This window comes from Sphaerodactylus townsendi, linkage group LG07, assembly GCF_021028975.2.
Source record: "Sphaerodactylus townsendi isolate TG3544 linkage group LG07, MPM_Stown_v2.3, whole genome shotgun sequence".
NCBI classification, from domain to species: domain Eukaryota; kingdom Metazoa; phylum Chordata; class Lepidosauria; order Squamata; family Sphaerodactylidae; genus Sphaerodactylus; species Sphaerodactylus townsendi.
The window spans coordinates 84,782,679-85,211,119 of record NC_059431.1 but is presented as its reverse complement, the minus strand read 5'-3'; the positions used below and the strand labels follow the sequence as shown (position 1 = coordinate 85,211,119).

The 428,441-nt window shown below is 42.6% G+C and overlaps 1 protein-coding gene and 2 non-coding genes across 16 annotated transcripts; 2 read left to right on the top strand and 1 right to left on the bottom strand.

Moving 5' to 3' along the window:
- The first annotated feature begins 7,001 nt into the window (after positions 1 to 7,001).
- Positions 7,002 to 368,341, top strand: NFIB (nuclear factor I B). 14 transcript variants are annotated; one of them, XM_048503645.1, is made up of 13 exons: positions 122,127 to 122,837; positions 128,556 to 129,087; positions 262,458 to 262,511; positions 286,729 to 286,797; positions 289,270 to 289,390; positions 290,943 to 291,061; positions 298,013 to 298,255; positions 310,069 to 310,197; positions 313,159 to 313,337; positions 329,467 to 329,632; positions 332,222 to 332,304; positions 342,659 to 342,747; positions 360,545 to 368,341. In XM_048503645.1, the coding sequence occupies exons 1-13, from the start codon at positions 122,808 to 122,810 to the stop codon at positions 360,672 to 360,674; spliced, it is 1,944 nt and encodes a 647-aa protein (XP_048359602.1). In that variant the 5' UTR covers positions 122,127 to 122,807; the 3' UTR covers positions 360,675 to 368,341. The 14 variants fall into 14 exon arrangements, with proteins under 14 accessions (XP_048359589.1, XP_048359588.1, XP_048359595.1 ...); XM_048503632.1 differs by lacking the exons at positions 122,127 to 122,837; positions 298,013 to 298,255 and adding an exon at positions 7,002 to 7,116 and having other exon boundaries at positions 329,467 to 329,605; XM_048503631.1 differs by lacking the exons at positions 122,127 to 122,837; positions 298,013 to 298,255 and adding an exon at positions 7,002 to 7,116.
- On the top strand, positions 67,779 to 67,850 carry TRNAH-GUG. The gene has a single exon. It is a non-coding gene; the product is annotated as a tRNA-His (tRNA).
- TRNAH-GUG lies at positions 68,629 to 68,700 on the bottom strand. Its single transcript has one exon. It is a non-coding gene; the product is annotated as a tRNA-His (tRNA).
- Positions 368,342 to 428,441: the final 60,100 nt, after the last annotated feature.

Genomic DNA, 428,441 nt, shown 5'->3' with positions numbered 1-428,441 from the left:
CAAACAGCATCATTTTCAATGGTGTTTAAACTAGGGAGCCCAGATTCTCCTTTTAAATCCACCTTAGGGATAATCTGGGGTACCCAGTTTAAACAACATTGAAAGTGATGCTATTTTGGGGAGGATTGTCCCCCACCCTGAAACGGCATCCCTTTCAATGTTTAAACTGTGGACCTCAGATTCTCCCTTTAAATCCATGCTGAAGGGGTGGATTTAATAACAACAACAACCTTTATTAAGCATTGAGAGAGTAAAAGAAAGAAAGAAAACAAGCATTGGCAGGAAGGGAGTGGATTTAAAAAGAGAATCTGGGGAAATTTAGGGGGTGCCTGTTGTCAGGGGTGCAATTATTAAGATAGCAGCACCAAGATTTCAGAGTATCTTCATGAGACTGTACTGATGATACCACCCAGGTTTGGTGAAGTTTGGTTCAGCGGGTCCAAAGTTATGGACCCTCAAAAGTGTAGCCCCCATCTCCTATTAGCTCCCATTGGAAACAATGGGGGATGGGGGCAGTCCTTTTGGGAGTCCATAACTTTGGACTCCCTAAACCAAACCTCACCAAACCTAGGACATATCATCAGGAGAGTCTTCCAAAAACTCCCTGAAATTTTGGTGCTGCTAGCCTAAAATCTGCGCCCTCTGCAGGCCAAAAACAGAAAAAAACACTGAAAATACAAAATCCCCCACAAACCTGCAGTTTTGTCGCCCACCACAAGCCGCCCACTTTGCCCAATGGGAGGAATGCCTTTGATTGCAGGTAAAATACAGTGACACAAAATGCATTTTTCACACCCAGATAAAGCCCTGAAACTCTTTTTTGTTCCTGTGTATATTAAAAAACAGGAGAGCAAGGACATGGGTAAGAGGGGGTTTCCCGGGTTCAACCCCTCCATTACATGTCTGAAGCTCCACCCCCACCCCCCGTTTGTGGGTTTTTTGTATTTTTTTAGTGTTTTTCCAGTTTTTTGCCTGCAGGGAGGCAGTTTTTAGGCTAGCAGCACCACAATTTCAGGGATCTTTCAGAAGACTCTCCTGATGATACCACCCAGGTTTGGTGAGGTTTGGTTCAGGGGGTCCAAAGTTATGGACTCCCAAAGGAAGTGATCCCATCCCCCATTATTTCAAATGGGAGCTAATAGAAGATTGGGGCCACACTTTGAGGGTCCATAACTGTGGACCCCCCCAACCAAAATTCACCAAACCTGGGTGGTATCATCAGGAGAGTCTCCTAAATATACCCTAAAAGTTTGGTGCTGCTAGCTTAACAATTGCACCCATGACAGCAGGCACCCTCCCAAATTTCCCCAGATTCTCCTTTTAAATCCACCCCCTTCGGCATGGATTTAAAGGGAGAATCTGAGGTCCCCAGTTTAAACATTGAAAGTGATGCTGTTTCAAGGTGGGGGATAATCCACCTCCAAACAGCATCACTTTCAATGTTGTTTAAACTGGGTACCCAGATTATCCCTTTCAGGTGGATTTAAAAGAAGAATCTGGGCTCCTTAGTTTAAACACCATTTAAAGTGACATTGTTTGGGGGTAAATTCCAGCATCACAGCAGCCGCCCATGGGGGCCCCCTGCAAAACTCAGATTTTGCATCGGGCTCCATTTCCCCTAGCTACGCCTCTGCCTGGAGGGGTGGGCAGAAGGGACTGCCGGCTGCTGGATGGGAGCCCAGCCGGTGGGGAAGCAAGGTGGATGGGGCAGGGAAGACTGCCATTCCTGGCCTCAGAGATCTGCTTTTATAAGCACTGAGGCTTGGGGCGGGACTTGGGAAGGTGTGGCCATGCCTGTAGGGACGGGTGGGGGCATGGGCCCACCCTCCAATCCCACCCCATAAAAAATCTATACCCACGTCACTGCAGGAGAGTTTTGCTCGTGATTACCCCTTGATGGTGGTTGTTTTTTCCCCTCTGAGACTTGCAGTTGTTACTTTCTTGTGGCTAATTTCATGACTGGTTTGCCATTACTCAACCCTCCCCATAAGGCAGCGGTGGTAATGTCTACCACAAGCAGGCAGTAACATGGTTTTATCATTTAAAATCAGTATTTCTGAATTTACATTGATTTGATTTCTGACCAAGCCTCAAGCTTGTGCACTCCCCTCCCTCCCTCCCTCCTCCATTTCACACAATAGTTTTCAGTTACATTTCACAGACAAACTATGGTTTGCACAAATCATAGTTTGGATATAATTATTAACATACAGAACATGTTCCATATTCTGATTTTTTAAAAATAGATGCCTTTTCCCAATTAATGCCTGTGTCACATCTCATATAATCCAACAGGAGTCCAGTGACACTTTAGAGACGCTTTAGAGAATTCATTTTAGCACAAACTGTTGTGAATCAAAGCTCACTTCATCAGATGCATCAGATAAACATGGTTACTCCTCTAAAATCAGCTGTATAACTCCCTGTGTATGCCCTCACCATGGATGCTTAAATTATTTCAGATGCTTCTTGATGCTTCAAAGGCCTCCAACGAGACAAATATCCATTTCCACAAATGTCTTAGATTATTATCACATAGGGACAGACTATTACAAGCAGACTGACTTCCAAAAGAATCATTCTCTAAGGAATCTGTGACCTCCCCTCTAGTTCCGTCTAGACCAGCTAAATTGTAGTGTAAAAGTTCTCAGATGCCTTGTCTGATGCCTAACTTCAAACAGAAAAAAACTAGCCCCAACTTTTCTCAGTCCCTCCCATAGCAGGAGAGTATCATCTTCCAAGGCATAGAGTTAGATTGCAGGCCAAAAGGAAAACATCCCCAGTAACTGAAGAAAATGCTTAAACATGTTTTGTTTAAAACCTGTTATTGGAAATCAAAATGACTCAATTCACAATAATCAGTGTTAAAACACTGGTGATTGTCTTCAGAGTGGTACTGTTGGTCAATAACAAGTCATAAAGAATCTTATAATTTTAATTACAATATATATATTACTTAAAGGATGGCAAATGACTGGAAAGGAATGTTTCTGTCTTATATTGACTTCTTTGAGAAATTTTATTGTGATTCTTTGAGATTCTGTTATGATAAAACAAAATTCCTGTTAAAATTTTATATCACTGTATTTGAATTTTCAAACACAGTAGGCATAAACATAGGGACAAAATACTCCTAAATAAATAATTATGAATTTGGGCTTTATGAAGATTTGTGGTTTATTATGGAGATGGAGAATAGAGAATGTGTAGTTCATTTTTATGGTTTTGTTTACCCTTCAGATGAAGCCAAAAGACAATTTAAGTATTAGTTTTATTGTATAGAGTGTACTTGCTTTTATAAGTATTTTAAATGGCATCCCAGTCCAGCTTGGGGAGGGCGGGGGTGGGGTGGTTGAATGGGCTGTGAGAAAGGTGCGTTTTCCTCCTCTGCCAGCACACCTCCACTGGTGTGGAGGGTAAAGGTGCTGGAGGCCCCAGAACTCGGCAGCAGCAAAACTTAGAAGTGGGCTCTACTGCGGATAAGTTGTTACGCCAGCTTCAACTGTTTCTCAAAAAAGCATTATCCAGCCACAGTGATCCATGCACTGATTACATCCAGGTTAGATTATCGTAATGCACTTTAAATGGGGCTGCCCTTGAAAATGGTTTGAAAACTTCAGCTTGTCCAAAATGCAGCAGCCTGGTAGTTGGCAGGTGTAAAGGCATCATATTACCTTAATGCTGAAAGATCTGCACTGGCTGCCCATTTCCCAGGCATAATTCACATATCTAGTCCTGACTTTTAAAGCCCTGAATGGCTTCGAGCCATGGTGCCTGAAGGACCATCTCCTCCCATGTTGCTCAGCATGCAAGTTAAGATCAGGGCCCTCACAAGCCCTGCCCTCTGTGCCCTGCCTGCAGAGGTAAAGCAGATGGCAAACAGAGACAGGGGCTTTTCAGAAGTGGCACCTCACTTGTGGAATGTCCATCCTTTTGAGGATCAGCAGACATCTACATTTTGGGCACCAGACCAAAACGTTTCTGTTCATCCTGACTTCTAATTTAAATGTTGATCGTTTAATACTACTGGAGTACTTTAAGCTGTTAGTAGTCTGTTTTTATGGTCTGTGTTTTATGCTGGGCTGGATTCTGATTCTGGATTTTAATATCTTTATTTTAAAAAAGTAAGCTGCCTCAGGCAGGTTCTTAGAAAGGTGGCATAAAAATGTTCTGAACAAATAAATAGATTTTATGTAATTCTTATAAGAGAGGATTTAAAGGGACTGTACCTGTAGGAGAGTTTATATGTTTGTTTTATATCAAACGGATGTTTACTCGAAACTGCTTGAATTTTTGCTCAGCTGTTTTATTGTACCTACAGTTTTATTGCGCACTTTTTTGCTTGCTTGCTGTGTTTATTCTTGTTATTTTGTCTCCATTTTATTGCACTCTTTGTAAGTGACATTTTGTTTGTGTTTGTAAAAAGATGGAATATAAGGATTTTATTACCAAGCAGTAAAATACCAATTAATTGTGGTTTTCAATGTTACTGCATGTGGTTGTTATAAAATACAATATGTACGACCTTTTCACCTAGGATAGAATTTTGCATTTAATATTCCCTGTCCTGAGACAAAAATAATCTGCAGAGTAAAATTTTTTTGAGAGTCCAGCAAATTTAAAACATAACAAAAATACTAATTCAACTATTTATTTCTCCCGCTAAACAGTCTTATTTGCTGATTCAGGGATTCAGGACAGACAAAGAAAAGTTCTTCACTCAAAGTATTATGTCAGTGGACGTGGTGATGGTCATGAGCAAAGATGGCTTTAAACACAGCTTAGACATTCATGGAAGATACGTCCACCAATGGGTACTAGCTAGGATTGCTTAAATGAACCTCCACATTCAGAGGTGGTAAACCTGTGAATACAGCATTAGGCAGCAATATCATGGAAGGCCCTTGGCCTCTGTGCCTTCTTGGCTGGCTGCTGTGCAAAACAGGATGCCGGACTAGCTGGCTATTTGGTCTGATCATTCAATCATTTTTTCAGTTTGTTGTATCTTTTTTCCTGAACATTTCCTGTATAGTATAATTTATACTGTAGTGTAGGGTCCCCGCCCCCTCTTTTTTGTAGCTGTCATGTCACATCTGGCTTAGGCCTCTGTTACAAACCTAGCCTCCCTTGGTGGTCTTCTTTCCAAATACTGACCAGGCAGGACCAACCCTGCTTAACTTGCAAGATCTGGTGAGATTGGGCTAGCCTGAGGTAATGAGGTCAGGGTTTATAGTGTAGGTTACAAATACAAAAAATAGTACACCTCAGTACTATATATGCTCTGCAATGAAAATTAAACCACTAGAATCAATTTGTATATATTTACATGTGTTGCTGATTTTATCCTGCATTGTACAGTTATGGGTAGGGGCAAGGCCCTGAGGCCCTGCTTCCTTTCTGGTAAGCTGCATTGAAAAGGGACACATCATCTTTTTTTTTTTTTTTATGAAGGCTGGGTTACGAGAAATTAATAGTGATGAAGTAAGAGTTAAAATTCAGGCTTTGTCTTGGAACCACATTCTGTGCCTCCAAGGACAATCCTGCCTTCTAATCCCATGGGAGGGGGGAAGGGGAGGCTGCTATTTTATCAAACAGTAATCTGCACATGTTCAGAAATACTCTGTTTTGATTCCAAATCTAATCCTGCAGATTGCTAGGAAGGGACATGAAAATGAAAAAACACACACCCTTTCCCAGTATATTTTTCAAATGCTGCTGGTTTAGCATTTAGGGCACTTGAAAGGACGATGCGCATGTTCCTTGCAGGCTGCATAGGATTGCCAACCTTCAGGTGGCACCTGGAGATGTTCCGCTATTCCAATTCATTTCCAGACAACCAAGATCAGTTCCTCTGCAGAAAATTGCTGTTTTAGGAATGATTCTATGGTATTATACCCTGCTGAGGTCCCTCCCCTCCCCAAATCTTGCCCTCTCCAGACTCCACCCTCAAAATCTCCAGGTATTTCCTAACCCACAGCTGGTCCAGCATCTGCACTGTCCCACCTTAATGTACTGGCATCACGTGCAGCCTTTATGCAGGTTGACAGGGCTGCACAATGCTCCTAGCTACACTTACTGCCTAGTGCCACTGGGGAAAGGATAGGTAGTCAGCTGGGGGTTGTGAAATATCTGTAGGTTTTGGGGGCAGAGCCTGTGGAGGACAGGGCGTCCATTTTCTCCAGGTGAACTTAACTTTGTTGCCTAGAAATCAGATGTAATAGCAGGAGAACTCCAGCCACCACCTGGAGGTTGCCAACCCTAGAAAAGGGCAGTGGGCAGTGATGAGCATGAGCAATGGGAGAGATCACAAATTAGCAGGATAAGGACACACAGGGTGTCTCTGGGAACTCTCTGCCTGGGGCCCTTAAAAACCTGGAGCTAGCATTGCAGGTTGATATCATTCCTATCTGCTGGTTTCTTGCTAAGCTTTGTGTGTAAAGAGTTAAACTGTTTCCATATGTGTGACATGTTAATAGGGTTTGTAGCCTTTGGCAACTTCATCTGTAGCTGCTACCTGTGTGTTCCATTCCTCTGTGTGTGTGTATGCATGCGCATCTGCAGTGACATTTGAACTGAGTTTCAATTGTGTCAGTGAAACTGTTATGTCTTTGTTGGGGGAGATATTTATTCTGAGCAGTTACAATCCCCCTCCCCATTTCATCTGCTCTCAAAGCTAACTGTGGAATATGTTGAACAATATACAACAGAAGAGAATGCAAATAAACTTTAGCCTGCATAGCCCAGAAAAGCATTTAGCCGCCCACTTGCAAAATACTTAACTCTTGTACACATGATACACAAAGAATGCTAGCCAGTTTCCTGCAGTTCGGACACACATGCATCCTAACACACAAACACCAAACCTGATCCTTGTCTTTATATCTGTGATGTTGGAGTTCTTGCTAATAAAGGAGCTTTTCCCATGATGCAGCGTGATAAGGATTGGCCTACATGTAGCCCAGCAAGCCACTGCTGATGTTTTCTTGATTAGGTGTCTTATCTTCCATTGAGCTGCATCAGATGAAGGTTGCTGACAGCGTAATGGCAGGGAAAGCGTCGGACAGCTCCATAAAATGGCAGCTATGTTATGACATGTCAGCCAGGACTTGGTGGATGGTAAGTTGGTGTGATAACACTTTTTTTCTCCTTCCTGAAACTTTTTTCCCCCTTTTTGAACTCCTCCTTCATTGTTAAAATGCACGTGTTGTAAAGTTCACGTCGGCGCAAAAACTTTCAAGCACAAGTTCAGTAGCTCGCTGGACCCCCCTAAGCATCCTAGTATGTTAGATAAGGTTTCTCATGTGTTGTGGCAACATTTTGTAGAACTAAGCAAGGACACTGGGAGGGATTTAGCTCCCTTTTTTCTTTGCTTGAAGCAACCAAACAAACAAAACTCTTCATAAAATGTCAATTTTACTTTGTGCCCAGGCTGGCTGGATGTGAGAATGTGCACGGGTGAAAAAAAGAAAGCAGTAATGTCTTCACGTTCTTCGCTAATTGTTCTTGAGTTAGTCCTAAAACAAGCAATCTGTCTATTTATTCTGTTTCTGTGGAATAATTATTTAGAAAGTGCATTGTATCACGTTGCGAGCGGCTTCCTAATCAGTAGGCAATTGTCCCCGTGCTTCCCTTAATTTGGAATCCTCCTCCCTTTCAATGAATACAGTAACTAGAGCAACTACTGATTAATATGCTGCTTGGCATAATTAAATTTAGTTAATGAAGCTATGCATATTAAGTCCAATTCTTCTTTGTTTGGGTGAGCATGGCTTGCTTTTGGGGTGTGTGTGTGTTCATATTTATACAGCTGCAATCGAAGGAAGAAAACAAAACAAAACAAAAAATACAAGGATGAACCTAGGGAGAAATACAACTTCTGTAATGTTTGTGAGAGAAGGAGTTGGAAAGTGTCTTTGGACAAAATCGTGGGACCAAGAACAAGCGCTTTGGGAAAGAGAAGCTTGTCTCTTCACCAGTGTTTCATGAAATTTTATTCATATGCTCATTTTGTTGACTAGACAATAGCCCCTTGTATGAAATAGCCATGCCATGAATGAGGACATTCTGCTGGCAAACCTTCCATTATGAATATTAATTTCATTCCTGGGTTGCTTTGTCTGTCCGTGTATTTTTGCTCCATTCATTCCTTCCTTGATTGCCTTTGCTTGTTTGTCTGGATAATTGTTATGCTTACTGCATGGGCTGTTTTTTCACCATTGCTACAGTGCAGAGACAATGGGCACTTTATTCAGGGCCGGTGGGTATGAGGAGCACCAGTGGACAGCCCGTCCCAGCGCCTGGACAGAAGGCAGCTCTCTGATTCTAAGTGTCTTCGTATGCTACTCCACTTTGCAAGGACTTTATTCTGCTTCTATTATTTTTCCCCCCTCAAAAGGTGGATGTTGCTATGTGCCTTCTGAGGAGATCACATACTAAGGGAGTATTTTAATGTAAAGGACATTTTTCATGGGTTTTTTTAAAAGTAGGTGTTTTTGTTGTGCATTTTTAAGAGAGGGAGGAAACAATTTCAACTTGTTGAGCACTTGTATGCTGAGTGAACACATTAACTTAGATACACAAAGAAAGGGAGTGAGTGATTCAAAATCATTTTGCAAGTGACCGTTTTTAATTTGGCATTAGTACTTGTGATAACAGATTGCTGTTTAGCGCTTTAATCAGAATTTTCTGCTTAGTGTGTGCGTGTATGTGCTTGTTATTTAAATGAGCTATTAAAGTAGTTCAGTGATGTGCAGAAGAAGGTATTGTAAAACGTATGTTGTGACAGATTTAATTAAATTTACTGAATGCTCCCAGATTTTTTTTTAAAAGTAATGTGCCTGTGTTTTAAGCAAGGTTTCTTTAAGGACAGCTTTCCAGTAAGCTGGCATTGCTAAAAGAAAATCAATACTTTCACTCACAAGTATTTTATTAGGAAGCATAATCTGTAAAATATAGGTAATTGTATTATCATTGGTTGTTATGCAAGGATATTGTATAAAAGCGTTACTGATAGATAAGATGTATCTTTTCTCAGTTATTAATTATATTAAAGTGATAATTCAGAGGTAATGTTCATTTCAGTTTATGTTTTAGTCACATACTGTGTTAGCTGCAGAATGAGAGGAAATTCAAGTTGAAGTCTGTCTTGTTGGATAGCAATTATTAATGTTAAACATGTGGTTATATAATATTTTCACAAAGATTTTCAGAAATAGATGAAATATTTTGTATGAACAATATAGTGCTTTTGTCTGTATGGTTTAGAATATACTTTTGTTTGCTACTATATACTGTTATATGTTAGCTTCAGTGCTTACATTGCTTGAAGCACTGTTGAAATAGTGAGAACCTATCACTGATTGATTAGGTCAGGTCAGTAAGGCTGTGATCTTAAACATATTTATTTGTGAATACATTTCATTTGATTCTGTGGGATTTCTTTCAAACAAACTAATAGATAGATAAACAAACAAACAAATGGAGAGAGATTTGCCAGTCACTTACACTGGTGTAATCTCACTAAATGTAATGAGAGTTAAGTTGAATTGTCCTTTTGAGAAAGATTACTGAAATCTGGGGTATCTGTAGATATTTTATTCGAAAGACAAAGGTCATTATCACCATTATTCTGCTTGCATGTTACCTGAGCATTTAATTTCAAGAAGTTTAAGGATAATGTTCTCAAGACCATGGGCTATTTCAAAAATATAACCGGTCATTAATTAGCTTTTTATATTCTTCTGCCTGAAACCATAGTGTTGCCAGTTAATATTTCCTTCTTATTTCCATTTGTTCAAATAGTTTGATTAGTACCACTATTCCCAAATATCATTTTGTAAGGAAAAACAAAGGAAGGAACCCACAAAATATATTTCTTTCCCTTTAACTCAACATTGCCAGTATTAACAATACATGCATTGAGATTTTTGAGACAGCATTAAGGAAGTAAATAGGAAGAACTGTAAACTTTGAATACACACAAAATAGTTCTTTCTTTAACTATTTTAGAAAATAATCTGTTAAAATCACATTACTATTTGGTTGCCAGATAGAGCTGCATAATGCTGTTGCATATACCTTTGGGGTATGATTTATATCCATGAATTTTGCATTCTGATATTGATATTCAATTTGGTCATCAACTAGAGAAATGTCATTTCATGATTCTTATCATATACAGGTTATGTATTTGTGAATTATCTGGTTCATATTAATAGTGAAGGGTTTTATGTTCAAAGTTTGTAACTTGGAATATCATCATATTTTCTAACAGTGAAGTTGGCTAAATCTGAGAATACTTAAATATGGAGACTGGGCTTGTGAACAGACAAGGCAGATTTTTACGCAAACCTGAAAAACACTCCAGGTTTGTTGAAAAATCTGAAATCTAAAAAAATTACATTGGGTGTTAAAAAGATGCTAAAATGATAAAGGGGATGTTTGTGACTGTAACAGATTTCCTCAGTGACTGTTGCTAGGCAACCATAACAGTCTGGGGTTTTTTTCGTCACAAGGCAAGGGGAGGCCCTTTTAAGCAATATTTTGGCCTTTGAGGGACTTCATTCGGGCCAGACTCAAAAGCAACCACTGGGCAACTTTCTACCACACAACTTGCATGACTCACCCAGACCTGGCTGTATGCAGTTGTTCAATGGCAACCCCCACATGAATGTCAATGTGGTGTATTGGTTAGAATTTCAGACTAGCACCTTGAATTCCCATTCTTCTGTAGAAATGCACTGGGCTGCCTTGGCTCACTTCCACATTTTTAGCCTAATTTACCTCACAGGTGGGGAAAATGGCCATTGAGAACACCTGCATGCCCTTTCTCTACCTGGGCTAGTCAACCATCTGACTGAAGGACTAAGCCCAGTGCAAGATGGGAAAAGTAGTGCCCAGCTAGCCTGAGGCAAGGCACAGACCACGAAGCTCCACACAAGATTGGAGATATGCAAGGTGGCGATGGCTGGTCTAGCCTGCTTAAGGCAAGGCAGATGGGAACACCTGGTCAACTCCTTGAGGCATGCCAGACACTGGCAGGCCAAGCTCTGCTGCACAAAGCCAGGTAAAGCAAGTGGTGCCTGGGCCAGCTGAGCCATGTGTGAGAGCCCTAGTTTTCTTGGGTAGAGATTGTGAGGGGTTGGGAAGAGCGGAAAACTGAAGATGGATAAAGGCAGTTCAGTTGGCAGATGGGAAGGAGAGAAGGATGCAGGAAAGGGGGAGTGGCTGTGGGGGACTTTCAAAGAGGGGAAAGAGGAAATAGTGGAGGAGAGGAAAATAAAATTTATCCTCAGATCCTTGTGAATGCCTGCTTGTGTTAACTGTGTGTCACAATAACCTAGAAATTTAATGATGGAAAAGTTCTGAAGCTTTAGAGCTTTAATAATAGCACAAAATGTTGTAGTAAGTTTTGTTTGATATTTGTTGTATCATTCTTCATTTTATATTTTTCGCTTCGTAGGAACCTATATTTGAGAAACATCACTCCAATGTTATTCTTTCAAGCTACATTAATAATATAGCAATGTTTAGTGTGGGGTAGGTGGTTTTTGTGTCTGTGTTGTTGAATACTTGTTGAATGTTAGAATATTGGTTTCTGATATGATTTGTGGTCCAGACCGTAAATTTTGATTTACCCTTTTAGACCCTGTGATTTTCACAAATGTTCATGTCATGAACATGGAACTTCAATTTTGCTACCTCTTATAGAGTGGACAGTCAGTTTACACTCTTCTGCAAACCAACAAAGAAGTAAGAACTTTGAATTCACTGGAACATACTTCCCAGTAAACAAGTAAAGCATTTTGCAGCATTTTACATTAAACAAGTTGATCAGATTTGCTGCTTTATGATTATGAAGTAAGCCTAAAGATAAACATTGGACCAAGATTGTTTAAGTTTAATGTCATTTTCATTTGAAGAGAGGTGAACATGGTATTTATTTGTTTTATTTATGCTCTTTATATGTTGCTTTTCTCCATGAAGATGCTCAAAATGACTTTACGTCATATTGAAATACAATAAAACCACTAAAGGCAACCAGGGTCAGAGCTGTTCTGATTGGAGACGCTGCCCACACAGGCCGCAAGCTCAGGGCCAGGAGGCTTTTGGCTTGCATGCCATTACAGTAGGCAAACCTTCAAAGAGTTTTTGATCAGTGGCATCTTGTCATTATCTTCAGCAGAATAACATACTTGGGTTCCATTCCAACACACAGCCCTACCAACCCGTTATTTTCAAAAGCCTTAAATGTATGCAACAGTGCAAAGGAATTGTAGCCTTTTCTTTTTTACTTTCAGAACTTTCCAAAGCACTTGACTGAATTCCTCTTAAAAGGTCTGGTTTTCCCATCTCCACAAATAGCATGGTAGCATTCAAACATCCTTGTATGGTGTTTCACACATGCACTGGCTCTTTATTTCTGCTGCAGTTCTCAGCAGCTCCTTGAAAGCCATTACTTAGAGTCACCTGTGATACAGCATGGATGGATGCAGCAAAGCGGGGAGGGGAAGGATATGTCTTTTCTCTTGCATGGAGCTCCTAATTAATTGCTATTTTAACTTCTGATTTTATTGTACTTATTATATGTTGGAAACCACCCTGAGCCCGCCAGGAAAAGGGCAGCATACAAATGAAATGAAATAAATACATTCATGGTAGGATCATCAGCAAATATGGTAATCTACACTGTTAGTGAATATGTGCCTATGGACAGATTTTAAATGACAAGTTTCGCAGAGCTTTAAGAAATGTTTTATCAAAATGCATCAATTGGATGTAATGTGGATTTTTCATATTCATTTTGGAAGTCCATTACTAAGAAACTAACTAAATGTTTTCCTTTGACTGTATCTAGTACATTTTGATTCTGATGGCCTTAGAAAAATAAGCATGGCACTGTATACCTAATTTTTCTGATTCTCTGAACAATAGTGTCTGTTGTATTGCTGTCTTACTTACGTTGACACCTAATTGTATTGTGCTGCTGACAGTCCTGCTCAGCTTCCTTCACTAGTCAGTTTCTTGTCTCATGAGATCTGAGATGAGAGCTTTTATTGTATTGTAACCAACTTCTGCTGGTGAACATACACAAAATCTGCTTGAGCCTGTCCATAACTAGAAGATGGAAACTCCAGTTAATACAGAATGTCACTGCTCAGCTACTATTGGGTGCTAAGTGGAATCTTCATATTGCTGCATGGGAACCTTCATATAATTATCATTATGCCCATGCTCTATTGATTACCAGTCAGTTACTGGGTTTAGTTTAAGGTTCTAGCTATCACCTGCAAAACCCCTAATAGCATTAGATCCCCATACTTACATGACTGCCTTTGCTGCTATGTTCCAAAGGGCATCCAAACAAAGACAGGTAAAATCAGCAACTACTTGTTCCTGGACATTTTCTCCCCACATCATGTAGCAGCCTGCTTGAGGTGATGAAGAAGGCTCACTTATATCTGCCATTTCATAGAATGTGGAATTCAGGATTTTTCAGGACGGTATTCCTATAGAAGCTACAGAATTATAGTCTAATGGCTCAGCTCAGAAGGTGACTTTTATAAGGGACAAACTTTTCTGGCATTGATTGTTTTGTTGCCGTAGATTGCAGTTCTACAATCGTAGTCCCATTGGGTTATTTTGTTTTATTAAGAATCTTTGCTGTGAGACATAATAATTTTATCATATTTTGTATTCCATTCACTGATTGATTGAAAAGTCTTTCTCATACCCGTAATCCGCCTATCCCTGCTTGGTTATTCTGTTTTACCGGGAACCTTTGCTGTTAGATTAAAATGTTTTTATCGTACTTCATAATTCACTAGTTGATTGGCTGAATAGTTCTTATTATATTTGTAATCTCCTTGAGCCCCAGTTAGAAAGGCAGTGTAAAATGAAGCATCAGCATCATTCAAGGTATTCATGAGATGCCTCTGCTTGGAAGATGGCACAAACTCTGCATACAATCTTGTTTCATTGTCAAGTTTGAAGGTGGTTCCTTCTCTCTTTGCAATCACTTTAGCACTCAAGCAAGTATATTTTGCAAACAAGGATTTATATCTGAAGCACTTTATAACAAGTTTTAAGGGTTCAAACAATGTTTAAACTTATGTTTCTTAAAACACGTTTTCACCGTGCATGGTGAAATCTGGCGGAAGTTTCAAAATCAGTTTTCATTATTGAACTGGAACCAGTTGGTTAAAAAGAAATGGTTTAAAGTCACACTGGTGCAAACTCTTGAGAAATTTGGGTTCTGGTTACAAATTTCCTGTGACCTAGAGCCTGACATTAATTTAGTTATTGACTTTCCCTTTCAACTGTACATTACATCTTATGGTTTATTCATACTGTCATATTCTTTCATCCAGTCTTATATGTGAACTAACTATGGGGTGGGAAAGACTGATTTGAACAGGACAGTACAAGTAGGAATCTGGCATCAATTTCTGTGAAGGTGACTGCACTTTCCATTGTATGTATCCAGCCAACTTCTTGTTTGAACAACTGCATTCACACTACCCTTTCCCCACATCATCATGTTCATCATACATGATAGTGTGAAGACAATTCCACTGTGTGTACAAGCCCTTTGTGCCATGGACTCAAGTGCAAGTGTTGAACAGTATTACAGTACTCCTCCATTAAAACTAAGATCCACTTCTTTTTCTCTACCTTGATGCTCTATAGATCCACTCTTTTTCTCTACCTTGATGCTCTATAGTCACTAAAGGCTCTGGAGTGATTCTTCTAGTTGCTCCACCTATTTTACTTCCCTTCTCAGCAAGCATTAATTTCCAAAAGAAGAAATGAAAGTGTACACAGCTTGCATTGTCCTTGATTCCTCTCCAGTCTGTCCTCCTGAATTCGTCAGGGACATGGTATAGGCAACACTTCACTCCACTCTGACTAAGCAACAATGTCCTTTCAGGTGTGACCAGGGCAAGTATTTGCCTTCCTTGTAGTTTACTTGTAACAATTTGAGGCAGCCCACCACAAAAGATGGGAGAAGTTCACATTTTGAAGTTCTTATAATTATACAATGGCAGAAGAACCTTTTAATTCAGGACACTATTTCCTACCTTGCTTGGATTGTGATTCTATGCACACTTACATGGAGGTAAGTCGCACTGAACACGGAGTAAACATGCACTGGATGGGGCTGTTGGAATAGGAGAAATTAACTACTGGAAAATTGACATATAGAAAGTTGTGCTTGCATTGCTACCACCAGTGCTGGAACATTATTTTAGTTGAGATCAAGTATGTTTATATTCTTCTGTGAACCATTTTTTTAAAAAGCTACAGGATTACATATTAACTTTATTCCATCAATTAAATTACACATGTAAAAGAGTGTAGCTGTAAATGTTGATGGCATGTGTTAGTTTTTAGTGCCTAGAAGCCATCTTGAAGTTCAGTGAATCCATTGATCTTTAGACTTCAGGATACAAATGTGAGACGTAAACCTTCTGTTGGGTAGTTTATGAAGAAAATTGAGCTTTAATATGTTTTAGAATTTGTCTCAGCATATTACTTAGCAAATCTTTTAGGCTGCTACATGCAATACTATGAGAGTATCTTCTAGATGTTTTGATATGCCTACCTCAAAACTATAGCCTATTTTCATTTTTCTTTCATCAGTATTATGCTTTATAGTTATAATCAGACTAAATTTAGGCATTTTAGTTAAATCTAGTGAAAACTATTCTATGCCATACTTTTTTGATGAACACCACCAAAGGAGTATACTAAATATATCTGGCTAAATTCAGTAGGACCACTCTGTCTTTCTCTCCCCCCCATCCCCAAACATGCAGTTTATTGCAATTTACTTCTGTAAAGCTATCTGTTAAATTAAGTTTTCATTTACCTTAAGGTATGATTCTGATTTGGTGCTTCTGTGAAAACGAAGTAGTGGCTCATAAACTAGGGCAGGATGTGAAAGCACCTGATATTCTTGTAAATGAAATGCAAGAAGGGAAAACTGTAGCCATATTAATACCTGAAAGAATATTGATTGCCTAGTCAGAGAGAAGCAAAGACCTGCTTTGTGTCATTTTGGAAAAAAATCACTGTAAAAATTAATATGCCCCTGAAAAGCAACTTGGAATTTAGCTTGAATGTAACTACCTGTCGTCAAATTCAGATACTGTCTTTCTTTAACTCAAATGAATCCAAATTCCTAGGGAATCTAGTACTATGCAATGTATTCACCCTCAAGCATGTTTATCTTTTTTATAGTATCAGGGTCCATTGGAGCATCTCTGAACTTGTAATTTAAAAGGTCCTGAACTATTTAGTGTGATCTATTTCCGGGGAGGGAGTGGGGGGGCAGGGATTATTACATTCCTCAACAGGTGGGACTACATTATTTTCAACACTTGTGACAATTCTATTAAGGAAAACATGTGAAACACATGTCAGAGTTGACACACAAATGGTCTAAAATTTCCTTTTTCACCTTGTCGCTCTCATTCAACATACAGTTTGTGATTTATCCATTTTTTTCTGCATTCAACTGCATTGATTTGCAGTTAACTTTTTATTTGTATGTTATGTTCAGAGAGCCTAGATGTACCCTCATAAATGTAATGGGGGAGGAGAGGGCTTTCTTTTCCTGTCAGCGTCCTACATTTTTACCAGCAATAATGAGCTCTCACAGTGTGAGTTCTGCAGATGAGATTAGCGCATGGAAGAATTAGTAAATGTATACAGATACATGAAGAATAATTAAATCAAGCAGAAAATAACAAGTGTTTTATGGTGTTCCTCGTGAAACTAGACTGGGATAGAATCAGGCTGCAAAAGCCAACTATACTAACATGAAATTATAAAATTGTACTGTTGTAAAAGTGGTATTTATGATGATCGCCTTTCAGCATACTCAAGCAGCACGTAATCTAGGTAGTGTGGAAGAAGAGTTTAGCATGCAGTATAGTACTAGTTTCTGCAAGCTTCTAAAAGCTTTCAGGTGTAATTCAAGTGTACCATGTATAATATTTATTGATGACATTCCATCTCTGTCAAATGGAAGGGATTTGCAAGTGCACAGGTGTAACGACGGCCGCAGGTATGGGTTTAAAGTACGTAGTCTGTCATGTGTAATAGGAGGAGAGGCTGAGCAACTGGTTCTTTTCCTAAAATATTCACTACAATATCCTTCACATTCCACAGAGTAGTTGAAGAAAGAAATTCAAGATTTAGCAGTGGGCCTCAGAGTGATGATTGCTTTGTAATGGAACAAATTCAATTACATGAAATATTAGACTCTACTCTCCCTGCCTCTTCAATCTATTTAGGGAAGTCAAGGGAGGAAAAAAGAAGCCTCTTAACAGATGCCTGGCTGCCTCAGTACAGAGAGGAAAACCATAATTTGTCTGTAATCCCTAATGCAAACAGTTGTTCATTAAGAAACAAAACTAATGTAATCTTGATTATTTGCTCGGATTTTTACTCTATCATGTTGTTTTGTACAGCTGGCAGGCTAATGTAATTTTACTAAGAAACCCAAAGCAATCTGGTACTCAGACAACACCATGCAGATTTAGGTAAATTCGGAATGCAGATTAGCATAATACTAACTAATCAAGAATATCATTTGCATTAATTAGAGTATTGGGACAAGATTGCTTTTTTAAATGGAAGAAAATTGAAAGAAAGATTAAGGGCAAGGGCTTATGAACCTAGTTTTGTTGGATACAAGTATGTAACAGATGATTTCTACAATAATACTTAATATTTTAATGTTTAAGTATTAATTAAAGTATTGGGGAAAGATTGTTTTTAATTGGAAGGAAACTGAAAGAGAGATTAAGGGCAGAGATTATGAACTGCTTTTGCTTAAGGCAAGTATGTAGCAGATGATTTCTCCTCTAATGCCAAAGAGCTTAAAATGTGTAAAGGATAGGGTGAATAATACATTAAGGAGTTTAGAAAATGTAAAGGTTCTTTTTAGTGTAGGTTTTTCTCAATATAAAATTGTCTGTACTTAAATTGACTGCAAATTTAACTTTGATCGGTATTTTAAAGGATTTAACCCGAAATCTATGTATCCTAATATATCGTCAGAACCATGCAAAGCCAATAAAACAGGTTAACTCTGAAAAACAGCTAGATAAAACAAATGACACAAAAGCCAGAATTTTACTGCATATTCATCATCACAAACTTGTAGACTTATCTTCTTAGTTTTTTTATGCCAACACAGCAAACTGTCAATGGCATGGTTCAGCTGTAATACCAAATCATTATTTGGCACTACCCATGTCCCCCAGGCAGTTGGAGTCAATTATTTATTTCCGCTTTATTGCATACCACAGTTTGACATTACATCTGCATATCCAAAATAGGGGTGCCAATGGCTAGCCTTTGTGGTCTTAACAAGACATCCAGTTAAAGGGAGGCATTCATTAAGAAGGGGGCTAAGCTTCCCTTGGCAACCTGTTTACCTTTCCTAGGGAGCCAGTGACATATACCATCTGCAGCAGAATATCTAATTGTTTTTGGTGAGAAGTGTTTTCTGGAATATGATGGCAGTACTGAGCTCCAGAGCAAAGCTCAAAGCAAATAATAGATACTGACTTGCAGAATGATATCTCAGAAACTCCCCATAAAAGGAAGCCAAGACTGGAGTTCCAGGCAACTGGTGGAACAGTTCTCCTGGAACGATGGAGAGGAAAACCAGACAGGTTTCCAATCTTGGCTAAATAAATAGCCCAATGAAAGAGACATGGGCTACTATTGCAAAGTCTCTCTGGGGATGGGGATGGGGCGGTTTATAAATCGAAACAATAAATAAATAAATAAATAAATAAATAAATACCTCAGAATTCTTGTTAAAGCATTCAAGCAGCCATTTTCTGTGCAACTTGTCAATAAGAAACAGATTGGCACTAGGAACATGATCCTGACAATCTCATTTAGATGCTACAAGTATTTCCTGCAATACCAAATACATGGAACTCAAAGTGGAGTTTGATGCATCCTGACTCCATTTCTAAAATGACTTTTTGATACCTTCATGGTAAAGGTTTTGTAACAATTGGTTTGATGTGCAATAAACATTTTACAAATACAGTGTGTGTGTATAATTATGTACTGGAAATCACTCTAAGGTGATTTACAGTCCAATCCTAAGCAGGTCTACTCAGAATCCTACTGATGTCTACTGAATGGAACTTACTCCTAGGAAAGTGTTCTTTGGATTGTACTGTTAATAAGCATTCGGAGCAGGCCATTACTTACCCTGACTGCACCCATCCCAGCAATCAATCAGTATTAAAAAAAAATAGTCCAAGTATTTTCTTGGGAGCCTCTAATACATTATTGTTGGAACCCCAGAAAAGCAATAAATTCTTTGTCTTTAGTTTGGTTGTGGTGGGTTTTCCGGGCTGTGTGGCTGTGGTCTGGTGGATCTTGTTCCTAATGTTTCACCTGCATCTGTGGCTGGCATCTTCAGATGGAACAAGATCCCCCAGACCTCAACCACACAGCCCAGAAAACCCACCACAACCAGTTGAATCCGGCCATGAAAGCCTTCGACAATACTTTGTCTTTAGCTTTCTTGCCAGCCTCGTACTGCCTCTGAACTTGTTTTGTGGTACACATATTGGTTCTTTGATCATTTATAATGTGTGTGTTCTGGACCCATCTGCACACACCTACTTGTGTGTGGGCTCTTTCCTTTGCTCCTGGAAGCACTGGTTGTTTTCCTTTTCAGCACTGCTTTCCCTGGACACCCTTTCAAGATAGATAACTATTGCCCATTACTGAAATCCTATCCAACCTCTTCCCTTTTCTCTTACTCAGCTCTTGTATTTTTTTGCATATGTGTTCATTGCTTAAAATATACTTCTTGTTTTACTATTTTTATTCTTTAGTAAAACCAATTTTAATTGAACAGCCCTCTGCTGATTTGAGGCTTTTCACCAAACACTATCTTGGTATACATAGGTTGTTAATCCCAGTTTCCCCCTCCCACTATCTGAGTTTTTCCCCCAGCTAGAGTGGAGACTGCCTACTTAAAATAACACATAGCCCTTGTTAAAATTCTTTGTTCACTAAGAGGTTTTTAAAAATATTTAATTTAAAAGTCAGGAGCCTATCAAACTGCTGAATGTACAGATTGGGCTAATAGCATTATATGTTTTTGGAGTTTGTTAGAAATGTTATAGTCATAGACACTTCTGTGGTTTTAAAAAAGTTGAATGATCAGTCAACAAAAAGCAGGCTGAGAATGAATGTAAGTGGATTTTGGGGAAGGTCTACAGCTGGGCATATTTCTTCTCTCCTTAACTGCTCCCAGGGTTACAACCTCCAGGCTGAGAAATTCTTGAAGATTTAGGGGGGTCCCTGTGTGGAGTAGAATTTGGGAAGGGGAGATTGCTCAATGTGATGGAATAGAGTCCATCCTGGGAGCTGTGTGGGAAAAAAAATCTTTCCTCATTTTTCATTTATGTTATAGTAAAAGTCTGCACAGAAACATGTACTGTGAACACCATCAAGGAATATGAGCAAGCATACTGCCATGAATACTTTCCTAAATAAATGTGTCTGGCACACAAGAGCCTAGTATATGCAGATGTGGGACCAGTAATAGAATTTGATGTTGTAAAGTTTAAAACACAACCTTGTTTCATGATAGTAGGTACAGAAAAGAGAAAAACCACTGACATTTTCCTCAAGAACTGTCAGTTGGGTTCCTCGTAGGTGTTCATGAAGGCCCCCCCCCCCAAAAAAAATCTGTAGATCTTGACAGACTCACAGTTGGCAAGCTTTTCTAGCACAAAGATTAATCCCTTAATATTGACCAATAGTAGCCATTAAAACTATAAGAAAACGCTTAAAATATTTGTCTACTGAATTTTAGAAATTCACAGCTGCCAGTAATTTGAAACCCCAAAATGGCATGTTACATTATGCTGCCGAGAAACTGTCTTACTCCTCCACCGACACTGAATGTAGCTTCTTCCCATGTAGAGAGCACTTTTTGGAGCATAAGCCCAGAGAAGTAACTTCTCTAATTAATATGAAACATGAACTAGCATCAGGTGAGCGTCTTGATAACCTGCAGAGACAATGCTACTTCCTCTCCAATTCCAACTCATGCACAGGTCAGTAGTATTAATGAAATATAAGAGGATGTTTTACTCTGGAAAGTTTACTCAATGCTCTAAAAACACCTATCATACAATTAAAATTTTGTACAAATTAACTGCATTTTCAAAATGTTTCTGATATTTTTCTTTGGATACTTCTGAAAGTAGTTTGATCACTACAGATGTATCAAATGAAATTTTGCTGATACATGAAGCCTTGTAAAAACATTCAGTGGGGCTGGCATTTGATAGCGATCTCCCTGGCATAGCTGAGAAAGATAAGATACTCAAGTTAAAAATGGAATTGAGTAGAGATATTCAATAATGAACCTCAATATGAGGGTGTGACTTCCTGTCATTTTCTTTTCCTGTCTCTGATGACACTTGAGATAATTTGTTTTTTTTCAATTGCTTCACTTCATATGGATTCCTTCTTGGTTTTTTTTGGGGGGGGGGGGTTAGCTGAGACTGGAGTATGTATGGCCCTCTTTGGACCATTTCTAGATTCTTTATTTACAGGCTTCTGTCAGTTTCTTCCTTAACAGCCATCTAAATATGTGTTCTAAAGAGAAGTGGGGGAAGTAATTAAAGTGGTTTAACCTGCAGTCAAGGCCTAAAATGGAACCCCAGGAACCTGTGGGACATCTGCAAATCGATGTCATGGACAGCTGTTCATGTTGTCCAGTCTTCCTTCCTTTATTCTCCACCCCCCTTGTTTCAGCAATATTTCCCAACCAAGCTTCTTTGATTTGTGCCACGAGGAGTGATATTATTTTCCTCATCAGTGGATGGTTCTTGCAGTGGCTACTCCACTGAAAATTAGCTGATGACTTTTGTTTTTAACTTTTACTACAATCTGGGGAATGTCATATGATACCACCTTGATATTAAAGATATTATCTGGTATTAAAGATATTAAAGATATTATGCTGTTTCCATAAAGACAGTAACAGTCATTACAGAATTAAGATTTCCACTGCAGTTTTCAATTGTTTCCAACTGAAGATGGGGCACCCCATTTGGGGACCCTTAAAATTAGATCCCCAACTCAAACTTCACCAACTTTGGGGGTTCTTCTAAGGAGAGTGACCTGCAAATTTGGTGACTCTACCTTGAAAAACAGTCCTCCCAGAGTATCCCCCCTCCCAAATTCCCCATAGATTTTAATGGGTCAATGTCACACTCAAGCATCTGTGGGAAAAAGTTCCCACCATTGACTTTAAGGAGAGGAATGGGTAAGTGTTTTGCGCCAGTTGTATTCAATAAGAGATCTTTGTGGGACTTGGGGGGTGGAGTTTCAAGGTAAGGACCCCAAATTTGCATCACAAGCTCAACAGAACTGTACCAGAACCCAATCTAGTGGTACCACAAGCTAATGCATCCTGAACAGAACCAATGTAAAAACAACACAGAAGCAACACAAGAAAAATCAAAGACAGGAGATACTTTTGACAGGCCAGACAAAGCAAGCCAATCCAATGTGTAGGTGCCCAGCAAAGCCCAGCCATGCTTTGGCAGCACAAGCCCAGCAGAGTCCATGTTCAGGTTCCAGCAAGTTGATATTGCCAGAGGCTGTGTTCTGGCACATCTGTTAGTGCCAGTATCTCACGAAACAATTGGCTGTCGTTCACACTGCATGAAAAGTGACCCATGAGATGCCAGCATTTCTGGAGAAGATGCTGGAAGGCATAAATTGCAGCATCCAGCCTGGGATTCTCTACAGAACCCAAGGCTAAGGCATCCTTAAAGATGAGATGGAGAAGTTGGGCCACACAGTAAATATGCTTTAGGCTGGTGCCATTGCTTTTGCCATAATATTTACACTGCCATCATTCACCCGGAAGCCCACAGTGATGTCACTGCCTACCCAGTCTGCTGTCTGTTGATGGTGGTAGAGGTGTTGTCCAATATGTGTGCCCTGTTGAGAATATCAGAGTGCAGAGCCTTCTGATAGCAGACCCATTGGCCCATATCCTGCTTAGCACTGATCTCCTCACCCCCATATGTGCGCTTTCAGCAAGAAGTATGCATGATGTGTCCGAGGGCCTGTCCAGATATTGGACATGAAGTGCAAGATCTTCTGTGAGCGTGGGACAACTGGTGTTCACATGATCCAGGGCAGTTCTGTACAAGGAAGGCATCATGCTCCAGCTCAACATGGTGCGAGAAGGAGGCATGTACCAGGGATAGACATCTTTGAGCATCTTTGAGCAGTATGCGGAACCCAACTTCTACTGTTCTGAAGAACTTCTCATCAGTTGTGATATGGCCAATGAGATCGGTGACCCTTCTCTCTGCTTCCCACCTCTTAGCATCCTAGTACTGCCCTCGCCAAGCATCTCTGATGCTTGCATTCCCTTGCTTACAAGAGACCATGCACTGCGTGAAAATGTGACGTGGGGTTACTGGTCAGCTTACCATTTGGGAGGCTATTGGCCACTTGGTCACTTCACCACCCTTTCTCTTCCCTTGAAAAGTACTTCCTGGTGGTGCTTCATCAGGTGGTTCCAGGGTCTGGAAGTCAAGAAATTATGAATGTCTTTCTCTCAACTGATCTGGGCACTGAAAAAACTGGTTCCTCCATCACCTAGAAATGCTTCCAAACCAAGAATATGAGGGATATCCGCTAACCAACAGTTGCAGGTATCCCCAGTGCAATGTCCACTGAGGAACTTGGGCAAACTTAGTGTATCTCAAGCGTGCAGAAAGAGATGGCCAAAGAGAAGGAGATTAAGATGGCAGCACTTCAAGTGGCCCTTCATTTTTTCCTCCTGTGCGACCTGTAGCCTCCCCTCCTGCCTCCCCTCAGAGCCTGCTGTGCTCTGGAGGAAGCAAGGAGGGAGATAATGGACCTGCCCCCTCACCTGGCCTCTCTAGCATTCTTTTGATCCCTGGGGTGTGTTCCAGAGATGGCTCACTCTTGTCCCCAATGTTCCGCACAAAGGACAGCTCAGGCAGCTTTTGTTCCTGCTGTCAGAAAGGCTTGATAATAGCCAGAGGAGGGGCAACCTGTACAGCAGGCTCTTATCCTTGCAGGGCTTCTTCATTGCATCACTCCGGTTGGAGTGGTGGAAGGTGGGAGGAAAGCCACAACCATCCCCATCCCCTTTACCCCTGAAGACTTCTCTTTCATGTTTCCCCACTGTGATCCATTCCTGTTTCTCATTGTTTCCCCAGGCCACCCTCTATTGAATACAGGAAAGTTAAGTGCCTAGTGACCTGTCCTGCACAGCAATCTTACAGACTCTGAAAGTTTGTAAAGAAACCTTCCTCAATAAAACTAAAGTTTTGTTTTGCAAAATGTCACCTAGCCTGACCTTGTTTCATACTGTGGTTTTCCTTTTGTGGGGGTTGGTTTAAAGAACAATAACCATGAAAGAACCTGTCTAGGGTTAACCTCCAACTATCCTGGAAATGGATTGTCAAAACTTTTTAAGTAGGGAAAAGTAACTGTACTAAAATTTGTCCTGGCTCCTCTACTGCAAGCTCCCCAATTCCAAGTGAAGGAATTGAGAAGAGCTGTTCTACAAAGTTTCTGCCTGAACTTAGGAACTACTTTTATTTTTTAATTAATTACATTTATAGGCTGCCCTTTCCCTTATGGGTTCAGGGTGGCTCCCAATAATGTGTAAATACAGTATCAATATAAATACAATTAAACAAAAGTTAAAACCATATCATTATTAATACATTAATTAAAAACTCAATAGTGACTAGCACTGTGGCTAAGTCAGGTTGGGACAGACAAGGTACAAATAGGTAGGGAGGCATCAAGAATCACACCTAGACTCTAGCATAGGTGTTAGCTTCATGCAGTCAAGGGTCGGCAGTTGGCAGCTCTTATCCGCACCCGTCCCAGCCACAGGACCGCCATCTTTGATGGATTTAACTTCAGCTGACTCTTTTTCAGCCTGGTTGTCCATTAGCAGATATAATTGAGTGTCATTAGCATACTGGTGACTGGTTTGCTAAGGCCACCCAGCTTCAATTCTAAGGAAACCCAAAGCTGACACAGAAAAGGTTTAGTGAATACTCAATAATTAATTGGCAAACATAAGAACATAAGAACTAGCCTGCTGGATCAGACCAGAGTCCATCTAGTCCAGCATTCTGCTACTCGCAGTGGTCCACCAGGTGCCTTTGGGAGCTCACATGCAGGATGTGAAAGCAATGGCCGCCTGCTGCTGCTGCTCCTGAGCACCTGGTCTGCTAAGGCATTTGCAATCTGAGATCAAGGAGGATCAAGATTGGTAGCCATAGATTGACTTCTCCTCCATAAATCTATCCAAGACTTTTTAAAAGCTATCCAGGTTAGTGGCCATCACCACCTCCTGTGGCAGCATATTCCAAACACCAATCACACGTTCCAAACACCAATCAAACAAGATCCTTGACTGTATTGTTGAAGACTTACATGGCTGGAATCAACTGGCTGTTGTGGGATTTCTGAGCTGTGTGGTCGTGGTCTGGTATTTTTTACTTCTAATGTTTCATGCTTAACTATGAGTGACATGCTCATAGGCATGTTGTGGCGTGATGTGTTTCTCCTGTGGCACAATGTGAAGTGATTGTGTGGTGGGGTATATGTTTTGTCACCTCACAGGTAAGCAAGGAGTCTGGGTGGAGTTCATTTGTAGTTGCCATTGAATTTCTCTGATTTTTAGTTTTGATGTTTTTTAGTATCTGACATAGTAGCTAACAGAGTTATCGAGAATTTCTGTGTCTTCAAGTAAGATCCTATGCCTGACTAAGTTCAGAGCTTGTTCAGCTGCTGATTTCTAAGGTTAGATTAGTTGGCAGTGCCTTTCATGTGCTTTAATTCTTGTCAGAATGCTGCATTTTGTCATTCCTGTGTATACTTGTCCATGTATATGTGTATACATGATATGCAATAGATTCCTGTGGAAGTAAGGGGGCATCTCTTGCCCTTTGCTTACTGTAACATTTGTTGCATTTTTCTGGTGGGTCTGAAGACTGTTTGAAGATTATGTTTTTCCATCAGTTTTCTCACTTGATCGTTGATCTCCTTGACGTACGGTAGAAGTACCTTTCCTGTGGGAGGCTGTTTTTCCTCATGTGTTTTTCTCTCAGTTTTATAGCTCTTCTGGTAGATGTTAGAAAGATTCTTGACACTTCTTAACACCTACCACAAGCCTAAGGAAGAAACGATAGCCCTACACCTAAGCTAAAATGTGAGGTTTTAAAAACTAATTTTTAACACACCCTTATTAAAGTTGCCTCTATCTCAACTACTATATCAGAATGGCTCAAATGAAACCTGCAAGGAGGAGCACAACAATCTATCTCCACTAACTCAACACTGCTAGAACGAATGGAATCCCCCCAAACCATTTAAACGAATGATGGAAAACCAGGGAACAAACCAGTTCACCACCATCATAACTTGCCTCTATTTTGACTAATAGCTATAGATAGCCCTGTCCTCCATGAACCTCTGAAAGCCTTCCAAGTTGGCAGCCATTACCACATCCTGAGGCAGTTCCACAATTTAACTATGTATTGCAAGAAGAAATAATTCCTTTTGTCTGTTCTGAATCTTTCACCCTTCAGTTGCAGCAGATGACCCTGCCCTTTAGTATAATGAGGGGAGAAGAAGAGTGTTATGAGAGAGTGCTTGTGTAAGGGATGATGCTGGTAAACACAAAAGGCCCCTTCCGCACATGTGCTTTCAATCCACTTTCACAATTGTTTGCAAGTAAAATTCAGCTGCAAAGTGCACTGAATGTGGATTGAAAGTGCATTATTCTGCATGTGCGGAAGGGGCCTAGGACCAATCTGGGCAAGATCTTTTCAGGACAAGAAAATGTATGTTGTTCTTCCAGATAACATACCAACACACTTGGACTGCATTCTATTTAAAAATACTGGAGCTAATCTAGTTTTGAGATGTCATTGGTAAGTTCCAATCCTCCCCCACCCAATTCCAGTTTAGAAGAAAAAGCTCTGTATCTAAGCAGACTTATATACTTCAAAAAAAAGTTTGTCAACTAGCCAAAACAAAGACTCTCCACCCCTGGCTCGTTTTAAATCCTGGAATAGTTACCTATAATCTGGAATGTCAGTGTTTTATGATACTTCCCCCATCCCACCCCCAGTTTGGCACACTGTATCAATGTGTAGAAATTGTTATAGATGCATGGTGATAATTATGCATTTTTAACATTTTTAGAAATGCATGTATGTACAGGACAACCACAAGCATTAATTCTAGGGCAACGGGAACAATTCATAATTAAATGTGGCAAACTTATTGGTCTGGGCAATTGGTTTGTGCTTCTGATGAGATAATGTTTAACATGCTGGATTTTTGTAGTATCACAATTATCTTTTATAATGAATAGGCCTACTCTTTTGATATTTGAAGCAATGGACTGTAAATGTCTAGTTCTGTGTCAGGGGTTGATCTCATAAGCTTCAAATATCAGTTACTGTCTCACATTCCACATTCATAATAATCATGGAACATTTAAATGATACTCTGGGGATCCTGGAGAGAAGATGGGGATCCCTTGCCTATTTTAAAAAAGAAATAACTTGGTGAACATCTTAGGATGAAATGAGGGTCACTTCTGAGTAAGGGAAGAGTTTGTATGCATGTAAGCACAGGGGCAGGGAGGAAAGTTGCATAGAATTTTCACTCAAGAAATAAAATTATTTTTTAGTAGTAAGGTGAAAGATATTTTCATTTATGTTTAGTTGCTTTTTAAAATACCCTGCTTTTCTCCTCACAGACTCTTACAACATCCACCATTTTATTTTCACAACAGCAGCCCTGCAAGGTAGGTTAGGATGCAAGTGTCACTTAGGAATCTTTGGTGGCAGTACAGGGATTTAAACTTGAGTGTCCCCAGGGAGGTAGGTATAGATTTTTTATGGGGTGGGTTTGGGGGCAGGGGCCATGCCCCCACCCACCCCTGGGGCACGGCCATGCTCTCCAAGCCCCGCCCCCAAAAGCATAAGAACATAAGAACAAGCCAGCTGGATCAGACCAAAGTCAATCTAGTCCAGCTCTCTGCTACTTGCAGTGGCCCACCAGGTGCCTTTGGGAGCTCACATGTAGGATGTGAACGCAATGGCCTTCTGCGGCTGTTGCTCCCGATCACCTGGTCTCTTAAGGCATTTGCAATCTCAGATCAAAGAGGATCAAGATTGGTAGCCATAAATCGACTTCTCCTCCATAAATCTGTCCAAGCCCCTTTTAAAGCTATCCAGGTTAGTGGCCATCACCACCTCCTGTGGCAGCATATTCCAAACACCAATCACACGTTGCGTGAAGAAGTGTTTCCTTTTATTAGTCCTAATTCTTCCCCCCAGCATTTTCAATGGATGCCCCCTGGTTCTAGTATTGTGAGAAAGAGAGAAAAATTTCTCTCTGTCAACATTTTCTACCCCATGCATAATTTTGTAGACTTCAATCATATCCCCCCTCAGCCGCCTCCTCTCCAAATTAAAGAGTCCCAAACGCTGCAGCCTCTCCTCATAGGGAAGGTGCTCCAGTCCCTCAATCATCAGCTCCCCAAGGCCAGGGATGGCAGACTCCCCTGCCCTGCCCGCCCTGCCCCCCTCACTGGCTGGGCTCCCAGCCAGCAGCCGGCGTCCCTTCTGACCTCCCTCCGGGCAGAGGCGTAGCAAGGGAAAATGGAGCCCGGGGCAAAATCTGAGTATTGCCCCCCCATGGGTGACTGCTGTGATGCTGGAATTCACCCCCAAACAGCATCATTTTCAATGGTGTTTAAACTAGGGACCCCAGATTCTTTTAAATCCACCTTAAAGGGAGAATCTGGGCCCCCCATTTAAACAGGGTTCCCAGATTATCCCCCACCCTGAAACAGCATCACTTTCAATGTTTAAACTGGGGACCTCAGATTCTCCCTTTAAATCCATGCCGAAGGGAGTAGATTTAAAAGGAGAATCTGGGGAAATTTTGGGGGTGCCTGCTGTCAGGGGTGCAATTGTTAAGCTAGCAGCACCAAACTTTCAGGGTATCTTTAGGAGTTAAGCTAGTAGCACCAAACTTTCAGGGTATCTTTAGCTCAACCAGCAACCAAGCTAAAATCCTTCCAAACTGAATTTTTGGTTAGGGGAGGAATGTTTATGTTAGCAGTACCAACATTCTTCTCTCTGTATGATAGAGGCAAACTTTCTCCTGGAAATTACTAAATGCCAGTAGATTTCCTTTGTCCTAACATGTATATCCTGTATTGTATATGCTTTTTAATCTGTTTTTATTATTGTTGTACTGCTGTCTATGCCAGTAAAGGCTTGCTTCAGTACCAACATTTCAGAGTATCTTTAGAAGACCCTCCTGATGATACCACCCAGGTTTGGTGAAGTTCGGTTCAGGGGGTTCAAAGTTATGGACCCTCAAAATGTAGCTCCATCTCCTATTACCTCCCATTGGAAACAATGAAGGATGGGGCATCCCCTTTGGGAGTCCATAACCTTGGACCCTCTGAACCAAACCTTACAAAACCTGGGTGGTATCATCAGGAGAGTCTCTCAAAAAATCCTGAAAAGTTTGGTGCTGCTAGCCTAAAAACTGTGCCCCCTGCAGGCCACAAACTGAAAAAACACTTTAAAATACAAAAAAACACAAACAGGGCGGAGCTTCAGACATGTAATGGGGGGTTAAACCCAGGTTAAAATCTTACCTATGTCCTTGGGTGTCCCAGATCCTGTTCTAACACTAACCACTACATATACCATGCTGGTTATCCTGCCTTTATGTTCAGAAAGAATGAGCAAGGCAGCTAACAAATAAACCCTAAAAACAGCAAACAGCAATTAATGAAAAAGCACCAGGTTGTGCTTCCTTTTGAGGATTGGGGGGAGGGGCCAAGGAGGTTGGCTGAGCATGTGGAAAAACTAACCTTTGGCTGAAAGTTTTTCCCTGACAAAAGGCGACACAGATGAAGAAGTTGCTATTTTACCTGCAGAATAAATGGCCCAACTATGGTGCCCCAGAATTTATTCATCTGTAGTAGCAAATATATTTTGAATTAACACTTCAGACAATCCCAATATACCTTCAGACCCAAGCAGAAATCACAGGAAATAATATGGGATTATATCCTTCTGCTCATATGTCAGGTGAGCATAAAAATGTTGTACTTTGGTAGACAACAAATACCCAAGAGCCAGGCCAGAAAAAAGAAAAAACCTGCGAAAGACACTCTTGAATAATTTCTGCCTTTCCAGAAGCTTTACTGTTACAGTGTCTCAAGACTGAAGATATTAACATCTATGGGGTATCTCAGCAACATTTCTGTAACCACCATGAGTATACAATGCATAGGTACCACCATGTATAGGTACCATGAGTACCACCATGCACAGGTAAGAAAAAAGAGAGAGAGACTGCCTTGAGCAATCTTCTACATTCCCTCCCCAAGGACCTGTGTAGCAGAATGTACTCCAGAGCTGGGCCCACAGTGCATCTTTGACTCCTTCCCCTGTCCAGCAGTATGGAGGGACTATTATATTGGCCTAACAATTTTCTTTTAACTCAGCAAGTGTTAGCAGTAGGTGACACACGATATGTATTCAGCTTGCAAGAAGTGTATCCCAATGACCACAGTCTCCCAACAGGTAAGTCCTTGCCATTATTGGTTAGGTCAAGTTGGCACTTTAGTTGGAATACACCAGACCTTATGCTATTGCCACTGCTGTTCAAACGTTCATGACCTGTTTTCCTTGCAGGAGTAGAGCCAGAACACATGAGCTGAAGGCAGAGTACCTACAGATAGCATTCCAATGCAATTTCCTACTTGGGAAGGGTCACTATTGTCTTGGTCATACATTATAACCCTGGACAGAACACCTAGGTGATAAACCTCACTCAGCAGCCCCAGTAAGCATCCCAGCATAGCTGTTGTTAATTACGGGTCGATTTCAGTTGTAGTCGTTATAAAGAAACCCGTTTTCCTTTTCCCCGTTCACATGTATGCTGTACAGGCAGTGATTGGAGCCCTTGGAAACAATCCGGTTTGCTTTCCTGTGATGTACCATTTGAAAACCATCACGGATCCACTGTTGGACCCCTTGCAATTTGCATACCGAGCAAATAGATCGACAGATGATGCTGTTAATATGGCTTTGCACTATATCCTACAGCATCTTGAATCGCCAAAGACCTATGCAAGGGTCCTCTTTGTTGACTTTAGTTCAGCATTCAATACTATCAGACCGGACATTCTTCTAACCAAACTAAATCAGCTAGCAGTACCTGAGCATATTTGTAAGTGGATCACAAGCTTCCTAACAGATAGGAAACAGCAGGTGAAGCTAGGAAAAATTACATCAGACACCTGTAAAATGAGCACAGGGGCCCCCCAAGGCTGTGTACTTTCACCACTTCTCTTCTCTCTGTATACCAATGACTGCATCTCAAATGATCCATCTGTTAAAATACTGAAATTTGCAGATGATACAACAGTAATTGGTCTCATTCGAGACAACGATGAAACCGCATACAGACGGGAGGTTGAACAACTAGCCTCGTGGTGCCACTGGAACAATCTAGAACTGAACACACTTAAAACCGTAGAAATGGTGGTAGATTTCAGGAGAAACCCTCCCATCCTACCTCCTCTCACAATACTAGACAACACAGTATCAACAGTAGAGACCTTTAAATTTCTAGGCTCCATCATATCTCATGACCTAAAATGGACACCTAATATCAAAAATGTCATCAAAAAAAGCACAACAAAGAATGTTCTTTCTGCGCCAACTCAGGAAGCTCAAACTGCCCAAGGAGCTGCTGATACAGTTCTACAGAGGAATCATTGAGTCTGTTATCTGCACCTCTATAACTGTGTGGTTTGGTTCTGCAACCCAACAAGATCGACACAGACTTCAGAGAATAATCAGAACTGCAGAAAAAACAATTGCTGCTAACCTGCCTTCCATTGAGGACCTGTATACTGCACGGGTCAAAAAAAGGGCTGTGAAAATATTTACTGACCCCTCGCATCCTGGACATAAACTGTTTCAACTCTTACCCTCTAAACGTCGCTACAGAGCACTGCACACCAAGACAACTAGACATAAGAACAGTTTTTTCCCAAATGCCATCACTCTGTTAAACAAATAATTCCCTCGATAATGTCAAACTATTTATTATATATTTATTATATAATTACTGCACTACTTTTTTCATCATTCCTATTACCCATCTCCTCCCAATTATGACTGTATGACTATAGCCTGTGCTGACATTTCATTTTATTTTATTATTTTACATTTTATGTTTTTATTACTATTGATTGTTTCCTGATTGCTTACTAGACCTATATGACAATCATTAAGTGCTGTACCTTATGATTCTTGACAAATGTATTTTCTTTTATGTACACTGAGAGCATCTGCACCGGAGACAAATTCCTTGTGTGTCCAATCACACTTGGCCAATAAAGATTCTATTCTTCTCTTATTCTTCTTTCGCACCTTCACAGTTTCTCTTTAAAAAAAAATTCTTTCAACACGTTTAGGAAGTGAGCAGGTCCAGGTAGTCCTTTTGCCCAGTGATGCTTTTGATTGAATATTGGAGATGTAATTGGCTGTGCATGTTTTTTAAAATGTTGCTTTGGCAGCAGCTTCCATTTTGTGGCAGCCATTTTGTTGCTGCTCTCTTCATGCCATGTTAGAATTCCAGATGTACCTGTGGGCTCAAAAAGGTTGGCGATCCCTGTCATAGATTTTGATAACCTTGTTCTCTTGTGATCCAGCTATTCAGTACAAGGTGCTGATCTGCTTCAATTTCATAGGCATCTCTGGTTATCGCTAGTGTTTTCATACTGCTGTTTAAAAATTTAAAATAAAGATTTTTTTTAAAAAAACATGTTGCTGTCAGGATTCCTCAAAGGCCTTTCAGGGGCTTTGTCTGAGGCTGATCCAACCCTTTACCTTCTGTTTCCAGTGCATTGCTCCTTCTCACTAAGCAGCTCCCAAGTGTTGTTCTTTGTTCATGTGGACTCCCTTCCATACTATAGAATGATTCATGTCATAGTGCAGGAATTAAAAAGTGCTATCAGCAACTTAACGGAAATTCTCCGTTAAGATGTCAGTGTGAGAAGCCTCAAATTCTATTGGGAAAACCTCTGATCCTGTTCTTGTAGGCCTTCTTCCCAGAGTGCTATAATATTTGAGTAGGAGGGGTTGCTGTGATTTCTGGTGTATGGAAGGATAATGTATATTGGGTGATGTGATGGGTTCTTCAGCTGCTTCTGAGTGTTGATTGGTGCCTTCCATGCTGGAGATACTCAGTGCACAATACTAGTTGGTGGGTGGCAGTAGAATTGCTGAGCCACTTTGGGAATTTGTTACTATTGCAGTGTTTGCTTTTGATTCTCCAACTGTTAGGCTGTTGAGTCTTCTTCTGGTTTTGCATAGGGTTGTACCTATTTTATAGCAATTTTAGCCCTGGCTAGTCACCGTAGTGCAGTGGTGGCGAACCTATGGCACGCATGCCAGAGGTGGCACTCAGAGCCCTCTCTGTCGGCATGCACGCACAGAGGTCATCATGTGGGGGGGGGCAGAAAATCCCACACACACACGCATCAAGGCTTGTCTGGGCCACTGGGCACAATGTGCGCGCACCACGGCGAGCAGGGAGGACTCGTCTGGTGGGCCTGGTGCCTGTGCTCTGGGTGGCTGCTGCCCAAAGTGGGGGCAGAGGCAGAGGAGGCGGAGATGCTAGAGAGATGCAGAGCAGAGCCAACCGTTTTTCTAAACTGAAACCTCAGTATTCAAGTTAAATTGCTGTGTTGGGACTTTGCGATAAGTAAGTGGGTTTTGGGTTGCAGTATAGGCACTCAGTCTCAAAAAGGTTCGCTATCACTGCCGTAGTGGGATCATAAGGCTGATCTGCCTGGAAAAGACATTGTTATTTGTAGTATCATTATGATCTGTGCTGCAGGATCTCTTCTGCAGTTCCATATCATGTTTTGGGTGGTGCAGTTGGAGAAATACGTTGAGGAGGGCTGAATGGAAAGCTACGAAAATGTCTTAAGTAAGACAGATTGCATGTGCTAAGGCTGAGAGAGCTGTATGTGCTTCATCAAGAAAAAACATGACTTATATGAAGGGAAGCCATACTGAGGATGTTTCTGCATGGCCTCATGAGTGGAGGTGCACTGGTATAGTTGACACTGGTTCACCCCCCCAGGGCCATTTGCATGGTTCCGTGCGAATGACCCTGCTGCCCCAGTGGCCCATGGGGCCGTGTTTGCATGGACACACCAGCACAGTTCCCTCTTACCTTGTCTCCCGGCCGACGTCGCACTGAAGAGGCCAGAGGACACGCCCCCGGGGCCATGGCAACGCCTCCAGGGTCAGAAGCCAGGAGGCGTGTCCCCTGGTCTCTCCAAAGCAACAGTGGCTGTGGGACAAGGTAAGAGGGATCTGCACCAGCACAGGTAAAACACTGGCTTCCACCCGGTGCCAATCCTTGGCACTGAACTGAAGCCGGCATTTTCCAAAAGACTCGCTGGCCATTTCTGCATGGGCCATTTAGACTGGCAAGGGACTGGTAAAAACACCATTGTGGGGGAAAAGATCGCACAGTTATTGCTGCTGCAGTGCAGCGGCAGAGGCATTTCCCCCCCACAACAGTGTTTTTCGAACTTGCTCAGTAAGTGAGTATTTTGGAAAGCACCGGCTTCCATTTAGTGCCGAGCAAACGGCACCAGGTGGAAGCCAGTGTTTTCCCCGCACTAGTGCAGATCCGTCTTACCTTGTCCCCCAGCCGCCATCGCTCTGGAGGGGCCATGGGACATGCCTCCTAGCCTCCGGCCCTGCAGGCATTGCCATGGCCACAGGGGCATGTCCCCTGGCCTCTCCAGTGTGATGATGGCTGGGAGAAAAGGTAAGAGGGATCTGTGCTGGCATGCCTGTGCAAACGTGGCTCCATGGGCCGCTGGGGCATGGGGGCCATTCGCAGGGCAATGTGTGAATGGCCCTGGGGGGGGCACACCGGCATCAACTATGCCGGTGCACCTCCGTTCGTGAGGCCATGCAGAAACGGCCGCTTATTGAGCAAGTCTGAAAAATGTGAGTCCATTGTGGGGGGGAAACACGAGTCCAAAAACCGCGGGCGAATTCATTGTGGTGGGGAAACGCCATCACAGCTGCAGTGATCCCTCCATAATAGTGTTTTTAACAGCCCCACACCAGTCTAAATAGTCTGTGCAGAAACAGTCCATGATGGACTTCAGAAAAAAAACTGTGAAAGAAAAGAATTAGCAGTGTTATTTTGCTGAGGATTTTTTTTTTGCTAACTTGTGGAATATCTGATCTGAGGATGAAAAGAACTAGCAATGTAGGAAAACTGCTTTAAGTTAAATAGTGAATTTCCCAATTGTAAAACCAGTTCAGCCATTGAATAAGTTGTCTACAACAGGGATCCCCAGTGTGGTCCCTTTGGCACCTGCCAACACCTTTCCAGGTGTCTGACAAATATTTCTAGAAAGCGTTAGTGGATTGGTAACACTTTTGCCCAACAGGACTTCTGACTGGCCATTGGAAATCTGATGGGCTGTACAGATTTTTTAAAAAATTGTTTTGGCAGCAACTCTAATACAGCACAAGGATCGTCATTGTGTGACTGAAGGTAAGCAGCGTGTCAGCAAGAAAATATTTTTTGACAATATGTTCATTTTAAAAGGCCTCCTGTTAAGCAGAGCTTCTGCGTGTAATGTTGAAGGGTTACATTATAGGTTATGCATGACCTTTTTCCTGTGGCAGCCATTTTGTGATTGTGCCCACCACCCCTTATCAGAATTCCAATGGTGCCCATGGGCTTCAGAAAGTTGGAGACCCTGGTTTGGAGTATTGCCTTTTGAAACTACCGTAGCAAGATGTTATGATATTGTTGAAGGCTTTCATGGCTGGAATCACTGGGGTGCTGTGTGAATGCTGCTAGAACACGGCCATACAGCCCGGAAACCACACAGCACCCCTATTATGACATATGTTATTATGACAAGATTGCTTTTGATACCAGCTTAAGACAGGGAGTTCAGCTTGATATCTTCTGATGTCTCTTTCAACCAATGTTCTCAAGGAAAGTTAGTAAGAAATATTAAACTTCTTTATATTTTACAATAAAAATGTGAGGAATAACAGTTCATACAACCTTTTCACAAGGATTATTTAACTGTGAAATGAGTCTGTAATTATGACCTAGAGAGTTGTCATCTTGTTTCTCTAATAAGCACTTAGCCTTATCCCTTATTTAAGAACCTAGTAATGTAGTCTATACCTTTGAAAAGGATTAGTAGCCCTCATTCCTTTGCTTACTTCTAAGGGATTAAGGTGAGGACTAAATAGGTATAATTTCCTAGAGATTGTGGTTTTATGACAGAACTTCAATACGTATAATTTTCTTATCTTTTTTACCCTATTTCAAGTGAAATTCTCTGCTGGCATTTCTTGCTGGGTATACTTAGTACTGGTTACTTCTACACAGAGATTTTTGATTGGCATCAAACTTGGTGCATTTTGGAGCACCCATACAACCTTATCCCATAATCCATTTCCAGGTTTTTCCATTTTGATATGATCTTTCCTACACTCAGTTTGATATAATGTGTTTGGAAAGATTTCAGTCAAAGCACCTTTGCACACCACTTGGATTGTTTGCATTGTTCAGGCTTCCACTTCCACCCACACAGATGCCATTTTTCTTGTCTCACCCCTGCGTCCTCCAATTCCCCTGCAGCCAGAAGGCTTTTTGAAGGCTTTTATAAAACCAGAAATTGCTAGATTGATGCAGTGCAATAATATTAACCATCTATTGCCACAATGTACTATCTTTTATTAATGCCCCCCTTTTTTGAATTTTCATTAAAAAAACGCAAAGTCTCTAGCCCTTTTCATTTGCAGAAAAAAGGGGAAAGGGAGTTGAGGGAAGGAATGTTGGGGGAAACTGCTGTGTGAGTACTCCATTGCTGCTGCAAATATATCCTCAGCATAGATACAGCTATTCAGAGAATTGTCACAATGTGGAAGCCACCATTATTTTTAATTATTAACAAACAATGGCCACTACTGCATGTGATAATCTCACAATCATGATGTGAGATGTCTCATCATGTGTCATAATTTTGAACATGAACTTTTGAATTTGCGTACTGAGAATCCACAGGCAATCACTGCAGCTATCCACTGAGCAAAAAGCTCATCCATAAAATCATCACATGTTAAGATATACAGTTGTACATAATTCCAACATGAAAGGGATGTTCTTGCACAAATCAATTGAGGAACATAATAATATTATGGTCAATTTAGCATGGTCAATTCATCGCATGATACTCACATGAAATAACTACATTTTAGCAAGAAATCCCCCCTGCCTGATCGCCGAACACGGATTCATCCCAGTTCTGGCACCCCCTGTCCCCGCTATTGCATGTTTTTTCAGAACCTGCTTGAAAATGCACCTTTAAAAAAAAAACGTGCGCCAAATCCAGATCGGTGGGGAGGATCGGGGTTTGAATCTAGATTTGTTTTGCCCACCATCGGGAGTGACATGGAGCCTTCCAGCCAATCAGAGTGCGGCAGGCTGTGCGCGAAGTGTGCGCAGCCCTTTTTTTGTTTTGTGCCAGTGGAAGCTATGTTGAAATGTAGCATGGAACGTGATTTCTGTGCCAACTGTAAACTGAAATTATACTTTTGTGCCAGCATAGCAGGTGGGTAAAGAGTACCGAAGCCGTTCACAAACCTAGCTTAATGCGAAAAACAGTTACCGTCCTATCTATGCATGCGTGTGGTGATGTAGCTGTGCAAAAAAAGTTTTTAAAAAATTCCCGCCCCAACACAGCACAACAGCTAATCAGGACGAGGAAGAAAGAACCGCTGAGCAGATTGCGTTTTCGATTGTGCGATTGTGGGGATTGCTGTTCTGTTTGAAAGTGTGATAGACATGGATGTCCTCATCACACACATGCTGCATTGGGAGGGTGAAACTGCGATGAAAAGATGCCATTTCTTTTGAAACCTGGTTGTATTTGGATTTAATTTCTCAATGGGGAAATGGCCTATTAAGCAGGGTGTAAGAATTTCCCAAAGTTTTACAGTTTTAAATCTCATTGATTTTATATGCTTTGAAGTCAGAAGTTGAAATCATGAGGACATAAAAGGACTAAAGTTTGGATAAATTGTCTTAAGCATGAGTTTTTGCTTTGGTTTAAAAGAACTAGAGCAGTACCCAAAGATAGGCTTTTTGAAACTGCAAAAACAACCATCCTTCAGTTTCAGGAATCACTTGCCCTTGGTATAATGATGTACAACGATAGCATTGGAATAATGCCTGTGAAACACTGTTAAGTGCTAGAGACAGGATAATGTTCTGGCCATTGGTCTGATCTGCTATGGCAATTCTAATATTTTCTGTTTAACCTGCAGTATTTGATGCATTGTTTCATTTTTCTTAGCATCAAGATGACCTTTTTTACTCCAGTTGGTCCTGGGTTTCATAAGATTAAAATTATTCTTAAAAACAATTGCTTTTTTCCTTGTCTCTCTTTTCTTGTTTATATCACTGAAGCCAAATAACTCTATGTCAAATGCATAGATTTGTGAAATGTGATTTTTTTTTTTGCCATTCGGAGTTACTCATATTTGTTTTGTGTGTGTGTGTGTGTGTATTTAACAGTGAACGCAAATTCACTCTACCTATTAGGTTCAGGTTGACCGAAGTCTGATGTCTGAGTGTTTGTAAAGCTTATTTTTTCTGTGACTGCACAGTTTGTATCTTGAAATCACCGTAATTAAAAGAGCTGCAAAAAGCTGCAAAAATCAGGCTTTTGTAGCTATTTAATTTTAAAAATAACTTGAGGTGTTTTTATCTGTGTGTTCTGCAAAAAGTAGCTTCCAATGTTGTTTATAAATTTAATGTGAAGGAATAATTAGCTTTTGATGCAGTTTATAAGTTTAATGTGAAGAATAAAATAATAGTTCATCATAGCATAATGTGTAACCTCTGATTGTAAGAACTCCTAGAACAAAGACAAGCAAGCAAGTACGTTCTTTAGATCAGGATGGGTCAAATCGATTTGAATCCAAATCGATTTAAATTACTATGTAAATCACTAGTCAATAAGAATAGATTTAAATTGTGGTTTTCTACATAAGCAGCTTCATGTGACCTGTAAATGTCAGGAAGTCACAGAATTATCTTTTTTTCTGGAGAAATGGAAATGGGGTGGGGGAATGAACTATATACAATACCTTTCTATCAAACCTAAACTACTACTGCTGGTTTAACAACATAAACACTACCATTATAACTTAGCTGACATATAAAATTGTACTGTTTGGCATACTTGTAGAATTTTGAAGTGTAAGGTCTTTTCTCCATCACAGCTTACCCAGGTTTTCCCAGTAGATCACCTTGTATTTTAGAAACACCTCTATCCCCTCCCCTCCCCATTCTTTTCAGTTGCATTTATTCCACATGCTACTGCTGAAAATATTTTATTCCTAATGATGGTAAGATGTCATTCGTGAAGCAGAAGAACAAACTTTCCCTTCAGCCATTTTCTCCCACTTGCCCTCTGTTATCGAAAGGAATTTTTTAAAATTCTCTATTGCATTAGCAATGTATCGTAAGGGCACAGACACAAGTCAGGTCAATTGTTTCATCTTTCTCAATTTCTTCCTGAATGAGCACATCATGTTAAAGAGATGATACACTGTATCCACAGTTAGGAGCGAGTGAAATTGACAAGGAAAATTGATTTTGCAGGAGGAAATTGACATGGAATTGCTGCCGTAAAACACCATTCTTACTGCATCCTACTGCAAAAGCAACTTCCTGTGTCATTTGGCAACCCTACTTCAAACCCTGATTCAACTATTCTGAATTCCCTTTGAGAGTTCTGGTGCATGCTGATATTTCTCTCAAATAGCAGTTGTAGTAGAAGCTTGGAAAATCTTGTCCTTGAGCTTTCATTTCAGAGTTTACTGGATTACGTTCATTATTGCTCAGAGCAACTTCTCTTATTTTTGTGAGACCAACATGCATCAACAATTCCCTAATCAATAAAACAATTCCCTAAACAAGAGAGAATGTCTCCCTGCTACATACTTATACTAATTGGCCTTACTGCTGAAGATTATGCACAGGTTGCTCACGTAAATCTAATGTTGAGTTATGGATGGCACAACTCTTTGCAATGATTGTGGAGAGAAAATATGTTGTGAGGATATAGCCCTGGTTACTGTTAGAAGCTTCTGGAGGTATGACTCTTTGCATAGTCCTCTCTGCTCTGACGTTTATGAAAATTTTACTGTTTAAGAAGTCTGCATCTCCATTAAAATGTTTGATTCATCCTCATCAAGAATGTTAAACGGAGAAATATTATCTCAGTTTTGCAAAACTGAAAAACCAGAAGAGTTCTAGCTTACAATTCTTTACCTAGTAAAGAATCAAGAAAACCTTTCATTGTTAGGGAAAAGAAAGCAATTTCAGAGCCTTCCACCACACCACCTCCCCAGAGAAAAAAGCTATTCATGCATATAGGCACAAAGGAAGCTGCAGGAAACAAAGGTATTATTCACTCTTGCAACCGTATCGTATGCCTTTAGTTCAGGTATCAGTTGATTTTGTGAAGAAGCTATTCTGTGATAAAATCAGAAGGGTTTTTCATTATTATTATTTGGACTAATGCTTCCTTATCAACATGCTAGACAGGATGTAATTATCTTGTCCTTTGTTAATAGTACAACAGCACAAGTGTATGGTCATTGTGTGAATGCCTGTACATGAACTACATTCCTCCCCCATAAAAACATTGGTGTGAACTAGTCTTGTGACCTTTTCTTTTAAAATAAAAATAGATAATCCTAATGTTTATGTATTAATAGCATTGACTAACTGGACTTGCAGAGGTACAGGTGGTTCTTGTAGGAGAAAAAATCATCTTTTCTGCCCCAGAATATTCAGTTAACTTCTTTTTAGCCCTTACAATAGGAGAAGCTACCTAACAGCAATAGATACTAGTTTCTGTGTTTAAAAAACTATATCCCACCTCTGTGTACATTTGAAGCGACTAACAGGATTTCTTAAATATACCTTAAAACAATCAATTTAAACATGTATCAAGACTACAAAAATATAGCTCCTTGGTGAGCACTCTCATGTTCCTCCAAAAACTCTCTGAAAGGGCAACTTTCCTTGTTTCCAGAAGCAAACAAGGAAAGAGACCTACAGACAGAACCTACTCCAATGTTGCTGTTGTCTAATGGTTACAGTGCCATACTAGGATCTGAGAGAACTAGTTTGAATCCCTGTTCTTCTGTGGAAACCTGCCAGAGGACTTTGGGCTTGTCATATTCTTTCAGCTTTATCTGCCTCTTAGGTTTATTGTGAATATAAAACAGAGGGAGGAAAGGACAGTGTGATAAGTCAGAAGAAAAGTTGGATGTAAATAAAAACAAAACAACAAAATAAACAAGGAAAAATCATAGCCACAGCAGATAAATAAACTTTATTGGTTGAATAGACAGTCCTGCCTGGAGAAGGTGGTCTGAGAACTTGGTTTGTTTAGGGAGAGACAGTCTTTTTTTATCAATATGGTAAAAAATAGCAACCATAGTATATATGTAGAAGTAGCATGGCCTCCCCCACCCCGCTATTGGTTTGTTTATGAAACTTACATGCATAGCTGTATAAATAATATGATTTTTAGAATGGAGCCAATATCAGATCCATGGAGGAGTTTAAGGATGTGAAAATGAGGTGTAAAATAGGGTTTATAGTTGCTTCTTCCTGTGTGTTGTGGCCACAAACAGAAAACAGCGATTGTACAGTTGGAAGGCTCGAAATAAGAACATAAGCAGAACCCTGCTGGATTAGGCTAGTGGTTCCTCTAGTCTAGCATCCTGTCTCACACACTGGCCAACCAGTTCCTTTGGAGGTTCAACAACAAGAGCGTAAAGGCTGAGACTGCCTCCTGGTACTAGAATTCAGAGGTTGACTGCCTCTGAATATGGAGGTTCCCTTTAATCACCATGGCTAGTAGTCACTGATAGATGTCTTCTCCATGAATATGTCCAGTCCCCTTTTAAAGCTGCTTGTCACCACCACTATGTCCTCTGGGAGTGAATTCCACATTTTAATCACTCATTGAGTGAAGAAGAATTTACTTTGTCCTGAATCTGCTGCCCTTCAACTTCATTGGATTCCTCTGAACTATATTTTGGGAGAGGGAGAAAAAATTCTCTATGTGCCATTATGCATGGAACACTTACCTTGGGGCCCTTCTCTGTGCAATGGGCTTATAGTGGGGTCTCCTTGCATTTCTCTGTTTACTCACGAGGAGGCACTCACTATTTGCCACAGAGCTTTTCTGTGGAGAACTCTTGGGGTTCTGGGTCCCTTCTCTACTCATCAACTAATTTTTAAAGGCACAGATCTCATTACACCCAGTAGTCAAGACTTCTGGCTTAGCCCTTTAAGCTCCACTTATTTGATTGGATTGGAATTTTAATTTGTATACCACCCTCCCCAGAAGCACTCAGGGCAGTGAACAATATCAAACAATAACACGTAACAATAATACATAGCAATTACAATGCATCAAAAAAGTATACACAGCAATAAACTCGTTGTATCAACAACAATAATATACAATCTCAGTAACTCTTAACAGTATCCATTATCAGGTTATCAATTACACATCAGTTTAACAACCATCATTACATAATATCAATTATATCGATATTACTGTTCCAAAAATACCACCACCACCACCACCTTTCAGTGAAAGAGGCAAAACAGTTCCCTGGACCACATGCTGATAAAGAAGGTGGTCATGTGCTAGAGCTGATATTCTTTTCACCTCCACTCTCCTCGTCTTGACACTTGTGTACCCACACACATATTTTCAGCTGCTGCTACTGTTGCTGCTGCTGCTGCCACCGCGACTGGAGGACAGAGAGGCTTGTTATTTCCAAGCCCTCTCTGTTATTATTATATTGATAAATTGATATATCAATGTGAGAATGTAAAGGAGCCAGCAACATAGAAGGGGGCAGGGTGAAGGTATTAATAGCAGTGCAAAGGAGTGGGAAGGTGGTCATGAGGGCAGAGGGAAGATGTCTGGAACAAAACTTGCTCCCCCTTGTGAGCTTGAATTTGGGCACTTCATTTAAAACTTTGATGGGAAGCAGTTTCTTGTTTTTACATGTGGATTGATCACAGACTAATCTTTTTTGGTGGTGAATGTGCAGAATGTGCCCCAGTCCTAAGCATCGGGAGACTATTTTGCTACACAAAATACCACAGCATTTACAATTCCCAATTTCCACTTCAATGGCAGATGTTGCCATTGCACTGGAGGCGAATGAGGGGGTTTAGATAACGTGTGGCAAGAGGATGATAGCAGTGTGGACAATGAAAAAGCTGTGAGAAGGTTCTCTGTGTTGACAGTTCAAACAGTGGAACTAATTTTTGATTCTTTGAAGCAGACTAGAAATCAACTTGAACAACTTACTCAAACAGTCTCAAGACTAGTCGGGACAGATCAGACCAAACTAACTTTGGGCAGCTTTTCCTCCCATCGCCAGCTTCCCTATTCCTGTTCTGTCTTTACTGCAGGGAAAAATGTGCATCTCAATGGAAAGAAGACAAAGGATCAAAGGAACTTTTAACATCTGGTTTTACAACTGCATAAGGTCTGCCTGATCATAAGAGATATAAAGAGCAACAACCTCGCTGGAATACCAGGCGTGGAGAATTGCTTTTCTATAGATCTTATTTTGACAGAGCCACTTAACAACTTGAATCAAGCACAGAAAAATCTGCTTACTTTTAAAAGCTCCAGAATACCTTTATTAATATTACAACACAAATCCAGACTGGAATTTAAGGGTTTTTTCCCCAGTTCAAGTATTTGACAATACTGTAATAACCTTTCTGTTCCTAAAACACCAACACCTCAACCCTGTGAGGTATGTTAGTCAAAGGGTGTGTAACTGACCCAACACCATCCAACAAACTTCCATGGCAGAGTGTGGATTAAAACCTGGATCTCCTACATCCTAGTCCAACACTTTAGCCACTACCCCACACTGGCTCTCCAGCTTGGTGTAGTTAGCAAGCTTAGTGGGCTTGCATTTAGTGGGCCTCATTTGGTAGCCTGGGGGTGAAAGGTATGTTCCAGTTCTGAAAATGTTGAACAGTGTTCAACAATGTTCAACAAATGTTGAAAATGTTAAACAAACCCACAGCCACTGGTTTACTTAATTTTCTCTTCAACATTTTAAAAGGAATTTAAGCCCCCCGCCCAGTTTGAGTATTTGACAATACTGTAAATAACCTCTCTGTTCCCAAAACACCAACACCTCAATATCTCCAGACCTGCAGACTGCCCTTCTGAGAAAACATCATCTGAGATATTACATGATTTAATCAGCTCTGACCCAGTAGACTGTCTCCCTGCTAATTCTGAGTGTGTCCATCTTAAGAACTCTGTTGAAGAGGATGTAATTCCTTTTCAACCCTTCCATCTACTGATCAACTAGCCATTAAGAAGAAGAAGAGTTTGGATTTATATCCCCCCTTTCTCTCCTGTAGGAGACTCAAAGGGGCTTACAATCTCCTTGCCCTTCCCCCCTCACAACAAACACCCTGTGAGGTGGGTGGGGCTGAGAGAGCTCTGAAAAGCTGTGACTAGCCCAAGGTCACCCAGCTGGTATGTGTGGGAGTGTACAGGCTAATCTGAATTCCCCAGATAAGCCTCCACAACTCAAGCGGCAGAGCTGGGAATCAAAGCCGGTTCCTCCAGATCAGAGCGCACCTGCTCTTAGTCACTGCTCTTAGCCACTACGCCACTGTTGCTCCTACACACAGACTAGAATATCTAAGACCCAAACTTCTGCAAACTAAAGAGATTGCTCCAGCCCAGGTTTCACTTCCGTCTTTAAAACATGGCCAAAGAAACACCCCTCCAACAATCACAAAAGCTTGTTCACATTTAATTACAAACCTTGACAGAATTAAGAGCTACCGGTATTTAGAAGAATCACCTACTGGTTCAAGAATCGGAAATTGATTGTGGGCCCTTTCAAGAACCAAACAAACTGGTTTGTGAGATCTTGCCCAGAAATGGTTACATCTATTTGGATTCAAGAGGAGAATGGGACCAAATTATCAACTTCTGACTAACAACTAAGACCATTATTGTGGAATCTGGGGGGGATGACAAAATAAATTTTATGATCAGAAATTTTTAAAATTCTTATGCAGCTTTGAGATTTTATTTTTATAGGAAACTTAAGGAAACCTGTCTCCTTAAATATACAGGGTTACTGGGCCTTTGATGTACTGACAGTTCAGATACACTCTAAGGGCTGGGGTAGTGGTGGTCTAGCTGTGCTTATTATAGTTTCATATCTATCTTGTTCCCTCACTCCCACCCCGGCTGGTTAGTTGTTTCTTTCTAAATTGAAAAGTCCCAGACTCTTCAGCCTTTCCTTGTAGGAAATATGCTCCATCCCTTTAATCATTTTTACTGCCTTTTCCTGTACTTTTTCAGACTCTGTGATGTTTTTTTTTTGTGATATAATGTCCTGGACTGCACACAGTATTCCAAATGAGGCTTCACTAAGCACTATTGATTTTTTTAAAAGTGCATAATAATATCAGCCATTTTGTTTTCAGTCACTTTCCTAATAATCCGCAACACAGAGTTTTCATTTTTCACCCGTGCAGCACACTGGGTAGATACTTTCATTGTCAGTCAGTCAAGTATTTATTGTTTGAGCCATTGGCTATAACAATACAAAAATACATGCAGTTAAAACAGTAACTTAGTTAAAACAATAATTTAAAATTGAGCTATCTACTGTGACCCCCAAGATCTTTTCCCCTCTCAATCTTACCAGGTTCAGACTCCATTAGCCTATGCTTGAAATAGGGATTTTCTGTCCCTATGTCCATCAGCTTAGGGGAACATTTCCAACAGAGACAGAAATGTGGTCAGGCTCCTGCTCCCCATAGGTAAATAGGCTGCATGACCACAGGTCTCAGAATGTAATTTTTGTGACTGGTGGTCACTACTGTATGACTGTTGGTCATAAAGTTTGGTTACCAGTTATGCTTTAAATCTGCTTTTCTCCATGTCCCTCCAAGTGTTTTTCAACACTGCTAGCAGCTGAGATTTTCATGCTGCTGCCAAAGGGTGTCATCAGTCAACAGACAACCTTTTTCTGAAAAGGGGTTTTTGGAACCTTTATGCACTCAAGATTTAATTGCCCTTTTTCAATGGTTTTGCTTGGTTGTCTGCTAAGGATCCCCTTTTCAGGCTATGTCCCTGTTCCCTTCAGTCAGTTGACTTGGTGTATATCCTTTTGCAATGCCCTTATGTATTCCAACTGTGGTTAAAATGGATTGTACCGTGTTTTAATAAATGGTCCATGTGTTCTCAAGCAACTGGAGAGCAAAATGTTCAGTTCTTAAAAACTCGGATGCCGCCAGGGCCCGCTGGCTAGATACCAGATTATTTGAAGAGGTCAAGCTCCAGACCAGGGAAGAGGCTCCCCTTGGGAGGCTGACTTCAAGTTTACCCCAGAGAGCAAGAGGTTCCCTGTCTGGAACCTGAAAAGGATGCAGGCTGTGAAGGGAGCTGAATGGAGAGCCGACCAGATGCCGTCTTTTTTTCTGTTAAGTACTTTTTTCCCATTTGAAGCTGCAGCAAAGAATTTTGTAACAGTTCTCTTGTACATTATTTTTATGCACCTACGTATATTCATTTTAAGACCTTCTGTCTAAATCTTCACAATTAAAACCCTTTGAGTAAATAAATGATATAAACTGTAGCAGTAAATAAAAGAGCACTGGGGAGAAAAGCAGAATAAAAATAAAGTAAATAAAAATAGTGTGACAGCCAGGTGATAGGAAGAGGGAACAGTCAGACAGGAAGAGGAGAGGGCAGAGTCAAGGCAAGGAGTTTGAGTGACAAACCAAAAGAGCCAGAAACCCAAGCAAAGCATCAAGAGCAGTGACAAAAGGAGGGGGAACTGCGCCCGGGGTATGAGCTGTCCACACGTGCCCTCCCGCTCCCACCACACCATGCCCCCGAAAAACATTGCCATCCCCTCACGTGACTGCCATGGCGGCGCCTGGGGCAAACTACCCCAGACATCCCCATTGCAGCTACACCTATGATCGAGGCACATGGTACTGAGGGAAAAGTCAAGAGTCAGAGCCTTGGAAAAGTTCCCTCCATTGCTGAGTAACCTCACCTTACTAGTCTGCTGCTTCTCTCACCACATGTGAAAGAAAAGCTGGCCTTCTTTTCTCTACCTAAGTGCAGTAGCCACAGGTCATTCGTTTTTTGGGAAAGTAGGACGGATGTGACCTTGAGCCCAAAGAAAGAAACTGCTTGGCCATTTCCCTGCAGAAAGCTTTTCCTTCTCTGAGGAATCTTTTCTAGCTGCCTTTGTCTATTACATTGTTCCAGATGCTTGTTTACCCTTGAAAACGTGCATCTGAAACCCTGCAATGCAAAGGAAGGAGAGCTGCTACTTTTAACGGTAAGATTGGTTTTCAATGTTTGTGCAAGAACTGAAAAAGAAGCTTAGGCGCCCTCCTGTGGTGGTTTATCATCCCTGCAAAGAAGTCTCTACCCCCCTCCCCAATGGTATTTCTGATTTGTCTGAAGATGCAAGCCTTTTAATGTATAATCCTTACTACAGCAATCCTGGAAACAACTCTCAGAATGAACTGGCATGACTGTTTTATGTACAGGAAACTAGTACGAAGCATTTTTGAGACCCATCAAATACAATGGGACATTTCCTAATGTGCTTAAGATAGCAGCTTTTATGGCTGAGCCTGGCAAGGGTTGCCACTATTTTACTGGTCCTTTTTGTATTCTGTTAAAAAGACTTACATGAAAATGCAACTGTCAGAACTTTTCCTAGCATCTATTTCGGTATTGACTTAACTAGAGCTAAGGGGGCAGTCCGAGAATTGTGTTCTGAGTAGGGCCTGATAACTGTCTGTCGGTAGAGATGACATTTCCAAATCCCCATGCAGACTGCAGATGCCCTTGAGGCTTTGCTGACCGAGCTTCTATGCATGTCTGATCCAGACAGACTTGGAAGGCAAATCTGTGCTCTTCGCTGCAGCTGCCTATTAGGGAAAGTTTCATCAGCCGAATTCATGATCATCATACAGCACAAGTGTCTGGGAAAAAATTGATATTTCACATATGCCATTAAACTACCTTTCCTGAGTCTAAAATGCAAGTGTGAAATCTCAGTCATTTGAATGTACATTTAGTTTTTTTCAATGGCAGTCTTGGGCTTTCTATCCGTAGGTATCGATATTCGTACGCGCACGCAATTTACATGAGAAAGTCTCAAAGATATTTTCAGGATTGTTGGGTCTGTGAAAAACAAGCTAGACTTTGCATTGTTGCCATTTGAGCCCCAATGTGAGCAGTGCAAGAACCTGAAGCTCTGAAATGGGTCTGTATCAACCCTGACCAACAGCCAGATATGGCCCCTTTTTGGGTTATAGCTATGATATCTGCATTTCTGTACACAATACTAGCCGTCTATTTAAAACATCTCTGTACTGCTGTGACTTTCTAAGCATTTACAATGACTCACAGATCAAACAATAAAATAGTATTTTCATGTTATCCTACAGAGATACCAGAAATACATAGCTATCAGTAAGAATACAGCCTTAATTTGCCTTGTTGGATCAGCTCATGGCAAGTCAAAAAAATTTATTAATAAAAGGTTTTTGTGACTTTTATGAAAAGCACAAGGGTGTGTGATCCATCACTTTGAAGGCTTTACTGCTAGCTGTTGCCAGCCTTATAATGGAGCAGACCTCAGCTGAACCCTGGATCCCTTTCCAGAGAATACTGTCTCCTTCCCCCACTGCAGAACCAGGACGTCCGTAATCCATGCCATCATTGCGTGTGCCAGGATAGTTAATTAGAGATGATTTTATGGATGGATAATAATTTCTGATAAAATAGAATGCCCGATTTTCAATTACGTTGTTAATTTATCTTTCTTCAACTCTTAAAAGTAGAATAACTTTTTGTTTAATTGCACATTATATATAAACATGGGCTCAGTGTACATTAGAATACATTAGAATACATTAGAAGCCCTGTCATTCTTAGGACTCAACTGGAAATAGTTTAGTAGGACCTACTTAATAACCTTAAGTGGTAAGAGCCTGTATAGGGGTGGCGATATATAACCCTAATAAAATAAAAGAGTATATATATTGTTTTCATGAACCAGTCTAGTCCAGGGAAGGATGAAATTAATAGGACTATGCTCTGAACTAGTTTAGGATTCTTCAGATACCAAACCCTCAAGATTAATTTCAGTTAAGCCCATTGCGTTCCTGATCTTGTTCTGAACTAGCAAAGCATTGTTAAATGCTCACTGGCTGTCTTTCTAACATTAACATCTTGATTCTAAACACATTATATATAATTAATTAATTTAGGACTTGGGTGCTGGTTTTCTGACTATGGTGAATTCAAAAAGGAATTAGAGAGGTGTCCATTAACTCTAGATTATAACTGCTGTCAGCTGCTTTCGAAGGTAGATGATAAATAATAATAAAAGCATTTATTTAGTTGAAAGAAGAGTTTTTAATGCATCCTTAATTATCTGAAATGTACTAGACATTTCTGCATCATTGAGGGAATGTTCAAAGCCATCATCAAGAGTTAAAAGACATTACCTGGTTTCTGTGACAGTATGCTTGGGTAATTCAGTCTGAAATATACTTATTCGGTATTTCAACTGCATTTTCAGTGGCATTTGCTTATGAATATGAAGCATCAATGGTGGGGGGGGGGTTGAAATTAACTTATTGAATAGAGGAATACATTAGTTTTCCAGCGTGCAATTATTAGACTATTTCCACTTTCTTAAGAGGGTCTTACTCTCAATTATTTGCTTGCAAATAAATGAGTAAACTAATAATAATGCTGGGGTCTTAGTCCTGCTTCCCTAATAGGTGGCTCAAAAGAGATCCTTTGTAATTCAGTCTCCATACCATATGTCTCTGTTGACATTAAAGTGCTTAGTTCCAAATGAGTTGGCTCCATTCAAGCATCTTAATTCAAGAGTGGATGATTAGATCTTAAGCTAAAAACCTATTAGGAGGTAAGCGCTTATGTTGCTGAAAGATATTAAAGGAACATCATAGTGCAGTCGCAAATAAATCCTTTGTATCTCTAGTACCGGTAGGTTAAGTGCTATTTGATCTTCATGCAATATTAACAATTGCTATAAATGTTCATAGCCGTGCACATTAGAAGAAACTCTTTTGAATGTAGGCAGTGAAAATATTCTTTAAGAATTCAGGTCCAAACTATGCAGTGCAATGAGATTTCTGGATGCTGCAAACATGTGTTCCCTGGTAATTTGTAAATAGTCCTGTGATGTGATCTTAGCATCACCCCACTCCCACCCCCACCTTCAATACACACATGCATATCCCAGTTAAAACCAATGAAGGAGAGCAGGGCTCAGGGATAGGCTAGCATAATGTTATCATAAAATACTTTTCTTTCCAGTCACATATTCGAAGATAAAAAGTGAAGAGGAAGATCTGAGTTGATGATGCTCACAGATCTCTCTCTTGGACATATAATCTGAAATGGAAAAAAATCTGAAAAATTCTCAGTGGGGGTTTGTGTACAGACCCCACCCCTCTTGGGGAGGGAGACCAGTATTAAGCAATCCTAAGAAGGACTCTTAGACGGCTTAGAAGAGTGTAGTTCTGCTTAGGATGGCACTGCTAATACCTTAAAATCAATAGTCAATGACCAGCATCACATAATACAAGCCACCCATTTAGACAAATAACCGTGGGAAATAGTATCTGACTACTATTTATTTTATAGATTCAGCATGTTGCCAAACCAGATATTTTCCATCCTCTGTATTTGTACCACTTGCTATTAAAAAAGAAATAAAATAAAGGATTCTTTACTATTTTATTGCATATTTGGTACATACTTCCTTGTTTTATTATGTACTGTTAGATCAGCAGGTCTTTTTGGCCAGCTGTATATGAGATTGATTAGCGAGTGGGCATTTGCTCTCAGTGCCTGAACGGCTGGGGGTACTATTAGAACCTGCGCACTGTTGCTTTTTTAGTGGAGTCTATTATACTATTTTAATTCAGTTTAATCCATATATTTATTTAGGGTATTTTAAATTGTTGTTACTGCCCTGATACCTGTCATGCAAGGGGAGAACAGGCTATAGATATAAATACAAATAAAGCAATATAAATAAATTTAAATATGTAAGTAAATAACATTTTAAAAGATTATGGTAACATGGCATTGTAACTACATAAATTAACAAGATTTTACTTTTTACTGAAATGAAGCAGATGCATTTTTGGAGAATGTTTCTCCACAGATAATAATTTTGCCGATTTTTTGCAAATGAGTAAATCTTGTAGCCCTCATCACCCATGCTCGATGGTAGGGAGGGGGGCAGGGGAGCCCTTTCAGAAATTCAGAAGTACCAATCCCTTTGGTCCCCATGTCATCTCTCCAGTTATATTCCTTAGGAGTACTATAGAAATTAGTAATATAGACAGCGCAGTCTGGGAAAAACAATAAACATGTTCCCCTGTGTTTATACTCTGCTTGTGAGAAGTGCGGTTACAGAAATGCACAGAAATGCAACCCTCCCCACCATGCACACCAAGCTAGGCTTACCCAACAACACTTCCCCAGAGCTATCAACTGAGATACAGGGCAGATGGCATAAAATAGTAGGAATGCATAGTGGATTTTTTTTTACCAATTAAACTTCTCTGCACTAGACTGTCCCCTCTCCACACAAAGACCAAACACCCACAGGGTTCTTCTCTTATGCCAGTATGAAAGGCAGAGTGGTTTAGCTATTGGATTGCCAGAATAGCATCTGAGAAAGCCAGCTTCTTTTGGGCCATGACATTTGCTTGGCATGTTCCCTCAATATACATAGTAGACTGCCGATTTGGGGATTTGGGGATGTGGAAGATACTATAACAGGAAGAAGGGAGTGACTGACCCCACTAAATTCACATGGGTGGGGAAAGGGGCAGCCAGCCAGCCAGACAAAAACATTGAAGAGCCATAATGTAGATGGATCTGAATCAGCAAAGCAGTGCAGAGCTGGAGGCACACAGTGCCAGAGATACAAGGGGAATATATCGACGGGATTGTGGAGGCAGGGGCATACCGCCCTAAGGACATGGGGACACCCGGGCCCTTCAGTTACGGGGGAGGCTCAGGTGACCACACGGTGTGTGCCCCAGCCGCACACCACAAAGTCCCGCCCCCAGTAGCTGGCCTGCATGGAGGCCAGGCGGCTTGGGGGCATGGCCCAATCACCCCCCGGCCACCGTGCAGGCTAGCTTTTGAAGGGGGGGAGCAGGGCTCAGGGGCAGGGGCATGTCCCCGAGCATGGGGACGGCGTGGTGGTGTTGGTGGGGCACCCAGAGAAAGACCCCTTGCCACGCCTCTGTGTGTAGGGAGTCTGCAACCCATGGCTCCAGAGCCGCATGCAGCTCTTTCATCCTTGGACTGCGGCTCTGCGTGGCTTGGGTCCTCTCAGCCTCCTTTGGAGAGTCACCCTAAGGGTTAATGGGAAAGAGTCCCTATTCCTAGAGAGGCACAGCCCGAGACAGCTATCCCAAGCCTCTTCCGGCTTCCGTGTCCCAGCTGCCTGGTTGGCTGATGCCGGTGATGATGGCGTGGGGCAAGGGTGGAGCACCGCTGGTGGATACTCTTGAACAGGTGTGCGGTGAAGCGCGGGAAACAGGAGGGGGTTGCAGGAGCGCAGATTTTCAGCACAATCCTAACCTCAGTCCACCCCCCTTAAATGGAGGGTCAGGGATCAACCCTGCTTTGAGTGGCCTCATTTCCCCCTCCCGTGGGTCCTTCTTGGGGGGGTGGGACCACATGGGGGACCCCCGCAGCGCCACCTTGGGTTGCAGACCCCCCAGCAGCTCCACTGAGCTCCTGGTTGCTTTCGTTGGGCCTGTTTGATGAGGAGGCAGGGGTGGGTGGGAATTGTGGGAATTGTTTGCTTCTGTGACCTTGGACTAGTCACAGCTTTTCGGAGCTCTCTCAGCCCCACCCACCCCACAGGGTGTTTGTTGTGAAGAGGGAAGGGAAAGGAGTTTGTAAGCCCCTTTGAGTCTCCTATAGGAGAGAAAGGGGGGGATATAAATCCAAACTCTTCTTCTTCTTCTGCATTGCCAAGGAGGGCAGGAGTACATGGGGAAAGCCTTGCACGTGGATCTTGGAAGGTTTACTTCAGAGTAAGCCAGTGGAGGGTAAGCTTGTAGATCGTGGACGGGAGGACGGCTGGGATCATCCTCAGTCATGGTTGTCGTGGGTTGCCAACTCCTGGCGGGCAAATTCCAGTACATTTGGGGGTAGATTCTCAGAAGCTGTGGCTTTTGGGACCAGGGCGGGGGCTATGCTCAGTGAGGAATATGGTTGTTGAGTTCACCCTCCATGTCAGACATTTTCTCAGGGGGAAAGAGAAGTTCAGCCCCCCCCCCCCGAAGTTGACAACCCCATTCAAGGCACCAATTTTGATCCACCATCCTAGTGGAATTGGAGGGAGTTCTTTTTGGAGGGCATAATCAGTGTCTTTCAACACAAGAAAAGAGAAATGTGTGAAACGGGGGTTCTATTGCTGTTCATTTGAATCATGTACAAAACAACGGGCTTTTTACCCCCCCCCTTTTTTTTTTTTTTGCTTTGATGGGTAAAAATGGGCCCCAAAGAAGGGAACTTCTCCCTGCATGAGAATATATACAGTATTATTTTAGATGTCAAAAAGTATTTGCGGCTCCAAGTGTTTTCTTTTCCATGGCTCTTTGGGTGTTAAAGGTTGCCAACCCCTGGACTAGGTAGTGTTTGCAGTCTGCTAATAGGTTGGAGAGTTCCCCTATCACCACTTATGATCAGGTGTCAGAGATCAGTTTACCTTGAGAAAATGGTCTCTTTGGAAGGTGGATTATATGGCATTATATCCCATTAATGTTCCTTCCCTCTACAAACTCAACACTCTTCAGACTTTGCCCAATCTTGAAGCCATCATACTGGGTATGATGAGATATGTGCCTTTAAGGCTGAGTTGATGGGCAGAGTAGGAAGCAGGAAGCAGAAGTAGGAAGCAGATGAGAACCTAGAAAAGCAGAGGCCCAGGAAAGATTTCAGGAGACAAGCTGCGCAGCAAGGAGTGAGTGACTCCTCATGTGTAAACAGAAAAATGTGGAGAGACCCCACTGCAAGCCTTCTGCACTGTGAAAGGCCCCAAGGTAAGAATTCCATGCATAATGAGCCTCTGTTTGCTTTGCTGTGCTCTGCCTTGCATTCTCCCTCAGTGGCTGCAGAACTGCACTAAAAGATAAAACAGAAACCCTGAAAATGATGATTGTGAATTCACTGAATCCTCATGCTGACTTGGACCTCAGGAATTTGTATCCCAGGTTCCCCCTGTTGGTGGTCTTTGTTGCTCATATGACAAAGGAGGGCATGCTAGTGTTTGTCAGTATATGTGTAATTTTTTCCTACTGTATTTAATGACTTGGTTATCAAAAGAGAACGCACTCTGTGCAGAGAAAGCAGAACTCCCATGGTCCCGTGCTTTTTGAACACAGCTGCTGTGGCTGTCATGAACTTTGAAAATGTGTCTGTCCTATTCCAGTAAGAGTGAAGCAAGGCCAATACTTTTATCACTTAAACACTGAACAAGGTATCAAATGTGCCTCAGAGACACTCTCCTTAAGTGCAACTTGATGTATCTTTTACATTATTAATAACTATTCTACTCAAAAAGTGCTGCCAAGGCATATCAGGTCTGATAGCACAGAGAAAGTGTTGAAAACCTATGGCTGTCTGGTATTGCCCTGCTTAGAAATAGACACCCAGTGCTGGTTTACACTTGGGGCTTACGGCTGTGCCATACATTCCCTGGTCAGTCATGTAGCAAAATCTCAATGTACTTGCTTGGAATAAGATCCTTGGGGTTTATAGAGTGTTGCTCCCAGGTAGCTAGCAATTGTCAGCCTTTGTGTAGGATCCCCAATCATGTTCTAGTGAGAATTTTAAGGTGAAGGCAGGCAAAATATTCATAGAGCTGTAGGGTTAGTTTGAAAATGGTTTTGCTAAGTTCATTACCTGCTACCTTTCCCCATCCAGGGTCAGCTTTTAAAAGCAAAAACAAAACAACAATAAAAAAGCAATTCTGCAGGTTTGCAATAAAACCAGGCTGTGGATTGTGCTAATTGGCTGTTGCTTGTGACATCACTAACTCATGTCCTTGGAATTCCTGGAGCAGTTCTGTAGCTTTTTAAAAGTTTCTAATACCAATGACATGAATGATACACATATGAATAGATAAATATTCATGTGACGTTGGAGAAGACTAGCAGCCAGTCCTCCTTAAGCAAGTGGCAGGGCTGGAGCGGGGTGGGGGGGGGAGTCTTCCCAGAAAGGTGATTGTATCCAGACAGGTTGACAAAAAGGGCTGGTAGGATGGATGTGTCACTCATGCCTGTGTCAGGTTGGGGGGAGATATTCAGGCAAGATCAGTAAAAAATTAATCAAGCCTATCTGTCTGCTTGATAGTAATTAAATCAGGAAGACTTGCCTCTACTGATGGGTCAAGATGGATCACTAGCTTTGCAAGCCCTAATAGCCATGTGATAACAGGTGATAACAGATAACAGATAACCTTTAATGGCATAGTACAAAGACCCATGGACGTAGGTAAGGGGGGGTTCTCGGGTTTGAACCCCCCCCCCATTCATGTCCGAAGCTGCGCCCCTCCGTTTGTGGGTTTTTAAAACATTTTAGTGCTTTTTTGGTTTTTGGCCTGCAGGGGGCGCATTGTTTGGGCTAGCACAGGGGTAGGGAACCTGCGGCTCTCCAGATGTTCAGGAACTACAATTCCCATCAGCCCCTACCAGCAGCATGTGGTGGCCATGCTGACGACTTTGATAAGGGTGGATTCCTGAGCTCAGCTGGGCTGCTGGCACCAAACTTTCCAGGAAGGGAATTTCCCTCATCAGTTTTTTACCATGGCCACTGGCCACATGCTGACAGAGGCTGATGGGAATTGTAGTTCCTGGAACATCTGGAGTCCGCAGGTTCTCTACTTGTTATGTTAACCAAACTGTTTGGGGGACTCTCCTGATGATACTACCAGGGTTTGGTGAGGTTTGGTTCAGGGGGTCCAAAGCTATGGACTCCCAAAGGGAGTGCCACCATCCTCCATTGTTTCCAATGGGAGCTAATAGAAGATGAAGGCTACATCTTTGAGGGTCCATAACTTTGGACACCCTGAACCAAACTTCACCAAACCTGGATATATTATCAGGAGAGTCTCTTATCAATACCACCCAGGTTTTGTGAAGTTTGGTCCAGGGGGTCAAAAGCTATGGACTCCCAAAGGGGGTGCCCCCATCCTCCATTTTTTCCAATGGGAGCTAATAGGAGATCGGGCTACACCTTTGAGGGTCCATAACTTAGGACTCTCTGAACCAAACTTCACCAAACCTGGGTGGTATCATTAAAAGAGACTCCTAAATATACCCTGAAAGTTTGGTGCTTCTAGCTTAACAATTGCACCCCTGACAGCAGGCACCCCCCAAATTTCCCCAGATTCTCATTTTAAATCCACCTCCTTCGGCATGGACTTAAAGGGAGAATCTGAGGTCCTCAGTTTAGAAGAAGATGATAATTTTGGATTTATATCCCCCCTTTCTCTCCTGTAGGAGACTCAAAGGGGCTTACAATCTCCTTGCCCTTGCTCCCTCACAACAAACACCCTGTGAGGTGGGTGGGGCTGAGAGACCTCCGAAAAGCTGTGACTATCCCAAGGTCACCCAGCTGGCGTGTGTGGGAGTGCACAGGCTAATCTGAATTCCCCAGATAAGCCTCCACAGCTCAAGTGGCAGAGCAGGGAATCAAACCCAGTTCCTCCAGATTAGAATGCACCTGCTCTTAACCACTACGCCACATTGAAAGTGATGCTGTTTCAGGGTGGGGGATAATCCACCCCAAAACAGCATCACTTTCAATGTTGTTTAACTAGGGACCCCAGAGTCTCCCTTTAAGGTGGATTTAAAAGGAGAATTTGGGCTCTCTAGTTTAAACATCATTGAAAGTGATGCTGTTTGGGGGTGGATTCTAGCATCAGCGCTAGGCCAGGGGTGGGGCTTGGGGAGGCGTGGCCATGCCCTAGGGGCGGACGGGGGGTGGCCCCACCCCGAACCCCCCCATAAAAATCTATACCTACGTCCCTGCAAAGACCCAAAACAAGATTAAAAAAAATTAAGAGACAACATACAAAGCAAAATTAAGATCGTTTGTTTATGGCCGTGCATACAAACCTGGCCATTTGCTCTAGAGCACAGGTGTCAAACTCGCAGCCCTCCAGATGTTATGGACTACAGTTCCCATCACCCCCTGCCAGCATCATGCTGGCAGGGGATGATGGGAGCTGTAGTCCATAACATCTGGAAGACCACAAGTTTGACACCTATGCTCTAGAGCAGGGGTAGGGAACCTGCGGCTCTCCAGATGTTCAGGAACTACAATTCCCATCAGCCCCTACCAGCATGTCTAATTGGCCATGCTGACAGAGGCTGATGGGAATTGTAGTTCCTGAACATCTGGAGAGCCGCAGGTTCCCTACCCCTGCTCTAGAGCATAGCTGGATTTATTGTTTAATAGATAAACTGTCTTCTGCTGGTCTGTCCAGCACTCTAAGCCCATCAGTAAGGTTGAGAGGAACTTTGCTCTAGACCAGTTATGAAGGGGGCAATAATACAGACATGGTGTACAGTTTCTGCAGTTTTCAACGTGCAGATGCAAAATGGGGTGTTTTGGAGCCACTTCCATCTCTCAAAGCGGAAGGAAGCACATGCATCTGGCCAAAGTAATGGCATGTTGGTGCTCTGGTCCAGAAAGAGCAAACAAATATCTGGCCTAGGAGGCCATATGGGATGCCAAGGGAGAGGGGAGATCAGAACTTTTTTGCAGCAGTCATCAATTCCTGATGTTGTAATTCAAAAAGTCTAGATTATATAGTGGAGAACATCTCATTGGGAGGTGCATGACTATAACATTGGGAGGCAGGCCCAAGGCATGGAGCTTCATTTCTATGTGGGCCCACCATTCCGTGGCATGCAGAAAAGTTAAGGCCTGGGCAGTGAGGCTCATCATGTCCTCATGCCTGAAGCAAAGCTCGATCCAGTGCTTGAACGTTATACACCAAGCCCTGGTCTCCAGTAGATGTTGTCCAGCTTTTAGGTACAAGGTAGCATAGGGCACAGAGTGAGTCACTCCAAATATTTGATACGAAAAGGTGGACTGGATTCGCTCAATATTTCTATTCCAGGATTGGATCCATAAAGAAACACCATATAAAAGCTGCGAGCAGACTTTTGCATTAAATGCTTTAAGGGCCGCAGAGAGAAATTGGTGACCCTTTCTGTAAAAGAAACGCAAGATAGCGCTGGCTGTATTTTTACTGGTGGCAACTATTCTGTTCCTGTGTGAGGACCATCCTGCTCTATATGGGAAATTTAAGCCCAGGTATTTAAAGATCTTAACCTGCTCAAGTGCTTCGCTATTCAGCATCCAGTTAGAAGGGCACCATGACCTTGCAAAAACCATGATTTTTGATTTGGAATAATTAATTTCAAGGTTGTTGTCATTACAGTATTCAGTATACCTGGCTAATAGATGCTTTAACCCCACTTTGGTATGTGATAACAAAATGGCATCATATGCACAAAGCAGCAGAGATATCCTTGATTTTCCAAGATAAGAGCCGTGCATATCATAACCTCTCAAAGAGGGTGCTAAATCATTTAAAAAGAGGTTGAACAGAGTTGGTGTGAGAACACAGCCCTGCTTGACCCCCTTGTTAGATGTGATTGTAGGGGTCAGAATGCCTTACGGGTTGCACTTTATTTGGCACATTGTATTAGAGTGAAGTGCAATGATTATAGAGAGAAGTCTCTTTTCTGCATCTAGGCATTCAAGCTTCCTCCACAAAAGGTTTCTTGGCACAGAGTCAAAAGCAGCTCTGAGATGGAGAAAAGCTGCATATAGGTTGGACTTATTTACCCTGGTATACTTGGAAATCAGAGTGCTCAGGACCAAACAATAGTCAAGGGTGAATGTACCCCTCTGAAAACCTACTTGCTCTGGTCCAAGTATTTTATTCTTGGCTACCCAGCAGGACAGTTTATCTAATAAATACTTGGCATTATCTCCTCAGTGAATCAATCACTTGTCCAGATTTTTGGCCACACATTAGCACAACTTCAGGAGAGCCTTAACCTCACCTTCTTCCAAAGTACAATTTTGCTTGCTCCTAAAATGACTGCCAAAGCAAATTTAGCCAAGATAGAGTTAGCGCACATCTAGGAAGAGGGTACATGATCTTAGTGGTCATATCAGAAGAATAAAATCTTTGGGAATAGCCAATAAAAAGCTGTGTGATTAAACTGTTAGGTTAGAAGAGTCTTTGCTGTGTAGTGGTCACAAGTTTGCTTTCCTTGACTGATTGCTAATTAGTACTGGCAGGTAGCTAAATTTTGTATGCTGGCACATAATAAGCGAAGAATCATGTTAGGACCAAGAGCCAGACCACATGAAGGTGACCGTAATAATGCTACAAGCTGATGATATTTTTTGTGTATAGACTTATACCATGGATTTCTGTACAAATTCGATTTTTCTTTTGTTTATTGTTCTTCCTTTTTCTTGTTCTTCTCTACTCTTTTTTGCTGGCCTAATGGCTGTAATAAAACTGACTGACTGGCTAATTAGTACTGTATATTTTGTCACTGGTATACTACGTTTGGAACATTCCTGAGCAGGTCTGTTCAGAAATAAGTCCCTTATAAGTCCCATATTATTTGGTGCAGCTTACCTCACAGGAAAATGTTTTCAGGATTGGAAGAAATTTTTCCTTGACTGTGTCATGGGGTCAACAATAACAATCAATCTGAAATCTGCCTGTGGAAGTTTAAAGTATCAATTATTATTATCGTGATGATTATAAAGAATTCATTAGAATTCAGCACTTGGAAAAATGTCCTCAGGCAGAGAACTCCCACTTACCAAGATCCTGACTAAGTTAAAAAGGGAAAGAAAAATCTCGTTTCAGGCGCTTGGCTATGAGTAAACACTTAACAGTACAGTCCTGTGTAGTTAATCCACTCTATGCCTGTGGGCATAAGATCACAGAAATTCTGCATAGGCGTGCATTGAGAATATTTCTAAATAAATTATGAAATTCCAGTCACCTTAAAAAAATCTACTCAGGGTAACTTGAAAATCTTCAAGAAACATTCTACCAAAAAGTAGCCATTCCAGCTTGTTGCCTTGTTCTGTGTTCTTTATTTCCCTTCTGAATTATTAGAAAATGTATCAAAATAATATGGACTGCAAAACCAACTCCTAGGGGTTCACCGGAAACGTTCTGCATGTGTTTTTTTTTAACCTGTCTCCAGAGGGCTGAAAAAGTTTAGACACATGTTTAACCAATCTGGACCCTATATTAACAAACAGTGTACTTACACCTACTCCATATAGTTTGTTGAACTGAAAGTGGTCTCCCCATCTTCTCATACATGTAATAGTGACACCATTTGTATATACTTTCAGGTAGCTGTTGGATCTTGAAGCAGAGGTCTTCCCTTTTTTGTACGCCTTCCTCTGTTACATGTAACAGTGGGACATATGAGTTGATTTTTGGAACAACTTGGGGAATTATTCCAGTCTAGCACTTAAAAACAGGAAAACATTTGTACTGATAAAGCACAGAACACAAATAATTGCAAAATAAATTTAGCCTGCATGTAGAGGTTTGAATGTGGGCCGACCCTCCAGCCAACTAGTTAATAAGTAGTTGTGCATGTCTTCAAGTGGACAGATGGGTGGAAAGTTTCAAAGGTTGAACAGATCTGCCACTGGCACAAACCTCCTTATTTCAAATAGCTCCTAAGGAATATATGGTTTAGCTTCTGGGGTCTGCTTCTTTAAACTTGTAGAGGACAGGTCAACTTAAAGTGCCACTGTAAGCCAAACTCTTAAGGACAGGTTGAGTATTGACACTGTGTCCTTTGAAGCTTGGCTTCACTTAATACACTAAAGAGTTTCTCAAGTTGTAAAGTTAAAGAGTCTAACCTTGCCGAGTTACTGGTTCAGACATAGGGATTGGCTATAAATAGCAGGATGAAGGTTTAGATGGGGATGGTCATCTGCATTTGACAAGTCTCTTAAACAAGTGATTCACAGATCCATGGAAAAGGTGAAAATGTATTTTGTGATCTTCTTTTACCAAAATTAACTCGTTAACAGGCACATTTACAAAAGTAAGGATTGTACATAGTTTTCATAGCTGTTCCTTGTGGAGACATTTTTATAGTGGCCGTATTGTACCAAAAATGGACCAAAAAGGCCTTTCCACCACAGTCACATCAAGTCTTGGAGAAATGTTCCATTCATTTCATAGATGAGGTGTTCTTGAATAGATGCTGATCTAAATGGATCAGTGGTCTTGACCTAGTAAAGGTCTTTCTTCTGAACTTATCTCTTTAATCTCTTGTATCTTACTAATAGGTACACCTGAGTAATGCAATTGCTTTAATTCTTTTGTTTAGTTTAAATTAGGTTTAAGCCTAAATCTTAAAAACTGGTTGATAGCTCGTCAGGGCATGGACAATTTGTAGGGGGCCCCACATGGTTCCTGCTGTATGGTAATGCCAAATTTTGTTTCTGTGATACGTTATGACTGACAGCCATGCTAGTACAACCTATTTAACTGCGGGCTGTAATTGGCTTGAGTGAAACATGTCTGAGTGCATTACAAGGTCCAGCTGTGAAATTTGAACATTCAGCTGTGCTTTCAAGGTATAGCAGTTATCAAAACAACCTTAATTGCGGCAGTATTGTTTGATATTGTCACATGATTGATGCTACACTAAAGAAAATTGAAGGGTATCATTTATTTTAATAAAATGGTATTGTTTCACTTCATTACAGTTGTCTAATTAGTGGAAATCTGTTTTTTTCCCATGAAGAGACCTCTCTTAGAATCTTTGAGTGATATTTAGCCTATTTCCTGGTGCCGTGTGACATCTATTTTGCATAATTCTTTATTTTAAAATCTACATTTTCTCTTTTGAAACATATATAAACTGACACATTACTATCAGAACTTTTAAAACTGGGAAATGGTATTTGCCCATCATTGTGAAATTTTGGATTGCCATGAGAGATAGAAACTGAAAGAAAAGAACTTAGTTGAAGTGCAAATGGACTTAGAGATACAGAAGGGGGAAGTCTGACTTCTGGATGCTGCTCTGATCTTTTTCATTGAGCAGAGGTGGACCCTTCCATTCTGGAAAGCTTCTGTGCTTGTCCAGCAGTTATTATCCAGTTATTTAATTAGAGGAGGGGCTGTCATAATCAGTGTTTGTCATGAAAACTCTGTTATTTAATCTTCCTATTTTCCCCAAAAGAGCCTTCTTAATTGACTAACTTAATTCTTTCCTTACCAGACAAAGGTGAACAAGGCCATTGGGTTTGTTATGAAACAACCTTTTCCATTTTGCACTGTTCTTCAACCTTATTGTACTTATGCTATTAGTTAAACAGCACACATGACCCACCTCTTTCTTCTCATTAGTTGACCTTTACTTCATCTCTGAACTCTTAACAACAACAAAATGATTAGGCTGCTTTCATTTAAGCAAGATTATTCTTATCTAGCCTGAGGGATGCAGCTATGAAGCAGACTTACCTCTAAATTCTTCAGGATAACCAGAGAGGACTTCTTCAGGATCCAAGATACTGGTTGGAGACTGAATTAACTCATGACAGCACTCAGAATCTCCAAATGATGCCTTCCAGTAATTTCATGTAGATGTTGAAAAGTATCAGGACAAAATCATTCCCTGTAGAACTCCCATTACATCAATGTCCTGGACTTGAATAGTAGTCCCTCAGCACTGTCATCTGGAACCAATTGGCCAGATAGTTGTATTTTGTTGACCTTTGGAATACAGTGTCTCTGATCATCAGCTACTTTATACTAAAAGGGAAAGTTCATTTTTGAGCAACAATTCATTTCTTTTGTTTCCAGGGATGACTTTTAAAGGTAGGATTTCACAATTGCTTCTTTCTGGGTGATGTACACCACCCCTCCTTAAAAGCACATTTATTGATTGATTGGTTGGTTGGTTGGTTGATTGATTGATTGATTGCTTTTATTGCTTTCTGGGCTGGACAAATAAGGACTGAGGTGGTGGGGATGGTGCCACTTGCTGCACTTCCTCCAGAGGACTTCTAGGTGGTGCAGGGAGGTAGCTAAAAAGGGAAAAATGGTCACCTGGAAGTCCTCCACAGGGCTTAACAGAGTTACGCCACCCAAAAGACTGAAGACTGGAAGATGGCCAATGTCACACCAATCTTTAAGAAAGGATCTAGGGGGGACCCGGGAAATTACAGGCCAGTCAGTTTGATATCTGTTCCTGGTAAATTAGTAGAATCTGTCATTAAAGATAAAATTATAAAACATGTAGAAAAGCAAGACCTGATGAGAAAGAGTCAGCATGGCTTTTGCAGAGGCAAATCCTGTCTTACAAACTTACTAGAGTTCTTTGAGTTCTTTGATTTCCAAAAGGCTTTTGACAAAGTTCCTCACCAGAGACTGTTGAGAAAACTCAGCAATGAAGGAATAAGAGGGGAAGTCCTCCTATGGATTAAAAACTGGTTGAGAAACAGGAAACAAAGAGTGGGTGTAAATGGGAAGTTCTCACAATGGAGAGATGTCGGGAGTGGTGTCCCACAAGGATCCGTTTTGGGACCAGTGCTCTTTAACCTATTCATAAATGACCTGGAAGTAGGGGTGGGTAGCGTGGTGGCCAAGTTTGCAGATGAGACCAAATTATGTAGGGTGGTGAGAACCACAAAGGATTGCGAAGAGCTCCAAGCGGACCTTGATAAATTCAGGTGAGTGGGCTCAGAAATGGCAAAATGCAGTTCAATGTAGCAAAATGTAAAGTGATGCACATAGGGGCAAAATCCAAACTTCACATACACGCTACAGGGGTCAGTGCTATCAGTCACAGACCAGGAAAGGGATTTAGGCGCCTTAGTTGATAGTTCCATGGGAATGTCAACTCAATGCATGGCAGCTGTGAAAAAGGCAAACTCTATGCTGGGGATCATTAGAAAAGGAATTGATAATAAAACTGCAAAGATTGTCATGCCCTTATATAAAGCAGTGGTGCGACCGCACTTGGAGTACTGTGTCCAGTTCTGGTCGCCGTGATCTCAAAAAGGATATTGAGGAGATAGAAAAAAGTGCAGAGAAGGGCAACAAGGATGATTGAGGGACTGGAGCACCTTCCCTATGAGGAGAGGCTGCAGCGTTTGGGACTCTTTAGTTTGGAGAGGAGACGGCTGAGGGGGGATATGATTGAAGTCTACAAAATTAGGCATGGGGTAGAAAATGGTGACAGAGAGAAATTTTTCTCTCTTTCTCACAATACTAGAACCAGGGGGCATTCATTGAAAATGCTGGGGGGAAGAATTAGAACTAATAAAAGGAAACACTTCTTCACGCAACGTGTGATTGGTGTTTGGAATATGCTGCCACAGGAGGTGGTGATGGCCACTAACCTGGATAGCTTTAAAAGGGGCTTGGACAGATTTATGGAGGAGAAGTCGATTTATGGCTACCAATCTTGATCCTCTTTGATCTGAGATTGCAAATGCCTTAACAGACCAGGTGATCGGGAGCAACAGCCGCAGAAGGCCATTGCGTTCACATCCTACATGTGAGCTCCCAAAGGCACCTGGTGGGCCACTGCGAGTAGCAGAGAGCTGGACTAGATGGACTTTGGTCTGATCCAGCTGGCTTGTTCTTATGTTCTTATGTTGTTAAAAGCCTCAGCCCTAAAGGGTGGTTGGAAGCCAACTAAAGTAAGCTCCACCTCTGGGAACATCTAGTCAGCATTCCCCTTTTTCTGGCATCCAATCAGATGCCAGCATTCCTCCGCAGTGGCACCAGTTTCTGGGTTTTGCCGCTACAGCACTGAGGGGTGCCTGTCCTCCAGCACCTTTGCCCTTTACCTGCACTGTCTCCATTGCCCTGTTTGCCTCCCTATAGGATTGGGCCATAAGTCTCCTCCAACTGAGACTTATGAGTGTGTAGGCAGGCTGCACATTTTTGAAGACAGAGGCACCAGACTTTCAAGGTGGCTCAGGAGGCCCTCCTGGTAATAGCATCCAGGCATAGAGACCTTTGCTTCTGGAGCCACCTTGAAAGTCTGGTGCCTCTATCTTCAGAAATGTGCAGCCAGCCTCAGAAATTCCCCATTGGCTACAATGGAGCAAAGTCACTGCAAAACAAAGAATCTTGGGCAACTTTCTTGGGGTACCTGTAAGGGGTGTATTTTTAAAGCTAGTGACACCAAAATTTCAGGGTATCATCTGGTAACTATTCTTATGATGCCACCCAAGTTTGGTGAAGTTAGGTTCAGGGGGAGCAAAGTTATGGTCCCTCAAATGGGTAGTCCCAATCTCCTGTTAGCTCCCATTGAAAACAATGGGGATGGGGGCATTCTATTTGGGGGTCTATAACTTTGCTTCCTCTGAACCAAACATCACCAAACTTGGCTGATATCATCAGGGCAGTCTCTGGATGATGCCCTGAAATCATGGTGCCGCTAGCTTTAAAAATGCCCTCCCTGCAGGCCGAAACACACCAAAAATACCCCCCCCCCAAAGCCCAAATACCTTGCATTCACATTTGTTCATATTTGGGCAGGACATAATTGGACACTTTTTGTCCAAATGTGCCCAAATTTGCCCAGATTCTGGCTGAGTCTGGTATTTGTTTCATCTAAATCTCCAACCCTCAAAAGTGATGTTGTTTCAGGGTGGGGGAGAATCCACCCCCAAACAGCATCACTTTCAATTTTGTTTTAATTGGAGACCCCAGATTCTCCCTTTAAGGTGGATTTAAAAGAAGAATCTGAGCTCCCTAGTTTAAGCACCATTGAAAGTAATGCTGTTTGGGGGTGGATTCCACTGGAGGTGTTTTGTGAGAGATGATGCTGACATTTGTTTGGTAAATGTTTTGCTGGGGGTGGTTTGTGAGAGGTTTACATGCTTAATACCCACTTGCACTGGCTTGGAGTTGTTTCTCAGGCTAACAACCTACCTCATAGGGTTATTGTGATTAGAAAATTAGGAAAAGAGTTGGTGGGGAGAGAGCCATGTATGTTTTGCTGGGAGTGGGAGGTGTTTTGTGAGCTGGTGCAAAAAATAATTGTTTGTTCATGGTGGGGGAGGGTGGCTGCCCATTCGCCGGGGGAGGGGGGCCAAACTCAGGTTTTGTCCCCGGGCTCCAGTTTGCCTAGGTTTGCCCCTGGGTGCCGCAATAGTATTGCAAGATGGAATGTAGTTTCATTGACATTAAGAGTGTCTTTTTGAATATTTTTTACTTTCTGGGGTAATAATTCAGCATTCAATGTCATATTAGTGTTTAAGCTATTATAAACAATTAAAGTCAAAGGGTCAGGGCAGCAATGGGAACTCAGGCTCATCGGGAATCTTAAAAGGCCCATTCCTCAGTTGAAATAAAAAAACAAAGTCTTGAAAGTTTTTCCTTTGTAAGATACAAAGAAATATATGCAGGGAGGATTCTGCCCATTAGAAATATTAACCCTGTTGCCAAAAGGCATTTGGTAACCAACAGGCATGAAGTATTGTATAAAATTAAACATTTTATTAATATTTAATACATCAAATGTCTTTAAATATGTTACTCTCTCAGTATTTAGATTCTCACTGTTTGTCATTAATTCCTCTTCTGCCATCTAACTTGTAAAGAAACTAGCCTGTTACTGATTCTTTGTGTTTCTTGGGCAACAATGCAAGGAATTTGAATCAGACATTCAGTTGCAGCTTCACGTTTCCAAGACGGAGAGTCTATCTACACCAAGGCTGAGAGTCTGTCTACACATTACAAAGCCTTTCCATTTGCTGGGGGAAAGCACACAGACTTTGTATCACATCTGTGATAGGAGTCAGCTCTTTAAAATGCCCCATAGAGTTTCTGTTGGCTATAGTGTGCAGAGACAGCTGGAATGTTTGACTGCAGGCCTAAAATTTATTAGTTTGGGAAGAAAAACTTGGTTTCATAATTCATTTTATGCCAAACTGCTGTGATGGTATGTATGGACAACTCTTGTACGAGCATCAACAATCCTATTTTCTCACAGAAGAATATTTCCTCTGGCTCTTCATTTACAGAACCATGAACATTTTACTTTTGCTGTTGGAAGTTATTTGTTTTGGTACAAAAGGGTTAACTGTTGGTCAGTTACCAGTTAATATATTGAAGTTGAAACTGGGAAACTGCCTGATATAAGTTTGAATAGGTTTCAGTTCCCTGCTAATGGAACAAAAATGTTTCAAGTTGTGACAAAGCAGATTATGTATATTTTTGTATGCTGGCCAGTAGGTGGCAGTAATTGTATAAGTTTTGTCATCTAGTCTAGAGGGGGAAAAAGCTAATTTTATTTCAGTTCCTGGATAGCTCGCCGTGATCGTATAGTGGTTAGTACTCTGCGTTGTGGCCGCAGCAACCTCGGTTCGAATCCGAGTCACGGCAAGAAGGTGATTCTTTTGCTTTTCCTTAAGTTTAGACTAGCTATAGCAGTGAAACAATTGTTTAAAAGCTTGCAATATTTAAAAAGCTGATGCAAAAAGAGACAAATAGCAGAGAAATATTACTTAGGTAATGCTGAATATTCCTATTGCATTTGTTTGTTCATTTAATTGTTAATTGTAGATTTTCACTACATGACTACTTTAGTAATCAAATCATACAGTTTTATTAAGATATTCATTTCTGAATTAATCATTAAAGTCAGCAGAATGTGGGAATAAAACATTTTAATGCAGTTGAATGTGCCTAAATTATGAATGGTGAGATGTGATATGAGCATTTGTTGTCATGTTCTTTTGAAATTTTGGAGGAAGAAAAAGCATTTTCATGTGTGTATCCCTTGTTTGTCCAGTATATATCTGGTGTTTTTGTGTGTAGATAGTTCTTAGTTACAAGGCTGGCTACATGTACTGTCTGTGCAAAAATCTGTGGGTTTTTCTTTAAGGATAATGCACCACATACAGCCTCAGCCTATGTGCAAAAGGGTAAGCTTGTGTCATTTATGGTACACCATGCCAATCCCAAATCATCGCTGAGCCTGCTTTTTGATGCTGCATCAGAGATATGTGTCTTACTATAAATGCCCACTTGGTAATACCAAAAAAAGTGGACTTCATGTGCTGGACAGATTTTGGAAGAAGTTCTGGCAAAGCTATTCAGTGACTTCAATGAATGAAGTAACTTTATTTTTTTTAAAGGGTAGCTAAAAGTGCTCCTCTTCTGCCATGACTCGGATTCGAACCGAGGTTGCTGCGGCCACAACGCAGAGTACTAACCACTATACGATCACGGCAAGCTACTGAAGAAGTTGTTGAATGCAGCTTGCTCAGTCATCTGCTCAACCAGAGCTGCGGGACGATTGCCACCTAGTGTCAGTTATTGGTTGTGATAGTTTATAAGACTAATTGCATTTCTGTGAAACAACCTTTTGCTAGTATTTAAGAGCCCCTGCCCTTCTCTTTATTTCTGCTGCTCTTCAGGAATTATTTTATTTTGCATGTTACCATGTAAGGAAAAAACCCAAAGTCTGATCATCAATTTATCATAACCTTCATAATGATAAGAGAGAAATCTTGGCTCCTAACATGGAATATACTATATGAAATAAAAGCATAGTAGCTGTATTTAAAAACAAACAAACCTTGGTCTGGTTTTTCTCTCATTCTCAGTTTTTTTAAAGGGGTGTGTGTGTGTGTGTGTGTGTGTGTGTGTGTGTGTGTGTGTGTGTGTGTGTGTGTGTGTGTGTGTGAAAATATTTAAATAATTTACTCCATATATTTTTCATTTCTAAAAGTACTAATCATGAACCGTTCCATGGATCTGTCTGTGTTGTCATCATTGCCCAATAGTTAGGTGAGAATAGATGACGTTTTGAGGGGGCGTGCTAATGGAGGGACTTTTCTGAAGTTAATCACTGTTTTAGCTCAGTTCTAGAAAAGTTTGCTCAGAAAAGTGGCAACAAATAAGAATAGAGAAGAAAAGGAGGGTTTATATTGAAGCAGGCTGTGTAAGAAGAAAGCAGTCAAAACAAAACACCCAAGTGCATAAACAATTGTCAACCAGAGAAGGAGAGCATGACATGGGAAGAGAATTCTGTGTGGAAAGATTTCCAGAATTAGAAAGAGTCATGTGGGAGATCTGCAAGGCCTTTGGTGGGCATCTAATTTTTCTCTGAATCACATATCACACTATTTCTTCCTCCCCTGGCAGCCCACACATTCCCTTTCCTTGCTTCTTGTCCACCTCATAACCAACCTTTTATCTGCCCACACATTTTCAATTACAATTATTTATTTCATTTATAAGCCACCTTTGACTGCAATGGGGCCCCAAAGTATCTTGCACTTATCCTCACAGCAGCCTTGTAAGGTATGTTAGGCTGAGAGTATGTGACTGAATCAAGGTCATACAGTTAGCTTTTCCAGCAGAGAGGGAATTTGAACCTTGGTCTTCCATATACAAGTGTGAAATTCTAACTACTACAACACTGGCTTTTGTTCTGTGGCTGTTAGTGACTGCTGTCAGGCTTGGCCCTCATAGGCCAAAACAGGCCTGGAAAGGGCCATCCTCCTGCCCCTTAGTGAAAGAAACCAAGGCCTTAAGGCTGTCAGTATTGTTGTGGTTGTCTAGCAGCCACCACAGTGGCCACGGCGATTTCAGAGGTCATCCAGTTCTTTGAGGTACAAGTGTCATTCTCTTATTTTGGAATTTTAACTCTCCTCCCCACATTTGCTTGTCTGTTAGATTTTAGTGGCAGGTTTGTCTTGTTTATAGTTCCCATTTCCAGGTAAAAGTAGAGAGGTATGGGGCCATGTTGAGAATTAGATATAGGGATGGAAATATAATAAACTAGAAAATAAAGGAGGCATGAAAAAATGTGAAGGATGGAAGAACCAGAGAGGTGAAGGATGGAAGAACCAGAGAGGAGTAGGCCAGGCCCCAACTTAAGCCTATCTTATACATTTCCATCTCAACTGGAGAGTGCCCTAATCCAGTCTATATTATTTAAATAATTAACATAAATCTTGCTTTTCACATGACCAGCGGAACTAATAGCAAACGGCATGGAGTAAGGAATATTACTGAGAGAATTGTAGGAATTAAAGAAGGATGTAGCCAGGCGCCACAAATGGCAGAATGCATGGGAAAAGGAGAAACTCGCTTCCTTCCAAGCAAACTACATATGAAGTATAGAGATAGTGCAGTACAGTGGAACCTCGGTTTTCATTGGTAATCCGTTCAGCAGGAGCCGACGAAAACCGAGACACCCTAGGGCCACCTACCTTGCAGTCCTTGGGTCTTCCTCTATTGATGCGGCTTTGAATGACAGCAGGTGATGGAAATCGACGAAAACCGAGGCGATCGACAAAAACCGAGTCAACTTTTTCGCCCACGTAATCAATGAAAACCAAAGCGAATGAAAACTGAGGGCGACAAAAACCAAGGTAGCACTGTATAGTGATTAGACTAGATCTTGGGAACCCAGGTTAAAATCCTCACTTAGGTCACAGTCCTGAGGATATTCTTAGTAGTAAGACTGACTGAATAAAATGGGACTTCTGAATCAATTTGTTCAGGATTGCTCCCTTAGCCATTAGGTCTCCTGGGTGATCTTCTACCAGTGAATTTTCTCTCTGCCTAATCTACTTCAAAAAGCCCCAGAGGAGGGAACTCTAAACTCCTTGTGAAGAAAAAATATTGTGATAGAGAGATGCCAGTCACCAGATGCAGTTTTTACATACTGTCAGGTGCCTGGATTTTGTAGGCACATCTGTTAATATATATCATTGTTGTAGTTAAAACTCTATCATTGAACTGATGGCTCAGAACATTCATTTTCCTGAGCTTATCCACTTGCTTGTGAGGAATGGACAAGTTGTTGATTGGTCTGAAATGAAAAGAAGGCAGAGGAGGGAATTAAGGGGATGTAAGATTGCTGCTAGGTTCAGAGATGAAATCGTCACAGAGGAATTCTGCCAGTTTCAGCTTTCTGCTATCATGTGTTAAATCAATGAGACATAATTAAGTATCTCTTTCTTATAACATGGCATCCTCCATTTAGCAATGTGCTTAGGAATGTGATTTTTAAATGGTTAATCTTGTCATAAGAACTTAAGAAAAACCATGTTGGATCATATCAAAGGCCATCAAGTCCAGCAGTCTGCTCACATAGTAGCTCACCGGTGTCTCTAGGAAGCCCACAAACAAGACATCTACAACAGCATTATCCTGCCTATGTTTCACAGTACCTACTATAATACTAACACCTAATAATAATTGTCCTTCGTTTCATTCTTTCAACCACATCTTCACTTCAGTGCAGAATCTTAATTAAAGAAGGAGAAACATCCCTTTCGTTTCCCCTTACTATTTCCTACTTTTCTTCAGAGTCACCTGCATTGAGTTATGGAACGATTTCTTTGCCAGTATGCCCCTTTTGTCTGTTGGTTGTTCTTATACAGCAACATGAACAATGCTACCGGTATTAGTGGAATGAATTTATGTATCAACCTCCCCCCACCCGTTGCCTAGAAAATGTAACTTTTCCCTATAGCTGGTGGGAACCAAATTACCCCAACCTGATGCAATTTGAGCCTAGATTTTCTTTTGCAGGGGGTGGGTGGGGCTGCTGAAGGTACAGAACAAGTCGCTATCTGGAGTTGGGTTGTTAATATTGTTAAGCTGTTATTGTTTTACTCTATTTATTGTGTTTTAAATGGAATTGTTTTATTGTTGTTGTAGCTGCCTTATGCCCTTTTGGGAATGGGCAGGGTATAAGTTTAATTTGAATGAATGAATGAATGAATGAATGAATGAATGAATGAATGAATGAATGAATGAATGAATGAATGAATGAATGAATGGGTGGAAGGATCAGATGAAAATGTTTTAAATAAAGAAACAGCACCATCTATTAGACAGTGGAGGAAGCAGCAAGTAAACACATCGGATTAGGCCAAAAGCCAATAAGCTACAGGAAAGGAAGGCAAACCCTTTCCCCAGCCTTGAAGAAAGGATAAAAAGGCTACTGCCAGATTGCCAGTGAAGAGCACTTCACCTAGTTCTACCAAGGTGGCAACCTACCAGAAAACTTTATTCACTTTGGAGTTCTGTCACTAAGGATAACTTGGTACCACCAAGTCAGATGACAAAAGCAAATTCAGCTAATGACTTTGCCTTTTCTAGGGTCACAGGAATAGGATGGTAACTGGGTTCTCTCAGAAATATACTATTTTCTTCTCTTAATTCTACAGTGCAAGGATCCCTTTTAAGATTTACAACTTTGATATAGGCAAAGGGACATGGGGTTTTGATTTCCTGAATGTTCTCTACATTTCTTTTGCAAGTGGGCCTATGAGGTTTTTAAAATTTTTACTTGCAAGCCACCTTTCTTTAGGAGAAAGGCAAAATATAAATCCTCTTAATAAATTTGTTGCCAACATTTGTAAGCCTCTGGAAATCCACCAAACCTGATTTTACTTCCTTGTCTGAAATTCATTTCTGTTATTATTCATCCAAGATGCAAAAGCTCTCTTTTCTATTATTTTATGGAGAATGCAACTGGGAATAGAGATTCTCTTTGAATGCCAATTCTCTCTAACTCGCTTTTTGAGTCTGCTAGGTATAAAAATGCCAAAAAATAAATAGCATGATTCGTTCATGACCTGGAAACTGTATTTTTTATTTTTTGAAAATTAATCCAGCTCAAAGCTGGATTAGAGATGGCACATCTCTCAGCGACAGGCATGTAGGATCAAAGCAAGCAGTCGTTCCACCCTGGCTGGAAATCCTGTTTTTTATACATAGATCTGATTCATACCCATGGATGGCTGCAATCACAGCCATCTGTTTTAAATTAATAACACTAAATCATCTTGCATGTAAATCAATCATACCTTGAATCACCAGAGGATAAGTGAATCATGCTAACCAAGACTTTGTTGGGCAGTTCACATAATAAAGCATCCTCCATTTTTCTCTGTATTGAAATCACATTTGAGCAGCACAGGAGCTTTTTCATATCCATGTTGTTCTAATAATACAGCCACAATTAGACTAAATGAACAGTGGCTGGTAAAGGAAATACAACATTTTTAGATAGTTCCTACTTTCAAAAAGAGGTGTGGGTGGCTCTCCATCTATCTAACCAGAAGTTTTGTACAGTCCAGGAGGGAATACAAGGGATACTCATTATTCCTTGAGGTAAAGCAGCTAGCCCAACCTTGAAGCTCTTTCTGACCCATCCACACTGAGGAGGTTCTTGGAATCCTGGCTAGTTATCTTGGAATTCTCTCCCCCATATTTCATGTGATGGTGCTTGCTGAGTGGACAATTTCCAGGTGAGGCCTGGAGATCCCCTGAAGTCCCAACTGATCTGCAAATGACAGAGACGCGTTCCCCTGGAAAAAATGGCTGCTTGGAAGAAGAATTCTATGATATAATACTCTGCCTTGCCCTGCCCAGCCCAGCCCCCCCCCCCCCCGCCCACCACCAAGGAATTAGGAAATTCCAAAGCCAAATTAAGAAGCTGCTCAAAGTTGTAGCCCTGAATAGTAGATTGCTAGGATGCCATACACCCTGCTTCAAAGATTATCCTGTCCCAGATATATGGTGGGAATGATTATAGCAACTACATGATTAGAGGCTTATGTTTTTAATTACTTCACAGGTTCTAGATCCAGCACTGCTGAGCTCTGGTGAAAGCTGAAGCAAGGCGCATGCACTTTCATGGTAAAAAAAAAAGTTAGTACATGGATTTAAGAATCCTGCTGGATCAGATTACGCCCATCGATTGTATCTATGAAATAGTGCAAATGTGTAATATGTAACTGGATACAGAATGTTAAGAAATTCCTTGCCTTTGTTATGCCTTTTTTCCTTTCAAATACAAAAGCAGGGCATACTGGAAGGAAGCAGAATCTTAAAGAAGGAAGCAAACGTTACAGTTTGGTACCAGATTCTAACAGCAGTTGCCTTTTGAAGGCAGCCTCCCATCTTTAGCTAATTCTGGTTAAGTGTCTATTTTTCTCTCTCTTTTTCTCTCCAGCCAGTTTAAACTGTCCTTTTCCACCAACCTGGTGGGACGTGCATCTAAAAGCCTGGAAAGACGTTTCTGGCCTTTAAGAACTTTTCAGCTCCTCTTGTTCACAGTCAGCAGCCAATTGTGCAGAATGAAATGACAGGGTGATTCCAGGCGAGATGAGTAGTTGTATTCTGCAGCAACAAAACAAAACAGGAATCCAGTAACACCTTAGATTGCTCACCATATTTATTCCAACAGTAGCTCACTTTATCAGATACCAAGATCAGTTGGCACATACACCCCTTTATGTGTCTGATGGAGAGAGCTCTGACTCATGAGTGCTTATGCTGGAATAAATTCTGCAAGTCCTTAAGATGCCACTGGACTCTTGTTTTATTTTGATAGTAATCAAGAGTATGTTCTTTAATACCAAGCTGCTGGATTTTGTAGCATTTTATCCTATTTTTGTTTTTATCTATAGATGATGCATCTATTATTCAAACCTTTCTGTCAGACTCTCTAGAATGTAAAAGATACTTAGGTAAGGAGGCTTTTTTTTAAGTGCTCAAAATGTTAAATATAAGATGCCTTTTTAAAAAAAGTCTTATCAAATTTGACAATTAAATTCTTCTTTACATCAGGCAACAATCTCTGTTGGGCAGCTGTTGCCACAAGATAAGCTATTCCATTTTAGTCATTCACTGTGTTGACTGGGCCATGACTGGCTTGGAGCCCAACTAGATTTCAGTGGGTGCAAGGAGGGAAGCAGTTTCCTCTGTTTCCTGGCAACCCAAAACACACTCTGAAATGCTGATCTTGGGGTCACTTCAGCTTTGAGAGGGGAAAAGAAGAATTAGAGGTCTCCTGTGGGAGAAGGATCAGCATGGAAATATAAGCAGGATCCAAGCCTTTATTTTACAATTGTAAGTGTCCCAAAATTAAGATTGCAGGCATGTGGGGATATCCTACATTTGTTGGTGACAACAAATCTACACTGCATGAAGCTAGCAGGTAAAATTATTTAAAATGCATATACTATGTGGTATGGCTGTTCCGTGTGGGCACCATAAAGTGTACGCTGGTCTTAAGAACAGAGATAGTAATGATCTTGTCTTTGTAGGTAAGCTCACCTCAGTCTGCAGTCATACCAATTTTAAACTGATATGTGAATCACACAAAACGTTAAAACTCAATCTTACTTAGGTTTTCTCAATATAAAATTAATGTAACGTACACAACAATATTACACACCTCTCTTTTGTGGCCTAGCTTCTTATTATCATCGTCTCTCTAATTTCCAGGATCTGTCATAAGGTGTTATGGGATGAGGCACGTTCATGGCTTTTCTTCTTGCTTTCAAAACCTCCAGGATGTGAAAATCATCTTCTTTGCTGCCTTCTCAGAATGACCCCCCCCCCCAAATCTTCTGTCTTTGTGCTATCAACAGCAACATGCTGCATGCCAGCTGTAGCACATTATTACTCATATACAGTACAACAAAATCCTGCCTATAAAAACTTGACTCTGCGCCAGCTATGCAGTGGTGCTTCCATTCCATGATTAGACACATAAGAAGCGTGAGGGTCACAGAGAGAAAAGACTGGCCTACAACTGATTCTTTGTTTTTCTCCCATGAATGTTTATAGTAAAGCCGCATGGCCACCATGCTTACCTGTGGTTATATGCTCCTAGCAACTTTAATGAAAGAACGTTTAGCTGTTACTGCTGTGCACAGTCCATGTTTACCCACATTATGCTGTATTGTTGCAGGGGGAAAATACCATCAATTCCATAAACATCTGGAGATGGAAGAGATAGCAAACAGTGAAGCAAGCTTACTTGTAAGAGGCCTAATCTAAAGCCCAATCAAATTGATTAAAAACCTGTCATTGAATTTAATTATTTTTTCTACAAGGCAGGTAAAGTTGTGTGTAACCCACTGAGTTCCCAAGAGGCATGCCTGAAGGGTATTAGTTCATGCTATAGAATGGTCAGCAGAAGAGGGGGAATAGAAGTTCAGTGGTTCTCAGACATGCTGATCTGAATGCTTTGGAAGATAATCACATGCTTCTTGAGGGGCCAGAACAGCAGCTGTGCTGGATCAGACCAGTTGTCCATTAACACCAGCATCCTGCTGTACCCGTTGCCATTCAGATGCACAGAGGCCCAAACCTTTGTTGTGTCCCCCGTCTCCAGAGACTTACTGATAGTTGTCCTTTCAGTGCCCAGTTCCTATTTCATAGTATTATGAAGCTGGCTTTCACTCCCTAATTTGACATATGATAGATTTAAAGCTCTCTGTTCCCTGTTGATAGCTTCTCTTTCTTCTTGTTTGAACTGTTGTGATTATCACAGGATGTTCACAAATAGTTTTATTCCTGAAGAAGGATGCTCTATTGTGGAATGCTGCAAACCAGCAAGAAACTTCTGCTGTTAAAAACTGAAAAACATGACATTGGACTTCATTGAGTTGGGGAAGCTGGTGAGCAAAAGAGTGAAGAAGACAGCTTCACAGAAGGTCTAGGGACGGGTTGAGCTGTGTGCAGCAGGGAATGTTGGGAGACATGGTTTAAGTACCAGGACTTAGGGAGGAGATAACTGGAGAGGGGGAGAGACCTTATCGTTTGTAGAAAACAAGGGCCATGTGCTGTTAATGGGGGGCAATGAATTTCACACATTGGTTCCAAACCATCAGCAAAATCTTAGACTGCAGGAATCCTATCCTATGCATCGACTTAAGCAGTGTGATATACTTAAGAAACCAAAATGAAAAGATGATTTAGGTCCCCGCTACCTGAAAGAAAAATTCTATATCCAACATGTGCTAAAACTCATTCCTGATACAGTCCAAGATGAAAAGAATTGCACAGCTGTAAGTCAGAAATCAAGATTTCTTCTGTAGATCTTGGCCACTTGAGCGATAAAACGATGATGAAGTCACGAGGATGCTTTGTCAGTCTTAATAACCACAATGGAATATATAGAGGAGGAAAAATAAAACACAAGTCCAGTAGCATCCTAAAGATTAGAAACATTGTCTAGAAGAGTCCTGTGAATCAGATCTCACCTCACTGTATACATGAAACGTACAGCTAAGAGGCTTAGGAAGTGATGTTGAAGGCTGCAGACAACAGAAAGGCTTAAGAAAGTGGCAGATGTTACAGTTACCAAAAAGGGCCAGTTTAAAACAATATTCAATCAAGAGAATCAACAATTCACTCAAGGTAATATCAGTCTCAACTATTGATAGATGGGTGAAGTAGGGTTAACATAAATTCAAATCTAATCCTTTGGGTTCATCCTACCTAGGTAGTAGTGATGGTGGTACAAGAATAATGATTTTAGACCTGCAATATAATGCTATGGATGATTAAAACGTTCATCCACTGGTTTTGAAATATTGTGATTTTTAACATCAGATTTGTATCGTAACATCTAAAACTGGATTATTTTAATATAGACAGCACAGTTTTGGTTTTATGAATGGGTTCTGATATTCTCCACTTGAAAGATGCTGATAATATTACAGTTTTACTTTCCTTACTTTGTGCTTCCACTCCCTCCAGTAAAGTATAAAATGGCAATACTGTCATATAGAAGTTGTGATGCCACCAATAGCATTGCAAAAGTAATGTTGATGCTTCAATCAGAATTCTTTTTGCATGTTCTGAGTTGGGATGTCAGTGACTTGGATTCCATTGTTGTCCCTTGCACTTTCATTAGCAGATAAAAACCTATTTGACAATCAAAAAAGGCAAAGGCTGGTAGATATACTCTCTCTTTAAATTAGGAGCTCAGATTTATGTAGCGCAAATCCATTTTCAAGACATGGGTTAGTGGGCGCTTAGGTTTTCTTATACATTTATTGAAAACTTTTGTGCCGAAGTGTTTGGTTAGGGAAACTACCAGCCTGTGCATCTAAACATTTTCTTGCTCACATTTTGACAATAAGAAATGTTTTAAACAGCCTAGACTTCAAGTGACTGCTTTTAATAAGAAGAATGTCAGATTTTTGGAGATATATTCAACTTCCACCTCCCATTTTAAGGATCTGTTCTACATGAAAGGTTCCTCCCCTTTACTTTTATTGGAAAAATATTTGTAGGGAATTCTTTACTTCACAAAGCTCCTATCACTACTTGGCAGTGAGCTACAGGTTAATGAATGGCTGTGAGGTTGCCACATTATAAATCAATCAAGGAGTTCATGTGAAATCACACAGGAAACCACCAGAGTGAAGCACAAGCACTTATTACTAACATCTGATTCCCGAGATTAATATGTAGGATAGGGTTGGAAAGAGACCCAAAAGAACCTCAAGTAAATTATGCAGTTCCTACCTGATGATGCTGAACACAGAGAATTATTGTTTTAATCACGATCTTCAGGGGGATAAAGCAATAATCAATTATTTTTCATTTTAGCATGGTTTGGACAAGTTCTCAGCCAGAGTAATTTGGAATCAAGAAATTGTTTGCCTTAGTTGAATGGGTAAAGAAAATGTAGAACAGAACTGTTGCTGAAATCCCAGTGTCAGCTTTATTTCTTATTAAGAGGAGTAAACTGCCTGATTCAGTTTCTGGACTGACACCAACAGTGCATTTCCTGTCAATTTCCAATCAACTTCCATGGATTTAAAAGGGTGCAGTAGTGCTCAGGATGGCTTTGCAAATCAGTCTGTTTCCTACCGTGTTTCTCCGAAAATAAGACAATGTCTTATATTAATTTTTGCTTCCAAAGATGCGCTATGTCTTATTTTCAGGAGATGTCTTATTTTTCTGCTCCACAGCTGCATGCTCTGGTGTTCAGTTCGACGGGCATGCTTCCAAACAGAAACTTTGTTACGTCTTACTTTCGGGGGATGCTTTATATTTAGCACTTCAGCAAAACCTCTGCTACGTCTTATTCTTAGGGGATGTTTTATTTTTGGGGAAACAGGGTATCTGCTTGGGTTTCCTATCGTTCCACAACAGGGTGCTATGGGAAAAACAACAGATTTGGTAAGTAGGATCTATGTGTATTATGAACAAGCCATATGAGCTATTCTAAGTCAGGTAATTCAACTTACCAGTTGTTTGATAAGATCCATTTCCTTGGAACTACCAAAACCAGAGGTTCATCAAATATCTGGCAGACTGTAATATATGCCCTTAGCGCCAATATCTGTGCTTAGCGCCAAAGTGCACTCCAAACTTTGCCTGCTGTCCTCCTTTCTGGGATTAATTTTTATTTTGTTTCCAAGTACAAAGCAGGAAATTCTACATCTGTGAAGCTTAACTCTCATCAACCCATGGGCTTTAAAAGAACTACTCTTACTAAATAGTCTAAGAATTGCAGCAGGATGCCTCTAGATGGCATTATTAATTAGCTCCTAATAATAATAATAATAAGCAGCAGCAGCAGCTGGGATGGGGGACTGCATCCATGGGCTGCCTACTGAAGTTTGTCACATTACTATATCAGTTTTGCACATGCCCATCCTAGGTTCATGCATGATTCTGCAGTAGCAAAGTCTTTATTCTCCTTGGGAAGGGCTGATACAGAAACCAGCCTCTCCCATCACTGGTGATCAGTCCTTTGGATCTCCTGAGGTTAAAGGGTGTATACCTCAAACATGAAAAGTGATTTTGCAAGGGTCAAATAGCAGATGACAGTAGAATATAAGCACTTGGGGTGATAAGAGAAACATAAACTGGCTAAAGGCTATACCAGTTGCCTTCAGGAGTCAAAAGAGTGGAGTTGAGCTTGGGTCTGGCTGATTGCTGACATGCTGTTCAAAACATGGGTGGCAGCAGTAGGCAGTTCGTATTTTTATGTTTTTTTAATGTGCAGCATTTCCTGTTTTTGTACCTGCATACAGCACTCAGCCTAAAGAGACTGAGTGGTTTAGTTTGAAGATCCCTGTGAGGGTGCTGTGGACCGAGTAATGATCCCAAGCCACTTCTGAGTGTTGTGTCTTTCATTCACCTGTAATTTCAGGCCAAAGAAATTCCTTTTCATTGCACACTACCCTATTCAAGGCAGGCAGGCTAATATCAGCAGAGGCATGATGTGTCTCCCTTCCTACCAGTCTTTCTGCAAGAACAGCTTGAATTCTGAATGGTGACCTTCCTGTGACACAGCTGCATGTCAGTTTGGCTGTACACTTCCTGGTTGGAATTCTAAAGACGTGGATCTGGCAGGAACTTTCCATCCTTCCATACTTTTAAATTAAAAACAAATAAAGTCTTCTCCCTAATGGCCTTTTAGGCACAGCAACTGTGGAGCAATTCACTTCTCTGCTGCTGCTTCTGAACCACAAAGTTTCATAGTGAGCCATAATTTTGTATTTACAAATATCCCGATTGAGGCAGATGACCTAGTATCTGTGTTACACCTCTTGTTTATTTGGGCTCTGTCACACATTGTAATAGAATACTTTTTACAATATTTTTAATTGCATTTGCAGTTTCTACACTCCATTCTTTATCAAACAGAGCATTTTTATCACAGTTTTCTCACCAATAAGAACCCAGTGTGGCTTGCAACATTGTTTTCGCATCTTCCAATCTGGTTTCAGAGCAACAACCCTGTGAGGTAGGTTAGGCTGAGGGAATCCATGGTGCTTCCATGGTGAATGAGCTTCCATGGTGGAATGGGTGTTCCAGATCATAGTCCATCACAATAATTAAAGCGATAGCAACAATAAAGAAACTCTAAAAGGGCTGTTGTCCAGTTGCCATTTTTGAATCGGCCTGTCTCTTCCCCAGACTCTGCCCTCTTCAGACTCTACCTAGAGGCACAGCTACAGTAAACTACACCCAGAGCAAGCAGTGAAACTGTCCCCACATGGTGTGGCTGCTGGCAACCTGGTGCTCCCCATGGCAAGGCTACTGGTGGCCTGGTGCCCCCCAACTCTTCTTCCCCATCTTGCGAGTGGTGTTAGACAGCCACTGTGCCTGCTGCAGCCTCTCTGAGCACCAGGAGGGGGAAAAGCCAACCTAGGGTATGGAAAGGAATGCTACCCAGTGGTGTTCTCAGGCTTTCCTGCAACAGTTCTGGGGTGGCACCACAGGTCAGATGGGCATCAGAGGGACGTACATGGTGCTCTAGCTTCTCCTCTCCAGCAGGCAGGTTGGATGCTACTGGGGGGGGGGAGCGAGGGAGGGAGGGGGGAAGGCTGAAGGCTGAGATTGGCTTGTGGAGCAGAGAGTTCCAGCTGGCACTGGGATGTGTACCAAAACAGACTTGTGCCAGGTGCCTCGAAGGAAGGAGGGGCCAGGGTACGGTTTGGTGGGTTTGTGGGAAGAAGACTGCCAGAGAGGCGAGAAGAGGGTGGGTAAGAAGAAGAAGAAGAAGAGTTTGGATTTATATCCCCCCTTTCTCTCCTGTAGGAGACTCAAAGGGGCTTAAAATCTCCTTGCCCTTCCCCCCTCACAACAAACACCCTGTGAGGTAGGTGGGGCTGAGAGAGCTCCGAGAAACTGTGACTAGCCCAAGGTCACCTAGCTGGCGTGTGTGGGAGTGTACAGGCTAATCCGAATTCTCCAGATAAGCCTCCACAGCTCAGGCGGCCGAGCTGGGAATCAAACCCAGTTCCTCCAGATTAGGTACACGAGCTCTTAACCTCCTATGCCACTGCTGCTCCTTTCTTTAAAAAGGTAAGTTTTGATGCACAGCTGCAGAAGTGGCAACCACAGGTGTTGCTGTGGCAAAGTTTTCCAAAATTCCACCACAGAAAAAGTATAGACCTTTACAGCCTTACTGAGAGATTCCACACAGCATATTTATAACGAGTTGCAATTGTTATAAATGAACCTGTTTTCCCTTTTAATGTTCACATGTGTGCCTTTTACCCATTCAAGAAGTGATGTGAGCTCATAAAAACAAGTTGTTTTGGCCTCCTCGCACGAAAACACAGTTTTAAATTTTTTTCTACAACGCATGTGTAGATTCAAAGAAATGAATCTTTGCAGCCATGCCGATTTTCCCTTGTTCTGATTGGCTGCTCCTTTTCACCTGTACTCTGATAGGATGTATCCTATCTCTTGTCTCTTTTGCTTTCATTGGTTGTCATAGTGGGGTTGAGTCATACGTTTCAAAGTCCTCCCCCTCCTATTTCTCCAGTATTGGATATCACTATTACAAAATGGAAACAATTCCCTACTGCCTGGCCTTCTCCAATATAGTCATTAATAAAATATGATGATTATGTCCCCGAGAATCTACCTAACAAATTGGTCTGGCTACAATCAAGTGCATCTGCAAAACTTTTCTTTTTCAACACACACATTTTTTTAATAGAGAAAAAGGAACTTTCATGCAAAGACCAGGCAATAATGAATGTGTTACTGTAGATCTATGAGTGAAATGGTGGACATAATTGCTGCCACAGGGAGAAAACATGCTTGGGTAACTTGGTCAGAGAATCAGCCTACAACTTGCTAGGCGAATTACACAAAATGGCAGGTGGGCAGAATCATCCTGAAATGGTGGATGACAACAGAAACAAAAATAAAAGGGTGAAAGGGAGGGTGGAAATTAGCGGGTGGATGTTCTGCCTGTTGTGTTCACATGGAAGTATCTTCCAACCAGGTTTTTATCTTTTGATAAAAGATTGCTAGTTTAGCGATTTTTGCAAAATGAAACAGGCTGAAGTCGTTTGGGGGAAGAGAGCTGTGTGAAGTTCTTCCCCCAAATGCTTTTTATAACACGTTCAGCCCATTATATTTATGCTGTGCAGAATCTACCGCTGTTTTGTAATCAGGGGGACAGCAAATAGCACCTCCCCTGAGTTGCTTGGGCCTGTGAATGTTGGCAAGAGATGGAATGCAGGAGATAACCAAACTGAACTGGCAAACCAGTGAAAGTCTCAAATTGAAATGACTTGAAATAGGAAATGTGCAAACCGGCTTCAATGTCATTAGAAGGAAAAGGCCTTTGTGAGTGTTGTCTGAGCAGCAGAGAAATAATTTTGGTTGCCTATTCACCACCAGGTGTCTCTAGCACCTCCCTGTTTGCTTTTAGTGAGGCTTATTGGGGATTCTACTCTCAAAAGACCAAGTGAACTCCCCCCTCCCCCTGACATGTAGGGAATGTATTTTAATTTAGAAAGTAACCAAAGTTTTGTTTGGAAGGAATTCTCAGCCTTCTAGTTGGGTCCCAAATTGTTTTACTTTCAAGTTGCCATCAGAACTAGACACAATCAATGAAATTGGGAGCTTTTTTAAAGGCTAATTGTGTGCTTAATTTGTACACAGCAGGAATCCAAATAAATAGCTGGAATCCATTACCTCAACTGGTGTAATTTTCAAAAACACTCGGATTGGCTTTCTTAAGTGTTCAAGATAATCTCTAGTTTGAGGGATTGCACCAACCCTTTCTTGCCCTCACTCAGCATCCTATCGGCAAGCAGAAAGCAGATGTAAAGAGCTGCATTTTATCAGCTCTTTTGGAACAAATGTCTCACCATGTCTTTCACCTTGTTGTAAACATCTGGGCATAGATTTATGGATCTCTCGTGAATTTGTCAGCAAATGGGAGCTTTGTGGAGCACGTTTACGTGTGTGCCTTTGCTTATTGAACAAATTTAGCATTTAAAAACATCAAACACATTTTAGCTCTCCTCTCTCCCGCTCCCCACCCCAGTCAAAAAAGATTGTCCCATTTCCTCAAATTTGGTGAGCATCATAAAGGAAGGGAATCTGGAAGTTATTACAACATATTTAGAACTTAAAACGTAATCATAATGAAATCTTGTGGCCAAGAGGCTCCATTCTCCTGCTAAGGTATGGAGAATGTTGTGCAGGGCTATTGTAGATGATTACTGAAAAGGAAATCCCCATGTGCAATGATACAATAGAAATGCAAAGAGGCAGGATGCCTGATTCACTTAGAATCATTGGGTAATAAGCAAGTAACACACACACAAAAAGTGTGGAGCAGTCAGAAGAGAGCTCCTCTTTACTCCATTCTCTCTCTCCTCCCCCACACAAGCTTCTTAGCTTCAAACAGCCGGTTCTTGGGGCAGCCCATGCAGTGCCTCTGTTCATGCAGGTGCCCTCCCCAACAACTGCCAATACTTAGGAAACAGGAGGGTCCACTTGGCAGCTGCATTCCAGAAAAGATATCGTAGTCATATGTCCATACTTTTAAAGCCTTTGGACTAGTAAATAAAAATATACCTTTGACACCTAAATAACTACGCTGATTCTAGAGTAAACTCTGAATCTAGAAATCACACTGAAATCCAGGTTAACAGAGATTATGAATCATTCATCTTAAATGTGCTGCCCAAGAATTCAAAGAATCTTCACACAGGTTGTGGTGGGTTATCTGGTCTGTGTGGCCATGGTCTGGTGGATTTTGTTCTTAACGTTTCCCCTGTGTCTGTGGCTGGCATCTTCAGAGGTGTATCACAGAGAAACGTCTGTTTCACACTGTGTCTAGCGAGAAGGGAAAGTTTAGTGGGGTATATTGTCCATTTCCCAGGGTGGGGAACCAATCAGTAAGTGTTTGGGTGGATTGGTTCTGGTGGGTTTTCCGTGCTGTGTGGCCGTGGTCTGGTGGAACTTGCTATGTTTGGGTGGAACTTGCTATGCAAAGGTGTGGTTGAGTGCATTGTATTGCGGGTGGGGTTATCAGTCCATTTTTAAAGTACTGGTAGCCAAGATTTGCTAACTTTCAGAGTCACTTTCTTGTTGAAGTTGTCTTGATGTTTGTGAATTTCAATGGCCTCCCTGTGCAGTCTGACATAGTAACCTTCTGAATTGTCCAGAATGGCACAAAATAAGAGAACTTTTTGGATTTACATTCTACATATAAATGAGCATTCATGTTTTGAGTTACTATTATTGTCAAGAGTTATATTGTAATAATGATATGTATGTGTTAAGATTATATACAGAGGTTGATGAAATATCTCATATTATAACGAGTGTTATTGATTAAATACTAATACCATAGCATACAGCTCAGCCAGAGTGTGACGATTTCTTGGTATTGACTCTCATGGTAAAGCACATGTATGACCCCAGATTCAGTTCTTGGCATTTCTTGTTAAAGAATCACATTCAGCAAAGGTTGGGAAAGTCCTTTCTCTCCCTGATGTCCCACAGAGCCATTGCCCATCAGAATCAATAGTGCTGACATTATAAGGCAGTTTCACATGGAACCCTGACCTGGATGACCCAGGCTAGCTGATCCCATTAGATCTCAGAAGCTAAACAGAGCTGACGTTGGTTAGTACTTGGATGGGAGAACACCAAGAAATTCCAGGGTCTCTATGCAGATGGGAATGATAAACCACCACTGTTAGTCTCTAGCCTTGAAAACCATGCTGGGTTGCCATAAGTCAGCTAGAGCTTCATGGCACCTCACACAAGCCCTGTTTCATACGGAGGACTGCTGGGTGCAGGATTGTAGCAAAAGGTAAAAGTAGCACACACAGCATCATCTGATGAATTCTTTTTAAACAAATGTTTTAGAGGCTGCTTTTCTTTGTACTTGGCCGTTATGTGTATTTATTTATTTGGAATATTTTGGGCCCATGGTCTACAAATTCAAGGTCATCTCTTAGAACAGGGGTAGGGAACCTGCGGCTCTCCAGATGTTCAGGAACTACAATTCCCATCAGCCCCCTACCAGCATGGCCAATTGACCATGCTGACAGAGGCTGATGGGAATTGTAGTTCCTGAACATCTGGAGAGCCGCAGGTTCCCTACCCCTGTCTTAGAATAATAAAACTACAATAATAAATAATTTAAATTAACTGGCACACCAAAAATACATAGAAAATATATCTTTGCTGCAATAAAACTTCAAAGCGATTTCAGAGTTCCAGAAAGACTTGCCAAAATAGTAATAAAAAGTGTATCTAAAGTTGAGTAAATATGTACACATGCCAGAAAGTGTTTTTGGAGTCTCTTGTCACTTGTCCGAGGGGAACCTACTGGAAATCCCCAGCCTGAATGATGTCTGGCTGGCTTCTACGAGGGCCAGGGCCTTTTCTGTCTTGGCCCCTACCTGATACAATTAGCTCTCTACTGAGATCAGGGCCATGCAGGACCTGAATGAGTTTTGCAGGGCCTGTAAGATGGAGCTGGTCCGCAAGGCTTTTCCATCGAGCCAGCTGGGCTGAGTACCACTCCCATGGGATAAGAGGGAAGTCACCATCTTTGATGTTGTTATATTGGTGTTTTACTGTTACATATTGTTGTATGCTAGCCTTTATAGTTTTATGGTGTTTTAGTTGATTTTAATGGTGTTTTAGTTGTGTTTATATTGATTTTATGGATCATTATGCACCCCCCGAGCCCTTTTTGGGATGGATGGCATAGAAATCCAAAGATAAATAAATAAATACCATAGGGAAAGACTTGGTCTACCCCTTAACCAGAGGTGTACAGGATCCAATCAGCGCCTGGAGACAAAGCCTCCTCTGGGTGCTCCCCAGGTGCCCCACGCATCCCTGCTGCAGGTGGCCCATGAAGCCATGCCCACCTGCAGAGCATGCAAAGTTGGGCATCCCTCAGCCATACTCCCTGGCCTCCCTGAAGATCAGGGAAATGGCCCCCTCTGGCTACTTTTAACAGGCCTAGTCCTGCCTTGAACTATGTTTTCAAGTTATGGTGAGCATTCCAACAAGGCACAACTAGGTCCGTTAAATGCAAGAGGATGGGGCCACGTTCCTGATCTCCAAGGTCAGTGCCTTGGACTATGTTTTCAAGTTATGGTGAGCATTTTAACAACATACCCATGAGACTTTGCTAAATATGCAAATTACTAGGCCTGTTAAAAGCAGCCAGAGGGGGCCATGTCTCTGATACCCAGGGAGGCCAAACTCTGCACATGGGTGGGGCAGGACTGGGGCATTCCACCCTCCCTCCCAGGCTCCCTGCAGTGGGGAGGGACGCACCCGGAGAAGGCTTGATTGCCGGCTGAAATAGCTTGTGCCAGCTGAAAAAGTTTAATTGCCGGCTGTGTGCTATCCAGAGGGAGGCTGACTCTCTGGTCACGTGGGGGGCTGATTTTGCATCCCCCATGTGACCAGATGGTGTGCGCCCAGAGGCACGGGTTACCCCATGTCCTCGGGCCACTGCCCTTAACTCTTGTGTCTTGTTACAGGCCCTGAGCAGTCTCTCTCCCGCCCCCGCCCACAAATCTCATCAAGTAGATGGAGGGAGTTAGTGACCTGCTTAAACCATGAGGATTGGGAAAGAGCCTACAATGATAATGTGTAGATGCATTTTTAAAAAATTAATTGGCTGATACGGTAAAGTCTTGTTGGGTTGCAACAGATGCTCATATTCTTCAGGTACATGCCAAACATAAGGTAAAACAGTGTGTCTCCACTCACACTGTTTGGGCAAGTATCCACAGCCTGGGAATGCTCTTATTTGTGAGCTGAGCTTGCTAAAAAGGAAAGAGGCTCAGGAAAATTCAATGTGTTATATGGATTCTGCATAAGTCTAATATTAGAGATGAAGGCCCTTCCTTCTTCATTACCCTTTAAGATGGGACCCAGCTGTAGACAGAACATGTGTAAACGATTGTAACATACTTCAGCAAATACAGTGGACAAAAGAAGTAAAAGTCTAGATACACAGCCAGGCTGAATCCACCATGCGCTGAATCCTGCAAACTGTTTCCAGTGCAGTGTTACCATCTGCTGTTACAGATCTGATTTTTAGATTTGAATTTCCACCCAGGCGATCCATGCATGTAGCACCTGTGACAAATCAGCATCTTGTAGGTTCTAATTTGGTGCTTGCTTTATCACTGCCAACAATCACACTTCTTGATGATAAAGATCCTTTTCTTTGACTATTTTTATCATGTCCAATGATAAAGCTCCCCTGGCTTACCATCATCAATTGTAATTTCTCACTCCAGAGCTATCTTTCCCCCGAGGCTTATAAAAAGGACAGAGGACTTTCTAAGACTTATATGCAAGCTTTTGAAGATTTTTTCTGCATGTTACATTACTGACTGTTCTCTCAGATTTATTTATGGTAAAGTGTATATGGACCTGACACATAGAAATTTATAAGGTCATTTGTATAAGGCATAATGCTAAGTTGCATCACCAGTGAGGTTTGGTATTCATAAAATTGAGTTTATTTAGTGCATTATTTGGTTGGTATTATTAGCCACTCAGTTAGCCACTAACTGCCACTCAGTTCATAAGAGTGTGAATACTTTTTTGTTACCCATGATTTAATTTACACTCTTGCTTGTTACTAGTATTGTGATACTTGATGCCTCCTTAACTATGGATGCTCAAGTCACCCATGTGGCTTAACAGGTTTTTTGTCATCTCTGCCAGATGAGACTGTTGGCACCCTACTTGTTCCAAACTAACCTAGCCATAGTGATCCATGCTACAGTCATCTCTAGATTGAGTTTTCTCTTCAGAGGGCTGCCCTTGGGCTCTAGAAACTCCAAAGGTACAAGATGCGGCAGCACAGGTTCTAACTGGGACCCTGTGGCGGCCGTGCATGTAGCCTGTGTTCTACCACCTGCATTGGCTCTGGTTAGAAAACCAAATCAGGTTTAAGGTTCTGGTGGTTACCTTTAAAACAGTAGACAGTCTGGGGCCATCATATTTGCAGGGCCACTTCTCCCAGTATGCCCCCTAGGGACTCTCCGCTCAGCCACTTACAATCTACTGGTGGTTCCTACAGGGACGGAGTGAGGGGGAAAAGTGCCCGGTGCACTGGTGCGTCCTCTGCCTCTGCCATGCCCCCGTCTGCCCCAGAACCCCTTGGAATGCCCCCGCCATGCCCCTGCAGGGGCGCGTTCTCAGTGCATTGCACACTCCCCCCCTGTCCCCGTGGAGCTACGCCTCTGGGTCCCTAGTTGAAAGGTAACTGTCTGACCTCAACCAGGGCCAGGGTGCCTGAACCCTGGTGTGGAAATGTCTCTGTCTTGGGGAGACCACCTGTGAATTACTAATGTGGGATCTGATGCTAATTCTGCAGGTAGCGCTGTAAAGGGGAGCCAAAATTGTTCCACCAGGCTTATAGTTGAAGCAGCTATGGTTGAAACATCTAATGGCCTCCCTCTTCTCTTCCCTCTGCTGTATATTGTTGGGGTTGTTTATGTGTTGTTTTAATGTAAATCTGTTTTATTCACCATCCAGTGTTTTTAATTGATTGTATATTTATAATTTTATGTTCTAGAATTGCATCCTTAATATGGTGGAATCCGCCCTGAGCCCACAAGGGGAAGGGCGGCATACAAATCCAATAAAATACATTAAATCAAGAACAAAATCAGTCAACAACTTAAGCAGCCATAGAAAAAGTAGTGTTCGTCAGACCTAATCAGTTAGGAGGAATTGCCAAAACATCACAGCTCAGCAGCCTAAAATGTGAACAAGCTAAACAACAGTGAAGATTCCTTATGGAAGATTTGCAAAAAACAAACAAACAAAAAAATGTGGGTCAGAAATGACAGAGATGGAAAACTATGGAAAAGCCTTATGGAGTAGGTAGGTTCATTATTTAGCTTAGTCTACACCAATATGACATTATGGAACTTCTAGAAAACATGTCGTCCCATTTCCTCCTAGGAAGGAAAGCACATGGCCATTGTATAGCAGCAACTGGGCTTGCTTCCAGGCTATCCATATGGAGCTGCCAAGGGAGGCAAGGCCAGATGGATTATTATTCGGTCCAGCTCCTCAGTATTGACCTGGGCAGCTTCCTTTCCCCACCCTTTTTTCCTATCTAAAAAATTAAAAAAAAGTGGGGAGAGAAGAGGAAGGTGAGAACTGCCTAAGAAAAAGGTTTAAGTGGAATAATTCATGCATTCAGTGGAGCACATGATTCGTACATGCCCAACCATCTTGGCACTCCTTTTCCTCTGCTGGAAGTGATAAGAATAGAGACCAAGCTAGATTCAGGAGGGAGACATTTGTCATGGCCTGTTGGATGTGGGCCAAAAAATGCCATGTGCTAGGAGAACCAATCAGATTTCAGAAGCAGAATTATTGTACACATTGGTCCTCTGTCCCCAGGCTTTGAGAATCTCTTGGCTGCCTTTCCTACATGCCTGCATTTCAGGCCACCCTTTCTTTGTCTTTTAGAAGGCCCTTCTCACTGCTTTTTAGCCCGTATAATTGTTCCATATACCCAAAGTTCTCTCAGTCACCGAGTGTCTTCCATCACTGCTGCCTGTGATACAGGTTCACATAGGGCTCAACTGCATATGATGCTGGGATTCCAGGATTAGAATTTGCAACAACTCATGTCATCTTTAAAAAACGTAGGACAGTGGTACTAGGGAAGGGATTTGTTAATCCTGCTGCCCTCTACAGTTTATTTGATTGAAATATTTTGTAAACACTATCTGTCGCCTGGGGATCACCTTCCATCATCTACCTTGGGGATGCTGGGTAGGGGAACGGGACAAGTGCCCATATTGTGCTTATCCCGCCCCGCCCTTTCCGGACACTCTTGCTGTTCTTATAGCTGCCCAGGAGATCCATTTTTTATCTGGGATATTATATAGGGGGGTGAGTTAACCCCCTTTCCCCAGAACAGTGGCCAAAATTCAAATGGAAGGTCTGTGCTTTTTATGTGCCCAAACAAGCACTTGGCAATTTTTCGGCATTTTCATCTAAAAATGTTGTGGAGGGAAATTGTAGTAGGGAGAAAGTGTAATGGAGAGCTACAGTAAGAGTGACATCCTAAACAGAAGTACACTTTTCTAAAGTACACTCTTCTATTTATATACCGCCCTGAGCCTTCGGGGAGGGCGGTATATAAATATAATAATAAATAAATAAATCCATTGACTAGTTCCTGTTCAGACTTTCCCCTACCATTTGGTCACACATGACATTGTTGAATTCAAAGCAGTAGTATATAGTTCACAAAGGGCATTTTCATAAAATTTGGTAAAACATGATGCCACCTTTTTATGGCTAAAATGAGATCAGAGACAAAATGTGTAGGTCATACAGCTCACGGGACACATGCCTTCTCTATTCATATTGGGGAGAATATACTTGTAGTTAAGAACCATGTTAGAAATACAGATGTATTTTCATTTTACTTGCTTATTTTCAAAATTAGCATATCATTTGCAAAAACATGGTGCATATACTCATTTATTTTTGAAGTTTTACGCCCCTCCCAAGCATGAGAAAAGTAAGTCTTTCAGACATATATACATTAGACTCAATATACTAACAACATAATGTATTTTTAAATGATTTTAATCGTCTCTAATTTCTAAGACAGGAATGTTTCCATTTTATCAAGAGACCAGAAAAATTGTATTTTAAGCAGGAAACTTAAACTGTTGGGATTCTAATGTTATGTCCTGGGGCAGAATGTAACTACCTTGGATTCATGTAGCCTTTATTCAGCTCCAGATGCACTCAAGACAGCTCATGAGGGTTTTGTGCTAGCCAGAACTGGAATGAGGCTTTGCGTCTCTGCTAAAACTGAAGAATTGTTTACAAGCCATTCTGCAAATTAAATATTATAAAAGAAATACTAAAGATAAATACGAAATCAAAATATTAGAAATTAATACTCTTCATTCTCATTTCCAGTCAGATTTATGCTTACTGTTCCAAATAGCACATATAATACCTATTCATGTGCACAGGTAGGTTAGTTATGTTAAGGCCATATTCTTCCATATTAGTAAAAGAGATTGTGATGGTTGCTGAAACTTTTTTTTTTCAACTGAGAAAAGCCACATCACTTCCTTAGAAGGAAAGAAAAAGCATCTCTTTTTAATGAAAGAGAATATTTTGATGCAAAAATGTAAAGGCTCCGGGCTGCTTTTTTAGAATACAGTCTTTTACTTTTTCTTCCTTCAAAATCAAACTAAATAGCTGAGCGAGGGCCTCAGAGTTTGTACTGTCTTTTGTGGTATGTAATATGCAACTAGATCTAAATTTTGGGTGACTGCCCAGTTTCAGATATCTAAAGCCTCTGTTGAAAGCAGTGGAGACTGCATGCTGACCAGGTTTTTATGTATGCAACTGCAGATTGATTATCTAATGGCAGGACCAGACGTTGATCATCAGTATCTGAGAGGAGATAGTTTGGTATAGCCTCCCCCTTTCCAACCCTAGTTCCAATATGTTTATATCTAACTTTCTCTGGGCTTGTTATAGGCCTTTCATTACAAAAGGCAGTGAGATATGCCCCCTCCCCCACTCGTGCTTTATTTCTTTTATGCATTGAAAGGGAGAGTTATTGGTAGAGGAACTGGCGGGTGTAGAAACCCTTTAACTGTTTAATGCACAGACTATTTTTGTTGCTGTGGGTGGGAGGAACAGATGAAGAGGATGATTTTCTTGCTTGATCTCTGTTTCTGATTAGCAGCTTGGAAAGCCTTTCCGAGATTCAGAATGAGACTTCAGCATTTGTGCAGGCATAAATGGTGTGTGTGTGTGTGTGGAGGGGTTGTGGTGGTTATGGGCATCAGATTACTATGGGAGACCCAGTATATTGCTTCTGCTCCCTGAGTTGTTTGACAAATTAAGATATCTCCTGAGAGTGAGATGTTTGGCTTCCCGGAAGAAATCTGTATGAATTGAAAAGAAAGCTGGTGTTTCTCACCCTCTCATAGATGCATGTTGATTGGTCAGGGCAGAGGCATATCTAGGCAAACTGGAGCCCATGGACAAAACCTGAGTTTGGCGCCCCTCCGGTATGGGTGGCCACTCTCCCCTTCCATGACCAAACAATGATTTTTTGCACCCGCTCACAAAACACCTCCCACCCCCTGCAAAACATACATGGTTCTCTCCCCACCAACTCTCTTTCCTAATTTTGTCCTCACACCAACCCTATGAGGTAGGTTGTTAGCCTGAGAAACAGCTCCAAACCAACACAAGTGGGTATTAAGCATGTAAATCTCTCACAAATCACCCCCAACAAAACATTTACCAAACAAATGTCAGCATCACCTCTCACAAAACACCTCCAGTGGAATCCACGCCCAAACAGCATCACTTTCAATGGTGTTTAAACTAGGGAGCACAGATTCTTCTTTTAAATCCACCTCAAAGAGAGAATCCTGTGTCCCCAGTTAAAAACATTGAAAGTGATGCTGTTTTGGGGTGGATTCTCCCCCACCCTGAAACAGTATCACTTTCAATGTTTAAACTGGGGACCTCACATTCTCCCTTTAAGTCCATGCCGAAGGGGGTGGATTTAAAAGGAGAATCTGGGGAAATTTGGAAGTTGCCTGCTGGAAGTTGCCTGCAATTGTTAAGCTAGCAGGACCAAAATTTCAGGGTATCTTTAGGAGACTCTCCTGACAATACCACCAAGGTTTGGTGAAGTTTGGTTCAGGGGGTCCAAAGTTATGGACCCTCAAAGGTGTAGCCCCATCTCCTATTAGTTCCCATTGGAAACAATGGGGGATGGGGCACCCCTTTGGGAGTTCCATAACGTTGGACCCCCTGAACCAAACCTCACCAAGCCTGGGTGGTATAATCAGGAGAGTCTCCTGAAAAAAATCACTGAAATGTTGGTGCTGCTAGCATAAAATCTGCGCCCCCTTCAGGCCACAAACTGGAAAAACACTAAAAATACAAAAACCACACAAACCTGAATTTTTGCACCCCCCATGTGACCAAATGGGGGCACCTGGGGACATTTGTCTCTCCATGTCCCCATTGCAGATATGCCCCTGGGTCAGGGAACATCTACATTACCTTCACCTAGCAGGAATGTTTATGATTTATCTCCCTATTATTATTTCTGCACAACTTGGATCGTTCTTTGTAAAGGACCGTCAAGTACCTGCATAAAAACCTGCCATGTAATTGGAAGGATCCATATGACAAGCTAAGCCAGATATTAGGGTCAGCCTTCGAAGATCGGCATCAGAAGCAGTCTCCAACAACATGCTAAAATGGAGGCTCACCCTCTGTTATTAGCTTGTTGTAAGCCTGTGACAGACCTTTTTCAAGAGTTATCTTTCTACAGTGCACAGTAGTTTGAGGATCTTTACCAGTAATAAGTACCCATATGATAGGTGTGTTAACTATTTAAAACTTTTGACATGTTTGTTGACTTAGATGAAAACTATACATAGGCTATATCAAGAGCTATCATAATCATAACAACAGCTTGAGGCTTTTATGCCAAATGTTAGAGAATGAGAAATATGTCCATACTAGAAGAAAGGTCAAACAAGGTGAGTGAGTATGCCACTGGGACCAAACTAACACTTTTAAAGAAGAAATGCAGACAAAAGTGTCATATGTGGAATTAAAACCATTTGTTCTTTATTATCAAATGAAACAATAAAACACACTCTTCTACTAACATTAATTCAGTATTCAGCATTGTCAATGAATGGTGAACATATTTTTAATTTCATTTCTATAAAATATTATTTCATGATTATACCCAGTTCTCCAGATCAGTGGATCAATCATTTGTTTTAACTAGAGTTTTGATTTACAATGTTTTTGCTTTCTAGTACTGATATTAGTGAGCCTATAGGCTTTAGGGCAGCGGTTCTCAACCTGTGGGTCGCGACCCCTTTGGGAGTCGAACAACCCTTTCACAGGGCTCGCCTAAGACTCTCTGCATCAGTGTTCCCCATCTGTAAAATGGATAAATGTTAGAGTTGGGGGTCACCACAACATGAGGAACTGTATTAAAGGGTCGCGGCATTAAGAAGATTGAGAACCACTGCTTTTAGGGTTTCCTTCCCTTTACGTTCAACATTCTTTTTCTTAATTTAAAAAAATTACAAATTTAATCCACAGTCCATTTACCAGGTGGACTGAGAGACTTCCAAGTAATTTTCTTGGTTCTGGGAGGCTCCATGTGGCACACTGTGAAAATCCAGAAGTCATATACTACATAGAAACTTATAGATGCCTAAGATTTTGATTACTGCTCTGAGGAATCCAATGTGTACTTATAAAGGCTGCACTCATGTTTTATTGCCACCTGGTTTAGCATTTCAAACAAAACATCTTTTGGAAGCATATGTACAATCAATACTTTATCAAGAGTACTCTGATATAGCCTCTTGATCTATTCTTAGCCATCAACTTCTGTCTTTACTGAAAAGGATAGAACCCAGTTCTGGTTATTTTTTTAAAAAAAACTTTTTAATATGAATGTATTTTTTGGTAGCCGCTTTATGCTGTGAAGTAGTGAAGTAGTAAAAAAATACCAACACAGTAAAATAAAATTGATATGCTAATATTTTGCTCATTAAATTCATTATTTACTTCATTTATACCTTGCCTTTCTTCTCAGTAGGGATCCAATGCAGCTTACATTGTTCTCACCTCCATTTGATTCTTACGACAACCCTGTGACGTAGGTTAGGTTGAGAATGTGTGATTACTCAACGGTTCCCCAGCGAGCTTCCATAGCTGAATGGGGATTCAAACCTGAATCTCCCAAATCTTAGGCTGGTACTCTCCTCATCATACCACACTGACTAAATGGTGCTGTGAGTGTTGGATGCTCCCTGTTCTGACTGGAGCTTTTTAATAAAGTAACTAGTATGAGAAAAGTTGTGATAATCTAAAAAAGCGCCCCAAGATGTCCAGTTTAACCTATTCTATTTTAAAGGCAAAGGTAAGAACAACTCCTGAGTGATTGTAATGGTATTAAATAATGGCCTACGGAACACAAATTTCTGAAGTTCTTTGCTCCATGAAATAACAGTGTTTCAAAGGTGTTTGCATCATCTCATTTCTTTCTTAGGCTGAAAGCTAGGGATGAAAAAGGTGGAGCAACCCAGTTCATAACACAGCAACACACTTGTGGACACAGTAGCTATACATACCCCTAGTTCTTCTGCATCTTGACCTCTACTCCTGTAATCGTTCCTCATGTCCCATTTCTCTTCACCTCCATCAGAGCTCGGGTAGGATTTCGCTTGAAACATTTGGCACTGCATGCATTACTGAGGACCCCTCTCTGAAGTATTAAGAGATTGGGGCAGAGATCCCCATGTATGTCGCATTTCACTGTACATGCGCATATAAAGGTGAGACACAGGAGGAAATGGGAGGTCTGGTGTTCTTTGTGAGTACTGCATCAGAGGGAAAATAAATGGGGTCTGGAGTGTATCAAGAGAGGATACGCCGCCTGTTCTGGCACCCAAGGATCATCTAAAGTCACATCATGTAGATGTACTAAAATCTGGTGATATAACTTGAGTTGCTTTGACCCTTGAGATGTTATGCTGTCTTTTACTAATGAGTAAGTCAGAGTGGCAGAGAATAGATGGATCTTTGCAAAGCTCTAAAGAACCTCAGATCAAAAGGGGATAAAACCACAATCTGACATTAACTGTTTTGATGCCTGTTTTTGAAAACCAAGGAAAGAATGTGACCTAATAAGGTGATGTGAAATAAAGTAGTGCCTTAATGTGATGCGCTTCCTGCATGATTATATGCACAAAAGTTTTCAGAAAATTGCCATGTATATTGTGTGAAAATGTGGTATGACAAATATAAAGGCTTTGGCTAAAATTGTTGTTTTCAACCAGAATTTGGCATCTTAAGCATCTTAATGAATCTTTCATTAAACCTTAATGAATCTTTCTGGATTATATATTTTTTAAAAATCTATTGCAATACTAACCCTTTGTTTACTATTTTCATGGGAGAATTTATAGTGGCATTAGGGCACAAATGACACTCGTGTCTCAGAGAACAGTGGATTTCAAGTTCATGTCATAGCTTGTACAGCCTTCCCAACTGTAGATGTGCCTGGGTTGTTAGAAACAGCAAGAGCCCAACAGAGTCCACGGTAGAAAACATTTGGAAATTCAGAGTAACCTTTACAGTGACATCTAGACTCTTCTTGGCACCTTATGGGGCTGTCTTTTTAAAATTCCATTTATACCCTGCTTTCCCCCAGCAAAAACCAGACTAACCTAAGCAGAAGACTTGTTTTCCTTTTGCCATCAAGTTACAGCCAATCCCAGATATCTTGAGCGGTTTCCCATCCAAGTACTAGCCAGGGCTCACCCAACCTTGCATCTGAGATCTGGCAGGATCTGGTTAGCCTGGCCTATTCAGATCAGGGTAAAGAAGCATTATTTTTTTCAATATCCATTTGAAAGTCAGTAGGCTCAGAAGGCTGTAACTCTTCCTCAGATGGCATTGTTCACCATAAACCTGGCTGAGCATGAGAAGGTACTTTGTGTGTGAAAGAGCAAGCAGAGGTGCTTGCCCCAGTGTCACGTTCCTCAAGATCAAATGTGTTTCCAGCCAGCCAATCCAAGTTGCTCATGTTTCACCCTCTTCTTGCCTGTCCAGATGCAAAGGCCAACTTGAACCTCCTTCCAGATGGCTGTGACTTGAATTAAAAGGAACAGCCTGTGGCCTCAAATGCTCATGTCAGGAAGCAGAGCCATATTTGCTAAGCTCTAGCGAGTGAATTTAAGAACATATATCCTGTGGTGGCTGTGAATGGCATGAAGGGGATCGCAGTTGGAATAGTAACTCTAGTAACACCTAAGGCAGCAAGCCAAAGCACACAGATGCGGAGATAGGTGTCACTGAAGTCGACAAAGTGCCTTTCTAAATGAATGCTTCAGGAGTAGGATGGCAAATATTTTCTTGATCAACAGAGGGCGGCAGGAAGGAGGACATCTCAGAATCCGGCTCGTGGGTCACGGCCATATCTCCAAGACATGCTGATAGCTGAGTAAGGCCGGCGTTTGTGGAATTTTGGCACCCTGGGCAGCCACTTGCTCTGCCTTGAGTTCTGTTTACTCCCCTGTATTCCACATGCCCTCCAGATTCCCACTGAGCACCCTGTCGCTTGGCACCCTCTTTGTAGCCCATTTCAGTCAAAGCAAAACCTGCTGGTTTCAGTTGAACTTCCTTCCAGACAAGGATTCTGCATTCTGTAGAAGCTGAACATTCGCTTGAAACAAGCGGACCTTGATAAATTAGGTGAGTGGGCTAAGAAATGGCAAATGCAGTTCAATGTAGCAAAATGCAAAGTGATGCACATAGGGGCAAAAAATCCAAACTTCACATACACGCTACAAGGATCAGTGCTTACTGGGGCCGCTGGCATCAGGGAAGGGATTTGGGTGTCTTAGTTGATAGTTCCATGGGAATGTCAACTCAATGCATGGCAGCTGTGAAAAAGGCAAACTCTATGCTGGGGATACTTAGGAAAGGAGTTGATAATAAAACGGTGATTGTCATGCCCTTATGTTAAAGCACAGGTACGACTGCACTTGGAGTACTGTGTCTAGTTCTTGCTCACTACATCTCAAAAAGGATACTAAAGTGATAGAAAAAGTGCAGAGAAGGGTAACGAAAGATGATTGAAGGATAGACTAGCACCTTCCTTATGAGGAGAGGCTGCAGCTGCTTTGGTTGGGACTCCTTAGCTTGGAGAGGAGACGCCTGAGGGGAGCATGACTGAGGTTCTGCAACATTATGCAAGGGGTAGAAAAATGGACAGAGAAATTTTTCTCTCACACAATACTGAAACCAGGGGTTATCCATTGAACATGCTGGGGGGGAAGAACTAGGACCAATAAAAGCAGCCACTTCCTTTTGGCTTGGAATATGCGGCCACAGGTGGAGGTGATGGCCACTAGGCTGGATTGTTTTGGAAAAGGGCTTGGACAGATTTTATGGAGGAGAAGCCTATTCATGGCTACCAATCTTGGATCCTCCCGATTCGAGATTGTAAATGTTTGAAGAGACCAGGGTGGCCAGGAACAGCAAAGGTGGAAGGCCATTTCTTTCACATCCCCAAAACGAGCTCCCAAAGGCACCTGGTGGGCCACTGCGAGTAGCAGAGTGCTGGACTAGATGGACTCTGGTCTGATCCAGCAGGCTAGTTCTTATGTTCTTAATCCCTTGCCTGTCTACTTTTCTATCGTTTAATGTCTCTGAAAGTAAAGGAGATTAAAAAAACAAGGTCAAGCTTTATAAATTCACTGAAGGTACAGTATATCTTTTGTTGAAACACCACTGAAAGGCTGACAGATTCCCCCTCTTGGGCGAAACACCTGGGGATTTTTTATCTGTATAATAAATAAGTTATTTTTAGGTATTAACTTTGGCCTTGTTTTTTAATCTCCCTGTAACTGGCCCTTGTATTTCTCCTCTGAAAGCATAGGGCCCGCACACCATAGCTCCCTTGCCTTCGTGATAGGCGGGGGCTGCTCGCACTTGCGTCTCTCTGGCACCAGGGGGCGCAGGCTTCCTTATCCTGGACTCGAGATGCAAACTTGGTGGCTACGTCGTGCCACGACCCCCTTTCCTCCCCAAAAGGCTCCCCCGCGCGCGCCCCCGCCCCCGCCTGCTCTTTGCCTCTGCGGAGCTGATCGCTGTCGGCCTTTGGCCCCCGCCGGCGTTGGACCGGTGAGCAAGCGCTGGCCCAAAGCGACACGGACGCTGGCTCTTTTTTAGATTGTTGGAGGGGTGGAGTGGGGGTGGCGGGACTGGCATCGGAGGCGAAGCGGGGAAAGAAGAATGTGCTTCTAATGATGGCCTTCCCGGGCTAGTTACCAAAGTCAACACGATGTGGGAGCAAAAGGGAGAAGAAGGCGCGTTCGCGGCTGCTTTGCCAGGGGTCTTGCGGGAAGAGGATGCACGCTGTTTAACAACTGTGCTGCATGCATCTTTCCAAGAGGATCGCGTCAAAGGAAACTCATTAGCTGGGGATCCCTGTTTGCAGCCTTTTTCATGGGCATGCTTGGGTCGTCCTATTTTGCTGGAGCCCAAACCCGTTGGTGACAAGTTTCCCGCAAGTTTGCACCTCCACCCCCCTTTCCCTCGTCAGCGCACAAGCACACGTCCATTTGCAGTCCCCAATGGCATAGGTGCCTGGACTCCTCGGAGCCGTTGTGGCTCGCTGTATAGGTGAGAGCCCGAACAGCAGCTTTGACCCACGGGGGTCCAAGTGGGTTTCTGTCTTGGGAAGCGAAGGTCGGCCAAGCTGGGTGCCTCCTGTCCCCAAAGATGGTTGCTTGGCAGGGGCGGGGGTGGTCAGGTCAGCTGGGCAAGTTTGGCAGGGGGCACAGCAGGAGCCGCTTTTTCAGAGCAGCCGTCGGAAAGTCTGGCGGAAACTGTCGTTGGGCACCTGGACAAAGGTTGGGGTCACAGCAAAGGGACGGGGGAGGGAGCATTGCCCGCACGCGATCCTATGCTTGCGTCCTGGGACTGGGTTCTTCCCCAAGGAACTGGCCCAGGTGTGTCCCACTCGGAGTCACCATGCTGGCGCAAAAACCTGCTTGAAAAATAGGGATCCTCCTGGATCGTTATGATTCTTCCAAGAGGTCAACCTCCCCCCCAATCACCATCACATTACTGCTTGTAACCCTAGACACATGTCTGAACACAATAATCATGCATCCCTTGCTCCATGGCACCACAATGGCACAAAAAGATGGTTAAAACGCACGCACGGAGCCTCATGATTTTTCCACTTGGTCACCCCCAAATCACCATCCCAGCCCAGGTTCTTAGCCACATGTCTGAACACAACAGTCAGGCATTCCATGGCACTACAGTGGCACAAAAACGTGGTTAAAATGTACGGATCCTCCGTGGATCCTCATGATTTTTCCATTGGCGTTTCCGTTTGGGCCCGCTTCCCTGGTAGGCAAACGGGGTACTAGTTCCTCTCTCCCTCCCCCCCCCCCAGTATTCCCTACATTAAGTGCCCTTCTCTGCCCCAAGGGCGCGGGGGAGTCTGCGGCTGTCCCCGGCTGTCCTACGGGCTGGCCCGGGGCCCACCAGACCGTCGGCGGGAGGCGTCGGGGCTGCCTAACGTGGCGAGGTGGGAATCCGGCGGCGTCTCCCGGTGCGGGGCGTCCCAGGCCATCCGGACAGGGCTGGGAGTGGGGCCGCTCGCCTCTGCGCTTTCGGGAGGAGGGCTCCGCGGAAAGGCCCTTCTCGGGACCGGAAAGTTGAACTCCGGCAGCGGCTCCGGTTCACTTCCAAATCAGAGGATCATCAGGCTGAAACGAAGTGAATGCAGTTCGAGCCCCCAAGGCCCTTTCAGGCACATAATCGCCGAGGAGAGGAAGGGACTACTTGGAGGAAGGCTCCGCACTTGTCACCCGCCAGGGGCAGAGAAGTGCTGCTCACGCACCTGCACGCGCCTCGGCAAGCGAAGCAGTTCCTCTCAAGCGACTCACTGCCGCTTTACTTCTGAGTAAACGCTAGTCAGGCTGATATTAAGGAGCTGCAGCGCGGAATCATAGCACTGATACGCTGCTACTCCCTTCGCAGTGGGGACCTAAGAAGCGGTTTGCAACATGGTTCTCCCGCCTCCATTCAAACGGAGGCTTAAATCAGAATCAGGCGGCTTGGCTTCTGCTCTTTAGGATCACAACCAAGGAGGTACACAGACATTCCCCTGGCGACAACGAAGCTACTGCCACAGAATGTAGTTTGCAAAAGATTTATATACACACATACATGTTTACACACACACACACACACACACGACTGAAATATATGACTGAAGTTTCCAGTCAACGGCGAGAGCGCAGGATCGCCCGTGTTGGAGCACCAAAGCGTTGTCTAAACGTGGTACCGTGCGCGCCGTCTCAGGAGGAGAAAGCGGACAGGCTTCTTTCAGCAGCCCCGCAAAGGAAAACGCTGGGGAGCCCAGATCATGACCCGGCCGGGCGTGGGGCAGATCAATTTATGGCCGGATTCTGGGGATGAGAGGGGTCCGACTGAAACCCAAACTGCAGGCCGGGTCTCCCCCACACAGGCCAGAGCCACCGTCCTGCAAGCGGCAGGAAAGAACAGCCTGTCCCAGCTATAAATAGCCGCCCGCCTGGCCCGGGCGAGCTGGGAAGGGCCGGCCGGCGTGGCAGGGCTATTCCTGGCCGCTGCTGCTCACGTGTGGAGGCCGGTTCAGGCGGGGCAGCCGGAGCCTCTCCTCGGCGGGGCGTCCCGGACCTGGTTTCCCGGGCCCCGGCTGTCCGGGACCGCTAAGACGCGGCGGAGACCTTCGCTGGGGAAGGCCAGGCGCGGCGCTCCCGCCAAGCCCACCGCCGGTCGCCTTTCCGTGAAGGGGAAATGCGGTTAGGAACGGCGGAGCGCCAACGAAATCCGAGGGGGAGGCTCTTTCCTGCGGCTCGGGTTGCAAAGGAGCCGGCGCGCTGCTTTGCCCGCAATCCTAAACTTGCTGGTGTTGACCTGCCCAGTGAAATCCAAGTGAAGTTGCGGGGAATTTCTCCTAAGTAAATACGACCCTTTGTGACCGCCTGACGCAAACTCTCTCTGTCTCCCTGCCTAGAAAGAAAACCGATTGTGTTTAGCGGTGCTTACTTGCGAGGAGACACATTTGGGATGGGGGCTGTTCGCTGACAACCCGCGTGGATTTCTCACCATTTCCTGTTGGGACCGCAGAAAGCGCCGCTGAAACCAAGAGGCTAAATCACTTTCCCATAACTTTGGAGTTTTCAAAGATTCGGGGGAAGGGTGTTCCCAGAATTTGTTCTCACTCCCTCCAGTAAAGCCCTTTGGGGCACAGACTGTCCTGGCCCTGCCGGGGAGGGGGGGGAGATATGGGCACAGCCCCACGTGCGCTCTCCCCGTCGACCCTGTATCTCAGTGGCAGGAGAAAAACCCCAATCGACCCCTCTCACTTTTGCACACGAAGAGAGCGATTCTCGAAAGGCCTGTTTGGGACCAGCCTCTCCCCCCCCCCCCTTTGCATTCACACTGGGAGCAACAAAGAATCACCAGCGATTAAGGGCTAAACCGGACCCAGCTGCGAGTTCGGCGATGGCGGCGGACCCCCCTCCCCCCCCCTTCCGAGAATAAATTTTTCCGAGTGGGAAGAAACCCGTGCCGGGCGCTCCCCGCGCCGTCCTGCCTCTGCGGCCCACGAGAGCCACCTGCTCGGGAAGCCAGTCCAGTACCTTGACAGCCAGACGGCGACTGCGCTGGGGAAGGAGAGGGCGGAAGCCCGGGAGCCCCTTCGCAGAGCACGGGCCCTTACGGAGGCCGCCCGGGAGAGAACCCGCAGCCTCTCTGCCCCGGCCCGAACTTCTGAAGAAACTTTTTGGGGAGGTGGGGAGTAGTTTTGCCCTCCCTTCCCCAGTAGCAGCACCTTTGGATTTCAGCCCTGTTGGCATCAGTAGCACGCCTCCCGGTGGGTGGGTGCATGGGTGGAGGAGCTTGTGAAATCGATGGGATTCCCCCCCCCCCCCGTCTCTTAGCAAAAGCGGCCCGCCGTTGCTTTGACAGCCCCTCCCCCCTCCCCGCGTCTGGCCGGGGAACGTGCCTGTCTCCATCGGTGTCTCGCCCCGCACCCAAGCCCAAGGCAGCCCCCTGGCTCAGCTATCTGGAAGGCTGCAGACCGACCGCCCTGGAGCGGGATCCCTGCTCGCCGTCGCAGCTATCGGGGCCTAACTTGCAGGGGGAAAGCAGGACCCGCCGGTCTTGGGCCGAGGAAGAGACGCTGCTCGGGAAGCCGGCGCAGCTACTCGTTTGCTTAGCAGCTTACTTTTTCGTGTTGTAAAAGGAGCACCGACATCCTGTCCTCGGCTCCGAAGAGGCCGCACAAAAACAGCGCTTTACAGCCTTGCAAAGGCGAGGCGCGCAGGACAGACGGCGACCGGGAGGTCTCCCGCTCCGAGCGGGAGACCTCCCGGTCGCCGTCTGTCCTGCGCGCCTCGCCTTTGCAAGGCTGCAAAGCGCCATCAGAAGTCAACCCCCAGTATCCCATCAGGCCCGCCCGGAGAGGTTGGACGCTTGGCAGAGGCCCTGATAATCTTCCCTGCTGGGTCCCTGGACCCTCCACGGGGACCGACGAGAGCCACTGACCCCAGCGGGGCTCCCTCTCTCGTGGGGCTGGACGGACCGCCATGTTGCCAAGGCAGCAGGCCTTGGAGAGGCGGGTGATCCTGGCCCCAGGCCTGGGGAGGGGGGCATCAAAGCGTGGCGACACAGCGAGGGCAGAGGGACGGGGCGGGCAGGGAAGCCCCCCAAAGAGGTGCCCACGCTGCACGGGAAAAGGAAGGGAGGAGTTTCACCGCTGTGATCTCCGCCGGGCTTCACTTTAAAGCCAGCCTCGCCGAATCCTAGAATCAGGCGGCTGGCCTCGCCGGTGTCCGACGGCCGGGCAGAGCCATGCCGCCGCCGAGCCAGGGAGAAGGGAGAAGAGGATGAGGCACCGAGGGCGCCCAGACGCCGAGGAGGAGGAGGAGGAGGGAAGATAGACGTCGCCAGTGCTATGACTTAGTTCTCACCGCTCTTAAGTAGCCTCCTGGGGCCTGCCTATGGGGAGAGAGCCCGGCCTTGTCCCAGATTGGGCCTGGAGACCCTCTCTGCTCCTGAGCACGTGGCGGGCTTTGCAGGGCGCCTGCTGAGTTCTGACTCCACACAGACGGGGAGGGGGCCCCCTCGCGCCAGCTGCCCCATGGATCCTGCGCCCTACAGGGCCCAGCAGGCCTATCCGCAGGCAGGCGCGTCGCCCGGGCCCAGCCTCGTGACTTTGGGGGCTGTTCCCCTCTTCCTGGGGGCACAGGTGAGTCCTGCCTCCTTTTGCGGTGTGTTGTTTTTATGTATCCTCGGACAACGCCTGATCTTGCTTAGGCGGGAAGCCTTGAGGGGTTGCTCGACGTGGAAAGACTGCATCGCATCACAGTCGAGGCCAAGTAGGTACTTCCCCCGCCTCCCCTTATAGGATCATGCCGCTTTCACCTTCTTCTCCCAGCCCATGCCGGATGGCCTCACCCTTGCTGCATTCCCTTCCCCCCCAATACACGCCTATCCCCTGTTACAGTTTATTGATGACAGGTTTCTGGCAACTGAAATACGAGTTCCCGGAGGTTGATCCAATAACAAAGGGCTGGCAATCTGAGCTCTTGCCTGTATTTTGTTAATATGTGATTGCTATGAGGGGCTGGGGAGGGAGGGGGGGGGCGTGCATTGCATACACTCCCAATAAGCAAAAGATTTCAGGAACTATTGGGCTGCTCTTTTCCAGTTGCGTAAGGCCAGGTAGGTACCTGGAGGATTTGCCTGTTGTAGGAGACTGTACTTTTCCCTCCTTGTCTCCTAAGGAAGGATCAAAAACGAATTGTATGGAGTCAGGGAATCCTGACTCCCAAAAGTAACCCTCTCTGCCCTGAAGTAACCTTTCGCCTGTTCTGCCCAAGGGAGTTGGTTATGAGTGTGATTTTGTTTTCATTTTTTAATTTTGTGGGGCCCCTGTACTAGCTGTCTGCAACTGGTGTGGTGTTTATTTTGAAGCACTGTAGCCTTGCCAGTGACTTGCAATGCTGTGTTTGGATGCAGCGCCTAATCATATACAGTGCAGGGAGTGAGCTCATCTACTACTGTGTCTGTGGCCTGGCGGGATGAGGGGGCCAAACAAACAGCAAAACACAAACAGCTGAGGCGTGTGCATGGAAACAGAGCCCTGGGTGCCAGCAGCCCCATTCCTTTCACAGTCTGTGGGAACAAACCCTTTTGTGATAACATCTTCTGTCACATCTGCATCTGCTCCTGAAACCCTGGCATGCTTGGCAGCTTTTGGGCAGCAGGTGTCAGGCAGGAAGAGGGAGAAACTCCCGGGGACCAATAAAACTAGCCTCAAACAATTCCCAGCCCTAGCAAGGCCGGCAGGCTGGTCTTCCTCTGAGAGCCCAGCAAGTGCCTCCCTTTGGAGCAGAGGGGAGAGTGGCTCCATCCAACGGCTGGCTTTTGAAGAACTAAAACAGAGGGAGAGGGCTGTCACTCGCAGGGCTTGCAGAGCGGCCTGGTGCAGAGGCCAAGTCCAGAGTGAATGGAGGCCTCTGGCCACAGGCCTAGGGTGTTGCTGTGGTCTGGCTCGAGAGATTGACTCCTGTCCCCTCGCCACTGCATCTGTCTGTCTGGCAAGTTATTCTTTCCTTTGTGATCTTTGGCATTAACTTTTTCCTGGATGGGTGGCCTGCTTGGAGCACCAGTCAATGAGAATTTTGTTGCAGGAAGCAATGCGACCATTAGGCCTAGCGCCATCACTTTGATAACCTGGCGGATGGTGGATCTATTATTTTGGATTTTTAAAAAATGGAAATAAACATGTCTTATACAGTTCTCATGATAGAAACCAGTGCCCATTTCCTCTTTTCAATTCAGTGGTACTTTTTACATGTTACTGAATATTTTTGATTATTTACCTGTATCAAAAATGCATCATCTGTTCAATGTAGTGTCGAACAAAGTGGGTTTATGACCCTTTTCTCTTCAAAAGCACTACTGGTTAACCATGGATTTCGATGATGTGTTAAAAGGGCGCCTGGCGAAGGGCTTTTCTTACTGTTGGGACAAGGTTTTAGGTCATAAATACAAAGTTGGTAACATTCACTCATTTTTCTTTTCCAAGAGACATCACTATCTAGTCTAATTTGTTTTTGTACAATTAAGCTTTCTAGTTAAGGGGGAAAATATTTTTATAAAGCTTTCTATTTTAAGTTCATCTTGATCAAAATGTAAGCTACAATCATGCCCAATGAAGAAATGGATGAAAACAGGGCTTAATTCAGAATATGGTAATAAGTTCTAACCTGAATCCTTAGTGATTCCTGAACATTGTAGTGGGATTTGAGGTGTTTTTTTTTAAAACCAAAATGGAAAGAATCCCATTTAGTTTATTATGAGAAAAAAGCATATTTGTTTAAAAAATCATCCTTTCACATTAAAAATCTTGAAAAAGGATTTAGCAATATGAAAAATAGCAAAGGTATTTATGTTAGTTTTTTTGGGGGAAAATCAGCTCATTTCTCTTGCATTTGCTTTTCTTATGACATTTTGGGACAGCTCTCTTTAATCTTGCCTGGCATTCTTATTCCTGATTTGGTAACTTTTTTTCCCTCCTGTGTCAGTATCCCTTTCTAAAAGCTGAAGCCTTGAGAATGGCTAATTTCTTCCTTCACATTCACAACTGGGGTCACGGAAGGTGATTTTTTGGCAGCCTGGGCTTGGTCTGACCTTTGGAACAGAACTGACCTCTTCTTCAGGCTGACTTTCAGTGTGCAGACTACTTAGTGATAATAGGATGCAATACAACTACTTGTTACAATTTGTCGTGACAGCTTAACAACAAATTAAGATGGTTAACATATTATCTGGTCTGTGATAGTAAATGCTGTCATTAAGATTGCATCACTTCCATTTAACTCGCTCAGTTCTTGCTGGAAACATAGCCTCCGAAGGCTGACATGTTGTCAGATGAACGTTTTCATTCTAGCCAAAGCGTGCAAGTTGCGAAGGAGGCCATTTAGAAGATGTAGCTCTTGCAACGGAAGAACAGGCAGGAGGAACCTGATAAGAGTGCTTCAGGGCACATTGTTTTAGAAACTTCCAAACACATTCCTGCCTTTTATCCATAATAGAAGATACACAGTACCTATCTCTGATTCAATGGGGAGAAGACCCACTTTGAGGTTTTAAACTGTATTTATTATCCCAAGGCAATTTAACCATAACACTGAATTACTCAAATGATTCTTCCCCCAAAATAAGTGTTTTCTGTGACAAAAAGCGAAGATTGAGGCCCATGTGTCACAGGCAGGGTGGATATGGACAAGTGTGAAATATTAGAATGTATAGTTTTACAAGCAACAAAGGCAGGAAAACCAACATTGTTTTCAGTTGTTTCGTTTGCTTGTGCCATTCCTAGTTTTACGTGGTGAGATGTCACTTCCTTACTTTCTTACTCTCTCTCATTTCTTTCCTTCTGATCATGGCTTCTCAGTGAACATTGTACTAAATGATATATTTGTTACTGGAGGGGGGATTACACTGCATTACTTAGTAGAGACTTATTGTGCTAAAATCTGCACAGTAAAAAAAAATCCTACCTGGTTTATTATAAACAATTTTATTAAACATTTCCTCCCTCCCCCATCCCCCAAAGGTGCCCACTGGCCCCACAACCCCATATTCCAGATGGGATCTTGATATTGTTAGCAAGATAATATATTTTTATATCATTCCTGTGAAATTCAGCGCAGTATACTGGGATTCAACTACTTTGATTTTCATGTGCGTTTTTGAAACTTGTCTTTTATTATTAATTATATTTGTTGTTTCCTAAATGGGTTTTAATGTAATGCTTTCAAAGGAAGTTCTAGAGACTCTTGGAGGCTATGGAAATAGCTGATCATAGTTCTAAAGAAGACATGTGGGAGAGGGCTAAGCCAACCTGATATAATTAGTGGTCTTTGTTAGCTCTATTGTATGCAAACCACAAAGCAGCCATAGAGTGCAACTATGTGTCTTGTAGAATTACTTTTTTAAAAAGAGGTAGGTAGAACCATGTTGCACTACCATGTTTTAGGGAATTTCTACTGAAAAACCCTTCCAGTAACATGATATCTTTCCCAGTGAAAATTTTACTGCTGAATATTTTAACTCAGTTCCTGAAAATAATGAGAATTTGTTTTTTATTAAAAAGTTATAGAAACCAAATAGATTTCAACTTTGTCAAGTGAAATAACTGATATGAGTGGATGTTAAAGTTTGGGGTGATCCTTCTTAACAATAGAGGTGCTTGTTTTTTGCCAACCCCAGGGATAATATTTTGTTTGATTTTCATATATTACATAGGTATTGATCCCTACCCAAAGCCATAGTTTATTTGTAGCCTATTTGATAGAATGATTTGTACAGGAAATACTTTCCTCACTTAATAAGGGAGGGAGATTAACCATGTATTAATGTGATCAGTGGTTGTGTGGGACATGGTTTAATGGATTTTAATATGTAAAGATTACAAATGAGGACTTCAGCTCATTTACTATGAACATGCTCCAGTAAATGGTCTGACATGTTAACATTGTTAACATTCATGTCACCGGTATAGAATTACATTTGTTTAAAACAAGTCCTTAGTATAGTGGTATTTAGGATATTTAAATCCAGGTTTATCATCCTATGGTCTTCCAGTAGAAACATCTCTCTCTTTAGATGGACTGTTTACTGAAGTGCTGTCGCCTTTCAGTTTAAGCGAGCGAGTGCCTTGCTGAGCCTATCATATCAGTGCCGATTCACTGCATGTTATGGCTCTTGTATTTTCACTACTGACCTAAAGGGTCATTGATGAGGTCTGCCTTTAAAAAATTCTAAAATTATATTCTAAGAATATGTTTGCAGTAACTGTAATAAAAACATAATATGTAATGTGCAGAATTATTCATTTGTGATGTCCATAATCCAGAAACAACTATAGGTCCCACTTGGCATGGGAAAAGGCATGCTAACCAGATAATTGACTGAATCTTATGTAGTTTGCAAAGTCCAGGGCCTCAGCAGTCACTTTCGCTAAACAAAGGGTAAGTGAACATTGTGAACCTCCAATTGTTTTTCCCCTATTGCATGTATTCTTGATGTATCCAACGGAAATTCAAGCAGCGTTCTCAGAATTTCAATCTGCTGTTCCACCTAGGTTATGCCAGGATTTTTCGCTGCTGTTGTTCATTTCAACAGTAAGCCATTTTTAGAACTTCAGTATAAATTACTAACAAAATATACTAAAATTCTCAGCTCTCATGCTGCTAATGGAGCCTTTGCATTGCAAAAATAATGTTCATCAATGATAAAATGTAAACTTCTATCCATGGAATTCAGCCAGCCTAACTATGAAGTCTGATACATCTCAAGTCAATCATATCATGCTAACTGGGCCCAAGTAATTAGATACGTTGTATTCTTGCTCACCGTTTAATTTGGCAGTTTTAAATGAGAATTTGAAAGCAACCTCTAGCCTTTATTATGGAATTGAATAGTCAGAATTTTCTTGGCTAACAAGTCTTTACAATGTATTATCTATGTATTAAAATCACACTTTAATGTTTCTCACATAAACTACTTGCAATATGAAATGTATGTAATATATTTTCTATCATTATAATTGTATTCCCTTTTAAAGTATTACAGTGAACACCTAACTCATGATCAAATTAGTTCTTTCTTCCCCAGCCCCCATGACCAACTTTGCATGTTTTGCTTTTTTCTGAAAGATATTTCTACTATTCCACAAAAGTAAAAAATGTTGCGCACCAAGGTCAGTTAATAAAGCCATTGAACTATATGTAACTGTCAGAAGAGATGAAATGTAAAATACAATGCTTCATTCTCTTTCTAGCACTGGAAGCTTTTAGAGGGTTTCCTCTGTCTCTAGATTTATCTACACAAATTGTGGTGGCTCAGGAGGGCTTATATTTCCACAAGGAGCCTAATTCTGTATTCCCTGCACATCTACCTTTTGATTAACTTCCCTGGAAGAATGAGCGGCTCAGAATCAGAAGGGCAGGTACTAGTTTAATAACTGCAAATGTGAAGAGGAATGCTGGTTTATTTAATTTAAAAACATTTTATGTTATACAATTGCCACCATCTTTGTCCAAAATACAGAGTTTCTGAACACCTTCAGCAAAGATTTCTGTAGGTTTGATTTCCCTTTCATCAAATCGAGTTGGGCCCTTTTTGTCTTCAAATAAAAACATCCAGTTTTTCTTCCTCCAAAACTTAATCTTGGGATCTTGCTTTATTATTTAGCAGTGAACCCTTTCCCTCTCTCCCCGCAGTGGAAACAGCGCACAGTTTCACATACACACACTTTTGTCTAAGAAACTGCACAGACTACTTTGACATGCGCCGATTTCAGGGTCTGTGACCTGTCTGGAACGGCATACTTTATTGCGGCGCCCCCTCCGGCTCCTCCCCGGCTGATTGGCTGCTCGAAAATGAATGTGCAAATAGCCGCCCCCCTCCCGCCCGCCTTTTCTTCTCTCTTGATGTTTCATGCAGCCGCCAGGCGGAAGCGAAGAGCCGCGCTTCCCACGGCTGCCGACAGAGCAGAGGGGCGCGGAGGTGGGGAATGCGAAGGCAGCTGGAGTGGGTGGTGGTTAAGGGAAGCCGCTGCCGCCGCGGGCCTGGCCAATCGGCGTGCGGTGGAAAGGGGCCAAGTCCGCCGCTCAGCGCTCGCCTCGCCAGCTCATTCTGCAGCGCTGGACTCGCGAGGGGGGGAAAGGGAAGGGAGAAGCAGGCAGCAGCCGCACCAGCAGCCCCAGCAGCAGCAGCAGCAACACACTCACACGCGGAGAGCCCGGCCCCGCTCGAAAAAAAGGGCTCAGCCTCTCCTGGACCGCGTTCAAGTCAGCAACCACAGCCTACTCTGCAGCCTCGCAACTCTAAGAGGAAGGAAGATTGGAAAAAGAGGAGGAGGAGGAGGAGGGGGCGTCTCGCTGCCTGCCTGTAGACTTTTTTTTGTCTTCGCTGCTTCCCCCCCCCCCCCAGCCTCTCCTCCAGCCAAGATTTTTTTCTTTGCCTTAAAAAAAGCCTGAGCAAAAAAACAAAACTAAAACCCTCTCGCTCTTCGTTTTTATATATACATATACTATATGTAGATCTATACATAAAAAAAGACAGAAGGGTCCCTCTTGGAAATCCAAACAAAACCAAAAGGAGTCCTTGAGAGAGGCATTAAATTTGTTAACTGAGAAATGTGAAGCCAACGGTCCCGGGTTGTGTTACAGAATTCAGGATCCCATAGGTTTTAATGCAATACAGTACAATGGTATGTGGCACTGAAAACGATCCTTTTTTTTTTCTTTTTCCCCTTTTTAAATTTGTGTAAACTTGCTTGTTGGCTGTTTCCTCTACCCCCTGCCCTCTCACGTTTACCGCATATGCCCCCCTCCCTGTCATTGCTATAATTTCTTATGTTACAGGATGAGGTATAAGCGGTGGATTGTTTATATTGTGCTTTTCTGTCCTCTTCTTTTGGCAGCTTTGGTATGTGGGTCGCATTTTTATGCCAGGAAACAGTTGATGGAGTTTGCGTCCAAAAGTGCTGAACTTGGTACATTTCCTGCTTCAATCTTTCTCCCCTCCCCCTTTCTCTCTGTCTGGCAGCGATCAGTTAAACCCTGGGAAAGGTTCATATGAAATGCTGGTTGATTCGTTTGCACCTCTGGCTTTGTTTTTCCCTGCTTGCGGCCGCTTTCCATGTGTCTTTCTGCTAATCTGTTTTTGGCGGTTGTTCTGATAACTTGGTGTGTTTTCCTAATTCCGTGAAAACTTGAATGGTTTCTTGCAGTTTCGAGGAAATGTTTTTGTGCTATTGTTCGCTACGCCTAACTAATCTCTGTCTTACAATGTTTGCCATGCTATGCTGAAGTATGGAGTGTTTATTTTGCATCATTCTCTCTCTCTTTCTCAGAGCTGCTTACGCATTTTGTGGCTGGCTTATTGTTTCTACTTCCCTTCTTCCCAATCTTTACTATTTGCTGGGAGATGATACCATTTGTTTCTTGCTTTGCTTTCATTCCCGTTCCCCGGGTATGCGTCTCCTCTCCCCGCTTGTCCTCTCTTCGCCTGTGTGTCTGGGCCACATTTTAATGCACAATATCCCATCCATTAAGTTGTGGTTGAATGCGGAGTGTGCGAGGACTTGGCAGCTCTCGGGCTGAAGGGGGCGGGGAAGGCACTTCGACTTTGACACAAGATGCCGATGTGGCGTGATCTGAATTATTATTAGGGCTGCAAACATGGCTATCCTCCTGCTGCTGAGGCGGTAAAGGGTTGCCATTGAACTTGAGACGGGACAGACAAGATCTCTAAGCCTCCCCCTCCCCAGTAGAGTAGTCTGCAGAGAAAAGGCGCCAAAACGCAGACCATTAACTCTTTCTTTGAAATGATCCTAAACCCATGAAACTTTTAATCACAGGGATAAAAGTGAACTTTTGAACTACAATTTGAAACGATCTTTATTTTTGTAAACCCTGCAATTTTAAAAAATGCTATCAACTGTCAGCAACTGGGATTGATTCTTTAAGCAGTTTTGGATTAATACCTTTGTGTTTTTTGTGGAGCCTTTACTGCATTTGGTGAGAGTGAAGACTGAATGAAAATGAACTTTATGCAGTCAGGGTAAAAACTTCAACGTTGTGTAATATAAAACGATGTGGTTTACAGTTTTACATTTGAGGTCTGATGTTTGCATTTTCTGGTCTGCGAAATGGAGAAAGCTTGGTTATTAGAGACACCATCAAACCATATGTGGACAGAGGTCAAGCACACACACACACACACTGTAAGAAAGACATGTGTGCACACCACAGACATTTATAGAGCACTGAGCAGTATGCTTTCATTGTAGGTACATTTCTTCACTGCCTAACGTTTAAAAGTAATTTAGAGGAGAAACAACAATTATTAATTACTGGAATTGTAAGTAGGAATACAGATTTGCTCAGTTTTTTAAACATAGAAATATTTACATTAATTATTTTAGAAAAAAGACTGACTGAATTTTCTGCATTACAGTCTGATGTACATGTAGAAAACTTGACAATTCCATTTAGTTTTTGAGTTCAACTTAAGAAAAGTTTCTCAAGTCCTTGTTGAACAGGTGAGCATGTCTGGAGTACCACATACAAAAGCATAAAGGATAATTTTCAAAAGGATCAGTGTTACAATATACAGCTCCACTCTTATTTTACAGTTGAACAGGATTGCCAAAGGAATGTTTCCTATATTTGCACTTTAGCTTTATGATTGTCTTTTTACTGAAATGTACGAAAGTAAAACTCAAACATTTCTAAATGTACTTAAGCACACTTTACTTCGTGAATATGTTTATATTTAGACATACAAAAATAGGCTGACCGATATGATTTGCATATTAAATAGTTGAAGTCAGAAAGGTGATTCTTTAACAGAGGAAGATTTTAGAACAGAGGAAGATTTTCGAACAGAAATAAAAGTTGTGAAGGGATATACCAAGATTTTTTTAAAAGGTATCATACATGTGAATGGCACAGTGTGGAAGAAAATCCTCTCAACTTAATGCAATAGAACATGGTATGATTAGACATATCCTTTTGACTTTAGAGGCATAAAACTGTTTTTTTAACTGAACTAGAGCTGTCTCTCACAATAGACATTACTTAAACTTCCATATCATCAGACCTCTAGATGCAGGCCTTTCCCTTTAAGTTGTCACTGTCCTCTTGGAAATATAATTGCCCAAGTACTTTGGAATGTGTATGCAAAGTTTTTCAGTATCATACGTTAAGGCAGAAAGAAAGAGAGCATTTGTTTCTGAGTTCTACAGAAAGAAACACTGAATCGTCATCTATGGAGAATTGCTGGAGGGGGGGGGGATGTCAGGCCTTTCAGGGTTTCTAGTTTTCCATTAATCATACAGTTGAGCTGCCTAACCTCCTGTGTTGCACTGAAATCAGTGCTGCTTGCTTGGTGAGTTTCAGACTGTACAAGTGCATGAAATCTAGACAGACAAATTTGCATGCTGTTCTTTTAAAAACTGTGCATGTCAGCAGTGATAATATTAATGTATTTTCTTAACTTAATCTTATCCCCACAAAATAATGCAAAATATATTAGGATATGGGGAATCTGAATGAATAGCAAGTAAACACGTACTTTTTTGATATTTAGATGAATAGTGAGATACAAAAGGGACACATGTGTTACACACAATGGGTGACCTTTGTTGTTGTAGGAGTGTAGCTGCATAGTTGTCTTTGGATGAGACCTGTTCAAATGCAAAAATTTTTGGGGGGATGGGTCATCAATGTCTAATCCATGGAAAGACTCTGGAAGTGTGGAAGAGTCCCATAACGATCCTGACACGGCTATTTTTTTTGTTGGATTCTTTCGATTAGGTATTCTATGTCATCTGATGGTTGGGATGAGAGGGCATCTTTTGAAAATATTATTTATATTAAAAAAGCTATAGCAATCTCTATCTAACACTGAGCACTAGTTTCCAATACACATCAACCACAATTAAAGATTACCCCAGATTTGAAGTACAAGTTTTTAAATTAAGTCACTCTGAATCAAACATTTATTGCAGGCATAAGTGCCGTTGGTATAAAATGAAATCATGCCTGGAGACCAGCAACTTTTACATATTCTCAAACAGGAATGTGTATAAAGAAATTAAATCAATTGACTGTTGAATTAGTTTCAGTATAGATGTTACAATTGTCTATGAGGGCTTGTTTTCCTTAAGTTTCTTTTTCACGTTTCTGTTGAAGCATTATTTCTCACACAAAATCTACCAAGGGTAAATTCTGCCAGAGGCAGTTTATAGTAAAATATCTTCCAAGTGGACATTTGGATTTGGCTTGTGTGCATTATTATCTGTTTATATTTCTGTATATTCTTAAAGTAATTAGAGTACTCTATGTCCTCAGGAGAAACTTCCTAGAGTTGGTAGATGTTGTTAGCAAGCAGTTATTATGCTTGGATTATTAAAGATGGGCATTTATTTAGATGAATCACAAAACAATTTCCACTCCCTTTCAAAGGATGTCTTTATGGAATGGGCTTGGTTACTCTTGGCTTTGAATCTTGTTCCTGGAAATGCTTGCAGTTACTGTGGTATTTATTAAGCTAGTAGTGCTAGTTTGTTGGTGTGTCAATGAGTGAAAGGCCAGGCCAAGCTGGGTCTTTCTTGCGTCTGTGGGGCACTTAAGGACAGAGAGCCATCACATGCTTTTCATCCCCTCCCCCAGCAACTATGACCTCTATCTCCTTCTTTATTTTCTATTATAGGAAATGAATGAATATTTTTGAGTGTGTGTATGTGTACGTGCAAGACAATATACTTCTCTAAATGACTCAGGACCTTATTTTATTGTTATTAAAACCAGCATCATACTGTCAGGATTAATTCCTAGGAGCTGTGTACCGGAATAGTTGTTAAAAGTAACCTGAACTCACGTTGCTGAACTAACTGTAGTTGGGCAGGGGACCACATTATTCTTGTTTTTCCATTATGAATGTATAAAGGAGGAGGTTGGGATGTCATTTTTAGAGAAGCAAGAAATTGTACAGGCCTTCTCCCTTCTTATAGGACTTGAAGCATTTTCCCCAAGCCCAACTCCAATACCAGAAGTGAGCCAGTTCTTTTTATGTAGTCATTAAAACAAAGACATTTTGTAATTCCCTGTGTTGATCAAGATGGCTTACAGTTTGTTCCATTAGAGCCATAAGCATAAAATAAACCATTCATAAAACACTATAGAAGAACTCATGCCTGTAGCTCAAGTTCCACTAAATGTCCTTCCAGATCTTTCTGTATAAATATCCAAGAGGGCTTATGATTGAAAAACAGAAACATTAAAAATTCCCTGCTGCCCTTTTCTAAAGACATCTAAAGAGTATTCCTGCCTCTTATTTTATTATCCATACAGTATGGGACACTACTGAAAAGAAATGGGTCTCAATAGATGTCAGGTGAGCAACCTTTGATGGAGACACACACAGAAGATGACCAGTAACAGAATTTATGGTGCGCATGAACACGTAGAGAGAAAATGATCTTTAGATATGTGGGTCCCAGACCATATACGTCTTTAGAGGTTCTAGCCAGTACTTTAAGTTGAACCCAGGAATAAAATGGACACCAATGTAATTGTTTAAATTGGCAAGATATGTTTCTGTTGACTGACAGTAACTAAAGCTGTCACATTTTGAAGCAGGTTGGAAGTTTCCAGATTGTCTTCAAGGGCAATCCCATATAGAACATTTTACAGCAGTCCAACCATGAGGTTACAGCACATAGATCAATATGGTTCGATTGGCTGAATCTAAGAAGGAAAGCTAAATACAGCTGATAGAAGGCACTTTTGACTACTATAACAACATACTTTTCAAACACCAAAGCTGGCTCCATAAACACCTTTAAGCTTTTCACCTGCTCTGTAACCTACCATTCAGCTGAAAGAGGTGGGTCTATCTGCGCCATCCTTTCTGAACCCTATCACCACTATCTTGTTTGGATTCAGTTTAAGCTTGCCTTGCCTTATGATTCCAACTACTTTGTGTCATCAAGTCGCAATCAACTTATGGTGTAAGGTTTTCAAGCCCACAGATGTTCAGAGGTGGTTTGCCATTGTCTTCCTCTGCTTTCTGACTCTGGACTTCTTTAGTGGTTTCCCATCTAAATGTTAACCAGGGTTATCTTCTGAGATTTGACGAGATCAGGCTAGCCTGAGCTACCCAGGAGAGGGCTGCATTGCATCTACATTATTATAAAATACTGCATTGGATGAACAGCTCTATTGATCCTTTCTTAGGGATGGGGCACATGCTATAGCTGTCCCAGAAATGCCACTGAAAATGGTTAGCTCTTGGCAACTGAGATAATCTGCCTTGCTTATAAAAGTACTCACAGTATGAAGTCTGAATATGAAACAGTAAGTATCCAAGTCCCACATTCCTGGTGACCATTACGTATGTGTGTGAAGACTTACAACATGGAAACTCCATGTAGTAAGTTAGGGAATCCGTCAACATAAAAGGCCATCTTCAAAATCACCATAGTGGTGACTGTGTGCTCTAGTTCAGACTTTGGCACTAAAAAGATATCAGAACCAAATACCACTAGTGAAAGAAGAATAGCATTTCACAGTATTCTGTTCTTTTAAAAGACTGTGCATAAACTGTGAACTTTCCTCTGGATGCCCCAGGCTGGGCTGATTTTATGAGATTTCAGAAGCAGGGACAGCCCTGGTAAGTGCTTGGATGGGAGACCACTAAGGTATTCCAGGGTTGCTACTGTGTTTCCCCGAAAATAAGACCTATCATGATTTTTCAGGATTTTTGGAGGAGTCTTAAAATATAAGCCCTACTCCAAAAATAAGCCCTACCGGTAGTTACAGATCAGGATGATGTGATCCAGCAGGGTGCTCCCTGCCAATGAGGATGCAGCTTGCATCACAGGTGAGGAGGAAGCAATGGGGCTGCCGAGAGCCCGCCTTAATGAATTGTGAAGGTACCGTATTTCCCCTACCCCCTAAAATAAGTCCTAATGCATCTTTTGGTGCAAAAATTAATATGACCCTGTCTTATTTTTGGGGAAACACAATAGCCGTGATGTAGGTATAGATTTTTTTATGGGGTGGGTTTGGTGACTGAGGACTTTCTGGCTGTTCCATTCCATGCATTGTTTCAAGCAAGCCGGACACGTAATGGGAGGGGTTTGAACCCGAGAACCCTCCCCTTTCCTACGTCCCTGGCTGCTATACAGAAGAAGGCAAGGGCACACCACCTTTGTTAGTTTCCTGCTGTGAAAACTGTGATGGGCTGCTATGAATCAGCTGTGATCTGATGTGATTTTGCACACATAAACTTTGAGGGGATTATATAAAAGGAATTATAGGTCCATGTGACATAAAGCATCTATGCTGATAAATGCACTGAGATTCATGTCAGAGAAAGCTGATTGTACATAATGTAGATTATATTTATCACAAGGGGTGAGAGCCAGTGTGGTGTAGTGGTTAAAGCAGTGTACTCTAATCTGAAGAACTGGATTTGATTCCCCACTATTCCACATGAGTGGTAGACTCTTACCTGGTGAACTGGGTTTGTTTCCCTGCTCCTACACATAAAGCCTGCTGGATATGATCTGTCATCCCCCAATATGCCCAAAGAAATGGTTTAAGAATAAACAGTATTTAGCTCCTTACATCTGGGCCTGTCATCCTGGGACTCGTCCTCCTCCCCCGGGGAAAATTTTTAAAATGGGGTTGGCCGGATGCCTCTATTATTGTTATTACTATTGTTATCGCTGTTTTAAAGGTTTTAGCCATTTATTTATATTGATATTTTATACTGTACACTGCCCAGAGCCCTTTGGGGATGGGGCGGTATAAAAGTCCAAACAATAAATAAACAAACAAACAAACATTTATAGTACATAGACATTCTCAACCATTCTTAACACTAACATGGGTTCAATAGTGCTGTCCTATTCAGAGATGGAAAGCTGACAGTAATTTTTCTAGAATTCATGGACAAGGAAAAACAGCCCTCTGTGAGCTTGTGCAGCGGCATTCTGAGCATTTCCTTGTGATTCAGAAGTGTATACCAGATTGCTGCTTAGCCACTACACCAGCCCTCATTTATTTTATTCTTCCTGCAGGCATGAATTTATCATACATTAGATTAAATGCAGATGTGTGGAGGTTTTGATCACCCTGGCAGTTTTTAAAAAAACTGCCTTTGTAGGCATGTGCCTTTTTTAGTGACCCAAGGTAACACTGACGTTAGCCCTGAACTTGTTCTTCTTGCTTCCTCTCCCTTTGGCTTTAGAACTGATAAGCATGACATACTTGATTGCTCTTAGTGTAAATGGTGAAAAAGGCATCTTTCCAGCAGTAATAGGGATTCTGATAATTATGCCAAGAGGAGGAGCCAATTTTAAAATATAGGCAACTCCCAGAAGCAACATTTCTATAGTTAATGGCTGGACGGATTTTTTTAACCAGTGTGGAAGGGACAGTTTTAGTCTTACACAGAGACTTTTAATAATGTCTTGTGCAAGAGTCCCAGTGCTGAAAGAGGTGCGTTCAAGGATATTAGTAAACTTGCATTGAGAAGACTCTAAGAATTCATAGAATATTTATTTACAAGAAAAGTCCAGTCTTTAGAACTAGAATTATCTGTTTTTACAGTTAACCTAGAAAAAGATAATTGTGAGGCATTTTCTGGCAGTGGCTCAAAAAGAGCACGGTTGATCCTAAAATATAACCTCACAGACTTATGTTGATATGTTTTTAAATTGTCACTTTTAAAATGCTTCTTAATGTGCTATTTAAACCGTGGTTATACAAAATTGGAAATTTACCCACCTTGAAGCAGGTTCCACCTGTGCTATTTAAACCGTGGTTATACAAAGCTTGGAAATTTACCCACCTTGAAGCAACCTCTGAAGGGTTAATGTGTTGAACCTAGCCATTTGCTTTGACATTACCTGCTTTGTGTAAGTCCCCCCCCCCCCTCGCTTCCTCCCCTTCCTCCGGCTTGTAAATGTATGGGAATTGCAGCTGGTCGACTTGGCAAGCTCCCCTCATTAAGAGCCCCCTTTGAGATCGGGCTGTGTTTGAGTAGTTCCCTAATGAGGACAGGACGGGGTTAAAAAGTGACCATTTCATGGTTGACTTGAATCTGCCTGCTTCTCTTGATGTGTCGTTGTGAAATGTCTGACGTGAATAAATCCCACTTTGCAAAAGGAAAAGTCACCGGGCCCTTCAGGACAGCTTGCGCGGAAGGGGGACTTAAGGAGGCGTCCGAAAGTTTACCTGAGGCAAGCAACCCGCAGCAAAGCTCGTCACTGACCCCGCGAGCTCCCTCCGAGGGCCTCTGTATCGCAGCACGTGGGTCCCTCCGGTCAAAGTTTGGAGAATGAGGAGGGGTGTCAAAAAGCAAGTCCTCCCCCCCCCCGCTCGTGACCCACCGTGCTGCAATGTCCTGATGCAACGAGAAAAGAGAGGCCACTTGGCACCCTTCTAAGACTTGTGCACATGGCTTTGCCCCCCTCCCCTGTTGCCTTTTTGCAACTTCTTTTTAAGGCTTTTAGTACTGCGTGCGAATGGAGTTGCATATAAAAAATAGTTTTCCTGCGCGCTGTGAGAACCAGCGTTGTAGGTGGTGATGGGTGTGGGTGTGGAGGGGGGGGGCTGCGTGCGTTTTTAATTCGCCGCATTCCTGAAGTATTAAAAAAAATCGAGCGCGCGAACTCCCTCCTGGCACGAGCTGGTTGGCGAGATTGAAAGCAGACGAGTGTATTGCTACTGCGGGTTTTTTCTCCCCCTTTTCATTTTTTTTTCACCGCTTCCCTCAGGAGGGAACCGCCACCCATTGCCTCCCTGAGTTTTCTCCTTCAGGAGAAAAGGAAAAGCCCGCCTGGGAGGGACAGAGAGCCTCACAGGGAATGCTACACGCGTTTGAGAGAGCCCTCTGCTGCCAGGCGAGGGATGGGGGCCACGTGCAAGGGGGTCCCTGCGAGGGAAGCAGAAATAGTCTTGTAGGAAGAGGCCGCCTTTGCAACTTGAGGGGGAGGGGGGGAGACAAGCAAGGGTCTGGTCCCGTCTCTTCCTCCGCGGTCAGGCGTTAAGTGTACAATGCAGTAACCTTGCTCCGTATGTAGGCGACAGAAGAGCTGGGTTAGCAGACATTGCAAAGCATCCCCCCCCCCAATTGTTAGTTGGCTAATTAGTAGCGAACTGGCAAAGTTTCCCGCTTTGCATAGTTTGCCAGATCCGGGGTCTATAAAGCGAAAGATTTCTGGGTCTTTCTTCTCTCTCCAGTTCCTCCGGGGCCACCTCCCCCCACCTCTGTTTCGCGAGGGGATTTTACACTGTACTTTTTAAAGGAGGAACGGAGCATCGCGCCCTTTCCCCGCTCTTAAAGAATTTGTGCCACAACAGTCGTGACCTAATGCTGAACAGGATCCGCGCATTTCTATATATCCAGTTCAGTCCCCGGACGGTTAACTGTTGGAGAAGCGGTGTGTGTGTGCACATTTGCAAAATGTACACTCGGGCTCTCGTACTATATGAGATGATGATTAATAAAGAGGGAAGACGTGGAGCGGAGGGAGGGGGGGGAGAGAAGGAATGTGTTTGCAGCAGAGGGTGGAGGAGGAGTGTAATAAGCGATGATTGTGTAATTAAATAATAAACCCAAATCCCGAAGCCTGATTTGGGGACGAGAGCTTTAAGGGGGGAGGGGGTCAGAAAAGTGTGGTCGGTACACAAATGCCCCACCCGCTTGTTCCCCCCTTGAACTTCCAGGTTTTGCAGAAGGGAGTGCATAAAGGGTGGGGGAAGGGAATCAGGGAGGAGAAAGGGAGGGAAAGGGATTGATCGTTTTGAATTTTCAAGAGATCATTTTTATTACAGTGGGCGTTTGGGAAGCAGGCTCTGAACATTACCCACAGAGAAAGGGGGTGGAGGGGAGGGAGTGGAGAGACGGAGAGAGGCGCGAGCTGCTGCTGCGAGAGGAGCCCGGCGATTGCGCGCTGCTGCTGCTGCTGCTGCTGCGAAGTGTTTTGCAGCCTTGGGGGACGCGCGCGCACACGGGGCTCTTCCTTGCAAAGTTTCGCACGCCGGGATTTTCCTGCTTCGCTCCGCTGCTGCAACCTTGAACTTTGGCAACGCGGTTGACAGTACCGTGGCGTATCATCCCGCTCGCGGCTTTCTCCAAAAGCACTTTGCAAATCGAGGGGTGAAAAAAAAGAGGCATCGCGAGGGAGAAAAAAAGTCCTGTTTTTCTTCTTCTTCTCCCCCTTAACTCCCTGCATTCCATTCAGCGCCCCCCCCCCCCTTCCCAATCCACCAGCCAGCAACTGCAGCAACAGCGACGGAGCCGCCGAGAACAAGAGGGTTAAAAGTGTAGATTGGATTTCACCCCGGGAAATCCAGCGCTTGGAGTGAACTTGAATCTTTGCCTATTTAAGGAGGACTGGGGGGTTTGCGGCGAAGTTGCGGCGGTCCGGAGCGGAGCTCGCTCCTGACTCACTTCATCTTTTCACCGGCCTCCGACGACTGTAAGATGAACAGATGAAACCGCTGCCCTTTTGATCCTTTTCTCTCCGCAGAAGTGCGTGTTCAGAGCGAAGTCATGATGTATTCCCCCATCTGTCTCACTCAGGTACAGCCGCCTTTTTCTTTTGGACTTGAGGTCGGGCTACCGAATTGTTGGGGCTGCTCGGACAGGGCGTGCGATCCTTGTGCGTGATTTGCACAAATCTGCTCCCTGGTCACAGGTTGCGGGGCGGGAGGAAATAGTCTTTTAAAATGCCGCCGATGTATGCACAGTTCCGACGGGACGGGGGTGGGGGAATAACGGGGATTAAACCTTAGAAACAGCTATCCTTAAAAAGCAGGTTGAAAGCACATTGATGAGCTGGTTCTTGCCGTCTTTTCAGTTCTTATATTTAAGGGGCTCAGTGTCTACTTAGAAGGACTTGAAAGGGAAAGTGTTCCTTTCTTTTTAATTAAGCAACGACTGCCGTAATATAATACCACCCCATGCTGAATTAATCATATATTGCCTTTCAGATAATGTGAGATTGGTTTGAGGAAAGGTGACTGAACAATAGGGTATTTCTTGTTTGGATAGTCCAAAACACTGTTCCTGCTTAAGTATGGTGTGCCTAACTTTCTAAAGGCAGCATCCAAGGTCAAAAGCAAACTTGCCTGCAGACATTGGGCCTGCAGACATTTGTATTTACTTTGGGCATAAAAAGGAATACTTTTGTACATGGAATGTGAATTGATTAATGAACACCCAGACAGTGTAAAAATTGCTTAATAGAAGATGGTTCTCATGCAGATGAGATATTTACAGTTTTACCATATGGTGAGCCCTTTGGAATGATTGGTGGGACAAAATGTTTAGAATAAATAAAGGAACTGGAATACAGATTGAGATCCAGTGTAAATTGTAGCCTAGGAAGTGCTGTATGGGATGTGCAAGTATGTGCAGCATTTAACATTAGTATAGTTGACAGAATATATTCCTGGCAGTGAGTTACAAATGTGAATCTCTAAGGCAGTTCTGATGCTTAGGAGGATGCAATTTGAAGCATTTTCTTCAGGTTTTGTATTTATGATAGGTGTGGAATGAAGTATACTGCTTGCAGTGCATTTGTGATACAGTAAGAATAATTAAGATTTCATTTGACAGTCTTAGAAACATTTGTGGTTTTGAAGGACTGAAGTGTTCTCAGAATTATGAATGAAGATTAAAACAATGATAAGGCTTATTCACTGATTGGATACAGTCCTGTAGCTTTTTTGGCTCCCACGTTTTTATTGTTTATATTTTGCTTGGCATTAACAGGGATATTTTCATCAAGTTAACGTGAACTTAACTGGTGCAAAACAGGTGGAAATAGGTGGCATAAGATATCTGAGACATTTTACAAGTCAGCACCTTTGCCTGGAAGATATGTATTTGGGCTTATTGGTTTAGATACAGACACTATAATGTATTGTTAAAATTTTTCATTGGGTGCTCAGCTCTGAACAAAATTTGATAGTTCAGGAAATCTGCACTGAGTTCTGAAAATGTTTGCTTACTGGTTTCACCGCAACTTACTTGCAAATTTAGAATTGCTGTCTTTACCACATTATTTGGTATTTTGTGTTGATACTAGATATATTAGAGTTTGCATTGAATATTAAAAATAAGGGGATTTTATAAGGTGTAGGCTGGTGCTATTTCCTGGCTTTCCCCCCTGTTTTTTGCTATTTCCTGGCTTTTATACATGATTTTCAGAATCTTTTCACAGATGCCATAGAATAGTCTTATCAGTTACGTACTTGTGATATGCATATTTTAAAATTCCACTGTCGTATACAGGTAGTTGGTGTACAGTAATTTCAAAAGCACCCTTGGTAGAAGTGTATTTGCACAGTGCAGCTTTAATAGGTCAAGTAGTGTCTTCTGACTCTTTGAATTGAAATTTTTGTGCACAGTTGGCCCAAGAGTTTTGTATTTGCAAGTTATTTTATTTTGAAGACAGAGTGGCATATCACTGTATAATATACAGTTATTATATCTGATCAAAAATTATGTTGAAAATGTTCCCTAATTTTCTTGCTTGCACAGTGTTTGAGGTTAGTTGTGAAGGCCGATTATGCTGATATATTTGTGCTCAAAAATCCTAGAAAATACTGGAATAGAAAGAATTGTTGACGGACCAAAATCAGCTGCTGAAACATGCATAATATTTTTCTGCTTTAAAGAACCATATGAAAACTGTAGCTGGAAGTTGCAGTTGTTACTGTAGATATAAGGTCGCGATCTCAAGCATACTCCCTTGAAAGTAAACCACATTGAAATCAGTGAGGCAGAGAGTGATCTGTTCAAGTTGCCAAGAGGAATTCTGTACCTATGAAATTTATACCTGTTAAGGCAGATTACAGGACTAGCATTTTAATGCCTCCCTCTTCTATTTCGTACAACTAGGGTGTATTATGTAGTTGCTATCCTTTTTCTGCTCTCAGATTCTTGCAGGTTTTGTATTAGTACTAGCACAGGAACCCTTAAAGTTTCACAGTATTTTTCCCTGTTTAGTTCTGAGTAAAATAGAAGTAGCTGGTGTGAAATAGTACTACTTTTGGGGCAAGGAGGAGGACAGTCTCCCAAATTTACTAGAAAATAGATTATAGGAAAGGTCAGAAGATAGTAAAATGTGGGGAGGTGAAAATACTTTTTAATGTGATTATGAAGAGAGAACATGGCCTGCCTATCAAAACTATACTGTAGTTACAGCAGAATTATTTTTATTTTCACATTTGAAGATACACATTATACAAATTATCAGTGCATATGGAATAAACGTAGCCATTTGTTACAACATTTGAAAATCTTTATCTCCAGAAATCTTTGTTGCAAAATGCAGTTATGATTCTCCTGGGTAAGCGCTACATGCAACTTATTTTCCTGTATTGCATCTACCAGTATTAGGTACAACAGATCAGATTTCATATATGGCCATTCAGCCTGTTTTGAAGCGAATGTATGTGTTTGATCTCTGTTTAGAATACAGTTTGAGGTGTTATATTTAAAATAAAAACTCAAGATACAATTTGAAGATTTCCAAGTTATCCTATAATACCACTTAACATTGGAATTTTCAATTCTGCTTAAATGCATTATAGTTTTCCTCAAAGCATATACATTTGCTACTGCTGTGGTAACAAAACCTCTGAAGCTGTTCATGTACCCCTGACTTTAGCAATCCATTTAACATAGTTTAAAGATACAACATAATTTTCATTTCAGTACTAACCATTCTTCTAGGGAGCAAGTCCCATCGATTGCAGCAGGGCTTACTTCTGTGTAAGTGTATTTAGTTTATACTTTAATGCACTATAAGGTGTGCTGCCTAAAAGTAACATTAAAAATCTGAAACATCATAATTTCCTTGTTAAAATCCAAAATATCTTATAGATACAGTAGTGCATTCTGTTGTTACAGTATTTAGAATTATATTTAGAGCAATAATTTTAAGTTGTATAGTTGTATGTTTCTCCCTCACACTGCCTTCAATTATATACTTTTGCGGAATTCCATGCAATTCTGCCTGCTTTCTCAGTGTATTATTAAAATCCATATTTCTTTAATGGGGGTTCTATGCAGGTCAATTTCTGAAATGGGAAAATAAACTGTAGTAGTTAAGAAAAAATGGCACCAGAGTGTGTTGTGATAGGAAAGTCTTATCGTGGGCTGTGGTTGCTCTGAACGGTGCAGCCTTCCCACACAAAGAGTAGATTGTGGTTTAACTCTTTCCAGGATTTCGTTTATGAGCCCTCAGAGTGGCAGAAATGTACAAAGCTGTGCTGGAAACCACTGACTGCTTTAATTAATACTTCTTTGCCATTTTGCTGCTCTTTGTATTATAATCATTTAGTGCCCTGTTCAGTCTGGGTTTATGTTCTTTCCTCCTTATGGAACAGAAGTAATTCAGTAACTGAACTGCAATAGTTTTGCAGAATAAACTCTGAAAACTTATGCTTTCCTTTAATGTAAAGGTGGCAGAAGTTAGCATACACAGTAACACTCTGCACTAGCCAGGTTCATTTATTTAAAACTGTCTTCTTGGCTTAAAAATTAGTTTCGCTCAAGCCGTTTAAATAATGATGAACCTAGATATTTAATCACATTCTCTGCTTTTATTACTATTGCAAAGTTTATTTGGAATCAGTGAAATTTCAGTTGTATCTGTTTTTGCCTATTTTATTCTCTCGGAAAAAATACAATCAATTGATACAATTATAGTGTAATTAGTATACACTTTTTATAAGGAGTTCAAGTTGTTTGAGTGAGCTCAATAACGGGCTGATTCCGCATGGGCCCAAAACAGCAGTGTGAAAACGGTGTGAAAATGGTGTAAAAGGGTTTAAAACGGTGTAAAAGGGTCTATACTGTTTTCACACCATTTTCACACCGCTGTTTTTGGCCCATGCGGAATCAGCCTCAGAGAAATAAATAGCTACTTAATATAGTTAAAGAACAGAAATTGAATTCTGTTGGAGGACACACACATGTGGGGGGAGGGGAGGAACAACCTTCTCTCTTCCCCTCCCTCCCAGTTTTCTCTCCCAATTTAACTATGGAAGCGATTACTGTTCAGGCTGTTACAGTATGGAGAATTATTACATATGTGACAGAAGTTACTCAAAAATGTGAACATGTCTATAGGATACAGCTTAAAGTGGGAACATCCTGTTCTCCAAATAAATATAATTGTTAATATACTGACAACATTTAGGCTGAATCTCATCATTACAGTAAAGGCTAAAATTTAATAAATCTATATATCGCTTTGGAAAGCCATATGATAGGCAGTGCTCTTTGAAACTGTAAATACATTGCATGTATTTCAGAAAAGCAGTGGTGCAGTATTAATGTCACCCTGCCACAGGGTGCTGAAGCACAAAGAATGTGAAGTTTGTGCCAAGTCGTCCTTTTTCATTGTGTGCTTCAGATAGATTTTTAGGGGAGTTCAAATAATTGCCGCGTACTCGTGATCTGTTAACAAATTAACCAACTCTGTGGGGCTTTGAACCCCATAGTGGAGTATAGAAGAGTTGCTGAAGGAACTTTTGTACAATTTTTTTTGAGTTTATCAAATTTTATTTCACGAAGAAAAAGAGGGGTGACCAAGGACAATCAAAGTACAAAACTTTGTGGAGATCTTGTGCTGTGTCTTCTACTTCACTTCCTTTACTGTACCCTGATTTCTGTACTTATGACAGTGGGAATGATACTGTTTCAGTACTGGAATGTTGGGCAATTTATAAGAGGATGTGGATCATGTTGAGTAGCGCATGCTCTTTGTACCACCACCAGTTTTTTGCTGGATGCATGCTCCAAAAGCGGGAACTTAGCATATATTTGCTTTGTGCAGAGAAGAGATTTAAGCTGCACAATCTGATTCTGCTTTTTCATTGTTTCTGATCAGATGTTTTTAAAATTCTACCAGCATCCTTTCTAAACATGGTACTACTTGATGTGCTAGTGTGGGATAGTAAATGTTAGAAACTATGTATGTCTTTACTTTAAACCAGTGTACTCGTAACTCAGTGGAGGGCCAAAAGAAGGTGAGGTGGGAAAAGGTGTAGTTTTAATTTGCACAGCTGTATCTGTTATACAGAACTGGAGATGTTTTTACAGCTCTCCTGGCCATTTATGTAAGAATAAAAGCTGCTTAGATATGTCCACGGTGGTTACTTCACCTTAATTTTTACTTCAGATACTACATGTTTTCAAAGAGAAGTGCTGCTGTTGTCCTGATTGTGCAATTGGAACAGCTTTTTCACTTCATGCTTTCTTTGTTTCTGCTTTTTTCAACAGGATGAATTTCACCCATTCATTGAGGCTCTTCTTCCACACGTCCGTGCAATTGCCTACACTTGGTTCAACCTTCAGGCTCGAAAACGCAAATACTTTAAAAAACATGAAAAGCGAATGTCAAAGGATGAGGAAAGAGCAGTCAAAGATGAGCTACTTAGTGAAAAGCCTGAAATTAAACAGAAGTGGGCATCCAGGCTTCTCGCCAAGCTGCGCAAAGATATCCGCCAAGAGTATCGGGAGGATTTTGTGCTTACTGTTACTGGAAAGAAGCACCCATGCTGTGTATTGTCCAATCCTGACCAGAAGGGTAAGATTAGGAGGATCGACTGCCTGCGACAGGCAGACAAAGTCTGGCGTCTGGATCTAGTCATGGTGATCCTTTTCAAAGGTATCCCCTTGGAAAGTACAGATGGAGAACGGCTCATGAAATCCCCCCATTGCACAAATCCAGCACTTTGCGTCCAGCCCCACCACATAACAGTATCAGTCAAGGAGCTTGATTTGTTTCTGGCATACTATGTGCAGGATCAAGGTAGGTTGTTTTAATCTGTTTAACATTGTTTCTAAGGGCCTTGTTTTTTTAAGGAGAGTCTTTTAAACATTTGATTAATGATGTGTGTGTATATATATGTGTGTGTGTGTGTATGTGTGTATATATATATATATATGCATATGTATATATGTATGTGTGCATGTTTTAAATTAGTCTGCATACATGTACACCATTGCATGCTCATTTTTTTATTTGTAGGATTGTCATGTACCTCTGAGAGGCTATCTTCTGCTTTAAAGGCATTCCAAAATATGAAGGAAGTTACTGGTGTGTATTGCAAAACAACACTTTAATATTGAAACACTGGCACTCTGGTATTATTAATATAAGCAAATGCACACTTTCAGAATACCTTTTACACATCTACTTCTTTATTCACAAAGATTGCCACATGTGCCTACCACTTAATAGCATTAATAATAAAAAATTATACTGTAAATAACAGGACTAGGGAGGGAATGATCTTATAAAATATCTGGATATTATGGATCACTTGTGCAAATACCTAATATGTAATGGCTTTACTGATGTTTTCCGGTGTGGTCAATCTCCTCATATTTTCATCAAGGACGTTCTTTCTCTTCAGCGAAGATAAGCCTTTAAAATTTGTTTAAATGTGAAAACTCTCAAATTATATTTAAAATTCAGCAAACCACCCATGGAGCTATTATCAATTGCACAATTACTTCAATAATAATTCAGTCCAGCCATTTTTGAAACAAAGCAGACACTTTTGCTTTTTTTTTTACGCTTAAGTCTGTTGCATTAAGGATCTATCAAATCAGACTGTAGAAGCAGTCAACAATGGACATGTATGTTTTGGAGGTAACTTTCAATCTGGTCATGTTGGACTGTTTGCATATGGCGGATAATTGCATAAATTGGCTTGGTGTCCTAAAGGAAGTCACTTCTAGCTATTATTTCTTATTCCAGATTAAAATAAGGATGTGTTATATGAAAATAAATTGTATAGTATGTGAAATGAGAACTAAATGCTTTGGTTTGATTTTTATATCTAACCTATACTTTGTGTTAGTTCACATGACTCAATCATCTTTTGTCATGACAAAACTATAGTTGTCATGAATGTGTCATGCTTTCACAGCCTTAATTGCAGTGATCATATGACAAAAATACTATATACCACAGCTTTTGTGATCTAGGTTTAATAATGAAAGTATCTCCTTGTTCTTGTTTCCAGAACTGGGAGAATGTATACAAAATGTAGGGCCCCAAATCAGAGTAAATTGTCCCTTGATTCTCATAGAATCTAAGTGTCACTAACTTTCTCTTTATTTCATCTTAGTTATTTTGATCTGATTTCTCATTTGCATATTCTGCTAAAGGTAATTTGAATTAATGTCAGAATTAAAACCATTTTTTAAATGGAGCTTTCAAACATTTTCTTGGATATATATTGTTTCACCTCAGATTTTATTTAAAAAGGTTTGGCATGTGGTTTTCTAAAAATATCATACTTCAAAGATAGCTAGTAGATTGTGGTAAACTTCACTTGTCGTTGAAGTATGCCCATCAGAAAGTTAGCTACAGATGGAAACAGCATCATTGAAACATCTCTGCAGCCTGTTTGTGTGTATGTTTCGTCACATGCTATCCTTTGAAGTTGACAGATACACAACTTGAATTGAGGGGTGAGTTAAGGTAGAGGTGAACATTGACAGTCTTTCAGATACAAGCAGAGGCCATGGATTGTGTAAGAATTGTCAAAATAACCCTGGATCATGTAAACACTTTCCTAATGTCCTGACTTTTTCAGTATTTCTGCAGTTACTGACAAAATAACACTGGATGAAATGTTGGTACATCTCTTTACATCAAGTCACTTGTGGTGAGAATCTCACGTTTATTGCAGGCTCCTTCATACTGCTTTTTGAGAAATATGCTAACAACTTTAAAAATATTTCAGTTTTTAAAATTATTCTCTGTGTAATCTTCTCCAATCTGATTTTTGCATTTTGGCAGGCAGGATGGCAGTGATTTCCGGGCTTGCAAAATATAAGCACAATGTCAATCAAAGTAATTGTCTTTCATATAGGGTTGATTTTCTATTTTGATATATGAAAACTTACTTATTTGGTAATGGTTCATCAATAAGACATAGTAATTAAGGCCATTCTGAAAATAAAAAATAAAGAAAAAAGTTCTTAAATGAATATAAGGGTAAAATAGGCAGTCTTAAAAATCTTGGCTATATGCGTGAGGAAGAATAGTTTGAGTGCCAGTAATGGTTGCCAGTGGCACCAGGATTGGCATCGGACCTTCTTTGTTTAGCCTAGGATGCTTGTGATTTGTTGGTTGGCATCCGCATTGCAGAGCAGTGCAATGTTACAATATATTGGGATTTTCCTGATCTAGAAATGTCATTCCTTTTTGTACTTTGACAAGAGATTCTTCTGTTTGTACCTACATCTGTACTGAAGGAGGAAATGTAGACAAGTCTGTCAAGTTTGTCATTGACACTGCATATCTGTCTATCCTCCTTCCACATTTTTTCTAAAACCTGCTTCTCTCCCTTTCCCCAGTTTATTGCCAAATTATTAGTTACGTCTTAGATTTTTCAGCCACAAATACATTAAATGTTATCTGATTTGTTGTTCCTACCAATTGTCTGGGGCAGGAAATTATGCTTAAATATGGGTGTCTACAGGTGTTTAAAACAAGAAGCACTAAATAAATAATTTAAAAAATGGGTTTAGTGTCTGTTGAATTTATCTTTAAATGCCCTGATCACTGTATCTTGCTTGGCAGAAATTGAGTGGGATTCTTCTGTGTGTGCTGTTTCTTGTTGTCTAATAGAGGCTGCATTTGAGTCACTAAAATCATTTGGTGATTTTTGCTTTAATCACTGCAGCTCTTGTGCTGTGTTCCGTTTCTACAAGAACCGCCATTTTGTTTGTCAAGTGCCAGCAGAGTGGGGGAGGAAAAGCAGACAATGTGCTTGATGCCAATAATGGTTGCCAGTGGCACCGAGGTTGGCATCAAACCCTCTTTGTCTAGTTGCTGAATGCCTTTGATTCGTTGGTTGGCATCTGCATTGCAGTGGGCACATTGGAAAGTTTTTTGACAGTCGCTGAATGAAAGCTGTTGTATTTGTTTGCTGCAGTAGAACTTCATATAATAGAAATCTTTCCTCTAATAGATAACTTTTTAAAGTTCTACTGCAGCAGATTTTTAAAGTTCAAGTTTTTACTGAAATGCATTATGTGTGTTTTTCTTTTGTACAGAATTTAATCCTTATGTTGTCTGATTATTTTTGAAGATTTTCATATGGCTTCTGTGTAGCATAGCACCATGATAAATATTAAGAAAAGCTAAGAATGCCATCATATTAATAGATGAGCATCTATATGTCTTGATTTAAATTGCATAACTTCCCCATGTTTCTCATTCTGGTTATTTTGCATACTGTTTCAGTATTAGTATGTTGTGGTATCGCTTCTATTTACAAACAAAGAGTTCACTGAAAGTACTCTTTCAGCAGATAAGTACGCATCTGCCAAGTTTGGTGTAGTTCTGACACTCCTGAATTTCAGATGTACAGACTTAAACTCAATATTTTTAACTGCATACATTGTCTATCAGGGACTGATGAAAAGGTGAAGTCATTTCTGTTGATGTTTCCTAAACAGCTAGCATTAATATTGCTTTCCGGCTACCCACCATTATCTTGTTAATTACTAAGATGGATTAGCAGTTCTACCCAACGGGCTGAACTGAAGGAAGTCTGGCCTGTATGAGCCTCTGAATCGCCAGACTGTGTCCTGTCTGGAAGAAAGGAAAAAAGAGGGAGGGGGAGATTGCCCGGGTGTGTTGTGGAGGGGAAGCCGGTCTTTTACTGGAATGGACGAGAGAATTCTATGTGTGAAATTTGTTACCAAAACATTCTAGGAAGTTTGCATATGTTAAGAGATGACAACTCTTGTGTGCTGACATTATACACAAGCCACATGACTTCAGTATTCTTGGTTTTGAACCTGCTGATAATTACCAGGATGTGTGTTCACCGAGGGGCAAGGCAATACATTGCATTTTGAAAGCTATTTTCTGAGAATCTTACACCCAAGTCTGATCTGTACTGAACTTTGCTTTAACTTTCTCTTGAAACTCATGTTAGTTAACTTTCACTTTGGTGGCAGTTTTTCTAGTATTTCACAAGATTCCTGGAACTTAGTTTTCAAAAGAGTTTTGAAAACATTGTAGTTCACAGTTCAGTTCACCATTGCTTGTTTGTTTTCTTAGGATCCATCACATTTCTTAAAGATTAAATCTGTTTGGTTATTTTTAATAACCATAACATTGTCTAATTATTATGAATGCCCTTTCAAAGGACTTTGTCAGTATAGTATGCCTAAAAAAGTTATGGGACTTATGGTTGCAATGCATTTTTAAAACCTATTTATTTTGCAAACGTGGAAGCAGTTAAAACATATGCTGGAACTTCCTTGCTTTGGAGTTCTATTGCCATTATTAGAAAGGGATAGCATTACTCAAGTTCAGTGATACTTATCACACAGTCCATCGCATAGCACACTCTGTGTGAGTGTGAAGTACTGTCAAATCACAGCTGACATAGTGACCTTGTAGAGTTTTTAAGGCAAAAGATATAACAGAGGTGGTTTACCATTGCCTTTTTCCATAGCATTCATTTGGTACAGCTTTCATAAGATGTGTTATGTGATGCATACGAGTAGAGAGACTGGAAGCACATTTAATGGGTTAAAAACATGATTTGTAATATCACATTTATTAACTTAATAAACAGCTAAAGAAAATATTTTAAAGCTGAATATACATGTACTGCAAAGTTATTTTAATATTTCTATGAGGAGATATTCAGAACCCCATATGTGACCACATGAACATAGGTTTCATCAGTTCATTTTTAAGCAATTGTAATAAATTTGACTTGTACTCTTTTCAATAATTTTACAGACAATGCAGACATTTTTTGCAAAAACTGGTAAGCAGAATTGGTATTAGCAGAAGCAGTTGCTGTTACCACGTATTCTGGATTGTGTATGACAGGAAGTATGTGTGTTAAAGCACATAATCTAATATCGCTTTAAAGAGAAATATTGATATTCCTAAGGTGGAACAGAAAGGGAAGAAGTAATTTTAAATATTAAAATAGACATCTTTTGAATAGACATGATCTGTGTTTAAAGAAATATTTTGGATGGGTGTTTAGCCTTACTAGTGAATGCTAGTCCACAGAAATAACACTTCACATGTAATTTTGATTAAAATTAACAGGAATTTTGTATTTAAGCCTTACAAATTTAGGATGTAACTCTAATGTTTTATTTTTGATATTAATATCATGTCTGTGGCAACATTTTGTATTATCATACAATCCAGTCTAATTATGAAGAGGAAAGCATTCCTTGAGACACACCCAGTGTCATTCTAGGCTCTCTTCTAAGTCCATTGAGATCCGGGATGTAGAGGGTGCAACTCTTGGGCTGATTATACACTGGTGGTCTGCCCTGCGCTGAAGGGAGATTCTCTTTGCGCTGAGGAGAGATTCTGAGCTTCAGTTACGCCTTTGTCCCCCTCTCGCACGCACTACGTGGCAGACCCTATTGTCTCCGCTGTTTGTGAGAGTGGGCAAAGCGACCTTTTCCCTTGCTTGCAGGGAAGTTGGAACAAATGGCCGCTTAGGATGGGACCGATAGTGCCAGTTGCATGCAAAACACACCTAGTAAACGATACAGTGTATTCTTGAAACTGTCTCATTATCGAAAGTGTAAAAGTCTTTTAACTGTTGAGAAGTTTTAATTTGAGATAATTAGTTCATGAAATATAACCTTTTGGTATGCTTTACAAATATTATAAAATGGGTGTTCCAGAAGACAATAACTTGAACATTTTCATGTGTCTTCAAAGCATATGTCTTCTTTGCCTCCTGCCAAGGAAGACCAACACTTCGCTTTTGAGATTTCTGATCGTTAGGCTACAGTGCCAAGCATAACAACGGGGGAGACAGTAGGAATCTTTTCATTAAAAAGATAGTGTGCTCTTGTTATGTGTTGGAAATGTATTTGTGCTGTCAAAAATATGCTCCTAATACTTTAAAATTATTTAAAATATCAGTTGTCCTTTTCAAAATTAAGAAAGACCTTTGCAACTCATATGGTAGAAAAGTATTTCCCTTTGTATGATAGAGTTATTACCGAACCTCTTTCTTTAATATGTATATCTACAATATATAGTACATGTATGCCATCATATCCTTTTATTTTGTGTGCTTTATATTTCCACATCAACATTTTTTGTTTTTTTGTTTATCCAGATACCATAATGTCAAAGAAATCCCAAACAAATCTGAAATGAACAAGAATGTTTGAGAGATGATATTAAGCCGTTGCCAGTCTTTTCTTGAGCATATAATTATTTTGAATTATTTTGAGATTTCTAAATATTAGTAGCTAAAAGTAGCAACTACTTTTTTTCTGGGTACAATTCTCAACACTCCAAACTCATTGGGGTTAAAGAGGCTCTGGTAGATGTAGGATTTAAGTATCATTAGAACAGGTAAGTCAGTCATCTTGAAGGGCTTTGAAATTACATAATACAGAATTGACGTAACTGTGTTTGAAAAGGAAAAGATGCATTTTTTGTGCAGATGCAAAGAGAAAATAGTTCCTTCTAGCATTTTTCTAGTCTCTTTTGCAAATATTTTTTTATGACAGGTTTATGGATTAATCTTAAATATACTCAGAAGAAAATCTCATATTCAGTGGGGTTTATTCTCAGGAAAGTATCTGTAGGATCGCAGTCTTGCTTTTATTTATTAACTTCATTTGGACCTTTCGTTCCTCCCCAATGGGATGCATGGCAGCTTATATCATGCTTTTCTCCTCTATTTTATCCTCAGGGCAAACCCGTGAGGTAGATTAGGCTAAGAAAGGATAATTTCCCAATGTCAACCAATAGGCTTCTATGGCAGAGTTAGATTTTGAACCTGTCTCCCAGATCCTACTCCAGATTCTGCTCCAGGACTCCCAGATCCTACTCCAGGACTTTGACCACTACGCTTTCATGTTAAGCTGCAATCCTTCATATAATTATGCAGAATTTGGCTACAGTTCCGTAAGATAGCTGTATCTACAGAATTTTGTGTACAGTTTTGTACAGTGTACAGTTGTTCTGTCATTTCAACAATGAAGAGGAAAGCATGACAGGACTCTTTACCATTTGTGTAATTGTAGTCCTATATTATATTAAAATAATGGATGCGGCTGATTTCTTTGAACTAGAAATATGAAACATTCCATCTGAGGGATTCATTAACTGAAGAACTAAATATATATTTTAGCTAGCTTTTGTTGTGCAACATTTCAATATTTGAACATCTTTTGTGCTACAAAATATTTTTGCTCCATATCTGTGGAACGGAATATCAAGATATCCATTGACTCAAGTTCCTGCTTGAATATGACTGTGCAGAAAGTGGTATACGGAAGTTCTGGTGTGTAGGAGAGGGAAGCATCTACCCTGCTTTGTGTATGTGTATAACTTCAATTAATTGAATTGAGAATTAGGAGGGATGACCATCTCAGTTCCAAGATTTAAGAGTGTGAAAACTATTCTTAGCCAGGGCAACTTGTATTTTATCATGCTGACATCTGCAGTTTCTGGATGGATTACCTTAAATTTGTTATGCCATGTTAAAAGCCTTGTTTTACGAGGCTGGCCTCAGCTTCTGGCCTCAGTGTCAGGAACCCTGCTATGTGATGCAGAATGTCTTGTTAGGTTTAATTGACCAAAGCTGATTTGTTAAAACAATTCATTTGCGCAAGTAACTTAGGCTCAGGCCAAGCTGCTACCTGAATCTTTTGACCTTGACTTGTCTGGGTCATGAAATGGCTACGAACTCCTTGACCTTTCTGTTGTATGGAAGTGTCACTATTTCTTCTGGTTCTTTTATGGTAACAGCTGACAAGAAGGATTCAGCCCTTCTTTACACCCCAGTGGGCTTCAAGTCAGCTTCTGGAATTGCTGTGTCTTCTCTTTGAGGGGTCTGGCTGCACTCTTAGTTTTCTTTTGTTTTCTGACAATGATGGGGACAAATTGGCAGTCCCTGTTTGTGCAGAAGGGATAGCAAAAGGGATTTGTGCTCCTACAGGAATGTGGTTTTAACTCTGTTTCTTTCTGCTCAAGCATAGCTTTCAAATTAACCTTTTTCGGAGGGGAGTGAGCAAATGGTTATTCTGATGATGACCATGTTGTGAATAATGCCTGCGTAGATGCACATGGTGAGAAAAAGTTCAAAAAGGTTATCATTTCTAGAAGTGTTGACTTCCCTGGTATGCAAGAGTAGACATGGCTTGAATTTTAGTAGATAGGTGAATTTGGAAGTATGGTTTAAATCATTGTGAACTTTGCAATTTTTAGGAATCATATAATACTTAACAAAAGTTATGCGTGAAACTGTGTATTTTGAGTTTTTAAAGTGCTAACTAAATTTGGACCTTGACAGTGTTTTGCTCCCTGTTATTAAACATAAAGTGGCATACGCAAGAATGTTAGGAACATATTGACTTCTCAGTCAATTGATTATTGAAGTTAGAAAAGAGGGTGAGATATGTAGCTAGATGTGCAGGGGGATGAGTTTGTGTTTAATGCTGTTGGTGCTGAGCTTGCTGTATTCATGGCTCTTAATCTTCCTGTTTCACATTAGTAAGTCTTTAAGGCTGGAAGAGTGCGAGGACTATATGTGGAAATTCACTCTCTTCCAGGGTTCATATGGTTTGTCACGTAAATAAAACAAATGAAACTGCTTTATACTGAGTCAGACTGTATGTTAGGGTCAAGCTAGTCACGCCAGGAGTCAAGTTGGATCAGGACTATACCCCTCCTTCCTGCGCTGTATTTTGAGACAAATAGCGCACCATATCACTTGAAAATTCTAGTTCCCTAGTATAACCTCTGTTAACCCTACTTGGGACTGGCATTACATCTTGTTTGTCCCTTAGTATTATATACTTTGACTGGCAGCAACTCTCAAGTAGAGCTGCTACTAAAGAAAAAAATCAGATCCCTTTCACAAAGGTAAAAGTAGTCCCCTGTGTAAACATCAGATTATTACTGACCATGAGGTGACATCACATCACAACCTTTACTAGGCAGACTTTGTTTACAGAGTGGTTTGCCATTGTCTTCCCCAGTTGCTTATACTTTGCCCCCAGTAAGTTGGTTACTTATTTTACCAGCCCTGGAGGAATGGAAGGCTGAGTCAACCTTGAGCTGGCTACCTGAAATTGACTTCCATCAGGATTGAACTAAGGTCAAGAGCAGAGCTTTTGACTGTAATACTACAGCTTACCACTCTGCACCACATATAATTTCTTCCATGCCACTGCTGCCGCCACCACCACCACCACCACCACCATCATCATGGTAGATTTATTGTTGTTGTTGTTGTTGTTGCTGCTGCTGCTGCTGTTGTTGTTGTTGTTATTATTATTATTATTATTGTAGATTTCACAGGTGCCATATCTTTAGCTGGTTGTTGGCCTTTGTTACAATTTGAGCCTCACCCAGAGGTCTAGGAAGTCGTAATGTATCGGCGTAGTATTTGTGCGGATCCCAGCAGGGCTGCCTTCTGAATTTGACAGATGTCAATTCGAAGATGTTTCAAGTGCTGCCCTAGTGTTTTTGGGATGGCGCCCAGCATGCCGATCACCACTGGGACGACCTCAGCTGGTTTGTGCCTTTTTCTTATTGGTAGTAATTTGATTTCTATCTTGTCCTGGATCTTAAGAACCTGCAAAAACAAATTCCACCTGCATGAAAGAACTTTGACCTGGTAATCAAACAGTCCCTGATGTCACATAACACTCCTTTTTTTTTTTTAAGAGAAGGGCATTTCAAAAGTATGGAGTGGTGTTCTATGCTTCAATTTTAAAAAAGTGAAAAATTCTGTTTGCTCTGCCAAAGACCTTTGGAAGCTCCTGGATGGTGGCCTGTTGCTAGAATTTCCAGTTAAGAGACATTAATATTGGCTATTTGCAAGTTGGGTAGACATTGTGATCAGCCATGCAATATATTATGAACTAGTGGGCCCAGACACACTTTGCTGTGGCAATTGTCCTTCCCATCGTAGTCCGCAACCCACACGGATGTCCATGCAGGTCCAATGATCCCCAACGTAGCCTTTTGGGGTGGTCAAATGGAATCCCTCTTTCCCCTTTCAATTCACATCGTTATATGGTGCTGTCTTGTTTTTTTAGTATAAGGTAACCCTTTCCATTCCACAGCGGAACTGTCCAGAGTGCGAATCCCGCTGTCCATGAGGCTGGTTGCCACGCTCAGTCCTGGCTTGGGGAAGGCAGAACTGGGGCAAGGAGGCTATCCCAGTCAGGCAGCAGAGGCAGGGTGGTGAGGCGCTCAGATCGAGGCCAGCTCCCTGGGTTCTTCAAGGGCCATGTGCAAAAGAAGCGGAGCCAGTAGTGTTGGTTCGCCTCCACCCCGCGGATTTTCTTAGAAGAAAAAGGCAAACTCCAGCTCCCTTTTAGTAAAAGAGAGCTGTGGCGAATATGGGTGAGGAAGTGGGTAAGTGGTGGTTGGATGTGAGGGAGGGCAGAGTGAGGTGTGTGAGAATGAGCTGGATGTGTATTGTGTGGTAGAGTGGGTGAGGCACAGAGAGTGAAAGTTATCTGTGTGTGGGGGGGGAACCCCACCTGACGTCTCACATGGCAAAGTATATATGTGTTTCACTTCCAGTCGTATTACCTAACAGTATTGCCTATTTACTGTTTTCACTGCTCATCTCTGCTCATCTGCGCGAACATTCTAAGCCCTCATACCAAGCCCTCAAGCCACAGACAGGCTGCATGAACATTCTGACAGTTGAACACAAACAGCTTTATGGCCTGGTGCGCCAGGAAAAAGACGTTTTACCCGGCTCAGGTATGGACTTTCGGTGATTTGAAGGTCCGATTACCTGCCCGCAACAGGGAGGGACGTCCTGTGAAAATTTGGGGGCGATCCGTCCGGCATCTTTTGAGGGAGACCATCAGGGACAAACACACTGTTAGATTTTTATATATTAGAGACCTTGTACTGCTTGTACTTTCTTGTTTTGGATGTATCTACTACACTAATGCTTAAATTGGTTGAAACTGAAACAAAAACATCTAATTAGTAATTCTAACTGCATGGATCTATTGTGCATTAACCTTCCCTTCCCATTCTCGTCCTCTCTCGCGTCTGTTAGCTCTCACCTGGCACAATTGTTTCGATTGTTCATTCGGTCACCTCCTTGTCGGAGGGGGCTGCAAATTCCCAACTGGATATTGTCAGTGAGGCATTTATGAGCTTTTTTTGCGGATAAAGTCGCGTCGCTCCGCCAGGACCTTCCGACCACGATTGAGACAGTTAGTGAACTGGAGGCTCCGTGGCCATCTTCCGATCCTTGCCTGGATCAGTTTTCCCTGCTCTCAGAGTCTGATGTCGACAGAGTCCTGGCTGCTGTTAGACCTACAACTTTCCTCTGGACCTGTGCCCCTCCTGGCTAGTTAAGGCCTGCTGGGGGGAGCTGCGACCCCACCTGTTGAGCATTATTAACAACTCCCTTGAGCAAGGAGATTTCCCGGGTGGGTTGAAGGAGGTGGTGGTCCGCCCATTCTTGAAAAGATCATCCTTAGATCCTAGTGATCTGGCCAATTACTGCCCAGCCTCGAATCTTTCGTTTCTGGGTAAGGTAATTGAGAGAGTGGTGTTGGAGCAACTTCAGGCCTTTCTGGAGGACACATCAGCGCTCGATTTCTTCCAGTCTTACTTCTGTGCTGGGCATGGGATGGAGACTGTCCTTGTCACTGTCACAGATACGCTCTGCATGCATTTTGACCGAGGCGGATCAGCTCTGCTTGTGTTGCTTGATCTTACCGCAGCGTTTGATGAGGTCGATCATGACCTTTTGCCCCACTGCTGGCTGCGTCTGGGGTGCAGGGCACTGTCCTTCAGTGGATTGCCTCGTTTCTCCATGATAGGGGCCAGCAGGTATGGTGCGGGGACCAAGTCTCCCAGTGGTGCCCACTTTATTGTGGTGTGCCCCAGGGGGCCTTATTATCCCCGCTCTTATTTAATATCTACATGCGACCCCTTGCTCAACTGGTGCGGAGCTTTGGGCTGGTTTGTCACCAATATGCTGATGACACCCAGCTCATTCTGTTAACAGAGGGGGGGACGGCCTCCGCCCCTGCGGCTCTACAGCATTGTTTGAAGGTGGTCGCTGGTTGGCTGAAGCAGAGCAGGTTAAAACTTAATCCATCGAAGACGGAGGTCCTCTGGCTGGGCCGCGGGGGGGGGGGGTGGAGATTGGGGATTTCCACCCGCCAGTGTTGGAAGGGGTCTCATTGGGCCCAACCTCGCTGGCTTGTAGCCTCGGGGTCCACCTAGATTCTTCATTATCTGTGGAGAGACAGGTGGCTTGTGTTACCTGAACGGCTTTTTTCCATCTTCACCAAGCGCGGCGGCTGGTCCCCTATTTCTCCCTGGTAGACCTGGCCACAGTGATCCATGCCATTGTCACCTTCAGGCTAGACTACTGTAACTCGCTCTATGCGGGCCTTCCCTTGCAACTGATCTGGAAATTGAAGCTGGTCCAGAATGGAGCGGCTCGGCTCTTGACAGGTGGTTCCTTTAGAGATCATATTACCCCTGTGCTGTGCCGTCTGAACTGACTCCCAGTGGAATTCCGGATCATCTTCAAGGTGTTGGAGTTGACCTTTAAGGCCCGTAGTGGCTTGGGGCCTTCTATACTCATGGTAGAACTGCGCTCTTACCCCTTATAGTCCCTAATAGGCCTCTCTGTGGCTTGGTAGAGGCTAATTCTTCTGGTAGTCGCCGCCCCTCGTCAAGGCAAGCCTGGCTTTCTACTCCAGGCTAGGGCCTTTACAGCTCCTCCTGGGTCTCTGTCCTGGTGGAATGCTCTCACCATTCTGCTGTCCTGGCACCTATGGACCTTTGGTGAGTTCCGCAGGGCCTGTAAGACCGAGTTATTCCACCGGGCCTTTGGGGATGCCAGCCGCAGACTGCCTGCCCCCCTCTGAAGCCCCCACAACAGTTTTGCCATCTCCGGCATTGCCTGATTGCTGACCCCATCTATCTTTGGGCAATGCTGGCCCTCCTGGCCTTTGGTTTGGGCGCCATCTGTGCCTGTATTTGTATCTGTAATTTTATATGAATTCGCTGCTAAAATGTATTTTAATGTTTTATTGGTATATTGTATTTATGATATTTGTATTGTATCTGTTTTATGTTTCATTGTACACTGCCCAGAGCCCTTCGGGGGTTGGGCGGTTTATCAATAATAATAATAATAATAATAATAATAATAATAATAATAATAATAATAATAATAATAATAATAATAATAAATACCACCTGTCCCCACCCTCATCCAATTTTCTGCCTTTATTATTTGGTCCAGAGCACTATTTTGGGGTGTGTGTGAAGGTTCAAAGGCTAACTTTTAAAACTTAAAATGGTAACATTTTATTTTACTACAGTGCTCCACTGGCTTGGTTGCAATCAGAGAGTTACTTTTAGTTATTATGCAATTGTTTATTTGCTCTTTAAAAAGTATGGTAACTGCGTTGACCAGATCTGGCTTTCTAGATGCAGGCTGCAGTATAGTGATTTTATGTGTATGTAATTAAAGTCTGCATTCTAGACCTTGTAAATGTAGAACATAGAATACTTGTGAAAAAAATATAGTTTCTGAAATTGATATAATTATTGAAAGGTGGTCGTGCTCTCTTTGGCTAAGTACTGTTTGTTGGTGTAATTTAATTGTGTTCAGGATTATAGTTGTAAAGTCTTACACGGCTGTGTTTGGTTGGATCCAGGGCTTCTGTGAAGTTGAGTAAGAGCAGGTTGAGTTCACCTGTTTTTATCTGCTTACTGCAGTCTGCTGTGACACATGGACATGCTCTTTACCTTCAGCAGCTGCTTTCTGGACTGTGAGAGTAGGTGAAAAAGTAGAACCTATGAAGTTGCTTTGTTTGCAGAGGTCTTGGAGCCAACCCATCATTTTTACAGATTTAAGCTTCTTGGCTTAAAGTTCATTTGTATGTTCCGGTAAGAATTCCATACGTTAATCTCTTTTATATTGTATAATTATTTTAAGTATGTAATAACCTGAATATTTTGACATGATTTTTGTAGTTATCCGGCAACAATTTCTATTCTATTTTACAGGCTTCATATAAAGGGGAAAGCTGCTTATAGTAATATGAGGATCACTGGTTTTTCAGTAATTAAATAGACTTGTTATACTGCATTAATCCTTTTTGGAACATTTGGAATGACTTCTTAGCACTAACAGACATCATTAGGACCCTCAATTAATCTGCTTTTCCCCCTTCTACATCTGTCTAATATAAAGTGGGCATACATGAAACTGTATTTATTGATAAGATGAAAACCTCCAGAGGCAAAAATTAAAGGGTTTTTTTTGGCTGTCAAGTCACAGCGAACCTATGGCAACCATGTAAGATTTTCAAGACAAGATTGACAGAGCTGGTTTGCCATTGCCTGCCTCTGCAGACCAACCCTGGTATTTCTTTTGGTCTCCCATTCAAATGCTGACCAGGGCCAACCCAGCTTGATTTCTGGGATGTGATGAGATCAGACTAGTCTGGGATATCCAGGTTAGGGCTAAATAGCCATGGAGAACTTTAAATGATATGATGAAAGATGTAAATTGAGAGAAGCGGAATCGATATTCAGGTGATAGTGAATTACAAATTGCTTTATGTTGTAAAGAGTCTAGAAATCTCTAGCCATTATTTTCAAGTGGGCAAGGTCTCAGGTTGTATTCTCAAACTCTTTGGAATGTGGGAATTATGAAATCAGAAAAAAAAGGATAACTGCAGAGCTTTAAAAACATTGTGTTTAAAATATTTATATTTTACTTTTCAACTCAGAGAAATTTCATGCTAGTTTCCCCTTCTTCAGTTAATAAGAAATATGTTATGAATATTAAGAGGATAGTTTTAGTTCATTTTCTCTAATAGTGGATACCCATGCTGAGTGAGATAGGGAATGGGAGTGTGATGCTTTCTGTGGTTGCCATCCTGGCCACAGTCATTTGAGAGGAAGCTCAATTTGGATCTTTGAGGCACATTTCCAAGTCAGTACACTTAGAATTTGGGCACTGATGGACAGACTGCAGGCATGTATTTTTGCAGCAGGGTCGATCCTATTGGTTTACTCTGGATACATATTCCTGAGCGGATGAGTTGGGTGGAGAGCATTCTCCAGTCAGTAGATAATATGTTCATATCTGTGAAAGTGAGTTATTTAATGGGAATGGTTTCAGATGGATTGGCTGTGTTGGTTTGCAGTAGAAGAGTAAGATTCAAGTCCAGTAGCACCTTAAAGACCAACACATTTCCATGGTATAAGCTTTTGAGAGTCAAAACTCTTGTAGTTGACAAAGGGAGTTTTGACTCTAGAAAGTTTATACCTTGGAAATCTTGCTTGTCTTTATGGTGCTACTGGACTGAAACCTTGCTCTTTAATGGAGAGCTTACAGATAAATATGAAGGTAAAGTGTTAGCTATACCTAGGTACATCCACTTCTCATCACTTTGGGTAGCTTAGGGCCAAAGTATATGAGATCGTGTTGGTTTTCTGTGAGTTGGACTCTCATATCTTTATGATTCTTTAAATCGATACAACTCATACTGATTGTGCTTTCCTGTTTGTGTGTAGGGGGGATATATGCACTGGGAAAACACCGTGAAGTCCTTGTTCCTCAGGATCACAATCAGAATTCAGTTCTCTGCCCTACGCCCCACACAGGTTTCTATAAGGGTTTTCTAACATCTCACCTAGTTTAGTGTTCTCTATGTTTTATGTATGGAAGGGGAAAGAAAATGCTGTATGACATAGTTCATCTTGAAAAAGAGTTTATGCATTTCTTTTTCTCTGTATGGGCTCCCCGTTATATTGATAGAGATCCTTAAACAAAATGAAGCTGTGATCTCCTAATTCTTTTGAGTCCTGTTACAAGCAATAACAGTATGTGTTTCTTTTCCCTAATCTGTTGTAATGCTGTCCTGTTTTGAATAGTTCAATACTATTTCAAACCATGTGCCTGGGACCAACCAACACAGCCAGGAGGAATGGCTATGAGGCACTTGTGCTGGATCATTCAAATGAGACTATTGAGTAGTAATAGTTATGGGCAATATTTTGGAAAACAACAATTTAGTGACAGTTTTATTACTGTGCAAATGTATGTATGAAGTCCCTTGATTTCATTGTGCTGCACTGAAAACACATGTCAAAGTGTCCCAAACTGAATTTAATAGCTAATCTACATACTGCATGAAGATACAAATGAACCATTTAAAATTTTGTTGTTTAATTCTGTTAGAGGATCTGAAAAAGCACCCTGTAGAATAAAGCCATTTTATACTCCTCTTAGCTTTTTATGAGTGTAGGACAAGATGCTCATGATAGATTGCAATTTAATTTCCAAGTGTTTTGAATTCAGACAGGGCAAGCTGTTATATCACCAGCTATTCATTGTTTCACTGAAGTCAAACCTTAAGACTGATATTCTCTGTGGTAGGTTAGACTGAGAGACTGTGTGATCTTGTGACACAAATTGAACTTGGTCATTCATTGGATCTCTTCTCTCCATAGGAAGTAATTCTTGAGGTGAAAAAACAATGATTGAGTTGTTTTTACTTCTAATTTATTTTAACAATAATTTTACTTTTTAAAAATTGCCTTTGCAGTTATGAAGACTAATAATATATATATAATATTTATTTATTTATATTTATACTTTGGGCTTTTATACCGCCCTATCCCCGAAGGGCTCCGGGTGGTTTTACACCACCCAGAAGGGGATATAGAAATTCTTACCGTTCATTGTGGTATCAGAGAGTAACATGCCTCTTCAATATGCAAGAGGTAAGCGGAACTTTCAAAACAAGCTGACTACCTGGATCCCCCTATTGGGGGACGTCTATCCAGGTTCCAGGCAGCCTGGCAGGGCCCACATATAGACAGGTGGGCCAGGGAGGTAGTTCAAGAAGGCTATGTGATAGAGTTCGCAAAGTTTCCAAAACCACAGTTTATACCATCTCCGTTGGCGACACGGCCGGCCAAGGCCCTCTTAACCCTCCAGGCAGTGGATCACCTTTTAAACATTCAGGCAATAGAGCCAGTGCCACTGCAGGAGAGATTCTTAGGAACATATTCACACTTTTTTACAGTCCCCAAACGAAATGGGGATTGCAGAGCAGTGCTGAATCTAAGGACAGTCAACAAGTCAATTCGATTGCCGAGGTTCCGTATGGAAACTCTCCGAACTATATCTGCAGCCCTGCAGCACAACGAATTCTTGACCTCCCTAGACCTACTGGAAGCGTGCTTTGCACATCCCGATCCACCAGGCCCATCGCAAGTTCCTGAGATTTGCGGTGGGCCTGCAACACTTCCAATACAAAGCGCTCCCATTTGGACTGGCCACGGCCCCCAGAACGTTCTCAAAGATACTTCTAGGTCCGATAATTCGTCTGAGAGAGGAGGGAATCCACATCCATCCCTACTTAGACGACCTGTTAATCAGGTCCAGCTCCAGACAACAAGGCGTAATCGATGTCACCAGAGTGCAGAACACGCTGCAAGCGCACGGGTTCATGGTCAACCTCGAAAAGAGCTCAATCGAACCAAAAAGAAGGATCGAGCACCTGGGAGCCATCCTGGACACGGAAAAGGACTCACTGTTCATCCCCGAAGAAAAGATCCAGAGAATCCAGCAAGCAACCTCAGCTTTGCTAACCGCCAGGCATCCGGCGCTGCTCAAGGCAGCCAGCCTCCTGGGTCTCTTCATTTCTGTGATGGACCTGAACCAGTGGGCCCGATTCCACGCCAGGCCACTGCAACACCTCCTGCGCAGATTTCAAGGGGACATAATCCAAAAGCGGGACAAAAATATCGTCATCCCGTACTCAGTCCGCTACAGTCTCCGATGGTGGCTAATCAAGAGGAACCTACAGAAGGGCAAGCGCTACCTGCACGGGGAGCGTCCACAGGTCTTCACAGATGCCAGCCTGCAGGGATGGGGAGCCACCCTCGACCAAAAATATGTACAGGGAAGATGGGAAAGAATCAAAACCGCCATCAACACATTGGAAACCAGAGCCATAGCGCTCTATCCTTAAGACACTTCCAAAAGGATCTACAACAACAACATCGCCATTATCAGGACCGACAACGTGGCGGCCAAAATGTATGTCAACAACCAGTCCCCGAGGTTGCATCAAGAAGCAGAAAAGATCTTGTCTTGGGCAGAGGGACAACCTGCTGTCGCTGGAAGCGCAACACATCAAGGGAAAGCTAAACAACCAAGCAGACTGGTTGAGCAGACAGCAGATAAAAGAAGAATGGCAGCTGAACCCACGATTTATATTCCGCCTGATCTGCAAAACCTTCGGAACTCCAGAGGTGGACCTCCTAGCTCCTCGTACCGGAGAATGCCCAGACAGCTGGGGTTCTTTTCCAGGTTCTTCCAGCCAACTGCTATGGAGGAAACAGATCGCGATAATGACGGTGAAGCTGGCCTGCTATACGCATTCCCACCATTCCCATTAATCCCACGCCTCCTGAGGAAAATCATCTTGGAGCAGGCAACAGTCATCCTGGTGGCACCAAGATGGCCACGGAGGCCATGGTTTTCCACCATCCAGGAGCTAGCCAGCGGACAGCCTCTGACACTACCAAATACATTCTGAGACCTGCTAATACAAGGTCCGCTATTTCACCCCGATCCAACGTGGCTTTGCTTGACCGCGTGGCGTGTGAAAGGAAAAGACTAGTGCAAAAAGGCTACTCCGAAAGGGTCACCAACACCATCATGGGTGCACGGAAGAAATCCACTATTAACATTTACAATGCCTCGTGGAGAACCTTCGCCCGCTGGGCCGAAATCAGAGACATAGACCCGGAGAAACCGGCAATCAAAGACATCCTAGAGTTCCTACAGAAAGGATTTGATCTGGGCCTGCGAAGCGCTACGTTGAGACGGCAACTGGCAGCAATCTCCACGGTGTGCGCGCCTATCAAGGGCAACACCATCGCCAAACACCCTGACGTGAGGCGGTTCCTTAGAGGAGTGACTCTCAAGCAACCTCCGGTAATTCACAGGTTCCCTACCTGGAGATTGCATGCAGTCTTGGTCGCACTAACGAAGCCACCTTTCGAACCCATTCAATCGATACCGCTGCGCTGGGTGAGAATGAAAACTCTGTTCCTACTGGCCATCACATCAGCCAGACGCGTTTCGGAACTGCAAGCTCTGTCTTCCAATAGAAAATTCTGCATTTTCCACTCAGACAGGGTGACCCTTAGACTGGACCCGACGTTCAGCCCAAAAATTCATTCGACATTTCATTTAAAACAGGAAATATCAGTCCCGTCATTTCTGCCTAACCCAAACCATCCCAAGGAGAAGCTCTGGCACACCCTGGATGTGCGGCGGGCACTCAAAGCCTTTCTGATCAGATCAGAGCCCCTTAGGAAAACGGAAGCGCTGTTCATCAATGTAAGCTCCTCCCAACGTGGGTTTACCTATGTCGTAAAGCAGCCATCAGCACCACGCTCAAGTGGGCTAAATACGATTTATTGAGGTATATAAAGCACAAGCGCCACCCATTCCGTCAGGGGTGACAGCCGATTCCATTACCAACGCCTCCGGAATTACGCTACAGTGGAGATCTGCAAAGCCGCCACCTGGTCGTTAATCTCATCGTTTGTAAGACATTACAAACTGAACTCCTTGGTCAGCTTCCTCGGGCGAAGGAAGAAGGGTGATGGAAGAATATCATGGGGACTGATGCTTACCCTAGTTTTGGGGACACTGCTCGGGGAGGTCCCTATCAAGATATCGCCGCCAGTAGAAGGGTCCATTGAATACTTACTGTGAAGGGCCTTTCTACTGGACTGGCAAGGGGATATCTTGGCCCTCCCTTAGCTAATAGTAATGTTAATGCTCTAGTTTAGGTCAGGTTACCTGGGAGCAACTGTTAGTTTATTGTTGATCTGTTCGATGTTCTTGTTTGTCTTCCTGTGGTCCCTGTTATGTGACTGCTTGGCCAAAAATGGATACTGAGGCTAGAAGGAGTCGTGACCTCACAGGAAGAAGGCGTTACTTCGTTAATTAGTTCCTGCCTCCTTGCAGTTGGTGAAGAAGACACCCTATCAAGATATCCCCCTGCCGTCCAGTAGAAAGGCCCTTCACAGTAAGTATTCAATGGACCCTTCATGGTAGCTGTGTCTAAATAAAAATGTTAATGTTAAGGCCCACAATTGTTGGCTTGGCTTACTAGCCAGCTCTTATTAGGCTACTATTTCTGGCCGTCACTGACCTCCTTTCCTCTAATATTTGTCAGAGGGGGGAGGGTCCTGCCCCCATATGTCCCAGGTTTATAGAACATAGAAGCACACTCATTCTTCCTTCTGCAAATGTCCTAAATTCAGATTTTATGTGGAGAACTTGTGGAAGGGATAGGTTATTACTTTATGTCATGATAGGTTTCAGAGTTGGGCCAATCATTCTGTTTCATCCTAACCTACCACACATGTGTTAGAATATGGTGTATTGGGGAACCATATTCTAGAAAACAGTATGTTTCTTCAATTAAATGTTCTTAAGGTTCCCTTTAACAACACTCACATAATACAACCTTTGACTTAACATTACCTTCAAGAATTGGTAGACACTTAATAACCATGTACAGTTCAGTTGTGATTTTGTATGAGAACATTAAAGTTGTCTGGCTGCTTGTCTTTGTAAACAATGGTTTTTCTTTTGCATTCCTGCATATATTATCTTATATGTCATCCAGAACCGGTTGAAGTAAAGAGCGAATCTGGGATCTAGTGCATGCAACTTACGTTCCTAATTCTTAGGCCAGTGGGTTTTAGACTGAATCACAGGGAATCTTGGAGTTCCTTGGAAGCTGTCAGCAGTTCTGTCATGTCATAATAAGTAGAAACAAATAAGTTTCACTGGAAAACAACTCGTACACCACTGCCAAACTGAACCGCTTCCATTTGGTGTGTTTTAGGTCATAGTCTGAGTACGCATGGGATAAGTGTTAGGTCCATCAGGCCAAGCCAGTAACTGAAGCACTGAAAGCAGTTTGAAAGTGCATTATTCTGCATGTGCGAAATGAGCCCTGGACTATGTCCCAGAATCCTTTGCAGAACATAGGAATTTCATAGCAGATACTCACCAGTTCTTTGGCTCGTAATTTGATGTGTAATGTCAGGACTGAAAACCATTGCCCTAATCGTAGTCTCTTCTTATGTCATGAAGAACGGATAGATTGCTACAAGAGTGAAATAACATTCCATACACAATGCCCATTTTTATTATAAGAAATTTGGCCTGAAATAACTTAATATTTAAAAGTTATTGTGAAACATCATTTGCAATATTTGGTCTTTTCCAGAATCACACATAATAATTGCTTTAAAAATTGCATTTTTGGACTTTATAAATCAACACAAGTCTTTTGTTCAACTTTCTATCTGTGCTATTCAAGCTTTTTAATTCCATGTTCATAAATAGCTTTTCTATGGCAGGGCCCAGTAACACCACTATAATCAGAAGTATATTATGAAAGTTACTTTATATTCTGGAAGATGCTTTCAGTGATAATTTCATAAATCAGTATTTGTGTTTTCTACTTTATTAATATCTAGCTTGTGTTCTGCACTTATAACCAAATATAACAGCTGCTTAAAAATACCTTTAATCAGTGAATGTATGTAATGTTACATAAAATAAATATTCCTTTAAATCTCATGCCTAATAGTATAAGTTTTAAAATAATAAAACTTTAAAAGGTGATCTGATCTATTTTTGGGGCTATCATGTTCAAGATGGATCTTACTGTGCAGGGACCATGTCAGTTTTGCTTGTGCCACTACAGCTGGCAGGTTGGGCAAACGTTCCAGCACGACCCTGTGCCGGTTCCAACAGGTGATTTGCCCCACCCCCACCCCCTATTTGGACTATCTAACACCTATTTTTAGGTTATACTTATCACACCCATCCTCTGTATTACCTGCTGGAGAACTTTTGGATGATGCCTGGTTTTGCAAACTTTCCAGAAGAGGTTATGGATGGCTTATGCTCTTTTTACAGTATTGATAAAAATATATTAAGACATCTGTTTTAACATGTATATTTCTAGCAATGCTTTGACCCCTGGATTTATTTGATTTGCAATGAAGCTTGTTGGATACTGCTGTGAATGTTTTTGCAGAATAAAGGTTTCTTGACAGTCATGACACAAATACAGAAATGGAAAATTCTGCATACATTTTTCTCCATACATTTTTAAACGCAAGCACTAACAGTGCCATCCTATATAGAGCTACTACTGTCTAATCCTGTTAAAATCTGTGATCTGATAGGAGAAATTCTGCAAAGGATTGCATTGAAAAAAACTGGTGGAAACCAGTGTTGTTTAATCACAATGTGGATGTGTTTGTGGATGTTGGTAAGAGTAAATTTTGATCATCTGTACTTTGGTCAAACCATAATTGACCTAGTAGTCCTTTATAATGTTCCTTATAATTGCTGTAGTTAGTTTTCCCTTCTCATTATGTTTGTTGTATCTTTTACCTTTAATGTCAAAACATAATTATTGAAAGTGGGTATGCTTACTAATAGCAGTTTATCCTCGCCTGATTTGCAGTCAGTTAAAAGCCAACAACTATAATTATATCCATGTTTTTAACGTAGTAACAAGCTAAGAAAGAAAAGATGTCATAAGCATTGGATGTAAAGTATTCAGTGTGAATTACAGGGCAAAACTGTTCAAACTCATTCTTTTGGTTTTGCTATAATTGTAACCTAAAGTTGGTTTTGCGGATTTTACTACTGACTGTAGTGTTTATGTAACCACATAAAGAGCAGTTAAATCCTGTCATTCTCGACTTCATCTCCTTTCTTTCTTTCCTTTTTTTTTGAGGAGGTGGTCATATTCAGCTGTACGACTACACTGTGATATTTGATTTCCTGTGAGTCAGCAGAAGATATGAAATTCAAATAATCACTTGGGTTGACATTTGTCATATGGTATGTTGAACCCCTAAAATTCCAGGCATTTATGGTCTGTCTACATATTTAGATTTTTAAGGGAGCTGTGTTATTAAATGTCATAGATTCTATTTTATTTACTAGTTTTAGTAGCAGCATTTGTTTTGGCAAAGCACAAGTTTATAAACAAATACAGTGGGATAAGCCTCTTATATTTTTCCATCCACATGTTCCATCCACTCTGATTAAACTTATTTTGTGAGGCAGGGATGCAGTTCAGAGCATAATGCAAGTTATTGTTCTGGAGCTCTGCTTAAACTTTCATTGTGAACAGTGAAAGGTGAACTTTAAATATTTTGGGAGTTCTGCCAGTGACGTAGGTATAGATTTTTATGGGGTGGGTTTGGAGGGTGGGACCATGCCCAGACTTGCCCCTGGGGCGTGGCCACGCTTCCCCAAGCCCCACCCCCGGCCTCAGTGCTTATAAAAGAAGCTCTTCGAGGTTGGGGATGGCAGACTCCCCTGCCCTGCCTGCCCCCCCACCAGCTGGGCTCCCAGTGGCAGCTGGCAGTCCCTTCTGCCCTCCCCTCCGGGCAGAGGCATAGCTAGGAAAAATGGAGCCTGGTGCAAAATCTGAGTTTTAAGAAAATACACTTCAATGAATTGTAAGTTCATACTACTAGATAGTTTATTTACAAGCCAGTTACACTGATACATTGGAATTACATAAACTACAGAAACTGGAGAAATGTTCTGGGAATGGTTTAGACCAGTTCTCTACCTACAAATCAGATGCAAGATTGAACAAACATCTTCTAGGCACTTTCCACATGGGCCATTTAATCGGGATCAGGGCTGGGATTAAAACTGTTTGGGGCGGGAATTTAGCATGGCTCCTGCCCTTAAATCAGCCCTGTCGATGTTTGAGAATTGCACTATGTGCTTGAAAACCAGTAAGTGGAGGGGAGGGGTCAAAGATATCAGTTCTAGGACATGATACCCTTCTTCAGTATAGTGTGGTTCAGGGAACTGCTTTGCCTCTTTTTTTTTATGGAGGGGGCTTATTTTTGGAAAGGAGCTACAATATCGATATAACTGCAATCAAGCTATATCGATGTAAGAGTAATGTAACGGGCTTTAACAAAGTCCTTTATCTTGCAACTACCAGGTGTTATATTGATAAATCAGTAATATAGATAACAAAAATTAATGTAATAACAAATCTGAAAAGGGTTAATAGGAGAGGCGTGCACAGGAGTGAGAGGGGATGGTGGTAGCCAGAGGGAAGATGTCCTGGGCAAAGTTGTGCTCCCTGGCAAATCTCTCCCATTCTGGCAGCAATAAAAAAATTAAAATTGTGCTCAGAGTGATGTTGCTTGGTATGGGGAAATTGGAAATTGAAAGTGGGGCTTGGGGAAATACATCCAAACAAGAAATCTTGCCGTGATGGACATTTTCCCCTGCTGTGCAGCAGACACCTGGTGCATAATGGGGCTCTGGTTGTTCACCAGCCGTTTTCTTTCCGTTGCCAATTGAATACATGCTTGAACACATCACCCGTCGTATCATGAGGCTGATTTGTTTCAACATATATAAAATGTTTTAGGCAGTTAATATAAGTGCACAGATTATTACAGGCTGTTTCTTTATGGATCAGTAGGGCTGCCTTACTAATGGGCTCTTTGTGTTATATCATCTCTAAATTGAAATTTCCAAGAGTGAATGTATCTTTTGTTGTTGTTGTCATTATTTTCCAGCATTTGATACTGAATAGTTTTTCCTCCTCAGTGGATACTTATTAACTTGTTCAGTAAAATGTGGGTTTTGTTTTGCTTTGCTTTGCTGGATTTCTATACTGTGCATTTCTAAACTTTTAAGGATAAAATAGAACCCTAGGTATATTGGTAGGTTGAGAGCAAAACTTAAACTGTGTACAGTGAACAACAATTTGAAGGCACTTCTAGATGCTCTTTTCTAGTGCTGGGTCAGATGAAGGCTGCTCCACTTGCTGATTGTTCTGGTATTCAAAACATTATATTAATAGGAGCAGCATGGCAGGAATGGCAACTATAATCTTTTGATTTCATCTCCAACATCCCCATCAAAGGTTTGCAGCTCTCACCACTAGGAAGAAATTGAAACTTAGAAGTGCTTGTGGTAGTTAAGTGTTGGGCCACAAAACCTTCCTTGTAGTTATCTTAGAACCACAAATGATAGGCCCTTTTTGCCAGAGATCTTCTTATAAGGAAACTGTAATTGTTTCCCATTTTATGATCTTTTTATAATCTTCTCAATTTCATTTTCTTATTTTATAAAGTACTATTTTTAAAACTTGTGACGTATTGAAATAAACTCTTCAAGCCTTTTTAGATAGCCATTGGTGTCTTTATTAGTCTTGTTTGCACTAACCAAACTAATGAAGGATAGCAGAAAAAAAAGACTTCCCAAAAGATTGCTTTTTTTAGAATTCTAAAATGGAAGGTCTTGGGTAGAGAGGCGTGGGTTAGAAAGAAATGATGGCATGCTGTCGTTCTTATTGCATATGAACTGGTGGTGGTGGAACTGGCATGGTGATGGACACATGCATCTTACTATTAAAAGAAAGGAAGTAGTTGTGATTTTTTTGATCCACAGATAAAGGTTAACTGATTGAGGAATGGCTGTAATGTAAGCCTCAACTAAAACGTCTTGAACAGACGTTCGAAGTCCTTCTCTAAAATAAGATCATGTGATTTTAGGGCAGCTCCGTAATTTAATAGTTCCCTAAAGTTGTAAAATATAAAGGAATGTCTCAAAATTGTAAATTCTGTCACTGTAGTAGAAAACATGTTAGGCAGCCCACTCCCTAAAGCAGAACCCTTCTGTTTGAAGAACATTCTTTTCTTCCCTTTGAAAGATACACACTCCTACTTTGCAGCACTAGAATGTACATGTACTGTTTATGATGTGTGAGTGTATTTTAAAATCCACCAGCTAACAGTAGATCTCTTGTACATTCTCCATCCCAGGAAATAAAGAGCCTTTTCAGTTCATATTTTTTTCTTAAATTCAGGGAAAGCTCAATAATTATGAAATTATTGCACAGGAACCAGATAACAAAACACTTACATTTTGGGAGAATCCAATGGTTTCAGCTAAGCTAGTTTTTCTTTTGTCAGAAAACTGTGTTTTCTCCAGCCATAAGCTGCTCCTTTCAGTAGTTGAAAGAGGACACTGGTTGTCCGATTTTGGCAAACCAATCATCCCTGTTTTGATTTAAACATTTTTGCAGACCTTTAAAACTTTTCCTTTCTCATCAGTACCTGCTATCTGCTATCTCATCAGAACCGTTGCTTCAAAGCTTCAGGATAAGGGGGTTAAATGCTGCCCATTTCTTCTTCTTCCTCTTTACCTCTACCGTATATACCGGCGTATAAGACGACTGGGCGTATAAGACGACCCCCCCCCCCCACTTTTCCAGTTAAAATATAGAGTTTGGGATATACTCGCCATATAAGAGTACCCGGCATATAAGACGACCCCATACTTTACAGATGATTTCCCAGGGTTCAAAAGTAGTCTTATACGCCAGTATATACAGTACCAGCCTCTTGTATTGAGTGTGGTTTCCTCAACCATTGCCCAGCCCCAAAGTACATTTGCTAGAACTGCATTCTCAAACTGGGATCTGTAGACCTTTGTGGGTATTTACTAGGGCACTACCCTGGAGACTCTGCAAGTCATGTCTGACTATCTTGCTTGAATAAGTGGGAAGGGGTAACCAACCAGAGTAGACAGCAGCAAAGGTCAGATAAAAATCCACAGAATGGAGGCTATCAAAATGGCATCCAAATTCTCATAGGAGCTCTCAACCAAGCAAAGGGATAGAAGTTCTGTGGGTAAATGCCATCTAGGGATATTGCATGGAATAGGTTATGTAACTGGTTATTTTGGGAAATCAATTTTAGTCTTGTTGAATATACTTTGTTGTGGAGGCAACCTGGGGAACCTAGTAAGGCCCAGAAGCATTCCTTGCCTTTTCAATGAACTTGGGAACTGCTGCATGGTAGTGCAGCAAGAAAGGAGAATTTACAAGATATACCCCTCCCATCTTTTGTGTAAGCAAGAGGTTTTTCAAGAGAGGGGATTTCTGCCATTGCCCTTATCATTGCAGTCTTGTATTCAGTGTTCCATGTCATTCTTGCAGGTCCCTGAACTTTTGAAGAGTTAGTCGGGAACGACAGTGGGAAGTAGCAAAATTTTGGGTGGTTAGAACCATCTTAAGATGAACGTAGGTTTTCACACTAAGGAAGCCAATTTTGCAGATGTACTCATTATAATACTAATAATTGTAAATAAATTGGGTATAACTGAGTTGTCAGGCTAGCAGCTAGCACAGTTGTTTTCCATTGATATGTGTTGAATACTGGTCATTCTGTTTTGGAACCTAAAATAAAAGTCCTGACTTGCACTGTGTACCTTATTAGCAGTGTCGTGACAAATAGTAACAGCTGTATACACTATTTTTTCTTCATCTTTAACACATGGGGTAAGTTAACAATGGATCACTACTGGTGTTCACTTCTTCCAACTTTTTTTTTTGATGTGCTGGTTATCTGATATATAATTTTTACTAAAACTTTTTTAAAAGACAAACAAAAATGACTCAGTAACAAAGGGAAAGAAGGGACTTCTGATATCTTCTTCAACAGATAAAAACACAATAAAAATTTACTACTTGCTCCCTAGTTACAGTTATGAAAATATAGTACAGGTGGTTCAAGTAGCTTCTATACCAGTGATGGGGACACTTGGGCTGGACAGCTGTGCAGCTACGCTTTGCCCACCAGCGCTTCTCTGGTACAGGAGCTGGCATCGATGGACCATTTACCTTGATGGTTGGTCACGGTGTCGTTGTACGGCAGTCAGTCCCAGAAGCTGGCCCCTGTGGTGGTAGGCCTCCACAGCAAATTCTCACACCGTCATTGTACGAGTGTTCCTGGAGTTCTCGTTGTACTTTCAGACTGGGAACACTCCCCACCCAGCAGCACAGACTTTCCCAGGGGAGTAATGGTTTTCACCTTCTTCCCTGGTGCCTGTGACGCCAATTGCCTTTTTGGGTTGGACTTTCAATAACTCAAATTCTCCCCAGCAATGACAGCTGAAGTTTATTCCATCTTGACAAATCTTTTAAAACTTCATTTCATGTTTCAATATAATTATTTTGAAATAACGTACAGTTCATATTTGTTAAAGTAATACCCAGCTACTTCACCTTTTTTCAGCCTTCAATCCATTTTTGCTGATTGGTCTATTTGATATTTTTGTTAAAACTTTAGTTTTTTGTTTATGAATTTTAATTCACCAGACTCTTCAAGTTGTGACATTAAGATTTTCACTGCCCTCAGGGGATGTTCCTTGTTTTCTTGCTTGTTGCGGTGCCTCAGACTTTTTTGGAGGTGACGGGACTGCTCCATGCCTGGCCACTGCTCATCTTCCCCTCCCACTAAGATTGGGCTGTTATAATACCGTCCTGGGAAACCATCTGGATCAGGAAGGTTTAACCTTTTTTTTTAGTCATCACTACATCTCTTGTTGTTATAGTGCCATTCATGATAAGTTTTTGTTCTTCTGTAATCTTAGGCTGATTCCCCATCGGCCAAAAACAGCGGTGTGAAAACGGTGTGAAAATGGTGTAAAAAGGTTTAAAACAGTGTAAAAGGGTTTATACTGTTTTCACACTGTTTTCACACTGCTGTTTTTGGTCCATGCAGAATCAGCCTTAGATAAGTTTTGCTTTCTAAGCTATTCATCTATTTTTATCAGCTCTTGGCTTTTATATCAATTTGTGTAATAGTTATAAAATATTTTTGGATCATTACATTATCTGTTAAAACATTTCAATATCATTTTCTTTCTCTTTTAGCGGTTTATATGCTAATCGTTTTCCTGGTTCATTTGCAAATTCAAAATTTATTTGCTCTGCATATTTCAGGTTTATTTCCATTTTTCTTATTGAACATATAGCTGTTGCTAGAAAATTCCTATTTGCTGTGAGATATTCTTTCTACTTGGGTATTCCAAAAAACTTATCCTCTTTTATTCTCTTCTGAAATACTTTTTATGTTCTCTTATCTTTTTTTTCTTAAGTTCAAAGTTATATTGTATCAAATGATCTTTGACTTTATCCAATGCACTTTTCCATGTGTTTATTATTTATTATTTATGTGTTTATTAATTGTACTTCATTATACTTTATTATTATTATTCCTTTCTATAAAGGGGGAAATTTTAGACTGTTTCTGACTTAAGGTTCCATGGCATATTATAAAAGATGTATTTGAAAATGTGTTGTGTAGTGTTGTATTTTTATATTGCCAGATTAAAGACAGAAGCATGATTTGCTAGATAGTATAGAGCCAAAGTGCTATTTAAGAACTTATTTACAATCAGATCTTCAAAAAGATGTACTGAAAGAATCAAGGTACGAGGTAAGAATGGGTGCAATTTTTTGAATAGCAGCCCAAATAAGCACTTACAGTCCATTACATATATACAATTTTAGCATCTCTTATTTTCCAAGAATAAGAATTTTCCACAGAAGAACCCTTGAAGGATGTTGTCCTTCAGTTCTTTGAAGGATCTTAAAATAGCAATAAGGATTGGATATGTTTTCAGTTTAAGTGTACTTTAAATTTGACCTTTCATTACTAGATTCCCAGTACCTGTGAAAGACATCTGAAAATTAAGCAGCTTCTAGGCTTTGGCAAATGATAAAGTATGGATAACAAGTTAGTATAAGGATCGTCTCAAACAAGTTGCGCTTAATTCTTTCAGTTAGTGAGTCTCATGAAAAGCTTAAATTACAAAATTCAGACTAGACCATTGTCGCTACTTGCCAAATTCTACATGCTTGTGCATCTGTCTGATCCGTATATGAAAGCCAAAAACAGAAGCACATAGTTTGGCACAGCACCAAAAACATGCCTCAGCACACTTCTGGAGATTCTTCCAAATGATTCTGTGTATCTGTGTAGATATGTATTCACAAACAAAACTAGAGAAATTTGCACAGTACTGAAAATTGGATACACTTTATATACATTTGGCCTTTTTTGCTAATTTTCTATTAAGGTGAGTGATAGTTTGATTTCTCTGGGTACCTTCCTCTCTTGCCTTCATAGGGGAATATAAATCCTTTTATTGTAAAGTGTCTGAAAAATATGCTCAAAAGATTAATTTTTAATTGGTAAATGTATACTGTAAGCCTGCTTTATTTTTCAACAAATACATAGTGCGTATATTCCAAAACGTTTCTCATGGACAGAGCTCTAGTTTTTCTTCTTAATTACAGCCATTAGTTAAATGATTCTGTAGACATACTACACTCATGGATAAATTATTCCACATTTCACTGAATTACTTCTTTGTATTTTAGCTCTCTTCCTTAAAGATACACAGAACTCATGGAAGTGCTTAATGTGGAATAAAGACTTGTAAGGACAAAGAATCCCCAACAAGATTGAAAATACTCATTTCTAGTACTTGCTATTTACTCTTGCAATTTACCCATTGACCATTTTTTCTGTATTACTTGAAGGTCTGTATTTAGTATCAATTGACATTGTAGTTATGATAAAGTATCTGCAGTGTTTCAGGAAGTTAAACTTGCTTGTTCATAAAGACATACAATAGGAAGAATGTAGGGTTGTATTTCAAATAAATTTTAAGTGTGGCCTGTGATATGGCAAGTGTAGTTGTCTTCATTCTGCCTTCTACCCTTCACCAGAAAACGCCTCGTCCAATGCCTCCTCTTGGCAAAATGCCTCTCCAGAGGAACTGGTTAACCTTTTCAGGAACACTGTGCAGGAGGAGATAAGGAAACATAAGGGATCATGGACCCCAAGTCCTTCCCTCTGAATCCTCTACCAGAGCCACCCATGACCCCCAAAGGTGGCAACACAATGTCAATCAATATCACCTACATCAGTCACGTGACCCCTTCAATTCGCAGGGGAGGAGGAGGAGGGGGCAGTTTAATGGAGGAAAGGGAGGAAGGTGACCGATTCTCAGAGTCTGAGGACCAACACACGGATGAGAACTATCTCTGTGATTCTTCAAGCAGGAGGACTTATAGCTACTTATAAACAAGACAGTCTTAGCCCTACACCTCCAAGGCTCTGCAGATGCAGAAGAACCCCCATCCTGTGCATCCACCTCACATTCTAAAACCTTCAAAGGCTGCCCCAGAGGACTCGCTGATTACTTACCCCAGGAAACGGCAGAGCAAAGCTTTTTTCCCATACCACAATTCTTTGAGAAGCGCATCCTAAGAGAATGTCTGAACCCAGCCAACACCAAGTGATTACTTCCCGCAGTCAAAAAGCTGTACATGGTTCCTGCTTTCATCCAGGGACTACTACAAGTTCCTCCAGTGGACACACCTGTTCTTGCGCTCCACTCCGGGGGTCTAGTTACCGAAGAGGGCAACGGAAATTTTAAAGATCAACTAGACAAAATGTCTGATGCTACACTGCGTAAACAGCATGACTGGCTTGCAGCGGCCATTAAGGCTCTCGTACCATCCTCAACAGTGGCCAGAGCTACTATGTTTTCATTATGGAGATAGTTGAGAGTTTCCAGTAGCATGTATCTGTTATGGTCCTTTTGGGGCCTTTTCTTTTATTACCTATCTGTATCTGCTTCTGATTATGCCAATAAAGGTGTATGTATGTACGTATGTACGTACTATGATCGGACTAAAAAGAATTCTTGATTTCCTTTCCCCTGAGCAACAGGCAGCCAGGGAGGGAATATAACGAGCCCTCCTAGCTAATGCCTTTTTGGCAGACGCCACCTTTGACACCATGGCCCTAGTTGCACAATCTATGGCAGCTGGAGTGGTAGTCTTTCGCAATACATGGCTTAGGCCCTGACAAGCGGACGCGCACTCCAAGGCAGCAGTCTCAGGCCACACCTATCATGGTGGCGCCCTTTTTGGAAAAGACCTGGAGCAGGTCCTCATAGAAACCAAAGACAAAAAGAAGGCTATGCCTAAATTTGTCAGGCCAGAAAGGTCACTAGGTCTTCCCAGGACCTCCTTTCATACAAACAGGATGCTCCCTAGATTCCAATCAGACAGAGGATGTCCCACATGGCAGCCCCAGGGCTCCTTCAAAGGACGAGGTTCCTTTCATCAGCACATCAAGCCAGGGAAGCCATTTAGACCTGATCGCCAAACCAAACAATGATACCCAACACATGCTGGTTGGTGGTCATCTCCTACACTTTTCAGCCTCCTGGCAGGGCGATCATGTCGATCGTTGGGTGAAAGAAGTAACCTCAACAGGTTATGTTATAGAATTTCTCAAAATTCCTCACCCACATTTCATGCAATCTCATCTCTCCAAGAGACCGGACAAAGCCTCCAGAATCCTGGCAGACGTCCAACACCTTCTGCTGTTCCAGTCAATACCACGTGCAGAAAAATTCCAAGGACTGTACTCACATTTTTTACAGTACCAAAACGGTCAGGCGGCTGGAGAGCCATACTCAACCTGCGCACACTGAACAAGTATGTAAAGCTATCAAATTTCTGGATGGAGACTCTATGATCCATCACAGCATCGCTAAGTCAGGGTAATCTTCCAACATCACTGGACCTGACCGAGGCATACCTCCATATAGCCATAAACTAGGCCAGTGATGGTGAACCTTTTTGAGACTGAGTGCCCAAACTGCAACCCAAAACCCACTTATTTATTGCAAAGTGCCAACACGGCAATTTAACCTGAATACTGAGGTTTTAGTGTAGAAAAAATGGTTGGCTCCAAGGCACATGTTACTTGGGAGTAAGCTTGGTGGTAGTCGGTGGCTTTGCTTTGAAGCAACTGTGCAACGCTTCGAATGGGTGAATCACGACCCTAGGAGGGTTTACTCAGAAGCAAATCCCATTGCCAGCAACCGAGCTTACTCCCAGGTAAAGGATCACGCTTTCGTTCTTCCCATGAAAATCAGTGGGGTTTAACAGCGCTTAACAGGGCTACCTACACTGCTTCCACAAAACTAGGTCTTAGGTTTAATGCTAATAATCTCCCTGACATAATTACACTATTATCACATGACGAACTCTGTGCATGCGTGCCCACGGAGAGGTCTCTGAGTGCCACCTCTGGCACCCGTGCCATAGGTTCGCCATCACTGAACTAGGCTCATCGAAAATTCCTCAGATTCGCAATAGACAACCAACATTACCAATTCAGATCGCTCCCCTTTGGGCTAGCCACAGCTCCCAGAACCTTCTCAAAAGTGCTTCTCGCACCTGCGATCCTGCTGAGGGAACAAGGGATTCACATACATCCCTACTTGGACCACCTGCTGATCAGGTCAAAATCCTATGCCCAAGCTCTTCAAGACACACCAACTGTTTAAAGGGTCTTGAGTCAATACGGCTTCCTAGCCAACATCAAATTAACTCCGTCTCAAGCAGTCGAACATCTGGAACAGCGATAGACACAAGGAAGAACTCCCTCTTCATTCCAAGGGAAAAGATACTGAAAATCCAGAGATTGGTTTCCGCAGTCATCTCTGCTTGGAAAATGCCACTGATTCAACTAGGCACCCTGGTGAGATTACTGATCTTGGTCATTTACCACAAATAGTTGGGAGAATTCCCCGCTCAACCACTGCAGAAATTCCTCAGGCCCTACCAATCACATATCATGAGAAAACAACACAAGATCCTTCTGATTCCTCAATCCCTCTGAGACAGTTTTCATTGGTAGACAGTGAGGTCCAATCTGGAAAAAGGGAAACCGTATCTACTCCAAAACTGGCCCCAACTTTTCACAGCTTTTCACTGCTGGGGTGGGGAGCATCATTACACAGCCAATTTGCACAAGGCAAATGGTTGGTGGACGAAGCCAAGCGGTCCATCAATATCCTGGAAACCAGGGCCATCCTTCCATCCCTACAGCATTTCCATCCTCAGATCCAATACTGTCCTGATACCATACTGATCAGGACAGATAATACAACATCCAAGATGTATGTCAACAACCAGGGGGACTCCAGATCACTGAGACGACACTGAGAAGCCTCCAAGATCCTGACCTGGGTGTAACAGCACCTGCTGTCCATTGAGGCGGAGCACATACAGAGTTTGCTGAACACAGCAGTGGATTGGCTCAGCCGACAACGTCAGAGAAGGGGAGTGGAAGGTCAATCCCTGGACCTTTCAGATGATATGCCAAGAGTTGGGCAACCCTCTACTCGACCTCCTCGGACAACTTCCAACTGCCTCGCTATATGACAAGTGTGACAGATTAGGCCCGTGGTGGCAAACCTATGGCACTCCAGATGTTCATGGACTACAATTCCCATCAGCCCCTGCCAGCATGGCCATAGGTTCACCACCACTGGATTAGTCCCAGGTAAAAGGGTTAATTTTTAGAAGGTGCAGAAAAGCTGGCCTTAGCAACACTTAATGTCAACGTAGACACCTCCTGATTGGCTGGCGGAATTGCAGTTAGCCTAGAGCCACAGGTAGGGGGAGCTAAGTGCTATAAAAGCAGGAAGAAGCCTGTCTGAAAGGAGTTGGGGAATTGAGACTGTGTGGAGACAGGCACATATTGAGAGTCTGGAAAGCAGACTGAGTGTGACTCAAAGAGAACCCTGTGATTTCCTCAGTCAACGGAGATAGTGTCTAAGAATTTAAGTCAGGATGTCTGAACTATATTTCCCATCAGTTTCACCAAAGCACACACAATTGGCCATGCTGACAGAGGCTGATGGGAATTGTAGTTCCTGAACATCTGGAGAGTCGCAGGTTCCCTACCCCTGGTCTAAAGGCTAAGAGAGCCAGAGACAAAGGGGGATAAGGCAAAGGAGGCCTGTATTCTCAAATATCTCAGATGGAGGGGAGACAGCCTTGTTTTCACAAGAGGCTAGAGGTTTGGTTGGTGGGAAACAAGAGGGCTTGTAACTGAAACAGCCAAACAAACTTGCTCTGTAACCATTAAGACGTACCTGCCTGAAGTAATGTTTATGTGCCTCTCTGAACCATCTTGAGAAGAGAATTCTTAAATAAAAATCCAGTTTTGTTTTTTTAAACTTTCAAGAGCCTCTCTATATGTTTCATTTGGTTCAGTTTATGGTGGCAGCATTTAGAAACTATAGAGTAGTTTGCCCTGACAGGATTTTCTGTTTAAAGGCCAGTGTGTGCGTGAGTTGAGGGGAGTGCCATAGGCCAACAAAGTCCTCTACCCAAGTATCCATCTTCAGTAACAGACTTCCCTCCCTTCTCCTGGAGGTGTAGACCATCTTGGATGGGTTCTTTCTTGCCCTTTAACCGGGAGGCAGGAAATGACTTTTTAAAACTTCCTGTCTGGTCTTCGTCCTCCATTTTGGCAGTATCTTTTTTCCCTGTTTAATCCGGGAGTGCAAGGGATCTCTCTGAGGTGGCTCCTTGGAATTTATTGATTCCTTCACCTCAGTCCTCAGGCAGTTCTTGTCTGTATATGTTGTATGTGAGTTGTTAATTGTCTACCCTTACCCCTATCCCTCCTTGTCTGTGTGTTAATAGATAAGGACCTTAAAAGATAGGGCTAGTTTCACTTTAGGCTTAGCACACTTGGCACCCTTTCCCCCCCTTCAAGATGGCGAACAGGGCTTTCTCCCCTGAATGGGAGACATTTACTAAAACGACTGCAGAGGGCACCCGGAGGCCCTCAGTGAAGCTCCCACAGTTCTTTCTTCCCTCCAGCAGCAGCCTTGGGGTTAGCTTTGGAGGGAGGGCAACGGCCAGTTCTGCCTTCAGGCGGCACGCTAGATTCGAGCCGTGAGAATGGGACGAAGAGCCACACACCCCTCCTCAGAAAAAAGCGTGGGGGAAGAAGAAGCAGCGGGAGAGCTCAGACTCCACTGAGCGCCATCCCACGGATCGCTGCAACGATCGCTGGAGCGGAACGCAAGCAGCGTCGCTCCAAAACGTCCCCTCCTCAGAGCCAGCTCTGCCTGGCAGTTCTCAACGCCCTAACTACGATCGGTTTTCACTACCTCCCCCTGACATGGAGACAGCTACTGAAACCCACAGACAAGAACTCTCGGAGTCCCCAGGGAGCATTCATTCATCCAATGCAGGGCAAACACAGCCTGGAGAACTGGGAGCAGAGGGACCCTTGCCAGGCTGGCAGGGATTTACCCCCCAGGATTTTGTTCAACTACTCTCAAAAACAGTTTCTGCAGCATTTGAAAAATCCTCTGCCAGGGCTAGGCAATCAGAAACTACTGTGAGAAACACAGATAGATCCAGATCCCCTCATCAGCCCTCTTACAGGCACCACCATTCAGAGTCTAGAAATCCTCTCACCTTCCCCAGGAGAGGAGGGACAGTGCCAGTGAGGGGTAGGAAGAGGAGACCCAAAACAGATTCTCAGATTCAGAGGAGATTAATATTGAAACCCCAGAACAATCACCTAGATTTTTCAAAGTGGATGACCTGGCCCCCCTACTTTCAAAAGCCATTGCTGCTTTGGAACGGCAAGATTCAGAAAATGCCTTAGATCCTCCAGGCACCAATACCTCTGCAAAACAAAATATAAAAGGCAGACCCAAAGGTAGCCAAACATATTTTCCATCTGATAACGATGGTCCAGTTTGTTTTCCAGTCCCTGAACTGTTTGAAAATCACATCAGAAAAGAATGGGAAAATCCATCCTCCAGCAAGGGCTTACCAGCAATTGCTAAAAAATTATATGTCATGCCTGAATTCTTTTAATAGAATGCTGCGAATCCCTCTGGTAGATTCACCCATGGTGGGTCTTACAAACAGCAGGATTAGTGATAAAGAAGGAGATGGTTCCCCTCGAGATCCCATAGACAAGAGATCCCGGACGCCAGCTCTGTAGGCATGATCCTGCCAGGTGGATTACTCCAAGCCATCACATCAGAGCACCTAGTGGCCTTTCTATGGCCTTGCTTCTATCTTGGCAAGAGCCTCACTGCTTGTGGCTAAAAAAAGACTCATGGACATGATCCCATTCCTGAACAAGCAGGGCAATCCAGGGAGAGGGTACCTGATAAGCGAGATCAACTTCTGACAAATTCCCTTGGCATCGGATGCCACCCTAGATGCCATGTCCTATGCAGCAAGAGCAATCGCAACATCAACTGTTGCCAGAAGAAATTCATGGCTTCGTGCCTGGCAAGTAGACCAACATTCTAAAATAGTGGCATCAGGCTACACCTTTCAGGGAGAAAGTCTTTTTGGTCCAGAACTCAACCAAATTCTAGTTGAAGGGAAAGACAAAAAGAAAGACTCTGCCAAAATTTGTTAGAGCCACTTCTCCGGCACGTTCGTCCAGATCATTCTTCCTTACTCAGAGGACTCTACCTAGATTCAACAAGGACAGTAAATAATCAAGCTGGGATAGCAGGAAGACCAATTGACAAAACCAGTCCTTTCGCGGCAGATCTTCCTTTCAACCCACAGGTAGAGGAGGAAAGTTTGCAAATTCCGAAAAAACGAAGAGAGCGTGACTATCACACCATTCCGATAGGGGGACGCCTTCAACCATTTCAGACAGCCTGGCAGCAGGAAGTCATGTGGATCGTTGGACTCAAGGCACGTGATATCTCTCAAGGCTAAGCATAATAGAATTCAACTGAATCCCAAAACCCAGGTTTATTCCATCATGCCTCAAACCAGAATAGGTCAAAGCACGTCGCACAAAGATGGCCATTCAACATCTATTGGACATCCAAGCCATACAGGAAGTTCCAATCCACGACAGAAAGACGGGTGTTTACTCACACTTTTTTGTCGTCCCCAAAAAGAATGGCGATTGGTGTGCCATACTGAACCTGAGATATCTCAACAAACATACAAAACTTCAACGGTTCCGAATGGAAACCATCAGAACAATAGCCGAGGCATTGAGACATAGAGACCTATTGACCAGCTTCCCTTGGACCCTCACAGGCTTAAGCGTGCACTCTAAGCACATATCCCTATCCACCTTATCAGCACTCACAAGTTCCCACTGAGATCTACACTTTCCAGCACCAGCACTTCCAGTTCAGAGAGTTATCTTTTGGGCTAGCCACAGCCCTGAGAGTTTTCTCCAAAGTGTTACTTGCTCCAATTGTGTTCCTTCGTCTGAGAGGCATACACCTACACTCCTACCTCGGTCGACATTACATCCTTATTTGATCCCGAAGGCTCCCAAGAGGGAAGCCACCAAGGACCTTGCTCTGAGTGATGGAGGTGTTGGAACAGCTTGCGGGTTCAATGATCCAACAAGGAAGCAAAGAGCTCCTTGATCTCTAAGATGGAAATGGAACACTTAGGAGTTAACTGTGATTTCAACAAATTCAAGAACTCCTTCATTCCCAACAAAAAGATCATGCAAGATACAACGAACAGTGGCATCAGTGATTCGCAGCTCCAAGTACTCCCTTTCTCCAACTCGACCAGTAGCCTTCGGGCCCTTCAATGATTCTGCACCATCGCATCTTCTACACAATGGGCCTAGACGTGCACGCTAAGACTCCCTACAAGTTTTTTTCTCCGACCTTATCAGAACGACATCATAGAAAAACGTGACAAAACCTTAATTATACCAGAAACACTGAAGACGGAACTCAGTTGGTGGATGGTCAGAGAACATCTGAACCGGGGAAAAGTATATCTTTTCCCAGAAAGCCCACAACTGTACTCAGACGCGAGTCTACTGGAGTGGGGAGCCACCCTCGACGGCAAAATCATCCAAGGCAGATGGACTCACAAAGAACCATCCTACCAATCAACATATTGGAGGATGCATCAATAAGAAGCCATCTGTCCATGGCGTTACTGGAGCTTCAAGAGTGTGTACTGAAACAACGCCATCGGTCGTGTCTTTCCTTGGACAGACATCTCAGCAAAGACCTACCTCAATCACCAGGGAGGATCGAGATCTCCTCAGCTACATCGGGAAGTCACCAAAATCCTCAACTGGGCGGAAACCAACATCCTTTCAATTCAGGTGGTATACGTGCAAGGCAAGCTGAACTTTCAAGCAGACTGGCTCAGTTGCACAGCGGTTCAAGATGCAGAGTGGAAACTGGATCCCAGGATTTTCCAACAGGTCTGTCAGAAATTCGGGACTCCGTCCATAGATCTCTTTGCCAACAAAGACAACCATCAGATACCTAAATATGTCCCGAGGTTCTTCGACCTGAAAGCCTTCGCGACTGATGCGCCATCTACCTACTTGGCCCAACACATTGATGTACAAGGCTCTTCCAGCTTCCCTGGTGATCCCAAAACTATTACGCAGGATCATGGCATCTCAAGCATCGATCATCCTGGTAGCTCCAGCGTGGCCAAGAAGACCGTGGTTTTCTGTCATTCAACAATTAGCCGTAAGACCAGCCTTCCATCTACCAAACATTCCACACTTACTCACTCAAGGACCCATAAGACATCCGGACCCAGAATGGTTTCGATTGACCGCATGGTTGTTGAGCGGGAAAAACTAAGAAACAGGGGGTACTCAGACAAAGTGACTGAGACCTTGATAGCCTCTCGTCGACCAGCGACTGGCAATCGCGGATATACAATGCATCCTGGAAGGTTTTTGTTCAGTGGGTGTCAAAACATCATGTTGACCCAACTTCACCCAAAATAACTTCGATTCTCGAGTTTCTACAAGAAGGATTTGACTTAGGTCTGAGAAGCGCTACCCCAAGACGCCAAATAGCGGCCCTATCCACGGTTTGGTCCAAGGTTCAAGGTGTTCCAGCTTCACGTCACCCAGATGTAGTAAGATTCCTGAAAGGCATATCCCCAAACAACCACCGGTGATTCATAGATTCCTCTCCTGGAAATTGCATACCATGCTATTGGCTCTTACCAAACCTCCTTTCGAACCGATACAAACCATTCACCTTAAGTGGTTGAGAATGACAATGCTTCCTTCCTTGTAGCCATCACATCGGCCAGAAGGGTCTCGGAATTGAGAGCTCTATCAGTGAATCCCAACTTCTGTGTGTTCCATCCAGATAGGGTAGTACGCGACAATGGTTCATTGCAGACCTCGACCTTCAAAACCAAAGAGCTGGGCTCCAGTTTCTCCACAGCTTAAACAGAAAATTATCATCCCTACACTTTGGCGTTATGCATATACCTCATCCCCATGCGAGAGATTATGGCACAACCTTGGACGTCATTAGAAGCGTGTAAAGGCTCTTTCATTAAGTTCGCGACCGAAAACGCCAGCCAATCAAGCACTCCAAGGCATGTATATTAGAGCGCTAATAAGGCATCCGACAATTCCCACTGCACCAGACATCGGGCATCACAGCACATTCCGTTAGATGTTCATCTGCCAATGCAGCCTTTCGAAATCGAGCTTCAGTAGAAGACATATGTAAAGCAGCAATATGGTCTTCTCCCTCCACCTTCATAAAACATTACAAACTTCTATTTCCTGGACCATTGTTACAAGGAATCCTACTGAAGGAGGGTTCTGGAGCACCTCCTGGATGGTCATATCTAACCCTCCCATTTTGGAGGACACTGCTATAGGAGGGTCCCTGATTCAAGCATGGTTCTATTAATTCCAGGAGAACGGGACCATTGGATACTTACTGGGAAGGGTCCTTCTCCTGGGGGTTGTAGACCATCTTGGCCCTCCCTTAGACATATCATCCAGTGGTGCTTACCTCCTCTTAACGTGGAACAGATCAGGTTAGAGGTATAACTGTAGATAGTTAAGAGTAACAATTTACATTTATTTCCACTCGTTTGGTGGTATTGTTATGTGTTGTTTATGTTTTGTTATCATGTTCTAAGATTAGCTATGTCAAATGGATACTGCCAAAATGGAGGACGAAGACCAGACAGGAAGTTTTTAAAAGTCATTTCCTGCCTCCTAGATAAAGGGCAAGAAAGCACCCATCTAAGATGGTCTACAACCCCCAGGAGAAGGACCCTTCCCAGTAAGTATCCAATGGTCCGTTTTGGGGCCGCTGTCTTCCCTCAGGGAGTGGGTGATGTTACAACCAGGTACCACAACCAGTTGGCCTGGGCAATGGATGCCCTCACATCTTCTGATTTACTGTCTGTAGATGCTTGGCGCTGTCAAGATCACCCTGAATAGGCAGGCAGACTTAGCTGTCAAAAAAGCCCATGAAACTTCAGCCCTAGTCATTAGAGCCTCAGCTGTGGCAACTCTAATAGCATGAGTCTCTGTTGTCTGGTCTTGCAAATTCCCTCAGCTCACTCCACCAGACAGTCACAGAATTCTAGAGGGCATGAGCATGCCTCTGTAGACATGCCTCTGTAGACATTATGACCAATGCAGCTCATGCCATGGCAGTCACCGCAGCATCCAGAAGGGCAGCATGACTCAGAATCTGGCCAGCAGACTGCCACTCCAAAGCTATCTTCATCACTTATCTCTTTGAAGGAGGAAAACTATTTGGAGAATACCTAGACTATATCCTAATTGAAACAAGGGATAAAAAGGTGATTCCCCAAACCCTTAGAAGGGAAGACAGAAGAGTCCCTTTCCAGCCCCACTTCATACTTTTAGATTCGCAGAATTTCTAGAGGTTAGGGGTAGGGAACCTGCAGGGTTTTCCTTCAGATAGCTCATTAGGAACTACAATTCCCATCAGTTTCTACCAGCATGGCCAACTGGCCATGCTGACAGAAGGCCGATGGGAATTGTAGTTCCTGAACATCTGGAGAGAGCCGAGGACTCCCGTACACCTGCTCTAGGAGGAGCCTCCCCGATGGAGGTCGCCCAGATTCCCTAGGACCAGTAGTGGCGAACCTTTGGCACTCCAGATGTTATGGACTACATATTCCCATCCCTTCTGCCAGCATGGTCCAATTACTCTAACACGAGCTGGCGTCCAGGTTTATTACGCCATGGTCACAGGGAATTGTAGTCCATGAACATCTGGAAGGCTCAAGAAGCAGTTCACTACCACTGTCATTTAGACCTCTTCTCATTACCAGTCCTCTCGGGATACAGGCAAACCAGTACAGACCATGAGAATAATTGTCACATAATAGAGAGACATATGCAGCTTCTTCCAAATTCCCCTTGTCCTGTTTTTTTTCCCTTGTGTTGTCATCAATCTTGGTTAACTGCCCTGGCTGTTTTGGTAAAGAGGGAGGTCCTGAATTGTCTATCTTTTTGCACTCAGTGCAGTCAAATTCATATACTCTTAACGAGTAGCAAATTACAATGGGATTATTAGGAACTGTGGGGCAGGGAAATACCACTAAGTGTGAAGGGATCAACACATTGTATTTACTCACAAGGAAGATGGTCAGTGAATGTAAGACAACCCCTCCTTAAAAACCTTATATTACTACACAAAAAATAATATTGGAATTAAATGTAACTTGTATGTGAAGGTAGATGACCCCTTGTTAGTTTATTATGACATACCTGTAAAAAACCCTTAATTATTTGAGACTGCTTTGTTCTTTGCCTCTTATTGTAATAAATTTTGAGTGACATGTATCTGAAGACATGAAATGGGATTCACTCTTGTAGAGTCTCTTTCTTGTCTTTATGTATAGAAGATGCAGTTGAAAGCTGGATGGATAGTTGTACAAGGGTTTCCCTAATCCTGTTACCCGTGTCACGTTCCCTGCTCTTTTTTTTGTTTCCATAATTTCTCTCTTCCATTTTAGCCCTTCTTTTATTGTCACACAGTGTGCTCTATTTATTTCTGTGCATTTTAGCCTGTTTTTTCTTCCCCTCAGTGTGGACTTCTGAAGGAAGCTTTTAGTGTCAAACAACACCAACCATGAGAAACAGTCAGTATCACTGAAATATTTAAAACCCAGGTTATTAATATCCAGGAACCCACCTGCTGTCATATCATGATAATGCCACAGGGTTATTAGGAGGTGTTCTGTTTCTTCTGCTTCTGTATATGTGGGATTGTGATGTGATTTGTAATTGAGACACTGGCTTTTATGTGCTTTAATGCCCGATTCTTGTGGTTTAGTTTTCATATGTATTGTTGCACCATATTGTTTGCAACTAGTTCACCGTGTGGAGTAATTCTTGATAACTGTATTTGTGAAGAGGAGTACAGTTAACCAGTGTAACTTTCCCAAACAGGTCTCTTACTTTTACAATGTATTGACTTCTTATTTCAGTAGAATATTTCCTCTCCAGAAGAAGCAGTTTGATGTGAAGAATCTTGTACATAGCTATATGTGTACAATAGGCCAGTTGCCTCCTTTTATGAGGTGTTTATTGTAAAGGAACTCTGCAGGGAGAGAGAAAGTGTGTAAGTGGGGAGATAATTACATGAATTTTTTTTTGTTGCCATCTACTTTTTTGTCCTGTGGCTTAGTTTTTTATGTTGTCCTGTCAGCCCAGGGGTTGTAGTTTGCAGTGTAGAATAAAAAGGGTAAAGGTAGTCCCCTGTGTCAATTCAGGAGACATCACATGATAACATTACTAGGGAAGCACTTTCAAGTTTCTGGGGTGGTTTGTCATTGCCTTCCCCAGTTTTTTATGTTGGTTACTCCCAGCAAAGCTGGAGTACTCATTTTACTGGACCTTGGAAGGGATGTATATGGAGTCAACCTTGAGCTGCTACCTGAAACCCTTGACTCGTCTGAAGTCAGGATCCCGAACCCAGGTTGTGAGCAGACCTTTGACTGCAGTAATTGCAGCTTATCACTCTGCCATGAGAGCTAATTGTAACGGTAAAAACAGCAAACAATAAAATAGCTAGTTGTGGGGAAATAACATAACAAATTTTGAAAAAAAAATGCCCAGTCTAGCTCAACATTTGCATACTGCTTCATTTTTTTTTTCAAATGCTTACTTTTGGTGCTCCTTTGCATTAAAATATTTGACATTTTGCATGGTCCTCACAAACATGTATCCTAAATGATGTCTCTGTTACACACCCTCCTTTCCGCCATACATTTTAATTATTAGCTTTAGGAGCAGGAATTTATTCTAAAAGTTCAAAACATAGCTTCCTGTTTTTGTTGGTTCATTACTCTGGCTACCAATTGGTCCCATGACTGTTTGTGTCTGAAATTGTTTGTTAATGAGCTGAATGTTGTTTTAAGATTGTTTGTTTTGGGTACACAATATAATTCCCTTTCCATAGAAAAAAAACATGTAACACACACATTTGGTCTGGTGCTCAGAGCCTTTTGTTTTGTAGATAAGCATCTTTGAACCTCGTAGTGTTATCTGTTAAATGTCATCAAAGGTGAAAAAAAAAGGCTGTTTCCCTATGTGGTTAATTGTGGTGAAATACTCATGTTATATTTTACTATAGTTAACAGCTCTAGGCGCTACTAATAGCATGTAAACTGTCTCCCCTTGGGAAATGGGACTTTTTCCTCTTTAGCTTAGCGAATCCAAGGAAATCCTTGAACATTTGTGTTTTTCAAGACTGCATACCCATTGGGAGAGGAAGTAGGGGTGGGAGATGTGTATTGGAGATTAAAGTGGATGTAAGAATAGAAGTTTGCTGTGTATGATCTAGAATCTGCCAAATTTTTTATGAAGTCCCTTTCTCTAGCATATCACTTGTTTCTGTAAGAAATAAGTAGACTATATAGCACTCATTCATCTTTAAAAAAAAGAGGGAAAAAAACTATAATCAGAGACTATACATATCCGCCCATACACACATCTGCTTTTGCTAACAACGGAGGCAAAATAGGCAGTAAGAAACATACTGAAGAAGCTGTTGCATTTATTGGACCAACTAAATGCTGAAAAGCTTTTAATTCTTTAAGTGGGCCTTTCATTTAGGTATAGCTTTCCCAAAGTCGGTGAACACTTGCAGGAAAAGACATCATCTGCTGTGGATCCCACATCTACTCCCAATGCAATTTTATGCCTATTAAAAGGTTAATAAAGATAAAGATACCTCAATGCAATATATGGAACTATTAAGAATGAGAGATTTTGGGAGAAGTAGAAAAAATATCATTCTCTCATGCGATAATGCAACGCTATTGGCAACTAAAAAAGGGACAGTGCATGCCTATGTTTTTCTAGCTAACAGATCTGCTGTCCAACAGAAGCTAGAGTGGTAATGGTATGTTTGGTGGGTGAATTTTAGAGGAGAAGCAGCAGAGAGGGAAGTAGGTGTTCAACCCTTATCTATATCTTTATGGTTTTCCCCATCTGCTCTCCCTCATAAAAGTGCTTTTCCATTCTTTGGAGAGAATATAAAGTTGCTGTCTTTATTAGAGAAGTTCTTTTTTTTCAAACTGTCTGTGTTATCTGCTTGTCCCAGGACTCCAAAAGCATATATGCGTACAGGGGCACAAGCTGTGCAATAATGCACTCTACATTTGATGAGCTTCTGTATACAACATTAGCTGTCATAAACCATGGCAAAAGACTCATAATTGTGGGAACTAGTCATTAAAAAAATAGCCCAACAAAATATTTTGGTCAGTGTAGCTGTTAATTTTCTTTGTATACCCCTACTGGGCTTTACAAGCTTAGAAGGCCTATTTAATAGTTAAGACACATGGATTCTGGTGCATTTAGTTACTTTAATGAACAATGCAAAAAATTTTAAGAAATTTATTAATATGTTTGCAGGACTTATTGTTACTACTATAAACATCATGGGGAACAAGGGGAAATTGTGCATTCAAAATGGATTCCAAGATTTATCATGCAGGTTGAAGCATGACCAATCCCGATTTCCTCATCGCTTAAACATATTCAGGGTTGTTTCTGGAGACAATCTCAGGCAATTGTGCTACAGATAAATCACTCAAACTTGTTTATTCAAGCTTTGGCCATTGCAGGATGCGATTTAGGTGTTCTTTGCTTGTGCACTGGCTTAGGTTACTGAGGTCTGCTGGAACACCACATGGTTCCCAGTTTTTGAGACTGCAGGGTCATCCTCTTTTCGGCCTCTGAAGTTTTAGTTTGTATTCTGCTGTTCAGCTTCCTGGAAGTGGCTCTTTTCTGGAGGAAGCTCCATGGGTTAGGAGAAGGCTCTACACCTAGTGGACTACAGGAGAGTACCTATGATATAACCTATAATCTCCCTGTGTCCGCGATTAGGAAACCTACAACTTGTAAATCTCTCTGCATCTAACTCTTGCTACTACCTTCAAATGTTTAACACTAATTTGATCATTTTATCTCTGTTTCCTTCCAGAGATGTTTGAGGTTCTGTGCCAGAGGTTACATACATTGTCACCTTCCATGGTCAGTTCTGGTATTACATTGATAATGGTCTGTATCTCCTGCCATGGTGTTCAGGAAGTGTGGAGTGAGCAGGAGTGGTTGCCAATACCTCCTTCGATATATTGATAACCCCTTGTGATGTAGATAGCTTGGGTCAAGTGAAGGTACTCACCACACCCAAGCATGGCTCCTTCAAGGTGGATTTGGTGGTGGTGGTGGCAAAGTAGAAGGCCTGTGAGATAAAAGCTTAACATATAATCTCAGTACCAAATTTTTCTTTTTTGAAAGTATCTCAGTGTATAATTGGGATCCTCCATTAACTTGATCTTGTAATTACTCAAGTAGATCAAAAATAATTATAAGTTGCAATATAATTGCCTCATATGCCTCTCTTCCCTCTGATAATTATCTCATACCCATTTCAATCCTCTGTTTATTTTGCATCATAGAATTGTTAGGGAGTAGGGATGTAAAGTTACTTTAGAGCAGGATTTGTTGACTAACTACTGAAGGACTTCCATATATTTGTGGGTGACATTTCTATTGTCCCTGCCTCGCATACCTCAATGTAATGTGAACAGAAGCAACAGGAGATTTTGATTCTCTAGAGGAACATTTTTTAAGAGCCAAACCAGTGTCTTTCAGGCATTTCAAAGTTAGACAAAGCTACATCCGTTTGTCTGGTCTTTGATATAATGTTAGCTTCCTGTCCATGGTCAAGTTCTGCCTTCCCACGCTGACACATCCCTGATCACACTCAGGTTTATAGGCTTGTTCTCACTCTGTGATTTGGCAGAGCTATATTTTTATGTTTAGTGAAAATTTCATTAATCAATTATGGAAAATTACAGATCAGGCAAAAGGCTCAAATATGTAGGTATATAATAATGATCCCCAAATTAAATTATTATATAGATTATTAAAATGAGGAACAGCATGTTAGCATTGTAATAGTAACTGTGCAACTTTTTTAATGAGCAAGTGCTGTGAAGTTTTATTTGCAAAAGGTGGTGGTTGTAGCTCACCTAAATTTAAAATATGTTTTAAAGCAGAGAAGTATGTGTGAGTCAGTTCCACTGTTCTTAAAGTTGTGCTAACAGCTGCAGCATTTCAAACAGTGATATGTACTCTAATAATACAAGGAATCTTTTGCTACTGTTACCTAAATACGAGTAGAATTAAAAGCAAGTTTTAAAACAAAAAATAATATAAAAGAAGCTTGGCTTTCAACTGAAGTAAAATACATTGAGGCTCCCTTTAAAGTGTCAATACTTTATATTTAGCAGTGCTCTAAAATTATATAAAGAATTTTATTGTATTTTACTACATTTCAGTTTTAAAGTATTCTGTTTTAAAGTGTCAGCATGGCGGTGTTTGTAGAATATACCATTAAGAAGACTCAGTTGCCCATTTTAAGACTACATGCATAAAATGGAAATACATAGATTCCCTTATGGGTGAAACTGGATTTTCGTAGTATTTTACCTTAATTCTGCAAATTCACATTTGCGGGGCTACATACACAGCTTTGTCATTCACAGTGGAAAATCTTAATCATTTCCAGAAAACTGCTGTATTAAAAAGTACATGAATATGTAAATATAGATATCAGCAATGCATACGTGTACATTTAACAATGCAGTCCAACTTGAAATGCAACATTTTGGGTAGCTCTGAGATTGAAATAATTTCTTGTGTTCTAGAATTGTGGAGTGAAGTATGATTGAGAAGTTGCACACTGTATCTGACTCATTAGTATAACATTTTTTTCTTTAGTGAATGAATGAGCAACTCACTGGATTCTTTTCCATTAAATGTCGGCTTTATGATGATCGTTTTTAATCCCTGTATTATTTTGCAGACATCTCAGTAAAAACATATAGTTTCAATTTTTGTTTACATTAAGGACTATTCTTTTGACATACTACTTAGATCAGATGTCCCAAACTCATATTTATATGCACTTACCATGATAAAATCAATATGCAGCCACCCCACCCCAGTTCTGAGTATTATAGGGTTTTGTTCAGTTGACAATTCAATTCCCGCTTTTTAACAGAGTAGTTTAATTAGAAAATAAGTAAATGATTAGATTAAAAAAATAGAAAGACATTGTCCCTACTGGCATGATAGTCTGGCTTTCACCATCATCATCATCTTTTTTATTATTATTTTATATTGTACAGTAGGTTTATTTCTGCATGTGACAAGTCTGTAGTCGTGTGTTCTTTCTGAGTTATAATGATTCAGATGTCATAATTAATTTGATGAGCAGGTGGGGGTTATTAGCATTGTGCTTCACTTGCTAATAGCTGCACAGCTTTTCTAAAGTACTCTTTCAACTAAAGAGGCATTTCTTCACACAGAATAAACAGTGCAGCACAAAAGCCTCAGTTAGATAACTATCCTTGGGTTTGAAAAGCTGCCAAGCAGATGTTGTTATTGGAGCCAGCCCAGACGAGATTGGGCAAGGCAGATGCTAGGTGGGGGAAGAGGTTACATACAACTGAAATTCTTTCTGCGCACTGGTTGGAGAATTTTGTGAAAGTGGGAAGTGCCTTCCCACAAACCAAATCCATAGTTAGCTGGCCTCATGTTCACTCTGGAAGACCCACCCCTCAACTGTAAATAAATGAGGAGGGAAAAAACCCCCTCCTCTCAGTATCCATATGGGAATGAATCCGAATGTTCATCCAGCAGCTAGAGTCTTCTGGTTTGCATTAAACCGGCTGTGTGCAATTTTTGAAAGGCCTACAGAGACTTTTCTTCATACCTATCAACATATGTAATGAGTGCTGTGGCACTGACATTATCCAGAACTCGTAGGTTCTGTTGTATTACTATAAATTAGGTTGCGCAGATTCAAGACAAAATGGTGTTTTGTTTCCTGTCACCTTCTGATTTAATTTTTTTTCTGTTAAGGCTTTTCTTCCTTATTAAGACATGACAAATATCAAGTGTTAGGCTAATTTGTTATGATTGGGGGTGGGTGGGGTGGAAACAGTAGAATTATGTGCAGGAGACAAATAGACTGGACTGAAAACTCAGCTGTTCTGTGTTCTGCCCTCTGTATAATTTTGCCTCTGCTGCTAAGAAAAAAAAGTTCTCTCTTGGTTTGCTAAGAAAAAAAATATTCTCTCTCCCTCTAGTTTTATACTCTCATTTCTCTTTGCACGGATTCAGAAGCCAACGGTCTAGGAATTTTAAATTTGGGAATAGTTTTTGTTAATGCGTTATCTGTTTTTCAAACCTGTGTGTGCAGATTGTCTTTCTTGGGGGGAATATAAAATAAGAGGATTGTGCGTCACAGATGGCATGGAAATATTATATGCTGCTTATACCGATTATTGGAAAAAAAATCCTAACATATGGCAAGTGGAAAGATAGCTTTAGAAATGTGGCCCTGATATTGATCAGCTTACCAAACATCTAGCTATTTATTTAGATTGTTCCTGTATTCATTCCAGAACCAAGATGGGTGACAACAGTATAAAAGTAATTTGATAAAATAATAAGAACTAAAACAACAAATATAAACTAATCTTAAAATACTCACTGCCCCATCCTACAATATCTCCCCAGGCCCAAGTTTAGGCTGCTATCTAAATGCTTTCTGAAATGGCTCTGTTTTTCAGTCTTGCCAGAAAGCCTGGAATCTGTTCCAGAGCATAGGTAAAGCTACAATTGAAAAAATAGGGAAGTGCCCAAACTAGACAGTATCTTGTAAACTATACCTTGCATTGGAACCTAGGAATCCCATTAAACACTAATTCCATTAATTGCACTTGTTATTTTTGTTCTTATTTAATTTGAATCCTAAATAGGATTTAATTCTTTATGGTAGTGCCAAAAATGGTCGCTATATGACCTGCCAGCAGTGCACATCTCTTGGGGTGCTCCTGGGCAGAATGATTTCTTCATTTGGCCTCTTAAGAATATGACAAAGACTTTATAGTGTATCAAGTGACATATGTTACTATAAACCCAGTAAAAGGGTTTCAGATAATTTCTGTGAATGTCACCAACGCAGCAAGTGGGTAACTAAGAAAAAATGCTCTGTTCAAACTGAGGGAGACCCTTACTGCAATTTTAGCTTTCATTCTTGGATTCGTTTAAGCATTATCCCAACAGGATGGCAGCCACTCCAAAATTCTTTTAAGTGGTTTGGATTTCATGTAGGTTCCATAATGTATTTGCACCTGACATGCTTCTTGGAAAGACTGGGTTGCATATTTTATGTCAAAAAATTCTAGAAGAAATGGTTGTTACATTTTATGACAGGAAATTTTAGAAATCCTACACCTACTCTGACTGATTAATTAGCATTCATTTTAGACATCTGATAAAGGTGGTGAGTTTATCACCCTGACCTGTGTGTGTCTTTCTGCAAACTGTTTTGAAGGGTATTAACATTCCCTCTCTGACTCCTCGTTTTCAATTTTTTTCCTCTGTTCCATGTTATGATATTAATGGAAAACATGTCCTTAAAAGCAAAATGTTTTTTAGGAAGCACCCAGGTGATGCTTATTGAGCAGTGCTTTCAAAAGCTTATTTTGTGCAGCAAGGTTGTAATTGCCAGGAATGGTAGCCTGTGGGTGGAATCTTTGTTCGTCATCCTATGCTCAGGCTTGCAAAGTTTGCAAAACCTTGTTAATGGGAATTCAAGGAACATGTGTGTATGTATGTGTCTGTGTGCTGGCAGCTTTTTAGGCATGGAAAAATACAATTTAAGTCTTGTTTTAAAAAGTATGCGAAGTATAGATTTTTCAGTGTGGACTAAAAGAAATCTCTTACTTTAAGACTGATTCCCAGATGCTTAAGGAATATGGGAATATTCAGGTTTGCACTGTCCTGAAGAACCTTGAGAAAAAAGTTGTGGTTGGATCCCCAGTGGTTAACAGTTTGAAACCCTTGACCTAGAAACAGTTTTAACAGATGTCTAGTTGAAGAGATGTGTGTTGACACTATAATTCTTTTTCCTCTTGGAAATTCAGTTCTTGAATATCACGAGAACTCACTTAAAATACGACTCCTCTTTAACTAGCAGCCATTCATAAGGGTTATGCCTATGCCAGAAATATACTGACGGTGGTATTAAACAGGCAGTGCACAGAACTTTAAATTCCTACACCCCACTTTTTTGAGACGATAGTATGGCATGAAATGAGCCCCCAAGATATACTTTAATATCATAGTTGCTAAGACAAAATGAACCTCTTGTTTTGAACAAGATTGGCTGTGTAGATTGACCAACAAGATGCAGAGGAGAATGTGTATTTTTCATTTAATTTGCTCTGACTTGTAGAGATTTCAAACTTACCTAACTGTTGTACTATTCTGAGCTCCAGTCCCTCCAAAAACTCCCCCTCCCTCTTCACCAACAGCTTTGATCCTGGCAACTGAAGTTCATTCCATAACTCAGGTCAGACAGAAATGATGCATTGCATCACAGCTGCTTTTATGAAAGTGTTTATTTCATATCTGAAATGTTTTTAATATATATTTGCTTTGCTATGACTTGCAGGAGGAGAAAGAAATCAGTTTTACTGGAGGCAAAACAGCCACCTGTGAAAACTAATTGCATAGGTTGCATTGTGCTGGTATCTGTGGGAACAATCCAGCAGGAAGAATGTAAATGTTCTTAATCTGGAAGCAGATTACCTGCATGACAAAATGTCCTCCTTTATCAAGACAGTGATTTGAAATGGTCCCTCGTAGGAGCCTGCAGAAGCAGGTTTCTTGTTCCACAAAACTGTATAAATAAATAAAAATGGTATTAAATTGTCTAATTAAAGATTGAAATTCAATACATTCCCAATAGTTACTTTAAAGTATGTTGTATTGCCATCATTTAGTTTTTTTCCCTCCATCATCGCCTGCCAATTGTAATATTAATTTAGAACATGTATTTTCGAAGTTTATTATAGCAAGAAATGAGCAGTTTGTGCTTCCTCTCATTTAGTGAAAGCGAATAAAAGGAATTCATCAGGTAGCTGTCACCCTAAGGATTGGAAAAGACATACTGGAAAGAGAAGGGGCCAGTAGTATATTTTAAGGATCCCAAGATAATGGCAGGTATGACAAGTAACTATATATAATTAAGTATAATATAGGAAAGCAAAAGCCACTTGTATTACAAAATTGGGTTTGGGTATGTGTGCTGGGATGGAGGTGGAAATCTAACAGCTGGTTCCAAAAAAGTTGCTTGCAACATGCATGTCCACTGTTGTCCCCTATTAAATTCAAGCAACTATTCAGCTTAGAAAGGGGCTATTTCCCCTGGCAAATCGTCATTAGAATATAGTGAATCTTACCATATACCCTGAGAAAGCTGTCTTTCCACAATCTTTTTTATCAGTTCCACTATAGGAAAAAGAACAATACTTTCCTTCATCCTTCTTTCTTTTTTCAAGACAAGGATAGGGCAACCTGGACAACATTAATTAGGCTATGTTAAAATAATATTTTGTATTTGCTGTTGGTAGTTTGGTGCTCTCTGTGACTTGGATGGCACAGGCTGTCTCAGTCTTGTCAGATTTTGAAAGCTAAGCAAAATTGGTCCTGTTTAGTACTTGGATGAGACACCATCAAAGACGTAAAGCCAGGGTTGTTATTCAGAGGCAAGAAATGACAAATCACTTCTGAACATCAATTCTCTTGAAAACTGTTAATATTTCATAAGGCAGGGGATGAAGGCCATGGTAACAACTCCGTGAGGTTACCATCAATTGGATGTGACTTGACGAAACTTTCCATCACCAGTTTGGTTCCCAAATATACATGGAACAGAAACCCTCTAACTGCTAATCCCTAAAGGATTGAGAAGCAATAAATAGAACAAATAAATAACATTGCAACTACGATTACTTCAGTGATGTGGGAGGAGCATCAACATCACTCCTTTCCATGTTGTGGGATAATGTGAAAAGTCCTGGACCACATTGTAGCTTCTTTGCATCATAACCCTCTGAAAATTGGATTAACATGTGGAGAGCAGCCTCGGCCTTTTTTTGAAATGACCTGGTTAAATGAGAAGGTATGGTGGTGCTGTGCCTTCCCAGATAAGAACATAACCTAGCCTACAGTTTAAGTCCAGTGTGAGGTTATTTTAATGCATTCCTTATTAGGATTGCAAGTCCACGCAGAGGGTCAGATTTGAAGCACGGATATCATTGATCTTGTGTTGTATTGTTCCATAAGGTTGTTTACACAGAAAGCAATCAAGAAGAAATAATCAGGATTGCTAAGAGGAAATAGTGACCAGCTTGTGTAGACCAGCCCTTGACTAGTTTGGATGTAGACATTTCTGCTAACACAGCTCAAAATGGAGTGGTCCTCTTAATGCCCATACAAGTTCTGCTTCCATCACATTGTTACAGCTCTCAGATTTTTAAATTAGTGATTTAGTTGCCAAGCAGGTTATCTTCAGTTCTGCGTGTCTGCATTTCATTTGCCATTATGCTGAACATTTTAGACATATCTTCCAATTTATCATTTCATCCTTTGTTGATGGGACAGTTTGCACAGATTTTAGTAACATAACTTTTTTTGCTTCAATACTCTTTCTTGATAGTTGCGACCAGTCACAATTTCATTTGCTCTTTTCCATGACTATGTTTCAGGATGTAAGTTCTTTGAGGCACTTCCTGTGCTCTCTTATGGATTTGTACATTTCCTGGGACAATATTGTGCTGATCTTTGATGGCGTGTGTGGGTGGTATTGTTACGCACTCACTTAAATAGTCAAAGGCCTTGTGCTATGTTATAATAGGCTGCCATGCAACAGAACAAAAGTGTCCCTTTATTCAACCCTTTCATTATTTCAAGGTTACTTGAGTTTTCCTTTCTCTGATTTGCTGTTCCTGAGGGAGTGACCAGTCTGAGATGCCATTCCATTGTCTGTGTCAAACTGAAAACGTGTAGCTCTGTGATTCATGTACGGTCTTGGGAGATTCTTTCACAACATGCATACTGGCTTTTTACCTATGTCTTTTTATATGTTGGAAAGGATTGAAGGGACTCCTATTATGGAAAAAAATTACTGCATTTGTTATGTGATCCACCAGAAATATGAGACATCTGAATTATTTTCCCCTTCTAGAGCCATCTAGTCTTAGCTGGCTGTTTAAAAATCTGTTTTATGTTCTTGAATAGCAAATGCAAACCATAATTGTTCAGTAGAAAGCATAGTTATCTCTCTTCAGTGGATAATATATCTTTGTGTCATAAACACAAATGATGTTTGGTAACTAGGAATTAATTATACCAGGGTTGTCACACGGAGGCATGCAATGGCAAATCACCTCTGAACATCTTTTGCCTTGAAAACACCACTAGGGGTCACTATAAGTCAGCTGTGACTTCACACGCGCGCGCACACACACACTCTCTCTCTCTCTCTCTCTCTCTCTCTCTCTCTCTCTCTCTCTCTCTCTCTCTCATAGAAACATAGAGTGGAAGGGGCCTCCAAGGTCATCTAGTCCAATCCCATGAACAATGCAGGAAATTCATATCTATGCTGCCGTCACTCCCCCCACCCCCTGCAACTCCTGTTCCATACTGAGAAGATGGCAACCCCCTTCCAGGATCCCTGGCCAATCTGGCCTGGAGGAAAATTGCTTCCTGACCCCAAAGTGGCAATTGGCATTGGCTTGGGCATGTAAAAAAGGGCCATGAGAGCTAAGCATTGATGCAGCCCCGCCTGTCCTCCCTTTCATGATATGCCCAAGTTCATAGAATCAGCCTTGCTGTCCAGTGGCCATCTAGCCTCAGCTGTAACTGTCAGAAAGTTCTTCCTAATGTTTAGCTAAAAATTCTTTTGATTTAATTCCAACCTGTTGGTTGTGGTCTGACCTTCTAGGGCAGGGGCCTCAAACTTTTTAGACCATTGTCCAAAGGGTTGCTTTATGAAGTATGTGGTGGCAGACCTGAGCTTGTCCGTGGGTTTACACTCAGCAGGGCACCACAGTCTGTCCTGACTCTCTCATGAATGAACCCACAGGATACACATGTTTCCCATGTTGTTTTTTAGTTCTTGTAAATCATCATATTCATATGTAAAAACCACATGGTATAATGAAGTCTTTAATGAATTATACAGTGGTAGCTGGTTATATCAGTTAACTAATTCATTATCAATGTGATTCTAAGATACATCTTTGGAGAAACTGTCACAGGTTCATTGTGCTAGTTGGTTTGTTACAAAACCATGAGCTGTATAAGTTGAATATCCTGATATTTCCAGACTGGTTCATACAGCCTAGTCATATTTGCATTTGTGTTCAATCTAGACAATTTCTTGTATTGTTCTAAGCTAAACTGTGGGATATAAAATTCATAGTTTAAAATTCAAAAAATTGCACAGTTCTTCCACTACTACACCACTAAGAGCCCAATCCAAAGGAGGGTGGAAATGGCTCTTTGAAGCCAGCATGAGCTTGCACCAGCGCATATGCCAACCCTGCTGGCACATCTGGAAAATGCGCTGGCAGAGAGGGCAACCTGGGAAGCGGGTGGCTGAAGTCTCACCCTGTGTTGGCATCCAGTTGGACACCAGTGCGTGGGAAGGGGTTGTACGCAGATTGGTGCATTCCTGGAAGAGAAACCGACAATAGTCGACTCCTGGGGTTTCAGGCCATGGCTAGCAACCAGAACTTATGACACCTAAAATGGTAGCATAAATCCATTTAGCCTTGGAGAGGTTTTGGCCAGCTGAGGAGGTTTGTTGTTTTTCTCATCTCTTCGTGTCAGCCGGAAGCCCTCTGGAGGCAGTGGGGCAGGGCAGTAGAGGCTTCGTATCCTGCTGTCTCGGGCTGTGAGTGGGGCTGTAAATTGTAAGTTTCAGATTTCGTTTTTGGCACATGCAGAATTGCATGCTTTGATGTTATTCTCTGTAAAATACTTCCTATATGTAAAAGTGGGCCATTAGGGCAAAGGATGTACAAGCATCATTGTTCACAGGTAAAGCATCTACTTTGCATGCGAAACGTCTCAGATGCAATGTCTGGCATTTCCTCTTTGAAAGATCAGGTAGAAGGTAACACAAAAGGCCTCTACCTGGGAAAGTCATTGCCAGTATAAATAGGTAATGATAGACCAATTGTCTGATTCTGTATAAGGCAACTTCATGTGTTCAAATGAGATTGACATATTTAGTTTCTCCCGGACAAGCCAGTTTTTACAGGCAGGAGTTTCAGATCAAATGGGAACGGAGCATTTTGAAGCCTTTGAGGGACCCCTGTGACCTATGGCTACTGATACATCTAATTATTAGTCCTGAACACCAAAATATTCCCTTTTCTCCTTCTCCATAGACTTACTTGTAAGGTATACCTTAGAATTATCTATGCCACTTAATTTTACTGCAGTCTTTCTTGACTTCCTTCCTTTAATAGTGGGGTTGGAGCCAACTGTAGTAGCTCTATGCCAAAACTGGGGATTCCCCTACATAACATGATTATTTGTCTCAATTTCATAGGACAACGACAAGTAGTGCGTGTGATTCTCCATTATGTTGTCTTGATAGTAGTATCTACAAGGATGTCGTCTTGGTTAAAATGTTGTTCTTTTCATTAAGAAATTCTTTCATCTGTTTATATTTTAGGATATAAGATAAGTGTTTTCAAATTGTGTAATGCAAGATTTCTCCAGAGAGAAAAATTGCATAGTACCAAGCAGAAAAATCCTGGGCCAGATAAGATTACTGATTTGTTTATCAGTTCTGTCACTCACTTGAAGCAAGATCTTTTCATTTGTACTGAGTCCGGTTATGTCTTAGCACTGAGTTATAACCTCTTTGTTTTACCAGGCATTTTAAATTGGTAATTTTTACACGCTTTTTGCTGTTGATAATTTGGTACTTCTAATTACTATTTTTATGCTGTTAACAAGACTTGGTTGGGTTTTAATTAGTTCTTCATCTGCCTAGTGATTTCACTGTATGCTTAAATTTTACTTTTTTCATTTTCATAATTTTATATTTAGAAAGTGATATTAATTCAACAGCATGGTGTATTACTATTTTAAATAAATTATCTGAATATATGATTTTTGATGACTGCTCATAGTTTAGCAGTTGAGGAGAATGGATGGTCAAACTTCCCTGTTATCTGACCAAGGGGTCTCCAAACTTTTTGACCCTGCAGGCACCTTTAGAATTCTGACACAGTGTGGTGAGCACACCCACAGGATGCTAAGCCAACCAGAAAATATCAGAGATCAAAATTATAGCTCACTTTAATAGTAACTCTTCAGCATTTCAGGCGGAATCACTATTAACAGAAGGCCTTTTAATCTGCACAGCCAATCATAAGCCTTGCTGGGAAAAAGCCCCACTTAGCTTCACCCATTTTCTAAAAGTTCTTGGTGGGTGCCAAGAAGGTTTTGAGAGGCACCATGATCCCCATGGGACCCCCAATCTAATCATTCATACTTATGACTTGGGGTGAAGAGCAAGAGATGACACAGGGTAAACCAAGTGTTCTGAAGTTGCTTGTCATGTTGTAAACAAAAAAACCATATTCAGAATTTGGTGAGCTCTGTTGCAATTGAGACACAGATTTTATGGGAATTTTGGAATTTAACATTTTATAGGCACTTTGGCCCCTGGCAGTTTATAAAATCTCTTTGAAGATACCTAGAAATATGTTTTGTTTCTGTCTGTAAGCATTTGACACACAGCTGTTGCTGTTTGTAAGCATTTGACACACAGTGCTTATCTGTGCATATTTGCTGCAAAATAACAGTGCAATCCTAAACAGAGTTACGCCTTTCTATGTCCATTGAAGTCAATGGGCTTGTAAGGGTGTAACACTACTTAAAACTGGGCTTTTAAGTCTCACTGACTCCAGTGGGACTTGCTGTTAAATATTTTGCTTGTATTTTAGTTTTCTCAGATGAAATGATCATTTTATAAAGTGTGCCTTAAAAGAATTCTGGAGTAATTTCCTTTCCACAACAGAATATTGTCACAATTTTTACCATATTAATATAAATCCAGATTGTACTGAATAGATTTTAAGAGCTTTTCTCTCCCTTTCTCCCAAACAGGACAAAAAAAGTATACAGAACCTTTTGGGTGTGTAACCTCTTGACGTTAAGAGCAAGCCTTGTTGAACTGAGAGTTTGTTTGTATATCATTTGCTGTAACCTGAATGACTGGTTATTCTGGTCAGGAGAAAATAGCACTGACATCATGTGATTCTGGCAGAAGTAAAACCACATTGGAACTTGGCCTTTGAATACCCAAGGGGCTGGCAGCAGTCTCAGGGGTTGGCTGGGAGCCCCATTGAGCTTTGCTAGTATAATCAGTTGACTGCTGAGCTGGACAAGCTGCCCTGTTTTTTTGACAAGCTCTGTCTGAAAGAATGATGGGCCGTGTGCCACTAGTGTTCTTCCTGGAGCCGTTGCTTGGATTAACTATTTAGCAGCTCCTCTCTTAACTATGACACTTCTGCAGTGGAGGAGATATTGTGAAATTGAAATTCCCCTTCCTTTCTCCATTCTCCTGAAACTTAAATCTTTAATAAAAAGTAAACCTGAATCATATTCTTGCTGATACTTTTTTCTTTCCCCAATGATCCAGTAAAGCTTGTTCCATTTTCATTTCATTGTATTTTAAGTAATATGTTAATTGCTTAAACCACCCATGCCTTTCAGTTTAACAACAGTTTTCAGACCTGTGTATGAGAAGAAAAAGTAAGAGATGTGCATTTCTGGTTGACAGGATTTACAACCACCATGGTTGTTCTGATGTATCTTCTGTACAAATTAAGCATTTGCCATTCTCCTGAACGTTAAGGAAACTGGTGAAGTCTAATATACACCAGCTCGTGTGAAAAAATATAACAGGCTCTAGAAAACTAATCCTGCCAGGGCAAGAAATGCTGACGGGGCATATCTACAGGAAATGGTGCCTTGTGCAAACACTGAAATTGCGCCCTCCACAAACATCCCAGCATCGCCAAGGAGGGACAGCAAGGTGCCTGTGATTTATACTAGCCCTCTCTTTTTTCCTATCCCCAGCACTTATTGTCTTTCTGCCCCTACTTCAGCTCTCTGTCTTTCCCACAACCTGGAGTGCTCTGGGTGGGTGTGAGGCCTCTCCCCCCACAACCCCATTCTCACTGGCTCAGCCGGAGCTGTTCCAATTGCGGCGAGGCCTTCCCCTTCCCCCTCAAATAACCTGGGACAGGGTGGCCTGTTCAGTCCTGGCTGCTGGCACTAGGCTCACTGGTCCCTTAGTCTAGAATTGGCTGTGGCAAGGAAAAGGACAGCTGTGTGAGGACCCCTACTGGAGAGTTGGTTTAGGTAAGGAATAGGGCAGTCCTGTGAGGACCCCAGAGCTTTAAGAAATGTTACCGGCTGAGTGAGAAGGAGTCTGGGAATTGTAGTCCTGTCAACTCCACTATACATGAGAAGTTGCACTCTCTGGACTACAACACCCAGAGCCGTCAGCTTTTTCTGCTTTGTCTTCGGGAGCACGCTGCTCAATTCTGTAGTAAGATATATCAATCTCTGCTAACGCTACTCCTTTTGTGTCTTGAACTTCAGTCCTACCCTTTCTCAGTGGCATTGATTAAATATCATTTTGGATATACCAATGCCGGGTAATTATTAATGGAAAGTGGATTGTAGTTTATTTCTACAGTAGATGCCAAATGCCCTTTAAGATTTTTATCTTAAGTCATGGGCCCACAAGTGCTGTATTAGATAGATCAGTAATATTCACCCAAACTGAGGCTAATTTGAAGTAAAACCAAATTGATGAAGTCAACTGAACCCCCCCTTCGTTGCAGCAAATATTTGAATTCCTGTTGACTACCAATGTTTTTAGGTAATTTTCTCTGTTCTCACATGCATGTGGGAAGAGCTGCTGTCTAATTTCTGTTGGTCCCTGAGTTTAAAAATGGCACGTCAATTTTACTCGGACCTTGTACGACCATGCGATGGATATTATTTTTTACAGCATATAGTTTTTCATATTTTAGTTACCAATTTGTGTCCCCCATTGTTTTTTTCCTGCCTTGTGGGGCATTGGAGCATTTGGCAGTTGCAACATTAATTAGCAGTAAATGACATGCATTTGTGTGGGGTTTTTTTAAAACATATTTGTGTTAAAACCAACAAAATAAAGCTGACAGAATTATTTGTTTGCTTTGTATTTTACAAGTTATAAAATTAGTGAATCAAGAGTATACATCATAGTGAGAGAGCGAATCATCAATGTAGAATTGGTGGCAATGTTTTAAGTCAACACAGTATCCCACATCAGTCTTCTAGACCTGCTGCAGAAACGTGTCAGTTATTTCTTAATCCTTCTCATATGCACACTTCCGTGTAAACATGTGTGCAGTTCAGGAGCAGAAAAAAGTTATGCTATTTGCATGCAGATTATTTTTGAAGATTGCTTAGGGATGAAAGCAACGGAAATACTTGGATAACTTGGACCATATCCTGCTGGCTGGCTCTAGATTTTCTGCACCTGCAGAAATCTAATAAGCCGTTTGCCCCCTGGTGTGTTGAAACTCTCTTGCTTGGCCACCTGTTAGCAGCTCCTAGGGAAAATATGCCTACTTACCTGGCTCTTCTTTGATGCTTTGTTCCCTTACCATGGATGCCATCAGCACACTGGTGGAATGCAAGATGAATGGATAAGGAGAACAGCTGGGAAATTGTGTGGCTATGGAGTAAAAAAGTTTCAGATTAAGTCAATTTAAAGGGGAATGGTAATATTATCTGAAACTTTTTTATTCCATTACCATACAACTTACGTTGATTGTGGACATTAGATTGTACATGTATACTGCACACACTTAGTGGATCTGTGTAAGAAATGTAATCTAAAAAATTCCTTAAATCTGGAACGTTTGTATTAGTAGAACCTGTGCGCTGGGTACTATAGAGTGTAAACATTTTGGGAAATCTTGTTTTGTCCAACATTTTCTCAGTGACCCCTCTCCTTCTTGCCTTGTATTTGAATTTGCTGTCTTCTGTTTTATATATGTATTTTAACTTTGTTTTTAAAGTTGTCACACTCCTTTAAGTGTATCTTCATTTATGATAAAGTAAAAAAATCCCATGTGTTGGACTTAAGTTGTAGTTTAAGAGCTGATCTATTTACTCTGTTTAGTACATTTCTAATTCTTGAGAGAGTACTCTAAGATAGAATTGCGTTTGACACAAGCTTTATAGAGTGCTTCTTCTAGCCTTTTAAAGGACTATTTGCAAAAAAGGTACAGATCTTTGTTAATTCTAAAAAAATTGCAGAAAACATGAATTACATGGTACTCATGAATAACTAGAAATCTGTTACAAAAATATAAACAATACTTATCTTCAGCAGACAGCATTGCTTTCATTCCTGCTAGAGAGAGCTGAAAGGTATATTGGTATTTGTGAAAGGTATTTGTTTGTGCTTTGTGATGCTTAATTAGATTTTTATTACATTTTAAATTCAGATTAGGCTTTCATAGACTCTGCCCCCTTCCCCAACTTGATCACTGAAATATGCAACAGGAACAAAAGTCCCAAGTTGAATCCATCCAGCTTTTTCATCCAGTCTCATCTAACCCCTTGAGTTCCAGTCAGTGTTCCTCAGGCCTTATGTCCATGCAGCTTCCATAGCTCTCCTTATAGCCTTTATCATAGTCAGTGGGGACCCCTCCTTGCTTTCTTCCTCCAGCTGAAAAGCTGCTTGGACCTGACCGTATAACTGTTTTCAAAGTGTATGCACAGGTACAAGGTTCTATTCATCTTTAGAATGACAACTTCTGAGTTATTTTCCATCAGTGGCTTTGCTGTACACTGTGTTAGACACAAAAAATGGGCAAAACATTGTTAGTAAATAATTATCTCTGAAAAGTCATACTTTAATTATTAATTTTTTTAAAAAATCCTAAAGGCGTGTTGCTTTTTATGGAAATGCATAACTGTGCCATACTAATTAGAGATTCTTTTTAGCTTTAAGCATTGGAATTGTGAGGACTGTCTTATCTGCAAGCCAGGAGCGTTGTGTAATTTACTGAATACTACACAGCCAGCAGGTAGTAAACATGTAGTAATAATTTGCCAAATTGTGTTAAGATCTTGGATTAGATTATGTTGTTATGTACACTGCTGTTCTAAGAATGGAGCCTTCCAGTAGAAGCTGCTTGCACTGAAGGAAGGCTTGACTCAGCAGAGTACCAGGTTCCAACCTCCTGTCCAGTTCCCAAGGATTTACTAAGACTTAACATTTTCATCTTTTGTATATATAAGAAACCATCTGTTAGAAATACATATTTAGTTATTTATCAGAACGTTTATATCCCACTATTCCTCATGGTTCAAGACATCTTACAATAATAGTTAAAAACATTTTCAGTTTAAAAGCAAAAATAAAATAACCAACTCTTGATTCTCTCTGCCCCTTTAAACGATGCTTGCCAATTCAGGCTAACTCTAAAGCCCTGGCAAGCATGCAAACTTTGTAGTTGCTCTTGAAGCTGTCCAAGGAGGGGGTGCCCTCAGCTTTCAGGGAGCCCATTCCACAGAGCTAGGACCATGATGGAAAAGGCCCAGACTCTGATCTATGCCAGACAGGCCACCCTAAGTGGTGGGATAGCCAACAGATGGCTGCCTGATGGCCATAGTTGGCACATAAGCAGCATATGGAACATTCAGATACTAGTATCATCTGGCATGATAGTTTTGCTAAGGAGATTTTTTAAAAAAGTCAAATTCAGTTCTGGTATTAATTCAAATAATACACTTGCACATATCGTTAAACTTGGTAGTGAGTTATAGTAGTTACATTATCTCATAAAATGCATTTTAAGAACTAAACTTCAGAAACGCTGTTCTTTTTTTATAGTTTTATAGCTTTTATATATCTCTGTGTGAAAATGTTTTTATGTTCTCTTTGGTGTGATTACAGTTTCCATAGTTTTGTAAGATTTTTATTCTGTGTGTGTTTTTAAAAAGTATTTCCCAGTTCAGAACCATTCATTCTAAAATGGAGGAAGGAGCAAATGATTGTACCAGCTGTCCTACCATATACACTGAAAATCTCTTGGTCCGCTGGAATCTTGTAATGCATGTAATGAATGAAGTCCCTCTCCCCTTGTGCAAGAGATCACTAGATTGGAGTTTGAGGTAGTTTCCACACATGAAAAGGCTTGTGTGATTTCTGCGTTGCTTCTGTGGCAGCAGGTAGTGCAGCTTCCACATGTCAGAGGTGTATCACAGAGGGAAGTCTGTTACACACTGTGTCCTGTGTGTTCTGTGATACACCTCTGAAGATGCCAGCCACAGATGCAGGCGAAACATTAGGAACAAGATCCACCAGACCATGGCCATACAGCCCGGAAAACCCATCACAACCAGTTGAATCCTGCCGTGAAAGCCCTCGACAATACATATTTCCTTTTTCCTTCCACTGGGCGACTGCTATATTGTTACCTTTCCCTTCTTTCTTTTCTTCTCACCTCCAAACCAACCTACATTTTAGCTGTTCCCCCTATGGGTGCAAATACTGGTATTTATTTGCTTCAGTTGCACCAAAACGAAGAACCAAAGCAGCTTTCACCATTCTCCTCTCCCATATTTCACCTTCACAGCAACCATGTGAGGTAGGCTAAGCTGATAATATATGACTGCAATCACCAGTGAACTTCCAAAGCAGAATATGGATTTTAACTTGTGTCTCCCCAATCCTGTTCTGAAACTGTAACCACTATACTATGGGGTGGCTACTATGGGACAGTAGAAGGCATTCAGGCCTGGGTGTGTCCTGGCGGAACGGGGAACCAAAGCAACTTTCATCATTCTCCTCTCCCACATTTTACCTTTACAACAACCATGTGAAGTAGGCTAGGCTGATAATGTAGTCTTTTCATTTCACCTCCAAACCAACCTACATTTTAGCTGTATGGGTGCAAATACTGGGACAGTAGAAGGCTTTCAGACCTGGGTGTGTCACACTGAGAGTGTTCTCCAAGGTCCTCCTGGCCCCTGTCCTCTCCCTCTGTCAACCGGATTCACATCTATCCTTATCTGGACAACACTTTGATCAGGTCCAAATCCAGAGAACAGAGAACATCAGGGAGTCCTAGTAGACTCCATCAAGAACACCCTATTTCTGCCTATGGAGAAGGTCCTGAGGATTCAGAGGACAGTTTCAGTTGTCCTTGTAGACAAACATGCCTTGTTTGTACAACTGACCAGCCTTCTTGGGCTATTCATTTCGGCCATAGATATGATACAATGGAGCCGACTTCATGCCAGACCCCTTCAAAATTTAAGAACATAAGAACATAAGAACAAGCCAGCTGGATCAGACCAGAGTCCATCTAGTCCAGCACTCTGCTACTCGCAGTGGCCCACCAGGTGCCATTGGGAGCTCACATGCAGGATGTGAAACCAATAGCCTTCTGCGGCTGTTGCTCCCGAGCACCTGGACTGTTAAGGCATTTGCAATCTCAGATCAAAGAGGAACAAGATTGGTAGCCATAAATCGACTTCTCCATAAATCTGCCCAAGCCCCTTTTAAAGCTATCCAGGTTAGTGGCCATCACCACCTCCTGTGGCAGCATATTCCAAACACCAATCACAAGTGTTTTCTTTTATTAGTCCTAATTCTTCCCCCCAGCATTTTCAAAGAATGCCCCCTGGTTCTAGTATTGTGAGAAAGAGAGAAAAATTTCTCTCTGTCAACATTTTCTACCCCATGCATAATTTTATAGACCTCAATCATATCCCCCCTCAGACGTCTCCTCTCCAAACTAAAGAGTCCCAAACGCTGCAGCCTCTCCTCATAAGGAAGGTGCTCCAGTCCCTCTATCATCCTTGTTGCCCTTCTCTGCACTTTTTCTATCTCTTCAATATCCTTTTTGAGATGTGGCGACCAGAACTGAACACAGTACTCCAAGTGCGGTCGCACCATTTCCTAAGACCATGTCAACAAGACATCATTACAAAGACAGATCGGGAATTACGACTACCCAGAAACGTTACGTTCCAGTCTTTGATGGTGGATGTTCTGACAGAACCTGATTTGGGAGGGTATATCTCCACCAAGAACGGACTCATATCTTAACAGACACCAGCCTATAAGGCTGGGGAGCCACACTGCAGAACAAATTCATCCCGGGCAAATGGTCTGGTCGTCAACCTCTTCATTAGTTAAGCATTATAAGCTTCAGTTTTTGGCCTCTGCCAAAGTTGTATTTGGCAGAAGGGTTTTAGATCACATTAATGAGGATTAGCGATGACCCCCCTCCCCCCGGTTTTTGGGGACACTACTCTGGGAAGCCTCAGCAAGATTTCCTCGGCCACCAGGAGGACGGTCCATTGGATACTCACCATGAAGAGTCCTTCTCCTAGGAGGCTAGGAGGACATCTTGGCCGTCCAATTTGTTTCTTGATCATGTATAGTTCAGTGTTTATGGTTTTGTTGAGTTCTGTGTTATTTCCTGTTTTACTGTTTGGGGGAAGTTATTGAGTACTGCTTTGCCAGTCGGATACTGAAGAAAGATGACCACTTAACCTCAAAACAGAAAGTGACAGAAAACTAGTTCCTGCCTCCTTGACAATGGGGTGAGGAATCACCCAGCAAGATGTCCTCCTAGCTTACCAGAAGGACCCTTCATGGTGAGTATCCAATGGACCTCTGAAGGAAGGAGGTAGCTAACTTGATTGTAGTTGAAGAGAGCCATAGGATCAAACTTAACAAAAGTAATGGAATCCAGTGCATTCTTTTAAAAAACTGTGGCTGTAGCCACTGTCACTGCAGCTTTTCAAAGTTGAGGGTAAAATGAGAAATATTGCTGTTGATTACAAAACAGTATTATTATTATATCAAATGTATAAACTGCCCTCCCCTGGAGTAGTACAAAGGACATCCATAAGCTTTCTTATTCTACACAAAAATCACAAATAAATCATCCCTAGGAAAAAATGGGAAGGAAATGAGGAATACTGGGTTGTTACCCATGTCATGTGGAACAACTGTTGAACTGCCCCAGTCTTCTGTTCCTCTATCAGCTTGTCCTTTGTCAAAATATATATTACAAAATCTACATTACAAGTATATATTAGGAGGGAACCTTTTGGGGCATTCTATTGCTCTCTGAAATGAGCCCGGTGTTTCAGGGTTATTGCATTTTCTAAGCAATTATATTTTTGCTTGGAAAAGGCAATACTTTCTAGAGGACCCATTTTTTTGTGTGCTGTGTGGAATGTTGCTTCCCAAGTATCTTAAGCAGTACTCTTCTTCCCATTTTCCTCTTTACAAAATCTTCAGTATTTGTGTTGTAGTTTCTGATGAAATGGCTACTGAGGTGAAAGTTATGTTTTTCATCCAGTCTCTGCCTTGGGACAAATCAGTTCCAGTTTCCATTCGTTTCTTCCATTTGTATTGGGGTCTCTTCTTATCTCAAGGACATCATTTAGTTTTTCATGAGAAGGGGATAAGTGACAACTGAACAGTTTTGTTACAAAACTTCTGCCCCATTTTCATTTCATGTGGACTGGATATCATACTTTGGACAGAGACTTAACAGTACTATTTCCAAAGGCTGTATTGCAATAGTTTAATTGATCTTTTAGTTAACTCTCCTTCTTAAGGGAAGTCGTCTGAATTCTGTTATGAATCTGGGATTAGTATTTTTCCAGTGTTCCTCTGAGATCACATAACTGTTCTAGTTGTGTCTGACTATTGGGAATTATTGCCAAATGAGGTGATGATGGATAAAGAGGCTTGAAGTTTGGAGGCTGTGTATGTTTCTAGCTGACAGACGGTACATGCTGTATCCACAGTTGACAATGATGCTTTAAACATACTGCCAAGTGTATGTAACAAGATAGTGCTTTCACTGTATTTGGTTTTCAACTTTCCTTTCATATACATTTCTTTTTTATTCTGTAAGCCATGCATTACATACTATTTGTACTTCTGTAAACAATTAATGTTATTATCTAAAGATAGTTTTGTAATCCTCTATGGGTCGCTTCTGAATTCTGGTATCAGTTCAAGGACATAGTCCATGGAGTGCTCCTAAGCATCAGGTGTGCGCCATTCTCGACCTGGCAGTTCGCACGTCTGCATCAAGGCCACAGCTGCCCAGCCATTATCATCACCTGAGGCGAAGGAGGCCTCCCCCCACTCGCATGTAACTAATCAATAGAGCTTAACCTTCCACTCTTATCTGCCTTCCTCCAAAGGAGTGAACCACCTGTCCTTAAACAATGCTTCTGTTCCCACCATCCTTTATAATGCTGATATTATGGAAATACGAGGGTGGGGAGATTATGAGTTGAACCAAACTGTAACTTACAGGTATAAACCAGAGGTCAGAGAGCCAAACTTCAGTTTCAGCTATCTGAGCCTTGGGCTGACATGGTTCCAAAAAAGCTCTTGAAGTCTTCATGAGTCTCGTTTGTTGGCCAGAGTACCAGACCCTTACACTAAGGATAACACTGAATAATGGACAGAAATATGCACATACCATTAAAAAAAACACACAACCATGACAAATATTTATACAAAGCATCCCTAACTTTTTAAAGCCTACACAAACCTTTGGAATTCTGACACAGAGTGAACAGTAACATAAAGGAATCTTTGACTCTTGAAAGGTTATACTCCAAAAATCTTGTTGGTCTCTCTGGTGCTACTAAACTTGATTATTGGTTTTGTTGCAAACCAACATGGCTGCTCTCTGAAGCTGACACATGGTACAGCCATCCATGAAATATCAGAAAGTGAAGTTATGCATAACTGTAATAATATTTCTTAAACATTTTAGGCAAAGCACCCCATCAAGATGCCTTTTAAAATGAAAATATTGTTTTAAAGTATTTTTTGCATACTCACAACTTACCTTCAGTCATAAAGAAAAGATCCTTGTGCTGTGTTGAGAGCTGCTGCTGAAGCAGTTTTTTTAAATCTGCACCCAGTCAGAAACCCTACTCAGCAAAAGCCCCACTCACTTTTTAAAAATGCTTGGTGGGCACCAGGAAAGTTGTTGGAGGGTTCAGTGGCACTAATAGGCACCAAATTGACAATATAAAACAACTCCGTCTCTCCGCCCCTTCCCCCCAATTTTATGGAAGGCTAATATGATTGTCAAGATAGTTATTTAAGCAGTGGTGATACAAATAGAGGGGAAGAGGAGAAATGAAAATGAAATTATCGAATGAAAAAAACAACTGCTGTCTCTCCCCCCTCCCCCCTTCACACTCTTTTCCATAAGAATTCCCGGTCTGATTTACGCTTTACATATCTGAAGAAGTGAACTGTGAATCACAAAAGCTGATACTGAAATAAATGCTGTTCATTCTTAAAGTGTCACCGGACTTCAGTTTTATTTCCTATGACAAACACAGCTACCCTTTTCAAAGTTACTTCAGTGTCAGAATGCTACTACCTTTCAATAGTCTCATGGAAAAGCTGGAGAAGTATTTAGAGCTTTACAGATGCAATATTTACCATCAGCCAGGGACACAGGTAAGGGGGGGTGTTTCTCAGGTTCAAACTCCCCCATTGCATGTCCGGTGGGGGCGGGCACTCCTGTGCACCCACACAGACACAGCCTGCATCGCATGCTTGCAAGCTGCAAGTCAGCCGGAGCCTGGAAAAGAAAGTCTTTCCTCTTGTGAAGCAGTCTCGTGAGAGGCGAGACTTTCTTTCCTGGGCTCCTGCTGGCTTGCAGGCTGGAAGTAGGGCTTGTGGAGGCGGGCCATGCTCCCAGGGGTGGGTGGGGCAGGGCCCCGCCCCCAAACCTACCCCATAAAAATTCTATACCTACGTCCCTGCCATCAGCTGCCATATGCACTATTTCCTAATTCGATATTTTGTTGGGTGTATCTGCAGCTCATATTGTGACCTTTTTCAAAGATGTTTTTCATTGGTTCATTTGAATTGTGAAAGCAATCTCAATTTCTGGGGTTTCTTTCTGATTAGAGATTTTTCTAAATAACTTCTCTGTGCTTTGTATATAATTACCGCCTTGCTGCTTTCTTTAGTGGTAGAATGTAAGGCAAAGTGTCTGGAAGAGTAGATGTTTCACATACCAGATGTAGAAAGTTAATTGTTCGGGATGTAACCATATCTGCATATATTGCCATTGATTTTTTAGACGAAGTTTATATTTCTGAGCCATTTGTGAATAAGATGGGGAAGATTTTTCTCTTGTAATCAGAAAGGATTCCATTCTGTCTACGTTAGCTCTAAATGCCTGATAGATTGTCCCAAAGAAGAGGGAACTCTTAAGTACAGGGGTCATGCTTTTAACCCTTGTGCAAGTACTAATTTAGCAGTGTTTGTAGCTGGAGACATATTCCCATCCAATATTGACATATTTGAAGAATCACCTCTCTTTTTAAATGTATGTACCGCTTGTGGTTCTCTCAACAAGACATGCCTCACCTTGGCCTGAGCTCAGACTTTTTCAGGTGCAGACACAACCATGTTGAATCGATGAGGTAGTCAAGAATGGTGCTGTCTCCTCCACTGCAAGTCAGCCATTGTTGATATCTATCTGTTGCTATTATTATCTATATTCTTCTTTTCTCACTTGAGAATCCAGGTGGATTATATAATGTCAGTACAATCAACAGGATTAGTCAACACCTAATAAGAGGACTAGGAGTGCAGAAATCTGAAGCAAGGCATAAACTATAACCATATGTTAAACAATGCAATAAATGATATGAAGTAATGCAGTGAGAGCAAGACAAAAACATACTGCAACAGTCCCATTGTCTCTATTGAAATGTCTTCCTGAATCGCTCTGTTATAATGCAGCTCTATTCCTTTATAAAAGACTCTCCTGAAAAGTTCTGTTGTCTCCTGAACGGTTCTATTTTTCATAGTGTTGCAGTCATCTTTATTTCTTTAGGTTATTCCTAGTGGTGGGAATTTCTACAGTGAATGCATATTTGTATGGATTTGTTGATCTTGCCCATTTGCAGGGTGTCACCTGTAAGAGGCCCTGTTCATATCAGTGCCATTGTTAGGACATGGTGTAGGAGGAGACCATGTTCCGAATTAGATATATGATATTTTGTTTAATTCTGAATGCCATATATTTACACAGCAGCACTTGAAGTATGTCACAGGATGATCTGTGCTATAGAGCAGGCTTAATGAATACTAAGGTTGTATTAGAGTGTACTGTGATCTAATAGTTATAGTCTTTTATCGCCAGTTTAATTGTTCCCTTATGCCTTGTTTCTTTTTGATATTTAAACTCTTATCCCATCTCCCTTATGTTCCCATATTTTTTTGTGTTCCCAGTTTTCTTTTGCCAGTAGCTTCTTTTAACTATATATATTTTAACTTTTTAATTGTGAATATTCATCTTATGCTGATCTATGACTGTCATAAAGATTGATTGGTATAGGAGAAGCAGCCGTACAAATATGAGAGTCCCAAGACCATGGAGGTCTTTATATATGATGGTCAGCATCTTGAATTGAAGCCAGCAACAAGTGGGAAACCAGTGGAGGGACTGCAAAATTGGTGTACTATGCATGTATATTCCTGATAATTTCCTGATAATAGTCAAACAGGCACATTGAATTGGCTATCACATGCCAGTTCTGGTGGTGGTAGCACTTTTGACTAGAGCAAGGAGTTTTCTCCTGATACAAGAAGCTTGCTAGTATAATATATATGTGTGATCTAATCCATTATATTTATTGGATTTTTAATTTACTTTGTGAGTAATCATTGTACCTGACAATAACTTAAATTGTTAAAGAGTTCACGATACCTTTCACAAGGTGAAATTGCTTTAATTAAAAAGTTTCTTAACTAGCTTATTTTGGCTAAATGTCAACTTGATAATTATGTTCTGTCAGCATTACTTATTCTGCTTTTTTAGTTAAAATGTGATATTCTTAACTTCCTGCCAAATGGCCTTGTGAAGCTAAACACCTGTTGTATTAAATTTCAGCAGAACTTCATTTTGTTGTGGGTGGAGATTTTTCATGATGTTATAGGAAATTGTGTGTGTTTGTAAAGAAGAAAAAGAAGAGTTTGGATTTTTACCCCCACCTTTTTCTCCTATAAGGAGCCTCAAAGCCACTTACAAACTCCTTCCCTTCCTCTACCCACAACAGATGCCTTGAGGTGGGTGGGACTGAGAGTCTTCTGTGAGAACTTTGACTAGCCCAAGGTCACATAGGTACAGGGAAACAAATCCAGTTCACCAGATAAGAGTCTGCTGCTCATGTGCAGGAGTGGAGAATCAAACACAGTTTTCTAGACTAGAGGCCATCACTATTAAACACTTTACCACGCTGGCACCATGACAGCGAATCCATTTTTGATACTTAGAAATATTTAAGTCCAAGAGCAAAAGAAGAGATGTAGGATGTTCCATTTTTCTGAAGCCAGAGCTCATTTGAGGTTCCAACACTCACACCAGTTTCCACTTTCCCCAAATTTACTGGGTGTAGCAGCAGTAAATCTTGTGATTAGACAATAATATGGATGCAATATGTTGAGCATCACTCATGGGTGCAATACATTATGCATCCACCACCAGAAAAAAACAGCTACTGGTACTACTAAGGAACAGATTTGTAGCAGAGGTTGTGGGGTAAGGAAAGAGGTAATACATATGGAACAAAAGGTGACAAAGATTGGAACAACAGTAAGTGAAGGAAGCTTTGGCTGAACTACAACCTCCCCGCCCCAGCCAGCCTGTGATATTTTTGAGCAGAATGAATAAAAATAATTTTTTTAAAAAAAAATAAAGATCAAATTTTAAAATTTTAAATAGGATTTTAAAAAAATTAAGCCTCCTCACTTGTAAACAGAGAAATGCAAGGAGATCTTTAGCCCCACCACACAGCTAAAAGGCATGAGGTAAGTGTTCCATGTGTAGTGGGCCACGGAGTTGAGAAAAAGACCTTCATCCCATTGTTTTGTTTTGTTTTGCAAATCTACTCAGAATCAACCTCTTACTTCTGGAGTGCTAAGCTTCAAGAAGTTCAGTGAATAGATTTTTTTTGGACTGGAATAGATCTGCATAAGGAGCTCAGTGTGAGAAGGGAGGGGCAAGCAGTAAAAATAAAAGGCCGTTTCCGCACGGCCTCCAGTCGCCCCCACGCCGCCAAGAGTTCTGGCGGCGTGGGGGCGCAAGCCTGTTTGCACGCAAGCGTGCGAGCAGGCGAAGCGGAGGCCGGCAGGCGGCAGGCGGCTCCGCACGGAGCCACCTCTTCCCCCGCCCCCGCCCCACTCACGGTGTCCTCGTCGTCGCCTGCTGGGTGTCGCAGCCCCGCCCACGCTGCCCTCCGACCCCTGGAGGTCGGAGGACAGTGTGAGCGGGGCTGCGACGCCCAGCAGGCGACGACGAGGACACCGTGAGTGGGGCGGAGACGGGAGACAGTGTCTTCCCGGCGGCGCGGTTCGCACCGCGCCGCCGGGAAGACGCTTCCTCCCCAACAACAATCCTTTAAGGGAGGGAAGCGGAGTCAGGTCGCTGCTGCTGCGTTGCAGCAGCGGCGCCTGTGCAAACGGCGGCCTGGGGGCGGCGTTTTTAACGCCCCCAGGCCGTCGTTAATGGGCCGTGCGGAAACGGCCAAAGTGAAACCTTTCGAGCAGAATACTCCACAAGTCTTGGAATCTTTGTGTGTATAGTCTGAGGTTTATCGTATTATTCTCTTCCTGGAGCAGAAAATCTATAATGGCAGCAAGCCATAAAACAGACCCAGTTTGGGAATATTTTAATGAAATTTCTCTGCCTATGGATAAGGCTGGCATGCATGCAAAATGCAAACACTGCAACAAAGAAATTCAAGGCCTAGTAGCCCAAATGAAATTGAGGATAATTTACCTAGCAATAATTTTATAATTATCTATATATTTCTAATAGCATAATCAATTCATTAATTTTAATATAACTACAACTAATACAAAAAGTTATTATTCTAAAAATGAAACCTTCATTTAGGCCTTTTCCACACAAGTCACTTACAACATTTCCAGGAAAATAATAAAACATTTTCTCCGTAGATGTCGGCATGCTGCCCCCCCCCCCCCGCCGGTTCTGGAAATGTTCTAAGCAACTTTTTCTCCGTTGTTTCTGAAAACACTTTTTACAATGATGTTTCTGCCGGATTGCTTCTGAGACGGATTTCCTCACATTGCAATCAAACTCAAACTTTCTTTCCTGCTAAAATGATGAGCTGTTTTCCTCCTCCTCCTCCTCCTCCTCCTCCTCCTCCTCCTCCTCCTCCACCACCACCACCACCACCACCACCACCCCCCCCGGTGTGGTCACCAAACCTCCTCTTCAGTGCTTGTGCCATCATTTTTTTGTCCCTCACCTCATTGCTTCACACCTCCCCTCTTAATTTCTAGTTTCTTTCCTTTCTCTCTCCTCCTGCCCCAATTTCTTCAAACTATGGAATCAGCAATGCTATGAATAATTTCTTCTGCACATATATGGGAAAAAAAATGACTGCTAAGAAACAACATTTGAAGAAGTCGAGTATGGATGTACTTCATTGTAAACAATGGAATTGAAAACACTTCGGAAATGGGGTAAGTGCTGTGTGTGGAAAAGGCCAAAGTTGTAAAAATTATGTTTATACCAGCAAGAATGAGTTTTTATGTACAAAACCATGATTTAAATCAAGTCTTGCTGACTAGTATTTAAATCACTATTTCAGTCATGATTTTCAGTCTTTTTAATTTAAATCAAATCTACCCTCAGGAGAAAATGCTACCAGAACACGGCCATACAGCCCGAAAACCCCACAACACCCAAATCTACCATGCTTGGGGGGCTTTTTAAAAAGGTTGGAATAAAATAACATCCAAACAGTTGCAGGATATCTGTGTAGCAAATATATATTTATTTAGATTACATCCTGTCCTGTTTTAAAGATGTGGAATTTGTTATGATGTTTTCAAATCTCTAGGTGTCCTCCTAGCAACCCTATAAATGGAGGCGTGCCATCACTTCAACTCAGTGACTGAATGTAGATTTGAATTTGAGGCTGTGTCTGCTTCTGTCCATGAAGAAAGATGTGGCACTCCTAATACCGCACTATGTATTCATGACTGATAAACTGTTTGAACTAGGAACCTTTGCCTTCAAGCTTTTAATGGTACAAAACAGACTCCTTTCACTGTACCGGTAAGAAATTGGGGCTGTTGAAGCTTAGCCTTTATGTCAACAATTGGTAGTGTTTATCTGCACATTTTTCTGGTCTGAGTGGAGAATAAAAATGAAGTTCCAAAGTACTGACTCATGTAGTCGCAGTGAAGTGCTAGGATACAGCCATTTCCTACTTTTGTTTGAAAGTGAGCTAGCTGGGCATGGCGGATGCATGTCCTCAGCTGCAGGGCTTTGTGGAAGGAAACACTTTTGGTCTTTATTGATTACCAAATGCTATTTACTGTTTGTTTTGTACTTGTAAGTGGTAAATACAGCACCACATTACAGCAGCCTGAAGTGACTAAATTGCAGCGTATGTTAAAAGTTGAGTGGAAAAGAGAAGCACAGGTTGGTAATAGCAGCAGATCTATGAACACATTATTCCAACAATTTAAAAATGAAAATAATAGTGATACAACACCATAATTTTTTTCATGTCCATGGGACATGAACAAAAAAGATTTAACCCTTTCTCTCATTCAAAACAGACTCATTCCCACTAGACGGAAAAATACAGATATAGAGAGATGGTCTCCTCCCCACCCCCATGCCAGGTTATTGAGGAAGGGAGTCGGAGCACTAAAACTGTGCAACTGAGAAAGTTTGCCTGCCATACTAGCACTGATTTTACTTTCCTTTTCAGTAGGAAGGCATGATCCAAACATGGATTGCCCAATCTTAAATCTTGTTTCATCCACAGTGTCATTCTGTTCTGCAGTGTTGACTTGCGCAGAGAAGACCACTTATACATTTTTTTTATTAACTCAAAAAGACTTTATTTCAGTTTTAATTGCAGGAAACCATTTTTGCTTTAATTCTTATTCATTGTTTTCTTTTTAACCCATTATTCGTTTTGACAGGCCAGCATTCCCACCATCCCCCCTTTTCTCCCACCTATTGGTATCTGTGCAGTTGCTCCTCTGTTTTCACACTTGTTTTTCACACACACACACACCCCATTCTGGGATTTCTTCAGGGAACCACAAGAATTAGGGAGCTGGATCATAATGTTTTCTGTTCCTGCCCTGGCCTAGGTTTCACAAAAACATCTAACAAGAGAACTGATTATCTGGAATAAAAAAATGTGAAGCATTATACAGTGAGTGCTAATTCATCAGGATGTTTTCAGACTGGCTCTCGTTACCAATGGACAATTAGTTAATAAACAGCAATGCTTAAAACCAAGCAAGCACCACAGGACCTGAGTGAATTGACAACAGGAAGAGCTAGGCTGGACAATTTGTCTTCCTCTACTATCATTCAAGCTGTTGCTAGGGTTAGAAGTCAGATGGAGTCAGAAGGGAAGGGTTTGAGGAGGGGAGAAAACTTAGTGGGATATATTGCCATAGAGTCCACCCTCCAAAGCAGCCCACTCTCCATTTCTCCAAACTGATCTCTGTAGTCTGGAGTTCATTTGAGATGTCCAACCCTCACCTGGAGGTTGGCAGCCTTAGAGCCATCTCTGGCTCATTCCGCACATGCAGAATAATGCACTTTCAAACTGCTTTCAGTGCTCTTTGAAGCTGTGCGGAATGGCAAAATCCACTTGGAAACAGTTGTGAAAGTGGTTTGAAAACGCATTATTTTGTGTGTGCGGAAGGGGCCTCTGTTTTTTTTTAATATAGCCAACAGTCTCTCACTAAACCAGCAATGCAGTGCTAAAGGGGAAATGAGGGGGGATGCCTTTTTTTGTATGATTGAACTTTCAAATTAGTTTTAGCCAAGTTTAGGGTTCCTAGGTCCCTACCCCAGGCTATTCTGGGGTAAGGGTAGGAGATGGGCTGTAATTCCAGGGTCCTGGTCCCACTTAAAGATTGACATCAGTAGCTATACATAGATCTGCATTAAAGGTCAAACGTAAACAATTCTTCTAGATTTTATTTGTGCGTAGCAGAACATTTTGTTTTGGTTGGCTGTATTGCATAAGTTAAAATAAGTCACCAGAAACACTTATTTTTAAAGAATTCTGTAGTATATGAGACTAAGTGAAGAAAAAAACAAAAAAAATAGATCTGGAATCTCTCCAGCAAAAAGGGTGAGGAAGCTACTGAAGGGCAAAAAAATCTTGCTTTGAATGCATAGTACCAAATTGTCTTTCTCCACCCTCTTCTTTTGCTTTTTGTCTGCCTTTTCCTTTCTAAGCCAAAATTAAACACAGTTTACTGTTTGCTAATCGCCATGTGTTTACTTTCTCTTCCAAAACTGAAGTTGCCAACCAATACATTTCCTACCCAGTGCTATGAATCTGTCCAAATAAACATGGGAAGTAGTAAAACAATGACACCAAGAGAAAATACATCCTCATTCATGAAACAGTTTCCAAAGATTTCCATGGAAGATTGTGAAAGGAACAAGTTGTGTGGGCCAGGAGGATTGTAAAAAATTATGCATGTTGTGATCTAGATTACTTAAAGCTGCAGAAATGAACACATTGTTTTCTATCCTTTTACTTCTTTTATTCTAACAAATAAATAGAGATCAGGTAGGGAACAGGAGTGTGTGTGTGCATGTGTGCATGCACATACTTGTGCTTCCTGAGGCTATTGCAGAGGAAGGGCATTGTATCTTTTGGTTGCTATCTCAATTACACTGGCTTAATATTCTTTAAATTTGTCCAAATAGTAAATTACACGAAAGTTGCAGAGCCTGCCTTGAAAATGTCCAACCTTTCAGTGCATAAGCCTGGATGACATAGATATGTGGAAAGAGTTATGCGTTATTTCCAAAATTAGTATCCTGCATTATCCTGCATAAGTAGCGTAATGTAAAATAAACATATTTATTCAACTATTGTTTACCTTGCATTCAAGTGCACGGCAAATCCTGAACCATTAGAAACATGCATGATGTACCCCCATTTTCATGCAGTAACATGCATGACTTCAGATCGGTATTAAAGAGTTCACTGCAACACAAAAATGTCTGTTCAGAAGCAAAACAAAGAATTGACAGCTTGTATATATTATTAGTAAAGTTGTCGCCCTAAAGAAATATTAGTCAGTCTTAGAAGTTAAAATTAAAATTATTAAATCTTAATATATTTGTGAATGAATAAGGTAATGAAGGTAAGAAGTATAATTTTGTCCTTAGTGGGTGCCATATTGGAAAGGACTTCCCTTCTGTGTTTGAATGACAGAGGAAAGTCTCTGTTAAAATGAAGAAGAAGAAGAAGAGTTTGGATTTATATCCCCCCTTTCTCTCTTGCAGGAGACTCAAAGGGGCTTACAATCTCCTTGCCCTTCCCCCCTCACAACAAACACCCTGTGAGGTAGGTGGGGCTGAGAGAGCTCCCGTAGAGCTGTAACTAGCCCAAGGTCACCCAGCTGGCGTGTGTGGGAGTGTACAGGCTAATCTGAATTTTCCAGATAAGCCTCCACAGCTCAGGCGGCAGAGCGGAGAATCAAACCCGGTTCCTCCAGATTATATACACGAGCTCTTAACGTCCTACACCACTGCCTTTCCATACTCAAGCCATTAAACTACCTAGTAGTGCCAAACTGAGGAGGGGATATTTGTGCCACAGCCATGAATGGTGCAGCCACATCGCCTTCAAAGAGGCTTGCTGCTCTGTGGCCAGCAAGCCAACAGGGATGCTCCCACAACCCCTGTGGAACTGCTGTATGCTGCTCTGGGCTGCGCCTACCTTTTTGCTGGCACCTGAATGTCATGCTGCTGCACAGCTCCCTAACACCATCATAAGTGCCTCTGCACCATCATAAATGCCCCTTATGCCTGCACAAGTGGCATTTACACTGGTGTTGGGGTTATGCCACCTCTTGAGAGGTTTCAAATCCCCCTCCCCCGAGCAATCACTGTAAGGGATCTTAGACTAGCTGCATTCTGTCAACTCAACTTACCGTCAGAGTAATTGTGAAGAACAATGTATGCCACTTTCAATTTGTTGGGGAAAAGGTGGTATATAAATATGAGAAATAAATAAATGGAATTATACTAAAATAATTTAGAACATATTGGACTGCTGGCTGTTGTGAGGTTTCTGGCCTTGTGTGGCTGTGGTCTGGTAGTTTTTGCTGCTAGTGTTTGACTGGCATCTTCAAAGGCATGTCATGGTAAGATGTGTTTCCCTCTGTGAAAAATTAGGAGTAAAAACTATCAGACCCTGGCCACACAGCCCAGAAAACCAGTGGCGTAACTAGGCAAACTGGAGCCCTGGGCAAAACCTGAGTGATGCCCCCCAGGTGCGTGCCCGGTGCAACGTGCACCCCCCCGTCCCCTTGTAGCTACGCCCAGTGGCGTATCTAGGCAAACTGGAGTTTGGCGCACCCCCCCATGGGCTGCCGCCCTCCCCCACTGTGACCAAGCAATGATTTTTTACACCAGGTCGTTTCAAAGTCATTATCACATTATAGAAAATGCCCCAACTCACGAACACAGCAATAGGCCATGCCACATAGCAGAAATAATTTTTTTAAAAAACATTTTCAAAATGATTTCAAAATGTTTTATTACTACTATGAAAACATTTTATGGTGTCGTATCCAGTTCCCCCAATTGGGGAAAACAGCATCACTTTCAATGTTATTTAAACTGGGAACCCAAGATTCTCCCTTTAAAGTCGATTTAAAAGGAGGCTATGGGCTCCCTAGTTTAAACAAGTGATGCTGAAATCCACCCCCAAACAGCATCATTTTCAATGGTGTTTAAACTAGGGAGCCCAGATTCTCCTTTTAAATCCACCTTAAAGGGAGAATCTGGGGTTCCCAGTTTAAACAACAAGGAAAGTGATGCTATTTTGGGGTAGATTCTCCCCCACCCTGAAACAGCATCACTCTCAATGTTTAAACTGGGGACCTCAGATTCTCCCTTTCAATTCATGCCAAAGCGGGGAGGGGATTTAAAAGGAAAATTTGGGGGATAAACTGTCAGGGTTGCAATTGTTAAGCTAGCAGCACCAAACTTTCAGGGTATTTTTAGGAGACTCTCCTAATGATACCACCCAGGTTTGGTGAAGTTTGGTTGAGGGAGTCCAAGGTTATGAACCCTCAAAGGTGTAGCCCCCATCTTCTGTTAGTTCCCATTGGAAACAATGGGTTATGGGGCACCCCCTTTGGGAGTCCATAGCTTTTGACCCCCTGGACCAAACTTCACAAAACCTGGGTGGTATCAGTAAGAGACTCTCCTGATGATACCTCCCATGTTTGGTGAAGTTTGGTTTAGGGGTCCAACGTTATCAACCCTCAAAGGTGTAGCCCCATCTCCTATTAGCTCCCATTGGAAACAGTGGGGGATGGGGCACCCCCTTTGGGAGTCCATAACTTTGGACTCCTTGAACCAAACTTCACCAAACCTGGGTGATAGCATCAGGAGAGTCTCCCGAAACATCTCTGAAATTTTGGTGTTGCTAGCCTAAAAACTGCACCCTCTGCAGGCCAAAAACAGAAAAACACTGAAAATACAAAAAATCCCACAAACGTGCAGTTTTTGTGCCCCTCACAAGGGGGTGCTCTGGGCAACTGCCCACTTTGCCCAATGGGAGGAACGCCTCTGAAGAAAATGCACAACAGCCAGTGATTCTGTCCAGGAAACATGAACGTCTTTTGACAGTATATTCGAGTACATTTAATCAATTAATCATACTTATGAATTAATTGAATTAAAAATATTTTATGGTGTTTCTGGAAATAATAATTTGTTATGTCTTGTATTCCAGATATTCCAGAAAATATATCTTGTAATCTGTCCCATTTAAACCTTGCAGTCCCATTTATTTAGATACTCCATTTGCGTGTATCTGTATATTTGTGTGATTGCAGGGAGGTATATGTGCATGTGTGCAGCTGATTAAAATTATATGTAAAATACACTTGATCAAAGATGAAAGACATTAAAATGGACTAATATTTAAAATTTTTGTCTAATTTATTAAGTTCACTACACAGATATAAGTAGTGTCTACTGATTTAGTGCTGGTTGCTTTCTTTTTCTCAGTGCCTTCGGTAATTTATAAGCATGTTTTAAGGAGCACAGGATGTTTCTGAATCTCCACTGCTATAGTATTTAAACAACAGGCCTGGCATTGATGTGTGAGCTGTCTGGTGAGCAATATGCAAACAGAGCATTAAACAGAAAATTGGTTTATGTTGTACTGGCCATTCAAAGTTGCAGGATCTTTAATCCCTAAGCAGATGCTTTACCACAGTCTCATTATAGTTCAGAAGTGGCCCTTGTATGAGAGAATTCATCCAAGCAGAAGCAGCCCAAACACTACTGACTTGCTTACAACTGGTTGCAAAGGAGATCCATTGTTAATTTAACTTCAAAGGCATACGTGAGTTTGTCTTGCTACACTGGGCTATTAAAAATATTTTTCATGCTCAGATAAATAGTGCTTCCTTGGAATATTTTTTTAATCAATTTTCTTTTAGAATTAACTGCCTGTTTGTGTCGTGGCAAACCTTTTAAAGAAAAGCTCAACACAGTTTTTCAACCATGTTATGAAGTTTTAAAAAACTCACTGAATTCCTGTAATACTATATTTAAGAGAAAGAAAAGGGGAAAGATTTTAGTTTCTTGCTTTTGTTCACTTGCTTTTTTGTTCTAAATGGGAATAGAATAGGGTGTTGTTAACAAGAACTGAAGATCTGCCACCTTCCAAAGTATGGCTTCTTAATGTTTAAGAGATTAAGTTGTCAGTTTATATACCCTGCTTTTATGCATATAGCTCTCTTGTATGTCATATCATAAAGCATATAATTAGCTGCATTTCACTATCAACAATCATTCTTAAGTTAAAACCTGTTGTAAACCTCTAATTAATTTTTTAAACAATATACAAGGAAGACAGAAAACAAACCTTGGAGGTTAAAAAATTTGCTGAGTTACTTTGCATTGAACAGTAGAACAAATAATATTTGTTAGATTTAAAAAAGCACATACAACCATATAGTTTTAGTTTTCACATTTAGTGTGAAGGCTTGCATAACCTCAGCCTATCCAGCTAACGTTAGTAATACAGCGTTAGCTGTAGCCAGCTTAAGTCCCTCTTAAAGGATTTAGATTGGGGCCAAATTTTATTTGTTGAATGTTGTGATTACAAACAATGATATTTTTAAAATAAAATTGCGTAAAACAATGGCTGTGGTATCCACTTCATCATATTTTTATTACATTAGTGTTGTGTGAGAGTGAGAGTTGCTTTTATTGTGCAAGGAATAGTCACAGTTGTCCTAATAGTATCCCGCTGTGTGTGGGGGGAAAGGCAGTTCTCCCCTGAACAGAAGGACATCTCCTGAGAATGGATGTTTCCCGCCAGCGTGCTGGAAAGGCAGGAAATTGAAATTCAGCTTCCTGCTTTGCTTGGGAGACTCCTCCTCCTTCTTAGTTTCTTTCGTGCCTCTGTTAGGAGAAGCAGTACTTTAGAGTCTGTCCTGGCTTCCTATTTTTCCTTTCTCTTCTCCCTACTCCACTATTTAGCCTACTAGTTGACCAGCACCTCCCCCCCCCCTCCCTATGCGTTTCTCACCTGCTGCCTGAGGCTTGTGCCTGCCGGGAAAGCAACAGAGCTCAATCTTTTCTGCTAGCCGAGGAGCACGGCTGGTAGGCTTTCTCCAGGATCGGGTAGGGGGGGAGTGAAAGCATGTCGAGTGGCTCCAAGGAGAATTTCCTCTCTGAAGAGGGGCCGGGTAGAGCTGGAGAAGAGCGCATCACTGTGCAAACGACTGGTTCCCCCAAGCAGGCTGGTCTACTGCGGACAGCTCTCACAATGGCGTCCATTTCCAGGATGCTTAAAAGGATGTGAAACAGCCTCCTCAGGGTGGAAAGAACCCCAATATGGTGGCGACGGCACAGGCAGTCCCAGTTAACTCTGAGCCGCTTCAATCCAGCTCCCAACAGGGTCCCTTGATGCTGATTAACCATGGGGGGGGGGAGGACAGGCCACCTGGGCAGAGACTCGGTTCCAGGGCAAATACAACTGCCTTGCAGCTGTTTGAAGCACTTAGGGCCACAATGAGGAAGGATATGGTTGCCTTAATGGAGGCAAGGGGATTTGGAGACCCCTCCTCACAGGCTCAACCCACGGATGACGGAAGCGGGAGGCAAAAGGAGAAGACTCCCTGGACTACTAAGGCAACCAAGAAAAGGTCCAGGGTTAACCCCTTGTGGTACTTATAGCATTGACCAAACCCCATTCAAACCCATTAGGGACTGTTCTCTGAAATACCTCAGACTCAAAATGATTTTTTGGTGGCAGTCACCTCAGCTTGGCACATCTCTGAGTTGGGGGCCCTGTCTGTAGATGACTCCCTTTGTATTTTTCATAAGGACAAAATGGTCCTATATCCCAGCCCACTGTTTAGACCAAAAATAGACTCTAGATTTCATAGACAAGAGGAAATATACCTTTCCACTCTTTTCCTCAATCCCCGACACCCTAAGGAAATGGTAAGGCATACACTGGATGTTAGAAGTTCCCTTAAAACTTATATCATGCACATGGACCCTATCCGACACACTGATACTATTGTTTATTTCCATAACTCCTCCGAACAAGGGGAAAAGATTGTCAGCCGGGTCATTTGGAGGTGTATCAGGGAATGCATAGTGGAGGCTAACCCTGCCTGAAGGGATTATGGCCCACTCGGTGCGGGCCATGGCGACAAGCACTGCATTCATGGGGGAGGCCTCGGTGGCAGAGATATGCAGGGCAGCCACTTGGTCCTCTGCCTCCACATTCATCAGACACTACAGGGTAGATAGATATAGTGCGGCCGACGCAGCGTTCAACCATGCAGTCCTGGAACATGTTCTGGTTCAAACATCTAACCCACCTGTATAGGACGCTTCTTTAGAAGGTTCCATACTCAGGAGATGTCCTCCTGTTCAGGGGAGAATGACCATTGGTCACTTACCATGAAGAGTAATTCTCCTCTGAGCCAAGGAGGACATCTCGTCCACCCTGATTATTAAGGGCAGTAAAGTCTATTTACACTAAGGAGAAGTTTGGAGTTCAGGACAGCTGCTGTTTTTTTCCTTATTGTTGTTGTTAGTTTCCTGTCTGTTACTTGGTTCAGTTGGCCCGTTGGCCGATGAGGGAATCCTTCCCTTTTTCTTTAATCTCACCTTTCTACCTCTTTGTGGGGTAACTGATGGAGGATAATACTTTTGCTACGTTGCTCTTCGGAGGATCCAAAACTGAGAAGGGGGAGGAGTCTCCCAAGCAAAGCAGGAAGCTGAATTTCAATTTCCTGCCTCTTCAGCAAGCTGGTGGGAAACACCCATATTCAGGAGATGTCCTCCTTGGTTCAGAGGAGAATGACCCTTCACAGTAAGTGACCAATGGTCATTTTGGTTCTCTTTTGTCGTTGATCCCACTCCACCTAAGGAACATGATCCAGATGTCAGGAACAAGCATACTTGCTAGCCTCTGCTAGTTAACATTGTGATGACTCAGTTAAATTAGAAATAGTGTTGTGTTCAAATGGCCCAAATTGTGTATGGGCCTAGATATTCAGCTAAGTACTTAGTTCCCAGGTCACCACCAGTGCTCTGAATTTTTGTTTTTGTACACCCTGGATCTCTACATCAAAATCCAGAAATCACTTTTTATTCCATTTTGTACTCTGAAGATCGCTGGAGCAGTCTTTGATATCACTGAGGAGCAACCAGGCAGTCTCCCCTGTCAACTTTGTGAAATCTTTCCTCAATCAGCTTTTCCAAAAGCATTCAGCCTGTAAATTCCTCCTCAGTCTTATGCCAGTCACAACTTGGTCATCACTAATATTTCCTTCCAGAAACTGTCACTGTTTCACATACAGACCCTATGTTTGCTACAAGTTGCTATGGCATTACACAAGGTAACGATTTCTTACTCTGCCATTGTTCTATCTAATGCAGGTTTTGCTGTTGGTGAGATAGAAACAAATAGGTTCAGCTTTTTCAGAATTAAAAAAAACTTTATAATGTCTGGGAGCATTTTAAAATCTATTAAAGGCTTACTTAGATGAGTGATATTATGGAGCATTGATTTAACTAAACTAAGGTTTTCTAAAGTTTTAAAAAGTTTGTGACAGTTTGTTTTTTCCTGTTAAATTAATATAAACTCCTACTATTTCTTACTAGAAACTCTTTTTTACTTTCCATAGTTCTTTAATTCTGTATTGTCTACCAACCAGCTGTTCATACCATAGAAGAGATACAAAGCAGCCTGTATTAAAATGGGAGGAACAGAATCATTTGAGTAGTATGTGGTCTTTTTAAGTGGTGGAGCCTGATGAGAAGGGTTTCTCATAACTCTCCTTTTTTCAATTTATAGGAAACACTGCTTCATAATCTACGTTTTGATCTGTAGCAATATTCCTATACCACTGAAGCACAGCTTTGTTTTCAAAAGCAAACCTGAGAATATTGAGTAGACATCCATCACATTGTGTCCATATTTCTTAACCCTTGGTTCAGCTGCCTTGTGTGAGCATGATGGAGCTAAACTGGCATTAAGTGGTTTGAGTGTTATGCTTCTGCTATCACTGAACATACAGAAAGCTCTGGTCAGCAGACAAAAATTGGATCTGATTAGTATTGAGTGTCTCTAGGGATTATAATGAAGCGGTAAATGCTTTGTCTCCAGACTTGATTCTCCTGGTTTCATTTTTCTTTTCCGTTTTAAATTCATTGAATAAAACTTTGCCCAGATGCTAGAATATCTGTTAGCTTGAGTAGTGGATAAACCTATTTTATTTTGAGCTTTACTGTATGCTCATGTTGAAAGAGTCAAAATAAATTAGTGCTTGCAGAAGTCATGCTCTCAAACACAAAATGAGCCAAACCACAAGCCTTTATAACATCTGTATCTTAAAATGTAAGCTTCAGCTGGAATGTTGCCCAAAACAAGAATGCTTTTAAAACAATGCTCACATGCATATACACCCACACTGTGTAATGTTATCTAACTGGGCTGATAACTTAGGTGCAGTTCAAAGTTATGTTTGGAATATCTACTTAATATGCATTTCTGCGCCAAATTTTAGATCTGGGTCCCTTAAAATAAAGAATATCCTTACAGATTATAGGATTAAACCTTGCCAATCAATGTATTGTCGAAGCCTTTCACGACCGATTCAGCTAGTTGTTGTGGGTTTTCCGGGTTGTGTGACCGTGGTCTGGTAGATCTTTTCCTAATGTTTCATTTGCATCTGTGGCATCTGTGGCTGGCATCTTCAGAGGTGTATCAAAGAGAGAAGTCTGTGATACACCTCTGAAGATGCCAGCCACAGATGCAGGTGAAACATTAGGAACAAGATCTACCAGACCACGGCCACACAACCCGGAAAACCCACAACAACCACTTGCCAATCAAGCTTGATAACCTCCCCCTCCTCGCTTTTTAATGTCACCAGTAAGACATGACATATGGTGTTTCTTTCCAGGGAACAGATCTGATTAATGCCAATTATAGCACTATCCATGTTTAGGTATGGAAGTGGTACTGATATTGTAGAATGTGCATTCCATATACACTGGCTCTTTCTTTGAATGTGGCAACAAACTTGGCAGCTGTTACAGAGAGTTGCATGCTCCTGTGTAAATAGGAAGAGTGAAGATTAGCAGGTTGTCTTTGAAGCAGCACAGGTTAAGTGCATTGTGGCGACTTGAGTGCATGTTGTGTATGCATCGGATGTTTATGCACACCTGTGGAACATCTGTTTTCAAATTTATCACAGTAAATTCAGATGCTTGTTATTTGTCATAAATGGTAAAACTTGGTCAGAAAAAAATCATTGTATGCTTACTTACACAAGTGGTTTCCCAATTTGCTAGTACCTCCTAGGTTTAAACTGACCTCTTTTGCAAACTATACAAACCAATAAAATCAGCGTGGCATACAGGTGTGTGGAATATTATTATCTTCAGTCCAATCATTCAAATATTAGATGTAAAACAAAGTCATTTCATTGGATTGCCACCTTTTATAGCAATTCCACACACTGTTTTATGTATCTGGTTTGTGATGTCTGAAGTAGAATGTTTGCTGGATTTAATATAAACATTATTTTGGTCAGGAATCTTATGTATTTTCTGCCATAAAGAGCCTCTTTGTAACAATGGGATATAATTCTGAAAAATTGGCAAAATCATAAAATTTGATGTTTGTTTGATTTTTAAGCCACCCTTCCCCAATGGTTCAAATTAATTTTACATTATGCATTGTCAAGGGGATTACCAGGTTTTGAGAAGGCAGACCATATGATAGTAACCTTATGAGTTCTCCATCTACCCATAAGCAACTGTGGAAATGTTCTGGAACTTTAACCACATGTTCAAATGCCTTTGAAAGCATTTATTTGGCCTGAGTTATTTGACAGGAGAAGGCATGCAGTTGCAGTAACTTTATATTAAATAATCTCTTATTTGGGATCTGCATTTAGGATCTCTTATTTGGGACCTGTTTGGGATCTGCGTTGAGGAAGAATATCACTAGATATATCACCTTTTGCTTCTCCAGTGAAAGATTTATGCCCATTGTCCATAGAGCACATTCTTTGGACCTTTTTGCTGCACAGTGAGGTCATAGTGGGGTCTCCTTGTGTTTTCTCTGTTTACATGCAATTGCCCCGCATCTTGCCTGCTCCCACGTCCAGGTTGCTCCTGGTAATTGCAAGATTGCTCTTAACATTGCTACTGATATTACTACCTGTGAAGATGTTGGGGTACCCGTAAACAAATTGAGGGTGGGAGAGTGACATGGACGATACTCAGACATATACTCTTGGACCAAGCCAAGTTCCAGTGGTGTTGCTGGCATTTCAGATATTTGCCTAAAACTTGGCTAGCGGCTGTGCAGATCTGAGAGGTGTTAGAAGACAGGCATAATCCATTTTTGTTTTCTTCTACACTGTGGGCTCCTACAGTGTCACCAGTACCTTGGTTGCTTGGATTAAGATCTGGATATGGGAGCTAAATAAAATTGTCTAGTGTAGTGATGGCGAACCTTTTTGAGACCAAGTGCCCAAACTGCAACCCAAAACTCACTTATTTATTGCAAAGTGCCAACATGGCAATTTAACCTGAATTCTGAGGTTTTAGTTTAGAAAAATGGTTGGCTCCAAGGTGCGTGTTACTCAGGAGTAACCTTAGTGGTAGTCGGTGGCTTTGCTTTGAAGCTGCCGTGCAATGCTTTGAATAGGTGAATCACGACCCTAGGAGGGTTTACTCAGAAGCAAGCCCCGTTGCCAGCAACCAAGCTTACTCCCAGGTAAAGAATCATGCTTTAGTTCTTCCCATGAAAATCAGTGGGGTTTAACAGCGCTTAACAGGGTTACCTACGCTGCTTCCTCAAAACTAGGTCTTAGGTTTAATGCTAATAATCTCCCTGAAATAATTACATTATTATCACATTGGGAGCCTGGCGGGGGAAGGGGGAGGGGTGTGGGAGGAGAGGGAAGTAAAACTTTCACTTTCCGGAACCCAATAATGTCCCCACCACAAAATAGAAGTAAAAAGGTAGTCAGGGAAGGCAATCCTAAGCAAGAATGCTGTGCAAGGGGTGGGATAACTTCAGGAAAGCTAAATTTGTGGAGCAGCCATCTGATCTGCGGTTTTTCCTTCACATGTCATCACAGCACTTCCCACAAAAATGCAACAGGAACAGAAAAATAAAAGCGTGGAGAATATTTTGAAACGGACCTCTCTGTCCCACATTTGCCTCTGTCAGAATGGCCCTAATTCTGACAAGGGGGGTGGGGAAGGGATGCTCCTCTCCCTTTCCTGCCAGTTGGTCAGGGCCTGGTTTAGCTCAATGCTTTATCAGTGTGAAATGCCTTTTGTCTTTTGAACTTTTGCTTTGATCCTGTGGGAATGGGATTGGCATCGCGAGCCTAGGGACCTTGCAAGATCTCACCTCTCCGCCCTGGGCTCCCAAGCACTAAAAGCCCCATCACTCTCTCTCCCAGGGGAGGGGGGCCCTTAACAAAAAGTTCCCTCCAGTCGGGGCGTGTGCCCGAATCCCACCACTGTGCCTCCCTGCTCTTGGCAGATGCACTCCTCCCAATGGAAGCCCCTCACCCAGACTGCTGGTTTTTAATCCTACCCCCAAAGTTTTAGTTTGGTCCCCAAAGTTACATGCTAAGAAAAGCATGCCAGTCTCCAGTCTCCCAAGCTTTGTGGGGGAGGGGGTATTTGTGGGATGGTAGATGGTACTTACAGCAAATCAGGTTGACTCAGGAGGACCTCCCTGAAGCTCAGCCCCAGCTGGGAATGTAGTAAATAAAGATGGATATTAATTTTATAGCAGATGAAACAATTTGGTTAGTCGAGAACAGTTAATTCAAAAACAGTGATCAGCTCACATTCCTTCTCCCCCGTCATCCCCCCACCCCCAATTGGTACCTAGAGTCTAAAATGAACAGAGAAGAAGACAGCAGTTATAACGGCTGGAAGTGAATTCTAGAGCAGTTCTCACGTGAACATACTCAACCGCTATGGTTATCTTTAGTGGCCCTGCTTTGGGTGTCACTGCTGTCTGAGATGATATGGCAGTTTGAGAAAAGGCCTTCTTGGTTGTGGGGCCAGAACTTTGGAATTTCCTCAACGTCTTATGCCAGAGGGTGAAACTTTTTTGTTTCAATTGGTATTCCCTCAATAGCTCTTGTTTCTCTTGTTGGATCTTGGTAAACCTCTCAACATGTGCAGTTCCATTCAAGTTTTTCTTTTCATTAAAAGATGCAAAATACTAAGTCCCTTTTCCAAAGAGAAATATTTCTGTTGTCATGAGAAAACGAGCAGATGGTTATTATATTCTAAATCTTAAGGGGAAAGTATAGCACTTTTATTCAGATTGTAAAGCAAATGTAAAGACAGCTGCTTAGTTACCATTTGTTGAAATTATTTATATCTTCATATAATACAACGATTATAGAAAGGTTCAGTTTACTTCATTAAAATATTGTTTTGCATTTAAAATAGACTTACAGTGCAATCTGGGGTGTGGGGGGGGGTGAACTGCTTAGGAGGTGGTATGACCCTGGCACAGGCATAATTGCCTCTTGTGCTGGCATAAGGGGCATTTACACCAGCATGGAGGCAGTTATGCCTGTGTTGGGGAACTAAGCAGCAGCGTGACACCTGGTGTCAGTGCAGCTGTTGAAACATCTGAAGCCCATGCTGACACTGAAGGGCATTCCCAGGGACAGGGCTGGCTTTAGCTGTCCTGGGAACACCCCCATTTGTCAGCACTGGCAAAATTGGTGGTGTAGACCGTGGAGCTGCAAATGCCACTTTCACAGGGGAAGGTGTAGTGCCACTGTTGGCTTCCTGATTGTGGCATAGCAAGCCTCTGGAGATGGCACAGCGGTGCTGTGGCTGTTCCATCCCCAGTTCAACACCCACCCACCCACCCTAGATTGCACTGTTAATGTTGCTTAAGCAGTTGTAGCATGACATTTTATAATCACCGAAAATGTATTGTGTAATTTCTGGTTTTCTCAGTGGGCAAGTTAACCCAGATGCAATGAGACGACCTATAAGCAAAATAAACAGGTCTTCATTACTTGGAACCTTTTGCCATTTTCCTTCCTCTTTTAACTAAATTAGTTTTGCAGTGTGTCAAGGTTTAGATTGTGATTCAGTGCATTAACTTTTCCCCATCCTGCTTTGATTGAGCAGCAAAGCATCCATTACCAGTGCCCTATCTAAAGTGACGTTTCCATACAGGCTGCCTGCTGTTTCATTCATAACCACAAAGCAGTTTGAAATGACTTTACTTCTTTTTACAACTTGCAAGGAGTTAATGGACTGTGCTGGCCCCCTGCCAATGCTTTTAAGAAACTTTATTAATGTATTATGAGGCTGGGACACCATAGTGTGGGATTTAAATTGATTATTCATCTTAATGAATAAAAATATGTGTGTACAATTAAAGTCATATTCTCAAGCAGTTGCCTTCTAGAAAGAATTGGGTCTTTCTTGGTCAACAATGTTTTTCTTTTTCAAGTCAGCAATTTTCTTTGCATTGTTTTTTTAAAAAAACTTTAACCCATCACTTTCATACTTATAACTGTAGAAAAGGCTTCAGATTTCTTTTAAAAGTATCCTTTGAGTACTTCTAGTGGAAGATACCTATTAACATCTTAAAATTTATCAGGGTATCCCAGTTTGACATGTATTTTTGGCATTGCATCTTCTTTAACCCCGAAAGACAATGGTGTGATAATTACCATCATCTTACCTTCCTTTTTGTGTGCAACCATGAAGGAATATTTTCCTCCTTTGGTACCTATTTGGTACATATAAAAATGTTCTATCATAGTATTAGGTTAATAAACTGGAAGTACATCACAGAACAACCTTTGCATTATACATTTCTTCTTCTATAGAAAAACTAACCAAATGAAGTACTCACTTTTTCACATACGGCAGTTTTACTTTATTTAGTGTTTATCAAATTTTCCTTGATATTACTTTTGAAAGCCTTAAAATATCTAGGTTTTCCTACATGAAGCATTATATAGGTGAGTGTTCCCATCTGGTGTTGAGAAGCTAATGAAAAACATGTTTTGAAAAGTAAGATGGTATTTAATGCCAAAAAAATGGACAAAGATGTAAAGAGGTATGTAAAATAGATGTGCAAGTATCAATAGCAAGAGAAGTCTTTTTTCATATGTGGTGGACATTTAAAGAGGCTGTGATTTTTTGAGATATGATACTCAAGGAACTATTTGAAAATAACAGTTGTGAAAAAGACTGAGGCCCTTCTGTTGGGAATAAGTTGTGAAGACTTTCCTAAGCTGTGTAGAACTCTGTTTATGTATATGACAACTGCAGCAAGGCCTTGTGCACAAAAATGGAGAGATACCAACAAAAGAAGACAGGATTCTGGAAGTTATAGAATATGTAGAAATGGCAAAACTGACAGCATTATTAAGAGATAACAGGGTAGAAATTGTTTCACAAAACTGGAAACCTTTTACAGAATACTTTTTGAAAAACTATTCAAATAGGGAAGTAGTGTCAGGGTTTGAAATTTAAGGAAAACAGTAGATTGTAATTATCAGAAGACATTTAAGAAAGAATCACTCAAACAACATGTTCATTGTGTTCATTGATGTTATAGTTAACCTTCAGTCAAAGATGAGATATCTGGAAGTCATCTTATGATGTATAATGGGTTGTGTTTAGCTTTTTCTTTTTGTATGTTTTTGTGTTTTTTGTTGTCTTATTATGTAAGACAATTAAAATATGCTTATTAGAAAAGTAATGTGAAAAATTATTTGTCGTTCGGACAGTGTTTGTGGCAGCTTTTAATCATAAGGATATACAGAGGCAGGGAATTTTGACAACAAATATCCTGTGAAGTAGGTGGGGCTGAGAGAGCACCAAAGAACTGTGACTCACTCAAGGTCATCCAGCTGTGTTGGAGCGCACAAACTAATCCAGTTCACCAGTTATGCCTCCACAGCTCAAGTGGCAGCAGGAAATCAAACCCGGTTCCCCACATTAGAGTGCACCTGCTCTTAACCACTACTCCAGAATTCCAGACCTATTTAGATAATCCCTGGCTGCTAGTACGAAGTAATTTAGTGTCCAGAATGGTCAGAAGAGTGGTGCTTCACTGATTATTTCATTACATAAAGGTGAACATATAGGACCAGGAGCATACAGTCCATTCTTTGTAGATCCAAAGCATCACCTTAAAAAAGACATGTGGGGTGGACTGGGAAGCTGTGCAGATGTCTTAACATTGATGCAATATGATGACAGTGACTAATACCTGTCGTAAGAACAGAAGAAGAGTCTTGCTAGGTCAGATCACAACAGTTTTCCAACTAGTTAGCATCCTGTATCACAAGGGCCAGCAAAGGGGGCATAGAAGCCAATATTTCCACTACTGTTGTAGGCTTCTGAATATACAAGTTCCCCATAATCATCGTGGCTAGTAGCCTATTGTGTATGAATCTGTTTAATTCTCATCCACTTTTTAAAGGAAGAATTTGGACAGTGCCATTTGTACCTGCTGAAGGTCTCAAATCAGCTTTCAAGCTTTATGTAGATCGGCCCATATTATAGCAATCTAGTCTGGACTTCACTAAAGCATATGTGGGAGCAATCAACTCTCCATATTTCAGCAGTGGCTGCAACTGGTGAATTTACCAATGAAGACACTCTAAGACATATCGTCCACCTGGGCATCTATGGCTCTTTATGTATATTACACTTACCACGCAGCTAAGAAGCAGTCGGTTTGCTATCTGTGCTTTAAACTGGTGTTTTGTGTGTGCAGAATCCTTTTCCCCCCATGTCTTTACCTCTCCTAAAGTGCCTCTACAATGGCCGATCCACCATTTTACCCACCTTTTTTGTCACCTTGCATTTTTGGAGGTTGCCTGCCTTCGGGGAGGGGGGAGTTGTCTGATTTATTGAAAGTTCAGTTTATAGGAGATCTTCCCACTTTCAGATTCCCCTGCAGGCACTCTCCAAAATCTTCTGATCAAGGGGTGGTGGTGGCTAGTGTAGGTGTGGGGGTGGCTGGCAGTGATCTTCCTTGTGTTCTGTATAAAGAGTTTCCCCCTTTCCATCTCTTCCTCTCCTTCCACCCCCTGAGCCTTGCCAATTTCACTAGGTTTACCACTCTAGCAAAAGCACCAATAAAATAATTTAAAAAAGAATACCTTCTGATCTTCCTGAAACGGTGGAGATTGGGAGGAACTACTGTGGTCCGGGGAGGGAAAAGCAGGGAGGTGCAAGAAAACCCAGGGAAAACTAAATGCATGGTGATTTCCGCTGTCCCTGTCAAGTGGGAGGAAAAAAAATCCCACTAAGAGCTTTCAAAAACCGTAGGGATTTGCTGATCTGACAGCGATGTGAGTGCCGAAGAGGGGAAAACCTGTGCATAACTGAGAATCAAACGTGAAGGGAATGTACGCTCAAGTGTGTTTGTAAATGGCCTATGAAAGAAGCCATATTCTGAACTATACCCAGGCTGGGAACATGTTTATTCAGTGAGAATACAACGTTAACTAGAACAGAAAATGTCCACTAAATCGTCCACCATAATCAACTGTGACTTCTCTGGATTATGCTTGAGTTTATTCACTGTCATTAAGTCAGCCAGTGATCAGATACGTGTTCTTGAAAGTTAATTCTCCACCTGGATTAGATAATAGAATTGGTCATCATCAATGTATGAGGCATACCACACCTTTAAATACCCAATGTTTTCCATGTAAGATGTAAATATCATGGAATACAAATTTGAATCTCTTTGTTTCCCATGCTCTTCAACATATACATGAAATTATATTTCACATGTACAATTAGATATAAATGAAGACATTACAAATTTGTAAACAGTTTTTCCAGATGACAGTGATAAAGCAAAAGTTACTCAGAATAGTTAACCAATGTAGTCCCTATGAAGATAAAAACATGTGATTGGTTATATTTTGGGGTGGGGAGGAGGAGGAGAGTTCTAATTAAAGATTAATGACAGACCACTAGAAGGAATTTAGAAACAACCGCCCTTGTGCTATGGAACTTTAACTCTAGTTTGCCTGTCATTTGACTTGCAAGGACACTGAAGCTGAATAGCTGTGCAACTTTGGACCTGATTGCTAACTGAACAGAAGGTTAAAGTCCTTTGTATACAGAATAACCTTAAATGTACCAGTACTTTGCAATGAAATGCTTTAAAGGAACAGTGACCCATTCTGCTGTATTCTGTGAAAAACACAGACACAGAAATGAACAGTTTTGTTTCTTCAAAACAACGTAAGATTCTTTATGAAACTAGGTTTTATGAGCACCATTGGTCCATCTAGCACATTATGGCATACTTTGACTAACAGTGGATTTCCAGAACCTCAGGTCAGATGTTTTGCAGCCCCTATAGGATTCTTTTTCTGGAACTTTCATGTAGTTACCACAGATATGGCCTTGGGGGGTGGGGGAGGAGCTAAAACTGAAATAATTAGGTGTTTGTTTTCTAAAATAGTTTCCTATAGATGAGTAGCTATCATAAGGAAGTATTTCAGGTTTTTCCCCGAGTCATATTCTTGGTTGGACCAGAAATCAGTGCAGTTGTTTTAGAGATCAATAGGTCTCCTACAGAAGCTTTTCTGTGTAAACAATTTATAATAATTCAAATTCTTTTCTTGATCACTACTTTGCTTTGTTCCTAAACACTGTGAGTAAATGCTGTAGATTTACTGTTATAGGTGTTACAGAGAGTAATTTATATTGACCTGGACATAACTTTTTAGAGGAATAGTTAAGTATCCTGAGGTAATTCATGTTCAGAAATGCTGCATCATGTTTGCTTGTTTAGAATAAAGAGAAGCTTTATTAGGGCAACCCAAAAGAAGAATGGCACCCTTCTAAGTTGATTAATTGCAATTTATTTAGGAAGGTTTGACTTTTGCTTAGGATTACATGTTAAGAATCCTTGTTTTGAAATTCTTCCTATTTGGATTTTATAGTTGCTATGGGATAGTTTCATTTGAATTATATGAAAGCTTTTATCTAATTCAAAGAATGAATGCAGAAGTTTCACACTGAAAAATATCAAACCAAAATATTATATGGTTCCTGTTTATGTGGTTTAATTTCTGTGATGTGACTTTGAAATGTTATGTGTGTTGCATTTAAAAGTAAGAGTGTTTGGGTCAGAAATGTTTTTCTGCAGACTAGAAAGTGTGTTTTGTTTCAAGAAATGTTTTGCAACACTATCATGGTAATCAATATTCCAGAAGAAAAGGGGATATTACTAAGACCTTAATGCAATTTATTTGTCTGCTGAATGTTGTGAATTTGAAAACCTCCATCATATGCTGACAGTTTTCAGTATATTTTAGTAATTTGATACAATAAAATTGAGATAACTCATTTTTTTGTTTGTAAAAACAGTTCTGTAATTCAACTCAAAACAATCACACAGCTTTGAAAATTAGCACTGGCTTTTGCCCTTCACCCAGGACAACACATCAGGTCGACGACATTTCAGAATAACTGTTTGGCAGCCATTTTAGATACTGCCTGCACTGAGAGCACGCTGGCTGCCAAAAATTGCAGACACTCTGTGCCAAAATACTCTTGGCAGTAGAGATAAACTTCGTAGAGATACACAGTCCAGAAATATCTTATAATTACAAAGCGCAGGGGGCAGAATGTTTTTACAATACAGCTGTGCTAATGTAAACATTTAATTTGGCAGCCTTCTCCACCCACTTTTCAATTAACCGGGTTTATGCAGATACTTTAGATCTGTAATAAACTTTATTGCTACTTCTCCTGGAGTACAGTTTATGAAACACAGATTTGAGGGAATTGGGAAGGGGCTTTCTATCCCTTTAGTGGAAAGGAGGTTGAAAGTGTTATGCAGCTATATAGGGGAAGCATATATTCCTGTATGAAAATCCCATAAGGTTTGGCATTACTAAAAGGTATTGCTTTTAAAAAGTTTCTGATGATTGTCACCATTTGGGTTTATCCAAGAAAATAAGAGGACATTATTAAAAGAGGTGAAATCACTAACAAAGCTTCAAAAAGTATTTGTATCGAGACTAATGATATTGGTGTGTAAAGTTCTTTCTAATAGTTATTTCCAAGTTATAATTAAGTAATTCTGTGGGAACTGTGATAATTTGTATTACAAAGCAGAAGAAAAATAATTTAAATCCCTTTCTAAAATAGGGTTAACAGAGTATTCAGTAGATTTTAAAATTATTTATTAATTAAAATAGTAATATCCTGCTTTTCAAAATGGTGTTTATCCTCAAAGCAGCTTATAGGAAATAAAAATTACAATAAAATGTATAATATTTTTAAAATAAAAATCAGTAAAACAAAAGCCAGCAAGGCAAAGCATTAGACTTTAAGAAACCAAAGGGCCAGCATTAGCCCAAGGAGAAGGATCGGCAAACAAAAGCATTTTTGCTGCCTTCTTAAGAGCTGCCTTGGAAGGTTCCTTTCGAGGAACAGCTTTCTATTGTTTTGGTGCTGGTATCAAAAAGACTGTATTGCACTTTGCCTCCATGTCTCAAACACCTAGAGACCAACAAGGTTTTTGGGGTATAAGCTTCTTAGAGTCAAAGCTCCCTTCGTCAGATACAAATACAAAGATACAAAGATACAAGTGGAATCTTTGCCTCTCAAAAACTTATTAACCCCCCCCCCCAAATCTTGTTAGTTTTAATGTGCAACTGGATTTAAATCTCAATGTTCTACTGTAGACCAATACAGCTGTGTTGATTCAGAATAATAGCTGTGTTCCATAGGGGTATTACACTTTACAAATGAAGCAGAAATGAAGAAAACCGTATGCAGCTACTTGTGCCATTACTGGGTTTGTGGACACTTTCAGTTTCTTAGGAGCAGAGTTAACATTTGAGTAAACGTTTTATGGTTATTAATGAATAAGAAAAAAGTCTGTGGGCAAATTTTCACTTTTTCAAACAACCACACAAAAAAAGGAAAATGTTGTTTTCTAAATATTTTGTTCCATTTTGAGAATGCTTGTCTACAACAGTGTGTGAAACTTGAACTGTTTTTTTTTTCTGAAAGTGTTTGGGTATATTGGTAGATTTTAATTTTTTAAAAAATTATTCAGGAGACAGTGTATTATAAATCAAATATTAGGTATTTGTCTTGAGATGGTGGCCATGCCTAGTTCAGAGATTGGACCTGTGGCCTGAGACTTGCCCGGCCTCTGCATGGGGAGTTTGAACTCCCAGGGGACCGCAGGTTCCACCCCTGCCACTACCTCTCACACAAGGGAAGGATCGCCGGCTGCTCCAGGAGTCTTCCCTGTTCTGTAGCACTGCACGTTGGTGGCACGGTACGTTACCCATCCATCCAGTTCCATCAACAGCAACTGGGTGGAGTGCAGAGTTGCAGTGTGGAGCTGCCCCCTCTCAAGTGGTGGGTTCCACAGCAGCAGGCTGCGCCAGTATACTCAGGCCCCAGGAGCAGACAAGGGCTCTGATGGATGGCAACGGAGGCAGGGAAAGGCCGACCAGGTCTTGGTGTTGAGTGGGGAAAGGGAAGTGAAGTCAGGTGGAGGTCTAGGAGTGGGGTGAAAATAGAGTGGCAGGGAAGCCACACAGTGAGGCCAAGTACAGACAGGCTCATTCCCAGACCAGAGACCCTGGTTGGAGGGGCTGGGGGAAGGGGCGAGGCTAGCCCTATTATTGAGGAGCAAAGAGAATGGTCAAAGAGGAGGCTGCTTCTAGGAAGGAGGCTTCCTGGAACCTAGGATCTTGGCATGCCAGGAGGTAGAGGCAGCAAGTAAGACTTCCTCCATTCTGGGGCCTGGGCAGACTCTAGGGAGCTGGAGAGAGTGACCCAGGGAAAGCCAGGAAGAGCAACCCCCCCACTAGAATTCAATATACATAGTTTATTCTAGATTATTATGAAGTTAGCACAAATCATCAAATTTAAGGACAAATTACATGGAGCAGAGTTGCTGAGTCTTAAGATAATGCTGTTCACTTCACGATCTGATAGCATATTATAAGTATCACTGATGGGTGGACTGCAGTCCCAAAGGAATTCTTAACAACTTCTCTTCTATACATAACATTCTAAGAATCTTGATTAATGAAGTGATAATTACCTTGCTAGTGTAATTCTTAGACATGCCAGTGGTAACTTTAATAGTACAATTCCAAGGAAGCAAGTTTCCTTGAGTAGATTTTTCAGTAGACCATTTTAGGATTGCACTGTCATTGACCTAGTGTGTTGCCTTTTCTTTTTTTGACCCACATAACTACTGTTAGTCAAACTTGATAGCAAAATGTAAATACAATTTTTACGTCTGAAGAGACCTAATTTTATACGTATGTGCAGGCATTTAATTGATGCAAATGCAAGATCTTGCTTATTTCATAATGCAACTTGATATGTGCTTTAGTTCCATGTGTTTCTATTTGTTGTGTTTCATGACACATTCAAAATGATAGTTTAATGCCACATGGTAATTAAACTTCAGAAATGAACAAGATGAGAAACTTGTATGTAACTATTATAGGTCTGAACTAAGCAAAAACTGGATGTTATTAAAAGTAAATCATCTACTTTGTGCTAAGAGATTAATATGTGTGTGAAATGTAAAAGTTGTAGTCCAGTACCATACATTTTGCAAAAATGTGCTGTGGTTTACAGTGGTGAATAGGAAATATACTCTTTACTTGTGTCAAGTTTCTTTTACTCTTTATGTACATTAACCTCATATGTGTACCAGAAAAGAAAGGTTTATGGACTACAAAATTTGGAATTTTAACTGAGTAGAAGTAAAAAAGATCTGGGATCCTGAAAGTTTAGTTGTCTGACTTTAGCATTGTTTGCTGAACTGTACAGTAAAAATATCCTAAACAAGATAAGGCAGGTCTTCAAAATGATCCTTAAATAAATAAGAATGTTTTACTACTTTGCTATGTGTTCACGGCCCTTTCCCCACTTAACCTTTTCTGAGGGTTGCTGTGCGCAATCCCCAGTGCGCGGCATCCCTGGTGCGCGCCCGGGCGTCCCCACGACCCCGCGCTCTGCACGGGGTCATCAAAAGGCGCCCTTTGAAAGAGCGCCAGGAATGCCTCGCGCTGAGGGGCGCGACAGCAGCAGCGTCGGGCGGCTGCGCTGTCGCCGCCCCTCTCAGTGGGGAGTGCCGAGGGACCCCGCGCTACTCTCCTCGAGTAGCGCGGGGCTTAAGGTAAGTGGGGAAAGGGCCCATAATTACTATTAACAAAATATACGCTCAACATCCTGAATTTTGACAAAAGATGCTACCAGTGGACATAGTGTCAAAACACAAATGTCTGAATCTTTTGAGAAACCATGAGAGCGAGCACACGAAACTAATATTTTCTGCTGCATCCTACTCTCTTGCTTCCAGAATTCTGACTGTTGCAAATGGTGGAAGAATAGGATCCATGTACTATAAAAAATTAAAGTTAGAATTGTGTAAGTTAAATAAGTAGTGCAGAACTTAAGCTTGAAATACCTGGATGTGGGAGACAGGCTTGCATAATATGATTGTGTTTACCTTGTGCTTCTCCCTGGCTGCTACAAGGACTGTCCTTGACTGTCAAGCTCATTTCTGTTCCACCTAGCACTTTCATTTGCTGTTTGGAAAACAGGTCTTTCAGAAGAGCTAACTACATGAGGAAGCAAACACTGCAGTGGAGGATAGTTTCCAAAGATGGAAAGAGGTGGGAGTGCTCCTGGCTCTCCTCTCCCACCTGAAGGCTTCTCCCAGGACTGCTGTGCCCCCCCCCCCCCCCAAGATTAGTAAATCTGGGATTCTTAAAGCACTGGGAAGAGGCAGGTGTCTGGCTGGCAGCAGGAGACAGAGGCTGGTGGGTCCAGGACGCAGAAAGGAGATGTGGCTAGTGTTGGCAGTGAGGCCAGGCGAGATCTCAGCTTGCTGCTGCACCCATTGCCCTGTGCGCCCAGCCCTTGCTGGTATGCCTCTGAGTCTGGGGGAGAAGCAGATGGGGGGCCAGTGACAGGAGGCAGAGGCTGGCGAATTGCACTGGAAGAAGATGCTCAGTGGCTGGTTTTAGTGTCCCAGGTTCCCAGCTCTTGCCGCTTCCCACCTTCACCTCAGCTGACCATCCTCTGGGTGCCCCACTCTCACCCGCATGCCTGCCTACCTTTACAGTGGGCTGGGCAGGCAGTTTGGGGAATGGCGCTGGGCATCCTGGACAAAAAGCCTCCTTCTTCACAATCCTGCCATCAAGCACCTGGGAGAACTCCCCCAGCAGGAGGCCTCTTTCATTCAATCAAGATCAGCTGCCCAATGAGCGGTAAACATTTGCAACTGCACAGTTCTAGCCGTTACAGGGAACATTGGTTCTATGTTTTTGTCATAATGTTTACAGTAAGGTTAAGTGACTAATTGCATGAAATTAATGTGAGAGTGATGGTGTTTTCAATAAAGGGTTTCATTTTCTTGTTTGTGAATTTGAGCAATAAAAAATTGTGGTCCATGTTATCTTAATGAAATGGAATCCTCTGAAAATTGGTTTTATTTCTAGTACTGAAGATGCTGACTTGTGAAAGCACATCTGTATGAAAGGATGAATTAAATTCTCTGTGGTACGGTAGTATATGTTTTTAACAGATTAGGGTTTGGCATAGCATTCAGGTTTATCAGGCATTTTGAATTTAGGATGTACAATTCATCAGTCTGTTTCTTGCCAATTATATGGGCTTCCCTTGCTGTTTCTGGTTTGGCAGTAAGATAGCTGGTTCACCCTGTTGCAGAGTTGCTTGCCAAGGAGACGTGGCCAGCTCTCTGCTTCCTGTCTTCTTCTTTGTCCTGGCCTTGCCTTTGCTAAAACTGCCAAGTCATAAATGCCAAAAGCTTCTTGCAGAAAGGTCAAGCTATTAAAGTTTGGAATTACCTGTGCCAATATTTGTAATTCTTTTTATCTTTTGCTGTTTAGTGTAACAAAAAAAAAAAGTAGAAAACATCTGCTGGAAGACTATCTGGGACTTTTTGGCTAGCATTCATATGCTGTTCCATTGCCAACTATTTAGGGTTAGTCACCATAAGGTGTTTGAAGTACAGTTCTATTTAAAACTGTGCTACACTCAGAAGAATTAAAATATCTCTAGTTTGCCCTTTGTGTGTTCTGGATTCCACAGTCATGCACATGCTAAGTTGGCTTTTATTCTGCAGGATATGCAGGAAGATTGCTCAAATGGGAAAGTGATGTCAGTAGTCCTTTTTTGAAGACAGTGTGAACCTGTACAATGGAAATTCTGGTGTGTTTTGTGTGTGAGTAGATATTTTAGTAGTCACCATTATAGAAATTATGTTGAAAATGTGTGTGGCTGTCACATGCTTGAGAAAGACTTCAATTTTTGCAAGTGTAGGACTCCTAAGGGGGTCTCCAAAAGTAACTGTGATTTGATGGTGCATTCACACAAACACATAAATAAGGGATATAGTTGGACCAACTGTATTCTTTTTGAACTGACCAAGGCATACTGTCCCTCGTTTAAAATGCATGTGAGCTCAAAACAGTTGCCTCACTATCATCGTGGGCAGACAGTTGAGCAGTCTTGAGTAGCCTCCATCCTCTGTCTTTTAAGTAGTATCCAAACACACATACTATAATGCAGTCATGAATCTCCTTGTCTCAGAATCTCCTTGTCAGCAAAGCTTCCTGTGTCAACTGATCACAAAAGGAAATTGAAATTATTATCTGTCACCTCTCTAACCTCTAATATTGAAGCAGGAGCAAATTAAGGTTGTTTTGGACTCCCAGGAAGAATAACTTAGGGAAAATGGATTTTAAGCAAGTTGTGCTTCAGTAATTAATAACCTTTTATCTGGCCATTGCTTTTCCTTCCATTTTGTTAAGACAGAAGCTGGAATCTTCCTGGGGCTGAATTGTAAGTGCATTATATTTAAATTAATGGCATTTTTGAAGTGTACTGTGTGATTATTTCTTGCACTGGCAGCCACTGAATGTGTGACTGCATGTTTGTTTAACTGTTAGCAGTAGAATCTGTTGCTTTACTTCACTCTAAGGAGCAATCTGATTAAAGTACTAGTGTCTCTAAAATGGGAGAAGAGTTGAGTTGGGCTTTGCTCAGGTGTTTCTTGTGATTATTAACTCTTCTGGATGCAAAATGGTATCCTTGTAGATACCTGCTTGGACATTCACAATTACTGTGGTTCATTCGCAACTAGTGTTAATGAGAAATGGTTGTAAAATTGCTTTGCTTTGTTTGAGGAATTATCAGTTACAAAGCAGAGTAGTGCTTTTAGTTCACTGAACAGCAGTAATGAAAACTTGCCATTGGGTGCAGTGTTGCAAATCACTCCTTTTATGATAACGCAACCTTGCTTTTTTAACAGGCCTTATTTCAGCACTTTATTTCTTCCTGTTGCCTCACAAATTCTACTTTTATGTGACCTTTTAGGTAGATTTTCATGTAGCTATTCAAGACTCACTGAAAAGCCTAATGATGTTTTCAAATATTGTGATATAACAGAAAAGTACGGATTTGTGAGGATGTGAGCCGGAGCAGGTGGTTGCTAGCAGAAAGACCATGTTCATGTGTTTTACAGGGCAGCTCAAAGTCAAAAGTGCACTTTAGAGATGAACTAGCTATTGTAGCATGATTCATTTATTAATCTACTCCTATGAATTTGATATATGTGGAGAATAAACGGTTGGAAAATTAAGGTTTAGGGATAACAGAAAAATTTAACCTTACTGGTGAAGCAGTACATGGTTTTATGAATGTTGTGCATACTTCTAAACAGAAGATAAGCTGTTAGAATCACACTAGTTTATTTACTCATTTTATTTTTTTTACTTCATTTATAGCCTGTGTTTCTCTCCAGAGGGACCCAAAGTGGTTTTCACAGGTTAAGCTATGGGTGTGTGACTTCTCCAAGATCAAGCAGCAGGCTTCCATGGCCCACGGAGATTTGAACCTGGATCTTCAAAGACTGATACTCTAATCACTAAGCTAACTGTCATTCACTCTGTTTAAGACCACCTTTTGTAGCCTTAGTGAAAAAGCCAGGCTATAAATAAAGTGCATAAATAATTGGCAGTTGTCTTTGGAGAGATTGAATTGCTTACTAGCAAGTCCAGTGTTTAATGTCTGACTAGAATGCTGTCTCTGTTTCATGAAGAAACAATTCCAACTTAATGAAATAAATCTCTGGAGGGTGTTTCCACAATCCAGAGTTTGTTTGTTTTTTTGTTTTAAAGATTACCAGTAGTTACAACTTAACATCAGGAATCCCCAACATTTTTGAGCCTGAGAGCACTTTTGGAATTGTGATATAGGCTGGTGGGTATAAGCACAAAATGGCTGCCAAAAGAGGTGGGACCAACCACAAAATGGCTATTGGGAGAGGCAGAGCCAAATATAAAACCACACACTTGTTTTTATTTAATGTTTAATTTCATATATTTGCATCCTGACTTCTTTCTGTGAGCAAAGCAAACCACAAGTATGGAATAATTTGAATATAACCAATATAGGCAATTAAACAGACATTTCTGCAAGTCATTTAGCAACTCATATCCCATGGCTTCAGTTCTTCTGGTTACTGTTCTCTCAGAAAGCTGCAACTTCTGGATGCACACATGATTTCACTTTTATTCTGAAAACCTTCAAAATGCCATACACTTACAGCTGAAAATACCTCTTTGAAGAGGTGTCCAACCTCAAACGGCTTCTTCCTTTTCATAAGCAGGTTTGCAGTTATAAAAGAGGCAGTGGTGGTGTTTTTGAAGAACAGACTTGAAGAACAGTGTCTGGTGCATGTTCCGTTTTGATTTCAGTTCAGAGATCTTTTTATGAATATCAGGTGAATAGTTCTTTGAAAGGGTGCTATGTTGTGTCTCAAACTATCTTTCAACACTATGCTTTTTGGGGATTGCAACAGCTGAAGAGTTAAATACACAGATACAAACAGTGGCTTTCTTACTAATCAGAATTGAAAAAGGTCCTGGACTTTTTGCTAGGTCCCCACTCATTTTGACAACTGTGGAAAACAGGAAAAAAATATATTAAATGTGCAGTTTTATGCCCCTTCCCAAAACAGGAGTCTTCACGTTCCTCCTGGGTGCTGCTGCTGGGGAGGGAAAGAAGGCTTGTGGTGAGGGCTTTTCTACCTGTTTCTGTCAAGTTAGTTAACTTGAGAGGAAAAGAAGCTGCCTCCCTCCTTTTAAAAACCTGAAGATGAACCAAATCTGGCTATGGGTACTAAACACAAACACAAACCAAGGGACTTTTCAAACACAATTCAGCAATCCTTCAGACACTACAAATTCCTTCCTTCATCTCTCCTTCCTCCACCACCTCACTCTGATTTATGAGATGAGTCACACATTCAGAACACCAGGACAGGACACATGCATACAAATGCAACTGCAAATGGACACCACCTAGACACATGAAAATGCCCCTCATCTCCCTCCCACCTCAGGGGTGGACAGAACAAATACCCAGCTACATACTCCACCTTGTGCCAAGGAAAAAAAACACACATCTTACATGCCTCTGAAGAAGCCAGCCATGCATGCATGCATGAGGCACTAAAAGTACCAGTCCACAATCACACTGGCCGGAAAATCCACAACAGCCAGTTGGCTCATTTCTTCAGCAAGAAAAGAAGGTTAGCTAACTTCAAGCTAGTTAGCATGGGAAAGCTTTTCAACAGAAAGATTTTGCAAATCCAACAGAAAGGGAGCCATAAAGGCCATAGGAGATCAAAGGAGTTACTGTCCAAGTCAGCTGGACAGAGGGAAGCTGTCTTCCACATTCTAAAACAAACACCATCATACTTGACATATTCCCAAGAAGTAAAGGAGAGTGCAAGAAAAGATTTCTGTGGGTGTCCTTGTGCGTGCAGGCTACATGTTGGCAATCCCTGCCTTACATACACTATCTGTAATTAAACCACTGCTATGTAAGTCAGTGCAGTTCCCTTGTGCTTAAGGGGGGGGTCTCTATCTTGGCATAAGACTTAATTTAGCATTACCAGTGTTAAATGTTACATTACCTGACCTGGATAGTCCAGGCTAGCCATCTTGGAAACTAAGTATGGTTGACCCTGGTTACTATTTGAATGGGAGACCACCAAGGACTACCAGGTTCGTTACACAGTAGCAGACCACCTCTTACCTTGAAAATCCTGTGGGGTTGCCATTTCAGCTATGACTTCATGGCAAAAAAAGTTTTTAAACAACCATGGATTGTATTTCAATTTAATGTAAAAAATGAAATTGTTTTTACGAATTATTATTTATAGTAAAAGGATAAATTGTACACTGAGATAGTACATGATTTTGTGATAACTCCCATTTGGTCTTCCTGCTTACTGTGTCTTATTCTTTGCTTAAACAGTGTTATCACTGTTTAAGTGATAACGTCAGGAGAGAATGCTGCTAGAACACGGCCACACAGCCCGGAAACCACACAGCACCAAAGTGATTCCGGCCGTGAAAGCCTTCGACAATACAGTGTTATCACTGTACATGGTGTCTTTATTTACTTGCTTAATTTATAGCCTGGGTTTGGTACTCAGGGTGGATTACAAACTATAAAAATCATTCAATCAGGCAGAAAATACTTCTGAGTAGAACTAAGATTCAGAATTGGTGAACAGTACAACGGAAAGCTGTCTAAGGCATGACATACCATAATGTGGAAAGTGGGTTGCAAAAGTAGAAAGCAATGCAGCGAGTGCACACATGATACAGTACAATATACTACCATTCCATTCCCTCCTGAGAGTGACCTACAAACTCCTTTCCCTTCCTCTCCCCACAACAGACACCTTGTTCAGTAGGGGAGGCTAAAAGAGTTCCAAAGAACTATGACTAAACTCTCCCAGCAGGAATGTAGGAATGGGGAAACAAATCTGGTTCACCAGATAAGTCATTTTCCTGAAAGACCTCTGCAACCTTGTTTCCCAAGTTAAACAGCCAGTGCTCCAATAGAGTTTATCTCTGTTTCTCTCTTGGCTCATGAGTAACCCTTTTGAGCTGATGGGTATATCTTATTTGGCTCTCCCTTCCTATAAGGTAGCGTTTTTAGCAACCATAACCTCCAGAAGGAGGGTGACCTTAGAGCCTTGATTGCTAAGCCCCCTGTCCTAAAATTTCACCCAAATAAAGTGGTGTTGCATTCTAGTCTATAATATCTCCCCTTTGTCACCTTTCTCAGGACATCCTCCTCCCTGTGTTTTTTCAAAACCTCTCTAATGACATATGGAGGGTGCTTCTTTTCTATAAAGAAAGCATTAGTTCATTCAGAGAGGATAACTCCTTGTTTATTGCCTTTTCTGGGTCCGATAAGGGTAAACGGGTCTCTACCCAGACAGTGGCACATTGGATCCCCCAGGCCATCTTGAAAGCTTATGATGTGGCAGGAGTAGACTGCCTCATTGGGGTCAAAGCTCACTCTACCAGGTCTCAAGCCCCTTTGGCTGCCTTTGTGGCAAGAATCAGCATTGAGGACATCTGCAAGGCGGCTACCTGGTCTTCATCCTCAACATTTGCCCCTCATTACGCTATTGATCTGGAATCTGCAGTAGGGAAAGCAGTGTTTCAATCTCTTTTTAAGTGAATGGTAATAAAGTGTTCCACTTACCTGTCCTTTGTTTGCATAACATTTGCACCCCATCTCCTCCTGCCTTAGCTTGCTGCTTTCCCATGTGGGTCTGCACTGAAGGCCACAAATAGGAAGAATAATGTTGCACTTATTTGTAACTGTTGTTCATAGAGTGGTCTTCTGTGCAGGCACACACACCCTCCTGTCAGCCCCGCTGTGTGCAGTTTCGCCTATCTTTATGGGCTTCATTTGTTGCGGGAACTGGCAGAGAACTGAGGAGAGTACTCCCTCCTCCCTCCTGTCCTGGTTGGGTGGGAGATTTTCCTTCTGGAGTGGGGAGGGGAAGGAGGTACACAGAGAGTTCCAGAGGGATCTTTACTAAAGCTAGCAAGTCTTCTACTCAAGGCTGACTCTGCACATGCGCAGACCCACGTGTGCCTGCACAGAAGACCATTCTATGAACAACAGTTACAGATAAGTGCAATGCTGTTCTTTTCAGTGATTACTACTTCAAGAGATGTTCATAGGGCAGCAGATAACAAAATGCCTGCTTTCGTTTTACATAAGAAAAAAGTGGGGGAAATTCTAAGCCTTGCTGTTCTCATGGTAATTCTACAAGGAATAGGAATAGCAGAGCGAGAGAGCATAGCCATCTCCTGGACTAAATGTCACTAGTATTGATTACTGCGTTTTCTCCTAACAGTGGGATGAAACTTCTGCCCAGATTCATCTCCTTCCTCAGGAAATTTTTCCTAAGATGCTTCCAGGGGTTCTCAGAGTCTCTTTGTATGCATTTTTTTAAAATATCAGGCCAGTTACCTTATTTAAATTAGAGATGTGAAGATCTTCTGCATGGAAATGATGTCAGTTCATATACCAGGCAAGTTTTACATATCCCCATTTTTCACCCATCACACACAGGGTTGGGAGGTACTAGAGGCTTCTGCAGCATGCAAAGACAAACCTGGCACACATGAATGAGAGCTTGTGCGGCTTGATGGATCCTCTCTGCAAATCATTGTGGAGAAGCTGGACAAAGCCTCCAAATAGTTGAGTGAAATTACACATTTTCAATAGTTAAGGAAGACAAGTTCTGTGCTCTGTTCTTAATCTTGTTTGCATTGCACCATTCCCCTGGGATAGAACGACCTGCAGAATTTTCTTCATAACTGTACCTCTTTTCAGGTCCCATAATTGCCAGCTTTGGCTGTGTCTCCCTCTGTAATGAATGCCATGAGTTCTGTTGTGACTGTTCAGCATACTATTTTACATTAAATGCTATATATGTACATAGCTAACTGTTGCCATCCTTTTTCTCTTGACACAGATGTTCTTTGTAAATAGTTTAGCAAAGACTAATTGATATCCTCTTATGAGTTCTTAAGCAGGATAGTGAAATATTTAGGATGGGCACCTGGTGTGATGACCCATGAACTTCATAGTTCTCCATATCCACAAAACATAAGTAGAGGATTAAGGCGGACAAAGTGCAGGTTCCTATAATCACTTGTTTCAACTTATTGTCTCGTTCACATGGGTTAAATGTGTACACAATAAATCAGCTGTGTGAATTGGCTGCTGAGAGGTGTTGGCTTGTTTATGTCCTGTTTGAGAGAATCCATGCAGTTCAAGATGTTGATTGTTTTTTCTCATAGCAGTTGATTCAGACCTGGTTCACACCACTGGTGCTGATATAACATCAGTTATTAACTTGCACTTAACTTGTAGCAAGCCATTACAGACAAATATTCCTATCACATGATGTTAATGAGGAAAATGTGTTCACATATTCTGATGACTGATCAATTAGCAAGTACAGAGAAATTTAATGAAGCAACATACGCATAGAACAGTTTTACTGTAGTGCGCAACAGATCCTAGGAACCAGGTTGCTGTGGTGCCTAGAAATTTAATTGTGGCTACTAATATTTTAAGTGATGATTTTATTGTAGCATTTCTCAGCAATTCTTGATAGAAACTCATTTATCGTTACGTTCCAGAAAGTTTTGCTATATGATATAAAAACAAACACAAAGTTCATGCCATTTCTTGTTTAATTTCTTAGCCAGTTTCTGTCACCAATGGGTGAAATATTCAATTAAATGGAACTTTTTAAAGCAATAAAGGAGTTTTAAGAAATTGCAAAGAAGATAGGATAGGGTGAGAGGTTACCTTTTGTTGTGGTGATGATGACAGCCAGAATTACTCTTATGTTTATTTATATATTGTAGTACAACATTTTTATCATAGCTTTAATAAAATTATGACATACTATATAAAGATGATTAGATTTTGTGGTAGTAATAAAACCTACATGGATCAGAAAGGCCTGCAGAGGGTTTTTTTTAAATGACGTAATGTTCTTATTTAGGCTTTGTTGCTGTATAGCTTGTTTAGGCCGTAACTGGATGACTCAACCTAGCCTGATTTCATGAGATTTCATAAGCTAAGCAGCTGTCAGTCCAGGTTAGTACTTGGATGGGAGACCATCAAGGAAGTCCATGGTTGCCACACAGTGGCAATCAACTTCTTTTTGTCTTGAAAACCCTACAGGGTCACAATAAGTTGGTTGAAGTTTGATGGCACTTTCCACGACTATTGGTTTGCTCAGAGCAGTGGATTTTATACAATTTAAAAAAAATCTCCCTCCCTCTCTTGGAGCCTGACATGTTTATAATTATGATTGCATATGGAAGTTAATAGGGCATGAAGCAGGTAGACCAATCCAGGACAAACAGTTTCAAAAGTCCTGACATAACAAAACACCCTTGTGGCAGAGGCCAGTAGCCTCTGTTTTAGCATTTTATTCCCAGAAACATTGTATTTTATCCAAGCACATGGTAACTTACCTGTAAACTAGTGCTAGTGCTTTAGAAAAACATTTCATATGTTGAAATGTGATGAATAAGATAGTAAATCTCTTATTTCTCTGAATGATTCCAGCAGCTGACTTAACTGGACTAGGAATCAGGCATAACCAGTAAATAATGTTTGATTGATTGTATTTGAAGACTTTGATCCAGAGAACAGTTGGTTTGCTACTGAAGTTCACTGCATCCTTTTAGGGTTTCTTTTGCATAAATAATTGCTATACTATACTTACTATAATTACTATAATACCTTCTTGAAGATCATGGCATGACCTGTGAAAACAGTTGTGAAAAAGCACTTTTAAACCTTTAAGTCAAGTTGTTGAGAAATATCTTGAAATGTGACTTAGGTGATATAGAAGCCTCAGTGCCAGCATATGAAGTGAATTCACACAGTTATTAGTTAAAGGGAAGGATTTTTGAGCATCAGGAGTTTGAAGTCATGCAAACTGCTGCAGAAAGGATAATGAAATAATTGGAAAATCTTACTGTATATAGTTCTCTAAGCGGCCACCAATCACCTCCTTCCAACAACAACCCCTCCACAAATCGGTATGCAGAACTCAGTCCTGCATGCCCATTGGTGGGAAGGCCTTCCCTTGCATTCGAGCCACAACCCTCGCATTCCCCCAACATAGCAGCATGCCCAGCCCGATGGCCAGGATGTCAGAAAGACACCCTTCTGACTCCCTGCCACTCTCTCCACTTGTGACCACCCTACTGCTTCTGCCTGCCTGCCTGCCTGCCTGCCTGCCTGCCTGCCTGCCTGCCTGCCTGCCTGCCTGCCTGTCCACCACCCAGCCCCAGCTGAGCAGTGATGCCATGCTGCCCACTGCTCCACCAGACCCAAGACCACCCTCCCTGTTTCTCCCACAACCAACCCAAAACCAACACCACCTGATGGAGCAGCAACACCTCCCCACCCACTGCTCCACTGGCCCCAGTACCATCCCCCTGAGTCCCCCAGGCACCCAAAATCAACCTGGGTCTGGCAGAGAAGCAATACCAAGCTACTATTCCACTAGGCCTCCCCTTCCCCACCTCCACGTTCCCTTAGCCACCCTCCCCCTGCCCTCCCAAGCAACCTGCCCTCCTGCCCACGACCCTGGCCTCCTGGTTTCCATCATAACCTGTAAGACCTGATGCAGCAGCACAGAGGGGTGGCAGCACCAGAGCCACCCCAGAGGAGTGGGGGGGATGCAGGAGAAACACTGAGAGAAGAGCTGGGATGGGGTGGGGGTGGGGTGGGCAGAGAGGGCTGGCAGCCAGCAAAACCTGCCCCAGCTGCCCAGCCCCTCTCCTGCACTCTCCCACCCCCATGTTTAGAGAGACCAATTCATTTCAGTTTGAAATGGGCTTTACTGCTTGTAAGTTTATAAAAAGCACATGAGAAAAAAAATAGGCAGTGTAGCTTAAGGCAGTGTTTCTCAATCCAATGGGTGTGAAACACAGTTAATACCTTCTTGAAGACCATGAAAATATCTATACATTGAGGTGAATAGAAAATTGACTTTTCCAACAACATGTTATCAAATATATACATTTAAACATGCTTGAAGGGGTCACTGGTCAGGACCACTTACAGCAACCTTTTAACACTTAGTTGTAAGTAATAAAATGTTTGTGTTCGTGACTGTATATTCTCATAGCACTTCTTGTGTTGAAACAGCTGCATGGAGTTCCCTCTGTGTGATGGGAAGGTTCCACAGAAGAACTGGGTGTTTTTCCTTCCTCCCCTCTAGTAATTTTATTTTAGGGGTATGTGGGCATGGAATTAGTCTGTTTGTAGAATCTTGAATATGTTAAAAGAACCAAAGTTGTTATTTCTGGTACACTGCTGATTTTACAGTGTTCCAACAAAAGCAATTAAGTGAATTCTCTGGAACTTGTGGGAATCAAGTTACATCACAATGCAAATTTGCTGTTGGGGGGAGGAAAGAAAGTGCACAAATGAAGCTGTATACATGTGCTTTGTGGCTGTTGAAGTTGTTAACTTGTGACCATAAAGTTAGGGCTGCTGCTTATATTATAACTGCTTTGACATGTTAGCATTCCTCCAGACCACTCCTGCGTCTGAAAAACATGAAGTGGGAAGGCAAAATAAACGTCTCTTGCTCAGAGGGAGGCTCCTATACTGCTAATTTCTCAGAAAAAAGATAGGGTAAAATTTTGGCTTTCTATTTTATCCTTTGACCTTAGAATTGTTAACATTGTGTATTTCTTTGCAGTTTGTATGACTACTGATAAATAAGGGGATTGTGCTGCATGCAAGAATAAATGATACACTTCTGGAATGGAGCAGAAGCCTCTGGAAAGTTGCAACGCTTTAGTTCTTCTTATACACAAGCTGAGCTTTACCCCATATTTCTTTGCTGCTCAGCAGTGGCAGCCTGGAAGTGCTCATGCATCCCCACAAGAGTAAAAATGGGAGAATGGTGGGTTGCTGAGCTTCCCCCCCCCCCCCCAACCAAATCAAAGCAAGCATATGGCTGATAAGCATGTGGCAATTGGATTGTTGCAACTAGAGGCAGGGAGTTGTGAAGAGGGAAGCTTTCTCTTCCTCGAGGGTTCTGAAGTCTGGAATATTTTGCTTCTTCCACCTGTGAGGTGTGTCTACAAAGAACTTTACTGTGCGTCACACCCACTGGATTGAGAAACATTGCCTTAAGCGACATTGCCTGTTTTTTTCTCATGTTCTTTTTATAAACTTATTTTCCAATTATTTCCTTATTTCATCCTTCCTGTAGCAGTTTGCATGATTTCATACTCCTGACGCTCGAATATCCTTCCCTTTAGCTAATGACTGCGTGGATTTTATTTGTATGATGGCACTGAAGCTTCTGTATCACATCAATCACATTTTCAAATATTTCTCATAATCTTGGATAAAAGGTTTAAAAGTGCTTTTCCGCAACCGTTTTCTCAGGTCATGCCACTTTTTTTTCATATGGAGAACTTGTTAAAGTTAGATTTGGGAGGCAGAGTCAAGTAAGATTCAGGTATATTTTAGTATATTACAATCCAGTCCTATACAGTGGGGACCTTCGATTTGGAAGTAGGTAACTTTGTTTTTGGTTTGAACTATTAGTGTACTTATCCTACAAATATACATTGTTGATCATGTATAAACATGAGAAGTTATTGTTTCAGTGATGGATTTCACTGTTCTGTCATTTAGTTTGTTCCGGTCAATACACTTGGATATTAAAAGTTTCAGTAAGGGATTGTGTTAGGGTTGCCAACTTCCAGTTATGACCTGCCGTTCTCCTGGAATTACAGCTGATCTCCTGACTGCAGACAACAATTCTCCTGAAGGAAATGTCACTTTTGTACTGTAGATTCTATGGTATACCACTGAGGTCTTTCTCCTTCCCACATTCTACCTTCCGAACCCCAAATATTCAAGAATTTCTGAAGCCAACATCAGCAAGCCTACATTTTGCTTGCATCAAAGTGTGAACTGTTCAAAGTAATGTCCTTTTCGCACTGCAATTTTTGTGAGATCCACTGCTCTTCCTTTATGAATGGGACAGTGTCGATTTGATTAACTCATCTTATTCATATATTAATACAGATAAAATATGTTTCTTTGTTGTAAAAGTAGTTTTTAGCATTCAGCTATCTCTGGATCATGCCTCTGGTTGCTAAAAAAGCTGAGGAAAGCAGATTCTAACTTTGCCTCAGGGCTACAACTATGCAATAACAGCAGCCACTGTCAAAGGAGGCAAAAGTCTGAAATCTGTGAGAATCAGAGTGCTTATAAACAGTGTGTGTCATAAAGGAGGGGATGTAAAGACTTGCAGCTGAAGCTGTATCATCAGGTTTGAGTTCTGTCATTAAAAGGGTTTGGCATAATTACAATATATAAGCCCAGCTCTTTTTAGACGCTCTTCATCTTGTCTGATTTTCTTTGGGGCACTTTATTTTAATGTCTTTGAAAAATAATACATAAGGTTGCTTGCTGCATTCATGGAATATTATCTGACTGTGTATGTGGATATGGCGTGCTGAAGCATGATTCTGAAAACAAAAAGTGTGCCAGTTGAATGTTTGAATGTAGGAAGTCTTGTGGCTTGCTGATAGGGGATCACTGAACTAGAGTGCTGATAGGCAATCACTGGCTAGGATCTTGGCTTCCACCACCTCCCCCAGTAAACCAAAGTAAACCCTCACCGTAGGTGGCCAGCCAGTTGACTATTTTGTAATTCCAGAGTAGTAGTCATGTTAGTCTGGAGCAAAAATAAACAGGAGTCTTGTGACCTCTTTCTTTGTGTTGCTTTAGTTCAGTGGGAGATAGCGGGTGGGGAAAGAAAAAACTAATGAACACAAATCACTTAAACATTCATTGGTGTCTGGATTCAGTGATAAAATGAATTGATGTTGCTTAAAATACAGCCATAACTATTTTATTTGTTAATAGACATAATTAGAGCTCTTATAGAGGGATGCTCTGACATAAATACCTGTTGGGTACCAAAATGTACATTGAAAAAATTCACTGTCACATATTGAGATTAATCTCTGCAACCCATAGAGAGCAAAGCATTTAAAAAAAAAAACTGGTGGTAATCTTACAGCTCAGGCATAGCATGTTTCTTCTGAAGAAAGCATAATCAACCAAAGAATTTACAAATACAAGCTGTGGTTTTGACCACTGTTCTAAATTGCATTTTAAAATTATTATACAAATTCATGGAAGATACATCTGTCAGTGACTTTCAACTATGATAATTAAACGGATTTTTCAAGTTCAAGGGATCTTATCTATTATTGTTGAATAATAGATAAATTGACCAATAACAAGGGAGAATGTGATCTTCCTAGAGGCCATCACTGAACACAAACTTTTGGGAACTTGTAGGGATCTTCTTACACTCCTGCATTAATAAATCTCAAGTTTGAATGTATAATGTCTAATACAGAAATCAGAAGGGCTGCAAGACCATGAACAAGCCACATGAACAAAGATAAAGAGCCATCTAGAGGGAAAATGTTCTTACCATACATCAAGGGAACCACTGATCGCATAGGAAAACTGATGAAGAAGCACAACCTACAAACAATCTTCAGACCCACTAAGAAAATTCAACAGATGCTACGTTCAGCAAAGGATAAGAGGGATCCTTTAGCTACTGCAGGAGTCTATCGCATACCATGCAGCTGTGGACAAGTCTACATAGGAACCACCAAACGCAGCGCCCAGACACGTATCAAAGAACACGAAAGGCACTGCAGACTATTTCAGCCAGAAAAATCAGCAATAGCAGAACACATGATAAACCGACCTGGACATAGAATATTATTTGAAAAAACAGAAATTCTGGACCACTCTGAAAGCCACTACGTCAGACTACACAGAGAAGCAATTGAAATCCATAAGCACATGGACAATTTTAACAGGAAGGAAGAAACTATGAAAATGAACAGAACTTGGCTGCCAGTGTTGAAAAATACTAGAGTCAAGACAGTGTCTAACCAGCTCCACACAAACACAGGATAACCATAGACAAAAGAAACAAAGGCCAGGATACTTCTATTCAGATGCTCCCACCAGTGACCTTGCTATCTCCATTGACACTCCCATGCTATAGTCTTCATTGTTACTCATACTTCTATTCAGATGCCCTCAACTATTGACCTGGTTGCCTTCTTTGTGACTCACAGACAATGTTTCTCCACCCACCCTGGACACTCCAACAGATATATATACTCCACTTGCTTTCCCAACATCAGATCCTCTGAAGATGCCAGCCACAGATGCAGGCGAAACGTCAGGAGAGAATGCTGCTAGAACTCGGCCATACAGCCCGGAAACCACACAGCACCCATTTGAATGTATTGTTCCAAATGCCAATTTGTGGGTTATTTTTGGTATCTAAGAAGCTGCAATAAAATGCTTGGTATTAAAATCTGTTGGGAGGTTTGGTCTTAACAGAACTTATAATACTAGAATTTGGAAAAAACTAAACAAACAAAAAACCAGGTTAAAGTCTTTGTAATATACTGGAGAATAAAGACAACAATCCTGGCTGGCATGGAATTAGCTGTGTATTATTCAGTTGGTTCTTGCCTACAAGTTTTATTGGTGGTAAACACTGATAAATTCAAGAGTAAACAACTTGACGGTCATTCATAGCATGTGGGCAGAAAAAGTGTGAAAATTATTTGTTTCATCTGCGTCTATGTATGCTTCTATTTGCTTCTATGTATAGATTTAGCAAATAGTTGCCTACATATGTGTAGTCTCTTTTTCTTCACACTATAATAAAAGTTACCAAATAATCTGGCATGGAACAGAACTTATTAAAAATAACTGTTTTTGTTTTTAGGATAAAGCTGCTGTATCTGAAGAATATGAAACTGTTGATTGATTGCCTGGTACTTTTGTTCTTCACAATTTTGTAGAGTAGGGTTCTCTCATGCCACATTGGTTGCTTTGTAGGTGGCTAACAACATTTGTAGGTGGCTACAGGTAGAGCATGGGTCAGATGAAGGAGTGTGAGGTGCCTGGGCTCAGAATAAAGTGCAGGGATTTGCTTTCAAGGAAAGAAGGAAGTGGGTTCTGAAAATCAGTGATGCCATACCTTCATGCACCAGGAAGAAGACAACAATAAATCACAAAAGGGCTTGTGGCCTTATAAACACCTCAGATTAAAAATAGGCCTCTAGAGAGCAATCTGAGTTTTTCAGAATTTATGAATGAACTTGGGAGACCTAGAATTTCAAACAGAATGTAAAATGTAACCAAGGATAATAAATTCAAGTCATATGATACGTGTTAAAAATACACAACTCTTGCAGGAAATCCAGCAGTTGCAAAAAAAATGTACTAGGAAAAAAATCAGTTTCTTCATACACTACATAGACAGGTTGAGTTTTATATTATGTGCTGTATTGTGCAGTAACTTTCGTATCTGTGTAATTGGTGCACAGAGCCTTCTTGATTTGGGAAGGTGTGCATCCTTCCAGTGGAAGAGCCATTTAAAAGTTGAAGGAAAACTCCTTAGGTTGGGGAAAGGCTTCACACTTGAGACATTAGTAAAATTGAGAGATAAGTATGTTAATAACATTAATAAACTTGGCACAGTTGAGTAGTAAGATGGGTAAGGATTCCCCCATTACTTGCAATTTTTACCTTTTTTGCCTCATCTTTTGCATTTTTGTTTACTTAAAGAAAGTGGGAGGTGCAGAGAAAAATCTGAATGAGATGGTATACATGCTGTTGACTTTTTAGTTCAGTCACATGTGGCCAAACTGTTCAAGCCCCATCAGTTTGTTGAAATTCACCTTAATCGATTAGAGCTGTGAATGCATCATGAGCTGGCCCAATGGGTCTGAGCATCTCTGGAAAAGTATTAGAAGAGGAAATTTTCTAGCTATTAGTACAGAGGGGTATTTGTGACTCTTATTTGTAGTTGAATGTGTGATTGGTTTAAGAAGATTTGCTTGTGCTGGAATCCTTAGAGACTGTGCACATCAAAGCTATAGTATACAAGTAATGAACCTGCAAGTGTGAACCAACCCTTAATAAAATAATATTTTTCATTTCCCTGTCAGTTCAAGTAGGTAGCTGCCAGTGTCCTTTGTGAACTTTGCAACATGTTTGAAGGGACAAGATCTTATTGCTGGGAATATTTATCTTGATTACATTTTAAAGTTAATATGAGTAATCATCAATAAAATTTAAACATCGCAACTGAAATGTACAACCACTTCAGCTTTTTGTTGCCCATCTGTGACTCATTGCAAAGCAGCTTCTTGGTAAATATGTCGCTTGTTTCTGTTGACTGGTTCTCCTGCTGTTTTGTTAGCAGACGCAAATTCCTTAATGACTCCCGGACTAACCACTCAGCATTTTTAAGAAGCATCTGTCTAGGGTCTAGTAAGCAATTAAGATTCAATTCTTAAGTATCTTCTCTGGTTCACTATGAAGTATCCAGAACAGGATGATCTTAGACTTTCTTGTAGCCTAGATGTGCTATTAAAATGGCATTCACACAGTGACTTTAGATCCTGATGTGTGATTGGCCAACCGATCAACTGGCAACAATGTTGACATGGTGACGAGCCACAGCTTTTAAAACAGTGTATTTTAACAGGGGTTATCTCTTTTTCTCCATGTAAGGCTCCTGTGAGCTAAGGCTGCTGAATCTGGAAGGTGGGGCTTAACAGGAGTTAACAGAGTTCATCTCTTGTTCCTCTTTGTCCTGAGAGGTGGGGTTGTCCTGAGAGGTGGGGCTTTAGTTCAGTCTCTGGAACCAGCAGAGAGGAGTAGCAGCAGAAGAAGACTTGGCCAGGAAGAGCAGAGTGACCTGCTGGTGTTCATTTTGGAGGGCTTTTCTCAAAGCCACAGCTTTTAAAACAGTGTATTTTAACAGGGGTTATCTCTTTTTCTCCTTGTAAGGCTCCTGTGAGCTAAGGCTGCTGAATCTGGGAGGTGGGGCTTAACAGGGGTTAACAGAGTTCATCTCTTGTTCCTCTTTGTCCTGAGAGGTGGGGCTTTAGTTCAGTCTCTGGAACCAGCGACAATTTTAATTTAATTTTTTTGTTTGTTAAATTAATAAGGACATATTTGACAGATAGCTCCAGGGGGGCAGTGACTAAAAGCTTAATATTTAAATATCTAAACAAATCAGATATGAAAACAGAAAGCCAGCAGGGGGATGGGGGCTTTCCAGTGTTTTGCACTGAGTGTCACATGTATGACTATCTGCCACTAGGACAGAAGTCGTGGGTGTGCCCTCGCTGCAATGAGCTCCTGGCACTCAAGGAACGTGTGCGTTCTCTTGAAGCCAAGGTGGCAGACCTGGAGAAGCCGAAAGAGGCAGAGAGGGTGACAGACGAGGCTTTCAGGGACCTAACAGCCGGGTCCCACTCCCAAGGTGACATCTCTTTGGATGTCATGGAGAATGAAGGTCTTGGGGACGGAGGGTGCCAGTCTGAGGTGGGGGAAGATGCTCCCTTAGATGGGATCCCTTCCTTAACTGGTGATCAGCTATCCTCTCGCACTGAGGATACCCCTCGGGGAGGTGGGGGGCTCCTCGTAGTGGGTGATTCGATCATTAGAAATGTAGAGAGTTGGGTTTGTGAGAGGCGTGATGACCGCATGGTGATTTGCCTGCCTGGTGCGAAGGTTGCGGATGTCACGCTTCGTCTAGATAGGCTTTTAGACAGTGCTGGGGTGGAGTCAGCAGTTGTGGTCCACATTGGCACCAACGACATTGGGAAACGTAGCCGGGAGGTTCTGGAAGCTAAATTTAGGCTGCTAGGAAACAGGTTGAAGTCCAGGACCTCCAAGGTGGCATTCTCCGAAATGCTACCCGTTCCACACGCAGGGCGAGCTAGGCAAGCGGAGATACAGGGTCTCAATGCGTGGATGAGAAGGTGGTGTAAGGCAGAGGGTTTCAGATTTGTCAGGAACTGGGGAACCTTTTGGGACAAGGCAGGCCTGTACAAACGGGACGGGCTTCATCTTAACCAAAGAGGAACCAGGCTGCTGGCTCTCAACATTAAAAAGGTGGCAGAACAGCTTTTAAACTGATCACTGGGGGAAAGCCGACAGGAGCAGAGGTGACTTCGGTTCGGAATACAGTATCTATGGGGATGCAGACAGAGAGGGAGGTTTTTCTAAATCAACCACATACAAGCGAGGAACATAGCAATGTGCATGTGACAAGGGATAGTGTCTGCAAAAGACTTGAGGGTAAAGCACATAAATCCCAGGTTAAGGACAGAGACAGGGTATACAGGTGTCTTTATGCTAATAGTAGAAGCCTTCGACCTAAAATGGGAGAGCTAGAGTACAGAGTTTTGAAGGAGGACTTTGATATAGTGAGCATTACAGAGACATGGTGGAATGAGGAGAACCAGTGGGATGCTGTTATACCAGGCTACAGGCTCTATAGGAAGGATAGGACAGGGCGCATTGGGGGTGGAGTTGCCCTTTACATCAAAGAGAGCATAGTATCACATAAAATAGACAATGCAAGGGGAGCTGGTTCCCCTACAGAATCACTGTGGATATCAATACCAGGGGTGAAGGACAGTTTAATATTAGGAATATATTATCGTCCCCCTGACCAAAGTGCACAAGAAGATTCTGAGATGGAAAAAGAAATTAGAGAGGCCAACAAAAACAAAAATGTAGTGGTAATGGGTGATTTTAACTATCCCCATATAAACTGGAAAAATGCATGTTCAGGTCATAGTAAGGAGAGAGCATTCCTGGATATGCTAAATGACTGTGGCTTAGAGCAGATGGTTGTGGAATCAACCAGGGGAGAGGTGATCCTAGATCTAATTCTATGTGGGACCCAGGACCTGGTGCAGGAAGTCAGTGTTGTTGAGCCGATAGGGAACAGCGACCACAATTCTGTCAGATTCAGTATCTCAGCATGCGAACAAGTGACAACTATTAATGTAGTTACATTTGCCTTCAGAAAAGGAAATTTCTCAAAGATGAGGGGGATAGTGCGCAGGAAGCTGAAAGGGAAAATCAAGAGAGTCAAAACTGTCCAGGATGCTTGGAGGTTATTTAAAAACACAGTAATAAAAGCTCAGCTGGAATGTGTTCCACAGGTTAGAAAAGGCAGCACCCAGTCCAAAAGAAAGCCACCATGGTTAACAAGAGAGGTTGAGGAAATTATCAGAAAAAAGAAAATGTCTTTTAGAAAATGGAAGTCCAGTTTGACTGATGAAGAATATGAGAGGGAACACAAATGGTGGCAAAAGAGAAGCAAGTTAGCTGTAAGGGAGGCAAAAAAGGATTATGAGGAACGCATGGCTGCGAACATCAAGACCAGCAACAAACAGTTCTTCAAGTACATCAAAAGCAGGAAGCCAGCAAGGGAAGCGGTAGGCCCGTTAGATGACAAAGGAACAAAGGGTGTGCTAAAAGATGGCAGGGAGATTGCAGAGAAGCTGAATGAATTCTTTGCATCTGTCTTCACCCAAGAGGAGGTGAGGAACATTCCTGCACCTGAACCAAGCTTCTTAGGAGGCGAATCCGAGGAACTAGCGAAGATAGTGGTAGACAAGGAAGAAGTTCTGGCAGCCATTGATAAACTAAATGTTACCAAATCCCCTGGCCCAGATTGCATCCCCTCCCCACCCCCCCCCCCCTTCCCACCCCCCCCCACCCCCTCCCCCCCCCCCCCCCCCCCCCCCCCCCCCCCACCCCCCCCCCCCCCCTCCCCCCCCCCCCCCCACCCCCCCCCCCCCCCACCCCCCCCCCCCCCCACCCCCCCCCCCCCCCACCCCCCCCCCCCCCCACCCCCCCCCCCCCCCACCCCCCCCCCCCCCCACCCCCCCCCCCCCCCACCCCCCCCCCCCCCCACCCCCCCCCCCCCCCACCCCCCCCCCCCCCCACCCCCCCCCCCCCCCACCCCCCCCCCCCCCCACCCCCCCCCCCCCCCACCCCCCCCCCCCCCCACCCCCCCCCCCCCCCACCCCCCCCCCCCCCCACCCCCCCCCCCCCCCACCCCCCCCCCCCCCCACCCCCCCCCCCCCCCACCCCCCCCCCCCCCCACCCCCCCCCCCCCCCACCCCCCCCCCCCCCCACCCCCCCCCCCCCCCACCCCCCCCCCCCCCCACCCCCCCCCCCCCCCACCCCCCCCCCCCCCCACCCCCCCCCCCCCCCACCCCCCCCCCCCCCCACCCCCCCCCCCCCCCACCCCCCCCCCCCCCCACCCCCCCCCCCCCCCACCCCCCCCCCCCCCCACCCCCCCCCCCCCCCACCCCCCCCCCCCCCCACCCCCCCCCCCCCCCACCCCCCCCCCCCCCCACCCCCCCCCCCCCCCACCCCCCCCCCCCCCCACCCCCCCCCCCCCCCACCCCCCCCCCCCCCCACCCCCCCCCCCCCCCACCCCCCCCCCCCCCCACCCCCCCCCCCCCCCACCCCCCCCCCCCCCCACCCCCCCCCCCCCCCACCCCCCCCCCCCCCCACCCCCCCCCCCCCCCACCCCCCCCCCCCCCCACCCCCCCCCCCCCCCACCCCCCCCCCCCCCCACCCCCCCCCCCCCCCACCCCCCCCCCCCCCCACCCCCCCCCCCCCCCACCCCCCCCCCCCCCCACCCCCCCCCCCCCCCACCCCCCCCCCCCCCCACCCCCCCCCCCCCCCACCCCCCCCCCCCCCCACCCCCCCCCCCCCCCACCCCCCCCCCCCCCCACCCCCCCCCCCCCCCACCCCCCCCCCCCCCCACCCCCCCCCCCCCCCACCCCCCCCCCCCCCCACCCCCCCCCCCCCCCACCCCCCCCCCCCCCCACCCCCCCCCCCCCCCACCCCCCCCCCCCCCCACCCCCCCCCCCCCCCACCCCCCCCCCCCCCCACCCCCCCCCCCCCCCACCCCCCCCCCCCCCCACCCCCCCCCCCCCCCACCCCCCCCCCCCCCCACCCCCCCCCCCCCCCACCCCCCCCCCCCCCCACCCCCCCCCCCCCCCACCCCCCCCCCCCCCCACCCCCCCCCCCCCCCACCCCCCCCCCCCCCCACCCCCCCCCCCCCCCACCCCCCCCCCCCCCCACCCCCCCCCCCCCCCACCCCCCCCCCCCCCCACCCCCCCCCCCCCCCACCCCCCCCCCCCCCCACCCCCCCCCCCCCCCACCCCCCCCCCCCCCCACCCCCCCCCCCCCCCACCCCCCCCCCCCCCCACCCCCCCCCCCCCCCACCCCCCCCCCCCCCCACCCCCCCCCCCCCCCACCCCCCCCCCCCCCCACCCCCCCCCCCCCCCACCCCCCCCCCCCCCCACCCCCCCCCCCCCCCACCCCCCCCCCCCCCCACCCCCCCCCCCCCCCACCCCCCCCCCCCCCCACCCCCCCCCCCCCCCACCCCCCCCCCCCCCCACCCCCCCCCCCCCCCACCCCCCCCCCCCCCCACCCCCCCCCCCCCCCACCCCCCCCCCCCCCCACCCCCCCCCCCCCCCACCCCCCCCCCCCCCCACCCCCCCCCCCCCCCACCCCCCCCCCCCCCCACCCCCCCCCCCCCCCACCCCCCCCCCCCCCCACCCCCCCCCCCCCCCACCCCCCCCCCCCCCCACCCCCCCCCCCCCCCACCCCCCCCCCCCCCCACCCCCCCCCCCCCCCACCCCCCCCCCCCCCCACCCCCCCCCCCCCCCACCCCCCCCCCCCCCCACCCCCCCCCCCCCCCACCCCCCCCCCCCCCCACCCCCCCCCCCCCCCACCCCCCCCCCCCCCCACCCCCCCCCCCCCCCACCCCCCCCCCCCCCCACCCCCCCCCCCCCCCACCCCCCCCCCCCCCCACCCCCCCCCCCCCCCACCCCCCCCCCCCCCCACCCCCCCCCCCCCCCACCCCCCCCCCCCCCCACCCCCCCCCCCCCCCACCCCCCCCCCCCCCCACCCCCCCCCCCCCCCACCCCCCCCCCCCCCCACCCCCCCCCCCCCCCACCCCCCCCCCCCCCCACCCCCCCCCCCCCCCACCCCCCCCCCCCCCCACCCCCCCCCCCCCCCACCCCCCCCCCCCCCCACCCCCCCCCCCCCCCACCCCCCCCCCCCCCCACCCCCCCCCCCCCCCACCCCCCCCCCCCCCCACCCCCCCCCCCCCCCACCCCCCCCCCCCCCCACCCCCCCCCCCCCCCACCCCCCCCCCCCCCCACCCCCCCCCCCCCCCACCCCCCCCCCCCCCCACCCCCCCCCCCCCCCACCCCCCCCCCCCCCCACCCCCCCCCCCCCCCACCCCCCCCCCCCCCCACCCCCCCCCCCCCCCACCCCCCCCCCCCCCCACCCCCCCCCCCCCCCACCCCCCCCCCCCCCCACCCCCCCCCCCCCCCACCCCCCCCCCCCCCCACCCCCCCCCCCCCCCACCCCCCCCCCCCCCCACCCCCCCCCCCCCCCACCCCCCCCCCCCCCCACCCCCCCCCCCCCCCACCCCCCCCCCCCCCCACCCCCCCCCCCCCCCACCCCCCCCCCCCCCCACCCCCCCCCCCCCCCACCCCCCCCCCCCCCCACCCCCCCCCCCCCCCACCCCCCCCCCCCCCCACCCCCCCCCCCCCCCACCCCCCCCCCCCCCCACCCCCCCCCCCCCCCACCCCCCCCCCCCCCCACCCCCCCCCCCCCCCACCCCCCCCCCCCCCCACCCCCCCCCCCCCCCACCCCCCCCCCCCCCCACCCCCCCCCCCCCCCACCCCCCCCCCCCCCCACCCCCCCCCCCCCCCACCCCCCCCCCCCCCCACCCCCCCCCCCCCCCACCCCCCCCCCCCCCCACCCCCCCCCCCCCCCACCCCCCCCCCCCCCCACCCCCCCCCCCCCCCACCCCCCCCCCCCCCCACCCCCCCCCCCCCCCACCCCCCCCCCCCCCCACCCCCCCCCCCCCCCACCCCCCCCCCCCCCCACCCCCCCCCCCCCCCACCCCCCCCCCCCCCCACCCCCCCCCCCCCCCACCCCCCCCCCCCCCCACCCCCCCCCCCCCCCACCCCCCCCCCCCCCCACCCCCCCCCCCCCCCACCCCCCCCCCCCCCCACCCCCCCCCCCCCCCACCCCCCCCCCCCCCCACCCCCCCCCCCCCCCACCCCCCCCCCCCCCCACCCCCCCCCCCCCCCACCCCCCCCCCCCCCCACCCCCCCCCCCCCCCACCCCCCCCCCCCCCCACCCCCCCCCCCCCCCACCCCCCCCCCCCCCCACCCCCCCCCCCCCCCACCCCCCCCCCCCCCCACCCCCCCCCCCCCCCACCCCCCCCCCCCCCCACCCCCCCCCCCCCCCACCCCCCCCCCCCCCCACCCCCCCCCCCCCCCACCCCCCCCCCCCCCCACCCCCCCCCCCCCCCACCCCCCCCCCCCCCCACCCCCCCCCCCCCCCACCCCCCCCCCCCCCCACCCCCCCCCCCCCCCACCCCCCCCCCCCCCCACCCCCCCCCCCCCCCACCCCCCCCCCCCCCCACCCCCCCCCCCCCCCACCCCCCCCCCCCCCCACCCCCCCCCCCCCCCACCCCCCCCCCCCCCCACCCCCCCCCCCCCCCACCCCCCCCCCCCCCCACCCCCCCCCCCCCCCACCCCCCCCCCCCCCCACCCCCCCCCCCCCCCACCCCCCCCCCCCCCCACCCCCCCCCCCCCCCACCCCCCCCCCCCCCCACCCCCCCCCCCCCCCACCCCCCCCCCCCCCCACCCCCCCCCCCCCCCACCCCCCCCCCCCCCCACCCCCCCCCCCCCCCACCCCCCCCCCCCCCCACCCCCCCCCCCCCCCACCCCCCCCCCCCCCCACCCCCCCCCCCCCCCACCCCCCCCCCCCCCCACCCCCCCCCCCCCCCACCCCCCCCCCCCCCCACCCCCCCCCCCCCCCACCCCCCCCCCCCCCCACCCCCCCCCCCCCCCACCCCCCCCCCCCCCCACCCCCCCCCCCCCCCACCCCCCCCCCCCCCCACCCCCCCCCCCCCCCACCCCCCCCCCCCCCCACCCCCCCCCCCCCCCACCCCCCCCCCCCCCCACCCCCCCCCCCCCCCACCCCCCCCCCCCCCCACCCCCCCCCCCCCCCACCCCCCCCCCCCCCCACCCCCCCCCCCCCCCACCCCCCCCCCCCCCCACCCCCCCCCCCCCCCACCCCCCCCCCCCCCCACCCCCCCCCCCCCCCACCCCCCCCCCCCCCCACCCCCCCCCCCCCCCACCCCCCCCCCCCCCCACCCCCCCCCCCCCCCACCCCCCCCCCCCCCCACCCCCCCCCCCCCCCACCCCCCCCCCCCCCCACCCCCCCCCCCCCCCACCCCCCCCCCCCCCCACCCCCCCCCCCCCCCACCCCCCCCCCCCCCCACCCCCCCCCCCCCCCACCCCCCCCCCCCCCCACCCCCCCCCCCCCCCACCCCCCCCCCCCCCCACCCCCCCCCCCCCCCACCCCCCCCCCCCCCCACCCCCCCCCCCCCCCACCCCCCCCCCCCCCCACCCCCCCCCCCCCCCACCCCCCCCCCCCCCCACCCCCCCCCCCCCCCACCCCCCCCCCCCCCCACCCCCCCCCCCCCCCACCCCCCCCCCCCCCCACCCCCCCCCCCCCCCACCCCCCCCCCCCCCCACCCCCCCCCCCCCCCACCCCCCCCCCCCCCCACCCCCCCCCCCCCCCACCCCCCCCCCCCCCCACCCCCCCCCCCCCCCACCCCCCCCCCCCCCCACCCCCCCCCCCCCCCACCCCCCCCCCCCCCCACCCCCCCCCCCCCCCACCCCCCCCCCCCCCCACCCCCCCCCCCCCCCACCCCCCCCCCCCCCCACCCCCCCCCCCCCCCACCCCCCCCCCCCCCCACCCCCCCCCCCCCCCACCCCCCCCCCCCCCCACCCCCCCCCCCCCCCACCCCCCCCCCCCCCCACCCCCCCCCCCCCCCACCCCCCCCCCCCCCCACCCCCCCCCCCCCCCACCCCCCCCCCCCCCCACCCCCCCCCCCCCCCACCCCCCCCCCCCCCCACCCCCCCCCCCCCCCACCCCCCCCCCCCCCCACCCCCCCCCCCCCCCACCCCCCCCCCCCCCCACCCCCCCCCCCCCCCACCCCCCCCCCCCCCCACCCCCCCCCCCCCCCACCCCCCCCCCCCCCCACCCCCCCCCCCCCCCACCCCCCCCCCCCCCCACCCCCCCCCCCCCCCACCCCCCCCCCCCCCCACCCCCCCCCCCCCCCACCCCCCCCCCCCCCCACCCCCCCCCCCCCCCACCCCCCCCCCCCCCCACCCCCCCCCCCCCCCACCCCCCCCCCCCCCCACCCCCCCCCCCCCCCACCCCCCCCCCCCCCCACCCCCCCCCCCCCCCACCCCCCCCCCCCCCCACCCCCCCCCCCCCCCACCCCCCCCCCCCCCCACCCCCCCCCCCCCCCACCCCCCCCCCCCCCCACCCCCCCCCCCCCCCACCCCCCCCCCCCCCCACCCCCCCCCCCCCCCACCCCCCCCCCCCCCCACCCCCCCCCCCCCCCACCCCCCCCCCCCCCCACCCCCCCCCCCCCCCACCCCCCCCCCCCCCCACCCCCCCCCCCCCCCACCCCCCCCCCCCCCCACCCCCCCCCCCCCCCACCCCCCCCCCCCCCCACCCCCCCCCCCCCCCACCCCCCCCCCCCCCCACCCCCCCCCCCCCCCACCCCCCCCCCCCCCCACCCCCCCCCCCCCCCACCCCCCCCCCCCCCCACCCCCCCCCCCCCCCACCCCCCCCCCCCCCCACCCCCCCCCCCCCCCACCCCCCCCCCCCCCCACCCCCCCCCCCCCCCACCCCCCCCCCCCCCCACCCCCCCCCCCCCCCACCCCCCCCCCCCCCCACCCCCCCCCCCCCCCACCCCCCCCCCCCCCCACCCCCCCCCCCCCCCACCCCCCCCCCCCCCCACCCCCCCCCCCCCCCACCCCCCCCCCCCCCCACCCCCCCCCCCCCCCACCCCCCCCCCCCCCCACCCCCCCCCCCCCCCACCCCCCCCCCCCCCCACCCCCCCCCCCCCCCACCCCCCCCCCCCCCCACCCCCCCCCCCCCCCACCCCCCCCCCCCCCCACCCCCCCCCCCCCCCACCCCCCCCCCCCCCCACCCCCCCCCCCCCCCACCCCCCCCCCCCCCCACCCCCCCCCCCCCCCACCCCCCCCCCCCCCCACCCCCCCCCCCCCCCACCCCCCCCCCCCCCCACCCCCCCCCCCCCCCACCCCCCCCCCCCCCCACCCCCCCCCCCCCCCACCCCCCCCCCCCCCCACCCCCCCCCCCCCCCACCCCCCCCCCCCCCCACCCCCCCCCCCCCCCACCCCCCCCCCCCCCCACCCCCCCCCCCCCCCACCCCCCCCCCCCCCCACCCCCCCCCCCCCCCACCCCCCCCCCCCCCCACCCCCCCCCCCCCCCACCCCCCCCCCCCCCCACCCCCCCCCCCCCCCACCCCCCCCCCCCCCCACCCCCCCCCCCCCCCACCCCCCCCCCCCCCCACCCCCCCCCCCCCCCACCCCCCCCCCCCCCCACCCCCCCCCCCCCCCACCCCCCCCCCCCCCCACCCCCCCCCCCCCCCACCCCCCCCCCCCCCCACCCCCCCCCCCCCCCACCCCCCCCCCCCCCCACCCCCCCCCCCCCCCACCCCCCCCCCCCCCCACCCCCCCCCCCCCCCACCCCCCCCCCCCCCCACCCCCCCCCCCCCCCACCCCCCCCCCCCCCCACCCCCCCCCCCCCCCACCCCCCCCCCCCCCCACCCCCCCCCCCCCCCACCCCCCCCCCCCCCCACCCCCCCCCCCCCCCACCCCCCCCCCCCCCCACCCCCCCCCCCCCCCACCCCCCCCCCCCCCCACCCCCCCCCCCCCCCACCCCCCCCCCCCCCCACCCCCCCCCCCCCCCACCCCCCCCCCCCCCCACCCCCCCCCCCCCCCACCCCCCCCCCCCCCCACCCCCCCCCCCCCCCACCCCCCCCCCCCCCCACCCCCCCCCCCCCCCACCCCCCCCCCCCCCCACCCCCCCCCCCCCCCACCCCCCCCCCCCCCCACCCCCCCCCCCCCCCACCCCCCCCCCCCCCCACCCCCCCCCCCCCCCACCCCCCCCCCCCCCCACCCCCCCCCCCCCCCACCCCCCCCCCCCCCCACCCCCCCCCCCCCCCACCCCCCCCCCCCCCCACCCCCCCCCCCCCCCACCCCCCCCCCCCCCCACCCCCCCCCCCCCCCACCCCCCCCCCCCCCCACCCCCCCCCCCCCCCACCCCCCCCCCCCCCCACCCCCCCCCCCCCCCACCCCCCCCCCCCCCCACCCCCCCCCCCCCCCACCCCCCCCCCCCCCCACCCCCCCCCCCCCCCACCCCCCCCCCCCCCCACCCCCCCCCCCCCCCACCCCCCCCCCCCCCCACCCCCCCCCCCCCCCACCCCCCCCCCCCCCCACCCCCCCCCCCCCCCACCCCCCCCCCCCCCCACCCCCCCCCCCCCCCACCCCCCCCCCCCCCCACCCCCCCCCCCCCCCACCCCCCCCCCCCCCCACCCCCCCCCCCCCCCACCCCCCCCCCCCCCCACCCCCCCCCCCCCCCACCCCCCCCCCCCCCCACCCCCCCCCCCCCCCACCCCCCCCCCCCCCCACCCCCCCCCCCCCCCACCCCCCCCCCCCCCCACCCCCCCCCCCCCCCACCCCCCCCCCCCCCCACCCCCCCCCCCCCCCACCCCCCCCCCCCCCCACCCCCCCCCCCCCCCACCCCCCCCCCCCCCCACCCCCCCCCCCCCCCACCCCCCCCCCCCCCCACCCCCCCCCCCCCCCACCCCCCCCCCCCCCCACCCCCCCCCCCCCCCACCCCCCCCCCCCCCCACCCCCCCCCCCCCCCACCCCCCCCCCCCCCCACCCCCCCCCCCCCCCACCCCCCCCCCCCCCCACCCCCCCCCCCCCCCACCCCCCCCCCCCCCCACCCCCCCCCCCCCCCACCCCCCCCCCCCCCCACCCCCCCCCCCCCCCACCCCCCCCCCCCCCCACCCCCCCCCCCCCCCACCCCCCCCCCCCCCCACCCCCCCCCCCCCCCACCCCCCCCCCCCCCCACCCCCCCCCCCCCCCACCCCCCCCCCCCCCCACCCCCCCCCCCCCCCACCCCCCCCCCCCCCCACCCCCCCCCCCCCCCACCCCCCCCCCCCCCCACCCCCCCCCCCCCCCACCCCCCCCCCCCCCCACCCCCCCCCCCCCCCACCCCCCCCCCCCCCCACCCCCCCCCCCCCCCACCCCCCCCCCCCCCCACCCCCCCCCCCCCCCACCCCCCCCCCCCCCCACCCCCCCCCCCCCCCACCCCCCCCCCCCCCCACCCCCCCCCCCCCCCACCCCCCCCCCCCCCCACCCCCCCCCCCCCCCACCCCCCCCCCCCCCCACCCCCCCCCCCCCCCACCCCCCCCCCCCCCCACCCCCCCCCCCCCCCACCCCCCCCCCCCCCCACCCCCCCCCCCCCCCACCCCCCCCCCCCCCCACCCCCCCCCCCCCCCACCCCCCCCCCCCCCCACCCCCCCCCCCCCCCACCCCCCCCCCCCCCCACCCCCCCCCCCCCCCACCCCCCCCCCCCCCCACCCCCCCCCCCCCCCACCCCCCCCCCCCCCCACCCCCCCCCCCCCCCACCCCCCCCCCCCCCCACCCCCCCCCCCCCCCACCCCCCCCCCCCCCCACCCCCCCCCCCCCCCACCCCCCCCCCCCCCCACCCCCCCCCCCCCCCACCCCCCCCCCCCCCCACCCCCCCCCCCCCCCACCCCCCCCCCCCCCCACCCCCCCCCCCCCCCACCCCCCCCCCCCCCCACCCCCCCCCCCCCCCACCCCCCCCCCCCCCCACCCCCCCCCCCCCCCACCCCCCCCCCCCCCCACCCCCCCCCCCCCCCACCCCCCCCCCCCCCCACCCCCCCCCCCCCCCACCCCCCCCCCCCCCCACCCCCCCCCCCCCCCACCCCCCCCCCCCCCCACCCCCCCCCCCCCCCACCCCCCCCCCCCCCCACCCCCCCCCCCCCCCACCCCCCCCCCCCCCCACCCCCCCCCCCCCCCACCCCCCCCCCCCCCCACCCCCCCCCCCCCCCACCCCCCCCCCCCCCCACCCCCCCCCCCCCCCACCCCCCCCCCCCCCCACCCCCCCCCCCCCCCACCCCCCCCCCCCCCCACCCCCCCCCCCCCCCACCCCCCCCCCCCCCCACCCCCCCCCCCCCCCACCCCCCCCCCCCCCCACCCCCCCCCCCCCCCACCCCCCCCCCCCCCCACCCCCCCCCCCCCCCACCCCCCCCCCCCCCCACCCCCCCCCCCCCCCACCCCCCCCCCCCCCCACCCCCCCCCCCCCCCACCCCCCCCCCCCCCCACCCCCCCCCCCCCCCACCCCCCCCCCCCCCCACCCCCCCCCCCCCCCACCCCCCCCCCCCCCCACCCCCCCCCCCCCCCACCCCCCCCCCCCCCCACCCCCCCCCCCCCCCACCCCCCCCCCCCCCCACCCCCCCCCCCCCCCACCCCCCCCCCCCCCCACCCCCCCCCCCCCCCACCCCCCCCCCCCCCCCCCCCCCCCCCCCCCCCCCCCCCCCCCCCCCCCCCCCCCCCCCCCCCCACCCCCCCCCCCCCCCGCCCGGGACCCCCCCCCCCCACGCCCCCCCCCCCCCGCCCCCCCCCCCCCCCCCCCCCCCCCCCGCCCGACCCCCCCCCCCCCACCCCGCGAGACCCCCCCCCACCCCCCCCCCCCCCCCCCCCCCCCCCCCCCCACCCCCACCCCCCCTAAACCAAACTGCACCAAACTTGGAGGGTATCATCAGGACAGTCTCCTGATGATACCCTGAAATTTTGGTGCTGATATGTTTAAAAATGCGCCCCCTGCAGGCCGAAACGTGAAAAAACCCAAAACAATAAAAACGCAATTCGGCTGGTGATCCGAATCCCATGGATTTGGATCTGTTAGGATTCGGACAGCTCAGATTCGGCCCCTGCTCGTCCGAATCCGTCCGAATCAGTGCAGATTCGGTAAAAATTCGGATTTAGACTGTCCGAATCTCCAACCCTAGTGCTGACACAGATATTTTGGGTTTCACTGTTTATTTTGATCACTGCAATGGAAGGTAGATGTACTAATATTCTATTTAGTAAGAGCGTCTAACAATATTTACACATGTTGAAAGATTGTTACTTTAGAACAGCTCTTGTCCTTCTGCTAAGGTTGGCAGCAGCGGGGGAGCGGCAGGCGGCTACTGAGTCTGGCCCCAGCCAGTTGGCTGGGACCAGAGGGAGGACAGGGCCACTGCCGCCGCCGGCGGCGTGGCATGGAGCCTGCAGACTTGGCCGAATTGGCCAGGTCAGTGGGCGGCAAGGGGAGCCGTGCCTGTGCAGCGGGGCGGCGGCCCCAGCCGCAGAGGGCGCCAGCAGATGCCGGAAATGACGCCCAGATGGGCGAGGAGGAGGAAGCAGGAGGAGGAACCAATGCCCAGATGGGGCTGAGGTGGAGAGGATTTGGCAAGCTCTGGAGGTGATAAAAGGTAGAGGGCTGCATGCGGATGAGGGCGGTGTGCTGAAGAGCGAGATGAAGAGGGAAGTGGGCATGAGAGACCGGGAGAAGGAAAATGGATGAAGTGGGGAAAACGGAGGAGGAGGTGGTGCCAGGGAAAGTCAGAAAGAGGACAAAAGCAGTCAGGGAGCACTCCGTGCCAGACAACTCAGAGGTCCTGGTGTCCCAAGCCTCACCCCAGCTGCCCAGGCAAGCTGTGACCACAACGCCTACCACAGCAAGCATGCAGCTGCCACCACTGAGCCATCTGCTACAAAAGGGTCCCCTCTGTACCTTCTTTCCCCCCAGTGCACGCGGCCACGAGGCTCCACCCTTTCCCCGCACACCCCCACAAAAAATGTTCAAAATGTGTTCTCTACACAAATAAAATACAATTTTCTCTGTAGCACCTCATGGACTCCACAAGCAACACACTACAACTGTCTATACAAAGTGTAAAGGCAAAAAAACCAACATATACAGTGCTATCCTCATTTCAAATGTCAAAAAGTATCTGCGGCTCCAAGTGCCCTCCCCTCTGTGGAAAACGGATCCCAATGGCTCCCTGGGTGACAAAGATTGCCGACCCCTGCTTTAGAATACCGGTACACCTTCTTGTTAAGTACCTGCATGTTAAGAATTAGAGTTGGAAAAATTAATTTTAAAGTAGAATACGCCTGGTTTCAATACTACTCCAGGTCCCAGTTTAATTGGGGAGCCACCACTTTTATTTTGTGTGATCACTTATGGACTTGTAGTTCTCTCACATTCCATACTTACCCTACAGTTGAATAAAACTAACTTGGCTCTTGCTTTCTTTCTTCTCCGAACTCAAAGAGAAAGTAGAGATATTACTTACACAATGAAATGATGCCTAGTAATCCCCCCCCATTTCTACCAAATACTGTAAAAATATTGCAACTAAATGGGATGATGGCAGACCCATGTGTTTCATAGACAAGGTCAGTGTGGAAGACTTCAAAAGGGCCATACAAGGGGGAGGTGTTAAACCCTTGCGCTGCACTGGTTTGCTTTCCTGTATTCTTTGCTGAAACTCCTGTTATCCTCCAGCTAGGCTGCATCAGTGAAAGTGAGTGGAAGGTGGGGGAAAGAAGCCAGGCAGAGAAGAGAACTATAAAAATGTAACCCATAGGAATCTTGACCTTTCTCTTCTTCTTGCCCACTCTCCCTTTCCTAGAGAAAAAAAACAGAACTTCCTTGTTTTGTGTCACTGGTGGTGATTGTGAGGGTGGAAAGTGCTGTCAACTCAAAGCCAACTTATGGTGACCCCGCAATGTTTTCAAGGCAGGATACATTCAGAGGTAGTTCGCCTCACTGGGGCAGATCCAAATTTAAGGAGACTAGCTCTGGCATCAAATCTGTTTTGAGTGAAAATGACAATCTTTTCATTCTTGGAATCACATATTAATATATATTTATTTTGACTAGTAAAACTGCAAATGGTTGATATTTAATACTCTTATATTATGCCTTTCTGCCATTCTTTTCAAGGTGGTTTATACTTCAAAACAGCTGTCTACAATACAGTACAAAAAAGAAAAGAAAAGAGGAGAATAAAAACCCAACTAGAAAAGACAGGAAGATTGAGAAATGTGTTTCTCAACCAAAAGGATGAGAAAAAAAAATCTATATAAAAGCAGGCAGATGCCTTACCCCATCTCCCCAGGTGGGCAGGAAGTCCCATTGCCACTGATATGTCTCTTCACGTCTGTCTTGTTTATCAGATAGTAACTAGAGATGTTGCACAAACTCTTGAAGTGACGGAATTGGACTCATTGCTGTTCTTCCTTGTACACATTTTACTGTGTTGAACGTTTCAAAGAAAAGGAAAATATGTACAAGTTATCAAGAAACTAATTGTAGCATTTTGTATGTTTGCGGAAGAGTATAGTTTTTTGACCTCTGACTAGAGATCATTTTCCTCCAAAGATTTGGTCCTTTAAACTGTTTATCCCACAGAGATGTCACAAAGTTTCAGCAAAATCTCTTTTCTGGAAAGGCACGAGAGTGAACTGCTGGCTTAAACATTCTGGCTTCTTAAAGTAGCTTCTCAAGCCTTGTGACACGTTTGCAGATAAGTAATGTGTTTCTTTAATTTCTTTGTAGATTCTGGACAATCAGGAAGTCCAAGCCACAACGATCCTGCCAAGAATCCACCAGGTAAAGTTGTGTTCTGATATATTTTGCAGTTGAACACTGAGAACATACATTGTGGTATTAATTAATTAATCAGCAACTTCTTTTGTGCTGGCAAGTACACTGAGTAGTTCTTTTGAAGTGGCAAATGCATTAATGGTAGTTTTTGTTGAGATTTAATCAATCATAGGAAAATGTTTCTGCAATGTAAAATTTAGTACAAGCAGAACAGATGTTGAGCAGGTGTCTGTGTTTCAAAAACTATCTAAATTTTTTCAAGGATAGTTTCTGTTAATATTGTGCTCTGGAGCTCTGAGATTTTACTTTGTCATCCCTTAATAAAATACACATATATTCAGTTTTTATAATCAGATGTATATTTAAAACAAAGCCAAAGCTGTGTTGTTAGTGATACGATTTTTTTCTTTTTTAAAAAGAAAGAAATTCCAGTACACAGTTACCACAGAGATTTCATGTACAAAACGAAATAATCAGAACTTGACTGTACAGACCAAAATTCTATGACCAGAGCTGTGCTGATGGAAAGGTCTTTCCCTCTTTCCCCTTCCTGCTGCAGCCTCCTGTTTATTCAAAAAGCAGCCGGAGGGCGGGATTCAGAGAACCCTTCAGAAGACCATAGGGTGTAATATCTATAGTGGGAAGGGGGAATCAACAGAAATTGCTAGGGCAAGCAGAAGTGCCCCTTAGCACACAGAAGAAAGCTTTTGGAGCCAACCCCATATTCTCAATCTAAAACCCATTGGACACCTCAGTATGATTAGTACTGCCTTGCTATCTGAGAATCCTAGATTTAAGTTCAATCCAGCAAACTTTGTTACTTACCTGCAAGCACTGTTTTGCACAACAGCAGCGTTCTACGACTATATTACCAATTGTTTGGTAAATTGTTTTGTTCGTAGCATGTAATGTGGTGGAGGAAGGTTGCTGTGTAGAAGAAGGCCATAAAACTGTGCTGCACATGTATTGTCCATCCCTCCCCTGGTACCTCTCTGTACTGCAGTACTTCTGCAGAAGAACCGTTTGACTTAGGTTTGCCTAGATCAGGGGTAGGGAACCTGCAGCTCGAGAGCCGCATGCGGCTCTTCTGCCCTTGCACTGTGGCTCCACGAGCTGAGCCGCTGGCCCCATCCTTGCCCGCCCTGCAGGCAGCAGGGCGGACGCATCCATGCGCTTCTCAGAATGGGCGGAGTAAAAGGTTAAAAACCCCAATATATACAGTGTTATCTTTATTTTAAATGTCAAAAATTACTTGCGGCTCCAAGTGTTTTCTTTTCCCATGGAAAACGGGTCCAAATGGCTCTTTGAGTGTTAAAGGTACCCTACCCCTGGCCTAGATAATGGAATGTATGTTAGTGCTTTCAACTGCTGCTGAAAAGAAAAACACCAATTCAAATTGACATTTAAACCCCAGCAGTGTCAATAACTGCTTTCTACCATTTATTTTTCTTATTTACCAAGGACATTTGCACAAAGTCAAGCAGTTTTTTTTGTTTATAAAACTGAAGTTTGAACTTTTTGTACGGTTGAGAGATAATTGTTTGTATGTGTTTTTACAGGACTGTGTATAATGTTTAAGGTTCAAGAAACAAAGGGTCAAGCGAGACATGATGGTGACCCATATTATTATTATTATTTATTATTTATTGTATTTATAAACCGCCCTCCCCCAAAGGGCTCAGGGCGGTGAACAAAACAAATAGATAGAGCACAGATAAAATCAGTAAATAATCATTAAATATGGCTCTATATGTTAAAATCAACCCCATTAAAATGCAGCATCCTAATCAAATATACTGATGGCATCCTACTAGAAATCTCCTAACAAAAAGGGGGGAGGGGGAGAGGGAACAGCAGGGTCCACAGATGTTATGAAAAGGAGGAGGGGGGGCATCAGCGGCCGGATTCCCCAAAAGCCCGGTGGAACAGCTCCGTCTTGCAGGCCCTGCGAAATTCATTAAGAAATTCATTATGTCTGTTTCGTCACACTGTGGTGCCCAATATTACTTTCCCAAATATCAAGCCAACAGAAGAGAGTTTTAAATAGCTTTAATTGCAAAGAAAAAGGAGCTGTTCCCACATGGGCAGACTCTGCCGAAACAGTATATCCACAGCATGTTTAATCCCTTCTCTCAAATTTGCCACGCCCTCTCTGTTCCCCCATTGGCTAAGGGCACTTAGAGTCACAACTTTCCGGTTCGCCTATTTACATGTTACTCCTTAATATGTGGCTCCCTCCCATACTCTTCCTGTATGTTCATTATAATACAGTTTGTCATCAGAGCAGAAGGAGAAGTTAATATTCAGATTCTGATTTTTATTGAGGTCAGAGACCAGAAAGAGCTATAAGAATAAAACCAGACTTTGTACATCAGCAGTACAACATATGCAAACATTTAAAAATCTTACATAATATACACTAAAATGGTACACTTATATTAATTGTTTAAAAAAATTCTGTTCTATTTGGTACTAAAAAGTTTCATAGTATAATTATTTTAAATGTAATTAAAACTGTTTATACAAAATCATATTATTGACTACACTGACCTTTTAGCAACCTTTAAACATAAATAGATTCTTAAAAAGTACGATGCACAATCAACACAAAAACCTCAGTAGAAGAATTTTTAAAAGGAATGGTCCATCAACTTTAAAACACCCAAAATAAGTTGGTCAGTATCATAGCACTAAATAGCACAAAGGTCCTCTATCCTCCTACCCTCCTGTTTTTCTAAATTGGTTGATCAAAAGGTAAAGTTGTGCTACGGATCTAGAAACCTGTTGGTCCTTCCCCAAAAGTAAATGGTGGATTTTTCATTTGTTATCTTTCCCTGCCCAGCCGGCCAGTATAGGTCCTAATATTTCGTTTCTGAATTTGTTGTATATAGGACATTTTAAGAATTTGTGTTCTAAAGTATCCACTTCGTTTAAAGAGCAGGCACACAACCTCTGGTTGAAAGGAATTTTCTTATATTTGCCTTCCAGTACCGCTGAGGGCAGGGTGTAACTTCTGGCTAATGTTAACTTCCTCCTGTGGTTTTTATTTTCTAAAAAATAAAGATAGGGAGCAGAAATCACCTGATATTTTAGGTCGTCTGGTGACAAATGGGTTGGTGCTAGCCTTAAATCGGACTGTGTCTCTATATCGTGGATTCTTTGTTTTACTAGTGCACAGGCTTTATCCAGACCCAGGTCTAGGAGTTCATACGTATTAGTCTATTAAGCATTCTCAGTACATACAATCAGATACATGCCTAGCCCTTCAGCCTAGTTGTCCAGCTGTCTTATCTTGTCCTGCCACAAGCATCCTCCCTTATGACTCATTGCCTAATTCATAGCAGAAAACACATTTCTCGTTTATCACAACATATGAAGTCACAATGGTATTTTTATTTACTGAAAAACCCCAGCATGGTGGTGAGAGGAGTTATTCTTGAAGCATGTATTTGAGCCTGATTCTTTCCTGTTTAAAGAAAGGAACACAATAAAGCAGGGTTCCCCAAAGTGAATACCATGGGTGCTATGACACCTGCCAGTACTTCCCTTGCTGTGAAAGAAGTGTCTCGGCAGAGTCCTACTGTTATCCACAGTTTAACAGACTAACTTTATTTATTGACTACATCAAAAATGCTTTATAACCACAGTTACCAAGAAAAATTCACTTGACAATGTGTTTACAAATCACCACTAATGTTCACATATGAGTCAATGCTTACATATTCTTGATAGGTAACATAAAGACCGCCTTGCAGACCAAATGATCCCTAATAAAATTACAGACTTTCAATTTCTTTTTGATTCTAAGTCCTGACAGGAGCCAGTTATATCTGCATTTTCCCCCAAGGGATTAAGCTAGGGATCAGTTTAACAAATATAAATCATAATTTGAATAGCATACAGAATCCAGTAATACTGAAAGTTAAGCATTAATTTTGTACCAACTATCACCTCCCACTATATCTAAACAGCTCCTGTCGAGACTTAGAATCAAGAAGACATTGAACTGTATTTCTATTAGCGATCATTAGGTCCAGAAGGCAGTGTTTATGTTACTTGTCAAGAATTTGTAAGCATTAGTTCATATGTGAATATAAGTGGTCATTTGTAAATACACTATTGAGAATTTTTCTATGTAAATGTGGTTATGAAGCATTTTTGATGTAGTCAATAAACAAAGTCAGTCTGTAAAACTGGATAAATTCTTATATGAGAGCAGTAAGACTCTGATGATGCTCTTCTTGCACAGAAGTGTTTATGTCTAATTAACTGCATGCATTAATGTGTTTCTCCATTTTTACTTTCTGGCTAATATTTCCCCTGCTGCCTGTCAATCTTTTCAGAAAGTAGGTGGAGTCATTATTAGGGAGAATATGTTATTGGCTGCTCTCATTCAGATAAAAATGTTTTCCTCAACTGCAATAGCAACTTCAAGCTTATTGTTCCATTCCCCCTTCAGGCTTTTCTTCTTGTAATTCCCTCTTCTATTACTCTTTCTCCCCACCCCAGACTTTCAGTTATTTCTTTTTTGTTCCTGTTCTGTGACTTTCTTGGAAAGCAAGGAAGGGGAGATATTGTGTTAGGTTCTGCCTCCTGAGCTAGTGATTTTGGGTTGTTGCTCACCACCGTCTCTTAAAATTATAAGGTGTCCAGATCCCCAGAAAACTTGGGGACTCCTGTAGTAAGGTCAGGATGGCAGGATTTATCTCCACTTGTTCTTATACTCCTTGTCTGTTTTTAAAAATAATTTTCTTCCTGCTTTACACATGAAGGGGTGGACATATGAATAACAAATACAGATAGATCCTTACTATCATATCTAATGTTGTCCTAAAGATTTTGAATTTGTTAAATTTAAATTGCTGCTTTTTCAACCTTATATATATGCAAAATATTCGTATGAATTTGTTATTGGGTATCTTATTGGAAAACTTTCCCAAGAAACTTAATGAACTATGTTGGCACTTACTAACTGCTGCAAAAGTAACAATTACTTCCTGTTGGAAATCCGATAAAGATCTCACTATAGAATTTTGGAAAGATAAAATCAGAGAATATGCTATAATGGCCAAACTAACAAATCTTAAAAATGATTTAAAGCTAATGGATCTTGGTCTATGAAGTTTGAATAAATTCTTGTTTGTTTCAAAGTTCAGAATAATTATGTTGCCCATGGAGTGAGTACTTCTCACATAGAATATGTAGTTTGTAGTTGTTGACCTCAAGGACACCTATTTTCATATTTTCATTTTCCCAGATCATAGAAAATACCTTAGTTTTCACTACGGGTACTTTTCAGTATATTACTCTCCCTTTTGGCTTGGCCATGGCCCCCAAAGTATTTACTAAATGTATGTTGATAGCGGTAGCACATTTACAAATTTTGGGATCCTCTGATTTTCCGAATCTTGATTACTTGTTGCTTATTGCCCAGTCTGAGCAGGTGCTACACTTACACGCTAGGTGGGAGTTACAGATGTGCCATGATCTGGTTCTGTTTGTTAATTGGGACAAATCCAGACAATCACCAATTCAATCAGTTGATTTCATTGGAGCAGGCCAGGGTGGGGAAAGCTTTCCTGCCCCTCGGCAGGGCGATTAGGATTACACAAATGTGTCTCACCTTTTTGGTAAACAGGTGGCAATCTGCCAGGGTGATCCAGCAGTTACTGGGCCTTATGACAACTACCACTGCAGTGGTAGAGTTGGCACACTTTAGGATTCGCTTGTTGCTGTTATGGTTTGTCAGGCACTTCAAGCCTGCTGTTTACCCACAGCACTTAAAACTGTCCATCCCCAGGCCAGTCCTTCTATCCCTTAGCTGGTGGTCTTAGTTATCTAACTTGTCCCAGGGGGTGCCCTTCAGTTGCTGGTGTCCTGAGGTTGTTCTCACCAAGGATGCCTCACTTAAGATCTGGGGAGCCCATCACATGAGCTTTTAAGTCCAGGAGATTTGGGATGTAGGGGAAAGGTCTCTCCACATTAATGTGCTGAAGCTCCATACTGTTCGATTTGTCCTTATCTCCTTCCTAGATATTCTTTGGTCCAAAGTGACAACACAAGTGTTGGGTATTAAATAAAGAAGCAGGGCAGAACCATGGCCCTCTGTCAGTAAGCTCTCCTAACTTGGGAGGTGGCCCTTTGTAATCATAAGTCTTTCTGAACCATTTACATTGTAGGAGAGCGAAACACACTAGTAGATACGCTGAGCAGGACCTTTGTGACCAATCATGAGGGGTCAAATACAAATGGAGTACTTCCTACCCATCCTCCAGCAATGGGGATTCGCAGACGTGGACTTGTTTATGACAAGCCTGAATACCGGGGCCTTCCATTTTTGCTCACTGGGAGAGAGAGGTTGCAGGTCTCTGGGCCTTCCAAATCTGTTAGACTATCAGTGTAATGCGTTTCCTCCCCTTCCCTCTCCTGGCGTGGGTACTGGGAAAGATCAAGCAGGACAATGCAGCCTGCATATTGATTGCCCCATTTTAGCTGAGACTGATTTGTTTCATGGAACTTCCATCCAAGGCACAGGGCATCCCAATCCCTCTCCCTGCTCAGGGCGATCTTTCAGGCTGGGGCAAGATTTATCATACAATGTGACCAGATTTCACTTAGAAGCATGGTGCATACTGCCTCCTGTCAGACTCTCTTATAGAGTAAACACATGCTAATGCAGACCTGGAGGGCTTCTACTACTTCTATTCTCTTATGAACAGTAATGATTCAGGTTTCAAGATTGGGCATTGGCACAAAATCTTTGTCTGTTTTCCTGCCTCCTTACTCAGGTTTTGGAGTATCTGTTATTTCTGGCAGAGGGAAGGTTGGCAGTATCTTTCATTGAGATTCACATGGCTGCTATTTCTGTGTTTCATGATTTGGTGGATTTTCACATATTTCCTTCGCATGTTTCCATCTTCACATGTTTCTATCTTTGCCGGCACTTCCCCATCAATGGTCATTGTCCTTAGTTCTTACTGGGTTGATGTGTTCCTCCTTCAAACCATTAGCTTTCTGTTCCTTGGGGGACCTGCCCAGGAAGGTGGCCTTTCTTGTCTCCATTATGTCCATGAGATGGACAGGGAAACTTTCTACCCTCAGGGTAGACCCCTTCCCCCATTTTTGAAGTTTTTTGGGCTGTTTTTACATCTGATCTTAGATTTTTCTCCCTGAAGTCGTGTATACTTTTCATCTGGAACAGGTGTGTTTTCTTCATCCTGAGTCAAATCGTCTACTTTATACTTTAGCTGTTAGGAGGGCCTTATCATTTGAGTAGAGTGAGATCTGTTTGTAGATCTAGGGCCTTTTTTGTATGTTAATTCGGTCCTAAAAAGGGGAAGGCAGCATCGTCAGGAGGGGTTACTGAGACTATTAGGGAATGTTACTGGGGTGTTGGCAGTTTAAGGCGCATTTGACGAGAGCCCAGGTACTTCTGCTGCTTTTGCCAGAAGGGTTCTTTTGTCTGATAACTGCAGGTAGGCAACATGGTCCACAGGTGACACCTTTGTCAAACACCATGAGAGCAACCTGAAATCAAGAAAAGAGGTGGACATCAGAAAAGTGTCTAGACACACATCTCTCCCTCTTACCTCACTGGATATTTAGATTTAGATTGTTTGAGATGTTCTTGTTTTAGGTGTTCTACCCTGGGCATTTGGTGGCAAATGGGGGATGGAGGAGACACCTCCCTAGTCACATGATGGTTTGGGTGGGAAGGAAATGTCAGTAGTTCTGTTGTGAGGTAGGTGCTCCCTGCTGTTGCTAGGAGCTAAGGAATTTTTGCTGTTTTGCTAGGCTTGCTCAGGCGTAGTCTCCCCACATGTGTGTCTGCACTGAAGACCTGGATGAACATCAGTTATGGTAATCAACCAGGTTTTTTCACTGTTTCTAGGCCCTGTCCGCTTCAGCTCATGTCACAACATGGAGAAACGATTCCGATAAAATGTCAGAATTTCACATCAGTTAACGCTGAGCAAGTTTATATTTTGCTTTTCATGTTTAGTATTTATAACACTAAAACATTACTTAGTGACTGCTTTTTTTGATGGCCGCTTTGCACCTTATACAGAGGCAAATCCAAATTCCCCAACTCATTCTGTTTTCTTCTCTTGGCCAGATTTGAGAACTGCTAGCCCGCAGAATATAATTTTAAGCTTTCTTAAATGTTGTCTTGGAGTGCTGATGGCGTGTTTAGTTGTGAGAGCGTCTGTTTTATTTATCGTTTGGTGGAAGGGATGAACAAAGATTTTTACAGTGACTGAATGAATACATTAATACTGTTATTAACACTATTAAAGCAGTTCTTACAGGCCACAGGAATCATTAGTTGAAGGTTTTGAACTCCTCCCCCACTCTCTTATTAGGAAGGTAACTTCACATGCTGGCAGGGCCATTCCTGTGTCATGTTTGGATCTTATCTTGGCTATGAAGAAGCCAGCATGTTGGCAGTGTAATTTTGCTACAGTTTTGGATGCCGCCACCTTCTCGAGGGCTTGGCAAGACAAAAGGAACTTGGAAGCATTGCAGTGTTTGGCAAGACTGTTGGCAATGGAAGTTGGCTTTTCTTAGATTGGCTAGGCTATTGCATTCTTTAGGGTGTCTGGTAATTTGACTTAACTTAGGAGGCAGGCAATATCTTTTGCCAAATAAAAGAACATTAAGCGCAGTTGTTGGATTTTTAAAAATAATGTATTCCAAAAAATGCACTAATTGCATTGCTAAAATATTGAGACAATGCATTGTATAGTAATGACAGTTTTTTCCACATTACTGAAAGACTTTTAAAATCCTTGAGTTGTATTTCACATGTACTTCAAAAATAGCCAGAAAAGTCCGGTTTGTAAAATTACTTTTGTTGACGAAATAGTATATCAACTGCAGGATAGGATTGCTTCATCATTTAGGTGATCTTGTCTTTAGCATTAGTTTTTCTGCAACAGTGATCTAGTTGTCAGGAAATTACTTGATTGATCTGGGAGCTGGCTTCTGCCTCATTGGGAGAGAAGTTGGTCCTAGAAGTTGCTAAGGCCACGCCTACAAAGCCCCTACATGGATCCAATTATGTATATATTGACTGGTCATTAGGATGTCTTGGGATAAGGTTCTTGAATGTGTAATTAGTGATGACTCAGTTCCAGACTTGTTTTGGATGTGTTTGCATTATCCCTTAAATATCAGTTTCACACCTTGTATTATCTAAGATGTTGCACTGTAGATAGATACTCAGGTAGAATTAGCATAAATTACCATTTCCCTGCTTCGTGACAACAGGGAAGTCATAGCTTTATTCAGAGTGTGCCCTCATTTTAAAGTATTTTTCAGGTTTTGGCTTAATGCTCCTGGACATTCCCCCCCCCCAAAAAAAAAGCTGAATCCCAAATTCCCAAATTAATCCCAAATTCATAAAAATTCCTGCTGTCTCCCAGCTCTGCATGCAGCTGAGAGGCAGCAGGCAGGCACAGAAGTGAATGCTGGGCTCCTGGAGCTCTGCACCTGCTACTTCCCAGCTCCACTTGGAGCTGAGAGGTAACAGCATTGGCTATGGGTCTGGAGCAGCCAAATCATGCCAGATTTTAGCATGATTTGGGATCTGCTAATTGGATCCCTTTAATCTGCCACCTTTTAAAAAAAAATGTGAACGTCCCCCTGCCTTGAAAAATACCGATAAGGGATTTTGGGGGGTGTTTCTGTTCGACTTTTTTTCAGATGCACACCCCTACATGTTATATCTATGCTTTCAGAACATTCAGCCTAAACTGCAACAATACATTGTATGTGAGCCTACTTCAGAAACTTCAGCTAGTTTTAAAAAACATGTGCTATTGGCCCCATCCAAAGGTGGAGATTGAATCTGCCTGTGCAAGCAGTGTGTGGCCATGTTGGCAGAGTTGCCCTTCCCAGAGCACTTGCCCCAGCAGAGGGGCAAAACCTCTGGATTGTGACCACCACAGCCCTCCCCAATGCTGGGACGTGGTGCCAGCATCCCAGTGCCCTGCCACTGTTGGGGCAGGCCATGGGCATGGCAGGCTAGCAACTGACATTAGTCTACTCCCTCACAATTATTTGTTGCATTATGCTGGTGGCCAGGACGTGAGATTTACCCCATCCTTTTGGGTGGCATAAATCTGTTGAGCCCCATAGAGGCTTCTCGGCAGCAGGAAGGCTTTTTTGCTTTGCAAATCTCCCCAAGCTACTGGGAAAACTCTATAGGAGCAGCGGGGTAGCGTAGCTATGACTGCACCTGGCCACCAGGCCACTTGGATGGGACTGTAAGTTATTAACAAGGGTGGCAAATAATGAGTGTATTTATATGCATAATTAAAAATCTTAATTGGTTTCCAGTTTGCTTCTAGGCCTAATTCAAGGTGATGGTTGTTGCCTAAATGGGAGGGGACAATTGAACTATCTTCTAACATACTAGCCTACCTGCAGTGAGGTTGTTTTTTGAGGACCTCCTTCATGTGTCCCTGCCTTCAGAACTTAGATGGGTGCTTACAATAAAAAGGTCCCTTTCTGTTTTGGGATCTTGGTAGTAGAAGATCCTCTTGCAGGGAAGTTGCCTGTTATGTACTTTTCTACTCAGCATATCCATACACACTCACACACCAATAAGATCACACAAAACAAGTGTGTAAAATCAATCAGCTGTAACAAATTCAGTTAGTTATATCTATTTCAGTAGGAATAAGTTATCTCTTGATCTTTCTCCCTGTTGCTCTTTTGTTAAAAGTCATATAACATCAGAAATAAAGGTACAAGTGCTCAGGACCTTACAATTGCAAACAGTTTGAAAAGGAAATAGAATAAGCTTCCTGGCAGAAAGATGTGTAAATATCTGATGTGTATGAAGGAGAAACCATGCAAAAACAGATTACTCTGTGACATCTGGAATCTGTTGCCAGTGCAACCCCACCCCCACCCCACCGGTGTAAATTCAGCCCTGCTTACTATTGTCGTCGTCGTCGTCGTCATCATCATCATCATCAGTATCATTACTGTTATTTTTAAGTATCAGTGAAAAATTAATTGACACTGTTTACCACTTGTTGCCCTGCCCTCCAGCCCGCCAACCCAGTGGCTTCCAGCCACCACTGAGGAAAGCCAATAGCATTCCTCATGCACATACCCTCAGAAATGCTTGTTTCTTTTCTATCAAAATTAGAGTATGTTCTTTGACTATGGAACTCAAGAATCTGTCAAAACACTTCTGTGGCCATCAACACTAGAAGAGCTTCATTCGCCTGAGCCCGGCCAAAAATATTCTGCCATAATTCTCCATTAGTTATTTAAGAGAAGAAAATCATTTGCCATTTCACTTTTAATATACAGCTCCAGATTAATCTTTTAATAGTAACAGGTGGCCTTTGTCTTTATAGCTCTTCTGAAAATATAATCAGCATTTTTTCATGAGTTGCATGCAATTCTGAACACAGATGGCTGTTATTTTATTGCACTTCAAGTTACCCTCTTGTGGGTAGAGAACTAACCTCTATAATAGGAATGGAAGGGGAAATTTTGCCGCAAAATCCCTTGCGTCACCATTATTTAATCAACTTCAGTATAGATAATGATCTACATGATATTGGAAGTGTTTTGACAGAATACTATTGGAATGAATAAATAGTATCAGAACATATTTTACCTGTTTGCTTTCTGGGTGTGTGCAGTCATGCCATTATCTTGATGCGTTTTAAGATATGACTAAGTAGATTTAATTATGTCTCTTATACATTCTATCTCTTGGACTACAAAAAAGGGAAGGTGTGATGGATTCTGAAGGTATTGGTGCTCATTCCAAGTCTATCACTATCAAAATAATATCCCCCAAAGTGTCACTTTCATCTGCAGTATTAGATATTGTGTTAAGGTGTTGACAACTTATTATGTACATGTTGTCCTTTAAAAAAATCAATATCTTTTGTGATTATAGCTTTAAAATTTTATTTATTTATTTATTTTTGAGGCTTTTATACCACCCCATCCCCAAAGGGCTTTTAATTCTATCTTTTAATATTTTAGCAAAAAAAATTACACCATGGTGATATACAAGTTCTGTTTTGTTTTTGTTTGGCCGCTTTAAAAGCACGAGCACTTTCCAACTAAACTACTTTATTTCAGTAAGACACTTAAGGCTGATCTTTATAACCAGACCGTGTACCTTTTTAGTGCTAGAACAGAATGAGAGATATATCTGCATGATGTCTAAGAGAGAATGGCTTAAGAGCTTAAACTTCACACAGAACTTAACTATTAAAATTCACAACCCTTATGAGAGCAGAATTAGGATTGCCCTCTATAAGAGCGCAATCAGAAATACTCATTTTAAAATATTGGAAGAAGCAGTTATCCAGTGATCCAAACTCTTTGTGACATCAGAGTTCGAGGTTGAATCTGGCCCAAGAGAAATATTGTTCAGAATATCTTATTTCTATTCAAACATGCTATTCCATACCAGATGATGTTCTCAATAGTGGTAGTCGGAATGGATCTGAGGGACTGATCTTTCATATGGATGCATTAATAGATAGAGATTGAATCAATCAATCCAAAATTGCCCCCTTTTTTAAACTTTTAAAGAAGGATCATATTAGATTTTCTCAACTTACGTCTTTAGAATGGCATTTACTAACCTGAGATTCCAGGCCATACCAATGGTAGTGTATAGTGTACGATGTAGTAATGTGCTGGTACCTAACTACAGTATATCTGTGGTAGTGACGCAGATGAGGACATTTTGCACTATGTTCTGGAGTGTCCTCTTTATGACAACATAAGGACCAAATATATTAAAGGAATTTTTCAAATTGCGGGGGATACTGATAACACTGGGAAATTGATTTGTCTGTTATCTGATGGTGATCCATACATCGAGTAGCACTTTTTGCTCATGCTGCAAGAAGAATGAGGTTAAGCATGGTGTAGTGATGCTGTGTTGTGTTATTTGATAGGGATATTTATAGTAGTACTAATTTAGTCTATTTTAGCTATGTTGGTATACATGGTAAACTTATTACTACTACTGTTAAAATTCAAATTTAAACCTACTCAAGTATATTTTGTACTTTACCATTTTATTCATCATGCATTTTAACACCCTTTTCCATGGTATCCATATCTGGAATTCTCTAAAATTTCTGACTAAGAAATCTTTTATTTTAATCTTGCTCAGAGTGCCATGATTGTTAATATAACAGCCTAAGTTTCAGAATGTCAGTTGAACTAATTATTTGGTATTGGCATCATCCAAACCATATATTATCTCCGAATCTTTCTTAGTACAAACTCATAATTCTGATAGCTTTTGCTTCTACCATTTTTATGCCTTTGTTGTTTTGTTTGTTTTTAAAGGTGAGGCTCCAGTTTTCATAGTTGCAGAGAGAAGCGTGAGAACTTAACATTTGTCCCATGTTTTTGAATGGTGTACTGAGGGCTGATTAACATTTTACAACATGCTCATGACCACCATGAGGACTTTGAATAACACATGTACTGAGAGTTTTATGTTTTTATATTCCTGGAATGTTACTGTTCTGAGATCAGACATGGGAATTCAGCAGTGGTTCAAAACATTCTCATTTTGCAGTTTTCTAGCTAAACACGATGGAAAGGTCCTGCTAAGAAATAAGTATAATTCAGGGCAATAGGTTGAACTTTTCGCTTCTAGCCACCAAGAATATTAAGAATCACTATTTTAATTAATCCCCCCTCCCACCGTAGAAGCTCACACATTCCTTGCCTACTCCCAACGGCAAGACAAGCTGATAATTTTCTAGGCTTGGAGTTCAAAACTTAAGAACTAAGCTTCAAAATGGTTATCCTCTTATTTATTTAGATATTTTAAATATTTGTTAGCCATCTCTCTACTTTGTAGGAACTCAGTGCGGTTTATAATGTAAATAATAATAAAAACCAGTAAAATAGAATGCATAAAAACTACTAATTAAAACCAGTAATTTAAAACTGCTGATAGACAGTGTCCTATCGTCTGTACTCAGTTTACTGATACTCTAGAACTAGGCTTCTATCACAGATATTATTCAGCTTTTTTGACCTCAGGCGTATTCGTCTTTTTAAATACACCTGAGGTGTTTTATCAGTAAAAGAAAAAAAAGACAAAATTAGTAAGGTAGGCATTGATATTAACCGTGTTACCCATCTCTTCTGTATAATACATGAATTGACTCTGCCTTTGAAGAGAGAGACCCAAACACCTTTTTTTCTGAGAACTTCAGGACGCTAGCATGTCTCTGAGAATGAAAAAACTTTTCAGTTCCCACTGATCTATTTTTAGAAATCTTTGCTACACTCAGTAAAGGTGCTATACAGTTATGTTTATTTTTCCATTTCTAATATCCTGATATTGCTACAGGGCAATAACACTGATGGCAGAGCTCCATATTCAATTATGAACTGAGCTGTTCTTTCCTGGAATTATTGAAGCATGTTAAGTGTTTGTTGTTCTTCACTTTGCATTGATTGGTAAATTCTACCTGGTTTGTATGCATCAGAGCATAATCTAGTCAAGGGACTCAGTTTAAATATGTTTGCTTGCCAAACTACTTGCAGAGCAGTTGGCAGTTACAATACGCTGGGTGCTGTGGTCTGTGCAAGGAGATGCTGAGGGGTACAAGAGGGATTGTGTTATGGTGATGTATTAGTGCAGCAAAATGCACAAGATGTCATACTAGTGAATCAGTATTATGTAAACTCAGGCTGTGCAGCTACAGTACAGTTATGGATCTCAGGGCCAAACAGAGCATTTTACCAGTTTCCTCACTTGCTCCTTTTTTAATTTTTTTACAAGAGATGTAAGTTCACAAAACTTTCAGTTGTTTGAAGCCACTAAGGATATGCCAGATTCTCATCTAGGGTTAAGTTTGATACGAACAATTTTGAAGAGGTTAAATTCATACAAACCATTACAGTCTAAAAGAAGTTTGATTTTTACAAAAAAAAAGGATATTAGGATCCCATGAATATTAGGATCCCATTTCCTAGAATAAAGAAAACAATAATTCCAGAATCTAACTGAAAAACAGGTGTTCTTTGACAGGGATGGAAAATGGCAAGTTACATGCATACCATATGTGCATATTTCCAAGGTCCTAGAAGTTAAGCATATTTGCAAGGCCCTAGAAGTTAAGCAGTTTTTCAAAACCTTAGTGAGCTAACCACCAACCTCTGTAAGTGTTTCTCTGAAGCAGAACCAAGAAAAACATGTCAGTCATAGCAAAACTTGGAAATCTTTGTTCAAGATTTCCCATGTACCACCATTCAATATAGGAAGCCTCTTTACTTTATACTTAGAAGAGGACTGACCATGTTTGTGATGTAAAACAATGAATAACTAACATGTCTTCAAAGAGCCTGTACAAAGGGGGGCTTGGGGTGATCCCCTCACAGTAGAGCAGAGCATGAATAATATTGAGCTCAGAGAAACCTGATTAACCAAATGTTTTTTGAAGAAAGCTTGATAAAGAAATGATGTGACAGGTCCCTTGCTGACTACAATTTAGAAGCGCATAAAGTAAATTAAATATATAGAGAATGGCATTTTAAAATGAGATTTGGGGATTTGGAAAAAATTAAGGTTAATATTTGTCACATTTCAACATCAGACTAAGGCAGGCAACCTTTGCCACAGCAAGACCATGCATCAGTGGTGGAGCTACCAGTGGACGGGTGTGTGTGTTGCACCGGGCGTGCACCTGGGGATGTGGAAAATTGCTCCCAGCCTTCCCCCCCTCCCCCCCGCGGCGCCCCCTTACTTGAAGCAGTGCAGTTGGAGACGCGGCTTGTTCCCTTCAGGCTCAAAACGACCTGGTAGGAACTATACTTCCCAGAAGACCTTGCGAGCCCCAAGGTCTCATGGGAAATGTAGTTCCCACCAGGCCATTTCCATCCTGAAGGGAACAGGCTGCTTCTCTAGTCTGCACTGTTTCAATAAGATAAATGTGGGGGCGGGGAGGGGGCAGAAAACACAGAGTGCACACTGGGTGCAGTATGGCCTAGCCACGCCTCTGCCATGCATGAATCTAATTCAGAGGGAAGAGTTAGAATGGACAGGTAATTAAGGCATCATATTGATTAGATCATGACTGTGTGTGTATTATGTATTAATAGTTATCAGACTGCCAACCAAATAAATCAGAAACTATTATTTTGAAACTCAGGCTTGGAATTTAGGGATCTGTAATTCTAATTTAGGCCTTAATTTAGTTTGTATACAGGTACAAATAAGTTTAATAACATGCTTTATCCTTCCCCAGGAAATCAAACAATCTGGGAATGGGTTCAGACTAATGCAGTTTATTTGCTGTAGTCTAGAATATTGGTTGCCAAACTCACTGGTATAGAGACCAACCAGTAAAATCTAGGATTGTCTTGATAGGTGCTTTTCATCCAGAAATATTTTCAGTATTTAGGGCAAATTGCCATAGGCTTGGTCAACATTTGATGACTTCAATAGCAAGCAATAATGTTAAAGATTTAAAGACAAATGCAATACTTTTCAATGCAAGTAGTTCACTCACTGTGATACATTTCATTTCTGAAAAACACAAGATTATATAAGTGTATTGATCGGCTTCAAATACAAACCAAAACAGAGATTTTAACTTCAATCTTATATGCACTTAAGTGGGAATAAGTTCCATCAAACTCCATTATACTTCTGAATAAATCAGAATCACCTAAGGCCAATAGCTTCCAGAATATATTAAGTAGTGCATTTGAATTTGCTACCTTATCTAAAAGACTCACTGTGTCATTTAAAGCAGAGGTACACCTAAAACTGTGGAAGTCAGTGGTCTTAGAAGGATGTGACTCTGCTTAGAAATTCACAGGCAGAACTGGATCCTATAACACATGAGTTCAAGCACCCACAGAGAAGCAAATCTTTCCTAGTAGCCTCTTCTTCTAGAAGCTCTGTGATCACTGAAAACCTGGTTCAAGGGATAGACAAACTTTTGTAGGGCACAGAGGAGATGGAATCAGACCAACTGCCCCCTCCCCCATCAGTGTAGCTTTCTTGCGCTGGTCTATGACTGTATCTAATAAACTGAACTGAACAGTATAGCTTCCACAGACCAAGAGCTCTGCAGGTGGAAGAGAAACTGAGGGTGATTTCATCCAGTTCTCCTGCCCCCTCACTGCAGCTCCCATGCTTCATAGCTTGTTGTCCACAATAGTTTTTCCAACCCTGTCATCATCTGCTGGGAGGGAGAAGGCAGAAAAAATCCAAATCTGCAAATACTTTCCACTCACCGTTTATAGAAATCAGCAGGATGTACTGAAGTATTTCTCAAATGAAAGGTACACATTTAGAATAGAATAGAATAGAATAGAGTAGAATAGAATAGAATAGAATTTTATTGGCCAAGTGTGATTGGACACACAAGGAATTTGTCTCCGGTGCATATGCTCTCAGTGTACATAAAAGAAAATACATTTGTCAAGAATCATAAGGTACAGCACTTAATGATTGTCATATCATGATTGTCATATCAATTTAAAATTATGTACTGATTTCTTTTTGCAAAGAAAATCCCTCAGCCAACAAAAGGGCCTTCATTTAGGCCAGTGGTGGCGAACCCATGGCATGGGTGCCAGAGGTGGCACTCAGAGCCCTCTCTGTGGGCACATGAAAACAGAGTGCCCCCCCCCCCACACACACACATCTAGGCTGGCCTGGGCTTGATTATTAGCATTAAACCTAAGACCTAGTTTTGGGGAAGCAGTATAGGTAACCCTGTTGAGTGCTGTTAAACCCCACTGATTTTCATGCGAAGAACTAAAGCACGATCCTTTACCTGGGAGTAAGCTCGGTTGCTGGCAATGGGGTTTGCTTCTGAGTAAACCCTCCTAGGGTCGTGATTCACCCATTGGAAGAGTTGCACGGTTGCTTCTAAGCAAAGCCACCGACTACCACCAAGTTTACTCCTGAATAACGCACACCTCGGAACCAACCATTTTTTCTAAACTAAAACCTCAGTATTCAGGTTAAATTGCCGTGTTGGCACTTTGCGATAAATAAGTGGGTTTTTGGTTGCAATTTGGGCACTCAGTCTCAAAAAGGTTCACCATCACTGATTTAGGCTGTTGTTCTACAAGCTTGTTTTGTGTCTCTGTGTGATACTCAAATATGTGTTTCCCCACTCTGAAGAGTTACAGTCCTGTTGGAGCTGCACCATATTCACTTTTGCATATTAGAATAAGCTTTTACTTCATAAGAAGCTCAGAGGTTCTATAATGATGTAGCATCTACCAAAACACCGCTTTACATTTCCTTCTTTGAACTTGATGGACAGAATTTTCAAAGGATATCCTTCATAGATATTAGAAATATAAACTATCAAAGATAATCTTGTAGGTTTCCTTTCAAGTAATAATGTTGTACTGTACTTCAATTTATTGCTAATAGACTTCATTGATAGAAAAATAAATTGCCTAATAAGGAAAATAAAACTCATCAACTTTAATTACATGGTATTGCAAAAAGAGATTGTTGTCGTACAATTACATTATTACATCAGGTAATATTACATAATGTCATATACATAAGGCACACTTCAGTTGTTATGTCTCAGACTGGATCCTTTCCAACGCCATATGATTTGTCCTGTATCAAGACCTATTAATGTTCTATGATATTGGGGGCAGTTTAAAACTCTGGAATGAGATAATAACCGAAGTGCATAAACATAGTAATTTCTGTTCATAAAGTATAATGAAATTGAACGACATTTAATGGGATAAGATTTGTAAATATTGGAATAGGAAGACTAGTATTGAAGTAACAAAAAACCAAGGCCTTTGCTGCACAAGTTATTGCAGTGGTAAAGTATGCTGAAAGATCTAGGCTTTGGAAGCACTTAACATTTTACAATGTCAATATTCAAGACATACAGCTGATAATTCAGTAAGTTTTAGTGGAAAAATCCATTTTTAAACTACCAGCTTGCCTTTTCAAAAGACAGCATAGCTTCCAGGTACTCCTTTTCACAGGCTGTGTTATGACAACTTTCTCAGAACCTGTCTCTTAGAGATGGGGGGGCACACAGTAGTTGGTTCTTTGCCCAGTATTCACAATGACACCAGCTTAATAATTGTAGTATTAAAATAGGGGTTTTCATACCTCCTTGAAAAAGAAGGCAATTAACCTCTCCCATGTCCCAGCTGTTTGGTCTGTAGATATAGAAGCATCTCATTTGATTGACCCTCTGATTATAACAAATTATATTGTTCAGATTTTTGCAGGCAGATTTCTTTTTCTTCCCCAGATTTTAAACTTCACAACGATAATAATTAGTGAATTATATTCTTCCACATGACATTATCTCTTGAGCAAAATTCTTTTGTAGTCACTGACACTGCGGTATTCTTATATTAGTTTTAAATAGAGAAAACTCTGGACCATCAGACTGGGATAATTTAGAAATAAATACCAGGAAGGTGAATGTAAATGTACTTTTGTGTTAATGTAAAAAATGCAAGATAACTTCATCTAATGAGGACTATCTGAAATCACCATGCTGTGATCACCATGCAGAAAACAAAAAGATATTTCTCCTTACATGCAGGATAAAAATCTGATGTAAAACTGAGGCATTGCTCCTAGTAGAAGTTATTGCCCCAAAGCTACATTTAGCATAGTCACTCTTGCATAACATCAAATGCTTCATCAAGAGTTAGGAAGAATATTTTGCTGATTATCTTCTACTGCCTCTGCAACAAATCTCGGCACTTTACTCATGTAAAGTGTTTTTCTTTCTCACAGCTGGAAGTCTAGTACACAGTCATAGTGGATTTGCTAACTAGATATTATTATCACATTCTCCTGATGCTTGAACATATTGTGTTTACCTTCCTGCACTCAGAGGCACCTTTGGAGTCCAACCTGAATTGTAGAACAGAATGCTAGAGATGATGTATAATGCTACATGGTGTCAGCTGTACAAACTATTTTAATCTTTTGTATTTGCCAACCACTCTGCCAAACAGTTTTGTTTTCTTGTGGCTGCTGCTGAAACACAAAAAGAATGGGTGCTGCTACCTTGTGCTGTCACCTTGGTTGTATGTCCTAGCTTACATAGGCATTCTTTCCATTCCTACATTCACTTTAGAGTTTCTATGAGAAAAAGAAGATAGAAAATCAAGTGAAGTCAGTGACAGCAGTGTGACAAATTCGGACTACATTCTCAACAAGTTGAACACACACTGATTTTATAGGGCTCTTTAGTGAGTAAAACTCAGTTTGGTTTTTGACTGTAAAACAATAAATGCAGAGGACATATATTTTACTGTGTTAGTTGGAATTTTTTGCAGACTCTTCTGGACATAGAAATCATACAGTCTGAAAAATGGCTGCCACTGAAGGCAATGATTTCTTCCAATCCAGAATATGATACCTTTTTAGTTCCAAACTAGACACAAAAGTCCTAAATAATATCTAGCAGTATCAACAGAGAGCATGTTGATTCAGTCATTGTCCACATAGTGTGATCCACAGATTAGGAGCCTTGCTCTTTTCGTGCTTACACTACTTCCAGAGGCATACAGGGGAGAAGTGGCGCCATCCTCTGGGTGCCGCCCCTAAGAGTCGTGTAGCCCTGCCCCCATGTATTGTGTAACCCCGCCCCCTGCATGTCCCTGCTGCTGGCTCTTGCTCTCCCCAGGGCCTGGGGGGGGCAGAAGCCTGCCTGCATGGACCCCAGGAGGGTAGAGCAGAGGCATATCTAGGGAAAATGAAGCCTGTGGCATAATCTCAGTCCTATGCTCCATTTTCCCAAGATACAGTGGAGGGGAGAGAGAAATCAAGCTATCTGCTGATCTCATGGAGGAGCACCCAGGTCTACCACTGGACAGGCAGGAAGTGGCCCAGGTCTACCACTTGGGCAGGCTGGAAGGGGTTCAGTCAGCGTGCTGGCACAGGCTTTGGCTCCAGAAGGTCAGCGCCCTCCCTCGACCTGTGGCACCCACCTTAAAGGGAGAATCTGGGGTCTCTAGTTTAAACACCATTGAAAGTGATGCTGTTGGGGGGTGGATTCACTCCCCCCAAAAAACAGCAACACTTTCAATGTTGTTTAAACTGTGGACCCCAGATTCTCCCTTTGTGAATTTAAAAGGAGAATCTGGACTGCCTACTTTAAACAACCTTGAAAGTGATACTGGAATCCCCCACCCCCCAACAGCATTATTTTCAATGGTGTTTAAACTAGGCAGTCCAGATTCTCCTTTTAATCTACCTTAAAGAGAGAATCTGGGGTCCCCAGTTTAAACAACATTGGAAGTGATGCTGTTTTAGGGTGGATTCTCCCCCACCCTGAAACAGCATCACTTTCAGTGTTTAAACTGGGGACCTCAGATTCTCCCTTTAAATCCATGGCGAAGGGGATGGGGAAATTTGAGTGGTGTCTGCTATCAGGGGTGCAATTGTTAAGCTAGCAGCACCAAAGTTTCAGGGCATCTTTAGGAGACTCTCCTGGCATTACAATCCAGGTTTGGTGAAGTTTGGTTCAAGGGGTCCACAGTTATGGACCCTCAAAAGTGTAGCCCCCATCTCCTATTAGCTCCCATTAGATACAATGGGGGGATGGGGCACCCCCTTTGAGAGTCCAACTTTAGACTCCCTGAACCAAACCTCACCAAATCTGGGTGGTATCATCAGGAGAGTCTCCTGAAAAATCTCTGAAATTTTGGTGCTGCTAGCCTAAAAACAGCGCCCCCTGCAGGCTAAAAATGTAAAAATACAAAAAACACAAACGAACCTGAATTTTTTCCGCCCCCCACGTGACCAAATTCCTGGGGACATTTTTTGCGCCTCCCACGTGACCAAATGCCACATGACCAAATGCCTGGGGACATTTGACTCTCTATGTCCTCATGGCAGATACGCCCCTGACTCCCTCCCCCCCCTTTTTGCAGGTTTCAACACAATATTGTCATTGGACCAGTACTCACCCTTCTCTTTTAGAGAGTTGCAGTGGAATTCTTGTTGCAGGTACTGTTTTGGCTGCTTCATGGGGCAACAGTTGCTGATTTAGCAAAAGGTGGACTTGCATACTTGGCCTGTAGTTGCTGAGGTTGGAATGGCAGGTAGTCACTCAGAAATGTTGTTGTGTTCTGTATTTTCTCTATTTGCCTGTGAGTTTAGACTGCCATAATATTTATTTACAAAATTTATACTGTACCTTTCTGCTCTCATTAGGGCCCCAAGGCAGCTAGGGCCTCAAGGCTGCTCTCAAGGCAGCTAACAGATTTTAAAAAATACATTATCAAACATCCTAAAAACTGTTAAAACCAAACAAAATGATATCACTAAAAATTAAAACCAAGGTAAAATATGCCTATAAAAACAAACATTAAACATAGGGTAGAAAGAAGGGGATAACCAAGAAAACAGATAAGCAAGTAATTCTTTACCCACTGGCGGGAACGATCAACAAAAGAGGACAGATGAGTGTCCGGGGAAAGAGTTCCAGAGTTATGCTGGTATCACCATGAAATTCTGCCTGTATACCTTCAAGGCAGGCCAGTTGGATCTTGTGTGAGAGATTTTGCTAGCAACTGAAGAGATGTGGATGCAAACACGTATTTCAGTGCAGGGAGGAAGAAAAGACAATTACAGACCACTAAGACTGGACAGTTAGTCCTACTCCTTTGCCTACATGTTTGGGCTATATTGTTCTTTCATCCTTGGTTGGAAGAGTCAAGGGTGAGTTATACAGTACAATATGTATTGAGTTCTAAGAAAACAATATTAGTGATAAAGACAAAACAATGTTTATTTATTCCTTGACTTTTTGTGAAAAGTGCCCTTTTTCTAGAAATGCCATAAATCCCATACGTGTTCTATGTATGCTTGATGTGAGATCAGAGAGGTAACCCCATGCTGCACACCCTAGCATCTGAGGTATGGTTACCTTGGCTGAGGTTTATATAGTGCTTAGGCAAGTTGTGATTTGCTCCAAATGTATTATCTTGAATTACACCATAGCTGTGGCGGGAATGTTTATGCTTACATCAGCATTTTCATCAGTGGAATGTTACACCAGACCTGGTCTTACAATATTAATACTTGCTGTTTCCCCAGCATTCTCTGGTGCTGCCCAGTTATGATCCTATGATAGTGAAACTGGCACCAGATTTATAGTGATACAATGATGGTTGGATGTTGTATAAGCACAAGTGGGGATCAGAAAAGAACTTGAGATGCGGCATCCCCTGCCTTTGCTTCCTTCCTTCTCCCGCCTTCCCTGTCACTCTTATCTGTCCTTCCGTTCCAACCCTGTACCATAAATCTTCTCCACTTTCTCCCCTAACTTCACAAAGCTGATGTCTTCTTGGTGCTGCTCTGAATCCAGGCCCCAACCAGATCCCCAGTGACAGATTCCCTAGCAGCAGTAGTCAAGGAGAGCTGCGTTTTCTGCACTAGGGGCGGCAGAGCCTTCAGGACCAGTTCTGGCATTGGAGATGATGGGGAGAGGCTGCCTGGGGCCAGGCCATAGTGGCCTCTCCACCTAGAACTGTAGCAGCAGTGGTATGGGGGTGGGGGGGGGGGGGATGGCCCTGAGCCTGATTCCATCCCCAGACAGTCACTGCTACTCTTGCTTCTTCCCGTTTTAGCTGCAAGCCAAAGCTTTCACCTGGCTGGCAGTTTTGCCACTTTAGCAACAGCAACTTTCCAAGTCCCTGCCCAACAATCCCCCACCTAGCTAGCAGCTTCAGTGCTCCAGTAGCGGCAGCAACTCACCCAAGCCCCTGCTCACCTGCCTACCTGTAACCTACACCATTTCAATGTCAGCAATGATTCCTTTCTGCCTCAGCATCATGGGGGAGGAGTTTTGACTGGGTGTTGTAAAGAATGCCCTTTTAAGGGAAATTTTGTTTGTTTTTGATGTTTTCAAAATTTTCTGCAAACCTGGGGTGGGAGGCTCACTTTCATATGAAAATGTCTGATTCCAAGCTTCAGATTTAAATATTCACAGATTGGGTCACGCTTGACTATTAGAATATAAGATATCTCCAGATATGCTACTATGTCTCTAAGCTATTCCAGTTTAGTTACTGTTCCAAGCAGTTGACTGATTGGTTTTAGAATTGCTCCCTTAATTTATTCAGTGTTTTCTGGATAATTTTTTTGCATTTGTTGTTTCTAAATTGTTTATCTTTTTTATTTAGCCAAAAGTATTAATTGCATTTTCATGGTTTTTTTTTGTTCTAGTGTATCTTGAGGATAGTTTTGTGAAATCCGGAGTCTTCAATGTGACAGAACTGGTGCGGGTGTCCAGAAGTAAGGGTACTCTTCTTCTTCTTTAAGACATAGCTCATGTTAAGTAATGATTTCTAATTTGATCTGAAAGGATTTCATGTTACTCCCAGACCAAAATGAAAAATAAAAAGGCCAGTAGAAATCTGGACAGATGTCTGTAAAGACTTTTTAGATTTTATCCTCAATTCCTTTGACAAGTGAGATTTCCCAACAGAGGGGTGTTTGCTTTTTATTATTATTAGGGATCTGTAATGGTCAGTTTCTGCATCATATCAATGAAATACTGGCTTTGGGCAAATGTCCATCTTTTTTTACTTCTTTAGATTATATATGCAGAAGGAATATTAAATAAAGCTAGTGTACCATAGGCATCCATAGCTCAGGATTTCCCAAATAAGTATGTTTTTGTTGCACCAACTTTATGAAGAAAAGTTATGACACAGTTGTGAATACTTGAAGTTTCTGTATAATAAGTCAAACTATGGCTATCAAAATCTATACTGACTGCCAGAAGCTCTCCAGAGTCTCTGGTCAAGAGCATTCCTTCTCACTTATCCTTTTAAGTGGAGGTACTGAGGACAGAACCTGGGACTTTGCTTGCTAAGCAGATGTTCTATATCTGATCTATAACACCATACCATGGATTTGTAGCTGAAGTAATAATGCTGTAAGCATACCTGAGACTATCAGTTATCATTTAAGAGGTACCAGTTAGAGATATTCACATAATATCATTATCCCAAAAGGTTTAAATACCAGCTTTGTTATACGATGTCAGGATAATTTTCATAATTGACCATGGTGGAAATTGACTAACTTATATATATATATGTGTATATATATATACACACATATACATATACATATACATACACACACACACACACACATTTTTACTCATTATGTTACTTATTAGCTTAGAGAAATATATATATATTTCTCTAAGCTAATAAGTAACATAATGAGTAAAAATGTATAGAAACACTGATAATTTTTTTTATATATTTGCCAGCAGATAAGTATATTAGGAGTTTTTTTGTCTACCAATTCAATAGTATGTTATGACTCCACTGGAGCAATGAATACAATCTTTTCACTGGAGCAAGATTTCTTAGTGAAAGAAGTCATCCACATGTCTCAGCTCATAAAATGATTAAGTTAAGCTTAAATGGTATTACTTGACTGCTCCCAGAGTATGCATCATCTCTTTCTATCCTGCAGTCCAGTTCAATTAATTTCTCTTTAACGCAAACCACAGTTTGCTGTTACATAACAGACAAGCTAATATTTTCCATTGTTCTACAATCCAGAGTTGCAAATGGCAGAAGAGGGAAAATGCTGAAGCCCAAACTCAAGGCAAACTTTTGATACTAACATGATCTGGTGCTAGTGGCATTTAATTGTAAAGACATTTAATTATCACTTAAATCAGTAATGATTTGCTTTATCTCCATTTATACATGACATCCTCTTCTTCTGTAAAAGATCTTATTGATCCATCCCCAAAGCTAATGAGCAAGAAATCATACTGTGATTGTATCATCTAAACGAATAACTATATTATTAAGCATTGAAAATTGCATATAAAAGTCATTCGTGTTGGGCAGAAATAGTAAATGTTCTGTAGCATGTGAGAACAGTCCATTTCTAGTATATCTGGGGGCACTCTGCATTCAGTGATTAAGAGCTGAACTCTTTTGCTTTTCCAAGTAGTAAGTGCATGGATTCATAACTGACTCTCCTAAATGTTACTACTGAAGGACTGAGAACCCTCCAAAACATGAGTTACAACAAGAAGGTAGACTCTGCCTTCCTTCCCTCTTGCTCAAATGGACAATCTAAGTAGAGAGAAGGAGAGCGACTTGACCCATTTTGTTGTAACATGTGGCATCTTGCTCTGGAGAGATGCAGGAGACTGGTGAGTTATAAAGAAGAATGCTTCAATTAGCTCCATTAATGTAAAATATTGGCTTCCAACCGTAGTACACATCATAAGCAAATAGCATAATACATGCATATATGTGAACATAATTCATTCAGCATGTAATAATTTGTATCACGGAAGCTTAGTTTCACAGCAAATATTGCTTTATTAACTGAAGCAAGCATATATTTGTCATATTTCAAAATTATACCAACATTCTATTGCCTGTACAATGAAAAGGTGTATCCCAAAGTTTATTTTGAATAATCATCTGCAGCATAAACATGTGGTATGGGTTCCATAAAACAGTGTTACATGTAAAGCAGGATATCAGCATGACTGTATGGCCATCTAGGTATTAGCTGCCTCAGACTGGTCTCTAAAGAAGCAGTGTGCAACCTTTTGAAAAGGTGTAGATAATTTATTTTCAAAATATTCCAACAATCATATTAGTTTCATTCTAATCTCCATAGCAGACGAAGGCATTTAGTATATATATTTTAAAAAAATCTTACAGCCTTTTGACATTTAGAAAGTTGGAATAACCCTTTCAATACGATGTTGTTTAGCACCCATAACCCAGGGAGCTGGAGTGAACTTCCCAATCGGAGAACTTCCAAGCCAACCATATTACCATGATATGAACTCGAGTGTAAACCTACAGAGATCACTGTCCTCTCCACCAACCAGGTGAGCATGATACCAAAAGAAGTCCTTATGTTTAATCAAAATATTTGTTATATTATCTCCATTTCTGTGTCTATGATTGATGTGGCTAAATTATATTGCAGATGGATTATGACTTTGCAGTATAACTCTGGCCTTGTTGTATGTACATTACAATTATATTTTAATTAATGATGTGTAGACAAATTACTGTTAAAATTATTGTAAATTCTTTTTATACTGGTATAATATAAAAAATCAAATAAAAAATATTCAGTTTATAGTGCAATCCTTAGCACAGTCACACCCTTCTAATTCCATTAACTTCAGAGGACTCTGAAGGGCATAACTCTCTTTAGGACAACAGTGATAAGTAATTATCTCTTTATTTTTAGACATCTCAAAATAAATACAGTGGCAGTCCCTTTATGCTCAGAATATTCAAAAACTGGCATAAAGCTTGGTTCAGATTCAGCTGTGAATGGTTAGCCTTGAAATCTTGATTTGATTAGTTAAGAGTCCAAACAGATGGACAGCCCAATCCAGAGGAGCGAGACAAAATGCATCCTGGAAGCGGTGAGGGCCTGCACCAACACATTCTCCCCCCCCCCCCGCCCCAACCAGTGTAAGTGTCACCTATGCTGGCAGGGAGAGAAAACAGAGCGGCAGCCAGACATTGCACAGCTCTGTGATGCCCGACCTAGAAGAGGGTGATGCTCTCACAGCCACCAGAATAACAGAGGATACCGGCATGACTCGGGGCAGGCTAGGGAGGTTCCTGGCACCATGCCCAGCCACTATGGATCTACTTTCTTGCATTTGGATCAGACTAGACAGTTTTGCTACAACTTGACTTCCATTCCTATTCGACATTGAGGAGAGCTCTGCTTAAGTTATAAAATTCCAAAACGAATTTAGGTTTTATTGTATTTTGAATGTTTTTTGCAACTAATGATATTTACATATATTCCTCTTTTAGTTGAATAATTGGTTCTTTGGATTTCTTTGGGGGAAGCGTTTTGGGGGGAGGAATGCTTACTTTATCTTGTTTTGTTTCCTTTCATGTTATTATTTCCCTTCTTTTGTTGTTTGAAATAGTTTCCTGGTTTATTATTTATATTTATGGTATTGTACCAGTCCTTTGAAAAAATATAAAGAACAATAAAATTTTATTGCAAATATTCAAATATAGTGTTGTTGAGAATGTGTAGTATAGAAAAGTATGGTGCCTGTTATGAGATTATCACTAAAATAGAATAGCAGCTTTTAAATGTGATGTTTTGTAATTAAATTAGTACTACCAAGGTATTTCAACAAGCAGTAATGCTAAAAACAGTATTTCTGGGTATTTAGAGAAATCTGTGCTTAGAAATATTTATAACAGTAGAAATATGGATAACGATGTGAACCATATGGTTTGGGACTGGAAGATGTGAAAATTCAGATTCTCGTGTATCCATAGGTAACCTTGGATATGACAGGTAATATTCTGGTGAGTTGTCTGTGATGGGTTTGTTTTAAATAATACACAGAAAGTTATGAAAATTATTTCATAATAATTCTTGTTCATTTATAGTAAGAGACCCAAAACTATATCCATAGATGAAAATATGGAACCAAGCCCAACAGGGGACTTTTATCCTTCCCCAAATTCACCAGCTGCTGGAAGTAGGACATGGCATGAAAGAGATCAAGGTGAGTAAATCCATCTTATGTAAAAGTGTTCTATATTTTTGTTTCTTCTGTTATTTTTTAAACTTTAGAAATATTAATGTTTTATACCTTGAAATTCATGTTTGGTTTAATAATACTAATGGGAATAGCTATGTTCATCGGTAGAACTTAATCTCAACACCATTAATCTTTTGTAGCCATTCAGATGTTGCATTTATACATACCTATTCTTTTAATGAAACAACTTTCATTGGAACATAAACTCATCAAGTTAGAGAGCTGTAAGAGTTATTGATCATGTGGCTCCTCAGATAGTCGAATATAAACTCAAATAAATAACTGAATAAATAATTGAATATTTTTCAAATATTTTAGAACTAGGGGGCTAACTTTGCAATCCTATGCACGCCTACCTGGGAGTAAGTCCTGCTGAACTCAGATGGATTTCCTTCCAATTAGATGTGTTTAGGATCATAATGTTTTCACTCAGTCCAAAACCGAGTTACACCAAGTCCATGTAAATAAATGAGCTTAAAAGAGTGTAATTCTGCTTAGGATGGTACTGTAAGGTGGCCATCTTTTCTGGCATTACTCCTGTAGTCCTGTGATCTTTATCAGCAGTCTGAGGACCAAAGAAAATGTGGCAGATGTGCCACATTTCTGTTCATCTTTGAAAGGTGATATCTAGGAATGCCATCTGAATTGAGGCCACCCAAGACAGGAAAGGGTGTGTGTGAACCCCTTTGTTTCCACATAGATTTACTAATGAACAACTACTCATTCCTGTGAGCACACACTATTATTTATTTAGTCGATTTAGTCGATTCAATTCGATTATTAACATGTTAAAGTAAAAAATGCATGTTTTTCAAAGAGCCTGTTTTTTCTTATGAGATGCTAATAGTGTTGGGGAGGGCAGGTAATTTCAATTAAGAAAATCATGGTGAGGGGGTTGCGGGGTTAAATGCTTGTTGTCATTTCCACATGTTGCTTCAACCTGAAATTCACCTGTCATTTATCATTTAAAAGCAGACATCCATGATCTTCATCATGTCTATTTTTACTTCATGAGGCTTAGAAAAAACATAACAAACGCTATTTAGGTTTGCAGTCAAGAAGGTAAAATCTTTTTACAGCATAGAGAAGCAGAGACTGATGGCTTCACCAGTCTTGTTTCTGCAAAAAAAAGGCGAGTGCTAAAGGCACAGTATGAATTCCAAAGAACATTTTTAATCTGGGCGATACTATCTGCCTTCTCCCTCAAACCTGTGCAATTTGCTCAGCTCTCAAATTGAGAATATTTATAATCTTACATACAAACTAATCAACATGGCCATTTACTTTCCAGCTTCTATAAACTGCTGACTTGCCCAAGAACTGTCAGCTCTTGCTCACAGAAAGTTCCAGGCACTCATAAATGATCTTACTTAGTGTTATTTCATGTGTGCAAATATAATTTCACTACACCCTCCTGGACTGTACTAAGGTTCTGTTTTGTATAAACAGCATGTCTTATTGGGTTGATTAACTTGTTAATACGCCATTCATTTTAAGAACTATTTAAATAGGAAACTTGATTTTAACCAGCTTTTTAAATGGAATAAATATACATTACATTGGAGATCTGTTATCAGATTTAATTTGGGACTGTGGCACTGGGCAAATGAGTATTAATTCTCGTAATCTTCAATGCTTTCTCAAATTAAACTACCTTTCCATGCCAGAAGAGGGAATAAGCCCTAATAAAGAATTAGTTTTAGCATAGCATAGGGTCTCCGCTTTCACTCCAATTAGAAGAGCTGGTTTTCAATAAGGAAAACAGTATGGGGGATCAGAAGGAGTGACATGCTCTAAGCTAAATAGATAGTAAATTGGTTGTGGCCTGAAAAATTATAAAGGCTCAGTTCAGTATTTTTGAAATAATGTTAGTTTCAAAGGAAGCTTAATCCAATGGCAACACTTTGGTGGGGATGTGCCTGCTTTTTATTTCTAGTTTAAATACATCTCGTTTTACTTTAGGCTTATTGGATTTTATGTTTTCGCTTTCTATTGTGAAGATCTTTTGTGGATCACAGAAAAGCATGTATTCTATTGGAATATACTTTCAGCAATAGAAGGATCTCATCTTTTTCTTTTGGCCTAGAGACAGTTGTCCATGTCCCTTTTTTCTCCTTTTACTATCAACGCTATCCAGTCATCGATTTCCAGTAATAAGTAGATGCAATCAAGATTAATAATCCGTATTATGCAGGAGTGTTTATGATTTATATTGGAGTTAGGAGTTTTTGTTTAATTTTCTCCTAATGTAACATTCAGAATATATTTTTTATGATTTATAAGCCTTGTGCAATTTTTTTTCTAAAGAGAACATAGAGTAGCTGTGGTGCCAACCATAAAAGTTTTTGCTTAGCCTTCCCCTGATACCTGTTTATCCCATTCAGTACTTTGTACCATAACCAGTGGTCTCTTTCCTTTCTTTGAATGTTTTTACAGCATATTTAAGCAAAATTTTAATGGGTTCATTTCCCATTCTTTTTGCTTATCATGAAGCATCAATTCAGAATGATTTTTTTAATTGCATCTTGTGCTGAATTTTCTGTGAATTTTTATTTAGCAGCGACTATTTCACACACATTTTCAATCACAGGAGCACCTGACACTAAGGTCAGGAGTGGTCCTTGGAACATCTGAGCGATCTATTGTTCTATCAATATGTGATTAATTTAATGAAAGTCACCCAATTCTTAAAACTGAATGCATAGAGAAGGAAGATGTTTAAGTTCTTTCTCAAGGTGGTCTCTGCATAGTTCTAGTTGTGGAGTGCAGAGTTCTTTGGTGCTTAAAGCTTTGGTGACCTTCAGTTAAGAAGAAAAAATGTGTCTGAATGTATTCATAAGCTTAGATGAACAGGTTGTTTAAAAGTTTGGGGGTGTGCACAGACATAGTGGTTCTTGTTTTTCATCAGTTTATTGGGCAGTTTCAGCTGTAGAATTATGTTTTTTGTACTGGATCTTCCATTTTGCCTTTTTACAGAGCCATTCTGATAGATAATCAGTATTAGTTTATAGTGATGTTTATTTGATTATATAGATTATTTTGGATGGTAATAGATTGCTAATTTTTGCATTGCTATGCACTGCATAGTTACTGAATTCTTTTCCAGTTCTATATCTTCTGCTACTCCAAATGATGTTTCTCATACCATTTTGCCTTTGTAGACCTAAATGTGTTTATCTTCTGTTAATGTGCTTCACTTATGAGCACTCCCATCATTGTTCACTAGACTCCCAGACGGATTTTGAATCTGCATCTTGAATGCACAAATACATGTAACTCCCAACTTACTTTAGAAAAAAGGTCTTTGGTACTAGACAGCATGATTTGTCTTTTAGACAAAAACTTGATCCACCTTTATATCAGAATAGGGTTTTCTGGTTCTACTGAAATTCAGAGGCAGATGCGTTTGTTGCCATTATCAGAGACATTTGAGTTCTGAGTTGGTAAGTACCAAGGGACCTGACGTTGTTTGTTCCCAGGGATCATCACGGCTCCAAGGGATTTCCTTACTAGTTACGCGTCTTTCAGTTCAAGTTCTTCTCAGATTCAGTTACTGGAATTTGTGGAGGCTTTGGCCCTGCTTTCCTCTAATTTCAGTCATAAGGGTAGAAAGAAGCTACACTTGCGAAGGGTCTCCATGCGAGCGGACTTGGTATCATCAAAAAGGAGAAAGAAGAAACTCTATTGACCAAATTTCTGCTTTCATAAGATTCTGGGGCTAGTGGCAGAAGATGAGGTCTTTTGTAACCTCAGTTTGCAACATCCAGTGCCAAGAGGCACTGTGCCATGTGGCAGGCACAGCTTTTCTAGAAGGTTCCTGAAGCTCATCAGCACCTGTGATCTTTGCTCCACAAGTATGAATATGCAGAACCACAATGATTGGTAAGTAATACTTTTTAAAAATTGATGACAATTTTATGGTAGTTTGAGAAAAAATGGCATTATGGATATTTTAAAAAGTATATTAGTAGATATATTGTCGAAGGCTTTCATGGCCGGAATCAGTGGGGTTCTGTGTGGTTTCTGGGCTGTATGGTCGTGTTCTAGCAGAATTCTCTCCTGACGTTTCGCCTGCATCTGTGGCTGGCATCTTCAGAGGATCTGATAGTTGGAAAGGAAAGCAAGTGGAGTATATATACCTGTTAGTAAAGGTCAATAGGTGAGGGCATCTGACTACACAGAGAAGCCATTGAAATCCACAAGCACATGGACAATTTCAACAGAAAGGAAGAAACCATGAAAATGAACAGAATTTGGCTGCCAATTTTGAAAAACACTAGAGTCAAGACACTGACTAATCATCTCCACACAGGCACAGGATGACTACAGATAATCAAAGGGAACAAAGGCCAGACTACTTCTATTCAGATGCCTCACCTATTGACCTTGCTATCTCTTTTGTTACTCACATGCTACACTTCATTGTTACTCACTTGCCAGGCCACTCCTATTCAGATGCCCTCACCTATTGACTTTTACTCACAGGTATATATACTCCACTTGCTTTCCTTTCCAACTATCAGATCCTCTGAAGATGCCAGCCACAGATGCAGGCGAAACGTCAGGAGAGAATTATGCTAGAACATGGCCATACAGCCCGGAAACCACACAGCACCCTATATTACCCTGTTTCCCCGAAAATAAGACATCCCCTGAAAATAAGACGTAAAAGTTTTGCTGAAGTGCTAAATATAAAGCATCCCCCGAAAGTAAGACATAGCAAAGTTTTTGTTTGGAAGCATGCTCATCGAACAGAACACCAGAGCATGCAACTGTGGAGCGGAAAAATAAGACATCCCCTGAAAATAAGACATAGCGCATCTTTGGGAGCAAAAATTAATATAAGACACTGTCTTATTTTCAGGGAAACAGGGTAGTAGAGTTTAAATTTCACTTTTTAAATTTCACTTTTTAAAAGAAGAAAGTTATTAACTCTAACTATGAACACATATGTAGATGTCTCAAGCCATGATATTCTTCTTTGAGACCCACCTGATAACAGTGAGCCTGTTAATTTCTTTAGCATATATGTTCATATCCTAAAAGAACCCTATTATCAAATTTAACTAATTTGCAAACTAATTTGTTGCAGATTGCAGCTCTAGCTAGTCTGTGACAGAGGCATAATAACCAGTTGAAAAAAAGCAGTTGTCATGTTGAAAAAAAATATCAGGGAGTTCAATACATTACACTCCCCCCCCCCCCCAATTTGCTGTTCATTTAGCAGGAAAGACTAAGCTAATTTTGTTGAACAGTAGCAGAGAACCATCAGGATTTTTTACCTGGCCTTTCTCAGTCTGAGCAAATTGTCACTGGTGCTGTGACACACTAAAGTGGTAATGAAAAAGAATGATGGGGAAATTGTATATTGGATGTGCTAAATTGTATATAGCACAATCCCCATTAAGGCCTTTCCTTTCTGTAGTGATGATGTTTCAGTAGCTGAAGGAATTGTGGGTAACTGCATTCAAAAGAATGGAAAAAGGCCTCAGGAAAGAAAATTATGCAAAATAAGTAAAGAACCTGCAAGAATTTCAGGAGTCACTTCATTTTGCCTATATATCCCTTTCCTCTTTTATTTCCCCTCAGCCCTAGTGTTACCAACCTCTGACCCCCAGGTCTGAAAGTCTCTTGGAATTACAGCTGATCTCCAGACAGCAGAAGTCAGTTTCATGGGAGGAAGTGGCACCTTTAGAGGGCAGGCTCTATGGAATTACATTACACCTGAACTTCTTCAACTCTACCCTCTCCAGGCACCACTCCCAAATATCCAGGAATTTCCCAAACCAAATTTAGCAAACCTTGACAGTTTCCCTATGCTTTTATTTTCCCTGCTTCCTTCTGTCTTTCTTACTCAACAATCAACTTTTCCTTTGCCTGTCTTCAGTTTTATTATTTATTTATTTCATATATACCCCACTGTCCCCCAACTCTGAGAATCAAAAATATTGCATGATTCTTCTATCCCATTTAATCGACAACCCCATGAGGTAGATTAGGCTGAGAGAGCATGACTTGAGGTCTCTCCCTGACAAAAGCCAAGCCTAGTTGCAAATTTGTGCAGCAGCAAGTTGCTCAGTGAGATGTGTCGTAACTACCACTAGGCCCAGTGAAAACAGAGTTATGAGGAGACTGCCCCTGGGGCCAGGCAAGTTGTTTGAAATTGAGTTGTAGCCATTGCTGCACCTGCATTTTCCTAGTTTCATGATTGCAAATTGCCCAGTGATTGTTTCTTAATCTGGTCGAAATGAATCCTCCCTCAAGGGAAGCAGGTATAGAGTGGAAGTTCAAAATAGCCCTTTTAGGACCCTCCCCTGCCTTTTACTGACAGTAGCCAGGATTTGAAGACTCACAAGTGAATCAGAAGTGTTGTAATTCTTGGTAACCCCCACAATGACCACTGTGATTTCCTTTCTTAAAAGTACAGACGCTGCTTCTAATTGGGTGAATTAACCCCCTTTTTAGATGCATACAAAACTAATAAAATAAATAAAATAAAATAAAAATGTCAGATTTTTCTGCGAACTTGGGATTTTTCTCTAGTTTGTAGAACCATGTGTCTTGTCTGTTCATGGCTTCAGTCTCCAGATTTAAGTATCTACAGATGGATCCATGTTGAGAATTAGACATAACAGGCTTCACTTACTGCTACGCAGGAGAACATATAAAAAGAGCTGGAATGCTTTAAGGAAACTCCCTTTACCTATTTTAATTACTTTCTGGTGAATTGCACACATTGTTCTTTCACAGTTTGTCAAAAAATAAAATTGGTTACTAAAAGTTAGTAGAACTTATCTGCCAAAGAATAGAAAATAATAGTACCTTTTTTACAAGTATTATTTGTGACATTAAATGTTCTAGAACATTTATTATAAATAAGATATGTGTACAAATAAATGCATTTTCATTTTACAGTTCCCTCATCGTATTCATTTTCCTATGATTCTCCTGCATTCGTCACCAACCAGCAGTTAGAACCACCGTTTATCATTAAAACTGAATCACTTGGATCCCCTTCGCCTGTTCTTCCTCTACCACCTGCTCCACCTTGTGATGAGGAACAAATGTCTTCTGGATTTCCCTCATCTGGACCTTTACCATCTTTTGCTATCTCCCCAACATCTGGACTTGCTTTTCCTGGAATTCCTTTAATTACAGGTCCGTCTCCAGATGGATCTTTCCTTATTAGGCCTTCTTCTCATGGTTTTTCTAAAATGGATATCTTAATTTCTGAGTTAAGAGAATTAAAAGAGGAGGTAGGTAGTGCTGTACAGGAGCTGAGAACCATAACTGGTCAGCTGGGCCACTTGCTTGCTTACACAGGACAAAGCTCAAAGAGCCTTAAGGTGCCTACTGAAGGATAAGCAATATCTGTTATAGAGGAATTGTCCCCACCTCTCAAATACATTTATTCTGTAAGAAGGATCTTATTTACTATTCATTCATTGTGTTCCTATATGTTCAGTTCTTTCAAAAGCATGAAGAGTTTCTTTATATTCACAATTCCAGCTAGCAAATTGTTGTATTCTTGTAAATATTTAATATTTCACAACATATATTAAATATATATATATGTACACACACAAAATATAAATAAATGTATACATTCCTATACCACAGTCTTTATTGTGTTCTTTAAATTACATTTAAAAAGTTACACTTACCAGAAACACTTTTACTTGTGTTTTTCCCGACTTAAGAATTACTCTTTACTGTTTGTAGATATAGAAATAAATTTCAATGGAAAACTATTTTGTCAAATGTTCTTTGCAGTGTTCTTTGTCAGAAGCTGGTACTATGGCACAAGTGTCATTGCAGTGGCAATCTTCTACAAACATTGTAGAGATCCAGTGTAGAGATCCAGTGTTGGTGTTTTTCTTTTGTAATTACTGGCACAACCATCAATTATTTCAGAACATTCAGATTCCTTCCTCAGGCAATGTATTCCTTTAAGAGAGAGAGAGAGAGAGAGAGAGAGAGAGAGAGACACGTAACTAACTTCACTCTGTGCAGAGTTATTCCAGACAAATCCCGCTGATTTTAGTGGAATTAAAATTGAGTTACTCCGCATAGGATTACACTGTATGTAACTCTGTTTAACCTGAACAGTATCAAAGTTATTAGATTTGGGTGCTGGAATACTCAAGCAAGAGGCTTTTTTAGAAAAATATTTTATTAACCTATCTAATTGTGCTGCTGTTTCTAATATCTGCAATTCAAAGGGGGAGCTGTGCAATGGCCAGGGATGTCACTGCTATGGTGCAGCCGCACCACCTCCGGAGAGGCTTCAGGCAGTGTGGCAAGAACAAAAACTATGAAAAATCACCTGCTGCCCTGCAACTCCTCCCCCCCCCCCCCATGCAACTCAATGGGCTGTGTCTGCCTTTTTGATGGTGTAAGTCTGTGCCATCAAGAAGGGGTAAACCCTTGCTGAAAGCCCACTAGAAGCCAACTACCAATGCCTCTGCCATCAGAACACACCCATTGACACTGGTGTGGGATCCTGCACTGGAGAAGGGCTGGTACAGAGCCTGGGACAGTGCCTCAGCTCTGCACTGCTGCACAGCAATCCAACACCACTGTAACTGGCCCTGCGTTGGTGCAGGGGTCATGCCGGTTCCAAAGCTCTTTCCGCCCATACTTTGAATTGCACAGTAAATTTTAATTTTGTCAAAAGATAATCAGTTAACTTGGTTTCTTTGAGGAAACAAACCTAAAATAGGAAAACATTTTAAAAGGAAATAGAAGGTATTCTAGAAAGAGCAATGCCTGCACAAGATGACATCTTTAGTACAAAATACCCTGAAATTACTAGCATTGCCTTATTTCATTTTATCAAATAATAATTAATAGTGGAATTCCCATGACTCTAAATCATATATTTAAAAAACAGAGACAGTCCATCATATTTGACCTTAAATGCACCTTCATAGTAGATCCATGCATTTTCCGTAAGCAGGTAAATAGGAGACGAAAGACACTAGCAACAGTTTCTGAGGTAACATGCAAAATGTTACTTTCCTGTTACACATTCAGTAAGGTGATCAATCTTGTTGATTTACACAATAAAGCATCATTGGGAGGGAGGGAGAGAGTGCAAATCAGTTCCCTCTTACTTTTGAATGAAAAAGCCCTTCCAGCCACTAGTCTTTTCCTTTTTACCAAAACTTATCTTACAGGTAAAGCAGTGGCTGGGAGAGCTGCCATTAGTGGTATAGGCATCATTCAAGCCATTAGTGGTGTAGGCATCATTCAAGCTCAGTTTAGTTGCTCATCTATTTTGGAGAATTAATCTGGTATCTTCTCTCTGTCTTTTCTGTTTTCTAAACACAAATCTGTTCTGAGTTTATGACAGTTGCTTCTTCACAAACCTGGAGTAAGCACTCAGGAGCCATGGATGGCTGCTCATGAAAAGGGAAGGGGTCGCTCAGGGCAATCAAGTAATTACCTATTGTTTATTCCCGCAAGGGACAAGCACTTTTGTGCTTAAAAAATAATTGACATAATCTGACTTAGCTATCAATGATAGCGTTTGGATATGTGAAATGTATTTTGAATCTCGTAAAAATTCTATCCAATTATTTCATTCCTTCCATTGTTTATCTGCCACAGTAATATTCTAGTTCTTTTAAACAAGAGGTGACCTGATTTATCTGTATAATAAATTCTTCTTACCATATTTTCTCTAAATCTATAAGTAGAAGACTTTTTCTTCAATGTAGCTGGTTTCACTGGGCTTAAGTGTTCCTGTGTTGCGTTTTGACCAGTGTTTAAATGTGGTACTTAAAGTCTTCAAAGTGATTTCTTAAGTCTACATCCATTTTAAGTAAGAAATATTTTGGCAGTCTTTTTAACTTGTGTCATTGAGGTTAAAATATTAATATTGTGTTATTGATTTTATGTAGAGGACCAAAGTTCCTTAAATATTCTTATTACTAATAAATGAAATGTTGCACTCAGCAGTTTTTATTCAAGAGGCATTATGCTTCTTAGTGATTCACTAGTTTGTAATGGATGAGCAACATATTATCCAATATCATGTACAATGTTTGACTTTTAAAATTAAATTTCCTTATATCTGCCATAGTCCCCCCCCAGTTTTATGAAATCAGAAGAAGAAATTCCTAGATGATGTAATCAGTAACATCTTTGCAAATCTAATATTTCAATGTTATTATTAAGTAGGATTTTGTAATCAGATGTTATAGCAGTATGTACATGTCTTGTACAGTTGCAAGTCAGAGTTAAAACTGAGGCAGCATAAAAATATTTGTCTCAGTGGGCATTGTGCAGCTTTGTGAGAAAACGTTTATAAAGTGCATTTAACTTTCACATGCTGTTCTTCCAGTCTTCCACATCATTGTGGGGAAATCCATAATTGTAATGTTCAGAAGAGAGAAAGATGGCTCATATATTGTATGGACTCCTTAGAACTTCAACTCCCCTTTGTGTGATTCTGGGAACACAGATTCGTTATATCTTTTCAGTGGAAAATCTTCCTTCCTAGCCTTGTGAGGAAGGCATGTTTAGTTTTGTTTCCCTAATGATGGTACCAACGAATTGTTTCAGCTTTCACAAAAGAAACTTAAGATATGTGTAGAAGCAAACTATCATTCATTTATGTATTTAAATATCTTCCATGCTTTTCCCTCCAGAGGGTTCTAAAGCTCTCACAACAACAAATATATATATATAAATAAACCAACCAGCCAATAAAACAACATGCTATGTATTGATCCTGCCCTAGATTCAGTTTTGGCCCATCCTAAGGAACAGGCTGCAAACTACAAACTAAAGTGTTCTTCATCTTGCACCAAAAGCTCATGCCTCTGGCTGTGCCCAAGCTTTATACCTGTGACAAAGGGAAAAACAAGTGCTCCCTAAAGATGTTACAGCTCGTAAAGATGTTTGTCTTGACTTTCTTTGCTGCATCCTGTTTTAGATGAAGTATGACATTTTACTTAACCTTCCATAAATCAGCTCCATGGTCACAGGAAAATTTAAAGAGGTTTTGTTGCTGCTCCAAAGATTTGGAAATAATTTTCCTCTTTAAATTTGAATCAAGCCAATATGAAATACGTTTTGGTTAATTTTTTAATTTATGCATTTGTATTTTAATTATTATTATGTTGAAAACACCTGGTTGTGCGTTTTTAAAACACTCTTCCTGGGCCTTTGGGACACGACTGACAAGTAAGGAGCTAAACATTCAGCCAGTGCTTCATAAGCAGGATGCCTTCTGTTCCCTGAAGGGCTGTTTTTCACCTTGTGCCAGACTACCACACAGGAAAATGAAACTGAATTTTGCACTTGCTTAAAAGTTCATACAACCTTTCGCAGAAGATGAGGTATAATGATTGCAGTGGAACTGATCTGTTAAAACCCTATTTGAATGAGCAGCAAAGTGGCAAATGAGGTTAAATGTAATTAAATACAGGGTGGTTTATATCGGGATTGATGAAATCCTAATTAAATATATTTATTAGTAGACTATGAACTGAGATCTTGGAGTAGTGGTGGATACCTCAGAAAAATGTTGGCTCAGTGTTTTTGATCCAGAGGCATGAAAGCAGACTCAGAATAGACTTATCACAGGTCCACTTGTGCAAGGTCTTGAGCAAACACAGAATTTTCTTCCTTATGGTGGCCAGAAGTTGGTTGCACAACCTCTTGCACAAGCAGAAATTCAACTGGGGATGCAGTAAGTTTGGCATAGTGCAAGCAAGTACCACAATCTTTTTTCTTGCATTTTGACTTGCACAGGAGCTCTTCATGAATAGAAATTATGGTCTGGATTCAACCCAATATGTTGCAGCGTTGAAAAAAGACAAATTCTGTAGCAGAGATTGCTATAAAATACATTGAAAATTTAAAAAGTCTTAAATATATGTTGTGGCCACATACTGAATAGTTTATGTAGTTCTGTATCTCTCTCGAACAGTACATAGTAGAGCTAGAAAAGGTGCAGAAAGGGCAGTTGAAATGGCCAAAGGACTGAAGCACTTTCCCTATGAAAAGACCTTAAAGAATTGTTTTAAAAAACAATGGCTTAGATGGAAAGAGTATGTTAGAGGTATAACAATATACAAGAGTGTGAAGAAAGTGACTAGAAAAAATTATTTTTCCATGATACTTGAAGGCATCCAGTGAATGAGCAATAGTATTGATGAGCAGTGTGCTGAAACGAAAGCAAACTCTTCTTCATGTGACAATTATTACATGACCTCCCCTCCCTTGCATGCCACCCCTTCCCTCCCCTCCCTTGCATGCCACCCCTCCCTCCCCTCTCTCTCTCTCTCCACTAGGGTGAGTGTGCCAGGTCCAGATGCCGGCTCCCCTCCTCTTTCCTCCCCTTCCTTGCAGGCCACCCCTCTCTCCCCCTCTGCTAGGGTGGGTGGGCCAGGTCCAGATGCTGGGCCCACCCTTTCCCTTGCATGCCACCCCTCCCTCCCCTCCCCCCTCTCCATTAGGGTGGGTGGGGCAGGTACAGATGCTGGCCCCCCTTCCCTCCCTTGCATGCCACCCCGCACTCACTCCCCTCCCTTGCATGCCTTCCCTCTGAGATACACCTCTGAAGATGCCAGCCACAGCTGCAGGCGAAACATTAGGAACAAGATCCACCAGACCATGACCACACAGCCCGGAAGACGCACCACAACAGTTGAATCCGGCCATGAAAGCCTTTGACAATACATTATGGAAGATCCATCAGTGGCAATTAACCATATAGTTAAATGGAACCCCATATCTGGGAAACGCTCTGTGCTCTACTTTGAGACCTTCCATCTTGTTAGCCACTGTGGGAAGAAATATACTGAACTAGATGAGCCACTGGTATGCTACAGCAGGGCTCTTCTGATTTACTCTTGTGCCAGCATGTTTGGACCAGTGCCAGCCATTGTTTTCTCTTGGTCATGGCTCTTTGCATCCAGCCCAGAGCTTTCTTCAAAGAAAGAATGTTACTATAAGAAGTGTGAATGTGTGACTAAATAGAAACAGTGTTAGAATTGAAACTAGAGTGGAACTACTGCAGAGCTATTTATTCTACATCTGTGCTCCTTTTCCTTTGTGACTCTTCTCCTGTAGCATCACAGAAAATTGAACATGTTGCACTGCTGTCTGGGAAAGCTGAGCAGGTGTCCAACATAGGCAGGTGGATGCTTGAACTCTGCCTGGCTCACAAGTTGACTCCAGCAAAGTTCTGCTAACACGTGGCTTACTGATTGGTGTGCCATGTGAAATTTATCAAGGGAGCTACTCGGATGGCAGGCTGCTTCATACAGAGGCAGAGGGTCTTTGCTTTTGATGAAGAAATTACTGAAACTCATGTCTCATTAGTATTTCCTGAGGTTCTTTGGAAGCAAACAATAGTTTAATTACAGTCTGACGTAAACACATTTCTGCATGCTTTTCCTACAGCATTTTATCACATTAGAATTGATCAAAATAGTTGCCTTGGGCTGACTCTAACAGATACACATCTGGAGCACCATTTGTGCAAACTACCGTTGAGCAGGTTACATATGCAATGCTTCACAGCAACATTTTCCCCCTTTCTGGATGGAATTACCTTGTTGGGAGATGAGTTGATCTAACATTTTTTTTACAGTTTGCATAAGCCTTTATATCTTTGATGTGCTAGTCTTTTAAAATTTATAACATGATGCAGTCCAGGCATGCATATTCTCACTTGTATAGTATTATGGAAGCTTTTAATTTAGTCAAGCTGCTTTCAAAAAATATTTCAGTTCTTTTCAGAAACATGTCTAGATATTACCTGGTCTTGCCTGCTGTATTTACTTCTAATAGTTTTGGAGTCAGCCAGGTGTTTGGACCGTTACAATCTCTAGAAGAAGATAAAACATTTATTTTAAAAAATATATTTAGGCCTCACCCATAAATAGAGCCTAAAGCTACTTTATCTGGTCCTCGTTCAAATTTATAACGCATTTGTAATCCCAGAATCTTACCTGCTATAATCTCATGATTTGTTCTGAAGTAACACAAATAGACTTACAACTGCCTTAAAATTTCTGCTGACATAAAGCTCTCCATCCTTTGTCCCATCTCCTGCTGCAGATTAAACTGGTGTTAATGCTGTTCTTGGAGGACAAGTGATCCCCAGAACTAGTAGTCTGATATTGCAAGTCTGCTGCATGAACTGAGTTCCCAGCTGTAGGTGTTGCCTCAGTGGGAGGTTCCCAGGGAGAAGTGGGATACAAGATATATGTTGTCATGCCAACCTACAATACCACTTCTGATGCAAAATGTCATAACAATACTGGAAAATTCATCTGAGACGATGACGTAACTACCATTTTCACTGTGGAAGTGATGTTGCAAATTAGTATGTTGCTGAGGAGCCCCTCTTCTCCTGCCAACCTGCTGAGCACAAGCAGAGAATAGGGGGCCCTGGCAGGAGTGGGAATGGATGAAAATCACACATGTATACATGCTGAATTTTTAAACAAGATCCAATGCGTGGACTCCATCATGGAAATAGATTAGCAGGTAGAGATGTGCCTCTGGCCAGCTGTGAAATGTATCCTTCTCCCTTGCCCAGGTTCCTGTGGTTGTTTACAGAAATTTTAATATGCTTACCTATCGACATTTGGAACACTTCTTTTTCAGTCACTCAATACTTAATGAGATTGATTCAACATTTTTAAAGTGTTAGAAGAATTGAAAAATATATTGGTAGTGAAATAACCCTGGTTTCTACAGGAGATTAGCACATGTTTTGATATATAAGAGAACACAGAGTCCTTAGTGTTACACCCAAGTTGTTCTTAATAAAATCAGATAACCTGTTATAGTTAGTGCCACACCCTAATACATCTTACTGCGCCTAAACTCGTAGTCAAGGAGAGACCTCGAATATCCTCTCTGTTCCCCGTACAAACAGTTTTTGTTTTGCCTCAGTTGTACACTGTCTCTATTATTCCACAGAGAACAGAACATAAGCACTCCACTATGATGTCAGTGCATATTAGGAACACTAGAGAAGCCATTTGAATAACTTCACAGCACAAAGAATGCAGGAAACTATAGTGACTGTTTCAGCTTTTTATGCTCGCTGCTTAAAGTTCTGCGTATATTTTAGTAAAAGTACATGATTTATTTTATTCCATTGGATACTTTTAAATTCTTTGTTAAAATACATAGCTCCTGCGAAAAGTGATGTGTGTTATGCTATATAAATTGAGGGGGGAAAATAGAGTAATAACTCCTGTTGGCATTCCCTTTTATTTACAGCATAACTCATGTGTAGTGGTTTCTGTATTGGTTTGGACATATAATTTTGGCTACCAGTGGTATTTGAACATATACCACGGGCAGCTATGTGCTTCCCCCTTCCCTGATATATTTATTTTGTGTTTGGTACACTCCCAGGGTAGTGGAAAGGTATGGTTACAAACTCTGATTATATTACATTTCATAAAGCATTATTTCAAGCAGCTCAAATATTTTTTTAGAATCCTTTTTTTCTATACTGAGGTGGCAGTCTGTAAATTAAATCTGTGTTACACTTTAGAAATTAGCTATGCAGGCATGTAAAACCCACTATTTATAGTAATAAAAGTTGCATTGCAGCCATTCAGTTCTTTTGTTGATTGTAGTTTTTTGCAAGATGCCTGCTCTAATAATCTTTTCTATTTCTTGAGTAAGTTTAGATGCAAGATTATTCAGTATTTTAAAGGCTCTTTCTTTTGCAAGATTGTATGTATAATGTGATTAAATAAACTGTTCCCCACATACATTTTATCAAGACATCAGCTTTGATGTTAGTCTTGGGGCCAAAAATGATGTTACCTAAAAACAGAGGAAGGCAGGGTCTTAATCAGTGGTAGTGGTGACTTGTACCTTAAAAAGGAACAGGCCCTACTCAACTCCCACCTGGACCTTCTCTGTGCTCTACTCTTGAAGCTCGTCATAGATGCATTTTCTATAGGCTTTGACTGTTAAATGGAACCTTCCCATTCAGAGGGAGACACTTCTGGGGAAACAAGAGCAAGGGAGGAGAGGAAAGGGGAGGGGAGGGGGCCTGCCAGAACACTTTTTCCCTGATGTCATACTTACACATTTTGTAAGTTATACATTTTGTGACCATCTTTATTTGTCCACTCCTGGAAACAGAATCCTTCATTAGATAGAGACTGGTGACCAGCCTAAGATCACCAGCCAGATTAGAGATTGCCCCCCAAAATGCTCCAATCTTTTTGTCCCCCTGTTTACTGCTGCAACACGTTTGACAGAAGGCAATTCAGAAAAACTGAGAGATAAGTGGCTTCCCTGAGGTCACAAACTAAGTACAAGTCTGGGCTGAGCTCCAAGCATCAAATCTTTCACATCAATTTATCTTCAGTTAATTTACCTAAAACATTTGAACCACTCCCAGGTCTTTAAAATCAATGTACTTTGCATAAATTAATCCTTGAAACTGTCATTTCCCCCACTATACCAGCCTAAATTGAATATCTCCATTGTTTTGCATACCTGCTGAGCAACTCTCTTGCACTACACACCAACACTCTCTTCTGTACCTTCAGAATAAACAGAAAGGACTGAATAGCATAGCTTCTTTCCAGTCTGCAACCGTATGTCACTGCACTTATAGCCACCATTACTCGTCTTAACATGCTGCAACACTTGTGCCCATGTAGCACGCAGTGCAGTTCTGTTGAAGATAGAGCAAAGTCTCTCAAGCTTTGTTGGGGCCAAAAAAGTATCAGTCAGCTTTCCTTGATTGTATCTGTCTTTCACCCCTTCAGGATGGCAGTCTGATGTGTGTTGTGCCTTGTTAAATGGGCCATGACTGCTCTTAGTACTTGTGGGGGTGGGGGTCTCCAGACAATATTGTAAGTGCTTTTACAATGACAAGAAAGAAAAAGAAGAAAAGAAAATACCCCCAAAAGCCTAATGTAATCAGGGAAGAGCTACAGTGCCCAAAGCAAATATTTGTTCAATTGTGCTAAGTGGCTTTTTATAATAGCTTACCTCTCTTGCGAAAAGGGTGATTTGATCTAATAAATCAAAAGGTCATAATAAATAAAGAAGTTAGTGCATTTGCCACTGCTGTAGAAGCAAGTTAGTGATCTGAATAAAGACTTCAGTGATATAATACAGGGAATTATGGCTTGTTGCATTTTTATGTTAGTCTTTCTTATTTCAGTATAATAAAATATTTATGTGTATGTGTGATAATGTTTGAATGAGTCTACTACATTCTCACAACCATGAGATGCAAGTCAGGCTGAGAGACAACAAATTATGAAAGAATTACAGCAGAGAAAAGATTTGATCCTGAGTAAACAGTGCCAAAGGAGCCCATAATGCAGAGTGGGAAGCTGCAGTGCTGCAGTCAAAACTCTACTCACAACCTGAGTTCAATCTTGACAGAAGTCAGGTTCATGTAGCTGGCTTAAGGGTGCCTCAGCCTTTCACCTTCTGAGGTCAGTACAATGAGTACCCAGCTTGTTGGGGGTAAAGTATAGACCAGTGATGGCGAACCTATGGCACAGGTGCCAGAGGTGGCACTCGGAGCCTTCTCTGTGGGCACACGCACAGAGTTTGTCATGTGGGGAGTGGAAAATCACCCCCTCACACACATATATCTAGGCTGGCCTGGGCCACTGAGCACAGCGTGTGTGCACCGCGATGAGCAGGGAGGACTCGGCTGGTGGGCCTGGTGCCTGTGCTCCGGATGGCTGCTGCCTGAGGGGGTGGGCAAAGGAGGCAAAGATGCTGGAGAGACACAGAGCAATGTGCGTGGGACTTGCTGGAGGCTAGAGCAGGCTGCCCCCTGCTCAAGCAGGTGGGGCGGAGGAAGAGGGAGCCAACCGTTTTTTTCTAAACTAAACCTCAGCATTCAGGTTAAATTGCCAGGTTGGCACTTTGCGATAATTAAGTGGGGTTTTGGTTGCAATTTGGGCACTCGGTCTCAAAAAGGTTCGCCATCACTGGTATAGACCACTGGGGGAGGCAGTGGCAAACCACCCAGTAAACTTAGTCTGCTTAGTAACCATTGGGATGTGTCATCACCCTATGGGTCAGTAATGATCCAGTGCTTGCACAGGAAACTGACTACCTTCACCTTTAAGCAGTGCCAAACCCAATAACAACTCTTTCTACATGGATGCTTTGCTGTACCCATGATTTGCTGGGTTTTTTTGACGTATCCACACATCTCCCTCCAATTATTATCCCACTGTCCAAGCAGCCATTCTAACCACTGACACCTTAAATTTTCAGTCATGCAGGAGTCAGTGTACAAAAAGGAAACATTTATTTTTTTCAAATGACTTTCAACAGTGTTTCTCTACTTTTTGATACTTGGAGTGCAGCGCCCCCCCCCCCCCGGAATAAAACTGGATGTGCATTGCTCTTTCTGCTGTCAAGAACATTCTTTTTTCCTATCTGCTTGCCAAACTACTTTCAGTTCTTCCTCAATCCACGAAATTAGTGAAAATTTAAAGCTCTATTTTCATGCAATAATATATGCCTTAAAAGTGAGGTTCCTGCTACTGTGAAGACTCCTCAGTACTATCCTGTCCCGTTACAAGTTTGTGAAATGGGATTCAGACATCAGATCCAGCTTGGGGCAATCTTATGTCAGAGGCTTACTTGCTTGGAAGCGGTTTGAGAAACAGTGGTAATCTTTTGCCATTTAAAAACAAAATGCACCCAAGTTGCAGGATTGCCCTGTTAATATTGCTGCATAATGTGCTTTCCCACACCTCTTCCAGTTCATAGGAAATCGGAGTAATCTCTGTTATGGGCAGCATCAAAATATGAAAAGACCAGTGATTACTGTTGTTGTCTATGTAAAGGAAGTGTGTGCCTGTTTTGAAACTTTTATCTTGTAATGTAAATAGGGACTACTAATGGTGTGTAAGAGGTTCTTTAGTACTGTAATGCATAAAGTGTAATATATGGACTAACATAGCTATTATGTTGTATTATCATTCCAGATATGTCTTCTCCTACTATGAAGAAGCCTGAAAAGCCTTTGTTTAGCACTACATCTCCTCAGGATTCTTCACCAAGATTGACCACTTTCCCGCATCATCATCCAGGAATTCCAGGAGTTGCACACAGTGGTGAGGAAACAAGAATTAGCTAGTATACTCCCACTGCAATAGTGTGGAAACATTAATTCAAGCCATTGCTTTTGGATTGTACCTAAAATTTCTGTGGGCAGAAGGATTGTCATCTGTGGAATGTGATTTCCCTATCTCCACCATCCTGCTGCCACCCAAATGCCCCTGGAAATGCTGCTTTTGGGATGTGGAGGATCCTCCATGAGTAGTTTGAATAGGAATCAGAGTCTACCGTGGGAGGGGAGAATCAGTGTAAAATGCTCCCTATTCCTTCTCATCATGGAAATTTTAGGTGGGATCCAAGCTTGTATTTATTGACAATGCTACATTTTAATAATTGGCAGAAAGGAGCAGAAACCATTTTTGACTTATGAACAAAGTAACAACTTCTGCCCTCCTTGAGTAGAATAAATCATTTTCTAGTAGTTTATACCATATAAGCCATGAGCTTATCCTCTTTCATGTGTAATTCAGTCCCCTTGGACGACAAATAATGAAATCTTGACAAAGATGCTCTTTAAAATGTTATCTATTCTGTAATACATTAATTCCATATTAGCATGGACTAGTAACGGGATATACACTTTGTTCCCACAAATGACATGATGAAAATTCTGAATTGTAAAATGTATTGAGTTACAGTAAAAGAACTTTTGGATTATGAATTATTGAGGCTTCATATATTGACAAGTTTCTTGAATTTAAATTTGTCTCTATAAGGATTCTTCGTTTGTGGACCATAGTCCGCATTAGATAAATGCAGTATTAAGATGTTAAAAGGAACTTGAATTGATTTATTTCAAAGGCTTTAAGTGCAGTTCTTATTTGAAAAAAAACCCCTAGATATAAAAAAAACCAATTAATATATCAGAATTGGATTTTACCTACCTTATGTAGAGTGAACTTCTTTAGGCTTTCTCTTGTCATGAATCAAAATTACTTAAACAACCCAGTTTGGTTTTTTTTTCAATTTTGTCTTTGTTTCCCTGTGAAATTCTGGAAAGGCATAGTGGCCATAATGTTAACTCCCTTTGTCCCATCCTTACCTGAATGTCTGTACCACAGAAAGAGTGAAGGAAAATTATTGCAAAGCAATTAAGGCAATTAGCATAGGAGAAATAAATATTTTAAGCGGATGTGCATACGTAGATACTAGAGATAAAATATTAGAGATAAAAGCAGAACAATAATCCATATAATTTAGTGATGCAAACAGCTGTTGTGAATTACTAGATAGGCTAAAGAAAGACTCATGTCATCTGTCTGAGGGTCTGACTAGACAATGCATTAAACACTAGTTGGATTGAGAAAAACTCCAACCCAACTCATGTTTAACACATGACCCAACGTTCATCTTTAAAATGCAAATTGTCCTCCAGGTATTTTGCTAACAGAAAAGGGGCCGGGAGGGGGGCTGTTTGTCTTAGTGATGAAGATCCCACTCTCCCAGCCCTTTTCTGCTAACAAGAGTTTGCCAGGCATAGGAGAGAGAATGATGAAAGGAAGTATCTTTCAAGATTGGAAACAACCCCCCTGAGATGACAGCAGTTCAGAAGGCAAGGGTTCAGAGAGTGATCTTCATTTTTGTTAATTAGTTTTTTTTTCCAACCACACTGGCCAGCCACTTTGAATATTTGGAACAGAAGTAAACCTTCAACCAGTGGGTTGGATCACATAAGACTTACTCACTGGAATACAAAAAGTTGAAATGGCTGGTGGTGGTAATGATAATAAGTTTTATTTCACCTTCATCTTGCAGTGGCAGTGTCAGCTTTTCTTTTGGAGAACACTGCTAAGACACAAGTGAAGATGTTAGCAAGACAAAGAACAACCAAAGCCTGGCTCAGGCCTCATTTCCCTCTTTCAGAGCTGAAGCCCTCAAGTGACAACAATAGAGGCCTTTATCCTCTTCTCTGCTTTTTACATTCCAACTAATTTAAAAGGTGTATGAAAGAGAGAAATAGAGAGAAATAGAAAAAAAATACACACAGTATATTCCTGCATACATGCAGCTGTGCTGGATTTCAGCCTTTATTTTGAACTCATTTAAATTGTTAAGAATTGATAAATGCCCCAAACCATTACATATTTTATTACTTTCTTCTGGGGAAAGCACTGTCCTTCCCCCGCTCACTTCCTGATTATTTGGTCTTCTTATTTTAATAAACAAAAAGTTGCCCCATATAAATGGAATGTTATTACTATGCATCGCGTTAGCATAATTTCCACACCTGGTGTAACAGTTTTGCAGCAACAGGACATTCTGTACATTCCTTCCATTACTATAGATATTACTGTGTTTTCTGGAATTACATATGAAATTTCTTCATAGAGAACTGTGTGAGAAAGAAACAGAATGCAAAGGAAAAAAAGATGTGATACTTTTTTTGTTGCTGAAAATATATATAAGATGTGATACCTTTTTTGTTTACTGGTGGGTGAGATATTTTCCCAGGCCCTGAAGTTAAGTGTTCATTAGCATTTTTACAATGGACAGCTAGCTATTCATGGTGTTATTGCGTAGTAATTATTCCCTACTACCCCTCTCGGCCACTTGACCAGGGTACAGCACAATGCATTGTAGAATCATTTGCTGACTCGTGGACTCTGACTTTGTTCCCCCTGTTAAGAGACTGCTCTGACAGTTTGTCTGCTTGTTTGCTTTGCCTGGATTTTGTGTCAGATTTGATAAAAGAGATATGTCTCCCTAGGGTTGTGATTTCTGTATTTAAAGAAATTTTTAAATCAAGTAATGGTATGAATTGTATAAAGTGAAATGCCTATTTATGTACTTGAGAATAATAATGGCCTTTCACTTGTGGGAATGGGAGTTTGGCAGTAAATGAAGTTGTGGATTATACCTGGGTGGAAGAAATTAATCCATTCCAATTCATGGTTCACTTGGTTTTCACTGCTGTATGAAAGATCCTAAATAACTGACATTTTATCTTGTCTCTCTAGTCATCTCAACTAGACCTCCACCTTCACCTTCACCATTGCCATTTCCACCACAAGCTATTCTCCCTCCTGCCCCATCTAGCTACTTCTCTCATCCAACAATCAGATATCCTCCTCACCTGAATCCTCAGGATACTCTGAAGAATTATTCTTACGACCCGTCCAGTCCACAAACCAGCCAGGTACTGTAACACTCCAAAAATCCGTGAGTAATTCTAGGAGAAATGTGTCTTTTGAAAAATGTTTAGAGCTGTTTGCTTAATTTGTTTTAATCTAGGTCTTCTAATTTAAAAGATGCAGTATCTTTTTTCAGTTATGTATGGCTGAATAAAACTAGGTTGCTCACTCATATTCTAACTGTTGTGGGTTATAAAATGATCATATTGGATAGGCAAAGAAATAAGAGCATGACCTTGTAGACTTTTGCACAAACAAAAGCACTCTTAGAAAAGACAAGATGGTTGTGCTAGAGATATTCATATTATGATCACAGTCAGGATTTTTCTCTTGTCATCTGGGGAATGACAGGCATCTCTGCCTTTTGTAGCTGATAATGTACAACTGATTGTACATGCCATTTTCTTGATGGTAGCCAGATCTTTCTGGTTAAACGTCCTTATTTTATATTGAAGTCATGCGTAGACACAAAAGAACATGCAAACTATTAATAGGCGAACTATTAAAATAAAATTCTCTTGAATTGCGCATTTCACATATATTTGGTAAATGTTTGCATAATATTAGAGTGCTGCAGATATGGAAGACTGGTTCTTGGGTTTTGTCACAGTTGTGTGGCAATTCAGATGTGTTTCCATGGTGGTTATTGATATGGCTTTTCACAGAGAAGTGTTGTGTAAAAGACTTATGTGCAGTTTTTTTAATGGCAGCATTTAATTTGTCCCCTAAATGGTCTAGCCATGGTAAGAAATACCTGCAGTTTTTGTATAAGATAATCTTAAGCTTGTAATGAAGCCTCATATTCTTTTCATCATTCTTCTTACGATCTACAGTTCATTTCTACAATATTATAAAACAACTCTAAACAGATTATCACTCATAAATCATCTGAAAATAAATGTAAGGCACATTGAATTATATTAATTTCATTTTCCTTTTATAGATCAGTATTCTTTTCATTTTGTCTTTATTACTTCAATTCACACGTATCTTTTCATCTTAGCCACTACCAAAGTAGTTTACAAGAAAAATTAAAACAATAAAGTCAGTAATTAAATTATACCTTTTCAATAGATACAGTGAAAATAGACACGGTAAAACAAATCAACAGTACAAAATTTTGAAGAATAGAAATATTATTCTGTTCTTTTAAAGTCGCCAATAGTATAGAACTGGTGGGTCTTCCCAATTGGAAATTTCATAAAACAGGATCTACCATCAAGAATGTATTGTCCCTAGTGAATTATAGTCTTGCAAATCTATCTTAACTGAACCTCATCATCGGATTCCCAGAAGATGCTCAGAAGAGCAAATCTTTTCAAATATCTGAAATCCAATTTGTTTAGGTTTTAAAGGTTAAAACTAGCACCTAGAATTTGTCCCGGGGGGAAAAAAGCCTGAAAGCTAGTAGGACTTCAATAAATGCAAGCAATTCTAAGTGGAGTTACAGCTTTCTAAGCTCTTTGACTTCAGTGGCTACAAACCAGTGTGCTTATGCTTACTATTAACCTGTTAGAATCATATGTTTGCTTCATGTTGTTCCAAGTAACAGTGAATCTGTCACATTTTGATCCAGTTTCCAAGACACATTCAAGCAGAGGCATATCGGGGGGAAATGGCGGCTGGATACAAATTGTCTCCTGGAGTCCCCTCACTGCACCTGGGGGCGGGACTCCGCCCACTAGCTACACCCCCCCATCCCCCAGGGTCCCAGAGCACGACAGCCTGGCTTCTGCCCTCACCTCTGGGGAGAGCAGAAGAGACTGCCATCCTCCAAGAGGTGCTTTTATAAACACTCAGGCTGGGGTGGGGCATGCCCCCATCCCCTGCCTCATGCTTATAAAAGCACCTCTTGGAGTACGGAGGACGTCAGTCTCTTCTGCTCTCCCCAGAGGGGAGGGCAGAAGCCAAGACCCCGGGGGAGAAGTGGGTGTGTGGGGGTGGCATCCTCAGGCATCCTTGGCCCGCCCACGTCAATGACGACATAAGCGGGGCCATGGGAGCCTGAAGACGACAAAACAGCAAGACTTCTGCTGCCTCATTGTCTTCGCACGGGACTTAGTCACATGGGGGCAATTTTGAGCCTCCCACGTGACCAGATACGCCACTGCATTCAAGTATTGTTGAGAATAGAACACTGTATAATGGTCACACTCAGAAGTTACCAGATCATGTGATACTAGGGTTACCAGTCTCGCAGTGGTAACAACTGAAGGTGATAATTATTGCAACTGATGTAGAGATGTGTAGAGATCAGTTCACCTGAAGAACTGATCACATGGCAGCTTTGGAAGGTGCACTCTATGGAATTATACCCCATTGAAGTCTCTCCCTTCCCCAAATCCCACCCTCCTCAGTTTCTACCCCCAAAACCTCCAGATATTTCCTAACCTGAAGCTGGCAACCCTATGCAATATTGTGATGTCTATCCATGATGGTTCATAACTTGCACATTAGCTGAAGCAGGTAAAGTAGGCTTTTGGCCTTGACTATCTCCTGAGAATCTAGGACTTAAGAAGGACTTAAGACACGAACATTATTCAGTAATGGTTTATACACTCTTTTCTGAACTGCTGAGGAGCAGGTTTAATGCAGTAGTTTAATGTAATTAATTTATTATGGGACTTAAGATGGTGCACTGTAACGTAACAACTTGAATCTAATTTTGATATAGAAGCAGAACCACTTTTTCTGTTCTGGTAGTAAATATGCTTCATTAAGCATCAAAAACAAATTCCTAATTACTTAATTTGTATATGGTTTGTAGTTATTGGACTGATGAACATTTCAATACTGTTGTAAGGCTGTATGCTGTAATGTTACAGAGAGTGTGGCATTGCTTCTTACCATTAAATTAAATGTCCAAATAATGTAGAATTTTTTTCCTTAGAATATTAATCCTGGCTATGAATGCTGCGCAGATTTAGGTTACAGATTACTGCCAGTGCCTGGATTTTTTAAAATTACTATCTCATAAAGCATTTTGTTGAGACTCAGATGAGAAGAGAGCTCAGATGACCTGATTTTAATTTGTGGAAAATTTCCGTGAATAATAAAGTCCAATTAAGATATCCATTAGAAGTCCTTAATGTTAATTCAGTGTGGAAAATCTAAGGGTTATATTGTTTTGTTTGTTTTGTCAAACTGATACCTCAATTAAGCATTACTGAGAGGAAAATATGCAAATTAAAATAAGATCTTCAGTACTCATTTTTAAGGGATTCCTTGTATTTCAATTTTCTAGGTGGTTTCTTAAATATGTTACATAATAACCAATTGTTATACAGTTTTGTGTTCAAATGTTCAAGAAAAGTTATAAATTGATAATGAAAAGGATTTACTCATAATTTGCTTCAGAGAGTAGCAGATTTGGGTATCTGTGGCTCTTTTCAACAACAGCATGTATCTTGCATGGCTCTTAAAGTTGCAGTGTTTGGCTCCAACAATAAGGCAAAATGTCTATTCATTGCATTGAAAAGTTTGAACATGAGATGGCAAAAATATTCAATGTGGTTCTTTGTGTTTAATTAAATTACCACATCTGTTTCCTTGGAATACGTTACTACATATTCATTTTTGTGTTAAATGTACTTCCTTATTTGTTTTGTGGGACCAAAAAAATCATATTTCAGAACGTTGTGTAAGAATATTGTTATTTTCCCGGCATGCTAATCCCAGTATTTGATTACAGAAATATGCTGTTGTTAACCTATATTGCCATTACAAGTGCTCTGTGGGAGTGTCTTGTGACATGACTTGTAATGCATGATAAAAACCCACTGTCCCAAATACATGCTGCATTGTAAGTTTTTTAAAACTCTCTTACCACCTAGAGCCCTGTCCTGCTGCTGCTGGGTCATCTTTAGAGGTGAAGGCGGTGAGAAAGCCAAGCTAGTTCTCTCCTTAGCAATGCTCCACCATATTGTTGAACTTTGTGGGGTTTTCCCTCAGTGTTATTGTTTAGTCATTTCACTTCTTCTGTGCTAGAGCTCACTTGCTTTGATTTTTTTAAAAAAAATCCAAAAGCAAGGCTGTTCCATATGTACTATATCCATGTAGGACAGACATTGTACTGTTGTCCTTAATGCGGAATTTTAGGAATTAGTGCTCATGGTCTGAAATGCAGATGAGAATTGTGTTCACTGACCTGTTGAATAAGCTCGGAATAGTAGGAAAGAAAATGAATCCCATTTGCTTTGCTTTGCCTGTTTGAAAATATTAAGACAAATTAGTTGGAAGATATGGGGGAAAGGTATACTTGCTTATGCCAACCTTCATGAATCAAGCAATTTGATTTTAAGCGTGTTTACTTGGACGTAACCTTTGGATTCAATAGAACTTACTCCCTAATAAATGTGAAAAGGATAGTCAGCTGCTACTTCATTCATATACAAAGTTACTTCAGACAGAGTTCACTTAAAGCAATGGGCTTAGACTGGAGTATCTGCATAGTTTATCTATCCCTTGGCCAGCTATTCTAATTGGCGCTCCTTGATAACAGTGGGAAGGTTTGCCCATTTTAATGATTGGATGCAGGGAAAAATGAACCCTGATGCTTTATAGAGCACACTTTTATTATAGGACATCTTGTAACTATATTGGCATTGGAAGATGAACTCTGGGTACAGAGTGATACCAGGATTTTGCTGTACAGACTGTAGAATGAAATAGTCCTTGCTTTTTTCTTTGTATGAGAAGGAAAGTTAACCTCAGACTGATGTTTAATTACAAAAGGGTATTGATTGATTCAGTTGCATGGTTTGAGCCAAAGCAGTTTTCTTTAAAACATGCATTTAAACAAATATGATGATTATAATGTGCATCTGTAGAAATCTCATTATATTCAATTATATTTTGCCACCTCAATGCATACTCATTCCTTTGGTATCAGGAACCTGTATTGTGATAATTTTTTAAACAAATCTTCAACAGTAGAAGAACTGATGCCCCGTCAGCATTTTACCTAAACAGAACTGTTCCTTCCTCAACATCTTTTAGGATTATGCTCATTTAGTTTAAGACAATCAGTTGAGGTGCACTGCATTCCCCACAGCAATTTTGAAACTAATTGCTTTACTCCTCCACCGATTACAGTGAGGCAGTCACAGGATTCAGTGAAATATTTTAGGCAAAATTAGCTTAAAGATGTAGAACTAGCAGGGATTTCCACAAGGGAAACAGTATGTGGTTTTTTCAGTGTAGTGTTAAATGCATCTAATTACATGTGACTGAGCAGTCAGGAAGCCTAAATAGTTTCAAGAACTGTAGCAAAAAATGAGACTACATCAAATGAACTTAGGGAATAGAGAAACAGTTTTGATTTTGGATAAATGTTGTTTAGTTGCAAATGGGATATGGATAAGCGAAAGCACATATGTGTTACAGTAATATCTAACATCTGTATAGCCCATCTTAAATTTCAGTGTGATTTACAGAATTAGTTCAGTTAGTTCAATAATAATTAAAAACAAATGAAAACTTTCAAAGGTTTGTTGGAGGCATCTCATTTCTCCCTCCCCCACTGTTTCTTCTTTCCCTTTCCTGAAGGCTCCTATAGCTTCTCCTCCTTTTCCCACTTCTCTCCTTCCCATTCAACAGCCATTTATCTTCTTTGTCTTCAGCTTTCCCTCAACTCTCCCCTCCCCAGTAGCTTCTACTTAAGAAAACTATGGCCCTGTTTTGTAATGGGGGCCACAGGGCCAGGCCCACTTACATGGTAGGGAACCTCAAGGACTTGTGGGCGGCTCCTCCTCACTTTCCCCTCTATCCACCTGCCCACACTATTTCCTCTTTCCCTCCTCCTGGCGACCCCCCCTCCTGTTCTCTTCTCCTGCTGCATTCTTTCCTTCTCAACCATACCAAACCAACTTTCATCTCTTTCATTTTCAGCTATATTTATTATTCAGTTACTTCATTTATACTCATACTTTCTCCACAGTGGGAACAAAAGCAGTTTATATTATTCTGCTCTCTTCACAACAACTATTTGAAGTAGGTTAGGCAGAACGTAGATGACTAACCTAAAATCACCAGTAAGCATTCACAACAAGATGGTGATTTGAACCTGGATTTTCCACTCTGAAGTTGTAACTGCTACTCCACCTTGACTTTCATAGAGTGGCTGCTGTTGATGAGTAGCAAGAATCTAAACCTAGTTGAATCATGCAATTGGATAGTATCAAGCAACTCAGTGACTTCTGCCAGGCCTAGAATTACAACTGAACTCCAGATGACAGAGATATGCCCCCCTGGATAAAATAACTGTTTTGGAAGCTGTACTCTGTAGCATTGTATCTGGCTGAGGCCCATTCCTTGTCTAAACCCTGCCCTCGTAACACTCCACCCCAAAATCTCCAAGCATTTCCCAGCCTTTTCCTCATTGAAACCCAGACAGAAATGCTGTGGTTACCTAGCAACAGCTACTGAGGGAATCTGCTTGTAAAAGCTACCGGGATTTTTTAAATCACGTTATGGGGTTTAAAACATCCAATGCAATTTTTTTTTTTAGATTTCAGACTATTCTGCAAACCCAGTGCATTTTCCACATTTAAAAAAAATGTGTCTTACCTGTTCGCAGCTGCAGTCACCAGATTTAAGAATCCTCAGATTTGGCAGACTTTGGTATAAGACTATAAAATACCTTGTGAAACCAAGTTACATGTTATATTCCTATAGTACTTGGGGGGGGGGTGTTATCTGAGATAATACTGCCTTCGCAAAAACCACCTAATGGCTTATTAAAGCACAATTTGAACTAGGGGTTTCCTGTTATGCCATCTCTTTTTGCATAAAACTTGTGAACCTTACATACACTTTGATGCTAATGACAGAAGTTTATCAACCCTTTTGCTCATTTCATTAACAACGCCTGCTATATTGGCGATTTCTGCTCATTGTGTTTAATGGCTGTTGTTTCCAGACTGCAGTTTCAGAGGCGTTAATAATGACTGGAAGGCATTCACTTGACATTCCTTAAGGAATTCAAATATGAATCTGCTGATCTTTTCACAAAAAAAACCATGTTATTTATGATTAAAATCACCTTCCCCTGAGAATTAGTGGCAATATGCTTTAGGAAAGGGGTCTGGAAAGATCCAAGGAATTACAAATTTGTCTGTCCTAACTGCTTTTTACATTAATTGGTAGAGAATATTTAAAGCCCTATGGTTTGGGACTAGGGTATCTAATCCCATATGTTTCCGAAGAACTGTTTTCTTCCCATATGTTCCTGCCCAACAACTAAGGCCCTCCTGACTGTGCCATCAATCAAAGAAGCTTGTTTGATAGTACACATGAGAGGGCCTTTTTAGTGGCAACCCCACAATTATGAAACAGTATTCCCAGAGATGTGTACCTGGCCATCTCACTTTCAACTTTTAAGAGTCAGCTGGAGACAGTTATTTTTAGCTCTGTATTTGATTCTAAACTATGGTTTTGGCTTTATATTTTTATATAACCTATTTTGTATGTATAGATGTCTATACATGTATGTATAGATGTCCTGGTATAGATGTCTAATAAGTAATTCTAAAACATTAGATGTATCTTGCCTGCAAGAATTAAGGATAATTGGTGGTACTTTTTACTCGCGCATAAGTCAAAGTTTTCAGCCTTTTTTTAGGCTGAAAAGTGCCCCCCTCGACTTATACGCGGGTCCCACTTACCGGTCATTCTTGTGTGGTGTTCCCCCTGTCCTTTCTTCGCTCTGTCCTGCCTTCTTCTCTGCCGCCCCTCTTTCAGCCACTTTCTGTGCTTAGTTTTCTGCTTCACTCTCTCCTCTCGGCTGGCAGGCCCCCTCACTAACTCACCCTTTTTTTCCTTTCCCTGGCAGACTGTAAGACTGGTTCAGAGAAGCTGCCTGTTGGGCAGCCTGTCTCTATGGTTTTCTTAAAAGGGCAATGCTCCAAAGATTGCTTAAGCAACCTTTGGAGCATTACTCTTTTAAGAAATCCACAGAGACAGGCTGCCCAACAGGCAGCTTCTCTGAAATCAAGTCTTACAGCCTGCTCGGGGAAAGAAAAAAGTGGGTGAGTTAGTGACTGCTTTACTTCGCTGTCTCCTGCCTTCTTCTCTGCCACCCCCTTTCAGCCACTTTCTGTGCCTCGTTCTCCTCTGTCTTTTCCTCCACCACCTCCCATCCCGTTCACCCTCCACGGCCCCTAGCTTATTCCCTCTCCCCAGACCCACCTTGCCCCTCCTTAAAAAGCCTCCCAAAGGCTTCTGGTGCGCTCCTTTCCCCCAACTGCGGCTCCTTTGCCTGCTCAGCGCTCCACCTCCCCATGGACCTTTCCCACCCTTATCCAGGGGGGCATATCTCTGTCAATAAGGTTTCCCAGTTCTTCAAGGTAAAATTAGGTGCCTCGACTTATATGTGGATCAACTTGTACGTGAGTATATATGGTAATTATTCATGTTCCAACATCAATGGTATTAATTCCCTTTTACACACACTATAAATACAGTACTTTGACAATTCTGTGGGATAAGCAGAATATAAATAATTAGATTAATCTATCCAAATACTTCTTGCAAAATAAAATTAATTGTCCATCTGCTTCACCATTTATCTCCAGATATCAGTGTTTTTAGAGATTTTCTTTTTAAGTAATACAAAAATGTATACTTTAATTTATTTAACCACTCTTTTTTTCCCTTGGGATGGATTTTTTTCTCCATTGTCTGGCATAGACAATTCAAGCAGTTGTTACTGCATATAGAACCAATTCTTGAAGATGAGATGGAATCATATAATATAATTTAACAATAACAATCCCCCTACCATCATCAGGGATCACTATAAGTAGTCAGTGAGATTGAGGGTGGATAGCATTTGGTGATTCTGGAAGATTTCACCTCCCATTAATATCAATAGGATTTGAGTTAGAGGCAATTTTTTGTATTGGTTATAATATAAAAGGTATGCATTGTTATTTTCAGAAATAGCTGTGAGTAGTACAGATCTCCTCAGATGAAACATAACATCTGCAAGCTTCTGCTATTTGGCACTTACATTACTGCTTGAATCTAGTTCAGTTACAATATACTTTTGAAGAACCATAGTGTGTACCTTATGGTGTAAAATATACAAAAGCGTAAACATTCTTATGCCTTCAAACCTGATGTCACATTTTAAATTGTTACATATATATGATTTTAAGAAAATTTCCTAATATGATTCCGAATCATGTCTTTATAAGCCTTTTTGTTGAGCTTAAAAATTCAGGAGAAAGGGTAAGCCAAGCAATGCGTAGTTCAAGTTAATAACTGGCTCAGAACTTCAGCGTTTCGATATCTCTTCCTGCGTAACTAAGTCTTCAAAGCAATTAACAGAGTTAAAAATATTCTGTCATTAATTCTTGTGAAATTTTTGGCAACAGTGTAGTGTTATATGTGCCAAAATTCTCTATATTTTGCTTTCCTTTGCATCCAGTTGTCTTGTGGGAGGGTCAATATTCATACATGGTTTGCTTAGAAAAGGTCTATAAAAACTCAAGGTGAAATTAAGTAATAAGCTGATGTTGGCTAGCTTGAGTTTGTTTATGTCAGTTTGTGGTGGTTCTTGCTTTACATTTTTTTAAATGAATATCAAGATTTCATTCCAAAAATGTAAAACTAGTTTAAACTATTGCATTGATCTCTGTGGGGAAAAACCAGAATTACTATCCTATATGGATTCTAGTAATACACGGATTTAAGTTTGTTTAATTCCACTGATACTGATGCCCTGAGTCCAGCTTTTTCAGGTGATGACTGAAAGTCTGAAGTAAGCATTGGCATTTGCTGTTCTCAGACTCTTGCGAAGAGTGGTGTGAGTAAAAGTTACACACATCTGTGTTACACATTTCAGTACAGCAACTAATATTAACAGTACAGAAGCAAGTACAGATATGTACTTTTCTGGAATGAAAGCTGTTTGAATTAGTTAAACGTTTTACTAGTTAGTACCTATGTTGCCAGTTTTAAAACAGCAGACCTATTTAGATGTAATGGTCCATGTTCCCCAAATCATTGGGAATATGTCTTAGGCTCATGTGCTCCTTCCTTTTCCCACTTCTTCTCTCACTTGACATGTCTCAGCAAATCATAGGGGCAGATTTGATATAGCACAATCCAAGTTATGTGTGATGAAGGCGAACTTCCTGCTTTGCCCCCCTGAAATATTGCTTAGGAGTCCCTGAGCACTGGGAACAGCATGATGTCCAAGATGGCATCTGCAGTATGTGTAGACAATCTCCCAACATCACTTCTGCCAAACCAGACTTGCAGCCCAGCCAGACTTGCATAAACTGGAATTTTAAAAGCCAGATTGTTTTTGGATCAGTTTGGGTGCCATGATAAAATATAGGCTGCCAGCAAAGAGAAAGTGAAGATGGCAATATAAGTATATACAAAGGAAGGTGCATGAGCCCAAACTTAAGGCTGGCCATTATGTGCAAACCAAGATTTTGTCTCCTTAATCGAATGTAATTTCCCTGCCTAGTACATTTGTATTAAAAATTGGAGACTGCTGTGATACCCTGAAAAAAGCACAATTAAACAACTGCATATTAAGGATTTTATATGTGTAGAAGCCAGTGCATGTAGCATTTTTTAACATATTGTCCAGGGACGCTGCCTTGGACTCCCACTCCTCCCCTCCCACATCTTTTTCTGGTCAGGAGTTCAGAGCACAGCAGCTGGGGCACAGGCAATGCAGGCAGCATCGCTGCAGGGCAGATCGTTGCAGGAGGCTAGGATGTTTCAAAGTCCAGGGAAGCTGGAGGAAGCTGATGGGAAAGGTAGGAGGCTGGCACGAATGCTGGGGCTGGCTTCAGAGGCAGGCTGGGGGCAGGACCACTCCAAAGTACAATTGGAATGGGAGATGGCTCAAGCAGGAGGCCCAGAGGCTGGGGGGAGTGAGAAGACTGGGGAAGACAAGGAGGATTGGCGTGGCATGCAAAAGGTTGGTCATTCAAGCTCCTGCAAGGTCTCCTCCAAAGGAAGGGAGGGTGTGGGGCACGAGCATGATTTATGAGTGATTGGCAGGAAGGTGGGCTGGTGAGGAGAGAGAATAAGAGGCTGTTGGGCCTGAAAGACTGCGGAGGAGAGGGGTGCATTGACAGCAGGAGACTGGAGACGCTGAGCCAGGGCTAACGCTCAATTGAAAGAGAGAAGTCAACATCTGAGACGAAAGAAAAGGCCAATGACAACCCCACAGGATGACCAGGTGGGGGTGACACCAGGGGTGGAAACACATATTAGGTGGTATATTACATAAGCAATATCAAATCTTCTGTGTTTGCAAACTGTCTGTAGAGAAATTTGTGACAAAGAAAATGATATAAATGTGTCCGTGTTCTGTAAGTAGTTCACCTCTGCAATTTAGAGGGTTAATTTTCTTGGTTTGCCAAGAAAGAGCTGTAGTCCATATGAACTGTTCAATTTCTGTACTCTATAATCATTTGGGAACAGTAAAAGGTGATACATTGTTGCAGATAGTGCTAGCCTCCAGCTGTGTCCATTTAATTAATTTGAGTTTGGTTTTTGGCAACAGAATTGCTTAAGGAAGGTCATAATACTGGTTCTTTTAACCCACGCGTATCCTAAAAACTTCTTTCTCTATTTTCTTACAACATGTATGGTTACTGATATTCTGAGTTACTAAACATTATAAAATTTTTGAGTCTTGTCAAGGAAGGCAAGCTATAAATAAATAAATCAAGCATTGTGTGAATGCACCCAGTCCTACAAATAGAAAAAGACCTCTCCACAGCATGTAAAAAAGTATTTAAATATAATTATATCAAGTATTGCACATGGCCCCAGCTGTGGATACTTGAATCAAAACTGGGTTTGCAGAAAAATCTGAAAATAAAAGGAAAAGGTAAGGAGGCGTTTTACCTCACTTACCAGAAAAAAAGGCAAGATACCGCAACAAGATCTCAGCAGATATTTTGAAACAGGAGGGGCCAGGTGGGTGCTGCTGGGCTCTGTGCTGCTGACCTCTTCACTCAATGTTATTTATCCAAGAGGTCAGCAGCATGGTAGAGATGGGGGATGGGCAGCCACACAGAGCAGGATGGGGGCAAGCGACCAGGACAACTACTGCTGTCAGTGGGGCACTACTGCCACTAGCAGTCCCCCTTGACCACAGGTTTACTTGTGGGCCTGAGCCTCTGTGAGCCTGCCCGTGGAGGCAGTGGTGCTGTGGACAAGGTGAGCAGACGTCACCCTGCTGTTTATTGCTAGCCACTCTGTGAGCCAGGAAGGCAGAGGTAGCAGCACTGCAAGAAAGTGCCTTGACCAGTGAGTGGCTGGCCAGGCAAGCAAGCAAAGGATGGAATCCCTCCTCCCATGAATTTTACATATTGACAAAATTGAAGAGCAGTATTTTATTTTAAATCCTCTGCAGATCTTTCATAACGCAGTTTGTAAACTGGCTATCTGTGCACAGAAGCTATCTTGAGAACATTAAAGTGAAAGTTGATGGTTTAAAGAACTACTGTTTCTTTACTGTCCTTTCCCTGTCCTGCCAGCTGAAATGCAGTGTGTGATGTGGTAACATCACACTCTGGTTTTTCCACCTTAACACATATTATTGGCTTACTGTGAGTCGGGGGGGGGGGGGCACAATATAATACAATGGCATTGCATACTGATTTTAGTAGACGTTATGAGAAAGAGAGACTAGTTTTGTTCCAAGAATGCTTCATTGGTTGAACATTATCTAGAAGCACTTAAATTCCATTGGTGGCACATATGAAAAGCTCTATAGATTATTTACAGAACACTTATGAATGGCTTGTGACTATACATTCTTCCACCTTTGTAGATTAACGAAAACATTTCATTAGTTTCATTTGACAAACCATATGAATGAAAAAGAGAAAAAAAACTTTTTTTGCTCACTTGGATAGTTATACTTTTTAGCATCATTGGTCAATTCTAAATTGCTGTGGTGCAAATATTTCATGTTGGTGATCTATTCATAGCAAGTTTTGGTTCATTCTTCCAATTAGGGACTTCATACCAAGTATTTCCCATTATCCTACCATTATTGCTATTTTGTTGGGAGGAATTGTTACTGCCTAAGACTCTTCCAAGATGCAAGTGCTTTTAATCTTTTAAAAAATGGACAAGTTGCTGTATATATATAGTGCAGTTATTAGCTATATATTTTGTTTATATTTATACATTATATTTGTGTTACTTGCATGGATACAACCAGAAGAGGTGACAGAAGTATACTGTAAAAGTTAGAAAGTCAACACCATTTTAAGGCTGTACAGTCATGGTCAGTACAAGAATGTGTATATGCATATACATATTTATGTGTATGTATGATTCACATGTGTGTATCCATAAACACACATCTACATAATACATGTTTGGTCCACCCAGTAAATGTAAAACAAATGAAATAGATTACATGCAGCAAAACAGATGAAACTGCAAAAAAATTAGACTTGGACCCCACCATTTTTAACAATTGTTTCCAGTTTGACTACATTACCAGTTCTAGTCAACCAAGATTCATATATGCTTACTTGTTCTAAAGAGTCGTTTTTTAAAAATCAGGACTCTCCAATGAGGTGCTCCAATTAACTGAAAAAGATGTGAAAATAGCAAAAACATAACAGTAAATTCCAAAAGGAATACTGCACCTTGGAATTCCAGCTATAAGCATGTGATGTTGCATAACACATAACTTTGTGATGATGTGTATTTATGTAATAAAATGTTCGTAGTGGGGGCCTGATGGATTTATACCACCCACTTGGAATCTTCCACTGACAACTGTCCACCAATCAGGGAGAGACTGGCTTCAGTTAGTTCAGACTGTTGGCAGTTGCTGACAGTTGCTCTGGCTGAGGAGAATCTGGTGAACTGGAAAAATATTAGGCCGCAGTGGTGGCAAACCTATGGCATGCCAATTGGCCATGCTGGCAGGGGCTGATGGGAATTGTAGTCCATTAACATCTGGAGTGCCATAGGTTCGCCACCACAGGATTAGGGGTTTTAGGATAGCAGGGTTAGTGAAGAACATGCTGTATTGGTTGTTTCTCTTGTGTTTTGGTTACATTTTTTACTGGTTCTGTCTGAAGGGGAATATGATATAAAGTTTCTAAATTGAATGTTTTAATAAAGTCTGCCTACTTTGGTTACCTTTTTAAAAAACATTAACTTTGTGAGGAGAGTAGTCCTTTAACCTTCTCAAGCCATCTAGGCTATGGGAATAGTAAAAGAAGGGTGGAGTATTTCTCACTTGGGAAGAGGGGTGTTCTCAGCCAAGCAGCCACACCCTTTTAAAAATCCTCTTCTGGGTAACAAAAATACAGTCCTGCTTATGGCAGCCATCTGTACTTAAGGCACCATGGGTGGACTAAGGAAGTTTAGTAGTCCTTGAGAACAGACAGGTCCTTCCCCTGTCAAGAGATGATTTGCTGCTCTCAGTTAACCACAGGGGGACATTTTGATAGAAGATGAGATCAGCAGCAACTAAAGATATTAGATGCATTAAACCTAGACCATTATGAAGCAGATTTATTCTGAGGGTGCTTCAAAAGTTTCATATATTTCAAATGTGACTAATAATCAGTCTGATGCATCTAGAAGCAAGATGTCCCAACTTGGGCATGCCGTTGCAGTTGTCTGTGGGCATGCATTTCCTTGTAAATGTTCTACTCAGAAATGGTTTTTAGTTTCCTTTCCCTTCAGATAGGCTCTGTTGTTTGCTTCCCTTGTTATGTCCATTAATAGCATTCATACCCAGTTCTTCAACTTTACCAGACTTGTAGCAATATTTTTTGCTGCCCAAATGGTTCCCAGTGTTTGAGTGCCTTTGTCATTGAACAATATTTTTGGCACTGTCTGCTAATACTTTGAGAACTTTTAAATGTAGTCAGATATAAATTGGGTATAAAATTAACCAGCTGTTTTTCTTGCCATCCACCCTGTTTCAGTTCCCATAACAGATATGTAATGCCTCTCAGTTGTTTTTTTAGTTGTCTAGAACTTTACTCTTGCTGTCCCACAACAAAGAATATATGGTGTCTAATGCAAGGGTCCCCAGTCTGGTGCCCTTGAGCACCATGGCACCCACCGAAACATTTTCTGGCTCTTGCAAAGCATCTTTAGGAAGTGAGTGGAGCCAGGTAGGGCTTTTGCCCAGTAAGGCTTCTGATTGATTATTGGAGATTGGATTGGCTCTACATATTTTTAAAATGTTGATTTGGCAGTAGCTGCTACCACAGCACAAAGATCTACACTGTGTTACTGAAGTTAAGTTATGACAATAATTTTGTGACTGTGCATGTTTGGAATAATTTGTCCCTATATACCCTTACAGTGATTTGCTTTAGTTGTCCCCTTCCCAAAATAATTTTCTGTGCAAAGAAAAAAAATTACTTTAAAAATAGGTTGCCTGTCCATTTTGAGAGACTTTCTGGTGAGTTCTGTTTCACTTTCATTGCTAAAATAGTCTCAGTCAATTTCTGTTCAGGTTCTGAAGTTTGCTACTACACACCTTCACACAAATAAGGTTGAAAAAGAAATTGACCAAGAATTTTAGTGGCTAAGGAAACCTCAGTCAATTTCAACTTCTCTACACAGTGTGAGTGGTAATACTGAAGCACAGCCTTTATCCATCCTGGGTACCTGAAAGAAAATGGCCTTTGGCCTGGAGATACGTACATTAGGGTTACTTAGAAGAAATGAAATGAAAGATTCCAGAACAAGGGGAGTCATAGCTATGCTACAGTTTAATGTAGCTGCTTTTAGAAGATATTTCATAATGCACAGGTCCCTCATATGATGCTTATGGATGCCATGCCACTCACAGACCCCTTTCCTGGTTTCTACCAAGTGTTTTGTACTACAATAACAAAGACATGAATCACTGTTTCCAACTTGTGAAATCATCCTCATAAAAGCAAAATGTACCACAAACCACAACCCACTTTAAACACAAAAATACCATCAACACATCTGTGTTGACCCTGTAGTCAACTAAATCTGCCCGTTACAATGAGATATTTGTATATCAAAGCAGTCCACTGCAGAAGCAGGGTTCTGGAATACCCCTAAATAGTGAGATAGCTCTTTTGAGCACTACATGTATATTTCACAAGGCATTCTTCTGGTTTTGTTTTGTAGCCTAACAGCAGTGGTCAAGTAGTAGGGAAAATGCCTGGCCATTTTACTCCAGTTTTGGCACCCTCTCCCCATCACAGTACGGTGCGGCCCGTGACCCTGACCATGACAGACATTAAACCCATCACTACTTCCACTGAAGGTGAGGCATCTTCACCTACACCAAGCAGTAAGTATTTCTCTAGGAAAACAAAAAATGTCCATCAAAAGATCAAAATAATTTCAAATTAAGGCCAGATCAGGGTGCCTTTTCCTGCTATTTGACCAAGCAGATTCTCAGAGTTGATAATAGAGAACAAATGATTGACAAAACTTTTACTCTGAAGTTAATATTTTTTTAAAGAACATGTTATTGTGGCTTGACAGTTGCAGAATGTCAGCCAAAATCTCAAAAGGGAGAAGCAAATTAGTTTGCATGGCAACTTCCCAGAGAGACAAAAGTTTGATTCTTCATTTAAGGTGGACATTTTATTAACACTGGGAAACATACCCGGATTGTAAAATTGTCTGTGCTTAGTTTCTAAATGAGATAGATAGTTGATTTCACCTCACTGCACTTTTGTTTGGAAATAATGTTCAAAACATATCAAATTAGCACCATGATCCTCCGTTAAATAAGCATTTTTATTCAGTAGTGTGGGCACTGAAAATATATTTTGAGACATTTAAAAATTCGTGAATCATTTAGTACTTAATTATTTAGTACGCTCGACTCCATGTTATATATCCTATAGTCTTCAATGGAATTGCAGTGATAAAAGCATTGGTGAATCGATTTGCTAGCACCACTGCCATAAATTACAGAAGTGCATGAATGTTGCCTAGTAGCATTTCAGTAAGGTGTCGTATCAAGTAACTTATCGTGCAGGTTAGTGTTATTGCATGGAATATTCCCAGCAACTGTGGCCACAAGGAATGTGCACTACTAGCATGGAAACTTTGGACACAGACACATTTGTGCCACACACCTTTGTTTGATATAATTGCTGTATGCCACATGGTGTCCTCAGCTCTGGAAGAGGCTGTCCTGACAGTTTCCATATGAGGTTCGATTACAGCTACAGCTAATCAAAATCATCTGCAACATGCAAACACATATATACAGAGCTAATTAATTTACTTAGTATTTCTCAAACACATTGTTCTAATTGTGTTTTTCCCAAATGTCTATGTGGCACCTATCTATGGGCATTAAACTTGAGAATTCTTCTTAAGGATAATATTCCAAAATATCTATTAATTTAAGTAAATCTGGAATGCCTATCTTCCCCTTTGTGGTCACATGTAATAGATTATAGTGAGCAAGAGGAGAGTGTATTTGATGATTAAAACAAACATAATTATCCATTACAAATAAATAGGTTTTAAAAAAACTTGTTGAACATGTATGACTATTGTCAGAATTCTCCTCTGGCTTTCCATATTTAAATTGAATCTATTTTTGAAAAGCAGTTTCTAAACTTAATCACTAGCAGTGAATTGATATTCCTTAAACCAGAATAAAATAAAACAAGAGTTCACTTCTATTTAAAGCTTATAAAAACCTCTTACTCTGGTTTTTATGTCTTAATGGAGAAACAGCATGCATACATCTGGATTTCATCTGATCTGTAGTGCTTTCTCAGTAAGATGCTTTCAGATTTGTTTCTAGTAAATTAACACTTGCAGAAGTATCAGTGTTACCAAAAATATCTACCGGTGATATCAGAAATATACTTAATATTGTTAACTATTTTAGTATACACCAACAGTTACTGTATGCTAAGGCTCAGTACACATATTCCTGCATCAATAGATACATAATGTGTAAGCAATTTTTAGTTTATGTAAGGGGGAAAGAACTAGATTGAAAAAAAACATTTGAGTAATAACTGAGAACCAAGACAGCTTTGAACAAATCCATGATATTTTGCATTCTTATTCATTCTTTGAAGAATTGGCTGTGGCAGTCAAAGTAGTATGGCTATGAAATTGATTTGTGTAATATGGATATCTGCAAGGTAGGAAATAGAGTAAGATCCCCTGTCTATTTTTACACAGGCTACCATGAACGATCAGAATTTAATGAGTTTCAGTTCAAAATGTAACCTATAGGGGTATTGCATTAGCTACACATATGGTTTTTAGGGGGGCATTTTAGGAGCCTTTTACATTAGATCCCTGGATGCAATGTATTTGTTCCATACTTTTGGTATGTACAAAATACCATTTTAATGTTGTAGATTTCTTTCACTGTTAAAAAGAACATAATTATTTTACACGAAAATCTGTTACATCTCAAATAAAAAGTTTAACTCTTAAGTACACAGCTATCTGAATCTGCATTATACTCTGAAATAATGAATGCTGTTGTAATAGTTAGGCAAGTTATTAGAGGTATGTTTTCTCCTGTTGGTGTGATTCAGTTCACACTACGTTTTAAGCTGGTTACAAGTTTGTAACAGGCAAGAGAATTTGATAGCCCAACTTCAATCCTACAAACACTTTTTTAGGAGTAAACCCCAATAAGTAGACGTTCATAGGATTTTGAGTTAGGCTTGGTCAGGATTGGTCTCTAATTCATGCAGATTCCATTGAAGTCAATAGGCATTTTAGACTCCTATCCCATGGCCAAATTCATGTTACTGGTTATTTTGTCTTATTGTAAATATGATTTATACATTGCAGATCATAACCCTAGATCTTTCATGTTTGAACTATACAAGTTAGACGTTAAGATAGGTTTCTATATCAATCTGTTTTGTTCTTCCTTAATCAGCCTACACAGCCTCAGGCACATCACAAGCCAATCGATATGTGGGACTAAGTCCAAGAGACTCTTCCTTCCTACACCAGCAACAGGTGGGCAAGTTTCACATAGGTGTTAACAATAAAAAGACAAGTATTTGCAATAACATTCTGCATAACCATGGCCATTAGCATCTTAGTCTAGAACAGGATGCCAGTAAATTCAAGATTCTTACATGAAATGTATATGTACATCCAATACCAACATAGTGTCATAGAACTGGGGCATAGGAAGGACTTCTCCCAGTGAGTCTTTCATTTATGTTATTGTTAAAGAACTTGGAAAGTTCTTGGGATTTATAATTGGATATGATTGCCTTTGTAAAATACACTGCTGATTTATAACTTTAAAACTAACTAAAATTAAGCAGAATAAACTTGGACTCCGTTCAGTATTGTTCACTCTGTTCAGTATTGTTTGATACATGAGTGTACTTTAAAAATTTATTCCCTTCCAAAAGAATTATGCAGTCAAATAATTCCTAGATTAATAGGTTAAAAGTACTTCGTTAATTCCTTGTGATTCAAACAATTTTTTTCTAATTTTTGACATCATTTGTGTTTCAACTCACATTTTTTAAAATATACATTTCATTAATTCTGTAAATTTCATTCAAACAAAATGTTTATCCTAACTGCAAAAACATACAGCTGAAATTAATAGTGATGAATAATCAAATTAGTCACAGCCAGTAGTTGGGACTTGCAGAAATTATGTCTCATCTGAAAAGAAAACTAAATTTTGGCATTGTAGAATTAAATTATCTTATGCTGATACATGAGGGCTTTCTTGAAATGTACAATACTTCAGTCTGTTAGGATGACATTCACATGAATAGCGCCAATGTCTGTTGTATGTGTGTGATATAGGTAGACTACTGTGCTACATCTGGAAATCTCGCTTCCCCATGCCTATCCATTCCAAGACATAAATTGCAGCATGATTGTATCTCCTGCAGAGTTCAGAGAAACCCATAAAGATGTTAGTTTATTCAAAGCTGTTGATGGGGGTTTTTTTTCCAACCAGTGAGACCTTACTGAAAACATATGCAAAGAGATATGAAAAAACCAAACAACAATTAGCATTTTTAAACCAATAATTATGTTGAATAAATATTTTAATATTATACTTATGGTTTGATGAAGTGTGAAATCACTGTATTCTAAATATAAAAAGTTTATAACTCCATTTTGTTTCTTAGTTTTGGTTTTGACTCAAGTATAGAGTTCTGGGAGTAAATCCCCACTTATCCTAGGAAATTCATTTGGCAATTTTGGACTAGTAATACTCCCAGTCTAGCTTAAGAATTGTTGTGTGGATAGAACGAGATGGAGCATATGCATCCTGAATCCTTTGGGGAAATGACATATTTATTTGTTTGTTTGTTTGTTGCCTGCCTGCCTGTCTAGATGCGATTCAAGGCAAACTACAAAACATTTTTTAAAATTCCGTTAAACACCGCAGGATATCTGATGAACACTGCAGCAGTACTAGAAATAGAGAATAATGCAATTTTTAAAATTGTTTAAGGCATTGCATACCATAATATAGACAGTAGAAGGCAAAGATAGAAGACAGTGCAGGAAAAGCAATGTGATACATACAATAAACATTGAAATAAACTACAGTCCTGTTTCCTTATCTTTTGGCTGTGGAGTTCTATACTCTGTCTCACAGAAAGATCTAAGTGCAATTGTTCATGGTGTGGTGGAAGTGAAAGCATCCTTCTGCTGTTGAAAATAATTCACCACTCGTATCCCTGCCTGCCCGAAAACTGTCCCAAAGTGGCAGTCCCACCTGGGGAAGAGTTCTTGGAGATCCTGGTAAGATCAGCCTAAGGCTGGAGCAGGATGGGGAACCCAATTGCAGTAGGGTCCAAGGCTGCCACAACCGCTTCATTCCTAGGAGCAGCAGTGGCGTAGTGATTCCCCGCTCTGCCACCTGAGCTGTGGAGGCTTATCTGGGGAATTCAGATTAGCCTGTACACTCCAACACATGCCAGCTGGGTGACTTTGGGCTAGTCACAGTTTTTCTCTCAGCTACACCTACCTCACAGGGTGTTTGTTGTGAGGGGGGAAGGGAAAGGAGTTTGAAAGCCCCTTTGAGTATCCTATAGGGGAGAACGGGGCATATAAATCCAACTCTTCTTCTTCTTAGTTGGCAAGGAAGTCCAAGTGGCTCACTCACCATTGTTGCTTTCACTCTTGGGGTGGGGGGAGAGAGGGATGGGACTTGGGCTAAAAGGAACCACCAGTGCTGGGCGAAGTCTCTCTGCAGCAGCCAGGAGATCCTGGCAGCCCAACTCCAGCACCTCACGACCCCCTTCCTCCTCCTGCAGCCTGTCCAGGGGCAGAGGACTCACTTCCCGACTGACCTCCCAGCCACCTCCGACCAGCATTTGCATGTGTAACCTGACCTGGGAAGCCCTTCGGGGGGGGGGGGGTCTGGTGCAGCATCATGGCTATTGAGTGCGGCTCTGGCCTCTCCGGCCCAGGAATCCACTGAATGGTTCCACTTGGCTCAGCTCCCCCTGAAACTCTTTTTATTTTTCTTTCCTGAAAACTGATCTTTGGCTGTTTGTGTGAAAATGATCTGAATTGTGACTGAGCAGCACTCTGCACAGAGTTTTTGGGCTGCTGGCATTCTGGCTCTTGGCAAAGCAGCCATTGGGATTTGAAATTCAACATGGTAGAGGCTGCAATCCATGTTCCTTTCAAAAACTTGGAATTATTTTTGTAACAAACTTCCCAATAGCAGCTTATTCCATTGCTATTTCCAACCCAACTACCACCTTCACCTCCATCATGCTACATTTAAAAATGTATATAATTTTATATGCATCCCAGGTGGCTATGTGGGCTTTAAATTTCCCATGTGTGCTTTGAATTACCTACATGTACTTAGAGTAGGCACTAGGACCCCCCACGGGACAGTCACAAAGAAGATCCTGAAGGAAGTGACTGATTAATTCACAGATCTCCTGAGAGCTTTTGGTGAGACAAAGTATACCTAAGTTGCTTTAAAAAAAAGTATATGACATTCTTCTAGCTGTGAGTTTCACTCTGTTAAGAAAATATTTGGTCATTGACCGTAAATAAAGTATTCTATTCTATTCTGTTAAGAAAAGTAAAACAATTTCATAATCCTGCTAAGTAATCTTAATAATGCTAATTGGCCAGGCATGTTAAATTTGGAAGTGCTAACGTTGTAAAAGCAATACTTGCTTAATACACTTTCTGTCATTTTTGTCCTTGTGGCCCATTCTCAAAATACATCAAATCAATTCTATAAATAATTAAATATTTTACTATCTGATTCATGGGGAATATTTTCATGTAGTTTGAAGTGAAGAAAGGTGACAGAGCTGAAGAATTTTATAAGTAGAAGGCATAACAGATCTTTGTTTTGATACCCTTCAGTATTTTTTTTCAGCTGGTTAAGCCAGTATGGCATAGTGGTTAAGAGCACTCGAATACCCATTCCTCCACATGAAGTCTGCTGCGTGACCTTGGGCCAGTCACAGTTCTCTCAGGACTCTCTCAGCCCACACAAATGCAGTCAATGGCTAACCACCTTCGAGCTTCTCCTGCCTTGAAACACTGCACGGTTACCATAAGTCCACTGTGACTTGATTTCCCTTTCCACTACCATGAAAAGAGTTTTCTTAATGGATTGTTCCAGACAGGGTAACTTGGCAGCTGCTCTTTCATATGGTGGCAGAGTCAGCACATGCTGTCTTTTATTGCGCGCCTAAATTAACTTGAGATATGAACTTTCCGTGTGGAAATGGATATGCCAGAAATCTGATTCACTAACAGTTATTTCACTGTGCTTAGAGTGGCATAACTTTGCATAGAATTTCACTGACAGTCTCCCCCACTCCCCTTCCCTTGTTGGAGGCAAAGATTTGTACAATTTCATTTTTAAGGATGAGGCACTCACATAAGTTATTTTAAGGCCATAGGGATTGGGGGGAGGGGCTCGCACTTACTCTGTCACACAGCTGGATGCCTACTAGTGAAACAAGTCAATATGTGAATAAGGAATAATTAACAGGTTGAGGTAGCAGAACTATAAAGTCCAATGAAAATGTTTTCTACACTAATATTTTCCCATTCCATAACTAATTGTTTATTTGTATGATCTCCTGTGTTGTTGGCACAAGATCTGGTGATAACCATTACCTTTTGATATTCAGATTCCATATTCAGATGCAATATGGTAAGAAACAACAATAAGGAATAGTTAGCATTTGAGACATCTAATTGACCACTTCTAGACGCAGAATGGAGAGGCAGAGGGACCATTGACCTGATACAGGAAACAATTCTTAGGTTCTTTTTCACAGTAAGTCTCTGAAGTCCTTCATATGCTTAAAGATCTTAGAAGAGACCATCAATCATAGAATCAAATCCCTTCCCTCAGAAAGGTTCTTACCTCTGCACCTTTTTTGAGAAGAGAACCCAACTCACTTGTTCCTTTACTCTCATAGTAGCGACAACTTCAAATTTATCAGTTCACTCACTCTATAAGCTTTGCAAAATTAGACAATAACAAGCCTGTGAAGCATGTTAAAAATATTATGTACTTTGTGAGATATATTAATAATATTAAATACACACAGAATTCCCAAGACCTCTTTTAATACACAAATCTGCCTAGCTGTTAAAAATGTCCAGAAAATGACAATGCTGTTCAATTTTATTGTCCTGAAAGAGCACATGTGCAGAAATTGTCTAAATTACTTGGCTAGAGTAAAGGTTATGCTTTCGTAAGGCAGAAGTAAGATTGATTTATTATGTCCTTTCATTACTTTACAACAATTTAAAAGAGACCACTCTTCTGGTGGCAGGCCCTAATGCATTCAGTTTAAAGTAGACCATGATGAATGAAAAGGAAAATCAAGGAATACATGAAATAAAGGCAATCAATCATTTTATATTAGCTGAGAGAAATTCTAAATTAGAAAGTCAATGGTTTTAGTTCCAGAGAGGTGTTTTAAACATTCTCCATTCCTTTTAATATACTTTGACCCCTTAGGAATAAATATTGTCACAGGTACATTCTCTGCTTCACTGGAGGAGGCCTTTGTAGAGATTTATTCTCTTAGGTTATGAGAAGTATTGACGTTTATTCCTGAGTGCTTTTTTAAAACAGAAAACCTTAACATATCCTATATAAAATTGCAATAATGACCATAAATTTAAGGTGCTTGTATAGTTGGTGATTCTCCTAATATATAGTTTCTCCACAAAATAACAGTTCATTAGAATTTCCAATAAGGCAGGTTATTACACAAAATTTTGGAATGTTCACATTTATTGATGCATTATAAATATAGCTTTGACAGATCACATGAATACAGAACCAATGAATGCAATACATTTCAATTTACTGAGCTAAATACTATGAAAACTGTGTTATTAAACATGTTAATAACCCTGTTATTAATATACTGATAGCTATTCAGTCAAAGTTATTATTAGGAATCATAAATCTGAGCATTCCTTTTTGTATAGTAGTCACAGGTAATTGGTATTCCTAACTATCATAAAATGCTGGAGATTTCCACTCTGTTATATGCTGTTTAACACCCACTTGAACAAACAGATCCATGTCAAAATGGTGTACTTCAAATATCCCAATATTAGTTGTTATAATTTATCTCTAAATGAGAAATTATGCTTCAGTTATAGACAATTTCCTTGAGCTATTAATTGCAGACAGGAGGTCTTCCTGTTTGTAACTTTGAATGTTTTGGTCTATTGTTTCCTCTTTGATGAAATGCTATTATAGCATCAAGCACCACATGTAAAGAGATTGGTGATAATTTGTACTGTCTTTTAACATCATACAATGCAAGGCAAAGGGATGAGTGGTGGGCATCTTGCATGTTTGGGGCTACATTCTCAACATGTACAGGTAAATGGTTGAGCTCAGAAAATTGTTCTGGCCGAATAGGAAGACTGAGAATATGCCCTGCCCTGGTAATAGTGTTGGAATCCTCTGCAAAAACAAACAAGCCAGCAGTTCCACAACAGGATAGATCACTGTGCAGCTAATTCCAAGGGCAGGAGGGGAATTCTTCTGAGCAAACAAATTCATTTGTTTGGATTTGAAGAGGTAATTTTCAATTTCTTCCCCTCCTGCTATAAACTCCTGCAGTTTTCTGCTGTGGAGAGGTTCCTAGTCAAGATTAATTTACAAGAAGAAGACTAGGATGATATTGTATTTTGTTATTTTCTCTGTTTTGCATGGACAGACCCATCCCATTTACCCAGCACAGCCATTTGAAATGTATTTTGAACCTAGGACTGCAGTATGGCTTTTTGTTGCATTTTACAGTAGGTTTCGTCATTTTACAGCAGGTAGCTATACTTTGAATTGTATTGATTCCATTCACGAGCCTGGCCACAGTCAGGAAGGGGCAGGGTATAAATGTAATAAAATAAAAATCAAGAAGTTTTTGTCATATGTTGTAATCACATAGGATACATATTAAATGGAATGTTGTCACTTCAATCACTGTTTATGGTTTTAAAATTGTCAGGGTGGTAAACATGTGGTAAACAAAGACTGAAGGAGTGCTGCAAGTAGACTCTTCAACAGAACTTCATAGATTCAGGAAATAAGTTATCAACACTAAGGGTGTTCATATTGTGTCTCTTATCATAACTGATAGTTTGACGTAAAACCTAGTCACATGACCGTCAGAGAGGCATGCACATGGATAAGAGGTCACCTTTCACATACTCTTCTTGGAAAGGAAACACATTTAAAGGAAGTTTCAGTCAAAACAATGACTATATGCAAATGTTTATAGGTTTCTCTTAGTCAAAAAAGTGGAGCAAGATCTGTTATTTGAAGCTTTTTTTCTGTGCGTATTTATCTGTGAAATTTGGGAGAATAATATACATAAGTTTTAAAGGCATTATCCATGAGTGTCTAAGCAAAATAAAAATTGTAAAAGTGTTGAGTCCAAACAGTCAAGGCATGTAAAAATGTCAGCCAAGAGATAAACTGAAATTGTTCAAAAAGTTAGGCATGCTTCAGACTTATTGACAAACCATGGCTTGTCATTCAGTAAACAAGATTAATTACATGGAGTGACTTATTTTTATAGGTACAATGGAGTGCTAGAGAAAATTTGCGGAGTGATTAGTGATATCAGGGATCCAGATACAAGTTAAAAGTCCCTCCCCCTGCCCCCATCAGCATCGGGGAACGACGTAAGAGTTTATAGTAGGATGCAAACCAATTTTATGTTAGACTACAAGCAAGATGCATTTGGGGAGGAGTGATATCAATTTACATTCTATTTTCCAGTGTGAGAAAGTAGCTGCTTGGTAGTGATAGGAAGTGTTGGAATTGAAAACATCTGATCACACATGACAGAAAGCTTTTATCTGTGAATAGTCTGTATGAGATATGTTATACAGCCATAAGAAAATTATCAAGTCTTCACAGCTGAGTGTTAGAAATTTTCAACAGCAGGCTGTAGTTCAGTCTGTAACTGTAACACACATTTCAAGCTAAGGGATGTTGTTTAAAGAATGAGACCTGTACTTAGCATCTCTCTAAAAATCCAGTTTTACTAACTGCTGGTCTGAATAGGTATTTATGAGGAAGGGAAAACAAAAACATTCAAGTTGATGACAAGAAAGCTGTTTCAGTAAAAAAGCGGTCCTTAAAAAAATTAATCAGGTTGTGTATCTCTGTTGTCAGTCACTTTTGCCCAAGATGTGTGTTGAGAGAAAGAACAAATATGTACAGAGTGCTCCAATGCCAGGTCTGGTATAGTTTTAATCATGTTTTGTTTTCTTTATGTTCCTAACGTAAGGCTCAGTATATTTTTAAAGGTTTACATCAAATTATAAACAGCATAGGATGGGCATTACTTCCGGAGTTGTGCTTGACAGTCTTTAGTGGGCTGGTTCCAACATAACAGTAACTTCCAGGAAAGCAGTTTTGAAACACATCAGAATATGACATCAGCATGCAATAGCTCCTGTGGATTTTCATGAAGACATTGTATCGTTTTTGAAATTAGTACAACTACATATTCAAAAAAAACTACTGTGTAAATAAGATATTATATGTGTTGTAAGCATTGCTGTTTCTTATAAATTACCCAATGCATTCAGATCCTTTACAAATTACTTGTCAGAATTTTAAAAATTGAGTCGGTAAGCAAAGTCTTCATACTGACACAGGATTTCCAATTGAGCCATTTATCTTGTTTTTCAAAGTTTTGGTTTAAAGGCTTCATTTCAGAAGTCATACCAATCTATGGTTTTCTCTGAGCCATAGTTCAGAACCCAAACCATGATTTACAGCTATTTAACTGTTTTTATATTATGTCCCCTAATTACTCCAATCTCTATGTGTAGTGAGACTGGAGACAACCATCAGTATATCTGATTTGTCAAGCTCAGGCTCATTCCGCACATGCAGAATAATGCACTTTCAAACTGCTTTCAGTGCTCTTTGAAGCTGTGCGGAATGGCAAAATTCACTTGCAAACAGTTGTGAAAGTGGTTTGAAAATGCATTATTTTGCGTGTGCGGAAGGGGCCTCAGTCATGAACACATGGTTTCTGTTTCTGGTTTGGAAGGCCATCTCTGACCATGGTAAAACCATGATCAAATATCTCCATGGCTTGACATGATTCAAGAATTCCTCAAATTTAGTGATTGAGACCCACATCCTTATGAAGTCATTTTGTATTGAAAATGGCAAAAAAAATTGAATGTTAGGGAGGCATTTAGCAAAGCTTATGCTTCACTAACTGTCCAGGATTAAGGCTGCCAAAAGGCCCAAGGAAAAATGTTCTGTTCCTTTGATATGGGCTTAATAAGTGGAAATGGGTAGCTGAAACTTTTCATAGTATGGAATAACATCACCTGGTAAACAGCATCCCATTATATTTCTGTTTAGGGAACAGGAATTTTTTTCTAAAATGAGTTGGCCATCACAGGCACAATCTAAAAACAGGTTCTTTTTTTTCTGCTTCCATTTGCCTCCCAACTCCCTAACACTGTTTTTAAGTTGCCCAAAGGATAGGGATAGCAGAAGTTTTTTAAATGGGAAACTGGAAAAATAGCGTACTTGCATCAACAGCTGTATTCTATTATTTTCACACTAAAAATACTTTCTGTGAAAGTTTTTTTATACTCTGTCTACTCTGCTTCATGCTGTAGTTTTTGAGGAACTATTTTGAGATGGAATGTTCCTTTTCTGGTTGATTTCATATTCCTGATTGTTTTTAAAAGGTCTCACTGAGTTCTTCAGATAACAAATAAGGGGAAAAAATCTTGGAAGGTCCACGTTTCCATTTCTGAAGCCTCAAAAGTATAGCAGTCAAGCAGGGTCATCCTCAGCATATATGTTTTTCAGGAAAGGACTGTATGAGCTGCAATGAATGTCATTTCTTTGTCTCTGTGTATCTTTTAACGGAACTTAAATTCTTTTTCCCCAAGAAAAGTTTATCATTTATCAGTATCTTAACATTCAAATACATGATGTATGCTAGAGCCATTTATAGCATAGTTGTACAGAAAAATCATACTCTTTCAGGGTTTTCTTCCAAAGGCTAGAGGAGGCTTATTTTCTCGAACATAAAAATAATCAGTCTATCTTTTCAGGAAATGTGCTTGCACTGTAGGGCAGCTGGTAGACAAGCAGCTGTATGGGGTTACATGAATAATTTGTGAAGAGCAGAACTGATGATTTGGTGATCTGGGAAGAATTTTTTTCAGTTTACATTTAATGTATTCCTCACTGTATTTTAAAGTCTTTTAAATAAGATTATTTTGAGTACAGAACAAAAAATTATTTTACCACTGCATGTTCAGTGATGCCATATTTAGTAGCACAATTAGTAAATCTCTGTTACAAATGCCTCCACCCTCCTAGAACAGTAAGATAAGATCCTTGTGTAATTTCAGATTTTCTTTCCTATAAATTGCATGTCTTCTGTGTATCACCAAATGCATGCTTTTCAGATTTTGATTTTTTAAATCCTTTTTAAGTAAATTGAATAATTTTAAAGTGTTCTTTTCTTTCTTTCTTTTAAACAAACCACTATTGAACATTAACATTTGCTTTTTTTCCAGCTCAGTTTATAATTAATTTAATGGCTAATAACTAAAGTGCAAAATATAAGTTATGTCATTATGCTTTATTAATAGAGAAGCATAACCAAATAGCATATTCTTAATGTGAGAAAATTTATCTCTTTTTGCACTGTAAGATTTTATTTTTTAGTGTTTTTTAATTTTTAGATTACTACTACTTGAAGATGTGAGGTTTGTGCCATGTAAAGTGCTAGCTTGCATGCATTCATTTAAATACTAAAAACTGTAGTACTGCTCGATCCATATCTGACTGCTAGGTTTCAATTGACAGCTGAGGATTTGTGACTGGACCATGAATCAAAACGGCAGGCATTTATACCCCAGTGCCAGTGAGGATACATTGGGAATTACTTGGCAAAGGTAAAATTTTAATTATTTCCAACCCTAAACTATCTTGGGCGCTTCATTATCTGTTTTAGCTGGCATTCGGGAATATGTTTGTCAAAATCTGACCATAAAATATCTTTTAACATACTCTGATTTACATGTTATAGTTTATCTTAAATGCAAATCAAACTATATAAGATAATGTAGTTGAGCATTTGGAATAACAAGTATTTGCTCTCAGACACAAAGACTGCAAGACTGAGAAGAAACAAAGTGCTGAAAATGTGCAACTGAATACTTTTAAATTTGTAAGTTTATACTAAAGAAATAGGATGATTTTAAAAAAAGAAATAGGTGAGAAATATAAGAAGCCTTTCATTTGCTGATTTGACAACAAGCCTTGAAGGAGTGTATATAGATGCTACTCAGAGAAGCTATTTCAAAAATTGAGGGGCGGGGTGGTGGTGGTATAAATTTAGAGTGCCAGTACGTTCACCAAGGTAAACTAGAAGCAGTGTGCCTTGTAAACTAAAATACAGTTAATTAAAACTGCCCGTGAAATTGTTTTCTTTACAGGTAAGAGGAAACTACTATTGTTAATCTTGAATATGTATGTATTGTATAATTTGTTACTGGGCTAGTTGAAAGATATAGCAAAACCGATAAAAAAGTAGAAATCTAGTAATAGGAAAAATCAATGTCTGACCTTTGCTTAGAATATTTGCTGTGACCTTGGGAGTTGATGAGGGCTCTTATGAAGTAATATTTTCTTTCTTTCTTTCTTGCCTTCTCTTATAAGGCATATAGAAACCTCTTGAATCAAGATATACATAAGTATGTATTTCTGTAGCCCCAAATATGTAAGGATCTCACTGACATCAGTAGGACTGACTTTCTTAACTTGGTTTAAGATTGGACTGTGTTTGTGATTTGGCCTTGAAAACATTAAGGCCCCTTCCGCACACGCAAAATAATGTGTTTTCAAACCACTTTCACAACTGTTTGCAAGTGGATTTTGCCATTCCTCACAGCTTCAAAGAGCATTGAAAGCAGTTTGAAAGTGCATTATTCTGCATGTGCGGAATGAGCTTAAGATTTGCTTGACCAAACCTTCCTTTCCTCTCACACAGTATGATCATTAGTTAGCTATGTTTTTGCAGCACACCAGCTTGCCATTAAATTCAAACCATCAACTACTGTTCATGTTTTTCCTGCAAGGAAAGGGTCAAACTAGGTATGGGTCTGACCCATGCACACCAACACTATTTCAGAAATGAATTCAGCCCTTTTTAAAATGTTTAAAGGGCTGAAGTACAGCAGGACCAGGCAATCTTTTGTCCCAGTCCCCACACCCACACACTTTTTCAAGTGCCAAACAAACTATTAATTTAAGTTGCAGCCTCCCCCCCAAAAGTCAATTATATTTTCTTCCCAAGGAAGAGGATTAATTTAAGGGTGCTGGGAACCCCAAGAGTAGTAAGGGAAAGAGGTAGATTGTGCACAGGGCAAATACAATGGGTGTAGGGTGCAGTCCAACCCGTTTTGGGGAGGGGGGATTTCACACAGGTCCTGTCTCCAAAACGAGTTTGCCCCATTTTATTTCCCTCAACCCAGGATTTTCAAAAATCACTAAAACAGTGATTCTTTTGCAAAATCCCAGGTTGGAAACAAACAACCAGGCAGGAGGTGTTTCATTTCCTGCCCTTCCACCACACCATCCACTGTCAGAGAGAATCCACCTGCCCCCAGCATTACGTTCATTATTGCCCTGCTGTTGCAAGGAGGTCCCTTTTTCATTTCTTTTAAAATTTTTGCATGTTGCACATGCTCAGTTGCACAGGTGCAGCCAATCATATTGTGGGACGATCAGCATGCCTCCGTGGGTTCATTTCTGTATTCCTGCACAGCTATGCATGTGTTGCAGGAAATAAAAGAGAGAGAAGCATCTCCGTGTGAAGGTGCAAAGGCAACTTGGATTATTTCCATAGGCTCCAGTTCTTTATAAACAGCAATCCTGCAGAAATAGAATGTACTATATGGCTTGTGGCTTCATAAATACACTTAAGACTGGAATGAAGCCATGAGTCAACTAGTCCAATATCCTGCTTGAAGTTATATTCCCAGCTCTGCCGCCTGAGCTGTGGAGGCTTATCGGGGGAATTCAGATTAGCTTGCACACTCCCACACATGCCAGCTGGGTGACCTTGGGCTAGTCACAGCTTCTCGGAGCTCTCTCAGCCCCACCTGCCTCACAGGGTGTTTGTTGTGAGGGGGGAAGGGCAAGGAGATTGTAAGCCCCTTTGAATCTCCTGCAGGAGAGAAAGGGGGGATATAAATCCAAACTCAAACTCGAAGAATGGAGCATTCAGAAAGTTCTCTGTTCACTGCAGAAATTCACCCAATATGTTTCGACGTTTTGTTCTTTATCGGGAATATTTTTACATTGCAAACATAAGACACTTTTCTTGCTGCTTTTAGTCTTTAACAAAAAGCAGAAAAGAAGAATTTGTTTCTTTTGATTAAAAAATGGATAAGTACCCTTGACAAAGAGCAAGCCCTTGAAATGCATGAAGTACAATAAATTGATTGTCTGTAATATTTATTATTGGAAAATTAGATATGGTACAGAAGCCAAAACTGTGCATTTTATCTGTACCAACATTTCCTAACAAATGTTTCCATGTGATTGGCTTGCTTCTGTTCCATGTATGCTTTGCAAAAGTTGTAAAGTATTGTTGAAGAAAAAGTGAACTGAGTAATTTGCCACCTCAAAGATCAAATGGTATAAAATAAAATTAGGGGTTTTCAGATTACCTTTAACTTTTCTGCAGTATGTATGCGGTAAAACAGACAGACTATACAGCAAAACATTTATTTTACAACTGAGTTTACTTCATAGCTGAAACTGTACTATACATTCCCAACAATATATATTTTAAGAGAAAGAGGAATTTGCATATTTCATTTTTCAGTTCTTTAAATATCTCTTAGGTTATATGATATTAAAACTAAATGATATGTTATACTTCACATAGGCTCATTCCGCACATGCAGAATAATGCACTTTCAAACTGCTTTCAATGCTCTTTGAAGCTGTGCGGAATGGCAAAATCCACTTGCAAACAGTTGTGAAAGTGGTTTGAAAACGTATTATTTTGCGTTTGCGGAAGGGGCCATATAATTCACCTGTTGCATTTTAAATGAAAGGCAGTTGTGGAGGGCTGCAAACTTGGAGGGAAGATGAGGAAGAGGAGGAGAATGTTTAACCCTTTCCCATCTTGTCCGTTTTTGTTGTTGTTGTTTTAGCTTATAACTCTCCACCACCTTTCTCTCCTTCTGTGGGATACAATTTGGACAACTACTTTTTTTCCCTGATAAAGGAAAAGCAGCTGAGAGAGATTATTTTGTTTAGAAAAATAGCCAGTAGGAAAACTTCCTCCTTTCCTCCTTTTCTTTTATTCTTGTTTGCAGACTTTATTTTTTATTTTTTGTTCATTTGTTTTAAATAGTGGGTAAAAACTACACGTGACTGTGTATAATATGTAATTTGTCCCTACTTGGATATGTTCCTACATGAAAGGGAACTGTCATAGTCCTCAACAGCAAAGATAGCTTTTGTGGACAAACAAGTCCATGCTAGATGTGAAAACCTTAGCACGCATATCCCAGTATAAAAAACAAGCGTACTTTTGCCTATTCCAAGTGGTTGTTATAATCCCTTCGGTCAACCTCATCAGTATTCAAGCGTCTCAAGTCCCAAAACTGAAAGATTCGTAGTTCCGCGACGCCAGAAGAGTTCTTTATAAATAAAGTATCCGTGGTGGAAATAGAATGTACTATGTGGTTTGTGGCTTCATATATACACTTAAGACTGGAATGAAGCCATGGGTCAACTAGTCCAATATCCTGCTTGAAGTTATATTTATGACTCATATGTAGTTTTCTCTTGAAACCCTTTTTCTAATGAAGAACATTTCACAACTTATTTCTGAACTACTCTCATCATTCACATTTTCCTCTAGCTTTTTGTCCTATCCTCAGCACATAGGCTGAACAGTTCTCATTATTGCATTCAATATAGAGGCAAAATATACTGACTTTGCCTCCTTAATCTTACTTCCTATAGGTTAAATCCCTGTTCAATCAACCTTTCCTGACTGCTTTCTTAACTTTTAACTAAACAGAGTCACACTTTCTTAGCCAATGGGCTTAGAAGGGTATAATTCTGTTTAGGGTTGCACTATTACTTTTACCCTCTTTCTCCTTTGCGTTTTGTCAGTATCCTAATTTCGCAGTGGTCATTGTAACTGGACATAAACGCTTATTTATCAAAAGTAATCTTGTTAATTCCTGAATTTTGGTTATGGTTATTCATTTATTGTAAAATGTTATCATTGTTTCATGACATGTGATGAGTAGTTTTGTAATGTAGTTATAAGTTGTATTCCAGTTACGAAATGAATTGTTTATCCTATCTTTAAAAGTGTTTTAATGCCTTCAGCTTTGTACGTTGAAGAATGTCAGATTTAGGTTTTCATCTTCAGTACCCCACTTTGAATTTTTTAGGTTAGTTTTATTGCTTTTATTCTCTAGGCTGAATAATCTTCCTAGAAGATATTTCTCAACATACGTTACATCTGCTATGTAAATAAATTAACTAAACAAATTCATTTTACAAACCATAGCAAAGCAAACAAATTCTTTTCATTTGGTAGGGGTCAGGGTGGTATGCAACTCTTGACAAAATTATGATGCTAAAAGATGCCATGGGGGAACACCGCCAACCAAGGCTGCAGGGCTTAGGCTTTATTGTGAACTTTATTGTGAAACTCACTACAAACTTTTACATTTTTCATTCATACCCTAATAGTAAGCACTGGACATGATAATTTGCTGCTATGTATTAAGCTATGCTAGTTTTCCAAGCTGATATGTGGCATATCAAGAAAAGAACCAGGAATTATTTTTGAAGTAGTTCCAATTATCCTTTATCCCTAAAATCTTCCCCATAGGTTGCTTTAGCTACACTCAGGCCCTTTCTGCGCTGTAGGATTCGACCTTAGTTTGATGTATGTCCGACCCGGATACTCCGCACAGCCGTAGAGTTCGACTCGTGTCTGTCTCTACCCCCCCCCCCCCGTCAAATTTTCGAGCTTGATTGGGAGGTACAACTTTTTGGCGAACCCGGGTTGCACTCCAGCCGAAGCTGACACAGTGCGGAATCTCGCTTGCCTCGACTCTCCTGGCCGGTGGCGAAAAGCGCACCTTCAAAAAAAAAAACCTTCTTGTGCACGAAGCATTGGCCAGGAATTGTAACATTTCCCCCACATCTCTGTGGATTGGCCAATCAAACACACTCCCTGCCACCCTCCCTCCCCCCTTTTTGGTGGCATGTTCTGACGGGGGTGGCAAAATGGAAAAAAAAGGACGTGCACTCATGTTTCCCATCATAGAATGGCAGCTAATTGGGAATGTGGAGCGAAAGACGCGAGGAGGTAATCCCGCCCAGGTGCTCAGGAGCAACAGCCGCAGAAGGCCATTGCTTTCACATCTTGCATGTGAGCTCCCAATGGCACCTGGTGGGCCACTGCGAGTAACAGAGAGCTGGACTAGATGGACTCTGGTCTGATCCAACTGGCTTGTTCTTATGTCCTTATGTTCTTAAATACACACCAAAGTTGGGCTTTAATTATTTTTTTCTACACTTCTTTCCTAACGTAAATGCAGCAAATAAAGTCTGTGTACATTTGGAGAGTTGTTTTGTTTAAGCTCTGTGTGGTTTCTTACCTGAACTGTGAAGAAGTATCAGTCTGTTTTGGACACCAAAGATCCACCCAGCATAACAACCATATCCAGTTTTCAAGAATATTTGCAGTTTCATTGTTTCTCTGCATAAAGCAAAAACAAAGTTTATCAGAGGTATTCTGCAAAGACTGGGTTCATGCACTGAATATGTATGTCTGTTCAGTGCAAAACCTGTCAAAATTGTCAGTTCATCTGATTTGAATTAGTGGAAGTGTTTGGAGATGAGTTGATATATAAAATTCACTGTCTTGATGTGATAACTGCAGCGGCTACCTCTGATAGGGCTTTTGTTTTTAGTGCTTATTTTCAAAGCTTGTGCTTTTTAACAAAGATGCAACATCTAAGCATAATAAGAATAATAAAAACAGCTAAACAGAAATTTAACTAAGACCCATTATGCATAGATGTTTACCTTGACTCTCTTTGTTGCACACTGAGGTTGTAGTGGTGTCTCCTCACATTTCTCTGTTTACAGGCGACCAGGCATCCCACTGCTTGCTGCACAAGTTGCCTGCTGAGCTCTCCCGATTCTGCTTTTCCTGGTTCTCTTAACTCTGCCCATCAACTCACTCTTAAAGACACAGATATTATCACACCCGGTAGTCTCAAGATTGCGGACTTTATTAAAGCCCTTAAAATTAGTGTTATATCAATGTTGCTGTTACTGCAGCTATATCAATATTGTAGCCCCTTCTAAAATTACCCCCCCCCCGAAAGAGGCAAAGCGGTTCCCTGAACCACACTCTGCTGAAGAAGAGTACCTTGTCCTAGAACTGATATTCTCTCTCCCCCTTACACACAGACATACAATTCCTGCTGCTGCTGCCGCTGCCACCACAATAGGAGAGGATGGCTTGTTATTTCAATATTCCTTTTATTTCAACATTCCTGCTTTAGATCTACCATTATTTCAATAGATCTAACATGGTACAAATGCTTGAAGATTGAATAAAGTTTTTAAAAGTCTGATCATGGAGGAGGGCAGAAGTAGAGTAGGGGAGGCGGGGTGCAGCAAAAAAGCACAAAGCAAAGAATAACAGAGGGCCATTTCTGTTGTCTTCCCTGCAAATGTTGCTCTGCTCTTTGCCCGCTCCCACAAACAGCAGAGATTATGGAATCTGCTGCTCAGGTAGTGGGAGTGGGAAGGCGTCCGTAACAGAAGCTGTGCTCTGAAGAGGATCTCTCTTCAGTGCAGGGCAAAGCACCAGTCAAAGCCATAGCCAAAACTATATCAGAACCCTTCAGCAAACCACAAGGCCAGCTTTATTCAGGATAAAAGCTCAAGATAAAATAAATCTTTTAGCTTGACACCTGATATACAGCAATGATTTGCACATTCCACAGATGAGCTGCAACAACTGATCTCAGACCCAGTGCCTATTATCAGCTATGGTTAGAACAACAGAGTGTAGTTATGACAGCAATTTTCTATAGCTTTTTTTCACCAAAAGAAAAAAAATTGTAACTGATAATTAATCTGATAGCATGAATTCTTCTTATTGCAGTTCCTTGTTCTACAGGTCATCCTTTTCAGCAGGGTTCCCCAACCCATCTCAGTGGCATTTCAAGAGAATGGGAACAGGCAAGGAAGCTTTACTGGGGACACAGAAGCCAATTAAATTTTGTTGCATGAACCTTCTTCATTGATTTAAGTATAAGATCCAACTCAATTAGTCTTTGTTCTATCCAATAATTGTAAAGAGAATCTACTGCTATCTGAATGTGATCACTTAGAGCATTCCTGACAGCATGATGGGTACCTTTCATACTCTGGTATCTTTTGAAACCGAGTATAGAAGGCATGTTATAAATTACTTATGCAGATATCTTAAAAATAAAATGTTTGGTGTAAATCAAGGTGCAGATATTAAGAGTACCCTCATTTTATTTCAGCAACAACAAATACCTTTAATGGCATAAAATAGAAACATTTAAAAGAAATAACAAGTGCAAAAGAAATGCAGTGCACACTAATTCTAGTTCAATTGTACAACATATACTAAAAGTTCAGCCACTTTAATTGTAATTTCAGGTTTCTTATCTGATAGTAGAAATTTAACTTTTCTTTCATCTGGCCAGTGCATTTCTTGTAACAATGGCAAATTTGCAGCTTGTAAATAAGATTCATAGAGTTGGATTCAATGAGCCACTAATGTGAGGACTAGATTTTCTCTAATTTTGGCCCATGCGGAATCCGCCTGATAGATTGGCTAAAGGTCTTCTTAAAGGGTTGGTTGAGTAATGTTTTCCTCCTCACACACTGAGGATTGTTCCCCAAGGGTAAACTGCTGTGCAACCTTTTCTTGATGATTTTAAGGAAGGGGGGACAGATCTGTAGTCCTATCACAACTTACGATGAAAACTTTTGAGCCACTGGCCTCATATCTTTTGGTGCTACTGAGCAGGCAGGTAGTGGTCCTGGATGCAATCACTTCTATTGAGAGAATCAGTGAGCTGACTGCATTAAGGCCTGATACTCTCCTTCCTTAAAATCTTCAAAAAAAAGGTTGTCCTGCACACAGTTTACATTTCTTGCTCAAAGTGGTCTTGAAGTCTCACCTGGCTCAGGAGGTAGTTTTGTCTGTATTTTTTCCATCACGTACTACTAAGGCTGAGAAGGCCTTCCACTCCGTGGATGTTAGGAGGGCTTTCTTATGTTACATTCACAGAATCAAGCAGTTCAGGATTGATAAGACTTTATTCATTGGCTACTTGGGCCCAAGGAAGTATAGAGCTGCGTCTTCATAGTCCCTTTCCAAAAGGGTTGTGGCTTCAGTCCAATTATGCTATGAAGCTACAGGCAAGCCTTGCTCTTTGAACTTCTGTGTCCACTCAACTATGTTTAGGACTTCTTGGCTGCTTTTCATCAATATTTTTAATTGACATATATAAGGCAGCAACTTGAGGACACATTTGTGAAACACTACCCGCTGGACCTGAAACCAAGAAAGAATGCAGAAGTTGGAAAGGCAATGACCCCTGGGACATTTCTATAGAAAACAGCACCTAGAGCAGGGGTCTGCAACCTGAGGCTCTCCAGATGTTCATGGACTACAATTCCCATCAGCCCCTGCCAGCATGGCCAATAAATATAATATCGTTATAGTTTTTTATTGGCTATCATTTCTAAGACTTCATAGCAGATAAGCAGGAAATGCGGGATAGAGGTTCCACTCCTTGTTTCAGGCAGGAAAAACTGTTATACTTGCTCTGGAGGAGAGCGACACACTCTTGGTTTCTAGGAAAGCTTGCAAATTCTGTTCTACAGCTGGCTTATCGTGTGTAGTCTTAATCCATGTCTACAGGGATGATGTTGATGAGCAACAGTTATTGTTAAGTCCAAGCCTATTTTACTCCTTCATGGAGTAATGGCATCAAGGTCAGTGGGCTGCAGTGAGGAGGGGAAAAGGGAAAACTCCTCCAACTGATTGACTAAAAAGGCAGGAAAGACAATTTCACCTTTTCCCTCACTTCACTGAAGCCTATCAAATCACATAGGTCCAGTAACTGCAAGAAGCTACTTTCCTAGGGTTGGAAAGGACTGTTGGGAGGAGAGGGGCAGTAGAAGAGATCCACAGCCTTCAGAGTCTTCTTCGAATGAACCCATAATGTACCAAAAAAAAAAAAGATGTTCTCATTTCAGTGAAAAAACTTTCCTGAATTCCTATATTACTCAGTTGATTTATCCTTTGATTACTTACTTGTTGCCACAAGCCACAGACCTGTTTCAAATATTCTGACACATGAGAAAGAAACAACTTTATACAATGAATTTACAAAGCAAAGCCTGTTCCATTTTACCTCTAGAAGAGGGTTTTTTAAATCGATTAGGAGCTGTTTCCAGTTGAGATTCTATTTTTAAGCAGTAACTATGCTGCTTTCCTAACTTTGGAGGTTGCCTTAAGTGCTTAAAGGATTTTTATCCAGTCATTATTAACTTTCTAGTGGTTTTGGTCTTCCAAAAATTAACGGTGTTCAGACATTCATTGGCAAGTAATTTATATTTTAAAAAGCAAACCCTTCCAATGCTGTTTTAAGGGATTAACTGCTAATTTAACATTACTTTTGCTGTGCCGAGCCACTAGACTAGTATTTCCTGCTTCCACTTTGTTATCTTGACACAGGAGTACAGTACAACAGCTGGTTTGTTCTTAGACTCCTGAGGAGAGCCTTATTCTCAGAGTGTTGAATATCCCTTTCAGCTTTAGCCATAGGGGTGTTCAAAATGTTCAACTTTTTAAAGCAGCATTCTTTGCCTACAGCCCCTCAAAAGGCCTGTGATGATAATGCTGATAAGGCAATGAAATGGAATAAGCTCTGGTTTGTGGAGTAGGGTGAGCTGGGAAATTATTTTTTTCTTTTTTTGGCCAAACCAGCTTTGTACATTACAGTTTTGAACAAACATGCAAACTTTTTGAGAACCAAATCAATACCCAGTAATTCTACAGTTGGATTTTCTGCAAGTTTTGCACTTCAGGTAATAAATACTGCATTTAGTCAGAGGGTTGTTTTCTGCATTATATGTTTTCTTGGAATTATAAAAGTACAAGCTCACCTTTTCCAACGAGCACAATGAACCAAAAACGTTACTGATGAAATCATTTGTGGTGGGAGAAACTGAACAGTTTCTGGCTTTTATCAATTTGTCACTATCTCTGTTATAGTTTCACCCAACTCTCTCATAAAGAAAGATGTGTGGAGCATGTTTCCTTTCCATTTAAGCAAACATTCTGAATGCTTCCTAAGAAATTAATTGTATTCCAGCCAGACTTGCATGCTGCCATCCCACAGGAAATGGGTCAGCAATCCATTAAGATGCCATTAGATAATCTAATTTGGAACTTAATCTCTAAATTAACCATGCTCCATACTTGAAACATACTTGAGAAAGGGGGGAAAAGTTTGTTTGAATCGATAGGGGAGCCGAAGCGTGAAGAAGACTGTTTGTTTTTTCTGTAGCTGTGGTCACGTCTCAAGCCGTCTGGTAACCAGGAGAAACCAGACATGATGTAATTCCAGATTGAACTTGAACTTCAGGGACTTAGAGTGGGGAAACAATGGACCATAGGAATCAATAATGTGCATTTTCCACATGATTATGTTTGGAGCTTTAAGTTAACCTGTATGGAAGAAGAAGCAGAAAATGCAGTGTAACCAAAATGAGGAGATCCGCATAGAATGTTACATGAAAAACAAGTTTGCCGCTGTATTTTCAGCAGTGCACTGCAGATTCCTGCAGGATTAGAAAAGTTCTTGCTCTGCAGTAGACCAGTTGCCTGTTCTGAGCATTCTTTGTTCACTTAGGTAGGATAGACTTAATCTTATGTTTCCTGTCAGATGATTTTGGCAGTGCTCTCAGGGAAGGAGGGGCTTTTTAAAAAAAGTGAACTGTTAACCCTTTTGTATCTCTAGGGTATCGTTGTTGTGTTTTATATTGTATCTTATATCTTGTTATATTGTATTTGTATCTTGTTATATTGTATCTTGTTATATTGTATTTGAAAACAACTTTGTACAAAATAGAGAACATGAAAGAAATGGGTAATGTCACTGTGATTTACCTGCTTTAAAAAGGTTAGCTTTGAGAAGGAGTAAGGGGGAGATCTTAGAGAAGTAAAAATTATGAAGTCTAGGTGCTGAGAGAACAGGAGGGTTAAAATTAAGAGTTTTTAGCTAGGAAGAAGTTTCTGATAGGGGGGTTCTTCAAAGAAACAGGCTTCCTCAGGAGACAGTGGTTCTACTTTCTGGGAAGGTTTTAATCAGAGGGTAGATGATCATCTGACAGCAATGCTGATTTGGTGAATCTAGGGAGATTATGAAAGGAAGGGCAAGAAGACAGGAGTCAGCACTGGACTCTTGTGGCCCTTCCTTACATGCCCAGGATAATGTCAGTTGCTGCTTTAGGGTTAGGAAGGAATTTTCCTCCTGGCCAGATTGCCCAGGAGTTCTGCGGATTTTTTGCCTTCCTTTGGGCATAGAGCAGGGGTTACTGGGGGAGAGAAGGGTAGTTGTGAATGTCCTGAGTTGTACAGGGAATTGGACTACTGATTTACAGATAACCTTTAATGGCATAGTACAAAGATTTAAAATAAAAGACAAAAATTAAAAGACAAAATACAAAGCAAAAATAAGATTGTTTGTTTATCGCTGGATCTAGAGCATCGCTGTGCTCTAGAGCATTGCTGGATTCGTTGATTAACAGATAAACTGTCTTCTGCTGGTCTGTCCAGCACTCTAAACTCATCAATAAGGTTGAGAGGAACTTTGTTCTGGCCCAGTTGTGAAGGGGGCAGTAATACAGAATATGGTGTACAGTTGCTGCAGTTGAGTTGGACTAAATAATCATTGGGGTCCCTTCAGCTCTATATTTCTATGTGACTGCAGTGAGGCTATCTTTCCACTTTTACATGTTTCAAAATATTATTTGCTTATTCTTGAGTGACTTCTTTGGTTTTGGTTTTCATCTGATTGGGTAAAATATTTTTTCTGATACATATAGGGAGCATTCTGATACATATAGGAGCAGCAGTGGCGTAGGAGGTTAAGAGCTTGTGTATCTAATCTGGAGGAACCGGGTTTGATTCTCCGCTCTGCCGCCTGAGCTGTGGAGGCTTATCTGGGGAATTCAGATTAGCCTGTACACTCCCACACACGCCAGCTGGGTGACCTTGGGCTAGTCACAGCTTCTCAGAGCTCTCTCAGCCCCACCTACCTCACAGGGTATTTGTTGTGAAGAGGGAAGGGCAAGGAGATTGTAAGCCCCTTTGAGTCTCCTACAGGAGAAAAAGGGGGGATATAAATCCAAACTCTTCTTCTTCTTCTTCATTCTGGTTGGAGTGTGCTGATCTTAAACATGGGATACGTTTTCTGGGTTAGATCTTACAATTGTTTCGAGAGAAACAACTTTCAAATATAATATTTTCTGACTTTGTTTCCCCCAGCAAACATATTCAGAAAACCTTCTGCTGAGGGTTGAGGATCTTCATAAATAAATGGCCTGATAGCAGAGAAGGGGGCATGCAGTAAAGCGGGAGAATTGAGTAACATTTCCTCTCTTTCCTTCTTGCCTGAATAGCAGTCTTATTCTGCCATACTTTTCTACCTACAAGAAAGGAGGTGACAGTTTTTCCCAGTTTTCCCAACTCTATCGCAGACCTCTCAGCTGTAGTTGGTTTGCAAGGGCGATCAGGAAGAATTTTCGTGGTAAACATGTGACTGCATGGTAAAGGAGAAAGTGGGCAAATTCTACCTCTGTGATCTCTTCCTGTTTGTGGTGCTGTAGAATGCAACACATTGGGGCTTTTTATGTGGATACAACAAGTGATTGTCGCCATTTTGAAATGACTTAATTTTCCTGTAATACGTACAGTACATTTGCTTCCATAAAGATTTGGGGCATATAGGACATGAAAAGCTATCTGCATAAGGAAATATATTACTAGCTTTTAAAGCTATTTTAGAAGTTTGTCTGCCTTTTACTAGTTATACAAATTCTGATTTCAGTAATTAATTCAATTTTACTTTTCAGTTACAATTTTGTGCCTTAGATTTTTTGCTCTTTCCCTACCCATGTCTTCTCTAGCTGGCATTACTAGGATTGTACATACAAAAAAATTGGGGCTTGTTTTGTGAGAGAGGGAATTTTAGCTGCTTGAAAAAGCTACTAGGGCAGGTTTTATAGGCTTTGACCATCTGTGAGTCAGAGACAAAAGTGTTGAACAGCAACTTAGGAAAATTGCTGTGGGTGCCTGTCTACCACACACTTACCCTGTGGTATCAAATCATTGGTGGCACTCCCTCCCCCTCCCTTGCATGCTACCCCTCCCTCCCCTTTTGCATGCCACCCCTCCCTCCCTGCCTCCCCTTCCCTTGCATGCCACCCCTCCCTCTCCCTCCCTCCGCTAGGGTGGGTGGGCATGTCTAGATGCCGGGCCCTTCCACCTCCCTTGCATGCCACCCCTCCCCCTCTGGCCACTGCTAGGAGATGGGGGGGAGGTTTGGGTTGCCAGGCACAGGTTGGGAAACTCCCAGAAATTTGAAGACGGTGCCTCAGGAGGACAGGAACTTCAATGGAGTAGAATGTCATAGAGTCTACACCCCAAAACCAGTGTAGAGAAGTCATGACATTTATTTATCTATTAAAACATTTATATCCTGCACTCTTAGCTACAGTGATTCTTAAGGTTTCCAACTGAATAATAAACAACTGAATAATAAACAATTAGAACAACCAACAGAACTTTAAAGCAAAAACTACCAGACCATGGCCACACAGTTCGGAAAATCCACAACAGCCAACAAATGTTTAAAAATTATCAGGATTCTGACAGCTGTTACTACTGTTAAAGTAGGGGTGTGTGTGTGTGTGTGTGTGTGTGTGTGTGTGTGTGTGTGTGTGTGTGTGTGTGTGTGTGTGTGTGTGTGTAATTTGCTGTCAAGTCACATATGATTTATGGCAACCCGTAGTGGTGTTTTCAAGGCAAGAGACATTCAGAGGTGGCTTGCCATTGCCTGCTTCTATGTCTCAATCCTGGTTGGTCTTTGGAGGTCTCCCATCCAAATATTTGCCAGGGTTGATCCTGTTTAGCTTCTGAGATCAGGCTAGCCTGGGCTGTCTTAAATAATGAAACCAGCATAGAACAACAACAAAAAAGCAGTAAAAGAAAGCAGATTCCTCAAGTAATGGAAATCCACTCCACCAGTGGTCTGGATGAATGGAAACTTGGCACCAGTTTCTGAGTTGCAGGAAGGCACTCCACAGTTAAGAGACCCCAACAGAGAGATATCTCTCTCTCCTAGCTATTTTACTTAAAAGGTGAGGGAAACTCATAGCAGGGCTTCCCAAGATGACCTGAAGGAACAGCTAAGTAGGTGGGTCGCTAATCCATTAAATCCTTTGGATCCAGATATTTAAAGGTAACAGTTGTTTCTGGAAGCAATTCAGCAGCCAGTATAGGACTTTTAATGTGGATGAGATCTGTTTTGTAGCCAATTCCAAAGCCTTTATTGGCATTATAAACTACAGAGTTAGTAGAAAAGTAGAAAAGAGGCATTTATTTACTAACTGAGACATTAAAACATTAAAATGCATTAAAACATTAAATACATTAAATACATTAAAACAATGCTAAACGCTCACAACCACGCCTTTGTAAACCGCGACATATAAATTCATCTAATCCATTACTACTATGTAGACAATGATTGCTTCTGACCAAATAGAGTGCCTCAAAAAACTTGCAACATTCTCACATACAAGATCATCACAGACCCATTGAGTAGAAAGTTCATCACAGATTTAAAATCTGGACAGCGCTTTTGAGCTTTCTACCAATGGACAGATGTACATGGAGCTGCGATAGACTTCAGATATTGGACACTCCAACAGTACATGTTGAACCGGGTTTCAACAACGGCCTACATTGACATAACCTTGCTCTCATATGGAGTGTTATTATACCTGCCAAGAGTCATATGCGTGAGGTAGAGCATTAAAACGTAGCCAAAGCGTACACTTGGCGTTGTTTGGGGTTGCACAGAATGTATTGCAGATAGTTGGCACAGCACCTGATCGATTACTCCTGGCGCTCCTGTGGGGAGCAGCTTTTCCCTCCCGCAACATTCTCAGCTTCTCTCGCTCAACTAAAACAGATTTAATTTCATTATGAATTCTGATGGCAGACATAGTTTGGAACTGGTCAGCTGTTAAGCCCATGTTGTTAAGTTTCTCTTATCTATGCCTGTTCATCCCCACAGATGTAGATTCTGATAAGAGTTGATGCATAAAACTATTGGGTCTGGGCTCAAAATGAATTTGGGTCCAGTAATTTCTTAAGTACTCCTTGTCCATGCCATCAGTTCCATACTATTTTGTCCAGTTTCTCTGCATAGGGTGTCATATGGGACACACCTTGGTGACCCTAAAAATCTTCAAAAAAGTATCCCTGTACTGACTCATAAGGTGATTTAATTTCGGGGAACCATATTAAATTCCATATAATAGTTGAGGGATTATCTTTGCATTGAAGATTTTCAGTGCAGCGGGGACAAATTGGTGTCCTTTAGAGTAGAAAAATCGGAGAATCGCTGCAGCATTCACCCTAGCTTTGTTCTCTGCTTGTTTGCTGTGAGGGACCCAAGATAGGTTGTAACTGAATAGGAGCCCTAGATATCTAAACTGACTTACTTGCTCTAGGACATGGTTGTTCACTTTCCAGCTACATTTACACCTAGATTTTGCAAAGATCATGACCATCTGTTTTGTATAGTTGTACCAGCCAGCAAGCTCTTTGCTGTATTCTGTATAGTTGAAACTTCCAAACCATCCTCAAAGAAAACCTCACTGTAGACTGTAGTATAGTAGTTTGAACTATGTGTGGCCAGAGCATTATTACCTTGGAAAGACATGCTTCTCATTTGCCAATCAGTGTTCCACAGTGTATAGGCATATGGATCAAAGAGTATCCCTTAGTTGTAAACCTGCTTTTATTGGGGGAACACAACTCTTTTCAAAATAGGTCCTCTGTATCTATATTTTATTGAGAGAGAAGATAAATAGAACATATTATTGTTTGGTATTGGGTTAGATCTATTGCTTGATCCATGGACAAAATCTTCATCACATCTAGCATCAAATTTTATGGGACTACAGTCTGAACAACTTCTGTACCCTTACAGTTCAGTTCTTTTTCTTTCACACAACAACAAAAATATAATTGATAGTGGATAGTGGAAGTTCTCATCAGTGTGGGAATTATAAGTGCAAAAAAGATTATTACAACAAATGTTTCTAGTTGAGTATTATGTATAAGACAAGTGGAAACCCACAAGGACTTGCAGGAGGCATCCCATTTGCCCCTCTTCAAATATTTCCTCTCTTTCTGAAGACCACAAAGTCTCTCCCACTTTAATCCACTTTTCTCAGCAGTGAGGACAAAATCAGCTTCTATTTATTCTCCTCTTTTCCTTTTTAATCTATGTAACTACCCTAAGAGGTATATGACTGGTCCAGAATCACTTGATGAAGAGTTTTGTATCTACAAGCATCACATCAATATTTAAGATGTCATAGGATTGGATTAACCAAGAATTATAATTTATTCAAAGCATTTACATGTCTGAGCTACTAATTTTTACATATGTTGAAAACATTGTTTCTTTAAGAGCCTTCTCCCCCATGTAGTATTTCTGAAAGTGCAAATCTTATATTACTAGAAAAGGCCTACATGTGAAACTCTTAACCAGTCAGAAGCATGTAAAGCTTGCAGATCTCTTGTGGATCTGCATAATATTTACTTGTCCCTGAGGATTTATAAATAATGTTGACAAATATATTGTATGGTGCATTTTTAACATGGCCATAACTTAAGATTAGAAGTCAAGCTCATGTAAACATTTAAATTATTTTTGTCATTCTGCACTACAGCAGCAGTTCTATTAACCACTTGGTATAATTTATTTTCATTTACTATTTTCCACCTAATGCTGTTTCTTCACTGTGAGCCCTAGATAAAAAATTCTTATGAACATATACTTAATTCTTGAATCACAATAATGTATGTTTGTCTGATCCAGACACTGCAAAGTTCTTGCCCTTCAGAAATTAAAATCTTAGATAGATTTACCATCTGATATGACCAGTTTTCCTTTCACAGCTCTTAGTCTCAGCCTTATAGCAGACAGGCAGATTATTAAATATTGACCTTGTTGTAGCTGTCTGTTATGGTTATCTAGTGTTCTACACTATAAGAATTAACCATGTTGTGAGACTGTGCTGATGGAGATATGCATGTACTTGATTCTGAATATAGACTCCCATTTTGTTTCAGAATCGGGCTGCTGTGATTGTACCCCTTCCAATTTGTATAATCACATCCTTGTTTATCTGTGAAATGAGAGATGCTTTTGGAAAAATTATTGTTGAGGCATGGGTTTGGCTGGGTTTCAGATGTTCATTCTTGTAGGTGTTTGCTGTTGCTGTATTTCACATTTTAATTCTGTTCTTTCTTTTCTTTTCCCTCAACAGTCCTGGTACCTGGGCTAGCTTGGTCCCCTTTCAAGTATCAAACAGGACACCAATCCTGTCCACAAATGTCCAAAATTATGGTTTGAACCTAATTGGAGAGCCTTTCCTTCAAGCAGAAACAAGCAACTGAGGGAGAATGAAACTGAACAAAATACTATAAAAGAAAGAAGACGGGACAAAACAATATATGGACCTGAAGAAAGAAGAAACATAGACCAGCAATTGCAGCACTTACAATCACTAATTCCCTTAAGATTGAAACTGTAATGGCATAAAAAAGGGTCGACGATATTTCACTGATGAATAGAAAGATGCTCCTCCTACGTAGCCTTTGTTCTATGAAGTCCACTGGGAAATAGATGTTCTGTCTCTGACAATATATTTTAACTGACTTTCTAGATGCCTTAATAATTGCATGATAAGCTAGTTTATTGGTTTAGTATTCTTGTTGTTTACGCATGGGATCACTATTCCTAGTTAGCTTTCAAAACAAAGGCTAGGAGGCAGCAGCAGAGCTGCAGGAGAATAAGGGCTGTGAGCCAACTTTTCTCAGCAGTCTGATTTCTGTTTTGTTTTTTTTTTCAAGGAAAAAAGTAGCCTTTAATTATCAATCAAAATTTATTTAACTTTGGCCCTTAACCCAGCCTTTTCCTAGTGTGCTATCCAGTTTGAATTTTTCAGGACATCATTTAAATAAACAGGCATTTTATAGAATCAATACCTCCCTTGAGGTTTTTTTAAAAAGTGTTATCTTCTCATATGACAGTAAAAACAAAACGAGAAATACACTAAAAAAATTCCCCACTAAGGAAAACACTTAGAGGCAAGTGCAATTTAAAAATTATATCTAAGGGGATCATCGTTATAAGTCCTTCAGCCCTTGGACTCTAAATTGAGGGGATTAAAAAAAAACAAGAAAAATTTCAAAAATATTTGGAGCAAATTTATTTCCCTCTCAGTTTTGAAGGGAAGCCATTAAAAGGCATTAATTAAATCAAGACAAATCATGTACTTGAGAAGAAGAAATGAATTGAAACAGAGCACTTATGTTGATTTAGCTTCTGACTCCTTTGAGGTATTTTATTTATTGAAAGTTACTGGTTGGATCAAGAACCCACAGAGGATATGAAAGGTTCTATAAAACCTACATCACAGAGACAGAGAGGTAAATCCATGTCACAATGGCAAAGCTTATGGCTTTTGGGGGGAGGGGTAAAATATATTTTTAAAAAATGCACTCTTTCAATAAAGCCTAATGACAGGGTGCTGAAAACTTGCATGGTGCTCTCAGAAATTAGCCTTGTTTGACAGATTTCTCGTATTGACAGTAATGTGCATGGGCGGATACATTTTGCCTCTACGTCTCTATAAAAAATTTAATTAAAACTACTCTATCCAGTAATCCTAATTTGCACGAAGTTATAATGTCCACATAACGTGCCTTGCCTTGGAATCTAAAAAGTGACATCACTACAGTTGTTTTGCTGCATTTATTATCATTTTAAATCTTTACCATTTTTATGACAAAATATTTTGTACTCCAGATGGGAAAATGAAAAAAATATGTGACATCATGGATTTTTTAAGCAGTTATAACTTTATCTCACATTTATAAAGCATATCATGGCTGTGTATAGTTGCCGCTTAAAAATTGTAATCGACCAGCAATATTTTCAGTATTTTGGTGTTTTTTCTATTAATCTTTCATGTTTTTCATCTTCCAATTAATATTGGGGGGAGGGGGTTCAAATTTATACAAATTATGCAATACCAAGTTTTGCCTATGTAGGTAGTGCTTTTAGCTGCATTGGTTATTATAGGTAAGTACACAGATTTAAAAAGACAAAAGATTAATGTATGCTTTTTGTTTGTTTGTTTTAATTGACCAAAGTGGGTACTGCTATTTTTGCAGTGTGATGAGGTCCTTTTGTGTACTGAGAGATGGACAGGGGATTTTTTTTTATACATGCATATATCTATATATTCTGGGGTGGGTGGGGAGGATTTTTAACACTTGACAGTGTAGCTGTGAAGCAGTGCCCCCTAAGCTGGGTGAGGGCTGCAAAGCGACTCTTTGGCCTACTGTGATAAAAATCTCAAAAAGGTGTCTTTTTAACTTTCCACCTGGGGTGCAAGCTGAACTCATTTCTGGTTTATCAAAAAAAATGATGATGATAATAATAATAATAAATACTAATACTATTAATAATAATGAATTCTGTTGGAGGCAGACTTGACTTGATGAAATGTGTGCCCTCTTTTTCAATTTTGTGATGTCAAGGCCCACAGAGAGCAGCAGCCTTTGAAAAATTGGCAAAGGTATCATTTTAACACATAGGTATGAAAGCATATCTTGAGGTGAGAATCACATCCATACACATACCGTTAAAACTTTTGTCCTCTGAAGGTACAGTTTTTCATGCTCTGTTTTGTGTTGAAGTACAAATACCCAAGTACAAAAGGCATATGAACGGAATCACTTCTGAAAGGCTTGAGAATGTGTAAATTACCACATATCAGTTGCATGTGGAAGCCATTCACTTGGAAAACAGCTGACTATGCTTATTTAGAGCCCCAAAGGTCTACCTACCACAGCTGGCCTTATAGACAGGCATGTCAATAAAAGTCTCAAGTCCTGGTTCAAATTTGTCTTTCCCTGTTGTTTCCCAAAGGAGAGTGAACCTGTTGGTCAAACTCAGAGCAGTATCTTCTTGCCAAAGCAAGAACCTTGTTATTAATGATGGGCATTGTTAACTGCCCACTTTCCCTGCTCTTCTAGGTATATGAGAAGATACTCAGCTCCTACAACAGCAGAGGGGGCATACTTGCTGACAGCCCCACCACCCAAAAAGCCAAAAATTCTGGCCACAGCAGGGCTTTTCTGGCACCTTACTTGGACACCAGCGTGGGGGGAGGGGGACAGGCCAGGCCTTTCCCGGGGGGACAGCTGGCAGTCAGCTCCCTCCGGGGGTTTAGGGCCAGTTGCATGGCACCCCTCAGACATATGCCACCTTTTTGGCAGAGTTTGTCCTTTAAACCCTATGGGGCTTTCCAACAGCGGGGAATTTCAGGGCTTTTCCAAATTCTCTGCACCGTCGCCTCCAGGTTTGAATGGGGCTGCCCATCTGTAAGGTGCAACTGGATTTTGGTTTTATCTTTCTCGTGTGAGCAATCTCAACATGCAGCCTTAGCAGCAAGTTCTGTGAAGTGATAATGGAGAAAAAACTAGGCCTCTGGTCTCTGTTAAAGGGCAAGGCACAGAATACTAATGTCTGTGTGAGCCAGTTGTTTATACATAGTTTTCCTCCTCACAGTTGACATAGTGTGCATGCACTTTGTGCTTGGGTATTGGTGCCTGAACACCATGTAGTGAGAGAAACTGCTTCAGCAGAATTTAAGCCACTCTGATCAAATAATATTCTTCTTTGCAAGGAAACCAAAACCCTAATCGGCATTTCCTTTTAGTTCATGACTTTGCTTGCATCAACCTGAGCTGGTGCAAGCCAGATAAATAACTTCCTCCCTACATATAAAAATATTGAATGCAAAACTGAACTTCATTGCGGTAGAATTAGGAAGTAGAATGCAAATGTTGGCACTAACTTCATATTAACTGCTATTTGGATAATAGATGTTGCACAGCAATGTGCATGAAGGTTCCAGACTATGGGTCAAATTCACCTTCAGATACCAACTTGAGATAATGATTTAGGAAAGCAACCTCTTAGAAATTAGGAAAACTTAGCCTACGGCTCTGACTTTTGGAGCCCCTTGAGTAACGCACAAGAGGCAGTTGCACATGAATCACATATTCTCAATATTTTCTAACAGCAGCTGCCTTTGCTGTGCAAGAAACTGCTTTTGAGAGTAGCAAGATTTCAAAAGGAATTCATTTGTCTATGCACATGGATGTTATTAAAAAATAAAGGTGGCTCAGAAGTCCCATTTCACATGTAGAGCTCGCCATGTAGCTGTATCTTCTAACAATTTGCTCAGAAAGCCCTGCTAATAGTGAATCTTTACTAATCTTGTTATCTGCTTTTTGAATTTTCTAAAGTGGCAGTAGGCACCACAGCAGCTACTATAAGCTTGTCATTCTCTTGCTCTCCCAGTTGCTTGACTCCTGTTTAGGAGCTTTTGATTTTGAGTCTACCAGTTTTCAAAAAGAGTCATATCATCAAATGCTACTGGCAGTAGAAAAAGTTGTAGGAAGAATTAATTATTATTATTATTGTAAAGTTTGTCTTTAGCTACACCAAGACTAAAACCAACTTTACGTTGGCTCTTTTTTTCTGAGCCCTGTTGTAAGTGAATTAATTCACTAAATATACAGCTGTTGGGAATAACTGAAATGTACAAGCAGGTCTCACTGAATATCTCTTCATCTGCAGGCTAGTGAAATAATCATGCATTGTTCTCATGGCTCATTGCTTATCAATGAGCAGATATGGACCGTATGGTTAAAGTCTGCTGGAAAACTTTAACTATTATATAGGTTGCTTCTTAAACTTGGAGTAGCACAGCAGGATGAACCAAGATATGTTCAGGCTTTGGAGTGCAATTGTTTAAAGGAAACAATCCCCTATTAAATGGATAGTTGAAGTTGAACTTAATATAATATCGATTATATGAATGAATTGGGCTTTTGAGAAAAAAGGGTACATGTTCTTATTTACAAAAGGCTAACTTGCTCTGTGAAAACTGCTTCATTTCACTGAATTGTGCAGTGATCCAGGCCATTATCCTGACAACACTTACACAACAGTAATTCCTTCTAGGAGGGCTATGGACAAGGGAAGTGATTCAGGACAATGACCTCTGTGGGTTTTTTCTGCCTTCCTCTTTTAATATAATGCCCATCGGTATCACACTTTCTATTCTTAACATTTTCTTAAAGCTGAGAATTCAATCCTTTAACAAAATGTTGTAAATTCAAATCTAGTCTGAGCCTCCTCTATCAGGAAGTGTATTCTGACTAAATCAAGCCACCCCGTTCTATGTGCACTGTTCTGCCTTTATTCAGTTGCTTTGCAGCCCTGGTCCTCTTGGCAGTGCCACTGAAGTGTGTTTTCCCCTAAAATGATATGGACGTTTGAGGCTTGACTAAGGAAAAAAAGGCAGTGAAGGAGACTGTACATAAAGACATGGCAAGATATTAAATATAGCAATATAGTTGTGCGTTCAGGTGGGCAGCTCAATTTAAAATATGTGAATGAACCTGTGAAGCTGCAACTAGAGAAGAAGGGAAGATCTTCTTAATGAACCTGCCTACCTTGTAGACAGTAATTTGTACACTGTATAGTTTTGTTAAGATTTTTTTTAAAGCACCCTTGTTTGTAAAGCTAATTTTTAGCAATTATAATGGAAATGTATGTCATTTCCACTTTTAAAGTAAACAAGAATATTCCTTGTTTGGGAACTGGACTTGGGTTAAAACTCTCCAGTTTCTTAATTTATGTATTAAAACAAAACAAAAAAATCTGTCCATGTTAGGAGATATTTCACTATGCTTGAAAAGCATAGGTTACTAATCCTTTTAAAAGAAATTGTAAATGGAGAAAAGTTATATTTTATGAAGGTTATTTTGTTGTATTTAGTATTGGAAAAGTTGGGTTTTGGAGCATTTCAGAATGTTGGAAGCACCACTGTCTTTTTTTATTAGTATATATGGCCTTTAGCAAAAGTTTTGTGATTGTTACATGATGGTATTTAAGAGTAGGTTCACAGAGCATTCAGGACAGACAGAAGATGAAAGCAGCATTTAACATCTCACATAGCCATGTCCTCAGGGAGCAGAAGTTTGGATTTGCAACTGGGAGCTTCGTAAGGACTTTTATCGAATGGCATTGCACAAGGACATGCCATGCTTTGTCAGCAGGGCATGTCCTGTATCTGAAAACTCTAAATTCTGTGTGCTATGTGAGACTGTGAAAGCTGCAGAGAGTTATCACATATTCAGTGTACAGTGTTCACTTTTTAAAAATGGCTACAACATTGCTGGCAGTAATGCATTAAGCATGACATTGAATATAGTTTACATGTTCCTGTCGAGGTCTTTTGTTATAACATTTACCAGCTGCATGTTTCCTAGGCTCTTATTTTTATTGGGTTTCGATAGAAAACGCTAAAAATAAAGAAAATGCAGGCTAATCACATTGAACAGTAAAAGCTCAAAATTGAATGTCCTACTCCATGCCGAAGGAGCTGAAATCTGCCTCCTTCTTATTTGCACTTTCTGATAGTTCCCCTGTTTTTTTGGTTTCCTCAAAATTGTGTAGGTGTGTTGGAGCACCACAGTTGGAGGATAACATGGACCACTGGGTTTGCCCTTTGACCCTGCACAATGACCTTTGCATCAGCCAAACTTATTGCCATGACAACTCTTTGTACTGTTTCCATGCCACAGCATTATTGGTCACATTTGTTAATAGTAAAGGGGACAAAGTAAGGAGACGGTCAATTTATACATTTTTTGTTGCAATTTTTTTCTTCAATGGTTGTAAGTAGTTTTTTATATATATAATAAAAGGGTTCACTAGTTATTACTCTTTAGGAATATCTGTGTGTTGCAATTCAAATGTATGTTGAATTTGTGAAAGAGGCTTCAGTGCCACTAGCAAACCCCATAATCTAGTCCATGCCTTTGAGGGGTCTGTTGCCTGATAACAGTTCCAGGAAAAAACAAAACAAAATGGTGGCCTACATAAACAGAAAGCAGCATGAGCTAGTGACACTAAAGCCAGTCTTTGTATTACTGTATTTTTGACAGAATGGTTTTGAAAACTGCTACAGGGACTGATGTGGCAAATGTGTATCTATATGCAGAAGGACTTTTTTAAAAAAAGAAGAAGTATGGCTTATTATGCATTCTTTATAGAGGGCATTGAAGTTGCATGGACTAATAAAAGTTGATGCAAACTTAGAGCGAACGAGAGAGAGAGAGAGAGAGACAAAAAACCAGCAAAAATGTTTACCAAAAAAAGAGAGAGAGAAATAATAAAAAATGACCAGTGCCTGTTCAGTTTCACAGTCTCTGTTGAGTTCAGTTGTAAATATGTTTCAGATAACATTTACTTCGAAAATTAAAAAAAAAAACTACAACATTGTAGAATGTGAGGGGTAACTCCATCCCAGGCCTAGGCTTCTCAAAAGCTGCATTAGATTATGTCTTCATCAAGCTGTTAATTTGTGCTTATATCATATAGGACTTTAGTGAACTGGGAAGAAGCACCCCAATCTTTTCTCTGAGAACAACTTTTGTAGGGCTGTGTGTTTCTTTAGATACATTTAGTACAACTGTAGGTGACGAGTAGTCAGTTATTGCTTGCTAGCTACACACCAGGGTTGATCCATTTTAAAACTTTTGGCATTTTTGCTTCCCTCCCCTCCCCTCCATCCCTCCTCCACCTGCCCGAGGCCCCAAATATTGATAGTTGTACTTGTTTTGTTTTTTAAAGCATGCACAATCTTAGTGTAATGACACTTTACCAATAGGATGCATTTACACTCTATGGATTTAACTTTTAGAACTGGGGCCTCAGGCAATTATTACCCTCTTCTGGGAGGAGAGTTGTGCCTGTCTGGAGGACATTCATTTTCTTTGGGGTACTTTTCTGTAGGTTACAAAAACTCAGCTGCCACAAGTTTTAAACTGGTGTAAATCAAGCTTGAGTTAATGTGATTTACTGTTATATCCAGCCTATACTGCTAGCAGCTGCTCATACTGCAGTCAATTACTGGAAGCGGATATATTTCCTATGCAAAAACTGTTTAAACAATAAAATGAGCTATGCTACAGCCTTCTTGTCAGTTGTGTTTTTATTTCTCCCCTCTTGAAGTATAAAGATTGATTAGTAATATTTCCAAAATTATTCTTAACCTCTGGTTCTTAGAGCACCGAATAAGCTTTTAAAGTTTTTTATTCAGTTCTTTTTCTTGATGCTCAGTTTTATTGTGTACATATCCTGACTTTTAATAAACAATTTGAAAATGTGGGATTAAAATACAAGAGAAAGTTATGTTTCATTGCTAAAATCAAATAAATCAGAGGGTGGTATTAATTTCTTATCTTTAGCAATGTTTAATTTTTGTCATGATGCTTGGACTATTTTTGTTGAGCCATCAAAATATGTGTCCTGGGGGCAAATTGCAAATCTTGGCATCCATGAATCAGAGCTGATTCAATAATGGGCACTATTGTTTTGAATATTTTCCTAGGATAACCTGCTTGGAAACCTACCATATCACTGCTATCCTGGAGTATATAATGTTTCAGATCGTGTTTGCACAGTTATTGGAAGAGTTCTGCAAATTTTGGCTGGGTTTTGTTTGGGAACCTGTGTTGTGTATTGATTAAGAGGTGGACTCTAATCTGGAACCAAGTTTTGAGTCCCCACTCATCCACATGAGCATCCAACTCTTATCAGGTGAACTGGATTTGTTTCCCCATTCCTCCATAAGAAGCCTGCTGGGTGACCTTAGGCCAGTCACAGTTCTCTCAGAACTCCCTCAGCCCCACCTACCTCACAAGGTGTCTGTTGTGGGTAGAAAAAGGGAAGGGGTTTGTAAGTCACTTTGAGATTCCTTAACAAGAGAGAAAGGCAGGATATGAATCCAAACTCTTCTTCATCACCCACTGATAGTAGCCAGTGAAGTTCTGCTTCCTTACTTTCTGCCCCACAGAAGGAAATAAAATATCTCCATTTCCCATTGATTGGTGAGGGGGATTTGCAGAGATGAAGTGATGTGCGTATGTAGGACCTCTCCCCTCCTATAATGCTACAGACTTTGCAGCCTAGCATAAGACACAGCTTGGCAGCATTTTGAAGTGAGGCTTCCTGCCCAACTGTCTTGTCAGTGGCTTTTAAAAATCCTATTACTCTGCTAGTAGAGTATATTCTTGCTGATTACCAAAATTAAATTTATGGTTTCTACTGGTGACCTGGCAAACATATTTGTGGACCCTTTTGGTATCAGTGGTCTTACCCAAAACACTTACCTGCTGTCCATTAATCTTGAAAAACACATTCACTGAGACTTAGTCATGTTTGCAAAGCACTTCATACATGACATTTGACATTTCTAAGAGGTTCTGTGATTTAATAAGGTTCACATTAGTGCTGGCTAAAGGCCATCTCTAAAAGACACCATGACTGTTTAGTGAGGACAAGGCTAAAGGCCTAATTGGCAAGATTGTTGTCTGGAACCGCTGGTAGAACAAACAGCAGCAGCATTCACCCATTCATTCCCTGTATCTTTACAGTCCTAAAGAGGCAATATTCTAGGCTACTATTAAAACATATATCTACTTGCCATTTTAAAATGTATTGAAAGTCTTAGATGAATTGGCTGTGGGCAAGAATTTAAGACATTCTAAATTTTAGTATTTTTGTAACATGCACACTGGCCATTTTAATTTCCCATCCCAAATCATAAAGTCTTTCTTAGCAGAATTGAGCCACTTCCAGTATATTCTGTTGGTTCAGAATGCCTTATAAAGATTTCACATATTCTTGGAGAGCAATTAGAAGAAGAGTCTCAACTGTGCAATATTTGCCTGCAACATCTAAGCTAAAACAACTAAGTTAAGCAACAGGATATGTCATTTACATTCTTTAGCCTTGTTTGGGAAATACTGGGCATGATCCAGGCAAAGTTAAACCATTGGGATTTCTGAGTCACATTGATTTAAAACAAGTGCTTTTAAACAAGTGCTTAAATTTCTCCCAACCAGGGTGAAGGAGTGCTTAACTGGCTGGAGTGTCCCCATCAAAACATGATACTATAAGTAGGTTGCTTTCTATACCAATTGAAAAAGTATGTTGGCAGGTGTTTTCAAGCGGCTATTGATTTGACCCCATAAGCCAGTGGTGTAGCCAAGAATTAAACAGGATTGGCTTTACCAAACAGCTTCTTCCTGTAAAGGTTTTAATGGAATCCTAATGGCTGTTCTTGCCTCATTTATTTCAATTTGTTGTCTAGTCCTCCCGATAGGAGGGGAAAGCTGTATGTTACAATAGTGCATTTTCTTCTGCAGATTTAAGAGATATCCAGAGGTGTCATTGAAATGAAAGTCTATGTAGTCTTCCATGAAGAATGTCCTGGAACAAATATTCTGATTTACAAATCATCAACAACATCCCCACCATCACCATACACAAGTGCCATCTTTTGCTTCCGTGCTTCAAATGGAATTTGTCATCTGGTTTGAAATGTATCTTTAAATATCTGAGCTTTTAAGAGGTTTTTTTCAATAAACAACATTAATAGTAATTTGTATTTTAATATTCTTTGATGCTGTATTTTACATGAGGCAACAATGGTTAAACCAAATGATAAATAGAGTTGTATGTTTCAGTTTTGTCACTGATGCATTGCTTAACTAGCACCCTGGTTAAGACCACTACACACATACTTTGAGGCAGTTTCATGTTCGGGAAAAGCTAACAGTGATTTTACAAATGACATTGAAAGCCATTCTTGGTTTCTGCACAGATGGATGGATAAGAGGCAGGCAATGCAAAAGTAAAACATACTGACTTCTCCAAATAACACAATTGAGGGTCAAAAACAATTTTAGTGTCAGAGAAAATATCCAATGTTCTCTATTTGCTCAAGCAAATTTCAAACCTTATTAAAAAGCTTGAGGATATTTTCTTTAGGTTTTTGCCTACTCTACCCCTGAGAGCTCAAGATAGCTAGCAACACTTCAGAATCATAAATAATAATACATAAACATTTGTTAACATTTGATACTAAGAGATGCCGCTGTTTATACTGAAAGTTTTGGCATATATGAAGATTTTCTAGTATTTAGAAGGTCAAGTTATACATTATGTGTGGCTGATCTGTTCCCCAGGAATATGTCACCGAAGAAGCTGTGCAGCATGTCATCAAATTCAGCATTTTGCTCCAGCTCCTCCAAATGCACCCCAGGAAGTGAAGTGAAGCATGGAAACACACAGCACAATAGTATTGCATCAAGTGGTTTTTTTTCAGCAACATGCCGCAGTGGAGATTAGATTACTAGTGGTCCCATGTCCTCCACAACATGTAGGTATGACCCGAGAAGACAGTCAAACATCAGCATTATTGGACTTCTTGAGAAAAAGCATTCCAAGGCTGGTAACCAACAACAGCATCTATCGGAGGATGCTCACCATTGTTTATGGGAACACAGACTGCTGCACGAAGATGGAATTCTCAATTCACTGTAGAGTCTGAAGAGAGTGCAGCGAAGAAGAAAGATTCTAAAGTAAGTAGAGCACAATCTGTTTTCACTGGTGACTACGTTTAGCAAAGTGAAAATCCAGCTGTACTTAGGCTGTTAGTTAACAAGGCCATTCTGTTAAGGAGTCAAGCATCTTTAGCTGAAGTCACACTAAGTACGTTGTGACAGCAAATGAATATTCGCTATTGTAGAACCTTCATGTTCCCAAGGATGGAAAGATTTGCAAATGAAGGATGTAGATAGAATAAATACAGGGAGGAAACTATTTTAATAATAATAAAAAAGTTCCAGTCCTGTCAATGCCAACTACCTAAATGGAAGGCAGATCATATATCTGAATTTATGAAACAATTAGTGGTATTTCATTACATTAGAACAGTGATGGGTCTGTTGGGCCTTAGTCTTCTGCCAAAGCTTTTTGCCCCAGAATGACTTGACTGCTGTTGAGGTGTTCAGCTGTAACAATGGAGAATTGAACAGATGGGGAAGTAAACTTCAGCAACCCAAGGACATAATGGGCATTACAATGCATAAGAATTCTTATTTTTACTGTCATTTCTGATTAACCCACTGCTAAAGGTTTACTTCATTACTGTGTGAGAACCCATTTTAGCTGATGAGGACTAATTGTGAGTGAATAGCCCACCTATATTTTGAGGGTACTTTGGTTTTGATCTCTTGCTGTAATTAGCAAAGAGCCTTCTGGTGGTATCTTTGTTTATTAAGTTGTATATTATTTGAAACCTCCAGTATCTCATAAAGATAACTCTATTGACATTTTGGTAAAATTGACATTTAGATAAAATTCAATTTTATTTACATTTTGTCAATCAGATTAAATAACTGCTGATTTTAATAGAATACCTAATCAGTTGACTGCCCCAGTAAAAGTTTAACCCACTTGCCATTGTGTGCCATTCTTTCGCAACAAAACATAGCCTTCAGTCTCACAGCTTCAGACGTTAGCCTGGGCTCTTTGCCAATTGTTCACATACTCCTTGAATTCTTGAGTTTCTTCACTTGCATGTTCAAGGTCTTGGTGCTAACTTTTAAAGACCTTTAAATATAATTATATCTTTAATGAAGGTTTCTATCAATTTACCAAGAACATATATTTGCATAAATAATCTCTGATTTTCTAGAATGCCTCAAACTCCTTTAAAAAAATTGTAATCAAATTTGATTTTAATGACAGATTAAACTGTTTTTTCAAGAAATAATATCACATTTGAATTCTTTAAGGAACTTTGGCTTGAAGCCCAGACTGGGACTCTCTGGACTCCTAGGCCCCTGTAAACATACCCGTTTTACCCTATGCTTGGGTCCCTGAGCATCTATCTCTTCTTTCACATACTTTTATTCTGAGGGTCTTGTGCCAAAGCAAATACTAATTGTTGTTTGTTCAATTCATTTAAGAAAAAGTTCAGTTAGCAAAAACTTTGGCAGGAACTCTGAGTAACACAGATCAATGACCCAGCAATACTTTGCATGCAGTAGGTGGCTGTGCGCGCATCTATTTATACAGACCCATATACACATATTTGTGAAGGAAATTTACTATCTGCAAAGACTCTTAGATGTGACTGGAAATCCCTCCATCAAATCCCAGGGATTTTCTGCATGATTGCTTAACACATATTTTGCCAGCAAATACAACATTTTTTCCACGGACATCCACATGTTTTTCCCCTGTTTGGTTCCGTAAATATTTCTGTTAATTTTTCTCTGTTGTTTTTATGAACAATTTTACCGCTATGTTTTCCCCAATCTGTTTCTGAGCTAGCTTCCCCTAAGTGTGTAATTATAATAATTTGTTGGTTATTCCTCTGCCCCGCCAAACCTTATCCACACTCCCAAGTAGTTAAGCAACCTCCCCTTCAGCCATTTTCTCCTCCCTCTCCTCTTTTCAGAGTGGATCGAACCAGCTTTGTCAGTTTCATATAGAACTCCCAAAGTTAACATTCAGGCAGAAATTGGATCAGCTTTGGTCGAATCCCCACTACTGTCTTACCCAGGTTTCAGAACACAAACTAACCAGGTTTGAGGGACGACCTCCCCATTGCTCGTGTGGCAGATTCTGTTTCTGGCGCTCGTTCTCCCCTTTAACTCCGGGTAAGTCCGCAGGACCTGGTTAAAGGCGGCATAGACTCCCATTAACAGGGTCTTCAGGAGCTGATCCGGGAGTGGGATGAGGGTTGAAACCCCGACTCGCTTCCCTGGACTGTGACGTGGAATTCCTGGATTAAACCAATCAGCACTTCGCGCATGCGCAAGCACAGCCTTTCCTTGTTTTGTTTCTGCTTCCTACGACGTGCCAGCAGGTAAGGGACGCGACGCGAAACGTTAAACAGTCAAACGTGTAACTTTGAATCGTTGATGGTTCACACAGGTAACGACGAACTGTTTGCACAGTTAAACAGTTAAATGTTAAACTTTTACACGCTGGTTTTTTGATCACACCCCTACAATGTACGTTTCCGCAGTGGGAAAAGGTCCCGCCCCATCAAGGCATGCCAGCCAATCAGGGGAGACTGGCGAAGCGAGCTAGCCTGGTAGTGGGGATTGCTAAGAATTCTGCAACCGGGTGTGTCTGCTGCGTGCTCGCTGCGGTGGGGAGGGAGAAACTCTGATGAAGAGGACATGGTTTCACAACAAACAGGTTTGGATCTGCGTGCAAATTTCAAGTGGGGATTCGACCTTCATCAATTTCACCTAGAACATTCCCTTCTCGCAGTAGCTCATCCTCCCATTTAGTCAGTCATTTCCTCTCCAATCCATCTCCTTCCCCAATTTCTTTTTCAATTTTCAAAGTGAGATATTGATAGAGTACTGTGCAAAAAAGAGAGAAAAAATTAGGATAATTATTCCCATGTCACAATTGACGTGATCCGCCCGCCCCCCCATGAATTGCCTTACATGCAGGCGAGATGAAATTGACTAAACTTAACAAAAACATTTGGAAGAGAGATGTGCAGACAAAATTGCACATGAACATGATTGGGTTAACAACACATAATATATGGGGTAAATGTAGCATACAGAAAAGGCCCTAGTTTGATAGAAGGGTGTGTCCGGGAGCAGGGAGCCCCTCCCCGTGATCCCCGGTCACTCTGGTCACCGCTGCCGCTGCCTGGCCGCGACCTCGATGTCCGCCTTCGGCCGCCAAGGCCTCGACGCCTCCCCAGCTAACTGGATTGGGGAGGCCGGGGGCTCTCCCGCCGGGCGGCAGCTCGGTCAGGGCTGGAAAGCTCCTCCGGCGGGCGCTGGCTTGCCGATGCCTCGCCCGCTCTTCGCTAAGCCTCCCCGCGGCCGGTCCAGGCTCGGAGGGGGAGGCAGCGACCGGGGACGGCTGGACAGGCCCTCCCCAGCGACGAGGGAGCGACGCCCTGCAGCGCTACGGCGCTGACGCCGAGGGACTTGCTGGCCGGCCGCTCCCCAGGAGGGAGCCCGGCGTGACTTCCACAGCCCGGCCAGCTGACGGCACCGGCGATGCGGCCCTCCCGGGCTCGTCCGGCATGATGGGGCGGGCCCGGAGGTCTGGTGGAAGGCGGAGCCGGCAAGGGGAGGGGCCTTTAAGGAACGTGGGAGGCGGCGAGGGGATAAAGGGAGAAGAACGGCAGCAGCTGAGAGAGTTGTGGGACGGGAGGCAGAAGGAAGGGTGTGCAGAGAGAGGCTCTTGGGGAGCTGAAGGACAAAGAAGTGTGGAAGTTTGGAAGCTGGCCCACTTGAGGGGCAGTGGAGGAGAGAGCACAGGCGTAGAGGCCGTGTGGAGAGAACAGGGTGCTCCTCCAGTTATATGAAAAGCAAGGGAGACTTGTGGGAGCCGGAACAAGCTCCCTCGGGGAAACAAAGGGGAGTCCTGTGTGAGGAACAGGCTCCCCTAGGGGAACTGTGTGAAGAGGCCAGGCAGGCCCTGAGTGGGTTGAGGCCCCACTGTTTGACCACCCCTCCCTAGAACAGGGGTGAGGCCGGGAACAAGAACCCCAGGTAGGGTTTGGAGGGAAGGCATCAGGGCTCCCCCGTGATACTCTGGAGGGGGACCCTGACAGGAGTGAATGCCCATTCTATCCTTTGTGAGAATGAAAGACCAATGATGAAGTAAATTTAATCCTTCATATTTTGAAAATGAATTTGAAAATACTGTATAAACAGGAATCAATATGTTTTAAGCTGCGTATATACAAATTTCAGTTTTGTCAATGGGTTGGAAGTGCCTCAACCATTTGGAAATTAACATTGTGCTCTTCGTTGAAAGGGAGAGATTAATAAATGCCTCCTTTACAGACTTTTCAAGTAATCTCACTCGCTTGGACTATAAATGTGCCTAATTTCAACTTCTTAGGTAGTGTGGGAGGATACTATGAACTGCCCAGCATCAGTACACCTTGATATGTTGCTGCTCTTCCCCACTTGCTTGCTCAAAAGCTCATTTACACTCTCAGAGTTATTAGGAAGAGAGTATGCGTGTGCAGTCCATGCAGTTTGAAGCATGTGTGATGGGAGGGCCTGTGAGCAGGGGAGGATGCATAAGCAGGTGAGGGGAGGTGCAACTGCAGGAAGGTTCCCCCAGTCTCTAGGCTCAGGAACTTTGAGAGAGAAACATTAGAGTGTTCAGATGTTCTAGAGCAGCTGCAGACCCCTGTTCTAGAGAGTGTGATGTTTTTACACTTCCCACATGCTATATTTCAGGGCTCTATTTTTTTAAAGAAATATGTTAAAAATGTAAATACTGTTTTGAGTCTGCCATTCAGTTAGTGGGCAGGGATGCCTCCCCCCTTCCTCTTTTCTGCCAGTCCTCCCCCACTGTCTCTTTGTGCATCTTTCCTCCCAACCTTTCCTCCCCTTGCTCTCTGCCCCGTTATTCCTTTCCGACTTTATCCCGCCCCCCCCCCCCGCCTTCTCTACCCAAAAAATGCTTATTGTGGCAAAGCTGGAGAATATCTGCTTTAATGGAAAGAAAACTGGGCTAGGAATCCTATTGTTAGTTATGGGGACTTAACAACATGTGTGTTTTATGGTGATTGTATGAATGTGGATGGAACAGCTCCGAGGAGATCACTATGGTTTCTGCTTGCTATACTGATACTGTGTCATAAAACAATGGTCTCCATTGATTGCGTTTATTGCCGTTGCAGGCTGCCAAACCTTACTGCACGTTACTGTGGGCAAGCAAGCAAGGAAGCTTAATGCACAACAGGACCAGGGTAGGGATAAAAGGAATTAGATTGTCTCAGCTCTGAGGCAATCTGCCAGCTGTAGCATTATGGAGCTGGAGCTTTACCGGTGGTACCTATGTCATATTCAGAAATGCACAGATCATAATCAGCAGTGGATTAAAGGACATGAGGGCTCATTGCTGAACCATGTTTGGGGGACCTACACTTCTCTGATCCGAATACCCCGACCAGCTCAAAGGCAGTCATGTAGGTGGGGAGGGAAATCGCTCTTCCCGTGTACTGCAAAAGTACAACAAAGTATACTGTGCTGGTCAGGCTACCAGGGTTTCAAACCCTGTGGCTGAAAACATAGCTGTTTGTCCCTGCTATGTGGTGAAGGAATAGCCACTATACTGAGCTATGTGGATTTTTTTTTTTTTACAATATAACCATTTTTCGCATATATTTGTGTCAATAGCAATGGGAAGGTTTAAAAAAAAACCCTGCAGAATTGGAAAAGCAAAGTTTGCTGATTTTGCACACAGATACATAGATTTCTAGTTAAGGAAGCAAAGTGCCTAAATTGAACTGAGTTTTTCCTATAGCTTGATCAGCTTCATGATTAATCTAGCCCTGCCCAAAATTATTGTGAATAGTAGCCACAGTGTTATTACTACTGGATAAAGACAACAGCAGACAGTCACACTGGGGCTTTTGTATTGTTGTCAATCTTAATTCAGTATATTTCAAAAATGTTTAAGTATATAATAACATTGTTTTTCAACAGAGTTGTATTTTTTTTTAAATGCAAACGGCTTCTCAGTGCACGATTTCATAACAAATTCATTGGCCCCTATATCATACTTGGAGTACTGTGTTCAGTTCTGGTCGCCGCATCTCAAAAAGGATATCGAAGAGATAGAAAAAGTGCAGAGAAGGGCAACAAGGATGATTGAAGGATTGGAGCACCTTCCTTATGAGGAGAGGCTGCAGCGTTTGGGACTCTTTAGTTTGGAGAGGAGACGTCTGAGTAGGGATATGATTGAAGTCTATAAAATTATGCATGATGTAAAAAATGTTGACAGAGAGAAATGTTTCTCTCTTTCTCACAATACTAGAACCAGGGGGCATTCATTGAAAATGCTGGGGGGAAGAATTGGGACTAATAAAAGGAAACACTTCTTCACGCAACGTGTGATTGGTGTTTGGAATATGCTGCCACAGGAGGTGGTGATGGTTACTGAGCAGACCAGGTGCTCAGGAGCAGCAGCAGCAGCAGAAGGCCATTGCTTTCACATCCTGCATGTGAGTTCCCAAAGGCACCTGGTGGGCCACTGCGAGTAGCAGAGTGCTGGACTAGATGGACTCTGGTCTGATCCAGCAGGCTAGTTCTTATGTTCTTACCATCCATGAAAAGAATTACAAATCTGATGGTTTGCTATATGAAAACCAATTAAATACAAACTATAGAGTAATGGACACCAGTGGAGGTTGATCCAGTAGGGCAAATGGAGTAGTGGCCCACTTAGGCTACTCAACGTTGGATGGGGTAATTCATGGAGATGTGGGGGTGAAGCCTGTGGGGGTTTGGGGAAGGGAGGGGACCCATACTTGAAGCAGGGTAAGAATCACCGGGCACTGGAGAACCAAAAACCCTCCAAAGCAGCCATTTACTTTTCTGCAGGAGAATCTTCATTTGCTTATATCAAAGCTTGGAAAACCCCAAGAGGATCTGCAAGGGAGTCTCCACCAATTTCCAGAGGTTAATAGGAGACAGCAATTAGTCCCACTCAGTTTCCAGCTCCCCCCCCCCCCCATTCTGCCTTCTTACAGTCTGTAGAAGAAAGTACAGGGGTTGGCAGGCTGCTAGCTCAGTCAAAAGTCCGTCTTATATTTTTTCACCTCAGAAAGCAAGTCCTTACCAACAAATAAGAGAACTGAAGTCTTTAACCCTTCAAGCCAGGCCCATCCACACCATTGGAGAGTCCCTCGGAGTCTTCAATTGATCAATGGATCCATAAGAATTCGTTGACCATATTTGTCAAAATATTTCTTTATTCTTAGGGAGGAGGAAGAAAATCCCCAACACATCAGGAACTCTTTGAGAAATCTCTGATACCTTGCAAACCCCTAGAGTTCTGTAAGTGGAGTGTACTGTAACACACTGTAAGTGGATCTCAGGGCCAGATCTGGGGGACAAGGAAGGCAGGTGCCTTTGGATGTGGGTAGAGAGAAGGCTGCAGCAGAACATGTGGAGACTCAATGGCATGGAAAAGATGTCTTGTTCTGCATCACTTTCTCCACTCATCACAGGCTGCTGCCTAAGGAGGCATGAGGAAGACTCAATTTGCATCAGAGAGAGGAGTACTCCTATTCTGTAAGAACGAGCTAGGGCACCATTCCCTGATTAGGCTGCTGGGAGGTCAGAGGAAGGGAGAGGGAGACCCTGGGCCATAGAAGGGAGTTGCAGCCCTTAGTAAGGCAGAAGCTGTAGCTGTTAGTCGGGCAAGTCTATGGCGAACAAAGATGAAGGGACATAAAGTTCTATGCAGTGGGAGACAGAAGAAGAATAAGAGTTTATAAGGAGGCTCAAAGGGGCTTACAAACTCTTTTCCCTCCCTTCCCTACAACAGACAGTTTGTGAGGTAGGTAGGGCTGAGAGAGTTCTGAAGAACTGTGACTAGCCCAAGGTCACTCAGCAGGCTTTGTGTGAAGGAGTGGGGAAACAAGTTCAGTTCATCAGATAAGAATTTGCCATGGAGTGGAGGAGTGGGAAATTAAACCCGGTTCTCCAGATTAGACTCCACCTGCTCCTAACCACTATACCATGCTGGCTCTTTCCCAGGTAACTTTTCTTGACCTACTATTCCTCCTTCCCCTGGCTGAGGCAACCCCTATTCTTCCCGCAGAATCTCCCATTTCTTTTCTTCTTGCCTCCCACTTTCAAGCACTACCTATTAACAGTGGTCAGGGTAGGCTGAAGGGGCATAGGGCACATTCTAAACACAGTGGGAGAAGAGTGGGGGCTGATGATCGTTAACAATTTGGAATGCCTGCTGCACCTCTTTCCCACCCTCCTGCTTTGTGCGTTCTTTTGTTAGAGGTAACTGCAAGCTCTCTAAAGCAGCTTTGTAGTCCAAATAGGATCTCCAGAGAGGAAGAGGAAGTGGAAGTGTTCTTCCTCCCCTCACACATTCCTGGAAAAAACCAAAAGTGGCATGATCCGTGTGGACAATGGCACCCAGGATGCCACTGAAATTGTGTGCCCTACAGATTGTGGTGGGCAGGAGAAGTGGTGGGTGGGCATGAGAAGCACAACTCTTGTTTATTAACTGGGTCCCATTTTTCTTATGGAGCTTGCAAATCTGGGAAGGGGAGCCTGCTTGTAATGAACACAAGTCATTTTTCACCCTTCTCTTTCCCCACTTTTCCCTTTGTATCTTCAGGAAATCCTTGGGGCTTTTTTTCCCATGAGAAACAGTTCTAGGTAATTTTTTCCTGATTCCCTTAAATGCTGCTCTGATCGCCAGAACCCCCCCCCCCCCTGAAGAAAACAATTAGCCACCATGTTTCATATATCCATAGGGAGATGTCACCCCGAAGGTTTCTTCAGTTTCCTCCCTTCATACTCCCTGAACCAGACACTTCAAAATAGATTCACTTCTTTCAATCTTTTCCTGTCATACCTCCTCCTTCTGCTTGTGTGAATAAATGGGAGGGGGATTCAACAGAGTCCTCGACCCATATTTTACTTATTTTCTACTCCTTCACACCACCCAGCAGCGTCTTTTTCTTTCCATATTCCTCCACACACCTTACCATTTACAAAACTGCAAACACATTTTAGTTTAGAAATGAATGCATTCTTCTACGAATCAAAGTGTAAGCTCCAATCACGTTGCTACGGTATTTGCACGGGCTACAGGAAGTGCAAGGATCTGAGTGGGCAGAAAAGTTGGGGTACCTATGTGAGGTAAGCAAGCAGAATTCAGATGAAACATCTTTGTAAACATGTCCTTTTTCACACACATACAAATTGCCACATCTCTCCTTGAGAGGGGGAGGGGCTGCTGTTTCAGGTGCACTCTCCTCCCCTGGAAAATCACCCCAATCCCCACCCTGTAGATGTTTACATTGAATAAAATCCATGAGAATCAAGTACTCCCCATCACCTCTGCACATGTGGTGTGTGCGTCCATGTGCATAGTTTGCCCAAAATGTCAGGATTGGGGAACTCAGTACTATATTTCAATATAGTGATAAATAAGAGACATGCACACCACTAGTGTGCATGCACACTACAAAGTCCAGAAGCTGCAAAAGGGAGACAAGGAGGGATTGAAAGAAAAACCCTTTGGGGCTCGTGCTATATGTGGTGCCGAATAGGCCTTTTGCAGGTGAGGAGGCACAACATATGCCGGTATATCCCACTGAAGCCAAATCTGGGTGGGAAAATCCTTTCTCTCTGCCCTCCCCTCGCTCTTCCAACCCTTATTCTCCCCTCTCCTAAGGTAGCCTGGAAGCACATAAAAGCGCTGGGTGGGAAGAAGAAGAAGCAGGTGAGCAAGCAGCGAGTTGGGCAGGGTGGCCCAAAATGTGCCTCCACGAACTGGCCCCTGGGGCTTGAGTATGCCATTGTTTAAAACTGGGAGCTGTGTTATTGGAGTCCTAAAACTGACTTAAAAACTTCCTCTCTCCACAGCAGCCACCTTATAACGTAGTTTTGTTGATTGTGTGTGTGTATTAGAGTAGAACAGAAAAGACAGATTCTCAGTTGCTTTTTACATATGAGTTTACTAACTATAAAGGAAGGGTTACATGGAGATAAAATAAGAAATCCTTTCCTGTCAAACATCCACATTACTGTACATTTGGTTACATCTTGGTACCTATCTGCTGTCTCATGTTCATGGTGGTGGTGGTGTGCTCAAAGAAACAGAGTTAACTTTATAACTTCAGATATATGTGCTCATTAACATGCAAGCATTGGCTATCTCACTGACCAATAGATCATGTCAAAAACAGTGACTTCAGCAACTCATTTACAAACAAACAGTTAACCTTTTATAACTTAGTTGGGACAGACACTTGCAAAACCCCAACAAGTTTGTACTGAGAGAGTTTAGAGAGAACTGTGACTAACCTAAGATTACCCATCAGGCTTCATGACTAAGAGAGGAGAAACAAAGCTTGCTCATCAGATTAGAGTCTGCTGCTCATGTAGACGAGGAGGGAATCAAACCTAGTTCTCCAGATTAGAGTCCACCACTCTATCAACCACTACACCTCAGGCAGGCCATTCCAGAATGTGGGGGTCACAATAGTAAAGATGACAACTGGTAAATATGGGAAGTTGTTGATTTTACTCATTTACTGATCGGCACCTGCAGAAGACCCTGCTCTGGTGAGCGAAGCCGAAGCTGTCATGGTGGAATGTAGAGGGAGGGGCAGTTTTGCAGATATAAGGTCCAAAGCGATGACAGGCCTTTTATGTGGGAGCTAATACTGTAAGGCTTGGCTGAGTCGGAAGAAAGTCTTTTGCAACTGCGTTAACTTGCTTCTCCCACAGTAAGGCAACAAGGGCCAGCTGAATTCCACCAAAAGTGTACAGCACAATGTCCTCCCAGACCTCTCCCCAACAAGCATTAGTTCCATCTTTCAGAGTTTAGTTTCAATTTGTTCATTCTTAGGTTAAGAACAGGGCTGCTGAGAACCGCTGCTGCCCTCTACACAAAAATTCCTTTTGCTACCCACCTCACTACTCAAAATCAACCCCAACAAATTGCAAGCCTTGCCTCAGGGATCTGCAACCATGTTAGCTCTATAAGAACTATCTTCCTAGGATGGAGATAACTATCCAGTATTTCCAATATACTCCTTAGGCACACCCAAATAATGCTGCTTGCACTCTTCTGAAGCACCTCCTGCTCCAATGAAGTATAGGAAAGCCAGAGCTGGCTCTTCACTTTGGGGAAGAGAATCTTCAGGGAAGAAATTTTTGCAAGTAGCATCATTGGCTACTGGGCTGCACAGTTTCCTGGACTGCTGTTAAAAGTCAGTTGGATCCTTCCATTCAGTTTCAGCCAATTCTCCTTTCCCATCCTATATGAGTTTGTTCTTATAGGTTCTTATATTCTTAACCTTTTTTGGGGTAATCTAAGTGGACCCTTCTGCCCTTTTAACCATCAGCAAAGCTGCTTGAATCCGCTCTCTGGCAGAATACAGACCTTTTGAAAGCACATACTTCTTGACAGATGCATTTATATAACTTACCTAGGATCAGGATCTTCACAATGGAATGAGAACAAAAATTGGCCCTAGACAGAGAAATTCAACTGTCAGTTGGACCCAGACTTATATCTCTAAGATCTAGTGTGGAGAAAACCTATAAATAGAATTGAATGTTGAGAACAGTCACATCTGCTTCCCATATTTGACTTGTATATGTCAGTGTAATTATATGTGGATTAAAACAGAAATTTCCCTTTAAATGTGATTCATTGCCTTGATGTGTTCAGGTGACTAGCCTGACCTCTTGGAATTCTGCTGATGGTGACAAGCAGATTGGATCTAGCAATATGTCTAAGGACAAATACCATGGAGGCAGTTCTGTAGCATGATGAGGGGTGGACATTACAAGGCTGAACAAGATGATAGAAGAAGAGAGGCTGAGGAAGGTAGGACGGGGATATTATGGTGACAACTGGTAAAATGTCACCACTTCAGAATGCATATGCCGGTTGAGAGTAAGAAAACTTATTATTGTGTGGGCTATATTACACACAAATACAAATTGTGTGGGCTATATTACACACAAACTTATTATTGTGTGGGCTATAGCCTGTGTAGTGAGTGATGGCTAAGAGTAGGAATATATATTGAATGTAATCCTATTATTTTCTTTAGGGAAAGTTTGATTTTAACTATATAAAGCTCTAAGTGCCCATCATTTTGTGTGCTGGAGCAGATTTTCTGTGAGTATTTCCTATGGAGGAGCAGCAGTGGTGTAGGAGGTTAAGAGCTCGTGTATCTAATCTGGAGGAACCAGGTTTGATTCCCAGCTCTGCCACCTGAGCTGTGGAGGCTTATCTGAGGAATTCAGATTAGCCTGTGCACTCCCACACACACCAGCTGGGTGACCTTGGGCTAGTCACAGCTTTTCGGAGCTCTCTCAGCCCCACCCACCTCACAGGGTGTTTGTTGTGAGGGGGGAAGGGCAAGGAGATTGTAAGCCCCTTTGAGACTCCTACAGGAGAGAAAGGGGGATATAAATCCAAACTCCTCCTCCTCCTCCTCCTCCTGCTCTTCTTCTTCTTCTTCTTCTTCTTCTTCTTCTTCTTCTTCTTCTTCTTCTTCTTCTTCTTCTTCTTCTTCTTCTTCTTCTTCTTAGTATGTAATTCAATGGGGGTGGGGATGGAGATTGTATCTTTTCCCAAATGTAAATAAAAGCAACTGGGAAGAGCAATTTTCAGTAGGGAAAAAAATCCAAAGGGAAGGGGTTAATAGCCCCTTTGCTGTACTCCATACCACTCCAGACCCACCTTCAAACTGAAATTTCGGAATCAGCATTTTCTTAAAACAAAACCCATTCTTATAAAAGTTTTTGAAATTGCTTTCAACATGAACAACTAAAATGCCCTAAAAAATGCCCTAAAAATATAAAGAACTATGGAAACTACATAATGTTCAAGTGAATGTTCACCATTTATGCCATGAGGTTCCTCTGATATCAGGTCTTGTGCAACTGGAAAAACCTAGAATTTATTAATTGCCATTTCAGCCCTCTAATTTTCATGCAATGTAGCTGGAGAAGGAGAAAGGTGGTAATTCTGTGGAAATGTACTCTGTGGAAATGTGCTCTTCCAACATGGGAGAAAGGCTCTAGTAACCTATTAATAGAGTGTTAACTATGCCTGGGGCAGCTGCTGAAATTGCTGCTAGCACTGTCTCCATACTTGTGTGAAGTTTATCTTGGACATCCATGTATTGCTGAAATGAGATTATCTAGTTATTTGGAGGTGAGGAGATGATGGAATCACAATGGAATCAACATATTAGATTCTGGCTGGGTATGTTTCTTGACCTGGAAAAAGCAAGGTTGGTAAAGCCCCTTAGAGCCCTGATGGGTCAGATGCCACTGCTGGAAATTGGAAGCTGAACTAGATGGTAACAAAGTACAAAGCAATTTTTTTGTCCTATTATTTCATTAGTATTTCCACTTTTGGATGTGGAGCTATTTAATTTAGCTGATGCGGCTCACAAACTTAACTTTTTACTGACCCACTAGATCCAATGGAACTCACCTGTGCTGGTTTAGGAACCACAGGATTTTCTTTGTGGATGAAACATACTCCTTGTATGCAGCCCATGTTCTTAGGTGATGGTTTAATCTGTGAGAGAGCAATCAGCTTTCACACTCACACTCCTAATCAAATTAGTTGCAAATTAGTTGCTACCATATATTTATTTAATTATAGATTGATAGGGACATGCTGTTCGCACGATCAACAGAGAGCTGTGTGAAAAGTGAGTAATTCTTTTGTTATTTATTTTATCTATTTATATTCCATTTATCTTTCTGATCAGGGACCAGACATTTCACAATGGTGACACCTCCTTGACTTCATCCTCACAACAATAACCTTGTGAAGCAATGGATTCCAACCTACTCGTTCCAGGTCCTAGTTCAACACTCTGATTGCTATGCCAGGAAACTCTACCTACTGCATCACCTCCACCTTCTAATTAATAACATTTAATAGGGTTGTGATTTTTGTGAGTTTTGGTAGTGACCTCTACAAGGAAAATAGAAGATTCAGAAAAATATCACTAAATCTACTATATAATAATAAAAGTATGGTGTGCTCAGAAAAGTTTTGGACAGATAAAGATCTGATTTGGAAGATAAAGATCTGGATCCAAATACCAGTGAACAATCCAAACAGCCGACTAAGGTTTCAGACCCATACATCACTGCTTGGGAGGTGGGGGGAGGTTCCCACACAGTAACAGGGACTTGCTGCAGAGTAAACATTCACAGAATTAGCATTTAAGGTATTTTCAGGATAGTCCAATTAATCAGCCTGAAGAACAAAATGGGCGTTTTCACCAAATCTGGCACCTGAATTCCAACAGGTGTGCAAGACCAAAGGTGTCTCTGTAGCCAGAAACATGCCCTTCTATGGAACAGGAAGACGCTCTGGTATGTTGGGTAGAATGACGTAATGTACCAAACAGCATTTCTAATTAGAGCAGAAGACTTTCAGCATAGTCCTAAACATTTACTTGAAAGTAAATCCTTTTAGTTTCTATGGGATTTGTCTAAATAAGCAGCTTGGCCTTTATTTTTGTGTTGGCTTTTAAACACCAGCGAGGAATTGGGAAATGAGGAAACAGGGAGGTTAAATGTGCAAGAATCTCACTGGGTATGGTCTAGTAGAAAACCCCAAACTCAAAATGAGTTTGTAAAGAAATGAAAGGTCTAATTGTGACTGATTTCCTGTATGAGTACTAGAGTGATGACTGCTTGCAAGATGTTACAAAAATATTGTTGAGAAAGGTACAGAGAACACAATTTCACTATGGAAAACAAGCCAGACCATCAGATATATGGTAACATATAGCCATGAACTGCACTCTTGCTCCAGTAACAACAGATTTTATTGGCATTTTTTCAGGGGCTAAATCTACCCTCCACTTCAGGAACCCTGAAATCACTTGTAGATCTCACACATTTCAAATATGCAGGTTGCTTTTACAGGAAACAATTGCAAGCTATTAAATATAACATATTTTTTGCTGTCTCAATTTACAGACTGCAGAGCAAATAATATCCCAGAGATTTACAGGATGTCGTTACCTTTGCAAAAAGCAATTTTAAGCACTTAAGAGGGAAGTCTTGCTGTTGTATTAATTGGCTGCAACTAAAACACAGGGTTGATTCAGCTTGTTTGAATTGCTCTTGTTGAATCACAGGCCTGAGTCAATGGTTATTAATCTTAAGGAGCAGAATGCCTTTTGTTTGTGTCAGATAAAAGTTGCCACGGCAAATGTGGTATAAACAAATGCATTAAGTCAGAGAAATATATGAGCCTAATAATAATAATATAATAATAATAATAATGTTCACATTAAACACTCAGAATCAACCAGGTTGTAATAAATTATGTAGGCTGAATGTGTGAATGAGACTGTGAAAATGGGGGAGGAAAACATCCTCACTGGGTCCATGAGATAAAATTGCTGCTACACAGTGATCATTACCACGCCAGCATTTATCAACTTGGTGCAGCCAGCGAACACATCTGGTTTTAATAGACATGTGCGCTGTAAGATTTTTGGCTCTTCCTTTGTCCTACATACTTTCCCTCCTCTTTATCAATGCCTATTGTCAGTGATTTGTTGAAGTTAAATAGACTTGATTCCACTAATGTACACCCAGTGAAGGTCTAGCTTTCTGCAATAGTATTCCAAGCAAATTTCAGGAGAGAGGTTGTTGGTCAATCAATTTGTGTACCCAGCAAATTAAAAATAGCTGCAATCAATCAAAAGTAAGCCATATGAAAACCCTCATAAAGAGCCTGGTTGCCATTATTAATGTGTTGCCCATTTCAGATGTTGTACTGACAATGGGTGTGTTGCTGGTCACACAGCAGTCTCATGGCTGCAATATCAGCCAAGATGGAAATGAAGTCCACGGCTGAAAGGAGGCTGGTGTAGGACTCTGCTGTTGGCCTCCAGAGGACATGTATTGATGTTACAAACCCATCTCCGAGTCCACCTGATGTGGCTTGGCACAGCTGGTGATGTATATTCAGAAAACGGCAGGAGCTGCAAGAAGATGGAGATTGAATTCACACCTCATCACATCCCATATAAAGGGTGATGCTTCAAGGTCAGTGTTTTCGATAGATAAGATGGAACAATGGAACAAGGAGGTTTGGGTGCAAAAGGGCCCTGTGCTTCGCTCTCTTTGTCATTCTCACTCTTGACTACAGCTGGCTGCCTCCTCAGAAGGAGCCTTTGCAGTTGGTTTTTTTAATCACTGAGATGTACGGCTGCTAATGATAAAAACAACAAGAAAACAGCTAAATGTTATTACATTTTTTTAATCTTCCAAATTGGTTTCCTTTGCTCATGTTAGTATTATTTGGTCCTAAAGCTAACCAGTTTGTTGGTCTGGGTCTAGGCTAAAAACATTAATGAATAAAAAGAGAGCGTAAATATCCAGAGATGAGGAATCCATCAGATAAACAAAAAGTCGAAGAGACATGTGCTTCCCCTGATGTGGATGAAATCCCAATTAGCAGTGAGATGGCAGCTGCAGAAATGGCTTGAGCACAAGTGAATCTGGAATGCCTGAGGCAGGCAACCACGAAGCAGTACTGTGCAATTTTGGTTATTCAACAACCAACATCTGAATGTCTATGTGATTTTAGCTACTGAACATCGTTTTCATCTTGCCTTTGCCTAAAACTGAATAGGGTAGAGTCAGTGGCACTCTGCCTCTTTTCTGTGATGATTTGATGCTCGGTGAGACAGAAAATGGCATCACTTTACTAAGCTAAATATTCTTTGCAGTGATTGGTGATGGTGTCCATGTTATGGTTAAATTCAGACACAGCTGTGACTGAATAGTTACACCATCTGCAGCATTTCCTTTTCAGATGGGTTTTCTATTTCTGTTTCCTGCTTTCTATCATTTACATTAAAATATCCATTAGAGTGGAAACAAACGTAGATCTTTTGAGATGCCTTGCTAGCTGGGTGGGAAAATGGTACAAGAAGTCTGCCTTGAGTAGCCAGCCAGTGACAGTTAGCTGCTGAATGGAATGCTATAACTTCTCATTGTAGTATCTGATATATCTATAAGGGCCACTATGGTGCAGTGATTAGCATGTTGGACTAAGCCCAGGGAGATACAATCGACATTCAGAAATGAAGATTCCTGGGTGATCCAGGGACAGTCACTCTCTCTCAACTTACCTCCAGTGCTGTGATGATTAAAATGGAGGAGTGTATTATTATATGCATTGCTTGAAACAAAAGCAAGGAATAAAAAAATATGATAGTTATGTTCAGGATAGTCTAGGTCCATGGTGGCGAACCTATGGCACTCCAGATGTTCATGGACTACAATTCCCATCAGCCCCTGCCAGCATGGTCAATTGGCCATGCTGGCAGGGGCTGATGGAAATTGTAGTTCATGAGCATCTGGAGTGCCATAGGTTCACCACCACTGGTCTAGGTCTAGAGCTTGCTGTATACCTCCCTGCACATGTAAAATGACTACATTCTTTTCTTGAACACGTATATGTATGTTTCATTGGGTTGTTCCCTGGAAAGATTATAGATAAAATATTGTTTCTCCCCTGTGCTGCTGAAACTCCAGATTTCCATACAGCAGACTGTTCTTTTTGCTTGCTACTCTACAGTCTGGCTTCTGAGTTAAAAAAATACTTTGAAGAGATTTGATTAGAGGGTTTTTCTAAGAAAAAAATGAGATAAAATAGTTGCATGCACTTCACTTTTAAAGAGGTAGTCCTAAGGAAGAGACAATTTGACAAAATCTGAAGATGCCAGCCACAGATGCAGGCAAAACGTCAGGAGAAAATGCTACTAGAACATGGCCATACAGGCCGGAAACCACACAACACTCCAGCTATCAGATTTATTTATGACATTTGAGGATGTTTAGAGGAGAGGCGTCTACATTGGGATATATTTTCAAAGAGAAACTGTGTAATTCTTGTATACTCACAAATGGTGTACATATATCCTGAATGGCCCTTTCTGCATGGGTGGGGAAGTAGGGGTGTGCCGACATAGTTGCAGTCAGTGCACCCCCTGGGGCCATTTGCACGCAGTTCTGCGAATGGCCCTGGTGCCCCAGCTGCCCGCGGGGCCGCCTTTGCATGGGGCCGCTGCTTTTTCCCCCTCTTCTCAGTTGCCATTGCTGGACAGAGTGGGGAAAAAGCGGTGCAGATGTGGGGGGGTATTCGGCTCTGCAGCTGCACTCCAGCAGTGGCAGCGGTGTGAACACCTCCCCCACACCAGTGTTTTTACCAGCCCCTCACTGCTTTAAATAGTCTGTGCAGAAGGGGCCAATGACAGGTAGAAGAACCTTTACCAATCACTTGTAAAAACCTTGCTTGTTGATTCTTAATTACCATTACTTCAAAGAAAACAATGTTGTTTCAAAATGCTTGGTACTGATATTGCAATTTGCATAGGTTGTGCCTCAAGCAGTTCCAATAAATTGTTTAAAGAATCATTACAAAAGTCCTGTTTGGGAAGCTGGTATGATTACCGTCTTCCTTCTGTGGCTGAAGGGGCTAAGGTTGAAAAGAATGGCTTATTTGGCATCATCCAGTGACTAAAGGACTGGCCGAAGACAGGGTCTTGCTGCCTGCTCACATATACACTTTGCCATGATTCTATGTACATCCTTGAAGATCCCCATTAACCACAAACAGCATGAAAACTTGTAAATGATCAGAGTTTCTATTCTGGGTCCCTTTGTTTGGATGCTCTTAAAAACCCATTTGTCATTGTGACAAAGGATGAAAATGCACTTGACAACAATATGCAGATAGCTTTAATCACATACACATACACCCAAGGTTTGTGTATATTTTCCCCTTTCTGTATCAAGTCCTTTTTAGACTTATCAGCAAGATCAAAAGCTTTCCTGACAAATCTAAATATTGCAGTTTTAACAAATTATTTGTCCCAACTCTACAGTGGCATATGATTAATGTAGTATTGCTTTGAGTACCAGAAGTAGTTAAGCAGGGCCAGCCTTGGACAGCTGTGCTTCAAACATAGAGGATGCACATTTGGTTACACAGCTGTATGCTCCCTTGAGAATTATTTTAATCCTGTATGCCAGAATGCAAAATGCTTTAATCTGGATTCTGCTTATCAGGCTATTAAAAATTCCTCCAACTTTTCCATTTCTGCCAAGCATCCCTGCCCTTTGCTGCTCTAATTCAACATTTCATGACAGCCAACGTGAGATTGCTTTCAGCTGAATTTGCCAGGGTGGGATTTATTGTACGTGAAACACAATTACTGGTAAAGCAGCACTGCCTGATGATCAAACAGGGTTTGTCTTATTTCCCTGTTTTTTTTTCTTTTTTGCCTCATATTAACTGAGGCAAACGGGGGTTAATGGGGTGAATAATCTCTGCCAAAACTGACCATCCTTTATGTTTGAACTCATCACTTCCTAGAGCTCCACAGATTGTTCTCCAATTTCAGCATTTGGTTTGAAAGGGGCATATTTAATGAAAATAAACACATTGTCTGTGACAAAACTATCTTGGTGAACATCGTATTTTGAAGCCGCTGAGCACTCTTGTTTCCCTTCATGCAATCTCGGACCAGCAGCACAATTTTCCTTCTTCTTCTTCGGCCTCTCAGATGTTGGTCTCATGTATTTACAGTCATGTTGAATATGATTGGTAGCTCACACATAATGTCATTTAGACCAAGCATTTTACATACTGGACAAAATGATAAAAGTTGCTGCAACCAATAGGATCGAACAGTAGTAAGAGCAAAAAAAGGCTGAGGCTAAACGAAAACAAAAGAAATGGGGGACAAAGAAGTTAAATGGTGGTACCAAGAATAATATTACAACAAAGCAGATGTGTTTGTAACAAGTGTGAATATATGTGAAAATGGAGTAGACTTTTCAGCACTGCTGAAAAATAACTAAATAAGTAGATTTCAGACCTTCCTTCTCCAGAATAAGTTAAATTGGACAATATTGTGAATCTAAAATAAAAATGAAGAATGTCCCCCCCGCCTTTTGCCTGAAATTTAATCACCAATCGGGTAATTACCAGGAGTATGATGTTAAATATAACAAAGGACTGATCACAGCAAAATAAAAATTCCCATTTGCTTTCAAATGAATTTCTGAAAATAAGTTTCCTTAAATGCTTGAGGCAGGAGGAGCCTTGCTACTTGATCAGATGATATTAGGCTGAGTACTTTTTCATAGATGTCTAACTCTCTCTCTCTAGCAATGTTTCTTTAAAAAAATCCAGCCAAGTCAGTTCTTTCTCTCAGGACAACAAAGCATAATCAATTTTGCCTTTTCCCAGTAATGGATGGATGGAACATATATGTGTGGCTACCACTGGAGCTCTAATACAATTCCCACTTGAAAGCTATTAACATGGACTCACTTTGCATTGCCAATTTTTTTTGTGCACTACTCAATCACTAACTTTACCAGTGTAAAGGCAAAATACATTCTGTTAAATTTTGAACCATTTAAGTTACAACAATATCAAAATTAAACATGAAAATATAGAATGATTACATACAAGAACAATGGTTACTACTTTGATTAATATGATAAGGTAGTCCTAAGGGAGAGACAATTGGACGAAATCTATATATATAAAAAGCTAACAGTGCGTTTGTTGATGACAGCATACCTCAGTAACTGCTGGGCCAATTCCTCTGAAAATTCCCAGCCACTATAGTCAGCCAGGCGAGAGTGTTTTTAGATGGTCACATACCTGAAATTTCACACCTGGCCCAGGTAAAACGCCTTTTTCCTGGCGCTCCCTGGTGAAGGACATGCAGCTGCCTGTGTGTAACTGTCACCCTTAGAATGTTCATGCTGCTTAGAATGTTCGGCCAGATATGAGCAGTGAAAACAGAACATAGGTAGTAACTCCAGTGGAAGTGAAACACATACACACACATACACACGAGGGAGAGGGAAGGGAGGGAGGGAGAGGGAGGGGTGGCATGTAAGGGAAGAGAGGGAGGGAGAGGAAAGGGACGGAGTGGGAGGCATGCAAGGGAAGAGAAGTGATAGAGGGGAGACAGTGAGGGGTGGCATGCAAGGGAGGGGAGGCAGGGGGGCCAGCATCTTGATATGACACACCCACCCAAGCGGAGGGAAAGGGAAGGGAAGGAGGGAGAGGGGTGACATGCAAGGGAAGAGAAGTGAGGGAGGGAAGAGAGTGAGGGGCAACATGCAAGGGACGGGAGGGAGGGGCCAGGCACCCTAGATTCCCTGAATACTGTGGTTACAGTTAAGAAAACCAGCCACGTACTGCTGGCCTCTGCAATTGATTTGCTGCTACTGTTCCTTTCACATTTCACCACAATAAGCCACAGCAATGCGTGGCTGGGCCCCGCTAGTCTATATATAAAAAGCTAACAGTGTTTTTGTTGATGACAGTATACCTCAGTAACTGCTGGGCCAATTCCTCTGAAAATTCCCAGCCATTATAGTCAGCCAGGCGAGAGTGTTTTTAGATGTTCACATATCTGAAATTTCACACCTGGCCCAGGTAAAACGCCTTTTTCCTGGCGCTCCCTGGTGAAGGACATGCAGCTGCTTGTGTGTAACTGTCACCCTTAGAATGTTCTCAGTGCTGCTTGTAGCGGAGATGTTCACTCAGATGGCCGAGATATGAGTAGTGCAGAAACAGTGCATAGGCAGTAACCTCGAAAGTGGGAAGTGGAGAACACATACACACCCATACACACGAGGAAAAGGGAAGGGAGGGAGAAGAAGAAGAAGAAGAGTTGGATTTATATCCCCCCCTTTCTCTCCTGTAGGAGACTCAAGGGGGCTTACAATCTCCTTGCCCTTCCCCCCTCACAACAAACACCCTGTGAGGTAGGTGGGGCTGAGAGAGCTCCGTGAAGCTGTGACTAGCCCTAGGTCACCCAGCTGGCGTGTGTGGGAGTGTACAGGCTAATCTGAATTACCCAGATAAGCCTCCACAGCTCAGGCGGCCGAGCTGAGAATCAAACCCGTTTCCTCCAGATTAGATACACGAGCTCTTAACCTCCTATGCCACTGTCACTGAGAGGGAGGGGTGGCAATGGCATGCAAGGGAAGAGAGGGAGGGAGAGGAAAGGGACGGAGTGGGAGGCATGCAAGGGAAGAGAAGTGAGAGAGGGGAGACCGTGAGGGGTGGCATGCAAGGGAGGGGAGGCAGGGGGCCCAGCATCTTGATATGACCCACCCACCCTAGCGGAGGAAAAGGGAAGGGAAGGAGGGGGAGGGGTGACATGCAAGGGAAGAGAAGTGAGGGAGGGAAACGAGTAAGGGGTGGCATGCAGGGGAGGGGAGGTAGGGGGCCCAGCATCGTGATATGACCCACCCACCCTAGTGGAGGGAAAGGGAAGGGAGGGAGGGGGAGGGGTGGCATGCAAGGGAAGAGAAGTGAGGGAGGGAAGAGAGTGAGGGGCGACATGCAAGGGACGGGTGGGAGGGGTCAGGCACCCTAGATTCCCTGAATACTGTGGTTACAATTAAGAAAACCAGGCATGCATTACTCAGGGGAGTGTAAGCTTCAGCGTACAGCAACCGCGGGACATACTTTGGATAATGGCTGCGTCACGCTTCCCTCTAAAGGGTTTCCTCAGAAGTTTACTTTACACTCCATTGCCACCTTCAACCAAACTTGGCCTCCTGCAGTGGTAAAGCGATCATGACCAGCCAGCCTAGATGTGTGGGAGGGGTGCCTTTCCATCCCCCCCCAAGGAATGTGGGCACACACATCACTGACATCGCACAGTATCAGGCTGCGTGTTTGCATGAGCACGTACTGCTGGCCTCTGCAAATTGATTTATGCTGCTACTGTTCCAACTCTTCCCATTTCACCACAATGAAGCCCACAGCAACGCTGTAGCGGTCGACCACGCTTAGCTTAAAAAAATAAAATAAATTTAACAACTAAATGATTATTAATGGTCATGAACTGAAATTAGCTTATTATTGCAGTTACAGTAGCAATTAGTTTAAAATAAGATGTGTGATGAAAAGATACTCATATGCCAGAATTAGGTGTGATTATTCTTTGGAGTTATCACTTGTTCCCTAAGCAAGTGCCTGAGCCAAAGCATTCTCTGTAGCAATGCCTCATTAGTGGTTTTCTCTTTCCAAGTCTTTTCATCTGATAAGCTTTATAGGGTCCAAGTGAAAAGTTTATTTGTTTACTCAAGCTTTTGGTGGTATGTGACACTGTTTGTTGAAGTTCTCTCTTAGATGTGGCTGCTATTTTTTAAAACATTGCTTAGCTGTGTGTTTCAAGTGACGCCACATTGGCATGGACGCTGGTGCCGAGGGACTAACCTTGGTGGCTGGCTGTTGCAGCACTCATATCCAGATCCTGGCATGCCCACACTAGTGCGGAAGAGAGCATAGAGGTGTTCCCAGAGGTGGAGTCGACTTTAGTCAGATTTAAGTGCACTTTCAGGCCAGGAACACCCCTTCCCAGCAGTGCAGACCTAGGCCACCGAAAAAGGTAGCATAACACATTTTCTACTATGGGCTTTCCTGGGGGTGAGAGAAGTTTCTCCTCCTCCCCCAGTGCCTGCATTGCCAATTGCCTTTTTGGAGGCACTGCTCTACTATCCCCTCCCCCACTTTGAATTGGGTTGTTATTTATGTAGTAATTTTTGTTGTTGATATGGTATTTTTGCCAGAGTTTTTGTGAGCAGCCTTGAGTCCCCACAGACAATAGGAGTATTTTACAGCAATAAACAGAATGTGTGGTTAATAGGGCATGTGCATTTACTTTCTATCAGATAATGGTCACCATGTCTTATTTTACGTACAAACCTTATTTACTCTGTGATTTGGGAGTCACTATGTGGCCTGCAGTATTTTTGAAACATTATTCTCTCACCTGTAGAGATGAGGCATGTCAGTTATATACTGCATTTGGCAGGACATAGTTTATGTCTATTGTGCTACATAAGAAAAACTGTCTCTCTGTGTTCATGTCCATTCTCCTTTCTTTCATCCCTTGAGCTATACTCTGATATCTCTGTGAAAGTGGTGTAGTTATTTGTTGCTTATGGGCTTTTGTGCACTTACTGCTTGCTGTGTGGATGATAAGCAGCTGATCCCCTCAGTGAGGTTTTTAAAAATGTGAATAGCCCCTCCCCCACCCCAGGTTACTGAAGCCTAATCTGCCATTTTGACTGCCAGCCTCATAAGTCCTACCTGGCTAAAATGATGGGCAAAAAACAGAGGGACTGTGTATTTCAGCATTGGGTAAACATGGGCGGGGCAGGGAACAGATGTTTGTTTGCATGGTTGTCTGCTGCGATTAGTCCTTACTCCAATGTAAAAAGATTCCTGTATCCTTTTCCTTCCCCTTCTGTGTGTTTTCCCACAATTGGGAGGCTTAGGTGTACTTTCACAACTAGGGAGGTGGGCAGTAGTGTGGGTGAGGGGAGGTGGACAGGGTAGAGTGGAAAACCCCAGGGAACTCATTATGCTCAATGACTTACTTTGCTTTCCCTTCAAAGGGGAAAAAATGTCAAGTTTTGAGAGAGTTTGGAAAATGTGCGGATTCTCTAATCTGAAGTGCAGTCAGTTTGAAAGAAAGGAACATGCATGCACAAATGAAAATCTGACCTGCAGGGAATGTATGCTCATAAGAACATAAGAACATAAGAACATAAGAACAAGCCAGCTGGATCAGACCAGCTCAATACTAAGCAGACCACAAGTGCATAAAAGCCCTACTTTTATCTAATATTAAATAATATACAATACAGGCATGATTTAAAAATGTGGTAATGGAATATCCACTAGAGACTGGCTCTTTAGATTATCAGGATGTATCTCAGTGCCCTGGTGCTCCACAGCTGGCTTGTGAGCATGTCCACTGCCATTGCCTCCTATCTTCCTTGGCTGTTGTCTCCCTTCAGTGTCCACTGCTACCTCCTTACAAAAAGGGCAGTCAAGCTCAGCAGCAGCAGGAGCCACCTTCTCTTTCCCTCTATGGTCGATTCCCCACTTGCGGAATCGTCCTAGGATCGACCTAGGATTGCCCCTGGAACTCCCTGAGTCCAACTTGTGTCTGTTCCAGTTCTGCCCCTTCTTCCCATTAAATTTTTCAATCCACCAGAAAGGTACAGCTTTTTCTCCTGTCCTAGGTCGAACACAGAACGAACCTGGAACTGTGGGGAATCCTAATCTGGTGTGACTCTCCTGTTTGTGCCGTCAGGCAATCATGGCTGAGCGCCTTGCCCATGCGCAGAACAGGAAACTCACGATGGGCAAAAGTGCGCCTTTTTTATTTTTTCTTCTTGCATATGAAGCTATGGCAATACAAGGAACAGCGCCCAGCAGCTGTTCTACCTCAGGATGCATATTGACTGTCGTAGTGCATGAGAAGAGGAGTGTGGATGCTGGAGGCTCGCAAGACACACTCCAACTGAAAACTTTCACACCAATTTGTTGCATTGAGACTATGTATCTGCACAAATCACACCTCCGTCCGCTCACTGCTTTGTGACGACGTAGCTATGTAGCCGTTGCATTAAAATAAAAAAAATGAACGTGCGCTCACGTTCCCGCCATAAAACAACAGCCAATCAGGAATGAGGGCAGAAGAAGCCCCATGCTAATCCCACCAAGGTGGAATGACATTGGCTGCCATGGGGAGTGACTGGAATCAACCTAGGTCCATGGTGGCGAACCTATGGCACTCCAATTGGCCACACTGGCAGGGACTGCTGGGAATTGCAGTTCATGAACATCTGGAGTGCCATAGGTTCGCCACCACTGACCTAAGTACTGGTCCCATGTCAACCTTTGGTCAATCCTAGGATGATTCTACAAGTGGGTATTGACCTTTGTGAGGAAGCAGCAGTAGTTTATGAGGAGGTAGAAACTACTGCCCCCCCCCCCCCCCCCGCACACACAAAGCGAGTGAACACTTACCTATTTTGACTGGTGTTTTTTCACAGACCCTTCTACTGGGGACTGCAGAGTGGCTGTGTCATAAAATTCATATCGTGCTTTGAACCTTTTTATATTTTCACTAGCGGGGCCCAGCCACGTGCTGCTGTGGCAATTGTCCTTCTCATCACAGTCCGCAACCCACACAGATGTCCATGCAGGTCTAATGATCCGCAGTATAGCCTTTTGGGGTGGTCAAATGGAATCCCTCTTTCCCTTTTCAATTCACATTGTTATATGGTGGTGCCTTGTGTTTTTAGTATAAGGTAACCCTTTCCATTCCACAACGGAACTGTCCAGAGTGCGAACCCCCTGTGCATGAGGCTGGTGGACACGCACAGTCCTGGCTTGGGTAAGGCAGAACTAGGGCAAGCAGGCTATCCCAGTTAGGCAGCAGAGGCAGGGTGGTGAGGCGCTCAGATCGAGGCCAGCTCCCTGGGTTCTTCAAGGCCATATGCAAAAGAAGTGGAGCCAGTAGTGTTGGTTCGCCCCCACCCTGTGGATTTTCTTAGAAGAAAAAGGCAAACTCCAGCTCGCATTTAGTAAAAGAGAGCTGTGGTGAATATGGGTGAGGAAGTGGGTAAGTGGTGATTGGATGTGAGGGAGGGCAGAGTGAGGTGTGTGAGGATGAGCTGGATGTGCATTGTGTGGTAGCAGTGGATGAGGCACAGAGAGTGAAAGTTACCTGCGTGTGAGGGGGAGGACCCCACCTGACGTCTCACATGGCAAAGTGTATATGTGTTTCACTTCCACTCGTATTACCTAACAGTATTACCTATTTACTGTTTTCACTGCTCATCTCTGCCCATCTGCATGAACATTCTAAGCCCTCAGGCCACAGACAGACAGGCTGCACAAACATTCTAAGGGTGACAGTTAAACACAGCCAGCTTCAGGGCCTGGTGCACCAGGAAAAAGACGTTTTACCTGGCTCAGGTATGGACTTTTGGCGATTTGATGGTCCGATTACCTGCCCGCAACAGGGAGGAATGTCATGTGAAAATTTGGGTCCAGCCGTTTCGGCGTTAGGGAGTGACTAACAAAGTCACTGTTTGCTTTTTATATAAATAGATTATAAACATTGATACAGAAACCAGAGTCATAGAGTCCCTAAAAATGAGCATCTTAAAATGGATACGTTCCATAAAAATACTGGTGGAAATGGGTATTTGATGGTTTGTTTTTCAAATTAATAATGCAAACAATAACAAATATGCTATATCATCATAACAAAATTCTTGAACTCCTGTTAGCTTCTCAGCACCCTTGTTTTATATATTTAGTTTTATAATTAATATTCACACATGCATACACAAGTCCATACAAAAATTATCAGGCACATTTCAACGATCATGACAACTCTGTGGGAGATTTTTGACTCTTTCTTTGTTCATAGATGTATTTACAAGAATTTGTGATGGAATATTATGGAGGGGAAAAAGGAATTAAAGTCTAAATGGGTCTCAGTCACAATTAACAATTTATAATTACAGTATAGTTACCAGCAGCAAATTGCTTGTTTTAATTTTATTAGTAATAGTGATGACTCACAAAGGTTTACTCAAGCACTTGAATGATCATTTAAAAATGGATGTGAATTAACTGCTTTGCTTCAGAATGGACTTGCAGATATGGCTGAATGGCCATTTCTTAATTAACAGAGCCAAGGCATGTAATGGCTGATATGTTGTGGGCACTATAAATTGCTCCAGGTGGCCCTCCTTCCACATTGTTCATTGACATTTGCTCACTGGGCCATTATCTTCCCTGTTATTTGCTGTATCATAGAGGACAAAACCCCAACCCATGTGGCAAACTGCTGATGATTGGTTTCATATAGTGTATATGTGTGCTGTCAACAGAGGCGTACTGCCCATGGGGATGGGTGTGTGTGTCAAATGACCCCGGGCACAACGGCAGGGGGCGCAAAATCATCCCTCTCCTCCCAGTATACTTGGTATAATTGCTTTCTCTCAGCACTCAGACTGATAAGAAGAGATCCTGTCACATCCTTCGACAGAACTTTTCCTTCAGAGATGTTTAGTTTTTACTCAGTTAACGCAAAAGCTCTTAAACTGTATTCACAAGGGAGATGACCTCCTCTCCCCTCTGCATCGCACTGTTACTTCCCCAATCAGAGTGTAAGAGGCCACAGCCAATCAGGTGGCTAACCCTGTTCCTAGGTTTCCTGTGCCATGCTCTGAAGAGAAACAATTCTTAGGCAGAACTGCACTTTAAAAAAATCATATTTCCTTGCAGTCTGTCACAGCTATCATGAGTGAGCTGTCTTTAATTACTTCTATTTTCCAGTGTCCACTTTACTTCAAAAAATGAGGGAAATTATACCCAGGCCTGTGTGGTATAAAGACTCTGCAAAAACTTTGTTCTTCTATGTGGCACATGCAATTTACTTAGAGGACCTAAGTCTCAAACCTCTAGACCTGGGGTTCTTAATCTATGGAGTACTCAGGGAAGTACCCTAGGGAAGGAACAGACAGACTCCAGGGGAGGTGTGAGTTGCCTCTCAATTATAGTACACAAAATTTATTTCCACAAAACTGTTTCATTGCTTCTGTTTGTCTTCATTTCAGTAAGTAAGCATTTTAGTGAAAAAATAACAAAACGGATGAAAACATAATGGAAAAAAGTTTTAATTTTAGGTTCTAAAAATGCAAAGTCACCCTGATTAAAATTTAGGACAGATTCATGTTAAGTATGGGTCATGAGATCTTCCCCAGCAGATGTGTGATGATAAAAAGTTTAAGAACCACTGCTCCAGACTCTAATCATGATTTTGCTTGCCTAGGTTTATTCCACCCCAACACAAATGAAATTCCTTTGCATAATCACCTCCAGAAAATGGATAACAGATTTTCTTGTTTCGTTATCTGGACCTTGACTCTATTTTTGTCTTTCAATCAATGCTTCAAAATTAAAAAGCCACAACTGGACACCTACTCCAAGTCACTTGGATTTAGAAGAGGATTTAAAAAATCACACTTGCTAGAGTAGTCCAAATTCAGGTCTTACTAAGCTTAGCCAAATTAAGCTTTGGCTGATTCCGCATGGGAGAAAAACAGCAGTGTGAAAATGGTGTGAAAACAGTATAAATCCTTTTATACTGTTTTAAACCCTTTTACACCATTTTCACACCGTTTTCACACTGCTTTTTTTGACCCATGCGGAATCAGCCTTTGATATGGATACAGGCAGGAGAGAAGTCAGCATATATAGCCTGATCCTGTCAGATCTCAGAAGCTAAGCAGGGAAGGGAGACTACCAAGACCCTGCAGAGGAAGACAATGTCAAACGATCTCTGTTTCTCACTTGCCTTGAAAGCCCCTCTTTGGGGTCACCATAAATTAGCTGCAACTTCACAGAACTTCACACACAGAGGGATGCAGGCATGTAACATTACACCAGGTTCAGAAAAGGAAAAAAATAACATTGCATTTGCAATCATTGATTACATAAAAGAAAAGCATTTAGGTGAGGGTGAAAAAACCGCTGTCTAACAGCTATTTAGAGGAAGGAAAATACAGTGAGCAGTAAATAGAATCCTTTCTCTCTAGGTCTAAAATTTACCTTTTATGATGGTCTGCAGAATTGTTTTTAAAATGTCAGATTTCTGTTTCAGTCCATGTTTGGGCCTCCCTCTCTCTCAGTTGTTGCTGGGCTTTCTCATACACATATCTCATGCTCCTGAAGTTCTTTTCCCTTTCAAAGTCACATCTTCTTCCCATTCTAACTTGTTTCCTCAACCCCCCCCCCCAGGACAGAATTCTTCCTTTGAACCCTGTCAGACCCATCTTCTATTACCTGATGGAATTCCTGGGCTCGTGGCTCCTCATGGGCTACATGCAGATTGTCTTTCATGGGTTACACGCAATTCAAGGCACTTTCTCTGTTGACTATCTGTTAGGTCTTGGAACCTTAAGCCAATAAACGGACTCTGAGGTATAGATCAGCAGCATTTATTGATGAGGTATTGAAGCACCATACTTGGAAAAGCCTGTTCTGATGATGCTGGCATTCACAGTTTCCTTTATTCCCCGCTGAAAGCCCACCTCCTGGTTTTCCAAGAATTTGTGAAAAACAGTCTTTGGAGTTGAGGTGCCCCAAGGTCGGTGGCAGATAGTGAGAGAGCCACCTGGCTTCCTGCCCCACGAGATAATGGATGTAATTCTTTTCTCAAGGGATAGAAGTGCCAGGGGAAGCCTAGTTTCCTACAAAGTGTGTGAGGCAATAGAGATCAAGGAAAGAATGCACAGATGGCAGCGGTTACATAGAGCAGGCTGGTTACATATATCTTTCGAGCAGCACTGATTAGTTATTTTAGCAGAGGCAGTTGCCAGTTACATAGAATTGGGAATGCATCTTAATCACACAGATAACACCCCCCTGACACTATCCCATATTAAATACATTCATTCTAGCTCTGCAGTCCAAACCTTGATCTGAAATAGTTTGCCTATCTAGAAGGTAGTGTTGTGTTGGCATCTGAGCAAGAATTGAGACATTTATCATCATTTTGGATTGCAGTGGGAGGGAGGAAGCCAAGGAGTTCTATTCTGCTGAGAGAAATCCTAGTAGAGATTTCTGGCCAGATCATTTGACCCACTCTATGGGGTTTTTTGACCCACATTTCAGTAATGAAAAGAGACTTATAATGAAAAAAATTGTGTCAATATTGAGTATGTAAAGTACAATAATCATGGGACACTTATTCCTTTTTTCTTTTTACACTAAATGGTCAGTCCTGTGGATGAAGCAAAAAACTGAAAAGAGGCAAGACCTCATTGCACCACTAATAGCTGTGGCATAACAGAAGCTAAATAGCAAAGACAAAAGACAGGCGAATATTATTAAGCAACTATAAACAACATTTTTTACATACACAAAAGCTTGCTAAGGCAATCCAATTAGAAAGTTCCACCTTCCCACGATTTCTTTGTCAAGCACCAAGGCCAGGGAAAATAGAACACTTCTATACATAGCCTTCTAAAAGCTCAATTCATTACAATGTACAATAAACAAAAGGGAGTCTTGTAGCACCTCAAAAGACTATTGTAGTAGAAAACTTCTGTGAGCTAGATCCTACTTCATCAGATGCATGAAGTGAAAACACAGCCTGCAGGTATATAGACATGGGGAGCGGGAATTGTGAATGGGTGGGCTTAAAAAAGGTCGTAAAGCTGCAGAATTCAAAAGTATAGAACATGTGCAGTATCCATTCACAGTGGCTGTAGTTGATTATATAGTCTAAACTTATTCCACAGCATAGGACTATGACCATCCTGGTTCTGCAGGTTTTTGAAATATAACTGGAGGATTATGCTAGATGCTATAGATGGCAGCCTGTCTAAGTGGTTTCAAGGTAGGTTTTCAATCAATAACCACCTAGCAAGCTGTCATCCATTTTGCCCCCATGTTGCCTGCAACTCAAATAAAGCCAGATCTTTACCTGAAAGAGTTTACATAGATATTACACAAAGTGGCTGCCTGATCCAGTGCTCCTTAACAGAAAAACAGAAAAACTGTGCAGGTTAGGAATAATTTGTCCATGTACATCCTTACAGTGATTTGCCATGGTTGCCCCCCGCCATTTTTCTGTGTAAATAAAAATAATACCTTATGAAAAGGTTGTCTGTCCAATGCCCCCCCCCATTTTGAGTTTATTCATTTTAAGAAGGTGAAAATACAAAAGAAGATAACAGATTGGTTACATTCATTTCCAGGGGCGAACCTAGGCAAACTGGACCCCGGGGACAAAACCTGAGTTTGCCCCCCCCGGCGAATGGGCAGCCACCCTCCCCCACCATGAACAAACAATTATTTTTTGCACCAGCTCACAAAACACCTCCCACTCCCAGCAAAACATACATGGCTCTCTCCCCACCAACTCTTTTCCTAATTTCCTAATCACAACAACCCTATGAGGTAGGTTGTTAGCCTGAGAAACAACTCCAAGCCAGTGCAAGTGGATATTAAGCATGTAAACCTCTCACAAACCACCCCCAGCAAAACATTTACCAAACAAATGTCAGCATCATCTCTCACAAAACACCTCCAGTGGAATCCACCCCCAAACAGCATTACTTTCAATGGTGCTTAAACTAGGGAGCTCAGATTCTTCTTTTAAATCCACCTTAAAGGGAGAATCTGGGGTCTCCGATTAAAACAAAATTGAAAGTGATGCTGTTTGGGGGTGGATTCTCCCCCACCCTGAAACAACATCACTTTTGATGGTTGGAGATTTAGATGAAACAAATACCAGATTCAGCCAGAATCTGGGCAAATTTGGGCACATTTGGACAAAAAAGTGTCCAATTATGTCCTGCCCAAATATGAACAAAATGTGAATGCAAGGTATTTGGGCTTTTGGGTATTTTTGGTGTTTTTTCCGCCTGCAGGGAGGGCATTTTAAAGCTAAGCTGGCACCATGATTTCAGGGCATCATCCAGAGACTGTCCTGATGATATCACCCAAGTTTGGTGATGTTTGGTTCAGGGGAAGCAAAGTTATGTTCGCCCAGATGGAATGCCCCATCCCCATTGTTTTCAATGGGGAGCTAACAGGAGATTGGGGCTACCCATTTGAGGGACCATAACTTTGCTCCCCTGAACCTAACTTCACCAAACTTGGGTGGCATCATAAGAACAGTCACCTGATGATACCCTGAAATTTGGTGCCACTAGCTTTAAAAATTCCGGTTTTCATGTTTCACCGCTCCTGCACATGAAGCCTGCTGGAGTGAGTGAGCGGTGAAACATGAAAACCGGAATTTTTAAAGCTAGTGGCACCAAATTTCAGGGTATCATCAGGAGACTGTCCTGATGACACCCCCCAAGTTTGGTGCAGTTTGGTTCAGGGGAGCCAAAGTTATGGACTCTCAAAGGTGTAGCCCCCATCCCCTATCAGCTCCCATTGGAAACAATGGGGGATAGTTGCACCCCTTTTGAGGGTCCATACCTGAACCAAACTGCACCAAACTTGGTGGGCAACATCAGGACAGTCACCTGATGATATCCTGATAATTTGGTGCCAATACATCTCAAAATGCGTCCCCTGCAGGCACCCCCAGAAATTTGCCCAAGATTCTTTGTTCTGCAGTGACTTAGCTGTATTGCTGTCAATGGGGAATTTCTGGTAGAGGGCTGTGAGGTGCACATTTCTGAAGGTATGGTCACAAAACTTTCAGGGTATCTTCAGGAGAGTCTCTGGATGACACCATCCAGGTTTGGGGAATTTTGCTTCAGGGGGTTTAATTCTATGGGACCCCAAAGGGTAGGGCCCATCTCCCACTGCCCCCTGAAGTAAAGTTCCCCAAACCTAGATGGTGTCATCCAGAGACTCTCCTGAAGATACCCTGAAAGTTTTGTGGGTTTACCATGAAAAATGTGCACTCCACAGCCCTCTATCAGAAATTCCCTATTGACAGCAATGCAGCTAAGTCACTGCAAAACAAAGAATCTTGTGCAAATTTCTGGGGGTGCCTGCAGGGGGTGCATTTGTAGATGTATTGGTACCAATATTTCAGTGTATCATCAGGAGACTGTCCTGATGATGCCCTCCAAGTTTGGTGCAGTTTGGTTCAGGGGGGGCCAAAGTTATGGACCCTCAAAAGGGTAGCCTCATCTCCTTAGTTCCCATTGGAAAGAATTGGGGATAGGGACACCCCTTTTGGTGGCCCATAACTTTGCCCCCCCCTAGACCAAACTGCACCAAACTTGGAGGGTATCATCAGGACAGTCTCCTGATGATACCCTGAAATTTTGGTGCCGATATGTTTAAAAATGCACCCCCTGTAGGCCGAAACGTGAAAAAAACACCAAAAAATAAAAACGCAATTCAGCTGGTGATCCGAATCCCATGGATTCGGATCTGTTAGGATTCGGACAGCTCAGATTCGGCCCCTGCTCGTCCGAATCCATCCAAATCAGTGCAGATTCGGTAAAAATCCAGATTCAGACTGTCCGAATTTCCAACCCTAGAGACCTTTGCTTCTGAGGGTTCAATTTTATGGGCCCCCAAAAGGCTTATTTTGTTTCCATGCTCCTGCCCATGAAGCCTGCGGGCTGAGTTCTCTCAGAACTTTCTCAACTCGTGCCCCCCCCACTCCAGAAGCAACGTTCACCAAGCTTGGATGCTATTACCCAAGGCCTCTTGGAGCCACCTTGAAAGTCTGGCACCTCTATCTTAAAAAATGTGTGGTCAGTGCTTACACACTCAGAAATTCCCCAGAATCTGCCAGGCTCTTCAGCAAGTTCTATGGTGGGAAACATTATTTTTCCCACCATAGACTTCAATGGGGCTTTCTGTTATGCCCAGCTGGTGCTGTGGTAGAGGTTTCAACAGGAGGCAATGTGGTAGTGGTCTTGCTCTGGGTCTTGCTCTGGGTGGGGGCACTAAAGTTTGCCTGGGATGGCCGAATGCTGTGGGCATCAGGTTCACCTTCAACTTGGTGCCCACAGCATTTTAGCAAATTTGGTTGGTTCCTTTCAGGAGACTCACACCAGCAGCCCTGCAGGAAATGCCCCCCCCCCAGAGCAAGACCCCTACCACAGTGCCTCCCATTGAAATCTCTACCACAGAGCCATCTGGAGCATGGAAACAAAATAAGCCTTTTGGGGGTCCATAAAATTGAACCCTCAGAAGCAAAGGTCTCTATGCCTGGATGCTATTACCAGGAGGGCCTCCTGAGCCACCTTGAAAGTCTGGTGCCTCTGTCTTCAAAAATGTGCAGCCTGCCTACACACTCAGAAATTCCCCATTGGCTACAATGGAGCAAAGTCACTGCAAAACAAACAATCTTGGGCAACTTTCTTGGGGTGCCTGTAAGGGGTGTATTTTTAAAGCTAGTGACACCAAAATTTCAGGGTATCATCTGGTAACTATTCTTATGATGCCACCCAAGTTTGGTGAAGTTAGATTCAGGGGAAGCAAAGTTATGGTCCCTCAAATGGGTAGCCCCAATCTCCTGTTAGCTCCCATTGAAAACAATGGGGATGGGGCACCCTCTTTGGGGGTCTATAACTTTGCTTCCCCTGAACCAAACATCACCAAACTTGGGTGGTATCATCAGGACAGTCTCTGGATGATACCCTGAATATTTGGTGTTGCTAGCCCTAAAAATGCACCCCCTGTAGGCCAAAACGTAAATAACCCTAAAAATTAAAAATCACACAAACGACCCTGAAATGGTGGCGCCCCCCCCACGTGACCAAATGGGGAGCGCCCGGGACATAGGGTACCCCCTGTCCCTAGGCAGAAACGCCACTGTTCATTTCCCTCAATATATTGCACAATACAATTGTCCATGCATTCCCAGTTTGCTAAACGTTACATTTTTTTGGAATATCTATTAAAGTATTCACATCAACAACTTGTTAAACTCATATAATAGTTATCTCAACTTATCTTAACTAACTTATCTTAGATTTTCTTCACTTAACACTACTAACATATCTTAACTACTATCTTTACATCTCTTAATTGCTGTTCTTCACTACTAGATTTCAACTTCTCTAGTACATCATTCCAAATTAAATTTCTATTTAGTATTCAACTAGTGCAATTAAAACATCATTATGGCCCTTTCCGCATGGGTCTTTTACAGCGCCCTAGGGACGGCAAAAACTCTGTCCCTAGGAAGCTGTTAGCATGGGGGGCGCAGCTGCATCACAGCCACGCTGCCTTCACTCCCCCCCAGCGGCGCGAAGCCGCCATTTTCCCACCTCACTCCCTGAGCGAGGTTTTTGGAAAACTGCAGCTTCCAGCCACTGCTGTGCAAATGCTAGCAGCTGGAAGGCACCATCCCCCCTTTCCCGATCGATGTACCTTCTCTGCAACCTTCCGGCACGTCGCCCGGGCCTGAGTACACGCCCCCCTGCCCTGCGACACCAGAGCAGTCACGCAGGGCAGGGGGCGTGTCCCCTGGCCTGGGCAATGCGCCGGAAGGTCGCAGGGAAGGTACGTCGATCGGGCGACAGTGCAGCGCTGTGCCCTCTTCCCTGCCTTTACTGGGACCGTTCGTGCGAACGGTCCCGGGGTGTGTGTGTCGGAGTCGTATACGCCGACACATCCCCCAGTGTGGCCATGCGGAAGCAGCCTATGTTTGTTAACATAATTCGCTACAATTCCCAATTCATCTTGTATGTATCATATGGTGATTTCCTTATTTGATGTGCCAGTCTATCCATAGTATATAGTTGCTGTACTTTATTCCTTCACTCTTTTATTGTTGGTAATCGTTCTGTTTTCCATAGCTGCACCAGAACTGTCCATTGTTGAGGATCTTCTGTTTGGATGATGAGTTCTGTTTCACTTCTATTGCTAAAATAGTCTCAGTCAATTTCTGTTCAGGTTCCCAGGTTTGCTGCTACACACCTTCACACAAATACAGTTGAAAAAGAAATTGACCAAGAATTTTAGTGGCTAAGGAAGCCTCGGTCAATTTCACCTTCCCTGACTGAGCGGTAATACAGTCACAGTCTCTGGGAAGTCTGGGAACTTGAAAGAAAATGGCCTTTTAAAGTATTTGGCTTGGAGATACATACAAGTTAAACAAAACATCTCAGTCCAGTTTGTCTTCTCGTCTGGATCCTGTTGCACCTTTTAAATGAAAGCAGGAGCTGCCAGCTATAGCCAAAAATGGTGTTTATCTTATTGAATCATGGTGCTGAGAAACTGATTTAAAACAGCCATAAAGCATACTGCTGAAAAAATGCAGTAAGGCAAGAACAAAGCTGAAATGATTGTCGGGATATAAATAATAAGTATTTTGACACAAGTTGAATTCACCCAAACTGATTAAATTATCAAAATCACTGCTCTAACTTCTAATATGAATCCAATAAACAAAATTGGTTTAGATGGTAACAAGGGAGTAAAGAATGCTTCAGTTACAATTGGTTTCTTGATGGTTTCACAAATAGTAAGATGTGATTGGGTGCCTTAGTATTTTCTCTCTCTCTCTTTTCTTTTAATTTTACTGAGAGCTTCTAGGTTTACAGTTCTTTGGCTTACTAAGGGTATATGCATCTTTCAGAACCTTGAACCATATGGGGGACACTACTTTTCTGTTACCAGGAAACCGTAAAATGGTTTGAGATGCTATTAAGTCTTTAAATTACAAACCCTAGATTCCACCTTAAAAATGTTCCATACTGTACATTGCATAGCCCAGGGTGCTGACTGGCTGCCAAATATCTATCAAAGAGTGATTTATGATATATGATATGTTCCTTAGCCTGAGTAGAGACTGTTTAGTTGAAACATGAGAAAGGAGAGGCCTTGCGCTCTGAAAACCATGATGACAACTTTCTGTTTAGCTTTATGAGGGAACATAGAGTACAAATCATGCCATATTTTGCAATGTTAAAATGTATGTAAAGAAGAAAACAAAATTAAGAAAAAGGAATTTGGATTATTATTATTTTTACATTTGCCTCGCACTTAAAGAGATATGTAATTTTTTTCCTGCCGATCAGAATATCTTTGGAAGTGTGATCATAATAATTTAGGCAAAAAAAGAAAGCTTTTTTTAATTGCCTAGAAGCAGTATGAACCAATTTTAAACTTGAAACTCCATATTTTCATTTCTAAAATGAACATGTGGCTTTCTTTTAGCTCTAAGGCCTGCCTTAAAATAGCTTAAATGTGTTTTGTTTTGTTTTGCAGCTGGGAAGTAGTTTTCCCTTACAGCTTGAGGGGCATGCAGTAAATCATGCTTTTGTAGAACACTATGGACAGTGATCTCCAGGGTGTCCAACTAGAAAATCCCTTGAGGAGCTATGATATAGACACAAAAAGCTGCCTTATGTATTATTTTTCAGAGAATGTATTTAGCGCCAAACCAGACAAGATGTGTGGATTTTCAGGAATGGAGCTTCCAGCATTTCCCCTGTCTCAACATGAGCCATGCACGGACTGTGGCAAGAGAGAAAGTGCTTTCACCCTGCATTATTTTCCCCACCTGAAATGGTCCTGTAGAGCCATTGTCTATCCTCCAATATGTCACACATACAGGGTTGAAGTATATTTGCCAGAATAGATGCAAATAATGACTCTGTGGTACGAGTTCAGGTTGAGAAGATGACTTAAGGAAGAATTCCTTTATCTTGTGTCATGGGTCCAATTGGAATAGCATTGGAAGTGGAAAAAATGTTGCTTGGAGAATTCCCATGCCCGATCTAATTTGGCCCCTTTGGCCCATCATTCAAAATGTAAAACTTTTAAAGGATAGGCTCCATAAGTTGCTGGATATTGTATTATTGTAATCAATACTCACCTGGATTTTGCTGTCTGGAGTTGATTATAAGAAGATTGGAAGAAAAATAGTAGGTGGTGAGCCAGTGTGTTGCAGTGGTTATGAGCAGGTGGACTCTAATCTGGAGAACTGTGTTTGATTCCCTACTCCCCACATGAGCAGCGGATTCTAATCTAGTGAAGCAAACCCCGTTCCCCGTTCCTACACGTGACATATGCTGGGTGTTTGTAAGCTACTTTGAGAATGCTCATGGGTGAGAAAAGTGGGATATAAATCCAAAGTACTCTTTTTCCTCCTCTTCTTCTTCTGTCTTAAAATTTAAGCCTCCCAGTGCCAGATTTCAGTTCAAACCATTTGTTTGTAAAAGTTGTTTATCTTCCAATGTCAAGCTGTTTATCTAAATATTATTACATTGTATGTTTTCCCCTCTCACTGCCCCCACTCCGTATTGTTTGCTATCTCTGACTAGTGATGTTCTAAGGATACGGGGAAAGTTTTATTATATATTACAGAGGTAAAGAATTGAAAGGTAAGATGCTGTTGGTGGCTGACCAGAGAAAAGGGATAGGTCTTGGTCCTTCTCATTGCTTCAACATCAGGATATCAGCCACATGGTATCAGATGGGAAGGCTAGGGATTTGTACGTATCTGGTTCTTTCTCTTCTTACTGGCTTCCGTCTGGGGAGTGAGTAGTCAAGGCACACATCATCTGCCTTCTTTTCAGCTCATTCTAAAGGCAATCACATATGCTCCCTTTCTGTTCCCCATCTCTTCCCCTTTCTGTTCCCCATCTCTTGCAAGGAAGGTAGTCCTCCTCACAAGAAAAAGGGAACTGCTTTATCTGCCTGTACATCTGATCCATCGTTCTAAATTTTGAAAGGAGACATTACCTGTCAGCTGCAGTGCAGATGGCAGGTCCACGTGACCTTTCTGTCCCCTTGTGGCAATTCACTATCAGAGCTTGTGAGTCTCCCTCTCTTCTGACACCCCATTATCTTTGAACTGTGAAAGTTCTACTTTTAATATAGGAGTATGGAAATTTCCTTGCTGGAGATTCTCCATAAGCAAAACTTGAGCATCTTATCGAACTGAACACAAGTAAACTTGGCAGTGTTCTTTAAGAGTTGGAGAGAATTGGTAGTGGGAAGGATGACAGCAAAATTGATTAAGGAATATAGCTCAAAATCCCCACCTTTTCTCTGATAATAATTTTGAGATTTCAGGTCCTAACCAATGTTGCTGGTACATTCCCTATTGTTCACAGCGTTGCATGTGGTAAATCTGACAAGTTGAGATATCCTGTCACTATTTTAGAAGAAATCAACAGTTACTAAAATAACAGCTATTTTCCAGCTATTTTCTTATGTTTGGACATTCAGCACAAGTATAAATTCTGAGCTTTACAATTTAAGCAGCCAGTTTTAGCAAACATCCTGTTTCAGAAACCTGGCACTCTGTGTTCCAGGATGATTGTCAGGAAACAGTTTGTTTGGGGAAGGGGAAGATGGACATTATAAAAGTGATACTCTCTTTGTCAAAACAACGGCAAGATAGAAAAATCACAGTAGCTATTTAATTGGACATGGGCGGGGGCATGTTCTTTCAAAAGGGCCTACACATGTATTGGTGGAAACAGCATAAAATATAACTCAAGCTCGCAATTCAAATGCCTTTTAATGCACTCAAGGGAAACCATTACTGCAATTGCAAACTGTTACAGCAACTGCAGACTGTGTGCTGAATGCAGAACTGAATGGAAGCAGCCTGGTTTGGGAAATGTTGAAACTATAGGGTGATTCATAGATAGAACCTGCTGCTTGGGTGGTTGCTTAAAATATGTGTGGAAGGCAATCGGTCTCAATGTTTGTGTGAAACCCTCCTCAGCATGATTTTGGCAATAGAACCATGGCAGATCAAATTGAAGAGATGATTGGTTGAGAAGGTTGAAGTCACCAGATCTGAACAGAGAACAGCTTTGTGTAAGTATGTTGTCTTTTAAGTGTCCACCCATATTCAGGCCACAGTTTCCAGGGTTTGTGCTACTATTCTTATTGCTCTACAAATGAATCAGTTGATGGTTGTGTTTCCCACTCATATTAGCAGGGGGTTGTTGTTTTAGACATGAGAGTTCTTGTTGTACACTCTCTAAAGACAAAACATCTGGGATATGTCTGAAATATGATAAAGTGCAGATCTCACTACATGCAAAGAGAAAAGATATATCATACACAAAAGATGTGTGCCCACCATTTCACAATGTAGAGTTTAGATGCAATAAACTATCATAGCTTTGACATGTACGGCAAATGGTTGCTTCACTTTGTCTGGCATAATTAGATGTCCATTGTGAAAGTGCACAGAGCTTGAATTTTGCCTCTAGGTACCTGTGGGCATTATTTATTTAGGCATTATTGCTCCTTGTTCTCTCACCCTAGAAGCAGAAAACTAGACTAACCTCTCTTGGTATCATGATGCTTATCTGTGTCTCCGTTTAAGGTTTGTTTTGCTTGCCTTTAGCTGGAGATCTTGTGTCACACCTTTATTTGCAATTAATGCTGTTAATAGAGGATGGCATTGAAGAAAGGACTGCTGGGAAAAGACAATTGTATAGGATTCCACCAGTAGGATCAATTTAATAAAAATGCAGAAAGCCGCTGGCTTTTGTCCTAAGTGGTGACACATGAATTATGAAGTCAGCATTGAAACATCCAGGACAATGGTCAAGGGAGGGGGGGAGGTCATTGCTGTGACATATTTAATTATACCAATGGTAAGCTTAATGGAGGATGTAGAAAAGTGATAAATAGTACTAGTTACATAGGAATACTAGGGTCTGTTTTGCATAAGCAATCGTTTGGCCTTAAGCACTGACAGAAATATTTTCTTGTCTATAATTTTCTGAATTCTTGTTTCTGGAAGGTTGATCTAGCATTGAAAAGTGAGCATTGCCATGTTTTGCTGGTTTGCTGTAGCCCAAAGAGAGTAAACAACCTGGCACATCATGTATCAGGAAGTTTAGGTTTTACTACTGTAGAAGTGGGTCTTGTGAGAGAAGAACAGAATGATGTGAAACAAGATGTTGATTAATTTCATGCTGATTGTTGGGTTATGAAAGTTCTTCCTGATTTTATGAAAAGGCTATGAGCCTAATAGCACTTTTAATGTAGATGGGGTGGATCTACACTGTTCCATGATTCAAAATGATGTATTAGAGTCAAGGTATCATCAGTGGTAAGACACTGTGAGTGAGAAGGAGGAAGAATACTGACAAAAACAAATATAAAAGGCAAAATAGATCTTATGTTAATTTATGTTATGTTAATTTAAATTATGTTAATTTAAAATGACATAAACACAAATCTCATCTTAGTGGTATATATATTAGTAAATTAGTGCAAAGCACAGGCAGCTGAGGGGCAGTGGAACTGAATTTTTGCCCAAACAACTGACACATTCATCATAAGTCTCTGTTTTTAAGATGGAGACCACAGTCACATTGGCCTCCATTTCCATAGCTGACAAAATGTCTTCATTGGGAATGAGTGCTTTGTTTCATTCAGAAAGCTCAGAGCAGGTAATAGTTCTAGAAATGTGTAAAATATTCAGTTATAGTTAGCTGACAGCAATGATAACATGATAAATACTTAACTTTAACCCAATTTTTGTTGTTTTCTCTACATTATGTTATTGTGATTTTTTTGTAAACCATATCAAATCTCAGATGAAAAGAAAAGTGTGCATGAGGGGGACAAATAAATGTTTAAAGGCTCATGATGCCTTGTATGGGAGAGAGAAAATGGAACAGATATTCAGTTCTCTGGAGGGGGAGTAAGAGAAGTGCATTTTGTAATGATTTTGGGACAGGAGGGGGTAATCCACCTATGGTCTTTGACAGTGTGTGTGGATTATTCTTCATTGACTGAATCAGACGGAGTCTTCTTTCAAATATATATGTGCTATCATCGTATTAAGCATTTTGGAAGTATATAAGAAAATTTTAAAAGAGCAAACTTAAAATCACATATTTTGCTTCTGTAACTTCAAGGTTAAAGAGACTGGTTTCTTCAGACTTGATAAAGATTTCTCTTTGAGCTTGCTGAAGCCAACAAGCTCCCAAATGTTCTGGCTTTTTTAAAAAGTACAGCTATAAAGAAGCTAGTTGTACAGCAGATGGCCATTAGTTAAGCAGTACAGAAGGATCAAATGCTAATGTGAAGTTGAGGTCATCTTTCTGCAGATCCTCCAATTACATTGTTGTAGACTGTCATTTTTATGGAATTGGAAGGAGGTGTGTTTCCAACATGCTTTTATTGTTCTGTTCTTCTCAGGCTCTTGACAAGACAGTCAATATTGTTCACTTAAGATCAACTGGACTTTGAAAATTTGGAAGAAATCAGCTGTCATGACCATGCAGGTTGACTTGAGTGGAATGTGCATGGCTGTTTCAGTTCTCACTCAATTTAACATCCAGTCATTGGTAAAAAGTGCTTTTCATTTACACAATGATGGCTATTGTTTGTTGCAAGCATCAATTAGAGCATAAGATTAGGAAAACTGCAGACCACAAGTAGATAATTATTTTCCAAGCGATCATAAAGTTGCACTGTCAGATTTTTTAAAGCCCTGTTGTTGTGTTAATCTAGATAATCAGTGATTGGAACATAAAAGAACCTATTCAGTCATATCAAACCAAAGTTTTCGCAGGAACATACTTTCCAATACTTCTAACAAAGTTGTGCCTTGATAAATCTTTTAAACCTGTAACTTCATGGGGTCACCGTAAGTCAGCTGCACCTTCTACCACCACCACCAACTTTAAACTGCACTGCATGGGTTCAGTTAACCACATTACATATGGAAAAGTGAGCTCTGACTCGTGAAAGCTCACGTTGGAATAAATGTTGTTGTCTTTAAGGTGGAACTAGACTTCTGTTTTATTTTGCTACAAGTGACCAGGATGGACTCAACAACCTTCCCCCCCCCCCAATCATTCCCAGTTCCTCTTGTTGCTACATCCCCTGTCCCACATGGTTGTATCCATAAAAATCTTATGAACCTTTTTTGAGGGCCCAAATGGGACCCTTTCTCCCTTTTCAGTAGTAAAATAAATTGTTGGATTCCCCTCATAACATGGCTACTTCTCTGAATTCAACTAACTATGTAATTCACATGAGGTATGTAGCTATTATACAGACAGGTGAGTTTCCCATAATGATACTTTCCCAGCTCTTAATTGCAATTGCTTTCAGTGGAAGTAAGATTTCGTAATGGTATCACCTTGCGGTTGAGAATGTCATAACTCATTTGAATTCAACTGATAATTCTATATTCTGGGTTGGATCCAGTCAGCTTTTTTTCTGGTGAAAAATCAATGGCCGATGATGCAGGGAACACTAACTTCGGGTCTCTTTTCTGTTTGGTGGGCTTGCAGAGTGCTCTCCTCACATTTCTCCATTTACACATGAGGAGGCAGCCCACAGCTGGCCCACAGCTGCTTGGTGAAGTCTTGACAGACAGGACTCAGTTCCCTGGTTTTCTTAACTCTTCCCCTCTTAAAGGCACAGATCTCAAACTATAAAAACTAAGTTGTCCCAAGCCTCTCGAACATCGGGGAGGCTAGAAGCAGAGCAGGGGAGATGGGCTGGAGCCAGAAAGAGACCCTGCTTGTGTTGTTCCTTGAAATAGTCAACTCTAAATTTTGATTTATTGATAGCTTGTTATGATCATTTAGAGAAGCAGAGGGGAGTTGGCAACAGGGAGGAGAGTGAGAGAAAAGCAGAAAGAGGGAGTGTGTGTGTGTGTGTGTGGTAGGTGAAAGTAGGTGTGCTGACTGCAGGCAAAGGGAAGGGGTCCAGGGCAAAGCTGTGCTCACTAAGTCTCTCTTGCTGCAGAGAGAATAGAGAGTGAAAGCAGGGCTTGAGGAAATATGTCAGTACAAGAAATTTTGTGATGACACACATTTGCCCCCATCACGCAGCAAATGCCTTGTGCATAATCAGCCAATGAGGGACTTTTTCACCATCCAAACATGCTGTATTGAAGACCCTGGGATCTGCATATACAAAAACCATATGGTTGAGTGTTGTACTAAGAGGAGTTGAGTGAGAATGAGTAAAACTTATGGCTGGATCCAACCCAAAGAATCCATATTTCGGATGCTCCACTTACAAAACATGGAACAAATACTAAGTCATGGGTTTTCCTGGAAGGTGTGTAAATGCTCAGTTCCTTGATAATGGAGTGAATATTTATGTTTAATGCATTTGACTTGAAGTGTAGCTCCTTGCTGGTCTCATCTACTTGAATTATTAGCATTTGTGATTAAGATATTGTTAGTCTGGTTTGCATTAAATTGATCTGGAAGAGCAGTGTATCATGTGTGGCTTATAGTTTGGTAGTGTAAATAGGAGCTGAGAGAATGATGGCTTTGCTTCTCTGAGGAAAGTCAGAGGAAACGCCACCCTGTAAATGGGTAAGATCAGCAGTTGCCCATTCATGTGAATTTTCAGTAATGACTCCCACCTTGCATGGACTAGCCTGTCTGAGAGGTCAGGAAGGGTTCAAGACTTCTATCATTCCACAGAATGTGCAAAACAGTAATGTTCAACAGGCATTTTAAAAAAATTGAGCTATAGTAGACAAATCCGAAAACAGACTTTTATAATGGAACAGGATTGCAGCAATAGTTTATTGTAGCTGTCATCTCCTTTTATTGCATTGCCATACAACTTGAGATCTACTTTCGGCATTGTTTATCATATACTTCCATTGAGTAGTTAGCTGTTCCCATTGTCTTCTAATTTGGAAATTCTAGTCCTACAACATATTCATTGGCTAACATGCTATCTCCCTTGAATTTCAGTGAGGAAGGCAGACAATAAATAGTTAATAAATAAATATAAATTATTATTATGTTATTTATTGTATTTCATAGACCACCCAATCCCTGGAGGGCTCTGTACAGTGTATAGAGGCAAAAACAGACTGACAGTATACAACAAATACAAACTATAAAAACACATTAAAATCCCATAAAAGATAATAACAGCAGCAGTATCCCAATACCCACATTTGATAGCGGCGACCGATCCCAAGACCGGGAGGGGACCACCAGTGGCAAAGATGGTATATAAGATATGGTAAAGGGCACATCTAGAGTGGGCAGGAAATCCACAACCAGTCTCCCCCAAAGTCTGGTGGAACAACTCAGTTTTGCAGGCCCTGTGGAACTCACCAAGGTAGAGAAAGAGTGTTCCACCAGCCAGGGGCCAGGGCCGTAAAAGCTCTGGCCTGGGTAGAGGCCAGCCGCATCATTGAGGGGTGGGGGACTACCAGTAAATGCGCAGAGGCCTACTTGGGACATATGGGGTAAGATGGTCACGAAGGTATGAAGGCCCCAGGCTGCAAAGGGCCTTAAAGGTCAACACCAGCACCTTGAAGATGATCTGGAATTCCACTGGGAGCCAGTGCAGGTGTCGCAACGGGAGGGGTGATATGATCTCTAAAACAACCACCCGTAAGAAGGCGAACCACCACATACTGAACCAGCTTCAGTTTCTGGATCAGCCACAAGGGAAGACCCTCATAGAGTGAGTTACAATAGTCTAACCTGGAGGTGACCATTGCATGGATCACCGTGGCCAGGTCAGCCTGAGAGAGGTAGGGAGCCAGCTGCCAGGCCTGGAGAAGGTGGAAAAAGGCAACCTGGGTAACACAGGCCACCTGGGTCTCCATAAAAAAAGATGAATCCAGGTGGACCTCCAGGTTGTGAGCTGAAGAGGTTGGTACCAAAGGGATCCCTTCCAACACCAGTGGCTGAAAATCCCTAATTCCCTCACCGTGACCCAGCCAAAGGATGGATTAAGTTTGATGGATTAAGTTTTAACCTGCTCTGATTCAGCCAACCAGCAACCACCTCCAAATAATGCTGTAGAGTCGCTGGGGCAAAGGTTGCTCCCCCTCCATCATCAGAATGAGCTGAGTGTCATCAGCATATTGATGACAGATCAGCCCAAAGCTCCGCACCAATTGAGCAAGGGGCTCCATGTAGATGTTAAACAAGAGCGGGGATAACAAAGTCCCCTGAGGCACACTGCAACAAAGTGGACACCTTTGGGAGGTCTGGTCCTCATGCCATATATGCTGACCCGATCCTGGAGAAACGAGGCAATCCCCTGGAGACAGTGCCTTGCACCCCAGACGGCCAGGCAGTGGGTCAAAAGGTTGTGGTCGACCACATCAAATGCTGCAATAAGGTCTAACAATACCAGCAGTGCCAATCTGCCTCTTGTCAAGTTGCATGCAGAGCGTATCAGTGACAGCGACGAGGACTGTCTCTGTCCTATGCCCAGCATGGAAGCCGGACTGGAAGGGAGCGAGTGCTGATAAGGGTAAGGAGGAAAAAGAATAACTGAGGCCTATGTTCTTTGAATATGTACTGCATCCCGGCTCAGCCACAGAGAAAGGACTACAGCTATTCTGTGGCTACAAGTAGCAGTGCAATAAATATGGCATAGGAGAACTTGGATGGAAGGATGAGAAAACAAACTTGGAGCCCCTCTTACCCCTGAAGGAACCAAGCAAGTTCTTAATAATTACTGTACTTGATTAACACAGAAAATGCTGTAAATCTGCCTTTGCATGGGAGATAATGCACACCTAAATTCACCTTTGCTTCAGCACATCCATTCTGTTTACATGGAAGGTGCCCTTCCACTTACCCAGATTTGCAATGACACCAGCAGATAGAACATTGAAGTGCAGAAGTGAAAAACTCAGGATTCTCCTTGTCTTTGAAAAAAGCTAGCAGAAAACAGACACCTTATAAATGTTGTGAGTCTGTACAATGGCAAACAGTGGCACAATGCAGCATTTATTCTGAGCAGGATTCCATCTGTCTGCTATGGTAGTAAAACAAAAGAGGATTGTTAGCACTTCAAGGGATTTTGACGCAGACATTCTGCTCAACTCTTTTTATTGATTACCCATTCTATTAAGTGAGAACTTTCTGACACAGGCTGGTACGGGTGCCCTTAAATCCTTTGGTCTCTTCCACACGTGTTTATATTTGTTCTCAGTAGGTGGAGATTCCAGAGAGAAAATGAAGCACTTCAGATCAGTTGTACTATCAGTCACGCAAAAGACCCCTTAAAACACACTGTTCTCTTTGGTTCAAATGCTAAGAAGCTGGGGGAAAGTTAATGTGGAGGAATGAATGAAGCCAGAAAGTGTTCTTATCCCTCTATATGAAGGGTTCATACTTCATTCTCTTTGATTATTTATTTATTTTATTTGTTACATTTATATTCCACCAAATCTCCCAGAGGACTCAAGGCAGCTTCCAATAAAACATAGAAAACAATATAGTATAATAAATACTACAAAAATATACACATTAAAAGGCTTTAAAGCAAGTCACATTAAATAACACAGTAGAAAAACCACTAGGGGACATGCAAATATAAAACCATATAACATTTCCCCTCTTTGTATAAATATAGAATGCAAATTATAAAGTCAGCTACTACCTGCTTTAGGCCATGTATGTACTATGTACTATCTACCATGCACTGAGTGTACATGCCCTTCAGGTTGGATACTTGGATACGCTCATGTTTTCCCCTCTTCGGAACTTACCATGCCTCAGATCAGAGAATCTTCATGGTTTCTGAAACCTCTGATAATACTTTTCCATTTCCATCACAAATGCTTGGTTTTGCAGTTCTCAAAACTGAATTTGTGTCTGCAGAGATAACATGCCTCTTCTTCATAGCAAAAATATTATGAAACTAGCGTGGCCTGGCCACGCATTGCTGTGGCTTATTGTGATGAAATGGGAAAGGAAAAGTAGCAGCAAATCAATTGCAGAGGCCAGCAGTACGTGCTCATGCAAACACACAGCCTGATACTGTGCGATGTCAGTGATGTGTGTGCCCTTGGGGAGGAATTGAAAGGCACGCAGGGGGGCTTTCCGGACATGCAGGAGGGTGTCCGGACAGGCAAGGGGGCCGTGCGGACATGCAGGGGGTGTCCGGACATGCATGGGGGGCGTCTGGACATGCAGGGGGACAGTCCAGACACTCAGGGTGCATCCGGACACGCAGGGGGGCTGTCTGACACACTGAGGAGCCGTCCGGACATGCGGGGAGCCATCTGGATATGCAGGGGGCTTCCGGACACACAGGGGGGCCATCCGGACATGCTGGAGGGTGTCCTGACACACATGGGGGGCCATCCAGACACGCAGAAGGGTGTCCAGACAGGCAAGGGGGCCGTCCAGATATGCATGGGGGCGTCCGGACACGCAGGAGGGTGTCCGGACAGGCAAGGGGGCTGTCTGGATATGCATGGGGGGGCATCCGGACACGCAGGAGGGTGTCTGGACAGGCAAGGGGGCCGTCCGGACACGCAGGGGGCCGTCAGGACATGCAGGGGGGTGTCCGGATATGCAGGGCGGCTGTCTGGACACGCATGGGGGGCGTCCGGACACGCAGGAGAGTGTCTGGACAGGCAAGGGGGCCGTCCGGACACGCAGGGGGCCGTCAGGACATGCAGGGGGGTGTCCGGATACGCAGGGGGACTGTCTGGACACGCATGGGGGGCGTCCGGACATGCAGGAGGGTGTCCGGACAGGCAAGGGGGCCGGCCGGACGTGCAGGGCAGCCGTCCAGCCACGCATGGGGCGTGTCCGGACATGCAGGAGGGTGTCTGGACAGGCAAGGGGGCTGTCTGGATAGGCAGGGGGTGACCGGATACGCAGGGGGGCAGTTCTGGGTGTCACTTCTGAGGAAACCCTCTGAGGGGCGTGATGCAGCCAATCAAAGTATGTAATAATCGGTTTCAGTAGTTGGTAAAAATCTGTAATAATCACAGGTTTCAGTAATCGGTTACAATCCTATTACATGCAGGAGGCATCTGGTGATGAAGGAGGGCATCCGGACAAGCATGGGGGGCGTCCGGACACGCAGGAGGGCATCCGGACACGCAGGGGGGCCGTCCGGACATGCAGAAGGGTGTCCGGACAGGCAGAAGGGTGTCATGACAGGCAAGGGGGCCGTCCGGACACGCATGTGGGGTATCTGGACACGCAGGAGGGTGTCCGGACATGCATGGGGGCGTGTAGTAATTGGTTTCAGTAATCGGTAATAATCTGTTCCAGTAATTGATAATAATTGGTAATAGTAGGTTTCAGTAGTTGGTAAAAATCTGTAATAATAAAAGGTTTCAGTAATCGGTTACAATCCTATTACATACAGGAGGCATCCGGACACGCATGGGGGGGGCGTCCGGACACGCAGGAGGGCGTCCGGACATGCATGGGGGGTGTCTGGACAGGCAAAGGGACCGTCCAAACATGCATGGGGGCATCCAGATACGCAGGGGGGCAGTTCTGGGTGTCAGTTCTGAAGAAACCCTCTGAGGGGTGTGACGCAGCCATTCAAAGTATGTAATAATCTGTTTCAGTAGTTGGTAAAAATCTGTAATAGTAATAGGTTTCAGTAATCAGTTACAATCCTATTACATGCAGGAGGCATCTGGTCATGAAGGCAAGGGGAAGCATCATGAAGGCAAGGGGAACCGTCCGGATACGCAGGGCGGCTGTCTGGACACGCATGGGGGGCGTCTGGACACGCAGGAGGGTGTCCAGATAGGCAAGGGAGCCGTCCGGACATGCAGGGCAGCCGTCCGGACACGCATGGGGGTGTCCAGACAGGCAGGAGGGTGTCTGGACAGGCAAGGGGGCCGTCTGGACAGGCATGGGGGCCGTCCGGACACGCAGGGAGCCGTCCGGACATGCAGAGGGGTGTCCGGATACGCAGGGTGGCCATCCGGACATGCATGGGGGGCGTCCGGACACGCAGGAGGCCATCCGGGCAGGTAAGGGGTGCCATCCGGACACGCAGGGGGGCCGTCAGGACATGGAGGAGGGAGTCCAGACAGACAAGGGGGGCGTCCGGACACACATGGGGGGCCATCCAGACATGCAGAAGGGTGTCCGGACAGGCAAGGGGGCCGTCCAGACATGCATGGGGGCGTCCGGACACGCAGGAGGGTGTCCGGATACGCAGGGCGGCTGTCTGGATACGCATGGGGGGCGTCCGGACACGCAGGAGAGTGTCTGGACAGGCATGGGGGCCGTCCGGACACGCAGGGGGGTGTCTGGACAGGCAAGGGGGCCGTCCGGACACGCAGGGGGCCGTCAGGACATGCAGGGGGGTGTCCGGATACGCAGGGGGACTGTCTGGACACGCATGGGGGGCGTCCGGACATGCAGGAGGGTGTCCGGACAGGCAAGGGGGCCGGCCGGATACGCAGGGGGGCAGTTCTGGGTGTCACTTCTGAGGAAACCCTCTGAGGGGCGTGATGCAGCCAATCAAAGTATGTAATAATCGGTTTCAGTAGTTGGTAAAAATCTGTAATAATCACAGGTTTCAGTAATCGGTTACAATCCTATTACATGCAGGAGGCATCTGGTGATGAAGGAGGGCGTCCAGACACGCATGGGGGGCGTCCAGACACGCAGGAGGGTATCCGGACACACAGGGGGGCCGTCCGGACATGCAGAAGGGTGTCCGGACAGGCAGAAGGGTGTCCGGACAGGCAAGGGGGCCGTCCGGACATGCAGGGAGCCATCCGGACATGCAGAGGGGCGTCCAGATACGCAGGGTGGCCATCCGGACATGCATGGGGGGCATCCGGACACGCAGGAGGCCGTCTGGGCAGTTAAGGGGTGCCATCCGGACACGCAGGGGGTTGTCAGGACATGGAGGAGGGAGTCCAGACAGACAAGGGGGCCGTCCGGACACGCATGGGGGGCCATCCAGACACGCAGAAGGGTGTCCGGACAGGCAAGGGGGCCGTCCAGACATGCATGGGGGCGTTCGGACACGCAGGAGGGTTTCCGGACAGGCAAGGGGGCCGTCCAAACATGCATGGGGGCGTCCAGATACGCAGGGGGGCAGTTCTGGGTGTCACTTCTGAGGAAACCCTCTGTGGGGCGTGATGCAGCCAATCAAAGTATGTAATAATCGGTTTCAGTAGTTGGTAAAAATCTGTAATAATCACAGGTTTCAGTAATCAGTTACAATCCTATTACATGCAGGAGGCATCTGGTCATGAAAGGGGGCGTCCGGACAAGCATGGGGGGCGTCCGGACACGCAGGAGGGCATCCAGACACGCGAGGGGGGCGTCCGGACACGCAGGGGGGGCCATCCAGACATGCCGGAGGGTGTCCAGACAGGCAAGCGGGCCATCCGGACATGCATGGGGGGCATCTGGACATGTGGGAGGGTATCCAGACAGGCAAGAGGGCCGTCTGGACAGGCATGGGGGCGTCCGGATACGCAGGAGCATATCCAGACAGGCAAGAGGGCCGTCGGGACACGCATGGGGTCCATCTGGACACGCAGGAGGGTGTCCGGACAGGCAAGGGGGCCATCCGGACACGCATGCGGGGCGTCCGGACAGGCAAGGGGGCTATCTGGACACGCATGGGGGGTTGACCAGATACGCAGGGGGGCAGTTCTGGGTGTCACTTCTGAGGAAACCCTCTGAGGGGGCGTGATGCAGCCAATCAAAGTATGTAATAATCGGTTTCAGTAGTTGGTAAAAATCTGTAATAATCACAGGTTTCAGTAATCGGTTACAATCCTATTACACGCAGGAGGCATCTGGTGATGAAGGAGGGTGTCCGGACAGGCAAGGGGGCCGTCCGGACACGCATGTGGGGTATCTGGACACGCAGGAGGGTGTCCGGACATGCAATGGGGGCGTCCGGACATGCAGGAGGGTGTCCGGACAGGCAAGGGGGCCATCTGGAAATGCATGGGGGGCGTCCAGATACGCAGGGGGGCAGTTCTGGGTGTCACTTCTGAGGAAACCCTCTGTGGGGCGTGATGCAGCCAATCAAAGTATGTAATAATCGGTTTCAGTAGTTGGTAAAAATCTGTAATAATCACAGGTTTCAGTAATCGGTTACAATCCTATTACACGCAGGAGGCATCTGGTTTTGAAGGGGGGCGTCCGGACAAGCATGGGGGGCGTCCGGACACGCAGGAGGGCATCCGGACACGCGAGGGGGGCGTCCGGACACGCAGGGGGGGCCATCCAGACATGCCGGAGGGTGTCCAGACAGGCAAGCGGGCCATCCGGACATGCATGGGGGGCATCTGGACATGTGGGAGGGTATCCAGACAGGCAAGAGGGCCGTCTGGACAGGCAAGGGGGCCGTCTGGACACGCATGGGGGGCCATCCGGACATGCTGGAGGGTGTCCTGACACGCATGGGGGGCCATCCAGACACGCAGAAGGGTGTCCAGACAGGCAAGGGGGCCGTCCAGATATGCATGGGGGCGTCCGGACACGCAGGAGGGTGTCCGGACAGGCAAGGGGGCTGTCTGGATATGCATGGGGGGGCATCCGGACACGCAGGAGGGTGTCTGGACAGGCAAGGGGGCCGTCCGGACACGCAGGGAGCCATCCGGACATGCAGAGGGGCGTCCGGATACGCAGGGTGGCCATCCGGACATGCATGGGGGGCATCCGGACACGCAGGAGGCCGTCTGGGCAGTTAAGGGGCGCCATCTGGACACGCAGGGGGTTGTCAGGACATGGAGGAGGGAGTCCAGACAGACAAGGGGGCCGTCCGGACACGCATGGGGGGCCATCCAGACACGCAGAAGGGTGTCCGGACAGGCAAGGGGGCCGTCCAGACATGCATGGGGGCGTTCGGACACGCAGGAGGGTTTCCGGACAGGCAAGGGGGCCGTCCAAACATGCATGGGGGCGTCCAGATACGCAGGGGGGCAGTTCTGGGTGTCACTTCTGAGGAAACCCTCTGTGGGGCGTGATGCAGCCAATCAAAGTATGTAATAATCGGTTTCAGTAGTTGGTAAAAATCTGTAATAATCACAGGTTTCAGTAATCGGTTACAATCCTATTACACGCAGGAGGCATCTGGTGATGAAGGAGGGTGTCCAGACAGGCAAGGGGGCCGTCCGGACACGCATGTGGGGTATCTGGACACGCAGGAGGGTGTCCGGACATGCAATGGGGGCGTCCGGACATGCAGGAGGGTGTCCGGACAGGCAAGGGGGCCATCTGGAAATGCATGGGGGGCGTCCGGACACGCAGGAGGGTGTCCAGACAGGCAAGGGGGCCGTCCAGACACGCATGGGGGGCCGTCCGGACACGCAGGGGGCATCCGGACACGCAGGGGGTGTCCAGACATGCAGGGTGGCCGTCCGCATACGCATGGGGGGCGTCCAGACACGCAGAGGGGCGTCCAGACAGGCAACGGGGCCGTCCAGACACGCCTGGGGGCCGTCCGGACACGCAGGGGGCATCTGGTCATGAAGGGGGGCCTCCGGACACGCATGGGGGACGTTCGGAAATGTAGGAGGGCATCTGGATATGCAGGGGGGTGTCCGGACATTCAGAAGGGTGTCTGGACAGGCAAGGGGGCCGTCCGGACACCCATGGGGGGTGTCCGGATATGTATGGGGGTGTCCGGACAGGCAAGGGGGCTGTCCGTACATGCAGGGGGTGTCCCGATATGCAGGGCAGCCATGGGGTGTCCGGACACACAGGAGGGTGTCCAGAAAGGCAAGAGGCTGTCTGGACATGCAAGGGGGTGACCGGATAAGCAGGGGGGCAGTTCTGAGTGTCATTTCTGAGGAAACCCTCTGAGGGGCTTGACGCAGCCATTCAAAGTATGTAATCGGTTTCAGTAGTTGGTAAAAATCTGTAATAATCACCTGTTTCAGTAATTGTTTACAATCCTATTACACGCAGGAGGCATCTGGTCATGAAGGGGGCGTCCAGACATGCAGGAGGGTGTCCGGACAGGCAAGGGGGCATCCGGACACGCATGGGGGGCGTCCAGACATGCAGGAGGGTGTCTGGACAGGCAAGGGGGCCGTCTGGACACGCATGGGGGGCATCCGGACATGCAGGGGGGCCGTCCGGACACGCAGGGGGGCTGTCTGGACACATAGGAGGATGTCCGGACAGGCAAGGGGGCCGTCCGGACACGCATGGGGGGCGTCCGGACATGCAGGGGGGCCGTCCGGACACGCAGGGGGCCATCAGGACACACAGGGGGTGTCCAGACAGGCAAGGGGGCCGTCCAGACACGCATGTGGGCTGTCTGGACACGCAGGGGGCATCCAGACATGCAGGGTGGCTGTCCGCTCACGCAGGGTGGCCGTCCGGACACGCATGGGGGCGTCTGGACACCCAGGAGGATGTCCATACAGGCAAGGGGGCCGTCCGGACATGCATGGGGGCGTCCAGACATGCAGGGTGGCTGTCCGGTCACGCAGGGGGGGCGTCTAGACATGCAGGGGGGCATCAGGACACGCAGGAGGGTGTCTAGACAGGCAAGGGGGCCATCCAGACACACAGGGGGGCCGTCCGGACAGGAAAGGGGGCCATCCGGACATGCAAAGGGGGGTTTCCGGATACGCAGGGGGGCAGTTCTGGGTGTCACTGCTGAGGAAACCCTCTGAGGGGCGTGACGCAGCCATTCAAAGTATGTCGCAGTTGCTGTACTGAGCTTACTCCTGAGTAATGTGTGCCTGGTTTTCTTAACTGTAACCCCAGTATTCAGGGAATCTAGGGTGCCTGGCCACTCCCTCTCGTCCCTTGCATGTCGCCCCTCACTCTCTTTCCTCCCTCCCTTCTCTTCCCTTGCATGCCACCCCTCCCACCCTTCCCTTTCCCTCCGCTAGGGTGGGTGGGTCATATCAAGATGCTGGGCCCCCTGCCTCCCCCCTTGCATGCCACCCCTCACTCTCTTCCATCCCTCACTTCTCTTCCCTTGCATGCCACCCCTCCCCCTCCCTCCCTTCCCTTTCCCCCCCCTAGGGGGGGGGGGGCCTATCAAGATGCTGGGCCCCCTGCTTCCCTTCCCTTGCATGCCACCCCACACTCTCTTCCCTCCCTCACTTCTCTTCCCTTGCATGCCACCCCCCTCCTTCCCTTCCCTTTCCCTCTGCTAGGGTGGGTGGGTCATATCAAGATGCTGGGCCCCCTGCCCCCTCTCCCTTGCATGCCACCCCTCACTGTCTCCCCTCTCTCACTTCTCTTCCCTTGCATGCCTCCCCCTCTGTCCCTTTCCCCTCCCTCCCTCTCTTCCCCTTTGCATTTTCCTACCCAGTGGTGGGATCCAAAACAGGTTCCCTCATGGTGGTGGGATTCAAACTGTATGCGTAGCTCCAATGGGGCTGGGGCGGGGCACAACGGGGCATGGCCAGGTATTCCAGGGCGGGGGGGCATTCCCTAGGGAGTCTCAGGGCTGTGGCAAGGAGGCAGCCACTCACTTTGCGCCGGTCCCTTGGGCAGGAAACTTGAATGCACACAGGCACAGGCTGCCATGCACACCGGTGCACCTCCTGCTAGACTGATTCAAATTCTGCGTGCTACTGCTGAGAGGAGGGGCGTAACTAAGGCAAAAATCACATGGCAAAATAACCAATTATTAACCCCCTCTCGGCACACACAAATAATTAGTAACCTACTCTCGGGAACCTGTGAGAACCTGCTGGATCCCATCTCTGATGCCACCCCTCCCTCTCAGTGGCAGTGGCGTAGGAGATTAAGAGCTCGTGTATCTAATCTGGAGGAACCGGGTTTGATTCCCAGCTCTGCTGCCTGAGCTGCGGAGGCTTATCTGGAAAATTCAGATTAGCCTGTACACTCCCACACACGCTAGCTGGGTGACCTTGGGCTAGTCACAGCTTCTCGGAGCTCTCTCAGGCCCACCTACTTCACAGGGTGTTTGTTGTGAGGGGGGGACGGGCAAGGAGATTGTAAGCCCCTTTGAGTCTCCTGCAGGAGAGAAAGGGGGGATATAAATCCAGACTCCTCCTCCTCCTCCTCCTCCTCCTCCTTCTTCTTCTTCTCCTCCTCCTCCTCCTCCCCCCTCCCTCCCCTCATGTGTATGTGTGTGTAGGTGTTTCACTTCCACTCGAGTTACTGCCTATGTACTGTTTTCACTGCTCATATTTGGCCATCTGAGTGAACATTCTAAGCAGCACGAACATTCTAAGGGTGACAGTTACACACAGGCAGCTGCATGTCCTTCACCATGGAGCACCAGGAAAAAGGTGCTTTACCTGGGCCAGGTGTGAAATTTCAGGAATGTGAACATCTAAAAACACTCTCACCTAGCTGACTATAGTGGCTGGGAATTTTCAAAGGAATTGGCCCAGCAGTTACTGAGGTATACTGTCATCAACAAAAACACTGTTAGCTTTTTATATATATAGATAAACGTACAGAGTTGAGGAAAAATCCCTTAATGCCATTGTTCCCTTGCAAATCTATATACACAGAATCAACTTCTTACCTCTTAAGTGCAAAATTTCAGGGAGTTTAATTAATAGAAGATTGTTTTGAGTGGAATATATCTGCACAAGCAGCAGCGGTGGTGCAGTGGTTAAGAGCAGGTGAATTCTAATCTGGAGGAACCAGGTTTGATTCCCCGCTCTGCCG

Bases quoted from the DNA above. Each gene is read 5' to 3' on its own strand.
- NFIB (XM_048503645.1), top strand. From the start codon at position 122,808: ATGATGTATTCCCCCATCTGTCTCACTCAG. The intron at 262,512-286,728 runs GTAAAGTTGTGT...TTTTTGTTCTAG, and splicing joins TCCTGCCAAGAATCCACCAG to TGTATCTTGAGGATAGTTTT. The intron at 291,062-298,012 runs GTGAGTAAATCC...TTCATTTTACAG, and splicing joins ATGGCATGAAAGAGATCAAG to TTCCCTCATCGTATTCATTT.